Source organism: Syngnathus leptorhynchus, chromosome 6 (assembly GCF_054491065.1).
Source record: "Syngnathus leptorhynchus isolate UIUO chromosome 6, UIUO_Slep, whole genome shotgun sequence".
Lineage (NCBI taxonomy): Eukaryota > Metazoa > Chordata > Actinopteri > Syngnathiformes > Syngnathidae > Syngnathus > Syngnathus leptorhynchus.
In genome coordinates, this window is record NC_141200.1 from 4858966 (window position 1) to 5346552 (window position 487587).

General features: G+C 43.0%; 39 protein-coding genes, 3 long non-coding RNA genes, 14 other non-coding genes and 2 pseudogenes across 134 annotated transcripts in view; 20 read left to right on the forward strand and 38 right to left on the reverse strand.

Annotated features, from left to right (window-relative positions):
* Positions 1–4903, forward strand: part of islr2 (immunoglobulin superfamily containing leucine-rich repeat 2) — a 5158-nt gene extending 255 nt beyond the window's left edge. Inside the window, exons 1-2 of the mRNA XM_085914223.1 lie at positions 1–287; positions 1012–4903. The exon at positions 1–287 is cut by the window's left edge and continues 255 nt beyond it. Coding sequence (XP_085770349.1) covers positions 1021–3141 — 2121 coding nt within the window. The 5' untranslated portion in view covers positions 1–287; positions 1012–1020 and the 3' untranslated portion in view covers positions 3142–4903. The remainder of the gene's footprint in view (positions 288–1011) is intronic.
* stra6 (signaling receptor and transporter of retinol STRA6) lies at positions 4320–13639 on the reverse strand. The gene is made up of 17 exons (XM_085914224.1): positions 13245–13639; positions 12346–12412; positions 11824–11906; positions 11571–11704; positions 10628–10794; positions 10063–10188; positions 9919–9989; positions 9714–9793; positions 9577–9638; positions 9309–9471; positions 9138–9213; positions 8773–8906; positions 7329–7446; positions 7149–7250; positions 6774–6937; positions 6300–6437; positions 4320–5128 (listed from the first exon to the last, which is right to left on the reverse strand). Exons 1-17 carry the CDS (start codon positions 13313–13315, stop codon positions 4914–4916), a joined length of 1971 nt encoding a protein of 656 aa, XP_085770350.1. The 5' UTR covers positions 13316–13639; the 3' UTR covers positions 4320–4913.
* LOC147055464 (uncharacterized) lies at positions 7886–38084 on the forward strand. The gene is made up of 3 exons (XR_015066404.1): positions 7886–8260; positions 17707–17812; positions 37893–38084. It is a non-coding gene; the product is annotated as an uncharacterized LOC147055464 (long non-coding RNA).
* cyp11a1.2 (cytochrome P450 family 11 subfamily A member 1, tandem duplicate 2) lies at positions 35275–38007 on the reverse strand. Its single transcript, XM_085914225.1, has 9 exons — positions 37689–38007; positions 37446–37601; positions 37139–37338; positions 36862–37065; positions 36646–36806; positions 36400–36566; positions 36248–36326; positions 35633–35824; positions 35275–35556 (listed from the first exon to the last, which is right to left on the reverse strand). The coding sequence occupies exons 1-9, from the start codon at positions 37958–37960 to the stop codon at positions 35434–35436; spliced, it is 1554 nt and encodes a 517-aa protein (XP_085770351.1). The 5' UTR covers positions 37961–38007; the 3' UTR covers positions 35275–35433.
* A 186-nt stretch (positions 38085–38270) lies between the features above and the next one.
* Positions 38271–40505, reverse strand: stoml1 (stomatin (EPB72)-like 1). The gene is made up of 7 exons (XM_085915102.1): positions 40194–40505; positions 39893–39999; positions 39670–39819; positions 39297–39500; positions 39027–39231; positions 38761–38958; positions 38271–38667 (listed from the first exon to the last, which is right to left on the reverse strand). The coding sequence occupies exons 1-7, from the start codon at positions 40351–40353 to the stop codon at positions 38474–38476; spliced, it is 1218 nt and encodes a 405-aa protein (XP_085771228.1). The 5' UTR covers positions 40354–40505; the 3' UTR covers positions 38271–38473.
* Positions 39347–51011, forward strand: arih1 (ariadne ubiquitin-conjugating enzyme E2 binding protein homolog 1 (Drosophila)). Of its 3 annotated transcripts, none has more exons than XM_085915100.1 (16): positions 39347–39492; positions 40900–41005; positions 42495–42904; positions 44844–44911; positions 44993–45140; positions 45376–45468; positions 45565–45620; positions 46006–46072; positions 46315–46421; positions 46501–46543; positions 46637–46708; positions 47128–47258; positions 47375–47432; positions 47502–47762; positions 48764–48876; positions 48975–51011. In XM_085915100.1, the coding sequence occupies exons 3-16, from the start codon at positions 42617–42619 to the stop codon at positions 49057–49059; spliced, it is 1590 nt and encodes a 529-aa protein (XP_085771226.1). In that variant the 5' UTR covers positions 39347–39492; positions 40900–41005; positions 42495–42616; the 3' UTR covers positions 49060–51011. The 3 variants fall into 3 exon arrangements, with proteins under 3 accessions (XP_085771226.1, XP_085771225.1, XP_085771224.1); XM_085915099.1 differs by lacking the exon at positions 39347–39492 and adding an exon at positions 40235–40335; XM_085915098.1 differs by lacking the exons at positions 39347–39492; positions 40900–41005 and having other exon boundaries at positions 41017–42904.
* On the reverse strand, positions 50854–58537 carry prmt2ip (PRMT2 interacting protein). Of its 6 annotated transcripts, XM_085915094.1 has the most exons (5): positions 57642–58393; positions 53873–56697; positions 53414–53448; positions 53277–53324; positions 52597–52751 (listed from the first exon to the last, which is right to left on the reverse strand). In XM_085915094.1, the coding sequence occupies exons 2-4, from the start codon at positions 56613–56615 to the stop codon at positions 53295–53297; spliced, it is 2808 nt and encodes a 935-aa protein (XP_085771220.1). In that variant the 5' UTR covers positions 56616–56697; positions 57642–58393; the 3' UTR covers positions 52597–52751; positions 53277–53294. The 6 variants fall into 6 exon arrangements, 3 of the variants coding, with proteins under 3 accessions (XP_085771223.1, XP_085771222.1, XP_085771220.1); XM_085915097.1 differs by lacking the exon at positions 57642–58393 and having other exon boundaries at positions 50854–52751; positions 53873–53985; XM_085915096.1 differs by lacking the exon at positions 53277–53324 and having other exon boundaries at positions 52595–52751; positions 57642–58394.
* Positions 57441–70620, forward strand: hacd3 (3-hydroxyacyl-CoA dehydratase 3). Of its 5 annotated transcripts, XM_085915105.1 has the most exons (14): positions 57441–59043; positions 62326–62387; positions 63591–64143; positions 64249–64291; positions 64405–64478; positions 64542–64706; positions 65017–65062; positions 65147–65269; positions 65330–65457; positions 65530–65642; positions 65896–66002; positions 66074–66205; positions 66292–69064; positions 69183–70620. In XM_085915105.1, the coding sequence occupies exons 3-13, from the start codon at positions 64066–64068 to the stop codon at positions 66363–66365; spliced, it is 1083 nt and encodes a 360-aa protein (XP_085771231.1). In that variant the 5' UTR covers positions 57441–59043; positions 62326–62387; positions 63591–64065; the 3' UTR covers positions 66366–69064; positions 69183–70620. The 5 variants fall into 5 exon arrangements, with proteins under 5 accessions (XP_085771231.1, XP_085771230.1, XP_085771229.1 ...); XM_085915104.1 differs by having other exon boundaries at positions 62326–64143; XM_085915107.1 differs by lacking the exon at positions 57441–59043 and having other exon boundaries at positions 62332–64143; positions 65147–65251.
* On the reverse strand, positions 60400–63844 carry ppcdc (phosphopantothenoylcysteine decarboxylase). 3 transcript variants are annotated; one of them, XM_085915109.1, is made up of 5 exons: positions 63596–63844; positions 63159–63254; positions 62842–62970; positions 62609–62777; positions 60400–61828 (listed from the first exon to the last, which is right to left on the reverse strand). In XM_085915109.1, exons 1-5 carry the CDS (start codon positions 63737–63739, stop codon positions 61740–61742), a joined length of 627 nt encoding a protein of 208 aa, XP_085771235.1. In that variant the 5' UTR covers positions 63740–63844; the 3' UTR covers positions 60400–61739. The 3 variants fall into 3 exon arrangements, with proteins under 3 accessions (XP_085771235.1, XP_085771236.1, XP_085771234.1); XM_085915110.1 differs by lacking the exon at positions 60400–61828 and having other exon boundaries at positions 61835–62777; positions 63698–63825; XM_085915108.1 differs by lacking the exon at positions 60400–61828 and having other exon boundaries at positions 61837–62777.
* ints14 (integrator complex subunit 14) lies at positions 66290–70631 on the reverse strand. The gene is made up of 11 exons (XM_085915101.1): positions 70078–70631; positions 69897–70004; positions 69650–69805; positions 69189–69307; positions 68966–69108; positions 68798–68890; positions 68411–68555; positions 68131–68264; positions 67746–67864; positions 67171–67236; positions 66290–67098 (listed from the first exon to the last, which is right to left on the reverse strand). The coding sequence occupies exons 1-11, from the start codon at positions 70297–70299 to the stop codon at positions 66865–66867; spliced, it is 1539 nt and encodes a 512-aa protein (XP_085771227.1). The 5' UTR covers positions 70300–70631; the 3' UTR covers positions 66290–66864.
* Positions 70632–76625: 5994 nt separating this feature from the next.
* slc24a1 (solute carrier family 24 member 1) lies at positions 76626–81601 on the forward strand. Its single transcript, XM_085914157.1, has 10 exons — positions 76626–76644; positions 76740–77837; positions 78524–78583; positions 78717–78825; positions 79263–79343; positions 79472–79551; positions 79687–79929; positions 80005–80094; positions 80183–80349; positions 80425–81601. The coding sequence occupies exons 2-10, from the start codon at positions 76893–76895 to the stop codon at positions 80672–80674; spliced, it is 2025 nt and encodes a 674-aa protein (XP_085770283.1). The 5' UTR covers positions 76626–76644; positions 76740–76892; the 3' UTR covers positions 80675–81601.
* Positions 81023–95534, reverse strand: dennd4a (DENN/MADD domain containing 4A). 4 transcript variants are annotated; one of them, XM_085914156.1, is made up of 30 exons: positions 95350–95534; positions 92701–93032; positions 92212–92458; positions 92065–92134; positions 91821–91990; positions 90790–91025; positions 90652–90718; positions 90522–90580; positions 90298–90442; positions 89992–90167; positions 89614–89714; positions 89238–89456; positions 88950–89095; positions 88745–88762; positions 87870–88003; positions 87677–87809; positions 87323–87529; positions 87108–87236; positions 86899–87043; positions 85631–85753; positions 85274–85378; positions 84236–84978; positions 83951–84167; positions 83779–83870; positions 83523–83698; positions 83115–83445; positions 82798–82915; positions 82391–82553; positions 82236–82300; positions 81023–82156 (listed from the first exon to the last, which is right to left on the reverse strand). In XM_085914156.1, the coding sequence occupies exons 2-30, from the start codon at positions 93009–93011 to the stop codon at positions 82020–82022; spliced, it is 4983 nt and encodes a 1660-aa protein (XP_085770282.1). In that variant the 5' UTR covers positions 93012–93032; positions 95350–95534; the 3' UTR covers positions 81023–82019. The 4 variants fall into 4 exon arrangements, with proteins under 4 accessions (XP_085770282.1, XP_085770279.1, XP_085770280.1 ...); XM_085914153.1 differs by lacking the exons at positions 81023–82156; positions 82236–82300; positions 82391–82553; positions 82798–82915 and having other exon boundaries at positions 83385–83698; positions 95346–95534; XM_085914154.1 differs by lacking the exons at positions 81023–82156; positions 82236–82300; positions 82391–82553; positions 82798–82915; positions 95350–95534 and adding an exon at positions 93130–94145 and having other exon boundaries at positions 83385–83698.
* Positions 95535–97770: 2236 nt separating this feature from the next.
* Positions 97771–156048, reverse strand: megf11 (multiple EGF-like-domains 11). 3 transcript variants are annotated; one of them, XM_085914363.1, is made up of 26 exons: positions 155884–156048; positions 144124–144274; positions 141425–141539; positions 140642–140743; positions 139969–140069; positions 133997–134089; positions 120587–120833; positions 120402–120522; positions 120163–120299; positions 118238–118450; positions 117486–117660; positions 114028–114148; positions 112441–112604; positions 112221–112323; positions 109158–109304; positions 107815–107949; positions 105537–105665; positions 104988–105116; positions 104490–104618; positions 104216–104344; positions 103551–103787; positions 103303–103478; positions 103180–103237; positions 101651–101698; positions 100538–100744; positions 97771–100251 (listed from the first exon to the last, which is right to left on the reverse strand). In XM_085914363.1, exons 3-26 carry the CDS (start codon positions 141529–141531, stop codon positions 100064–100066), a joined length of 3396 nt encoding a protein of 1131 aa, XP_085770489.1. In that variant the 5' UTR covers positions 141532–141539; positions 144124–144274; positions 155884–156048; the 3' UTR covers positions 97771–100063. The 3 variants fall into 3 exon arrangements, with proteins under 3 accessions (XP_085770489.1, XP_085770490.1, XP_085770488.1); XM_085914364.1 differs by having other exon boundaries at positions 101651–101695; positions 155880–156048; XM_085914362.1 differs by having other exon boundaries at positions 155880–156048.
* A 5457-nt stretch (positions 156049–161505) lies between these two features.
* map2k1 (mitogen-activated protein kinase kinase 1) lies at positions 161506–165944 on the forward strand. Of its 2 annotated transcripts, none has more exons than XM_085913388.1 (11): positions 161506–161723; positions 163629–163839; positions 163930–164076; positions 164145–164222; positions 164420–164471; positions 164603–164727; positions 164890–165090; positions 165168–165232; positions 165294–165355; positions 165431–165476; positions 165561–165661. In XM_085913388.1, the coding sequence occupies exons 1-10, from the start codon at positions 161641–161643 to the stop codon at positions 165433–165435; spliced, it is 1029 nt and encodes a 342-aa protein (XP_085769514.1). In that variant the 5' UTR covers positions 161506–161640; the 3' UTR covers positions 165436–165476; positions 165561–165661. The 2 variants fall into 2 exon arrangements, with proteins under 2 accessions (XP_085769514.1, XP_085769513.1); XM_085913387.1 differs by having other exon boundaries at positions 161510–161723; positions 164886–165090; positions 165561–165944.
* On the reverse strand, positions 165770–169754 carry LOC147055476 (uncharacterized). Of its 7 annotated transcripts, XM_085913391.1 has the most exons (17): positions 169603–169754; positions 169412–169525; positions 169144–169231; positions 168974–169069; positions 168864–168895; positions 168620–168688; positions 168377–168445; positions 168130–168198; positions 167882–167950; positions 167635–167703; positions 167388–167456; positions 167141–167209; positions 166894–166962; positions 166647–166715; positions 166400–166468; positions 166174–166227; positions 165770–166013 (listed from the first exon to the last, which is right to left on the reverse strand). In XM_085913391.1, exons 4-16 carry the CDS (start codon positions 168998–169000, stop codon positions 166194–166196), a joined length of 783 nt encoding a protein of 260 aa, XP_085769517.1. In that variant the 5' UTR covers positions 169001–169069; positions 169144–169231; positions 169412–169525; positions 169603–169754; the 3' UTR covers positions 165770–166013; positions 166174–166193. The 7 variants fall into 7 exon arrangements, with proteins under 7 accessions (XP_085769517.1, XP_085769521.1, XP_085769516.1 ...); XM_085913395.1 differs by lacking the exon at positions 168377–168445; XM_085913390.1 differs by lacking the exons at positions 168864–168895; positions 168974–169069; positions 169144–169231; positions 169412–169525; positions 169603–169754 and having other exon boundaries at positions 168620–168841.
* LOC147055477 (small nucleolar RNA SNORD18) lies at positions 166292–166361 on the reverse strand. The gene has a single exon (XR_015066577.1). It is a non-coding gene; the product is annotated as a small nucleolar RNA SNORD18 (small nucleolar RNA).
* Positions 166540–166609, reverse strand: LOC147055478 (small nucleolar RNA SNORD18). Its single transcript, XR_015066578.1, has one exon. It is a non-coding gene; the product is annotated as a small nucleolar RNA SNORD18 (small nucleolar RNA).
* On the reverse strand, positions 166787–166856 carry LOC147055479 (small nucleolar RNA SNORD18). The gene has a single exon (XR_015066579.1). It is a non-coding gene; the product is annotated as a small nucleolar RNA SNORD18 (small nucleolar RNA).
* LOC147055480 (small nucleolar RNA SNORD18) lies at positions 167034–167103 on the reverse strand. The gene has a single exon (XR_015066580.1). It is a non-coding gene; the product is annotated as a small nucleolar RNA SNORD18 (small nucleolar RNA).
* Positions 167281–167350, reverse strand: LOC147055481 (small nucleolar RNA SNORD18). The gene has a single exon (XR_015066581.1). It is a non-coding gene; the product is annotated as a small nucleolar RNA SNORD18 (small nucleolar RNA).
* Positions 167528–167597, reverse strand: LOC147055482 (small nucleolar RNA SNORD18). The gene has a single exon (XR_015066582.1). It is a non-coding gene; the product is annotated as a small nucleolar RNA SNORD18 (small nucleolar RNA).
* Positions 167775–167844, reverse strand: LOC147055483 (small nucleolar RNA SNORD18). Its single transcript, XR_015066583.1, has one exon. It is a non-coding gene; the product is annotated as a small nucleolar RNA SNORD18 (small nucleolar RNA).
* On the reverse strand, positions 168022–168091 carry LOC147055484 (small nucleolar RNA SNORD18). The gene has a single exon (XR_015066584.1). It is a non-coding gene; the product is annotated as a small nucleolar RNA SNORD18 (small nucleolar RNA).
* On the reverse strand, positions 168270–168339 carry LOC147055485 (small nucleolar RNA SNORD18). Its single transcript, XR_015066585.1, has one exon. It is a non-coding gene; the product is annotated as a small nucleolar RNA SNORD18 (small nucleolar RNA).
* On the reverse strand, positions 168517–168581 carry LOC147055486 (small nucleolar RNA SNORD18; annotated as a pseudogene).
* On the reverse strand, positions 168760–168826 carry LOC147055487 (small nucleolar RNA SNORD18; annotated as a pseudogene).
* Positions 169306–169376, reverse strand: LOC147055488 (small nucleolar RNA SNORD18). Its single transcript, XR_015066576.1, has one exon. It is a non-coding gene; the product is annotated as a small nucleolar RNA SNORD18 (small nucleolar RNA).
* Positions 169755–169837: 83 nt separating the features above from the next.
* rpl4 (ribosomal protein L4) lies at positions 169838–172892 on the reverse strand. Its single transcript, XM_085913389.1, has 10 exons — positions 172746–172892; positions 172039–172210; positions 171860–171966; positions 171510–171648; positions 171148–171272; positions 170915–171044; positions 170677–170833; positions 170415–170498; positions 170123–170243; positions 169838–170047 (listed from the first exon to the last, which is right to left on the reverse strand). The coding sequence occupies exons 1-10, from the start codon at positions 172746–172748 to the stop codon at positions 169964–169966; spliced, it is 1122 nt and encodes a 373-aa protein (XP_085769515.1). The 5' UTR covers positions 172749–172892; the 3' UTR covers positions 169838–169963.
* LOC147055490 (small nucleolar RNA SNORD18) lies at positions 170571–170641 on the reverse strand. Its single transcript, XR_015066575.1, has one exon. It is a non-coding gene; the product is annotated as a small nucleolar RNA SNORD18 (small nucleolar RNA).
* On the reverse strand, positions 171342–171441 carry LOC147055491 (small nucleolar RNA SNORD16). The gene has a single exon (XR_015066586.1). It is a non-coding gene; the product is annotated as a small nucleolar RNA SNORD16 (small nucleolar RNA).
* LOC147055492 (small nucleolar RNA SNORD16) lies at positions 171710–171808 on the reverse strand. The gene has a single exon (XR_015066587.1). It is a non-coding gene; the product is annotated as a small nucleolar RNA SNORD16 (small nucleolar RNA).
* A 306-nt stretch (positions 172893–173198) lies between the features above and the next one.
* On the forward strand, positions 173199–176768 carry zwilch (zwilch kinetochore protein). The gene is made up of 18 exons (XM_085913386.1): positions 173199–173345; positions 173466–173508; positions 173584–173679; positions 173766–173893; positions 174087–174274; positions 174364–174446; positions 174522–174677; positions 174755–174826; positions 174919–175012; positions 175074–175126; positions 175211–175304; positions 175390–175469; positions 175546–175702; positions 175793–175821; positions 175887–176023; positions 176121–176216; positions 176344–176459; positions 176540–176768. Exons 1-18 carry the CDS (start codon positions 173296–173298, stop codon positions 176614–176616), a joined length of 1749 nt encoding a protein of 582 aa, XP_085769512.1. The 5' UTR covers positions 173199–173295; the 3' UTR covers positions 176617–176768.
* On the reverse strand, positions 176689–180441 carry lctlb (lactase-like b). Of its 3 annotated transcripts, XM_085913399.1 has the most exons (14): positions 180300–180426; positions 180053–180213; positions 179899–179986; positions 179708–179817; positions 179489–179617; positions 179307–179402; positions 179091–179145; positions 178843–179008; positions 178497–178770; positions 178292–178418; positions 178020–178219; positions 177778–177841; positions 177144–177188; positions 176689–176977 (listed from the first exon to the last, which is right to left on the reverse strand). In XM_085913399.1, exons 1-14 carry the CDS (start codon positions 180424–180426, stop codon positions 176862–176864), a joined length of 1758 nt encoding a protein of 585 aa, XP_085769525.1. In that variant the 3' UTR covers positions 176689–176861. The 3 variants fall into 3 exon arrangements, with proteins under 3 accessions (XP_085769525.1, XP_085769524.1, XP_085769526.1); XM_085913398.1 differs by lacking the exon at positions 177144–177188 and having other exon boundaries at positions 180300–180441; XM_085913400.1 differs by lacking the exons at positions 176689–176977; positions 177144–177188 and adding an exon at positions 177431–177495.
* A 1288-nt stretch (positions 180442–181729) lies between these two features.
* On the reverse strand, positions 181730–183230 carry snapc5 (small nuclear RNA activating complex, polypeptide 5). The gene is made up of 4 exons (XM_085914220.1): positions 183090–183230; positions 182616–182736; positions 182456–182536; positions 181730–182375 (listed from the first exon to the last, which is right to left on the reverse strand). The coding sequence occupies exons 1-4, from the start codon at positions 183182–183184 to the stop codon at positions 182166–182168; spliced, it is 507 nt and encodes a 168-aa protein (XP_085770346.1). The 5' UTR covers positions 183185–183230; the 3' UTR covers positions 181730–182165.
* A 27504-nt stretch (positions 183231–210734) lies between these two features.
* Positions 210735–228239, forward strand: smad6b (SMAD family member 6b). Its single transcript, XM_085914218.1, has 4 exons — positions 210735–212275; positions 214915–214971; positions 215426–215503; positions 227342–228239. The coding sequence occupies exons 1-4, from the start codon at positions 211507–211509 to the stop codon at positions 227881–227883; spliced, it is 1446 nt and encodes a 481-aa protein (XP_085770344.1). The 5' UTR covers positions 210735–211506; the 3' UTR covers positions 227884–228239.
* A 15854-nt stretch (positions 228240–244093) lies between these two features.
* smad3b (SMAD family member 3b) lies at positions 244094–250971 on the forward strand. Its single transcript, XM_085913322.1, has 9 exons — positions 244094–244664; positions 245574–245767; positions 245840–245974; positions 246047–246121; positions 246212–246262; positions 247310–247522; positions 247716–247853; positions 248035–248179; positions 249005–250971. The coding sequence occupies exons 1-9, from the start codon at positions 244462–244464 to the stop codon at positions 249126–249128; spliced, it is 1278 nt and encodes a 425-aa protein (XP_085769448.1). The 5' UTR covers positions 244094–244461; the 3' UTR covers positions 249129–250971.
* Positions 250698–253072, reverse strand: aagab (alpha and gamma adaptin binding protein). Its single transcript, XM_085913323.1, has 10 exons — positions 252888–253072; positions 252469–252659; positions 252289–252385; positions 252121–252210; positions 251930–252013; positions 251778–251857; positions 251617–251704; positions 251416–251520; positions 251283–251332; positions 250698–251218 (listed from the first exon to the last, which is right to left on the reverse strand). Exons 1-10 carry the CDS (start codon positions 252976–252978, stop codon positions 251141–251143), a joined length of 954 nt encoding a protein of 317 aa, XP_085769449.1. The 5' UTR covers positions 252979–253072; the 3' UTR covers positions 250698–251140.
* skor1b (SKI family transcriptional corepressor 1b) lies at positions 252806–302240 on the forward strand. Of its 11 annotated transcripts, none has more exons than XM_085913316.1 (16): positions 252806–253097; positions 253482–253579; positions 253721–253872; positions 255978–256070; positions 256223–256382; positions 257195–257276; positions 271758–271854; positions 291134–291171; positions 291994–293382; positions 293855–298016; positions 298161–298254; positions 298339–298437; positions 298543–298599; positions 298995–299069; positions 300108–300182; positions 302134–302240. In XM_085913316.1, the coding sequence occupies exons 10-16, from the start codon at positions 296307–296309 to the stop codon at positions 302154–302156; spliced, it is 2133 nt and encodes a 710-aa protein (XP_085769442.1). In that variant the 5' UTR covers positions 252806–253097; positions 253482–253579; positions 253721–253872; positions 255978–256070; positions 256223–256382; positions 257195–257276; positions 271758–271854; positions 291134–291171; positions 291994–293382; positions 293855–296306; the 3' UTR covers positions 302157–302240. The 11 variants fall into 11 exon arrangements, with proteins under 11 accessions (XP_085769442.1, XP_085769440.1, XP_085769441.1 ...); XM_085913314.1 differs by lacking the exon at positions 302134–302240 and adding an exon at positions 300898–301495; XM_085913315.1 differs by lacking the exon at positions 302134–302240 and adding an exon at positions 300901–301495.
* On the forward strand, positions 267957–269219 carry c6h15orf61 (chromosome 6 C15orf61 homolog). The gene is made up of 2 exons (XM_085913324.1): positions 267957–268613; positions 268701–269219. The coding sequence occupies exons 1-2, from the start codon at positions 268271–268273 to the stop codon at positions 268826–268828; spliced, it is 471 nt and encodes a 156-aa protein (XP_085769450.1). The 5' UTR covers positions 267957–268270; the 3' UTR covers positions 268829–269219.
* On the forward strand, positions 302241–307417 carry pias1b (protein inhibitor of activated STAT, 1b). Of its 2 annotated transcripts, XM_085913321.1 has the most exons (14): positions 302241–302301; positions 303391–303811; positions 303885–303969; positions 304067–304114; positions 304273–304363; positions 304475–304609; positions 304690–304795; positions 305290–305363; positions 305446–305606; positions 305787–305920; positions 305996–306173; positions 306260–306399; positions 306523–306560; positions 306632–307417. In XM_085913321.1, exons 1-14 carry the CDS (start codon positions 302257–302259, stop codon positions 306950–306952), a joined length of 1977 nt encoding a protein of 658 aa, XP_085769447.1. In that variant the 5' UTR covers positions 302241–302256; the 3' UTR covers positions 306953–307417. The 2 variants fall into 2 exon arrangements, with proteins under 2 accessions (XP_085769447.1, XP_085769446.1); XM_085913320.1 differs by having other exon boundaries at positions 305787–306173.
* Positions 307418–308853: 1436 nt separating this feature from the next.
* morf4l1 (mortality factor 4 like 1) lies at positions 308854–312527 on the forward strand. The gene is made up of 12 exons (XM_085914345.1): positions 308854–308997; positions 309469–309515; positions 309592–309659; positions 309728–309814; positions 310190–310267; positions 310360–310385; positions 310683–310774; positions 310863–310964; positions 311151–311239; positions 311340–311512; positions 312006–312090; positions 312191–312527. The coding sequence occupies exons 1-12, from the start codon at positions 308958–308960 to the stop codon at positions 312273–312275; spliced, it is 972 nt and encodes a 323-aa protein (XP_085770471.1). The 5' UTR covers positions 308854–308957; the 3' UTR covers positions 312276–312527.
* Positions 312528–313511: 984 nt separating this feature from the next.
* On the forward strand, positions 313512–363958 carry tle3a (TLE family member 3, transcriptional corepressor a). 6 transcript variants are annotated; one of them, XM_085913638.1, is made up of 22 exons: positions 313512–313641; positions 326627–326732; positions 347576–347711; positions 348012–348112; positions 348292–348355; positions 349599–349643; positions 353815–353877; positions 354208–354312; positions 357210–357414; positions 357735–357754; positions 358948–359070; positions 359143–359193; positions 359320–359472; positions 359924–360056; positions 360140–360315; positions 360407–360480; positions 360582–360831; positions 361306–361553; positions 361641–361788; positions 361857–362007; positions 362160–362236; positions 362483–363958. In XM_085913638.1, the coding sequence occupies exons 3-22, from the start codon at positions 347688–347690 to the stop codon at positions 362588–362590; spliced, it is 2319 nt and encodes a 772-aa protein (XP_085769764.1). In that variant the 5' UTR covers positions 313512–313641; positions 326627–326732; positions 347576–347687; the 3' UTR covers positions 362591–363958. The 6 variants fall into 6 exon arrangements, with proteins under 6 accessions (XP_085769764.1, XP_085769762.1, XP_085769766.1 ...); XM_085913636.1 differs by lacking the exon at positions 313512–313641 and adding an exon at positions 323507–323664; XM_085913640.1 differs by lacking the exon at positions 313512–313641 and adding an exon at positions 323507–323664 and having other exon boundaries at positions 357213–357414.
* LOC147055504 (uncharacterized) lies at positions 355949–365448 on the reverse strand. Of its 3 annotated transcripts, none has more exons than XR_015066353.1 (3): positions 365044–365448; positions 364705–364812; positions 355949–357401 (listed from the first exon to the last, which is right to left on the reverse strand). It is a non-coding gene; the product is annotated as an uncharacterized LOC147055504 (long non-coding RNA). The 3 variants fall into 3 exon arrangements; XR_015066354.1 differs by lacking the exon at positions 355949–357401 and adding an exon at positions 358450–363097; XR_015066352.1 differs by lacking the exon at positions 355949–357401 and adding an exon at positions 358450–364224.
* Positions 365449–365573: 125 nt separating this feature from the next.
* LOC147055505 (uncharacterized) lies at positions 365574–409753 on the reverse strand. Of its 3 annotated transcripts, none has more exons than XR_015066350.1 (7): positions 409553–409753; positions 409110–409202; positions 390245–390343; positions 372111–372177; positions 369123–369209; positions 366548–366657; positions 365574–365868 (listed from the first exon to the last, which is right to left on the reverse strand). It is a non-coding gene; the product is annotated as an uncharacterized LOC147055505 (long non-coding RNA). The 3 variants fall into 3 exon arrangements; XR_015066351.1 differs by having other exon boundaries at positions 369123–369212; XR_015066349.1 differs by lacking the exon at positions 369123–369209.
* An 803-nt stretch (positions 409754–410556) lies between these two features.
* Positions 410557–416736, reverse strand: kif23 (kinesin family member 23). Of its 2 annotated transcripts, none has more exons than XM_085915421.1 (23): positions 416602–416736; positions 416317–416377; positions 416093–416221; positions 415857–415962; positions 415636–415772; positions 415455–415564; positions 415201–415371; positions 415048–415092; positions 414451–414563; positions 414109–414230; positions 413913–414009; positions 413765–413844; positions 413573–413692; positions 413343–413502; positions 413105–413266; positions 412859–413025; positions 412609–412782; positions 412316–412528; positions 411964–412200; positions 411791–411879; positions 411610–411682; positions 411278–411348; positions 410557–411194 (listed from the first exon to the last, which is right to left on the reverse strand). In XM_085915421.1, the coding sequence occupies exons 1-23, from the start codon at positions 416613–416615 to the stop codon at positions 411179–411181; spliced, it is 2667 nt and encodes an 888-aa protein (XP_085771547.1). In that variant the 5' UTR covers positions 416616–416736; the 3' UTR covers positions 410557–411178. The 2 variants fall into 2 exon arrangements, with proteins under 2 accessions (XP_085771547.1, XP_085771548.1); XM_085915422.1 differs by having other exon boundaries at positions 410559–411194; positions 411964–412197; positions 416602–416735.
* LOC147055507 (Z30 small nucleolar RNA) lies at positions 414307–414405 on the reverse strand. Its single transcript, XR_015066588.1, has one exon. It is a non-coding gene; the product is annotated as a Z30 small nucleolar RNA (small nucleolar RNA).
* Positions 416737–417050: 314 nt separating the features above from the next.
* Positions 417051–420967, forward strand: ddb2 (damage-specific DNA binding protein 2). 5 transcript variants are annotated; one of them, XM_085915436.1, is made up of 11 exons: positions 417051–417189; positions 417268–417414; positions 417481–417590; positions 417973–418164; positions 418242–418387; positions 418999–419098; positions 419185–419362; positions 419434–419579; positions 419671–419826; positions 420476–420521; positions 420603–420966. In XM_085915436.1, the coding sequence occupies exons 2-11, from the start codon at positions 417276–417278 to the stop codon at positions 420839–420841; spliced, it is 1452 nt and encodes a 483-aa protein (XP_085771562.1). In that variant the 5' UTR covers positions 417051–417189; positions 417268–417275; the 3' UTR covers positions 420842–420966. The 5 variants fall into 5 exon arrangements, with proteins under 5 accessions (XP_085771562.1, XP_085771561.1, XP_085771563.1 ...); XM_085915435.1 differs by lacking the exon at positions 418242–418387 and adding an exon at positions 418702–418868; XM_085915437.1 differs by lacking the exon at positions 418242–418387 and adding an exon at positions 418702–418868 and having other exon boundaries at positions 417502–417590.
* Positions 419146–431175, reverse strand: gatd1 (glutamine amidotransferase class 1 domain containing 1). 7 transcript variants are annotated; one of them, XR_015066548.1, is made up of 10 exons: positions 430893–431175; positions 430708–430784; positions 430310–430415; positions 430117–430224; positions 429954–430045; positions 429791–429884; positions 429578–429689; positions 423198–423319; positions 422896–422957; positions 419146–419295 (listed from the first exon to the last, which is right to left on the reverse strand). XR_015066548.1 is itself a non-coding variant. In XM_085915445.1 (8 exons), the coding sequence occupies exons 1-8, from the start codon at positions 430939–430941 to the stop codon at positions 428337–428339; spliced, it is 672 nt and encodes a 223-aa protein (XP_085771571.1). In that variant the 5' UTR covers positions 430942–431173; the 3' UTR covers positions 427125–428336. The 7 variants fall into 7 exon arrangements, 2 of the variants coding, with proteins under 2 accessions (XP_085771571.1, XP_085771572.1); XR_015066546.1 differs by adding an exon at positions 422283–422697 and having other exon boundaries at positions 422896–423319; XR_015066545.1 differs by having other exon boundaries at positions 419240–422697.
* On the forward strand, positions 422238–425700 carry LOC147055510 (zinc-binding protein A33-like). The gene is made up of 6 exons (XM_085915440.1): positions 422238–422724; positions 423272–423367; positions 423441–423671; positions 423760–423782; positions 423863–423981; positions 424165–425700. The coding sequence occupies exons 1-6, from the start codon at positions 422338–422340 to the stop codon at positions 424719–424721; spliced, it is 1413 nt and encodes a 470-aa protein (XP_085771566.1). The 5' UTR covers positions 422238–422337; the 3' UTR covers positions 424722–425700.
* On the forward strand, positions 426342–429564 carry chid1 (chitinase domain containing 1). The gene is made up of 12 exons (XM_085915441.1): positions 426342–426722; positions 427177–427320; positions 427447–427579; positions 427650–427694; positions 427761–427867; positions 427943–428004; positions 428086–428175; positions 428253–428354; positions 428495–428644; positions 428724–428804; positions 428887–428926; positions 429029–429564. The coding sequence occupies exons 1-12, from the start codon at positions 426603–426605 to the stop codon at positions 429125–429127; spliced, it is 1173 nt and encodes a 390-aa protein (XP_085771567.1). The 5' UTR covers positions 426342–426602; the 3' UTR covers positions 429128–429564.
* A 262-nt stretch (positions 431176–431437) lies between the features above and the next one.
* cd151 (CD151 molecule) lies at positions 431438–434880 on the reverse strand. 2 transcript variants are annotated; one of them, XM_085915442.1, is made up of 9 exons: positions 434731–434880; positions 433937–434021; positions 433594–433785; positions 432987–433061; positions 432715–432735; positions 432202–432306; positions 431976–432131; positions 431812–431898; positions 431438–431729 (listed from the first exon to the last, which is right to left on the reverse strand). In XM_085915442.1, the coding sequence occupies exons 2-9, from the start codon at positions 434018–434020 to the stop codon at positions 431670–431672; spliced, it is 780 nt and encodes a 259-aa protein (XP_085771568.1). In that variant the 5' UTR covers position 434021; positions 434731–434880; the 3' UTR covers positions 431438–431669. The 2 variants fall into 2 exon arrangements, with proteins under 2 accessions (XP_085771568.1, XP_085771570.1); XM_085915444.1 differs by lacking the exon at positions 432715–432735 and having other exon boundaries at positions 431447–431729.
* A 245-nt stretch (positions 434881–435125) lies between these two features.
* cracr2b (calcium release activated channel regulator 2B) lies at positions 435126–441026 on the reverse strand. Of its 12 annotated transcripts, none has more exons than XM_085915425.1 (19): positions 440951–441026; positions 439710–439836; positions 439304–439571; positions 439126–439237; positions 438904–439051; positions 438580–438726; positions 438404–438494; positions 438037–438132; positions 437780–437967; positions 437499–437570; positions 437167–437221; positions 436618–436697; positions 436474–436539; positions 436247–436362; positions 436107–436188; positions 435935–436049; positions 435723–435830; positions 435561–435637; positions 435126–435273 (listed from the first exon to the last, which is right to left on the reverse strand). In XM_085915425.1, the coding sequence occupies exons 3-19, from the start codon at positions 439556–439558 to the stop codon at positions 435189–435191; spliced, it is 1893 nt and encodes a 630-aa protein (XP_085771551.1). In that variant the 5' UTR covers positions 439559–439571; positions 439710–439836; positions 440951–441026; the 3' UTR covers positions 435126–435188. The 12 variants fall into 12 exon arrangements, 11 of the variants coding, with proteins under 11 accessions (XP_085771551.1, XP_085771560.1, XP_085771555.1 ...); XM_085915434.1 differs by having other exon boundaries at positions 436247–436367; positions 436474–436561; positions 436609–436697; XM_085915429.1 differs by lacking the exon at positions 436474–436539 and having other exon boundaries at positions 436107–436174; positions 436247–436331.
* Positions 441027–441261: 235 nt separating this feature from the next.
* On the forward strand, positions 441262–443381 carry tmem138 (transmembrane protein 138). The gene is made up of 5 exons (XM_085915328.1): positions 441262–441423; positions 441790–442172; positions 442427–442598; positions 442672–442747; positions 442815–443381. Exons 2-5 carry the CDS (start codon positions 442045–442047, stop codon positions 442925–442927), a joined length of 489 nt encoding a protein of 162 aa, XP_085771454.1. The 5' UTR covers positions 441262–441423; positions 441790–442044; the 3' UTR covers positions 442928–443381.
* Positions 443382–443672: 291 nt separating this feature from the next.
* On the reverse strand, positions 443673–445021 carry tmem258 (transmembrane protein 258). Its single transcript, XM_085915329.1, has 4 exons — positions 444872–445021; positions 444516–444625; positions 443877–444005; positions 443673–443808 (listed from the first exon to the last, which is right to left on the reverse strand). Exons 1-3 carry the CDS (start codon positions 444872–444874, stop codon positions 443879–443881), a joined length of 240 nt encoding a protein of 79 aa, XP_085771455.1. The 5' UTR covers positions 444875–445021; the 3' UTR covers positions 443673–443808; positions 443877–443878.
* A 262-nt stretch (positions 445022–445283) lies between these two features.
* Positions 445284–461590, reverse strand: myrf (myelin regulatory factor). Of its 5 annotated transcripts, XM_085915137.1 has the most exons (27): positions 461133–461590; positions 454756–454846; positions 454325–454609; positions 453983–454044; positions 453629–453851; positions 453130–453230; positions 452859–452973; positions 452298–452493; positions 452136–452212; positions 451666–451776; positions 451508–451598; positions 450810–451010; positions 450575–450683; positions 450329–450438; positions 450077–450237; positions 449919–449991; positions 449687–449769; positions 449496–449564; positions 449314–449400; positions 449084–449151; positions 448925–448999; positions 448371–448601; positions 448201–448294; positions 448064–448126; positions 447543–447648; positions 447369–447443; positions 445284–446938 (listed from the first exon to the last, which is right to left on the reverse strand). In XM_085915137.1, the coding sequence occupies exons 1-27, from the start codon at positions 461176–461178 to the stop codon at positions 446858–446860; spliced, it is 3084 nt and encodes a 1027-aa protein (XP_085771263.1). In that variant the 5' UTR covers positions 461179–461590; the 3' UTR covers positions 445284–446857. The 5 variants fall into 5 exon arrangements, with proteins under 5 accessions (XP_085771263.1, XP_085771262.1, XP_085771261.1 ...); XM_085915136.1 differs by lacking the exon at positions 449314–449400; XM_085915135.1 differs by lacking the exon at positions 449314–449400 and having other exon boundaries at positions 452136–452220; positions 452297–452493.
* A 3157-nt stretch (positions 461591–464747) lies between these two features.
* eps8l2 (EPS8 signaling adaptor L2) lies at positions 464748–477699 on the forward strand. Of its 4 annotated transcripts, none has more exons than XM_085913553.1 (21): positions 464748–465000; positions 468316–468366; positions 468799–468845; positions 471979–472043; positions 472739–472900; positions 473006–473155; positions 473308–473387; positions 473457–473563; positions 473688–473758; positions 473936–474062; positions 474927–475015; positions 475079–475153; positions 475223–475371; positions 475439–475625; positions 475699–475733; positions 475817–475922; positions 475989–476108; positions 476276–476351; positions 476431–476602; positions 476674–476806; positions 476867–477699. In XM_085913553.1, exons 2-21 carry the CDS (start codon positions 468332–468334, stop codon positions 476942–476944), a joined length of 2064 nt encoding a protein of 687 aa, XP_085769679.1. In that variant the 5' UTR covers positions 464748–465000; positions 468316–468331; the 3' UTR covers positions 476945–477699. The 4 variants fall into 4 exon arrangements, with proteins under 4 accessions (XP_085769679.1, XP_085769677.1, XP_085769680.1 ...); XM_085913551.1 differs by having other exon boundaries at positions 464749–465000; positions 468724–468845; XM_085913554.1 differs by lacking the exon at positions 464748–465000 and adding an exon at positions 466012–466026.
* fads2 (fatty acid desaturase 2) lies at positions 477269–482828 on the reverse strand. Of its 2 annotated transcripts, XM_085913557.1 has the most exons (14): positions 482743–482828; positions 482179–482239; positions 480994–481201; positions 480812–480922; positions 480343–480540; positions 480171–480272; positions 479983–480108; positions 479837–479897; positions 479679–479755; positions 479215–479312; positions 478217–478313; positions 478063–478142; positions 477873–477998; positions 477269–477804 (listed from the first exon to the last, which is right to left on the reverse strand). In XM_085913557.1, the coding sequence occupies exons 3-14, from the start codon at positions 481183–481185 to the stop codon at positions 477753–477755; spliced, it is 1320 nt and encodes a 439-aa protein (XP_085769683.1). In that variant the 5' UTR covers positions 481186–481201; positions 482179–482239; positions 482743–482828; the 3' UTR covers positions 477269–477752. The 2 variants fall into 2 exon arrangements, with proteins under 2 accessions (XP_085769683.1, XP_085769682.1); XM_085913556.1 differs by lacking the exons at positions 482179–482239; positions 482743–482828 and adding an exon at positions 481593–481964.
* Positions 482829–484354: 1526 nt separating this feature from the next.
* On the forward strand, positions 484355–486583 carry lrrc10b (leucine rich repeat containing 10B). Its single transcript, XM_085914654.1, has one exon. It carries the CDS (start codon positions 484860–484862, stop codon positions 486003–486005), a length of 1146 nt encoding a protein of 381 aa, XP_085770780.1. The 5' UTR covers positions 484355–484859; the 3' UTR covers positions 486006–486583.
* The last annotated feature ends 1004 nt before the right edge of the window (positions 486584–487587 follow it).

Below are 487587 nucleotides of genomic sequence, written 5' to 3' on the forward strand. Positions count from 1 at the left end.
GCGCGCTCCCGACGATGCCTCTGCTGGCTGCTTGGCGACGGGAACGCGCGTGCAGAAGATCCGACACTTGCAGCAGATAGAGAGGGAGAGTGGGGGGGGAAATCACCCACGGACCGCAAACTGCTCACCGGGACCAAAACATGTTGCCTCCATCGCTCTCATCACTGCAAAAGTCATGTGAATTGATCCATTCGTGAAATTGTTTTCCACTTCTGAAGCTTTTTGGAATTGAAAAGTCAACTGTGATTCATTGATAGGAAGCGCGGGACTGAAGTTACCATTGCACAGTAAGTCCATTCAAATGAATGCAATTTATGAGCCAGTTATTGAAAGAAGAAAAAAAATGCAAAGGTTTGATGGATTGTGAAAGAAAATGTTGGTAATAGCGATATGTGAATCTTTTTGGTGTAGTGTGCTTGAGCTTTAATGACATTTTATATACATTTTAAATGGGCAGTATTATGGGGTAGTGTTCTGTCTCACAGTTTAGGGGTTCAAGGTTCGAATCTCAGCTCTGTGGATTTCACATGTTCTCCCCATCCTTGCACAGTTGCACTTTTTTTTTTTTTTACTCATACAAAACACAAATTGTCCATAAAATGTGATTGTGAATGATTGCTTGTGCATTCTTAAAACTGTCCAAAAAGTAAAAATAAATTAAAATAAAATACAAATGAAATTGGAGTCAGAAATTGGACCAATCTCCTACTTTGGGCAATTTGACCCAAATGTTTGTGTTTTGCACAAAAAAATAAGAGAGAGGTGGGTCAAGTTGACCCAAGGACCAATCTGTTCCCGTTTTTGGCCAAGATTGGGTTACTGTTTTTTTGGGGGTTTTTTTTTTTTTTTTTGGTGCAAAAAATAAATAAATAAAATGGGGTCAAATTTCTCCAATGATGTCCCTAAACCCATAATTGGATTCTGTATTCAAAGTGAAATTCTCTCATTCAAATAATCTGTAATGTGCATTTCCAAATTAGAACCAGTTTTGTTTTTCTTTATTGCTTGCAGGTTCAGAAAATGGCGACGAGACACGTGGCACTCGTGGCTTTGTGGCTGACGCTGCTGGCAAAAGTGCACTGCTGCCCGGAGCAGTGCAGCTGCCTGGACAAACAAACCCACCAAGTTGCCGACTGCGCTTCTAAAGACCTGCTCGCCGTGCCCGTGGGTCTACCTTCCAGCGTCACCACATTGGGCCTCACGGCCAACAGGATCAAATCTCTGAAAAGCAAGAGCTTCGTGGAAATCACCCAGGTCACCTCTCTCTGGCTGTCCCACAACCAGATCGTTTCCATCGAGACGAACACTCTGGCCCCCTTGATCCAACTGCGCAACCTGGACATCAGCCACAACAAAATAGTCAACTTCCCATGGGTGGACTTGCAGAATCTGACCGCCTTGCAGCTCCTCAAAATGAACAACAACGAGATGGTGAACCTCCCCAGGGATGCCTTCTCCACGCTCAACGATCTGCGCTCTCTGCGCATCAATAACAACAAGTTCACCACCATCGTCCAGGGCACCTTCAGTGCTCTGTCCTCAATGTCCCATCTGCAGATCTCCAACAATCCGTTCGCTTGCTCCTGCAGCCTGGAGTGGCTGAGAGACTGGATCGACACGACTCAGATCTCCATCCCCGAAGCCAGTTTGATTCTGTGTGACTCTCCAGATCAGTTGAAAGGTGTCCTGGTTACAAAAATCCCCAAACTTGACTGTCAGTTTCCTGTGGTCACGATCACTTTCCAGCCCGATATTGGTAGCGCGGAGCTGCTTGAAGGCTCCACGGTGGTCTTGAACTGTGACAGTAAGGGAAGTCCAAAACCGCTGGTTAGCTGGGAGGTGATTGCAGGGAATCAGAACTTCTTGTTCCCTTTGCCCTCCACGGGCGAGGTCAACGACCTGTCCATCAACGACAAGACCACCAACAATCGTTTCCTGGTTTTTCAAAACGGCACTCTGGTCGTCCCTCGCTTGACTAAAAAGGAAGATGGGAATTACACCTGCATGGCGGTGAACGATCTGGGCAAGGCTGAGAGCACGGTGAAACTGTCCCCGGCGGTGAGCAAAAAACACGCAGCGGTGGATTCCACGGTGGACAAAATCCGCCCATCCTACAACAAGCCCACCCTGCCCAAGAACTCCAAGAACAACGTGATCAACTGGTCCAAGGGCGAGGATAGGACCAAGATCAAGCCCGGCGGTCCTTCAGACAAGCAAGATGACGTCCTCGAGGAAGGGGTTTCGAAAGACCCCGTGTTCACCAGCAAATGTGGCGTGCGAGACGGCAGCGAATACGTCTCCAACCACGCCTTCAACATGACCCTGGACGACCTCAAACAGTACACCTTCGATTTCGGCGTCATCGCCCTGGAGGTTTCCGAGACGGAGGCCAAGGTCAAGTTGAACCCCCTGCAGCTGGCTCGAAGCAAATCCAACCTTCACCTTAGCCAAAGCGACAACACCGAGACGGTGGTGAGGGAACCCGCCGGTCTTTACCAGTCCACTTTGGGGAAACCCGGTCCGGATATGCTCTACATCTGCGTGGACACCGGAAACGGACACTCCGTCATCAAGTGGTCCAACATTGAAGAGGGAGTCAATTCATATCACTTCACCGGATTACACCCGGGCACCAACTACACTCTTTGTCTCACCTACGGGGGACAAGACTGTCAAGTCCAAGTGGTCTTTACAACCAGAAAGAAGATCCCCTCTCTTCTCATTATCGTGGTGGTGAGCATCTTCCTCCTGGGCCTGGCCACGGTGCCTCTACTGGGAGCCACCTGCTGCCACCTTCTCTACAAATACCAAGGGAAGACGTACAAGCTCATTATGAAGGCGCACAATCCCGACCAGATGGAGAAGCAAATGACAGGGGACTTCGATCGCAGGACGTCCTTCGTGGAATCCGAGAAGACCTTCAACCCTAGCGAGATGGGCGAGGGGGAGGAGGAAACCCCCGAGGGAGAGGGTGAAGCCGAGGGCAGCGTGGCGACAGAATCCATCCCCGGGTCTTCATCCAAGACCAACCAGGAGGAGTTCGAGGTTGGCTCGGAGTATAGTGACAGACTACCGCTGGGTGCAGAGGCGGTCAACATCTCCGAGGAGATCAACGGAAACTACAAGCAGCCAAGCCGCTGAGAACCTGTAAGATCCTCTTCTTTTTGATTCCGCCAAATCTTTTTTTTTTTTTTTATCTTTACCTCAGAAAAAAAAAACCTCACCCCGTCACTGAGATTGTAAGCGGTTGTTGTAATGTTAAACAACGTGGCGCTAATTCACTGCGATTACTCGAACGGCGTTCTCCAACCTTCTTGAACCATGGCACATATTTTACATTAGAAAAATGTCACGGCACAAAAAAAAAAAAAGTCACAAAATGCATAGCGTATTTATTTTAATGATGGATTCGCAGAGATGGGCATTTCATTGTTCTGCCTGTCACGCAGCATTCTTACATTATAAATAACGGTCGGACCAATTATGTATAGTCTCTAAATGTGGTTTGGAATCATTGCTATCAAGCACAAAAAAAAAAAAAAGACAAAATAACGTGCATTGGGATCAATCTTTTAAAGACATTTTTCATAATCCGATTTTAAAAAAAGCCTCAGGTAATATTGCCGCACGGATGCCAAACGTGTTGAGAAAAAAAAAAAAACAACCACGCCAAACGACTCCAAGGAGATTTTTGTCCGAATTTTTAAATCCTTCAATTGTTTACCTTGAATTTACATCTCATTCTACACGACGTGATGCTTTAAATGTGCGAGCCATCATCCTATATCATCCATGGCATGATGCTGTTTTATTACTCGTGTGCTTTTCTTCTAGCAGTGTAGTCCTCCTAGATGACTTTCTTTTGTTGTTAGATGCTGTCCATCTGTACTGTGAACTGTAAACCAATTTTTTGACAAATGAGTTTCTATGAAGCCGATAAAACAAAAGAACGCAGGAGAGCGTTCACGGGCTTCTCTGTTCTTGTACTTTAATACCTCGTGAGTTTTCTTGTGAAATATGTCAAACAGAAACAAAACGTGAGCTTTCAAGATTTTTGGATATCATTTCTTGTGAGTGGAATTAATAAAACGTTTGAAAAAAAAAAAAAGGGCTTCTCGGGAATTTTTATTGACTTCACAGACCAAAAAAAAAAAGTGTAAAATGGTAAAATGGAAAACATCTCTACCCATTTTAACCGCGGAGTTTATTTTAAGTAGCTGCTATTAACTTGTACAATTTTTTTAAAATCATTAAATATGCGTACGTTTCCCTCTGTTTTGATAAACAATCCATATTGACAGACGACACAATTAAGCAGGTTTTTGTGTTTATTTTATGTCAACAATAAGGATATTCGCGGGATTTTCACTTATAATTTGACATTTGGCAAATAAATGCAAAAATATCTCTCAAGGGGAAATAGAGAAGATGCAGCAACAACAGGAAAAGGCAGGTAGTGTTCTTTTTTTTTTCATACCCCAAATAAAAATTTTTCATTTTCCTGATCATTCCTAACTCTGTTATTTATAATTACCCCAAAATTGAAATGCAATAAGAAACAACAGGGCTATGAAACATGATTATATAATTGTATAAATAGTCCAAGTTCTGAAATAAATACCTTCTCAAAATGCTGCTTATCACATTCATTTGGGTACTTTGCATGATCTGAAGTGATGACAAACTTCACCTTTCTATATTTTGAGTAGAAGCAAATAAGTGTGGAGGATTTCACGTCATGATGGATATTGGAGACTGTGAGGCTTCCTCCCATGTTAGCCACCTGTGGAGAACATGCACAGAACAAAGCAGAATGGGAGGCACTGATCTCTAACTGCGCGTCTATACAATGAGTGTGGGGGGGGGAATAACAGAAGCGCATCATTCATCACTCGCCATGCAGGCCTCATTGTTCAGTTGCAAGCGGCCGCCTCGGCCTCCTTCTTGCCGCTGCCCTTCAGGCTCCCGTTGACAAAGCTGTCGGTGGGCGCGCGCTGCTGGAAATGCTTCCGGGTGCCCACCACTGACGGATTGTTGACCAGCGTGAAGAGGAGCTGCCAGTGGCCTCGAGCTCGCTTGGCACTGGACACCTTCAGGTGCTTTTTCTCCTGTTGGACCAGCTGGATACCTAAACGTGACAAAGACGTATTTCTGTTAACTACTCAGAATAAATGTCAAGACTTTAATCCCTTTACTTCAATTTACAGTACTTTCTTAACACCAAATACTGCTTTCCTATCATTATAGGACTTTGGCGCCACCTTATGGCATCCTGAGTATTAGAAGAAGTATAAAATTATGCACGGCTAGGTTGTTTCAGCAAATAATGGATTACACATGAATGTTGGATTGTTATTTGGACTATAGGTAAAGTCATTACTTCATTCTCAACAAAATGCATATTTCGAATTTTTGAATTTGTCTTGATAAAACGGACCCCTATTAACTATTGTCTCTTTGCAGGTGTCCCTAATATTGCGCTCAGTGGTAAGTGTACGTCTTCTCTGCTCCGGAATATCATCAACAATAAAATTTGAAGGGCCCAGAGGAGTACACAGATACGATAGGAGCAGTAATAATAGAAAGCAATCATATTTTAATCCTTCAGACGTGATGGGAATACTCGCACGTGCACAAGCAGGTCTCGCCATTAACACGAAAAGTGTCAGTCCCTCGACTACATGAATAGTAACCAGGCAATTAGCGCGGCTCATCTGCGTAATCGGCTCCCCCCAAAAAAATCATCTATGTAATACAACACGAATGTTATTATCGCTCATTCATTAAGCAAGCTGGGATATTTTTCACATCTTAAGGTCCCTGATGTCTTTTTCTGTTTATAGCTGACTTTATTAGATGACCTCCTCACTTATCATTGACTTATTTTCCTTTTCGCCTTGACAGTTCTTTCTTGAAATAACAAATTTGAACTGATCATGTTTGGCTAAAGTGAGCACACCCATAGAACCACTGAATACTTTATGACAAAGCTTTATTGAGACCATAAGCCGCAGGACTGTGAATTATTCCACGCGTGACTCAATTTGCTCCTCACATATTAAATCAGCTCGCCTTTCATTTCTGCCGCGCGTGCTAGACACTATCCTGATGGGATTACATTTTCGGAGACCCGCCGCTGAATTCTAAAACATCGTCAAATGACTCAAAATGGTTTTGTTGAAAAACTGGATCTTCACATTCCAAACAAATTCATCTCTTGAGATGTTGCTTAGAATCAATATGGTTTTTTTTTCTGAAAATTCTATATGAGCCTATTTTTCCCTCTAAGCGCTACCCACCCTCTTCAGCATCCCGTGACCTCTGCACGACATTGTTCTTCTGGCCTGCAGACTGCAACAGCATCCCGCAGAAAGCCTTCATCACAGGGTGGGACTGGCTCACCTCGATCTTCAGATAATGAGCGTAACAGCGGTAGGCTGCAGACACACACAGGAGGTGGAAAGAAAAAGAAGAAAAAAAATCACTAAACATGCAGCGCAAGGCTCCATGTGAGCTTTGAGGCAATCACACATAATGACCATACAATCATGGGCTCCCCTCCTCCCCCCCTCCTGTTTTTTTAGCACCTGCTTTTGCTGACAACAGATGTCTTAAATCGACAGCAAGTGCAATTACAGTCCCGAGCACTGCATTGCATATCGTACAAGCTGCCAAACAACAAAAGGTTTCCATTCTCTAAGCAAGTATTTGCTCAGAGGAATTTCTTTTTTTTTTTTTCAATATTTCCACAGAAATGGACACACGAGGTTGACCTGGATCGAATGCCTCCACATTTCTGTTCAGAAGACTGATGTCCATGCGTCCCATGTGAACAATGTTGAACAAAGCTGTGATGATCATGCGCCAGACTGCTAGAAGCACCCCGATGAGAACATTGACTGGAAACAGCAGGTAGGTCAGCAGGAAAAGGTTGCCCCTATAAGAGAGAGGCGGTTGACTCGATATATTTTTTTTACGAAAAAAAAACGTCCATCTAAAGTTAACAATAATAAAATAGACGAACTGCCCTACACAACTGTACATCTAACAGAATGTAAACATCGTCAGCTAACTCAGTGTAGCCTATCACCGCTAGAGGAAATTTAGATTATTTTCCTGCATTTGTTTTCATAATTAGTCCACATTACCTGTTGTCAAGGTCTCGCGTCCCAGCCATCTTTTTGATAAAACAAAACCTGGAAGTGATATGCTGGATCAACACTGCCAGGAGAATCATCAGCCAGAAAGGCCTAAAGGGACAAAATCAAAAATAAAATAAAAACCTCGTAATGTACGTTGCACTTAAGTTACAAGGTTTTTATTCTCACCACATGCTCCACAGGATCTGAAAGAGGAGCAAGTTCTGTCCGTGTAGGATGGGCATGAGAATGAGGAAGACAGCGATGAGAAGACAGAGGAAGAACACCATGGTTTGCACAATCATGCCTACAGTGGGGAAGAGATTGCAGCTTGAATGCTTGAATCCAACCACAATCCAACTACTCCGTGGTTTTAAATGACTCAGTCAATTGCTAGAAAATGCATTTAGTTACCAATTAAACAGAGACAATATACTCACTAAGCACTTTATTCGCCAATTTAATGAGATCCAATAGAAGGCCAGTATCTGTATTTTAATGTTATTTCTGTAGAGGTTGTGCCGTATTCGTATTACTAATAAAATAACTGTTTAAAAGGACATTAAATGAATATTATAATTGCATGATTGGTTGGTATTCAAAAATTATTTTATAATTCTCCCTTGGAAAAAAAAAAACCTCATTAGTGATTTGGCGGTATTTTGGATTGACTGAAGCCCACTTTTGGACATATATACATACATTTGACATATAAGGCTGACCACGTCAAAGAAGGAAGTGAAGGCATGTTTGGACGTGGAGGCTTGTTTTCTGACTTGCTTACAATGTTGTTTTGGAATACAATCTTTTTTGAACGTTTATGGCAGCTAAAATGCATAAAAGTTGCGTGGTGGCAACATGCCGAAAGAAATTAGGTTAGTTGTGGACCGCGTCGGCCGCGTTCCAAATCAGTTTCGGATTAATTACTGGCCGGGTTCAATTTTGGATAAATAACTGCAAGACAACCCCCGGAGGTCGTTTTTTATTTTTATTTTTTATTAACATTGGGAGCACCGGACTTCCAGTGAGGAGGCCGAGCCTTCAGATGACTGTGGCCGTTTAAAGCAACTCCTTTTCGGATAGACGGCGGAGATGCGCCATACGTGAATTTCAAGGGAAATGTAAGTTAAATGAACCCAATTTCACTTGATTATACAACAACGTATCTTCGTATCGTTTTAAGAGGTTTTCGGGGGTTGAAATTAGCCTAAGTCGAGTTTTCCACGTGCATTTTGAGGCTGGTTGATCCCTATTATTTTGACAGTATAAGCGACGTCTGTACAATGATTTCCAATGGAGAAATCGTGATTGTCTCCTTTCGTGACGTCATCAACCAAGTCATGAGTGTGTGTCCATAGTTCCCATTTAAAGTGGGCATTTGTAAAGGCATTAGTTGTTTTATTGTTTCTACTAAATGAATGGATTAAATGGAACATGCAATTTTTTTTTAAATTTCTTGATAAAAAAAAAACAACTAAACTGGGATCATTCATGAAAAATGAAACATCATCGCTTTTGTGTCCTTTAAGGTGTCCTTTCAAGATTCATCTCATGCATTACATTTCATGACATCGTGTCATAGCTAATGAGATGGCTCTTGTAATGTATCTTTTATTTCATCTTACAACCTTACCGATGCAAACGTGAGCCGCCGTGAAGCTGGTGTATCCCATCCAGCAGACCAAAGCTGGCCGGGAAGCCCGAATACTTCTCTGGCAGTTATAAACATTATAGATATCTCCCCTGTACAGCCCTTTTAGGTTGGCCCTGCAGAATTGAGGCATACCAAAAGCAATTGTCTGTAATAGCAGAACATTTCATTCATTTTAATAGCCATTTTCACATCTTGCGGCATTTCATGCAGAACAAATGCTTTTCTGTCTGTCGAGAAGATTACTAGTCCATTAGGTCAGAATAATACCTGTGTGTGCTATTGTATTATATGGCAGAATCATAATGTCACACTTGCTTATGGCTAGAAACAGAATTTAATCCTACCGATGGAGGACCATGGACCTCATGAACATAGCCAAGTTGACGAGGGTTGACAGGGTCATCGCTGAGATGTAGCACACTGCCAGAAAAGTAATCCAACGTTAGTCTTGTGTATGGATTAGACTGTAATCTAATAGAATTGAAAATAGAAGCTGCTAGAAGCTGCTGTCTCACCCTCGACACACCACATGTAGTAGACCACGATTCGGACCACTTCGTGTTTATCTGGAGAGAGCACGATCCTGAAACCGGCTAAAACATTGGCGATGTCTTCATCGACTCCCATTCGGGCGATTTGGAGCGAAGGCACCACAGCCATGATTAGTAGCAGGCCCACCTGAAATATGAAATATTTGTTTAGTATGCAAATCAAAGAAAACAGTAGCGAGAGAGGAAATCATTCTTGCCACTACTCCAGACATTAAAATAAGGTAGCAGTTACCTGATAAAGCGTGATAAATGACACCACTCCAGATATGGCCAATTTTAGAGGGAACCTAAAAGCTGTTAAGAAAGGTCAACAATGTCAACTGACGGGCGCACATGGATATGAGAACAAAAACCAAAATGACATTTCACCTTCTTCTGGTGTATAAATGTAAGACATCACCGCATCTGTTATTCTTTGAGGAAGCTTGGGGGTCTCAGTGCTCGATAGACTGCAATGAAAGTTGAGCAGAAATTAGGAAATCCTGCTAGGACCGGGCACTCATGTGATTAACATTTGAGATCTGATTTCAAGTATTTCATATGAATGACATGACACAGTAACAGGCTCTCTGACCTGATTTTCACTTGCTTCTTCTTCTTGAGTAGTTTCTTCACATAGTCGCTGTAGTAGCTGCTGTTTAAATCCTGAAAATGCTACGTGATGTCAGATGCAAAAAAATTCAACATGAGCGGATAAAATGTGGGCAAGGTGACTTACCTCAGTAACATTATTCTTTTCGGTGCCTTTCAAGCCTTTGAAAAGGAGGAGAGGATACTGGAAACTAAGGAATGCTAAGCAAGCTATTTGAGGTAAGCTGGAGAACAGCGAGTAGTGTTTATGGATCTAAAAAGGGGGAAAAAATAGTTTTGGTCACTCGTACAAAAACTGACATTACATGAAAAAAAACGTCATTTATATAAAATTAAAAAAAATTAATATTAAATAAATTGCAGGTGCATTTGGTAGTATTTTTTTTCACTAGTAATTTTAATAAAGGCTCCATTTAGCTCAGCCTGGCACATTATCCCGGCAACTTTATCAAATAGACAACCGTTATACAATGAATGATAGCACTGAGACACACTAAAGTGATTAAGTGTTACGAAGCTTCTTGATTAAGACCACCAGATAGGGGAACTAATTGCTTTGAATCAGAAGCATTCATTGCACAGAAGGAAAAAAAAAAAAAAAAAAAGAAGCAGGAGGGACGTGGTACTAAATCTGCCATCCCGAGCAAATTAATGAACAGACATTGACTGTGTGTGTTGTGATCGGTGCATACCTGCGGTGTTTTGGGGCAGTCAATTTTCTGCCAAACCAAAACACTAAAGTGCGTCCATGACAAAAGGCTTCCAAGTACGTAGCCGACTTTATTATGCAGGGTGCCACATGCCAGGAGAGGGTAGTAAAGTGCGGGGTAAAAGAACACTCCCAGAATCATCCAGTTCTCTGCAGATGGGCAAAAAGTTACTTCACAAGAGGCAAAAGTACAATCAAATAATAAAAACCCTTCTGACCGCCTTAATTATGCTGATGATTTCACCAGGGGTGTGTAGACTTTCTCTATCCAAACATTAAATTCATAAATCAAGGGCAGGAGTTGGTAAACGTTTGTGCTAAAAGACAGATGGGCCAGGTCATAAGTAAACAAAGTTTAAAAAATGGTAGTTCAAATGTCTATTTAAAATTTAAAAAATGATAACAAAAAATGTAAAATGTATTTTAATCAAACAATAATAAATCTTGATTTTTAAAGCCCAGATTTTGCAATCCGCTATTCCAAAGCATCAATTTTGAGATTATATTTTAAACCTCCTGTTGTCTACTGAGTACTCCAATTATTATGAAAGGTATACGGTATGTGTGCAGATAATGTAACAAAAAAAAAAAAGATTGCGCAACATTACCTGACTAATTTCAAAACCAACTCTGAGTGACTGCAGATCACAGTGTTAAACCTACTCTGCCAATGAAATCTTTAAATCTTGTTTTGGCATTGTGCAAAGTATCTGGTAGGGGGGGTGACAAAATTCAGTGAATTCTTATATAAATTCATTTCAGAAATGTCAAAAGGAAAACAATCCAATTATGTAACGACATGAGCCTGTGAGTACAAAGTTCATCCCCAATCTCAGAGGACATAACAATGTGTCACTATCTCACGTCGGTTTTAAAAAAACAAACAAGGACTGCGGTTGGAGGAGGAAGCCCAAAAATGACCTCACGTTTGTTCTCAGCCTCCGTCGTAAAGGGCAGAGGATTTGGTGAGATGACCATGCCGCAGAGTTTGCATAAGAGCACTCCAAAAACAGCTACTGCTAGGCCCTTGTGCTGGGTATGGTCCAGGAAGTTGACCGGACTGTGGAAAACCAAGTACTTTTAGAGCCCACATGTTAGCCACGTAGCACGCAGATGAGATGATCATTCCAAAAGTCTTTTGCCTTTTATATATTTTAAAGCCATTTATCAGAGCCTCACCTGAGTAAACCCGGGAGTCCTTTCTGTTGGCGGTTCGTTTTAGTGCGTCTGGCTAGGACTGCGAGGATCATCATGACGACCAGCTTGGAAGAGAAGATACGTTAGATACAAACTTTGCGATGCTTCAGACACATGCAGAAAAAAAAAAAAGTGGATCTAGATGGCAAAACACAAAAGGCAGTGGCTCATTAGATCCCCCCTGTGGATGTGACATCATTTGTCAACATCATCGAATAGAAAGAGTTCAGTGACCTTTCATGACCTGGAACACATTTAGGAAAGCCAAGGCAGAAGAAAGAATGCCTTGCTCTTAATTGGAACAGCTTTTGATTTGTCAGAAGTCATCTTAAGGACATGCAGGAGGACATTTAGTCTAAGTTGATATTATGCTTACAAGTGAGCCAGGAGTGCTTTTTTTGATTTGCCACATATGAAGTGTGTGAGAAAAAAAATATTTACTAAAACACAGCGTGCATTCAAAACTTTAATTACATCAAAAGATAAAAAAAAAAAGAGACTCACTGATACTGCGCTGATGCAGATGTGGTATAGCCTATCATCTGCAGTGGGGTCACATGGAGGAATTATTCTAAAAAAAAAAAAAAAAACCACAAGAAGAACAATCAGTGCGTGTGTTGTAAACTAAACCTTTCACACGTCACCTTTTGTGGCAGCTGAAATCCCGTAGCAGAGATTTGCATTTAACCGGATTGTTATCGGCGTGACGCGGGGAAACAACCGATGCCCTATGTTGGCGTTACAAGAGCGAGAAACGAGGGGCCCGGTCGTGACCACTTTCACATTGCAAAGCAGTTCTCCCAGAGGGCACGTTACGACATTCGGGATAGAGTTGACAAGAGCCTCTCACCTGTGCAAACATTGAACCAAATTGGGAATTTGGCTCTGGTTGAAAGAGCAGACGTTGGCATCACATCAAACCACATGTAAATTGAAAGCAATGTCAAAATTCACAACTACAGACTCTGCAGTGTTTACAAAGCTGCTAAAAACCACTAAAAAGTGACATGAAAGCGGAAAAGACCACAACTCAAGGTTTATAGCGGGAATGCGGGATTATTTGACAAACATCCCATCCTGTCTCACTGGTGAGCTAAAAAACATTTCGTTCTCATATTTCATTTATGAATGATTTGTGCAAGAATGGAAACAGCTAATTGCATTGTGGGACGTCAGAGTGGCTATCACCTTTGAATTAACGGCAGACAGATTTGGTTTTTTTTTTTTGGCTTGGTCTCTTTCTGTCTCTTCTGATGTTCTCTTTCTAAAACTTTCTGTTGTGAAATATGATGCAGCATATAAATGAGTTGGAAGCTTCACTCTGACATGAAATATTACAAACGGCTTGTTCACATACCAAACATTTTTTCTCCTTAAAATACAACACCAGTCATTTTACTCACTCAATGTTAATCTTCTTAGACACGGGGTCATAGTCTGGGTACTCGTAGTCCAGCAGAGCATCCTTATCCATTGCGTCGTCTCTTTTTTCAAACACCCAGGGGAACTTCTCACCACAATTCAAAGCGGCACACTGCTGTGATAGTTCCTTCCGCAAAACCCGCGCCAAGTCCTGAGTTTTTTTGCCTCGGAGGCGTTCTGGTTGCCTAGCGTTGGGTCAGCTCAGGTGTCCCCGGTACTGTTGCGGTGGCACAGAGGGTGACTGTCACAGCTACGGGCCACGGCGTGCCTCGTTCCCCTCCAAAGGCCCTGTGAAAGGGTACCACCACACTGGAGGACTGGGGAAAGGGTGGGGGGAGAGAAAGGAGGGAATAAGTGGAGAAATGGGCAGCCAATGTGGAAGGCCACCTGCTGCTTACTGGGATTACATCGACTTGTGAGGTGGCATTGCTGCGGTCAGGTGTGCTCGGTTCTGAATCTACAGCTGCGACTGTGAGCGGGCGGAGGCGACCAAGTGACCTTCCGTGACGATAACACGCCGTCTTTTTAAGACGAGGCTCAGCCTCGCGTTGATAAAAGAGCCCAACACCTTGATAAGGATCGAGAAGGAGTTCACTGAACTTGGCACTTTACCTTCAATGGATAAATTATTATTTAGATTCCTTAGTGTGTGGAAATTGTATATTTAGTCTACATTGAAAGTTACAAAAAAAAAAAAATACAAGATATTAAAGTTACAATTTAGTGTGCAGTGTACGTTTTGTTAAATCATTGCAATTTATGCCGACAAGCTAAAAGCGAGTAGACCACCATAAATCTTTTGTGGTGAAACTGATAAATGTTGCAACTAATATGAAAGTGACAGAAAATGAACACAACAGTGGAGCTCAGGAACAGTATTAAGGAAAGGAGGGATGGAATGCTCGAAAAAGCTTAAGTGAAAGCAAAATGTGTGCGAGCATTACGTTACCAAAGGTCATAGCAACACCTTTGCTCCAATTATAATCTTTTACTATGAATAGGACAAAAAGTCTTCACACAACGATTTGAAATGGCAAAAGTGCACCTGGAGGCAAACTAAGAGAGATTTGCTGTGCAAGTCCCGTGTCCGTTTCGCAACTCTGCTCCCATGTCAGTGTACACTCATTATTGCGGGATTATAGCCACAGTTAGTTTAGAAAGCAACACAACTTTGCTTCCCAGCACCCCCTGAGAAAAGGTTGCTTCTCAAGCACACACAGTAAGCCACCACATCCAAAAGCAGGCCATCAAATAAAGGGGTCACTGAACAAAGAATGCTTTGAATGCTTCTAATGACATCACACAGAAACACTTTGATTGTGCCGGACACTCTGTTTGTATCCGATTTAGGGAGAGACCTTTTTAGAAGCAAAGCAAAGTGCATTGAAGGATGCACCTGACCAATATCTATGTTGCCACCACTCATCAAAATGAACTGATTGTGATGTCAATTTTGCACCTCTAATTTAGTTTTTATTCATTTAAAATGATGTTACGTCATAATTCACGCGAGTGTGAGGAGACTGCTCACGTTCATATTAACTTAGATTGTGTCCAGGAAACTCATTTTAAACCCTTTTTGTGGTGACCTAACCACCCAGACTGTATTTATATTATAGCTAACATTGTGTTTTAATAATTTAGAGGGCGTAAACCTGGGGTGGCTAGCCTGATTATCACAACGAGCCACCGCTAGTAAAACGACTACAGTTCCCAGAATGCACTGCACAATAGATCATAAACCGAACGTAATTCGGTTGCTCTTGAAAGCAATAGTCTGTATTTGTGCATATATAAGTGCATCATTTAACTTGTAAAAATGTCACATATAAATATAGTGCAGAATCAAGTTAATATTATCGATTGGCCAACTATACAAATCATTTTAAAGAACTTACAAATGACATGACATACTAGAATTCAATTAGCCACCTTACCTTATTAACCTAAAGACTTCCTCAGTTGTGCACCATTTAAAAAGTCTCAGTGGCATCCAGATAGAAGACAAGTTTAATTTAGTTGTTGTGTGTCTGTCTCATGCTGTGTACGTGTGCGAGGACTTTGAACGTCTTTATCTTGCTTTGGCAGCAACCTTACTGAACGACTTAAGTCTTGTGAAAGAGAAGTGACTCGGGGTCAAGTTCAAATTAATTATAAATTGACATATTTATTTCATCTGTCTTTTCTTATGAGCAGGTGCAAAGACTGGCCATGCTCCATTAATTGTCAAGTTTTGATTTAAGCTCTTGGGAAATCATGCATTGCTTTCAATAGTTTTAGTTTCATTCTTCATTTTGTGCTCCACTAAGGTTGTTGGCGAGTCGATTCAAATTGAGTCATATAGCAAAATATTGCCTCCATATGAAATCTTGTCCCCCGAAGGCCTCCCGTGAGTCTCGACTAATTCCAAGCAATATTTTTCATGTGCTCAGTGCCGCGCTGCTGCTATCATAATCAATGAGCCTTGTAACACTCAATTAGGACGTAATTGGATTTGTGGAAAGCAATGCAGATTAAAGCCGATGTGAAAAGGGATAACGTTGAATCGTTGGCAGTTTCAGGAAAGCCGGACGAGGTCTTAAAATATTTTGATAGTCACAGTTTGGTTCCATAATTTTCTTCAGGATGTGAAATGTTGTTGTTGTTTTCTTTTTTTTTCCCCCTCTAAGCATTCACAACAAAAAAAAAAAATCTATTTTGTCTGCTGATGTATTGCTCCGATTTAGGCAGGTCTGAAGAGATGTGATTTATCTCCTCTTTTATGAGCTCTGAAAATGAGACATTATATGTAAGGTGACAAGTACAAATCTTCCTTTTTTATTAGTTGGCTTGGTCTGTGAATCAGAGCATGGAGGCAGTCATCATCTTCTCTACAAACGCTTCCGAGATGATACATCAGCCAAGATGGTGTAGGATGCTCTTGAATTGAATTTTCACTATCTGCTTGTCTTAAAAGACATCTATCTGGCTTTGTGTGGGTCACCTTTAACACGTTCGGATTCGTACCGCTTTGTTGCTCCCACCGACCCTAATAAAATAGATAAATGTGCAAAATAATGACTTGTAAGCGGAGGTTTACAGATTTTTTTTTTTTCTGTTTTACAATGCGATTGAGGACATTCTTGTTGTGTCCTTTATTTGCCCGTTTTCTGTGTTTTTTGGAGTGGGCTTGTAAACATGAATTTAAAGACTCTGCTTTTGGTTTGGATGTTGTTTATGTTGTGCTGTGGCTTGCTTTGTTTTCTTTTTTTAATAGATGAAATCAGATTGCAAAAAACAAAATCTCTTTTTCCTGTCCACAAAAATTGATCTGATCTAGTCTGATTTAGTCCGATACAAAAATAATTTCGATTTGCAACGTGCAAGGCCGACGCTTCGTTAACATGTTTCACATCTCTAGCGTTTTAATTATGAGATGAATTTTCTGCCCAGCATGGCAGAAGTAATTGATTTCAAAATTGGACGCTTGCCAAAATGTTCAACGAGAGCAAATTGAGAGTAGCGAGCACTGATGAGTTTGTTTGATCATGTGAATTTGCAATCATTCACACACATACATCGAAACACAAAATGATGGCAAAGCAGCCATTTAAGGTTAATGCTGAAGGACAACTCTATCAGTCTATCGGCAAAGTACCTCTGTAGGATTCATACAGATGTGGTTCTCTCCTCCTGGTCTGCCTTTCGATTGGTCCTGATGAATAATGTATTCATAGTGTGTGTGTGTGTGTGTGTGTGCTAGTGTGTGTTCACCAAGATTTGACTTTCACACGTGTCTGCTGGAATGAGGCTGAATCAGAAGCCAGTCCGGCTTATCAGCTGCTATGCGCCACATCCTGTTATGCTCCAAAAAAAAAAAAGTCTTTTATGTTGAGATGTATTCACAAATAAGAACTCGGCATGTTTATAAAAAAATAAATAAAAAAAGACAAATAATTGTTGTTGGCAATATACCGTAAATACAGCAACGTAATCATGCTGTGTCACCGTAAATAAATTACAGTGCTTGCTTTGAAGACTTGGGAGGTACTCGCACACTGGGATGATTTGTAAAAGTCGCTTTGTCCCAAATGACCGAGTTGACGGGAATGTGCGTGTGCGCTCATCCCATTGAGACATTGCCTTCGCACCGCAAAATCCCCCCCCCCCGCCCTGCAAAGATCACTCAAAGCGGCCTCCATTAGCAAAAGGCTGCTCTCCACATGTCGCCACGTGAACAAAGAGTTGGTTTCATCTGACACCGCTATGGGGGTGCCAACCACCGTAAATCAGGTTTGAACTCAACATGGGGCTTGTTTCGGAATTAAACTGATGGGACACCGCTTAGATTGGTTGGAAATGTTCAAAGACAACAGGCTAATATTTTTTATTTTTTTCCCCTTCTACATAAAAAAAAAAAGCTTTTATTGCTAGGGTTGACATGTTCTGTATTTGCATTTATAGATCCCTCCCGCTGACATCATCAAGATTGATTCCTGCAATGGTCATCACACTCTCAATTGACTCATATTTCCAAAGTGAGGCTCGATGATCATCTCATCAGGGAATGGTAAGTCACTGGTAATGCTCGGATTACATCCTATCCCATCTGAGTTCCCCCATTTTTTGCTTTTCTCAATAATGCTGCTTCCAGTTGTAGTCCTGACGCCATTTTTTTATTTTTTTTATCACGTGATTATCCCGCTCTGTACTCTCGCACCTCATTAGGATGGTGACAGATTGTCATTAGCACGTATGCGCCGCGGCGAGTCGACGGGAGGAGATAGCTAGCGGCACCTCGGGGCCCCTTCGCCGTACTCAAAAGGAGGCCAGCGATGATTGGCCTGTAACACATCAATTTGATTGTTAACATTTCTCTGCACGTGTCCAACTAGCGCTGTAGTCGTGGTTACTATCAGTATCATCTCATCTGGTGAATGTTTTAATATCAGCCTGCAATTACTAAGTGTGAGACATGCAACTAATCTTCAATGATTTCCATCTATGTTGAAGACAATCATCGATCTTGCCGCTTATCCCGTTGTTTGAGTAACTCGTATCCTCGGATGAAGCACATTGCCAATAGTGACTTCTTCTCCTTTGCCGAGACTATTTGATTGACAGGTTGAATCCCAGAAAGCCTTAGCTCCACATAATTGCTCAGGGTCAGAAGGCGGCAAACAGGTGTAAACCTCCACATCCCATATCTACTCTCTGCTTGCTGTTTTTTTTTTTCTTCTTCGTATAGCATGTGCTGCTTGGAATTACTTTCCAGTCCATTCCCCAGACATTGAGAAATTAAATCTAACTCAATACTTGCTGGGATTTAACTTCACTGCCTGACATGTTGTATCTTAATACACCATCATGTAATATATATATATATATATATATATATATATATATATATATATATATATATATATATATATAAAAAAATAATCCTGGATCAGAGCCTTCTGGGATGTCAACGTCCATCATAACCATTGAAACCTGGCAACTTGAGTCTTGCCCGGCGACAGCAGGTCGTGCAGGGGAATGTTGATTTCACGCGGCGCCCAAGAAGACCTTGCGGTGAAGATGAATGCTGCTTCATTGTGCCGCGGCTAATTATCAGGCCGACTTCCATTAAGGAGCGAGCGGAGCTGTTTGCTCAAGGTTGCCCGCCGACGTGACGTGCGGTGTTCTTGAAACCTGTTGAAAAGCGCCAGCATGTTTTCAAATGGCCTGTTGCTTAGGAACCAATGTGACTCCATGCATGCAAAAGAAGAGCCTTTGTTAAGATCTTGGAACACCAATTTTTTAATCTATCTTTTTTTTCATGTGCCACACTAGAACTTTGATGCTGAAATGCCAACACAAATTAAAGGTTTCGTCTGTAGCTGAACAAAACGAACAGGGAATGCTAATATCATTCTGTTAGCAGCTACCGCTAACCATATGCTTGATATGTTTATTTCCTCTTTTCGCACAATGACTTGCGAAAACACATTCTCAGGTTGTTATGAATAGATGGTGAGTTGTTATCAGATTGTAATTATGTATGATAATAAGGTGGACATTAGAAAAGAACAAAATGCCTTCTGTCCAACCATTTTTTTTTGCTCATGATTAGGGTCACCACTTGCTAGCCATTTACAGTCCAGACAATCCTGAATCATTTGCATATGTGTGAGGACGTTCTCATTTTCTCATTTTAATAGCTACACCCTCCCGAAAATCACCCCGAGTAGTGAAAAGCAGAAAAGCCGTGGACGCCGTCCTGCCCTCGCGCCTTGCTCTGAACCCCCCGCTGGGAGGGAAAGTGCTGGCCGAGTGAAGATGGCGGTGGCAGTTGCCATCAGTGGGGGCAGCATCAGAGCAGCTGCAGCACTTCAAATGGAATGTGAGGTTTTCAAGCCATAACGTCATAAATATTTCATCTGCCAGCAGCTCTGAGGAGACGAAAGGGGGCAGGCCAACTAGGCACCGGCCCGCCGCTTCTGGGCTTGGAACAACAAACCGTAGCTCTCGGAGACAAAAGGTAGAGATGGGGGAGGGAGGGAGCATGCAAAATGTCAAATAACAAAAAATCTTTTGTTGACCAAAATTGAATAAAAGAACATTTATTAAAATTGAGCACTTGCTACCAGCTGTGGAAGAGCAAAATTGGGTCCCCAACAATAGCCATTATAACAAAACAGCACAAATATATTCTCCAAAACCATAAAATGAACAAATATCATCTTTACACACAAATATTTGTACATTTTGAATTTTATTTCTTTTGTTTACACACATAACTAAATGTGCAATACCTCCCTTTATTTTGAAATCTTAATTCGAACTATCACGTATTGCTAATTAGCTTCCTATTAACCACAGGCAAAAGATTATTTTTAGTACTGCTTTGTTAAGAAGCTGAATGTGTGTCCTCACTGGCTCATAAATAAAAAATACACTCGACTACTGCAGTGGCAAAAAGCATCTCTGATCTGATTTTTTTTTTTTTTCCCGTAAGATGAATGAGAAGCATGAAGATCCACTAAGGTAAAAGCTTCCGGTCATGACTTTCTATTTGTCCCCTTCCCGTAAGCACTCGTTGGAGTGTACAAAAAAGGCTGCAAATTTAATGACTTTTTTTTTTCCCTGGCACTTTTAATCGTCTGGGGTGATAGTCTATGTCAAAGTTAATGCATTCTGACGTCTGCATCCTTGTCTAAGCAATCAGTTACCATAAAAGGGCTCCTACTTATTTTTTTAAAGCCCGCATGAACGTCAACGATGGCGTGAACCTCAATGGCCGTTCTGTTTATTCATGGCGGCCAGTTTAGATCGAGCGGTGGCATGCAGATGAAACTGTGCGTTTGTTCAACGGATTAAAGGGCAGCATGATGTCACAAGGGCGCTTGAGCCCCGAGCGGTATGACTGGAAGCAGGTGGCACGTTTCTTGCGTCCCCCCCCCCCCCCCCCGCTAAGAGGGAATTAGAGGCCTCAGAAGGGAAGAGGGATCATATTTGATTAGCGCCTTCGAAAAGGTTCATGTGATTAGCTTGGCATTTTGAGCCGCACTCCTGATTTCATTGCGAGTGCGCTTAGTGAGGTCTTGCGAAACAATCTCGATTGCTTTGCAACATTTTTGACTCCTGTGGAATGTGTTTCGCTTTTGATAAATGCTAATGAGTGGGATGAAGAAAAAAAAAAAAAGTCTCACTGAGCAAATGGTATTTGGTATTTTGGATGTCTATTTAGCATTAGCATATTTGAATATTTACACTTTTAGATGGTTTGGGGAATTGTTTTTGTGTAATCTGGTCATTCCTTGTGATCAACAGCATAATTAGCCAATACTGTTTATAGGGAGAACGCATTTGACAGCAAATTGCTTCCATTTGATTGCAAATGGATGCGGGTGACTTGCTGTGGGTGGAGGAGTCAGGAGTGAACGCTTGCAAACATCAACCCACGCACAGCAAGAGGAGAGACTCTCTATTGAGCTCGCCGAATTGCAGGCCGATAGGGAGGCTGAGCAGTCGCGAGAGTGCAAATAAGATCAAATTCAGCTGCAGTCAAAGTGTCTGGGTCATGTTTGGCAAACTTTTTTTTGTTACATGTAGTCAGTTCTTTTGCAGATTTCAAAATAAACGTTACAGAAGAAAAAGTGTTGAATTTTTTATAGTCCTGCTAATTCGGAATGCTTCATTAAACGTTTCCCTGTCGTGGACTGTGTTGTCAGCGAAAGGTCAGACCCAGTGAGTGATTTTCAAAACATTAGCGGCGATGCTAATTGGTCAACTCGGTGTCAGACAGAATAATTACATACGAGGCTACAAAGCACTTTCGTTGAGTGTGGGAGTGATGGCAAAAAATGTGAAGGGAATGCTGATGACCCGAGCTGAAAATTTCTTTTTTTAATCCTTCCTTTTGTTCACAAGGCTGCTGCATTCGCCTTTACAGATAACTCCTCCCACTTGCGGCAAGCCGACGTAATTGGTGGACAGCAAAGTCGCCCGTTGACAATCGATTCGGCGGTTGCTAAGGTACTTTGAATGGCGACTTGGCCATTACAGCATTTTCATCCACCTCTTTTGTGCCAGGAAATGGAAATGGAATGTGTGACAAGTGTGAAAATCTCAGCATTAGTCAGTTTCTCATCTGTTGCCCAGACAACACGATGATCGACATCGTCTCGTCGGCTGGCTGGCTGGCTGCAGGCGGCGTGTGCTATTGGGCTTTGACCCACTATCGGCTAGTCCTCCTTTAATTCGACTTCGTACAAATAGTCTGCCTAAAGAAATTTGGCAGACACATGCTGTCTACAGATTGACCTGTTTTTAAAAAAAAAAAAAAAAAAAAGCCAGAAGAAGCTCGAGTTCATCCTCAGGTTAGAGCCCATGTTGAGGCAAAATTCTCCTGGATGCGTACGGAAATACTGAATTGTAACAATACTGAATAAATGGAGAAGTCAAGTAAAAAACAAGAGAATGAATGTCAAAACACTGCATTTTAATTCATATTCTGTTTGTGGTATGTAAATTAAGCAACATAATCCATCTGTTTTTAAGCGATCTCAGGCGGCGGCCATTTTGTCACTTGCTGTCGACTGAAAATGACATCACCTGTTTTGGTACTTGAATATTTTTCTAATCTGTCAAACTCGCCATGGTTGTTTAAAAAAAATCCCTCTCGTTGTATCATGGATTTTCTCCGATTGTGGGCGAGTTTGAAGATATCCCCCATGATGAATTCTTTTTAAATTTGGGATCACCTTGACTCGGCCCACATCATCATCATGGCCGACGATAGCGAGCATATGAGAGCCGCCGGCCCCTTCTGTGATGGCGGGGGAGTCTCATCATGGTGTCTGGCTGCCTGGGACTGTTGATATTGAGTAGGAAGGAGCGCCGCGGGCACCATTCATCAAAAAGGAGCCTTTTCTACTTTGGGAATAGACATGAATAATCCATGCTTTCTTTACCCTTTCCTGTGTGTCTATGTATCCCATTACCTTTACTCGGAAAATCCTCTCGCTCTGTTTGTTTTCATTCATTCTTAATTTGTTATTCAGGAAAAAAAAAAATGGAAATCACCCATATATCGTTCGCTGTTTTGATAAGTGGAAATTTTGCTGTACAAAGCTAGTCCAACATCCTATGGTTGATGTTCAAATTACATTTGAGGAAATCTACCAGCTTCAAGTTGCTTCTGAACACATTTTATGGATGCGATTGAGGGGACTTTCTAGTTTGCAGTTTTTTTATGATGCTCATAAACATTGATTTGTGCTTTTGTTGTTAATGAAGGACCCTCTTGAGACCTACGAGGTCTAATCACTGTATGTCAAGTCCCTACTTATAATCATCTTTTTTTTTTTTTTTACATCTCAAAAGACAGCATCCACTAGCATGATCAACACTTGCTTCATCCATTAAGCAGTGAATGAAGCAGAAGAGGTTTCATTCCATAAATGATATCTTAATGGACTACTGCCCCACTGTGGCAGTAAACTTACTGGAGCCAAGTGCCAAATTGAAGTCATTTCCTCGGTTGTTATTGTGCTGCCTCGCGACTCTATTTCCAGCTGAGGTCTCTTTTCTGTGAGCAAGAAAGCAAGTCGTATTTCACTCACACTAGCACCTTGAATTGTAGCTTTGAGCCATATCAGGTTTTTGGATTGGATAGAATATCCTCCTATCAAACGTTAGTGAGATAATATATATGCTCTGCCCACCAGGAGCCATCAGACAAGATGTGATGCCGCATAACTTAACCTACTCTGTGGAGATGTTTGTTCGTTCTCTATCTTTCCCTCCCCGCCCATTCTCGATAAATCAGCTTTTATAGTGCAGGAATATTATTTTTTTTTCTTTTTTTTGACCCTTCCAGCCCCCAACTTTGCTTTCAGATGAGTCAGAAAGAAAAATACGCCCCTTGATTTTATTCTGCTTCCATGGGCAGCATAATCAATGTGCTTTGGTTGTGTTGTGCAGCTGCTGGGCGAGGTTCTCTTTTATTTTTTTATTTTATTTTTTCCCCGCGTTCTGCAATGGAGTGCTGCCCCCTCAGGGCAATGACATCAATTAGGATGGACAATGGACATCTGTTCTGGACATTACAGGCTAAAAAAAACACCACTCGAGAATTTGAAATTGTGAGTCACTATTGCTGGTTTGGTCACATGTCCAGATAAAAGCTTATGATTAAATCATGTTGCCTTTTCTTTGATAATAAAATTAAACTCACAGATCGCAACAAAAATAATACAGCAAATCCATTTTTCATTCACCCATATCCAGCAGGTTATGTTTCTACTGACTTTTTTTTTGTGTGTGTAGAAAGTGTAGATTTGATTTTCTGTCTTCATACGTTTTAATTACATTGAGTCTTTTTTTTTTTTTTTTTTTTCCTTTTCATGGAGGGACACATTTATAGCTTCATGTAAGCCAAATGAAAATGTCTGACCGAGGGTGGGCCGGGCATGGCTGTCCTCCCAGAATCATGGCAGGGAGCTGAGCTACGGAGAGCCAGTATGTCTTCCTCTCCGTTCTCATCGAGATCTGTTTATTGCGAGTACTCGCCGTCTGTCACAGCACACCACGCTGTAGTCACACACATACACACACACACACGAAAGGCCATCATCACTCTCTGCTCACACGGTGCTAAAAAGGCCTCGCTCGCCCTTGGGGAGGTGGGGGGGGGGCTCCACTCTTCCTCCGATCGATCACCTGCATTCATCTATCCATCTTCTTGCCTTTACGTCTTGCCATTTGTCTCCAAGTCTTTACCGCTTGTCTGTCCGCTCACACGGGGAGCGCTCAGTAGCTTTGGCCAGGAATCAATAAGTTGCATCCTTCACTCTTCATTCATGCTTTGTATTCATTATAAATATTACTGAAGTGCATTGAAAAAGCTTGACGTGCTTTCCATTATGTTGTGTGTTCTTCTTTTGGAGTGAATCGAATCCGACCCAGTGAGTTTCTTAGCTTTTGCTATGCTTTGCTGTTTTCGTCCAACTCTTCTTTAGATTGCTTCTTTTACATACCCCCCCCCCCCCTTTTTGTGGAAGGTGTATCGATCAACCGGGTGCACAAATTATCGTGCGTGGCCTTGCACGTCTCTGTGAAGCACTAGCAGCCTTTGATCGACATGTCTGGCTTTCTTTTGCATCGCCGCCGAAAACAGGAAGTCAAAGGTTTGGATTAGCGAGTATGGCGGGATGTGGTTGTTGATCTCTGTCAAACAAATGTGACATCTTCTTAAAAGACCAATATGTCTATGGCTGTCTCATTTCCTGTGCTGACCTCCACGGTTATGTATGTGTTGTTTACATCCAGGATGCATCCATGCATATGAATGTATTCGCCGTGTATATGCGTGTGCATGTGGGCCAAAACAGGTTGGTACATCCTGCTCTGCCTCCATCTGTGCTCATGCAGTCATCAGACCAATTGACATGCTCATGGATCTTCTTTAGTTACATTTGAAGACAGCAGCACTCGCTATGAAAAATTGTGTGACATTGAATCTTGGTGCATACAAATATGGATATAATTTCACTGCAGGGGCGCAAACATATGAATGAATGCTGCAGTTTTTGTTGTCATCTGACAAAAATCCAACCTACAATAAGACCAAAATTGAAAATATATATTTTTAATAATTAAATAATAATGATGTTAATTTAATGATAAAAATTAATAATAATTCAATAATAATACTTTAATCATTTTAATGGCAATTTTTAAAGGTAGTACTCACATACTCAAACCTACAATAAGACCATAATAGGTTTTTTAAAATTAAATAATAATAATAATAATTTAATAATAAAATTAATAATACTTCATTGTAATACTTTAATATTTTTAAATGTAATGACAATTTTAAAGGTAGTACTCGCATACTCAAACCTACAATAAGACCATAATAGATTTTTAAAATTAAATAATAATAATAATAATAATATAATAATAAAATTAATAATAATTCATTGTAATACTTTAATATTTTTAAATGTAATGACAATTTTTAAAGGTCATAATAAAATCTGTCGGTTCACCTATCTCGTTTTTTTTTTAGCGTGTACTATGTATGTATGGATGGATGGCAGTGTAATGTACGCATATATCCAATGGGGACACTCTTGTGTGTGTGCGCCGCAACTCGCATAGGAATCTCTGACCTTAGATTGAATTCATTGACACCACATTACAAGTCCACTCACACTGATTCATTAGCATTTTAGTGCCATCTGTAATTGCTAAGCATAATGCCGCTGGATTGGGAATCAATAAGAAACTTTGAAGCCAGTGTCACCGCTGACCTTTCTGCGTGCTGCGCCAATGACATTTGAAGCTAAAAGGTCCGCATGGATGAGCACACACTGGGTGGTTTGGAAAAAGCATCCTTGGCAGGAACACACTGATGATGTCTGCATCATAAGTTTCTTTTTTTACTCTTTGAATGCAGATAGGTTGTGTGTGGATTATAATGCTGTGAGCTCTCTTGCTAATCTTTAGCACCAACTGTTCCCTTCACCTATACCCCCAGCCCTCCTTTTTTGCCCTTACTAGGGAGCGGAGGCTTATTTGTGGATGCACACCCTTGCGTGTGTCCCATCTGCTAGCCCCGTAGGACATCAGCCAGGTGCTGGGCACGCTCTCACTCCAGCCAGGCCACAACAGCACAACCTGCTGAGATCACACTCCATGTGCCAACTGTTGATCTTCGCATAAATCTCACTCTCTGTCAGACTCCACTAAAAGCAGACTTAGTCAAAAACCAAAGAAGCATCTACAAGTGTTTTGTTCTAGGTTGTTATGGTTTCGCCACTGAGCATGTCCCCCCCCACCCCGAGATGCTGCCTTTTCGTATTCTTCTTCATTCTCAGGAACAATATGTCTCCCTCTTGCCTCAAGAGGCTTCTAAATCTCAAGTTTGATCGTTGTTTTTTCACGTTATTGTCATAATACCCTCTTTTTTTATAGGAGCATCGATATTTTACTTTGATGCATTTTGCAACATATAGTATCTGCCAGCTCTGTTTATCTACTTTCTGCTTCCTTTATGGGTTGTGATGAAATGGCAGGGTGATTTTTATTGCACCCGCTAGACCGGACCTTGTGTTCAAGGTCAGAATGCATAGCTGCATGGGGACAGACTTCATACATAATGTATCCCATATAGCACTCATTGCTAATTAGCACTAACAGGAAAGGATGCCCCCAGATTTTTCCCCTGATTTGTGTCTCATTTGCATAAATATAATGGCACACAAGAGAGTGTGAGGTCTGAAGTCTGTAGTCTCCTTCGGGGAGGGAGAGGTGTTACTGGGCTTTGGGCTCACAAGTGATAATTGTCACAGAGCTGCTGTTCTCGTGCCCAGACCACAAACTAGATCAGGTGGACAGAAGGACCGTCATCCAAAATATATTAAGAGCCTGTGTTATGCATTTATGTACATGTTTTGTCCATATTTACGTTATATTTTTGTCCTGCATCTGGTTAGAAAGTGATGTTGCGAATAAAATGTCCACTTCCTGTTAAGGTCCGATTAAATAAAAAAATAGAAAAAAACAAAATAAATAAGTAAATAGATATAAATATAAAATAAACATGAAATATAAATAATAAGAAATAAATCAAATGATCAAATAATAAAAATATAAAATAAATATTACATAAACATGAAATATAAAATAAGAAATAAATAAATAAATAAATTTCAATAAATGAATAAAATGTCCACTTCCTGTTAAGGTATGATTACTTAATAGCATTGTCTGAGGCTGAGAGTAATACAAAGCAGGTTGAGTAATTGTGGTTATTTGGGGGAAGGGATGGTTGCTGTCATGGTTTGAGGGAGTACTAATACATTATTCACAGGGGTAGGGTGGGCGCCTAAAGTGCCAGATTAATTTGTGTTTTTTCTTTCCAGTTGGTTGGAGGAATAAATGAGAACTGTCAGCTTTGCCGTAAAGTGCCGTGTAATCATTTAGACAAGTGTTATTGGTTCACTGGAGCTACACGGCACCAGCTTGACAAGTCGGACCGGGCCAGGTGTGTGAATGGGTGAAGCGATTATCTCCTATGATGACAATGATGACTAAAAGCAACCGAGTGGTCACGTAGAACAGCAGATGTGAGGCGCTAGGAGATCTTTTTTTTTTTTTTTCTATCACTGTTCTGATTTTTATTTTATTTTTTCTTCATGCTCACCAATTGGGTGACAATCCACAAGTCGATTTATCTTTAATATTGCCAGACAGGCGTTTCAAAAAACAAATCCCCCCCTCTCATGATATTGTTAGTTGTAGAGTTGTGATGCTCGCTCGACGGACTAATGAGACGAATTCAGAAGACGCAAGCAAAGGGTGGGTTGAACGTCTTTGTTTCGTGGGCCTTCTTTGCAGGCTGCTCCTGAGGGAGGCCTTACAGCTTGCTTAATTGAATCAAATACACATGGCGCCTCCCCCTTCACTGTGCGGCCCCTTCCCTGTACTCAAGGAACGAGAAGGGCAGCTCCGCTTTGATGCTTTTGTTCTTCTCAGCACCATGGATAGCGCCACTGAAGTTGGGCTGGGGGGTGGGGGGTGGATGGCTTTGACTGCAACTAGTTGCTGAATGCTTTGGTAGCACTCTGTTGAGAAGCAGCATGTTAAACGGCATAGAATCATAAATTGCTCCTCAGCCTTGAAATGTGCTCGATCCCACTCGATTAACATTAAATGTTGATTTAAATTCCCCCCTTGCCGCCTAACGCGAAAGTATTTTACCCGCTAAGTGATTATGCCCGGAAATCACCATGGCATTGAACTTTTGCTCAGATGAACCTCTTAGTCTAAAATATAATCACAGGCAGCAACTATATATCAGCGTATCCGCTCCTAATGATATTACACAGGGGTCTGGAGAAAAAGCTTCCAGCACATGTCTGATGGACCAAAGGGAAACTGGATCTTGGCAGTTTGAATCACACATATGATACAAGCTAATGTTGCATATTACGTCGCCACGGTATTATTTGGTGAGGCTGCTGATTATCATCTCGAATCAGGATTGGATGTCTGAGCAATGTGATAGCAGCCAATATCTCAAAGGAATTGCAGAGGCGGATCCATCTCTACTGCTTGAGACAAACCAGAAGATCCGGACCACACCCAGTCTTGCTATTAAGCTACATGTCGCCTAAATTTGCTAAAAAAAACAAATCTGAAACGCTGCAGGTGTTTGGATTATACCAAATGAGAGACATTTCAGGACGGAAAGTTTTGTATGCGTATGCGTGCATCTGCATGTTTTCTTTTTTTTTATCGAGCTTGATCAATATCTACTCTGAGCACAAATTTCAAATTCATCATGCTCTCTTATGTGCTATTGATTTTGTTGTGCAAAGGCTGCCCTCAAAAAGGTCGGATTACGTCAGTCAGAGCAAACACAAGCTTGATCTCAGCAGACAGGTTAATTCATACCTTCACTTTGCTTTTCCAAATGTGAATGTAAAATAGGGGAAAGGAAAAGAGAGGGAGCTTCCAACCGTGTTCTCCATTTTATTTACACCACTGCATATAGCTCCTAAAATAATCTTGATAAAATATAGTCAATGTATGAGGAGGATTTGGGAATATTCCTTTTTGTCTTGCTTTTTCAATATTAACTGTAACTTTCATGTATTTTTTATTGGCAGGGATGTCACCCGAGGTTCAGATACAGAATAATATATCCACTCTTGCTCCAGCAGAGTTGCATTATATGCAGTAATTGTGAGCCGCCGGGCGGGCTCTGTTGTCTTGAGTATTGGATGAGATTCGTGGACCAAGCACACATAGCTATGCACACACCATTCAACCGTGCAGCACAGACACGTACCCCTCTGTGTGTGCGCGTGCACGCGTGCGCGTGTCCATCCGTCCCCACCAGCAAACGCTTGATAGAAGGCGATGTGTGGCCACAGTGACACCTAGTGGCTGAATGAAATTTGATTACACTATTTAACTTTATTTCAAAGTCAAAGTCCGCTTTATTGTCAATTTCTCCACATGCCAAGCAAATAAACCAAATAATAAATAAATAAATAAATAAATAAATAAATAAATAAATAAATAAATAAATATTATTATTTCTTTACATTTGTACAATTGCGTGCTATTTTTCTGTATTTATATAACAAAAAACAAAAATTGTAGTTTTTGTGTGGGTGGAGCAGATTAATGGCATTTTTATTCATTTTGATGGGAGAAAGATGATTTGGAAATATGGAAATAATGCAAAAGTCGTCTCTCTTTTTTTGTATGTCCTATTGGGCTGCATTACCGGAAAATTCTGCTGCTATGAAACACATTGACTTGAATACAGGCGAGGCATTTGAAAAAGTACGCTGTCCTTGACAGACAAAAGCTGCAAAGTGGGCGGAGGCTTTGGGGCTGTGGATGTTGACGTTTCAGGCAGAGCTGCAAGCTTAATAGACCTTGAAAACACCAAGTGCAAATGCAACCCACGCCTCCCTCCGTCTTCATCGGGAGGGATGCAAATGCCCTTGGAAGCTTTTCCCTGCAGCAAAACATTAAGAATTTTGCTGTCTCACAGTCGCAATATTGCTCCCATTTGAACTCCATGGCATCTAACGACCGACAAAGTCATTTAAATCTTCTTACGAGCTTATTTGTTACTTATTTGCCCACATTTACCTCGCTCTCCTGTTACTGTCTGATAAGAGCCTTGTGGGGAAGCTGCAAGTTGCGCTGCTCCTCTGTGGTTGGCCACTTTGAAGTGCTTGCAAGGAGCCATATCGTCCAGACACAGCTGGAGTAGAAAATGTGTTCAGGAAGACATTTCTATTACCTTCCAAAGAAGCTTTCCGGCTATTGTGTCGCCTTGTCTTGTATGCTGGATAATGGGATATAATCTGTCCCTTTATGCACAGCAGTCCATTATGAGGAGGCACAGCATTGTCTTGCACCAAAATGGGTCGAAGGGTTAACGTCTTCATTTGCCGGCCTTATCTGATTAAACGTACATGTTATGGCCACCTCGCCGTGCCTTCACTTCCATCAATCGATGAGAAGCTAATGTAAGGCTTTAACCCTCCGAATGACCCCCTGAGCTAATGTCGTTTATTCAGCTCTGAACAGGATTAATTTCGCTATGCAAGGCCGCGTAGATTCTTTAGATGTAATCAAAATATTCATATTCATTTTGACTATGTGGTCGTTTTTTGGTCCATTGACCAGCTCGTCCAAGGTCCCTCATTGTAGTTGGATAAAGACAGCAGTGTCCTCCAGATATTAATCTCCTGACAGGCTGAGAAGAGGTCGGGCGGTGTCTTTTAGCTTTGCAATCACGTCATTGCTACCGCTGACCTCAGAGCGTGGTTTCGGGAAAGGGGCGTGAGACACGTCGGAGCATCACTTGTGGGATTGCTGATGTAAATTCAATCCAGGTGACAGCCCGGTCCAAGTCGGGTTGATGTATTGGACACCAGGCACACCCAGCACTCCCTCATCCATCTCCATGCCCGGTCCTCAGCCCAGACAATGACAACGTGGTTTTAATATTAATATTATATTGTTAGTCATTATGTTGTCTGTTCATAATGTCCACACTGTGTTTTGATAGAAAATGTTGAATTGAAAACATTATTTAATTTTGCTTTCAAAACAAAATGTAATGGATTCAGCCAATTTTCTGAAAATTTGAATTCATCTGAACCTTGAATGTTAGAATATTTGTATTTTGTGGATGTAGTTGAAGCCCAGCCGTGATTCCAAAACAAAAATCAGCAACATTGTGAATTATCAATGCGGAATTGCACGTATGCGGGATTCCATGTGTTATTTACAAAACTGCCTCGGATATTTTTACCTTGGGGAGTCTTCTGACTTGGCTTTTGTAAATGTCAACAGTTGTGTTAGTCATTAAAAATGGTTTGGCGTAACATGTTGGAAAGGTTACATTGAGCCGAGGGATAAAAAAAAAAAAAAAAAGCTGCATTGATATGTGCCGTCACACCCTGCTGACTGCAACCCAGCCTGCGAGGTGGCAATCTGATTTAGATGTCATCATTATTAGAAAATAAACTGTAGACAATAAAATAAAATTGAAAATAATTGTAGACAATTCAGGTGTCCTAATATAGGCTTGAATTATTTTTTTTCCAATAATTAAATCGTTTAACAAAAAATGAATAAATAAAAAATAGATAATTAATAGATAAAAAGCATTTTTATGTGTAGCTGCAATTACTTACAACTGATCAATTTCATTAAAAAAAATTCCCCTTATATAAGAAGATTTTTAAATATTTACCATGACTAACTGGTGACCTCTCGTAATACTCTACAATCTGTAAATGGGATGATAAAAATCAAGAAGTTCATTCTAAAGTGTGTGCGGGGGAAGGTCATATGTTTTGTTTTGACCGGGCTGTGTGCTCGGATGCACTCGTCGTCGCCCACACGCCTCATTACGCTCAGGGCCAAGCCTTATTTTACGTAAATGTTTGTTTGGTCGCTTCGTGGCAGTATAATCGGCATTGATAGATGTTGGTTGGCCGCTAAACCTTGAGTTTGAGCACTCTATGGGGGGGCTGGCTGTCAGCCTAACTGTCCTTGAATCCCAGTTGCTCATTGTCCTTGACTCACAAACACGCACACACACATTTCCAATACACGTGTATTATTTCACTATTTCATTTCCTTTTAATTCAATGGATAAGATTTATTTCAATTCTGTTGCATTATGAAGGTGGTCTTGTTTTTTTTTTTTATATCAGAAAACTGATTTGGCATTTGAACAAGGGGTGTGTAGACTTTTTGGACCCTCTCTATGTATTTGTAGTTGTATGATGAAGCACTTGACTGAATTTGTGTCATCCGCTTTTTTTTTTTCCAACCTTTGTGTCCATTAGCACCCTAAAAGTCCTTCCGCTCGACTTGTGATGTATTGATGGGTGGCACAGGTGGGGGCTTCGAAGAAGAGTGCTATTTCTTGAAGGAAAAGGACACTGAAGCCAAAAAAAAGGAAATGGTGTGATGTTGGGGGTCATGTGGGGAGGAAAGGTAGAGTGTGTGCGAGGAGGTGGGCCGCTCCTCACGTCGCCCACCCCCCCCCATGGGACCTGCCTTGTTCTTGCAGGCTAATTGAAGCTCCGTGTGGCAGCAACCTCGGAGCTGTCACTCCAATGAAGAGCCCATTTGCTGCATTTTACCGGCGGTGTGCTGAATTCTGATGATGTTAGCAGAAGGTGTAGTCTCTCAGAGATCTCGTAGCCCCCCCCCCCCCCCCCCCCTCGCTCTTTTGTGGAGGTACACAGCCCACATGCTGCTTCCCGGCAATGGGCTGATTATATGTAACAGGGTCACAAGCATTCTGAACACGAGCGTGAATCATTTTAGCAAATGTGTTCGGGAAAGTCATACATGCTAATGTGATATTAGGCTCGTCCCTTTTGCGTGTTTTTTTTTTTTCTCATCGGAATAGAGATTCGAAATGTTCTCGGAAAACACATAGCTGGGAGGATCATGTGAATAATTGATTATTCGGTAGTCAGTTATCGTAATATTTGTCTTAAGACTCAACATACTATATTTTATACCTGCAAAATTCAATGTGAGAGAAAAACGACCTATTCATACGTTTGATCGGCATTTTACATACAAAGAGGTTTTGTACACTTAGCTGACAGAATGTTGGATAAAGTAGTAGAGTCCAGCTTTTATATCATCGATGATGACTTTCTTGCATGCATTATTTAACAATCAATAAGTGTCTGTAGCCATCACTCCTAATGAGGTACCTAAGCGGTTCTCATATTGATCCATCACGATATACCTTTCAAAATGCATATGAGCTCTTGCTAACATTAAGATGCCAATCTGTGAGTGAGATCAATAAAATGCAACTCAAAGCGAGCAAAGATTTTCTTCCAAATTTGTTTCAATAGGAAAAACTGGAATTAGAAATAATCAATTCCGAGATCCAATGACTTTTATTAGACTGCGATTGTGGTCTCGCATAACCGATTTTTGTCGACGTGAGTGGAACTGGGATTGTCTCCGTGGAGAGAGCCACAGGTACTGATCAGCAGTCATTAGATACTTTCCATTGTGCGTTCCTCTGGGAATTGTATCCACGGTGCTGCTTCCTTGCTGTTTTGATCTGAAAGTCCCTCTTCCAAAGTTCTTCTAATAAAGCCCTTTATGTTTTGAATCGCTTTGAGGCGGACGACAACGCGACAGAGATCGACAAGCTCCAAAGGAGCTACACGTATGGATGCGGTCATGTTTGCTTAGTGAACAGCCACACAGGGGGGGAAAAAGAAATTATGCTGGAACAGACGCTTGCAGGCAGCAGACAAAATGGCTCCAAAGATCAAATTAGCATTTTGCACACTGACTGCACACGAGCTGCTAAAACCCATTGAGGGTTTGCCGCCGTGTAAATTTACACACAGTGCTGACAATTGCTTCTTAAAGACCTTTTCATGGCATGTGTGGTTTTTTTTTTTCATTTCCTGAAAATTAGATCTACTCAACACTGTCCCAAGATTGTCACATGATAATTAGTTTGACCCCCCCCCCCCTTCTTGTCTTCAAATAAGCTGCAGACTGTTTTTTTTACACCACTTATGTCTAAAGGGACTTTGTCATGGGGATGCTGCCGTCTTGCGCATCATGCCTACCGGAGACCCCTTCTCATCTCTCGTCATGACCGTTCCCTTCATCCATTGCCCTTTCAATTAGATGCTCAATTTCACCCCAGCGTCCCACGGGAGTCACAACTATACCATCCCGGATTGGAATCCCATAATTGTCACCGACCCCCCATCATCATGCAGCACTCCCTCTCCATTCAACACTGTCTGTTCAGCTTGATAGCGACATGTGTAAAAGAGCAGAGAACACTTGTTATTATTCACCAAATGTATCTTTGCCAGCGGTATATAGTGACAAGCACAACAATTAAACGGCCTTCCATTAGATGGCAGAAGTTAGTCATGGTTTAACTGTATCTTCAATCAAAGTTTTTTGTTTTTTTTCTAATGTCTACCTTTGTGTAATACAGGTTGGAAACCAGTGGATTGAAAAATAATTCTCCAAGCCATTGTATCAGTGGAGCTTTATTATCAGATAGGGTGAAAGAGACACCTAGTGGTGACGATTGGTAATTATAAAACTATGCACATTATAATAATTCCTCAGCTGGGGAAAAAAAAATCTATTGTTTGCCGTAGACACAGGAATTCTCGTTATTCATTATAATGCAGAAAGAAATTAGCCATGTAGAAAGTGGTTTCCTCGAGTGTTTGCTCATCCACACGCAGTTATGTGATAAAGCAAATGGTCTCGTTTTTGGCCATGGACTCCACTGATAGGCTTTATGGGTATAACATCCCTTATCTCCTGAAGGACAGAATGTGACCTTCTGTCGTTTCTGGCATCAAAGTAGAGAAGCAGCCGAGCTTCAAGATATATTTCAAAGATATTCAACATGACTCGCATCCAATCCTCAAAAAGTACAGAAAAAAAAATGCAGTCATTGAGATGCAAGAATCCATATTATGAAAATAATATTCCATGTGTGTGCTGTGCATACATGAAATTAAGTTTGTTTTTAATTCTCACAGTACATATGGTACATATGGTCACTTGTTAAATTCCTGAGTTTATTTTTAAATGTGTTTATAGGAGTGCTGATTATGAACAAGTATGTTATCGACTACTGTGCAGGGGCTTCAGAGTTAATACGATGGGCTTGTCTGGTAGGAGAATGAGCTCAAATGTGCTCTGCACATTCACGTGTCGCTCTTTGTCCACTCGGAAGTTCTCAAGCATCTGGAAAGAAAGGAAAGCAAACGTGGCCGTTGGTGTAGGCGTGATAAAATATATTGCTACCTTGATTATAACTCACATGGATGAGAAAGATCTGCATCTCCGTCTCGGCTATTCTGCGTCCTATACATTGGCGAGGGCCGAAGCCGAAGCTCAGGCTACGGAAGTATTGGCTCTCACTCCTCAGCCAGCGAGAGGGTTGATATTGCTCCGGACGATGAAACACCTTGGGGTCTCTCCCCATTGCGTAGAGGCCTAACTGCACCAAGGTCTAAAGGCAAAATAAACATAATGTGTTTTTTTTTTTTTTAAGACCAGTCCTGGAACTTTTATGACACACTTTGGAAAAGCAAAGTAGGCATTAGGGTTGTCACAATTGAATATTTTCAGAATGGATTATTGTATTGATGATTCCATCGATTAATCGGATCAAAATACCCGTTACTTTTTTTTCCTTCTTTTCCTTTCTGTAGTAGAAGGAAATGTCTTGTTTTGTTTACTCTGTTAGATTTCTTCAATGAATACAAAATGTAATGAAAAATTACCGATAAGCGAATTTGGACCATTCAAAAATGACTAAACAATTACTAAAATAGTTGTTGATTAATTTCACAATCGATTAATCGGTTAATTTTGACAGCTCTAATAGGCATCAGCTTCTATAAAAATGTTTCAATATCATCTCAGGAATTACCCCGGCTGGAATGTGGTATTTCTGAATAATGATGTCCTCCGCTATGTATCTTTGCAAGCTCACTGCGACTGGATGCAACCTTGAAGGATACAAGAAGGAATGTTGTTGCTTCTATAGGAGACATACTGACATTCCTCCAAGATTCTAATCACCTTAGTGTTTCCTTCAGAGCTCCTTTGACCAAAGGAATATTCTTCAGCATTTCCACCATGTCCCCTTGGCTTTGTGCCCTAGCAGACAACACCTCAGCCCTCAGCTCCTCTTGAAGGTTTGGATGTCTGGCCAGCTCATATAACGTCCATAGCAATGTGATGGAAGTCTGAAATATCCAACACCATGTTGACCTCACCAATGCAAAACAAAGTTTAGATGAAGTTTGTGTTTGGACTTTGGATTACCGTATCAACTCCGCCAGCCATTAGTTCAGTGACGCTGGCCTTGATGTCTTCAATGGAGAGCTTGTCCAGCATGAGGAGGCTTGCCAGAACTCCTGGGTATTTTTTACTATGACCACTCTCCTGGCGTAACTGCCTGTAGATGTTCTGAATGCAGCGATCAGCTGAGAAGGAAAAGCAATATACTTCACTGAACCCAGGTTCTTGTAAAAGTCCTACCTTGGTTAAAGATTCCATCCCAAGCATGAACGTGGTCCAGCCACACTTTGGCTCGGATCGTCCTGAGTAGAGCCGGAGGTATGTATAACATGGGTGAGGTTGACTTGAACATGAGGGTGATGGAGTCAATGAAATGTTGAACCTCCGGATCGATGTAGTCCAGCATCAGGCCCAGACGCTCCCCGTATAGAACTGTACTCACCGCTATGTGGGACAGAACAAAGAACCTTAGACCACCGTCGTACCTTCAACATCTCTATCGGATGCAATGTCTCACACTCGAGAGCATATTTGAAGAGCTCTTGGGAGAGGTCCGTGGTCCATTTGTTCTGTCCGCTTCGTTCTATCTTCTTGTGAACTCTGGCCACAAAGTCTTGACCCACTTCGTCCAGCAAGGGCACAAAGTTCCCCTGCATCTTCGGGGAGATCACCTCCTTATTGAGGATGACCCGGTTTGACCTCCACTCTGGCCCGTTCCTGATGGAAAATCAATGAGTGTTTAACCTGCAAGGGTCCGTTTTTTTTCATCGTGCTATTTTAGCAATTGTACTTAAAGAGGCATTTCATCGGACGACAATACCTACTTGAGTAAAACTCCATATTTGCGGTTTCTGTAGTCTCTGTATGAGGTCCAGGCTTCCACTTTCAGTCTTTTTGGGTATGAACCTTCTGCTTTAAACAGGATGGCAGCATCTTCTGGGTTGATGATATTCACACTTTCGTAATATCCTACTTTTTCTCTGACATTTGCAAAGAGAAAAGAAAGAAAAGTCATATGAACAATCTGCCTTGTTTATAAATCTTAAATCACAATCTATCCTTCATACCTGTAAATAGGTCCAAAAGTATTAAAATTCTGCAGCATGATTCGGTGAAGGTTTCTGAAGCCATCCAGCTTCCAGAAATTATATAAATTGGCGATGCCGTTCTTCCATAGCCCGGGAATCTCACTGTAAGGTTTGATGATGCTGCTGCTCTCCGTGAACGCCTGTCTAACCATCGACATGCTGCTGTTGCTTCTTCTTCTGCAGACGCCCGCTGCCATTAGTTTTTCCAGGTAGTTCGCAGAGGAGCCATGGCATAAATTCCACCTGGTCATTCCTACCACTGCTGTGTCAAAAGCAGAAGTTGAAGAACTGGAGGCTGGCTTAAATAGTCCTCCCCCATCCCCCCTTGTCCTCAAGGCCTGCTAAAAAGTTGCGTGTACACTGTGATGCTTTGCAGTATGAGATCCAGCTAGAGAGATGTTTGTTGTTGATGTAGTTCAGTTCAACACATTAAATTACAAAATAAGAAGAATGTAAGGAAAAAAAACTGTAAAATACAAGTTTGCTATTGCAGGTGTATGTCAATAAATTAGATCATGAGAAACTTCAATACAGTAGTTTGAATAGAAAGGAAAACCACAGTGAAATGGAATTATTTTTTATTTTTTAGAATTTTCTTTAAAAAAAAAAAAGCCTAAAAAAATAAAGAAAACGTTTTTATTTAAAAATTTTAGATTTAGGAAAACAAATCAAGTCCAGCAGAAATTCATTTACAGCAAACGTGTAAGTGCATAAAATAAAAACCAGTGCATCTCCTAATTTTTTTCTCAATCATAAAAATCTTACTACCTAAGCAGTTTTATGAGTTCTTCCAATTTCATAGCTGTTTTAATATCACCCTGAATTTGAAGTCTCCCACTGCTGTAGGCAGCAAATGGCTGCAGTCTTCCCTGAAACATGGCCAGAAGGTCCTCGTCACACATAGTCAGAGTTACATCTGGCATTCTGCACAGGGATCCGGCGCCAGCTGCACCATGACCTAGACAACACACATAGTGTGAATATCTGATATGTGCAGCTTTAAATCTTTCATATGACAGCACATTTTGTGTGTATGTGTGGTGGGGGGCACCTTGGCTCAAATCCACATAGTAAGTTTGATGCTGTCCCTCTCCTGAGCTGACCTCAAACTGGAAGCAGGCGCCGACCTGGTCCACCAAAGTTTCAGAGAGGGCAAGTTGGACTGCACGGAGCAGCTCTTCAATAGAATTTATTATGGCCACAGCCTGACGGTTGCCACTCTGCTCATCTATAAACGTTACACTGCTCTCTATAATGGCAGCAGTGGTCGAATGAGAATCATATCTTAATTTGTTGTGAGCGTGAGGTCGGCCTTACCTTGTTGAGGCTGGAAGCTGTGGCCCATAAAGTGCATGGCAAGCTGTTGAAGGGTACCTGTGAGGTCCTCCACTTTGGGTACAGAGGGAGGAACGTCAAGAGGCCCCGGGGGTCCTTCCTCAGGGGCTTTGAGAAAAGAACCTGGAGTGAGTTCCACCCTGTCTATCTCTAGCCCCCAGGGTCGAGTCATTTCATTTATATCCACCTGCGGACAGCAGGAAATGGGTTGAATATGAAGCATCAGAGATGGTGGGTAAAATGTTTTCTTACCCCAAGATATTCTCCCAGTTTGACTCTTTCTGTTTGGATCTCTCTGACAGTCTTCTTCGCCAGGCTGTGAGTTAAAGCGTTATGTGCCGTCATCCTGGTTGAAGCGTTAAGGTCCTGTACTGACACCACAGACAAGACCGGGTTCCAAATCCTGAACTGAATGTCTGCTCCCACAAAGAAGAGGCCACCATCCCTGGTATGTACCTTTAATTAAAAAGAGAACAGAGAAATACTCCAAAGCAACTTGAAATATTTGTGCTCCATGACTGCCCCCTGTAGGATAAATTAAACAACACACTCATCAGTTTATGTGACTTCCCATCTTTTCTCTGACTATTTGGTCAAGTAGTGGCTTCAACTAGAGTTGGTTTACCTGGCATGGAGGGATATTGAAAGCACGGGTACGCAGGTCTACCCTCTGCCACTGGTCAATAAGGGGCAGCACCAGGACAATGCCAGGGCCCTTTGGAGGACAGACACGACCCATGCGAAACACTACCATCCTTTGGTAGTTTGGCACCGTCTGCAAACATGATCCAAATCGCTCATTTACATCCAACACACAAAGGACACCATTTGAAAGTGCCGTGGCTTACTTTTAATACAAACCATCCTGTTATTGGAAAGGTTAAGAAAGTACAGACGTGGACGAGGAAGATGACAATTAGATTGCAAATCCATGACAGCCATCCCTGGGAGTTATCTATGAGAGAAAAAAAAGTTTTCAAAACATTACAAAAGAGAATATATAATATTTTGTAGTGTGTCGTAGTTGCTTAGTCATAGTGAACTGCTCTGGAAGTTACTAAATGATGCATCACTTCATCGTGTACGTAAAATACGTCATAAAGATGTGGTTAGTTTATTGACTACTTCATAAATTGTTACGTCACTTACCACTGAAGTCGTTTTCAGAAATATTAGGGATGTAATCAAAGGACAGCCCTTTATGGTAGTAGCCCGCTTGTGAGTAGCTGTCAGTGGATACAAATAGTCCGGGAGTCCGCGGTACGATCGGGTCAGTCTGAGAAAGACGCTGGTAAGACTTCCCAAACATTCTTAAGTTAACTAGTCGCTCTAACTAAAATAAATATTGACAACATAAGTGGTGTTTTGCTAGTGGTAAATTAAGCTCATGTTGCTTCGTTAGTTTTTCCGTGTTTTCCTTCTTCACGGCGTGAAATTATGATGACGTGAGCGCCGCCTATCGTCACTACATCGCGATTACAATCATTTCCAAAAAATGGGTATCAAGCACAAGAACACGCATACAAATCTATTTTTTAAGCATAACATGAAAATACTAGCATTGTTTATTATTTAAATCTTTAAAATGTGTACATAACCTAAATGATTTCTCTGAGTCATCAACCAAAGTGACTTAGGAGTTGTCATAAAACAATATTTGATAACTCTGTGTCATCCAATACTTCATGTGTCAGGACAATTTGACACTGGTATTCAGCCAATAACATTCTTTTCATGTGGAAAAACGTGCTAAGATATTGTCCTCTATTCTCTGAGATCATCTGTTTTTCAACATGTCACACAGCAGCTTCTCCATGGGTTTGCTGCAATGCTGCTTCTGTATTCTTTCTTTCAGAGACATCATGAATGTCTTCCAAGTGAGGTGGGGGTCTTGCTATGAGGGGACAAGATTGGCACCAAATGCTGTGGAAGAAAATACCGATTTGTCATCCTCCTTATCGGTACTGTCTACACATACAAACCGATCAGTCACAATACATAGATGCAAGCCATTCATCAAGTACTGGCAATGGTCAAATGGTATAATCACATTGCTTGTTCATTTATTCCCTGTCTTTAAATTTTCCTTGATACCGCATAATATAATACAACCCCACCAACAAAGGCAGGCAACAGAGAAAAAAAACAACAACACACAATTCACTTTTGTTGAAATCAGCTAGTGCCACATTCAAACGGTCTGTATTGTGAAAATCTAAAGGGAAACATTGGAAAGGGAGAAAACATTGACCTTGTGAAAGTGCCTCGCTCAGCACTATATACCAGCTAGTGATAGAGAATGGTGGGTGAAAACCAAGTGCCAAGTTGGAGGTGTCAGCACTCTGACTGCAGCATGGATTGCCCTTGCCATCTGCTGCCCCTAATGTAATCCATGCGAGGGGTAATTCAGTTGTCCCCTTTCCATAGCAAAATTATGTCAGATCAGTTTTAACAGTCAAGAACGGGTTATTGCACATAATGCTGACAAGATGGCGTGATTTACGTATATACTGTAGTTTTAAAATACAAACAATTCCTTCTGAATTTTGCCAAGTCATGACCTCCAGAATTTAATTTTGATGCAATTCGGTCATTACTTGCAATGTGCCACACTTTATATATATATATATATTTTTTTTTTCCCCGTGTTTTTTCTAATAGCATTAGTACTGTATAACATTGGATTGGCTGACGTTTATGCAATCTGAAAAATCTGCACTGCCACATAGTGGTGTGAATCCACAACCTTAGTATATTTGAGGTATGATGCATAATTATTACTGCAGTCGTGCTCAGGAGTGGAATGCACAACATAACAAAAAAAAACCAATAATGTTATGATTTTTTTTTAAAGTATTTCTTTATTTTACCTAATGTCTGTAAAATATTTCTTGAATAAACTACACATAGCATTTTGCATTTATTTATTGCAGTATCAAGGCATTATTTATTATCTAAATAACTATTCAAGGACATAATTTAACTACTTTCGTTCACCTAACCCATTTGTCCATTTTAAATGTATTCTGGCTTCAGTTAAAGTCGTTATTGGAAAATAATGTGAACCAAAATCAAATGTTTATTGAAAACCCTGTTCTGAAGGACCCCCCCAAAAAACCTTGTTTAAAATATATTATAGGAAAAAGTAAAAAAAAAAAGCACTCAATTTATTTCATAACACAACCTTAGGTCGGGTGTAATATGTGAAAATAAAGGTTGACGTCTTTCCGAATGTGACTCTAATTTAGTGTCCGAATAAATCTTATAATTCGAAACGTTTTACAGAACCGGGAAGTGTTTCGTCACGTCGGGAAGGCTTTAATTCGGAACGGAGTTTTTTTTTTTTTTGGTGGGTTCCTGTACAGTCCGTGTGACGTCAGCGCGTCGTCAATTTGTGACGCCGTGTCCCTTTGTTGGCTTAACAGCGGCGACGTTTTGTTATTTTCGCAGCTGCCTGGAAAACAAGCTCGGATTGTTTCGCCTCCTTTGGCTCATTCCGCGAGCAACCGCGCGCACACTGTGTTTATAAACCTCTAGGTGAGTTTGTCACAAGTTGATAAGCGCCCCTAGGAATGGACTCAGACGAGGGTTATAACTATGAATACGACGACGAAGAGGAGGAATGTAGCGAGGACAGCGGCGAAGAGGAGCCTGAGGACGACACCTTGGAGCTCGGCGAGGTGGAGTTGGTCGATCCCGTTGTGGCCGCCGCGGAGCGGGACGAGTGCGGCGATACGGTGGGAGGCGGTCAAGGCCCCGGCGAGGAAGAGGAGGAGGACTATCGCTTCGAGGTTTTGACCGCTGAGCAGATCCTCCAGCATATGGTGGAGTGCATCAAGGAGGTCAACGAGGTTATCCAGGTATGGGTTTTGTCGTGTCACCGTCAATAAAGCCAAGGTCCGGGGCTCTTGGTGAACCGTAAACAGGCCATGGTTGTTAGCTTAGCAATTAGCTCTTGGAGTAGTTTACTTGCTGGGACTTGACAGGTTAACCCGTAGTGGCTACCGAAAGCGGACGCGGTTGTAGTCCTTCTTTGTACCCGCAAGGGTATTTTCCCCGACGTTCAACGTAAAACTTCATTTATAGAGCACGTTTTATGTTGTTGATCCAGGAAGTAGTCTAATCCCTCTTGAGAAGTTGGCAGCAACGGTTGCCAATGCTAATGCTAGCTTGCAGTTAGCCACCTTACTAGCTACCAAACCACAAGTAGTGTTTTTATCTCAATAAGGCAACCATTTCATTTTATCAACACAGGCCAACACTTTGCAGTGCATGTATCTACGAACGTTGCGTTATTAACATCATTGGTCAACTACAAATAGCGTCAACGCTATTTTTCACCACTTAATGAAAAGCTTGGTCATCGAATTAGTTGACGTGAGTTGACTACATACCCAGGTCACTCACGATGATAACCCTTTTACAAATGCGTGTTATTTTTCAGAGGGTTGTCCAGGTTGGCTGTTATGTAGTGGTTGTGTGTGTTTTTTTTAATGTATTTAGCAGGTAATGGCTGCAGAAGAAACGTTCTGGAGTGACACCTAGTCGTGATGTGGGCCTCCATTTGCTCTTGTACGACATGCCACACTTGGGGAAAACCGAAAGTTGCTTTTGTTTTTAACAAGCAGCGCCTGGCAACATTATACAGTACATAAAACTATTTGAATCTCTTAAACCATTGGTTAGAAACCTCCCTAATTCACTGGTTGGGCTGAAATAGTACAGTAATATGACAAGTTGCTTTTCACTTAACAACCATGACTCATTCAAGCTTAGTGAATTACCTCTGAGCAATGCATATTTTTATCGCTGTGATTTTACAGTGACCTAGATATACTAAAAAAAAAACGTACTGTAACATGATAAGAGATACTGTAAAATAAGAAGTAGGGACATGAGACAGCCACCTTCCCCTGGCCTTGAGAACTCTTAGCGGGAGGCCATTTTCTGCTCTTTTCCTAGGACTTTTGACCATCTTGTGTCCACTGGACCTACATCATGTCATATGCAATCCCGGCACTTTACCTGTAATGCAGATAAAAGTACTATACACCGTTGGTTCTTAAACTTTTTAAACAGAGTAGCACTTGGTAAATACTTTTTCCCTCCAACACCAGAAAACAGCACTTATGTTTGGCAACACAAGTGCTCATCACGACCCCTGATCAGCATCACACGACAATATATAACAGTTTGTTACATATATTTTACGACCGCATCCTTTTGACATAACACAACGTCGGATTTAGCGTCTTAGACTACTAGACAGTAGAAATTCTTATGCAGGGACTTGGAATATAACGGCAACTCTTTTTGCTGCACAAGGCTCAATAGAAGCATCCCAATACAGTGTCGGATATCCAAACATCTTCAATTAATTTCCGAAGTTACCATATTGCTGTCAGTGAGATTGACGTGTGATTTGTACACTCTCTCTTTCTCCTGAGCATCTTGTAAAATAGGTGCTATTTATCATCTGCTCTCTGTCTACTGCCAAGCAATACATCAATTTTAGATTTAAAAGTATCACATCGAGCACAAGTAATCAACGTCTCCACTCGAAGGGCAACTCCATTGATGCTGCGTATTGGAATCAGTCAAATAATGCAACAAGGGTAGCGTTTAGCTTTTTTTTTTTTTGTCGACCGCGGGGTGCTACTGTACTAACCTCGAATGCTAATTGTTGTTACAGATGGGTCTGTGGCTACACTCAATTAAATGTGACATCAATTGTAGCATAGTGCAAAATCTTAAGAGGTCATCTTCATGCCTGACAGCCTATATCTTGATTTCCCCTAGAATCCTGCAACAATTACACGCATCCTTCTTAGTCACTTCAACTGGGATAAAGAAAAACTGATGGAAAGGTAATGGCACTTACTTTCTTTCCTGGCCTCCTTAAAAGTCTCCAGCTGATTGGTCTTTTCTATTTTCTTGACCTCACCCAGGTATTTTGACGGCAATCTGGACAAGCTCTTCTCAGAGTGTCACGTCATCAACCCCAGCAAGAAACCCCGCATCCGTCCTCCGATCAACACCCGGTCGTCCGTGCAGGACATGCCCTGTCAGATCTGCTATCTGATTTTCCCTAACACTGTAAGTTGTCATTGTACTCGAGTGGGGCAATGTGTACCGATCTGAAAATTGTGCCATTACATGAGCACTTTTGTCTGCAAGTATATTTTCTGTGACACATGATGGCAATTTGGCAGGGTTGTCGATAGCACTTTGCTGGTGTGTGTCCAATTTTGAAGACTTTTCTGACCAAATGCAACACTGCTCTTTGTCCTGTTTTCAAGGCGTACAGGCTTAACTCGCTTGTGTTTTATAGTATTTTACCGGCTTGGAGTGTGGACACAAGTTCTGCATGCAGTGTTGGGGTGATTACCTGACTACTAAGATTATAGAAGAAGGAATGGGACAGGTAATCTTAAAAAAAAAAAAAAAAAAAAAAAAAAGGTGTGAGGGGGGAGTTTTGTGTTTCTCATGATAATACGCATTTTGTGTTTTTCCACTTCAGACCATTTCTTGCCCTGCTCATAGTTGTGACATTTTGGTTGATGACAACACAGTCATGTAAGTATTTCTTTGCTTTTTTTTATGTTTAGAATTTTTTTTTTTAATGAAAACACAGTCCTATTCTGATATTTTTTGTTTCATGTTGAGACCGAGGTCCTCCTTTGAATTTGAATGCTTGCATCGCTACCTGATTTAGCGCTAAGGCTGGCTCTTAAGCAGACACTAATTGTCTTAACCTACATAGTGTGGTCGCCCCCTAACAAGATACCCCGTCGTCTTGTCATTGATCCATTTAGACAGCCCAAATAAATTTAAATGATTGTCATTTTGGATTTTGATTATTTTCTGTCTTCCAAAAAAATCCCATGATTGTATTTTATTGTCTGCAACCAAAGATTTGAATTTTACAAAATGCTAACAAATGATTTGACTTCTCTTACAGGCGGCTCATCACAGATTCAAAAGTCAAGTTGAAGTACCAGCATTTAATTACAAATAGTTTTGTAGAGGTAAGTTCGATCTTCTTTCCTTCTCTTTTAACTGTTGGATTGAGAAGCAATAGAAAGGGATAGACCAATTATCGGCCAGTTAATAAAGCTTAGACAATGGTGACAGTTGTCCACCAGTGTCACATAACTGAGTCCATCTTTAGTAGGGTCCACCGCACATCGGTGGCTAACCGTATGAATTACATTTAGCCGCTGGCGCTCTTGTGACATGAGCCGTTTGTATCGCTGCGTGTCGTTTTCAGTGCAATCGACTGTTAAAGTGGTGCCCCGCTCCAGACTGCCATCACGTCGTTAAAGTCCAGTACCCAGATGCCAAACCAGTGAGGTGCAAGTGTGGCCGTCAATTCTGGTAAGAGGATAAACAAACATTAAACAAAAGACGTTTTGAATGTCTGATGTGGAAACATTTTTTTTGCGTCTTGCTGCAGCTTCAACTGTGGGGAGAACTGGCACGATCCTGTCAAGTGCAAGGTAGGGCCAAGTATTAATACAGATAGGTTTTTTTGTTTTTTCTTTTTTAGTCAAGAGTGATGTCTTTATTCTGACACCAATTTACTTTTACAGTGGCTGAGAAAGTGGATTAAGAAATGTGACGACGACAGTGAAACTTCAAACTGGATTGCTGCAAATACAAAGGTAAACAAGTCAAATAGATGTTGTATTCACTGGCTTGACTGATTTTTATTTATTTTTTTCTAGCCACCTTTGGATTTTACAGTAATAAAATCCTTGTTTTAGCAAATGATTTTGTTGTCTATGTCCTAGCTGCAGTGAGGTTGGAATCTCATAGGCTAAGCGCAGATCAACCGAGAGGGCGGTCAGTAAAATGGGTCAGGTTGGAGATAAGGTGGTTGTATTCCTATTTGTGTCTCCATAATCAGCAGAGGGAACCTGTGCCCGACCAACTTGGCAACATTGTGAACTACATGCACGCGCTGAGCTGTGCACACGCTACTTTCGGCTCTTTGTTTAGAAATGCGTCTTTTACACAATGTGCGTCCGATTTCATTTCATACATTTTCATTTTTATGATAAAACGCTCCTGTCTCTTGTAGGAGTGTCCAAAGTGCCATGTGACCATCGAGAAAGATGGAGGGTGCAATCACATGGTTTGTCGGAACCAGAACTGCAAAGCTGAGTTTTGCTGGGTCTGCCTGGGACCATGGGAACCTCATGGTTCTGCTTGGTAAAAAAAAAACTGTGCTCGGTGTTGATATGAATTAAAAAAAAAAAAAATCTTTTCAAGGCCACAAAACAAAAATAGTATTTCGCAAAGCCTAACATTATTATTATTTTTTTTAGGTACAATTGCAATCGCTACAATGAAGACGATGCCAAGGCCGCCAGAGACGCTCAAGAGGTAAGTCGTCTGAAAATCGCGATACGGCTTTCCGTTTGAATGGGCGTTAAAATCTCGCGTCATTGGCAGCGCTCCAGGGCGGCCTTGCAGAGGTACCTGTTCTACTGCAACCGCTACATGAACCACATGCAGAGCCTGCGCTTTGAGCACAAGCTGTACGCTCAGGTCAAGCAGAAAATGGAGGAGATGCAGCAGCACAATATGTCCTGGATCGAGGTGCAGTTCCTGAAGAAGGCCGTGGACGTGCTGTGCCAGTGCCGCTCCACGCTCATGTTCACTTACGTCTTTGCCTTCTACCTCAAGAAGAACAACCAGTCCATTATTTTTGAGGTAAGATGCATGATGATAAGGGAAGTCTTGGTCTCCGTGAAGACCTTCGATTGTAGTGGAAATGGCGCAATGGAACCAAAACATGGACTAGAGAAAGACCAGACCAAAGTTGTATGCTGCAAAGTTTGCTATAGTATCAAAATTAAGATATGAGCGTTCAAGATCGTAACATCGAAATAAGGGCCACATGACCTTGCCACGCATTTTAAGCTCAGTCCAACCAACCTCATTCCTCCTTTCAGGTTTGGCGTTGATCGACAACTGAAAGCACTTGATGTCAAGGTGCACATAAGCTAAGCGCTGTGAATTGGGAAGTTAAGCTAACTCGGTTATCTTAAGAGTTTGGCTCACTGATAGCTAGTTAAATATTAATGGGATGTAGCTTTTGTATTTAATTGAGAAGACAATAAAGACACTAAAAGGGTGAAATCTTGAAATCATACCATCGAAAATGTGATATTTTTATTTTTTTTAGACCATTAAAACAGATGCCACTGAGTACTTTACTTTTCTGGTAATAAGTACATCTGCCATATTTGTTGTGGCAGCTTCCTTGTAAAAGAATTCATGTCAACTTCACTCAAGTGACAAGGAACAAAGTACACAATCCCTCACGCCTCTCATTTCATTTTTAAGAGATAATGTATGTTGTGCCTGAGCAAGATTTTATGACTTACCGCTTGCTTGAAGGAATGACTTTGCTTGAAATCTCATGGCGGGTAGAAACGAAGGTGAGTCGTGTCACTTTATGCTCCACGCCGAAACTAGCTAAGCAGCCAGCTACGCGCTTTCATACTTTGATGTCTCTAATCCCTCTGAACCCAGAAACAAGTCAACTCCCCTCCCTAAAATGTTTTGGATGAATCCATGACGCCACTTGCTTGAATTATTTTGGACACTTCCGCTATTGTTTTTTTTTTTTTAAGGATAAGATTGGTGATTTTGTCTGAAACGTAACCCTGCATTGAATGTCACCGTAACTCATTTTGCTGCCTTACCAGAACAACCAAGCCGACTTGGAAAACGCCACTGAAGTGCTGTCTGGCTACCTAGAACGAGACATCTCCCAGGATTCCTTGCAAGACATCAAGCAGAAAGTACAAGACAAGTACAGGTCAGTAGAGGAGCGAAAGCTGGGGGACAAAGTCCAACAGTCGGTCGGCTTTGACGGCTGTGTGACGGGTTTTTTGTGTGGTATGCGCGCGCGTGCAGATACTGCGAGAGCCGGCGACGGGTTCTGCTGCAGCACGTGCACGAAGGCTACGAGAAGGACTTGTGGGAGTACATTGAGGATTGAGGACACGTCCCAATGCTTTGGACTCGGGAGTATCTTGAGAAAATAAGAGCGCTGATGCAATTGATCGGGGCAGTACGGGCCTTCTGCTGCCCTCTCCTTTGGCAAATCTTACCACTTTTGCATCATTTTTCTTTAACAATATCTAAGTAAATTATATTTAAATAAAAAGGTAGAGTCATCAAAAAAATAAAAGAAAGTGTACTACAGTATTGTTAGCAGCAGAAAGTCCATCTTAAAACAAAAACCCTACATCCTTTTTTGGTTTGTATTGTAACACCTCCGCTTTTCCCTCTTTTTGCTTGTGAATCTTATCAGATTTATTTTCTTGTTTTTCTTTTCCCGTTAGTGTGAACATGTTTTAAACACAGCTTTAATCGTCCTGGCCACGTCTGCAGTATGTGGCGCCAGGTTCTTTTTGTGTGCTGGGCTGATTGTAAAAGGGGCAAAGACATTTCATATATAAAAAAAAAAAAAAAAAAGATAACAAAAAAATGAAGGGGGGAAAAAAAAGTAGTGTTTTTTTTTCAGTTTGTAAATAGTCCATATGCATGGAAGTTAAAGGGCAAGTGTGGCACGTGTTTGCATCATTTTGACCTATTTATTCTTTACAAACATCGTAAAAGATGTTTGGCAATAAGGAGCAGCGCACAGGTGACCTCACCAGGAGCTCTGAAAGGACACCACAAGCCGGCCAAGGTTTTAAAAGGTGTCCAACACGCGTCTTGCTTAACGTCCCTGCTTCTAACCTGCTGCCCGACACACTTCAAGTTTCTTTTTAGAGCTGATTGTTTGTTTGCAAGACTGAGTGACATTCACTCATTTGTTTCGATGCTGTCCCCCAAACACGGTTTTGAGATCGCCCATCTCCGAGCGCCACTTGCAACTTCGGCACGGAATGTAGTGGCAGTGCTGCTAAGTGGGCGTCCAAATTGTTTGGAGGGCTTTTCTCTTATTCTTGCTAGGAATACTCATAGTGAAGTGATGTGACTCCTCACAAATGGGGGGAGGTTGAACATCATTTTAAATGTATAGATGTCTCGGTGGTAGGACAAGGTCGCTCTTCATCCGATTTAGTTTTTATTTTCATTTTTTTTTTTGGACGATTTGACCTTAACGAAATGTCGGTGCCCCAGTGCTACAGGTTGTGGACGGCTCCACTTGTAAATGCTCCCTTGGTGTTTGTGTTGAACACGGCGGCCTTCTCCGTAGAGGTCGTGCATGTTCAGGCACTGATCAAAAGTCACGGGATTGACAATAGTGTCAAGCACCCCTCTTCCCCTCCCCCACACCTAAAAAATAAGACAAAAAAAATGCAGCCCATTTCTATTACAATGGGGGGGACAGTTGCGTCTCAAAAATGCTTCTTGTGTTCAGACTTATTTTATCCTAGAAAATTATAAACTGTATTGTTTATTTGAATAAATGTCACGAGAAAAATCTCACTCAGAAGTTTGTGTGAGTCATTAGATGATTTAATTAAATGCCTTGCCCCTTTATTCAATGGAAGCGTGAGTTTCAGAAGTTTGTGAGTCATTAAATTTTTCAATTAAATGCCCTGCCCTTATTTAGTGGAAGCGTGAGTTTCAGAAGTTTGTGTGATTCATTAGATTATCCAATTAAATGCCCTGCCCTTATTAAATGAGAGCGTGAGCTTCGCAGTTGTCGTTTCCATGCAATGTCTTCGTAATACCACCAGGTGGCGACAAATCATTTTTTTTGCTTCAGTTTGCCTTCTCTTCACCGCAAATTGTTAAAAAGTATCCTCCAGTCAAAGACTGAGCAAACAAGTCAGAATAAAGTACAAACCTTTATTAAAAGACAAACCTAAGCTGCTATTTAATACACAGTAAGAAACACAACTATAAAATGCTAACATTTCTTGAAAAACAGTTTGGCCAGGGGGATTTCAACCCGCCTTAGTAAAATGAACAAGCAATTTGAATACAAGTAGACTGGCAACCACTAATGAAATTGGTCAGAAACCATCAAAAATGTCATCAGTAACTGTACATTGGAGCAGTTTGTCTTTTTGATTATGACATTCTGTGCCAACACTCAACCAGACATTTCATTAGGTTCAAACAATTTAATCAGATCAATCTGTACATTATTGCAACAGTTTGTATTTTTGATGACATTCTCTCACTAGACACTTCATTAGGTTCACACAATCTAATCAGATCAATACAAAAAAAACGTAAGTTTGTGCTCACGGTCTAAAGCTCATTCAATAGAGAGAAACCTTTTCCCTGTTCAGTTTGTGGCTAGTCAAGGCACTGCAAAGTACAAAAACACACTTGAAACTTGAGAATTATTCAGAAGAATTATGTTTAGATGTACCTGGTGCTGTGAAGTGAGTAAATAAAACAAGGCCTGACCTAGGCCTTTTTTTTTATTTTTATTTTTTTAAAGGTTCATGAAAACCTTGCATCTTTAAAATTGGACACTGGTCAACAGCAAATTTAGTCAAATGTTGCTTTGTGCTTCAAAGCTTATTTTGATGCTTATTTAAAAAAATAAAAAAAAAGTTTCTAACATTATTTTGTTTGACCTGTAAAAGCTTATCCAATCCGTATTTTACCATGGCTGATTCAGAAACATCCACCTGTTGCTAAAGCTAACCTTTAATAAATACTACAAAATATATTAAAATATCACATGATGATCAAGACCTGATACGCTTGGAAAAAAAAAAAAAAGACCAGATTGGTAATCTGTACAAAAAAAACCTCATTTTGAAAGGTTTACTTGTATCATATTAAAAACATTAGTAAAAAAAAGTATTGACCAGTGTAAACGCACAAAGGAACTAACCAATAGTAGTCATTTGTGGACAAATGGACTCAAATTTGACAAAGGTGATACTGTACATGATTGTTGCAGTCAAAGTGGGCGTGTCCTCCATTGCCATCAATGGTCCTCTTCAATGATGAGCCATCCTTTCTTGTAGTCAACGAGCAGCTCCAGATAGTACTTCCACTCGGGCTCGCTGTCGTAGCGCACCTCAAAGATGGTCTTCAAGGGATCGCTGTGAGCCTCGTGGACCCCTACCACCTCCCCACGGTACCACACCTCGGACTTGTCGTCCTCCTCGTAAAGGTGACGGATCCTTTTGCCCACCAGGTCCGGGTAGGTGAGCTTCACGGCCCCGCGGGCGCGGCGGACGGCCGAGCGCAGGACCCAACGTCTTCTGCGTTCTGCGCTGTGGGAGGTCGACAGGTAAGGACAGTATTTGATTTTCAGAAGCGATTTCGTCTTTCGCTTTCGGGAGCCGCTGAGGGGACGTAGGTTTCGGCCCCAGCGTCCCGTGCGCTGCCACTTGAAGGTCACGCATCTGCGCTCTGCCTCCTCCTTCAGCTTGATGATCATTCCAGTGTCTGGGGAACCAGAAGAATCCTCCGGTTCAACACCGCTGCCGGGAAAGTCCTCGCAAGTTAACGGGTGAGTCCAGGAATCGTCTGATGGTGACGCATCATCACTGGTTTTATTGCCCGATTCGTTCTCAATGTGCTTTTTTGAATGATCGTCTTCTTCGTCAGATAAGCTGTCGTCCAGAAACAGACGCCTGGAGCTGCTCTTCACCCTGCTTTTGGTCTTGGTCGTGCTCCTCTTGAGGGATTTGGCTTTGGTGTCCTCTGCTGGTGAAGAGCTGCCACTGATGTTTGAGACTTCCCAAGTCTTCACGTCTACTCCTGGAACGCAGTAACATACAAAAGGTCAGAGCAAGCAGGAAATGCTTCAAGGGAAAAAAAAAAAAAACAATAGATTTTTTTCAGGGCGTGAAGTTAGTTTGTTAGTCATTCCTCCATGAGCCAAAGTGATTGAAAAGTGAGATACGGTATCATTAATATCATTTTAGTGATATTTTAAAAAGTCACAATGGCTCACAACCAGACCACCTCTCACCCATCATTAGCCAAGATAAGTTCCAAGAGAAGCGCTATTGAGAATGGATAAATGAATAGTATAAAAATCCACACCTTTGATTTAAAAACAAACAAACAATTGGTTGAGTTATTGCTCAAGCCCACTCAGTGAAGTAGAACAGCAGAATAAGAGAGAAATCAAAAAGGGAGATTCCGTGCAGTGAAGCATGAGGTCAAATCATGTGACCAGTTATAATATTTTGATTAGGCTTGCAGATGACATATTAGTAAGATGACAAAACTTATTTTTCCACTTCAACCACAATTTGTTGAGCCAGCAAGCACACTCACCGAGACGTTGCGCAAAGCTCATCCCTCTCTCGGTCCCTCTTTGCCCACCTTGAAAAAGTGCAGTGCAAATCATGCAACTTCCTCTCACTCACAAATGACTTTCCCTAACTGACAACATAAAAATTAGGCACATATACCTGGCTAGTCTTTTGGACATCAGACGACGTTGAGTCTGTAAAATAAAAATAATGCATTTTATTTGGAATATGGCTTCTGCTAGTGGGCGTAGAAACTTGCTAGTTCTTGGACAACAAAGCGACCGTTCAAATTGAAAGTGGAACCAAATGAAAGTCATTAACGACAAAGAACGCTTTTTTTCTGCAAGTCTGCAAACACGGTGATAGCGTGTTCAAAAAGTTGCGCAATACACGCAAAGGCGGCGTCCAGTTGACCAACAGTAACCCTGCAGACATTTCCAAATTTTCGAAACCATTGTCACAGCACGAAATATTTTTCTTTGCTACTATGTTTTAAACAACTTTAAACAAACATTGAACAAAGTCCAAACGTCTGTTCTAAAATGAACCTACGGCCATGTTGATCGGTAAGCTTAAAAAGAGTTTGCCCAAAATGTTAAGATCATTTGGAACACTCACCAAGGTGCTTGCAGACGTTGGAGTAATAGAGTAGGTTGAACACGTCGGCGTAGACGTCGGGCATATGTTTGAGGGACATCAGCCTCCTGAGGCGTGACGAGCAGGGTTTGTGGAGCTGGGTGAGGATCTTCTCCTCGGAAAGCGTCGTCGGTCGCAGTTGCACTTTGTGTTCTTGCAGGACTTGGTCGATGAAGGTGACGGGCACCTCTGGAAAAAGGATTTCTTTCACCACCAGCATAGGGAGGAACACCGCCCCCATTCTCATGACGTGTGGAAAAGGACAGCGTTTGTGGATGATGTATTCCCTGAACCTATCCAGAACCTCATCTAAGGCAGAGCTGATTTCCTCGTCGAGCCACTTCCCCCTGGCTTGAATTCCCAGCAAGGAGGAGACATTCTGGACTTTGTTGGATGAAGGTTCCGCCAGTTCCAACTGAGATCGCCAAGTTGTGAGTTGCTGCTCCGAGGTGGCAGATACACGTTTGGATACTCGCTTGCAGAGGGTGCGATGAAGCTCTAAGAAACGCTTACGAACCGCCGCCTGTCGTACGGGAGATGTTTCAGCCGGAATTTGCGCAGGCGGTTCCTGTTGTGCGGCTAGACGATGGAAACTCGTATTGGGGAGACGGATATCGTAGCTGGGGCAAAGTTTTAGATACTCCAGTGGAATGGAGGTGATATCAAAATTAGCTGCTTTTAGCGGTTTAGGCTCAGGGCTCTGCTCCTGCGGTTTCTTGTCGTTCTCCAAAGAGGACGACTTGGGACTCTGTGAAGCATCGTTGACCTCCACTGATAAAAGTTGACGATCGAGTTTCTCAGGTTCACATATTTGAGTGTCCAGCGTGGACTTGGTGTCTGACAAAGTAGCATCTTCAGGTTGAGGTTTGATTTGATCCTGTATCGCGCTGGAGGCGGCCGGACTTGGAGATTTTTCACGAGCGTCACACGTGTCCGATTGGTTGATCTTTTCAACTTTGATTTTTGTGGGTTCCTTCATTTGGACTTCGTACTTCTCTGGACACATATAAGTGGGTGCTCCATCCGGATCGGATTTTATTACTTTAAGGGGTGTTGTGGGTTTACAGTGGTCAGTCAACCGCGCCCTTCTTTGAGGCTCGACTTGTGAACGGAATGTTTCAGGAGGATATTCTTGCGCTAGGCTGAACACGCTTCCGATAACCGGCATTTGAGGGCACTCCTTTCGATTTCGTTCGGTGTCCGACTTTAGTCGCTTTGTAGTCAAATCAATTTCGTACGACTCAGGTTCCTCTAGTTTTACTTTTAAAAGTGAAGGGAAACGTCTTTTCAGGCTGTCTTTGAGAATAGAGTCGGCATAGCTGCAAACGATTCCGTTCAGATTATCCGTGGCGATGAGCCTTTCGAGCTTGGACCTGCAATCTGACGTTTGTTTGGGAGATTGGGGAAGCCGCGTCCTCGGTGAAACTGGAAAGTCTTTACGGTGTTCGGGTGTAATCTGATTTACAGAAGAAGAAGAAGAAAAGTCCAACGGTCTGTCTTGGGTCATGCCAGAAGGCGAAATGACCGGTCGCTCCATCGGACGATCCGGTCGACCGGTGATGGAAGGATACAGTCTATTAATTTCAAAGTGGGGGGGCAAAACAGATTGGCCTACGAGTCTGGTCGGACTGATGGGCAGCAAAACGTGGGAAGGCTCCGACGCTCTGACATGCCGGTCGCTCTTCTGAAGACCAACTTGGTCTGAGGCGGGAAGGATAAGTCTATGCGAAGAAGACAGCCCGGCTGGCACGTGCTGTTGTTCGACGTTTCTGATTTGACTCGTTTGAAAACTAGGATGTGCGTAACATCGATAGCCCAAGCCGTGCACAAAGGAGTGATTTGGTTGCGTTTCAGTGCCGTGAAAAAACAAAGGAATGTCGCCTTGAAGCGTCGGAGGGAATGTATAATACTCCCGAGGACTTGGGATAGCGCTTGTTCGAATAACGGGAACGTCCTCTCTTTGCTCGCCACCAATATCCCGACTATGTGTTCTGTTTTCGACCTCCGCGTTGGCCTGCGGGTAGTAAAACATTGGCTGCTTTGTTGGATGACCATATTTGGACATGGGAGAACATTCTTGATAAAGCTCTGAGGTCATATGCTCATATGTTGCATGGGTGGGAGGAAAGCCTGCGAAGCCTCTGGGGGAAGGCTGTAAATGTCGGCTTTGCTCACTCAAAGAAGCTAGCATGGCGAGAGGGGGCATGCAGGGGTAGCCGCTATAGTTGGGCTCCGGTCGAGTCGGCCTTCCACCGGACAAACTTTCCGCAGTCATCCTCTTGATTTGTTCTTCACAGGAATCCGACTGTAAATCTCGCGGGTTGTCTTGCGCCTTTTGATGGATGCCTCGAGTCAGGTCGTGCTCAAAATCGGCATTGAGCGCCCCCGTCTGGCTGTGCTCCATATTGTACCGATGTCTCATGACGCAAGCCAGATCGTGGCAACACGGGTTATGTAAATACAGAGCTTTTGGGATGGCTAGATAAACAGGACTGTCAGGTAGAGATGAATTGTCACCCCCTGTTTTCACCCCAGATGCTTGATGCGTCGGACTCGCCGCGCGAGGGTTAGTCCAAGGTGTCGTAAACTCTGCCGCATCCTTTCCTCGGGGGTGGTAGGAAAAATGCGGCCCGCCGTACGGGAACACGGGTTTTACAATAAACCCAGACATGTTTGATGACTTGGACAGTCCTGCAAATGCCACGGATTCGTCAAATAAAGGCATCTCGTCTCAAAACATCTCAACGACCGTCTGCTTCCACTGGTTGCTCATCTTCTTGTCATGCTTTGAAGATAGGGCTCCGAACCTAAGAAAATGTTGAACAGTTTATTGCACCATTATGTTCAATGACACATAAAAAAAAAAAATCCAGTCAAAAGGTCACTTACACAACATAAGAGTTAAAAGACAATGAAGTCACCATTACATACCAGTGGCTTGGCTGACCTTTTCACTGCAACTCGAATAGTTTTGGTAGGGTTTGTCTTTGTTCTGATGACTTGAACAGATACGATTTATTGCTAGTCTTCCTCGTTCAGATGATTTACTAATTTTGTACTTAAAAACTTAAAATAATATAAAGGAATAGAATATATATATATAGCCATAGTCAGCCATACATTTCAAGTCACTTTATATGAAAGTAAACATTAACAGGCAAATTTGGGCATCCTGTTGTCAAACTATTTAGACAGGCTTATCTGGATTAGTGCGCGTGTTCTTGGTGATAAACCAACGAACAACCCAAAAAATAAAAACGGTCTAGCGATGACAAACATTTTAACCTTTTTTTTTCAATTATATATATATATATATATATATATATATATATATATATATATATATATATATATTATATTATATATATATATATTTTTTTTTTTTTTTTTGAAAACGCGTGTTAATGCACGAAGCTATGCGCCGTGTCACGTGACACCACTTCCACAGTTAGTCCACAGGAAACCAGTTAAACTTCCCTAAACAAATTGAGAGAGGTATTAAGGTTTCTTTTTTAGACGTTTTTTTCCCCCCTCCTCCCTTGACCGGGTGACTTGAAAGACGATTTGAATTCAAATAATGACGCGGGTGAATGTCACGAGTAAAAAAATGTGGGTTCAAGAATCTGACATTTCATGGATTAAAACGTGACTGAAACTGCAACTACGACTGATTTTTAGTTTGTTTTCCATCCTCCGATTATCATCTTCAGATCAATTAAACAGTTGCAAATCAAGTCAAAAAAAATTTTACCTCGATTTGAGATGTCACGCGGCACTTTCGACAAAAAAAAAAAAAAAAAACTCCATGTGAGATAAATCCAAAAGAAGGGGAACATTTGGTTTGTCAGCGGCTCAAGCGGTGGAATACCCACCCACCCCCAAATATCCTGTGGAGGAAAAGATTAAAAAAAAAAAATGTGGCCAGGGTTTGTTGGAGTGGTCGTGGGGTCTGCCCTCAAAGCCTTTTCCCGCGCCCTGCGGGTGTCCACGCGTTTTTTGGAGGGGGAAAAGTGAACAGAGTGAGGACTAAGACAAAGGGAGGCAGGCGGCTGACGACGAGGAGGAGGGAGGAGGAACATGAAGGATGGTCTGTGATCAATAGGCGGAGTTTTTCCAGCACGTGATCGTCAACTTTTACTTTCTCGAGTTAACGCTTTTAAATACTTGTTCTTAAGTCGTTAAATTCAGACACTTCAGACAGGATGTCATGCACGCTGTGTTTTGTTATGCTGAGTAAAAGGAAATCAAAACGTAATTAGTTTGACTTTAGTTACACTGGTTATCATGTCTGCCTCACAGTTTGGTTTGATTCTGACTTCAGCCTTCCTGTGAGAAGTTTGCATGTTCTCCCCGTGCCTGCCCAAAAGACTGCTGGGTTTGCTCTTATTTCAGGTTTGCCTGATCTAAAAGAATATTTCAGTTATGCTTTCACGACAAAATTTTGCTCTGGTATTCAAACATTTTCAAGTATCATCGCCAAAAAACATACTTGGCTCCCACCAAGTACCGCTAAAATGAAAATATCTAAATTCAGTCATACTCACCAGACTGTAAACATGTTGTTTTGTTATTTTTTGATGGCTATAGTGTTTAGAAATGTTAGCCAATCAAACTGACAAGTCTAGAACTAACTTCGAGACTGGTGATCAAAGTCGGGGTCAAACAAAAGAAAGCAATGACACAGAAATGATGCCATGGCATCTTGATGTCTTTCAGAGATTGCTATCTTACGCTTTGATGTCTTTATTCACGACACCCCTCCAGGAAAAAAAAAAAAAAACTGCTCAAACTGTAACTGTTGTCTTACATAGAAAAAAAAAAATCCTTTGCGGTTTGTCTTTCAACATTATGACCAAATTAATGATGATATTAATCTTCTTTTAAGATGTCACATAGAGATCCTTTGTGTTTGCTATGTTGGAACGTGAGCTCCATATAGAAGAAACAATCCTTTCGAGAGTAGAAAGCTCATTTTCTTTGCTTTTATAAAAGGACAAAGTCAGTCCAGAATGACTTCACACAAGGCTGCACTTGCATCATCCCAGCTCACCTTCTCATCAGTGAGTTGGATTTTCATTGATGCTCCCCCAAAGGACTGCCACAGTTGGGTCTAGACTCGTCCCCTGCTCCCATCGGTCCTTGCGGCCTCACAGGTGAAGTCGGGCGGGAGGTGTGTGTGTGGGTGCGGTGTGTGTTGGGGGGCTTCAAACGAAAGATGATGGGCTTTTCCCATCAGAGCGGCTTTGCACTTCCCGTTACGATGGCAACGGAGCTGGTGGCCGAGCAACACAAAGGCATCATGGAGCTGACAGTGAGATGACAATTCGAGCCCTGCAGCTTGACGATCTTTTTGAAAAGGATTAAATCACCTGAAAAACTTTGAACCATTCACCTCAGTTACCATCAATGGGAGTGAATCATTGAATGACAAGAGGACGTGATTTGATGTTGGTTTGAATTGGAAATGATCCAAAGTACTGCATGTCCACAACTTGTCTCCACAAGTCCCTCCGGAAAATCAATGTACTGTGCAGTGAAAAAGTATTTTCATTCTTCTTGATTTTTTTTTTTTCTTTTATTTATGGTTTTCCCAATTTAATTTTGAAAACCATCAAACAAGCAAATTAAAGCAAGCCAGAACAACCGCAAACGTTCAAGACTCAAAAATAAGAATCTCCATGACAAGAGTTTCAAGGCAAAATCACTGGAATGATTCTGAAAACATTTGGAAGAAGATTATCTGGACTGACAACTTGTGTTACATCTTCCCTCAATGTAATGCAACTTTTCAGAACAAAATAGCCCCAACACTATTAGTAGTGTGATCATCTGGGGCTGCTTTGCATCTTCAGGACCTGGACGATGTGCTGTGATTGATGAAACCATAAATTCAGTGCTTTACCAGAAAATCCTGAGAAAGAATGCTCAGCCATTCTTTTGTGACCTCAAGCTGATTTGGGTTCTGCAACATTCGGAGGGTGGCCCAACCAGTTAGTTAGAGGACAAATACCAAGTGGTTATTACCGCCCATTTGCCTCTGTGGCCCACTTTTGGATTTAACAAAACAAAAAAAAGAAGAACTACAAAGCGAATGTGATTTAGAGCAGTTCTTTCAACTGTTTGTAGCAAGAACCTTGTGTGACGCACTCCAGATGCTCTCTCAGGATCTCACACCTGATGAAACCATGCCATGTAATCCCTCAAGAATATATGAGCCCATGGTGTGTTGCAGTTGCATCAGATAACACAACACACACACACACACACACACATGCGCTCCATGGTGCACAAATATTGACATGGACGGCAAAGCAAATGTAAGAAAAGATGTCACAAAGTCTTCTGGGAAGATTAAATGGGGTCGTGACCGAAAAGAGTAAGACCGCGGATGCAAGAGGCCGAAATGAGTTTCCTCCGCGACCTGTGAGCGAACTTTCTGACATATTTCTCTTCCTGATGTCTTTAGATTTCATTGTAGCCCCAAAATTAAACCCCCTCACTTTAACATGCTTGTTAAATTTTCTATTTTTTTTTTTAATAATCGCTCTCTTTCACTTCCTCCACACCCAGACCATGCGACCAAGCCTTAAACACTTGACACCTTTTAATTAGGTCGGCTAACTTTAAAAAGTCAAATTATTTGCTTGCGTTGTCTCTTACATTTTTTTTAAATTCAATATCTGTTTTTCGATGGTTAATCCTCATTAAAGTTGTGTTATTTGAGTCATTTAATGGCAGTGTGAGCAATTTTCTTTTCATCATATTTTTGCTTCCACAAACAAACCTCAGCAAATAATCGTTCCACTTAAGCCAAACAACATTTCTTAAGTCAACAAAAGCTTTGTGAATTAATTCAATGAAATGATATGCAATGTCTACAACTGCAGGCGTTAGTGAAACAAAAACTCTGTTGTCATTATGAGTATCAGAATGCCATCTGCACCAAGCAAACGTTTTCTGTCAAAGCAAATGAAAGAATGTTCTGTGCGTGACAGTAAGAAAATGTCATTTTGCAGCATGCAATGCGTCAACGACAAACATTTTAATTCCACAGAACATACTGTAAGATGACTTGAGTTATTGTGACGGATCCAAGTGTTGCTAAACAGGTTTATCACGCCGTACCATGGAAAACATCAACCGGATGCAGCTAAAGGTTTTGTGGTTCAAATCCGTTAAAAAAAAAAAAAAAATGAAAATGCTGTAAAAAGTTGAAAATGTTTATTTTCAAGATTATAAACAAAGGCATTTTTAAATGAACAAGAAATGGATTCTGAGCAATTCTCGACAGCAGTGCGGTCGGGTGCCCTTCCCTCTAGAGCATGATTTGAACTTTCTCGGGGTATGGGATCGACGTTTCGCCTCTTATCCAAAGCAGGTTTGATGAGTTCAAGCATCAAGCCTGAATGTTGGTGTGGAAGCCCAATTATGTATCCAGTCCTAGAGACACTGAAATGTTTCCAAGTGAACGCCTTGCGTGACAGGCGGCATCTCTGCAAAAGTTTTATTATTTATTCAATTGTTGTACACGTTGTGATCTGTTTGACCCAGTGGGCCTGCAAACCCTCAGTACACGCCGTGCTCCCTTCCCGTTGAGGTTGTTTAGGGAGGTGAGTTACGGCCTGACTGATAGCACTGACAGACCACCTTGGGGGGGGGGCGGGGTGGTTGAGGCGTTCTCAGGTTTCAATAATAATGTCAACTTAAATTGTCAAGCGTCTTGAATGGCATTGAGTCCCTGGGGGAAAAATGTAGCAGAGAATTTTAGCACGTCTCACATTTTTTTTTGAAGTTGTGAATTTGGTGAAATTACACAAGGTCGGTCCAAGATAAAAGTGTTGGCCGTTGCTCATGTTTGGGGAGATGGCTCAGTGGTCGGCTGAATGTACTGCTTGATAACGTCGATGATAGTCGACACCTCCGCCATGGCGCCTTTGCCTGCAATAAATTTGACAATTATAAAGAACACCGAGACACAATGTGCCCTCATCGTTATTCAACTTTTTACGATTTAACTTTGACTGTCAACCGTGAGCACATTTGCGTCTCTTTGCATTTGTTCATTTTTGGAAGATTATTTGAAGTTATGAATATTCCTGTATGCTTAAAAGGATGCCTGTGAATACTTTAAATTTATCCGGGTCATTTTGTTCTCAAGAATGAATTGCAATTGGACTATTAGGCTGGTCTCAAACAGGGTTCCAGCCTAATGTTTTGTACTAAGACCACAGTGGCCCCCCTAATTAAAAATTTAGGAGCACACATTTAAAATGTGTTTCCATTTTATTCCAAATACAATGAATAAGGGCTCATTGATTCTTCCTCACAAAACAACTGCGTCTCCCCTCCAATCTAAAACATGTGCGGTCGTAAAAACTGTCAAGACTCCTCTTTCGGGGCGGCCTGCTTACTTAATCTACTTTTTCTTCCTTTAGGAGGATGTGGACGCTTCATCAATTTTCATTCTTAAAATGTCACCGCAGCGACCAAAAGACAGGTGACGTTCTAAAAATCTTTGTTTTTCTTCAGCTGATTGCTTCAACCTAATCTAACCATCAAACGCATACAGAAATACAGCACCTTTTGACCTTAAGTGTCAAGTAACACATTTTTCTAGATGTCACCTGCCACTTTCCATCCAACCCTGCATTTGAACCTTTATATCACATCTGTCCCTTCTCATATCTTTTATTTTTTGTAGCCTGCTTGTACACACACCTTTGTCACCACACACCAGCTTCTTTGCAATGCAAGGGATTTCCACATAGCCAAATTCTTTCAGCCTGTCTACTTGTTGGGCTGTGATGGGATGCTGCCACATAGCAGTGTTCATTGCAGGGCAGAAGAGGAGAGGGCGACTGGTATCCCAGGCTCTCACCACGCACGTCTGCCAATGATAAACGCAGTTATATCAAATTAATAATAAAGATTCCAACATTAAGTGTTCTCACCAGTAGGTTGTCACAAATGCCACTCGCGATCTTTCCGAGCGTGTTTGCATCTAAGGGGGCGATGACGAGAAGGTCTGCCCAGCGCCTGAGCTCAATGTGAAGCACTGGGTCAGCTCTCTGACTCCACATCTGGAACAAAAAACACAATCGATTAGGTTTATATACCAATTGTGATGCCTTGTTTTATGTTTTAATCCATTAACATTAACCTAGAGTGGATAGAAAAATTGCGCCCCCTCCTGTTCAGGTGTGGGAGGGAGCTGAGGTACTTGGGAGGAACCCACACAAGCACAGATAGAAAGAAAAAAAAAACCTACCTCCCATTCATCTTTGTCACAGTAAACTTTTACTGACACCTCTTCGGGGTTATAAAAGTGCTGGGCATGCTCAGTTGTGACCACTCTTACATCCACCTAAAATAGAAAAGAAAAAAAAACTCCGATGTTGGCCTCTGACTTTGTTCTCAATAGAAAACACAAAAGCCAATAAAGTAAACAGGGGAGTTTGATTGATGATTTTGTATGTAAGTTATCAGTGACAGTCTTTTCCTTTCGCGTGTAACTTTGGTTGATGCTTATACCATGCTTATTAGACCTGGACTGAATAACTAAATAGTGTATCTAAAATTCAAAGAACTCACAACACAGTTCAATCTGTGGTTTTGAGTGAGCCCTAGGGGAAAGACAAGCCAACTTCGAAAGATCAGGCCTCTTAAACGGACACAAAGATCTTTCTTTACAACTTAAAAGCTCACCCCTGGGAGATGGAGAAGCTCAGAGACCAAAACAGGAAGTTTGAGAGCAGCTACGCTCCCAGTCACTCCCACAAGCACACAAAAAGCCCCGGAAGTTTTCACCAAGTCGCTTGGAGGACGAGAATCATCTTGATCTGTCTGCATGTTGACATATTGCCGCAGGTAAAATTCTTCCTATCCCTGTTTTCGCTTTTCGAAACGGTTGTAACGTTTCATGCTTTTTCCACCGTTTCTACTTCCGCAAATAAACCCCAGTGGCCAATCGGACTAGAGGATAACGGGCTAGCCAATCACAGTGAAGAATAATGTAACGTCACTCAGTTACGCTCCCGTTAGTCGTTTCGATGACAGCGCGAGTACGCGCCTGTTTGTGGAATGTTCTGGCTGCTCCCTCCACGCTAGCATGAGAGACTGAGACACCCTTTTGTATTTTGTTTGTTTTGAAACAAATTGACTGACACTAAGCAACGATGGCATTGACACCTCTTGTTTACTGGGCTCAACGCCACGAGGAAATCTACCTCCGCGTGGAACTAACTGACGCTCAGGTGAGCTTGTACCTGCAGCTCTTTTCTAAGCGTCGATTAATCGAAGCAGGAGATGAGATACAAAACTAGTAATGAACGGGCCTAAACTTGTTTTCCCCCTTGCAGAATATTGACGCCCACGTGCATAAAAACATCCTTCACTTTCAAGGTGACGTGTTTCTGTATGTATGTGTGGGGGGGATTCATGCTTCTGATGCGAGTCGGGTCACAATTTTTTTGGGGGGGGAGGAATATTTAAAACTTCTTGTTTTGTGTGTGCAGCTCTTTGCCACGGTGCAAAAGGTCAAAACCTGTACCAATTCAGCTTGGAGTTTCTTTTACCTGTAAAAACACAGGTATGTAGAGTACTACGTCCTTGTATTGTCTCGTCCTAAACGACTTTGGGGGGATGTTTGCAGGTAGCTATCAAGTCCACTCAACGGCAGGTGAACATCACTGTGAAGAAAGAGCAGCGAGGCTGGTGGGAAAGGTTGATCAAGCAGGAACGCAAGCCACTTTTCTTGGCTCCCGACTTCGACCGCTGGCTTGAAGAATCGGACGCCGAGATGGAAATCAGGGAGAAGGTGAGCAATGACCCTGAATTATGCTCGGAGCTTGGTCAGAGACAAGTCAAAACGGTTTAAATATATATATTTTTTAAAGAATGCGAATAAAGAAATGTATTTAGTTTTTTTTTTTTTAATAAGTGAAGACAATTTGTAATTTTAGTGTTGACACATGAAATCAATGCACAATTTGTCATCACGGGCCGTATAAAATGTTTCGACGGGCCGTATTAGGCCCCCGGGCCTCGAGTTTGACAAAACTGCACTATAGTTTGTGAAAAGAGAAAAAAAATAATGTTGTTAGTAAAATGCCTTGTACTTTGCAAAGGAGGAGAGAAGAAACAAGTGGAAGACTTCACGACACAACGAAAAAGGCGAGTGTGGAGAGAAGTTTCTCCATCTGCGACTGGCTGAAGTTTCACCATTGTGAATAGTCTCCGCTGCTGTTTGTGTTTCAGGGTTCATCAGTATGAAAACAGGATTTTTGTTTACCTACAACTTGGTGCAGTTTCTTGGCTTTTCCTGGATCTTTATCAACATGACCATTCGCCTCCTTACATTTGGTCAAGGTCAACGCGTCCGTGAGTACTTTTACCCCCTCGCATGACGCCTACACTAACACTGCACGTGTCATATTTCAGATTCCGTCTACGACACATTTCACACCATATCTGGAGTCGTGTTCTTCTGCCAAATTTTGGCAGCCGTCGAGGTCCTCAATGCCGCTTTTGGGCTGGTCAGTACCAGTGTGATCCCGACTCTTATACAGGTGTGTGTGTGACAACGTAAAATCTTTTGGTCACCATAAAAAACATTTGTTTCAAGGCAACTCTCTTAATAGGTTTTGGGAAGGAATTTCATCCTCTTCATCATATTTGGTTGCTTGGAAGAAATGCAGAATAAGCCGGTGGTCTTCTTTGTTTTCTACCTGTGGAGTGCCATTGAAGTATTCAGGTCAGCCATTTTGTTTTAACACTCAGGTTTTTTTTGCTGATTATTTTTACTTATGTATGTTTAATTAGGTAAGATGGTGTGTAATGTCGAATTTATATTTTTTTGCTTTTTGATGTTCACGCTCCAACGTTAAAAATATTAAATTGGGAATGTAATTTCGGATTTTTCTGAATAATATCCGTCAGGCTCAGACTCATCAGCTGTATAAATAATGTCAGGCCCAATGTAAATGCTAAATGAGGCTTTGCTTCAGGTATCCATTCTACATGCTAGGATGCTTCAACGCGGAGTGGAAAATCCTGACGTGGTTGCGATATTCCCTCTGGATGCCTCTTTACCCATTAGGTGCTCTCGCTGAGGGTATGTTTGCGTTGGCCGATGTGAAACTTGATAAAAGTCAAAATACAAACACGAGCGTTAATCCCAAACAGCTGTGGCTATCGTACAGTCCGTTCCCATCTTTGACAAAAGCAACCTGTTCAGCATTCCTCTGCCAAAAGCCGTCGGCACATCCCTGAGGTTCTCCTACTTTCTTCGCGTGTACCTCCCGCTCATGTTTCTAGGTGAGCGTGCGTTTTTGAAACAAATGCAGCTTCAAAGAGCGAGCAATCGCAAGTGAGTTTTCTTTTGATTCGTCCCTTTCTTTCAGGACTTTTTATTAACTTCCGTCATCTCTACAAGCAAAGGCAGAAGCGCTTCCGCACCAAGAAGAAGGCTCATTAATGCATCGTTCCTCCGTGTGTTTATTTCTTATCAACATTTCCTCGAGGTGCTCTCATTTTACGAGCATTGTTTACTAAATCTGCTTTGTGCAGTCAATTTGTCCGCTTCCCTTATGGGTTTACTTGCACTACCAAATACAATTTTTACTACAAGCCCGCTTGTTTTGTCAATTAATATTTTTCTAAGTCCCTGTAAAATGTTTTTAACTATTTACAATTAAAATTGGTAACATCCCTGACAAATTTGAATGAGTTAAAAATATGCCAAGATCATAAAATTTGATTTCCAATTTTTGGGGTATTTTCAGATAATTATGTCCACAGGGAAAATTAAACAATTAGTGATTTGATAAAGACTTTACTAACAGAAAGTTTAAAAACATTTTTTCCAAAGGCGCAAAGTTTGCGACCATTGTTCTTGGAGCCTCCCTTGACAGTTACAAGGTGTTGGAAATCTCGATTGGTCCACGTCGTTGTCCGTATTTCAATTTCCCATAAAGTCAGCTTGAGAAGTCAGTGTGCATGGGAACAATGTTGTGCTCAAAAGCAGCGTACTGGGAATCCCCAGTGCTTGCCAGCTTGAGTTGCTGGGCTGCGTGGGAAAGTTGGAAAGCGGCATCGGGGTGGGCCGAGTCGGGCAGCAGGGTGCACTCCCGCTCCAGTAGCTCAGCCACTCCCTTGAGGAGGTCCCAGAATCCGAATGCCAAAGCAGCCTTACGAAGGCGGTTCAGCTCCTGGGGGGAATTCAAGGAAGTGGATTAAAGTTAATCACAAAAAGGTAAACAATGTAACAGGTGCAATGTTACCTTGTAGAAGGTCGGCGTTTTATCAGGCAGCTTTCTTGCATTCCTCAGAATCTTTTGCACGTCAGTCTGAAATGAATGTTAAATGACGAACTTAAAATCTCAGTCAAGGCAATAAACAAAACTCAAAATTAAGTACCTCTAAATATATGTTCTGTTTGTATATCCAAACACACACGATTTAGTTTAGATGAGAAAAAAAAAGAAAAAAAAGAAAGTGGAAATGGAATTTTTCTGACAAGATTGTAGCATACCTTGCATGCTCGTTAGGTCCTCCTTAAAAATTCCTTCTACATACTCAGAATGTCAACTCATTACCCTTAGTAAACCACGAAAATGTCAATCTTGCGATGTAATAATTACCATACCATTTTCAAATATTTTCCAGTTCTACTAGAATGGTCTCATTATGATTTAAGTTCAACATTTCACAGTTCTGCCCTTTAACCTGACATTTTATGTGCGCAGTAAACTGTTCTTTTTTTGTGGCGAGACTTATCTTGAAGCCCAAAGGCCCTTTTGGGAATAATATTTTTAGGGACACTTTTAATGAGCCTGGCCATTAAGCAGGACTTCACCTGTAGTCCACTGGCTTTAATCCACACGGTAACATTCTGCGCGTAGCTTCGTTTGACGGGCGGCTGCACGGGGAAAGGACTTTTGCTGTCGTCCTCTCCGTAGGGATTTTCCGCCGCCTCTGAAAGGCAGGAAGGAAAAGTGTGAGTTGTTCTGCGGTCCACAGAGTATATACATAGTGGCCATAATTTGACGCTGATAGCCTGTAATGATTAACTTCCTGATTATGTTCACACACAGGAAGACCTTTGTCTTTGAAACGAAAATGTGTTTGTAGGGTAAATGTGTCGCAAGTGAGCGTGTACAAAGTTTCAAGAGGCGAGTGTGAGGTGAGGTGAGGTGGACTGGGGGGGAAAAAAAGGGCAGACATTGGCGTGAGGGCGTTACCTGAGATTGGCCCCAAATGGGAGATCTTTCCCAGCCAAGGCAGAGGTTCAGTGCCGGGTTCAAACAGTGACATCATCAGGTTCGATTTCTTCTTGCTGTCTGCTTGCGAATACAGCATGCCGAACCACTCGGGCCTATGACAAACAGAGCAAAGACGGTGAAGCTGCTAAAAAACTAAAATATGTGTCAAAGTGACTGTAAAAAAAGAAAAAAAAATGTTCTGACCAGCCACCCTAATGTGTCACTCCTAACTCTTGTCAAAAGCGGCAAAACGTCTCACCCCAATTGGACAAGTGCCACCATGCCCTCCACTTTTAGGCTGCCATGTAGCAGCACGCAGAAATTGGGACTTTTCCCTGCCAATTGACTCGCAGACACTTCCTCCTCCAGCTCATCTGCGCCGCCTGTGCCGACGTCGTCAACATCTGAGACGAAATCAAAATTCATCGTTACATCGGGGAGTTTATTCTTAGTAAAAGGATTGTTTGACATTCCCGTGCACAGATTGATAAAAGTAAATCACTGGAATAGTTGAACAATACAAAACATAATGCTCAGGAAACGGCTGAAAACAAAAAGGCAGGAGAACACCAAGAAGGTCATTTGGAAGCTTTCGTTGTGATCTTTATCCAAAGAAAAGTATCTTGAGACACACGCACACACTTGCCTTTGTTGACAGCAATTGGCAGGACCAAGTGTCTTGATATGACAGGAGGACTGGAGATGTCGGCGATTTCAATGAAGCCCATGATTTCCAGATCTACAACAGGTAAAAACATTATGACAGCACAGACACCATAAAGTCGTAAAATTAGCTTTACGGCTGTAAACGCACTTGGGTTGACAGCTCGAGCTAAAGGTTCCACCTCCTCATCCACCACGACAGGCTCAGGTCGAGGGAACACCTGAACGTCTGCGGACAAGTTTCCACAATGTAAGACAGCGTGGAAGGGAGAGTAGGCCCTGTCAATTAATCTCCTGGAAACACACAAAAATAGATATATTTTGTCAACATGATATTAAATTGCTGGTGAATCCCTGTACAAAAACAGACATACCCAAACATGGTCTGAACGCCCTGCATGCACAGTGGACCCTCCACGGTGAAGACCTGTCCGTCCCCTCCACTGAGACAAAGAAGCTCCTCCCATTTGTCCAAAGCACCTGTCATCTGTAGCTGAAATACAAAAACAGATGCATTGTAAAGCCTTATTTCATGGTGTCGGTACTGTCTTCAAACTGTTTGCTGTTCTCAGTTGAAATTTTTGGTAAAACTCAGTGAAGTCAAATACTTTATTTTTCAGTGTCCCTACTAGTGTAAACATTATATTCAGATTTATATTGCGTTTTTGTGAAATAAGAAGGATAATTATCTACTAGGCTTCAGCTATCCAAAGAGGCAGACATTTCATGCAGCACCGCCCCCTGCTGTTCACTGAAATTAGCGTCACACCTCCCTCGTTTTTTGGGGGGTTGTGAAAAGAAAACAATAGCATGAATTAAATAAGGACTTGCGTACCTCTTCTGTGTTTGCAACGCACATGATGTACATTTTAGTCGGGAAAGGGAAGGGCAGAGGGAACTTCTTGTCGTCCCCACGGTGCCTCAGCGATTGCAAGGAGTGACGAAGGGAGCCTTTTCCGATACCGAGAGATCCGTCGGTCACTAGCACCACCTTGTGGAGACAAAAGGAACAACAACAACAGAAAAAAAATGACAACGGCAAAATCTATGGAGACGTCCACTTTTCAGGTGGTTTACAATACCTGACAGGGACAAGCACTCCCCCATTCTTGCTGCACCACGTTGCTGACCCCATTCAGAGCTGATTCTACGCACGTCTTGTCATAGTCTTCGAGGTTGCTCAGGGCGTCCTGCGCAGGAAGGTTGACTAAGGTTTACACAGAAGAAAGACCTCGTCTCGTTTGAAAGACGATCAGCGTGTACCTGTAAAGCGTTATAATCCCTTGTGAACGGCACCTTCAGTTCCCAGAGGGACGAGAAAGCCACGAGTGCCGTGAATTCCAAGCGGTAGTTGGAGGCCATGTGCTCAAATAACATGTTGAGCCCGTGGACGGCTAAGTTCTTCCTCTGGAACTCTTCGCTACTGTCCAGCGACACCGGCCTTGTCATGGACAGGGACGCGTCCATTAACACCACTGTAGGCATGATTTACTCCAATCGTGGTGAGGACTCAAGAGTCATAGGAGGGAGACGCGACGAGTTAGCTAAGGAGTCGCTAGCATTGATCTAGGTAGAATGCAGTGCTAACAGGAGCATTCATGATTAAAAAAAAAGAAACTAATTTTGCAATGTTATAGTCCTTAAATAGGTTGTGAGTTGTGAATAAACCATCAATCGAATAGTTTATCAACTAAACCGAACGATTTGTGTTCAACTGTTGCCTTTTGAGGAATGATGGATGTCTAGTTGCTAAGGCTAAGCTCGCCCCTCTTGCCGTGTTAGCTCGTGAGTGAACGATTCGTTCACTAGAACAAATCTTTTCAGTGAACGAGTCAGTGAGTGATTTGCATTTCCAGTTCATCGCGAGAACGGAGGGATCAGTGAAGGAACGAAGTACTTTTGTTATTATTATTTTAATAAACATTTATGTTAAAACTTGTCTGGTGTTTTATTCCTTGTTTTTATATTTGCCAATTAAAAAATAAAAATCTGACATTTGGTTACCTGCTTTATATGACAATATGTATGGAGTTGGTGTCCCCCAAAATAACAAATGTCAGCATAACGGATTTTTTTCCCCACCCTTTTATTCAAACACATTCAGTATAACAACACCACCAACTACAATCCAACAAATACAAAATTAAAACATCATTGTCGGCATAACGTGTGTCGGCTGGCACATCAACGCTGTCTGTCACTCACTCGTGAATCTTCGCGAACGAACCTGAAAATGGCGGTGTACATAATGGAGTGTCCGTGTGACGTCACAAATCAAAGAGCCAATTTGAAAGTGGGGTGAGGGCGGGTGTGATACCTTTCACTTCAACCTTTTTCCCTGATGAAGTGGCCTGTTATTAGGTACACCCAAAAATGGTGGTGTACCTAATGGAGTGTCCGAGTGACGTCACAGATCAACCAGCCAATCAGAAAGTGGGGGGTTGTTTGGGTGTGGCACTTTTCACTTTCATTTAAATTTTGACCATGATTTTTCCCTAATGAAGTGGCCTGTGATTAGGTACACCTGAAAGTAGCGGTGTACCTAATGGAGTGTCCGAGTGACGTCACAGATCAACCAGCCAATCAGAAAGTGGGGGGTTGTTTGGGTGTGGCACTTTTCACTTTCATTTAAATTTTGACCATGATTTTTCCCTAATGAAGTGGCCTGTGATTAGGTACACCTGAAAGTAGCGGTGTACCTAATGGAGTGTCCGAGTGACGTCACAGATCAACCAGCCAATCAGAAAGTGGGGGGTTGTTTGGGTGTGGCACTTTTCACTTTCATTTAAATTTTGACCATGATTTTTCCCTAATGAAGTGGCCTGTGATTAGGTACACCTGAAAGTAGCGGTGTACCTAATGGAGTGTCCGAGTGACGTCACAGATCAACCAGCCAATCAGAAAGTGGGGGGTTGTTTGGGTGTGCCACTTTTCACTTTCATTTAAATTTTGACCATGATTTTTCCCTAATGAAGTGGCCTGTGATTAGGTACACCTGAAAGTAGCGGTGTACCTAATGGAGTGTCCGAGTGACGTCACAGATCAACCAGCCAATCAGAAAGTGGGGGGTTGTTTGGGTGTGGCACTTTTCACTTTCATTTAAATTTTGACCATGATTTTTCCCTAATGAAGTGGCCTGTGATTAGGTACACCTGAAAGTAGCGGTGTACCTAATGGAGTGTCCGAGTTACGTCACAGATCAACCAGCCAATCAGAAAGTGGGGGGTTGTTTGGGTGTGGCACTTTTCACTTTCATTTAAATTTTGACCATGATTTTTCCCTAATGAAGTGGCCTGTGATTAGGTACACCTGAAAGTAGCGGTGTACCTAATAGAGTGTCCGAGTGACGTCACAGATCAACCAGCCAATCAGAAAGTGGGGGGTTGTTTGGGTGTGGCACTTTTCACTTTCATTTAAATTTTGACCATGATTTTTCCCTAATGAAGTGGCCTGTGATTAGGTACACCTGAAAGTAGCGGTGTACCTAATAGAGTGTCCGAGTGACGTCACAGATCAACCAGCCAATCAGAAAGTGGGGGGTTGTTTGGGTGTGGCACTTTTCACTTTCATTTAAATTTTGACCATGATTTTTCCCTAATGAAGTGGCCTGTGATTAGGTACACCTGAAAGTAGCGGTGTACCTAATGGAGTGTCCGAGTGACGTCACAGATCAACCAGCCAATCAGAAAGTGGGGGGTTGTTTGGGTGTGGCACTTTTCACTTTCATTTAAATTTTGACCATGATTTTTCCCTAATGAAGTGGCCTGTGATTAGGTACACCTGAAAGTAGCGGTGTACCTAATGGAGTGTCCGAGTGACGTCACAGATCAACCAGCCAATCAGAAAGTGGGGGGTTGTTTGGGTGTGGCACTTTTCACTTTCATTTAAATTTTGACCATGATTTTTCCCTAATGAAGTGGCCTGTGATTAGGTACACCTGAAAGTAGCGGTGTACCTAATGGAGTGTCCGAGTGACGTCACAGATCAACCAGCCAATCAGAAAGTGGGGGGTTGTTTGGGTGTGGCACTTTTCACTTTCATTTAAATTTTGACCATGATTTTTCCCTAATGAAGTGGCCTGTGATTAGGTACACCTGAAAGTAGCGGTGTACCTAATGGAGTGTCCGAGTGACGTCACAGATCAACCAGCCAATCAGAAAGTGGGGGGTTGTTTGGGTGTGGCACTTTTCACTTTCATTTAAATTTTGACCATGATTTTTCCCTAATGAAGTGGCCTGTGATTAGGTACACCTGAAAGTAGCGGTGTACCTAATGGAGTGTCCGAGTGACGTCACAGATCAACCAGCCAATCAGAAAGTGGGGGGTTGTTTGGGTGTGGCACTTTTCACTTTCATTTAAATTTTGACCATGATTTTTCCCTAATGAAGTGGCCTGTGATTAGGTACACCTGAAAGTAGCGGTGTACCTAATGGAGTGTCCGAGTGACGTCACAGATCAACCAGCCAATCAGAAAGTGGGGGGTTGTTTGGGTGTGGCACTTTTCACTTTCATTTAAATTTTGACCATGATTTTTCCCTAATGAAGTGGCCTGTGATTAGGTACACCTGAAAGTAGCGGTGTACCTAATGGAGTGTCCGAGTGACGTCACAGATCAACCAGCCAATCAGAAAGTGGGGGGTTGTTTGGGTGTGGCACTTTTCACTTTCATTTAAATTTTGACCATGATTTTTCCCTAATGAAGTGGCCTGTGATTAGGTACACCTGAAAGTAGCGGTGTACCTAATGGAGTGTCCGAGTGACGTCACAGATCAACCAGCCAATCAGAAAGTGGGGGGTTGTTTGGGTGTGGCACTTTTCACTTTCATTTAAATTTTGACCATGATTTTTCCCTAATGAAGTGGCCTGTGATTAGGTACACCTGAAAGTAGCGGTGTACCTAATGGAGTGTCCGAGTGACGTCACAGATCAACCAGCCAATCAGAAAGTGGGGGGTTGTTTGGGTGTGGCACTTTTCACTTTCATTTAAATTTTGACCATGATTTTTCCCTAATGAAGTGGCCTGTGATTAGGTACACCTGAAAGTAGCGGTGTACCTAATGGAGTGTCCGAGTGACGTCACAGATCAACCAGCCAATCAGAAAGTGGGGGGTTGTTTGGGTGTGGCACTTTTCACTTTCATTTAAATTTTGACCATGATTTTTCCCTAATGAAGTGGCCTGTGATTAGGTACACCTGAAAGTAGCGGTGTACCTAATGGAGTGTCCGAGTGACGTCACAGATCAACCAGCCAATCAGAAAGTGGGGGGTTGTTTGGGTGTGGCACTTTTCACTTTCATTTAAATTTTGACCATGATTTTTCCCTAATGAAGTGGCCTGTGATTAGGTACACCTGAAAGTAGCGGTGTACCTAATGGAGTGTCCGAGTGACGTCACAGATCAACCAGCCAATCAGAAAGTGGGGGGTTGTTTGGGTGTGGCACTTTTCACTTTCATTTAAATTTTGACCATGATTTTTCCCTAATGAAGTGGCCTGTGATTAGGTACACCTGAAAGTAGCGGTGTACCTAATGGAGTGTCCGAGTGACGTCACAGATCAACCAGCCAATCAGAAAGTGGGGGGTTGTTTGGGTGTGGCACTTTTCACTTTCATTTAAATTTTGACCATGATTTTTCCCTAATGAAGTGGCCTGTGATTAGGTACACCTGAAAGTAGCGGTGTACCTAATGGAGTGTCCGAGTGACGTCACAGATCAACCAGCCAATCAGAAAGTGGGGGGTTGTTTGGGTGTGGCACTTTTCACTTTCATTTAAATTTTGACCATGATTTTTCCCTAATGAAGTGGCCTGTGATTAGGTACACCTGAAAGTAGCGGTGTACCTAATGGAGTGTCCGAGTGACGTCACAGATCAACCAGCCAATCAGAAAGTGGGGGGTTGTTTGGGTGTGGCACTTTTCACTTTCATTTAAATTTTGACCATGATTTTTCCCTAATGAAGTGGCCTGTGATTAGGTACACCTGAAAGTAGCGGTGTACCTAATGGAGTGTCCGAGTGACGTCACAGATCAACCAGCCAATCAGAAAGTGGGGGGTTGTTTGGGTGTGGCACTTTTCACTTTCATTTAAATTTTGACCATGATTTTTCCCTAATGAAGTGGCCTGTGATTAGGTACACCTGAAAGTAGCGGTGTACCTAATGGAGTGTCCGAGTGACGTCACAGATCAACCAGCCAATCAGAAAGTGGGGGGTTGTTTGGGTGTGGCACTTTTCACTTTCATTTAAATTTTGACCATGATTTTTCCCTAATGAAGTGGCCTGTGATTAGGTACACCTGAAAGTAGCGGTGTACCTAATGGAGTGTCCGAGTGACGTCACAGATCAACCAGCCAATCAGAAAGTGGGGGGTTGTTTGGGTGTGGCACTTTTCACTTTCATTTAAATTTTGACCATGATTTTTCCCTAATGAAGTGGCCTGTGATTAGGTACACCTGAAAGTAGCGGTGTACCTAATGGAGTGTCCGAGTGACGTCACAGATCAACCAGCCAATCAGAAAGTGGGGGGTTGTTTGGGTGTGGCACTTTTCACTTTCATTTAAATTTTGACCATGATTTTTCCCTAATGAAGTGGCCTGTGATTAGGTACACCTGAAAATGGCGGTGTACCTAATGGAGTGTCCGAGTGACGTCACAGATCAACCAGCCAATCACGTGGTGGGGGTGAAGCTTTGACCATGATTTTTGATTATTTGATTTATAAAAAAAGAAAAAAAAGAAAAAAAAGGATCAGTGTGTGTCACTATTCGTTGAACGATTCGTTGGAACGAATCTTTTGAGTGAACTGACTCTAAAGATTCAGTTCATTTAAAAGAACTGGAATACACATCACCAGCCTCTTTGAACCTTTTGTGTTGACATGTGCAGTCCATATTACGTCCGTAGGCAACATATCGAGATTATATGGTTCCGCTATCAATGTTTCCCTACTTGTCCACTAATTTAAATGTTTCTCTTTTAAAAACACACTTTTGTTCCTCAGACACAAGAAGCATAATATTGATAAACACCACAGTAATAAAAGGATACTAAATATTTCCTTTATCATACACATATGAAAAAAATAGCACATCAAATCACAATCACTATGAAAATTTTATTTATAATGTATTTCAGTTCATTGGTAGTGGATTTTTTTGCACAGTTTCTGTCATCCATCTTTTCAAAAGTATGACGCTGCCATGGCTTCTGCTTTTGGTCATCCACACTTTGGCTCTGTTGGTTAGGGTTAAGTGTTAAGAGGTATACAAGTTGGCATAAATGTGGATATTGCAGTGAGGCTGTGTTGCAATGAAGTGAGAGTGAGACAATACAGTATAGTTAATCCTCTTAAAGCTTGCAGGTATTAGCCATTATGCTGATCCATTGTGAAGATGTGCTCTGCGCCCTAAATAAACTGTTCGCCTGTGTGTGCCGCTCAACCAGTGAAGCTTCAGACATTTCTGCATTCTCTGACCTGACAGCATTTAGGTAAGTTTGGACCTCATCTTTAATTAAAATTGTCCTGAGATTTGTAAAACATAGTAAATAGATAGATAATAGATTTGCCCTGGCCCTCACCCTAAGACCATGACCATAGTAAGACCTTTTTTTTTTTTTTTAAATGACCATGTATGTAAGGCTTTTTGTTGTTGTTGTAAAAAATGACCATGATAGAAAGATTTATTTTCTATAAAAATAAGCTCATCATAGAAAAAAAAGACAAATAAATCATTTATTTAATTAAAACTGTTTTCCAATTTCCCAAGTTGGTGTTTTTAGGGCATCGTGCTCAGGAGGAGCGCCAACAATAAACACATTTTCACCATGATGCAGGTGAGACCCCCAAATAGGTAACTGTTCATCAGATGAAAAATAATGCAGACCTTAATAATAATCATAATACTCTTTTTTTTTTTTTTTTTTTTCAGTTTAGGCGGTCCAATGGTATGAAATGAAACACGCCAAAGCAGTTTGGGATCCCGTCAGCCCCAGTTATTTGGGGAGAGAACTGGATTGCCGGACAAAGATCTGGCCTGTTCTTAATGCATCAGAATCCATCATAGGTCACCAAATCTGATAATATGTTTTGTCTGAGAAGGAAGCGATTGCGGTTGAGGCGCATCATCTTCCTCCTGGCTGGCGTCTTCATCTGCGTGGTGTACCAGTTGGCCATCAGCGCCGGACGCCATGAAGCTTTGCCTTCGCCTCAAATCAGAGACGCCTTCGCCGAAGGCTCAGCCGGATGGGTCGAGGAGGTCACGGCCGACAGTCGGGAGAAGCCGAGAAACCAAACGGCGTGGACGACCCGCTCCAATTCAACCGTGGCTGGTCGAACTCCACCGCCGGCGACCACCAACCGGACGATTGTGCGTTGCATATATGTCCCGCCTGATCCAGAGGAGGAGGCCCCAACTCCATCTTCTGGTGAAACTCCTCACATAAAGGGAGAGTACCCTGAAGATATTTTTTCCGTGGAGGAGCGTAGACAAGGCTGGGTGATCTTGCATATCTCCGGCATGATGTACATGTTCGTGTCACTTGCGATTGTGTGTGACGAATTCTTCGTCCCCGCGTTGGGGGTCATCATCGAAACATTTGAAATATCCGACGACGTGGCGGGGGCTACCTTCATGGCGGCCGGAGGATCCGCTCCTGAGCTTTTCACCTCCTTAATCGGGGTCTTCATAGCACACAGCAACGTCGGTATCGGCACCATCGTCGGCTCGGCGGTTTTCAACATCCTCTTTGTGATCGGGATGTGCGCTTTGTTTTCCCGGGAGGTTCTTCACCTCACCTGGTGGCCTCTCTTCAGAGATGTGTCCTTCTATATTGTGGACCTCATTTTGCTCATCATCTTCTTCCTGGACAATGTCATCATGTGGTGGGAGAGTATGACGCTGGTGGCCAGCTATACCTTCTATGTTGTCTTCATGAAGTTCAACGCCCAAATAGAACACGTGTTCAAGACGCAGCTTTACAAACACAAGGGCATTGTTCGAATCATTACTGATGAGGAGCCAGAAGTGGTAAGAACTTTTGTTTTACATAGCAATTAGAATTTTTTGATCTGGCCTTAGTTTACTTTGTGACACAAATCTTACTGAATTTTTTTTTTCATTTGTCAAAAAAAATCATCTTAAAAAGACTAAAAATCAAACCAAACTGAAGCAGTTTTGAAAATAAAAAGTAACAAATCTGCTCTAAAAAAAACAAACAAAATTAATTAAAAAATAAAAACTCCCAAAAATAAAAACAAAGAAAAATTAAAAACTAATATAACCCAACATAATCCGAAATTATATTTTTACTTTCTATCAGTATACCTTTGTCTATCCCCTCTACCGCTAATCCAATCAGCGAGCCCGTGATTTTGTCATCATCGACTTTTATTCCTTAAAAGGATCACACTTAACAATCCTAACGCGTTTATGAACGTACCGAAAAGAGTCGAGTGACACTTTGAAAGGCTCGAAAGCGAAGCTGAGCCGCCGCCGCGACTTAATCCCTCAGGGGAATGCAGAGCGTGGCGTCAACATACTCACTTGTCAAAAAGCTTATGTGTCAAAATGTAGATGCAGATTCAATCTGCTTGGAAATGCTTTTCTCACGTTCTTCATCTGTAAGAATTCTCTTCAGGCCCCTAACATTTCCCAGTATGAAAAAAATTCAATGACAATTAGGTGAATAAAACATTTGTTATGCACAGACCAAGGCCAATGGGGACGGTCCGGTTAATACGCCTCCTCCTCCAGACTGCTGGAATCGGTTAAAGGTAAAAATGAAAGCAGCATTTTTTGACCACCTTGAATCTTTTCCCTGCATGTTCATTTGCATTGCGCTGCCATGGCAACAACAAACCTCTTTTTGTCTGCATTTCATTTTGACATCATTTGTATTGTCCCGAGTTGAAGCCATCTCTTCAACGCGGTGGAAGTTCAGCATCTTTGCACAACAGCACCATGAGGAACACCATTTTCCAACTCATGATCCACACGTTAGACCCACTGGGAGAAGGTGAGCTGTCATCATCATGTTTGGGCAATTATTATCTGTCAAATAGAGAAAAGTCAAACGAAATAATGTACAGTATATCTATTTTTTTTATATCATTGAGTTCACATGGTGGAGATCTACATTTAAAGGGAATGGGGGAAAAAAGCCGCTTTGATTGGCCATGATTGAAGCTGGCTCTGTCCACTCTCTGAGCGGCGCAGGCCCCCCTCTTGTAGATCCGCCGGCTCATGTTAGGCACTGTTTTCTAATGTCTGTTTATTAATGGTCCTATATCTTATTGCATCTGATTGCATGTCTACATCATGTCAATTTTTTGTGTCATGTTGCAGGTGAAATGCTGAACTGCACTTCCATCTCTTCGCCGTTAATTATTTCGCCACGTTGATTCACTGATGATCACCGAGTCACCACATGGAGATGTTTCTTTGTGCTTGCAGGCAAATTCAAGGATAAGGCAGAGACTCTGACGAATGTAGTGAGACGAAAGGCCGAAGGTGAAATTGCAGAGAAAAGCGAAGGTAAAACATATACGAGAAGATCGTCCATGTCAAGTAGTTGTTCATTTTACAATAAAACTAATATTGCTCATTTAATTACTTTTAATTCAACATTGCTATTTAAACAAACAGCAACATTTCTTTGTTAGATGGAGACGGTGAACAGGAGAAGGCCAAAGACGTCAATGCAGCCGAAAGTGGAAAGAAGGAGCCACCCGAAAATGAGAAGGTACACTCCACCAAGCATGTCAAAAAGCCCAGAAGTCAATCTTTGATACCTTTCTATGTAAGGCGAACAAGCAGCTTGCAGCGTGCTCCGTACTCGCTACTTGTGTCCAGTATATGTTTGCTCACAACACCGCAGGAGGACCAGCCGGCACAAGAAGACGAGTCAGACGAGTCAAGCGGCGGCGAGGAGGATAGTGATGAAGAGGAGAGCGAGGAAGATGACAGCGAGGATGATTCCAGTGAAGAAGACGAGGAGGAGGAAGAGGAGAAGCCTCTGTCTTTAGAATGGCCCGACACGCCAAGGAAACAAGTCACTTACCTTTTCTTCCTGCCTATCGTCTTCCCTCTGTGGCTCACAATCCCCGATGTCCGCAAACAGGTCATTCAAATTCTGGAATCATGAAAAAAAAAAAAAAAAAAGCAACACAAAGTGTGACTTTTGTTTTTCTGGCAGAATTCCAGGAAATTTTTCGTGGTCACCTTCCTGGGCTCTATTCTGTGGATTGCTATCTTCTCGTACCTCATGGTGTGGTGGGCACATCAGGTCAGCTTCTATGGGCTCAATTCTTACAGATGATTATTTTTAGTATGAGTTTTTTTTTTTTTTATATGGCTTTGGTTTATCTGTACAGGTGGGTGAAACCATCGGAATCTCTGAGGAGATTATGGGCCTGACTATTCTGGCTGCCGGAACGTCCATCCCTGACCTCATCACCAGCGTGATCGTCGCCCGTAAAGGACTCGGCGACATGGCCGTGTCCAGCTCTGTGGGCAGCAATATCTTTGACATCACTGTGGGGTGAGTTGAAACCCGCTAGGCTCTCTATTTTGGTTTTAAAGCGAGTGTTAATTTTTTTTTCTTGTGTGTGGCAAGTCTGCCGCTACCTTGGCTGATTTACTCGTTCATCCACGGGTTTGTTCCCGTGGCCGTCAGCAGCAACGGACTCTTCTGCGCCATTGTGTTGCTCTTCCTCATGCTGCTCTTTGTTATCGTCTCCATTGCGTTGTGCAAGTGGAAAATGAACAAGGCTCTAGGCTTCACTATGTTCTTGCTCTACTTCATCTTCTTGGTGCTTAGCGTCATGCTGGAAGACCGCATCATCATCTGTCCAGTTTCCATCTGAAGGTCCCAACGCTTATAGTTTGGTTGTTGGTTGCAATGTAAACAATGAAGCTGATAATCCAAATTTTTTTTTTTTAATGTTTTTTTTATTACCAAATGAACGCAAATAACGGATCCACTTCTTTTGAAGCTAGTTTGATATAAATTAGTGTCCACCTTACAAATGGTGAATAACAAACCTTGACACAAGATGTAGACATCAATCAGGGATTTTTTTTTTCTTTTCAAGGCTAATGTACACGCGTTGTAACAGGTTGGATTACAAGCAAGGACACAGCATGAATGTGAGTCAGAATATCACAAGTTGGTTTGTCAACTTCTGAAGGAACATGGTGACAAGAGGAAGTGACGTGGGGACGGGGCAGGGTAGGGCACAGCTTTTTTTTTTTTTTTTTTTTTCTCTTTACGAGTTTAAACCTTGTATGTACACACTTTGTGAATCAAGCAGTTCATTTCTGTTATGAAATGAAATCTATAAAATACATCAAATTTTGTGTTTGTCCTGTGACGATATTGACAAAAGCAAAATTGTAATGAATCCAACTTGAAACAGTCATTCATTTTCTGGTGATCACATACTTTGATTGTACTGTACTGAGGGAATGTATCCTTAGTGGTCCCATTCAACAATCTTACACCATAAATTTCACTTTAAAAAAAAAAAAAAAAAGTATTGCTTTACAAACGATATAAATCATGTTAGAATTTCCCTTTGGGTTTTTTGGTACATTGTAGAAAACAAAAAAATCATTGCGCATATAAATGAAGTTAGTGCTTCCTTCTAATAATGTTTTTTTTGTTTTGTTTTTTACTACATAGTTTAGTGTCATCAGGTATTAAAGTGTGTATATGGTGATAATGAAAAGGAATGTATTTAGCTTTTGGTCAAGCTGTATTTTATATGTTTGACATAAAAACATTTACAATGTGTTACGTGGCCCTGTCAAACCTATCAAATCTTTGGCTGTGGACTAATGCGGAGCTCATCTTGTCAAAGTGCTTAAAAAAAAAAAACGGTCTTAAAGGAGTTTGTTCTCTACACTTAACGATAATCTCAACAAGGGTCACCAGGACCGCAAAGTCAACGTGAGAATACATGACCTTTGACATCCTCAAAGTCATACAAAAATAATAAGAGTTGTAGCTAGTAGTGAAAATACAGTGCCTCAACGTTTACTCAAGACTCACTGCTCCGCACGTCCCAGCGCTGAACAGTGCAGAGATGTCATCATGGCAGTTGCTTTGCATTTAAGAGTTCCCTTTGTGCTTAAGAAGAGCTCAGGTGGGCTGCTCCTGAGTCTAAAAACACACATGACATGTGTGTGTGTGCATGGATGACATCTGGTTCACAGACTGGGCTCCCCGAAAGTCTTCCTGCACTCCATGACCCCAGCTCCGGGGGGGCGATCACAGTTGTGTGTCAGTTTAACCTGACTGGGGTTGAGGCGGTCGTAGGCCAGCTTGTACTCCCGGTCAAATGCATCTGAAGTGGAACAAGATGATTTCAGAATTTCCACTGTCTGAGACAACAACAAGTTAAGATGTCGAATTTTTTAACTTACTGATATTGATGTTGTTCTTTCCCAACGACACCAGAGTGAGGAATAATAAATCTCTGTATAAGCTCCTAAATGGGAGACACACGCACATACACAAAACGAAACGTTGGTTACTTCTCACCGGTGCTGAATTTCAAAGTAAATCTCCACCTCCTCACCTCTGTCTTTTAAAACCCAACTCAGGCCCCAGCAGCTGGATGATTTGGCTCATGGGCTGATAGATGTCACTCTTCTTGATGCTCCTCACCAAATTCTGAAGGAGCTCCACTGTGAAGAGTTGGCCTTCCTCGCACAGGCCCGAGCGAACCAGAGAATTGGCGCCTGCAACCGAATGGAAATTTAATTCATGCTAATCAAAAGGCTAATTCGTCTCCGTAACTGCAAATTGCCCGACTCGGAGTAAAGCAATGATAAAGGACAGACGGGTCGGAAATTCAATTACGCGCAACTGTGCCATTACTTAAATGCATGATGATGACTTGTAAGCATTGCTAACGGAATCTCGGGGGGCTAATTAAATGTTTTTGAAAGGCAGTAAATGAAAATAAATGTCTTCGGAACTTACAATGTGTGTTCCAGAGGACGTAACAAGGGTGGACTTTGTCTTGGTGCAACTTGAGGTTGTCCCACATGATCCTCACCAGCACCTGCTTGCTGTCCTCAGAGGAAACGCCGGAAAGAGTCTGCAGACGCAATGAACAGCAATCGAGATTACACGTTATTACAAAGAGAAACCCTTGGCTCTATCCTAAAAATACAAAAATAAAGAATAATAAATATATATACACCCATGTAAAATAAATAAATAAATTGGTCCAGCTCTAATATGAATGATTATGATTATATCAACTTTATATTCAACAAAAAATAATATATATTGACCTGATCACCATGGCGACAGTGTTGGGAGGCCAGGATAAGAGCTGGCAGATTACTAGGCAGCTCCAGCCTCCTAAAGAACCACACAAGATTCCAGAAGACAATGGGGTGTTGGTCCACAACCCCCGGGGAGTAGATGGCCTGCTCTCCTTCGTTCACAAGGAGGCTCTCCAGTTCCTTCCAAAGAACAAGTGGGCTCAGATACGGCACAGTCACGGGTTCAGACGTCGCAGCATTCCTTGGGGAAGAGGAGACCGCCTCTGACATTTTGGCTTCAGGGTTGAGTGACATTGACGTGTCCTCCTTGACAACAGGAACAGACTCCTGGGGAGATCTGAGAGTAGACATGGTGGCTCAGATTAAAGAGGTCACAGGGAGAAAGGAAGTGTGCATTTGAATTTAACAACTTGCCTGCAGGAGGGCCTCAGATCTTTGACTTCCACATTGAGGAAAGGCAGGAAGGCTGAGCCACAGAAGGGACACGTGCTGTTGAGGTTGGAGTCGTTGGCCGTCCAGCCGGCCATGATCTCCTCGTCGTACACCAGAGAGTCGCAAGTCTTGCAAAGCGAGCAGCTGGACATCATCACCTGCATCATATCAAAAAAATAAAATAAAGCAGTGTGAGACCACATGGACTGTTTACAGCTATGTCCACCAATGAACTCACCTCAATGGTATAAGTGGGAGAAGGACGAAAGTGGTTTATGTCGGGTGAGGAATCTGGAGTATGAAGACTTCTCGAAGGAACTGTCAGACCACCTGGAAATAACACACAAGTTGCTGGAGATCTTGTTCATCAGAGATTTTGACATTAAGGGGTGGGGGGGGGGGAGACAAACCAGAGAATGAGTTGTGTCGGAAGACCCTGTCGGGGGAGCCGAGGCTGCTCGTGTGGGTGTGACCCGCTCCGGGGCTCCTCCTGAGCCGGGCCGCGCCGGCGTGCTGCGGCGACACCAAGCCGTCCGCGTCGAGAAAGGAGTCGTTATCCACGAGCGAGGAACAGTCGCCATCCCCAGAGGTGAACGAAGACACGCTCATACGATCGCAGTTTGAATCCTGCCGAAGATGAAATGTGGTCAGGGTGACACATCGTTAGGGGTGATGAGCATTTTGGCGGCGCTGACCTGCGTTAATGAGGTTTGAGAGGAAAGGCGGGAGTAGAGGCGGCTGGCCTTTTCGGCGACGCCCTTGCTCGCTAAGAGGACGCTGCTCTTGAAGCTGTCCAGGCTGGGGGTGAAGAGGGAGTCCATGGAGAAGGAGGAGGCGGAGGGAGTTGGAGACGAGGGCAAAACCAAGGATGAAGGCCTCTCCTTGCCTTTGCTACAAACGCCGAGAGGGAGCGACGGCGATGTTCTGAGCCGCTCTCGGGATTTAACAGGTAGCGGCAGGAGGGTGTTGGAACGGATCAGCGCGGGAGCTCGGGTGGACTGCGAGGAGGGGCTCGATTGGTTCCGCGTATCCGCATCGGGACTACGACAGCTCCTCAGTGGACTGTTATTGTTCATGTACATTTCAATCTCCTCGGCTAGCTCGCGGCGGGCTGTCGGCGTGCTAACGCTACCCTGGCCGCGCTCTTGCGCCGTGGCCATCTGGGTCAAAGGATCAAACCCTGCCTCGATATCAGATCGACTGGATGTCCCGCCGCCGCTTCTTCGGGTCGGGTTCTGTTCACCGTCAGACTCTGCCGTCTCCTCCTCCAACCCGCTCAGTTTGTCAGCAGCTGCGTGATGCTGTTTGTTGGAGTTGAGATGAGGGACGGTGAGCTTCGGAGCTCCCGATCCGACCGACCAGTCCAGAGACTTTGGCCGCTCCATTTGGGTCATGTTGTCGCTTAATGACGGACTGGAAACCAGGCTGTCAGTATTATCTGTAACAGAAACACAAAGGGACTGAACAATTCTGAAAAATAATCTAATTGCAAATGTCGGTATAACGAGGTCAAATGCCGGAGCAGAGATGACTCCTAATGTTGTTTGTAGCGATGATGCAAGACAAATCCAATCACAAACAATGATCTGGTTACATAACATATACACAACGCTCATCCATCATCATCTTACACCCACACTGCAACATTTGTTTTGCGTGCCATCATTTGATGATTAATTCAGATGTAACAGTGTGAGATTAAAAAACAAAACAAAAATGTATCTAGAACTCACTGTTCGGCTTCATTCCTTTGTCCTCCACCGGTGGAATATTTTCACCTTCTCTGCAGCACATCTCCTCCTTGGATAAAGAATCATAACCTTGGTCTGATTGGCCACCTGAAACAGAATTTATATGCTTTATTTTGGGCACATTCTGCTGATTTATGTGAATTTGCTTTTGCGTTGCTGGGGAAGGACAAAGTAATCTGTTGCGGCACCTAATAAAGTGGTTTGTGGTTTTGTATAAAGAGATCGAGACTTTTTTTTTTTTTTTTCATCTTGTAGCTTATTCTAAAAATGAATAGCAACCCTCATCCGCCTCAGTATTGAAAGAAAAGCGGGGCTAGAAAACAAAGTGGGTCCGCCTACCTGTGCTAAATCCATCATCGCTGGAGTCCATCTTATTGAAGTCGGCATCGATGGAGTTGCGCTCGGCAGAGTCGTTTGCGCTGTCCAAACTGCCGTGACTGACTGTGTCCAGATCACTCCCGTCTGGAGGGAAATAAACCGGGAGTCACTTTGTGCTCATTAACTCAAAGAAATCCTGTTCAAACATCACATTGGCCTGTTCAACAAAAGCTAATGCACGAGATTTTTTTTTTTTGTGTGTCTTATTTGGGAAAAGAGCTGATGAAATGTTACGCTTCTTGCAAAATGTCAACATCTTGTTATAGATTAATTATCTTGATTGACGTCAGCATCCTATTGATGTAAACTGAAGATTTAACAGTATGCCTTTGACGCTTTTATTGAACTAGCGCCCATAAAAACAAATCTTGAAATAAATCAACTCTCTCCAAACAATTCAACATTATAGCCGTCGTGGTTATTGTTATTGTGCAAAAAGATTTAGCACTTTGTACCACCGTGAACTAGAAAGATTTATGGCGGGGAGATTGTTGTTATTGGGTCTCACACAATGTCCAATTTGAAAAATGTGTGTCTCATTGAGTTGTTGAGTGAATTAAAAGACGGATTTGTTGTTTGGGAACAACGTGGATTGAACTAAAGAAAGTTATAAGATAAGAAGCTCCCACATAATCAATGAGCTTTTTTCTTTTTTTTCCATTAGGAACTTTGGGGAGCCAGACATTTTATACGTCAGTGGATCGTTAATCAAATCTGCCTGCAACAGAGTGGGAGTCCTTATACATTGATTGGTTGTATTGAGCAACAGAGAGCTGCATTGCAAAATGTATAAAGAATCATTTTTCATTTTGAAAGCTTTTTGTCTGGGATGTGTCAAAAGAAGTTCATCACTTGAATCCTCATTGAATGCAAATGTGGGTTATGTTTTGTACCAGCCCGACAAGTGAAACAATATATTTTAACAGCATTGACGGTGCTTTCTTTTAGAAAGGGGATTTGACAATATACAAAAATTTGGTGTCAAACTAAATGGTGCGCTGCCATCTAGCTGTTGACAGTGGAATTACACCCAAAATAAAGGTTTGAGAAAAAAATGCTAAATAGTGGGCCTAAAACCCGCAATAGAGGGGCATTACGTGCTTCTCGTAAAGATTGATAAACTCTCCCAAATATTAGGAACAGCTCACATTCAGTGCAGTCTACAGTATTAAAGAACATCCGAAATAGAAAAATTCTACAAGTACATCCAAATTTTAGCCAAAACCTACCTGACGAATGAGTTTCTCTTTGTAACTGTGCTTGTTTCTTCCCAACTTGCTTAAATTGGCCGACGCCCAGGACCACATTTCTCAGCTTCCCCCACAAAAAGAAGCCGCCTCTGGTGGTGGACGGCCACGTGCTCTCCAACACCGCCTGCGCCGACAACGTCATTAGCACTTTCCCAAACTTTGCGAGAAGCCATCCATTTAGCTCTCACCTTATTGTAGTAGCCGTAGGTGATGGCATTAGGTTGAATCCCAGCCTTCTTCATCTCAAACAGCACCTTGACTGCCAGAACTGGTTGGCTGTACTGACCACACAGTTGCAGCAATACACGGTAGCACACCTAGGACAAAAAAAAAAAAAAAAAATACAAATGCTACGCGGCCCCTTTAAAACACTCCATGCTGTAGTCGTGTGGGCGTTTGCTACCTCGTCTGGAGCCTGGAGTTTCTTCTCTTGCATCCTCCTTAGCACGTCGTAGGCTGTGCGCAGCGCCCGCACTTTAGAAGGACACGTATCGACGAAAGCAGGCAAGCAAATGAACCAGAGGCCGTAGCAGTGACGCAGCAGACACTTGGACCACATCTGAGGCATTGCCGAATAGGCTCGTGCCATCCTTTGAGCAGATTTAATCTCCTGAAATGGAAAAATAAATAAATTCAAGAGGCCAACTTGCTTTTAACTCATTCGCTGCCATTGACGGATATAGCCGTTAAAGATCCATTTTAACTGGGAGTGAACGAGTTAATTGTTTTTATGTTTGACTGGGAAAAAAAAACGGACCTGCTTGGAGCGTCGAAAGATGGCTGTCGGACTTGACGGGCTGCAGTGGCGTGAAGCCGCGCCCGCCGACGGAGGATTCGCTCCTTCGAGTGGTTGTAGAAGTTCGGAGTTTAGCACTGGAAACCCGACGTAGCTGGAGAAAAGACACATCGTGACCTTCAGCACTCACATTGTTGACGACATTGAATAATACCTATAGCACAAAGGATGTTCTTCTCCTTCTGGCAGCATAGGCAGCTCTGGCGGGTTGATGTAAACAGTGTGCTCACTGCGATGGGATTCGTCCAGTTCGATGAGTCTGGCGTCGTCTGGCTTCTCGCTGTCAATCTGTATGAAAAGTAAAACCACTCAAGATGAGATGAAAACTGGATGAAATGCAGCCACTTGCTTTATTTGTCTGTTTTATCAGCTAACTTGGACTTGTAAATATTTTGACAGATGAATAACTCTTGGGTGATGCCGTGTTAAAGGCTTTTTTTTATTTTTCCACTCGCCCGAGCGGATGATTCAGAACGGCGACTTTCTTCGACCCGCTCGGCCTCGTTTCGATTCCCCTCTTTTTGTTTCTTCCGCTCGTTGCCCTTCCGCTTAACAGCCGAGAGGTCTTTCTCAACCGCGTTTGCGTCGTCAAACTCAGCAAGACGATGAATGAATCAATGCTTCCACTTCTCGATACTAACCGCAGTGACCATTCATAGAGTGGCCAACGCAGGACACACGTGTGACTTCCTGATTGCAAAAGATTGCAAGCGCAATCAATCCCCTAACCTCAAGAAAAGAGGATGTTTTTGCTTTTTCGTTTCAAAACGTGTAAAAGTTTGATCGAAAGTTGACTCATGAAGGATTTTCGTAACAATCGTTATATGACTCTAATGGCGCTCGGTCAATAAACGCAGATTGCTGACACAACCAAGCAGCTAATGCACAAAGCCGTCTCGCATTCCCAATCAAACGGCACTTTAAGGTCAACTGAGGAGACCGCAACATGAAGCTGTTAGCCAGGCGGATGGCTTTAACTCGCTGATGTGTTTTTGACCACAACAACAAAAAGCATTGTGTTGCGTTTACCTTAGCAACCGTAGAGAGCTAGCAGCCAGTGACGACAATGACAAAGCAGCAGAGAGCGGAGCGGGGGAGGGAGGGTAAGATGTTACACAACAAGAAATACAGATTAGGGAAGAACATCAAGCAAAGGAATCAGCAAATGGGTGTGCTTCAGATGATATATTCATAATGGATTTGTTCCTTTCCATAAAAAAGATTGATTACTAACCTTATCGGCGCACTCGTCGAAGAAAGCCAGACTTGCATCTTTGTCACTGACAAAGGAGCATTCCTCAATGAAGCGGCTGAACATTTGAGTTTTGGTCATGAGCGAGTAGAACCTCTGATGGGAACGGTCTCGGCTTTTCAAGAAGCCTGAAAGTGAAAACAGAACAGAACAACCCCCCCCCGGAAATGTATTCTTTAAATTATCATTCCTTAAACTGCTTTGATGATGAGTCTTCTATCAGCTTCCATCTTTAGCTAAAAATACAAATGGAAACATTTTGAAGCTAACCTTGAATGTCAAAAAGGGAGCTGACGTCGGTGGTCTTCTCCGAGGGGGCTTGCGTTATGGGCTGCAAGTAGGAACGGTAACCTCGGAGGATGGCCGCCATAAAGCGCAGAAAAGCTTCCTGGATCTCCAGCTCCAGAGTTTGGAGACTCTTGCCGCCGTTGAGCTCGCCGTCAGCCACCGCGTGCTCCATCTGAACATCTTCGTGGCTTAGGTAACCACCTGCCAGCACACAATTTGTCAGTATCCTCAAAGGAACTTCTCAAATGATCTTGTTTTGGATTGCAGTGTTAAGTATTAGATGTCTTCCTGTAAAATTCACTGTACAAGCTGACTCAGCAACTAAATTATTCATGGAAGCAGATATGGCTTGACTCACCCTCCGTGAGCTGCTGATGGAGTTTATTGAGGGAATTCAAAAGATTTTTGCAGGCTCTCCCGGGCAACATTTTCCACGTTAAAGCCTTCTTGTCCTCTTTCCTGCAAAGGCACAACAAGGTTTCCATTAAACGGGGAGGACAAGTTGCCAAAAGAACCAAAGAGGGAGTCAGACGTTCTCATATCAGGACTGACAATTTAATCGCCCGATGATGAGACAACCTTTGAAAATCAGCGGTCTGTAAAGTTGATTTAGCATCGGGAATATTTCACATTCCAGCTATTATTACATAAGGGAGGCTTTTGCAGATAACCTCAGGGTGGAACTTGGTCATAAAAACAGAAAATGTCATTCTTAAATGTTATGTCAGTCACTCACTGGGAAATGGTGTTGGTATCCAAATCCACACAGCTGATGTCAGCCGGGGGCACGTACAGGTCAAAGTATCGGGAATCCACGCCCACAATAAAAGGACACGGCGCACTGAGGACACCTGCCAGGGCCAGCGGGCACAGAGGGATGTACGGGCACGGCCAATGGAAGGGGAAAATCATCTGAAAGGAAGACATTTTGATTTTCATCACTGAAGTCCTAAATGGGATCATTTTTGTTATCATTTTATTTTTTTTAATTATTATTATTATCTTCAGATTCCAAAGTGGTAGGAGGAAAGTCGAGTCTTACAGACACAAGTGCCTCGGTAACGCTGGTGAGTACGGCAGGCCGCAGGGAGTGAACCAAGATCTTGTGCTCGGTGACAGCCAACACCAGCAAGGTGGCAGCATTTTTCGGACCCAGATTCAAGAGTAATGTGGAGAGGCTTCCGCCGCTTTGAGGGGAAAAACAATGAAATCAGAGGAGTGGTGCGTAAAATATACTGTCATGATTGGTATTATTTTTGGGCTTACCTGAGAGGCAGCGGAGAGGACACGGGCTGGCTCAATATCAGGCTGTCATGTGGTGAGAGCTTTACAAAAAGAGAGCAAAACAATGAATGTACTGGAAGATCATCTTCAAATTCTAATTGATTCAAAGTACCTGCACGAGGATGCGCGGCCTCTGCGTGGAGGGGAATGGCACATTTTGCATGAAGTGAGCGACGTGCCTAGAAAGACAAACCCGCGTTAGAACCCAAACAAACATCCCTCACACAATACCGATGCAAACGAGGCTGACTTCTCAATGGGCAGCGCGTGTGGTCCCGAAATGGAGTATCGATAGAGGAACGTGAGGAAGCTCCTGAAGGACTGGAAGAAGGGCCAGTGGGAGAGGAGACAGATGCTCTTGTTGCTGTAAACGCTCCTGGTCCCGCCGGGTCCCAAATCGGAGCTGAGCAGGCCGAGCTGTGACAGCTGACGCTCGGACAGCTCCTCCGGGTAAGGCTCGTAAAACTGGATCGCTGCTCCGTACACCTGCAAACCAGTCAGGACAAAAACATGTTAGCCTAACGCTAGCACATGCAAGTATGTCAACATCAACAAAAAACTCTTTGAACTGCTATGAGAGCGGGTGCTTTGTTTTTCTTGACAAATAAATGAGAAATTATTTCAGGCCTTAGGAGTGTGTAGAAAAGACGGCACCGGACGAGGAGTGAGCATTGAGGCGTTTAGCAATGAGCCATCCATTATTCACAACACGAGGTGCAAAATTTCATTTTATGCCGCAGTGCTCGCAAAGCCAGAACTGTCTTTTCTTATATCGCACAAAGCCCTCGAACCGTTTGGAATCCAGTCGGAGCTGAGACATTGTCAGTAAAACTGTGTTGTTCTTGGAAATGGTACCACATTCATGACATCAACAAAGTCCTCTGTGGGAATATTACGCCGTTGAATGAGAGACATTGTGCGGTTTCTCACGATTTAAAACAGTTCCCAGCTGTCAAATAGCATTTGTGTGACTTTAAAATACACCCACCATCAAGAATTGCAGAATACAGACATTTTTTTGTCTCTCTGGAATTTTGAACACCAGTCAGAACTGACCCCTCCCTGTTTATTGCTAATGCTATCAGCTAATGCTAATTTGTACATTGAACAAAACTCAAAGCAACTCCGCTTTCTTTTGCCTTTGAAAGTCGCATTTGTCGGCTAGCTGCCAAGTCATTGTGCGGAACCCCTCTAGCGGTAAATTAGCCACTTTTAGCTGAAAATGGTGCGGAAAATCAAAGCGGCTGGCTCATACAAGCAATTGAAAAGCCACATTTTTACCTTTTCTCCTGATGCTCCCGTCAGGACGAATGTGGAAAAAACAGGAAGTGCGTGTTTAGTGTGAGCTGGCCAACACTCGATGGTTGCCCCCATTGGTAGACAGAACATAGGCACGGACTCAGGCAGTGGAAAGGACTCATAGTCCTCTTCAGGATACCTGCACAGCAGACCTGTAAGAAAAACATTTAGAACTTCCCGACGTGTATTAGAACTTTTGTAGATTTTCATCGAATGATCACCGTACCTGCTTTGCATGCAATCGTGTTTGCTTTGGCCAGAGACTTCTTGTAACACAAGTAGACCGATGATCCCCACTTGAAGATAACAAAAGACACCACTTGTCAAGGATTTATTTTATTTCCTAAACGATATTGACGACTTCTATCCTTACCATACTGCTGTTGAGGTTCTTGTCCACCTTGCAGAAAGTGTGAGGCGGTGTCTCCCCCTTGCCGGGCACAATAACACAGACATCTGTGACGGCCAGCGAAGTGTGCGGCTGGCTCTTGGGAGCGCGGCGGTAGGTGATGTAAATGCGTTGCGATGACGAGCTGCTGATGTTGGCGGGCCGACCTGAGGGTGTGGTCTGAACGATGTGACATCCAGGCTTCAGCTTTTCTTTCCATTCATACAAAACCCTAAAAATGAATTTCAGGAGACGCGTTACAGTCAAAGTGAATGAGACAAGTCGGCTGTGTTCACACCCACAACGGCGCAAGCTACCCTTTTTTTTTTTTTTAAACGCCACTTTGCATGCATCTACATATGTCCAGGGAGTGCATTATATATGTGTTTAAGAGCAGATTAATGTGACCCAAGGCATTGAAGCGATTAGTGACGCCGGTGGGTAAACGGTCAGCAGCGGAGGATTAGCGCTTACCCAAGATCTGTCAGCGGAGGCTTATCTCTGCCTCGCTTGAAGCACAGGAAAATCTGCGGCCCTCTGAGACTAGCTCCATTGAGCTCCGCAGACAGGCCCGAGGGGGTGTTTTCCACACAGGTAAAACCGGGGGGTACCTCTTCACCCAGGGAGCGGATCACCACGGCAACGTCCGTGATGGGCGCTTTGGGCTTGACGGATTTTGGTGCGGTATCATCAAAGTGCAGCTCCTCCTCCAAAAGCTTCGTCGGGTCAGTGAGGCCCACAACCACAAAGTAGTCGGCGACACGGGGCGCTTTATCCTCCATCATTTCCCATTCCCGAAGTGAGGCCTGGAATGCGGAGAAGAGAAGGAAGGAAGAGAGCCCCCTATGAATTTTAATCACTCGGCTGGGCGTAGCATAAAAGCACGAGGAAAAGTTGAATTACATTTCAGTGTGTCGCTGCGCATAATGTAGAAGTTCAAGGGATGCATTAAATATGGTCGCTGCGGCAGAAATGTAAAACAGACGGAAACTATAGAACAAATTCATCCCTTGGAGTACAGAACACGACTATAACGAGAGCATCTGGAAACACTTTCACTCAAAATCTCTCAATATTTCACCCAGAAATATGGCAAAACCTTGAGACCGGCGACCTTACTCTTGTGCTGTGACTGATTATGTAATGCAAAACATGTGCTTTTGTACAGAATACAAAAACAGACAAGGCATCGCAACATAACTCCAGGGCGATAAGAAGGTACACGATATTTTTGGGGGGAGCTTTTAAGGAGGGAACATTTGGACACGCTCGACCGTGCTGTGTCAAATAAAGAGTGGTTGTTATGTTATCACAAAGCATGAAGCTCTCTGGCAGCCTGAAGCGCTAAGTGCCTGTTTTATTTCTCTCGGCACGCTCGGCACCCTCACGAGTGGACCGATGAACTGATATGGGCCAAAGCGCTCGGTGTGAGCGTCAGGACATCCTTTGCGGGCCTTTTCAAACTAATCCAGCGTGGCTGTGCCTCCGCTTGCCATCGGAAAATTACTGTGTAACTACATAGAATGTATTTTTCTTAACTTGATGGCAAAAAGGTACAATAACCTGTTGCTATACATACCAGGCCAAATTTCACACTGATTCAGTTCAATAAAGGTTGGGAAGTGCTGTATTAATTGACACATATTATATTTGAGTAGGATCCCAACCATCTGGCAGATTTAAAAAAAATATACTTATGACATAATGTTGAATTTTGGCACGGTTGTTTGCTACAGTGTTGAATGTCAGCGGGAAGCACCATGACTCAGCAAGAAAGAATTACAGTGCTTTGCCAATCTTATTACATTTGTATTGGGTTTGTGTTTTTGTGCGGCTTGAGGAAATGAAGCAAGTCGCTGTTTTCAATCATATGGGAAATATTTTCCCCATTCTTTCTGGACTGCCACAAATTAACACGGCAGGATTAAATGGAAGCTGGTGAGAAATTTAATTTTGATGTCTTAGATGAGCAGATGATGGCAGGTTGACAGCCTCGGGGTGGGGGGGGGGACGTGTGAAGAAGGTAGCCAGAAATAAAATAAAGCGAGGAGGTTTCTGCACCGTAATGCCTCACGGAATCAACAGCATGACTCGCACAGATGGCGTTGGAGCACAACCAATAATGACTTAAGAGTCCACTTTAAGTGCACGCAGCTCTCCAACAAACAATTCACTCCTCATTTTTTTATTCAGCAATTCTCATGCAATTGAAGGGATTTCCTTAAACAAGTCAACTTCCTTCATCTCATCCGTTATTGTTGTTGACGGTGAGTCATGCCCAAACAACAGAGTTTGTAACATCGCTTGAGACATCCTGTTCCCAAAAGTTCAACTCTAGCCGCAAAAGGGAACTGAAATCTATCTGCCTATCTATCTAACGGCAGGAAAGACAGAACATAAATACATATTTATCTTCTAAGAACTCAACCAGGACTCCTGAACCCATTAAGATGTTGACAACAAATGTGACTGAACAACTCCAAATCTATCGATAATTTCAAGTTTTTCCTCATCAGGGCATTGTAAGGATATGAAACCCGAATGTTGTTGTGATGGTGTTGGGAGCATTGTTTGGGATTAAAAGGGCCTGTTGGGAGCAAAGGAGGAGAGAAGGAGGGGGGACATCACATTTCACTAGACATCTGTTTGAAAACCATCAACACAAGCATTATCATCATCGTCATCAGCAACCATTTGCATTCCGTGTCGTTTCACGGCTAGTCTTAAAATAGTACTCAAAGGAGAACTAGATCAAATGATTTGAATTAAAACATCAAAGGTAAAGAGGAGGCAAGCACAACACAAACGGGGCTGCTTTCCACACGTAAGAATCCATTTTAGGCAGCATCTCTACACTGAATGAGATGAAACGCAACCTCCGATTCCGACATCAGGACCAAAGGGTGCTCAGTAAACACCGTCACACTGATGTACGCACATCGTTAAAGCGAACATCGTCGGAAGCGTTTATTAACGTTCGTATAATAAGCATTGTTACACAAACACGGCGCGTCAGAGGATCAAAAAAAAAAAAAGACAAGCGCCGGAATACGAAAATATCACAAAGATTACGTCAAAACAAACCCGTGTCGTTTGAATAACGTATTTTTTTAACGTACTCACGTCTTAAGACGAACGGGCTCTATAACGTGACGAGAAAGCTTTCAGCGTGATGTCCGTCGATGTCAAATGATGCGCTCTTCTTTATTTTGCTCTTGCGTTCTCCAAATGTCCAAATGTAAGTAAAAAGGATTTAAAAATCATTCACAGTGGGTTGATGATGAACGCCTTGTCTCGGTGTACGTATTCCTGAGCGGCGCTTTATCCAGATCTAAGAGGGACACGTGACTTATTACACACGTTAATGACGTAGGGCGTGACGTTATGGGCCACCAAAACCAAATGTGACGAAACCGCGGAGATTGATACAATAATGAAAAAGCGATTTATTTAGTTATTAAAACAAGTTATTTCCACGTCCTCCCACATTTCAGATTTAAATCATTCCACACAAAACCAAATTTTGGCAGTCAAGAAAAATGTCCATCATTTCTCCCATTCCAATTCCAAACTGTTAAACTAAGTCAGATAATTTTGAGCTCTATTCGAAATTACAATAATTTTAACATTCCCAAAACTCCACACCTTTCACAATAAAGTCCCCACATTGAAAAAGATTATTACATTTTTTTAAATATATGTTAAACTGCTCCTTCCCCATTTCTCAAACCATTTAAACTTCAAGTAGACTATTCAGCTCATTCACGACGTATTCGAAACTATTTTGGACCGATGAACAAATTCAAATACAGTTTACTATTTTATTTTTAAGAGTATATATGGGTTCACGTAGTGTCACTGCATCCACCAAAACGGTCAATACAAAATGATTACAGTGCAGTCCGTTCATTGTCCTGCATGATCACTTTTCTTTACTGGAGCGCCATCTTTTGGTTTTATGGCGACATTACTACTCTGAATACACGGGGGACCAAACTTTACGACGATTTGCACGTGGGGCAAAACAAAACGTTTGGATGGAAAAACACATCTAGACCATAAATATAATCAAATGTTTTACAAAGGAGTTAGTTAGTTAGTTAGTTAGTTAGTTAGTTAGTTAGTTAGTTAGTTAGTTAGTTAGTTAGTTAGTTAGTTAGTTAGTTAGTTAGTTAGTTAGTTTCTCCCTTTTGTGTGTCGAGGAACTGCACTGAATTGTTTCTTGGTGACCGCTTGGCTGTCATCTAGCGGCCAACGTGCGCAGTTACAGTATTTGTCTCGTTAATTCAATGAGTTGCTGAGATTCATTTAACGGACATTGTTTTTATAAGGTGATTCACCATGTGGATAAAAGCTAATCAAACAGCACAACTGAAAGTCAAGACACAACTGTAGTTAACTTATAATGTACAGTAAATCTTCTCTGTCTTTCAATTGGCAGGCCCACATATTTAGTTTGACTACAGAGAAGTACAACTTTGTTTACAAGTGAGTTCACAATCAGCTCTTTATGACCATGATCAAACTCGAGTCTCTGTTATAGCATTTAGCGCAGCTTGTAAGCAGTAATGAAGCCATTAAAAATTAACATTGTTTTCGCCAAGCGCTCTAACATTAAGCAGTGAAAGTCAGAATGAAAGAAAGAGCTGACTGACTTCAGGCAATTGTTACACTGAAAAATGATAATGGAATTCTGTGTGTGTGTGTGTGTGTGTGTGTGTGTGTGTGTGTGTGTGTGTGTGTGTGTGTGTGTGTGTGTGTGTGTGTCTGCAGTTGGAGCCCAAAACAAAGACTAAGTACCAGTGGACCATTCAACTCTGCTGGATTAATCATCTCCACTCCAGTTTTGATTGATTTGAAAACACCAGCTCTGTTTTTGAGTTTCTAATCTAAAAGAAAATAAACACAAGTATAAGATGTATGCTCGGTATATTACACATAATTCATCTTTTAGTGTACAATACACTGGAAAAAAACAAAAACTGTTCATCAATCATAATATTCACCTGTCACGTACAAGAAGCAATAGTCAGATGGCCGCATACTGTTTCCGAATCAATTGTGTCGGAGTTCATATTTTTCTGGCATCCTCCCCCACTAGTGAACACAAGTTACTCAGGTCGTGCATCTCCTCCAGTCTGCAGGTCAATGGCAGCCACACTGGGAGACAAGAGAGGAGAGGTGAAAGAAGCCACTGGAGGGCAACATCAATACTTGCTATCTTGTACCAATGCCATAATTGTACAAATTGACATAGGTTTTCATGCTTAACTCTCAAAAACAGAGTTCAACATGGTGGCATGTATGGAGGACCAGAACTGCCAACATCATTGATAAATAAATAAATGAATAAATACATAAATGAATAAATCATAAAAAAAAGAAATAGAATAGAAAAAAACAAAACAAAAAATGATGATAAACAAATTAAAAGTAAATAAATACTAAATAAAATAAAACTAAATAAATGAGAAATTAAAACGGCCATGATGGTCCACAGGTCTGTACCCACCATTGCCGCCCTGTTTTCTTCACAAACGGGATTGCTAGCTTTTTTTTAATGATGTATTTAATATTTATGCTACATATTTAACATGAAACACTTGTCACCATTACTTCCGTGACCAGCACACTAAATATGACCAAATTAATGCAATACATTAAACATGAACTTGACTAAAAGACGGCTGCGATGACAAAAAAGGCTTTTTTTTTTTAATCCGAAATATACCAAAACAAAAAACAGCATCGATATGACAGCAAGTGGTCAAGAAAATAAAACTCCTCTAGAGAGAAAACAGTCACATGAAATTAAGTAAGGTGCATCATGTTCAGTACAGATGAAATGCAGTCTGAGGAATGATTGTCAACACGTTATTGCTTCCGCAGAGGCCGTGATGCAAGTGACAAAATCAACCAATCAATCAATTCAAACATTTGTTTAATGCAAATGATTTCTCTTTTTTTTTTTTCCCCAAAAGTAATGGCACGTAATATTTGCGGAGGTTGAATTGGTCAAATAATGTTTTTTTGTGTGTGTGGATAAAATCTAAAATTTAATTTACAATCTCACAAAGCGAGAGAAAGATAGCGATAGAGAGAGAATTCCATTTTAAAACGCTTCACAAAATTACATCTCACAAGAAGATAAATTTGACGGGTTGGTGTTATGTACATCAGTGAGTTAGCCATAATGTGTTCATGCTCATTTTTTTTTAAATGTAATTCTAGTGTCACACAAATTAAACTCACCATCACTAATAATATAAATAAATAAACAAATAAATTAGCTGTATAAATAGCATAAACATAAAGATCAAAACCATCTTTCCTTGACACGCTGTACAGACATTTGCAAGAAAAGTTCCAGCACAGAAAAAACAACACAAGATCCAGTCAGTTCAATAATGAGGAGCAAATCCAAAAGTTGAGACGTGTTTTTGATGCAGTCAGCACATAAACTCTGCTGACCCAAATATCACAACCTCATTTACACTGCAACAAATGAAGATCTTCACTTTGACCCGGCATCTCATGGCGGTGTGCTCATTACTGGCACACAGCAAAGACAAGGACTGACTGTGACTGACATTATTTTGTATCCATGCTTTTTTTTTTTTTTTTTTTTTTTAAATCAATGAGGTCATGTTTTTCCAAGGTTTACACCGCATTTGATTTCATCATATCACCTACGTCTGACAATCTCCTGTAAATCAGGGGTGGGCCTGCTTCGTACTCAAGTTTGAGCATTTACTTTATCAAAAGTATTAAATTCATTTATTTTTACCTTGTTAGCAGCTGCTTTATTTTATATAATTAAAATAATGAAATAGTGAAATAATCATTACATTATTTTTTTATTAAATAATTGGTTAATTAAAGTAATAATGGAAAAACGGAAATGAGATATAGTTTATTATTATTTAAAAAACATCCATCCTATTTTCTATCCGGCTTGTCCTAAGGTCAAGGGTACTATTTTACATATTTTACATCCACTTATTATCTTATATAATAAATATGTATGGAAAAATTCCACCTCAATTTTGATAGAAGAAACCATCCTGTCTGAGGAAAAACAACCAAACAGACAAAACGGAGTGACTTATAAAGTGTCAATCATTTGTCGCACATTCGCAGGAAACTCCACCTTGCAAAAAAAATACTTGAAACTGAAAACATTTAGTTTTATAGTAACACTCCATTAAGTAAGGTGCTTTTATCAGGTTTTCTGTGGAACCAAATTACAGGCAAAAAAAGGGGGCGGAGTCAACTGTTCTTTAACTCCACATTATCAAGTCATACTGGCATTATTGTTAAATATGATAGAAAGTATTTATTTATTTATTGAAAATTGCAACCCCCCCTTTAAATTATTCTTTTCCCATCCATTTTTTTTAAAAACTAAATGTGGCCCTTGAGCACAAAAGCTTTCCCACCCCTGCTGTACACGATAAATCCTAACTGCCGTACACTCTTAACTGGCGGAGGCACAACCGTTACTCACGTCAACCACATTTGGCCGTTCGATAAACTAAAGTGAAGGATGGCTCTGTCCCTGTAAATAACTTATCCTTTCAATCCAAGCATGGCATCCTTATCTCCCTGTGGGAGATCCACCTTCCGCTCCAGAGCGTCCATAAAAGACCCTAAAAGCAGATTGGGAGATCTGGGAAAATAAAATTGCTGAATGATTGCTGGTGTGCAGGCTTTCCTCCTTTACGTTTTCTTTTCGGGTCCAAAAGAGCTGTGGCTGTCACGTCCTTGTTGACCACATGAAGATAAAGTGGCGGTATGAAAATTGACGGACTGTTTCCAGCGTACCCGGTCGGGTTCTCTAGAGGAGGGAGCTGGGGCTCTCCTGGTGTGACGGCGAGGGTGTGTGCGTAGGGCTGTGGCGCATCGGTAGAATGTCATAGTGGGTCGGGATGTGGCCGCCGCGGGAGAGCTCATACGGGTTCTGGGAGAAGCCGGTGGCCATCCCGTTGGGCCCTTGCAAAACACTCACCGTGGGCTCTGCGATGGCTTGATGGAGGGGTGGAACAAAAAGAGGGAGGAAAGTCAGCGTTATATTTCATCACACTTTTTTTTTTTGGGTAGATTGTTCAAATCTGCCACTTTTCAATTTTAAAATTAGAGCTCAGACTGTCAAAATCTCCAGATTCTTTTGACGCATTACCACCAATGACCACAAGGTGGCGGTAATGTTCTAAACAAATATTTGATTTCATCAATGAAATTGTAATTTCTTTATCATTATTATTTATTTATAGTTATTTTTTTGTTAGTTTTCATCAACTATAATCCTCACCAACATCATAGATGTTCCCTCTGGTGCTTCCCAGGAGCGTGGCGGTGCCCCCGAAGGGCACTTCGCGGTGGGAGGGGGACTTCATCTCCACATAACTGCTTTCTGTGTGCTTACACGCCAGCCCAGGAAGGTCCCGGATTGTGGCGTAGGGGTTCTCGGTGTTCAAGGTGCAGGAACTGTTGTTGCACATGGAACCCTTGACGTAATCTGCCATAGCAGAGACATGCATATTCAGTCACAGCACTTCTTTAAAAAGTCTTTTTGTCAGGGCAAACTAAAAACGGTATAAAGTAATCTGGGTTAAAAAAAAAAATAAAAAAAAGGGGGGAGAGGGTTGGATGACTCATCTCATCCATAACAGTCTCATCAGCCAGTCTATGAGACCTCATTATGGACCACAGCATGGCTACTTCAGAGCACTCGGCACACCCTTGGGTCTCTGGCAGTCGCCAGCGACCGCACAGTGTGGGAGACCAAATAATGTGTCAGGCATCGAGTTACTGAGGGCAATTACCATTGGAAGAAAAGTGCGGCTCATCGTGATCTTGTTCAAATAGATCTCCACATAAATCATGGAAGAACACTCGCCGGTTACACTCAGGTACTGATTGGCATCATTTGGTGGAATTGATTGAAAGGACAAGTCACGGCAAAGAAATGCCCTGACAAGTCGAAGCAAAGTATTGTGATTAATACTGCCTTTGAAATATGAATTAAGCAGCTAAATCCATATGTTTTCTCTGGGGGGTGTTCATTTTATGACTTAATTCCAAATGGAAATGACATCACAGTCCTCTAGGGCTGACCGTCATGGCTCACCTGTTTTCTTGAGTGGTCACGTGACATTCAATGTCATTTTTACTCGACAGTACAAAGCAAAATGAGAGTGGTCAAAACAGCTGGACCTTTCTGCTTCATTCATATTCCAACAACCCAAATATTAATCAGAATATCATGTTTGGACTAGTGGGGACTCATACAAAATATTAATGTCAAGACAATTTTTGACTTCCCCTTGGAGGACAGATTTAATTATTAGTGCTGGGAATGCTGAACAAGACAAAAACACACTAATGCACACATGCACAGTGTTGCTGAAAATTAATTATTTACCTTTTCTGGAGCCTCTCGGAGCCTGCGTCTCCCCCTGTTGAACATCTGCTACAAATGTCAAAACAAGAAAGTCAGATGTTGCATAATTCACACAATCTGTGGCTAACTTTTTGTTTTGACGCAATGTGGCACTCCTTTTTAGAATATGACAATGAGAATACTTTTTTTGAATTGCAAATTGGCATGCGTCCATAACCTCCTTCAGTCGACAGAGGTCAAGTAGTGATATTTTCAAAATCATGGTGAAGAGATTCTTCATAGCCTTCCATCACGGAGAGATTGGATTCTAAGTAGCCTGCTGCATGTTAAGCGACGCGGACAAAATAAAAAAAAAAAACACATTTATCCTCATAAAGTCAAAATTCATATTTCACAAAAAAAAAAATCTCATGCAATATCAACTCTCAATTAACACAGGTTAATTGCCCTCTAGATGAAAAGTCTGAAATTGTTCTGCCTGACAAAACAGGCTTGTTACTGTTTGTGGACGTCTGATAAAGCAATGTTAAAAAAAAAATAAAAAAAAAAGTAATAATAATAATCTAAACTGCGGTTCATATCTTGATTGGGTGTGATCTTGGGGACTTTGAGGCAGAAAAAAGGCAAAAGCAGCCACATGGAAATAAATGAGAAGCAAGGGAGCACTAATGAGGATGACAACAGATTCAGAGACTTGTTTGATTGCTGACAAAAATATGTGGCAAATGGGTTTTGCGCCTGGTGACAGCCTAAAATTTACTTGCTTCTGGCATAACCATTTTTTTCTATCCACAAAAAAAAAAAAAAATACAAATACGATGTATTCTTTCTCCCCCCCTATTGTTATTATGAGATAATTAATATATTTTTTTAATTCAGCACATTAGCTTGCTAGCATAAAAGTTACTGAAAGTCAACTGTTAAAAAAATGTAACAGGATTTTTTTATTATCATTATTATTACAAGCACTATGTCAATTAATAAAATTGGAAAACGATTATGCAGAGAGTTTGTGTAATTGGAAAAACTTAATTTTCATTTTCTACTTAAGCACATTTCAAAGTCTACTTTTTGACTCAAGTACATAAAATGTGGCTTTAATTATGACATGTCCACCCAAAGGGGGTCTGTTGATTTATATTCAATATACAGTATTCTATCAAGCACTTAGTATTCTCATGAGGCCATTAAACTATTTTAGCAATTATGGATGTTCCTCTAATCCACATCCCTCGAGTGCAGTCGGTGACCTGGCGTAAACCATCACAGAGAAATCCAACACAGGGTGAGAAGGCATACTAACGAGCTCTCGCTGACCCGTGTTCTCTTTAGGACCGCTAAGCCGCATATCAAATGAAAATGAGAGCAAAGGGTTTTTTTTTTTCCCCCCCACCCTAACAAAGACTCTGTGGTTCATCTTCATTCACAGCAGGAAGACCAGGCCATAAGTGCAGGCCCACAAAAGACACACGTCTCTACCCTTGGGGGCGCCGTAGCAAAGTCATGACGGATGAGGTTATTCGTAAGGGAACCAGAGAAGAAAAACTCACCCAGATCGTTGCAGTAGGCTCTCCAGTCGGAACTGTTTCGGCTTTTTAGAGTGCTCGACTGCGTGAAAGAACATCGGTTGATTTGATTGGGGAAAATGCAACTTGTGTGGCGTGTGAGCGTACTTTCAGGGTCAGAGTGGCATCCAGGTTGCTGGAGATGGTTGAGACGACGTTGCACTGGGCCACCGTGTGGTAGCTGGGGTTGGAGAAGCACTGGCTGCCGCTACCGCTACTGCTGCTGCTTGGATTGTGAACGACCTCAGCTGCACTGGTTTTGATGGCCACGGTACTTCCACACTCTGAAGAAGAAATTATTCAGATGGAGAGGTTTCTGAGTTCAACGTGATGAAAAGAATCCGAAGAGTTCTCACCAGAGAGCGAATAGTCAGCGTTGGTCATCTGCATGGCTTGCGTGTACGACACACTGGGTTGGATTTCGTGTCCTTTCTCCCGCTGTCTCTGTCTGTACCACACAAATAGGCTGAGCATGGCCATGATGATGAGGAGGAGGAAGATGATGCCCATGACGGCGCCTGCGGACTGGCGCTCTGAGCCGCGGGCCGGGCTAATCTTGGTGTAGGGGTTCAGTTCCTCCATCATGAGAGACGCTGTACACAAAACAATGCCGGGTGGCTTTGAATTCATTTTTATGGGATCATTTTGTCAATCTTTTTCGGTGTGGTGTTTTTTTTTAATGGGAGAAGCCTTGTGTATGAAATGTGCCCAAAAAATAATCACTGTATTTTGAAATCTGTATACTTATAGTTGTTAGGCTGAAATGTGAGAATTTTGACAAATGTAAGGTCAAAAAATGTCAACGATTAATTGATGATCAAAAGAGTTGATTTATTTGATGATCGATTAGTTGCCGATTAATCGGTTGCGACACTAGCATATTTTTAGCGATGTTTCCTTCGTTCAATTGTCATTCACTTGACGTTGCTCCAACACAGATGGATATCATTAATTTTAGATTTGGAAATGTGCAAGTTTGATCTTCTTTTTTGAGCCTCCCTCATTTAAGTCATCTCCTCACCTTGATCACAGCGGATTCCTTTGTATCCCAGGCTGCAGTAGCATGTGCCGGTCACATAGTCACAGGTAGCATTGTTCAGACACTCACACAGCTGCTGACAGCCGTACCCAAATGTACCCGAATGACACTCTGCGTGGAGAAGAGGTGCATTACTGCAAAATTAAAGCACTCAGAGAGCGGCTGGATCAAAAATTATTTATAGCACGTCTCAGGTTTTTTTTTATCCACTGGGCGATTTTTTCGCACAAAGCTAAATGTGGCGGGCCTACTAAACTCTGCTCGCAACTCGTCCCGATGAATCCCGTTCGACACACACACAGGCCCGTGATGTGGTCGCATTCGGCGCCGTTCTGGCAGCGACACACTTCGGAACAATCCCGGCCGTAGAAGCCTGAGGGACAGCCTGGGATGAAGAGATGGGAAGATGATGTTGAGAGCCAAGGTCATTTTGCAAGGCAGCGGGAAAATCAATGTGCAGTGAACACAATTAGGGACAATACGAATGACAAAAATATTTCCTGCAGCTTTGGAAGATGCAAAGTTGTATGACAGGATATGAAGAAAAGATGAGACCCAATGATATTGTCTACCCTGAGTAACTTGACTAAACTTTGCACCAAGTCAAACGTATGAATTTTTATGCTGCCTTCAAATCGAATCTAAATGATAAAGTAGCTTTTAGCAAATGTCCAGATGTTTCCAATGGAGTCCGTCTGCTGTAGTTGAGCCACGAAACCTCTAGGTGACACTGTGTGTTTGCTCAAGGACTCACGCTGTGTGCAGTAGAGCCCGGTCCAGCCAGATCCGCATCGACATTCTCCGTCATAGGCGCTGCATTGGGCTCCGTTGTGACAGTTACACGAGTTGAGACAATCCGGGCCCCAGCGGTCCGAGGAACAGGCTGCACACACCAGACACTCGTGAGGGTACAACATTATTATGACACGCCACAAAGTAGAATCTTTGCAGAATATTAATTCCAAGCTTTTTTTGCTCAAGCACTCGATTATGTATTTGCAATAAAATGACTACATCAGCCTCAATTGCCTAAAGCTAAATAAGATCTATTTGAAATAATTTGAAATGCAGAGTAGTCCTGAATAAAGCGTGGTTACACAATGAGCATTATCCATCATCTGCTGGCGTCATACATTTTGATTTATGTGAATTTTTTCTGAGCCTGCGCTCACTGACGACTGACGAGTTGGGGAAAAATGTAATGGAAAATTGTAACATTTTGGGAAATATCTGTTGAAAATAATGATAAAGAGGGAATCAATTGGAAGAAGGGAAACAGTTTTGGTGGGGGTGGCGGACAAACCCTGGGAGCAGTCTTGCCCGATCCATCCAGGGAAGCATTGGCAGGAGCCATCAATGGGGTTACAGGTGCCGTTGTTGGTGCAACGGCAAATTTCGGTACAGGCTCTTCCATATCTGCCACTGGGACAAACTGAAAAAAAATAATACATTAGATATAATTACATCTGACATAAACATGATAGATGGGGTTCAAGTCACTAACTTTGACAAAATAAAATTTAGGACACTGGTCTCAAAATCAATTTATGCGGGGACGCTGGAGATAGAGTCTGAGTATGTCTGGGTGCTCTGGCGGACCTAAAAAAAAAAAATCCTTAGGGGGGCCATGGGGCTAAGGTGTTCCACAAAAATATTTTAATAAACCCAAAGAATTCTTCAAAAAATGCCGATTAAGATTCACTGCATGTTCCTGAGGGGGATGAGTAAATATGTAGAGAAAGAAATTCTCAGAAGGATAAAAACTACCTACAAGTCACCAATGACATCTCACCAAAATATAAACATCCTTAAAGAAGGATATTGAAAAGGATATTGAAATCAATATTGAAAACAGATGCAGAATATGCTTTTAAAAAAAGAAAAGTTTCAATGGTATTGTGAGTGACTCAGCAGAAGTGTGCAATGCTGAAAATGCAGTGTGACATTGGCTAATGAGATGGACGGCAATGTTTATTTGAGTGGACGTGAAGTGATGTACTTAGACCAAAAAAAAAACAAAAAAAAAAGTCAATCACCGCCTCTCGTGGCACAATTACCCTATTTTTGCAAACCGGAGAGGAATGACTGATGTGTCACGGTATTAAAACAGACCATGTACACGGACCATTGGATCCATTTTTTATGAAATTAATATTTCAGCATTCCCCGGCACTCTTCAATAAAAGATATCGCTTGCGATGAAACCTCCATTGTGCTTTATTGTTGGGCAGCGGGAAAAATTAAGCCCAGATGCTCCTCAACCATCAGGATGAGGAAACGGCAGCAACAGGACATGCGGCACATCTAAAGGTTTGACTTAAAGAGAATAACTCAGTAACATCACGGAAGGTAGCTGCTATCTTTTTTTTTTTTTTGCTCAAATCTGGGCTGATTTTAATGATTTCATTTCAACAGCCTTTCTACTCTTGTCGAGACCTCTTTCATGCTCCTCCGAGCAGGCTGTCATTAATGCCAGGAGGTTAGCTCCGCCGTACGGCTGCTGCTTGTGAGGATTGGAGTCTCGTCACACCGGGGAGAGCTTCATTAGGCTGGGAAACCTATAGAACCGAGGCCGAGCGAGGACGAAAACAAGCGCTCAACGAGAAGACTTGTGGTCGCCATCTTCGTTCCTCGCACCTGCTCGCCATTTCGTTATGATTCCGACAAATTACGACTTCCCCCGCTCTTTTCCTTGTCGTATTAAACATGAAACATTCCTCAAAGTCATGAAAGAGAATTAAAAAAAAAAAAACCCTAGCAGCGTTTCTGTACTTTACCACAAGTTTCAAAATTATTAGATGTTGAAAATCTAGAGTAAGATGTCTCAACTTGTAAAACAAAAATTCGACAAAAATAAAAGCAATTGAGTTGTGATTTAAAGACAATATTCATTATATTTCTTTGTTATGGATCGCTTTCAGTTCAATTTTTTCATCCAATCAGATTGCAGCTTCTATATTGAGATTCCAAATCATATTTTAAATGTTTAAATGTATCATTTCAAGGCCAACAAGATGGATTATGATGACATCGGCATTTTTCTTTTGGGTCTTCTGATTGAGTGGACAGCTCACATTTGATTAAAGTCAACTTCAATTGCTGGTTTTTTTTTTTTCTTCTCTATAAATTCACAGCTCGCCAATGCTATCAATACGACTCCTCCAAATTTTGGAGCCCCTCAAAATGAAGCAAATCGGTTTAGCACTGACCATACAGTGGAATCTGCTTGACTTGCAAATTGGTCGCACAGCAAATAATGTTAAGTGAGTTCAGTCATTCAAGACTGTCACCGTCGTAATATTTTTACTATCATAAAAGGATAAAGAGAAGTTAAGCACTGTAAAATAAAACTATTCATTCATCCATTCATTTTCTATTTCTACAAGTAAGGGGCTGAAGCCTATTTGAAGCGAAAGGCAGACTGCACCCTTGCACATTTTGTTTTCTTTCAAATCCTTTTTGAGACCATGTCTCAATATTTGTGGACCAAACAAATTTTCCATTCTACTTCCAGACAAAAGCACAGCAAAAAGTGTCACAGTGAATCCATTTGTCAGCAAGAAAAAAATGTCAACACTTGCCTTGGCTACACAAAGGACCCGAGTAGCCGGACAGACACTCGCAGTGGCCGGTTACGTGATGGCATGGCCCCGTGCTGTGAACACAGCGGGGGCACGATTGGCTGCAGCGGTGCCCGTAGAAGCCTGGAGAGCATGCTGCACAAAACAAAACATTTCAGTGGACACAAAAAGAGACATAATTCATAATCATGCAAAACGTCATCCCGGAGCGATCAAGGAAGTGCTGAAAAATGTCATCTGCAATTATTAAAGTGACAAAAGTGAAAGAAAAGGGAGGAATACATCAGATAAAGAGTCTTCAATGCAGTAATTCCCAAATCTTGTACTGCACGAGGCGCACTGTAATAGTTATGAGAGTTGAGAACATCTGTTTAATGTTGGCTATGCCTCACAGATGCGTATCGGTAAAAGTCAGCAATATTAGGAACATTTGAGGTACACCATAAGGTGATGTTATAAGGATGTGCGGAGATGATCAAACATGAAACTATGCAAAGAGGAAGAAAGTTAACATGAAAAACTTGTATTAAAGTGGAAAAGAATTATTAGAGTCAGTTATTTCTTGTAATACTTGTTCTATTTTTTCTGTGCTCGGGAGAAAAACCTCAAAATGTTCTTTGCCACCTCATGGCTAAAAGTGGAATTACATGGAAATTAATGCGGGACAGAGCAAAATAGAGATATAACTTGAAACAAAAAAATTCCACGAGTCCGGAAAATGAAAATCTGCAATGGAGATGGGTTTTACTGCTTTTCTGAAATGATATTTAGAAGAATTATTGATCATTGCCTGAAGGGCTGCCGTCTTCACTCGAGTAGAGAATGGAAGACATAATACGTTCATCACCGGAGACGTACGCTATTCTTCTGTTCACACCGCCATATTAAGCACAGCTTATTTTGACCTGTCTCCAACACTCAGCTACAATTGATGTTTACAGGCCGGTGAGTGCAAATTCACTTCCAATCAGTGAACTCATCACTTGAGAGCAGCTTCAGACACGTTTACAAACCAGAGGCGACACTCGCAATGTGATGAGCGCCGTGCTAGGCCCGCCACGCTTCCCACTGCGAGCTGGCCGCGAAAGGCAGGTGAGAGGTCAGTGGGAGAGCTGCTTGGTGGGTTGGCTCACACTGATTAAATGACGGAGGTCTGAAGTACTGCCTCTCAGCTGGTTCTCCAAATGTTTCTCCAAGGTCATAAAAAGCTCACCATTTATGTCACAGTAAATGTTGACTGATTTGATGACATGGTATTTTGATTTTATGTTGGGGTTTTTTTTTTCCAGATATGGTTTCATTACTTTGAATCAAACCTATCTGGATTGCGGGGGAACACTCACTTCGTTTACAGGAAGTCCCTCGAAATCCAGGTGCGCATACACACGTTCCGTCCTCCGGAGAACAGGAGCCTCCGTTCTGACACGGGCAGCTAAGCGAACAGTTGTTGCCCCAGTAGCCTTGTGGGCACACGTTGTCACAGTGGATTCCTACGGGCGTATGACAAAAACACGTATGAAGCGAGAAAGGACGGATGTCATATCACAGCCGACCTGTCGAGGGATGTTTACTCAGCGTGGATCCTCGATTGATTTCCACCCAGAAAGAAGAGGATGTTTTTTTTTTTTTCTTTTTAAACTCGACTCCCACTGTTCTTCGTGAATGTTTTATTTTTTTGATCTGACGAGGGCGCCATGCCAGTGCGCTGCGCTGATTAACAGGGCTACGTCTCAGGAGAATACCGCCTTGTCTGCCATTCTCTTTCAGCGGAGCTGGTTTAGGGTACAAAAAAAAAAAAAAAAAGAAGAAATATTCTGGCTACATGGGCACAGCGCGGGAAGTGTCACTGTATGTTGAGATCAGCTCCGAGCGAGAAGGGGAAATTTTTTTTGCATCCATACGGCGACTCTGGCTGTGCACATTCGGAGCTATTAGCACATCCATCGAAGCGGTGCCTTTTCTCCCGAGCACGCCGGCGCCTTTGAAAACTGAGGCCCAAAGTCGCATGTAGTGTCGACGCATGCAGGTTCTTAACACACTGTAACTCGCACACATGTTAAGTTATGCAGCGCACACTCCGCATCCTTTCAAGCACCTGCCTTTATCTTTACACCTCATTTGAAATTTCCTTTGAGTGACGATATCTGAGAATAGCCTGGCCATTAAAAACATCTTTGAATTAGACCGGCGTCAAACTCTGGGGGCTAATTTTATCCGATAACATTGGCACCTTTAAGGGTTGAAAGTGAAGGAGGGAGATTTTGGTGCATCATAACTATGATTTGGAAGCAAAACTTCATCTGTTGACTTCAAAAGAAGGACAACACTTGTCCGGTTGTGTTTGGGATTGTGCTGAGGATGAAAAAAAACTACCAGCGGTGAGAAGATGAATACGGACAGAAGTGGCAACAAATGAAAGTGCTATGGAAACCTGGTGAGAGAAAGTATCGAGTTCAAGTGTTTTCAAAGGAGCTAGCAAAGCAATAAGAGGTCTTGCCATCCAATTTGTTCAGAGTGGGAAAAAAAAGCAAACGCACAGTCCATGTAAACACTCAAATTAGCTGGAAAAAGAGTGGAAACTTAGAAGACATGAAGTGTGGTGAAGTGCAACATGAAGTCGAAATTTAAGAGACTTGGGTCAATTGATTAGTCCCTTTTTGCTTTTTGAGCAAACGGTTTCAAGAGTGAACAAAAATGTCAAATATGGCTTCAGCTCTTCAGGCCGCCCAAATCCAAATGTCAACCCAATCTGCTGGGTCAAGTCATTAACACAACCTTGGGTCAAAGTCATCCAATCTGCTCCAAAATCCACATCTAACCAGCGAGTGGCTTAGAAAAACAATCCAACAGTTGTTTTTTTTTTTTTTTTGGTCTGAGAAACAAATATTACTTTTGGTTCCACTACTTCAATGCTAAAACGTTTACTCTCGATATGTTTACTCCCATATAGGTTATAAAACCATTTTTTTCCCCAATTAATTCATTAATAATTTTTAATAAACTCTTATCAGTTAAGAACAGTGAGAGTGACCTACTTCCTGTCAAACAACGAACTCACATTTCACTTTATTGCCGTGGCCCTTTGCTGGTTATAAATGTTAACAGCTCAATATTAAATAATGATTTAACATATTAAAATACGGCTCCTGGTAGAAGCCACGGGCGGAGCTACCTGGGTGCGTAGATGGCCGCGGCCCCCTTTGGCCACGCCCACATGTAAGACGTTTTAAATATACACTAGAATATTGATTTCCCTGCAATTTAAAATACACGGGGCTCTCTTTTGTTTGCGTATCACTTCATCTCAGATTGACTCCCATAAAGTCCCGCCTCTGAGAGCCCATTACGAAGGTTCTATGGCTTCAAGCGGGTATGAACGCGTATTTGTCCAAGCCACTGGGCAGCTCCCTGGCCCTGCACCCCCGTGACTCAATTAAGTCAGACAGATGGTCGAGACCGGAGCAGGATTTAGAGCAGAGAGGTCCGTTCTTGCAGATAATAAAAGCCACAGTTTCCTAGAATAAATGCCCCGAGCTCAGGAGGCCGAGCGCACGGACTTAACCCTTCTTGCTGAATCTATTTCCTCCATGAGTGCATTTCTCCACCCACACTAGGAGGAACCCCCGCGTGCACACCGCCCGTACCCTGATCTTGAATTTGACTTTCTGATGCAGCGTTTCAGTTTTAAGCAAACTCGCTTGTTTCGACGACACTTTTTTTGAGTCAGAAAACATTTCAAAGGAATTTGAAGGTAGCATTTAACAAGTTCTACACCACTATAGAGTTCAAGCAAAATAGTAAACAAATCAGCTCAATCCATCAAAAAAAAAAAATATTTTAATTAATTTATGTATTGATTCTTTATTTTTTTATTAATTTAATTAATTTAATTTTTTTTTTTTGCTTTTACAGTAGATCTCATTAATGGAGTCCAATGTTTGTGAACAAAATTTACACTGAAATTTAACAAACTAGGTGAGGTAAAATAAATACACGACGACCCAATTTTGTTGGCACATTTGCGGTCGGACAATAAATTCCACTTCCAAATATTTATCTACCGGTTCTGTGGATGCAATACTAAATTGTTGTAGGCCAGCGAGTTTTCCAGTTAGAAAGCAAATTTAGGGCTTGCTTCTCAACATCTCTCATGCACAACCCGCTGGCCGAGTGGCAAAAACAAATTGGACATTTAATTAACGCAACACAGGCTTAGATTTAGAGTGTAAACATGCTTTACAACTCAAGCCAGCTGTCGTATTTGTCTTCTTGGTTAATTTCATGTCTTTCTAGCTTCTGGTGACTCTCATCTTTGAAGGTAGAAAATAAATATTCATTCACTCTGAGGGAGAAATAATCCCCCCCGCCCCCTCCCCCCCAAAATTTATACAAGAATAAGTACCAACCTGTCCAGCCTGGGTGGCAAAGGCAGTAGCCGCTTACTGGGTCGCAGCTGTCCGCATGACTGCAGTCACAGCGCTCCCTGCACTCCAGCCCAAAAGTGCCATCCTGACAAAAAAAAAAAAAAGATCTCACTCTTAAGCCTTGTTCAACAATTTAACACCACACTGAGTTCAAGGTCACGAGGAGATTTGCAATATCCTCTTAGTTTAGTTTCATACTTACAGGGCAGGGTTCTTTGCAGTGTTCGCCCCGCCAGCCCGGAGAACACGTACAGGTGCCGTCGACCGGGTCACAGGCGGCACCGTTGGCGCACGAGCAAGACTGATTACAGCCAAGACCCCAAAGACCACTGGGGCACAGGATGGAGCAGTCCATTCCTTGCCAGCCTGGAGAAAGATGGAGCAGAGAACAACAATCCAAAATATTTTGTTTTTAACCTAAAATAATCCCAGTAATCAAATTCATTGAGTTGGGTTCCAAACCGGCATTTCTAGAAACAAAAGAGTTGTGTCATGATCATTTCTCTCAAAATCCTCGCTCTGATGTCGTCACGTGCAGCGAGACGCATGCGGCGATATGAAATGGACAATTTGGAGCATCGTCTGAAGCACCTGCCAACTACCCCCCCCCCCCGAGGGGACGCGGCCCCGTTCTCCTCTCTTGTGCATAATACTGTACATTTATCGACAGCGGAAGATATGCGGAGCGTGACGTGGAGAAGAATATTGATCGTACAGTCCAATCCAGCCCGTTAAACAGTGAAGAAAGTCCTTCTCTTGTTGACTCAATCATTCTTCTCACTGACTGTGTCAAAGTCTAACAGCAAGCATTGATTCCTTCCTCTCTTGCCAGTGCTGTGATGGATGGCGGCAGGCGATCATGTCTGAATACACGAGGCATAAAAAAAAAAAAGTGACAGGCGAGGTGTCACCGCAACAACAGTTGTCAGCACCTTTTTATCTCACGAAACTCGCCGATGACAGGGCCCTGTCGACAATGTTTATTGACTTTTTAGGGAATCTCAGCACACTTAAAAAAAAATAATAATAAAATACCCACATGACAAGGCCTAACACAAATGTAACCGCAATTAGCACAGTTGTTTATTTTTGTTTGTCGTTCTTGAACGGATTAATAAAGTTTACATTATTCCCTATAGGAAATATTTCTTTGGTTTTCATTCGATCCAATTTGACTCAAACTTGCTTGACAAGGACTAACACAAATATTTTCGGAATTAGCACAGTGGTTTATTTTTGTTTGTCGTTCTTGAACGGATTAATAAAGTTTACATTATTTCCGATAGGAAATATTTCTTTGGCTTTCGATCCAATTTTACTCAAACTTTCCAAAATGGATGAAACACAAAAATACGTAGGTTTTCCACTGTGATATATTTCTCTTCATACACCATTTACCTAACGTACCAACCCGTCACCATAACAAGACTCAGATCTCCGATCAGGTCAGAATCCTGGACCAGAACCTTCTCTACCAGTACCCCATGGGAGTGAACCACTAACCCTCCTCAGTGTTAAGAATGATAAGCCATCCTATCCACACTCCTTCGAGTCCTCATTAGACATAACCTGTCATAGAGGCCACACAGCAAAGAGCTGCAGAGGCCTCACCTCCTTGAAGAACGCCTGAAGAAAAGTACAATTCCTTTGAGAGCAACTTGTCACTTACGACACGAGGTTCACCGTCGGTGTTCGGCAAGAGGCCTCGAGAGTCGTTCATTAGAGGATCACTGGCCCTCAGACGTAACCTCCAATGATTTGAAGTGGTAGGATATCACGCTAGGCGTACCTTCCCTACACGTGCAGGATCCATCCACAGGCGAGCAGGAAGCGTGATTATGGCAAGAGCAGGTGGACATGCAGCTCGGTCCAAACAAACCGAGAGGACACTCGGTGGCGCAGTCTTCACCCTGCGAGGGAGATAATAACAAAGCGGAAAATAATCAACGTAGAAATAAACGTGGCTGACCTAGCCATTTTGAACATCTGCATTACAGTCTATTTTTGACCTTGATCGATTAATATTAATGATTAGTGATTGTGATTGATAAGGCAGAATTTTGATCAAACACCGTTCAGCAACATGCCTGATATATTAATAAAACAATACTAGTGGAAAAATATAAAGTTCCCAGGCTTTGAACCACTCACATATATAATATTATAATGCAAAAATAAATAAGTATATAAATGAAAAATATATAAAAATAAATATGAATATATATATATATATATATATATATATATATATATATATATATATATATATATATATATATATATATATGCACGAGTGAAATGTAACATTATTGTATGTTAATATTTTTTCCCATTATTGGTTAAGACTAAACTATATATATATATAAAAAAAAAAAAGAAAGGCTAGCCATTGGGATTCAGTTGCCATAGAGACCAGAGATCATTTCTAGCTTGGTTCTGCACCCTAGCGAACAGTAATAGCTCAAGGGTCATGTCCTTGTCCCCCAATTATGACTCCTAGCGTTAGGTGCGGCCGTGCGAGGATTTAAGGAATTTCTCATACTGCGCATTGGAGGATACTCAGAATTGTCCTGAATGCTCTTTTGGGGTTGGTTGAAACTGGTGGTGAAAATAGGGGGGGGTTTAATACAAGCGCTGGGTGGGCGCTGAGATGTGTGAGGAATCACAGACTGGAATTCACATTAATAACAGCGGCGATGGGCGGCTGGTTGATGGCCACTGTGGTGCAACTCTTTAAACTCATCACATCTGCTGTATTGCCCAGCATGTCCTTCATAACCTGCCGTCATTCCAATGCCTCTGCTTTAAAGGCTAACTGCACCTGTCTAGTCCGTCCTTAAAAGTTGGAGATCACAGCCACCCTTCTTCCACATGGCCACCATTGCATACTGATGCTTGAGTGACAGGTGACACAATGATTTAGAGTTCCAATTAGGGGCTCGCAAGAGTCCTGCACGACTCGGGCCCCTCTCGCACGACTGCTGGGGGACCGCCGGCCTGCTTGCTGCTCTCATTATCATTTTGAACTCTGTTTAAACAGAAGGCTGGAGATGTGCTGGAGGATAGCAAGGGCGGAAGGCGCATCTTAAAACGATTCTCCTCCCCCCTCAGCGCGACACATAAAAGCCCCCGTCTGCCGATGAAATTTTGATCAATCGGCGGCAATGAAGCTTTGTTCTGCTGGAAATGACAGCGGCAAGAAAAGCAGTTCCGCATTTTCCTTTTTTTTTTTTTTAAATGTCGGGACTGGTCAAGCTTCTGCAAAACGACCGCTGGACTTGACAAAACGACCATGTTGACTTCACGACGACACGCGAATGGGAAAAGGCAGAACTGAGGTCGGGCTGCTCTCAAGAGACAAAACCCCCTCATTAGCGTCTGATTCATATTCCTTTTGAGCCGTTAGAAGCAATAAAGCATGCATGTGGAAAGTCATTATTAAAACACTGGGCTGTCAGTCTGCCCCTGCAGGACCTTACGTAACAATCCAGTCGGCGAGGTGACGAATCCACCCTACCAAAGCGTCGCCGCGTCCTTGGCCTCAACTCCTCGGCATCATCGTATAATTGAAGAGCAACATTGATCTGTTCGCTACCCTTTGAGATTGGATGCAAATGACGTTGATAATTACCAATCAGTCTCATTCCTTAACAGTTCATCTAACAGCCCGAAGAGCGGGCGCATCTTAAAATTCATGCGGCGAGACATAAAATGAACCTGTGAACCTTTTGATGAGCTCGGAAAGCCCCCTGAGAGACGAGGAAATCATTTCTTTTCGCCACCAACAAAGGCCGACTGGAATCATTCTCAGACTCGCTAATGCGCGCATCGTTCACATTCAGTCGTGCCAACAGAATGCAGATATTATAAACATACCGCAGATGTCACTACATATGTAATCCCGGAGGTGAAAGGGGGGCGGGGCATTGCCTGAATAGGCAACATGTAATTATTTTGTCCCAGTCCAAAAAGCGCATGTCCAATTACCAGAGTTAAATCAAGCATGCTAGCTCAGCCGACTTTGCTTGCTTTTCTCCCCCCCCCGATGGGGCCGCCGAACAAAGATGCAGCAGGGGAGACTCCGGCCCGTCGGCGGTAAGCCGAGGAAGCCATTTCACAGACAATTGTAGCCGGGACGCAATCATCAAGCACTTTTAAAAGCACCCTGTGCGATAATGATCGGGCGGGAAGTGACAAAAGGTTACACGCTAACAGACACGGCGGCTCAGCCGCCGCCGTGTCGTGTGCTATTTTTGTTAAAGGTCTCTCGAAGAAAACACGACTGTCTTTCTACACGCACGCGGCGCTCCTCCATATGTAGTTTCCATCTGACTTCTGCCCTCAAGGTCTGTTTAATGGATCTGGCAGACCTCCCTGGCGTGGAAGAACAGGTGGAGCAAATTAAGACACAGTCCGCGGCCTCGCTCCGTGGCTCAATTCGCCATGGAGGCCCCTCCCGTTCCAAGACAAAGGCAATTTCCACTGTAATGTTATGTTGCTCGCAAGACACTCTCCCGGTCACCGTCGCTCTGTAACTTCAAATTGCGAGGCGAGAAACACGCGAGAGAAGTTGTACAAATAATTAGAGTTACAAAAGGGGATGATGCGGCTGCTCGGAACGGACACGTATACGGTGGAGATTGTGTTCGTTGAGGGACTACAGTATTTTATTTCGGAAACTAAAAGTGGGGGCATGATGTTTTATTAAGAGTTCAGATATTTGCCTCCTTTTCCTCAGTGACTGTCTACAAGCTTAATGAAAAATGAATGTGACAGGAAATAAGATTGCAAGTCAATTGATGATTGAATGGAAATAGGATGTTATATAGCAGGTTCCCATAAGATTGTAATAGAATTTGGGATAATCAAATGCACTCTAATTAGTGGGAACTTGAGGGTTGATTAGGAAAAAAAGATATCATTTTACGATTAGGATAAATACAAATGGTAATGTTTTTTCCTCTTTTTTTTGGCCAAGGGAAAGACCAATCCATTTTTTTCCAATGTGTTTTATTTTCATCATTGCAAAAACTGGCTTCTCCTCCTCTATTGGCTGTTATCAATCACCGTGTAAAATACATTAGCGACACCTAAAGGACTGGAGTAGAAATGTATCCTGTGCTCAATATTTGTTTTGTATTATATTGCTGTATTATTACAGTGGAAATAATACAAATTTATTTCTGTGCTACCATTTTGTATTAATGCAATTCAAATGATCGTAATGCAAAAAAAAAAAAGACTCACCATAAATCCCGGTGCACACATGCAGGTCCCAGTCATGGGGTGGCAGTCAGCTCCGTTGGTGCAGCTACACGGCGACATGCATCCTTCCCCATAGTAGCCAGCCGGGCAGGTCTCATTACAGTAAATCCCTGTCCAACCCGCAGTGCAGACGCACTCTCCAGAAAGTGGGTGGCAGCTTGGAGTATAACAAGAAGAATAGATGAGACTAAAATGCAACAACAGAAATGTGTGTGTGTGTGTGTGTGTGTGTGTGTGTGTGTGTGTGTGTGTGTGTGTGTGTGTGTGTGTGTGTGTGTGTGTGTGCTAGGGATGCAATGAAAGCAAATTTATCATCTTTTTATTTTGTGTTTGTTTTCAATTTAAAAATTCGGAAGAAACATTGTTGTACATGAGAGATTAAGTGGTATCGGGTGTCATGGTATCAGAGCATTTTTAAAGACGTTCGGTATCAGCACAGCGTATCCCTAGTGAGTGTGTGTGTGTGTGTGTGTGTGTGTGCCGATTTGGGAAAAAATGAGTAGTGTCCTTTCTCCTTCACTCTGCGGTGACTTCTATGCAACCAGAATCAGAGCATTAACACGGCATTAACTATGAATGCTGAGAAATTATGAATGAAGCGGAGGTCACAATGAAACGTTAACTGGGTGACATGGCCGAGAGGTGTTCAGACTTCAGAATGAGAGGTGCTTAAGAATTAAAAATGAGGCAAAAAAATGAAGTTTGAAGTCCTTAGTCAAAAGCCATTTACTTACCTGGCAGTGTTGGTGGCATTACAGGGACAGTACTTGTCACAGATAAGGCCATAAAGGCCCGGGGGACAGAATCTCTCCTGGCAATTAGGTCCTTTGAAACCAGTTTCACACAAACAGGCGCCATTGATGTGGTGGCACTTAGCGCCATTGTGGCACTCGCATTTTTGGTTACATTGAGGGCCGTAGGTACCCACGGGACAGTCATCCTGGCACCTGTGAGGACACATCCTTCCTTCAGTGACTATTTATTTGAAAGCTGCTTTGTGAAATGATAACAATGAATACATTACCGACAACTATGTATAAAAAATGGTAGTTTTCCACAATTGTCAGCTCAATACACAAGTCAGAAATGTCATTTGTCCCAAGGTCCCAAACTTGCTTAAATAAAATTTGCATTACCATCACATCACCCACACACAAACAAAATCCATAACAAATGACTTTATTACGACAAAACAAAAGGTACTTTGCTAAGAAATTGCCTACGTGATGATTTAGTTGACCGCATTTTGTACTGTATTTTAAAAGACGTTTGCCCCAAGAGAAAAACGGAATAACAAATTTGAAATGAAATTAAAGCTCTAGCCTGTGGTTTGTTGCAAAGGTTTAGTTAGCTACTACTCGAGAGTTGAAATGAATTTTATACTGGAATTTATAAACAGTCGCTTAGTATCAACACTTAAATACAGTTATAAATCTTTCATTCATACTGTAGGGAAAAAAAAATGGGCCAAAGCAAATCCCTGAAGTGAGCTCATAGCGCTTGTGTGTCTCTGCAGGGGGCGGACTTTGTAACCATTATCACTGCCAAACATGAGTCTGTCTCTCTCCAAGACGTAATTGTGAAAGGGAAGTACAAGTGTATTCAAATGCTTTGATCTAATAATAATTCCTGCCAAGTACATCTTTTTAAATGAATATCTCTATGACAGTGGTGATCAAAAAATGATGATTTTGGTGTTAATTATTTTTGGAAGAACCTAGTTTTTAAAAATGACTCCAGTTGACACGCAATCTGACTTAGGCGTGAATTTACGGATAAAGTATTCCAATTTTTTTTAAGGATGCTTTATTATTCAATATACATAATTTAGTCCATTATTTCCAACCAGTCAAGACAATATTGAACATGACTTGCTAAGTACAACGTGGGACTTTCTCGGAACTTGTAGGTTACAACTCAAGACTACCTAAAGAAGTGAGCAGACGTCTCCCATCGTACTGTAAATTTCTTCATGCTAGGCTGGGCCAGACTATTCCTAGCAGATTAATTTGCTGACCGCTGACAAAATGAATGAGCGCAATTTGGCCCAAAAATAATAAGGTAGAATAAAGGTCTTGACAAGGTTTCCATCAGACAGACGATTGAGCTGAAGTAATAAAGCCAAGCTTCTCCGCCAGACCCTGGGAACTAAAAAGATGTGTGGATTTCAATGAGACTTTAATAAAAACCCATTACTTATAATTGATGACCAGAGCCCAAACAGAATGTAGCCCACCGTGAGATCAATGGACAAGTTGGGAGTAGAAGAAGATGAAGGCTGGAGACACGAAATCCTGACCGCTCAGTATGAAATACGGGATTAATTAAACATTTACAACACTATTGGAAGCTTCCAGCTCACCTTGAAATGGAATAATGGCTTCTTCTTTTTTTAACAACTTATTTCACTCGTGAATGGACTTATTCGAGCGTTTCCGTTCTCTTTTAAAATAACAGGTTGGTGTCTCATTAGGAAGTCAACAAAGAGAATAGGTCAGCCGGGGACTTTACAGGCTGCGTAATTGTCGGCGTGAAACTGTCACTCGGAATATCAATATATCATCCCGTCGTCTGACCTATATGCAAATTGGACGTATTAAACATCGCGTTGTATCATTTTGTGTGTTAAATTGAGCCGTCGGGGGTATCACGGTGGTACCTGCGACCGCTGAAACCAGCTGCACATTGACACTGGCCTGTGACGTGGTCACAAAAGCCGCCGTTGCGACACGAGCAGTCTTTACTACAGTTGATGCCGTATTTTCCGAGAGGACACGGTTGGCCACAAACGGAACCCTGTGAAGAATAGAACCGTATTCATTTGGGTGAAAATTTGAGAAAATATGGAAGGACTGATTTTTTTTCACCATTGATGAACATTTAACTCAAGGGACCTACCGTCCAGCCTGCACGGCAGGAACAATCCCCAGTGATGTGATGACACGTGCCTCCATTTTGACACGGACAGCCTTGTTCACATTGCGGTCCGTGACTTCCATACGGGCAGCGTTGGCCACAGCTGCCGCCATGTAAATCAACAGTCAGACACGGATTTCAAGTCGCAATAGGACGTCACGACTCACAAGGCGCCGGCGTAGCCCGGTGCGCAGATGCACTCTCCGGTTTCGTGGTCGCAGGTAGCTCCGTTGAGACACTGGCACGGCAGTTGGCAAGCCTTCCCGTAGTAACCCGGCTCACAGAGTTCTTCGCAGCGCCATCCTTGGTAACCGTCGGTGCAGACGCATGCCCCTGTGATCGGGTTGCACTTAGCCCCATTTTGACACTGGCAGCGATTGCTGCAATGAGGTCCCCAGAAATCACTTTCGCAACCTGCGGGGCAAACAAGGAAACAAAACCGCCTGATAAATCTTTATTGACAAAAAAATGCATTGACGGTCAAGCGTTAGCTTTTTACAAGTTTGCTAAACTATTTGTATTTCATTGGAGTAATTGCGTAGACAATACTCGAATGAGACAACATTCATCTCCCGTAATCGCACTCTTGGCTCTTGCCACTGTATTGTTATATTGACCCTTTTAAAAATTGCAGCTTCACATGGGCTCGAGTAAATAGTCGGATGACATGACCAAGTGGGGCCTGAGGGAGCGTTGTAAAACAAGCACATTCGCAAGTGACAGGTGTGTTTAGAGCCACTCAATAATCCCACAAACTGCAAGCAAAGAGCTAATCCTTCAATGTTAAATAAACAGCCATTTTTTATGTGAAGAGCAATTGGCCCAGAGCGCAGGATACCGGCCGCTTCGCAAACCTAATTGTTCTTCAGAGAGTGGAGTGCTGCTTTAAGTGATTGCTCGGGCCTGATGTATCTCCATCAACACCTGCTCTGTTGCTCACCATAAAAAAAAAAAACAGTTTGAGGTCTATTCGCCGGAGCCTGTTAGGTGAATATTCCACTATTGATTGCTTGGTGAGTATCTTGCATGTTCGTTTTGCCAGAGGTGTGATCAACCAACATGGAAGCTCAATGAAGGCGATTTGGTGGTTGCCGGCCAAGCTTGTTTTTCCAGGCGCACAGCGGGAAGATGATCATTCACTTGGAGGATATAGACAGGCCCGCCCAGAGGGTGGTCGTCAAACGTGCCGCTCGAATGAAGAGAAATTTGTTCCCGCTCGGCCTCGTGTGCGGTGTAAGGTTGAGTGGTTGAAAAAAGACTAGGATATTGAGGCCAAGTTTGATATTCCATAGATATCACTTTCACATTTCATTCCCGATTTAAATAACTGATTTTACAATTCAAATCGAACGTGTGGGTTAGGTGGTAGTGTTTTCGTTTCATGTTTCAGGATTTAGTGACCCGCTTGGGTCAACAAGCACTTCCTCCCACAGATACTAATATTCAGTGTCCACCTCTCCACTCCACTTCATCGTGCAGAAATTACATTTGCACAGCTCAAACACTTGTAGGTGATCACACAAAAAGTGCATTGTGTACTTTTCAACTACTTATGAGCTCAAACGTTTGGAGTTGGAAAGTCGTCTGTGGCTTGCAAGCCGGGAGCCCTGGCACACGCAGAGCAAAAGCCCATTATCCGACTTTGCCCAGGTGTCTCGCACTTTGCCGACATTGACGGCGGTTAGTTGTAATTTAGAAGTCAGAGCTGATGTGAGGCGAGCAAACACGGAGGACGCCAGCGTGAGAGGACATCAGCTTCTAGAGAGCACAGCTAAATTGAGTGATGTGACGATTCGCCGCCAGTGAGTGGTTTTGCCGGCGTCAACAAGTCTCAAGGCGCGTCTGAAACCGACGAGGCTCACGATTCGACCCATTAACTGCACCGACTCGGGTCAGGCTGCCTAACGAGCGGACACTTACACAAACTGCCTCGGACTCTCCCAGCTCATATCGTTTAAGAGTAAGGATGAGGATAACCTCACATACAAGGGAGAAGAACAATCCCAAGGTGCCGGGTATAATCCCCTTGGCTGGAACAAAACAGATTGCATTGTGAGGAAAGAGCCAAATGTAAACTTTTGAAGGTGACGTCCAAAGCACGGACTGAGAAAGCCGCCGCGCTCCTGCCGAGCTTTGAAGTGCGCTCAGGAGTCGGCGTGATGGGTGACCGGCTGCGGTGGGATTAAGAACAAACAACTTTCAGCAGCTGACTTTGCTCACAAGTTCTCCTCAGCGTGGCCTCCTGAGCACACACTGATTGACCCTCTATAATAAAAAGGTCGCCAAAAACCTCTGAAAGCTCAATTTAAAATAGTCGAGTCAAAGACTTTAATGACAGGTTTTGTGAGAAAGTTGTCCGCAAGGTTGTTGAAGCCCAACTCTTGCAGTTTCTGCATGACAAACATCCGTTTTAAAAATTAATCGGTTCTTGAAAGACTGGCAAACACCGAAACAAAACCCAAAGCAATAATTCCCATAATAAAGAATGTAGATCAAATCAATCCGTTCTAGAAACTGCTAAATATGAACACAAAATATATTGCATGGAGAAAAACATCCAAAACAGAGTGAGATAATTATCAAGGAGGATTGAAGTGAGCGTTAATTAATGCCACTTTTTTTGTCCTCTTTATTAAACTAGTGCCACTTAGACTTTTCTATCATGTCGTGTAAAAGTTCTAGCCTTTGCTTTTGTAAGCAGAATCGAGAAAGACACTCAGCAATCAGCAAGACACAGATATAATGAATTAATAATGAATATACCCTTGCTCTATTTTGATGGTATTTAGACACTTGGATTTTAGATTGTGATTAAAATCACAATGTGTCTCCTTTAAGGTGAAAATACATTGTTGCTATTGACTCTCTGCCTCATGACTATGATTAACACGCATTGTTACCGGTTGAGTAAGAAACACTGAGCACTTTTTACGCCTCATTTACAGTACAGTCTAAGGCTTCGATCATTTCTTTCTAATTATTTCTGTCTTTGGTAGAATACACAGAGAATAAAGGAAGCTCTAAATAAATAAGAAATAAAGCTGCTTCTACTGCACTTTGTTACCATAGTTACATGTGGCAAAATGCATGTTAGTCATTTAGTCTTAGTCTATGCGCAACAAAGTAAAACTATTATCTGATAAAAACAACACCAAAAAAAAGTCTTTGCAAGCTGCTATATCTAATGACTCCCCAAATGAGACTTTAATTATCTTCATTTAGTTATGACTTTAACACGGTGAGTCAGACTTTCCATGCTCAAGTATTCAACATTTATCTTTTTCACACAAACAATGACAATTCCACTCGCAATTCAGCTGACACCACATTATGGACTCTTTTGACAATGAGTTATTTGTAACGTGCCAGGGACATCCAATAACGTTCTTCGACATTCGTCCATTCATCTTAGCATATGGAATAAATCATGCAGACTAATAAAGTGAAGAGTCCTCGGGACAGACTACGACGGGGGGAAAGCCATGATTATTGTGGAAAGTCATCCATTTATCTCACTTTGGTTACATTTATGGCTATTTTAGCTGAAGATACTGTACAGGGCACTCTATCTGATTCATGTTTTATTAGTTGGAGTTATTTATTCCCTTTTGGGAAAATCCAGATGGAACATCAGGTTTAACTGTCACATTCAATAGCTATTATTGGTAGGTAGGTAGGTAGGTAGGTAGGTAGGTAGGTAGGTAGGTAGGTAGGTAGTATATTTAAGGTAGGATAGGCCTCTCTATACAATCAAGCCCTCAGAGGGCATTTAGAAATTTGAATTATTTGCACTTGTATCAGCACCTTATTTATTTATTTATTTATTTATTTATTTATTTATCTATCTCTCTATTTATATATATATTTATTTATTCCTTCATTAATGTATCTATTTATTTATTAATGTATCTATGTATTTATTTATCTATTGATTTATCTATCTATTGATTTATTTATATATTTTATATTTAATTAGCAACTGTGTATTGTTCTTGTCACCTATAGTTTTAGTTCTATAATTAATTCATTGAAATCTGTCTCGAACCGATTCAAAGTAACCCACAACTCTCTTTTTTTAAACCCCAAGTGGACCCTAGCACAAACAAGCACCGCTACAGCAATAACAGCAATAACAATTTTATGTTCACCGAGGGGACTGACCACACCATGAAAATCCCTGACTTACGCTAAAGGCTGTTTTGGGGGTTTGTCAAAAAACAAAGAAATCAGCATTTTTTTTTTTTTTTTTTATCAAACTCAAAAGCAGCCATAGGTTGAGCATTGTTTACTTACATCTACATTTTGGCTTATAAAATAAGATAAGCTCAAATAAGCTAAATCTCAATGCATTTTAATGCGAGTGAATAGAAGCAGTGATATCCATCCATTATCTGAACCCAGCCCATCCCAGTTGACTTTGGGCGTAAGGTTTTGATTTTAGCCGCAACAAGGAAACAAAACAAGACTACAGCATGGTCACGTCGCCGTTCGCTTGATAAATCCATTTTGGAAAGCATACATAAAAAGCTGCCAATAGTCATAGGGGTGGTTCTGCTAGATGGGAGAAGCGCCCTGCTTGCAGCTTCGCTTGTTGGGCGTGTTACTTGTCCTGTCTTAATTCATTATCTCCCAGGCCCTGTGCATTTCTTTCCCTCTCCCCCTGAGGACTGATGAGCATGAGGCCAAGTTAACAACATAAGGAGGAGAATCTCCAAGCACAAATTGCTCAGACACACGTGCTGACTGCTTGATAGCACCGGAAGGATAGAAAACAAGGATGCGACGGCTGATTATCCGGATCATTAAAAGTGATGACTAAATAACTTAGGTCGTTTAAAGAAGACACGTTTGTGATTAAAAAAAAGCGTCGGAGCGAGCTGGTATCGCAAAGTGGAGCTGATGGTTTGTTCCGAGTTGTGTTCAATGTGTGAGGCGCAAATCAATGCGGGGGGGGGGGGGGGGGGGTTGCAAATGCCTGTTGTCTCCTCTGCGGTACATCCTCGACTGGGTCAACAAGGGCTACAGAGTATGACCAAACAACTTTATTATATTTCAAATAAAACCATTCAGGGTTTTTGTTTTTTAAAGCAACACAAGCAAAGTGTCATCACATAGTTCATAAAAGTGTGTGGCTCATCATATTGTCGGACTGACTGGCATGCTTTTTTTTTTTTTAATAACCCGCCTCTACCTGCTGAGACCTTTTGATTGCATTTAATATAACAACAAGCAAAAAAGCCTTGAGAGGTAAATAATAGTGAAGTCAATCTCCACCGGGCACATCAGTGACTGCAGTGCAATAAACAAAGTCATGTTTGTGCTGCTGCGCACACAACTCAAAAAAAAAAAAAAAACCCAATGTCAACCTGATAAAAAAACAATCCCGATTTGCAAACATTGATTTCTTTTTTTTTTCAATTATCAATTGTAATTAGCACGGAGCCGATTGTGCCGCGGGGCATTAGCGGTCAATGACGAGGGGGGTCCGCTCAAATACTGATGTTCATTCATGGAATGTCATTGGGCCCATCCCCATCAACGGCATGAGAAAACCAAAGAATTCTCAGAAAATTTATTTATTTGTTCACTTTTGTCTCCGTGGTGTGCATGCACTCACTGCTAACAATGAGGCGCTCTAACATGCACACAGAATTATTTTCAAAGTTATAAAAAGCATTTCAAAGAAAATCTCTGAATTGACTTTAGAGGGTTGTTAATGATCTGGATGAAAATTCGAATAAAAGCCTTTCCGTTTATTTTCATATATTTTTGCCAGGACGCTAATGGAGGAGTCCAGACAGAGACCAATTAACTAACACACGACCAGACGGACAATGTTGTCCAAAATGTTCTGACCTTGTTCATCTTCCTCTGTTAACTAGAAAATGGTCTTCCAATGAGCACAAATGCATCCATCCATTTTCTATCCTTCTTATCCTCATGAGAGCTTGGCCACAAATTGGTAATGGTTGAACTTCAGAGATCTATACAAGCCTTGTATTTTGTCGTTGCAATGATTGAAGCCATACTGCTAGATCAAAAAATCCCAGAAGGGACTCTTTCCATTACATTTTTTTGTCCCTCACAATTGCACCAAAGCCCAACGGACTTGCATAATCAGAATGTTTCTGGATGAACATTGAGGTCAGTGCTGTTGTTTGCCTCGATGCTTTTCTTACCCCAAAACAATAAATGTACCTGCCACGTGCCACGGGTGACGGACATGTCCCTAAAAATGAGCACGCCAGCAATTTAACTGGATTGCCCCAATACTTACTAAATTACTCTAAACAACACAGAGACATGGGCTCACAAAAATGAAGCCATAATTGCTTTTTAATGATATCACATTATGCAAATGATCATTATGGAGTCATAAATTCTTGGGTTGACTTCCTGCATGCCCAGGCACCACCAGTGCCAATTACTGTGTATTATTTCAACTGAGAAAAAGTGAAATGATAAGGATGTTTTGCTGGAGTCAGTGAGCGGGAGTGTATTTATTATTTCTGAATTTTTAGATAACGTACACTGTTGAGGGGGGAAAAAAAAAAATCTGCTGAAATAATACAAATGTGTTCCAACAAGCATTCCTTAAAAATACAAATTGAACACGTTCGATATGCTACGAGGGCTCAATATACAGTTGATGGCTGTAAAGTATAAAAGGACTGAAAAAGAAAAAATATATAATTTTTTTTTTCCCAATTTCATCTCTTCACGATAAAATGGAATCTTGTGAGACTTATACTCGAGGAAGAAAAAAAAAAAAAAAGGAAGAAATCCCGGTGTTCATGTCAAATGAAGTGCTGGGCTCTGAAAACACTGTCGTTCTAGCTCGATCTAAAACTCACGCAGCTTATGAATAATTCTTCCTGGAGTCTCAAAGTCAAAGCGAAGTAAACTTATACGGGAGAGAGCAAGAGGGAGAGAGATTGAAAACATACTGTAGTTACATTAAAGAGGCGTCAAACAAATGAATGAAGTCATCTGGGGATTTGACGCAAGGTTCCAGCTACTGTCAGCAAGAGCCTTCAATTGTGATTGATTACTAGCATGGAGAGGACCAGCGTCTAAAATACTCAAACAACACATCAATACATGTAATCATCGGTCACTTTTGATTAAACCAAACATGGAGACGATGTAAGAAACCAAATCCACACGGAATCTTGTTTGAGAGTCCACACGAGGGGCTGGCGATATCGATCTGTAGACCTTAAACCTCTTTTTGTGCTGTCTGCTTTCTGTCATTCCTTCTTAAAAACGCTTCTGCCCGCAACAAAGGCAAAAAGAATCATGAGGTGAGGAGTTTCAATTCAAACACCTCAGAGATCAGCTTATTTATTTTAGCTTAGCTCACAAACACAAAAAAAATGCTACAATTGCTCATATGTGTAAAGAACTCCCAAATCCATATTTTCTTCAGGCCTTCCAATGCTTTTCACAGCTTGACCTCCTTCATTACTCAGAGTGCCTTTTGTCAATATTTGGAAACTAGAGTTAGAATGCCCAAAGTAGATAGTAGATTTCTGTCCCCTTGTGTGGCAAAAGCAAACAATTTAATTGAATTTTGGGTCTTGCCTGCATTACTCTAATCACAGGAGAGAAGAGCACGGTGGTTTGTCTCGCTCGACCTTGGGAGAATTAACAGAGGGGATTTGGGCAGATGTTAATACTTTAGAGGAGTAAAAAAAAAAAAAAAAAAAACACAATTCTGCTAGATTGCAACCTGCTTTTTATTGATCAAGCAGTCAATTGTTTTATTGGTATTCAAAACAAAAGACACGCGCTGTAAACTTCCACTGAAACAATCCTGCAGGGTAATTCTGTGTCGCAGAACCGAGCGCATTCTACTGGATAGTTAAGAAATGCAAATGTGAATTAATACATTCAGTCTTGTTACCCAGGCACACGATTAAAATGCTCACTGATTTATCAGTCCGAGATAATAGAATAGGTGCAGGTTGCCGCGCTATCTCGGGCCCCCACAACATGCAATGGAAGCTCCTGAGAGAGGGTGACGTGAATGCAGGCGGGGGTGAGAGCGCCGCAGAATGCAAACTACTACAACCCCCAAATACCCTGGGGCCTGGAGGCAAATTTGATTAAAAGTTTGTTTTTCTTCACTCTCAACAAACGGAGGAGCCCGTCGATGCGGCACTGACAGTTAATTGGACTTGGCAGGGCCACGAGTTCATTCGTCAGCATTGTGTGGGGCTTGCCTAGGAGGAGCAGGACAATCGATGTTCCTCAGGATGGCTTGTAATCACTGCGCCACTGCGATGAAGTGCAGGGTTAAACATCAGGAGATTGCAGGGGCACCACAGGATCCAAAAGAGGGACTGCTAACATTCACCCAAATGCAGATTTAAGCAAAGTCACCCCACCAGAGGAGCAGAAGGTACAGAGTTTGACTTTGTACGTGTCTACGGTTCTCTGGGTAGTAAACAGACGATAAACATGAGAAAATACACTCGGCGTATGTGTGAACGCAGTTTCATTGTTTATCCGCCGCTTTTGTCCGCAGTGGTTCCAATTTACAACCTTATGCCCCAGAGCACTTTAATAAGTACCAAGAGTGAAATATGTTTTTGTTTTTTTTTGCCAGACGGCCATTATTGACTTCTGCTAACGTTTTGAAATACTCATGAAAATGCCTTTATCAGATGAACAAACTATTGTGTACGTTTGTGTGTCACACTACTTGAACCCTTAGACAGTTAAAAGAATCATAAAGACTCTTTTTTACTCCTGAAGATCTGAAAGGTGACAATCTTGACAAGATGCAGCTACCACAAAGCACTCCAAGCATATGAAGGCCATTGAAATAGTTCGACTGAATAAAGTGGAGCATATGCGTAAAGGTAAACAAACCATCAAAATCAATAATCAGATTTCCCAAAAATGCCAATGGACCCAAACGGAGCGCGACTTACAGACTACCAAATGAGCTTTGTTCTGAATCAGTATTCAGGAGACATTTTGTCTCTCTAAACTGTTATCATGGCATTTTTACTGATTTAGACGCGCTGACCTTCTCTTCAGGACAACAGATAAGGCCTTTTAATGTCCTTAACTGAGGCCATCTATGCAGACTCCCAGACGTTCTCTTAGTGGATAATTACAAACATCGGCCTGATAGCGGCTGTCAGAATGCGATGCCTCTAAATGATCTTATCACGCTGCCCATCGACATAGAGTAAATGTCTAAAAGTTATGAAAACACATCCGCTCAAATGTCCACACACATTTTAGGCCTTCTCCCAAAGGTAATGGAGGAGTGAGCTCATAGGTGCCATAAATCCTGTTTAATGGGATCGCACAAGACTCTCCAGAGCAGAGCGGAGAGTCAATCTGCGCTCTGGGGGCCCCCCAAAAAACAATTTACAGAAACAACTGCTTTAACTCACTTGACATACTGTAGGCGTGCAAAATCTCATTGAATGTTTGAAAACAGTATACTTCCAGGATGCATGGTATTATGAACACACATTCATCTAACTGCTCTCCACAAGTGCTACAGATATACTACCCTTCCCCAGAGAAATAAAACATCAAATGAATGTGAAATAAAAACAGGCAGGCAAACCTAACTGGTACAAATAAATAGTTATAGTTGTTATCAGTAAACGTGTCTTGTTACATACTTTTCTAATGAGGAATGTAATAGATTTTTATTTGTAGTAATAATCATCAAATACTCTCTCACTGGCCATAACTTTCAAGCATAAAAAGATCTAGGTATGAGATTCAAATATGGGTGGAAATAAAAAAGACTGAGCATGAGGTGTTGAATAATATCAACTGAGTGGTTAGCCTAGTTCGGTGAATCAATTTGGTGCTTTGTTAGTGTTATTCCGAAGTAGACCAGTTGTAGCGCACTGGAGATGACTTCAAATCAATATCTAGCTAGCTATCGATCTAGCTATCTAGCTAGCAATTTGGATATCGATTTAGCTAGCTGTCTATCTAGCTAGCTAGCTATTTAGCTATCTATAAATATAATGTATATGCAAGGTGGCGCATGTATATAAATGTATACTACTATATCATATCATAGCCACAGCCCTTGTTTAGATTGTGTATGTGCCTAATGAATTGGCTGGGGAGCTAAGTGCGGAGTCTCGGCACAAGCGTGGTGTGTAATTTGCATCCTGTAGGTCTTGGACGATGATGCATGTCAATGTCCTGCTGCTCTGGGAGAGGAGGGGAACCATCTGGCTTACATGCACTTCTGAGAATAATGTGTAAATATTGTTGACGGGTGCCAGAGGGAATCCTCTCAGCAGTCTTTTGGAAATACATTCTCGCTGCATGTATTAGGTCTAGCTCTGTGTCAATAGTTTAACTAGTTGGTGTTGCTGCTTGCGGCGTCCTCTGTGATGTCATTTGTAATAATGTTACTGATTTATTTGACAATTAACATGAAGTAAGTAGCCCCCCTGGCTGTAGCGATTTCAACTTTAGCAAGTCTTCTGAGCCTGCATTCAATTAAACGGGTGTTACACCAACACATGTCTCGTTTAGAGATGATTCGGGGAGGAATATGTTACCTCATGGACCATAAATGACCAACCAGATTTAAAATGAACCAACTTATCACCTTACAATAAGCATGGATAATCAAAGATGTATAGTAAAAAAAACTATTGCTTTCTGTAGCCGAAAAAAGCAGAATTGGTGAGAATTTGACAATCGATAATAGCTGATAAACTTTAGGAAATCCATTGATGATCCCTCACATTATCACAATGACTATTGAACCCTATATTATCTTTAAAAAGAAAAAAAATTCCACTGCCACAGTTCATATTTTAAAGTGAACACAGTTGTGGAGCAACACGACAAATTATTTTATCATAAACCAGAAGACAGCAAAACAATAGAAAGCTCAAAAGCTTTATAGCCAAAACAAAAACATCATAATGCATTTTAATGTTGTGCACTTTAAAGTGAGAGTAGAAACACAAAAATGATGATAGCACAATATGTTCAAGAGCACAAACACGCCACACAAACCAGTAGCAACAATTAAACATTCATTCATTACTCATGAGAACTCAAAACTCGGGATTGCAACCGTCAACAAGAAACATTACGTTTTGTCCTCCAACCGTCTTTTTATTAGCCACTGTGTCCTTGTGGAAAGATCCCCCTTGGACTCCACGTAGGTCACAGGGCATCTCTGGTCCCAGTGGGACTCTCGTTTCAAGACCAGCGAGAGGATGAAATATTTTCTGGCATCAGCAGGTGGATCCCAGTAGGCGGCAAAGAAAAAAAACAGCCGATATCTTCAGCCGCAAAACAACTCTCTGAATCTTCCGGAAGCTTATCGCCTTCTCTTTGCTGCCCCCCCCCAAAAAAAACCCCCACTTTGAGTCTCCTCTTGCCGCCTGACACATATACAAAGCAACTTCCTGCCAGGTGCTGCTCTACAAACCAGGTCCAAGCCTTTGATTGGGAGCCAAACGACTGGCTGGAAAGCTGTCACTTTAGCTTTAGGCTGCTCAGCATCCCACTTCATCTTCAAGCCCGGGTGACATGCTTTTTAATCACATTCACGCATTCCTCGCTACGTGACCAGCGCGCATTGTGACTTCTCCCCGGCAGTCCAATCACACAACTGCCTTTTAATATAGGAATGCATAGCAAGCTTTCCGCCGTGTGTTTTGTAGCCCGTGAAAGCCGTGCACATATATGGAAACTGATATCGACTATATTTGACATACGCGGGATGAGACATGCCATTTACACGAGAAAAAGGAAGGTCGATTTAATTTGAGAATTGGCAGAGATTCCGCATTTTAAACAGATGAAAAACTCGCAACTGAAAAGCCTGGACTGGCGCCTGTGATGGAAATTTAAAGTTATGAATAATGCCTCTGTTTTGCTGCTCAAGTCTTTTATTAAGTTGGATTAGCAAAGCACCTGCACGCTGCACTGCACCTCTAACCAGTCGAGAGTGGGACAAGAGTCTCTTGGGGGAACTCCCTAAAGCCTTACACTCCCTTGTTGCAGCCTCACCCATGCGGGGGGCTGGCAGGGGGAGACACGGTAGCGCTGAACCGCTCTGCATTGACGCAGGAGCGGGTGATTTACACACATCTGCTAATCAGGGAATGGCTTTCTTGCTAATGAAAATTCATAGATCCCATACACTAACACAACTGGTATAATTTCTCATTCTTTATTCTGACAGCTTGAATTATTGTTGTGTACTGAGATTGTGTTACGCGAGTTTACATTTACATGCTGCTTTGCAGTTACACCACCGAGACACTAGTTGGCAGTGTGGCCTGCTCATTTTAAGCTGCAAAAAAAAACAATAGTTTGGATCCATTTTTTTTTTAAATATGCTAATAGGCATGATGTGATAAAAATAGATTATTATTATTATTATTATTATTATTATTATTAAAATAGACTTCATTCATGAAAATGCGCAGTTGTGCAAGCTCAGTTAATAAGTTACTGTTATTTCCCTGAATGTATACAGTAGGAGCATTTCTATTGAGCTGCAAATCAGCCGACAGCTTTCGTCGGATATACAGCATCGAACGCTGTTCTTTATTATAAATACACATGTGCTTTATTAATCCCTTGGTGTAAATCGGTTTATACTTAGTTTGTCGCGCAGCAGTTTTCACAAAACTTTTTGGCAGTACCTCCAAACTAGTATGTGCATATTTGTGTTTTCTGCAGACACAGAGTGATGCCAATCTTATGATTTGTCCGTTTTGACTTGCGAGCAGTGAACTCAACTCAAATTTTAGCAAGCAACCATTTGGCAGTTGAGTACAATTTTTCCAAAAATGGTTTTAAGCATCTGCCAAGTAAATTTCACACCTACATTTGAAGGGAGCTGCTTCAATTAGCCAGAAATAAAGATGGCTGTGTTCACACCCACAAGGGCGCAGACGGCCATTTCCAATTGCGCTCAGCCACCTAGAAACTCCAGACATGCTCATTTTTTAGCTCTTGCCGTTATCATAAAATATTTTACTTATGAGAAAAACCCATTCAATTTTTTTGTTATTCTCTGGTGAGGCCTGAATGGATTAATGACATTTCCATTCATTTGAATGGGGAAATACAATAAGAGAAGTTTATAGATAGTCTTTTGATCCTATCAGGCATCAGAAAGTACCTGGCATTTAGCTATTTAAAAAATCTTTTGCAACTTTTTTGGAAGCCATGTTGAAAAGCCCACTAAATAGAACAGCCATCATTATAGCTTGTTAGCGCGTGGCATTGATTGATCCTTTCACAGCCACAAGTCACAAGCACCGGTCTAATCATGATTAAGATCATAACAGAGAGCTTGTGAGACACAGCGGGGCTCCAGCCATTCATCAGATTCCATCAAGCATATCACTTCCACTTCCAGCAAATGAAAATGAATTCAGTGGCACTTACCTGTTCCACTGGCTGTGTTTGCAAAGAAGAGAGGATACAAAGCTAAGTAGCTTTGCGATACACTGAGGCAAATGCTTGGAAACTAACAGGCTGTGAAAGCTAAATGAATCCAAGTAGTAACTAATAGTGACTAAGGGAGGGGAGGGAAGTCAACTCACCGCTGGAGCAATCCAGTCCGCCCCAACCTGGTTCGCACTGGCAGGTGTCAGGAGACACACAGCGGCCGTGGACACACTCTTCTGTGCACAGAGCTGGGGGAGAAAACACACACACACAAGCACACGTGTCAGCAAATCAAATGCGGATTTGATTTTTTTTTTGAGGCGGTGTGAAAAGTTGGATTGTCGTTAAATGTCGAGTGATCTTATAAGCGTGGCCGTCGTTTTGAAGGTGAGGAAATGTTGTTAAAGGCTCATATTCAACATTCATCTCCGTTATTTGACAGCCGACTAAACAATTTCTCCAGAGAGCGTAGACTTAATCAACATCTCAGTTTATCACAGTTTTACTTTGCAGATTGAGCTGTTATCAGCAGGCGGAGGCATGACAGAGCGAGCCGTAAATCCTTTCTAATTTGATCAGCCGCTACTTTGTCATGTTTTCATTCTTGAATACAGCGAGGCCGCGCACTGCGGTGTTTACTAAGTGTCTACGTTGTCTTGATCATTCTTATTGAGCAACACAGCATCCGGCCATTGGGATCCTATTTGTATTCCTGTGTGCGCGTTCAGAGAGTTTAAAAACGATCCGCCGAGAAGAGGTTTGGCAGTTTTCTGTTGCCGTTTTAGGGAAGAATCTAAAATCCATCGCAGAGATGGGCACTTAGCATGAAAGAGCAAAGTTGGAAGACAAGGTCATCAGGCCTGCTGGGTTAAGACAAACGTTCTTATCTCGGGGGAAAGAATGCATGCAAGATGGGAATCAGTAGTTCACAAACTTGGTGGGATGATGCAAGCAAAGACAGCAAAACAAATAAATACTCCATCCTGATTGGACCGCATCTGGATTCTCCCTGTTTTGTTTTCCCTCCTCATATCATGACAACATCACGGCACGCTAAGCTTTGAGTAGATTTTCCCAGCTATGTGTGGGATATCATGGCGCTCATCCCGTAGCCAGAGAGGTCGGCCGGGAGTTGGCGGCATGCCCGAACTCTACAGCTATAGATTATCGCTCAATCAGCCTTCGATTAGGGTCGGACGCTAGCGGGAGGGATGAGGCCGGAAAAGAGGAGCAAGAGGGAGAATCCAAAACAGTGGCAAGCCGCCGCTAATCACGGAAATGCTCCCAAGGCAAAAACGGTAAACCAGAGATTGAAAGATAATGCAGGGCAGATTTCTGAGCATCAGTATTCTGGCAAGGAGAGCGTCTAATTAAAATGAGGAAGGGGAGAGAGGGGGGGGGGGCTGTCCACTGTTTGTGCTGACGAAGGTGCGGGATCGACTACCTGTAATCAATGAGGCCGCGATATGCAGAGTGTTCAAAACGAGGAGTCGAATGCAATGTCACCACAACGAGCTCATTTGAGTTTTGTTTCAATCAGCAAATTCTGATCAGCGACCAAGAGGAGAAATGCAAACGTGTCACAAAAAGAAACATGGAAATGAAATTTTGCCCAGGGAGAAAAGATGAAGTGCACACTTCATTCGTAGATCTGAATGGCGCTTCCAAAAAAAAAAAAAAAAAAAAAAGGGGACAGTATAATTAAACAGGAGTAGGTCTTTTCATTTTAATTGAAATTCATGAATCACGCCGCTAAACTCATTTCTGAGGAATCTGAAAATTGAGTCTTTCATCTCGATAAAAGGCTAATCTAGCTCATTATGCGAGAGGTGTTATCGGCGCGGTTAACAATAGAGCTAATTGGTAAATGTGCTGCAGTGTTAATAAGAGTTATGGTCTTGCGTGGTCACACCACTATCTTAGCTTTCTTTCCAGATTTATGACAAAAAGATCAATCGCTACCTTGCGTTGCCTTGGCTTTTGTTCTCGAGGACAAGAGAAAAGGTGCTCTCAAAATTGTTCTATCGGCAAAAGTCACTTTCAGTGTTGTACAGCAAAGTATTGTGATGCTGGTTTATGGTTTTAACAATTATCAGTACTTTATTACGATGAAATTTGGTTGCCTGTCCCTGTTTATAGACTAGCAATGCGTTGACTAGCAGTCTAGCTAGTGGACTAATCAGTTAAAGCCTTGGTTGAGCTACAAATTAGGCTAATTAGTTTGATCAACTACATTAAGTTTGTAACCTTTGCAAAGAAATATAAATTGCGATTGACTTTGACTCATTTTAGCGTGCTAGCTTCCAAGGTGCATGCACAAAATTGTGTTTGTGCTTTTCAAGAAATGCTTCTCTTTGTGTCTACAAAAGTGGAGTGGTATACCGTGAAGACACCTACGGTGAAATCAATCTACGAGAGCACATATCAAACATAGCCCCTCCAAACTTTCTATCAAGGAAGAAAATTATTTTATTCGAAAAACTTTGTCTTTCAAGCATGGAAAAAAAAAAAAAAAAAAAAATCAAAGGCTCAGAAATCCTTTCCTTTCTTGTGATAAAAACTCATCACCTCTCCCATAGGACACATGTACGACTGTTCCCATCTCCATTTAATAATGCGACTGAAAAGAGTAGCGGCGGACATGTTGTCGGTTTACAAAGACACGCCAAGAGTCTGCCGGCCTACCGAGTGATGTCATTAACGAGTTTCTCACTCCGCAATTGTCATCGTCAGCCTAAGCGAATGAGTTCCTCGCATCCTCTGCTCGAGCGAGCTCCTGATTAAGGTAATGAAGGGGTTCCGACAGATCAAAGGTCACGCATTCATGAAGCAGCCCTCGGGTGAAACTTGGCATCTAATTACACACAAACAGAGAGATAACATACTCAAAGATCACGAACTGGCTGATTTGGTGGCAGCGATGCTTTGAAGTTGTTTTATTGTTAATTGCTAATTGCTTTGGGCAAAATAGGTTCATTGAAATTCATGAACTGTCACAACAAAGAATATACAGGTATACTGAAATGATGATTATCAATCAGTATACTCATAAATTTGCATTCTCTGTGTGAAGTCGCTACCCATTTGAGCATATAAAGCTATTTTAGTATTTCTTGTATGACTGGCACTTGCTACAAAGCAATTAATTGTTCTGTCAGTCACAATATGTCACTGACAGATTGGTGAACAAACATGTGACAATAACAATGTCGGTCGTAAATAATTCTTGGAGACCAATTAAGCGGAATTGGATAATTATCCTCAGCACTGCAGATGGGAATCTGGATAGTATGAGACCCCCCCCTCCCAAAAATTATTAAAAAAAATATGACAATGCTCAGGTTTGATTGAAGATTTATGTATGAATGCTAATCATTCATACAACCTTCTTTTAACCTTAATGAGAGGTGAATATTAAAAACGCATGACATTGTGTGTTGTTAAATTAATCAACAGTTTCTGAGTGATCAACATTTCTGATACAGCTCTATCTCCGTTAGATAGAACAAAAGAACAAAAATAACACTACAACAATCTCCAATTGCCTCTTCCTATACTGCAATGAGATGCCACAAGATGGCTCCAAAGTTCCATATTAAAAGAAATTGGTAACAAGGAAGTGTCCATATCCTTGCGGACTTGGGGTATTTTTTTTTGTGACTCAGATAATCTGTAAAATGTTTTTAAAGGGTATTTATTGTATATTTATAATTTAAACTACACAGAGTCAATCGCAATTTTTTTTCCCCCCTCATGATTTTTCACTATTCACGATAGGGTTTGTTCTTATCTCCCACAAATAGTGGTGGATTACTGCATATTTAATACACAACAATTCTACAGTTTTTACTCTCGATAGGAACACTACAGCGAAACAAAACAAAAAAAAAAAACAAGCTATTTTACATACACCCAACAAAGCTTCCTGAAATAGACAAATTGGGTTCATTTTGGGTCGATCCGAGCTATAATGCCCCCCTTTTGTCGCTGCATGCAAAACAGCTCTGGGAGTACAAATCTCTTAATCCTGGAAGTGAGAGTGCTAGGATTAAAAGGGCTGAAACAGTTTGCAAAGGCAGCAGAAAGCAAAACTGCCCTCTTGGCCCCTCAGTGCCCGCAGTCCCAAAGTGGAGGTGGGGGGCGCCTTTTTCCCCTCAGCTTGACATGAAATCAAACTAAAAGCTAACAATGTGTGAAATCCGACAGCCAGACTTGCAGATTCTGCTGGTTAACATCCTGAAAAGTCGTCAATGAATACATAACTTTATTGTCGGTCAGATGGTTAATGAATACATTATTGATCAAACTGCGACTTGCTCCTTAAGACCCCCAGACGGATTGTACAAGCTGATACCATTTTGTTGGCTTGTATCCCAGAACTGTAAAGCTCAGACAAGGACAAGCAAAAAGTAAGTCGTACGTGGAGTACAAAAAGTCGGAGAAATATTAGAATGTGATTTCAATTTATTTCTTCGAATATCTCACGTGATCCAAACAGCAACATGGAGTTTGTAGCTTCGTTAGCCAGCTATTGAACACGATTAGAACCGATTATCCCATCTGTGATCATAATAATCGGATTAAAATTGATTTTTGAAGCATTAAACCGTGGAGGTATTTTGTCCATTTTGGGTTCTATGCTAGTTAGCTAACGATGTTTACCAGTTATAGAGCTGATGTATGTGTTGCACTTTTTTTTTTTTTTTTAGGTTGATTTGATCCCAAACTACATTTTTCTCCCTGGCTTGGCACCACTGCACCAAACTATTTGTACCCGAGTCTGCAGTAGCATTAGTCCATGTGGAGAAAAATGATGGCAGAGATTTTGCTCACATTGGAGGAGACGAAGGTGTGCCTGTTGATTTTTTTTTTAAAGGATCTAACTTTATACAGAGCCTGCATTTTGGGGGGGTTGATATGGGCTTTTGGGAAGGCAAGAAGGGTGTATTTACCATCAGTGGACATTGTTTAGCTAGAATTGTTATTTTAAAAAGCAAAAGCAGGCTGTGGTTTAATATTGTGCTGTGATTGGCCAGTTTAGCTTGCTGGGGATGTGGCTTAGTAAAAATAAAATCAGTAATGAAAGATTCACATTGATCCGCAGTGTCTGGAGGAGAGCAAAAATGTTATTTTGCTTGTTAAGTTTTATCATGAACAATATAGGCTATTTGTTGTTCTTGGTTTGTTTAGTACAAGAGTGTAAAAAGAAATTGAAAGTCATAAAGGCACATCAGGAAACAAAGAGTTTATGAAGCGGAAGGGTTGTCGAACTTTTTGAGAAATGCCTTACAGAGGAGAAATTTTTATCTTAATTTCTATAATGAGTAATAAAACACTTTCAATTGAATTCAATTAATCAGTCATCGCAGATTCTGCTAACAATCTTTCTACAAAGAGAAAGGAGCTCCTAGTAGTGCTAAAAAAACAAAAAAAACTCAGGGTGGCCTATTGAGACTGCTAAACCACTTTTCCATCTATTCTTTAAAAAAAAAAAATACAGCAACTTCAATTCCCGCTAAGAAACAGACATGAGCAGAATCATTTTCACATTGTGAGGCAATTCCAGAGTCAATCACACTGAACACCGCTAAAGGCACGGGGTGAGTCATGTGTTGGGGAAATCAACGATATATTTTTATATTTTTCACCCAAGGTACAGTTTCTAAGTCTTACTAGCTAGAAATGTTGAAATATGCAAATTATTTAACAGGCCCCAAGTTACGCCTGGCAGATCCTCTGGCGTCCCCGGATCCCAGTTTTTACAACATGTTGTTTTTCCCCAACACAAACAGACTATAATGAGTCAAGTTAAGGTTGAGAGAGAAAAAAAAAGAAACAAAATCTATTTGTGTTTGTCTAATGTGAGAATAATCAGTTAAGGATTATTTCCAGCATCTCGCTTCAGGCTCATTTTCACGGCTTGTGCTTTTTTTTATTTTTTATTTTTTTTTTAAAGAGTGTGCCACTAGGACCCGGTCGGCTCGTTAACTTTTCTCATTGTTATACGGCTTCAATTAAATTAATTTAGCTGTATACAGAAAGCGCTTGGTGTTCTAAAACGCTATGCCTGCGTGTTAAATCAGACCCAGTCGTCTAAAACCGAGCAAAGGCAAAAATTGATACTCACGAACACACAAGTCTCCACTCTCAAAGTAACCAGGGCAACATTGTGAGCGGCGCCTATACATGGTCCTCACGCCGCGCCGGTAAGCTGTCTTATAGCTGATCCTGAGGAAACAAGACACAGCGAGACGGATACCCCATGTACGGCATGTGAGACAGCTCCCGAAAGGACAGGAAGACAAACACGGGAATGTTTTTGCTTTGATTTATCGTTCAAGTGGAAAGAAGTCATGAAGAGTCAAAGTCGGTGAAGCACATAGCAAAGTAGACGGACAAAAAATATTTATCATATTTACAAACAGCCTTTCCAAAAGTTAGCTTCCAAACCGGAAACAATGTATTGACTTTTTTATCGTTACTTTATTTATTATTTGTCTAAACCTTTAAGTGGAAATGTACATGGGAATGTTTTGTCAATAAATGATGGATTATAGTAAGTGTGGAACCCGATTTTAGTTTGGAGACAAAACGTTTCAGGAAAGCAAGTAGGATTTATGTTGGAACATTAAACAACAAGATGAATGACTGTCTGGCGGTGTAAAATTATCTGAGCAACCTTTCAACCTACTGTCTGAAATGAAGATTACTCCCCATATAAACAACAATAATTCATTCACTCCAAAATCTGGCGGCCAAACACGACGACTGATAAAAATTAAAAAAAAATTCCGACGTACCTGTGCCTTGTGCACTTGAACCAATTGAGAATATCTGTGCACCTGGTGTAGTAGATCTGGTCAAACGGGTGAGCGTAAGACTCCTGAACAGTGACGGCGTAGCTAAAAAAAAAAATCCAAATATGAGAATATTAGTCGAACCTTGGTGAAAGCGGCTCGTATCTTTCTAGGATAAATAACATCACGACGAAAAAGGTCTTGCGAGTCGGCGGCTGCAATGAAAGCGGTGAAATAAGGGGCCTTAAAAGGACCTTTAGGGTGATTCATCTCATGGATGCAAGTGGCAGAGGGAAGCAGGTGGATATTGGCCCACCACAAAGCTATGAAGCCCACTTAAGGGATTCATATCAATGCCAACAAGGTGGAACCGCAAACCTAAGTACCCTCACCTTGGTCAGGCAATAACCCAGGTAATATATCACCACAGATTTTCTTCACGAGGACAGAAATTATTCCATCTTATTCCTCATAAGTTGACACAAGCCGGCGTAGCTAATAATTATTCCGGCTCTGTGGCTGTTGTGATTGATTGGGATGAGAGTAGCCTGATCAATTTGCCTGCGTATTTCATTTGATGCTGCAACTCCTCCCATCCCTCAACACGCCACGACTCAGGCTGCGCCGGATCGATATGGCTATAATGGCCCGGAATGGATCTGAGGCTTTGGTGAAGAGAGCCTGTTTCACTAAAGATGCGGCAGCCTCGACAAGCTTGTGGAGCTGGTTTGAACTCTGATATTCTTTTTTTTTTTTTTTTTAAAGCAGAAGAGGAAACATACTGACCTTTCCCAGTGGCTGCAGACGTTGGGGTCATCGGGGTTAAGAGTCCATACGTGAACCGTCAAGACCAAAATGAGGAGCAAGGACGACGGAGTAACCGGTGATCCCATCACTCAAACTGAAATATGAATAAAATTATATTACAGGAATAACACTTGACATGGTTTTTCTTTGATTTCGGTGAGGCCCAGGTAGTTTTATTAATCTTACATTGAAATGTTAAAGGATTTGTAGCGGTGACAGACAAGACTATTCATTCTTGTTTTTTGAAATGTGAACAAATCGAAGGTTGACGGACATCCTGGCCTAGATTGTGTTTGACCTTTGATATTCCACTATTCTGATAATAGCATCACTTAGCCATGACATGACATTTTGGGACACAATTGTTTTATCTAAACCAGGGGGTAGGAAAACTTTTGCATTCAAGGGCCACCTTTGTTTTTTTACAACAGAAAGATGGAACGTCTATTTGTAGGTAGATAAAAAAAAAAAAAAAAAAAAAGTCTAATCGAAAATCTACTTAACTGTCGACTGAAAATTACATCACAGTGCTCTTCTTGCAAATGTCACATGATTAAATGAAGAAAAAGGTGATTTGTGATTGGTCATTACCCAAACACCATGATTTCATTTTCAAAATCAACAGCTAGTGACAAAATTTCCGCCAGCCACCAATCGTGGATAAAAATGGGTGCATTTTGCTGTTTAATTATTGTTCCACAAACACAATAATTAGAATGTAGTATTTAGATTTGTGTAAAAAAAATAGCTTGAGGTCCTCCTAAATGAGATCAATCAATTAAAAAAATAATGAACAAACATTTATTTATTTATTTATTCAAATAGCAAAATTCCAGCGCTCATAATATTGTCGTGTTGACTAAATCAAATTTTTGGCCCACTCCAGATTTAAGCCGTGTTGCATATTAACAACAAAACAGTGACCTATAGCTTTTCCTTGACAAATACACAAAAACGACCCCAATGAAACCCCCCAAGCACAATATGTTTTGCAAATTGTTGTTTGTTTGGCATTAATTAGCCAGAAGAAACCTTCGCCAAGGCTTAAATCATGTTCACCTGAGAAATCAGCGAATAAACATGCACAATCTGGGATCCTTTGCACTAAAACGAGAAAGGAGTGGAAACAAACGTCATCAAATCCCACATGCAGCAGTTTGCAACCTGTCCGATGAGACTTGACGGCAATATTTTATCTTAACATGTTACGAGCGTGACTCCAAGATGCTTGTACAGATGTTTTCGTGATGCCTTCTCAGCAAAGTCCACCGAATGATTGAATCATTTTTATTTGTGGGCTACTTTGTCTCCTTCGGGGAGACCTTCAACCTTCAACGGTGACAGTGACGGAGATGGTGATTTGTTGAGCCCTGCGGCTTATTTCATTAGCCGCACATGCAAAGAGAGATAACGTACGATGGGAGATGCTTGACAGTGATGAATTCCCTCCATCCGCAGGTCTTATTTAAGCAAATGGGAACTAACTATAAAGAACGAGTGCGCACAGCATAGGTTAATACCTGCATGCTATTAGCGCTAATGGCGCTAAACTGACATCCGCCTTGGAGAGAAAAAGACGCCATTAGAAGAAACTAGCGAGGCAGTCTGACACTATCTCTAAAGAATTATAATGTAGACTTTTTTTTTTTACGTGTCACACTCCAGCGCCCGATATGAATTGAGATCCATATCCGAGCGACCGTAACCAATAACGTCAGCGTTCACATGTTCTGCTAATCTTCTGCATTGATTGCCGCATGTAGTTCACTCACAAGTGAGGCAAAATCAATCAGAGCTTCACTCGCTCTAAGTAGGAGTCCATCCGAGCAGGCAGGGGTTACTGTCATGTTCATTTCCTTAACAGGATGATTAATCAAGGTATGCGCCGGTTACAGGAGACAGCTGCTTTCAAATTCTGGAGCGTCCGCCGAAATAATCTAGTTAAACACAAGAGGGGCCACTACTTGATTGACAAGAACGTTTTCACCGCTTCGGTGATGAGACCACTCACCGTCAAGCGTTCTGGACGAGTGGAGTGCCACATCACCTGTCGTCTTATATTTGGCTGACCTCACAAGTGGCGGGAGGTTGGAAGTGCTTATATGAAGATGTCGGGTCAAAGTCCTGGATATCTTTTTGCAGATACTTTTTTTAATGTATCAGAAATCACACTTGTGTTTTTGTGAATGTCATAAAACATTATCTGGACTTAAAATCTGCCATGTCTAAATCATAGATCTCAAACTCGAGGCCTGGGGGCCAGATACGGCCCGCCACATCATTTTGTGTGGCCCGAGAAGACAAATTTTGCATAGACTTGGAGTCATTACTGAAATTGCAAATGGTCTTCACTTTAAAAAAAGAAACAGAGATGTTACTAGTTTTTATTTCATTGCCATTCATCTTTTAACTAGTTATTTATTTAGCCTATGCTATACATATATATAATCTTTTTTTATCGCTATCATTAAGGTTCGATGTGGCTTGGACACTCTCATCAAAATTTGTTGTGACCGTCCACTCGTGGATGACAAGGTTCTAATAACATTGCGGATATGGAGAAAAGTTCTACTAGTGAGTCCGCTTATTATGAATGGTAGCTACACACAGTTATTAGAACCTTTGAAGTGACAACAACACATCCGCTAATAGCAAAAGACACGAGACACAACACTTACTTCGTAGTAACAGTTGTGTAGATGCTGAGGAGCAGAGAAGCGGCGGTGGTGGAGGTCGGAGGGGGGGGTGGGGGAGGGAAGTGTCTCTGAAGCCTCTTTGTGTTGAGTTCAGACACAAACTCTCTGGGAGAAGTGATGACAGGTCACAGATCTGTTGGCAAGAAGAAAACTAATGAGCTTATGATGACACACACACACACAGAAGACACAACACAGCTCGCATACACATTTGTTACGAGAGCGAGAATCTCCATGGGGGTATAATTCACATAAGTTCCTCTTAAAAGGCCAATTTATTCGGTGCAGCCTCTGCGTCCAATCGTAGTGTTCATTTCATTTTACTATGTGCCTCCTACCTGCTTTTCACTGCTTTGCTAAAGAAATAAAAAGGCTGCATTAAATCAAGAGGGGGGCAGCCACAATGAACTCGGTTCACACTTCAAAAACACTCGCACGCTGCTCGGCCGCCGTGTGACCAAATGATCTGCTCTCATTAACAAAGCTTACACTGGGCTCACGGCACGTGGCGTTTGTGTATTTGTCACCGCGCTAAAATGCACAAGCTCTTAATGATTCCATCATGAGGTCAGAGGGCACTTTTGAAATTTTTCAAAAACACAATATGACTACTTTGTAGCTTGGCCTCATGAATAATTCAGCATTTTTTCTTTTGCCAGGAAGAGACACTCTATTGCCCTCCCTAATAAGCCCGTTTAACATATCTTTGTCTCACTGACGACCTGCCAACAAAGGAAAGTACCCTATTTGAATATGATATGCAATATACTGGATTTAATTCAAATTTTTACTGCCGGCCGAAACAATATGCTGTCGCTAAGCGTTTTGGTCCCATGATGCCACGTGATACTGAACATGGAAGTGCTGATGTCAAACCCAAGGCCCGGGGGTCAGATACGGTCCGCCACATCATTTAATGTGGCCCGCAAAGGCAAATTATGCAACGACTTCTTGTGTCAATATTCAAAGTATCTTCACTTTTAAAAAAAATACAGATATTTTGTTGTTAACGATATTGGAGTGGGCGTTAAATTAGCTCAGTAGAAAAATAGAAAGATAGATGGCTTGAATGGCAGATGGGTGGATGGACAAATATATAAATACAACCATATGGGTGATTCCGCACCATATTTTGTTGGCTTGCAATCAATTTAGTACGGCTGCATCGACGGAACAGCTTGGTGACTATAATTGGAAATGCCACGGATAATATTGTTCCAACAGATCGCTGCCGTTTCTTTCGAGTCAGTAGTATTGAAGTGCAACACCAAATTAATCAATTATCAAATTATTGATTCATAGTTATGACCATTGATGAGTCTTTTAGATGGATCCATTTCGTATAATGCGTTTCCTCATCACAGATGAGGTGAAGCCCATCCCGGCTGACTATGGGCGAGACGTTGGGTACACAAACTGGACTGGCCGCTAGCCAATAGCAAAAAAAAAACCAAAACCAATTAAGTAATAAATTAAGTGATCAATTCCCCCCATAGTCAGTCCAGAAGGTTTTGCCAAATGGCCACTGTCAATAATATGAGTGGACTGAAGCTTGAGCACCTCTCAGTGAGCAAATGATCATTAGCAGTGAGCCATGAAAGTGAATCACAATTTACAATTGAAGCCAAGAGATTTCAGTTTATACGATCCCCAACTGCTTTGTGTATTTTTTTTTTAAAACAGAGTTTCACTGAACTGAGGATGAATCGTTTTCTTTTTCAGCATTGATAAAAACATTTTGCTTCTGTTTACACATCAAACATGCACATTCCATCACAGTAAATCTCCTCTAGAGAATTTATTACCACAATAGAGATTTTTGTTCCCTATTTTGGAATTCTTTTATCTCCGATGATGAAACTGTGAAAATGTTTGTGCGTTGGATCAAAATAGTTGAATAAAAACACTTTTCAGTGAGAAAAGCCAAGCCACTTAAGCATTGCGGTTGAACTCGAGAGAGAACTTGAACGCGTTACAGTCAACAAACGACATTTGCGCACCAACCAACTTTGGGTCGCGCCAATTAGTCGACGTGTTGACTCAGCCACTGTTAGCCACGACGGCCGAGGTTGACTAATGGCCAATCAACTAACTGTTTTGTATTCGGCACTTTAATGAGATCAACAAGGGGTTAGTAGACCCAGCAAACTACGGCAATGTCTCGCATTGGAATTCGGATTTTCGCAATCTAAATGTATCTCATAGCTTCAATATCAAATAGAAAAAAAAATGTAATCGATTAATCGGCAACAAATTCATTATCGAATTAATCGCCTTGTGTTTGGATGTATTTTGAATGTCTGTGCAATTGTACCGTCATTTACAGCACTTACAATTTGCATTTTGAATTTCAGCAAAATTAAGAAGTCCGCACACTGTGCAATACAACTGAGTGGCGGTCGTTCTCCGGAATAGAGTGTCGCTTCATATACGATGGAGTCCAAGAGGACAAGCATCCGGGAGTGTCGACAGGGCACTGTGGAACTTCCACCTGACACTGATGAGGCGGCGCCCCCTATGTCCCTTGTAGTTCTTATCAGCAGAGACATCTGCATGATTAAAGCCGGGCGCCTTCAGCGTGTGACTTATTAAAGTGCAATGCAATTAAGCGCCTTGTCCCCTGGCTGACCAGTTCCTGCAATCCTCAATGACATCACACCTATCTTTGGCTCTCATACGTTATCCCAGGTTCATCTCACCGCTGGTCGTTTATTTAAAATGGTACCTAAGCAAGTCGAGACAGGGGGAGAAGAAAAAAAAAAAAATAAAAATCAGGTGGCGCTGCAATCTTGTGAAGAGCCACAGAAAGAATTCCTGATCAGCGAGGTGCTTATGTGTGCATCACGTCTTTGTTCAATCGTCTAAATGTGAGCCGAGCGCCGACATACATTTTTTATGAGAATTCATCCCGCTGCTCAATCTGTTTGCTAATCACCACTGATGGATTCCCGAGCAGCCAAATGTGGACTGATCCAAAGGTTACAGGTGTAAGCAGGCAGGGTGGTGTGCCAATGAGATCAGAGCCTGGCTGGCTGGTTGGTTGGTTGGCTGGCCATATGTGAGGTAGAGGCAAAGCGGGGGAGGATGTCATTAAGAGTCAGGGCTCATTAGCGAGGCTGCGGCGCTTCCTTTTGCATCTACGCCGTACCTGCGTCTGCGTGTGTGTCTGATGTGTTAGAGGCTGGGGAGGAGGCAATGACACACACCTATGTCACAAATAAAACAACGCAACTACAAAGTGAACTCTCGCCTTCCTTTCTGCTACCAGCTAAGAAAATCACTGTATTTAGTCAAGCACTTGTTTAACAGCCCGGTTGTTATTTTATACGTCTCTTTCCAAAATCCTTGCTGAAATTTCCACTTTGCTGAGCAAAATTTGAAAATTACAGCTAGATGAGCGATTGCAGACAAGAATTCGTGCAAATAGGTCGCAGTGGTCGGGAAATGAATATTTTTAGAAACGATTATTCCATCGATTCATCAAATAAAATGGGTGTAATTTTATTTGCAGCAAAAGTATATTTAAAAACAAAATTCCCCTTATTTTGGACTTTTTAAGGCCGTATGTTACATGCACAATGGCATCATTGTGTAACGTCTACATGACTGAAGCTCAACTTTCCAAAAAACGGCGAACCAAACGTTGCAGTTCTCATTGCGGTAAATTTCCGAGCATTCTATTTTCCTCATCTTTTTTTGCACGTCTCTCAGACAACCTTCTAATCATTACCAGACCTAATATAATCCAACTTCAACTTCAAAGTCATTCATTATGTGCAATTTGTAGGTCGCTGAGAGAAGATTCCACTGCCTGCCATCAATAAGCGGCCTAATGAAAGTGCCATAAGACAACAGCACAACTTTCCTGACGGGGAGTCCCGCTCGGACGCCGAGGCTCCCGGGAAAGTGCTGCGCGTCGTTTAACAGGAGCTTAATTCTGGCCACATGGTTTATTCATGCGGCGAGCGCAGATATCACGACTCTCATAAATCACACAGCGCGGTGTTGCTGGACATTGGCGCGAGCCAAGGCAGGGCTCACTAATCTCAACACCATCTTTCATGTGAATAACCTTGCCTCACTGCAGGGCAGGCCGACGCTAGACACAGCCCATTGGAGGGAGCCGGTGCTCATTTATTTTATTTCTTTCACTGCAAAGGCTCGGTGAGGAGACAAACATCGTCCTATTCGCTCTCAGGCAGTCGTGACGCAAAGTTTCCAACAGGGGTGAGAAATTGCTTGAGAGGAAATGTTGGAACCTCCCTTTTAAAGTTTGTTTTGTGAATATGTTTTCAGCCACATGATGGATTCGGGCAGCTAACGTTTGATTAGTTGATCCAAATATTTGTACAAAACTTATACAAATAAACACCGCCATCAAATATTGAGCCTCGGACAAAATGATTATAGTAAATCTCAGGAATAAAATGGCAATAAAAATGGGAAAACTTCCTGGGGAGCATGTTGGGGGGCATTCATCTTTTTTTTTTTTTTTTTATTACTCCTTTAGTGTTTTTGGTTCTCCGCATAATGCGTGTGCACTCGCAGCGGACAATGAGGCACTCTAAAAGTGCCACGTCAATCTCCGCAAGCTAACAATTTAGCCATTATGCATATTTGCCTTTTTTTTTTTTGAAGAATGACTCGCCTACTGACACATTTTTTCTGAAATAGGCAGACAATAAACCTATTTGGATGTTTAATTTCACACTTGATGGGTGCGCAGGGACACGGTAATCCCAATTGTTTATAAAGAGGCAATTAAAATGTCAGTTTTCAATAATATGTTCCCATTTAAAATATGGAAAGGCTCACAAAGGTTGTTTTTACTTACTTAAAAAAAATAAAATAAAAAGACTGTTTTTCGCTTGGCGAAGGGAATACAAACATTGACAGTTGTGTGTTTTCAGGTCACCTCTCCCCTTCCACATTCAAGTAAATAAAATATCCAGTATTTCACGCAGTCAAAATCGCACAGAATACACTTCAGACAGCAAAAAAAAAAAAAAAAAAATATGACCGTATATAACACTTGAACCACCGTCATCTGCAGTATGACAAAGAGAAGTTGGAGGACGAGAAGGAAGAGTGGTGTCGCCCTTCACAATGAGATGCTGAAACAACAGCGCGACCGTCGGGGCAATTTTACACCCCAGTGCTTTCACACCTCAGCCACGCAGCCTTCAAACTCTGAACCCTGCGTCTTCTTCTGCGCGTCTTCATTTATTTTGTGTCAGTGTCCAAGATGTAAGACGTAAGGCGGTGAGAAACTGAAGCCAAATGTCGCCTGGCAAGCGGTGTGTGAAGAAGACAGTGAACGAGAGAGAGAGAGAGAGAGAGAAGAAAAGCTCCATGGGCTGCACGCATCGCTGCGTTAGGTGCACATGAAAACCCTTCAGAGCTCAAAAAGGAGAAACTCCGGTTTATTTTTGAGATATAAAAAAAAAAAAAAAAAAAATGTGTGAAGAAAATAAAAGTTTTCGGACTCCGATCAATCGATCAATCACTTCCACCATCGAACAAAAATACCACAAAATGTATGAAGTGAATATAGAATGTCCCCATTTTGGTTTTCTAATATTTTCACACATCACTAATTACAAATAACTTTAATTAAAGAGAGAACCACATTCTTCACATTATGCTTCATTTCCCTGCTCGTGTAGCACATCGAGCATTTTAGAATGGCTTGGCAATCTAAAAATATTCTCCATATCGCATACCGGCATGATGAAATGAAAGTTAAATCAGATGCATTAGTATTAAAAGTTCCACGTCCAATTTTGCCACTGTGACCTTTGAAATGTCCTTCAGTCCTCTTGAACAAAAATACGCCTACTTAGTCAGAATACATATTTTCAAAATGAGCAGAAGATAACAGCTCAATTCAATTCTGTTCAGAACTGCATGCATGGCCAATCACAGACATGACAGACTGGAACATTAAAAGAATACTTTTAATGATCAGGACAATTCACAGCATTCAATTCTAACAATAATCTCGACTTTAAAGTTAATGCACAGTTTGAATTCACACTGTCAGACAGGTATTCATTCAGTAAGATTTATGACTGTGACGGCACGAAAGATTTTGCCGGCTAAGTGCTGCGATCACCTGGACATGAACACAAAAGGCTTAAGTGACTCAAAAATAAATCAACAATAGTGTGTACTTCGTTGTTAAGGTTTTCCATCCACGTCATACGAAGATGCTAATTATAGACAGTATGATTTATTGTACAGATGCCTGAGGCTATCAAAAGTGACATTTTAAAATTGAGAAAGAACTGAACAATATTTGCAAGAAAATTGCCTTTTTTGTTGGTACACAGAAAAAGAATTCAGCTTGTGAAAACCGGGTGCAAAAGCAAAAGGTTATATTTTTTGTTCAGTGCGGCTACGCGAGTGAGAGATGTGATATTAGAAACTGTCGGGCTTCTGCAAAGTACAAGCTGCAAAATGAGGTGGAAGCTTTCTTTAATTGATTTCAAAACATTTTGAAATGGAAAAAGAGAAGAACTCATGTCCATTTATAGTTTGGTTTTTTTACATAAACACGGGTGTGCACACTTATGCAACCACGCAATCTTAGTTCTTTATTTTGAAATCAGCTAGTCCAAAACATTTCACAGGCTGAATGGTGAGAAAAAAATGATGTATCTGGCTTCCATTCATTCCTACATGTGACATACACATAAAAATCACCAGAGGGTTGCAGACATGATCTAATAGCGGCTCCGCCATGTCCTAAGTGCACAAAAGTTGCTAGCATGGGGCCAAAGGAGCCGCGACAAGCTGCTGTATTATTCAAAAGACCCCCCCCCCCCCGGTTGAGTGGGCAGCTATTCTGCATCCAAACTCCGGATGTGCTTTAACGTGTGCTCCCTTCACCGTCCTGACAGTTGCCCATTGATCACACGCGAGGCTGCGGAATAAGAGCATGCGACAGCTTTGTGTCATTGGGCTAAAATTGCCTCGATGATAACACGGAAATCCATCAATGGACTTTGGAAATGGGCCAGAGTTGACTTGCTGGCACCGATCGAAGAGGCGAGGCCAGGCCAGGCCATTGATACATGTAAAATATAAGTAAGGCAAATGTGCCTGCGTGTTCCTTTTTAGTCAAATCCAAAGAAGGACACAAGATTATGATAATCGAAGATATGGATCAAAATTCTACCTTGTTTGTTTGTGTTTATCGACAGCTACTGTTACCTTACCGAGAGCTGCGTCAAACAAGCAATATGGATTCTTTTTTAGGATGATGCCAATTCCGATATGAAAGAATAATTGTTAAAAGTTACGAAAGAGTTTGCAAAACTGGCCTATTTTTTTTTTTTATTTTGATACATAAAGTAATATTATTGCAGCAGGTACATTTAATCAAGGCTGATTTGAATGTCATTTATTTAGTCACTGACATTTGGAAGGCACAGACAATCGTTTTTTTCTAGCTTGTTTACGATTTATCTATGTAATTTCAAGTTGATCCCTGTAGATGGCAGCATTGTTTCCTTTGGATTTAAGATCAACACAACTTTTGAGTTGAAGATCAAGCGTTTCTTATTTTTATATCTCTTCATATATTCTTTTACCATCACTTTAGAAAGTATTCAGAATCCAAACTTGATTCAGCGACATGACTCGTCTCGTCTTCTGCCCGTCACGCTAACCATTCATCACGCTACTGAATGACTCTCCCCGTTATCAAATATAAAGTCTAATTACAGACATCATGATCACGTGACTGGAAGAAGTTCACGCTCAGGTCAGCTTTGCATGTTAATGAAACATTTCATCAGATGAGCTTTAAAAACTTGATCAAGTCGGCTCCTATAGTTCATCCTCACCTTTCAAGACTCTTTTGTTAGCTTGCCTGATAAATTATTCAATATTCATTAAATAATGTTTGATGATAAGGGAACAGCGGTGAGACGTTAATTTAGGACCTTGACGAATCTTCACCGCTGTTGGATGTTGGCGAAAAGATGTCATTGTTTAGCAGGGATTTTTTTTTTCTTTTTCGGAGAACATTGTTAGGCCTCTTGTTAACCTTTTTATGTTGTCAAATATAATCAAATGGTCAGTGTGTATTTTTTATACTATACAGCAGAATAGCCACATCTAATAAAATCCAATACAAATGATGAAAGCTTCGGCCTTTGGAAAGATAATTAAAGCTCAGTTGGAATTGACATCGCCACATCATTAGTACCTTGACATAATTGGCTTAGTGTGGATGTATTTCCAAGAGCATCATAGTGAGGTGCCCAAAATGGTGCACATCAACCAAAGTTGAATCTCCCAATCGTGCAGAAAAAATTCCAAGGAGTAGTCTACTTTATTAAATGCAATAAAGGCTGACTAATTATTTTTTTTATAATTGTTTTATTATATAGTGATGAAAGTATTTGTATGACATTTAGGAATATTAGAATTAGGGCCCAAATGATTAATCAACACGCTGATTTAATTAGCTCTTATTAGTTTTTTTTTTTTTAAATGGCCAAAAGGGGGCGATGTTTCATTGTATTGCTTGGACATCTACACGGACAACAAAAACAAGCTACGGGCCGGGAACTGCCCCCTGGCCAGACTTTGGAGACCCCAGTGGAAATCAATTAGCCAAGTGGATTACATTTTTTAACTCCTCCATAATTAGTGATAAAAGCCTGTTTATCTGATCTGCAGATGCACAAGCAAGAAGGGGAACAGGGCGTAGAAATCCTGATGATGATGGAGAGAGGATTTTTGCTGTCTCAGACCTAACGATGAATGATAGCCTTATCGACAAAGCACAACACATCCCAGACGGGCACGCCGAGGCTTTTGTCGCAGCTCATTTCGACACCCCGTGCTGGGAAACAGATGTTGCGTGGGATTTTTGCCTGAACGTGAAAAAGCTTCATGGTAGAGGTGACGCTTGCATGTCCAAAAAGGTCCAGAGCAATCCATGTCCACCAGGGACATGATTGTCTTTAAACAAGAGTGAAAACTAATGAGTTCATTCATCTGTTCAGACATTCCACTCCTGCATGGGTTCACTTTGGGCGCCACACCGGAGCTTCCTTATCTCGAAAATCAGCCCGTGTTGGCCATTTGTGCTCTTCGCTTGCATATCAGAGCGAGGCAATCTGTTTCTCCACAGAGCGCGGGGCTGACCAACGTGACCGTCGGCAATTGTCCAATTATTAATTAAATGCTCGCAAGCGTAATCAGATGCAGACACGGTCGGTGAGACGGCTAACGAAGCTGAATTTAAATTGCTGAGGTCGGACAATGTCTGTGGCGTGCAGCTGAATCGAGGGGGGCGCTTGAGCAATCTATCATCATTTTGGACTTTGACTGCTGTTAATAAAAGATTGTAGTGCACAATATGTATTGTATTTTCTGCACAAAGGACAAGATTTGTTAAGCACAGCAAAGGCCGACAGACAACTTTACATATTGGATTGGGATATCTTGGGGGAATTTTTAAAAAAGGCTACCATTAATACAAATAGTTAGCTCTCCACTATTGGATTCTGAGTCGGAGTACAAAAGTGACATTCAAATACACCCAAAAAAATAAACAATTGGTAGATTTCCGCCGATTCTTGCAAGTAATCGGTAGTCGGAATTTTACTTAAAAATACAAATTAGTCAGGCCCTCTTTTGTTGATTGTATACAACAGGCTACATGCTATCTTTTACTTCCCCTCACTTCTCACAAACATGTAAAAATGCCACAGCTTCGGCGAACAAAACAAAGTGCAGGCCCGGCCGCCATGTATTTCATTAAGTTCTCTTAATGCACTGGTTATGGCTCCGGGGTGTTTGCCCAATGTTCAATGTGCTTTTTGCTGAAATAATAAGAGCTATCAGTCAGCGGCGAACCCAAAAAAAAAAGCTTAATTCGCGGAATAAAGGTCATCGGAGCTGTTGCTTCTGAGCTGTTTTGACAGACTAGAACAAAACTGAGCACAAAACAACCAAGTTCAAGTCTGACTTGAATTATAACAATATATATTGAGGTGTATTCGTAGTGTTGAGCGCTTTAAAATGAGTTGACCTTGCAAATTTGACATTATGCATCATTATCCACACGAATAAAGCGGAACACTTGTGGTTATTCCTAATTAATCGTTAAAATGTCACACTCACACAGATACTTTCCATAATTTCTAATCAACACTGAAAATATGAAATTACAACAAAGAGCATCCTTGGTGAAATGTCAAGCCTCCATTGTCTCAGATGCTCACCCATCAGCAATAGTTTCACATATTGATGAAAAGATTTGGATTTCCATTGCATGGCTTATACTAGACTAAAGCAGAAACACAAAACGTTTGCATTGCTTATTTTGACCTTGTAGGATCTTCTTAATAGCTTGTTTTTATTGTTCAGCATGTACACACACACACACACACACACACAAACAAACACACACCTGAGGGAAATGCCTTGCTCTCATTAAAGCAGTTTCCAGCAAACTGCAACACCACCGAAAATTTATTACTGCAAAAAACATGAATATGGAATATAATTGTTCAGCAAATTGTGCATCCAATTAAACATTGTTAAATAAATATATGCATAAAGATGAACGATTTGGGGTGTTTTGGGATTTTTTTTTTTGGTTAATATTTGTATCCATATTTTTTGAACGGTTTTATGATTTATTTGCTTCTCCCTGCTATAATAGAGAATTGTCGAGTTTAAAATGAATAAACAGGTAAATATCTTCTAAAATAAAGTTAACTATTTTTTTTTCCAAACAATGATGCATTCAAACTAATCTAAACATGCACTCATGTAGAGATAATTCACTTATGATTAATGGCTTTGAGGAAGCCATGCGGTACTATGCCTATAATAGACAGTTCACATGGAGCTCTAATAATACAATGTGTGCGTATTTCACAGTATAGGGGGGAAATACATTTAGTTAAATGGCGTCATTTGGTGCATTTATTCTCCCACAATGCAGTAACAGTAACATCATTATTGAACAATTGGCGACTTTGGCGATGAGACTAATGGGAGTTTAATCAGCTTGGTTATCCTGCACTCCACTGCCATCTAGCGGTTTGATTGTGAAATACGTGGTTCTCTTGATTGGCATCAGAACATTCATCAGTCGCTTTCCTGCTCTGTTAAGGAAACTTTATGTCGTCGCTCATGAAAAATGTACAATAGAATGTGGGAGAGAATTTAAAGTGAAAGTCAAAATTTCACGAAAAGGAAGAAATGTAATGGAGTGTTCAATTGGGGAGACAATGAGAGGTTCACATGAGGAATCCAAATCGCACACTGTTGCACTTCACAAGTATGGAAGCCTGTAACTCACTAACATGTCATTTACATAAATGTATGTTTAAATTAATAGCGTTGCTGGAGCGCAGCAGCCGTTCGACACAATTGTGCTGGCAGTAAATTGAAAAGCTCTCCTGGCTGATCCAGCGTTATTTTTTTTTTTTCTCCCTCTTCTTTTGGCACACGACGCCTCCTTCCATAGCAAAGACTCGCCAACAGCCCAATTAAATAGAAAGCCCAATTTATCAAAGCCAGCATCCCCGATACCCCCCCCCCCCCCCCCTTTAAAAAAAAAAAAACACGATAGCGCGCTCCCAACTCGTAGAAAAACCACAAACAACCAAATACGCCAGAGCAATAATCGCCACTGTATCATCCATGATTGCGTGTCACTTGCTATTCCAGACATGTTTTGATTAAGGAGATGAATAAAAACTCACCCACTGTGAATGGCGCTTGGGACGCAAAGTTGTCAGTCTCAGAGAAAGAGATATTTCCAGGTCTTGCGGGTGTTTCCCATGATTGATTGCAACAAGCCCGACATGCTTGCTACTCGGACCTGAGTTGCAGAATGATGCAGCAAGCGTGGCCCCCTTCTCCTCTCCTCCTCTGCGGACGCTTATCTGAGGCTGTAGCGCGGCCCACTTTAAACTATGTTGACGTCATGGGCGTCGACGGTGAGGCCACGCCCACCTTGAAACAAGGGGCGGGGGGGGGGGGGGTCATCATTTCAAACAGTCATGGAAGGTAATTGTTTTAGGTATTTTTTGGGATGACTTGAAAACAAAAATCTGTACTTTCTTTTACTTACTTTATAAAAACAGGCCTTGGTAAATCATTTCAACTTGCTTGAATTCCGCCATGTTGGAGATCCTGATTAGGAGGCTTGAAATAAAATGATAAACTGGATAGCACACGTGACTCACAGTTTTCAAAATGCTACTACATTCAGAAATTCCTATGTGTTGTTAGCACGACTTGCAACAGAGTGTGAGTTACAATTTCCCCTTGAGGGATTACAATGAGTAAATGGATGAAAATCAAAATCATCCATATGTGTGACACTGAATGCAAATGGAATATTTGTGAACGATGATTGCTCTACCATACAAAATCATAAATCAAGTCTCTTTATCCTAGTTCCGTCTGCTCCTGACTATTGACAGCAATAGTCAATATAATAAGATAGAAGAGTGACTAAATTGGCTGGAAAGGTACAATTATCATGATCGCGGCAAAGGGTTTTTTTCTGCAAGAGTGCGCCCTCAGTTCTCTGGTGAAGCAAGAAAAGAAGGTGGAATGAGATACACTTTCTCCTGTGAAAGGGCTCCTGCAGGTTCTGATGAATATTTGAACCCACAAACGTGACTTGATATAAATGAAGGGTGCCTAATGTTGGCACAGTGGATCAAAGTCCCGCCCCCCCTAACCCGCACACGTTTTTCTGTATTATCTAAAAAAGAATTTCTTTTTTGCGATTTTTTTTTTTCTTCCCGTTCATGCTGCATCATTAAAGTACCATCAAGCTACTCAAGTGTGCACTTTTTAGAGAACTTTCACAGACTGTTAGTTTCCGACACATCACAAAGGACTCAAGCTCCTGTCGGGAAGAGTTCCTCTGCAAAGTGAACTCTCGAAGCACTCTCACATCACGTCAGTCACAGCAATATCTAGTGCAAAGTTCACTGATGAGGATGCACTGGAAAGAAAGGTCACTGGCTGGTTTTATACCTGAGCTCACTTATGTGGATGGATGATCAATGGATTTGAAACAAAGCAAGTAGGATTTCATTGATGTAAAATCGGAATTGTTTATGATGATAAGATGGAAAACAAAAGTGGTGAATAAAGAGTAAGTATTATTGAACATGTGCTATTAAAAAAAAAGGCCACGTTTAAATAGGGATGGTTGAGTATCGATGCCGGGTATCGGTATCAGTGCCGACGATATGGGTTAGATCAGGGGGTTTCAACTGGTTTTGTCCAAGGGACTACCATTATAACCAAGAAGCAACAGCTTTGGCGAGATATTTTATTTTGCATCAAAGGTGGATAGACCTATACAAGCCATTTATTAGCATTAGCATCTGTTTGCCTATTTTGGCCATCTCAGCTACATTTGACATTATTTGGATGAGTAAATAATTCACAAAATTAGCTGGAAAATAGTTTAAATAATGAATTACATTTTTTTAAATTATTTTCCATTTCCAATTGAGTGGACCACCTGCAATACCGCTACGGACCACCAAACGACCGCGGACCACCTTTTGACAATCCCTGAGATAGATATCAATGTTAGCCTGCCCCTTGTGGCCGTTTTATAATCAGAAACTAGAAATTAGAAGAGTTGCCAGTTTCTTCATGTCATTTTAAGGAAAATTGCTATTCTTGAATAAAGCGATCTTTCTTGGAAAGTTTGCTTTTGGGGGGAAATTTTATGTTGGAAAAGTACTGGTGGTATCATTGCTCGGTATCGGTATCGATTACTACACAGGAATTGACGACTCGGTCTGGGGGGGGAGGTTTTAAACATTGACTTTTTAAATGTGCAAAGAATAGTAATCAGAATATTGACATTAAATGAACTCATCAACTAAGAATGAATATAAAACTATCAAATTGTGGCCCAACCCAACTTTTGTCTTACTTTCAAGCTTCACATTGCTAACTGCTGACGAAATTGTAGGTAGGCTTGTAAAGTGTGGCCTCTACAGGACACTAGTGTGCCTGCTTGAAAATGCTTTCACAAGGTAAAAACTGTAGAAAGAATGTTCTGGGCCATCTCTAGTACCAACGTAGTTGTCCACAAGGTTACGGGTTTGATCCACTGCACTCTTTCAGTCCAGCTCAAGTGTCCTTGGGCAAGAAACGCAGCTGCTGCGGCTTCATCACTCTTATGTCAATATTGCACAAAAAAAAATGGTGAACCTTGAAAATTAAAAGGTGCAATATGAATGCAGTCTATTGATGGTTAAAATACTGATGCACTTTTTTAGTTGGCTCCACGCAAGTCTGATTCGTTCAGGAAGTGATTGAGTAACACATTTGATACAAAATGTGCTTTCGCAATGTGCACGTGTTGTCCTCAGAGCGTGCTCTTTGGCTTTCCTCCTCTTGAATGTCAAAGGCAACATTTGTGAGGAGTATTTGTTTTGCTTGACCGAGTTATCTTTGCAAAAACAGACGGGAACCAACCGCACAATCCGAATTAAATGTCACAATCCATCACTTAACTCAAGAGACTTGAAAGGTTTGGTGCTTTTTTTTGGATGAGTTTGTCCCTCACTGGCTGCTTTCAAACAACTTGTGGCCATTTTGCCTCACTTATTTAAATGACAACAAAATGGGGGTGTTAAAGTTGACAATAAATTGCAACCTTAAGTGAAAAGGTTGTGGTGTCATGTTTGTCTCTCCGGTGAGCCACGGAACACATTTTTAAAAATCGTCTCATCAAAACAACATGAGCTTTCGGTTTGCTTCTTTTACGCTGGGCAGATCCAATAACAGTCTTGTGCACTGGTATCAAACCCAAGGCCCGGGGGCTGAATCTGGCCCGCCACATCATTTTATGTGGCCCGAAATGTCAATCCGTGTGTCAATATTGTTAAAATACCAAAATCGAAAATTATCTTCCCGTGATATATTGCAACATTATTTTAAAACCCCACTTTGAAAATGAATAAGAAAATTGTCACTTTTTTTTTTTTTTTTACACTGATTCTGTTGTGTGTATGTGATCATATATATACAAGATAATTAATGATTAATGTCCCCACGAGGGAAAACCATAACTACGCTACAAAAAAATTAGTTTGACATCCCTGGTCTTGTGTGTCTTCCATCCTGTCCATCACAAATAAAGCAGACCTATATGTGCTGCTGCCAATTCCCATAAATGAATCTTTCCATTTTCATTTGACCCTCAAGCCAGACACACCCCCACACCTCCGGGCATCTTGAACTTCCAGAAAGAAGCCACACAAGCACAGAGACAGCCATCATCTCGGAGGGCACTCATTTAAGTTATGCTGTCCTGCGCCAGCCACGGTTTTTACATTTGTACAATCGGGTTTGTCGGAGAGCCGTCGGCGTTATCGTCGACTTCAGCAGCGGCCGTCAGGGCCCGCTGTAATCCCTGACCACAAATCCCCAAGTCCCCTCACGGAGTAGCGGCGGATGAGGCAACAAATCCTCAGCATCAAACAACAGTGCGCGCGCTGCTTCTCTGGCCTGCCCGCGACTCTTTTATGTCTCGTTTGCTGTCACTGGCAGTGCTGAGACGGCGTCTGTAGTGTGTTGGACTGAAGTCTGGAAAGGGAAAGTTTAGTGGCCTCTGCAAGGCACTTGACAAGTCCCAATGCCCTTCTCGTGTTTTTGCATTGGACTTACTCCTCATGCAAGTTAATAAATAAAAGCAAAAAAAAAAAATCTCCAAATGATTTCAAATACACGTCATTTGAATTTAAAATATAAAATATCTATTTGGAAGCAAGTGCATATGCAGTTTGTAGTCTCTGTTGAGGAAGCCAACATTTCACACTGAGGAAATTTAGATGATCATAGTTATTCCAGATATCTTTTTTGGGATATAAAACTAGGCCTTGAAGTAGAAAACGTTAACTGCCAGTACCAACATTACATCAAGATTGGTCTTCCAGCGTTATAGACTATTTAAGTAGGTGAGGCTTTATCACCATGACAATACAAAATAATATTCTGATTCAAATTTGATGATCCATCCAGGCAATACCACTCTAAAATAATCTTAAATAGATTATAGTGAGCCTCACTAGATTCAAAAGATGGTTTGCTATAAAATTCTGTTAATAGGTTTAATGTGATTCACTTTGGCCCTTTGGCAGATTAATACTTGTGTTTGTGCACATAAATCCTTCAGCCACCATTAAGGTCAAACGTCCAAGCCAAGTAACGATAAACAAACAAAATTTTTTGAACAGCATTTTTTTTTTGTGGGGTGGGGGGAAGAGTTTCACAAATTAAATTTCATCCAGAGCATAAATCTGTAGGACAATGTTTGAAAAGCTTGGAAAATAAAATGTGTTTAATCACACGGCTCGAAAGAACACATTTCACTCTCAGGGGTTAAATGCAGTGAAAATAAAATTGTCGGTGAGTGAAGATGTTTTATGGCCCGCCCACCGGGAGACCGGTATTGGAGGTCTTGCTTTGCTCGGGTAAGCCAATTTATCAAAAGCAATTTAGAATTCACACAGTTTCCATCCATGAAGCTGAGACAGGAGTCATAGGACACAGCTGATCTTTCCTCACTGTCTGTCAGTTCTGCTTTAGGAAGAAAGAAAAAAAAAAAAAAGATTTCTCCTGGCAGCAAGATGCTTTTTGTGGTCAGGAGGACACGTGTGAGTGGCCATGTGCGTCCGCAACCAGGACAATGTGCTGAGAACGTCACAGCACATTTCCATGGCTCTCAACTTCTCAGGTCACGCTTGACGTGTGATCTTCATGCTACACGGGCAGCGTGTTCAAATGGTTCCGCCGGATTTGTGGGTGGTTTGAGTTTAGCGCACCCAAACGTTTAAAGGGGAATCAAATTTATACAGAATAGACAAAAAGGGGGAAATATCATTTTTTTGCACTCAGTTGCAAGCAATTTCAGCATGTGAGATGGTTTTGCAATTAGAAGATTTGCCTTGAGTGCTTCAGAAATGATCAAATTTTTTATTTATTGACAAAAATATTGTATTTTTGTTCCTCTATATATGCGGGCGACATTCAGAGGCAGAACAATATAATGCTCTTCTACTCAATGGCAGAAGGTAAAACAACCTGTTGCTGTTTAACAGGGGATGGTTTCCTGCGAGTATTTCACAATTATGTAAGTAAACTTTTGAATAAACTGTGCCAATATCGTTATTATTTCAATATTTTCCATTTACCGGCGCCTCGTAAATGTGTCAAACGGACGCCCTGATCCGACAGTGCGTGTTACGAGTTGTAATTCTCCTATTCGCCAACAGAGGGTGCCCTAAACCACGTACGGCCATGCGGAAGACCAGTGTAACTATTTTCGTGACGTCACATCTTCCGGATGATTTCCATCCAGCCATTAGTAACTATCTCAGTCCTGTAGGTCGTCACGGCGCCGCAGTCGCTCTTTAACACTTTATCTTCCTATTATTAATAACAATAATAGTCTTTCGCCTGTCATACGTCAGCACGATGCAGAAGAGAAGGAAGCCCGAGCCAATCCAACTCAACCCGATCCCCGATGGGAATATCATCAACGGTACCGGAGCCACAGAGTGAGTGTCACGCAACAAACCACCCCTCTTGTGTGTGATTATATTAAAGAGTTGCGTGATTAATCGTTATCATCTCTACCGAGACATTTGAGCTCATGTTATTCCAATTTGGACTTTGCAATTACTGTACATTTTTTTTGATGCGCTTCTATTCTAGAATAAAACCATCATGTGCATGTGATTGGTTATTTATGATTTAATGATTTGACCTGCATTACGACACTATTCCCGCAACAAGTTTGATATGTAGGAATCTTCCCACGATCAGTGATTGAAATAGTGCAGAGTTGTGACATTGTGCTCTAATTATCACTTCCCAGTCAGGCCATAGAAACATCCTGGATGGGAATTACATAATGTTCCCCCCCCCAGGATGGCAGAGAGGCGGAATATCTTAATGTGTTGTCATTGTGATAATATAATGCAAGCATCCCGTGTTTTATTATTATTTGTATTTTTATGCATTGAAGTGGAGTAACTGTAATGGTTAGATTGTTGACAAAATGATTGGATGCCACCATAAAAACAGAAAGTGCACATAATAGACTGGGCTAGGATTTGCCATACATACCTCTTGTTATTCATCTGTGCAAAAAGTTGCCATGGCTTTACTGGTGCTGCTGGTGACGACATGCCATCGGCATGATTGTCCAACATTCCTGGTTGCATGAGGCAGGTGGTGACTAGCCAAGGAACACAAACAACAGAAGAATTTATGACATTGTGAACTTTGACTTCTCTTACATACCAAACTTCTCCATTTGAGTGCTTAGTTGTTATTAAATTCGAAACTTTGAATGCCTAAATGCTTAAACACAACGGCATAGTCACGCCTAAGGACAATTTGAAGTATTCAGTGAAGCAACCATGCATGTGTTAAGAATGTGGGAGGAAGTGGGAGTGTTGAGAGAAAAAACACACAAGTGCTGACAGAACATGTTAAATCTACAAAGAAAATCCCAAATCTTACAATTGTAGTGGAATCTTGTGGATTTTCTTTTTCTTCACATTGCTACTATAAATGTTAGATAAGGCTCTTTGCCATTTCTCTGCAATATGTCCATCAAAATATAGTATGTTTAAAAAAAAAAAGGGTCTTAAAAAAATCTTACTGTGTGGGGTGGAAAAAGCTTTCCATTGTATCATGTTAGATTGGTTTTCGGCTTTTTCCACACTCAGCGTTTTTAGACTAGGCCTTCAAACGTTCCAATTGAAAGTACCGAAGCTGATGCCCTCGGTTATTGTGTGGATGGAGTTCAAGTGGGCCTTGTCGTGCATACTTCCCTCCCACATGTTGCGCGTGTTTCAGTATTTCTGGTGACCTCCACTTTTTCTCGCTCTTGTCGACAAAACACCCACGCCGCCCACGGCTAACTCAACTCGCCATGCAGTGTAACCATGGTTATGGATCAAAAATAAAAGAACTGGACCCTTTTTTTTGTTTGGTCAGTCACGCCAATGTCAACTGAACGTGTCAATCAAAAGACTCGGTAGTAGATGTACCACTCGGGATGATGCATGGAGCTCCACGGTAATAATAAATCTCAGAGCAGCCCTAAAGTCTAAAGAGCTCTTTACTGCTTTATCCTGTTTGGCTTCTCAAGGTAATTGGTTGCCATGACAGCGCCAAAGGAGCAACAGAAGCTGCTTCACAAAACTGATGAGATGTGCGAGAGAGAGAGAGAGAGAGACTCAATCCAGCCACACTGGATTTCCGGTTGATCGTCATTGTCCCCATAAGACAAATAAATCACCAGAATCAAGCTGTGTCTTTTCCATTTGGGCTCAGGTTAATAAATATGGTTCCTGTGTCCTTTTGGGAGGAAGAGAGAGATGTTTCAAAAGAACAGACATCTGCCAAAATGGCCTTTGGAGAAGCTCATAACATATCTGTCTTTTTATAAGAACAAACTTGGAGGCCCTGCAGAAGAAACTGGAAGAGCTGGAATTGGATGAGCAGCAACGTAAACGTCTGGAAGCTTTCCTGACGCAGAAGCAGAAAGTGGGAGAGCTGAAGGATGATGACTTTGAGAAGATATGCGAGCTTGGCGCAGGCAACGGTGGGGTCGTCTTCAAGGTTTCCCACAGGCCTTCGGGTCTGATCATGGCCAGGAAGGTAAAAGCTGTTTGTTGGATTGGGGGGAAAACAGCCTGGTTATTTAGTTGTCATTTTTGTGAGTCGTGACAAGCTTTTCCTGTGTTTCAGCTCATCCACTTGGAAATCAAACCAGCTATCAGGAACCAGATCATAAGGGAGCTTCAAGTGCTACATGAATGCAACTCTCCTTATATTGTGGGCTTCTATGGCGCGTTCTACAGTGATGGAGAAATTAGCATTTGCATGGAACACATGGTAGCCTTCATGTTTTCAAAATGGGAATTTGTTTTGAAGTCTTCCATAAACCATCTTATTGGTTCTAGGATGGAGGCTCCTTGGATCAGTCACTCAAGAAAGCTGGAAAGATCCCGGAACAAATCCTCGGCAAAATCAGCATCGCTGTATGTTCCCCGCCGTTCTTCTGATTCAGTCATTTCACAAATTTCGAGAATGATTCATCCGTGCAAGCATAAATTAACACCTCTAAGGAGTGACACGGTCCATGTTACTCTTCCATGCGGGTTCAGACTAGAAGAGACACGGGTTAATGGCAAATGTGGATTCCGAAGGTGGATCTAAAGGCCGCTTATTTTCACAGGTCATTAAAGGACTTTCCTACCTGAGGGAGAAACACAAGATCATGCACAGAGGTCAGTCGCAATCCACTCACTTGACCCCGCTGATGTATTCAAATACACAATAGCGCTTCTATCTTCATATTTGGACTACTGACAATCGTGATGTTATCCCCTAACATGTTTACATCATCTCATTCTGTCAGATGTCAAGCCATCAAACATCCTAGTGAACTCCCGGGGTGAAATCAAGCTGTGCGACTTCGGAGTTAGCGGACAGCTCATAGACTCCATGGCCAACTCCTTTGTGGGAACACGATCTTACATGTCTGTAAGTTGACATAGGTGTGCCGCTCTACCACATATGGAAGTGAAAACCTCATTTGAAAACACACTGGCAGTCTAAAGGTTTCAGTTCATGGAGCTGCCATCTTTGTTCTTGCACTGTGGGCAGACTAAATAATATATATATTTTTTTTTTTACTCCAGCCAGAGCGGCTACAAGGCACCCATTACTCGGTCCAGTCTGACATATGGAGTATGGGTCTGTCCCTGGTTGAAATGGCTATTGGAAGGTTCCCCATCCCACCGCCTGATACAAAGGAGCTGGAGCACATCTTTGGGACTCAATTGGGAGGTGCAAATTCTGCAGAATCCTCACCAAATGCTGGGCCTACTGGGCGACCTGGCACCTGTGAGTCGAATATGCTTTATTTTTAAAATAAGCTTTTGCCAATATATAATAATGATGCATTTGTTTTGTGCCCGCAGCTTATGGATCAGACAGCAGGCCCCCGATGGCCATCTTTGAATTACTTGACTATATTGTCAATGAGGTGAGTGCTCACACAATTTAAAGTGGTCACGGCTTCAGTAACCTTAATTCCCCTTTTGTAGCCTCCACCAAAATTGCCTGGAATGTTATTCAGTTCAGAATTTCAAGACTTTGTCAATAAATGGTAAGGCAAAAAAAGGTCTGCAATGAGTTGCATGTTCTACAGCAAATGTTTCAAATTCCTAACTTCCCATTTCAGCTTGATCAAGAATCCCGCTGAAAGGGCAGACCTCAAACAGTTAATGGTCGGTGTTGACACATGAAACATTGCCCCACCGGGTTGCACGGTTCAAGCTTCAACTCACCTGACATTTTCATCTTCCCAACAGGTGCACCCTTTCATCAGACAGTCCGAGGCAGAGCAAGTTGATTTTGCCGGCTGGTTGTGCACCACCATCGGCCTCAACCAGCCCGGGACACCCACTCATGGCTCGGCAATGTGACCACCAGCGGTTCGAGTACAGTAAAACCTGTGCCCTTTAATCCTCTAACAGGATCTCTCTATTTTTTTTCTGAGGAATTGGGCCAAACAGTGCAATGAAATGTTATGTATTTTAATGACAAACCTACATGCCAAGTGAAATTACAACCGTGAAACTAAAATGGGCTGCTTTGCAAGCCTGCCTAAAAAGCCATCTTTTTCTATCAAATAATGCCATCTTAAGTGTGCTTAAAGCTTAGAATTGTTGTGGTGAAATAAACTGTGAACATGACTCCTTTGCCTTCTTCAAATTCCATCTCACGATGCCTTGGTTTAAGCAGGCGCAAGTTCTTCAGTAGTCCTGAAAGAGTAGAACAGAACGTAGTGAGACACTTCATCCCAACTACCTAGCTAGCTCGATGCTACGTATGTCTTGTTCAGGGCTTCCAACTAATCATGACGCAGAAACATGGATCAATTTAGCAACCATAAAACAAGTCAGTGTAAATGCAAGGACATACTTTTTTTTTAATGCTTCTTCTCACTTCCCCTTGCCATCTTGTCCATTTTGCAGCCTGAAATGGAGCACATCTTTAGTTAAATTACTGAACCAAGTTAAGATTACTTGTTTTCTGTGCATTGCTCAGGACTTCCATACAATCAGGATTCAGAAACACGGACCAAAGTGGGTATGGTATCATCATAGCTTTAAAAAAACAAAAAAACTAGCCCTGAAGCTTTGCTTACTTGAGTGTCCAGTTGACATGGTTAAGGATCCATTTTTGGTGTGTTCTGGTCATTTTGTTCAATGGCAGTCTGAAATGGGATGAATCGCCAATTAAATTACAGAACCAAGATAAATCTGTTTGTTTCCTGTAATCTGTGCATTGCTCAGGACTTCCATACAATCAGGATTCAGAAACACGGACCAAAGTGGGTATGGTATCATCATAGCTTTAAAAAACAAAAAAACTAGCCCTGAAGCTTTGCTTACTTGAGTGTCCAGTTGACATGGTTAAGGATCCATTTTTGGTGTGTTCTGGTCATTTTGTTCAATGGCAGTCTGAAATGGGATGAATCGCCAATTAAATTACAGAACCAAGATAAATCTGTTTGTTTCCTGTAATCTGTGCATTGCTCAGGACTTCCATACAATCAGGATTCAGAAACACGGACCAAAGTGGGTATGGTATCATCATAGCTTTAAAAAACAAAAAAACTAGCCCTGAAGCTTTGCTTACTTGAGTGTCCAGTTGACATGGTTAAGGATCCATTTTTGGTGTGTTCTGGTCATTTTGTTCAATGGCAGTCTGAAATGGGATGAATCGCCAATTAAATTACAGAACCAAGATAAATCTGTTTGTTTCCTGTAATCTGTGCATTGCTCAGGACTTCCATACAATCAGGATTCAGAAACACGGACCAAAGTGGGTATGGTATCATCATAGCTTTAAAAAACAAAAAAACTAGCCCTGAAGCTTTGCTTACTTGAGTGTCCAGTTGACATGGTTAAGGATCCATTTTTGGTGTGTTCTGGTCATTTTGTTCAATGGCAGTCTGAAATGGGATGAATCGCCAATTAAATTACAGAACCAAGATAAATCTGTTTGTTTCCTGTAATCTGTGCATTGCTCAGGACTTCCATACAATCAGGATTCAGAAACACGGACCAAAGTGGGTATGGTATCATCATAGCTTTAAAAAACAAAAAAACTAGCCCTGAAGCTTTGCTTACTTGAGTGTCCAGTTGACATGGTTAAGGATCCATTTTTGGTGTGTTCTGGTCATTTTGTTCAATGGCAGTCTGAAATGGGATGAATCGCCAATTAAATTACAGAACCAAGATAAATCTGTTTGTTTCCTGTAATCTGTGCATTGCTCAGGACTTCCATACAATCAGGATTCAGAAACACGGACCAAAGTGGGTATGGTATCATCATAGCTTTAAAAAACAAAAAAACTAGCCCTGAAGCTTTGCTTACTTGAGTGTCCAGTTGACATGGTTAAGGATCCATTTTTGGTGTGTTCTGGTCATTTTGTTCAATGGCAGTCTGAAATGGGATGAATCGCCAATTAAATTACAGAACCAAGATAAATCTGTTTGTTTCCTGTAATCTGTGCATTGCTCAGGACTTCCATACAATCAGGATTCAGAAACACGGACCAAAGTGGGTATGGTATCATCATAGCTTTAAAAAACAAAAAAACTAGCCCTGAAGCTTTGCTTACTTGAGTGTCCAGTTGACATGGTTAAGGATCCATTTTTGGTGTGTTCTGGTCATTTTGTTCAATGGCAGTCTGAAATGGGATGAATCGCCAATTAAATTACAGAACCAAGATAAATCTGTTTGTTTCCTGTAATCTGTGCATTGCTCAGGACTTCCATACAATCAGGATTCAGAAACACGGACCAAAGTGGGTATGGTATCATCATAGCTTTAAAAAACAAAAAAACTAGCCCTGAAGCTTTGCTTAACTTGAGTGTCCAGTTGACATGGTTAAGGATCCATTTTTGGTGTGTTCTGGTCATTTTGTTCAATGGCAGTCTGAAATGGGATGAATCGCCAATTAAATTACAGAACCAAGATAAATCTGTTTGTTTCCTGTAATCTGTGCATTGCTCAGGACTTCCATACAATCAGGATTCAGAAACACGGACCAAAGTGGGTATGGTATCATCATAGCTTTAAAAAACAAAAAAACTAGCCCTGAAGCTTTGCTTACTTGAGTGTCCAGTTGACATGGTTAAGGATCCATTTTTGATGTGTTCTGGTCATCTTGTTCAATGGCAGTCTGAAATGGGATGAATCGCCAATTAAATTACAGAACCAAGATAAATCTGTTTGTTTTCTGTAATCTGTGCATTGCTCAGGACTTCCATACAATCAGGACTCAGAAACACAGACCAAAGTGGGTATCATCATAGCTTTAAAAAAACAAAAAACCTAGTCCTGAAGCTTTGCTTACTTGAGTGTCCAGTTGACATGGTTAAGGATCCATTTTTGGTGTGTTCTGATCATCTTGTTCAATGGCAGTCTGAAATGGGATGAATTGCCAATTAAATTACAGAACCAAGATAAATCTGCTGGTTTTCTGTAATCTGTGCATTGCTCAGGACTTCCCATATAATCAGGATTCAGAAACACAGACCAAATGGGGGTATCATCATCGCTTTAAAAAAATAAAATTACAAAGCCAAAGCTTTGCTTACTTGAGTGCCCAGTTGTCTTGCTCATTAGCAGGCTGGAACAGAAGAAAAATTAGTAAAAAAAAAATTCACTTCAAAATAGTGGTAGATCAATTTTGTACCGTAGCACTTACCCAACTTGTACAAAGCAGCCAGATCATGTGTATGAGTATTCAACACGACCAGTAGATGGCTTTTTCCACAAAGTGCATCTCATTCGTTGGTGATTCCTGGAGAGACAATACCATGCGCGTATAAAAAAAAAAATTGCAAGTGACATCGGCATAAAAGTACGTGTTCTTACCTTTGTCCTAACCACTTTCCACTCCAAGATCACTTCACTCTTCAGAATCCTGCTCAGGTCTGTGTTGGTCATCTTGTGCATTGGCAGGCTGAAATGCAAAAATCAATTATGTCATAAACATTTAGAATTTTTGTTTAAAATAAATCCAAGTTAACATTTTCAATCTTCAGAACTTCTTTCATATCACGGGTATCAAACACACGGACCATGAAGTAGAAACCTCATCACAGAAGGCACAGAAACTTTTGCTGTTTGACATTCAACTCACTAGTTGGCCTTGAGGGTCGACCGTTTACGCCAGGTGCCGTACAACAAATCCAGTTTGCGGAAAGCGCTCTCAGTCCAAATGCAGAAGCGACCAACATGACCACCGGGGGCAATTCTAAGAAACAGAAGAAACATTGGTAAAAAAATTCACTTCAAAATAATGGCAGATCAATTTTGTACCGTAGCACTTACCCAACTTGTACAAAGCAGCCAGATCATGTGTATGAGTATTCAACACGACCAGTAGATGGCTTTTTCCACAAAGTGCATCTCATTCTTTGGTGATACCTGGAGACAATACCATGCGCGTATAAAGAAAATTGCAAGTGACATCAGCATAAAAGTACGTGTTCTTACCTTTGTCCTAACCACTTTCCACTCCAAGATCAGAGAATATTTGGCTCAGATATAACAACTATAATATAAATGTGTTTAAATGTTCTTTATTTGGGATTGTATTTCTGTCAAATTCTTTAACCACAGAATTACTTTCTGTTCCGTAAAATGTTAAAGACAGGCCTGACTCCTCGTATGAACCAAACTTATTTATTGTTCAATGAAGCATTGCAGCCTTGATTTTCTTGGGTATTCCCTTCTTTTTAGGCTTCCTCTTGGGTTTCAGCATCTTAGCCTTTATCTATCGCAACCAAAAGAATTGAGTCAGACACAAATTCAAGGTCCACGCTTCCAAGAGTGGTTGCCAGTTTCTTACCTTCGGGTCATGCTTGAGAATGGCTTGACGCCTGTATGACTTGGCGTACGGGTTCAGTTTGAACATTATTCTCATGTTCTTCAGAGGGTTCTTCTTCAGGACTCTGCGGTTGATCTTCTTACTACAAGGAGAAGGCACATTCTTGATGACATTTGTCAAAATCATTCATTTTAGGATTTGGTTTTTGTTATTGTTCAGGACTTATCACCAATTAGGATTCAGAAATGTGGACCATAGGGGCTGTGCCATCACAGCACCACCTATTTTTTCTTAAAACAAAACTTTCACTTGCTTGGGTGTACGAAGAGCTTTGCGGATCACTTCACTCTTCAGAATCCTGCTCAGGTCTGTGTTGGTCATCTTGTGCATTGGCAGGCTGAAATGCAAAAATCAATTATGTCAAACATTTAGAATTTTTGTTTAAAATAAATCCAAGTTAACATTTTCAATCTTCAGAACTTCTTTCATATCACGGGTATCAAATACACGGACCATGAAGTAGAAACCTCATCACAGAAGGCACAGCAACCTTTGCTGTTTGACATTCAACTCACTTGTAGTTGGCCTTGAGCGTCGAACTTTTACGCCAGGTGCCGTACAACAAATCCAGTTTGCGGAAAGCGCTCTCAGTCCAAATGCAGAAGCGACCAACATGACCACCGGGGGCAATTCTAAGTAGGTTCAGCCTGTTCACATTCTGCAGAGTGATGCCTAAAAAAAAAGTACGTCGTCACACAACCTATCATTGACTTTGTTGGAAATTAACTTTTCTCAAACAAAATGAAAACTTACCAGGAATATTTCTGAATGCCTTGGTGACGCCCGAATCTTGATTATAGATGATACAAGGCCCTCTGCGTTGAATGCGTCTACGGTTCCTCATTTTACCTTTACCGGCACGCATGCGCTGAGAGGCGTACACCTGAGAAATTGGAGATTTGCAATGTTGGTTATACATTGCTAGACGCCACTATTATTGAATTATCATAGTGCCATTTGATCAAATGCTTGACACTCGTAATGACCTTCTTGATGTCATTCCAAGCTTTAAGCTTCTTAAGCAGGAGCACTGCCTCCTTGGTCTTCTTGTAGCCCTCAACTTTGTCTTCAACCACCAGAGGGACCTCTGGGATTTCTTCAACACGATGTCCTGCAGAAAACATAGCGTTAACATTTGGAACGTCCACACCTTGAAAATATAAAAGGTTTCAACAAAACCTGCTCAGAATTAAAGACACATCAATACCCCGTGACAGCTGTGAGACAGCAGGCAACTGTCACTGTTCACAGGGTCAGACGCAAATTACACCATCATGGCAAGCGGTCACAACTTTCCTTCCGCACTGAAACAGTTGAGGATTATGATCCAGTCGAACATATAGCTTACCCTTGGACATGATGAGGGCAGGGATGGCAGAAGCAGCCAGCGCAGAGCAGATAGCATAACGCTTCTGGTTTATGTTGATCTTACGGTGCCAACGACGCCAGGTCTTGGTGGGGGCAAACATGCGTCCTCCGCGACACATCTTGTAACAAAGTTAAGGTTATTACAGACACACTAACTCTTTTGGTATTCCTAAACTTGTGTGCTCAGACACAATGGTCATCAGTCAACTGAGCCAGTATTTGACAGCAGGCATACTGTCACTGGACGCAGCGTCGGACGCAAATTACACCATCAGCGCACAGTTTGACAACTACCAAGAAGTGGCACAGTGCCTAATTGAACAAGGATACGTTTCCAAAGGCACCCTGGCCTGAACGGTGAGTACCACCACCCCTCACACGAGGGATACGGGCCACAGCTCTTCCGGTACCCCAGGATTCGGCACTGGTCTGGTGGCCTGGAAAACGTAAATTACTGCGTCAATAACACATCTTTACATTAGGTACCGATCGGTGTTTAATGCACTCACCTGCCAGCTCACTAACTGCGTAGGGCTGACGGTTGTTCTTGCGCATGTTGGTATGCACAAAGTTCACAATGTCAGGGCGAATGGGAGCCCTGAACACTGCAGGCAGGACGACATTTTTGCCTGAGGAGTCTCCTTTCTCGGAGTAAACCGAGATTAAGGGTCGGGCACAGGCCTGAAAAAGCACAATCATTATTTACCTTAAACAATTATTCCATAAGAGTGCACCAAATTGTCATCAAATAAATGCAATCTGAATCTGCATGGATGGTTTACTTCGGACTAAACTTGGTATTTCTCTCATTAAGACGGCGCGAAGACACCGAGTGAGGCCTATTAGCTCATACCAGTTAGCCCCACTCCGTAGGCCTGTTACCTGTAATTCATTTATTTTCGGAATTTGTCAGACCACTAGAATACCTCAAAAGGTGCACGCGTATTAAACGCCAGTAGTTACTCGGGGATTAATTGTAAATGTGAATTATTAGACTTCCATTTAAGAGTTGGGTGGAAAGCCGATACACGTGTCATGAGAAAACTAGCCTACAACGAGTTCAAAATGGCTCCTCGTGCTAATTGCCGTGGCCGGCAGCAATGCACAAACTTAAATTACAACCAAAAATAACCCTGGTAGCGGGTAGCCTTGAGATAGCGTTGTTAAAAGAACACGATATATACGTTATACAAATAGAATTACAGTAGTCTCTTACCATAATCGTAGTTGAATTTTCGGCTCGCCGGGAACCACGCTGTACACGCTATGGCGGCCACTGAAAAAAGGAAGTAAGTAACTCGCCCTCAAAGGGTTATGCCTCCGCCGATACGAAAACCACTTCCGGCTAAAGGCAAATATTAACAAAGGGGTTGGAACAGCGAGAAAAAATAAATTTTAAATTCAAAATGACTATTTAAGTAACTGAGTTACGATTTTATATTATTTGGCTCCAAATGCATACATTTAAGAGATGGTGCCTCTTGTAGGGACTATTTCTTTTCGCCATGTTCTCAAACGTGGACATAATAACGGAAGTACGTCATGAGCATAACAATATCATTTTATACAATTACTTAATTTCCACAAAGAACGCAAAACAGCGCATATTTGTTGAATATACATACCCATTATTAATTTCCTTAGTCTTTCTTTTTAAGAATTATTGTTTCTGTTGAACTCTGAACTTATGACGTCAGAGCGCGCGACAGTCAAACTCATAAAAGCAGTTGCCAAGTTGAAGTCGTAACAAAAAGAGATTTTCACTTATGGCCACCAAGGTTTTATCACATGTAAAACAGTTTTTTAATACACTCAGGTGAGTTATACGTGTTCTTGTATGATATTCGCTGTTGGGATGTTTAAATCGAAAAGCCTTGTTTTCGTAGCCGTTAGCTGTGAAGTGCAGTGAATATTGTTCGTGGTTTTCTGTTTAAAGGAATCTTCAAGAAGATAAGAACAACCATTGTTGCACTTATGAGGTAGTAATTACATTTTTGGATGACGGTGAGTTTTCCAATGTTTCCTTTTAAATCATGTGTATCTCTTGTTTTCAGGATGACATTCAAATATTGAAAAAGGATGGAGATAGAATTGCAGTTCTGAATTTATTGGACTATGGGCACCAAGAAGTCTTCATTTGTGAAAAAGCTGTGAGAAATGTTAAATCCACAGAAAATCTGTTGTTTTGGATTTACATCTATTTTGAGAATACACTTTAATTTCTGTTGTCTCGTAGGTTCCAAAATTAAATGGCTCGGATGAAGACTCGACGCTTGAGACATCAAACTGCACAGACAGCGTTGTTGCCTTGACTGCTCCTCAAACTGAACTAGCACCGCTGCCTCTCACCATCACAAAAGCAAGGTGCTTCCAAGTAAAAAACAGATCCCAGACAAATCAAATGATAAAATCATATTTCATCTAGCCATAAGATCTGTGTGAGGCTCACCAGCCTTTATAAATTTGAACGCTACTTAATGTTAAGTGGTACAGTTTGAGCCACATTTATGAAACAACACATTTCATCAACCAAAATGTTTGTGTTTTTATTTTAAAGGCAACTGCTGTCTTGGTACACATTATCTCAAAATGCCAACATTGAGGCTTTGGATGATCCTGCCCTACGACCTCTGTGGGTACGATGTGACATGTCGGATCCAGCTCGTACCATCTGGTTAGGAGCTGAAGGTGTCTCCGTGGCCAATAAAGTATCTGGTGTCAAATTATATTCTGTTACATGCACAGGTACTGTATATCATCCAATTGCTTAAATCATCCTGAAACAAAGTGAATTGCTGTGTAATTTTTTTTTTGTATTCCAATGTAACTGTTAGGCCCCGTTGAAAACAAAAATGCTCTCATGACTTTGGACGAACTAAAACGAAAGCACAAGGAAAGGCACCACTCATCATCCACGGTAAAGCAATATCTTAATCGATTCTCCTTTGGGTGTTCTGTTATGGATTATGACTTCTTTTGTGATTGCCTCTAGTTGACAATTAAAGGGATTGCCCAGTTCGTCATGTTTGGCTCCATTGTGGTTGAAAACACAACGATTGACTCACAAAGCAGCGTGACGGTGGATTTCAAGTGGAACCACGTGGAGAGTGTACTCGAGACACCCCCGCTGTCCTCTACAGCTACATTAGTAAGCCCTAATTCACATTCAATAGTCACCCCGTTCTCAAACTAACGCACACTAACCAACCATTTAAAATGTGTCAGAATATTAAAGTTGCCATTGGAGACAAGAGAAGCCCCATGTTTGAGGTGTTCAGGGAGCTGCAGTTTCTTCAGGTATTGCACACACACACTATCATACGTGCTATGGAATCACATTAGGAGGCTTAGTCACCAGAGTTTTAAACTGTTCCCGTTTGTTCTCTCAGGTTCTTGCTGATGGTTTAAGAACGGGTGAGGCGGAGTGGTTGACTCCCTTGGAAAGCAAGTCAGCAGTGGATCTGACCAAGGAATACATTCAAGGTATTCTTTTTATCATTTTTTTCAGGTTTGCCTATGATGATCTTGTTGAATTTTCTTTCAGAGCTACAGAGTGTCATAAAATCACAACAGGAGCAGGATTTTAAACCAGCAGAGGTACAGTAAAGCAGAGGGATCATTTATAACCTTTCATGTGTCCCCATCCTTTCGATCCTAATTTTTTTATTTTTTTTCCTAAAGACAGACCCCAAAAGCGTCCATCCAATTTTTACCTCTTTCCTGGAAAGAGTCGATTTGGATTTTGTGGAGAAACTATGGGTTCGCATGAGAATGAGTGAGTCAGCAGTCATTAAGTAAAGAAAAATGGGATTCATGTGGCGGTAACCCAACTCAGACAGCGGTAAACAAATCTATTTCAGGTGTCGTTTGCTATCAAGACATCGTAGACAGCCTGAAATTGGTCATCGAGACCCTGACTTACGGCTACATCACTCCATGGGTAAGGCTTCTGTCGACCGGGTAACAAAGAAAAATGACAGTCTGCGTCATTGACGGCCGTGTCGTGCTGCCGCCAGATTCACCAAGACAATAGCAGCACTCTCAGCAAGCTCATCCTGCAGTCCTACCATCAGAAGATCGAGCACGTGTCACTCACGGGCCTCACGCCTGTCCAAATGTTGTTGGAAATGGGCCTGAACAAGATGAGAAAAGATTACTACAACTACCTTGTTGGTAAATTACTCCAAAGACTGAATGACTTTTGTGAAAGATGGTCTGTGTTTGAAGTTGTACATAAAATGTATTGCCGTCCTTTTTTCTCAGGGGAAGAATTGACATCGCCGAACAACTTGGTAAGATTGGAGATCTTATTCTGTGAGCTGTAGAGTGGATATTGAATATGTGTGATTCCATGCAGACTTATTACCTGAGCACAGAGGTGGATCTGCAGGAGCAATTTATCCGCCTGAAGAAACTGCACCATCTCCTGGAAGTAATTGTGACCTGCAGAACATATTTAGATTTGCCCTATGACAGACTCTTTCTGCTCACACAGTAAGTCAAGTTTGCTCATTGTATTTATTATTATTTTTTTTTATGTAACCCATTGTGAAAATTCAACTTTTGAGTCTTCCTCTTGATATTTTCACAGGTTGTGTTTACAGCATTACAAAACGTCCCCCTATGATGAAACACACGAGTTCAAACTGCAAGTCAAACCGGCGTTGATCACTCAATTCTACCAGAAGTAAGGAAGGCGAGCTTCACAAGCACTGCTCATTATGTGTCCTCTTGTATGCAAAATTGTATTTAGTGTGAAATGTGGGCCTGTTTAGCATATGTCAGTGGTTCTGTTTTATTTATGTTTACTATAGTGAGCCTCCAGTTGTGTGGGGAGTGGAAGTGTCCAGTGGGCAAGGGCCTCACAAGGTCAAGACGTCCTTACAGGTCAGCGACAGACCACTGGTTGATCACGTCTTCTTTAAACCTGGTGAGTTTTGTCCACTCCAACACATCCGACTGGAAATGCAAGTCATGTATGTAACAATTTTTCTTCTTTTTTGCTTTTAGATCATACAAATGTAATCGAGGACAAGCCTATCTGCTTTTCAACTTTGGTGTGCTGCAGCCTTGTCAACTTTGCTTGAATAGAAGAGTAAGAATTCTGTTCCCTGGCAACTTCTTTAAAACAAGACAGTGGGGCTTTTTCACAGCAATGTTTTAATGGGAAGAGTCCATATTTTCGCAGCTTGTTATTGTAAACACTGTTTCCACATCAAATTAAAATTCAATCAACGTATTCATTGTGAGCACACAATTCATGAAATATCTGATTTACTTCTTCTCTTAGTTTTTTGTGTATAGTATTGCCATGTTGTAATTGTTGCACCGATTAGTTCCGCCTCTGTAGTAGGAACATGAGGAAGATGGCACTCAATAAAATGGAGAGCGTGCACACAGTGGGAACAACAATCTCGGTTACCATCTCCATGTGGCTGGTCAGCGGGTCTGCAAAGAACACACGCTATTTAGAAACGTAGACCTTGGGCTCAGATGCTGACAATCAAGCATGTCGCAGCACTCAAAGGGTTTGACGTTGTTGTTTTTAATTCTCAAATTTTTCTATTATCTATTGTTTGAATTGAATCCTTTTTGAGCACAGGTGATTTCTTACCATGTATAAGTCTTAGAATATTGGCAGCAGTACTCCGCTGATCCTCTATTAAAAAAAGAGAAATAACTCAGAGTTGATGAACAATAATTAAAAAACCCTTTGAGAACTGCACACATCTATAGGCAGCATCAACCAAGCAACGACAAAAGAATTTCTATCGCCATTAGTTTGTTTGAATGCCCGAAATGTTTTCTCACGATTAACCGACACACTTCATGCAAGTTAGTAAAATGATCACAAAACGACACACCCGGAAGTGAAGACTTGTACCGGCGCTCAATCAAGTTCTAAACTTCATCATGCACAGGCCAAACCCTTGGCTTTTCTGCATGTTCCGTTGCTTTTCTTCTAGCTGAGGGGGCAAACAAAGACAATTTTGCTAGGTTGAGTATGGGATTGCCACTACCTAAATTTAATTTGCTAAATTGCCAAGGTTATTTTTTTGGGAGGGGTTATTAGGACCACACAAAACATTTTGACATTTATATTCTGCTGAGTGCCAATTTTATTTTTTTTAATTAATATATTGCTTCTGAAGTTTTACATTTTAGGTCAGAATCTTTGTTTACCCCAGCTAGTTGTTAGTGATGGGGGTGTTTTTTTTTTGTGTTTTTTTTTTTAAAGGCAGACTGACCTGCAGCAAGAAGCTGGTTACTTGATGAGCAGGTCTCCACGGCCTTCCTCCTCCAGTTTTCAACCTGTGAAGTTGTGCAGGAAAAATTCTTCAGATGGAGACAATCACAAATTAAGAGGTAGGTGGCTTATAAAATGTCATTGCCTCTTTTATTTTTTTAGTTTCTGTAATACATGGGGCAAAAAATTACATTTGGTAACTTGACAATGTTGGACTATAAGTTAACTATTTTTGCCCCTTACCTCTCTCTGATTGGGAAATCCATTGGCGCTGATAATGCGCTTGTAAAACTGAACGGAAGCTTTAGGATAGCGAGGCTTGTTTTTATTCCTAAAGTCCACGTAATACAAGCCAAATCTCTCGCTGAAGCCTTCGTCCCACTCAAACTTGTCCAGCAGCGACCATGCGGTGTAACCTTTGAGATTCACGCCGTCTCTTAGGGCTGAAATGAGAGAACGTAATACATACACATAATGACGAGTCAGAAAATGTGAAGGAGCTCTCCAGCCTTCACCTTTTAGCATCTCATTGATGTAATCTTTAAAGTACTGTATCCTCCAGTCATCACACAACTCTGTGCATTGCATCTTCTCAGAGACTCCATTCTCGGTCACGTAGATCATCGGATTTCCATACTGAGTCTTTAAAAAAAATAGAAATAATGTAATCAGATTTCCTTTTTGGTCCACATCAGCCGAAACTTGAACCCAACGAGTCACCTTAACAAAATTGAGCATGCGTCGGAACCCCCACGGCACAGAGTAGAGCCACTCCGAGCCGGGGTCGGGCCACTGGGGGTCGACCAGCTCGGCCAAGTCACGGTCCATGAAGAAGCTGCTGCTTCCGCGGCCAGACGGGTTATTCTTCTGGGTGATGTAGCGTGTGGTGAAATGACTGATGCCCAGGAAGTCACATGTGCCCTTGATGTAGCTCTTCTCCTGGGGAGAGAACGTGGGCAGGCGAGATGATCCGAGACCTTGCTGGGCACTCTTCCTACCTGTGCGTAAATAGCCCGTGTGTTAACGTACAGTCATCCCGGCGGAGATTTATGAAAGCGACGTCAACTTGCCAATAAAGTCTTTCATCACTTGAGGGTAGTCTCCGTGAAAGACGGGCGTGGCAAACCAGCCGAGGGAAAACTGCACGTATCTCTCGGCCGCTTCGATGTCCTTCTGGTTGCTGATGTCGACGGGCTCTCCCCAGTCCCCTGTCAGAGAGATGCCCACGAGACCTGCAGATGCAGAAGGCAGTGCTCCAAAAAAAAAGAAAGAAATGGATTCTGGGAGATCGTATAGAGTGCCCTGATTGTCTACCGTTTTGTTTTGGCCTCCACTGTGCATCGTAGGTGTGCCAAACTTTAGCGTGAGCCTGAAGATAGAAAATGCATTTCACATTTGAGATCATTTTTCTCCAATGAAAACCAACTCCATATCTTTGTTTTGAATCCAAAAGTATATGGAATATGCTGATTATTATTTTTTGCTGATTTCCTGACATTTTGGACCGACTTAATTCATAAATGGTCCTACCTTGATAATGTGATGGGCAGCTCGGTATGCTCCAGTTCCTCTCGTCCTCAGTCCAGGAGCATGCTCACCTGTTTCGTAGCCTTCCACTGCGACCGACTATACATGACACAATGTTAGGCCTTATATATTTAAAAAATATAAAATAAAATGCAGAACATGACCGAATTGTGACGTAAACACACCCATGGATTGCTGAATGTAATCCAGTGCTTTACTCGGTTGCCAAATCTTTCAAAGCACAGACTGGCAAAGTCGTTAAAATGGTTCACCATGCTGATATTCTGCCATCCACCGTATCGCTCTTGCAACACCTTGCAACACAATGAAGTCAATCAATAATAGAAGAAGAAAAAAAAAAAAAAAAAAAAGTAGGGTATCGGTTGTATTCTATGCGCACCGACCTGCGGAAGATCCCAGTGATACAACGTCACAATGGGAGTGATCTTGCTGCCCAGCAAGTGATCAATAAGATCGTCATAGTACTGAATACCTCTTTCATTGATGTGATCAGCTGTGAAAGGGGATTTAAAAAAAATACATGAGTAAAACCAAATAGAAATAAATGTACGAGTAGCTCACACAAGTTGCTCACATTTGATGCCTGTGGGAATAAGTCGAGGCCAAGAGATGGAAAACCGATAGTGGTTCAGTTTGAGTTCTCGCATCAGTGACACGTCCCCCTGTCCAACGTAAGACGCAATGAACAATTTGTGGAACTTGTCCCGTCATAATCTGCATGCTCTTACCTTGACGTTGTAGTAACCCTCACAAGAGGAATCCCCGGTGTCATTTTTTTCAATTTTGCCTCTCTTGTGGCTGAATACGTCCCAGATGCTCAAGCCTTTGCCATCTTTGTCCCAGGCTCCTTCTGTTTGATAGGCGGAACCGCCGGCACCCCACGAAAATCCTAAAATGACAAATTGATCAAGGTCTCCTCAAAATGGTTGATAGTCCCAAATGAGAATAACTTTCTCTTCTTCAGCATCATCATACCAGCTGGAAAAGTGCCATAATAGAAGGAGCCGTGGTCGTTCTTTGTCCAGTCGAAGTCCTCAGTCGCAGACACACACAACACCAACATAAGCACATGGCACACACCGAGCGCACGGCCAGAGTGCATGGTCTTTCTTCTTCAGTCTGCAACGCACTTGGGGTCTGCTTCTCCTACACTTCTGTCCACATAATACAAAATATATGGTGTACTATAATAAGTGATTTCCCCCCCGATAATTTGACATATTTTAGATTATGTCCATTTTACGGGACACACACTTCCGTTCAATTATATATGGAATGTCAAGCAACATTTTTTTTAAAAGACTCTATTGGGTTTGTGCCCCCCAAATAAATCAATATAATAAATTCCGTTTTTAAATTAATCAAGGCCCGCCGGGCTGCCAGTTTCCCTTCCTGGACACAGAAGCATGTGATGGACACTGAGGGGTCCCTCATCCCCAAACAGACAATTACACCCCCCCATTCAAATTCAATGGGCTGTGAACTTATTTTGCTGAGACTGACACAACTCACACAACTATGATTTCACGTCTGTAAGCAAAATCATTATTATGCAGTGAGATTTAGGCCAACTGCACATAGATTTAAAAAAAAGTCTTTTATAGAATGTAGCGGTTGTGCAGATTGTCCAATTTATATACACACACACATATATATATATATATATATATATATATATATATATATATATATATATATATATAAAATTATTTTTTTTAAACTAAAAACACTTTTGCAATGCACATATTTACACTTTTCATAGCATCTTTTTGACCCACATTTTAAAATAAGTGTTAACTAATTGAACCCATTGAAATGCAACATTTTTACGACTTTTCTAAAATGATTGTACTTTTCTGTGATTATTTACATTTGTATTATAACTATTTTAAACTACATTCCTCAAATAATAACATAAATATGCTTCTTTTCCATATTACCCCTCTAAACGGTGACAAATTCCAATCCAATTACCTGTCTTTTATGAAGAGGTCATTTGTAGGCAGCGTGATCTCAGTCCTGTCCCAGTGCAAATGTTTTGTTTTTTTCTTCTTCCTGGGACTCCAGCCCACCAAATGTAAAGCTGCCTCCTGCAGTAGTGCACGCGTGTGCAGAGCTGGCCCCCGCTATGACATTCAAAGCTGCTCCTATTGTGAGGCTGGATGCTTTGTCTTAGCTGTTAGAAAATGCTGAATAGTTTGTTGGCAGAAAGTGTTTACACGGCATAACTCATTGGCCTCGAATACAGAAAGAATTAAAGCGTGGCTATTGGCTGTATTGGATTGACATTACATAAACAAGAATGCTTTTACACACTACTTCATGTGAAAATTATTTATAGAATTGTCACTAATGTAAAGTGGAGATCAATAATAAATGTAAATCAAAAATAATCTTCCAGAACATGAAAACACATACAAAAAAATGGTTTATTTTGTGCTTATGGTATCTTTATATGGCCCAGCCATACTTTTTAATTCTAACAGGCACATTTTAACATTAACATTTGTGGTTTTCAGCTAAACAGTGGTACCTAATAGTCAAATTGATAGAAAAAATAAAGCACCTACACGTCACCGGATATTTCGGTGTGATATTTCTAACGACATTTGAAACAAAGATCGTACGACTTACTGAAATTCTAATGCATTTCACAAGGTAATGGAAAGGATACTAGGAACACCGGACTAAAATCCAACAAGCCACAAACTAGTGACAATAAATTAAACTTTTCAAATGAAAATACTACACCGTTAGACAAATCAACACTTCTACAGAAGGTGACGTTGGAGTGTTTAGATGGTGAGGTCACTTTCAGCATGAAGGAAGAAACCAAGCAGGTCAGTAATCGTCGTCATGTTCGTCATCCCCATCGGGCACAAACACAAACTCGTCGTTATCATCATTTTCATTCTGCTCTTCTTCATCATCATCGTCGTCCTCATCTTCTTCCTCATCTTCTTCCTCTTCCTCCTCCATATTGTAATCAGCAGCAGTATTCAGCAGAAGCTTGGTGCAGTTAATTTTGTTTTCATCGTCGAGGTTGACGTCCTGTAGATACAAAAACAAAAAAGAATTATTGTGATTAGATTTTACTATGTCTCTGGTGAATGGACACTGTGGTAGGATACCTCAATTTCTGGAGATGGGCATTTGGGTTCTGCCTCCTCATTTTGAGCTCTAATGATTGATTTCAAGGCACCTTCTTCGAACTGAAACACAGACCATAGAAAATGTATCATACAAACCAATGGTACCTCAAATAAAATGCTGTTTAAACCTAATGCTCACCTTTAACCTGTTCAGTTGGTCTTGTAGCATCACTTTGATTTTGAGAAGAGTCTCCTCTTCCTTTTTCAACTCCTGTAGACGGCTGTGCATTTTTACTGGTTTCACATTAGCAGACCACAAACTGAAATAAAATTGAGATCAGATTAGCTTCAACTTTATTGTCATAGCGCGCCACAAGTAAAAGTCAATGCAGATCACGTCTAATGAGAAGTGAATGAGCTGTGTATGACGAGTACAAAAGGATGTCATTCTTTTCCTCTCGCAAATGTTACAAATGGTCAACGGAGCGATTCATTGTGTTGTAGTCGTAGCGCCATTTCATTTCCAAACGCGAGGAAAACGGAGCCTAGATAAAAACATTTCTAACGTTAGTCAAACTGAGTTTAAAACACAAATGAATCTATTCCGAACTGGGATTGAATGTAACCCGGAAAATAATAACGGCGTGTTTTCTATTCCCCAAACCAGCGTTACCTTTGTTGCCCGTCGTGTTTAGAGCTGCATAATAGCGGAGGCAAAACTGTGGCAAGCAGACTCTGTTTTGAAAATAGCGATCTATTAACGAGCATACAACACGGAATGCCTGCGAGAGCTTCCTGTTTACTTCCTACGTTGACGTCACTTTCGTGTGCTTGCTTTTTAAGTCGTAGGAATTTTCAAAATCATGCGAAGCCGCTGTTTGTTTCCTTACATCTGTACTTTTAGGTAATGTCCTTTATTCACCTATAACAAACCAAAATGAGTGAGGAATTAAATGAAATATTGATCCATTTCACATTCTTAACACTTTCAATACTTTTGTTCTCCCAATTTATCTGGAAGCGACCGTTAGAGTGTTGAACGTTTATCGTGACTGTACAATTTACGACATTTAAAAAGTCTTTAAACGCAGCGTCGTCTTGGCTTGATATTTGGCGACACCTTGTGCTAAACAACAGTAACTAGCACCCGGTACTGAAGCGCAAGTCTCAATTTACAAGGTAAAAAACAAAAACAACTTTTCACCTAACATTTATCTCCGTCGAAACACAATTTGAACATATATTTGGTTGACAGAAAAGAAAACACCGCCACAGAAGTAAACAGTAGCCTATATTTGTATAGAACTCGACTGTTAACGCAAGTGTCTCCCGAACTGAAGTGACAAGTGGTAACATTGTGGCATGAGAAAGCTCATTTGCCATCGTTCATGATTTTAAGCCCAATAATAAAGCAACAAGAGTCACGCTATCTAGGTATCAGAAGCTATGGGTGTGCTTGCTCATGCTGCGTTGTTGCATTGTATGTTAAATCGCAAATGCTAATTGTCCTTCTCGGGATTACAAGTGAATGCAATGTCAACATGTAATTTTTTACATAACTTAACATAATCGCTCTTCCCTTTTCCTGCATGTAAATCTTCATTAGTATTCATTGTCTATTCAAATGAAGGCAAACAAGTGAAAAGTTGATCAATCACAGATGGTGCTCATTGATGTGAACGAGATCTAAAACGCCTCTTAATCAGTCGCCAAAAACTGTGAGAGGACTGAAGCCTATTAAATTCTTTATACGATTCCTTGGCTAAATCCATCCAGATGTGATCATCCCAGCAAACTGGCATGACAGGAGACAAGCCAAAGCCCCGCCCGGAAAACCATAGACTTGTCTCTTTTCTTCTACATGTCAACAAGAAGAGCCGGAAGTCGTAGTCACGTGATAACATCTGTCAATATTCTTGGCCTTGCTTGGTAAAACTCTAGCTGTGTATCAGCCGATCAGTGTCGTAGTGACCTGAAGGATTTGGGGAGGTCAGATGAAGCAGCTGCAGGCCTCACCAGCACCTGCACGAGAGGCCCCCGGCGAGGCGGCCGTGTTTCCGTGCGGTAGCTTGCGAGTGGCTAATGCGATGCAGTTATCACCCCAGACGCAGTTGCTTTCTCCTTGTCATCACGCATACTGCGCCGCCGCTCTGACATTTCCTTCGCGCGGCGGCTTAACGGCAGCTGAGGCCACGACTCAGTCAGCCCTACATGTGGCCGTGTGTGAGCGTCCGTCTGCTATGCTTGTGCGCCGTTTGAAGGTGCTCCCACAGTCTGTGGAATGCAAGGCCGCGCTGGGCGTGTTGGAAAAAGGGCCTCCCAAAAGGAGAGGCGGGGGGGGACATAAAAGAGAAGGGGGGGTGACCTTTGAGCAGTGCAGTCGGGCTAGTAAAATGAAGAGCATTGCAAAAAAAGTGGAGGGATGAAGATGAAGATTATCCAAAGTGAAAGCTGATACCTTGAGAGTTTGTGTTGTAATTGGCTCGTGAGGGGTTAGAAAGGTCACGCGGTTATTGTTTTCTTTTTCAAAAAGAACTTGACGACGTTTGGAGACCAAAGCGTCTATTACGACAGCATTGTCGTAACAATCGCCGCTGTTCCGCGTTATTGATTGCCGTGATGTGCTTTAGGTCAGGTGAAGGGAAACGAGGGGGTTGGTAGCTCCAGGATGTTCTCTCTCAAGCATTCCACTGAGGTGGACGGGAGCCTCGGGCGCCTGTGGAAGGAAAGACTCATGTGATTCGGGGGCCTTTGTTTCCAAGGAACTACCTCAGCCTTTACATATCCGTTTCCGACCTCCCACACACACACATATACAGTATCGTCGTGCATATCTGCACGCACACACGTCTGACTCCTGATTGTGTTTCAAGCTCATCACCACTGATAGAGATGCATACGTTGCTGGCCAATATCTCCATGTGCTTAGGCATGAAAAAGACCCCAAAAAACGATTCGCTTAAAATCAGGTGAAGTAGAACGGAATTTGAATCCCAAAGCTCAGATGTGAAAGTTAGGTAGCTTGAATACAAAATGTCAATTTTATTTGTTCTGCATGTTTAAATGTATGCAAATTAACCCCCTGTCCCCAAAAATATCTTACATTTCCATAATTTGGGACTAATAAAGAAAAACAAAACAATTGTGAAATAAAGACTGCCGTTGTGCAATTGAGAGCATATCTGTAAATAATGACAATAAAATAGCAATAATAATAATAATACTACAATAGATATTTTCTAGGTTATTGACTAATTTATGACCCCATTTAGTTGTTTTTGCATTAATGTGAGGTTGCATCTTCATTGTTTTTGTAAAGTGTCATACTTACTAAACATTCTGCAACTTAATCATGTGTGACTGCGTGCAAAATGGAAAAGATTTGCCAAATGTTTTGGAAAGTTAGTCCCAGGAAAAGTGAACCCAGTTTGAACGCGTTGGCAGGTCCGGGATGTTAGGCGATCCCATCTAACCGCAGTCAAACGATCGAGGCCGGGCTTGAGATGGAATGGAGCGGCTTTGCGCCGCAGGCGGGGGGAACGCCACGGGGTCACGCCATGACAATTTGGCCCCCGATACGATGCGGTTTACTTTGGCAGAGTTCGGAACCCGAGTCGCGGTGAAGTCGTCTATCACAACTGAAATTTATGAACTAATTGACCACCCGTACAGAGCGTCGTTGCTCCGCTGGCCGTTCTCCACGCGGCGAGCAAGATTAATGACTTTCCTTTCCTCTCTCTTGCTCCCTGTCCTCTCCCTCATTTTGTAAGCCTCCCCGGGCTGGTTCTTTGGCGGGGTCCTTCACACCTCCCTTGATACCTCAAGTTTAAACATGCTTGTAATGTCAGAGCAGCCAGAAGAAAATGATTATTTTTCTGCTGTTGGCTTTCCATAATGATTCCATTTATCATTTTGTTCTATTGGTCAGTTGGAAACGCCCAATTGCCTTCCCACCTAATGTGATGAAAGATGCTTTGGAATGGGCTAAGATAAACGGACGTTGGGTCGGTAGGAAGTTTCCGACCGATTTTCACAACAGAGAGATCGGCAAAGGTCGATTTTATATATTCACCGCCTTGTGCCAGCGACGCTCGCTTTGATCGAGCGTGATCCCGATCCCCGCCCACCGATATCCCGACCCGAGCTTCCAAAGTGAGACATTCCAGACAGGCGTCCTGCCCGTGACTAATGATAAGGCATTTTCAACTTTCCACTGCTGTGGGCCTCTTGGCATGATAAATGAAGTTTTCCTTTCTTGTAGTCCGGGTCAACACCGCAGAATAGTTTGACTTGGATCGCTTTGGGTGATTATTTTATGTTTTGTACGTCTCCGAGTTGCGGCTGTGATATATTTCACGTTGACTTTTTGCACTCGGGACGCCGACATCCCCGCCGAGACGAGGTGTCGTCAGTTTATGGCTGATTGGATTAAATGAACTTGATTACAAGATCCTAGACGTGTCGTAAAAAGTTGGTGTTTATTCAAGACGTAATATATAAGAAGCATCTATTACTGCCGGATTAGTGAGTGCGTATCGGATAATATTGTTGCTATTCCAACTTTTTATGGGGCTGGATAAAATATGTCATCTCATTTCACAGTTTAAGGTTCTGCTCTGTTAAAAAAAAAAAAATCACCATTAAACCTCAGTGGTTCCTTTTTTTTGGTTGAATAAGCTGTGCCGAAACTGATGTTCCACTTTTTCACACATGCCCTTTTCCCAAATGAGTCTTCTTAACATGGCGGATTTGTTTATACTTCATAAAGTTCATCAAGATTCCATGGAGGTCTTGATAAATTAATCACCATACACAAACTGTTGATTTACATTTTATTTCATTGTGTGACATGTAGCCGTTTGTTTTTATTGACTTTTTTGGCATTTCGATTCCTTTCTATGGAGCCTAAAACAGATTGATGTTTTACTTTTACTCGAAATGTGCTTGACTATCATTAGCGCAGATGACAAATACGCGCAACTTGCCGAGTCGAAAGTGGATCCGGCCAGAAGTGGCGTATTCATTCACCTTTCGCCCATTAGTGGACAAAGTTGAAGAGGTCTGTCATGACTGCGGCTTACATTGTTGGGCCAGGCAGGAAGTGTTATGGAGGGGGGGCTGTGGGGGGCGTCGCTAGGCAACAAGACGGGCAACTTGGCGTAATGAGCGGCAGGGCTCAGGAGCTGTCTGCTCAGTGTTCCAGGCCCTGACGAGAACAGACAGGCTGGCCCGGGACGGCCTGCGTGGAGCTGCCACCGCGGCCACCTGCTCACAGCAATCATCACCGGCGCTCCGACCGGCCCGCCACCGATACGGCATACAGCCCCAATTATGAGCTCCGCGTGGCCCTCCCCTCCCCTCCTCCTCTTCCAGCCATCACGAACACTACAGCCAGTCTGACAAGGAAGCCTTTTTTTGTTTCCCTTGAACAATCTCTAATTAACAACATTGGTCACGGCGAAGTCGGGCTGCCGAAGAGGCCCGGCCGGCCTCTGCGCGGGTAATCAGCTTAAATACAAGTTTATTTCCTGCCCCCTGTGCCTGGCCGCTTCCAGCGGCGCTTGCTTTTTTTTTTTTTTGTGTCCGTTTACCTCCAATTTCCTCCCAGCGCTAATGTGTCTCGTAGCCACACTGTCACTTCCACTTGAGGCCACGCCGGCTGATCTTGCGATGGTTCTCAATATAACGTGAAAAACTCTGGGAGTCGTATCTTACTCAAATTCAATAACTGGAACTTTCACTCGGGATGGAGGTCCCATCAAAGCAAATCCTGGTGCTGAAATGTAGCTTGTGAGGGTGACCTCATTACCAGAGCAGGATTAAGTGTGTTTCAGCCCAGGGCAGAGAAGGCGGTGGAATTTCCTTTCATTGGGGAGGTGTTATTGTTGGAGAGCTGAATAGAAACCGAGCAAGCGAGATGAAATGTCTTTAGTCCCGATGCACGACTGCCACTACTGATTGTATGGAATTATGTCTAATCATCTGTCTCGACAATTTCAAACAAACCTCATATTGGCTGATGGACCAGACGTGACAAATATGCAGTTGGTATCTATTATTATGGAATACATTTGCCATTGCTGAGGGTGTCTGTTCTGGTTTACTCAAAGAGAAAAATGGGTTTCCATCGTTCAGTTTTCCACGGTTTGTGGACTTGTGGTGTATTTTCGGAACACTTTATTTCTTTGATTAAACGTTTTGTGTGGGATTAATTGTGGTGGTCAATGATTGTTTAGTTTAACTTAATACATATTGTATATTTGATATTCTGAAATTTTCCCCCCTTATGGTCTGTGAGTGAGATGGATGCAAGTTCTAAAGCTTGGTCGTGTGGTTTTAATTTTCAAGGCTAGTCTCAATGCACGTTGTTGCGTTTGCAGACAGATTGACCAGCAGAGGGCGCTGCTTATCAAAAGCGTGTAAACTTTCAGCAGGGCCTTTACGTGCAAAGAACTCTGCTGAAAATATTTGGGGCATTTATTTCTTTGTAATCCAAAATAAATTTGCAACTTTCGTGGCTCTGTATTATGAACTAATGAAATTTATGTTGCATTTGTGATGCAGTCTTAGTCGCAAACTCGAGGCAGCTCATCCAGAGGAAGCCGTTTGAGGAGTTCCTGGAAAACACCTCTCAGATGAGGCACAATGCAAACACACCATTTCCTGTCCCAGTGAAGCACACAACCAGGTATCATGTCCAACTCTTGCATTATTAATGTTCCGTTCCTTGAAATTCACTTGAATATTTTCATTTATGAATGGAGTACTTAGGACAGTTGTAGCCGTTCTTTATCTAAAATATTACGGCAGTGTCATGCATGGCTACTGTTTTTTTTTTCCTGAACTAGCAGGGCTTTCAGTGCAAGAGTTTATAACCGCAAAGTAATGACGAGCTAAGCGAACAATTAAACTAGCTTCTTCCACTTCTTCTTCTATTGATCCTTGTTCTTCTTGCTGCCTCTCATAGGTCAGCTGTGGTACTACGTCACAATTTTTTTCTCTGTTGAAACTCTGTGTGCTTGCACTCTATTTTTTTTCGGTGAGGCCAGGCCTTTAGATTAGATTTCAGTAAGGATTGCATTGAATGGTTCATTGAGTTTGGCACCTTCTTCAAAATAACTGAGCACTACTTCTCCAATTAGTGGCAGTGTGATGATGGAGTATCACTGGCCCGTCAGAGCTCCGTGAAAGAGCCAGCCTGTGCCTTCATTTTTTTTCTTTACAAAAAGGAGGGCAAATGTTTGGTAGCGTGTGGTTTGCTATGGGTCTCTGAACTGTCTTTTTTTTTTTTTTTTTTTTTTTTCCATGAAGTCAAAGTAAAGCGTTTGACATTTTAACTTAAGCCTGGCTACTGATCTCTCCTCCTCAAAATCCCTGCCCCCTGGCTGGGATCTGCGTGTGAATTGTGAATCAAATGAGTGGCTTAAACGTGGCTCAGCTTCCCTCTCGCTCTTGTCCTCACTCTCTCACTTCTCTCCCTCGTGCTTTAGTACATAGGTGCCTCAATGAAAGCGTCATTGCTGAAATAAAATGATCAAGAAAGAAAATTCGCCCATGTAAACGTAGCCAATGACAGAAGGCAACTTTGCTTCTACAAAGAAAGCAGCACAACTCCTTTATTTCCTCGAGCATTTCTTTGCCATTTAGAAAGAAGTTGATCACCAGAATGTTTCAAATGATTTCCTTGGAAACACCGGCAAACGTGGAGTTCAAGCTAAAGTTCCTGGAAAAACATGGCCGAAAACTGAGTTCCGCGGCCGTCATCAACCAACGTCACAGAACAGATAGTGTTCGACTTTGGATCTTCTTGAACCATCAGTCGCAATAATTTGTTGCTTCAACTGAGGAATGCATTGTGGTTATTATGCCCTTTCAAGGTCAACTAAAACCTTTACAAGTGAAATGAAGGACGGTGGCCCAGCGGTGTCACTTTGTTATTGTACTGCGTGCCTCATGGCTGCAGCACGTCACTTTCCATCACTTTCCCAGGTTAGCCCTCGAGAGGCTTTAGGCTGCCCCGCTGTTTACAATACCTCCCATTCAGCCCACTGCTCCTCAATGAAATTTCTATTTATAGACGTCACTGGCGTGCACAGAGTCATCTGCTTGTTCTGAATGAGGTTTGGTGGTTTTGACAAGGTTAGCTGGATTAAAGCATTGGAGTGTGTGTGTGAAGGACGGGTCATAGGGGCTGCTTGGGGGTGAGAAGGCCACCGCTGGCCCTGACTTTATTTGCTGGTCAGCAGCCGCCCGCTATTTAGTTAAATGCTGAGCAGGTGATGAAGCAGTGTTAGCTAAACATTTACTCAATGCCCAAACTCCAGTTTTATCCCTTTCATGTGGCCTGCGTGTTTGCAACAGTCAGCCAAATGTGCACAAATTTTACTTCCAATGACGGGAAGCTAGCATGAAACGAGACCACGCGGCACCTTGGTATAACTTGTTACAACGCCGACGGCTGACCCCGACAGGCATATCCGATCAACAACTCACTATTGCGACTCGATCCCCTGGAAAATATTTTTGACGAATATAGCAATTACCATTTAGCGGCAGTCAAACAAATAAGAGTAGGAACCCCTGTTGTATCGGAAATGTTTTTGTCAGGGTTCAATTCAATGACAGCGCGAGGTGGACTGGAGATTGGTCATTTCCTTCCAAAGTTTTTCCTTTTATATTTTTTTGTTTTGAGTCCTTGCTGTTTTGGTCACAGCGGCGCTTCAGCCGACTCGTACGACTCTATTGTGCTGCTGGCCTTTCTTTGAACCTGCGTGGCTATAAACATGGCTAAGTGCTCTCCTGCAGAAGCGGGCCCGCGAGAGGACAATACTGTGACAGGAATTTGCTGTACGCTGTCGCCAGGCACACGCTTAATTAAACCTGTGCAGCGAGGGTAGATGGCTCTCAGTGGAGCAATGGAACAAAGCTCACTTAAATACAACCTGAAACGGAGATTGCAACACTTCCCGAAAGTGATCTTAACAGCACTTCTTGATACATTTCTCAATTTATACGTCCTGTTATAAGAGTCGAAAAATGAAACACAATATCCTTTTTTTTTTTTCGATTCCAGAAGACATATTATCATAATCGTCATCTGCCGCCCGAGTTGGTCCGACCTGAGGCCAATCTCTTCTCGGAGCCTCGTTCAGCCAAAACCTAAGCAGCAAGCTGAACTTTCCCTCTCTTTTAATATCAAAACGGAGCCTCTCGTTGAGCCCCCCCCCCCCCCCCCCCCCGTAAGCCGGCGATTTTGTTTCAAAGACTTTTTGGACGGCTATCTCCTTCGTATCGCCCAGAAAAAACATTGTCACTGTGTGGTCAGGATAAGCTGCATTGGGATGGAGTGCAAATGAATGCCAGTGTGGTCATGTTTGGACAGTTTAGAGACGGCTCGAGCAGAAAAACCCTCAAAGTCATCTAAACATAGGAACTCCTAAACCTTGGAGGCTCTCACGGTCTTGACTGAGTTGCAAGATGACAGAGAGTCCCTGCCGTTACTAAAGACAGAAACTAGCTAGAGCAGTGGACAGCTTTGAACATTTTTAGGCCTCACAAGTGTGTGTTTTTGCACTATTTGAACACTTTAAGTTTGTCCAGGTGGTTTAAGGTTCTTGTTTGTACCCCCCCCCCCCCCCCCGTGTATATTTTTGTAGCGTACGTGTTTACTCATGGTGGCAGCGGAGTTCACAAGTGGCACTATGGCGAATCGTAACAATACTTCAAAAAAAGCCAAAATACTTGCTTCAAGATGTTAATTGCCACTCCCAGATGAAGTTTCCTGTCAAGCTAAACAATGTAAACGAGAATTACATGTGTGTATTTAAACTAACCACGTCAACTTTTTCTTTCAAAGTCGGCTAGCTTAAAGCCAACACGCGATGCGAAACGTAGATGGGCTAGCAAAACTAGCAGCTTTATATTTACACGTTTCAACTCTGAACATATTACAATGATATTTGTAGGCATGTGAGCTAAAATGTTGAGATACAATGACAGTATAGTAACAGTACTTTGAATAACAGTACTTTTACTTCTAATGCTGAAGTATATTTAATAAAATAAAATAAAAATGATTAAAAAAAATCTTTTAATAATCAGGTACAGAAAAAATAATCTGTCGATTCGTCTAGTAATATTCTACAAGGTGACCTTAATTTCTACCAAAGCTATTTTCCACTTGTACTTCTACTTTAGTGTCACTTCCAGGGTCTTTCTATATACAAGACTGGTTGCACAAAAATGCTACCACCCACAAAGCCTCTTAATGAATAAACAGAGCAAAAAGCAGTACACACACACCCGAGTTCATCTAAACACAAACTCAAGTACAATAGATGCAGTTCGACAATTATTCATCATCGTACATCGTCAAGACATTTTGTTTATCGTTGTTCAGCTTCTGAATACAACATTCCGTCCGTCCTTGAGATGCGGATGTTTCTAAACCAAAAGGACGCTCTGTTCCTAAATCGGACCACTCGGTCCGGTAGATGAGGTCTGAAATCTTCCCAGTCAGAGTTTTGGTTTGACTCTGATCAGAGACAGCTTCATTCATGTCTTCAATTAATGCCTCCACAACCCCGGAGTCATTTTCCACTCTCTAATTTATGTAATAACTCGAGCGGGGAGGCTGGGAGTAGCTCAGCCAGATTTGCGCTCCTCATTAGCTCCATGCAACACCGCGGCCTGTGCTGGATTTAACTTAATAATGAGGCCAAATTAACGGCAACACTGGCCTCGTTCCAGGTGCATTGTGGGCAAAGGTTTGGATGAGTGGAGAGAGGGGGGGGGAGAACTTGGACAACTGAAGGAAACGCTAACAGCTAAAACGGCAGTTAAGGAAGTGCTTGCGAGATGCTTGCTCAAGGTGACTTCACCAAATTCTAAACAGTCATACATATATGCAAAGTAATCCCAACTGTTTATACGAAAACATAATTAAAAGTTGACTTTTTTTTTTTTTTTTTTTTTTTTACAAATGTTACATATACCATTGTCCTTCCAGGAGAACTCTCGACTTTCACACCAGAGGAAAATAAAAGTTCCTTTGGATGGAAATTTTGATGCTAGCTTTGGCTGTGGAAATTGCATTTCCAAAAGACGCACATCTGCCATCCTCCACGCTGATGGTAAGATAGCCAATAATTAGTGCTTGGGATTGTGTGTGTGTGTGTGTGTGTGTGTGTGTGTGTGTGTGTGTGTGTGTGTGTGTGTGTGTGTGTGTGTGCGTGCGCACAACTAGCGACAAAATGCATTCCTGCTTGTCTGCTGCGTGATCACATGCAGCTCTGTGGCAACGTTGCACTCTTATCTGAAGTTCATCTGGAGCTTAGCAGAATTTGAGGCAAATTCAGTAGAGCACTTTTATCACTTGCCTCAGTGTACTAAGCAATTGAAATGACAAACTTTGTATGACTTACCAACTTATTGAATCCTTCTACGTCTGTAATAGAAGTCGAAATTTTTCGTTGAATACTGAGTGTGCACTGAATTTCTGTTTGGTTCCGCCCCTTCTGGCCTTAATTGCTACATAGCCGCCGCGGCGGCAGTGGAAGATTACCAATGGAAACTCCAACTGGGATGAAACACTTTTCAGATTTATGGCCTCTGGCACTGGTGCAAATGTCATGTAACACTTTGTGTACTGAAGCAGGAGCTCCTACGTTCAGCTGTATGCTTCAAAAAAAAAATCACGTCCTATGACCGAAGCGATAATTACACAGCCATGTGCAGTAATTTGGAGCGATATATAGAATGCTGTGTCGTTGTAAGCTAACGTCGACCATTTTGCGTAAGGGTTGGCGGCAAGTAATCACACGCTGTTGTGTTGACACACTATATGCGTTCTGCGTTTTTCTATAAGCCATTCAACTGTCAGTGAAGCATCCATTGGCCTCTGTCTGTTTTTGTTGCCATGACAACCAGATCAACACTCCTATAAAGCGAGCATTTTTATGAAATTTATGACTTCTTGAAAATAGTGGGCTTCGAATAAGACCGACTCACAATATGAGCTAGCTAGAGAGGTGAAATATTTTTTTCCAAGAGCTTTTGCGGTGGTTACCTACATTTTATAAATCATTCAAACTCAAACCAATAAATGCACATGTGGTTATATTTTGCTAAAGCTAAAGAAATGAAGATTTTGAACTATATCCTGCGTGTGAACCCTGCTCACTGGGGGCTTATGGAGGCCTCCCTTCATGGTGACGCAGTGCGCATCAGAGCTGTTTGGATTTAGGAGCCGCCGACCATGTCCTCGCTCCCTTATCTTAATGACCATTAACTGCTTCTGCTTTGTGTCAATTTGAAGGAAGGCACAGGAAGAGGGAGAAACAACAAAAAAAACTGTAAAAATTTTTTTAAAAAATCCAATGAGATATTGAGAACGAGGGCTTGCGCTGAAAAAATTCCTCACGGCTGATAAGAGGGAGAAAAAGATCCAGTTTACTGCACAGATAGGGTCGGAATGTGTGGCCAGATGATGATGATGATGATGATGACTACGTTGCCCCTATCTCGCTCTCTCGCTGGCTCGGCCTGCCAAGACACATCACCGCCGACTGCCTCCACGCTCGTCCAAGCTGCTGATTTCCCAGAAGAAGAATACCGCCTCGGTTGTGCGCTCTCATGACTTTCCCTGAGCGGCTGCACTATAATATCACGCACCCCTAATTACTACATATGGCTACCGCAGCGTGATGAAATCCAGCCAAAAGCACTATAACGGCAGACTACTACACACTGCGCTAGATATAATATTCATATAGGCCCCCCTTGTCTAATTTTAGCGTGATGACTCTTACGCCGCAAACGTCAGGGCTCAATGCTCCTTCCCCTTGAAAACACACAATTTCATGCGAATGATCGGTCAGCTACAATAGCAACAACATTGACATGAGAGGAAATGGAATCCAGCCCAGACTGGATGGAGCAAGGCCAGGTAGTCAGAGAGGGGGCATTTAAGCGAGCTCCCAGCGTTTTAATTTACAATAAATCACAGTGCATAGATGGCTCCTAAAAAGGCCTAAGCAGACACTGTCTGTAGGTCAGAGACGGAGAGAAAGAGCAGATTGGGTTAGTGGGGAGCCAGAGCTGAATGAGGATCAGACTCCCACTCAGCTGTCTCCAGAGGAAATCAAACAAGCCTGTGCGGTTCATTATTTCCTCAGTCGACTCAGCGGCAGAGAGAGCGCTGGCGACACGGCCATTTAGTATTCCGAGTCCAGGAGCCGCTTGGCTGGCTTGGACCGGACTTGAAGTCGTCAAAAGTTTCGCCGGAATTGGAACCGAGATTAAATCCCAGGATGACAACTGGGAGCAGAAACCATCTTAAATGGTGTCGGCAGGTTCCGACGCCAGTCTCCTCGCTATCATCAGGGTCCGATGACGCAGATACCGCCGGCAGCTCTTTCTACCGTCTGCCGTGACTCAATGGGTGGAGTTGAGATAGGCGCGATGATGCCATGTGAGCTTGCACTCGGTTGTGGGAAAGGGACGAGAAACGTTCTATCGGCTTGTGTGTCAAAAGACAAAGTGGCACCAGTGGAGCACCACCCCCGAGCACAAAGCGGGTCATAAATGTTATCACCCCACGGCTCCTGTGACATACTAACTTTATCTTACTCATTAAGGTCAATCCATTGTGATTTTTTTTTTTTTTTTTTTTTTTCCCGTCTGGGCTGAATCATAGTCTGCGCCAGTAGAGAACCAGTTTGGGCATTGTTTGGAAAGTATGCAATCAAGTAAAAAGCGAGACAGGTTTATGTTTTATGTGATGACGGAAGGAGATGCGGTGCTAGGAAGCTCAGAAGCTGCGAAGAATGTTAGCTGGCCCAACAAACACGGAACAGTGCTAATCACATTCCAATTATGGTCGGACACAGCAATTTTGAACCATCGGCAGCTATTTTGAGTCACGTCTAAGTAAGGGTGTGACAAAAACAAAATGTCTGTCATTCAGTTGAAATACGGCACCTTGTGTAATATATGATTCGGGCGATCTGGACTGTAACGATATTTTATGGAGGCTCCTTCCTGGTGCAGCCGTGAGAATTCCCATATGTGAGGAAGAGCTTCCCACTGAGACAGTTGACTTTAATGGGCCTGGCCAGATGGCTTGAATATTTTCAAGCGCATTGTTAAAATACAAAGAAGCACCTCATTACTCTGGGTGTTTGGTGGACGCTTTTAATTGGATCGTCGTGAAAATGGGAATAGATCATCCACATGTGCGGACCGACCTTTTTTTTTTGACTAGTCCAAATTAGAAGAAGGAAAGGCAGGCGAACCAAAATATGGCTCGAATAATTCTTGTGAAATAATATCATTTCATAACGACCCTTCAATGGTTGCTTCAAGGCACAGCTTAGAATTTTTATTTGATTTTTTTGCAATGCAGGAATGAGAAAATGTCAACTGTTAGATTGCAGGGCGGATGCATTCCAAACAACACACTATTAAACACATCCTCCGAACTCAGTGATCACAGTGACATCTTGTTCTTGTATCATAAAAAGAGTGTTGCTATTGGTCCTCATCCATACTTGTGATTGTTTCTGTTTCGGAAAAAAAAAAAACCCACGCTTGATGAGGATTGCGTAACTCTCCAGTACAGAGGCAAGGATATTGAAAACAGATGTGGGCCCTTCAGAAAACGGGTGGGGTCGTCATGGAAGACGGGGGTGTGGAGTTTTCATGAGTTCTGGGCAAGACATTCCTACGTTATTGATTGCCGATGCTGGCGAGATGGTTTCCGAGAGTCACGTTGTCGAATTACATTGACGGCTGTTGTTGAAGGCCCGAAATGTGTAGGGAAGATTTTTTTTTTTGATTTACCACAGCCCTGAGATGAAAAGTCTGACCTATATATAACATCACACTCAAGACTGGAGAGTTCAACATAAGTTGTGCCCGATGTCGACATCCGTGCCGACCTCACCTCGGCATCCCTGAGGAAACAATTGCGTTGGAGACGTTTTCAAGTGTGAGGGAGAGAAAGAAGAAAAACGTCTTTGTGAAAGTCGGAATGCAAAGCATTCCCCACAATGCCGCACTGCTGCAATTACTCCAGCGACTGGTGCCGGGCCAAGACAATGAGACGACAGCTTGCGGAGAGCACTTTGACTCCCAGCTTTCGTCCGCTTGCGGTAAAACTAGCTATGCGACCAACCCATATTGTTTATTGTAATACACATTTTGCGTTTGTTATATATATAAAAAAATAAATAATTGCAATTGGAATATTGCGGGCTGGCGGGACGGATCGTCGGAACAGTCGCGCTTTGTGAAGAGCGAGCGAAAAAGAAAGGGTCGAGATTAGCCCGGCAGCGGGGAGTAAAGGCCCGTCGCTGCCAGAGTGTCTGCCTCCCTCCCTCCGCCTTTCCGACCGCCTCGGAGAGCCGCCCACCCTTATCAGCTGGCTCAGCAGCGGCAAAGAAATGGCTCAACAAGGCAGTGTTTATCTCGCAGACTGTATTCACTGCACATCCCGGCCGCTTGACTGTGGCACCACTTAAATCTGCCCGGCTCTGCAAAGAAAGACCCTCTCACAACAACAGTCTGCGCCGAAGTGCCCGGGGCGCAGATCAATGAGCCACAGTGTCCCGACAGCCCCCCGAACCCCCCCAAAATGTGTTTTTCAGATTCTACTTTGACAATGTTTGATAAAAAACGGCATTGTATTCTTTTATTATACTAGCTGTCAAATTGAAATTTATTGCTCCACCCTTAATGAATAATCAAATATATTTTGTTTACTTTCCATCAAAATGAATCAATTACCACTGACTCGTTAAAAAAAAAAAAAAAAAATTGGACAACAGACATCAGACCTTTGGTCTTTAGCTGAGCAGGTTATGTTGCCTTTAATCAATATTAATGGACGTCAGTCTTAATGGTTGTCATGCCGATATCATACAATTATACAGTCTGACTGGCTGCTGTAAAATTGTTGGATAATGACAACGTTCCATTAGTACGGCAGTGCAACAATCAGTTTCGACCGCTGTGGTCAGGCTTGCAAGTGTTGAGGTAGAATAACAATAAATTCTTGGCTAGCACATGCTAGCTTGAATAAAAAAATAAATAAAAATGTTGTTGTTGCCGTCTGATATGCAAAAGACCCGATCCAATCCAGTCCACATGATTTGGTCTCCCAAACATCTCCCCAATCTATTTCAGATGACTCTTAGATGTCTTCCTCTTAATGGTTTTCTGGGAATGCCCATTAGGCACGAGGCTTAGGACCGAGGAAGCACTGGAGACACCGGATTATATCTCGCAGTTGGTCTGGGAATACCTCCATGTCGCCCTCGTGGAATTCAAGGCAGTGGCCGGCGACAGTGCCCACTCACTCAGCTGCCTGCAATCAGTGAAGAAACCCCGTCAAGCCCAAATGTTTACATTGCAAGTTTTAGAAACGTTAGCATTAGCAAAGCAAGGACTGCAGGACTTTGACCACAGCCGAGCTATTTTCCTTCAGAACTCTCTTGGCTCTGCAAGCATTCTTTTTTTCTGTCACACACACAAGCACACACACACACTGGAACTGTCCCACCCTGTCTTATCTGCAGTCCGAGGAGCTCAGACTCCAGCATGTGCAGACAGGACTATCTAAGAGCGCCACATCTTTATACACGACAGATCCGTCTCAGCCGTTCTGACCCTGAGCTAAAAACACAGAACACTTCAGAATTGTCAGAACAAAACTTCTCTTAAAAAAAATTTCCACCCCACTTCCTGACCTTTGCCTCATATGACTTCTGTCCCTAACTTTCTTCACGGCTTGCTGTTTTAGGAGGTCCGATTGACAGATAAGTGTCTGAAGAGACATTGCCGCACTTTAGGGCAAGAATTAACAGGTCAAAGGTCTTTGGGATGGAAAGTTAGCTGACCTTTCAACAGGACAAACTTTTCGAGTGACATGAACTCCCCGTCACTCAAGTTCTCCGTGTAAGCTCTCAACGTGCTTTTTTTGCTGACCCCGTCCCAAGTGCTCACCACAGGAGAGGTCAGCAAAATTTCTTGTCACGTAGCCCGTTGCTAGACACAACATAGTGGGAGTCCTTCGATACTTCCTGGACCTCCAGTGTCCGACTACGTCGACCTATCAGCACCACTTGATGAAATGCATGTTTGGGATGCCCAGAGAGTGTTGCCGTGTCATACCTCCGCCATCGCCGCCTGCGAGACACTCTGCCTTATCTGACCCCAAGAGGAGGAAGGTTTACATGGTGCCGCTTCCTGTTTAGGGATATTTATGATTCAATGTACCTTTCGAGTGATCAGTTCACGAGTTTGAGATTTGTTATAAGGTCTTTCTAAAAGTGTCTGGGTTTAAAAGCTCAACATAATAAATTTTCTGTAAGCACTTAGTCCAAGTCTGTCTGTAAACACAGCGCGGGATGAGAACCAGCCACTTGTTTCACTAATGGGAGCCATGGAGGAGAATTTACTGTTTACAAAGTAGACAAAACAGTCTGTGATCATGGCTCCGTGAATAATGAATACTTTTTCAAAGATGACTCAGTTAAGTCGACTCGACGGTTATTCATCTTTTTTTTTTCTGTCTTTTGCCGAGCCGTGCAGACTAATATGAGGATACCCCGATACTGCTTTGAGATACTTTGATATTCTGTCAAGTCCTGAGACATAATTTGTCTTACAAGAGATCAGATTTGCTTTATCTGTGCATGATTTGGAGGGAAAAAGGCAATGAAATATTTTGCTACAGAGGATTGGATGGATAGAGAGAAGGTCACTGAAGCCGAAGCAGCCGGCAATCCTGAAGGGCCTCAACATAGTGAAGGCTTGTCTGAGTTCTCGCTCAAACATCACAGAGAGCGCTTGGAAAAACACTGCCCCACGGGCTGCTTTTATTAACCCGGCTAGGATTCCCAGCCTTCACCTCTCACTTCTGGAAGGTTTACTCGCGCACACGTCAAGCACACACACGCTGCCAGCTCAAGAAAACGTCGCACACTGGCGTTCGCAAAATAGAAAAGCTTTTAAGAAGGAATTAAACGTCTTGCAATTTTTCACTTTGGGATCCTTCTGTCCCGTGCCCAAGCTGCAGTTTTTTTCCCATCATAACATGCATCCTGTTGATTGACGTCCATGTGAAATGCACTGACTCAAGATTTTCCCATAATAGGATTTGAAGAGTGCAGGACTCAAATGCTCAATGTCCTCTTTTTTTATGACGTGTTTGTCAGAGAACAAATCGCAAAAATGGCATCTCCTTGGCCTTCCATATTCCTCAATGGTTCCAAACCGTGACAAGTTGAATTGACCCCACAAGACTCGGTGGCTTCAGTTACCTAGTGTTGACGTTTAGACGGGACGGTCCAAAGGCAGCATAGATAACTTGCCCCCCCCCCCAGGGTTTCCTGTTTGAGGCCATCCGTTCTCTGGGCTTGTGCAAATCCCTTTAACCCCCCCCCCCCCCCCCCTGGAGTCAGTTAGGGTGTATCAGGCCTTTGGATCTGCTGCGTGCAGGGCTGGGTGGTGGCCCGTGCTCCCGAGTCTGCCCGCCGACCGACAGCTACCAAGAGTCAGTCAGTCAGCCACAGAAAGCTTGTGTTTGTGTATGCAGCGCAGTGCTCTTATCTCCAGCCTGTACTGACGCCACGCTCTTCCTGTTTCAAATCTTTACCGCAGATTTCTTTTTTTTTTTTCTCTCTCTCTCTCTCTCTTCACTCTTGCCTCAGACTCCAGCCAGTCGTGTTGTTTTTATGGCGTTCTTGTTCTCTTCAACCGAGATTAGATAGAGTTACTGTGGCGACATAAAACACGGAGGCATTACTGGTTTAGCGGCATATGAACGAGATAAGAAATATTATTAATTCGACAGGATTTGGCTGCTTGTGAACAGTTTAGAAGTTGTGGATATAGATTTTGAAGAGACGCATTCCTGCGTTCCAATCCAAATCAAAGTCGGTAATAAGACGCTGAAGCGCGTGTGTTATAAATCATTTTATCACTTATTTCAACATGTCAAAAAAAAAAAAAGCCACAAGATAAGAGATGATCAGACAACTTAGAAAAATGTCATTTTGAAAGATTTTCCCTGGGGGGTGAAAATTGAGCATCAGGAATCTGTCAACATAGCAAGTTAATTAAAAAAAAAAAAAGAAAAATTGTTCCAATTTGCAACTGCCTCAAGTTTTATTTCTGTGACCCAAACAACTCGTTTTTATGCGTTATTGTTATCTCAGTATTGATGAGTACAATTGTACAAATACAAAAATGATATCCAAACATTTTGTTTTTAATCTGGATGACATACAATAATAGGTTCAAAGCATTTGCCTGACATTTTTACTTTCAAAAAATCATGTGGCCTGTAAACTGCGCATGTACGATAAAGGTTATGGAGCTAGTATCTCTAGTTTTGATGTCAACTAACAGGCCTCCTTCATAGTTCTGTTGGGAGTTAACACGTCAGGTGAGATTGTGGCGCCATTGGTGCTGTCATTATTTAGCCGCTCTTTGTAAACACGGTGATAAAACACTCCCAAAGTTATAAAAGAATAATACTGTCGAACATTCTTTTTTCTCACGCTTGATGATACGGAAGATCCTCAGTGTTAACACAGTTTTTCATTTTAATTTTTTGTTATTTCTGACCGAGGACCGTTTGACATAAAAATATTTCCAGGAATTGTGACTTATTTTTTATTTTTAAGATTTTTTTTTAAAACATTTTTTACTCAAATATGCATGAGTGAGTCAGAGTCTTGCAAATAAGGGTGTGATGGTGACTCCTAGTCAGTAGAGTTTTTGAAAATGGATTTTCAGAAAACTAACCCCAACCTTTCTTTCCAAGGAAGTGGGCTCACAAATCACTTTGAGAGGCATTGTATAAGATCTCATGTGCGATAGGGTACCCCCGCTTGCTGTGAAGTAATACAGCGCGGAAATGTGTCATGTAACAAAAACAAGCAGCGAATATTGCATCACAGCAATTATATTGCCCAGTTCGCATACAAAACAAGTTTCGTAACTACTAAAGCTGTTTGGTTTCCCCCCCCCCCCCCCCCCTGCTTTTCAAAGCAAAAAAACATTCATCTAAAACACGTAAACAGTGAAATATTTCCCCTACTTGTTATTTTCTAGCGTCACGAGGCTGCCCGGCTGCCTGGATGGCTGATTTTGATGGCGCCAAGCGCCGCGCAAATCGCCAGTAATCAGGAACAGCGAGAGGCAGTCTCTATCACATCGGGTTTTCTTTCCCTTTCCTTTGTTTTCCACAGATTTCCTTCCTCGTTTTCTTAGATATTGTCTCCCCACTGATGCAAGTCCAAACAGAGGCATATTTAGAAAGTAAACAGATGAATGAGGGGAGGTTCTGACTCGGCGGACGCCAGGCACAGAGCGGAGACGTCTCGCATCCACCCAACCCCTGGCCTGACATCGGCTGTAAATATACCGCATGACAAATGGCGCGGCGCAGCGGCAGTTTCCCCCGACCGAGTTCTGGCAAGCCGGCCCGATGCCTAAGAGACTCGTCAACGGGCCACGTTTGATTCGGTGACACAAGAGAGGTATTGTTTATAGGACAGAGGGAGGCTGTAACAAAAACACTAATAACCTTGAGGGGGTGATATGCTGGGAAATCCCTCACTTTCTGGCTTAGTCTTGTGCCTCTCGTTACATCATAGGTGTCAAACCCAAGGCCCGGGGGCCAGATACGGCCCACCACGTCATTTTATGTGGCCCGCAAAGACAAATTTTGCATCGACTTTGTGTCATTACTAAAATTACAAATTGTCTTCACTTTTCCAAAATAGAGATATTGCCAGCAATTTTTATTACCGTTCATTATTTTAAATGATTTGAACAGTTTTTACAAGTCTCTGATTTCAGAACAAGACATTTGATGTGTTCTCCATTCCACCATAGAAGCTAAATAAAACTCTTTGCAAAGATTGAGCAAGAGGTTTTAGTGAGAGCTGTGCACTACTGATGTGTCGCTAACAGTTAGCCTCGCTGTCATGATGCTAAATTAAGAAGCTTGTCTTAGTATGATGTCGCGCAGGCTGACACCACTGCTAACTACAACCACAACTGTAAACAAATTAAAACTTCTCTGACAGTACCATCCCAAACCACATTTCAGCTTTTTCCTCAATAGTTTTTCATTATTTAATAAATCTTAATAATCAGTGGAAAAAATATAGATACACATATATCAGAGTTGTTTGGGAAGCACATTTTTGAGAGTAATGTCTTTTATTTGGCTTCTCCTTTCTTCCAACATTTCCTTGCCACGTCTTTTAAGCGCCGGTGACCTATTTTGAGTCCCGGGGCAGGCGCTATGGACCAAGGTCACACGGGGAGACTCCGAGCGCCAGACTGGCAGGCGAGCCGTGGTTTCCTCCGAGATGTGAGATCAAGTAATAGTTGGGAGTCGTGGCACTTTAAGGACCTTAATCAGCAACTGTTCCCCTCCCTTTGACGCGCAGCATTATGAAGATAATATTTTGGGACATCTTCTGTTTTGAGTGACTATCTCACCTCTCATATTGTTTTCCAGTCATAGGTGAGCTTGTTTAGTTTTGTATTTCTTCTTTTTATGGTGCATAACAACAGAACGTTTGTCTTTGACGGGCCTTCCCTCAAAGCTCCTCCAAAATTCGAACTGAAACAAGTTGTCCTTCAAGCCAAAGTTAGGGTATAAATCTTTTGCGTCTGTCATGGACATGGAAAGACTCCATATGTTTTGTTATAACTTTTACAATGTTTTCTGTGCATGGTGAAATCCTTGTCGATGTTAGTTATTTGCCACGCTACATCAAATCACGCCTCGTATCTTTTATGTGAGCTGCAGGTATGTCTGGAATCCTCAGACCTTCCATCTGGGTTTGCAATAATGTTTTCTTCCTGAGGTTCATTCACTCACTTGATCTCACGCTACCTCGAGCAGCGGGCCATTAAGCGTACGCCGGGACGACTCGCTTTCAATCCACGATTCAGTGCCTGCTGTTCTTCCATGTTATTGACATCGCACGGAGCCTAGCGGTTAAAGTTGACCATTAGCGACGATAATTAGCCTTCCCAAAGTCGGCGTTGTGGATGGATGAAGTGGAACTATGCTTTGTGGAGGACGATAGGTTCGCTAAGCCCCACCCTAGCAGGGCTTATATCACCAAATTTCAGAAAACACAAATATTCTTGCCGTCTGGATGTTCTGAACCTGAAGGTGTTTAGGGAAAACAATGGCTCGTTGAATAGTGGAGAAGCTAGCCTTGAACTCGGTCGGGAGCAAAATAAACACAAGCCCCTATTTCACAACCCTTACAGGCTCACTGTTGGGCTTTGTTGCTTACTATGAAGACAAAATGTTACCATCTGCTCTAGAAGGTCGAATCGATTCCACTCTGGCCCAGAATTGTCTGTGGTCAATTGAAGAACCACGTGATCATTTGGGGTTAGAGGTCACAGAATATCTGCCGCCTTCCTCTCATATCTCTATAGCATTAACGGCAATGGTTGCGATGACACGCTCTTCCGTCTTGGATGCTTTGCTTTGGCTGTCGGTGCCTGCGGCTCTCGGGCCTTGAGGCCCACGTCTATTTCAGGAGGTCATTTGGAGCCGGACACTCTGTCTCCCCCGTTGCAGCCAGTCTCCTGATAGGGCTATCTACTGCCGGCTTTTAACAGGGAGTAACGGCAATTTATTTGAGTGACGCCAAGCGAGGGCAGTTATCAGGACCCCGACACCAGATTAGCTGCTCCGTCTACTAATGAGCATCCTTGAACAGGGAAATGGAGGGGAGAGTATCAGTGAACAACACCATTATTCATGGAGGTGTCACCATGGAGCGTAGGCCTTAAGAGCAGTCATATAAGCTAAATGAGGAATAGTTTTTCCCTTGAAGTACAAAAAACAATGCTCTGCGTAGGAATCTACAATATACATCAGGAATGGCCCCGTGATCTTTTTTATATGGATGAACATTCCATATACATGTTCCAGGAAAAACAGGGAGAAATGGGAAAAATGAACCCATGAAAACCTGGGAAAGTGTGAAAAATAGAAATCTGCATGTACTAAAAATATGTCTGTCATTTTAAGTTGTAATATCACCATTCACCACTAGATGGGCTTATACCAAAATATGAGTAGGCCAATTCTTTCGATGATATAGAGTATAACTTGCGCATAGCTACTGACCGCATATTATCGACTCTAATTTGCCTTTGCATAGTTTGTCCAAACAAATGATCAGACTGTGAGTGAATGACTCAACTTGTTCAGCTACTCTGCTGGCGAGCGTGCCGTCTCATTTCCAAACTGCTTCCTGAGGCCTGCTTGGCCCTGGCCATTGTAAATTGTTTGACAAAAAAAAAAAAAAAAAAATCATAAATTGTGTCAGTGAGGAGGTGAAGTCATACTTGGCAGAATGTTTCACTCTGGAATTCTGGACGTTTTGATTTACAAGCCACTAAGAAAATCTACAAGGGCTCATACGAAGTTGTCCTTGCCCAGCCCGCCCTTCCCATCTTCACGCGACGCACGGCCACTCCGGAACTCGGCAATAAAAAAACGATGGAAAATGCTCTCACTGAATAAAAAATGAGAACACTGAAGTGCATATTCAAACATGATTGAGGGTTTGTTTTTGTAAAAAAAAAACATTCATGAGGCCTTTTGCTCGCATATGCAAAACTAAACATGGATTTAATAAGCTTTGACTAATCAGGATGTGGATACTTGAAACTTTACAGCGCATTTGCATGTGAGCAGCGCTTTGCCAACGTGGGTGTACAATATCTTCCCGAGGTGTGAAAATGAGCACGGTGCCAGTTGCTTTTGGCTCCGACGCTCGTCGGTAGGAACAGTATTTTCATTTTTACAACATGGCAGGCAGGGCAAGAGTTCAACCAACATGAATGTTTACGAACACATTTGACACATTCAGCCAGTTATAAAGTCCAAAAAATGTGAAACAAGTCAAGCTCAAAATACATCTAAATACTTAAATCAGGTCCTTTGGTTCGCTTCAGCGCAGTTCCAAACTCTCTATTGTATGAGCGTGTCTGTGTTGTTTGTATGCGGCGACAGGCCCGCACGCCTTTCCGATCACGTTCCGCTCATGCGGCCGCTTGCTCGTGGCTCCGTCTTCAAACTTTAATCTCTAACTTTGTGTTTGGAGTCTTTGAGGCGTGGATTAGTTGGGAGTGTTGAGTCAGGCAAGGATCCGGGAGGTCAAGCCCAGAGAATGAACTGTTAGTGGCTTGGATCAGGACCGTGTTCTCTCCTGAGAGCAAGTTCCATTTTTTTTTTTTTTTTGCATAATTTTTAATTCCCCGTTACGATTTGTTTTCTTTGGTTAACTTGAAGCATGTAATCTAGTTTTCTTTCCCTTCACTTGTGCTGCCAGTGTTGTGAAGCAAGATTAAATTGTAACATTATTTACCAATTCTGTTCGAGTTTTTATTGCGCATAAACGCATTAGACAAAATAGATTAACTCCAACCACGTGTTTTGGGGTTTTACTCACATACAAAAAAAATGTCAAAACAATATGGCACAGTCCTTACTCCTATTACATAATAAAAAAACAAAATGCTACACTCTTAAAAATTCTGTTAAAAAATAGACCGACCTGAATTGTCCAATTTTATGCTAAATCATTTATTTATTTAAATTTTGCTGATTTGCTGACCCCCCCCTAGGTTGGACTGAAGTCGTCAGACAATCCTCTCAGAAGGTTTTTTACGTGCTGTCAAATATGTCAGACACGCAGTCAGCGTAGTATGGGGCGGAGCCGGACTTGCCCCGAGGGAATCCGACTCAACCGCTGATGTATTAATACAAACGCAGTTCGATTTGTTGGCACATAATTAGTATGAATGGTTGCAGTGTGAATACGCGGTGCCTGCCGCCGAGCCGGCCCATTTCAGCGTTAGCACTGCAGGCGAGCTAATGTGTTATGTGTTGCCTGATGGGGATTGTAATGCATTGAACTGTGGGCATCATCATTACTGCAAATCTTCCAGAGGGTTGGTATTATATTAATGCCTTGGGTGTGACACACGCGTTGAAATATTAATGTCATAATGAATGTAAATTGCTTGTTAACTCCCAATAAGGCTTCCGAGCGCACATCATCACCATTGATTCATTATGGCTGACAACAGAGATTACTTTCACACAGGTTGCAAATGAATTCAGATTGTATCTATTGATACGTTGAATTTGCACTGGGACTATGGAGATGCACGCAGCGGTGCGTAACGCAGTCTGATGCTTTTAATAAATTGTGGGCACTGCTGCTTGCTGACTGGTGATTACAGTGGCAATATTTCGTTTGGTATGATTAGTTTTTTTTATAATGTATGCATGTATCAAATGATTAGGCTTTGACTGTGTCCACAAAAAGATTCAGCATCATCATTGTAGCTCCTTCTGGTTTGCTCCACGTGGCCACCTGGTGGCAGTAAAGAATATATGCCTGTGAGAATTGTTTGTTTGCCTGTCTACAAGTGCTGCTGCACCGTTTGAAAAAAAAAATATTAATGTGTAAACCTTTTGCACAATTCTATGCTTCCAATTGTGGCCCGAAAATTCAATCAAACTTTTATCACGACACGCTTGGTATCTAGCCTCTAATCTTCCAATTGACCACACTCGCTCTTTGTAATATCTCTCCCGAAATATCCATGAGGTGGAAAGTCACAAGGTCAATGGGAGTTACCGTCTTGCTCTTAACTATTACAACAACCAGTGGTAAACACACCCAGCTGCTCATCATGCACTTTAAAACCATTAACTTCTCATAAGAACCACAAATGGCGCCATGTTTAAGACATGGCGGTTTTTCATTGCACTGTAACGTCATGTGGTACAAATGATTGTTCTGTACATCTGCACAGAGCTGCCAAAGCAACATTTCAGGCAGATAGCCTCAACCCTATTTTAGGCAATGGCATGCTTGTCAGTCGTGTTAACTGGATGTCATCTAAAATCGCACATCGAAACATCAGCTGGATCTGTCGGTAACAGATTGCTGTTTAATAGTGCTTGGGAATAATTTTCTTAAATATTAGGTGAAAACCAATCAAGCAGTCAGCCAAACCACCAGGGGGCGAACATATGGTTAAGGCTTCATTAAGCTACCTAAATAACAAGCCCTTCCAATAAATTGAAAATTGCTTGACACCAGCTTTCTGGAATAACAGTTTTCTTTTCCTTGTCTGACCTGTGATTGAGTTGCAGAGGAGAATGCATTTGCAACAGGTGCCCGTAACACATCGCAGGCGTGTTGGCCTCCCGCTGTAACCTCCCTGTGGCTCAAAGCACCCCCCCCCCCAACCCCCCCAGCCTGCCAAGGAAACATGACTCCCGTGCGGACACTGGCACCCACGCGGGTGCAACCCTGAGAGCTTCAAAGATGATCCCGGTGACGGCGGTGAGCATGTGCGCACAAAATACGCGATCACGGCTGAAAATAACACATTTACTTTTCAAGCACGTTTCATTATGACATCGCCATTAGGATACGGGATTTTTTTAAACAAATTCAATACAATATGAATTGAAGGAACTAATAGATACTATCAATAAAATATAAGCAACATTTCCACATTCTTGACTGCCTCAAAAGTGTAAAAAGAACTTAAACCCTTTTAATAGTGAAGCATAAATAAACAAAAATCAGACATTCTATTTTCACTTGATATGTTGACTTTCTCGACAATGTTGCTTCAACCCAAAATAATATGATCTTCAAAGATGATTCCACTGTATACTGTAAGAGGTGACTTTTTCCAAGCAGGGGTCGCCAGCCAATTAATACGCTTGAACTCTTTCCCCCCGAGCATCTTGTTACTGCGACTTGGCCGGCGTCTCTGCCACGCTGATTGGCGAGCCAGGACACCGTACCTATCGCGACCAGATTACATTGACTTTCACTGTGGTCATCGAATAGTCGTAAAGAGTGGTGACGGGGCCAGAGTCAAACTTTCCTTGAGCAAGAAACTTAACCTCAAGTGGTTCCTGGTGACCTTTTGACCTTTGCCTTCAGTGAGTGGATCTAATTGTGGCTCGTAATGTTGACACTACTGTATATCTGACTACAAATTACATAAGCGGGTAAAAATTGGTAAAGATGGAGTTCCTTCTTTTGTTTTTATTGATATGAAAACATACGCAAGACTTATAATTCACATGTTGGATTTACGAGGTGATCACACACACACACACTTTTTTCAGAATAGTAATATAATAGATATATAACAAGTAATATCATTATATATTTAGTCATATTTGTGGTTTGAGGTTTAGTAACAGGTGGATTTTTTCCCAAAATGTCATAGCTATAAATAGCATTTCATGGTAAAATTCATATTGCACAAGCTTGTAGGGGTTAAACTTAAAAACAAAAATTGTTTAATACTTTTATTTTTTTAATACTCTTTTTTTTTTTTTTTTGGCTCACTTTTGTTGTGTTGACGATCAAGTCTCAAGCAGCAAATCGTGACCCTTCGCTGGCCTCCCGCCCACAAACACGGCTAATTGTGTTTGTTAAAACCTACGGCCGCGATGGAAGCGCTGCTGCTCGCAATCAAATTTCAGCTCAGGTGGTGTGGGAGAGCTTGACCCCTGCATGCCCCTTGACAAAAAATGACATCCACGATAAACGCGGCCCAGTTACTACATTTAACTTGCACATAACTTATTTTCTCATTAGAACGACAGCAATGCCCTTGAAAATGATCTGCAGCTAACACCCACATGAATACACAAATCAAATGTGAGACTCCTTCACTACTTCTGACTGGATCCTTCTAATTAAATGATCATTAAAATTGCACTTGGGTTATTAGGCCCGGCAATATGTTTTATATCTTTTCATCAGTGACTACATTTACATGTCATCAATAACCCTTTTAAAACCCAACTATAATAATTGGGATTTTGAAGTCCGGTAAAAGCACGCAAGAACGACAATATGCCTTTAATCAGATTTTTTAAATTCCAAATAAGACCGTTGATGCATGTAAACGTGTTAATCGGGTATGAAAAAGCCACACAAAAAATTATCTTGGGGGGGGGGAATAACATGGGAGTTTGCTTGTTATTTTTCAGCGGTGGCCGAAAAGCTGAAATGTAAATACGTGTTTTTTTTAATTGATTTTGTTTTTTAAGTGAGTTGAAGTTAAAGCGAGAGGTGGCCGTTTCGCCTTTAAGAGTTAAGAAACTTGAAACCTTGTTTGCGCAACAATCAGTGCAGCTCCCAGCCGCCAAAGTGTCTAGACTAGCACATGATGGTAGTCAGCCAATGGCTCCAGCGCTCTCCTCGGGGGCCCCGCGTGTGTGTGTGTGCGCGCAACTCCGTGTGTGTGTATGTGTGTGTGAGCGAGAGAGAGAGAGAGAGAGAGAGGAACGGGGGGAGTGAAAAGGAGAGAAACAGGGAAAGAAAGCGAGCTGGCTTGCTTGCACTTTGCTTGGACTCTGAGGAGAGAAGCAGGAATGCGCTTCTTGCTCCCCGGGATCGCTCCTCTACTTCGCGTCCGCTCGCATGGATCCATTGTTGGGATTGTAAAAAAAAGAAAAGAGAAGCAGTGACGTCTCAAGAGGACGAGGATGTTAATACCCCGTGCGTCGTTTTGGGATTTAATCGTCGCTTCCGCGCTCGGCGTGTAACAAACCAACAAAAGTGCCAAACTTTCAAGTGTGCATTTTGGAGCTTGGTGGTGCTACTTTTTTTTTTTTTTCTTCTTCTCCCCCCCCCACCCCCCTCCTCAATGATGGACCTCCACGTTTTCCGCGGTATTTTTTTTAGTTGACTTCTAAAGAATCCGACGAGACGCCTTCTTATGCTTTTTTAATTTTTTTGCTGCATTGTGCTCGGAATGTGGCGTTTGGTCGCTAATGTTATTCTCGCGCGCGTAGACGCAAGCAGTGCGTCGCGCGTCTAATGTTGCGGCTTGGACAGCAGTGGTCGTCGGTCGGCTGTGCATGCCTTGCACGGCCTTTCGCTCACTTCTTCATGTCGAGTGTGTGCAACGTTGGGACAATCGTACACGAGTAAGCCTCCCACCCCCCCAACCCTAATCGATAGTCAAGTTGTCGTATGTTCAGGACGAAACGCTCAGGTCTTGTGCGGCGACTCTGGAGAAGCCGTTTGATTCCAGATAAAGAGGGGGACGATGGAAATGGCCAAACTAGCGAGGGGTGCAGGGACGATGTGTTCGCGAACAACCCGCAAAAGATTCCCAAAACGGAGTTCCGACCGGTGACCCCCAGCGGGTCTTTCGTCGGGAACGCCGGGGACCCCGTGGAGGTGGTGGACCAAGATGGGGACGCTGGGTGCGTGCAGGACCAACAGGGTCCCCGCTCCGTGCAGGACAGCGACTCCAGGACGGTGACGTGCTGCTTATTTAAAGAGCGGGACCACTCCGAGCTCAGGGCTCCAGAGGCGGCCCCGGGTAGCAGGGACCCCGGGTCGTGCCACTTGGCCTTCAGGGGCCTCGGCCAGCGGGACGCCGGAACCCCCGAGGCCGGCCAGGAGGCGATGCCGCGCACCGTGCACGAGCAAGAACTCAAGTCGGCCACGCACTCGCTTTTGAAAAAGCTCAAGGAGAAGTCGCTGGATACTCTACTGGAAGCGGTGGAGTCCAAAGGCGGTCTCCCCAGCGACTGTGTGCTGGTGTCCCGGACTGAGCTGAAGCTGGGCGGCTTTGTGGCTCCCCCGCAGCTGCTCGTGTGTAAACTGTACCGCTGGTCCGACCTCCAGCACCCGGCCCAGCTCAAACCGCTCTGTGAGTGTAAGAGCTGTTGGGGCCCGGACAGTCCAAATGTATGCTGCAATCCTTATCACTACAGCCGCCTCTGTGGGCCAGGTAAGAACTTCCTTCACCTCTGCACGCTCAATCTTCTAGAGCAATTCTTCTCAAAACTCTTCACACTGAGTACCAGCTCCCAAAATACTGAAGTGCCGCCAATACTTAAATACAGTAGCCTAGTAGGCTCAAGTGTTCATCAGAAAACAAGACGCCGGGTTTTAGTCCCTATTGTTAGCACCGCTTGAGCATTAACACGACCTTAAATCAAAGTGACTCAGTTACCAAGCATGTAAATGTTTGAAAAACAGCCCCAGAAGATTAAATACAACCAACCTGTACAAAGAAAAATATTGACGTGACTGTCATATTTACACAGTTTGAACATTTGATTCAGTGATGCTATTGTGCACCACTAGAGGGAGCTCATGAGCAGTAAAGAACCACTCACCTAAAGTCAAATTTTTGAGCCAAGGAACATTTACAGTTGGAAACAAAAGGCAGATAAAAAGGCATTTATATGTAAAATACCATCTCGTAAAATGCCAAGACACATTATTTGTCATTTTAAAAACAATCATTTTTGGACCACTGACATGAAAACGGAGCATTTCGTGTGGCACACTTGATGATTTTGTATGGCATACTGGTTGGGAATCTTTCATCTTGCTAGATTAATCATTTGGCAGACAATCTCTTATAATCAGTAAATAACTGCTCTTCATCTTTCTTGATTCCTTAAATTAGCTTTATAAGACCATTTAGCCCGCTAACTGAGGCACGACCGACTATTCTAATCACATCATTGCCCAAAGTGAACAATCAAAATGAAATTGGTCATTTCGCCCATTCCCGGGTGTGAAGTTGCTCTACTCATCCAGATTTTCATCCTCTCTGAGATATTCCGTCCCGGCGCATGTGAACGCTCCATGAACTTGTATACTGCCTTGAAAAAAGGATTTCTCAGTCTATATAGCAGAGCATCACTCACGTCGGCCTGTGACATATTGGCCTGACAATGACGCCGTGTGTTTGCCTCTTTTGAAAAAAAAAAAGTTTTCACTGCATCCATTCACTAATGTCTTGCACATGACTTCAGTGTCCAAAACAGTTTGTAAGTTGAATATATTTTCCCAAGTGTCATCGAAGCAGATTCCATTGAACGCCCATAATTGTCGTAATAATTGTAACGAAGCGAACTCGGGGCTATTGTACGGATGTCGTGGGGCTCCTTGACTTATTGCAAACATTAAACATCAGGCAGCGGGCAAGACTGCAGTTTGGCTAAACCCCCAACACGGGGCCACTTGACCCCCGGCGACGCCATGACAACGCACACTATCATGTGCAAAGATGCGAGTGTCGGTATTTCTGTCTCCTCTCTGGCACAGGAGGTGGATTTTCCATAACATCCATGTTTACAAGCCAGCTGGCTACTTTCGGCTTTTCAAAGGCATGCGCGCAACAATATCAAATTAAAAGCAACTCCCGTGTTGTGCACACAAAGACACGATTGGGTGGTTTTTTTTGTTTTTTTTTATGGGAATGTCTTTACTCCCGTGTTGTTGTCAAGTTGCTCCCTTCTAAAAATGGTCGATGGGACTTCACACGACACATTTCAGGTCGGCTCGTAGTAGACATAGCTCACATGCATCCACGCGTGGCCCGATAGCGATGGTATTTCTTTCATGCTATTCAAGGCCCAAGCTTTGAATCGAGATCTTAATCACCGACTCGGCCATTGTTCGGAAACGCTAACGTAAGATGCGTGAAATTCGGACTCCAAACTAAAATCCCAGCCTGTATTTTGTTGTCGAAATCCCGACGTCGCCATCGTCTTTTATTCGGTTCGGCATTGTACATTTCAAATGAGATCCGTTTCAAGTTGCGCCTTTAAAAGCCCTTTTGTCCTAAGAGGTCCCCTCGTGCTATTTAGGTGGAGGAGTGGTGATAATATAAAGTTTGCATACTGCTGGCGCCAGAGTGACTCGTTGTGTGTGTGTGTGTGTGTGTGTGTGTGTGTGTGTGTGTGTGTGTGTGTGTGTGTGTGTGTGTGTGCGTGTGTGCGTGTGTGTGTGTGAGAGTGAGTGAGCTGCTCAGATCCTGGCAATTACTGCCGCCACTCTTAAAGGACTGGCCGCTATTATGCTTTTCTCCTTTTCCCCTCAAGCAAGGAGACACAACTTTCCTCTCTGCAAAGAACTCTCCTCATCCTTGTCAGAAAGTAGCATGTTACCGCTTTTTGTACATTTATGTTCAAGATAGGCGAAATGCGTGGTGTAAATAAAGTTGTGTTGTATTAGTAGAGTTTTGGATCAAGATGTAGCTTGTCTTGCGGCTTAAAGTTTATCCCACAATAAAAATAATAATATGTTGTATGTAATGGTCACGTAAATTTTATTATCAGCATAATGTATATTTTGTATACCGATTAATAAAATAATACAAACAAAGATATAATGAATTAAATGAACACATTTTTGGTCCAAATAATAAAGACATAAATTTGGGTCAGAATGTTTATTTGACTGTTTACATGACTTTTTACTTTTGTATTTAATTTAACAACAAGGGAAAAATTGGCAAAAAAAATCGGCCTTATTTTTTGCCGATTTTGAATATCATTTCCTTTTTTCTTGTGCTGTAATGTATATGTATGTATGTATGATATTTTTAACATCATATCTTTAATTTTGCAGAGTCACCCCCACCTCCATATTCAAGGCTGTCCCCTAATGAAGAACACAAGCCACTGGGTAAGCCACACTCCTAATCTCAGTTTCACATGCCACATCTCCAACTTCCAAAACTTTCTCGACAACTTAGTAACGTTCTTTCAATACCGGCTTTAACGGAAACATCCTGGCTCAGTCTCCTCCTGCTCGTTGGTATCAATTTTTCACCCTTAAAAAAAAAAAAAGGGTCCTTAATAGGGGCGTAGCGAGTGCCGCCTGGCTGCCGGGCCGGCTAGCACGAGACCAGCTGAGCGTTCTGGAAGCACTTGGAGGGAGATGTCATCAGTTAAAGCCTGTTAGTGAGCCTGCTCTGTTATCTATTATGGGATGAAACTAATAGTCTTTCGTGGATGGGGAACATGATATTGACACTAGCAATGATGAATAGTAGCAGGAGAAGAAGGCCTGTAGCAACATTGCAGGGAGCCTGATGCACCTAATGAGGAGGCTAATTCCTCTTTCCTTTCCCCTGCAGACCTGTCAGACTCCACATTGTCTTACACTGAAACGGAGGCGGCCGGCTCACCCAACGTCACTCTGGGGGAATTCTCAGGTGGGTGTGCTCGTCCAACTGTCGCCAATCTCCAAATAAGGAGAGAGAAACAAAAATCAGGATAGTATTTAGTCATTCGGACAAGGAGGTATTTATTTGGTTGACTTTGTAGTACATTTCTAAGTATGTGTGCCTATGTTGTTGTTTTTACACCAATAATGCACTTTTAGAAAATCATTATGAGCCTTTCATAGTTATAAAGTCAAGTCAAGTTTATTTGTATAGCCCTAAATCACAAAGACAATCAATTGACAATTATTCTCAAAGCATCCCCTGATCTTGGGCTCCCAAAAGGGCAAGGAAAATCTTTTTTTGCTCCAGACCCAGTTTTGGATGTCACATAATCGTATACGTTTTGGCAATACAAATTATGGACCATTACAAAAAAAAAAATTACAACTTCTTGGTGTGAATATAATAAGTGACTTTCCACCAGTTTGTTTGTATATAGTAAAAAAAAAAAAAAAAAGGTAGTTCCTTAGGCACGCACCTTGACAACAGGTCAGTCCTGTATTTAGCACATCTGAATGAATGCACAAACTGACCAGGTTTCATTTTGGCCTTGTGTTTTATTCCTTCTCATTAAAAGCTATTAAGAGCCATAGCTGCTCAGATAAAGGTTTCATTGTAAGTAGCGGTTCCGCAGGGTGTGCGGGCGGGCCTCCCCACCCTCTGTTTTCCTTTCAGAAATATTTGAGTGGGATAAAAGCGTAATAAGATCCGGGCTCATTCAGGAACACACGCACGCACGCATAACTTGAGCACATGCGTGGCTGTCGTGGAAGCGAGGCGCCAAAGGAAGTGAGTAGAAACAGACAGACTGTCCTCTCATTTCAAATGAAATACGGCTTTCTGGTGGCCTCTCTTGGTACCGCCGGCATCACTGAAACAAGGGAAGACGTAGCGGGCTTCATTTGGAGCTTTTTTCTAAGGAGCGCTTTCCCTCGGAGGCTGCCGACCCGTGTTCCGTCTGCAAGGCCTCCGTTGCTCCCTCGCTAGACGGCTGTCACCACCCAGTGCGGCGACACTCCCTGAGTCAACAAATGAGGGGCTTGTCAGAGCGTGCACCACAATTCCTGTGAGACTGTGGTGAGCAGGGAAGGTTCTAGACATGCGAGGCTTCGGTTTCTTCCTACTGTGTCGCCGCCGGCCGCACTCGGGTGGACCTAAAGGTGGTGTCTCCCGTCATTGAGACGACACAGTCTTTTTTGTCCGTAGCGCAGCTCGACTCACTCCGACCCCATCGTGTAAATTGTCGAGTCATCGTACATTTAGCGTGTCGCTGACCTGGAAATCACACTCCACGCGATCCGCCCAGCAGCTCGGCTCACGAGCGTGCCTGGTGTGCGAATGGGAGCCAGACTCCTAACCCCTGTCAGAAGAACAAGTAAACACGGGTGGGTGGGGTGTAATGTGTGGAATAATCAAACCCAGCGTGCATGCGCATTCTTCTGTGTTGCACTTTCAAAATGGTTGCTTTGGTAACGCTTCTGTTCGGAATAGTTCCAAAGCATTTTATGTCCTTTCAATACAAATCATTGATAAAAAAAAAATCAATTGCCTCCATTCGCAATATTCAATAATTATTTTCTGCTGGCGTGTATAAGCACGAAAGACCCAGCGGCTATTATCAATATCGCCGGCTTTCGCTTCTATCTTTAGCTAATATGTGCTCATGGCCATCTGGACCATTCTCAGCGTTTTATTTAAACATGGCTGCGTCACATTGTGGGAGAAAGACAGCCTTCACCAGACACTCTGCTGGGATGTCTGTTTACGTCAGGCCAACTTGGGAGCCTGTGCACGCAAAGTATGCTATGCGTGTGTGTGTGTGACTGCGCTGCCCTCCCAGCGTGCCCGCCGCCGCCGCACACCTGTTTCCTCAGCGCCCGGGACTCGTCGTGTGCACATCAGAGTGAAGGCCTTTGAAGCAGGCCTCATTGCTTCCTGTATGACTGTCTGAGGGCCGCTGTCTCCCTTCATATTGACTTTATTACGACTCTCTCATTCAGGGAAAACTTGATTTCACCAGCTGGAATTGGCTTGCTCAAAGACAATTCCCTGGCAAGTAACACACGATGGGGAAGTGCATTGTTACGACAATGCATGTCGAGTGAATTAAATCGTAAAATGGAGCCGTTGAGTTTCCGGATTGCCTTTGCATGTGGGCAAGGAGAGCCACAGTTGCTCACGTACAGAATGAAACTCACTAGGCCACGCCCCTTAAAGGCACACAGCCAACAAATAAATACATTTATAGTAATTGCACTTTTAAAAACTCTTAAAAACTTTTTTTAAAAACTCTCTTTGAAATGTTTTTTTTGGTATCGATATCGGACTTGTTTAATATGTAGGCTTCTGATACCAGCTCATGACACTTATGGTAAGAAAAAAAAAAAAAATCTGGCATGGAGTAAGTCCTCATCGCCAGTAGTTGGCGTTGCGGTGTTATGCATCGGCGAATCATAATGTTCATCAATTAAAGTCATTTTCCGCAATTATGTCCTTACGTCACTTGAAAATTTTTGTATCAAAAGTTATCTGTGCTCGGTATCAATAAGTACTGAAGAGTAAATAGCAGAACCAATCCCGTCGGAAAACGTTTTTTTTTTTTTGCATTTGTTTGTAGACGCGCCAACATTGCTTTCCTGCAATAGCAAACAATGTTTACGCTCAATGAATGATGCAACCCGTCCAAGCTTGACACTGCTGTAATATCGCGGCTCCAGTCTGCCTGCATTCTTCCGTCAACACAGGTTGCGTGCCCCATCAAGACACAATTTGTCAACACGCCGCTGTGATTGCAAGACCTCCCTCGCTTTTGCAGCGCAGGACATGCAAAGTGACCCCAATCGCTGCCCTCCTTTTCTTCCCCTTCCTGCCAGTGTAGGAAAACTGGACTGAAGAAACGGAAAAATATTGTGCCCCCTTCCCTGGAATGACCGCTTACTTGAGGTCATCGGTTATCAAAAGTCCCCCTCCGCAGTAGTCGTTTCACTTTCTGCGGAATATACTGACCCAGTGGTGTCAAACTCTGGCCCGTGGGCCAAATGTGGCCCATAGTGCAATTATATTTGGCCCGCAAAGACAAATTGTGCATGGACCCTAACCCAACGAATTAGTCTTTAGGGATGTCACTGCCAGGATTTCATCAGCACCTCATCTCTTCCTCTGGCACGTATCCTCGGGTTTCCACCGCAGACCCGACCGAGTCTTTCCCAGCCCCGTCTGTCCCGTCCCAGCGCCCGGCCGCCCACACTCCCTCAGGAACGGCCGGCGATGCTCCAGGATACGGGATGTGGAAATAATGTGACTGGAGTGCTTCCACCCATGCCTCCTGAAATCAGGTTTTGCGGCTTGTTTATTTGAGGGGAAGGAGTCCTCGGACAAACATCCTGCTTTAAAAAAGCGGCCTGGGTTTTGTAGCAGTAGCGAGGAGGCGGACTGCCGCTATGACAGCGGGGGGGAGCCTGAGGAATGTTGGAGAGCCCGGCGATTATGTGGGGAGGTCTTGTAGGGGCTCTCGTCACCCCGTTTGTCGCGTCCAGCTCGGTTCTTCACATCCTGAGGGGTCCCTCGCTCTATTCTCTGCGTGGCCGTGTAAAGCCCTTACCCACAATTCCCGTCTCAAGTATCTGTTCCTGTACTGGGAGGCCGGTTTCCGTTTCCTCTTACGTAACAGGCGCATACACACAGAAATGGGCCATTGATAAGAGCGATAAGCACATTTTTCATTTTCCCTTTCTCAGCATTGTTAGACTGTGATCAGAAATCCACTTTCAACTTTTCCGCTCGGAGGCCGCGCCGCTCAATGTCCTCGGCGACGGTTCATCAACGTGCCCCCGTCCCGTTGTTGTGTGTGACGTGTGTGTGCACGGTTGTAGTTGTTTTGATTGTTTGTGGCTTGATTGCAGACTAGATTGTTTCCCAAAAAAAAAAACGTCATCTGGCCTTTACATTAAGACGTATCCGTATCCATTTTTATCCCGAGTTGAAGTTGTGTAGACATCAGGCAAAGTAAACATTGACCTATTTTTAAAACCGTTTTTTATGAGCTGGCCGAGTTGAGAAGTCCTTAAGTGCGTCCGGTTCAGTCCAGCCCAACTCACCATGGGACCGTTTAGCAAACTAATCTCTCATCTGGTTTGTCCTTCCCTGCGGCGGGGTGTGTCGGCAAGATGGCGAGAGCCGTGCCTGCCCCGTAATTAGCGTGGCATCAGAGCGGCGCGACACTCACTTATGATTCCGACAAAGATGATGCTATCATGTGTCTGCTTATTACAAGGCACGCTTTGTTTGGGGAAGAAGGCACATTTTGTGTTCTTCCCCTTGCGGTAGTCGTCGTGAAGATGGATGAGCAAGTACCGATGCTTTATTTTTTACGTATCGGGTACTCGCGGAGGCTGTCGATACCAGTCGCCGATACTTAAGAAAATCTGACGCTGACAAAGTTATTGTCTACAGTAGGTGGCACTATGTTGTTTTTTTTGTAGGCGTGATGATTTTATTGTATTTATTAAAAATATTCATTGGAAAAAAATAATCACATATTAAATCGCAATATTGAGGGAGGAAAAAAAAATGCTTTCAAAATATTTTCCAAAACAAGTCATCCCGACTTCAGCCCACATTTATTGTCATGGCCACACTATTGGCATGACCGGCCACTCCCACACAAGCAATTATATAATGGCACTACAAGTCTCGGGAAATTGCCGGCTAGCTAACAAACAATTGAACAGACTGCGTCACACGTTTGTCCCTTTCGCTCACAATTCAGCTTTGTTGAAGTTCCGTGCTAAACTGAGCCACATTGTAGTTATATATAGAATCTTTACAGGAATAAAACAAATGTCATGTCGGCTTTGAAGGGGAAAAAAAAAAAGTCCTCCTTAGAATGCGCATAATAGCACGCCGGCCGCAGCGCTAATCGAAAGCAGTCCTCGCCGAAAAAAATCTTTTACTTGCCACGAGGAGAAACAAGCATGCGGCCTGAGTATTTATCTGTCTTTTTTGGCCAGCCAGTGTGGTGCCAGCGCTGTCGGCTGTTTGACTAACTTCTGAAGGGCTCGCAGATAAAGATTAATCAAAAAACCTCATGCGTGACTCTCGGGCTAATCTCCCGGCACCATGCTTGTCAGTCAAGGTAACACAGTGCGCTGTGTTCGGCCAGAATGAGGTGTGTGTACAGTGTCGAAGCAACCGAGGGTTCTAAGAAGACTTCAGCCCCATTTTTTTTTTTTTTTTTTTCATCCTAGCAAGTGACCTAATGGTGTTTCCGCTGCCATCTTCTCCCGGCTTCACACGGCAGCCCGTCGGCAATGGCGCCATTCATTGAGCTCCGGGAGGGCAGGAGGTTACGGCAACAAATAAGGAGCGTGCGATGCCATTAAAAATGTATGGAATGTCCAACTGTTAGTTTAGTGTTTTAGTGTGCCTCCTCTCAAGGCTGAGAGTGGGGGGGGGAAACAATGGTCCCTTTTTCAGCCGCCACTGTAAATGTGCTTGCCTGGCAAAGACGTGCGGCGGACGTGCCAGTCGTGAGGGCTGTTTTTATTTTCTGACCATTTTCACCCACAATTATAAATCCAGACATCGGCCTATGATTTCGGCCCCGTGTGTCCGATGGCTGGCGAAAATAGACTCCCGATTTGTTTCCCTTCCTCCCCAGAGGAGCTGGGACAGTTGCGGCCCAATCTATAGCCGTCCGTCGTTTTCCAACTCAGAATAGCCGGCGCATTCTTTGAGCCACCAGAATGTGGCCGTGTGCGGATTAGCCGCAGAGGCCCATGTCAGTCGACATCTCCAAACGAGAGGGGGGGGGAAGCACAGAAGCTCATTGTGGACAGAGAGGAACAATAAAGCGCTTCATTTTCTCTGGCTGTTCACATGTAACTGGAGAAACATGATTTTCTCTCCTTCATTATCGTAAACTTGATCCGCCGGGCATAAATCTCTCGCACGGCTGTGACCCAACACGGGACCGAGAGTCGACATAGATATCCTTTTTTTTTTTTTTTTTTTTAAAGCTGAAATATTTCTTTGATAACTAAACAAAACAACTTAGACTTAATGACCTCGAGCCTTTGTTGACCGGGATAAGCAGTGAACAAAAGTATTGAGACAGCTGAGTCGGGCCTTCCTTTTTGTTCGAACGAACCGGATTTGAACACACTGATTGTCCCAATACTTTTGTCCATTTGTGTGTTTGTCCTCTGACAAGACAACAAACAACATCGACGAGTAAGTTTGAAAGTTTTAAACATCCTCACGTGTAAACAAATCCCCATTGACTTGATCCCTGCCCTTGAGTCGTTAAAAAAGAAAAAAAAAATCTGTTGACGTTTGAAATGTTTATTATACGTGTCTTTTCTTTCGTGCGCCTTTTATTCCACTCTTGGCTGTGTGGCTTCGGTACGTGCAGTCAGGCTGTCGCATTTCAGGGTACGGTTTAAATTAGAGGTCTGGCTCCAACTTCCCCTCCTTCCCCTCTTTGTGACTGCCAGCACATAATTTTCTTAATGAAATCCTGCCCTTGCTTTTAGCTTCAAGACTCCAGATGCAGATGTTGACAGGGAAGGGCCACGCCGTTGATTGGAAATGTTCACTGCTGCATTTTTAATCGATGTCTCTTCTTGTTGTGAATGGACTGAAAGGGGAGGGGCGGGGGCGGCGTTGTGTTTGGGGAGCTGCTGGTGTCTGGATGTTCACGGTGGAGCCGTCGTGTGTGTTACAGGCCCGGCAAGTGTTGTGATTGAAACATAAACTCGGGTGCCACATTATCCTGACAGAATACATTGGCCTCGCAGACTCTGATCCAGTGGGTCCGATCAATAGTTGCAACTACGAGTGTCCATCACGCGCTGGAATCCCAAAAAAACGGTCATACACATCGCTCAAATATTCCTGCAGGTTAATTTCTGGTATTTAATGCCCGTTAAACACATGAGTCAGCTTTTTTTTAAGGGGGGGGGGGGGGGAAGAGGATGTAACCAAAATCTTTGGTGTTAAGTGTTAAAGACGTTTTTTTTTTTTTTCGTCTGGGACTTTGAAGGCCACGGCTGGTGGTGGCGGCATGCCCGGAAGACTCTCATCAATGGCAGAGTTTTAAATAGATGAAGAAAACAACACGGTGTTAGTGGAAAAACGAGATAATCATCTATCTATTCAAAGTCTGCACAGGAAGTCGAGATTTGAACCCCCAACCTCAGACGCAACGGTGATATGCTAACCGCTACTCAACCGTGCTGCCTTTGGAAAGTGTTTCCAAAAATCTACAAGATCCTTCAATTGGATTTTTTTCAACATACTCTCCAAAAAAAAAAAAAAAATGAAGCTCCTTGTCGCACCCTGCCCCCCCTCCCACGTCCTAACCAGAGTAGGAAGCTCCAAGGAGGAGGGGGAGGGGGAACCGAGGAATGTGCAGGGTCCTCTTGACTCAAATGCTGCAGCCTACTTGGCTGAAATCTGCCTCACACACTCGCAAACAAACACTAGCGCACGCACACGAAGGTTGTGCGAGGAGGTCAAAGAGCGCCGCCACCCAGCAGGATGTCGGCTGACTGTTTTGCTTTCGGTGCTCGGCGGCCTGCCCCCTTCCACGTCTGCGGGCCTTGACGGCGCGACACCCCCACCCCCACCCTCCCTTTGCAGATTCGAAGGGCACCGAAGGACTCGACCGCACGACTCACTCGAGTGTCACGGCTTTTGACACTTTAGAGGAAGCTCCGAGGAAATGAGTAGCACGCCGCCGTCCTTTCTCTTTCCCGGCCAGCAATTTCCCTCCACGTTAGCCCCTTTGACTCTCTGTAGCCTTTCTAAAATGTATTGATCGAATTTATGGATCGCTTCAATTATCTGCTACATGAAAGGCGCCGCGCTTTTCCTCCCCGGAGGGACTCGTCCCACAACGGCGGGAAAAATGTCGAGGAAGTCAATGACAATGTAAAATATTCCCATTGTGACCAGGCAAGCTGGTTTTGCTGAATTCGGTTTCTCACTTTTGCCTTGTTTTTTTGCGACACCGCATATCTTTCCTTCCCTCCCTCGTCCAAGCACCTCGGGGAGAAAGAAGGGGGGGCGGATCCATAGACATATAAAAGCAGCTTCAGTTGGCGTGTCTGACTGATAAAGCTGACTTTGATGGCAGAGATAGCCCAGACGCCAGCCTAAATGTTGCCCGCTCAGGGTTATAGTCTGCCGGCGGGAGCCCATTGTGCTTTGAAATGGAAGGCCTGCTTCAAAATGCTGAGGTTGTTGTTTTAGGTAGAAAAAGTATGTTCGGGGGGCGAGGTGCTAAGGAATGCTCACAAAATGTTACAAGCGCAATACAAAGACCATAAAGTCCTCTTGCAATCCCCCCCCCCCCCTATCGGTTCATTGGGAGAGACTAATAGCCGGAGGGGAATCTAATCCTTGGCACAGGATGAGAGGCTGCTGCCCCCCCCCCCATCTCGCCTCCCTTTTCTCCTTGCAACAGTGTTTTTTTTTTTTTCTTCCCTCCTCTCCGCTGTAGACTTGCGAAGAGAATGAGTTCACTCCACTTGGCGTTTTAACACCGACTAGTTCCGTTTTTTTAGGCTGTATCAACCCCCTTGAAGTCATTTCAGATTTTAACGTCCTATGATACCTGCATGATGATGTTTAAATGGTTGAGGTGCAGAATGGAATGCAAATTTTTTATTGCGTTGGAAAATTGACCACACTCAAGCGTCACTTTGTCAAAGAATTTCATTTGACCTTGTGCTGTTGTAGCCCCGCTCTAATGAAATGAGGTCTCAGCACTTCATTTGACAGACTGGTCAATACTGCCAAGCTGAAGAGATGATTGCATTTTGGAAGCAAGTAGCTTGAAACTCGATGGAATTTGCACAAGACTGCAAAAAAAAAATTCCAACCAAAATGAAATCTTTCACAGCAAGGTAAAATATGTCTGCCAAGATATTGTTTTACCGTAAGAGCATTTCATTTAAGTCATTTAAGTGTATCGGGACAATTCTAAACAAGAGCAACCCGTCGCAACTCATCGACAAGCAAAAGGAAGCGAGCTATATTGTGGCCGACCGACTCGGAGAGTGACACTAAGAGGAGAAGCTTTTGAGAATAAAATAACAATAATAACACGAGCTACTATTCTAATGGGTAAACAGAGCTGTGAAAGGGCGACGGGGTTAAATGGATGCAGAGCAACGGTAATTGCTCCCATCCTGCCGCGACTCCACCCTGAGCAGACCCTCTCAAAGGCCAACAGCGTTTCAAAGAGTCGGGCGCCTCTGCTGTGGTCAAAGGGGAGGAAGACACACGCCCTGCCCTAATTCGCCGTCTCGTGTCGTGTTTGAACGGCCCCGTCTGTGCCCTCCCCCCCCCCCCCTCCCCTCCCCTTTCCTCATGTAACCATAAAAGTCATTGACAAAATGTTGGAGGAAAAAAAAATTGAAAAAATGTTCTGTGTCTCACACTCTTAAAAAAACATTTGGTCCGGTTCTGTGTAGTACGACATCAGAAGTTCCATCGCAAAAGAACTCATCCTTTCGATCCGACCCATCAGACATGAGAAGCTGAAAAAAAAACAAAAAAAAAACGCACGGTTGCCGTGGTAATTTTCCAAGCATTCCACTTGCTCGCTGATGGTCGTGTTCAGTCAAAGAGATCCTAATGAGGCCTTCTCTCAAAGCTCTCACCTCAGTGGCCCCCCCTCCCGTAGCCAAAACACACAATGTTGAGGACAAAAACACAAACACGTCTGCTTGGCGGACACGTGCGCAAAAGCACACGTAGACACACTTTGACTCAACAGAGAAGCAGGAAAAGGCCTGGCTCAGCGTGCCTGCATTGTCTTGCCTTTGGCTTAACATTCGCTACATTTCTAACCTTTGTCCCCCCCCCCCGTCGCTCTTCCTGGTTTGCGTGCTCACGTAGCCGCCTCGGAAAAAAAATCATTACGATTATTTGGATTGATATTAAATCACGGTTAATGTCGTTCATTTTAAAACTTCGCCCAAATAAAGTAAATGAGTAATATATTTCAATAATATCAATAATAGCGTCTGTTCCTGCTGTGCACGCTTTGGCCTCTTAGGGGCAGTGTAGTGCCCAGCATGCAGGGATTACTAAAAAGAGAAGAAGAAAAAAGTTACAAATTAGTTTTTTTTATTATAACTCATTTTCTCAAAGTGCCTTTGGGCATTACCACAGTCATAGTGTGTGAATGAATATTCATAATTTGAAGGAAGTCGATGCTAATTCCCATTAGCATGTTAATGGGATTCTACTACATTTACTTTAGCATTGGCAAATCTTCTAAAACCAATTATGTCTTGTTCTTAAATCTACAATGTGTCTATTTGTTTTTGTGATCTGTTTATTTTTACAGTAAACTCCAAATGTGGTATTATAAAATGGAATTTGCTCGAGGGGAGCAGAATAACGTAAGCAACACACTATGCTACGTGTGAAAGATAGATAGCGGTGACCAAGGAGAAGGCGACATTTGCCATTTGGCCTTTTCGTGTGAACACTTTGAAAGTTTACCTTGATGTGTGGGCTCCGTTTGATTTCAGACAATGGAGGGGGCCGTAAACAAGTCGGCTTTGACTTCTTTGTACAGGCCGCTTGCCGTAAACGCTCAGCTCCGAGTGGAAGAGTCGCAGTGTGGAATTCACTAATGGCACATGCATGTTGGGGCCCCTGACAAGAGGGTGAGGTGGGAGGAGGAGGGGGGGGGGTCGTTTGAGCCAACACACAGAAAGCCTGTCTGCATCCCCCCCCCCCCGACTCCCCACGCTGGGCTGCACAGAAAATCCCGAAGCAAGCAGGCGCAGTTGCGTCTGCGCACGTCTGTCTTTTGGCTAATCTTTTCCGCAAACTTCATTAACGCGGCGCAGAGCGTCACTCGGACGGGAGACGTCTTTGGCCCCTCCACCTCCGAGGTATCTGTTAATGCGGCAGGCGGTCACTACGCCCGCCCCGAGAGCACACAAGCTGAAAGGAATGGGGCCACAGGCCTTGGGCTTTAAATCCTCTGTGCCAATAGACTCCGTGAAGCAAAATAATGGCATCACTCTGTGTTGTGAGTTAATGGGAGCTGATAGCATGAAGGCCGGGGGGTCAGCGGGTCACGGGCTTGTGCTAAGTTGTCAGGGAGCTGAATACCGTCCCTGGGCCCACAGCAGGGGGAAGAGTTTTGCGCTGGGGGAGGGGGCAGAGACACCCCCCCCCCCTCTGCATCACCCCCTCCCTCCTCCTGTGGAATGTGAGGAGGAAGATATGATCATATTCTGTAGCAGTCAAAACGTACACACAAAAACCTTGGATGTATTTCACGTGGCATGCAAACGGCTAGCCGAGGGAGTAGTAAGTCACTAAAAGGCTGTTGCTGAAAAGACAGCAGCCATGAAAAGTGAATTAGCCAGCGGATTTATTGGTTATCGGGAGATGCCAAATTCATTCCTCTGTGACAAGGACGCATTTTGGACTAATCAGTGGAAACAGTGAGCGTGTATACTTTAGCGGGGTTTCAGTCGTGACGGTGACCTCTTGAGGCGGTGGCGGGAATAGCGGGCGTTCCCTCGGATTGACCTCGGTACACCGTCGGGGGATATGTATAGTCGCTCGTACGGCCGCCTGTGTGTGTGTGTGTGTGTGTGTGTGTGTGTGTGTGTGTGTGTGTGTGTGTGTGTTGGATGGATGCGCAGGCAGCGGTATTTGTACAAGGCTTCGATTGCCTCCTTGAGTATTTATAGCGTAGCCATCTGCTGGCAATAATAAAAATCAGATCCCTCCAAATGTAAGCCTTCCTTTCGGTCGGTGTTGATGTTTTGACTCGGTCTGTCTTTGCAGATGCCAGCATGTCACCCGACGCCCCCAAGCAGAACCACTGGTGCAACGTGGCGTACTGGGAGCACCGCACGCGCGTGGGCCGCCTCTACACAGTGTACGAGCACTCCGTCAGCATCTTCTACGATCTACCTCAGGGCACGGGCTTCTGCTTGGGCCAGCTCAACCTGGAGCACCGCAGCAGCACGGTGCAGCGAACGCGCGGTAAAATCGGATACGGCATCCTCCTCAGCAAAGAACCCGACGGCGTGTGGGCGTATAACCGCAGCGAGCATCCCATCTTTGTCAACTCGCCCACGCTGGACGCACCCAACGGACGCAGCTTGGTGGTGCGCAAGGTGATGCCGGGATTCTCCATCAAGGTGTTTGACTACGAGCGCTCGTGCCTGCTGCGCTACGCGGCCGAGGCCGAGCTGCTGGACGGACCTTACGACCCCAACAGCGTGCGCATCAGCTTCGCCAAGGGCTGGGGGCCCTGCTACTCCAGACAGTTCATCACCTCCTGCCCCTGCTGGCTGGAGATCCTCCTGAACAATCACAGATAACACGGACCCACGCACCATCCCAAATATCGTCTACCTAGATTTAATATAAAGTTTTATATATGATATGAAATATATATATATTATACTTGTAAATACGGAGTCCTTTTTACAATGTCATTATTTATGTATGGTGCAATGTGTAGATGGACAAGAGGAAAAAAAATGGAAATGCACTTTGGCTTATATATATATTATATAGAAATATATATAAAGATAAAGAAAATTTCAATACCAATTTGAGAAATTATACAACAAAATTAGGGCCGAGTCTGGATTTGGTGTATAGTTTTGTTATACTATTAATATCCAGACGAAAAGCTAACCATTCACACATTGAAAATAAAGTATTCGCATCATAAGTCACCTTGTTTCCGTCTGTTTTTTTTTTTATACTGGTTGACATTTTCTAAAAGAGAGAGCCAGCGGCACAAGTTTCTATTGTCTCAGGTTCAAGGTTCGAATCACAGCTTGGACGTTCCTTAATGTTCCTCTGGTGCTTTTGTGGCTTTCCGGGCACCTCGGCTTAAAAGGTTTGTTTATCATTTTTTATTTGTTTCCCAACAGTATTTTTATGTTGATTATTTTTGTCAAGCAAGCATTGTCTCCGTTGACTTGCCCACATGTCCTTGAGGTCCCGAGAATCCATAACGTTGGAGATGAGTGGAAGGAGAAGATGACCGTCCTCCCGTTGGTCAAACACGCTCCAGGTATGTTCGCCGGGGTCTCACAATGCACTTTGAAAGAGTCCAGTGGCCTCAGAAACCGGAGACGGCCTCTGTGATGGTGGAATGTGCACTTTTTTTTTTTTTTAACAAGCCTACTGGAATCTTCCAAACTGCTGCCAGGGTGGATGTGGTTTCGCTGGCTTCCTTCATAATTGCTGGTGTTGGGTTAGATTGGTGGTGAGTGTGTGTGCGCGTTTGCCAGCATTCAGCAAAAGGAGCCATTCAGCTCCGTTTCATGAGCTGCTTTTAATAGACGAGCATCGACGTCCTCCAAACTCGGGGGAGAGCGTTTGAAGAAAAAAAAAAAATGTCCTTACAACGAGGAGCACCTTTAAACTGGATAATACGATTTTGTGATGGAGCTTCTCGCTTCTTCCTCTTCCATAAAGCGTCTCAGACAGCTTCCTCCGGGCCCGCTGCCTGTCTGGAGCCAACGTTGTGGCTCCACTCTGCCTCTGCTCACTTCCCTACAACTGGGGGCCATTATCCTGCTCCTTTGTGTCTCTGTTATGGGGGGGGGTGGGGGGGTTCCACATCACCACTGGAGAGGAACTAGCGGACAATTATACACAATATACGGGGGTGGCTTCTGGTGGGCACATTATGCAAGCCACCGCAGAGGATAGAAGGGGCTTTAATTAGATGGGGGGGGCAAGTGACAGTTCATATATAGTGCATACGTCTTACTTGGCACAGAAAAGGGAAAAGTCCATGTCAGCTCTTTTGGAGATGGTTTCGATTAGCACGCCTCAATTAAGTCACTCCAAAAACCAAAAACAAATTGCTTCCATTATGGAGTTGATTGTCAACACGTGCAATATTGTAGAATTTGTCTCGCAGAATTTTTCTCGATCTGTGTTTGAATTCAGGGAGCACACCGGCGCACTAGTGCTTTTTAAAGCTCAGAGTTTCCGAAGCCTGTTATTAGGCTTCGTCTGCTGCCAAAGCCTCAGTACATTCCTCAGACTGAAGCCGGGGCGAGAAAAACCTTCGACAAAGCTCTCAGATCTGTTCACTTGTTGTTTTGAAGTCACTAAATAAATCAGACGAACCATAGGAAACAAAAGTTTCGTTTTAGTTGAGTACTGCGCACAAATCAAGGCCATCCCACGAATAAAAATAGGCTAATGTACCAATGGGCGGAGCTATACGCCGCGCTGGCTGCTGATTGGCCGACACACAGTTGCCATTTATTGTTCAGCAAAAGTAAGTCATATTTTTTGGCATTTGTACTCACGCAACTTTATGCGAACTGGTCTGATGATGAATTTTGAAGAATTTTTCTCTCTTTGGAACCTAAAGTGCACATGACCTGACAAATCAACCAAAGAACAATAACAAAAAAAAGAATTGGCACTGTGTTTTTTTTCCCACCATTGCTGTTTAGGTTGCTGACATCCCATCATGGAAACCGAGCCAAATCTGACTTTACCCTTTCCAAACTGTACTGGAGAGCTCAAAGGAAACACGGCTATAAAGTCAATTGTTTAGTTAAGTCAGGCAGATGTGGAGCAGCTTACTGCCACTCCATTTCATGACCTCGCCGTGGAGCACATCTGGCCCCTCTGAAAAAAAAAAAAAAAAACAGTTAATAGCACCTTTGGAGATTACAACTTCCTGCTCTTCCTCTTGTCATGAACGTCAGCCCGCAAACGTGTCTTCTTCTCACCTCGGCGAAGGGTGTTAATTAAGGCTCCTCGCAGCTGCCGCGCTCGCCACTTACAGGGCGTGCTGACACACGCCGGCGTGTTGGGGATCCACGCTCTCACGGGGGGGGGATTATGGGAAGGCACCATTTTGGCTCACTCGTTCACTCCCATTGACGGCGATAGACGTCAAGTCGACAACAAATATTCTATAGTGACTGCATTGTTTTGTCTTCCAATACATGGACATAAGTAATGGGACACTTCTTTACACCTACAGGAAGTATAAATGGAAGAAAAGATGGCGTTTACACATTGAGGGGAAAAAAAACTGGATTGACTAGATTGTTGTGTCAGAGCTACAGGCAGATCTTCTGTCATGTCTCTGATGGGGGAATTTTCCAAGATCTGTCAGGCCACCGAGTGAGCCTTCAACACACAACTTGCTGCTTTGTCAGAAGCCAAAAAGCAAAGCAGTGGTGCATCTTCTCGCTCGCTCAGCCGCCTCTCCCCCCTCTCCCCCCCCCCCCCCCCCTCCCTCCACCAGCTCCCCTTCCCGCCCTCGGGTAATTACAGGGTGCAAAAGGGGCCTCTCTGACGTACGAAATGGATTTATTTTAGTGAGTTTCCACAGAGGTTAAAAGAATGCCACAGTGTGCGCTCATGCACACACACGCTCGGCAAAAAAAAAATCTGATGTTGTTCATCGACAGCGACGTATCACTTTGTTTGTCCCATCATGCAAACCCAACAAGTTCTTTTGAAAGGTGCGCTTAGAAAATGTGTCCGTTTTGTTTGCTCCTCCTAAAATCATGTTGTGAACCTTCCGAATGATGTCGTGCCTACGCACACTCAAAGTGATACAATGCAGGCGCCTGTCTGTATTCCGCCAACAATTCAATTTGCTTTTAATTACAGCGTTGCAGAAACTCATTTAATTGCATTAACTTGTTATTGATGTGTGCCGTTTTTTTTCTTCTTTTTTTTTTTCTCCCCACCCGGCATGCACAAAGAGTTTCACTGATGAGAGCGTGTGTGTGTGTGTGTGTGTGTGTGTGATAGTGTGTCAAAAAGGCCCTGTAATTTATAGGGGGCCTTTAATAGAGCTGCTTTACAGGCTATAATCAAAGCTTTTTCCAGACCCTGCTATCTAAATTGTGAGGCAATGGCACATGAATGTTGCCATGCTCACACTCATTTCGCCTGTGGGCTCCATGTAGGCGTGAAAAGCAGGATGGCAGAGGAATTTCTTCTAATTTCTTCACACACAAAAAAATTGTGTTGTGTTCAGAAATCTGTATATGAAAGGATGTCAAGCTCCTTTCCGAGAAACCGTAGAGGAGAAGATCTCGGATCTCTGCCCCAGCCCTTGCTCCTCCTTCCCTCTTTTTTTTTTTTTCCCCCCTTCATCCTAATACGTTCCATATTGTGAGTTTAAATGGGGTGGATTCAGGAAATGCAGTCACACTGCGTTGCTTTCCAAGCTTCCAGTCTGAGGTTTGGCGTGCAGCGCCGGTGGTTGAGTGCAGGCGGGCTGATTGGGTGCTTGCTCATGTGGCTTTCCCGCCTCCTTCTCCTCAATACCCCCCCCCCCCCCCCCCCTCGATGTGTCCACGTCGCCTCTTCTCCTTGTGTGTTGTTTGCAGCAGGTTTATGTCAACTTGTTGTGCACAAGTGCGCTGAGGAGGTCAGATTTTTAGCGGAAGGGTGGGGAATCCCCTTTTTTTTTTTTCACACTAAAAAGCCACATACAAGTTTGCTCACGAAGACCGCGTACTGCCCAAACGACGTCAGCTCTTTAATTAACCTGTTTGTCTTATTTTAATCTTCCGTTGGTTGCACTTAGTAATTTCCTGCTGTGTTGTCATTGCAGTTAAATCATGACACACGCCACAAAAAATCCAGCGAGGAAAAATAAAATAAATCTTTTTTTTTTTTTAACATTTGGCTACTGCAGTACATTTTTGTTGTTGCTAACTTGTTATTGAATTGAAATGAAAATTTCCTCTGTTTTCAGACCTAAATTAATTTCTACTCTATCACACACAGCTTGAGGTCATAATTGGACCGAAACAAAAATATTGAAGAAAAAAGTGTTTTCCCAGCTATTGTTTTTAAGAAACCACCACGTCTGAGGAAAACCAACCAATACAAGACAAGACGTACTTTTTTGCTGTGTTCAAGTCACGTTTCTGCTCAACTCGACTGCCTGATTGTTTTCTTGATGCTCTTCCAGTGTTGTGAGAGGGGCGCAGCCATCACTTGTTGGTGAGAAGGCAGAAGATGAGTGAAGAGCCTGCCGAGGTCAGGTTACACATTCCACGGCCACGCACTACAGCCTGTCTCCACGCCGACATACCTGCCAGCGTGAGGTCTGGAATGCGTGTATGCGCATACACACACACGCACACACATCCTGGCTGCTGTGTCCTGCACTCAGATTAATAAAAACTGTCGCAATTTGTCTGAAATATATTTTGTCCTCTTGGCACAAAGAGAAAAGATGTCCAGTGACGACCCTGTTGCCAGTGACATATAGGGTGAATGCTCCACCAGATGGCGCTGGTTTTCACTCCAAGGTATGTTGTTTATATTTAATACAGATTAAAACATTCAGTTGCAAATTTATTGTATACAAGTGTACACGGAACATGATTTCCTCCCTCTCTCTCTCTCTCTCTCTCTCTCTCTCTCTCTCTCTCTCTCTCTCTCTCTCTCTCTCTCTCTCTCTCTCTCTCTCTCTCTCTCTCTCTCTCTCTCTCTCTCTCTCTCTCTCTCTCTCTCTCTCTCTCTCTCTCTCTCTCTCTCTCTCTCTCTCTCTCTCTCTCTCTCTCTCTCTCTCTCTCTCTCTATATATATATGTATATGTATAATTTCTCTGAATTCCCCTACGTTTAATGAAGACTAATTATTCATTGATGGGGATGGGAGTGTAAATTGTTGTTTGTCTGTCTGTGCCATGTGATGGGGCGACAACCAGGCTGGGGTGTACTCTGCCTCTGGCCTAAAATCACTTAGTACAGGAAATGGATGGATTACAAGCAATTACTATATTGTTTAGTACATTTCAGTTGGAAGAATAATTGGAAGGGGAAAAAAAAGCAGAGCAGCAAATGGTGACCCGTCATGTTATTTTACATGTTCAGTCATTTTGTGATCATTTCAATTGGGAGTGTCCAGCCACTAACAATTGGGTTTATTCGACTGTCTCGAAGCTGCACCTGCGTGATTCATACGAGGGTAGGGCTGCAACTGTCGGCTTGTATGCGGTTTCCCAAAATAATCATTTCACTTTAGTTTTTCCCACTCAAAAAGACGATTATTCTCAGAAATAAAAGAAACGAGATGCAATCAAATGTACATTTGCTCAAGCTTGTGTTTTGAGTTTCCTGAGCCGTGACATGGTCTTGGACTTCAAGAGAAATATTTATGATGCTAACTCAATCGCATGCTATATATCAATGTCATGCCTTGCAGTAAACGTTACATTGCAAGACACCATGACCATTGAAGTTCATTAAAGAGCTCAAGCGAGGCGTTGCATATTCTGCTAGCAGCTTCTTCAAACTTATTAAATACAAAGTGGCAGGAACTTGGCCTTTAAAGTCTTCACAAGAGACATGTTCAGTCCCCCCGGGCGTGGGGCTTTAGTGGGAGTTCTTGTGCTCTGTTGAGAACACAAGTGTCCCTTGAGGGTTTCCAGACCTGGAAGAGGAGCCACTCCTTATAACACTTTTTATTCCTGAAGGTCTTTCCAACGTGATTCTCGCGTTTGACATTCCTTCAGCTTTTGTTTGCCGCTGTACTCGCCATGTTCCCTTCGCTTGTCCCGTGCCACCCCGTACCGAACATCTTAATCTGCTGCTGTCTTTCATCTGGCTCCTGTTAAAGCCTGGACCGAGAAACTGTGAATGTGAATGTCTGTCAGCACCTCTAAGAGAGAGCAGTTGATGCAAAGATGTTAGGTACAGTGAAAGCTCCGAAATCGCAGATGCTGGTTGCAGTGGCGTGTGTGTGTGTGTATATGTATATGTGTGTGCGTGTGTGTGTGTGTGTGTGGGGGGGGGGGGGTGTTATTTATATATATATATATATAAATATGATGACACTTGCTTGTTAGTATTGTCTGTCTACGTGTGCTGCGCCACCATTTGTGTCCAAATATCAGTTGCCCTGTTCCTTCTGGAAAACGTTTGTGTTTATCAAAGAGGAGTTCAATAACAATCTTTTTTTCTACTGAGAATTGCTGATAAGGATCGAAACTTCACGTTCTGTTTGAAATGATCCTCCAAAATTTGATCAACTCTAAATCGAGGGCAGTCCACTGTATGCCAATTGATTCCTCTCCTCATGTTTCTCTGCATTCCTCCATCGCTACATGGATCTCTGTGTTGCTCCTGCAGCTATTCTATTTATCCCAGAGATCAAATACCTATCGCCAGCGTATCTGACGTTGCGCTGAGGTGAACCAGCTCCTTTTCTTATCTCTACTGCCCTCCTGTCATCTGGCTGACGTGCCGCTCAGCGATTCCCAGGCAGATTTATGTGAGAAGCATTCCCCCCCGGCCTGTGGCGGCAGGTCCAAATGGCGTGTCAGAGCTGCTCGTTTTCGGGGTCAGTCAGAGCGCAGTTGAAGTGCAGAAGGTTTGACGCAAGAGCACAGAAATGTTCAACATTGATGGAGAAAATTGGTTCTTCTGAATGGAGACTAAATGTAGTCCAATTGATATGCTGTTAGAACACTGAAATACTACAAATAGAAATGAATCGAGGGCTGGACATCACAGCACATCATATCATGCAAATTCGCCCCCTAGTGGCTGTAAACTGTATAGAAGATGACGAATAATCTAAATATAGTACGCTTTAGTGCGCCTGATTTTATTTTATTTTTTAAAGTTTCACCACCAGTGTTGAAAATGGCTCGCTCTCACATTGATGGTTAACCAAAAATGTGATTTATTTATTTCTACACACAGTCGATGTTTCTTCATCATCTTTCAGCCTTCACTTTCGTCAGGATAATTAAAATTTCTAGCAGTTAGAGGGTTGCTCCTTTGGCCTGTACTGACAGAAAGGGATGATCCCGAGGAATTAATACAAATGCTCTAATAAGCACCCCGCGGGCTGCCGCTAATCAGGATAATAGTCGAGGCGCCTTCTCAAGCTTCGAGAAGAAGTGAATCATCTTCGCACGTCGCTCTTGCGTTCTTGCTAGATGGCTGACATGCGGCGGCTTGTCACTCGTGCTCACGCGCTCATCTCAACACGGCTCCCCTTCATTCCACAACACATGCAAACTGAATGATGTGCTTGTCAGACATGTTTTATGGCCCCTGGAGGTACGCTGTCAACTTCTCTTGCACCAATAGAGCTTTAGTTAATGTAACATCCATCAGCAAAGTTTATTATTGACTTGAGATGTTTACACAAGTATGTTTGTGTCCTGTATTTTGGGAAGTTGAAATTTTCAAGATTACACACTAGGATTTTTAGCTACTATTGCTAGCATTGCTGATCCAAATGAATTGTGCTGGCGTCCTCCGAGGCCACACATTGCGATCTGTATACCGGAGCTACAGAAAAAGCCAGGTGCTTGTTGTAGCTTGAGACACACTGTTGGAAGAGCGTCCGGCTTTTACCACACGACAAGCTAGAGAGCTGCTGTATTTTTTTTTTTTTTTTCAGCCTGCACAAATATTAGCGTGTCCGTTATGTGGTCACGGCAACAGACGACGAAGCTTGACGGACAGTCTGAATTTGTTTTCACCCTTTTTATCTTGCCCTCCCATGCTCCCCTTCGCCCCCAGCGGACTTTTCATATCAAAGTATGCTTTCTAGCAGGCTTTACATCTCAAACAAGAGCTCTTTTGTTCACTGGTTCAACTACGGCCAGGAACAACTTGTCAACTGCTCCAGTAGCAGAACAAGATGGGGAAAGGTGAAGTGGATCCTTTACCACATGCAGAAGACTTTGTTTGAGAGCTATTTATTGTTATTTTATTTTTAGTACTATTTTTTATTTATTGATTGATTGATTTATTTCTATTTTTATTTTATTTTTAAGTGAAAAAGGCACAACCCCATTGTTTGAGGCACGTGACGAAAATAATCGAGCGTTAAGACACCGTCACATTTTGACAATTGCCCCCATGTCGCCTCAAAACATCTAAAGCTAAGCTAAGTTTCTTTTCTTATTTTTCCGGTGAATGTGGAGACTAAACCTGTTTGATTTTGAATGTCACGCGTTAATGTCATGACAAGCTGCGTGTCATCCATCACAAGCCATGGATGCGTTGATATTTATTGACAAAGATCACCGTTCCGATTTCCACGTGGTTATTTCAGTTTGTTCCCACACAGGCTGACAGATGGGGGGTGACGTCATAGCTGAGAGGACATTCTTCAAGTGTGTCACCTGACCGCACTTGGACGTCAGTGGAATATTTGTTTGTGGCAGCGTCCTGGCACCTGTGACGGTCACTCAGAACACTTCCCTGCTAAGTGTCAACTTCAGGTCACCTCTGTCCATTAAGACACTGATAAAAAACTTGACTTGTTATATAGACCATAGGAGGAGGTGAAGAGAACAGAAGGCGGTGGCTGGCGGCCAGCTGAGGCACCAGATGCACGAGCTTGTTTGGGGCCCGATCCCGTCGTGTTGTAAACGTGTCGAGCCGAGTCGGCTACCGGACACACTCGACGGGATCTGGGCGGCAGATGACGGCCCGCAACGTACCAGTAGAGTATTAAGCCTTTAAGAATTGGAAAAGAAAATGTTTGGTGACATCAGAGTGGAGTCAGGAAATGGATTAGCCGCAGATAACTTTGATATTTCAAAATTAAAACAGTTGAGTAAGATGTGACATTTGCTAGTGGTTAGCGGTGATCCCATATGACGCCTTCAGGGTACTAAATGCAGTAGATGACTAACTGGGACATCAATAAATGTGAAATAATTTTATTTATTTATTTATTTATTTATTTATTGTCATACTTTGAAGCTAAGCTCGATAACACTAATGGTCTTTTTAAAGAAAAAATATTATTTTTTTAAATGACTTTTTATCAAATATTTTAAGGCAATCATGTAAAAAAATAAATAATAAAACACAAAGTTGACACAGTGATTTTTAAAATGTAGATTAAAAAAATCTGGATTTTGGGCCTTTTTGTATATACAAAAACATGATTTTCCAGCCACTGAAGAAAAACAGCATGGGAAATGGTGGAGAAGGCCGCTGGGCTTTTTTTTGCAGATTGACAGCGCGCAAATGTGTTTTTGTGTGCGTAGAGATTGGGAAAATATGTTTTGCATCCGCTGTGATCAACAATACGTTGGACTTTGTTGCTGTGACCTCGCTCGTATGGTTCGAATGTTGGCAGGACACGACAAAACATTCTTGTCCGATGAATCTCCTTCTTGACTATGTTCGCATTTTCTCCTTCAGCACGCCATCTTGTGCTCTTCTTCCCCAGCGCCCCCCCCCCCTCTATTTTTTTCCCCATGTTGTCAGGGAGAGAAAGAAATCTGACGTGCGAACGCTTGTCGGGCTCTCCACCTTACGTTACACACAGGAAACCAAATCGCACTATTTGGAGACCCTCGAGAGCCGGGGAGGAAATAGTCCACATTGCGAGCGAGTTATGCAATTTTACTAGCGTCAAAAAAATATTTCTTATGAATGGCCGACACTTTCCTGGGGGCCACATGTGGAGGCTTCTGCTGGCCAGCCAAGAGTAAGCGTGCGGCAGCTCAGTGAGGGAGTGGAAGTGTTCTGTCGTGGTTAAACACCAACGCCTGGTGCTGATTAAGGTCCGTTTGTTTTTGTCGGAACACAAAGCGACAGCTTCCACCCCCGGATGATAAATAAGCTAGGCCAGGATGAAATATTCATCAATGAAATTGGATGAAAAGATTTTTCTTCCAAAAGTAATCGTCATCCATGATGGGATTCAATTTTTCCACTTCAAAATGGCCCGAATGAGTCGATTTTCAAACTACTTCTCAGTCATAGCCATGCATAATAAACCAAGCAGTTGATGAGCGGCCTAATGCTTGTTCTTTGTCCAAATAGCCAAGATAAAGACAGAGAGAGAGGGAGAGAGAGAGAGAGAGAGAGAGAGAGAGAGAGAGAGAGGAGAGTGGTAAGCAGTAGCCTTGCCTCTCTGCCCTCCCCTCCCTCCCGTCCTCCCCGAGGGGATCGGATGTTCTCAGCCGTTATAAGCAAGCAAAGCTGGCGGCCGGCAGACCGTCTGGCTCCAGAGCGGTGCGGGCACACACACGCACGCACGCACGCGCGCACTCACACACACTCACACACACACACACACACACACACACACACACACACACAATGCCAGACCTTCTGTCATGAGGTTTGCTTTCACTGAGGTCAGCTAAACAAGCCCGAAAGCCTCCAAACGTAGCCGTGAGGCTCCGCCGACGTCACATAGTCATGACAACACACTTTTATTTCCTTTCTACAGCGTCCGTGTCTTGTTTGTGTCGTGTCGTGTGTGTTGACATTGTCGCTCTGTCCTACGGTAACCGGAATCACGTTCCACCTTCTCACCTTTAATGTTGTGACTGGACTTAAAAGTGTGTGCATGTTCTTACTGTTTGGTTCATTGCTGTGTTCAAACACCATTTGAAAGTGTTTTTGTCAATATTAGCGACACGGATCTTTGCAATAACAATTTGGAACTTGAAATGACACAGAAACACATCTGAACAGGTAATTAAGCACACACAAAAATGACGGAAAATATTTTGGCTTCATTTGTTTTTTTTTTAATTGCAATCAACTTGTTTCAGGGTTGTGTCAGATTCCCGCTGTGGCTGTTTTTCATTTCAGTTAATCCTCTTCCTCGTGGCCCACCTTTAAGAATGCACCCCCCCCCCCTTCTTACCTCAACTCTTCTGATGTTCACTTACCAACTTAAAATAGCGCCACTCACTGTTATGTTTACACTGGCTTCTCTTTGGGAGGTAGGAAATCAAGGATTTGTTGTCTGACTTGAGTGTGTGATGTGTTCTCAGTGTTTGTGAAAAATGTCTTCTGCAGACCACGGATTGGTCCTTGAGAAAACCCAAAGTGGTCTGGGAGGAACTTACAGTAATGCCTCAAAAGGCTACACAACCAATATTTTTATCGTATTTCAACCAACAGTTCGTCCTACTTTGGCCGGGTACACACGCAGACATTCGAACTGTTTATGTCCCAATTTTGTACTTTCCCAACCAAGGACGTCAAACGACTATCTTATTAAGTTCTTAGAGCTGTGAGTGATGCAATAAATAAAAAGTTGAGCTGACTAACCAGTTTTATAGGCGGAAATAAATCTGCACGCACTATGTAAGGGGGAAAAAAGTTAATTGAAACTTGCTCCAACAATTTAAAGCAATCAATTTTGAACAAAACAGGATCAATCTGATGCATTTAATGTCACTATTTTCACTTGTTTATGTGTTTAAATAAAAAAAAGCAATATAATGCACCATGGCTCTTCCAAGAAGGAATGAGTCTTGGGTGTGTGTGTAAATAAAAAGAAATTCTTCAATAAACTTTGCAGATGTACAAACACAATAATAAACAGTTTTGTACTAAGAAGTGGGACCGTGCCGTTTATAGTCAAACACAACCTTAAAATGTTGCCTCCCCCCCCCCCCCCCTTGCATTTGCTTCCACTCATCTTTCCAGTCCAAGCTCCCTCCTTTTTCTTCACCTTCTTTTCCTTCTCACCCACCATGTTTTGGACCCCTCCTCTTTCAGTTCCTCTGAATGAGCTGCCCTCAGATTACTGGGGCTTGTGGAGGTCTATCAGAAACATGTGTGCATGGTTGAGGGCGGCTGATGGGAAGTCCTGCGTCAGGCGGCTCAGCCTCATTTCTCCTAAAGAGCAAAGTTGAGAGAGAGAGAAAAAATAAAAGCAGTACAGCACAGCAGTGAGCCAGTTCAAAGCGTAAACTTGATGGCCTTTTACAGGATATGATTTTCCACAGAACGGATAAACAGGAAAAAAAAAAAAGTCACCCAACTGACTTGTCAAGTAACGAGTTGTTTCCTTTATAATCATCCTTTTCTTGACATATTTTAAATGTTTTCTTTTTGTAAACCAAAATATAATGCACTTCAACTACATATCATTTTGTACAGTCACATCAAGACACGCACACACGTATTACTTTATATATCAAGTAGTCAAACAAATGTTATACTGCCATCTAGTGGTCACTATGGTTACTGTCTCATGACAAAATAATGCCCAAATCCAATTTTATAGAGAATAATCCCACTCGTAATCTTTTACATAGTATTTTTATATTGTGTCTTGCTGTCCTGGATAAGCAGAAGAAAATCGATGGATGTGCTTTGCTGTACTTTAATGTACAATTAGACACTACTCTGCATAATATCATTCATCTAAACTGCATTTTGTTCTATTTTTTCAGTGACTTGTTAGAAGAATGTTGCCAAATCAAGAAACCTCCGTCAAACCTGAGAATGGGCCAGCAAGCAGAGTGGAAAAATTTAGGTAAAGCCGTATGTCATAAAGGCAACACTAATGAGGCAGAGGTTTCAAAAGGGGAGGGGGGGAGCAAATGATTCACATATGGATTTGAAAGAGTTCAGGCATCACAGCTATGTTGTGAATTCAATGAAGTAAAGTCATCCGGCTGCACGTATTTTCGAATTGAGTCATGTTTGCTTGACCCCAAAAAAAACTTCTATATCTCACTTTTTGACAATAAAAGTCTGCCAATATAGAGAACTCTGTCTGGCCCTAAATTCTGCTGATCATGCAAAAAAAAAAAAAAGACCACACACTGTGGTGCCAATGCATAATTGATACATGATGCAACAAGCTTGATTGTTTTCTTTTCCTTTCCTGGAGCCACATTAAATCCTCCGTTAAGCCACATTAAACTCCATTTCCTAAAGATGATAAGACGCAAGTCTTAACAAGGGACGATAGGGCGATAAAACTGAAGTGTGTTATGGATCCAGCTATTCCAAATGTTATCTAACTCCAAATATTGCGTGCCGTATTTTACACTAAAATAAAATACAAAAAAATGTTTACAGTTGCTATCTACTCATAAGAAACCATTATCGGCGGAACTGCGTCCAAAAGAAAGCAGCCAATAAGCGCCTCCAATGCCTGAAGCTTTCTGAAATAAGCAAGTTTTAATGTTCAAGATCAAGGCTTAATTATCCATACACGGCTATTTGCAAGATATTGCCAAAGGGCTGCGACTATCACAACCTAATAGAAGACGGCGTTACTCTATGCAGTCAGAATTATTCACTGCATTAGCCACCATTCATAGCGCGTATTAACGCAGGCAATTTCATGCATATGGATACAGTGGCTCTTAGCGGGGGAGCTTTCTGATTGCTCCCAAACTAATTTCACAATCATTAGTTTTGGAGGTGGAGTGAATGATTATGTGGAGCACATTTAGGAAGATGTCACCTTCCTCTTTTGAGTTTTTGTCAAGGGTGTTAAAGAGATAAAATGTCATTTTGGGGAAGTAGGAATAAGTGAGGACACTCGATAAATACTGTGAACGTGCATTTTTTTTTTTTTTTTTTTGTTAAAAGAGGCTTCGTTTGAATGTGTAGGGCAAACATGAAGCCATTTAGCCTGGAGGAGGAGTTAATGAGTCGTGGCCAAGTGCTGCATCGCATCCATATGTAAAATGGGAAGATATTTTGGAAATCCTCTGATTCAACTTAATTCTGTTATGGACCATTGTACGCAATAAACATGTAAATTGAGCTTATGGAAAAGACTATAAATCTGAGGTTTTGATTTATTGATCGAATTAAAATGAATGTTAACCAATAGTAAAAGGAGACGGTATTGGAATATATTAAAGAACACAAAATAAAATTGTGAAATTGCATTGAGGTCAAAGAGGAGACAATGCAAATGTGATGTAAATAGAGCCAGAGAATGCAGGATCACAGAAAATTGAGAGTGTGTCGTGTGTGAATGCAAATATCTTATTTACACAATTGCACACGCTTGGTGGCTTCGATTCAGGGCTCCTGTTCTTCCTGCGTGGGTTTCCTCCCGGTCCTCTTGTTTCCTCCCACATTCCAAAGACTTGCATGGGAGGTGTATTGAGCACTCTAAATTGTGCACAAGTATGATTTTGAGTTTGAATAGTTGTTGGTCTGTTGCTCATTTTTCTAAGCTTTTTGAAACTATTATTCAACACAGTAATGTTAAACAATGGCCACTAGATGGTAGTGTTACGTCGGGAGCGTCTTAGAATGCTTCGAATGCGCCTGTTTGACCCAGCACTTGATTGCATGAAGACAAGAAAGTAAATATGGAATAACTGAAATTTAAGATATTTTTCTCTTTTTTTTTTAAACGTGTGTGTTAACTGGTAGCCGTTTGCATTCATCGTTGAAAACGTTTACTACAGAAAATAAACGAAAAGGCTAAAAAAAATATTATTTACTCAAATAGGGACGAAGGGTGTTTATGTACTCAAATGCATGTTGCCTGGGTTTATTTAAAGAAGTCATCGACATGCTGATGTCTGCAGAGAATTTATCCTCCAAGCAGTAATCAACCCATGAGGAATGTTGGAGGCATGGTATAAGGATTACGCTGATAAAGGTGTGAGCTATACTGTATTCAGTATTTAGGGATACAATCTCAAGTGATGGCGGGGTGCCAGTAGTCAGGACCTGACCATGTGAGTCATGAACAGCACAATGTGTTTTGAAAATGAAGAGCAGATTTTGGAACATAAGCCAAACGTTGCAAGAAGTTGTTGGTTTCCTTGGAATTAAGACTCGATCAAGGAGATACAATTGTCCTATCTCAACTGAATTGTGAGTGTGTCAGTATGTCAAGTGAGAGTCCGGATCACAATAATGTTGTAGACATAAAGGTTGTATTTCCTTTAATTGCTGGGAGATCCTTGTCAAAGTATTGTGACAGCAGCCCAGCTGATCACATGCTCCTTGTTTCCCACGTTGCCTTCGAATACTCCATCACAAAGCCATTGTTACACATACGATTGTGTGCACTCATTACTTATTCACACGGTCGCCTGGCCTTTTGTTTTGCGTCGTTCCTCGCTCGCTCCGTAAGACCTTCGCTGGGCCTGCTGTGGCCCATCTGCCCCGTAGTCTCACACAACCCCCCCCCCGCCCCCTAAAATCCTCTCACAAGGACACACGCAACAATTGTGCTCACCAGCTGTCCGTCTCTTGTTCCCTCCCCGTCATAGCAACAAAGTGGGGGGACATGGATTACAGCATCCATTCGAGGAGCGGTACCCGTTTCCTCAGATGGTGTAATGTGTGCATTTATTTAAACTTATGTTTCATTGTTATTTTTAGTAGTGAATTGACAGGTTGACACGCTCATCATTATTTCCATTTCAAATACAGACCTTTTGTGAAATTTTACTTTGTGTGCAGAATTCATGTAAAAATGTGTCTTTCTTTTGTTTACACATGGAATGCAGTGGGTTTATGTGTGATTGTAGACAGTGGATATCACTTTTAATTGTATCATCTTGTTTTCTAAAGATACCCATAAATACAAACATAAAAATAAAAGTTCATAATAACGTAAATGTGACTAGTGAGCATGTATTGGTATGAATTGACAAAAGCATTGCATATTATTTATTATTATTTGCAAAGTCGTGAAGTTGATGTAGTACAGCTATCAAACATTATATGCAACTATTTGATATTAGTAAAAATTACACGACCTGATAAGCAAAACAAAAAACAAGAGACACTGTAGTGTTTTGTTGTTGTTGACGTCGTTGTTCGTGATTTTGATGTTATGTTTTTGTGGTTTTAATTAACGAGTATTTAAATCTGTCTTCCGTGTGTTTTTATTCTGGCTCCTCGGTGCAGGTGGAGGGATGAGCAGCTGATGGATGGATAGATGGATGGATGGAGGAGGTGGAAGAGGAGGAGGAGGAGGAGGGGCAGACAGGCGGATGTTCTGCTCCTCTCTGACCGACACTCCGTCAACTTGAGCGGACAGAGACGCGAGCGTGAGCCTTCCCGGCTACCGGCCATCCGTGTGCCTGGGAAGTCCAGTCAAGCAGACCCTGTAGCTGACTGGCTCTAAAAAAAGAAGAAGAAGCTGGCGGTGTTTTGTCTGGATCGGAAACTTGAAATTAAATCAGTGTTAATTAATTTCGACATTTAAAAATGTCCATATTGCCGTTCACGCCTCCCATAGTGAAGAGGCTTCTCGGTTGGAAGAAGGGGGAGCAGAACGGCCAAGAGGAGAAATGGTGCGAAAAGGCTGTGAAAAGTCTGGTGAAGAAGTTGAAAAAGACCGGACAGTTGGACGAGTTGGAAAAGGCCATCACCACGCAGAATGTCAACACCAAATGTCTAACCATACCAAGGTAAGGAAAACCCGAGCGCTGGCTAAGCTAAGCTAGCGCTAATGACAGCTAGCGCCTGTTCTGGTTGCTAGCTTTAGCATTGCCAATATTATAACTTGAAAAATATCTTACTGTGTTTACTTGAGTTTATGGACTCAGAATGAATGAAAAAATCTTGCTTTGTTTTTCGTGGGGTGACGTGTTAGGATTCGGTCTTATTTCATATTCATGATCATATGAAATGCTAATTATAATTACTTGTTTTTCCCAGTTTTAATCCAATTTGGTGTGGTAATTGATTATGTTTTATCTTTCATATGAATACGAGATAAATTATTCGCATTGAGTCCTTTACTAATGTGACTAATACATTTGTGTGTGTGCACCAGCAATAAGCATGCATGAATCTTAAGTTCTGCTTGCTAATTTTGTAAATTGTTTCAAGTGGTCGACAAAAGTCTGACTCAAGGGAATGTTTAGACTAGACTTTGTGTAGTTTGTAAAAAATGGGAACGCACCGATCGTGACGTAGTTGTAAGATTAGGTGCCTAGGATAAGGTTGATAGTAATATAAGGCTGAATAAACATTCACAATATGCCCCCCCCCCCCCCCCACACCTTCTGAATGTGGGTGGTAGCTGACATTAAAATAGCTTTTTGGGGTGGGAATGCACTACGCTGTGGTAGGGTGTGGGCCACTATTTGGATTGTGGCTCAGATGCTGCCGATTTAGAGAATAACAGCCGTCTGCCAGAGACATGACGGAACTGTTTGTTTCATACTCCCAAACGTTTATTTTTTTTTCATTAATGTAACATTAAAGACATTTAAGGAAATTCCATTAATAGGACTGGAACTGTTACGGTGAAGTCAGCCCTTATTCCAGGTAATGAAATGGGTGTACCTTTTTTTGTTGATGGCACGTTTCAGATCATTAGACGGTCGACTCCAGGTGTCGCACCGAAAAGGTCTCCCTCACGTGATCTACTGTCGCCTGTGGCGCTGGCCCGACCTACAGTCGCACCACGAGCTGCGGGCCATTGACCAATGCGAATACGCTTTCCACGTAAAGAAAGATGAAGTGTGTGTGAACCCCTATCACTACCAGCGAGTGGAGACGCCAAGTGAGTGGTGCTTGCTAACTACCACACGGTTCAAATAAGTGGTTCCTCATGAAGATATCTGCGTCCCCCCAGTTTTGCCACCTGTTCTAGTTCCACGACATACTGACATCCCAGCAGAATTCCCGCCACTGGATGACTACAGTCCCTCCATCCCTGAGAACACAAACTTCCCTGCTGGCATTGAACCACAGAGTAACTACATACCTGGTGAGAACAGAAGAATAAAAGCATGCATAATTATTTTATTTCATTTCTTTATTTATTTGTGACAATATCCAGAAACCCCCCCACCCGGGTACCTGAGTGAAGATGGCGAGACGAGTGATCACCAACTTAACCACAGCATGGACACAAGTGAGTCCGCTTTTTACACAAGTTCGGCCTCATATTTTGAATTATACAGTCCGTCTATATATGGACTAAATGTGTCGTTCTATATTTCAGGTTCACCCAGCCTCTCGCCCAATCCTGTGTCACCTACAAACAATAATCTTGGTAAGCACACACTTACAAATGTATAATTTATCATTTTGTGCAATCATTGTTAACATATTTGATTTGATTCAATATATGAGCATAATTAAATTCAAAGAGCCATGACACTGACATGTTTATAATATGTTGGTGACCTCGTTTAGTTACATGGGGGGAATTATATACTGTAGCTATTAATAACTACTCTCAAGCATGAACGTGTTGATGTACCTAATGTGTTGGCTTGCGGAGCGTATACCATCTGTCCTCAGTTAGGGGCCTCTGCTCTTAAAGTTGACTTGCCAGGTGCAGCGTCCACTTGAATAAATAACCCCCCCCCCAAAAAAAAGCAAGTGCTGCTACCAGCCAGTCTGATTTTGATAGCTCGGGATAGCAGCAAATGTAAAAAATGTGACGTCATAGTGTGAAACACTCAAAAGGAGCCGCAACAAAATTGTCGCACACATAACCTGAGGTCTCTCTTTAAATAACTTTACTTTATAAACAAGCCATCCCACGAGCTTCTCAAATAGATCACGTTTAAATAAACACCTGCGAGTGGTACAGCTGAATAAAGAAACACCCATGCTCGCTATTGAGGAAAGAGACAAAAGATCCACACAAGACGTCATCCAGGGGGTGAAAAGAACTCGTTTTATTGTACCGGTTTTAATGGTCGACTTACTTTTGCTCGCTCACCGACTAGCACCGAAAGGTTTTGAAGCGACGTATTTGAGATAACTACAAAGAGACAGTAAGTGAGTAACGGTGGTATGAAAGGGGTCATTGTCTGGTGTTGTGTTCAAGTCTAAAGTGAGATCAGGTACAGACAGCCCCAGGTAATGTAATCACGGTAACATCCGCTTGCCAGGCTATTTGCAAAGCCACAGGGAGGTCAGCTTCAAAATAAATTCGTCATGTCTCTGCCTTCTTGACTGGGGGTCGTGGGAAAGATCTGCAGGAGACAAATCAAAGGCAAGCATTGTCTGCCGTGCGCATCTTGAAACGTTCTGCACATTTGTCCTCCTTTGGTCTTCTCTATTAACCACTCGGCTTTCATCCACACAGACCTGCAGCCCGTGACGTACTGCGAGTCCGCCTTCTGGTGCTCCATCTCCTACTACGAGCTCAACCAGCGTGTGGGAGAGACTTTCCACGCCTCCCAGCCCTCCCTCACGGTCGACGGCTTCACCGACCCGTCCAACTCGGAGCGCTTCTGTCTAGGCTTGTTGTCCAACGTTAACCGCAATTCCACCGTGGAGGTCACACGCAGACACATAGGTAATTGTCATCGGCGATGAAGCGGCGGGATTATTTTCATTGAGTCAATGTTGCCAGAAAAGAAAGAAATGTCACGACTTGGTTTATTAACACGAGAGCGTCGATGAACACCCGTGACAATATTTTCAACCAGAGATAACATTTGGGGGCGACCGATATGTCTGAAGCTGATCTCAATATTTCAACTTTTTAGGCCGGGGCGTCAGGTTGTACTATATTGGTGGGGAAGTGTTTGCGGAGTGTCTCAGCGACAGCGCCATCTTTGTCCAGAGTCCAAATTGCAACCAGCGCTACGGATGGCATCCCGCAACTGTCTGCAAGATCCCGCCAGGTGTGCGCACACAGGAAGACATACACAAAACTTTCAGGAGGAATACATTGAATAAACTTGACTTGACTTGATTACATTTCACAACCTTTATTGAGCCGAGAATGAAATCTGGGCCAGTGAAGATGTTATTCTCTTGTTGATGAGAGTCAATGTCGGCATCAAACCTCTGTCTCTTTATCAGGTTGCAACTTAAAGATCTTCAACAACCAGGAGTTTGCCGCTCTCCTTGCTCAGTCGGTCAATCAGGGCTTCGAGGCGGTTTACCAGCTCACCAGGATGTGCACCATTCGAATGAGTTTCGTCAAAGGATGGGGCGCCGAGTACAGGTAAAGTAAGAGTCATGAGCCCCAGTGTGCTTTGTTGTACTTTTGGTGATGAATGAGAAAGAGTGTTGGACATTGAGGAAGGAAGATTGGGGTGGGTCTGCTAAGAGCAAGCATGAGCCGGTTGAGTAACGGCAAAGGAATGTGGCAAGGCATGCAGTGGGAGGTGAACGTGTATCAGAGACACTGTTGAGGGGGATTCCCAAAAGGCCAGAGTCCTGCTTGTGTTTCTGGCACCCTGGATGACATTAGAGTAGGGATGAAGAATTTATCCAATTCAATTCCACATGGCAATTTTCAAATCACAAAGGCTGCAGTTTGGTGGGGAGGAGAAAATCCTTTGCTTCATCTCGGTCAGTTGTGAGGTTTTATTTATTTTCGATGTAAATGTTATTAATTGATGCAGTATCCACATACGTTTAGAAATGCAGTGCACATTTTTATTGTTTCATGAATCATGGAAAGTTTGCATTATTGTTGAGTTGTGAATTTATGATAACACCACACTTGTGTACGATATTTTAGCGTACATTTTACAAAACCAAAACGTTTATTTTTGTCAATCTGATCTGGTTTATTGTAATACAGATTGGTTTGTTGCTTGTGTTTGTTAAAAAGAACATGCAAAGGGGACACAAAAAGAATAGTATATTGAATCACAACCACAATATTTCACAGGGTCACAATTATATTATTTTTCGAAATGGTTGAACCTTACTTCATTCATGACATGGACTGGGATCCTCATGTCTTTGTACTCCATCTAATAGTGTTGAGTAAATTGTTTGACAACCTTCTTTTTTTTCTCGCTCTGTCTCTATTTGGCAGACGTCAGACGGTGACCAGCACCCCCTGCTGGATAGAGCTGCATCTGAACGGCCCTTTGCAGTGGCTGGACAAGGTTCTCACGCAGATGGGTTCTCCTAGCATCCACTGCTCCAGCGTGTCTTAAGAGGCAGCCACGAGACCACGCCGGTTTCTCGTTCTCTCGGTGCAGAGAAGGAAAGAGACGGTATTCATCGGATCGGCCTCCCTTGCTGTCACTTTTAACCTCACACACTCACACACACACATTGCTGCTCTTTGCTTCGCTCTGTTTAAGTGTACACGGGTGATGGTCCTTTTGTGGTGTGTGCGGCCACCGGGTGTTATCTGTACTTTTCTCACACACACACACACGCGCGCGCACACACACACACACGGCCTTTCTTTTTTAACATCAGTGAAAGTAACCATGCATAGCTAGTCTCGTATTTATAGTGATGTCACTGGAGTTGCACCAACAGAGGCATGGCGGGACATCTTTTATGAAACTTGGTGGAGGGTTGGGGCTATTTCTTTTCAATTTCTATGATATTTTCATTGATTTTTCTCAGGAAATACAACAGAAAGCTTCATACAAAATTTGCTATTTTTTTGAATGTTCCAGAAATACAGACAACTCGCTCCTCGAGGACTCTAGACTTTTGTCAGGTTGGTGTGACAACACTCCTCCCGCCTTGTTTATCAGAATTTAAAACATTGATTCTATGAATTAATTAAACCCTTGAACTGGTCGTGTTCCAGTATAATTATTTTTACAATTAGTTATCGACGTAAAAAAAATGTAATATTTTAAGTACAAGGCACATTTTGCCACCAATAATTCATCATATTAATGAGAATTTGATGATTACTTCTTAATTGGTGTTTTATCTATTTTAAATAAGATCAGCACCATTTTCATCTTGGATTATATAAGAAAAAAAACAATATTTTGCTCAATGAAAAGACATTTTCTAAGTTATTTTTTCATACTGTCCTGCATGAAAATACGTGTTTTTTTTTTTATAATTATTGCCTCAGTATCATTGTACATAAGTATTTATAGTTTGTAATTTCTTGTAGTTATACAAATATGGGACTGCACGACTTGACAATAAGGCACAGGCAAGTGTACACGTTCATGACTCCACTGCTGACTTTTCTCAGCTCTGGTTGACTTGTAGTGCGCATAACAGTGAAACTGATTAAACATAGTTTTGTCAAAGGTTTGCACAGTTATTGAGGCATGTTTGGATGGAAAAACAAAGGTACCAAGTACAGTATAATGCACTTTTGACTCTTGTGCAGCTTCAGTTCTGGTGATTACTTGTGTCTAAAAATTGAAACTCATTACTACAGTGTTAAGGCATGATCGATTTGCCAGCTGTCTTTGAAAATGCCGTTGTCAATTAATATTCACGCTCTTACAGTACACAAGCGAATCGATTACCTAAGTCAGTCACGCGGTTTATAACATTGCATTGGGTAGATGAGAGCTTTATCCGCTCTTCAATGTCTCATGCACGTGTGGTCACCAAGTCAAAGTCCTAAAAGGTGCTTTTATTTTGTTACGCGAAATGTCTAATAAAGTAATATTAATGTCAAGTATTTGCTTCCAATATGAGGTATATACCTCTTCGTTTTATTGTCCACGTGACAATGAAGTTAGCCACAGAGCAGAAGCCTTGTGTTGAGTACTAAGAAATGACAAGAGCTATTCAAGACAAATAGTCTTTATGTTGTCAATACAGACCATCCATTATTTGTATGACAGTTCATCTTTTGTGACTTAGAATGCTCACAATTTGTTTGTCTGACAGTTAATTTTAAAATAAGGCACGTGATGTCACATTGAGATATTTATGACATTGTACCCCAAGGATAAACTCATGGATGTAATATTCTGTCTTGCTTGTTTTGTTTTATTTATCACTACGGAAGACCCATGTGTAATGGCTGCGTCCTGGATCCTTTTATGACCTCTCTTTTTCAGCTAAATCAGTAATGCCACTTTGAAGGAGCCAAAGCCGCCTACAGTACAGTAAAGTACGTCCATGAGCACTTCCACTTGCAAAGTGCAATCGGTGACTCCTGGTGGCGCTAGACCTTGCGCGACAGCCAGGAAAAGGGTAGGAAAGAAATGTTGACCGTTCACTTCCGTTAGCTTTCCTCCCCCGATGATAAGCCGTCTATCTCGTCGTCATCACCACCAATGGCCATCCAAAAAGCTTTAGCTACCTGGAATGCAGAATTGGGCCTTTAGGTACTCTGTGACTCTTAAATCGGAGTTGAAGTACCTTACCTTCTCTGCATGAACTTTTCTTTGCTCATGCGGTAACGACGAAGCTTTGTCTGTGAGTTGGCAGGAAAAAAAAGATATACTATTATCTTCATTTTATGGATAAAGTGCCTTCAATGTTTCACGCTTCATTTACCTTTCATCTCTTTTAATTTGGTGAAGAGGCGTTCAAAATTATCCACGTCTGCATCTCCAGCTGTGAGATTTGCAAGCTCCTGTATGTCCAAATTTGTCATTGCATCTGAAAGGATCAATATTTGATTTTATAACTTTATACACAGTAATGAGCAAAACCATTGATTTCTTTTTCAGGGTAAAACAAAAACTGTTCCCTCACCAACAACTGTGTTCTCTGGTGGGCTGTTGGTCTCCGTATGACGAGTCACTTCATTAGCAAGTGCGCCCTCTGCTGGTTGACTAGAAGACTGCAGCAGAATTATAAAGCAATCATTTTAAATTGACGTGAGATTTATCTTTATAAATTTAGGTGGCACTGACTTGTGGATCTTGACAGCTGCGAGGGTGGTTGTGCCGAGCAGCCACCAAACTGCTCATCAGTCCAAAGCTCTGACTGTTCCCTGTTGTCACAAAAAAAAAAAGCAAATTTCAATGTAATCAAAAAGACCTCGGGACAATCAAGTGTATCTGACCATCTTTCATCTCCACGCTGGTCCACACATTTGCATTGAGTGCCTGGACAATTCTCTTTACACCTGTAGATTCTGGAAAGTCATCTGCACAAAAAAAGGTAATGCACATACATCATTTATGGTTTGACGAGTTGTTTTAACATATCATTATGAAGATAATTTGTGAAAACTTTATTTCAAGTGTCCCTCACCATCTTCATCAGGCAGCTCCTGAGGGTTGAGCTCCACCAGCTCAAAGCTGTGCGACAAACACCATTGTTGTGCTTCATGTCTGGTAACACCTTGAAGAGAAATCTCAATTAACAAATGTAACACCGAATTGTATCCACAATTTCACACAGCAGCAATGTGGAACATACCATCTGCACAAACTCTGTCACAGACAAGAATCAGCACTTCTGGAGCAATGTCATCCACCACTGATATCCACGGATGAAGCTTTTCTAAACCATCCTTCTGCAAAATGTACGTCATCTCATTCAACACATTAACAACAATTAAACTGCTCAGTTACAAATATCATGAAAAAAGTTCCATACCTTTGTACTATCAAAATAAGCAATGAAAGCTTGCATGGACTGTGCAATCTCTGATGACATCTGAAAAGTGCTGGGTACGATGCATAGTCTGACATCCGCTGTGTAATATTTGTTGTTGATGGTCCAGGGATACCACACTACTGTTTCTTCTCGTTTGCTCGCTTCTGGCAGCGTCTTCGCCCCAAGAATTTCTGACAGAAAAAAAACATATGTCATAGGTCACACGAACCTGAGTCCATCCGTTCGGTTAAGTTGCTTCGACGTTAGCGTTTTATTACGTTAAGCATTCTATTTATAAACTCATAAAATTTTCGTGAAAGCCCGAGCAACCGAAGGATGGTAAACATGTTCGCTAGCATTAGCATGTTTGTCATAATTTCTATAATTCCGAAAACTATTTGTGTGTTTACAATACATACGTTTGATAATTTCTTCTTCTTTAAAAGTGGCATCACTGCTAGTGACAACTACACAGGGCAGAGGCGTAGTGGCGTCCTCCGAGTCTGACATTTTTCATCCAGCTAGGCGAAGCTCCGGTAGCTGTTGGCGTCACGTGATTTAGGAGGCGGGATTTCGATGAACTTTCAACTCTGACGAAGACTTCCGGTTCAATGGCTGACGAATGAAAAGTATGTAAAGAATGTAACGTTTTTAGTAACGTTTTAATTTGGTTGGTCTATGCTTTAGAAACATAATTAATATTTTTATTTTCTTTCATTTGTTCAGTTAAAGTAAACCTCACGCAAAAAACTTGTTCTTTCGATATTTGTTGAATTAAGCTTGGAAACAATACAATTAAAACATTAGTAAAATATTTGTTTCTTGATATTGTAAAGAATTATACAAAACAAATGATTAAACTTAAGTTCTTTTAAATCAAGTAAGGCCTCCTGGGGGAGGGGGGGAACTTCTTTCCACTTTCCAGAAATATTAGATTAATTGAATTAAAATGTCCATAGTTGAGAATGTTTGTCTGTATGTGACCTGTATGACTCCTAAATTAACTGCAATAGGTTCCAGATCACCTGCGACCCTAATGAGGACAAACAGTATCAAAAATGGATGGATGGATAAAGGGACATCATATTTTCCAGTTATTCACTTTGAAAAGGTTTGCATTGATTTCCTTTGTCCAGAGTGTCTTTTGATATTAATTTAACATATAGCCCATGCCTCGAGCCACATTACCTTTGTGAAAAAAAATTAAGATGAATTGGCTAGCATTGTTCCTTTCTCATCTTTACTACTTCAGTTTGCAGGTTGGACTCGATCTTCATGCTGGAGTGAAGAGTGATGGGAGGCTCCTGCTTTAATAGCTGCTTAAAGGTCTCACGCACAGAGCAATGGTGACATAAAGGTCAACAGCCTGCCCCTGTCACAACAAACACATCCATCTTCGCAAAGGTCGGTATTCCTTTTAGATATAGTTTACACACTTTCTACAGTTATGTTTTGGTCACTCAAGTGCCTGAGGTGACGTGCCAAGGAAGAGGCCGAGACTGTCATCGTGATATTGTACAGATGGAAGAGTTGGCCGCGAAACGCGGCAGATTGCGGCACATCAGCATTCTTCGAAAGAAACAGGCGCTTGATTGCTGCGCTACGGGCTAGTGCTCCACAGCTGTCTCAGGACAGACGTCCATACCTGCTCTAGCATGCCAATAAGACAGCCGTAGCTTCCCCAACTGCTAATCACTGGCTATCTGCCGACTTCTTCTGAGAGTCGCGCTAGCTTCACAATGCGCTGCACCTGTGCCAGGATCTCTCTGTTCTAGCAACAACAAAAAAAGAGGTGCCATGTTTTCACAGCCCAGTAGGAGACAGATGTGTGCCTCTGGGCGTAGTATCCCTCAGCACCTGGACTCTTCTTGTGGTCTGTCAGAGAGCTCAATGGTCTGAGGAGAACAAGGTTGTGTGGGGGGTGGACATAAAGTGACGTCAGGAGGGTCTGCTCAAACTTGTGTTTTATGAGTGATGACACATTTGAATCAAAGCAAGTAGAAGTGGTCTAGTTGTTTGGTTCACCCGAGCAGCAAAACTTTGTTTGTTTATGGTCGTGTCATAGTCTTCGATTGATGTCTTCCTTTTGGGTATTTCTTAGTAATCACGCTCATTTTTTGGGCTGCAAATTCCAACTTAACCCCCAAATTCCATTAAATAGCATCATATGTGAACCTTTTGTTGTCAAGGAACACAAAGCTTTCCAGCTTTTTAGTGCTCAGGTTCATTTTCATGGTTAAATCATGCAGTTTCATGTTATCCGCACAAATCTTTTGTGCACTCATCTCGGTTGCACATATTTAAGCGCACTGACACTTCATTAATTAGCACCTCCAAGTTCATTTGGTTTTAGCACCACCCTGTGTGTGTATACATGCGCAAAATGTATGTTCCCTCTCTTTAAACATTCAACGCCTGTTAATTAAACCTGCTTATCTTCCCCCGGCAGTGGCATCATGTACCTCGCTGATTGGGTTAATTGTGGGAAGATGTTTTCAAAGTAAATGCTGAAATCAATTAAGGCGGTTTTCTTTATGCTTGGTTTGTTTCGGTTAGCCTAGAGAGAGATTGGTGTGAGCAAATGCAGCAAATGGGATGATTTCCTTCTCTCCATCCTCAGCATCTGGCAGCCAACTGGAAACACACACACCAGTCCTTCCCAGTTAACCATCGTCCGCATCACTTTATTAGGCAGAATTCTCTTTTTCTGTTCTCCCCGGCAATCCCGTCTCACCACTCTGCGGCCATTGAGGAACTCGGTCTCATTCAAATGATTCTCTGCAGGAAGATTACTGTCCTCGTGCCGGGGGAACAGAACAATTTTGTCCCCGTTGCCCTTTAATTTGCAGATTAGGCAAATGAAAAGCCATTCCATTAAATATTTGCAATTGGCACAAAGGTGTCGTTTTTTTCCCGCTGTGATGAAATCTAATAAAATAAAGACAAAATTGTCTTTGCATCCAGCGCAGCAACCAACTATGAGACTAGCCCCGATTGGATCACCACGCTCGCATTTAAGACTAAGTAATCAGGAATGTGCGTTGCAAATCATTTTGCAAGCGTCTCAAATTATTGGGCCTAATTACTAGCAGATGGAATGCTTTATGTGCACTCGGGGTGGCTACAGAGGCTGCTGTGTGAACAAGGATAATTAGAAAGTTGAACCCCATTGTTGTTAATTAGCATGAATCCAATCATTTAATTACCTTGATTCAGTTGAGGATTGTGGCACGGGCAAAAATCCGGAGCGCGCTCCTGGAGATTTTGCCGGGCGGAGCCCAGCGGTGGCCGGACATGATGCAACAGGTCCCTCCCCTGCCGAAATATGAACCCAAATTAATCATCAGACTTTACACCTCTGTTATGATTAGACTTAACAACCCCACCCCCAAGGTCTATTAGCGAACTCAACGGGGGGTACTTGTGCCGAAATGCAGATTCCGAGCAAAGGCAATTAGAGAAGATAGGAAACAGTGGTGTTGACATATTTTGTGGCCTTGTTCTGACAGGATACCCTCAAGAGCCGCGTGGTTGAGCTCGAGGCAATTTGCCGTCCTGCCGAACATCCACATAGGGAGACTGATTAAAAAAAACGAAAAAAGGTAGGAGGTTGTCATTGCCTAATACCTTTGAACAAAATTTAATCTTCTTCATGTCATTTCTTTCAATGGGAAATATCTTCTGTAGCATCTGGAAGACATCTTGGACTATTCATCTAAACTGGAATTTCATTATTGTGTTCTTTTTCCCCCAGCTTTAACTACTTGATTTCTACACCTTTTTCCTGATACACGCTGTTTTAATTACATCTTCAGAGGAAATGTGATTTGAGCGGTGATCGTGAAGCACTGAGATTATCAGGTGTGACGAGGAGAAAGAAACAACGCAGCAACAACAACGTTTCTGCTCAACAGGTATGTAAACTGCCTATGAACCAGATCAAAAACAAATGGAGGAATCATAACTAAATTCATGAGCCTGTAGTTTGTAAAATATTCTGTAGGGGGCGGTAGAGGAAACGGTAACTCAATACTGCCTTGTCGAGCTACACTTGATCTTTGCCATTCCTTTTACAGCTTCTGAAATTTAACATCTGTTTTGTTTTTAGGTAAACACATCAGAGGAATATAGTTTGATTTAATTATGATATGTTTAATGGTTTCTATCCCGCTTTCTTTGTTTTTGATTAACTCAATTTAACGGCTACATTTTTCGAGTTTGTGCATTGTTTTTATGGCCCCAATCTGATAAAAGTGCTGCATTAGCATTCAACATCACGTCCGTCTATGCATTTATTACACTCGTTTTCATGAGCGCCGTGTAGTATTCTTCATTTATTTCTATCGATCTTCCCACTGTTTTGTTGTTCCACCGCAGCAGACGTGTTGCTGAGATGAATCACCGCTACCTATGGCTGCCAGCGCATTCTGCCAGTGACAGAAGGGATAATTCCTTGTGGATCAAATAAATACAGATGTGGAGTAATTAGTTGTATTCCCAAGGAGCTCATTGCTATAGCACACATTAAAGACGTGAAGGATAGGATGGGCCTCCCATCGGCAGCTTTTATCAATTCAACCTGCTGGAAAACAGGAGAGGTCAAACGCCTGCCGGCTATTACAATAATAGATCTGTTTTGTGTACACAGTGATAAATCAGGTCAAGGAACAACCGTTGGAAAGTAACTTTGGAGCTGCAGTAATCTTTCTGCCCTTGTTTCCCACAGACTTGGAATGTGTCTTAACACGCTCCTCAAGTACAGTCCTTCTCCATTTACTTCTCCGAAGAGAATCAAGGCCAACCGTGAGGTGAGTTCCCAGAGCGCCACACTCAAATTTTTACTCTCATGTCAAAGCACGTATTGTCCTCAACCAAACAATAGCTCGCCTCTCAAAAGGATCATACTAAGTCGGGTTTCTTTTGTACCTCATGGTGCAGTTGCAAAAGTATTAAGCCTCTACGACTCTCTCCAAACTGATCATATTTAAATGGTCCACAGGCAAATTTTTGGAATGTTTGATCTCACTCATACTGCTGCTTTGCTTCATTGCGGCCATGCAGTGTAACTGCATATTGACTCCCATCTGAAGGGCTTCATTTCAGATCCATGCAGTTGTGCCTGAATTAATGATTTTAAGTGCCACACTTTGTTTTTATGGCTCCCTCCAAAGAGCATGTTTTAGAAAAGATGCACAAATTACAGTTTATTGCCATTCTTCAGATTTTTTTTTCACCCCCCACACCAATGAAGAATGAGCCACTTGAAGTTAACATCTTAGCAACTAGATAAACAGCAGACGGCATTAAAGGAACAGCTGGATATTGAAATGAAGATTGCGCCTATTGTTGAGATGAGGCAGCTCAAGAATAGAATTCCTGTCTGCTGGTAAACGTACCAGAATAGGCCGTGATAATAGTTATTCTTGTGCCTATGTTCGAAAACTGCATTGGGTTTGCCATTGGCAGATGATCAAATTGACAATTCAAAAGTAAATAATTTGAATCGCTGAATCACAGTAAGAACTGATTGATGCCAGCAAAGAAGCGAAAACAATACAATAAACTGCCCTCCATTGTGGGATTACATTCTAGACCACCCCTACAATAAGTATGTAAAAATTTCCCATTTACATTTGCAACACCTATATTTTCAAAAGGTTTTAAACACACTTTGAAAGTATTCCAAACACATTTAAAATATTCAGAAACATAAGAGAACATGAAAATATTCGACAGTGTAAATAGTGAACTGAGTCAATAATAACCGAAACTATATACATCAATATAATGATGCCTTAAGATGTACATAATAAAATGAACCGAGATATTTTCTGTCATTTTTCTATTTGTAGACTTAAAAAACATCAGATAACAATCCATTCCCAGTAGTTTCCCTCGTGTTCTTCTTTGAATTCACATGTCTAACTGAATAAGTGTGCTGCCATCTATGGTTAAAAGTGGAATTACAGCACACCCAATGTACTGTACAGGAGAGTTGGCCCAAAATAATGACTAATTGACACTGTCTTTAAAAAAGAAAACAAATTCCACAAAATAGTGCGACAGTGGAACTTCCTGCAACTATTTACAAATAAAACAGAGCTAAAACTGCCACACTGTTATGATTCTAAACAATAGCGTCATTTGTTCTGCAAAGCAATTTAACCCAAACCCAGTCCAAACAAATAAAACGTGTTTAATGATTGCCAATTATTCATTCACTACAGTTGTAATCTGTGCACAAGCTTCTGGCTCTTATGTCTCATATGCTTACAAATAGCCTTTGATTTTCTGTCATGCGTTAATTACCGCATTTTGCCGTTTAATGGGGAGCTTTGTGTAAACTATTTACAGCCTAATGACTGTGAGCTTGCAGCACAACCGTTTTACTTTTTTTTTATTCATTTTGAAAGGAGGAGCATTCATCTCCGACGTCTTGTTTTCTGATTTTGTTCCCATTAGCTCGTCCCCCTCATTCTAGGCGTATGTGCGGCGCGGGGCTGTAATTGTTGTGGCATCGGGGCCGTTAATTACGGTAGAGAGAGGCTGAGCCGCCGCCAAGGTCCATAATGGCGGCCGAGGCAGCGCGGCAGCATAAATGGGGTTTGTTTCACCAGCTGGGGTCCCATGGAGAGGAAAGAGTGCCGAGGCCCTCGAGTGCAGGCCCACAGCCTCGGGGCCTCGGGGCCATATGGACGCAACACTTTAACTGGCCTTTATTCGAAACCTCGCTCTTTTAATCAAAGCAAAGGCCACATCCTGTGTTCCGCATTGCCTGAATCTTTTTATCACGGTGACATTGTTTTCCCATAAAATACATTAACCGCTTTAACGCTTTACGACGGCCTTCTGCTCTTCTGCCAGTTAATATTCGAGATAGCAATTTGGATTGTGTCGAAAGATTATAAAGGTTCAAACAAACAAGCATGAATATTTGATTCCTTCACAGCAGAAAGTGCGGATGGATGTTTTGCCGTTTATTTTGAGATACAACCCTCATTAGCTGGCCACTCGGCCGGAATACACGCAATAACACAGATTCCGATTAGATTCATTATTTGGGGGAGGGCCATTATTAGTTTCTCCTAAAATAATAGTGATGAATATTTCATGAAAAACAAATTATTGCCAATTAATATTTAAAATCCAAAAGTCTTTTTCCCCCCCTCAAAATAATTGTTTGCTAAAATCTGACAATTAAATTGCATATTAAGCAAATATATTTTGGTGGAAAGCCAAATTTCATGAGCGTTTAATCTGATTTTCATTAGCTTCCACAGACACATTTGTTTAATTATGACTTGTTGAGGCTCAGCGTGAAGAAGTTGACTCTTGGTAATACAATGTAAGCCTTTAGAATAAACCAACTATCATCTCCCCTCCGGCTGCGTACAACAACAGTCCGACAAAGAGGAGGAGGAGGATGAAGAGGTACAGCGGGAGGTGGTGGTGGTGGTGGGGGGGGGATGTCCCCTATAGCCTCAGGCATGATGTTACAGCCCCGGAGCCCGTTTGAGCTTTTCCACACACAAAGAGGTTAAAGACATGTAGATCGGCAGCCATGCAACGCCTGAAGGGGGCCATCCACTCTTAAGCACTCTCGCAGCTTGCGTACGCATCATTAGGCACAAGAGGGTCAAAATTACACCTAATAGCGTCAACAGATGGAGGTCTGCTTTTTTTGTCACAAACAAATCTTGAGCAATACCTTATTTAGGTTAAGATTGTCATTTAAAAAGCGGCACCGTTAAAGAAGTGACTAAGAATTGTTCCCACTGCCCAAATTTAATTAAGTCGATTGAAAAAGTGTACACACGGTTTTTTTGAGAGCTTTCAGGCTTTTGCTGGAAAGAAAGAAAAATTAAGGAAAAGACCGCAATTGAACAACTGAACTTTATCTGGGGAGAATAAGAAGTTTGGGTTTGATTGGATAAATGTGAGCCACCTCCCAATTACATCTTAGTTGTTCAGGTTTCTGTTTTTTTTCATCACAAAACCTGGCATTTGAACAGGGGTGTGTAGACTTTTTATAGCCACTGACTTTCTAGTGAATAGCATTGTTTCAGAAAAAAAATCTTGTTTTAAGCAATTTTTATTCCACAAGTAAAAGAAAAATTACTCGAAAATTAAATTAAAATTGAAATGCACGCTTTCAATTGGACTATCAAATTATTCACAATTCTTTTTTTGCTTTTTGTCAAACTTTCCAGTAAATAACGATCCCCAGCTTCAATATTCACCTTTATAAATAGAACGTGTGGAGCTATGAAGTTGTGCAACTCATCTTGATTAAAACTAGAATTAGCATTTGTCTTCTACTGCATTTTGTCTTCTACTGCCCTACTGTAATCTCAGTCAAAGTTCCTCAGGCAAAATAATTGAAATTGTACTTGACATTCCTCATGCCACAGAAACGCGTTACAGTAAATGAACATTTCGAAAACACCCTGAAAGCCTTCGAAACACTCACCCCCGACTTGCACCAGATCCCCGGCCGGCGCTGTTGTTTCACGGTGCGCTAGAGAAAACCGAGCGGCAATCAAGGAGAAAGGGAAACATCTGTTTTATTTATGGGCAGATTGCGGGGCTCTATGTGGATACCAAGCAAAGTCGGAATCCCATCACGGTCCTCCGTACGCAGTTTAAGTCCGCAGAATTTATTGCAAAAGCATCTCCCTCGCTGTCTCCTGCCTTTGTGGCCTGCTGTTTGGGCGAAGTGCATAGGCAAAGTCCCGGGGTGAGCTCGCTCTACCGTCGCAAACGACAACAGTTCCCTCACACTTTTTGCCGCACCATTGTGTGCTTTATGGTTTGTACGAGGGGGAATCACTGTGCAGCGTTTGACCTCTCCTCTTACAGTAGTACTTGAATATGATGATGGCTCTTACATGACTGGAATATCAACAGCATCATCTCTAGTGAAGTCGGACGGAACCCACTCCAAATAACGCTCGGTGTAGATCGATGAAAGAACAAAGAGGATGTTCTTGAATTTCACTTGTAAGACTTTTCATGAGAAGTTGGAAATAGTGCTACTTTTGTACGGCCAAATATTATAGCAGCCACCAATCTTTTTATCTTTAAATGCTCTTTGGTGTAGCAGGGTAAATGATTTTTACCCTTTTCATTTCATTGACAGCGTTCCTCGGCATGTTCTTCCTGAGCGATTCGCCGTTTCTAATTAAATGGAAGTTATGGCTTAGCCGGAAAGGTTTTACAGTTGTTTACCGGCCGGTTCACACATTGTCAAAGCAAAGCTTGCACTTGTGCTCCCAAACTGTTTAAGAGACACCTGAAACAAAAAGTTCGAAATTGACAACGTAATTAAGTGGCGAAACCATTATGGCACCTCCTAGTTACAGAAACAAGAGTGCTATCGATCCCTGTCGTGCTCCTGATTGATCCCCAGATAGATGGGCTTAGCTTCAGTATTCATCAGCCGCCCGGCAGAGAGAGAGAGACTTGTTATTGGGGGCAGGTGCCGTCTCTGCGCTTGTGACTTTAAAGCCATTAGACTCCGGAGGCCTTCTGATAATAGGCTGTCACTCACAGATTGACCCCTCCCACTTCATCCATCAGGCGCCCACTAAGAAATTGAAGCAGCCACCTAAGGTCTCGGCGATAACAAGAAGTTACTGGAGTCATCCGGATAACTCAAGGGCATTTGCAGAAAAGCGCTCAACACTTGGAGAGTGATGATAAAATGGAACTAAGCTCGGAATTCGGTTATACAGTGGTGCTTTGCTCGCTTGTTACGCAGGACGGGCAAGTACCGATACCAGGTACCGGTATCTGGTCGATACTCACCTTGTTTCAATGTATCGGGTACTTACAGCAACAGCTGATACCAGTCACTGATAACCAAGACGCCCTCTTGCGGCCGTTTTACCAAGTGGAATTAAAGGCATGCATGGTTGACACAATGTTTTGAACAGTATCCATGTCAATATTCTCATTTAGATGCAATTTCTATAAGAATATGTATGTTTTAAAAGCCCAAAACCCAGCGGTCTGATTAATGTTTCGGAATATGAATTAAACCTGTTTTTATCCGTCTCGGGGCGGCCATTTTGACACTTGCTGTTGACTGCAAATGGCATCACAGGTCTCGGGGTCACAACCAACCACGGCTCACCAGTTTTCAGAAGCCGAGTTTGACGTGACACCTGTCAACTGTGATGTCATTTTCAGTCGAAAGCAAAAGGCAAAATGGCCACCATCTGAGTTGGATTACAAACGGGTGAATTTTGCTGCCTAACTCATATTCCACAATATTAATCAGAATCTCTGCATATTATTTTAAAGACATTTTTGGAGTTGAGTTCCCTTTAATGCCTAGATTGCACCATTACAGTAGAGTGCCGCTAGCAACATATATTTATTTGCCTACTCAATTATCTGTCATTGGTTTAAAAAAAAAAAAAATCATGGATTAAAATGACTGAAATTAGTGAAATTCCCAGTCTGGCTAACCTGCAAACCATTGGGGATATATCAGTACCCATTCACTGTCCTTCACTTGTCGTCCGTATTCTAAAAGCCTCTCCCGAGTAACAAGTATTTGCTCAGGGGTGATGTTTTGGATGCCATTACACTCTAAGACCAGGTCACCAGGTGACCAATTTAACATATTCTCCTTCCCTCGTTGTTTGTTCCATCTCCAAGGCGTGGACCTATCTGTACTTTTATCGCTGACCCAGTCTCAGTGGGGCAAGGTGAGCTTTCAGAGATCCAGTTCATGTAACCCGGTCAGAAGGTGAGAACATGCAAGGAGGCTCCATGTGATGGATGCAGTTTAGAGCATTACAACACGTGGTGTCAAATTGCTCCATTTCACTATATTGGAGGAGCGGATCAATGTTTAGGCAAGATCAGGGAGGCATTTGAGCAGATAGGGGCTCTCTCTCTCTTACAACCCCCCTGGGATGTGGAGAGAGGCAAGTCAAACAGTGTGCGCAGAGAGCAAATGTGTCACATGACCCCCTAATAAACTGTCAGCCTTTATTGTGTCGATACACCAATTCCACCATTTAAGGCGTGCCCTTTGACCTTACAATGCCGAGCGATTCGAAGCCCCCCCCCCCCCCCCTCGTCCCATCTTTCAGACTATAGGTCATTCTAAAGTGATCTACTCCAGAATGTCCTGTCATTGGTTAACCGCCGGCCGGCGGACGGAAAATTGTTTTTGCCACGGGATCCCAATCTCATTTATCACGATTAAGTTTTGCCGAAAGCTGCTTGATTTACGACGGTGGAAATGTGCTGCTTTATGATGGTTTAACCTTTGCTCCCATCAGCACGCGACCGCACTGACCGTCTATTGATCTGCGATCTGTAAAATGAAATGCTTTGTTTATGTCGTCGAAACCTCTTGAACAGAAAAGGGCACGTGCACGGGGAAATAATGGCTATTGCAATGGATACTCATTCAATACATTTTTTTTATTTGATATATTTTTTTTATTTCAGCCCAGTCTGTAACTCAAGTGAGCTTTTTCTTAAAACCATAATTTTAATACTGGAGAGCCTTTTAGTCATCTAAAAGGACACAGTGAGAAGTTTGTTTGTTTTCTTTGTTTTTTTATGCACCTCTGAAAAGCCAGCCATTATTCATTTTTTTTTTTTTTATGGTGGATCTTACTGTGAATCGATTTGTTGAGTTTCACCCACACGGTCTTTCGATGTCTCAGTTGAAATGAAGGAAAAGCTAGCCGCTAGAAGGTAGTATCTAATGTAACTGATGTTAACACAATGACGAAAGCAGTATTGAGACAATGTAATTTAATCGTTAAATAATTAGTTTTTTTCTTTCACTTGCCACAACAAGGAAATAGTCCATCAAAACTCAGCCACACAAACTAAGAGTTCATTGGTATTAATGTCTAACTGAGAGTATTGATCATTATTATCGGGTAATCATTAAAATGTTGTAAAGAGGATATACAATGACACTCTAAAAATCAAATTTCAATTTTTAATGTTTTTTTTTTTTTTTTCTTTTTTCAATGGGATCCGCTGACAGCATAATTAAAAGGCAGGCCGTGAACGGTACATGACACAATGGAGGCAGCCGTATTAAAAAGGCATCGCTGTGAATTGGGCGCCGAGCCACATGGGCAAACCTGTCTGGATTTAAACATCAATTTAGATTCAAACCTGTTGCCGAAAGCTGCATACTTTATTTGATGGGAAGAAGTGGGTCACATATGTTTGCCCTTGCGCGGTCGTTCCTCACATTGTGGAGCGACGGAGGGGCTCAGCTGCAGCATCGGGCTTTTTAATGAAAATCCAAGGCAATAGAACACAGGTACAATCCAGACTTACATTTCCCACGGCTTTGTTAAGAGCAACAATGGGACATCGGAGGGAGATTTTTAGTGAGTGGAGTGGACGTGCGCTGGCCGTTTCTCAGTGATCCATCCCCCCCTGACGTTTAGAAGCGACGGTCCACGGTTATGGTTTGCTGAAGTGATGTCTTGCAATCACTTATAGGATTCATATCCACTTATGTTCTGTATATTCATTCTTACAATTTCTATAAGCTTTTTGGAGGTAATTCCGCAGACTGGGTTACCAGGTTCATAATTTTCACCAAGCAGATTTGAGTTAAAGATTGGATTTTGGCAAGAACTAAATAAATCTGCCATTTTGGTGGTGGTGGCTTGATGGCTTAAAAGCCATAAACGTGGCTTTCTGTGATTTTCTATCATCTATCGAAATGGCTGAAATTATGATAGATTTTCGCTTTAAGTTTTAAATGTGTGTAATATTTCAAAGCCAAAACATGAGTGGCATTAAATTGCAAAAAATAAAAAATAAACAATAGGAAAGTTAAATGAGAATCAGTAAGTGCAGCCCCGAGCCGATGGATCCATCATCATTTGAGACTATTACACAGCGTCACGATTATTCCAAGTAGAACATATATGGCAATAGTGAAGATGAAGTGAGCCGGTCCGAGTCGCTTTGGACTTCTGACAAGCGGCCATTTGCATTTACTGGCAGGAGTGTTTACTTTGACAAATAGGAACGGCAAAAGGAAGCAGCTGACTGCCATTTAGTTATTAACAACTCCTTCACTAGTGATTTATTTGCCACGTTTAGAGAGAGGGCATAGCTATTAGGATATTACAGGGAAAATTAGCCCTGTTTAAGGAGGAGACCACGACCGTACCTGACCCCTTAATCTACATCTAATGATGCCATTAACCATACATGCATACACACTTATGGGAACCTCACATCAGACACGAGCCTACTAAACTGGCTCAGGGCAAACCGTGTCCACATATATGCGGTGAAGGATCGACTTGGTGATTCCGCGACTGACCCAAACGTGTCAAGCCTTCTTCTGTTGAACTTGAAAGGCAGTGGAAGGACTACCAGATTTATCATCAACCTCGATTTGAACGTGAAAAGTATATTTGACCCCAAATAGATCTTGAACAAGAAAACAACTGCAGGCTAAGACTTTAGAGATGAACCAACTCATAAGTAGGCAAGTCCAGTAATCACAAAGATAGATCAGTGCTTTGCTCTTCATTTTGGTTAAATACAACTAAATACTGTAATTACGCAAAGAGCTCAATTGGTGTTTAGGTGCTGACTTCATTATCATTTTGATAGATGAGTCTAAATAATCAACACATTAATAATTCATCGCGGTTTCATTATGCATGCTTATGCATGCCTGAACACCTCATCAACCTGGTGCCAGGCCTTTAAACAATGGCCGTCTTTTATTAGCACTACGCTCGAGTTTACGCCCGTTAATCTGCAACTTGTGTTATTTTATCAAACATTCATTTAGTGGTGGCACGGCGCCTCAGACCAGTAGTTGAATCGCCGCGGTGGTTAATGGTTTTAGCGGTAGCCATCATTAGGGGCCTGCATATTACAAACACAATTAAGTCCCTGTTGGGCACTTATTGTTGTTGTGTGCGGCACATGTGGCCGACAAGAGCAGAGTTATTGGCTCCCATCTCCTGTGCTCACCCAGGCTTAGGCCGACGCGTTTGGTCTTCTCCCCAAGGTGCTGGAAAACCTGCAACATTTTTATCCTCTTGAGCCTTGACGGTTTTAAGTAATCAGCGTATCCATTGTTATTTATATCACATACAGAGCATTGCGCAGTGCCGAAGGTAAAAGCATAGCATTCAGAAACCTGAATGCCATCCCCTTGCTTATAGTTTCTTCGATTGCCGTGGTACAATTAAAGCCATCTTGTATTTGGCACATTTTTGGAACATTAATTGCTCCTCCTCCCAGCAGTTAATTAAGAAAGGCCCAACAATTTACCACATGTGCCCCGACACTCATCATGTTCACTAATCATACAGCCACTCCAAACTCAGCAGTGACCCTGAAGACACATCTGCAGAGTACAACCACCAACCATGTCACCATTTTACCACTTAACACAGCGTACAATGCATGTGACACACCCGAACCCTTCACTGAATGCGGCTGCGTCTTTTGGAGATTCCTCAAAAATAACTAGCCTCCTTTTAGCAATTTGGGTGAATATGTTGTTGTTGTTTTTTTTTTTAACATCATGGGGCATTTTTTCTCACGTCAATTTAGTGTTATACAAAAGTAAACCACTCAAAAACGCCTGTGTGAAATTACGTAATATTTTTATTGCTACAGTGACACATGACCATGTGGGGATCATTTTATCCCCCTTTCTCACTCACTACACATTGAGTGCACTTATTAACCACAATCCTCAAATGAAGATGGTGATTGTTTCTTAGCTAGCAATCTGGGAATCATTAGTAAACCCTTTTTGTTTTGGCGATCATTATTTGATCTGTCTCAGAGTGTCTCCGGGGAGCCCTCGTGACCTTTACCCGCAATCTGTCATTCATTCATCAGGAATATCATCCTCTAAAATGCAAAAGGGGAAACCAATTTTAATGTAGCTTGGTAATGGCTTAAATATCCCTCTTTGACTACTGTACATTATGAAAATTGTACATTCTGGCAAGCAAGCAATAGGAGGTATTTTACCAGAATTTATTTCATAAAAAAATATTTTTAAATGAATACATGGGAGTTAATTGTGAGTTAACCTCATTTCAATAGCCTTTTTTAGGAGCTAACGTTAGAATTCTTACAAATGTATTTTTATATGACCAAAATATATGTTTTTTCCTTAATATATAAGAAATGTAATTGTTATAAATCTGTGAGACCAGAAATTACTTCATCTAGTGGAGGAGTAAGGTGTTGATCATGTCTTATTTTGGATTTTTAAAAATTCATTAGGTTCACTAATAATATTAGAAACGTAATTGATGTTAGGTGTTTTTTTTAAATTTACAAATAAAACCTTTCACGATATGCGCCGTCTATCCATGACTTTAGTTTTCCATTTTATTCCATTTTTAGACACCCATTATTATTTGTATTAGTAATAGTAGTATTATTCGTATTACTAGTAGTACTAATTAATGAGTAAATTACTTTTAAGAAGTTAAGTTCCGCCACCTTGGTTTCCAGTCGGACGACTGTAATGTGTGCACCCATTTACCGCTACGTAGCTGCAAATGCACCGAAGGTCAGCTCTCCATTCTCATGTTTAATGTATTTTAAAGACTTATATATATTCACACCGTACACTTGTAACCTATGTCTTTGTGCATGTAACGCTGTTTAAGTAGCGTGTGTCCTCTTCACAGGAGGGTCATGTGTGCTAGATTGAGCCGACCCTCCAGTTTTTAAAGAGACAGTAGCTCCTGCCTACCGTTCTTCATTCTAAAGTTCTCAAGTTATTTCAAATAGAAATTAAGTATAAATTATGAGGGAGCTTTTGAAAAAAGCGCACAATGTCTTGTTAAAAATTGCACTGTTTCCGAGTACTTTTGGCAAATCAATACCTCGTCCTCCCGCCTCGGAGGTGCTCACCTGCCACCTGGAGCAGCGAAAGCTCCCACCGTGGACTTCTTACTGTGTCCGCTACGCTGCCGTCCACAATGACCAGTTTGGACTGTCCCACTTCAATTGGAGCGTTCGGGGAGCCAACTACCACATACTGAGAACAGGATGCTTTCCATTTATTAAGTACCACTGCACCAAAGCACCTCTGCAGAACCTGGATTTCGAGGACAGGTTCTTCACCATCCTCAAAGTTATCAATCTAGGTCAGTATTCAATATGTTATATTGGTGTTATCAATAAATACTCTTTATTAAACAGTACAGCAGTAAACACTGTGTGTTGCCTTGCAGGTATTCCCTGTCTGGCTTATGGAATCGGTTGCTGGATGGTTGTAGGTGCTGCAGAAACAGTCCAGACAAGCGTCGGTCCTGTCAAAGTCTATTTTGCCTACAAGGAAGACGAAGGTGCTCAGTACTGAGCCCCAAAAACAAACAATATTCCAGTGCAAGACTGTAATTTGTGTTATTTACTTTTACCAAGGAAAAGCTCCAGTGGGCAGATTGACACGAGTGTCATTCTGTGTCTCAAGTGGTCCTTGTGTTAAATTATTCAAGATTTCAAGTTTCAATGGAAGAGTCGCTCATGCATGTTATCACGCTGACACATAACACTAACAGTGTTTATTTAGAGAGCACTCTTAATTTTAAAAATGGATGAACAATTTGCTCCAAAATAGGAATTCAGTTGTAGTACCTTTGTATGCTTTTACTTTCAATCAAGTGACCATATTGCTTTATGTATAGTGAAAATAAATATCTTGTAAAGAGTTTTAACAATTATACTATAAAGAATGGATTTTTCAAACCGTCCTTGCCCTAGTTTCTGTTCAAAAAAATTTGACATTTGTTTTTGCTTGAAGCACAATAGCAATCAGAACATGTGGGAACATCAACAATTATCCACTTGTGTAGAAAAGGTGAGTCATTTTGTGTTCACTTGATATGAAATTTTGTTTGTGTGTGTGCTTTTGTAACCACTTCATTTTACAAGGCCGAAGCAAAAAAAAAAAAATCCAAATAACCTCTTCATTTATTTTAACGTAAATTAGTGGTCAGCCTCCATGCAGCAGCTAGTCAATAGTGTTACTGTGACAAGACAGCTTTGATAAAATAGGTTTTAATCACCAAAGTGTCCGTGGACACGTGCGTGTCTTCCTTCAGGCCTTCCTCAGCCTTTGATTTCTGGTAATGTGCTTTGCTGACGGGGCAGTCGCTTACCTTCTGCTGCACACTTGAGAGAGGCGGCCTGACAAAGTGACATATTGATTTCCTCACCTCTCTGCGTCTCCTCCTAATAGCATTTATCAGCAACCTCAATTTTCTGGCTTTGGCCACTTCATTTTCAGCCACAATGAGGAAGAAGGTATCATTTCTTGTTGTACATGTTAATCAATGTACCCTTTTGACCCTTTCTTTGCACCAGGAGGCTCAAAAATAGCTGACATGCCTCTTTGACTTTGATACTTGCTCACTCTACTGGGTCATTGATTGAAATACTAAAAAAAAGTGTTGAATATTATTTACTGTGCTGTACTCGTTGGGAGTAGTGAAAGTTTTTGTTTTTTGCTGGACTTGCAGTATCGATGTTACAATTTGTACATCAATCCTGTTTTTTTTTTCTCTTTAAACTAAATCAACAGTCATTGTGTTCTGGAAGCATAAAAAGCAGGATGAAAGAGAATTTCACATTTGGTTATCTCCAGCTAAAATTAGCCTGATCTTTCAAAGTTTGTTTCAGATAACAGTGGAGTTAGAAATAAAATAAATGGAAGGCAGAACAAAGTTCTGAATTGTCCATAAAATGGAGGTACTTGCAATTGAGGGGGGATTACTGTATATTCAAAAACGGTTCAGTTAAAATAGCTTCAAACTGTTTCCCTGATTGGATTTGTGTCAACCCCAAGTCATTCTACTGTCCAACTGTTGCATCTCTTGGCAGTTGTTTGTTACGCGGGACCTGCCGTAGCTTTCGTTGCAATCATCAAATGTCAAAACCTCATCTATGATTCACAGGCAAAATCCCCCTTAACAGCGCGATGACACCACACTATCTTAATCATTCTAATTGCTTTGAACAAGGAGCGTTTACTGAAATGTGATCGGCGGTATCGGGCTACACCGACCCCCCCCCCCCTCCCTCCCCTTTCGTTTGCAACCTTTCATCAGGACTCAAAGTGTGTATGGGGAATGCTCAGGCAAGCATGTCTTAATTACTCATTGACCCTTTGACCCCTCAGCCGCATTGATGCGGCCGTATGGCCAGACGTGTGGGGTTGCAGCTGGCCGCGCCTTTGGCTCGCTGAAATCTAAACCGCGGTGCATGCCGGTGAGCTGTAGTTTTTTTTTTTTTTTGGGGCTTCACCTTTAGAGCCGCTCTTCGACTCTCTCCCCAAATGAAGTATATTTGTCTGCATTTAGCAGGAGATGAATGCCTTTTAATAGCCACGCTCGTCTAATGCTGTTATGAAGTGGCTGAATTACCCAACACGCTCGACTCAAGTGCTAATGAACAAAGAATTAAAGCCTCCGTGCCAAGTTTAATTGCGTGCAGATGCCGCTAATATATTTTGTCAAGGTGAAATCTTTAAGTACTTGTTCTATTTAGGATTTTGGGTTAAGTAAAGCAAAACAAATGCTGAAATTGTGTGCTGCGGCAATGTGTTTAACAATTTAATTGCAAAGTCTAATTAGATACGTTATGTCTTGGTCACCAACCTGAATAGTTGCGGCTTGCTAAATGAATTATTGAAAAGGGAAAGTTGTGCACCCCCCCCCCTCCCAACCCAACCCCTCTTGTCATCTAGACGTATGGCTTGGCAGAAACAATTATTGTGCGAATAACCCCCGCAGCTAACACTTGCACGGTTATCACGATGAAGCTTCCGGATGGACGGACGGCATTGTCGCCACGCTTGCTCCGTTTCCAGCAGGGGTTCCTATCGTGTCACTCCGAGGATCACAAAGGTGTCATCACTGGTTGTCATAACGTTCAGAATGATGGCACCGTCCCCATTTGAATAGAAACATAAAACTCATTACGTTTCCACGACAAACATTTCCACTAGATGGACAAAGCAATTTGGTTCAGGCAGTCGTCATTGTTTTTGATTACAGTCTTGGTTGTTACCCCATTTTGTTGGGCAGGGCTTCAGCAAAAATCAATTGTGGAGCAATTCGACACGTAATAATTGACAAGGGGTGATGTCATTTTTGGTTTTTATTGCATGCAATAAATGAGAACGATAAATTTACGATTTAAGAAATTCATTCACTGGTCAGTAGGATTAGGCACAATCAAAGCATAAGCAATTTTGATTGAGAATAAAAAAATGTTGTTATTGTTTGCAGATATTTAGGAAGCCTACGAGGTGCGTTGCCAGTTTCAGAACGAATCCCCTCGGTGACCTAGTGAGCTTGGGAAGGAGGAGAAACAAAATCAGATCGGGTAAGTAGAAAAGTTGCTTCCTCTCAGCCAGGAACTGTCTGATGCTCAGAGCAGTTAACGAAGCAAATGCCGCAGAAGCTCTTTTTTTGACGTGCCGCTCGATACGATCTACCGTTGTCGCTCTTGAGCATGTAAACAAGATCAAAATCCTTTTTATTCCTTCATAACAAAGTTGATCATTTAGTTTTTATCTTAAGTCATACTTAATGCTTACTCTGTTGACATTAAGAGTGTAATGACCGTTAATAGTTTTTCTACGACTTATTCCCCAGGGTTAAATGAACTATTCCTTTTCTGTTCTATATTATGCAGTATTTAAAGTTTCAGCTCATTTCAAAACAGACGCCCTTCATAACCCGCCCCCCCGGGCCGTCTTTTACCCCCCACCGGCTTGCAGTCAGGCTCCTCTCGTCACGGGCTCCGCTTGATCCGTTTCCCTCGCTTAAAATTGAAGTTGTCTTGAATATTTATTTATTTGCCTTTTTTTTTTTTGTTTTAGCAAAGAAATGCCACAAGCGCTGTGTTTGCTTAATTGATGTCATTTGTTACCTTCCGTCACGTTTCTCAACGCGGATCGGCTCGAAATATCACGAGGCGGTTAAAGCAGATGAAGAAAATACGACCTAGGTTGATTCGTGCCGCCTCTTACTCGCACTTCAAGCGGCAAGCTCGGAAACTCCATTGGCGAGCGGGGATTTACATTAAATACACGGCTACCTATGCTGCATGCAAACATCGGAATGGAATAAATCAATTTGGTTTGGGAGAAATGCTTCACATGATACAGCGTGATCTGCAATCTCTCTGCAAATGAGCTGCGCTCCCCTTGTAATGGTTTTCTGCTCCTCGTGGGAGGCGGCCGTCTCGAAAAAGCTGCTGATTGAGGGAGAAATGTAATACAGGTGTAAAGCGCGCTTGATAGAGGTCTTACACGGGGGTTATGCATTTTAACAGTGATATACATACTCTTACATATTTGTCAATGAATATTGAATTTGCTGGGTCGACTCTTTTCGGGCCCGCCGAGATTTGCGGCTTACTGCCAGGGCGTTGTTAATTCTGGCAGCGAGGGTAGCTATTATGTTGAATTAATAGGAATTAAAGGTTTAAATTGGTTAAGTAAGCACTTCATTAATCTTGGGTGGATTGCTGTGCGGAGCGGAGCGGCTTTATAGGCCGCCCCTTGATGTCCACAATAAAGAGCTACATTAGATGGACTGTAGATAGAAAGAACGCTGATGCCAATCACACGACCTTGTTTTGTGTCAACGATAACGTTTGTATTCTAAATTGCTTGTCCTGTTTAGGAGATGGATCTGGTTTTGGGTCAAAAGCCAGGTAACACACTGGACAATTAATTCCGATTCAAATCAATATTGCATTGTTGTAGAATGCAATTTTCAAATATTTATTTCAATATCGTGTCTGAATAAAGTCAGTGCTATATTAAAAAGCCCAGTCCACGTGACATTTGACAATTTGGTCAAACAAATCGACCTGGTTCACACAACCATTAGCATTGAGAGCTTTTGCTTGTCTTCAGAGGGAATGACTTGTCTGCAGAGGAAGAAAAGGCTTGTCGTTCCATAATCTTTCCTTCAGTCCAAACGGCTCAGAAGGAAACGCCGGCCTAGGTCGATGCCCTTTCCTCATCAGAAGTGGACTAATTACAGTGCGTTTTTATCCCAGCCCGCTAATGATGATGAGGGTGCGGCAGAAATAAGAGTTTTCCCCCCTAAGGCTGAAGAATAGCATGACTTCTTCAACCTTCTGTACTTATTGTCCAACAAAGAGGGAATTCACTTACTTCAGCGCTTCAGAAAAGTGGATAATTGTGCTCGCAATCGATAAACTAACAGAGCGGAAAATGAACAAGTGTTGCCGTGTGCAGGTATTCGGCTGACGAAAATCGCAAGGACCCCGCTTTGAGTTTTTACCGATTATTCGCACGGTGCGACTGTTGATGCCATCTTTACACGTTGGCTTGATATTCCTACGACGGGATGAGCCGCATTGTTCGCGCCCGGGCCTCTAGTGACATCGCCGGAGGGCAGAGAGGGATAGAACCCCGAGAGGGGTGACAGTGATAAATAGCCCTTTTAATAACATCTGCCCCACTTGGCCGTCTAGTCAAAGTCGGTGTCCTCTGTGTATTTATGCCCATGTTTATTTATGCAGCCATAGCATGCAGAAAATCAACACCGCGGGGGTACAATCATTCTTTTTTTTTTTTTTTTTTTGCGGTGGGGGAGTAGATCAGTTTCATATACAAATAAGCTCATGTTAAATGCAGTGTTGTGCTAGTATTATTAAAAAAAAGGATTTCAAATATTCCTATTATTGTTTGTTATCGAAAAAAAAAGGCATCCACTGATCTCTACCTCAATATGCACAATTTTTAAAAATGACTCTCTCGCTCGTCGTATGACTGAAGTCAGAGACCTTTTGTCTGTGGAAATATGACCCGAGGCCTGCACGGTTGAATATGTAGCAGGCAGGGCTGTAGATCAGAGATGTCAAAGCTTCTTCCCGGAGGGCCGCAGCCAGTCTGTTCTCACCCCAACCGGTTCCCCTTCCCTTTAATTGGTTCAATTAGTTAAGTATCCATATACATGATGTAGTGTATGCATTTTTCATGATTCCTCTTAACGCTCCGTTTAAACAGAACAACTTCCGGCTATGATTTGCCATTTGGATGAATGTCAAGGAGGCTAAATGATGGCGCTAATTGAGTAATTAAAAGCAGATGTCGGAGCAAGAGCCAACAGCATACAGCGGAAATACTTTGCCCTCCAGAAATCCGAGGGTGTTTTTGACACCCCTGTTATGTATGCTTATCCCAGAGGTGCCTCTATTATAACTACAGTTTCACCCTTGTGATTATTCACTTGAAGTCTTTGCTATTGAACCAAAAATGCTGTTTGATGCTATTTTGACCAGGGCAAATGGGGTGGAAAAGGAAAGCCCATCACGCTGCCTAATGGCCAGGAGTCGGAGGCAAAGCGCGACTCTACCTATCATTCTCACCCCCCCGCTGTCCTGTGGTGGGACACCAGCGGTCTCCGCAAGATTCTTTGGAGGGAGATGATGTTACGTTGAAAGTAATTAACATTGGAATTGAGCCAGTAATGGGAATCAGCGTGCCATCAAATCACAAAGGCACACGGTGTATTTCCGTGCTTTTTGACAGCCGAGGTGATTGGAGTGTTGCCAGAAGGCTTTACAAAGTGTCGATCAATAAATAACAATTCTTCTATTACGGGGAAAAAAAAAAATGCTCTTTGCTCGCAGAGATAATTCCAAGTAGGGAGGTTTGTGTAATTAAGTCTTTTGCTTTGATATTCTGTTGCTGAGCTACTTGGGTGACTTTTGAACATCCGCTTGCGAGGAGGGACAAAGATGTTTCGAAGCTAGGGAACTCTAAATCCATTTTTTTCCCCAGAATGACGAGTACTTGGCTTTGTAGTCGCCAATGCCATTTCATCTCAACCCCTTTTCGAGTTCATCGTCCATTTTGAAGTCTGCTAATAAGTATTTTTTTTTCCATTACTACACACGTGTGTACCTTTGCAGAATTGACTGACTGTGTTATTTGGAATCACATTTCGCTAGAGTATTGATACTAGGTATCGGTATCAATCCCTGCCAGATGGTATTTCAGGAAAATAAATAAATAAATAAATAAATATAAATAATTAAGTAAATAAAATAAAAATTGGACATCGAGTAAGTCCTACCCAGCAATAGTTGGCGCTATAGTACTGCAGTTTGACGCGGCAAAAAGAATGGTCCTCTCATTTTTTTTCGTCATTGTGTTAAATTAAACTTTATAAATCAAAAGTCCTCGGTTTTGTTAAGGACTCAAAGAGCGATTACTTGAGTAGAAACGTATCCAACATCCCTACATTTAACTATCAGCTTTATTTTTATAGTCATTAAACATTTCCTCACCGATTCACACGTGAAAAGGAAGAATAAAATGATGATAATGGGGGGGAAAAAAAAGTGAGGAGACTTGATGACAAATCTCATTGTAATACATCTCTGGACCACTAGCGTGGCTAATGAACTTAGTAATTACTCATCAGTGGTTGGGAGGCTTTTTGCCGGGGCGATGAGAGCAGTGGCTGCTGGGAGCCACAGGAATGAAACAACAGGCAACAATCAACACAGTGTCTGCACAACAATCAATCACGCCTGTCAGGCGCTTAACACTCACAATAATTTGTTGTTGTTCTCCACAAATGACTACACCTTGTAAAATGTAGCTAACACCACAATCCCAAAGCCAGTCCTTCAACTGTGTCGTGATTTGGATTTTTCTTCCAAAAGTCTCACTCAACTCTGTCTATCTCTGTCTGTGCGTCTTTAGGAAACTCATCTGAAGTGTTGCCTAAACTCAGATGATTTCATAGCATATCGCTTTTCATCTGTGTGTGCTGTATTTTTCCGTACCGGATTATAAGGCACATTACGGGAAACAATCCGGTACAGGAAATGAGTCCAACTTTATCATTTGAATAAGTGTGCCTTACAGTCTGGAAAAAAAAAACGTAAGTTCAGATTACTTCAAACCGCATCAGCCTGCCTCTTTGTCCTGAATGATCCGTAGTGTCTTTCCGATCCTTCCATTAACCCGCGGTGATATTTAAATACGAGTCAGAGCGGCTTGGTGAGTAACACTGGACTATTCACAGATGCTCCTTTCTGCCAAGCGCTAAATAAATCACGTTTCTTAATTCCCAGAGCCACATCTCAATCATTCTCCTTGCTAATTTGAGAGTCACCCTCATTTCATTTTTAAACGATTCATTTTTGGCAAATTTGTAAATGGCCTCGTTGTGTTGGTGTGTGTGTGTGCTACAATTTAGTCAATTACTCTTTCAGCCGGCAGGACTCCCGGGACCCCGGAACATACACCGCCTGGAGGTACCATCTCAATAATTGTTTCAGAAAAGTTGGGAATGAATTGCTAACGCTCTGTTCCACTTATTGAAATGTCAATTGGAGCCAAGCCAGCCTCCCCCTTCATCCCCTCCTTATAGAACGATAAGAATGCCACCCATCTTTCTGCTTTCTAACCATTGCTAACACAATAGAAATCACTTTAATATCCTCCAAATTCATATTCAAAAGTGTCCAATGAATGGTCCCGCTGGAATAATGCAACAAGATATGAGCATATTTCTGTTCAAACTCCGGTTAATAGACTAAAGCGCCTTTCTGTGAAATACTTTACTGTTATTGTACCTAAGCGCTAATTAGCCGCTCAAAATTAAGACATATTATACATCCAAAGGAAGTTTTCATGGGTACTAATTAAAACAAGTGTCTTTTTTTTTTTTCTGGAATCAAACGGTGTGACCTGTACACCTCAATTAATGAAGTTATTATTAACCAGTTTGGCAGATCTGGATCTCGTTCCATTGAAAGTAAAACATTCAAAATCTGTTTCTCCTTGTGTTTTTTTTTTTTTTTCTTTGCCACAAGGTTCGCCACCCGTGCCCTGAGCCAATTAACCTGTACTGATGAGCCTTGTGGCTAATTAATTAGAGAGAAGTGATTCATGTTGCTCTCAGGTAAGCAGACCTATTTATGAATATTTACACGTCACCCATCATGTCTTCCCAGTTGACACAATAAAGATTGGAAAAATATGCAATATTTTGATAACATTCAAACAATATTTGTTTTGGTATTTTACTGAATTATACCTTTGCTAAATCTTTTCATTTAAAATTGTCAGATCTAGATTTTTTTTCCCCCCGTTTTTTTTCTTTTTATGAACAGACACTTCATAAGGTACACCTGTAAGATTTCACAAGATCTAATTTGCGTAGATTGTCGCTTGTTTGAATTGTTAACAAATGGACCAATCGCAACATGAAGCCGAAACTATCGACACGATGAGCGTGCGTTTCGACAACAAGCGTGCCGTGAGTGTGAGCGTGGCTGCGGCGCATACGTCACGTCTGTTCTGATTACTGGATGGCTGATTCCGTAATTGTGTGCGTGTGTGTGTGTGTGTGTGTAAGACCTTCAGCTCTATTCTATAATTAACTTTTGCCTGCGCCCATCAGCTCCCATTCCAGACTCGATGTGTCCGCGGCGAGTGTTCCGGGCAAGCGGCTTGCCATTCAGTATGTATTAAGCTGTCAGAGCGGGCCTCTCTCCCAAGCCGCCTGTCTTCGCTGAACAAGCCAGCCTATTAACTCCTATTGACTGTGACACACATGTCCCTCCAAAATGAGCGGTTCCGTATTGATTTTCACCCAACGCTGCTCACTTCCCCCTTTCACAGCGCCGAGGGTGAGATCTTTATCCTGACTGATTGTGTATGTTGGTCGTATCGGAGCGGCGCCGGCCGCCGCGCAATTGCCATTTCGGGGGGGCTCCCCTCCCTCGTATGCAGTCGAGTCTCAATGAGACAATTAAAAGGACCCACTGCCCCCCCATCCCACCCTTCTCGTAACACCTCGGTCAAATGGAGCGGCCCGAAGTCTCCCGCTCGTTTAACGTGGCAGCCGACACAAAACGTGACAGCTCGCTCGCCGCCTCACGATCAATACAACTGAATAGAAGGGTGCCATAACCCCTCAGTGAGATGCTTCTCCTGCGGCTCCAGCCTAAATGAACTCTGACAGCATGTATCGATGTCATATCAAGCCCCGCCATTTAGAGAAAAATGATTATCTGCCGCTGGAATCTGTTATCGACACGCTGCGGAATAGCTTCCCTCGCCCAGGGGATTTATTGATACAGTTTATGGCGTATAAATATTTATCTAATATGTGTCTGAAATAGATTTGTCTAGTTTAGCCGTACAGAGTCGCGGGGCCGCGGAAGGCCATCAGCGTCGCGGCCTGTCAACCGTAACGCCGCCACCGCCTTGTTCGCTTTTTACAGGCAGCGTGAAATTGCTTGGTCTGCTTGAGATTCCGTCTCCAAGCTAATAGTCAAACATGTTGTAATTACATTTTATTGCCTCTTACTCTACAAAGTCGAAATGGCTTCGCCGCGGTCATCGTACTGTAAATGCACGTCGACTTGACAGTCGCTAGAGACGTTTTGCAAAAATTAAAGTCACGACTGTATTAGAAGAATTTGAAAGAGAAATAGATTTGTGAATCTTGTTTTTGTAGCTACTTTCAGGCCATTTCATCAAATCAAATGAAACATTTCAAGCAACCAAATCCATTTTGCTAAATTATCCATCAACAATTGTCGTATCGATCTCTAGCGACCCACGTGTTACCTTGACACCTAAAACTTGACCTTTCCTTTTTCACTTAGTTGATATTTGCTTCCTCATATATAAAATGACTCCAAATGTTTTTTTAATGTTGAACTAATGGTAGCAACAGGAACAAATACTTTTCCCAATCACGGGCCAAACATGACATGCGTCATTGTTGTATAATATCGATTTTCACTCCAGCACGCCACGTCACTGACTTTTTCTCCTCGGTGATGCACGAGCGCTGCGCTGTGAACGTGACAGGCAGTCGCAGGTCAAATACCGCCGTCTCCCATCCTCCGTTGTGTCTCTATTACAGTCGGACGGCCCTTTGGCTGACTTATCGACCAGCTCTCATGCTCGTTACTCAACAGAGTAGTAGTTTGCTGTGATTGATACCATGACGGCCTTACAGCCCCCCCCCCCCCTTTTCCCCGCCTCTGCAAATCCTATCTATGGCTGTAAAGCCATGAGTGGGTTTCATTAATGGCCTCTGCTGTTTATGACACCATAATTAGAGTTGAGGAAAGGCAACCTAACTACCACAGTTCCACCATACTGAGAAAGTCAATAATGCAAGCCCAACAACTTCTCACACAATCGAGCCGCCCGGAAAATCTATAGCGCTCTGCTGTTCTACGCCTTTATGGCACTATTGCAGAAGAGCCTTCCTGATTTGTACCTTTTTATCTCGCCCTCCACTTTTAAGTAATCCAGTAGCATTGATTAGTAACACCGACAGTATTATTTAGCGTCGAGTCAGACGTGCGACATAGGGGCCCGGTAGAAGGAGGCCGAGCGTTTGTGTACTCCATAATTTGTTTTACGCCTCACTTCGTGTACGCGCGGTGTCTCCTAGAGAGAAAAACGTTGCCGGGCCGACCACTACGACCTGGTTATTTGTGTGCGCTTGGTCATTGGGGATATTATTTTAGATTGCTTTCCCAGAAAATATTCTGCCAGAGGGTCTCCCGAGCTTTACTTTATGTATCGGTCAAGAAGAGAAGGGGAACGCTTTGAATACACCTAAATACAACTTGCTTTTAAGTCACCCATCTGTCTTTTTAATTAAAACACGGGGAAAAAAAAAGGATAGCCGGGGGAATACTCAGGAGAGGAGAGGAAAGGAGGAGGAGGAGGAGGAGGAGGAAGAGGTTCTGACTTTTTAGGGGAATTTCTAACATTTTGATTGCAAAATTAGGTTCAGAAAATGTTGATGTGTCACTAAGAATGAATCGAATTCCTCATTGTGTTGAGCGAGAGATGAACAAGCGCGGGTAGCAAGTCGGACTTGGGTAGACGATCCATCATAAATAAACCAGGCCCCGCGTCAGAGCTGGATGCCGGGACAGGACGTTCCCTTCGGAGACCCCGCACCCTCTGGCTGCCCTTCCAGGGAGATTAAATGTTAGCCGCTTGGACTTCAGTAAAGGTAAACCTAACTTGGCTCATATCAGTTCACCCTTGACTGGAAACCCAACCTCTGTGACTGAATGAACCAGTGTCATAATTAAATCATCACCGTTTCACTTTTGCCGCAACTCAAACCGCAGCAGGAGAGCGGCGACGATGAGTCTCCACTCCGCCGCCCTGTGACGACAGCGAGCCGACCATCACCTGATTAGATCTCGTTTACTCCACCGCATTTTCAAATTAGTCCCATCTGAAAAATATGGTTGGAATTGAGTCCAACTGCATTGGAACGCCCATGAATCGGCGTTATCGTATTGAATCTCCCTTTTATAAGCAGCCTCGAAAGCTTCACGTTGCAATGCATGTGTAATGACCGCTGGCCTATCAGAGCTGATCCTGTCCAACAACAGATATTAAGGAGGCTAGTTACAAAAGGCCAGACTTTAATTTGACCTCTGCCTGCCCTCTCTCTTGTGAGGCGGCTGGCTCAGTGAAGCTAGCTGGCTGCTTTGGACGGTTGGTGATGAATGACTGTATTTGTTGGGCAGATTGTTACAGTTCCACACTAATTGAGGGGTCAACACAAAGAGCAGACGTGGTAATTGAGTCACTTGACTGTGGCTATACCGCTTCGTTCCTTTGACCCCAACGTGCTCGCTACAACAGAGCGGAAGGACAATTTATCTTTGAAAGTAGATGTTATTGTTGCCCTGATGGCTTTATTTCTTCTTAGGTGAGGTCATATCTATTTATTTAGCGCAGTGCAGATTCTTACTTGAGTCTCGTTGCAACTTTTAATCATATAAACGCACTGAAAGGAATTGCTTGGCAGAAACAAGGTTTGAAGTATCAGTGTTGTGTGGACCTGATGGTGATGCTTGATAAATAATTAACCAGATGGAGTTAGTCACTTTCCTCTACCCTTTTTGGTTTACTAATTCATACCAAGTTATATTATATTATATTATATTGTGTGTTCTTCCATTCTTTTTTCCATTTTTTGGGGAGGTGTAGACTTTGTACTCACCAGCGTTCTTTTGCTGGGTGTCGGGTCTGACGGATTTCTGTAGAGTGCAAACTTTTGAGAGGCGCTATATTGTCAGAAAGGCTTTAAAGGTGGCCTTTATTTGCTTTGCCCCTGTAACCCACGCTGAGCCGAGACTTAGACGCGACACCATCTATTTGCGCCTAATGGCCTTTGGATGTGGCTAGTTGTGAACAACAGAACATCTGACTGAGAATGTGTGAAACGTGTGTAAAAGCTTCCAAGGACAAATGCATTCGGCATTTAATGAGGGTGGACCAAAGGGAACGTGGGTAGTTAAAACTGAGAGTTGGCAAGACTATTTTGTCCCTTGTTACCTGACTCTTGCGTTGCACCTTTAATCTGCAACATGCCACTAAACTACTCTGACGGTCTCACAGGCTGCAACCCCGCGAGAATGGGATTGATGGAACACATTAAACTCTGAGCTTCATCCTGCTTAAACGCTTTTATACTCTCGGATCTTTCCACGGTGTCGACGTGGAAAGACAGAGACCACGGGAAAATGTGTCTGCGGATTTGGTTGATATACATGATGAGATCTCTTTTTGTTTATCGTCTGTTGAAATATTTCACTCTAATCTGCTTTACTGACATTGTTTTAATGCTCAGAGATGTTGTAATTACCATTTGCACAAATAAGACAGCCACTTCATTGATATGCGGGTGCTGATAAGGCCGCCGCTTGGCAGCTAGACAATTGCCGAGGCCGCTAGGGGTTCGCCGGCACCGGGACGGTCCTGCCTCCGCCGCCGGTGCCGAGGCCTAACAAAAGCCAGCCGTCATTCACTGCACACTAAAGCTTTGTAATTAATTTTCTCCACTCTCCTCTGAGTCCTTTTGTGGCAATGTTGACCCTTAAGATTTACTCATGAATTCAGCTCGCTACTCAGTCCTGACTGTCAGAGGGTCAAGAGGGTATGTTTCCCTAGACGGGAACTACTTTTGCTTGTGGAATAGGCTGAGGTCACCTCAATAGGAATAACTAACAGACCCTGTACTTCAATGTAATTGTAGCTCATCAGTATTCTATAATATTTTGTTGTGTTGATAAAAATATCTCAAACGATTCTTATTTAGAATATTCTCTGATAATCTCATGATTGCTCAATGGCAGCCATAACAAACAGTAAATAAATAGAAATTTTGAATAAATAAATAAAGGAATAAATAAATGAATTTAAACACATTTATGAAAAAAAGAAAAACAAATGTGCTGAGTAATTTTCTTCCACTCCAATCCTTCAGGTGGCAGTAATTTGCATTTTATTTGCAGCAATGCAAGCAGAGAGTGGATTAACTCATTTTTTAAAAATAAATAATTCCACAAAAATATGATCAGAACATTTCTTTGTGCAACTCTGTGCTTGACCGAGACATCCTAAAGTAGCGCGACAGTCCGCCGAGAAGAGTTAAGCGGCGCTCTCACTCGCAGAGCATGCATACAAATCTGAGGGACCTGTGGATTAGCCGGATCAGACCTGATCAATTTGCTGCCGGCGCAAAGCCAGCCCAATTCGGATTAATCCACTGGAGTGGTCATAGCCGCGCGCTTTGTAAATCTACAGCTCCTTATGTTTCCTCTTCACACCCTGCAAGGCTTAGGAAGGCTTTGGCAGATGAAAGAAGCATGACTTGTTATATTTCAGGGGGCTTGTGCCCACAGTCTTCAAGGGGGGGGCTCTTGACTTTTCCTTAAATCTTATTGTCCCCTGCCTTTTGTCTCCATGGGGGGGTTGCATCTAGGCTGATTTACTAATGGCTGTGGCGTTGATTGAAATTTCCATCAAAGTCTTCATGCAGCTTGCAGTTTTTGTCTCAGCTTGTTAGATACGATGAAATCTCAATGATTACAATTGAGGGTATCTTTTGATTTGATCCCCATCACTTTGATGACTTGTCTCTTGTGGAATTTATCCAGAGTAAAATATATGTGAACTATAGTGATGATGCAGAATTGTGGTTGGTGTTTTTCCGCTAAGATTACATGAGCGGTCTTCAAGATTCTGGCCCTGCTGGTCCGTTTTACCTTCTTCAAAAGCATTAGCTTAAATGCTGGACCTTTTCTGCTCACAATTAATAGAGGTCCCCAAGAGGCCGGGAGCCTCCGGGCTTTTGGAAAGACTGTACCAGTCCTCGGGCTGTTGGGGAGATGTGGCTTCCTCCCCGTCACTCACGTTTGTCGCTATTCCCCAACGTTGTGTGTGTGCGTGTGTGTGTTTGAGCCCACTGCCCCAAGCATGTCTCGTTTGAGAGCGCTGTCACTCCCCGCTTCCCGCCATCCATTAACACCCGCCATTATCATGCTAATCTACATTGTATGATTACATAAAGTAATTTATGCACACTTCTATCTATCCATCGCTACACAGGGACACTTGCCCCTATTGTTGAATGTTTACGGGAACAAAAAAAAAAAAAAAACAATATTCCACGGTCATCAAATTCCTTTTATTTCCCTTTAAAGATGCTGCATCCGCACTTTTGAAAAACTTGCCGCTTTACTTTATGAACAAATGCTCTCCCAATGATTTGAAGCGCTCCGCCTACTGGGAAAGTAATCGCCCCAAAATGTCGAAGCGAGCATGCTGCTTTTGGTGTTCGTGAGGAGACTACGATTTAAGTCGCCTTCCATATCGGAAATGGAAAGAATGTTTTGTTTTGAAGGCAGAGGGCAGGAGATGAGCTCTCGTCCTCATTTATTCACAGCTAGTGGAGTAATTAGGAATGCAGAGGGCTGTTAAATTAAAACTGAATTGCACTTATTAACATTTTAACTACCAACCCCACCCTCTTTAGACACTAAACAAGGACAGTTTCAGCTCTAATATGCCTGAAGAATCCCGCTGAGGCGACTCTTTATGTATCTCTAAAACAAAGACCTTCTTTAAAGTAAGATCTCCCTTTTGTTTAAACAACCGAGCATTTAACATTCACCGTAATGTGCCGCGTACTCCGTGCTGTCGGGAGACACGGCGGCGGAGCTTCTCAAACTCTTTGCTTAATGGAACACTATTTGTGGTCAGATTGGATAGCTAATGGTGGTCCCTTTGAGGGTAACTCTGCAAATTAAATAGCATGGATTCACATCTGTCAGACAAAACCAGGAGGCTCTTTGTAATCAATGACCCAAACCAAGAGAGGCTCCGTAGGGGGGGGGGGGGGGGGGGTGCCGCCGCCGCCGCCGCTATGATGGCAGCGAGCGTAAGAGGCCACTGGGGACGAAGCCAACTCACCTGCACTAACAGCCGCCGGTGCGGACGGCTGCAACCGGAGAGGCGGCAGCGCCGGCAGGGTTAATATACATTTATAGAAGGGGTCAAACTACTTAAGCAAGGCGCTGATTTATAATACAGGAGTGCAATGTGACTAAACTGTAAAGGGAATTCTTGGTGTGTTTTTTTTTTTTTTTTTTTCCTGTGCAAACATTGCCGTCGGTGTTGTGTTAAAACGTTGAACCCCATTAATTTTATCACTCCCCCTCTCTTGTTTCTCTCCGTCTTTAAATTTTGTTTGGAGGAGAGACTAGCGAGACCTCCCGCTGCTGTGGAGAATTTCCTCTCGTTGTTAATTTTCCCTGCTCCATATGGCGCCGCAGACACTTCACCTGCAGGCTGTAGCGGGCTGGAGCGAGGCCGCTCGGCAGCCAGCGAGACATCCTCGGGCTCAGCCTGTCATTTACGTGAGCCCGCGCAGCTGTCGGAAGTAGAAGGGACGTCCATTCCCGTCACCTCCGTCCGGCTGACGTGGCCGGGTTGCTATTTCGAGGTTACGGTGGAATGCGAATAGAAGATGAGGTGACTTTGGGAAAGACGTGCTGGAAGAGATCCAAAGAGTTCATGCACCATGTGTTGGTTGGTGTGCAGCTTGCCGATGGCACAGCAGCGGAAGAGGGGCTTTCATTGTGGCTTGTCATTGATTAGAGAAGGGTCTTTAATTCCATCTTACCCCATGTTGTGATTCATTTGCATGGTGTGTCGGGGAGTAATGGAGGTTTTTGCGCGGCGGCTCTTCAAGATGCCGCCTAATGTACGTGCGCAGCCGCTAGCAAGGAGCTTTCCCATTCCAATTGTGTCCCTTATATTTGTTCATTCCTCCTCATCTTCCACTTAGATTGTGTGCAGATATGTACATTATTCTAAATCTGTTCAAAATATAATGTAATATTCTATATCATTTTCATAGATTATTTGGAAGCCGTTACTATGTACGTTTTATTCATACGTGTAATTTTTGTTCCTGATTTTGTCAGTCCACCTTTTATATAAATTGCTTATGAAGTAATAATTCATAATGTTAGGCCAATGTGATCTATTTCCTCAAATAATGGCCAATTATTCTAGTGAATGTGTACTAATGCATTTATCTTCTTTGTTGAACTTGACTTCTCATCTTTGACGGGAGGGTGAGCAATTTGTTTCATTGCATGTCTCGTGGTCACTTAAAAGAGAAAAGAAACGTTTTTTTTTCATTGTGTCAAAGAACGGCTGACGATTGCGACAATCACATGCCTCAATATGTATGGCAATGAAACCGTGTTGGAATTTCGCTCCTGATGCGTGCAGCTGTAGTCGCCATTCCAACGTTTGTCCAACCTTTCGCATCCGCTGAATATTTGTGAGCGAACGTGACATCATTCAAGATCCACCTTGTGTCTCTCATCGTCCAACGGTGAATCTTAAAAAGATTCCAGCTCGCAGCAAGGCCTCGTTTGCTATTATGTCTGAGATGAGCTGTTAGGTGAGGGGGAAGCTACTTGAGGGCAGAGAAAGCCTTTTTGAGAAAAGTTGGGAAAATGTGTCGGTAAAATTTGTCAACCTCTCGGGGAGGCCGCGTTCAGGGTCACATCCCCTCAGGGGCAGGACACGCTGATTTCGACATGCCTAACAATGAAGACCAACATAGAGGCGGCCATCTTTATCACGTCCTTCTTTCTGCTTGGGCTATGTGGAGACTAGGCTCATTTTTGGAACAGATTTTTATTGGGTACCCAGCTCCCATGCGATCAGATTGCCAAGTGTATATGGAATTTAAAAAAAAAAAAAAAGACCTTTGACCTTTTAATACAGTTTTTAAGTCAGTTTGCATTTTCTTACTCTGTTGGTCACATTTTAGTTTCTGAGTATTTTCAGTAGGTCTGAAATCATTCACTGCCATTGACGTATATAAACGTCAAAATTCTATTTAACTAGACTGCCAGGGAATGAGTTAAAGTGTGCAAAAAAACAACAACTAATAAATGACCTTACCCTCCAGTTGGTGAGCCCTACTTTAGATGAGTTCAGTGGCAACATTTTTGTAAAGAATATTCAAGATGACTTGCTTCAAAGAGTTTCCACACTCGTATTCTATTTGCCTGCTGACAACCTCCTAGTATTTTCTTTTGTGATGCACAAAGGCAGCTCAACTCACGCACCAATTCATTTAATAGACATCCGTCCAAATATCAAGTCCATAAAAACTGAAAACTATCAAAAAAAAATTAAATGCTTCCCACTATTCATATTCTTCTATATATCAATTTTCTATTATATTCAAGTGTTGTATCAACATGCAATCATGTTAATAGATCTTACCTATTGTGAGTCATGGCTCATTCAACTGATAAATATGTAAATTAAAATGTTTTATTGTCGATAGCCAACATTAATCTCATTTGGACGCCTTAAACCAAATTAAATGGAAAAAAGTATGCCGCATAGGTATTTTGCAAAGCACACTGATTTCATTTCTGAATTAAAAAGGAAATGAGCAGGGGGACATAGCTTTTTTTTTTTTTTATTACAAATGTTAATGAAAAAATGTTATTGACTCGAACAAATGGAAAATACACCTGGAAATGTATATTAAAGCTTTCCAATTTCTTTCTCTCTGTAGTTTGCAATTATAGTTGTTTCGGCAATAGCGGGGGGAATTAATTTTGCGTGCAGACTGATAATGTTAGCACTGTACAAAGAATACCTTATTATGTCGCAGAGCCCGTCCGGTTCTGGATATTTACAAGGAGGGCAGTGTAAAACGTTATTTAATTGAATGAAGAGATCAATAATGGCGGTCGCATTTTGTCAAGAGGGCCTTGTGAAATGAGCAAGTCATTTACTGAGGACCATTTTGAGTGCGGGCCGGGTGTAAAACTATAAAGTCCGAGCTGGGAACTGTTGACAATTGGTTTTTCAAAGAAATGTTTTGGGGGCGAAAAATGACACCAAATAATTCTTTACGTTTTGTGTCTTGAGAGTCTTTTGAAGTCAACCCAAAAAGTTTACCAAGAAAATATCGGCCCGACTGTTCCAAAACTTCTGAAAGGGACCGATTGTATCAGTGAGTCATAAATTCTGCTTTACTTTGATGCACTAGCAAACTTGCTGTTTATCTGCAAAGGTTAAAACAGTTCCTTGACCTTTTTTGTTGTTTTGTGTTATTTGAAACTTTGCAGAAACTCATTTGTTTCTTCTCCGCATGAGTAGAAACAAATTGTAGTTTTCCCTCACTAGTTCACAATCCAGTTGTTGATTGCAGCTGGATGTTGGTAAATGCTTTCTCTCGTCTACATTTCACCGATGCATCATTGCTCTCGCACCATCAATGCCTATGTTGTTTTTTTTTTTTTTATACATATAGAAATATTTTTTGTTGTTGTTGTTATTGAAGAATCCAAGTAAATTAAAGCAAACTGGCACGCTTCCCAGTATGTAAATTCATGTGCTAATTCACAACATGATTTCACTTCACCTCGCAAGCAAATGAGATTTTAATTGAAAATGAGATCCTTCTCATTGGAGATGTGCAGCATGGGAATGATGCTTTTCACAGATTGTATGAGGAAACAAGGATATCGTGTTTTTTTTTTGTTCCCTCTGCATTTGTTTCAGAGAGGGCGGAACACGGTGTTTTCCGTGAAATTAACATTGTGCTTCATCTCCTCGTCTGTGCGCGAGGAGGCGGGCTATTAACATTTGTTTGTATTTTCATTATGTTAATGGTGTTAAAAAGTGGTCGCAGATTGCCACCGATGGCGCGGTGATTCGGTCCGGCTGATCATAAAGTGTCCGAGTGGGTCATTTTGATTATGACACGCTAATTATGTAGTCTGTTTTCTCCCCTGACCCGCAGTCTTAATGGTAAGCTTTTATGAGAAGGGAAAATAGCAGCAAAAGACATTCGCCCGCGTTCCTGTCGGCTATGCGGAGCTCATGCTTGGCTGCTTCCCTTTAAACTTCCTAAATTGTGCCCCACAAAAAAAAAAAAAAAAAAAGATGCCCAAGCCTCTAACTGCCACTATTAGATGAGATACCATTAGATGTAATAGAAAAACTCTCCCCCTGCAATATTTTCATAAGAGTTTGAGGCATTTGATTAATCTGACCACATTTTATTGCATTAATGATTTTTTTTTTTTTCGTTCCCACTCTGCCGTACAGGCATCGTACGCGAGCTAATGCCATTCCCTCGCTCCCTCTCCGCTTACACTCATTCATCCTCCGCCGTTATTGCAATGCATTGTTGATGAGGTGAGTCGGCGTCTTATGTGCTTTCACTCCTAAAGTCATTCCTAATGGAGTGGAAACCTTATATTTTGTTTCCTAATGAAGCACAGGAGTGGCAGACAGCTCCGCTTGGCCTGTCCTGTGACTGCCTGCAGGTTGAAGCCAGCGGCCTGAACCAAGCTGCTCTCAAAGGGTCCACGGGGGGTGGGCAGACGGGGGGGGAGGCGCATGTTAGGCCAATGGTAGCTACAAAGCCATGGGTACAATTCTAAAAAGAAGATTCAGGTCTTTGAAATAAAAATCAAAATTGCTTCATATTGGAGAAGAATCCAATAAGTGGCTAAACGTCCACTTTATGTTTTCAGGCTCAAATTGCTATTATGCTAACTAACGAACAACGGCTGTTAAATGTCACGTGATCTGTTTAGTCTGTCTTATTTTAGCTCTTCTCAATTAAGCTGATTTGACTTAAGCATGTCTAAGTTAGCTTCACTCAAGCTTACTGTCGCTTCTCTTATCTTGCCATCAGACAATATTTCCTGTTTTATTTGCAATTCAGTTTAGCGAGCCCAAAGAATCCAAACGCAATTTGCTTTAACCCTTTTAAAAAAAAAAACGGAACCATTTCCAACTCATCGCATCAAAATTCATCGGACGATTTTTAATACCGACCTTCTGGATATACGTTGGAATAAAACTGCAAAGCATCCAAAATGTAATGGAGGGAAAAGTGTCTTCTAAATGGCCAAACATCTGTGCTTATTTCTGCCAGTAGAATTATTTTTTACTAAACTGTATCAGTAACTGTACTAGCGCATCAAATAAAAGCCAGCATCTCAAGTTATTTTTATTTGTATTATGATGATTCTTTGCTTTGCCCGTAGACGACGCAATCGCTTTTTGGTTTTTACAGCACATTAAATTGCGTAATAACTTTTGGCAGTCCAAATGGCGGACATTTTGGAACGCTCTCCATGGCTCCGGGCTCTTTTTAAGCAGGCCCTGAAGTGAGCTAGCTGCACGCAGCGCAAAAGTAAGCTGAGCTATTCTGAGATGAGGTTTTCCCCGCAAGGTCACTTTTGAAACAAAATGTCTCCTTCCACCATCTAGGTCACAGCACGTTGTGCTTCACTTTCTCAGAAACTTCCTTCCTTCCTTTCCTTCCTTACTGTCTTCCTTCCCTCCTGCCTCGCTGCTTATAATTAAACACGTACAATTATCCCAAATTTAATGGGATTTGAGAAGCCCGCTTTTATTTAAGAGGTAATGAATAATATTTTAATTGCATATGTAACTGTGAAATCCAAATGTGCTGCTATTATCACGTGTAATTACTACACCACAGTTTTCAGGAGCGACATCCTGATGCGATCAACAGCACTCTGGAGCAGACTGTCGTCCCCCTTTTTTTTTTTTCTTTTTTCCTCCTCCTCTATGCTTCAATCTGCGGCGTAGCGGTGACTAATTGTGAAATAATGCAGCTGGATAGACACTCTCAAAACATATGTGCCGCGTCCTATTGTTTATTGATGTCTGTAATTAATGATATAATGCATGGCGCTGAAGTAGTTTGACCTCTGAACCAGTCATTACTCAGAGTGTAGCGGCATCAATCAAACTGTGCTTTTCTCACATCTATTCCTGTACACCCCCTGAGGGACTGACGGAGCACCCACTGTATCCTCATTTGTATTCAGCTGACCAAGGCCTCCGTGTGAATGATTTAGCGCTCGGCATCACACACACAGCGCATGAGGGGCACTAATATGAGATTTACAAGCTACTGCTGAAGTTCATAACAAGGCCTCCAGCTCGAAACAAAGCCACTTTGTACTTCCGCCAAGCGGAACGCTATTTTCATCTCCATTTGTTTGTTTTGTTACTTGCCAAGATTTGGAGGGGCTCAGCAAGAACACGAAATTTGGATGCTTCCCAGAGGAACCTGCGAGCCACTCCGCAATACAAATGCTAGACTTGAAACATCTTAAAATGTATTTTGATTGATGGAAGCTGACTGTGATACGAACATGTACACAAAAATATTCCATGACTATTTATTTATTTATTTATTTATCTGTTTGTTTTTTGTCATTCTAGGCACAACGGAACATTGCCTCTGCTCCAGAATACAAATGGTAAAGTCTTTTTTTTTTTTTTTTTTTTTTTTTTCTCTCTATCCTTAACATTTGCTCTGAACCAGGAAGTCACCTGCTAACTAACATAAGGACAAACAAACGACCATGTAAAATGTTTTTATCCTTTAATTAAGAGATGGAAGCACAGCAGTACACAATGGAGTCAATTGCCACTTTTTGACCGAGATTAAATGGTTAAAAAAAAAAATGGACTTAGCACAAAACCTTGTGGCACACCCTTGTGAACAAATATGTTATATGCGTTATTGAGCTCCAATAGTGGTCACCAAGAATCTTTACTTCCTGTGTGACTATCACATGTTTGACCTTTTATCCCCCCCCCCCACTTGACTTCAGTGTACGGTACTGGTTCCACAATTACATTGGATATACAGAACTTGTTTAGCTTCATGTAGCCATCCATTCATAGGGCTGAGCCATCCTATTTGCCCCTCTCCCCATTGTAATGAGTCGGCCTTATATGAATGCCTGCCATGTTTGGGCTGACTGCATGCCTCGCTGCCCAGCCTCAGGTTGCCGCATGCTAAGCTCACATCCCACCGCAGAAAGCATCCGAGGAAACGACGCAGCCGTGTATTCGACTAAGTCATTCCGTTGTTAATTTAAATGGCTCAATACATCACTCTGAACTAAAAGAGCCTCTCGAAAAGCAGAGGAAGCGCCGCAGAGAGATGCCAAAGGCTGTTTCTTTCATATCAAATGAAATTGAATCGTGCATTACCTCACATGTGAAGCTGCCCGGGCTATTAATGAAGGGCTATAACAGGATTGGCTCACTTACTCAGTTCTTTAATTTCACAGCGGCCTCCCCCCCCAGATGTTTGGTCTCGCTCGGGCTGATCCACGGCGTCGTCTCCTTTCGTCCTGCCTCCAGCCCACTGTGGTCCGTGTTGTGTTAATGGGTCAGGAGACTCTATCAAGGACAGCGAGTTGGGCAGTTTGCACATCGGGGGGATAATTACAGGCTGATTGGTGTCCTCACGCTCTCTGCTCTCACTGTCTTTGTCTTCGCTGTGTTAGCTTTACACCTTGCATAATGCACACGACATGTCCGCCGCCGGACGTCTTCCTTCTCGTCTGTTTAATTCCTGTCGTTGTGTTAAATCAACAAAATGATGGCAGACTTCATTCACTACCATTGACGACTATAGACGTCAAGCATCTATTTTAACTGGGCTGGCACCGAATGAGTTAATGTCTCCACTCCCGCTATAATTAACCTAACCTTCTCTCATGGTAACTCATCACACCTGCCTTCCCAAGCCCTGAATATATCAGCACGTCCTTTCTGGGTCACAATGGTCTCATATGTAAGCAACTGAGACCATTTTGAAATACACTTTACTTCTTTTTTTTTTTTTTTTTTTTGGCCCAACTTTCCCCTTAAAAATAATACAATGCATTTCACCCGGTGGATTTCTACTAAGGCACATAACCGAATTTGCGCCTCCTGCTCGGGAAAACTGTCAGCAGAACGACAGCAAGTTAGTTCGGCGCTCTGGAGAGTTCCTCCCCGGGGAATTGCAGAGTGTTCAAAGCAGAGCCTCTCACTTCACCTTCAAATCCAATAGGGGGACACCAAGAACTCATTGAGACTCGCCACCTCTAGACCCCCCTCTGAGTGGTCGGGTGCCCAGACATGGTGTACACTTCATGGCCCTTCCCCCCCCCCCTCATGTATGCTCATCATCCACCCAGAGCCATTCTATCTGTATGGAAATTTAGGCTCCACAGCTGGAATCCCACAAAGCACTGCCGTCTACTAATAGTTATTATCTCTTTGGGCTGCTCCCTCTCAAAAAGCCCACATCTTTATGGTAATGCCTTACAATACAGCCTCCGGCTATCTGGCGCACAGACTTTTGTTATCATTACGATAATTCCCGTTCTCACTTGACTCCTCATTACAATGCCCATACCGCTTAGACTTGGATATAGACAAATTTGTGTCTTTGTTTATGCTATTCATCAATGGCCGTACACAAACCTTAAAGATTGTAGCTGCATTTCGGTACATCTGCAACCTTTTTTTTGCGTCCGCCCTTTGTTTGTTTCGTGTTCTTTCCTGTTATCAATGATTTTGAGATTTTTACTTCTTTTGTATGCTTTGTTGTTTTGTCTGTTTTAGGCTCCAAGGAAAGGCACCTTGGTCCTGGCCATGAATATTTTATCTTTGTACCTCAATCACTGGTAAGCACATTTTATACATTGTAAAATAATTCAATTTCTCCTTTACAAAGAAAATTCAGTTCGGTTCAGGGAGATTTTGCGGAGCCCAGAATATTTCCGTTATTATGCATTATTTTTCCATCTCAACCTTACTTTAGGTGTCAATAAGGACAGGTGGGTTAATGGTTGGCTCCCCCTATTTTCCCCCTCAACATAACACATTTTTGGGGAATGTATAAGCCCAGCAGGTTATTTATGCATCCATATGACACAATGAGGTTCAGGTCAGCCATACAAAAGCGAGACCCTGGATGGCAGCCGCCTGTGTCCTTGCACGTCTCCGCCAAAGCCCACGCGAGACGTCTGCCTTGCACAAAACAGTAATTGCAACGTGATTGGCACAGCTTGTCCCGTACTGCCTGTGTCCCACACTTGAAGGTTCCCCTCATTGTCACACAGCTTTTTAGCACCGTTGTTCCGCTCTCTCCCTCAGGACCTCACAGCTCACCACTGGCAGATGAGTCCCACTCTGTGACAAAAGGGTCCCTGCGCTCAACCTCATTTGATGCAGTGATGAAATCCCCCCCCCCCTCCCTCCCCAACTCACCCGCTACTACACACACACACACACCCTCATTCTCTTGTTCACACACACTTTGAGAGAAGAAGCATTCCATTCAGCAACAGAGGGTGTTGCGGGGACGGGGGGTCAGGACCCATGGGTGGGCTTTTAGGAGGCAAACAAACATGAGAGCAGCAGAGGAGTGATGTCTTGTTTACACATTAGCAGACATTTAGCAGGTCTCTGGCGGCCACGCAGCCGCTGTTGTTTTTTTGTGTTGCCCCTCACACAAATCAAGGAGCGGAGACCCTTCGTCACTCCCGGGCCACCCCCACATTTAGAGGAAGCTTTTAGTACTTTTAACTTCCTTGCTCGTATAATAAACCCACAGCAAATTTTCTTTTTTTTTTTTTTTTTTACTTGGACTTGATTATGAGTATAAAAGGCGTCTGAATTTTATTTCAGAGAAATCTCCACTGAATGGTATGATAAAGTGAAAAATTTTTATCTGCACCCCTGGATGATTTTGACAAAAGGTCAACTGCAATAAATCATCCGTCACTCAAATAATAGTGATTTGACGACAGCGCGCTCGTTGACAATTATTAGCCATCGGCCCTGTAATTGTCATCTCAGCTAGCCTTCCGCTGTTAATTTTTGTGCTACCCACTCAGGCAAACACACGCTTACAAACTGCATCTTTCTAACACTATCTAATGAGGTGATGACCAACCGCTTGTTATAATTGCTTCGGTCTCAAGCTTATTAATCATATGTAGAGTTATTTAAGGATGCATAAATTAATCTTAGATTAAAAAAGCCTATCAAAGCCTCAAAACAATTAAAGAGTAAGGTAAAATTTCCCCTGGGCTGCCACTTTTATTTTAATAGACTGTTCAGGTGATTATCATACCTTGATGCAAGGCTGTGATTAATGCAGACACACTTTTAAATGAGCTGCTCTCTCTTGCACAAAAAAAGGGCAGAACAAACCTGATAATGACCTTGCTGACTTTGCTCATCTCGCTGCCCGGCGCAGAAGGTAGGACAACACCTGCTACTGTGGATTTATGTGTTTTTTCTAAGATGACAGCAATGATTTTGATTTCACCGAAAAAATGGGCGGATGTTGTGGAAAACTAGAAAGACCTTCCAGTTCATTTCACCAGTGTCAATCGGACTTAATCCGTCAGACTGCTGGAATTAGATTGAATGAAGAGATGAGGTGAATGGTTATTGACTGATTGTAAACAAAAGAAAAGAAGCTGGGAGACTGGCATCTTTCTTTATAGTCCGAATAAATAGCTCTCAAATAAATATTGAAAATTTAATACAGCAATAATGCGTTATAGTTCAATTGTAAAATATTAATTTTAGTCCAAAAACTGGCATTTAAAAAAATTAATTATCCCTATTTATAACATTATTTGTACACATATTTGATCATGTTAATATGTATTACTGTTAATATGTAATGTTTGCTCATTGACTTATTGCACAGCTCTGACCCACTGCAGGACCCGTAGTGACGAGTCTCGTTTACCTTTATCAATATTCCATTCATGTAAACGATTTAGCCGGAGCTTCATTGACTTGAAACGGTTAAATGGACGGTGCGTTTCGCGTTGTTTCGCTGTCTTTCTTCTAGTTCCATGCTTTCTTTCAGCTTGTGATCTTAAGAGCAGCTGCTTGTCACTGCGGGGCGTGCATACGCGTGTGACGCACTCCGTGGGAACGCGACACATGACGAGGGCCCTGACACAATGTTGTTTGGGGAAACAAAATAACGTGGGGGGAAAAAAACAACTTATCTTGATTAAATTATATACAAATAAATATGTTGTATTAGTGATATCAAAATGATATCATAACAGTGGGGTTGCCGTATTTGTTCCTGCTCACTAGGATAATTTCGTCCGTCCGCCACTCGAGAAGTGTTTGTGCGCGCAGTTTGACACGCTCGTGGTGTAACCCAAAGCAGACGCGCACACGCATCCACGGTGGGAGGGAGGTGGTGAGTGAAGTGGAAGAAGGGAGGGAGGGAGCGAGAGAGGGAGGAAGGAAGGAAGGCGGCGCACGGAGTCCCATCACTAAAACAAACACCCCAGCAGCATCCGACACACTTCTCGTTTTCTCTCCACCACGCGTGCGACCGCGTCCGTGTGGTGCACGACGAGAGGGGCGCTGCACTAGTACTGCATAGACAGGTGAGTTTTGACACGACTTCGCGCTTTAATATATATAATTAAAAAAAAAAAAAAAAAGTTTCTCGAAGAAAATGTGTATTTGTTCGGAAGCGCGTGCATGTGTCATCCGAACGATTTAAAAAAAAAAATGTGCTCCAACATGTACAATCATCCTCCAGCTTCCATTCTCCCGCAACATGGAACCCATCACAGCGGGCCGCGACTCCAGCTCCTCACCGGGCTCCAAGCAAGAACTTTCCTACCCGTCCTCTAACAACCTGAAGCCCAACCAGGTGGGCAACACGGTGCTTTACGGAATACCCATCGTGTCCTTGGTCATAGACTGCCAGGAGAGGCTATGCCTGGCACAGATCTCCAACACCTTGTTGAAGAACTACAGCTACAACGAGATCCACAACCGACGCGTGGCGCTGGGCATCACCTGCGTTCAGTGCACCCCCGTCCAGCTAGAGATTCTCCGCAGAGCCGGTGCCATGCCCATCTCATCCCGGAGGTGCGGCATGATCACCAAACGCGAGGCCGAAAGACTGTGCAAGTCGTTTCTGGGGGCTCACTCGCCTCCCAAACTGCCAGAAAATTTCGCCTTCGACGTGTGCCACGAGTGCGCGTGGGGCAGCCGTGGCAGTTTCATTCCGGCCAGGTATAACAGCTCCAGGGCCAAGTGCATCAAGTGTTCCTACTGCAACATGTATTTCTCCCCTAATAAATTCATATTTCATTCGCACCGCACGCCGGAGTCCAAGTACACGCAGCCGGATGCGGCTAATTTCAACTCGTGGAGGCGACACCTTAAATTGACCGATAAAAACAGCCAGACTGATGTGTTACACGCATGGGAGGACGTAAAGGCCATGTTCAACGGGGGCAGCCGCAAGAGGACGCTGCCAGGCTGCGGGTCGGATTCCGGCTCGCCACTCAAGTCCCACGGTCCGAACCACCAGCGACAATCCCCCGAGATCCCCGCCAAGATTCTCAGCTGCGAGGACAACCGGGTAAATGTGGGCCCACGCAGCTACCCGGTCATCCCGGTGCCCAGTAAAGGGTTCGGTATGTTGCAGAAGATCCCGCCACCGCTCTTCCCGCACCCGTACGGCTTCCCGGCGTTCGGCCTCTGCCCTAAAAAAGACGACAGCATCGTGGGCGAGCAAAGCAAGGCGGGCCTCCCCGGGGTGCTGTGGCCTGGTACCAAGGACAGCGCCTACCCGTCCTTCCCCGTCTTCTGGCCCGCAGCGGGCGCACTCCCCATGCCACCTTACTCCCAAAGTCCGCACAAACCTCCACCCGAGATGCTACCTCTCCACAGACACGTCGAGGTGGACATTTCCGAGTCCACAGACACGTCCAAAGACAGCCTGGCCGACAACGATCGCTGCTCCAGCACCCAGTCCACGCGGAACGAGGACGACAAGTCCGGAGATGAGGGAAGGCCGCTGGAGGGGACCACCCTGGCCCCACGTAAGGCCAGCTACGTGTCCGCCTTCCGGCCCGTGGTTAAAGACGCGGACTGCATCGCCAAGTTGTACGGTAGCAGAGGAGCCTACACCCGAACCGGCTACTTATCACCTGACTTTTTAAGCGAGAGCTCCAGCTACCGCTCCGTGTCTCCGTGCGTGGACAGCGAGGGTGAGGCGGACGTGGACGTGGAGACCAGTAAAACTCCCGAGGACGAGGACCCCTGCAGGCCACTGTCCTTGATGTGTCCCCGAAGCCCCCCGGGGCTCACCCACAGCGTGTCCCCGAGCGATTCAGACAGCAAGGGGGCACCGCAGGAAATAGAACAGCTCGAGTCCCAGAAAGTGGGGCCACGCGTGGCCCCGCAGTCCTGTGACAGAGAAGTGCAGAGCGAACAGTTAGCAGACGCGCACATTGCTGCGCCGTTTAGCCAAGTGAGTGACACGATAACATGATTTTATTATTTGTACCCAATTCGGTTTTTGTATTAATGGAATAAATGAATAAATAATCAATACGTTTTTAACACTTTATATTAATGGCGCGTGGTTGTTGTTTTTTTTATTATTATTTTGCAGGTTTACGCACAAGAGAGGAGCGAATTGCAACCAAGGAGGAGTCCCTATCATTTCAGACCTGCAAGCTATCAACCAGCAGGGCTTATAACTCATGGTTAGATATCATCCTAATCAATATATTTGACGGAATAAATCTCTCCGATAATTATAAATTTCAAAAGCGTGTTTTTCCTCCAAGATGAGAATACAAGTAAAGAAGAGCCATCATCCACGGTGGAGGAGGTGGAAAACAAATCTTTACTGGAACAAAGCAGCGACGAAAACCAGCGAGATGAAGGTACATCAGCACAGAGAAGGATTTCGCAATAAAAATAAAATAAAATGTATGCAAATATAATTTTTGATTGAATAAAATATATTTTTCGTGTGTGCGTTTATCCAGACGAAAACTCAGCAAGAGCTTTGCACGCGCAAAGAGGCATACGGACTCTTGCAAAAGGTAGGATTATTAGTAGTTTTTTTTTAAATAATTAATATATTATTGTTGTTATTACTGCATTCACCATTACTTCAATTTTTATGATTGTGATTATTTTAAAAAACGGTTAACCAATTTCTGATGTTTTCTTCCATATTAATTTGCTCCACTGCTACTTTTATTTTAGATTGAATTTGTCTCAAATATTTTTTAAGACTTTGAGACTGTAATAAAAATTATCTCACTAGAACAGCCTGCAATTTAGAGTTATTGAATGTTTTGTATTTTGATCATGTAAATAAGGCCTGTATATTATTTTGTCACGCTCTATATTTGTACTATGTATATTTTAAAATTTACAGCATCTCAGTTTGAAGTTTCTTCCTACAAATTTTGTATTTTGTGTGTGTTTTTAGAGGAACTGCAGAAGCAATTATTAGAGCAGGTTGAGCTGAGAAAAAAGCTGGAACGTGAATTTCAACATTTAAAAGGTGAGCACAAAAAAAATGGCCCGTGGTAAACATTATTGGTCAGGTTTTTGTTTTCGGTTATTTTTGCTGACCGCTCCAACAAAACCTTTACAATTGCAATGCCGAGCAGTGACGTATCTAAAAATTCCCTCTCTCCATTGTAGCCTTAAATAACTTCAATGACATCGTTTGACATGAGGAATGGGCGAATCAACCAGTACTCAGTGTCTCAAAAGCGCACACAAATGTATCCATGAAAGATTTTACCAAGTCTCGACCCTTTCAAACCTGCAGTGACCGTGGAGTGGCGCATCGTGTTGTTTGGATGCACGGATGTTTTTATCGGTGCATGTTGTCGATTTCTAAACTGCTCACCTTTGTGCAGCAGAGAAAATGGACACATTAGCATTCATGTCTGAATACAACGTTCTCACGTGCACTATTCACCTGCAGTTCCTGTTTGACCTTCACAATACTTTAGTTTTCACTTCAGAACGGGTTGCCTCTCCTATTAAGCATTTATTGCATTTTAAAACACGCACTTTTTACACTGATCGAAATTCACCTTGATTAATTCAACTTTTTAGTAATAATAATAAAATAAAGAACTGTACCATCTTGTTGAATTCTCATCTATTTGTATCGTCATTGCTGGGTGATTTTTCTTGATTAACTTAAATTGAACTAACTGTGGCGTTACATTGAGTGTTAAGAAAACATTGTTAAAACGCACTCCAATTATTTCACCGCTATCTCATGCTGTGTCTTTAAGATTGAACGTATTTCCTCAAATAGACCCACTTAAAACAAACACCTTCCGCAAACAGACAAATTGCTATTGTTTGCTCACAGACATTAAATATATAACGACTCAGCCTGAACTCTGTTGCTAACGAATACAGCAGTAAAAAGATGATGACGTAAACCGTTGTTTAGATGGCTCTGTAAAATGTAAAATGCGTCCAGTGTTTTGTTTGTGTTGTCTGTTGTTTAATTTTGCAAACAGCGTCCCCTTACGGCTGTAAATCAATGTGCAGCTTTTTCTCTTGAAATCTTCAGATAACTTCCAGGATCAAATGAAAAGAGAACTGTCCTACAGAGAGGAGATGGTCCAACAACTGCACATCGTCAGAGGTGAGAAAAATAAAATAATCCTGTACCAGGGGTCCTCCATTCACGACGATCCCATCTTACGAGGTTACGAACGGCGAGCAATGAACTGGTTCGGAACAACGTAGGCACAGAAAGCCAAGCTCCATTACCACCTTACTATTCTCCCTTTTTCTTTCGTTTTTTTATTGATCTTTTTGTATGTGGCTCTGAAGTGTTTATTATACAAGTATCGGCCATCGTTATAACTTTATTACTGTTTTGTTGGTATTTAACGCTACGCTCCGACATACGTACACGTATGGGGGCGTTGCCTTCACAGCAAGAACGGAATTCCGTCGTAAACCGAGAACCCCAAGTGATTTCATTTATTTTAAGGGTACACTCTTAAAACTCCTGTTTCAAAAATAACCGAAATTGGCTTAAAAACCCAGGAAGTTGGGTTCAATTGACCAAAAATCATTTGTACCAAGCAACCCCAAAATTATTATTTATTTATTTCTGTATTTCTGTATTTCTGTATTTCTGTATTTATTTATTTATTTATTTATTTATTTATTTATTTTGCTGCAAAATAACCCAATGTCGGGTCAAATTGACCCACCTTCCGGGGTCGGTTCATTATTTAATCCAGCACCGTATAATTTAGTTTATAACCGAAATACCTATTTGATTAATTTAAAAAAAAAATAAAAAAATCAGGCGGCCCCGTTTGATTGTTGGCTGTCGTTCCTCTCAGAAGCTCACGACGCCTTGCACCATTTCTCGTGCAAGATGTTAACTCCTCGCCACTGCACGGGGTCGTGCACCTTCAAGTCTCCTCTGCTCCCACCGTGACGCACGTATGCAAAGACGCAAACTCTGCGTGGAACTTCCACTCCACGCTTCGAGGAATAGACTCGTCTGATGTTGTGAAAATTATTTGAAAAGAATGTGTACTGTCCAGCATTTATGTGACGCTCTCGTTTGATTCCAACGGAGACCATTGATATTTATTATTTGTGGCAACGTGCAATGACAATGTAGCGATGTATCTAAGTTGTAATAATTATCTCATCGCTAACTTCTTCGGTGGATTTAAAGGAAAACTTTCATTTGCCGTGTTCTTAATTATTTTCGCGTAGGCCGGTGGCTGAATTCAATTTGAACATCATGCACTTTAAATGAGTGAAACCATGGCAACACTAATACAATTATGTGTTGCGGAAGACACAAATTTTGAAGTCTTGCAGACAAGTTAGGCCCACATCACTTTCTCTTGTGAAGCACATATTCTATTAAACTGTTCATGTGGTATTTATTTACAGCCCTCGTGAATAAACAATTTTATTAAAAAACGTGTGGATTATTAAAATACTCGATCTACACTACGCATCATGAAACATGCCTGAAGAATTTAGTAAATCCAAGTCGCTCTCTCTCTCTCTCTCTCTCTCTCTCTCTCTCTCTCTCTCTCTCTCTCTCTCTCTCTCTCTCTCTCTCTCTCTCTCTCTCTCTCTCTCTCTCTCTCTCTCTCTCTCTCTCTCTCTCTCTCTCTCTCTCTCTCTCTCTCTCTCTCTCTCTCTCTCTATATATATATATAAATTCCATAAGGGGTCCTCGACATGCGACATTTTCGAACTAGTTTTTGCAGACAATACGTCGTCATACGGCACTAAGGCATACTAAGTTACCATTTCCCCCCTTTTTAACTTTATTCAAACGATGTTCTACAATTGATTCCCGTATGACTGCGTTCTGATTTATTTCATTCATTATCACATTCGTAAATCGTTAAACCCACTATTGAATATTCTTTACACACAAAAAACCCTAAACAAGTTGCACTATGGACATTGATCTGATTGCATTTTAATGTGTTCTACAAATAAAGTTGATTTTAGTTTTAGTAACATAATGGAATCGCTGTATATTGTTCTAATCTACAAAATTCCAATGAATTTAATACTGACATGAAGTATGTTTTTTTTTACAGCTAAAACGACACAGCCAATTTGAATGCTCTTCAAATGTACGTAGCTCGTTTGAATGGAGCAACTACGCCCCCTGTCGTCTGTTATGCAAAAGCGACCACATCCCCCGAGGACTGCTATTGCGCATGCGCATACAATGTCACAAGATGGCGGAGAGCACGGAACTGAAGGTAAAGCGAGCCCCTCCACTAGGTTGACAAATAGGCGCTTAGTATCGTCACGTTTGAATTTCAAATAACGGAAACACAATCTCTCGACAATCACGTAGTCACCACCGCTTTTATAACCCCCTGTGCTTCCACAAAAACGGGATTGACAACACACAAACTGTTAGCTGATTGGCTAACCTGCTAGCCTTAGCTTTGTTATTGTTGCAGACGATCCGTTAGTCAGCCTGTGCTGTGCTGTTCTCGTACAGATTACACGCAGATCCCGCCTCGGTTATTAAAACAAGACTGCAATAATGCCAACGCCTTGAAAACAGACCCACGACAGCCAGATCCCATTGACATTGCCCAATGATAAGCAGCCAGAACGCTGTATCTTATAGAAACGGGCTCTGTCTATTCCCTGGAAAGCAATTGCACTTCGGCGGGTTGTTCCTTTGTGAATTTGTAAGAATTCGTGTCGAGAAAGAGTTACCATCCAAAAGATGTTGGTCAGCAGAAATATTTGTGGACATTCAATTTAAGACGAAGTTGAAAAGCTTCATATTTTTTCATTTGCCCGCCAGCAGTCGGCTAGTTAGCATAGCTAGCTGTGTAATAAACATCGTCTCATTTGTAGCTGCATGGTCTTACTTTTTCACACTCATCCCTGTTTTTGAGCATCAGCATTTGCCTAATTTGCAATTTTGACAGCTTGCTTCCACGCACAGTTTTCAGATGTGTTGTGATGGCATATGCCAACATTGGAAATAATTTGTGGTCGTTAAAATCCAATCAACCATTCCTTCTCCATTATTCTTGACTTTACTGCAGACATTTGGTTCATAATTTAGTTCTCATGATTACACACAGATCTGTGGCGTAACATTTCTGGAAGTTAAGCACTTGCGATAAGCAGGCAAGGCCACCTGGGCAGACTTTGAAGCTAAATGTAGTATACAATGATTTTTACTGTAAAGTTGGCAAATGTTAAGCACAGGTTGTTAAAACAAACGTCCCACTCCTAGCACAGTGTGTGTTCTTCTTAATCGTGTGTTCTTCCCGGCAAGCGTAGCAGAATAGGTTCCTTAACTTGACTTCTTTTCCTCCCAGCAAATGGTAATGAGCCTTCGAGTTTCGGAGCTGCAAGTCTTGTTGGGTTTTGCCGGACGGAATAAGCACGGGCGCAAACACGAACTTTTGACCAAAGCTCTGCACTTAGTAAAGGCTGGTTGCAGCCCTGCCATGCAGATGAAGATTAAGGAGCTCTACAGACGGAGATTCCCAACCAAAATGGTTTCGCCGGTGGACCTGGCGCTGCCCGGCGTCCATTCCACCTCCGGCCTTCCCGCGGGCCTCTTCGACAGCCACGGTTCCCCCTCGCCGCTGTTGCCTGTTTCACTGCTCGGGCCCAAGCACGAGCTCGGTCTGCCTCACCTGCCCTCCGCCCTGCACCCCGTTCACCCCGACGTCAAACTGCAGAGATTGCCGTTCTACGACGTGCTGGACGAGCTCATCAAGCCCACCAGTCTGAGTGAGTTGACGACTTGTACGGGTATCTGTAGCTTTCAACTGCTTCTAACTACCGTCTGCTTTGTTTCTTTCAGCCTCCGACAACAGTCAGCGCTTCCAGGAAGCTTGTTATGCCTTCGCTTTAACGCCGCTACAAGTTCAACAGATCAGCAGCTCCATGTAAGCAACATGGCTTACTCTTGTTAATTCTCTCAATGAGCAACAAGATGGATAGAACAAAAGGAAACTCTTAACATCGATGTTTTTTTTTTTTTAGGGACATATCGGGGACCAAATGTGACTTTGCTGTTCAAGTCCAATTAAGGTAAAAAAAAAAAAAAAAAAAACACAGCGAATAGAGTTTGGTATATTTTTGTTAATACATAATTACGGAAAAAATTAATGCAGCCATGAGTTGACTATGACTGTTTTACACCATCAGCAGCATTGCTCTGTAGCTTCTTTTTTTTTTCCCTCTCCAAGATTTTGTCTATCAGAGACGAGTTGTCCCCAGGAAGATCATTTCCCTCCAAATCTATCTGTGAAGGTGAATGGCAAGCCCTGCAATCTCCCCGTGAGTTCACACTCTCTATCCGCAGGCTGTGTTGTTTTTTCAAGTGTTCGCCACCATGTCGGGCGTGGGATGATAATAAGAAGAAATGGGATGTTCTTTTTTTGCTTGCAGGGATATCTTCCTCCCACCAAAAACGGAGTTGAACCAAAAAGACCCAGTCGCCCCATAAACATAACGTCCCTCGTGCGGCTCTCCACTACAGTCCCCAACACAATTGTAGTTTCATGGACTTCAGAAATTGGGAGGGTAAGAATCAGCGGAAAGACTAAGTCAAACAGATGTTTTGAGTCGCCTCGGCGTGACCCCTTTTTCACATCTCTTGTCAGAGTTTTTCCATGGCTGTTTATTTGGTAATGCAGCAGTCATCCGCCGTGTTGTTGCAAAGACTACGAGCCAGAGGAATCAGAAACCCAGACCACTCGAGAGCTCTGAGTGAGTTTATTTACTTTAAAAAAAACAAAACCAAAGGAAGGAATTTACATCTGACAGTCTGGATCTCTATTGTCTTCTAAACTGAATCCTGAAATACATTTGACAGTATATGATCTATTTTATGACATAAATAAAGTAACAGTTTCCAAGTAATTGTATTTAGCACCGGCTTTCAATAATATGACCTTTAACCTATACAACTTAAAATATAATAAAATAAAAACATTTTAAGAGGGAAAGTCAAAATCCTCAGCTGAATCAAGGTGGTTGCATAAGTGTATGCACCCTCTTAGCACTGGGATGCCACATCACACCGACAGGGGGGTGTGCGCATTTGTGCAACCACCTTCTTTTAATCATTTTAATGATGCTTCAGATGCTCTGAATTGATACATCAGTTTAGCAGCCTCCTCCCTATCTCTGTAGCATTTTGTGGCAAGTTCATAAAGCATCCAAGTGTTGCTCATTCCGCGACTTTTCTCATTTCTTTGCAGTCAAAGAGAAATTAACGGCAGACCCGGAGAGCGAGATTGCCACCACCAGTCTACGAGTGTCTCTTCTCTGTCCCGTATGTTTGACCACTAAAAATACACATGATCAATGAGACTTCTCATCCTGATTAGTTTTTTTTTGTATTCTTTGTTTTGCAGCTGGGAAAGATGAGGCTGACAATCGCGTGCCGAGCGTTGACGTGTTCCCACCTCCAGTGCTTTGATGCTACGCTTTATATCCAAATGAATGAGAAGAAGCCCACGTGGGTGTGTCCGGTGTGCGATAAGAAAGCGCCATACGAGCATCTCATTATTGATGGGTGAGCACTTTCTTCACAGTTTTTGATTGTTTATCTAGTGCAAAAGCTTTTTTTGGTATGAGAATAAAAAGCAAATCCCTGAATGGAAAGTCAAAAGTGTTTTTCGGAGGGGCGGGGGTTGTTTGAGCAGGTGTCACGATGAAAAGGCTTTTGTTTTCAGGCATGGTGCTGTTTTTGCAGGTTGTTCATGGAAATCCTCAACAGCTGTTCTGACTGTGATGAGATTCAGTTCAAAGAAGATGGAAGTTGGGCGCCCATGAGGTCAAAAAAAGATGTGCAGGAGGTGTCTGCCTCCTTCTTCGGAGTAGACAACGGTGCGTACAGACTACTTGAATCCAGCTTGATTCAACTGAAGGGTATGAATGACTTTCCCGGGTCCGTGTGTGCAGATGTGCCTCAAACAGAAAGCCACGAGCAGAAACGGGCGCCGGCCAACGACAACAGTAAGAAGGTCGACGTGATCGACCTGACACTGGACAGCTCGTCGGAAGACGAGCTGGACGATGAGCCGCCTCCGAAAAGGGCCTGTCCGTCACTGTCGCCCATCTCTCCACCTCCAACAAAAGGGTCGGTGGACAACCCCCACTAAAAGCATTCCTCAAATATCTTGCTCCGAGTCATGATGGTGACACGAGGTTGTTTGTTCCCCACAGAGTGCTGAACCTTCACAACCAGACGTCACCGGTGACAAGAGCTCCCAGCATGCCCCCATTGGAGACCAGCTACATTCCTCCACCTCCGCCACTCATTCAGGACTACCGCCACTTCTATCACTCAGCTAGTGACCTGCCAGGTAAACCCGATCACCCTGGATTTTTTTGGGGGTTATCAAGTACACAACCACCTCTCGGGTCATACATACCCAGCCTGATGCTCTTTAATGCATTCTTTCTTTCTTTCTTTTGTTTGTTTTCAGATCTAAATTTCTTCTCCTTCCTCCAAGGCGACAATCAGGTACACCCGCCCCCTGTGAGCTCATTTCACTGGCCCCGCCTAACTCCCATCGTTCCCCTCTGCTCTTTCAGCATTACAACATGGTGATGGCTGCGGCGGCGGCCGCCTCGGCTTCGGACGACCCGGACCTGCTCCTCAACCGCTACCTGCCCTACGGCTCGTCGCCCATGCTGCGGGAGCCGCCGGGCACCCCGGGCAGCAGCGCGTTGGCGGCCACCAACGGAGGCAGCAACAGCGGCAGCACCAGCAGTTTGGTGTCTTCCGGCAGTCTGCGGGACAAAGAGCGAGAACGCGACAGGGACAACCACACCATCTCGGGACTGTCGAGGACCTCGGTGGAAGCGGCGGCGGCCATTTACGGCTCCATATCTGACGTTATCTCTCTGGACTAGCTCCTCACAAAACTGATGCACAAGGGAGACACTGAGACAAGGAGGTCTTTGTAAATACGGAGGAGAGAGCTGAACGAATACAGTACTATGTACAGAGAGGAAAATCTATTTTCAATTTACTTATCGTGTATATAAACTTAGGACACGTCCTGCCTGTCCTGTGGGTCGCTTCAGTTCAATATTTTCTGTGAATACTGAAGACTTTTTCACACCTCTTCATGTGGTCCTTTTATTATATTGTACCTTTTGTACTTGGTTTTTACAGTTTTGTTTTCGATATTCCATGTCAATGGCATTAGTTTATTATATTATGTGCACAGAACCCTCATGAGGTGAGACCTTATAGAACATATTTAGCATCAAAAACAAAATGGGCATTGTCACGGGTGTTCACGAGGCAAGTCGCGGCAAAACAAGGAAAAAGGGTAATTTTTTTCCAAATGGCACAAAAAAAAAAAAAAACAACTAAATGTTGACAACAGAGAGTTTTGCCATCACTGTAGACATTTATGCTGCGGTCACATTATTTTAAGGACTTATTTATAATGTAAGTTATGTTGGATGTATACTGTTGTTTCTTTTGAAAGCATTCCCCCTCACCTCAAACTGTTGCCACTAGAAATACAAAGCAGGTCCTTCTCTCTTCGCTTTTCTCTTGCTTGCTATTTTGAGTCGGATCAAGCAGATTCTTATCCAGCATAAATTGAAGCTAAGTATATATAATCAGTATTGTAGGGAAATTCTTCCTCAGCGTGTGAATGAATGGCTTTGATCCAGTAAGCGTCACCGTGCTAATCAGATAGAAAACCATTTACACTTTCTCTTGCTCGCAACGGGTCTTCGTTCGTTTCGCATTAGAACAATGTCAGCAAAGTGAAAAAGATTTACTTGCGCCCCTTTTCAGATTTTTTTTTTTGGAGCACTTCCTTGCTCCTTTCAGGCTCAGCACAGAAGTGAAGAATTGACTAGTAGCAACCATTTTGAAAGCAGTTTAAGCTCACCTGTTTAATGGCTGTTCCTCTGCTTTGAGAAGTTATTTGGGGTTTTTGTTTGTGTGTGTTTTTTTTTTTGTGGCCAATTTACAAAATATTTGGGACATCTGCATTCTCACAACTCATCTTAGTCCAACTATTGAAGTCAACGTGAACTGCCTTCTTTTTCTCATCTTATTCTTACAATTACTATTATTTATTATCATATATATTTTCAGCATTTGTTTGATTTATGGCTATGCATTGCTGTCATTATATGTGATATTTCTTTTGTAATGAAATAAGTAAGGCTATTTAAAAATGACATTGTTGCTTGACATGCATTGTAACATTTTTCGTTTCCCTGTCCGTTTTACCTATCAGATGATGTCAATAACTCAAATAGAGGCTTTGAGCATTTTGAACCGCTAAGAGGTCTACTGTGTTGTTTGATATTTATAAGTATTAAACAGAAAAATGTGTCACTGTGGTTAATCGTTGATTTTTAAGAAGTTTTACTTCAAGCTGCGATTCACAGGCTAGTAGGTAATTGGTAATACTGCTGCTTTGACAAACATATTTCCCAAACATTAAACCTATCTTAACCAAATACTTCACTGTGCCATTCATACAACATATAAGTAAACTGATGCTCTTTCTCATTTCTTTTAGTGACAAAATGTCTAAAGCCATGATTTTTAAATAACTATATTTACCAAATGCAAATTACAAGAACAGAAATCACGGTTTGCATTTCTCGAAAAGGCTTACGCAGATTGAAAAATAAAAAAAATGATACATACATTCCAAATGCATGGAGTCCTTCCTATAAACTTATATTTTTGTATTTGGGATTTTGGCGTTATGATAAATAAATTAATAATGACATATTTTCTGTAACCATTGTCGCGCTATGCTTGGTCGCGCTCGGTGACGTCACCACATTGGTGATGACGTCTATAAGTGAGCGGCACCGTTTCAGATTGGAATGGGAGCTGGCGATTTTTCCCCTATTTTGATCGTTTAATCCGTGAATGGCGCCGAAACAGGACCCGAAACCTAAATTTCAAGAAGGTACCCATGCTCTGTGTTTGTCGTGATCGAATCATCATGCTAATTGACGTCTAAATGAATGGAATGCAGCTCAGACATTAGCTAACATGTCTACCGCTGCTAGCTTTCATTGTTGTTGCCATGAGCACAGTTCATGCCTTTATTCCCGGTATTATCTCAATTGTGTTGTACAATGCAAATCCCATCACTATAAAGTCATAGCCAGCTCATTACTCAATTTAAAAACCGTTTTCATTTGGAATATTTAGACCTGCTTCCCCTACAGACCTTTCTGAAATTGGCTGTTAGCTTAGCTAGGCTAAATCTAATAGTCGAGGTTGGTTGACGTGTGCACAACTATGAATGAGTTATTGTCCGTTACGTTATCGATAATCTTATTTCTCTCGGGGTGTAATGTTTTGTTTGTAAAAAGAAAATATGCATCTGCTTGCACAGATTGTTGACCTGTATTTGAATGAATGCTGTCTTCAGGTGAAAGAGTGCTGTGTTTTCATGGGCCATTGCTCTACGAAGCTAAGGTAAGTTTCCACAGCACCATTACTTTTGTAAATGTGTCTTCTGCAATTTGTGCCAATAATGTCTCTCTCTCTGCAGTGTGTTAAGATAAACGTCAAGGAGAAACAAATCAAGTACTTCATTCATTACAGCGGGTGGAATAAAAAGTGAGTCTTTTGTCTTTTGTTTGGTATGAATGCCTTATTTGCTCATTTGTTCTCTTCCTTCTTCCTAGTTGGGACGAATGGGTTCCTGAGAGTAGAGTTCTGAAGTATGTGGACAGCAATCTGCAAAAACAGAAAGAGCTTCAGAAGGCCAACCAGTATGTCCAGACTCCAGTTTATCAACATGTTCAAAAAAAATTACAAAGCGGTTACAAAAATGTCAACACATTTGTGTTCAATTACCAGATTTTGTGATTAAAATAATGAAACTAAGACAAATTATTTAAAAAGAAAAATTCCACCCATAACCCTGTAGTGACTTGTAATATCTTTTTTTTATCTTCTTAAGAAGGGAATTCAACTAATTTGGTTGCACATGTGTTTAGAATCAACAAATCATAGTTGAATCTATAACTTATTATTTTACACACAAGTTTACATATTTAGTCCTGCACATCAAGGTGTCCCTAAATCGGTCATTTAAAAGCCTGAGTTTTTTTTTTTTTTTAAATTTGCATCTCTTCTTATCGTAGAGACCATTATGTTGAAGGAAGAATGAGGGGTGCTGCACCGAATAAGAAGATACCCGCAACGTCACAAAAAAACGACGTGTGAGTGCAACATTGCCAGTGTTTATTGTCCCTCCTGCTTTGTAATGCTGGATCATAGATTAACATGAGTATTTTTTGTTGTTCTGTTGCAGGAAAACCAAGAAGAACAAACAAAAAAGTGAGTATGTGTCTTGAGTCTGTATTGTTTCTTGAAGTTAAGCTGTGATTGGTTGAGACCTGGCAACTGTGATGTCATTTTTAGTTGACAGCAAGTGGCAAAATGGGCGCCTGCTGAGATGGATAAAAATGGGTGAATTTTGCCTGTTTAATTTATATTCCACAAATGAAACATTAATCATAAGACTGGGATGCACAGAACATCGTACAAAAAAAATAATTGGAGTCGATCATATCCATATTGTATTTAATATTAGTGAGATAGAATTAACTGTGGCTTTTTTTGTTTCTGTTCCAGCTCCTGGTCCAGGAGAAGGTCCGAGTTCAATCAGTGATCCCACGCACCCTCCACGAAAGAAGAGGGCTCGCGTTGACCCCACTGTTGAAAGTGTATGTTCGATCACATTGCACTGTGCCGGCCGGGAAAAGTGTTTTTGGCTGTCTTGTGTAACATTGTAACGTGATCTTGTTTGTCCAGGAGGAGACCTTTATAAACAGAGTGGAAGTTAAAGTCAAAATTCCTGAGGAGCTAAAACCTTGGCTTGTAGATGACTGGGATCTGATTACACGGCAAAAACAGGTTAGTGGTGTGTTTATTTATTTTTTTACTCTCTCAGGCCACCTGAGCTGACTTAATCATTTACAGTTGGCAATGGAAAAAATAGCGACCCCTGGTGTTCTTTTGGGGGAACAACGCGTTGATGCCTCATACTGTATTATTTTGGAGGTGCCTTTCCATGCAGTTTTACCACTCTTGTTTCTTCAGCTCTTCCATCTGCCTGCCAAGAAGAACGTTGACACAGTGCTTGAAGATTATGCAAACTACAAGAAATCGAGAGGAACCTCGGACAGCAAGTAACACTTGTTTCTAATCTTCCCAGACGTTGACTTTTTTTTATTTTTTTTTTCAAGTACTGTCTGGAGTCTAAAGGTTCTTTGATGTTCCTCGCCCTAGGGAGTTTGCGGTGAGCGAGGTCGTCGCCGGCGTGCGGGAATATTTCAACGTCATGCTGGGCACGCAGCTGCTCTACAAATTTGAGAGGCCACAGTACGCAGACATCTTGGCCAACCACCCAGATACGTCCATGTCGCAGATCTACGGCGCCCCGCACCTCTTAAGGCTCTTCGGTAAAGCAGCATACACATTAGCTCCAACTTTTCTATGAGGTTAAAAGACGTAAGTGATTTGATGAGTTCCCTACAAACGTTGTTGACCTGGAATTTTCACCAGGGAAACTACCCAGTGAGTGTCAATTGTGTGTCGCTCCTGTCTGTTGAGAACTTTGCACAATAGAAGGTTGGAAAATGTCTGCTCTCGATTTCTGCTGACCAGCTGGAACCGAATTGAGTTTATAAATCCGTCCTACCATCTGGCTTCATATCAACACTTGAGCTGCGGTGATGTCATGTTGAGGAGGTTTCAAAGTCTACGCTGCCAAGCTCGGACCATCTTTATTGCGTTCCTGGAACAATGAGGCCGTTGTACCGTTTTGTCCTACACGATGGGCACATTTCAAGAAGGGGGAAAAAAAAAATTGCATCCATATTTTGATGCATTTTAATCTGCTATCTGAGAAATGCGCCACTAATGGGTGCTCCCCCTCCCTTTGGTCCTCCAAAGTGCGAATCGGAGCCATGTTGGCTTACACTCCCCTGGATGAGAAGAGCCTGGCACTGCTGCTCACCTACCTGCAAGATTTCCTCAAGTGAGCAAATGCACACTTTTTATTTTATTTTCAACTACATCATCACATTTGCTCACCTGTACAGGAAAGCACACCCATGACACATGTCACTTCTTCACAGGTACCTCGTCAAGAACTCTGCGACACTCTTCAACGCCAGCGACTACGAGGTGGCCCCGCCGGAGTACCACCGAAAGGCCGTTTGAGCTTCGGGAGTAAAAGAGCGAATCACCGATGAGGATGCACCGATCATCAAGGAAGCCTCGGACCAACTTGTCCAGTTTCTTTCATTTGGAAAGCTGCTTAGTACGCTCTCCCTGTATTGGTATGTTTTTTAAATACCACACTTTAGTTTTCATGACCCGGTTTTGGACAAGGAACTTCAACATTTCACATTTTAGTTCTTTATTTTTGTTCACGTACAGTCATCATTTTCTAATAAAAGTACTTCATTTCTTCATGGGGCTTTGCTTTGCTTTTTGCCACAGACTGAAATACTTGTTGGCTGTAACGCATGAATGAAATTGAGATCAATTGGAATATATTTCAGACTTTGGGATATAGTCATTCAGAAGTTGTCTAAACAAGCAAAATGTCAGTGGAGTGCAAATCGCATTTCAAATACTTTTGCTTGTTTTGGCCCGTCAACTGTTTAACTGCACGGACGTCTCTTGATCTGGCAATCAATTGAGGATTTCTCGAACGGGAACTTCTAAAAATAGCCCCAATGTGATAATCAGCACAGATCAAGCTGATTTGCACTGACCGTGTCACGGTACGTCGTTGCTGCCGGCAGATGTGACACTGCAGGCTCGGGAATGCTTGCCAACCACCGGCTCTCCCTTCAACTGCTGTGACGATGCTAAATGTTTGTTTTTGGATTGATTTGTGGTTCTATTTGTGCTGGATGGTTTACATTGTTATGGCAAAAAGGACCAAAGCACTGAGGAGGGTGTTATTTAATACCCCCCCCCCCCCCCAATCACCACCTTTGGTTTTAACAAAAAACACATGTAGTAACCCACACCAGCTTTTGTTTGCCAGATGAAGACCACCAAGACCGCCTTGCACGAGACAGTGGTCCTTTTTATATTTCAAATAATTTGTATTTTTAACAATTACCAGCAGGTCTTTAGGATTCCTTTGTGACCTCCCAGATAAGTCATTTGCTCTTTAGCTTTAACTTTGAAACACTTTTCAGACTGAGAGATGTCAAATCCGTCCTTGAATTTCTTGAGCTCATTTGTATTGTTGATGTTATGTTGCAAAGCTGCCACTAGAGGTCAGAATTTCCTAAAGCGCTTTCACTAATGAACTGCGCTGTTGTCTACATGCCGCCATCATGTTTTAGTGGCGATCCGCATGCATGCACACAAACCACCAAATAGTCTTCCCAACACGTAAAACTGTCACCCAATCGTCGGCCTCCCTCCAAGCGGCATCAAATCAAGTGCGAGGGATCAGTGACAACCGCAACCCCACAATGTTGTCACTTGAACTGACTGATGGAGGCCATTTGTGCTTCATATGATTCCTCAACAGCAAATCCATCTGCGTCGGAGTCTTTTTGAGGTGAAAAACCGCCATCGTTTAATGTGGTACTGAATGTTTCCCCCCGACTGGGGGTTAGTGGTGGACTAATTAGATATTGGGCAGCAAGTTTGAGCGGTGCACGGCTGCCAGAGCTTTGTGTGACTGCGTGTCATTAAGTATTGGAAAAGTACACTCGCCACAAAAAAAAAAAAAAAAAAGTTGCGGTCAGTGCGAGCCACTAAAACATGAAAGAACATATCCCGCTCTTCTGGGGGAAGGAATTTGCACAACATAAACAGCCTGTAAAATGGAAAACTACATCTGTGTCTATTTGTTTTGCTGAACGGCGGCCAGCGTTGGCAGTTCTCGCTGAAAGTCCTTCCAATAACAGAGCAGTCCAAATAAAGGAAAAGGGCTGTTTGATCCATCTGGTTCCAATGCAAGCCGTGCTGCGTCGGAGTCCAGGATCTCGCTCGGTGGGAGGTTAATTCATTAAAGGCTTCAAAATGCGTTCAAGCCTTTTCTCAATTAGCTTTGACATCACGTGTTTAATGATCCTGTGTCTGCTGTTCGTGTCTCACGGGCTACATGCGAGAATGAAATATGTTTTGTGAATGGATCAAGAAATTTGGAAATATTGCTGCTGCTACTACACAAAGTTTTGAATGGACATTGTCATAGAGATGTAATCTTGGCTCAGGCCTTCCTCTATGGAGGAATTGCATGTTCTCCTTGTACTTGTTCTCTCAGTTCTCTGACTTCCTCCCACATTCCCAAACTGGCCCTGGGAGGTTCATTGAAGACTATAAATTATACTTAATGAGTGTGAGTGAGGTAAAAAGCCAGTTTGTTTTTCTGCTGAGTTGAACAGATTATAGTTCACCTAAAGATAGAGGGAGATGAAATTATTTATCTTGGTTTTGTTTGAATTCATATTTTTTCCTGTCCTTTTTTTAAAAAATTTATTATATGAGCTGGACATGAAAGAGAAACATATTTTGTCCATAGCAGAGGTACATCTTGGTGCCGAATGAAATGTGGTGTACTTCCCCTTATGACCCGCAGAGGGCAAACTTGACTGCAATATACGCTGTGAAGCTAGTTGGTAGTTGATTGGGTTACCTGGTTTAACCCCATTCGTTGTGATGAAACAAGGTTTGGAATGGCTATTTCCCTTTTCTTAGGATCACTTTGACGTGTAAAATGATCATTTTTTTGATGGTACTTGCATTCCTTAGAGTCAAAGGCTAAGATGGAGCCCATCTCATTTGCCTTTGACAAGAATACCTGGACTGCCAACTACACATTGATCATTTGACCAGACTTTCCATTAAAGCAAGAAAGGCCCGACTCCAAAGTGATTATTCTGTCACGTAGGCTGAGCTATATATGATTTTTTTTTTTCCTCCTTGGATTTCTAAATGTTAAATATTTGAAGCATATGTAAAAGGACTACTTCACCACGCCGTCCGATAATAGTTACATCATTAGCTCAACGTGACAACTCTCCTACTGTGAAGAGTTTCTTTTTCATAGAGCAGAAAACGTGCTTCTCTGATTCACATTACACTGTGGATTCCAACCTAGAAAATGTTGGCCCATTAAAAAAAAAAATGAAAACAGGAATGCCTGACCGCCAGCTCGGCGTACGGTAGATTGGTGGCTGATTAGGTCATTAGGAACTCTGAGTTGTGACACGTTATCCAGCTGCGCTCTCGGTCAGCTCAGGCTTGAGTGATTCAGCGCGACCTCGCCGAGCCACGGCGCTGCCCTCGGTGTTGTAACTAGTCCGCTGGCTTGTTGACAGCAGCCCGCCTCTGGGGGCGGCCGGCCATCGGCTGCGGGCTGACCTCCTGCCAGTCTGCACAACGGCGGAGGGCTAATGAGGAGAACTTCTTGACAGCTATTTGCCGCCACTGTCACACACACACACACACACACACACACACACACACACACACACACACACACACACACACACACACACACACACACACACACACACACACACGTCTAAAAGTTTGTCAGGCTTGATGTGTGTATGGGGATTTCCACACTGCGTGTGTGTTCATTTGATGTTTTACTCTCCCTTCAAGGCTTTTACACACTATAATCACTCCTCAGGTGTGTACTAACATTTTATGTGTTGTTTTTCAAATGCAGACTTATGTAATGGAGGCTGGTATGTCTCTTGAGCAGAGCGCTCTGGATTTTATGGTAATTTATGAGGCAAGTCACAGTAGTGGTACTGGCGGATTGGGACAGCTCACTATAACTTTCAGGAAGTGGAAATGGAAGAAAATAGTGGTTGGGTTATTTCCCATGGATCAGAGGAACATTTGTGACTGGCTCATATTCTCTGTTCATGCCAAGTTTGGTGTTTTATACCCAAGATGATTCAAGCATGTTGTAATGGACCTTCCTGGGAATCCAAAGTGACCTTCTGCAAATTGACTCAAATACATTATCGGCGCATAAAGATATAATTAGATCACATTTATATCTTCTAGGACAATTTTGAGTCTTCAGTGTTGCTAGCTTTTCTTTTTGAATGTGGAAGCAAATCTCATAACTGATGCAGATGTGCTAAACACAAAACCGCCGTGCTATCAATTCTCGTGTCAAAAATTGTTATGTGGGTACCCCAATTAAAGCACGCAATACTTTGCGATGTCTTGTTAATATGACTAATGAGAGCTAGATCAACCTTGATTGACTAATTAATGGATTAGAAGCCATGTCCCAATATATATGTTTTATTTTGCACAGTGTTGATTGTGCTGTCGTGAGCGAATTAAATTCTCCCTCATTTGTGGGCTGCTTTCGATGAAACAGAAATGGCACAGAGTCAATTAATGATTAATTTTCCATCTGTGCCGTTTGAGACTCCCGTCGGATGTTTAATCACCTGATAGCGTTGTGTTGGAACAGAACAACGACGCTGTTGGAATCACTGTAGCATCAGTGCGCTCAAATGTTTTGATCCTCCTCCAAGGGCGCTTGTCGGATATTCACCGGCGTGCGCTGAGGGTTGCCGTGCGGATCCCACCCACGGCAACGCGCCATCACGACCCGCGGCGGCTGAGCAGGATGTTATGTTATGGAAACACGGCCTTGACAACACGCTCAACCCGGAGGCCCAGCAGAGACAGGAAGCAGTTGACTTTTTTTTTTTTTCCTCCTTTGGGCCCGCGGTCACGATCAGAACGGACCGAGGCTTACAGCGCGTGTAGAAGTTGTCGAAAACTTATCAGAGGGGATCTAGTGGCCCTTAGCGGAGAGAACAGCATCAATTATTTGCGCTGGCAGATGTTCACAGAGGCAAATATGCATGAATGCGAAGCTGGCAGGTCTCCCTCAGCCTTCACCATGCATGCAGGAGCAGTTGTTATGCTGGCTCGTGTTCAGACAGCATTCATCTGAGCTGTCAGCGCCGCCAACCACTTTGCTGGAAATTATTTCACCCCTTAATAAGAGAACCGTGGTGCTCTATTACATTTGGCAGTCAAGGCAACATTCTTGCCGGGTCTGTCATCACGTGGCCGCTATCCAACACTGGGCCTTGTGTGCTCGGCCGTCTGCTCGCCACCGTTGAAAATAATACTCTCAATGTAGCCGGCTCTGAATTTGTGTCGAATATCTCATTGATGATGGACTAGTATTTGGAGGATGTGCTGATACGTGTGGATGATTTCTATATGGAGGGTCAAAGATCTGGTTAGAGCTCGTACCTTCAAGTCGATCGGGAAAAGATCACATCGTTTTACAACGTAAAGTCTATTTAAATTGGCACGTTACAGCGCTGCGTTTCCATAAATAGACAGGATATAGGTACATTTGAACTCATGAGGGAAACTAGGACGAGAAGAGGCGGGGACGTATCTCACCTGTGAATAACGGACAATTATGTTAAATATAATACAACGGTGTCTTTTTGTGTGCGCATTTATTGTCATTTCGGAGATTTCGCATCTGCTCTTGTTGAAAATAAGCATTCAAAACCCAGACAGGGTGCAATTGTGTAAGCCGCTCTCGTCCTTACGAGCTGCCAATAACAATAATAAAGTTAGCGTGAGACAAGCGGTGACTGTTAACGGTGTGCAACCACGACTTATGGAGCTTTGCTACAAGGAAGGTCCTTTTTTTTGGCAGGCTGCCATTTGCTGCGCTCTCCCTCAGGGCTCTTACTCATGAATCAGAGAAAATGGGAATTTCACATATTAAAAGAGGGTCAATGTGTCTAATCACAGCAGGGGGATGTGGAGGGAGGGGGCGAGGCGGGCCGCTTGAGTATTCATCAGGCGCTATGCTGCTGTTTTAGAGAAAATTGATTTAAGGAGCAATCTGTTACAAGGAAAACATCCCTCGACAAAATTCACCAATTGCTCACCAAACTTTCTTACCATTAGCTTAATATCGTTTCTTGTAGAATCGGCAGCAAATTGTGAAATTCACCTGATAAAACATGAAACACTGCAATGTGTATGGCAAGCCTGTAGGGGGTGTTGTCATGTTTTAAAATGCTTTTTTTTGGACAAAAATAAATGTAAACTTAATATTAATTTGCTACATTCTGGTTTGGGGGAGTGGTTTTGTTTCCTGTAAATGCCAAGTAGTTTTGGTTACCATAGTGACGAGTGACTTATTTCAGCGAAGAAGCAAGCCTACACAGTGGTGCCAACTTTACGACTTTACTGACCCCTCTCCTAACTATTGAAAAATGAAATAGCGAGGGAGGCAAACTTGGTTTGTTTGACAATCTAGTCATGTTCAGCCCTGCAGTCCAGACTGCAAATGAATGGCACATGCTCAAAGCCATCACTGGCTCATTTTATTTTGGCCATGTGGTTGTGGAGGTGGTTTTAAATTACAACAAAATAGTGGCGCAAAAGAAAATGTTGTCCTCCATTTTGACAGATGACTGTTTATGATGAAAGTAAGAAATGTCTATATCTGAAATGCAATTCTCGTACACAGAAAACCAAATATAATGTGTTTCTCCCCTTCATGTCGCCATGATAATGACCTACGAGTCTTGTCCGTTTTTGTGCTCTGTATATTTGTCTTCCATTGACATGAGTAGTTGGTAGTATTGACACGCAGACGTTTATTTGTCTGTCCGATCAACAGAGGTCACGCGGCGCTTTGTTTGTTTGCCCGTTCAATTGAGTCCGCTAACAGAGGACGCTAGCCAGGAGATGTAAAAAAGGGATAAGCACTCATCAGGGCCTCCTCCTCCCTGTCCAGAGCACTGGACCCCTTCAACTCCCAGATAAGAAATCTGGAGTCTCTCCAGACGGCTGTCGCTACTCGAACAGAAAACAACCCTCAAAGGAAGGAAACTCCGGCAACTGTAAATATTTGGGCTCCCGTGCGCTTTATGGCGTTTGTTGTAAAAGGAATTATAGCAACGGGGGAGGCCATGCATGCGTATCAGAGGCCTTGAAGCAGCCCGTGTTTACAACATCGCTTGCGAATCCTCCCACGACTCTCGGCCAAGCCCGGAGAAGTCAACCAAATAAGCACTTGGGCGCGCGGAATGCAAACAGCAGCGTTTTTACAAACGGGTTGAGGGAAACAGGTGTGAGCGTGCTGCCCTCCAGGCCAATTGCGCCGTTCGCCGGTGGAGGTGACTCACGGGCAAGACGGGGCCGTGTCCTCGCTCCGACTGATGTGGAAAGGGATCTTTAAAGCCGTCGAGTGGATAAAATACTGTTATTTAGATGATAAACCCGCAGGCTATGGAAGAAGACTATAATAAGACATTCTGAGGACGTAAATTGCGCACAAGACACGGCTAATAGCCTAGCATAGTGTGGCTACCGCAAATGAGGGAATAGTTAGCCTGCTTGTTTAAGTGGTGAACAAGATTTTAATAACGTGAATGGATATTTTAGACATGTCAACCTTTTTGGAATATTATCATGAGTTGGTTGTTTAATTGGGTTTAAGTAGTACTCAGAAAAATATTTCATCACAGACCTGTCACATGCTAATCATGCTAGTACTGCTTGGCTAGGTTTAAGAAAAGATAAAACGGGCAATTCTTCAAATCAACATGAATGTTTTGGAATGTGCCAAGAAGCCACACAGGATTGACGAGAATGCCAAACTTGAGATCTGCGAGACAGACTCGCTAACCAGTAGCCGGCTGCCCTGTAGTGATCTTGGAATGATTTTTGGAGGGCACATTTTTTTCCTCGTCAGCGTCATCCACCTCTGCCCCTCTTTAGCTTCTGCCTCCTCATCCATGTTGCATGAGGCCTTATCTGTAGCCCTCTCATCTTCCCCCCCCCCCATCTTATCCGCCCGTCTCTTTCATCTCCCTGCCGCCGGGCGGCCGGACATCTCGTCCAATGTGCTCGCTTCCCAAAAAGGTCACGCGGCCGCCTCGTCCCAGATTGCCAGAGGATCGGGAGTCCTCATTATCCTGTTAACTGTACATTCATCTGACAAGACAGTGAAGAGAGAGAGAGCGAGAGAGAGAGAGAGAGGGAGCGACTCCCGGCATCATTAAGCTTTAATGGACAGCCTCGAAATGAGAGGGAAGCCATAAAAGCGGGAGCCGAAGCAGAGTCTGCCTTTAATGTCTCTGATCGCCCTGACAGGATTATTAATCAGGAACTAAAGGAATTTAAAACCTTTGCTCTTGGCTCCCTCACTTAGAGTCTTTAGCTTGCGCCATTACATAGCAAGCCGGGGTCAGGAGGGCCGCAGCTAATTGGTTCTACAGGGTTTTGAATAACAATGAGCTGAGCCCAATTACTGCTCTACAGAGAGGCGGAGATGAGAGCAGGGAGGAGGAGGAGGAGGAGGCCCGGCGAGGATGGCGGGTGGAGGAGGAGCGGCCGCCGCTGTCTCTCTCCTCCTCGCAGTTGGGATATTAATGAGATCAGTAAATGAGTGCCGCCGCAGACGGGGGATGTGATGGAGAAGAAAGAGCTAGCAAGGCGGCGGCGGCGGCAACGGCGGCAACGGCGGCGGCTCCTCCTCATTCGCTATTCCATTTGACTTTGCCACCAAACGCCTCACTCTTTTTGTCCCACATTTTCCTTTCTCTTTGTATCTTATGTTCATTTATTAGTGATGTGTTTTGCTTTGCGCCAACACGGGGAGCGGGGGCGTCCCTGCGGTCCTTTGATAGCGCCGCTCGCTGTATTGCAGCCTGTTTTGTAAAGCCTTTAATGCCGTCTGCAAGGGCTTTCTTCTGCGCTGATGGCCAACAGACGTAGTTAGTCCCAGCAGTTTAGATGAGGCTGCCCTATAAATCGGAGTGCTCTCAAAGGCCGGCCGGGGATTCTCATTTTTCTGGCCCCTTTACTGCTTCGCCGCACATCAAGGCTTGTTTTTCGTGCGAGATGAGGCTGTGCTAAAGTGCGGGACACGGTGGGCCCGCTACGGCTGCTGATGAAAATCCTCGATCAGATTTCGGAGAGCTCATTTGTTCCGGCAAGCAAAAGAGCTTCTCGAGCGTTTGAAAAGAAGTCTTGTGCTTCTGCAATTTTTTTTTTTTCTTTCGCCGTCCTCGGAACGTTTGCATTAGTGTAAAACCGTAGGACTCTTTAAATCGATCTTCTTTGGCATTCATGAATTTCTCCTCTTTTCGAGAATTTGTGGCTTTCAATAAAAGCTGCCATTATGCCGCCGCCTCCTCATCTGCTTCTCAACTGCCGTTCGAGTGCTTCAAATTGGAAATGAGATTTAAATATTGCTTGAAACGAGGAGCTGGTGTTCACCTAAGCCCCCGCACCGATTTTCTGTAGTCGCTGCACTGGGACTGATTGCGAGATGTTAATTGGCGCTAGCAGAAGCTTTAGCCCTGACCTTTCCACATCAACAGGCAAAGAAAATTCTCCGTAGCCTCACACGCCTTTTGTCACTCGCTCTTCACGGCCGCATTTCTCCCAGACGAGACGGATTCTCTTTGCTTACACTTTTAATCGGCTACGGAGCGGCGGGCAGCGCAATACTCCAGCTGGAACGAGAAGGAGATAAATGCCTTCTTAACTCTAGACTGCAAATGAACTACAAATCCTTGAGCTGGATTGCTCATTCTTCAATTATGCAAGCTTCCATCTGTTTTTTTTTTCCCCATACTTAACCGTGTCAAAAATAAAACGCAGTATATGCAAACATTGACGCCACGATAGATTATGATACTGTCAGCAGTCAAATTCAAGAAAGGATAAGAACAAGAGTCGTGTTCACGCTGCGATTTGAGCCATGCGCCCGCCGCACATGCTTTGTTTTCTGCCGTCTTGAATATTCATCCACGGTGATTGATTGGCTTCATGTAGATTTATCTCGCAAATACCCTTTGAAATTCCTCCGCAGCCGCGTGGCGTGTTGACAACGATGTCGCCTCTCATCATAGTCAAAAAAAAAAAAAAAAAAAGCCGTGACCTGCTAATATATTCTCAACGCTTCAATCTGCATGCTGTAACAGTTTCACAGCTGTGCTCTTCCAAGAGTTTATCATTATTTCACTTTTATTTTGTCTGCCTAATTACCTAATTAATTCCGTTGTTTTGATTGTGGTGTTTACCGGGTGCTCGCTGGAAGTGTAATCCGCTTGTATTTGTCTGTTTGAAGAAGAAGCGCCCGCGCTGAATTATTCATGCTCCGCTTCAGCGACAGCGCCGCCGTTTAAATGATGAAGGCATTCGTGAAATCAGCCCTCCCACACACATACACACACAGACACACACACAGACACACAGACACACACACACACATACGCTCATGCACTAAGTGCCCCTAGGCGGTGTAAGCAGGGGAGAAGGTTTCACCTCAGCATTCACCTCAAATGAGGCGAGTGTCGCTCGTCACGTGACGAAGTGAGCAAGGGCCTTTGTCAAATCGGACACCATCTTGTGACCTTTCACCCCTGCGCTGTACACAACCTAAGTGACCCCAAACACTCGATCGTACAGATGGGTCATTCGTGTCTGATTTGTTTCCATCCATATATGATCTGGAAGTTGGCTCACTTTGCAGCACGCTGTGTACAAATCAATCACTGGAGTACTTTTGTTCTACTCCACTTTATACTCGAGAAATTCCGGGCGATACCTGTTCAAAGTTGAACCAACCAGATACCTTCAAGTCTATTCATTTGAATACATTAGTCTAGGTTGTACCTTGAAGGACAAAAATAGGCGTCTTCTGTATTCCTAGCGGTGCTGGAAGAGTAATTTGCCAGTGGGACGACGAGGAAAGAAGCGTTGGCGGGTCTCGGGAGGATTGTCTGTTTATTGTGTTTACCATAAAACCCTGAAGGACATGCAGACGTTGTCATCACCAGTGGAGCATGTAATACACTCTCTCCTGCTTGAGTTTTTACTTTTTTTTTTGTGTCATCTCATTTCCTTCCTGTGAACTGGATGACGAGTGAGGGTGGCAGGCATCACTTTTCCGCATTTGCAAAACCATTTTGACATCTCTTAAGGGACCGCACTCCTCTTATACACTCATTTACATGAAGAGAATCCTTCGACAGGCATCATTTGTTCACCGCTTCTTTCACGGCAATCCCTGAGGGGGCCATTGTCCTTAAAATGCACAAATCATAAGCACTAGCTGTGCATTTAAGGATGCTTCTTTCTTTTGATGGCGGCTGCCTTGATGGACGTTATCTGCTAGCACGACGCCAGGCTCAGACAAAGCCTCGAGCATACAGAATGTACGCTTTTATTTCAAAAATATTGTGTGTGCTTTTCTCTGTGTATCCAAGTAGATTTTCTATTCTATTTGATCTAGCTTGAACATACATCTTTAATCCGTGCTGCAGGCTGCGTGCGGGGCAGCGTGTCGTTGCAGCTCCACCGGGAGACCTACAGAGGGCAGCATAACAAATGCGGCCTCGCTTCTGTGCTCCATTACACCTGCGACCGCCTGCCACGCCTACTGCGTCTTCATTAACACACTTCTTCGTTGAGTCACACGAGGAAAAAAAGAAATAATTAGGAAGAAAAAAAAAAACCTCCACTAGCGTCTGATGAAGAAACCACCCCCGGACCCTCGGGGTGTTCTACTGTTTGTACTGACAGAGGACGAGTTATGGTAATTGAGCGTTCTTTGCATAATTAGCGAGGAAAAAAAGTTTAGCATTATTATTAGTGGAAGATCGCCAGATTGAGGGTAATTTTAAAATTCCCCAGCAGGGTGCTGAATTTAAAAGAAAAAAAAAGGAGACTCTCTCAATGTTATTCCTGCCTTCTTTTGATGCAGGCTGCATAATTCATCTAAGATACTTAGCCTGAATACACTTTAATGATGATGACTTTTCCCAATGTGATTTTTTCCAAGTGTTTTAATGTACTGTCTTCATAGCAGATGTGTTTGCTGTGTTGAAACGTGAGGACGGGCAAATCAAGCTCGTCAACTCCAGCCAGCTTTCATTTATATTTAATGAGCCTTCACTTTTTTTTTGACCTCATGCTGTGTGGTATGCGCTGTGCTTGTGGCGTTCTCGTGCGTGTAAAGTCACAACATGAGTGATACTGCCAAGGGGCTGCTAGCTGCTAACGTCACGCAGACAGGCCAAAATAGAAGGCTAAAACCGGAGTCCGGTGGGAGTTTTTGCCCAAGGCTGGTTTTACATTGCAGGTCCAAGTGGGCAATTATGATTTAATGCCCATATCCGAGAGCATTTACATGTGAATTTCTCGTGACACATCCCATATGACTGTACTTACAGTTCCTGAACACGTGCAGCAAGCCGCAGATGCTTAAATTGCACTTAACTCCACAAGTATCAGCGGTGAGCTAGCTAGCTAGCTAGTATTTAGTCGACCTGCCCTGACTCTTCCTGCTATTGATTTAAAGAGCCTAATTTCAACATGGCTCTTGAAATTATTTTTGTCTCACCTCTAACAAAGTATATTTAGACCACAATTAGCTAGTTAGCTAGACCGCTTTGTGTATTTGACCTTCCTTCTTCCCTACATTATTTAGATTATTAATTGACAATAAAGCGGACTTTGACAAACCGCTGCCTTCATAAATCCTTCATAAATAACAAAGAGTCATTTCGGGTGGTTGTCATTTTTAAAACAAGATAGTATTTATTTCAATTGTAAATACATTAACTTTAATAGCCTTGTAGTTTGATAGTTTATTTGCTAAAAGAAAAGCCAATTGATTATGTTGTCATTGTTTCAATTTAATCAATATGGCGTGAGCAGCTAGTGGCTAGCTAGCTGCTTGCGCACAACAGCTAATGAACTACTTTTCCTCACACAGGTCGAGTCTCTGTCCACGAAACATCGAAACAGTGTAGGTCAGGGTTTTTCCTTACAAACGAAATTATCCCGTGAGGCCCATATTCTCTCGTCACGTCACTTACTCCAAACCTTAAAAGTAGCCTTTGCCTGCATTAAGACTTAACGATAGTTTACGCTGCAGTAAGTGTTTCTATCTGCGTCTTTACAAGGCACCAGGGATTAGGCCACAGTAGCACACTCATCTCATTTGCGTCAGAGCCGAGGAAGCGAGCACTCTAAATACGTTCTGCACCAATACGAGCTCCAATTGAGACGTGGGCCTCTCTGATGTGAGGGAAGTGCAAGCCCCCCATTGTTCTCCATCAACATGGCCGCCCGCTTCTCGGATGCAGGGAATGTTCCGGCGCTTCAAAGGTTCCCTTGCTTTTTTTTTTCCCCCCCCCTTCTGTTATGCGCACTAGCCCACGGCCACAAGCACACATTAATATTTCAAAACATGTTTCTTTGCTCGCTCTACCCAACAGCATCTCTAACACAGCCCGTTCCTTCCTATTCTAACACTCATTTCTCCTCATCCCTCCCCACCTGGCCGCTCTGTCGCTCAGCCAAATGTGAGATTTTCTTTAGCACGTCTTGTGTTTTGCTGCTCCACTGCTCCCCTCCATCCAATCGCTATTGCGCTATGTTTTATGGATTAATAAGAGATGATCCTGCTAGGTCCACTACCAAAGCAGTTGGGAGAGGTGTGTTTGGGGCCGGGAGCCGTCTGCAGTTGAATTTTAATGAGTACCAAGGGGAATATCTTGTCTTTATTATTATTTTTTTTTATCCCGGGGTGTCCTTCTGGTGCCTGGCTGTGAATCACTGTCACACAAACAAGGTATTTCCCATCATGCCTCTGTTTTGGCTCACGAACAACGGCGAGTTGTGGCCTCGCAGGCACACCTGCTCCACTGTCCTAATTGAACAGATGATCTGCCAATTTGTCTTGTTTATCTTCAGAGGCACACCGCCCCCTCCCCTTACAGTGCAGATGCTTTTTTTTTGGTGATGACGCATCTTGTAGTCATTATTGAATAATTCATCGCTGCATTAATGTCTTTAGATAGCATCTTCAGCACCTTTTTTTGGTCTCCACCGCTTTGTCGGGGAAACCTTTATTCTTCTTTGTGCTGACAGCGCAGCGTACGATAAACGATAATTGCCCGGCTCGACTCGTCTATTGATATTGAAATAATGCTGAAATTATGCAATGCGGTTTAAAGGTTATATTAAGGTCATTCGCGTAAAAAAAAAAAAAATGCAGGCAAATTATTCCGTGAAAGAACAAAGTAGAACTTTCACCATTTTCAATATCGTTTCTGCTGCTGTTGAGCTGTCACAGTTTACGCCCTTCTTCATCACTATGGCAACTGGGGTGGGGGCATATGCAGGTGGTGGGCTGTAAGACGTCATGGTGCGCCGTTTGATTGAATCCACGCAGATTTGCACATATCTGCTTCGACGCCGCTACACTCGAGCAAACCCAGTGAAGACCGACTCTGTTCCCTTGTGGTTATGTGCCTTTATATTAGTTGTAGTAATATTAGTTGACATACTATGCTATAAATGTGTGGATGGAAATCTTTGACCGAAAATGAGGGCGCAAGTCAAACTTTAATAAATAATAATAATACATTTGATTATTTTTATTATATTTTATTTTATTTTAAATGATAACACATTATAATAATAAATAGACACAACAAAAGAGAGAAATGCTTAATTTTTGGTAACCCGACTATACCGTCTTGTCTTAGAACCCACTTTGCTATGGAGTGTGAAACAGAAGATGAAACCAGTCAATTCGTTGAGGAGAAAAATGCGCACAAGGCTCTCCACTCATCAACCACCCTCAACATAACGGTGAGTCGTATTTTCATTTGTTTGTTTTTATTTATTCAAAATAAATAAATAAACCCAAACTATATCATGTACTATAATTCAAAAACACAACAATACCATTACAAGCTTATCTTGCAACCTCGTTAGAAATGAATCACGAGCCATAATGAACTGTTTGTAAATTTGTAGGTGCTACACAAACATACACATACACATGAACCAAAGATGCTAACCCTTGACACAAAGTTCTACTTTTCTACTAGCCAACACTTTGTCACCATCTTGTGGCATGTTGAGGTATTACAAAAAAAAAGAAAAATCTACTTGTTATTTAGAAAACAGTTGCGTAAAAAATTGAGAGTGAGTCACATAGCAAAATAGTATCTGAAGCCACCGTGTGGGGTTTTCCCGAAGCCTTTCGTGATTCTCTTCAAGATCTTTTGAACTAGTCTGGCCTCGTAGCCCCCCCAAGTGGATGACTACAGCCTGCGCTCAAGGACCGGGAGGTGATGAGTTCCGCAGTAAGTGTTTCCGCAGGGTCATAAGAGGCCAAGGTGGGGGTCCAAGTGCGACGACAGGCGGCCACGTGTCGCTTTCGGCGAGCTCTTCACTCGGAGGCTCGCTGTAAAGATTGGTGACATCGCTTCCAGCGCTGTGCAAAGAAATTAGATCTTGTCTTTCCAGCTGAGCACTTGAACACGAGGGTTTTTCTCCGGCCCAAACTGTTTTTGTGATTACAGGCGGATCAATAGCGCCGTGTCCGCCGGCACGGGAAGCCGCGCTGTAACATTGACAGGCCCCGCACAGGCGACAGCTTCACTTACTGGAAAAATGCTCTCCATTAGCTGGGCTGCCCGCCTCTGCCGCTTGTCATTGTTATGCTAGCCAGGCTTGTGACATTTGCGTTGGTCGGATGGGTGGGAAGTGCCTCCCTATTCATGCCAGCCACAGCGCTATTTGAATTTTCATCAACTTTGACAGACAGCGCCCGCAGTTATCATCAAGAGAATGGAATCCTGGCTGACCTCAAATGCCAGAGCCGCCCGCCGGTGTCCCACGGGGCGGCCGATAACAGCCGCAGGCGCTGGCGCGGACGGCATCTCCCCGCGGCCTCTTGGCCTTTAGCTGTTGTCTTTGGAATCTGGAGGTTAAATGGCGTGGCTTTTCTCATGGTTCTTGAAGAAGCCCGCTGATAGGCCGCCTCCTCTCCTTGCAACACGGTCGACCCTCGGCCCAGGAAGTGGCGCTCGTATCCAGCGCCACTTGAGGCTGTGCTCTTCAACCCAAACACTCCTCTTGAGCTGAGCCATCTCCCCACCTTGCTCTCTCAGCCCCTCCCAGCGTTTCAAACTATATTGCCTGCCCTCTGCTATTGATTGCACAAGATTGGGTCCTGCCAAGTGCTCCTTGGAGTCTGCTGCTATATTAAGCCGTTTTTCCAGCAGCGGATGACAGTGCTAGGAAGGTTTTGCTCGGTTTTAATTGCTATCAGCTCAGTGTTAATTGATTTGGCAAGCAAATGTACAAAGGATCTAAAAATATTGACCCGGCTTGCATAGCTGTGGTCCAAGGGGCTAAATGAGGCCCTGAGCAAAAAGTAGCAACAATAAAATGGCACTCAGATCTTTGCCAACCACGCAGAAAAAATAATCCACCAAATCGTAGTGACAATTGGATACTCCTAAAATGTGAGGCAAGCACAAGAGTGATTTTTAAATAAGTTTCCCTTGAATTTGAGGTTGTTAATCACACTCCACTTTCCCGGTGTACCTAATTTTGTGGTGCACGAGTATGCAGTACACACATACCTGTGGTCTGAGAGTGGATCCACGCTCGCACTGAGTATGCGTTGCCGGCATTGATGAAGCTCGTGTTTCTCCTGACGTGCGTGCTGAGTGGGTTTGTGCTGCACAGTCAGAAAGTGGGAGCGCCCGCGTCAGCAGTCGCCAGCTGGCCCGTTATTGCACATGGGGCTGTTTTTATGGAAGCTACTGCACTTAAATGCCCCATTCATCTACTCTGTCTACTCCGGCCTCTATTTCCTGCTCTGTCACATGCATGATTAAGACTAGCTTGAAGCATTCATCAAGCAACATGGCGGGCGGCGGTCGCTCACGTGCTGGCTTACTTGGCAAAGTGAGGTTTAAAGACGAAGACGGGTGGACATCCCTCACTTGTCAGTGGACTCGACGCCTGCGGACTTAATCCGATGACTTGAGGAAACACGGCGCAGCTACTTTGTCATCGATTGTTTTCAATAGCTGTGTGTGTTTTGTTTTTTGGCCAAGTGAATCCCATTAGAGAGCTGTTCCACTGTGTTGCCTCTCAACTGAGAGCTAATTTGCTAATGGAACTACTCTTATTAGAAGGCAATTATTATTAATTACCAGCGGCCGATAGCCCTTAAAGCCCACGCTTCTTTGAGACGACTGGCATCCATCCGCCTGCGGCTGGCTGCGAGCCAAGCGGCGACATTGTCATTATCAGTGTGCTTGCCCGAGGCCTGGTAAAATGCCATTATTGCAACTTGCAGAGGCCTATAGGGAATAAGCAGCCAGACGTTTAATTTCCCTAACAGCTCGGGAAATATTTGTTGCATCACTAAACCGGCGCACGGCAAATATCTATCGCCGCCGCGCAATTAACGACATCGATCATTTACATAGAGCTCATTTTCATAATGCTCCTTTTATTATCGGAGGGAAAAAAATTAACTCAGGAATTTATTTACACACCCACTGCAAATGGTAACCGTGTGCTAATTGGCTGTTAGATGATTAATAAGCTTATGGCGCATGCTAATGAGCGGCGGCGCGCTCAGTGTTTCCGAGGCGCTTGTGTTTTGGCTGCTTAATTAGACAGATAATTATGTCACTTGTTGCTTTGACTTTCAAGTAAATACAGTCAAATATGAACAAAAAAAATTTGTACTTTATCGCCGCGTGCTCGTGCGGGAACTCTGTACGCTTTACGTGTTATAAACTGACACTAATTGCTTCAAGGGGCCCTCAGCTTCTCCAGCTAACCACGCAATTAAATTGTGACCCGGTGAACTTTTTACATTTGACTTTGTCATCCACCAGAATACTTTTACTTCGCTGTGGATTTTGAATGATGAATAATAGTTTAATAATTACCATTCCTCGACGACCTTTGAGCACAGGCAGAACCGATTCAAACCACGTGAAATTTGCTCAAAAAGCCTGAATGGTTTATGTGAAATGGCTCATCTGTAAGGACTTTGGGCTATGGAAATGGGGGGGGTCACAGGTCAAGTAGACCAAATATGAAAATGGCAACCACTTGTTGGAGAGAGGCTAGTCTGTTTCCAGGCCATTGTTGCATTTTAGCGTTTTGTGCCCGCTTATGATATAAGACCTAATTATCGCACACCACCGTGTAAAACGTTTTAATATTTGTGATTGAAAATAAGTCTCAGTTCCACTATGTTAGCAGTGTAGCGTAATTAGCAAATTAGCTAAATGTTAGCCTAGCTTCTTCTGTGTTTTTTTTCTTCTGCTACTCTTTCTGTTCTATGGTGCCTCATACAGTTTGATCTTGGTACTACAACAGACACCTTTTGACCGAAGTGTCTATTGTAAGTTTGTTTATTTTGCCCACTTTGCCACGCTTGAGAAAACAAAATCAATATATTTTTGCTCTAATTGCATGACGTACACCGTGCTAGTGAATTGTAGCGCAACGAGGTTGTGCACTTTGGTGGTTTAAACATTCATGATTTATCTTCACGTTGCATCGCACTTGAGTTGCACTTCAGCTCTTTAACGCGAGTCTTGAAGTGTTGACTAAACACTTTGTCATAACAAAACATTGCGGGGCAGACTGGGGTGAATCACGACTGAAAAAAAATTAAATACAAAAATCAACATTTTTAAGCTACCACAGCGGTTTTGCAGTATTTATGCATTTCAAATTAGCCAAACATGCAGAATATGTAATTATGTATATTTCCATGTATCTGAAAGTCAAGCTGAATGCAGAATACTCTGGGAAAAAAAAAATAATCATAGCTTCATGTAGCTCCATCCTTTGGGGGTGGGGGCTGTTGGGCGGGCGAGGAACCCTCTGTTGAATGCCCCCCCCCCATGATTCCTCCAAACACTTTGTAGATAATTACTGCAGTTTGTAACTTTCCTTACATAAGGCCCAATTTGGAGCAGCTCGTCCTTACAGGGAGCTGGCTCGCTTGCTGTTTTTGTTTTCCATCTGCCGCGTATAGAACAAAAGACAGCGCTTGTCTGTGATGCCGCATCCTCTGGGAGAGCTGGCGATGAATATTTGATGTAAAGCCTGCGTTTTATTGCCCACACACATCTGAGCACAAGTCCTCATTGATCTGGTGTTACAATCACAAACTAAAAGAACCAAACCCCCACCGCCGCCGTCGCTACCCCAAACAATTCCCTGATTAAAGCGCTGTTTGTACGCTCACTTCATGAGCAAGCCAGATCTGCACGCAGACGTTGAAGAAAGCCCCCAAAGGAGCGAAGCCTGTAAGTGGCTTGGGGGGGGGGGGGGTTCATTGCAAACGTGCAATGAACTCCCATGGGTCGTTGGCAACACCAAGAGTGTGGTTCTGCTACTGCTCATTAGGAATCAAACTTGCCTGCAGAGATGAAAAGACCTCTGCTTTGTTTCTCTGCTGTTCTTGAAGGCTCAAGCTATCACAGGTTCATCGCCCAACGATGACTAACCTGTAACTCAATGCCATTTTGTACTAAGTACACTGGCATGCAACGCTGCCATCTACAGGGATCTGTTTGTCAGGGCTTTTTTTTTTTTAAAAACTGAATTTTGTAGACAAGCTTGCTACGATGTCTCCACTTCAAAGTTTGCTGCGACATAGGAGATACATCCAACTCTGAATGATATGACCTCATTTTAAATTCTTGCACAGTCCAGAAATACACATCCAAGTATTTTTATTTTTTTTCCATATTTCACGGCAGCATATTTCTCTGCTTCCTCTGCATCTCCAACGTGCCGACCGCCACTCACAAGTTCAGCGCACGGTGGTTCAATTCATTCCGAGCAGCCAAACTGGCAGCCGATGTCATTTTAATGGCCTTCCGTCCGGCCTCCATTTGTGAGCCGAGTTTCATCTTAACGTTACAAAGACGATCCAATCCCGAAGTTCATTCTCATTCTCTGCCAGTGTGCCAATTATAAATGGGTCTGCCGGAGCAGCGGCTTCTTCCTCGCACCTCTCCAACCTTTATTATCCCTTCAAGCGAGTGAGATTGCGCCTCGTCTGCCGCCGCCGCGCTCACAAGCAAACGCGTGAGATTACTCGCGTGTGTGCAACCACCGTTTGGACTAATATCAACTCCCGGGCTGCGCCGTGCATGCTAATCACGTGGGGGATGTTCTTCCGTTGAAGTCAGCTTACACCTTCAAGCTTTTAAATGAAACTTTTTACGCTTTTACTTTTTACAGCACTTTCCCTGGGGTGGCGCATTCTTGACCCACCTCCAATATAGAAACATAAGAAATTATTATTTTTTCTTCTAGTTTCATCGCTCCTCAGATGCTTAGTGACTACTAACTAGAGCGGGGATATCAAACTCAAGGCCCGGGGGCCAGACATGGGCCACCATAACATTCTATGTGGCCCGCAAAGATAAATTATGCATCGACTCATGTCAATACAAAATTGGAAATTGAAAGAGATGTTGCTAGCCATTTTTATGACCATTCATCTTTTTATTCGAATTTAGTCTCTGATCGACACACCTGCACGAGGATGAAATTTGTCGCCTCATCTGTGTTTTTTCAGATATCAGATTAATGTCCCACCGATAACCTGCTCGGGCGTTTTGATTATTACGGCGGCAAGGACAGAAAGATGGAGAGAGTGAGTAATTAAATTAGCTGCTAATGGCTAATTGGATCAATTTAGAAGGCAGACATTGTCAAGGATAAGCGTAATCGTGTATGCGGCGGCAATCTTTTTATTGCTCAGACATGTCTTGTAAAAGACAAGGTGTGATAGGGAGGTTAATGTAATTACTGTCCAATTCTCTCACTCGGTGTGCACAATAATGCTAATTAATCGAAGATCTCTGGGACTATAATGAAGCGTGACAAGCAAGGTAATTGTGATTATGCTATTTGGGGCGCGTCTGAATATTGCGCCGATTCCGCGTACGGCGCAATTAACGCTTTTCTTCCTCCCACACATCTTGCTTCAAAGCGTTCCGTGTAAGGCAAAGTGGGAATATGTTCCTCTCACCTGTGTGAGGCTTTTTTTTTTTTTTTGCTTTTCAGCCCAATAAAGGTGTCATTCACATTCCACGCAAGACAAGCTCGGCGAAGTGTGAAGCCGTGTAATGAGAGAGAGCGAACAGAGCATTCATATTCATTATGGAGGATGTGGGCGACGCAGCTGCGAGCTTGCTTTATGGGCGCACTTAATAGCAGGCAGACAGCGGGGCCATCCACCAAATAAAAGCCACAGTAGTCGTCAGAGCGCTATTGATTCTCCCCTGTGTCCTATCGATCGCTGACGTTTTCATGTGGCACAGAGCCGCTAATCTGCTGTGTATCACAGAGACGCCCACGGTGCAGCCCATTGACTCCACTATCAATAGCCTCAAAGCTGGATATCATTAAATCCTCATCACTTTGTTTCCCCGCCGGCCGCACACCAGCGAGCACGCCGCGACCTCTCCATAAGCAGCGCCTTCTGGCTTGTTTATGGCACTGACATACACTGCTTCTTTTTAATAGGCCTGCTCGGAATCGCATCTGTTATTGACCGTCTCGGCCTCTGAGTGGGATTGGACATACTTTTAACTCGCGGGCCAACGCGTATATTTTACGTTGGGAAGATCTTGTGTTGCCAGCTGTGTGCAAAAGGAGGGGCCCACGGGACCCTTGACAGCCACCTGAGGGGGCCAAATTCCAATACCAAAAGGAGCCTATGATACTAAGTACATGTTTCTTATAAAGTACAATATTGTAGACTGCCATTTTCCTTGTTTAAAAAAAATCCGTTATTTTTATTGGGTATTTTGGTGGAAGCTGGAACAGATGAATGGAATCTCCATTTATTTCAATGGGGAAAGATGATTTGTAACTTGAAATTGCAGTTAATATGAAGTCAAACTGTATTCTGGTAACTAGTATACTGCTGGTTTATTAGTTTGACCACGCACGCTCATTGTGTCCAATTGGTCGTTGCCAAGGTGACAGGGGCCCCTTGCAAGTGTTGAGGAACATCTTTCAGTGATGACAGAATGCACCACCAGGGAGAAGCAGAGGGGCGGGGCACCCGCGGGACAAGGACGAGATACCAGGGGATCGATGGTGCTTAAGGTGTGGGGAGGGCGACAAGGACGGGTGCAGGACAGCACCCTCCACGGCCCATTAGAGACGACGGCCCCCCGCTGAGAGTAGACAGCATGACAAACAGCCTCAGCTCTGATAATAGTGCTGCTGATCAATAGGCTGTCCCCTCGCCAACCCCCCCTGGGACACGCACATCCACCACAACTGACCTCGTGTCATTCTGTACGTGTGTGTCTGGGGGGAAGAAGGAGGGAGGACTGCACACTCACAAACTCGGGTGTCACATATAGTTAGAACACAATTCAACAGGCTTGTGAGGGTGGGCGGTTCAGGAAACAGATGGCTGGAACAAATTAAACAGTTTGTGTGTCGTGATTAAATATTGGTACTCCTTTCGGTCTGTTTGACTTTGCCACTGGGGGCAGTGTAATACAGTCATGAAGACTCAACCAAAGAAGAATTTCACTACTACTGTGACTGCAATAATATTAGTCGTTCTACACAGAGGATAAAGAAAATATGCTGATGAGTATTGTTATCTGTCTACGTGACACATTCAGCTACCTGTTGCTTAAAGGGTTACAATGCTTTTTCGTTAGCCTGTCTATGACATTTTCCATTGTATGTTAGCATTATGCTAGCAGAAGGTAAAGTTGTGTGATTGTTTTAAACGCAGACCACGTCATTCTGTTTTAGTATGTTTTGTTGGATAGTAAATTTCAGTGGGCTGGGGGGGTGTTAAACAGTTTAACCAAATTACAGTCAACAAATGTGATGTAGCCTTCAATCATTATGCTAGTGCAGTTTGTAACATTTTGTCAAAGACTGAATCTGTAATACCGCTCATCAACATTCATGGTCACGGAACATTTTGCGTGTTCTTTGATACGCGTCAAACATCTGGATGCTTTCTTTGTCGAAGTGCTGAAATAACATATAAAGCACACAAAGTGCTTTTTCAAGAGTTGAATTTAAACATATGCCGGTTAGCCACAATGCGGTCGATTACTTGCGAGGGGATTGACTGACACTCGTCGGCTGTAAGGAATTGCTGAACCCGAGACAAATTTTTGGAGACGTTTAATAGAAGGTTCGACATCACGAGAGCTTTCTGCCTTGTCAGTGACGTTGCGGAATACGAAACGATTTATAGTCTGTTTGTCAGGGCTGTGTGATTCATTTATGGAAGCGGGGAGGAGGAATGTTTTATCCGCACGTGTTTTGCAAATAAAACAGGAAGCGGTAGTAGTTAGCAGTGCTGCTCGAGTAGGCGGATGCGTGAAAACATGGACACACACATAGCGTGGTGTTGTCAGTCAGCGAGCCAAACGCAAAGTCCTTTCTTCTCCACGTGTTATCTCGCAGCAGCAGTTGCGGCTCGAACGGCTCGCGCGGAGACATCCTGACTCGCAAAGTGAGACTGCATCTCTCTGGAGCGAGCCCACAAGCCATAAACCGCAGGCGGCCGCTTCTGCGGGCCGCCTCGCTGCGACTTCAAACACTAACAAGCTGGAATAACATTTTGCTTGGGGTGGCTTCCCTTGACGAGTCCCAGCTGCTGGCAAGCTGCTGGGAAGTAAAGACAAGATTTATTGCGTCGGGATAAAACCTAACCGCATCGTATGGGACGGGTGGGATCAGAGAACACGCCATTACCGCTCCGTTCTCTTTAGATCAGCGCGAGATCCGGGCTTGGAATCCATCAGTCGGAAAATCAATTTTCTTGTCTCAGCTCGCTTCTTCCTGCTGTCGGGGCTTCCTCGGGGCCGCGTGTACCATTGTACTGACACTTTGGCTTGCTAGCGACGCCGCTTTAAAACAAAGATTCCCTTTAAGTAATGCACCGCAGTCAGCGTGAAAAGGGATTGGAACGGTCGCGTTCGTGCTTCGTGAAGCGCTTTACGCGCTTTCCTAAGAGGAAATGTGAGGCAATGGATGAACCTGGAAACATCCTCTCTTTGGGCCATGATGACTAAGTGAAGATATGCACTGGGGTTTTTTTTTGTTGTTTTTTTTTAATTGGTGAAAGAGGAGGAGGAAGAAATGATGGACGGACGCTCTAACGACAAGCCGGCGAATGTCAACACATGCACATCACAATGTTGTGGTGCAAACGAAACAAGGAAGTGGAAGCTTAAGCAGTTTCAACCTTCCAAAAAACAAAAAACAAAACGAGAAGTGGGTGGAAAGTATATGAGATGATGTTGACTTGCGCAAAGAGCTGCAATCCAAAGGTCAAGTCGCACGCGTGTGTGGCAAGACATCAGTTCTGTTTGGCAGCAAAGTAAATGTCTGACAGATGCGTTCTTCACTTGTGTTTCCTGCCGTCACCTTGACTTCATTGCGTAATTCAACACAGCGGCGCAGGCGACATGACCGCGCGTGCCCGCTTGCGACAACGTGATTGCGTCAAACGGTAATGAAGTGTTTTCACAACAACGGGCGTAGATGCGCGCCGTCTACGTGATGTTTACGCCGACCTCGCCCTTCCAAATTGACACAAGCGGAAGCCACGACCACCCACGGCGACTCCGGTATGAGGCGCATAGCTTGAACTAGATAAATCTCGACTTTCATGAACCACATGACAAGGGTCTACATCTGCACAACATTTCAGACTATGTTTGGACACGGTGCAGCTTGCAATTCCGACCCCGGAGACGTAGGGGGGGGGGGGGGGCTGGAAATTAGGGGATGTGGCTGTGCGTGTGATGGAAAGTCATGTGGAAACCGCTGCAGGATGAGTGATGGAGGCGGGTTCACGTCCGCGAGACGAACACCTGCCGGCAACCTTTTCCCACAGCAGCTCTAAATGGGAAAATTCCTCATCATGTATTTTGGGAGCGAATCATCCGTATGACACACTCAAATTGTTACCTCAACCCCGAGGTCTTGAATTTGGCTGCTTGTGATAGATTACATATACACAGTGGGATCCAGACACAGTCTGTTCCAGGCTCTTGCTTAAACTCCCTCCGTCCAGTTTCGATAGTCGTGTCCTCAGCCTAGCTTGGGTGACATTGGGTGAAACGTCAAAAAATGTCTTTGCAGTCATTTGTTCTATGCGTCCCCATTTTGCCTCAACACGGTATTCTGGTTAATAGAATGTTTTTTAAGAGAGTTAATTAAGCAGAAGAATCCACCTATTTTTATTCCTCTCAGAGGGCGGCCATTTTGGAACTTGCTGTCGACTGAAAATGACATCACGGTGCCTAAGGGGTTAGCTTGCAAATGTCACATGACCAAACCTGGAAAACAAGTCATTCCTTTTCTGATGATTTGAGTCAGTTCAATTGCTTTTACAGAAAGGTAATGAAAAATGTTACAGTACACAAAAGTCTCACAGTACTGTCGTCTTGCGTATTGCTGAAAGATTTGAAGTTGAGTGCTTTTCAAAATGAATACAAGTACATCAAAAAGGAATTTGTTTTACTTTTAGACAGGAAAGGAGTTAACACTATTCTTGCATTTATTTTTCCATGAGCAATGTGTTTTTTTTGTCTCCTGGATGGTAATGATGTGTGTGTGGGGGGCCGTGATTAGTTTTGATGACTTCCCGCATGTTATTTATGCCTCCATGGCTTCATGTTTCTATTTGCAGTTTTATGCTGATCCAAAGCCAAATTAGAATTGCTCTGCCTTTGCTGCGATTCGTGCTCTGCTGACTGCCGTTTCACTTTGCTCCCTTTTCCGCGTGATTTTGATTTATAACTGTAAATCAGGCGCTGCTGTTGCACTAAAAATAACAAAGGAGCAGAAGCGGCGCTCGTGTTTCTCTGATTGTATTGATTTCTTCGTTTCTGCCTTTGCGTGGCTGGGGGGCGTATTTTATTGAGAGCGGTGAAATAACAAAGGAGATGGGCTGGAAGTTCTCCATGTATACCAATCAGAATTTATAAATTGCTCCATTACCTTTATTTCCCTGGTTACTCTGGGAACATTAGCAATTATTCTCTCATGGGCCTGCCTCATAAAACTAATAATCTGGTGATTTAGTGCCTCGTGGCGCAGTGCGAGGCGGTCGAGCCAACTCCAATCCATTCATCTCGCCACCTATTAGTTTTATTTTGCTGGGACAAATTGCTTTCTCAGAAAATAGGTCACTATGTGTCCTCTATTAGAAAGCGCTAACAATGTAAGCGCGCTTGTGTGTTTGGAAGAGTGGCACTGGCTGATTAGCGTTCTCTTTGCATAGTGGGAGGTTGCCGCAATTATCTTTCTCTGGCCGCGTGACAAATTGGAAATAGCTGAGGTTGCGTACGCCGTTGCGAGCGTCTTGTCTCTGCGCGTTTGTAAAGTCAAAGTTGCTTTCTGGCGGTGCCGTGTGATCATGGAGATGGATGTCAGGGCTCGGGAGCCGAGAGGGCTTCTGCGGAAGCGTGATGGATCAGTCCTACTGTCCCATTAGCGGCTCCCCCGGGAGCCAAAGCGCTGGGATCTGGGGAGACAGACCCAGATTAGCTCATAAATCATCGCCCTCGGGACCGGGGCAAAAGAGTGACATCATCACTCGGAGACGCTCCGTGCTGTGATGTGACTGATGCTGCGGTACCGCTCGGCTGATGCGATTTGACAGCAAACTGTGCCGCAAATCACTCCCGCCAAAACTGTCAGGAGGCCTCAATGTCTTTATCACTTTTGTTTGTCATCTGCGTGACTTAATCTGCTTTTAATGCAACAAGCGGCGATGAGGCTTCCAAGTTGGACTTCAATTCTGGATAGCGAGGTTATTGCAGTGAAATCAAATCAACGGAATAACTCAAACTGAAAAAACATTTTTGTTAAAGTTTTGTGTATATATATTTTTTTTTTACTGAAACTACTGTATTCCTTACATTCCATAAAATTAAAATTAGATATAGTGAAAATATATTTGGTTTTCGTCTGTTTTACATGAGCCTAAATATTTTCTCTATTTTTATATATATATATATATATACACACACACACACACACACACACACACACACACACACACACACACACACACACACACACACACACACACACACACACACACACACACAGTTATTTAAAAGCAAATTAGAAGTCATCCAAATGACACTCTTGGTCTCTGTAGGTTAATTGGACAAAAGTATTGGGACATACCACAATGACATACAATAGAGGCTATAGCTACTGTAAGTGTAAATTTTCATTTTAACGAGACATTTTGGCCTATTTGGACTGGCCTTGACCCCAAATTCCATCAAATAAATACGACGAGTCAACCATCCTCTAACCACACAAATGTTCATCTGGATGCACTGAGAAAAAATTCCAATGGACACACTGCAAAGGTCTTGTCAAAAACATGCCGAATACAGCTCCAACATTCTATTTGCTTCCATGTTCAATTTCTGTCAACGTAATAGCGAGCCAGGTGTTCCAATAATTTTGTCCGTGAGCTGTACTTGTATGTACGCACTCTCTCTCTCTTTCTGCCATGCTACAAAGGCTGCTGTGTTCTTGCTGCTACTTGCTAGTAAGTGGCTGTCTGTGAGGCCCAGTGTGTAGTCGGGTCTGTAATAAGGACCGCCGAGCCCCCCCCCCCCCCCCCCCCTCCCTCCCTCTCTCCCACACACTCACAACTCTGTGGTCGCACAGCTGGCCCTGTCTGGCCAACCACTCCAACCTCACCACTTCCCCTCGCTGGGTGGGATGACAGACGCACTGAGAAGTGAAACGAGGGGGTTGGCCTCCCCCCTCCCGTGTACATACAGTAAACACATGTAGAAAGGAGAAGTGTGTTTTTATATTTCCTCACATTTAAAAAAAAACACTGTCTCATTCAGTCTGCGGATCAGGGAGGTCACACCCGCCTCACGCACACACAGGCAAGTGGAACGCGAGCCACTGAGACGTTTATGCAAAGTGATCGATGCTGTCCACGGCTATCAGTGTCAGGGCGAGCGGCGTGGAGCCGACACTGCAAACAAACGCCGTGGGGGGCTGCCGAGCAATTTGGACTGCATGGAAGTTGGCAGTTAGAATTCGGCTTCCTTTCGGGACTCGCACGACAAAAGGGGAGGGGCTATTTGTCACATGAGGGTAGTCATCCAGGTCCCTTCGGACCTCGTGGCTGGACTCCCCCCGCAGGCCCGACTGATGTAATCCGCCCGACTCGCACGAGATAAGAGGCCCCGCGGCGGACGGATCCGGCCAACTTTCTTGTGTGTCCTGTTGCTGAGTCACATTGAAGTGATGCCATCGCAGTGGCTCAAAGGCGACCCGATTGTAAAACTAATTGATGGCTGTTGCGAGTTAACTACAGAGCAAATTTCCACTGTCTCCTGTGCTTGTTTTGATGTTGGAGGAAAGGGAGGCGCTATTTTAAACAGCTTGAAGCAGATTGCCTTTTCATCAAAGGGGACGTTGTACAGGAGGCGGGGTCAAATCGTGTTGCCCAAGATGTCCCGTTTTGAGATATTCCAGTTTGTTGAAAACTATTTATGTGATAGTGGCTGGAGGGATTTTCCAGCGGCGCTCGGCTAGTGTGGTGGTTAAGCGCGGGAAACTTGGGGAAAGGTAACATAGTCATTATGAGGGAAATGATGTGCACATTTCTGAAAGATCTTTGGCCGGGTTGCCCGAGGAGCCGTTATAATGATGCGGAGGCCGCCGTAGTCATCGCACGCGACCGCAGTCGCTCAGCACGAGGCAAAAAAAACAGGCCGGGCTCGGCCAATGGGCCGGCTACGGGTTAAGCGGCTCGCCGACCCGAAAGCGTGAGGTCGGTGGGGAGGGAAAAAAACATCACGCAGGAACCACAATTGCAGCCCTCAAACATGAAAAGTCTCTTTTTATTTTTGACAGGCTGGTTTGTGCTGCGTAAACAAACAACCCAGGCCACGGTCCCGACCCGGCCCGCGTGGTCGGCCAACAGCGGTGGAGATGGCGCTCCTCTCGCTCCCGCTCGGCCCTCCCGCCTTTTAACAACTCCGTGGTGACTTAACATTTCCAGATGTCAGAGCTTCGACCGCACTTTGGGCTCACTTAGGTGTCAGATATTTCCTGCCTGATGCAAACTGTTGACTTTGCCCTCTCGCACATGATGGGCTGCTTCATAAATCTAAACACAAAGTGTTTTCCTCCCGACATTGGTATATTGCTTTGATTTACGTCGCTAAAAAGAAGCCTCTGTGTCTACGTAGTCCACCTTTAGGAGGACTTACTGTATATAGTTATTGAAAATCTGTTTAACCCTCTCGTGTCATTTTCCATCAACTTCGCAGTCCATCTGGAAAATCGGCACAATATAATAAACCAATTAAAAAAAAATATATTTCTATATTTCAAATTTCCTATGCCCTCGTATTGGGCCTCATTAGCTTGTGTACCTAATATTTCGAGCAATGAGTGTATCACAATAATTCCGAGTCTATTATCCTGCGTACTGCTGAGTTGCTATTTTATTGGGTCACCAGTGTCGGCCTGCTAATGACAGCCAGTTTAATTGGTACCAGCAGAACCCCCGCCTGACTGTAACTTATTTAGCCGCTGTCAGCGGGTCAAGCTACGCTGCACATAAACACGTCTCATTAGTCCTCCGTCGTGTCCTTTGTCTCCCGCTTCGGCATCCTGCGTACGATTTATCTTTATTTGAATTTCACGCATAATGAGATTCTTCCAGTTAGGATGGATAGGAGAGCGGCCGGAACGCCATTAGTCACTCTCGCCGGGAAGTCGAGGATAAATATAGACGCTTGCTAGCATCCTGTTCAAATTCATACACTTCGTGAAAATTAAGATACTGCCGATGGTTTTGGATAGCCTGCGTTGAATATTGCTCAGACTGACAAACGTAAAAAAAAAAAAATATTTCTTATTGCCTATAGTGACATTTTAGCTGTCCAGACCTTCCGCTAACAACCCAGGCTAAAGTTAGCTCCTCTCTGACATAGAGATGTTTCTCTCCATCTTTCCTCGAGCCCAATTACACCCCTCCAAAAAAAAAAAAACACCCAGATCAAAGCCAGAAGCTTATTAATTAAAATTTTGAATTGCGCTACCCAACATGAATCATATCAACTCACACCAAAAAATGCAATGGCAAGGGCACCATGGCATCGCTAATGGAGCTTCTGGAAGTTGCGCAATGGCTATAAATGGCATCTAAGTCCACCGTGGAGGGATTGACGGGCCTGCGGATGTCCGCTCCCCCTTTGCCTCCTGCGTGCATGACATGTAAATGTGATCATTTGGCGGGTCAATTATCCTTTTTGCTTTGGCTGCAGCTCTGTTTGGCTGCTGACAGATAGATAGATAGCGAGAGAGAGAGATAACCCCACCAAGTTTTGTTTGATCCCTGACAGGCGCATCTTGTCAGCTGGTGAAACATCCCTAATCAAAGTATCTGTCGAAGCGAGCCGGCGCGTTCCGCCGGGCTGAGCATCACCGCAGCCTTTCATGTCGCTAGGCCGAGAAGGATCTTTAGCAGGCAAGGTACACTGTGGCCTTTGTTTACTACGCCTTGTCCTAGCAGCGGGATACGCAGATGGCCGACAATTATTTCTCAATGTGAGCGCCGACGCTGGCGGGCCAGCAGCTTGCGTGAGATTGCTGTAATCCTTTATTATTTATGATTGTCTGGGATTTGGGGATCGAGATTGAACACAATCTGTTGAACAACACCGAGATGAGCGCAAGCTCGGCAGCCAAGCAGGAGAGCCGAATGAATGAAAAGCAAACAAAGAGGAAATGAAGACGCAGCGCTCACTGTTAGCGCTGTTTCGGAACCCAGAACACTTTAATCCCATTAACACCGACTAAATAAACCATTTGTTTTAAGCTTGCCACTGGTGCTGTTTATGCTAATAGGCAGCTCGCTAGAGGCGATTTCACAAGACGTTTGGAGGGCACCGGCTAATAATTAGATTTAATAAGGAAGTCAATTTCCATCCTCATTTGAAATAAAAATAAGAAGCTTAGCCTCTCACAGAACTCGCTTAATTGTTGATTTGGCCGTGCTCACCCTCTCAGGGCCTCCGACGCTGACATTTTTAACCCTTTTGTGTCCTTGTGTGAGGACACGCCGGTCTCACTGGTGCTGCAACACCAGAAAAATAAGATTCTGTATGGCATAAGACAGACATCCGTTTTTTTACTGTACTGAGATGCAGCTTCTCTCTCTGCTTATCCGTACGGCAGTAATATTTGCCATTCTTAGCAGAGGATAAAGAATATATGCCCGAGTATTATTATTTTTTTTCCACATGTATTGCTGGAGTTTGTTCTGAGATGCTAGTTGCTAGCTTACGGAATTTTTTGTACCACATAGATGCTAGTTGTTAGCTCACGGAGTTTCTTGTCATGTGTTAGCATTCAATTAACGAAAGCTATATGGTGGCTTTAAATACCCAACATCAAATCAAAGGTGTTTTGCTCCACATTGTGTTGCGCGTGAAGTGAAGAAAAGGTGCTGCTTGTGTCCCGCCCGGCCGAGCTCATCATCCCAATGGAGCGCCGGGTTCTGCTCCAGCGGGCCCATGAGCACAAGTTCCAGCTTTCTGAGCTCTCTGAGCGCTCTGATCTGCTGTCAGACTTTGTACTGACAACTTCTTCAGCTCTCTATTCTACTTCTCCCTATCTTGCAGGGCCTCTGTTTTTCAACTCAATAATGGAGTCAAAAGGACCTCCAGAGATGGCCGGGATCATTTTCTCTTAGCGTGTGTTAAGTCAGCAGGTACAGGAGCACTTGAGAGTAAGCTTCTCCTTTTCATGGAGTGCACAGCAGGTCACTTGCGAGTAACGATAATGTACGAAACTCGTCGGCAAACATTTCACACGCTCCGACCTCGGTCCTAATTGCATTTTTCTAGCATGCGCTTATTACTTTGATAAGGCAGGCAGACGATCATGTGAAGTCATTCCCATGCCATGTGAATGGAATCATGAACTGTGACTGAATTTAGGCCTCAAGAATCTTTTTAATCACGTCAAACATTTAGCAAACTGGATTAAAGTCACCAAATCAGCTCAAGATGGGCTTAGTCAACTGGTACCGCTTGAACCTCTGATGTGCTTAGTGTTGAATCATCTTAAGGTGTTTGTGGAATATGTCCGTGGGTGACTTCCTATTTAATTTCAGCTTTGAAAATGCACAGCGTCGGCAAAAATGGTATGTTCGTTAGCGTTGCATTTCTTCAGCCGCACCTTCATTATTAAGACAAATGTGACAGAATTCATATTCAAATTCTCGGATGACATTTGCATAACTCCACACACGCTGTGAGTAATTTCATTCTTTTATTGTCTGACAAAGATAAGTGGAAAGCTAATCTTAGTTCACTTGTGCAAACAATACTTTGCTCAAGGTGAGGCTACATTGTTATGTCAACATAAGAAAAAAAGCAACTTCATGGCTATCTTTGTTTGTGTCTTGTCTGGGGGTTTTTTTTGGCCTCTGATTGGAACTTTTCATCGCATGCTAATCGATTGGTGTGTGTCCTATTTCAACGCTGTTGCCCAAGACCCATTTTGGTTTGTGGTTGCACTGACCAACAAAACAGCCAAGACTTATAAAAGTGAAATGTTTGAACACTGCAATGATCTCACTCTAATTGTTCTGTGTTTGTTTTGTGTTGGTGTTCTGTAGAAAGCGAGTCCCCCCCCCCCCTCCCGGTTGGCAGCAGCAGCGAGAACAATCTCTGCTCTGTCAAGAATTTGAGCCACCTCTGCAAATAGGCCAGTGTGTAATGCCTTGGGCTGGGTGTTCCAGTCAGGCTGGGGTTTCCGTGTAAATAAACAGTGTGGGGGTCTCACAGGGTGGACCCCCCCCCCCCCCCTCCCGGGGTTTGGCCAAGCCTTTGTTGCCTTTAATCCAAGTGCTCTCTATTGCACAGCAAGGGGTGTTGCCTGGCTCAGATTAGGCTCTTGTGTGTGCTTGAGTTTCTCACACAGTCCTTACTTTTTTTTTTTTTGAGGGGGAGGGGGCACAACTACCCGCTTCCTCAAACTGGCTGACAAGTAGACCACTGCTGTGCTCAGGCCTAAAGACATGACACAATGACATTTGCATTGGCAACAAGTGCCATGTAAGAACATCTCTAAAAGAGTCTAAAAATATTGCTATCATTTAAATATGTGTGGCCATAATGTCCTTAATTGCTCATTGACTGCTCTAGTTAAAGATATGGACAGGACATGGTCAATGTCCAAGCTTGACACTGTAGCAGTATTTGGCGACATTCACTCATTCCCCACTTCCCAAGTAGTAAATGGATTTTTACATTGTGGGCTAATTACTTTGCTTGTCAGAGAAATGTCTTTGAATATTCCCATGATTGCTGTCACATAGTTGGGAAATACAACATCACCTTCATAATATTTTTTATTTAATATGCAATACATTGCTCTGCTAATGTCTGCTACATGAGAACCAAAACAAAGCCAGAAAATGGCGTGTGCAATGCATCATGGGATACATTGCTTTTCTGTTCACTATCGGTCTTCACGAAAATTTGGGGAGTATTTGGGGATATTGGAGGGCACTTGAAGGCTTACTAAACGTTTGAAAAGCACTAGCAAATGTCGAACTGGCTTTATAGACCGCTATGGGGCGTGATTCCGCGCAAAGCCACGATAAATCCTCGTGCTGGTGTTCAGGCATCCATCCATGATTGTGCGTCGTGTGAAAACAAGCTAGCGCCATTAGCATGCTAAAAGCTAAAACATTTGAGGTGCTTTGCCCGCGTGGAGAGGAAAAACTACAGGTTGTAATGTTACAACTGCTTCCTTTTCCCCTTTTGTTTAACACTGGCTCTCATTACCACGTGGTGGTAACAGATTGTTTGAACAGGAGAGAAAAGCCATTCGAAGCTAATTAAGCAGCTATTGCAGCCTCTATTCACAGGCAGAGGACCGAGGAGCACAGGCATTTGTCAGCGCTTGACCCCGCGTGGTATTGATTGACAATGCTGCCGCGTGACTGACAGGCACCGCGAGCGCCGGCAAATCGGAAGCCGGCGAGTAAGTGCGCCGTGTCGCTATTGGACGAGAAGTCTTAAAGCCACAGGGGCGACCCACGTGGGGTAAAATTAGAGCTTCAAAACAAGGCGTCGCGGAGCAGACATGGCTGATGTTAATGTCAGACAAAGGCAATCGGCTGTCCTCTACACTGCGGTGCGGCTAGCAAGCTAAATTATTTCCGAGGGCGTCCGGGATGTGTCATATAAACCATCACGGTAGATATATATTGAAAAAAAAAAAAAAAGGACTCAAGGCTTCGACGCTTTAATTTGATCGTGGATCGATTGGTCATTAACGCGTCCTTCACGGTGTTGTGGAGAGCAGCGGGAGGGACCAAGGCATCTGATTTGAGGCTTTTACGTCACATATGTGGCCGTAAAGCGTGTCAAGTTGCATCAACGTCTCGCACACAAACAAGTTCATTTTGCTTCCGCGGAGCCTGGCGTCGAATTAGAAATGTGCACGTACAACCCCCCCCCCCCTCTCTTTCCCACCGGTGTTGGTCTCACCCAAGAAAACTTTGATTTGGGCGGCAAACGAGCGCGCTAATGAGGACGCGCTATATGTGCATGTCTCGGTCCAATTTGAATGGCTGTTGTGTGTGTGTATGTATGTGTGTGTGTGTGTGTGTGTGTGTGTGTGCGGAGCAGCCAGGGGCAGGGCGGGTGCCTCCACGCGGTGACGTCATCTGTGTGCTGCCGCCACCCCACGTGGGGCCGCCGCCCTCCGATAGGCAGATGTGGCCGTGGTCTTGGCGAGTAATCCGATTGGACAGACAGGCGCTTTCACGGTAGTTCAGCCCCGCTTGCCTGTGTGTGGCAACCGGGCTAAACTGGACAACTGAGGGGGAAACGCGAGATGGTGGAGCGCACCATGTTACGCTTTTAAAGAATCTCCTTTTTTTTCTTTTTTTTTTTTTTTTAACACGGAAGGAGCTGTTTCGGAGTCGTATTTTCGCCGCTCTTTCGGGGATTACGGCGGCCAAATTCCTGGGAGGTTCGCGGCGGAGGCTTGACGAGGAGAAAAGTAGTTTTGTTGGAGCTCCGACCGCATCGCCGTCTTCTTTTTGCCCGCTGCTCCCCCCGGTGTGGCCGGGTGCGCTCCGGAGACAGGATGCTCCGCCACGCCGTCGTTGGGACGGATTAAACGAGTGGATTGTAGCCCTTTCTCTTCCTCGGTGACGGGTACGTGTAAAACCGAGCGTCGGGTAGCATTTTTTTCGGCTTTTACGTGACATTTGAGTGGGCAGAATGAACGCGCGCTCGGAGGGAACATTGCCCTTCTGCTCACCTGGGTTCTCCTCTTGCTTCGAAATCAACATTTTAAAGCCATAAACTGCCATCATTCATACAGCACCTGCGTAAAAGTGGCTACTCCCTTTTCTCCGTTGTGTTTTTAAAAGCGAGAATGTGATTTTTGTGCTTGTGTGCCTGCCGCCACCGAATAAGGTCACCCCCGAGGCGCTGCTGTTTCTCCGGCTTCCACTTGGTGATTGCATTATTCTCACAGGGATTATTAGTTGCAAACAAAAGTGCGTTTGATTGTACCCCCGGCGATTAAACCGCGTCCTTCTCCCAACACAGGCTATTCAGCAACTCCCCCCCCCCTACACCGACAACAAGCTCCTCGGCCGCCTGCTCTTTTCAACCATTTCGCCAAAGGACCTGCAGAAATAAACAAAGGGTGGATTTCAAGATGTATCCGCAAGGCCGACATCCGGTAAGAGGGGCTTCCACCTCTGTGCAGTGCATTTTTGGCATATTTATTGGCGGTGTTGACATGGTTCCCGACTGAGCCGTGCCGTGTTGTGTCTCGTCGACAAGGTTATGTTTCAAGGATACATGGCAGATTCATGTCTTGGTTTTGAATTGCTATTTTATGTCCCGCCTATTCATTGTGTTGGTAACGATCCCAATTGGCATTGACGTCAAGATGGGAGCCATTTTGGCTTGGCTCACTCACAAAAGTAAAGCTAAAAACTCGTGACAATGTTTTTCCCCTCCCCTCGTTGTATTTCAGGCTCCTCATCAGCCCGGCCAGCCCGGCTTCAAATTCACCGTAGCGGAGTCGTGTGACCGAATTAAAGATGAATTCCAGTTCCTCCAAGCCCAGTATCACAGGTACTGTTGACAAAAGATGTCAGCGCTGGCTCACACGCTCGCTTGCAGTACTTTGCCAGGTGAAGGCTAATATTTAGTTGCATGTGGAATGGAAATGCTCTGTAATCCGTTGCCAAGTGGTTAAGTGAGTTATGCAAGTGACAGAGCGCCTGTAATTGACACCTTCTCTCCTATTTTAGTCTTAAGGTGGAGTACGACAAGCTGGCCAATGAAAAGACGGAGATGCAGCGCCACTATGTCATGGTAAGATAATGTCGCCACGGGCAGCAATTATGAGCCCGACTTGTTGAAGATCTCAGTTGCGTGGCGTGGGACGGCCTCTATTGTGATCACCTGTGCGCTTGTTAGGGCGGCTCGGTGTCGTGTGAGATCCCCCCGGAGGGTTTGATAGTCGTTACGAGGGGTGGGATGGGGGTGACTGACAGGAGTGGTGGGCCGGGGCTCCCCTTGATCTCTAAAGGTCGACCTCGGCGACCCCGCCCCCCTCGGGTGTGGGCCGATCTGATTATTCTCCTAGGAGACTTAACGCTCGCTCACATGCCGGGAATGGGGCGTGTGGGAAAATGCGCCCCAACAAAATGGAGGCGCTCGCATGCGTCTCTTTTAGCACAAAGTTCCAGTGTGGTTTTGGAAAACATAGGTGTGCCTGTGACGCGTGATGTTTTGCTGCCACCTGACGCAATGAGAGCGCCCGCTGTCCCAGGTAAACATGGCGGGGGCGCTTGAAGCCAAACCTTCATTTTGGAAGCGAGTGGGGGTGGGGACGACAACATGTCAGGCGGTTAGGTAAACACGTGAGGAAGTACGGGGTATCAGCTTACACTGCAGGGGCTCTGATCTCAGACAGAAGGGCTCTCTTGTTTGAGACTTTTTTTTTTTTTTTTTTTCTTCAACGCTAATGGACTGAATAATGCATTTGGCTCGTCAAAATAGACACTGACTGGAAAGCCATTTCTGGCCCGGCAGGCCGCCACCTGTGGCCTGCCCGGCCGGATTCAGTCAGACATTCTGACCTGAAATCACAAGTGTTGTGCAAATACTTTAGAGTGAGTAAATAGATGTCCGAGGGAGACTGCTGATCAAAACATTGAACGCTTTGATGCTCTGCGCCATCACTGGAAAAACACAAAGTCAATTTTCGGGCTGTTTGTCACACTCGGATGTGATTTTGCGTCTCATCTGTATTGACGACCATCACAATTGCGACCCGGCCAGCGGCACATTTGGAACGGCGTCATTCAGATATCGATCATGTCTCGACGGCGGAGGTCAAACAAGAGGGAACAGAGAGGCTTTGTTTAGCTCTTCAAACGATTGTCGTCCTCGTATGAACTCGTTGATTGAAACAATCGAGAGTGGTCACAGAAAAGCAAAGCACATGTTTACAGTTAATCCTTCTCGTGATGCAAATTGAAATTGGAGAAATCTCCGGAAAAACGGACAATGCAAAATGACTAACTTGATATATTTCCTGTTTTCTTGGCAGTACTACGAGATGTCTTACGGACTCAACATTGAGATGCACAAACAGGTAGGCACCATCTTTGTTGCTCACTGACAAATCTTGTCTTAGTCAAATATCGGGAGACGATTGTCTCGCCGCTCCAAATCCGGGATTTCTCTCAGCCCGTTGATTAGATTGAAGTCGACTTTGGCTGGCTGGACCTTTGACTTCCTGATTAAAGAGAGCGCATGAAGCATCAGGGTCAGGGATGGTCGCTAATTGCAGGAAGGAGGACAAAAGTCACCTATTTTGCGCGCCTGGCGTTATCCCGAAAGATAACAAGCTATTGCCTCACACACCGACCCACCAAATCCTTCAAGTGGCGCAGCTTCTATCTTGCAAGATTGTCCTTCGAGGTCGCGTTAAGAGTTGATTTGTCCCCATAATGGGATCTAAAACGAGTCGGGGCCGACAATCTGAAATATTAAACGCGTTCATGATTTATGAGCGAGAATCTTCAGACGTGTGAGGGGTGAAAGGAATGTAGCCAATTAAAGAAGCGCTAACTGACAAACGTGAAGCCAAATGTGTCTTGACTTGGATATCTTCATCGTACAATGTTCCAATCTTCAGGGACACGGGAAACATTGGCAATTGGGCGCGTAGCCAAAAGTGTCTGTTCTTGTTTGTTTTTGTGAGATCATGTGTGAGGAAGTCCGATTTCAAGACGGTGTTGAAACGATGGGTGCAGACAGCAAACAATCTGACTTGTCTGTCTTTGTGCTTAGCTTGATTCTTGACTTTGGTTTGGTCTCAGATTATATTTTTTAAAGCCTGGTTCTTGACTTGCTTTTTAACCTGGTCCTTAAACTTGCTTCTTAGACCAGTTTTTCCCTGGTCTCTGACATTTTTTGTTGACTGGGTCAAGACTTTTTTTTTTTTTTTTGGGCCTTTATTTGGTATCTGACAGTTTTTTTTTTATCTAGATCTTGCCAGGGTTTTGACTAGGATTTTTTTAAATTTGATTTGAAACCCCCCTTGCGTGTTTGGCCCTATAACGATGTCACCGTGCCTATTTAGCTGACGCAGCTCTCTTTATCAACCCGCTCCAGTGAAAAGCGCACCACGGCTGTTGAAGTGCATTAAACACACGGCTCAAATCGGGGGGTCGCCCGGCTGGTGTTCAAAGCGGCGCGCTCGTCCCTTCCCCCGCCATCACCCCGCTCGGCTAATGACAGCGCCGGAGGCGTAGGGTGATCCATCAGAGTCTGGACCGCGTGTCACATGTCTGTCAGAGCCGGGGCCGCTCTGATAGCTTCTGTCAGGCACTTATCGGCGGGCCGGCGAGGGGGATGGGAGCCACCAGCCGCAGAATAGAGACGAGTCGGGAGGAGGGGCGACAACCCCGGCCGGCTTTGTGTAAACAGGTTAATCGACTGATCCATTTTAGCGGCTCACTTTTTTTTTTATCAGGAACCTCAAAAGAGCTGCTGGAAGTGCTTGAATAATTCATCAGCGGGGCTCTAACCTGCCGACCGGCGTGTTTGTGAGCAAACAGTGTGGGGCCCCCCGTCCATGCAGCTCCCCTAGCTTCTGCTCGGGCGGGGGAGGGGCAGTGTAGATGGCGAGCGGTTAACACGCGAGGCTGGGATGGATTATTGGATGCACACAAGCATATTACTTTTCTGTAAGCAGAATTTATTCCACGCTGAAGAAATCCATTCCTAGAAGTTTGCCTTAGTTCCTCGCGGCGCGACGCTGCTATTTGATCTCGCTGCACATCATATATGATGGCACGTCACACGTATGATGTCTAATCACGCTCATCTGGTGCTTGTTACCTGAAGACGTCATTCAGGAATGAGAACCGAGGCTTTTTGTAGTAGTAATCGTAGCAGCGGGGCCAAAACAAACACAGTCAGCCAGAGGACGTGTCTGCCGTGTAGGCATGCGGAGGAAAGCGCAAATGGCCGCCATTTTATTTCCCGCTCGTTCTTGAATCCCGGTCAGTTTCTGGAGCGGCTGCTGACGGCTGCGGGCAAACGCCTCGCTGACAAAGCGGCGCTAGAGTGCTCTTAAAGTGGTGCTACACAAGTCCGAGTACCTGTAATTGTGTAGCGCCGGCCTCTCAAGGGCAGCGCTGTCATCTGCTCAAAGTGACAGCAAGCGTCCGTGAGCAGCAACAGGGAGAAAGTCCTCCCTGTCTTTTCTGCTTGAGTCGAGTCGACACCTCGCGCATGCATTTACGTGTTTGTGTGTTGAGTGAGTTGCCGAGGGCCCGGCGGATGAGCCACCTCCTGACCTCTCTGGGCCAGCTGTCACGGCGACACTACGGGCTGTGCGCTCAAGGCCTTCTCGCAAATCCTGTCAAATGTTGGCCCGCTATTGACATGGCTTATCTGGACAAACACGGATTACGCAGGCCGGCTTGCCTTTCTGAAGGCCGTTCTTGAGCTCCGGCCAGAGCCGCACTCGAGGGCATTAATACGGACGGTAGCTCGTAAAAAGCCTTTATCTTCATTGCTCGTTGATTAATTTTATTCCTTTATTGGGGTCAATGTTTTTCTTTTTATGCAGAAAATAATCTCGCACGTCGTCTCGAGGACGGCTCTGATAGCGCATCTGTGCTATTTGTGACTTCACAGCACTTTTTCAAATGGCCAAGCTTTTATCTGGCGTGTTTGTGTCACCGCGGAGGCGTGATGGCGATTGCAAAGTCAAATATGTCAACAGTGTGTTATCACGTTTGGCAATGATTCATACAAACGGGACTAACACCACACGGGACTGGGCTGTGCTGTAAATTTTGACATCCTTTGTCAACGACAAACAGAAAAAGGCTAGAACGATAAAAGTTGAACCAAAAAGAAGTCGAGTCGAGGTCTCGTACCGTTGTTACTGACTTGGAGATAATGGTCGGCCATTTTTTTTTTTTTCAATAGGGAAAATCTAGTCAGAATCTAATCGGCAGGTTGGCACAGACTATTATTATATTACTATTATAATATATTTTTAATGAGAGATGATAAGTCTCTTTGTAAAACGTGATAAAATCCAGTCCTAAAAATGCCATCTGTCTGTCCATGCTAAGTGGCTATCCGTGTTGCAGCTCGGGTCAGCGGGTCTCGTGGTGTTGCACATTACTCTCCAATCTCTCTAGCACTAATACGTCAGGCTGCCAAAACAGCCTGGCATTTCCGCCATGTGTCATAAATAAGCTGGCGCTCGGCTCCAAATGAAAAATCGTAGCGAGTCCCCCGTGATGTGTTTGTGTTCCGCAGTGGCCCTGGGATGAACTGCAGCTCATAAATTCCATAGATGATGTAGCTTTGGCACTGTTATTTTTCTGCTCCCAGTGCAGAGCTTGAACCTGAACACTCTCATCTTCCATCCTTGGAAGAAAAGAGCAAGGCAGAGCAAGCCAGCTGTGCAGTGTTTTTACAAGGGGGGGGGGGGGAGCACCCCCTCCACCCCCCTTTTCTCTCTCTCCATTTTTTTTAAACCCGGCATTCATTTGCAACATTCATGTGATCGACAGGCCGAAAATTCAATTTAATGACCTGCCTCCGAGCACGTAATATGATTTTAAAGCCTGTTACGGTCAAGGAGAGGTTCCATTTGCATAATGATCCCGGCAAGATAGGGCCGCAGCCGTTGCCATGGCGCTCGCTAGACAGGCGGAAGAATGGAGGCAGGCCTCTGTGGGGGGCTCGGGGGGAGATGGGAGGGAGGGGCTGGCAGTTGCTCCGCGCTGACAAATGGAGCAGGAAAAAGGCAGCGTGGCCTCTCATAGCACTGATAAGTTTGCGACGTGTTCCCCTCGAGGTCATTACGCCTTTTTACACGGCGCATGCAAAGTGGCCCAAATGTCACATGTAAGTAAACCATCAAATTTGTGGGCCTCAGTCGTCGGGGTGTGGTTGGTTGTGCGGTTTAACATGGAGGTTAAGTGCAGGACGGAGAGCAGAAGCCAGAGAAAGGATCCTCTCAATCCGCCAGCACTTCGCCGCCGCCGCCGCCGCCGCCTCATATCCGTTTAGCGTGGAGTGCACTCTCAGCACAGCTGTGCTCCATCCCCCTGGGCTCGCCTAATGTTTTAAATCTTTCAAATGTCAATATCACGCTGTTTAGAGGATGTTGAGTCAAGCAGTTCTGATTGCCGCAGTAATTGACTTAATCGGTGTAAACATTAAAGGCGGGGTTACGCCGTGCCACTGTCTGTTTCATATTTCCACGTCTCCTCTCTGTTGTCTTCCAGACGGAGATTGCCAAGCGGCTCAACGCCATTTTAGCGCAAATTATGCCTTTCCTGTCACAAGAGGTAAGCTTTTTCAATGTAGCGCCATCACGAGATGAAGACACTCGATGCCGAGATTGGACCACTTGACGATAAACACGCAGCGGAACCTCTAAAGTCCAACATGGCCGACGCTCCATTTATTGGCATTTCAAATGGAGGATTCACGGAGCGCTAATCACCTACTGATTTTGATCGTCGATTCATCGTTTAGGCGCCTTAGTTTAAAATGGATTGAATTTCCGTTTTTTGTAGTCATTTAATTTCAAACTGTTTAACTGGCGTGGTTGAATATTAGCAAACAGCATTTGATATGAAAACATTAATGCGTGTGTTGTTGATGTCTCGTCACAGCACCAACAGCAGGTTGCTCAGGCAGTGGAGCGGGCAAAGCAGGTCACTATGACTGAGCTGAATGCCATCATCGGGGTACGTGGACTTCCCAATCTGCCTCTCACCGTGTGTACCCCCTTTTTTTTATTCTTTTCTCGATCTGGCTTTGCGCCCATAACGCGCAATAGCGTACACTCTGAATGCTTTTCATGTTTTGATCTGTTGACGCTATTGACGGAGTCACATCGATATCACATGACTTGTTTTTCCCCTTGTTCTCGTGCGACCCTAACATATAGCCAGTAAATGCATAAATAAGTCTGTATTAGCTCCTAGCGGAGTCGTGAAGTGTTGTGTTGCTCCCGCTCGGGTCTCTGTGGCATCTTCACTGCCTTGTTGTGCGTTTATAAATGAGATCCTGAGAGCTCTCGAGAATCCTCCTCTCAGCCAGTATTGCTTTAATTGGTTAAGGTTTTAACGAGGAGCCTCATCCCTCACTGCTGACCTGGATAGCTGGGGGAATTAAAAGGCTGAGGGTGAGCACAGCACAGAAGCTGAGGCAGCCAGCGCTCGCAGCAATTGGCCATCCCGCCTCTGCCGTCCGGTGCCATCTGTTCCTCATTGATCAGTACCCTCCTCGCGCCGCTGTGATTGGGCTCAGTGATCAAGTCCGCTCGCTGTGTCCTTAGCGGAGGCTGGTCCCGCGAGCTGATTGGAGCAACCTATTGGAAGTCGATTGATGCCCCTCTTGGGGACTTTTTGTTCCTGGATGCTTTTTTCCACAGAATTTGTCAGAGTAGATCTCTTGAGACTATGGCGTTTTAATTTATTTATTTATTATTATTTTTTTTGATTCCACTTAACGAACACTGCTATGCTACTTTAACAGCTTCAACAGCTTTAACCTTGTTCCATTGTGAATGTTGCGAATCACCCTGATTCCGCAACTTGTAAATATTAGTTCGACTCAAAGGGACTCCAAAATCAAATACGATGCATTTAGAACTTTTTATCAAATTTCACTCAACGCTGTGTTGGGATTTATTATTATTTTTTTTTTCTGACAATCATAATTAGCTAATGTGTCAAATGGCCACTGTGTAGCTGGTCAAATCGTTATTTAAGGGGGGGGGGACTTAGGCGTCAATGGCTGGTATCAGTAACCTTCACAAGTACCTGATAAGCTTGAGATAAGGCTGGTATCGGGCTAATAGTATCACTACTTTTAATAGATTTTTTTTGGGGGGGGGGAGTATTTCTTTCAAAGAGTACATCTGCTATTTTGGTGGCACTGTGGTCCTACCATTCTGTTTTTCTTTTTTGACGCCCACTATATATTATGAAGCAGTAACACCCCCCCCCCCCCTCCTCGGGTTGCTATCGCTGCAAGAGATGTAGCTAGTGTATGTTTTACGACCACCTTGCCATCAGTTATTCATTCATTGAGGAGAAGCTGTGCAAGGCATGCCAAAACGCTCATGCATATTGCAAAGCAAGGTGGGGTGAAAGAGCGGGCCAGGCAGCCTTCAGGAGATGGCTCCATGCCTTATTGATGGGCTTGAGGGCCATTAATAGGATGCAACTAGGGCAGCTGCTTGTGTCAAGATGACGGCCAATGCTTCCACTTTGAGTCATTAATAGGCCAAACGTCCACCTTGCTCACATTTACTTTTCCTGCAGGATGTGCAGATGTCTTTTTAATTTATGTAAAAAAAAAAAAAAAAAAAGTGTGCACCATGAGCAATGCAAGTGAGCTGGCGGAATGAATCAAGCTGACGTGGTTTAACAAGTCCAGGAAAGAAAGTGTCTCTATCAAGGAAGATTAAATTTGAGGAAAGTGAATAGCAACTCCTTTATTTATTTTTGTCTTGGTTTATGGTTCTCTAATGAGGGCTCTTGCTGATCAACCATGCATATTAGCCATCAGTGGCTCATTAAACACAATGAGCGAGGATGGCGACCCTTAATTTCCCTCATGGACGCAATATTATAATCCTTTTTTTTTCTCTCTCTCTCTCTGGTGTTCCCTGGATGTAGTTTGTAATCATGTCGGGCGAACGTCGAGGTTTCAATGTCAAGTCAAGCTTTTCTATCTCCACTGCGGAAGAAGAATGCAAATCCTCGGCAGTGTGCCGTTTCACCTCCCCGATCTTTAGTGGCCGATATCGGTGAAGTGGCGATAATGGCCGCGGATTGAAGCCATTCTTGTAAAAGCGCACGTCGTAACAGCGGCTGAATTATTCATCTGGCTCACAGACGGGTAATAAATTGCTGATGTTTTTATTGGTGTCTCAGCTAAGTATTATTTAACCTTGCTTTAAACTGCTTACTTCCATGCTAAGGGGCTTTTAACTCCCATCCATTTCCCCGTGCCTTTCAAATATTGATGGCGAATATGGGAGGCTTGAGCCTGTGCCAATGCGGGACCACCCCCCCCGCTCCCCCGCGGCAGCCCTCCAGACGCACACTCGGCGCGAGACGACCGCAGTGCCAGCTCTTGGCACTCGGCCTTCCTTGGGTCGTTTTAAGTTGCCCGTGCAAATGATTCATGTTGTTAATCCAGGAACATGAATATGGCGGGAGGTAAAAAGAGGTCGCTCAGGAAGTTGGTTTTAGTTGTTGACGGATTCCGTCACGTCCTCGCATTGCTTAAGAGGATTGCTCATCGCTGGAGCAGAAAGTGCTGCGCCTCTGTTACCTGAAGTGAAATGTTTACTCTCCATTAAGTGCGTGTCGACTCAAAGTGGCTCTTTGTCGTTCTTTTGCTCGCTGCGCAGTCAAGCGAGCATTAATCTGGTAGACGGGAGCGAACACGAGTCAGCGTCGCTCCTCTCTAGCGTGCAAAGCTACGATCGGCGCGGTCCGCAAATAGCGCCGCCCGGGGTCGCATTCTGATCCCGACGCTAATAGAATGTGTCAATGTGTTAATATCGTCAACAGATCAGCCTGATTTGCGTTTAGCGCGTGTTCTCTTCTTGCCTTTTCTCTCCGACCCACTCGGTGTCTTGTGTGTCCATTGGCAGCAGCAGCAGCTCCAGGCGCAGCACCTCTCGCACGCCGCCCACGGGCCCCCCGTCCAGCTGCCCCCGCACCCCTCCGGCCTGCAACCTCCCGGCATCCCGCCCGTGACGGGCTCGGGGTCGGGCCTGCTCGCGCTGGGAGCCCTGGGTGGCCAAGCCCATCTTCCGGTGAAGGATGAGAAGAACCACCATGATCTGGAACACAGAGGTGAGGCCCAATTAGCGACAGATGCGCGCGCCAAAACGTTTTCTCTCGAACGGCGCCGGGGCCTTTAGGTAGCGAGCGCTTCCTGTCTGTTCACATTCTGTCGAGGTAATGAGCTGATACATTCCCAGCCCGTGACCGCATAAGCCGTTGAACAGCTTTAGCTCGCAGATAAGCTAGGCCCCGATGCCCTCTGGTTGATTCTCACACGTTGTGCCAGGAGACATCGATGACAATACACTAACTGGCTTCTTTTTCTTTTTGTTCTGCTTGACTTGGTCTTCGTCGTGGTGACCGCCGCCGCCGCCATGTTTGCCACGCAGAGAGCACGGTGAGTGTGAAAGTAAGGATGATTTTTTTCTTCTGCGGCATTGTTGTTGAGCAAATGTGTAAAAGTGGAACACGACTGCCTCCAAGTTCTGAGATTGGGAGAAATCCAAAATATGTAAAAAAAAAAAAAAAAGGGAAACCGTGCCATTTCATCACAATTATCGAATGACGTGAACTGCTGTCTTCCGCTGTCTCACTTGTTGAGGCACAAATAGGAAAGTGTTTTGATATCCTCGTGGGCGAACTTTCCCCGAGCGCTTAATCTGAATGGTTGTGCGCGGGTTTGGCATTCTGTAGGCTCAACGAGTTCAGTCGTGTCTGAAGAAATGGAAAATCCGGGGGTGATTAGCAAGCCTTTTGTTTGTTTGTTTGTTTGCGCGCTCTCATCCCAGGTCATGTGATAGCCCAATGCTTGACTTTGGTTAATGAGTCACGCTAAGCATCCCTTTAAAGGTCAGCCATTATACCGACGGAGGCTTGTCGCCCGGGCTGCCAGTCCGTCGGCCATTGTTCGCTTCTTCATCCCGCCGCCGGCTTGTCCGCATCGTGGCTTTTGTTCCACCGAGGGGGAGCCGCTGGACTCCGGCCCAGTTCTTCCCATTCTGTTGGCGTTGGGAGCGCGCTGTCTATGTTCGCGTCGGCGCGCGGTCTCCAGCGAGAAGCCCCGGCTTGTCCCACGGTGCCGCGCTCGCTTGTCTTTCTGACTCAAAAGCCGAGCTGACGCGGCGCCCGAGCGCGGTGCGGCGATCAATGCCCGCGACGTCCACATTGTCTCCCCCCCCCGGTCTCTCTCACGCTTAGCCCGAGTGACTCCAGAGAAAAGGCCCTCTGTTCAGACACAACACTCTGCTCATGTCCCCATGAGGTCGTTTGTTGTCCAGCTATGAGAAGGAGGGAGCCCCGGCTTAGAAAACAAGCCGTCCTCCTTTCAGCTCGGATAAAGGCCCGTTCTGTTGTGCGGCCAAAGACAGGCTTGTGTGTGTGTGTGTGTGTGTGTGTGTGTGTGTGTGTGTGATTGGGCTTGGCTGATGTCACGGTGGTGCTGGCTCACAGCTGCATTTTAAGAGTCTGCAGCATCCATAATTGCGCGAATGAGACGCGTTTAGTGTTTGCCTTGGCACAGGGCGTTCCCTGTGAGCAACTTGTAACGGATGAATGATTCACTGCTGGATGAAAAGCTAATCAAGCCTTTGTTTGCCTTTTCAGAATAACTCAATATCGCCATCCGAAAGCTTACGCACGGCCAGCGAAAAGCACCGCAGCTCCTCCGACTACAGTTTGGACTCCAAGAAGCGCAAAGTGGAGGAGAAGGATAGCATGAGCAGATATGTACGTCCCCTTAAAGCAACAGATTATTTCCCCAAGTATTTGTGTTTATTCATAAACTCTTTCTCATCACAGGACAGCGATGGAGAAAAAAGTGACGACCTGGTGGTAGATGTTTCGAATGAGGTGAGCATATAACTTGTTTGACCAGACAACCAGGTCTGCCGTCTAGTGGTGAAAACTGTTATCACAACTTAAAATGACCTTTTTTGAATCATGGGCCACACATTTCAATCTTTCAACTTTCTCCAGGACCCCGCCACGCCTCGGGCCAGCCCGGCGCACTCGCCGCCCGAGAATGGTATCGATAAGCCCCGCCCCACCAAGAAGGACACACCCAACAGCCCTGCATCAGTTGCGTCCTCTGGAAGCACGCCATCGTCCAAGGCCAAGGAGCTCAGTCATGTAAGAGTTAGTTCAAACTAGGCCAAAAAGGGGTTTTAAAAAAAGCCAGTAAAGGGATATGTCCGAATAAATCTCTGAGGTTTTTGGCAGTGGATTAGCGAATGTCTGTCTATGCTTTAAGTGCACGACTAAACGTCAGGGATAATATTGTCCTGAATCAGGATCAGTCGGGTCCTTGCCGTTAATAGCTCAATGTATTTAACTATTCCGGGCTTTTTTTTTTTTTTTTTTTTTCTCCCTGTGCCTTACTAAAAGATTAAAGCCAAAGCAGTAAAAGGATCAAAAGTGCCTATCCCCATTGTGCTTGTAATAGGTTTTTGAATAAATAGCAGTTTATGGCTGCGCTGGACTCTGCGCGTTGTCAGAATTAGACGGGATTAAGTACAGTTTGCTCTCAAATCGTCCGTCTGAACCCTTCCCAGATTGTGAGCGCTTCTCGTTCCCTCGACAGAATGACAAATCCTCCACGCCTGGCCTCAAGTCCAACACCCCCACTCCGCGCAATGAAGCCCCCACCCCTGGCACCAGCTCCACTCCTGGGCTCAGACCCATCCTGGGCAAACCACCAGGCATGGAGGCTCTCGGTGGGTAACATTCTCTTTTCGATATGGCCATCCGCCGCCGGGCTTCCCCATCCTGTGATGCAATCTGTTGCTTTTGTCTCCAGCGGCCCCGGCCTTGCGTACGCCGCTGTCCATCGCCGGCTCCTACCCGACACCCTTCGCCATGATGGGTCATCACGAAATGAACGGAGGTCTGACGAGTCCCGGCGTCTATGCCGGTCTGCACATTTCACCTCAGATGAGCGCCGCGGCCGCCGCGGCTTACGGACGTTCCCCCATGGTAACCCGGCCTCTTATAGATAATAATTAACCATTTCAATCTTTTCTCAGATGCCATTTGTTTAAGCCTTGCCTATATTGTTCTCTTTCAGGGCTTTGATCCTCACACCCACATGCGAGCCCCGGGTCTTCAATCGAGCCTTACGTCCATCTCGGGAGGCAAGCCGTAAGTATCGCACCTTATTTACTGCAGCTGCGGTAACCCCCAGCTCGTAATGTGAAACGTTAACAGTAAATCTAAACGTGTTCCGCCTTCCTCCCCCCCAGCGCTTATTCCTTCCACGTGAGCGCCGACGGCCAGATGCAGCCCGTGCCTTTCCCGCCCGACGCTCTGATAGGGCCCGGAATCCCGCGCCACGCCCGTCAGATCAACACGCTGAGTCACGGCGAGGTGGTGTGCGCCGTAACCATTAGCAACCCCACACGCCACGTCTACACGGGCGGCAAAGGCTGCGTGAAGATCTGGGACATCAGCCAACCGGGCAGCAAGAGTCCCGTGTCGCAACTGGACTGTCTGGTGAGGCGCTCCGCTGACTCAGCGCTCAATCATCGGGAGTATTTTCGCAAGCTAGTTTGTTATTTTGGCAGGTACGAGCCGTTTCAACAAATGGTTCCTTCTATTAGCGGTAGGACGATGGCTTGTTTGGCACCAGGGCCACGCCAGGCACACGCATCGCGCTGACAGCTTGACTATAACAAAAACAAGCAAGCTCTCATTCAATAATAACATGCCCTCTAGACCGCAACATTTCTGAAGGAAGGAGCTGATTACTTTGACATGTCATTTTGTGAAGAATATAAACGCAACAAAGGAGACGTGACCGTAAACATCTGCTGAAAAGCCAGCCGACGCGCCTTTATTGATTTGTTATGACAACTGGAGTTTGATTCGCTTTGCCATCTTCTTAAATCTCCCAAAGCCGGCCGGCCGGCCTGCCTGCCTGGCCCCCGAGCATTTATTGATTTGCTTTTGTGTCCCCTCGTGCGACAGAACAGGGATAACTACATCCGCTCGTGTAAGCTGCTGCCCGATGGCCGCACATTGATCGTGGGCGGCGAGGCCAGCACGCTGACCATCTGGGATCTGGCCTCTCAAACGCCACGCATCAAAGCCGAGCTCACCTCCTCCGCGCCGGCGTGCTACGCCTTGGCCATCAGCCCCGACGCCAAAGTTTGCTTCTCCTGCTGCAGCGACGGCAATATCGCCGTGTGGGATCTCCACAATCAGACGCTCGTCAGGTGGGAGGAAAGGAGGAGGCGCTATTGTTTCTTTCTATTTACACGAGACGTGCGTCATGTCGGTCCTGCTTTGATTTTTGGTGGCAGGCAGTTCCAAGGTCACACAGACGGCGCGAGCTGCATCGACATCTCCCACGACGGCACCAAACTGTGGACGGGCGGCCTGGACAACACGGTTCGCTCGTGGGATCTGAGGGAGGGTCGCCAGCTGCAGCAGCACGACTTCACCTCGCAGGTACGACGGCGAACGAGTGGCGAACGCAAACAGCGGCGTTTTTCGGTCACTGACGATTCTGTTTGCAGATCTTCTCGCTGGGCTACTGCCCGACGGGCGAGTGGCTGGCCGTGGGCATGGAAAGCAGCAACGTGGAAGTGCTGCACCACTCCAAACCAGACAAGTATCAGCTGCACCTGCACGAGAGCTGCGTGCTCTCCCTCAAATTTGCCTACTGTGGTACGAACACACTCAGAATGCGAGAGATAAAGTAACGGATTGTAGCATATTTTAAAAAAACAATCAAATTGATTTTTTTCATGATTATTTTTTTTTCAAGGTCCTCTCTATGTTAGTTTGACTAATGCTCCCTTTTTCTTTTTGTCTCCCAGGGAAATGGTTTGTTAGCACCGGGAAGGACAACCTGCTGAACGCTTGGAGGACTCCCTATGGCGCCAGCATATTCCAGGTATGAAGATCAATATTTTCTTTCTGGACATGGTCCAAAAGCATGCACACGCATTCTTCTCAGTAGAGGAAGGTCATCGCGAGGGCCATCTGCTCTCCCATCAGTGAAACCCGAGTTATTGACTTGACAAATAAATGGCTTGCAAGGCAATCCAGGCCGCCACCGGACGGACAATGGCTGCAATCTAATTTACTCCACTGATGTTCCTCACTTAAGCCTGAAACGCTTCTCTTTGTTCCTCGCCAGTCCAAGGAATCCTCGTCCGTCCTGAGCTGCGACATCTCCACGGATGATAAGTACATTGTGACGGGCTCTGGTGACAAGAAGGCCACGGTGTACGAGGTGATCTACTGAGAATTTGTCGGCCAGCACGCTCGTGCTGAGGACGGCTACGCTTCTCCTCCGTGGACTTCTCACAGACAGCATGGATGTTGCCTGCGGCCCCCTCATGGAGCTTTGGCGGTGCCAGACTGAGGTGGATTTTGTTTTTTTGGCCCCCGGATGTTGTGACCTTCGGCTCTGCACTTCCTCACTCATCCAACTAACACTTGTACAGCGAGAGCAGTCCCCAAAGGCACTAAGAAGAAAATGTTTTGCAGGTTTTTTTTTTTTTTTTTTTGTTGCTTTGTTTCTTGGACATATTTCTTCTTTTTAATTGAATGTGGAAATAACGTTCCATGACACAACTAGAAGCGGCGCTTCGCTCTGGAGTTTTTTTTGTCGGAGGTCCTGTGAAAAGTGTACATAATGGAGTTTAAAAAAAAACCCAACAAAAAACAGAAGGCCTTTTTATAGATTTATATTTTGGTGTCCAATTACGCTTGTGATGGTTCTTTCTTGTTCTGTGATTTTCTGTCCCCTCTGGGAATGAAAATTAGATTAGGACTTTGTAAGAGGATCTTCTACTTCCTTTCCTCCCCTTTGCTACTTTTCCCCCTCACAATGGTTATGCTGGATGACCTTTACAAAAATCTAATTTGGATTTTTTTTGCCCCCTTTCCCTGAAATACCCCCCCATCCCCACTGGAATTCGCTTTAACACAGTTGAGCCATGGATTTTAGCAGTGGATGATTTGAACTTTCTGGAAGGAAAAAAGCAAGTTGCCGAAGATCTCGCTGTGGCCGCTTTCAAGAACATTCAAATGGATTAGGAGCTACTGATTTTCAGCCTGTTGATGTGCCGCTTCACTGCCTCATCAGTTTCTCGCTGGTGTTTGTGACTGAAATGCAAGTTGGCAAGTAAACATCATCAGCACATCTTGCGTATGCTCTTTGCTTTCCTTGCTATTGCCTAAACTACAACCTGCTCGTAGAGGAGAATTGTCACTCGGTAAACAAATCTGACTCGCATTCATGTCATCATTCTTGAGGACTGTACAGTTGGCAGTTGTTGATGAGTCAATAAACTGTTTTTGTATAAAAGTAAAAAAAACTCATGACATTGCTGGTGTAACCACATAACAAACTACATAAACCACATAACCAACTACATAACAAACTACACAACCACATAACAAACTGCACAACCACATAACAAACCACATAACTACACAACCACATAACAAACTACATAAACCACATAACCAACTACACAACCACATAACAAACCACATAACCACATAACAAACTACATAACTACATACAAACTACATAACCACATAACAAACTACCTACCTAACAAACTACCTTACCTACCCACCCTACCTAACTACATAAATACAATTTTTTTTTTTTTCAACCCAAACAATATTTCTCCATATATGTAGGCCGTCATTTGTTTCGCTCAATTGTTATAGAGGGGCTATACTATGCGGTCTATTTTCAAATGTGATTGTTGCCATTCTTTGCATCTGGCTTGGCTCTCTATCTATTTGCCTGCCGTCTCTTCCATGACAGCAAATGTCAGGAAATGGCAGTAAATCCATGCCGGCAAGAGTTGACAAGTGTCTCTCGAGAAGCGCAAACATAAGAGGAAAGCATTCCAGGTGCTGTTGGAAGACAGAAACGATTCAAACTTTTAAATCAGCATATGGTCGTGGCATTAAAATCTGTCATTGTTATTTTTTGGGGGGAATACTTTACAGTGACACTCGAGAAATATGACGCAATAACGCTCTTACATTTCTCTCAAGCGGGCTTTCAGTAGACAAGTACTTTTGAGCGCCGATGAGTTGAATGGCCTCGGCAGCCGGGCTCTTCTAGGACTTTTTTTTTTTTTCTTCGTGAGCCCTTCTTACGGCTACCTCTTCACAGATGTTGTTGTTAGCTGACAATAGCGAGGCCGGATGCTTTCAGCATGGAGCCAAGCGCCGTGGCCCGCTCTCACAGGCCCATTTGTTAGCGACTATAGTCCTTCTTTTCCCACATGGCTCAAGTGTGTTCTTCCTCCAACATTTGTAGCCTAAGCTTCTTGCTCAAGTACAGTTTTCTTCCTCACTTAATCAAACAAGTGGAATATCTCCCCATACCTCTGAGTGCCTATTGGCACGTACTCGGGGAGGGTCATTGAGTCCGTCGCCTTCCGCCGGCCGATCCACCTCGAGAGCTTTCAGCAGGATCTCATGGAGGAGCCCATGCTGAGAAACAGAGTGTTGTACAGCAAACATAAAAAAACGCTCCACTTGTGACTGTGTATTGTTAGAGCCAAGACAAGACCCTCAGGAACATTTAAAGGGGGGGGCGGGTGGGTTGAGTCGGGTAAGGGTTATGACCGCCGCTGGGCTTTGGTCACAACCTTTCTTCCGACATCAGGGGAATGAGAGTGACCGTCACTGTGGTGAAATGCAGAATAATAATCCCTTAATCACCTGAGCATTGCCAGTTTGAGGTTTTATCTGGAATGGATGTGAAAGCCTCCAGTGCCAAGTGATTACAGCATTTGATCTGGGTAATCATGTCTTCACTGGCCTGCCTTGGGCCCGAAGGCTGTGGAGCTCTAATCCACGGTGCATTCTAGTGGAATCGCATTACACAAAGACCACCAGGGTTCTCTTCGAGAAAGATGAGAGAGAGAGAGAGAGAGAGAGGGGGGGGGTGTTTAAAGGAAGAGGTTGTCATGGAAACAGGCTTTTCTTTCTCCATCACACACACACACACACACACACACACACACACACACACACACACACACACACACACACACACACACACACACACACACACACACACACACACACACACACACACACACACACACACACACACACACACACACACACACACACACACACACACACACACACACACACACACACACACACACACACACACACACACACACACACACACACACACACACACACACACACACACACACACACACACACACACACACACACACACACACACACACACACACACACACACACACACACACACACACACACACACACACACACACACACACACACACACACACACACACACACACACACACACACACACACACACACACACAGCCTCCTGGGTGTAGATAAGCAAAGGACAGGTTCTATGTTTACTTCCCACGAACCCTCCAATCCGAGCAGGCCGGGTCCCGATAAGACGAGGCCCGAACAGCCGACGAAGGACCACAGGCAGAAGATAAGCAGCCAAGGCGAGCCGCCATCAGCTTCCAACCAGGATGAAGGAGCCTGCAAAAAAAAAAAAAAAAAAAAAAACAGGATTCATTTGGATTAGGTTGGATTGCTTTTGCTGCTACGGTCAGACTAGCATATTTGGGGGGGGGGTCTTACATGTGCTTTTGATGTTGCACTTGACTCCGTGGAATCACATAACATTAGCACAACAATGACCTGGAAACTATTTGAAATAAGTGTTTCCCAAACTCACTGTCATAAAAATCATCAGAGGTGATGCTAGCCCGCATCCGTAACAAACACAGACGTAACCTCTTCCAAAATGTTTATTTTTCATTACCCAAGGTAAGAATTGGATGCTGCACTGGGCAAGCGTCAATATTATGCAAAATATGCCAACATAATGACTTTATTTCCAGACACATTCTTTGAACAAGGCACGGTAATAACACAACAAGACTAATTACTCCGGAAAATGTGTTGTAGCCTCAGTGTCAGGAGCTTGTTTTTCCCTTTTGGCTTCATTTTTTGTCCATGTTTACATTTGCCTCTTTGATTTGGATGAAATTAATAACCTATTTATATTCAGTCATATTATATTAAAAATGTCTTTTTCTGTATTACAAAGTCAATGTTTTTGATTGCCTAACACGTCAAGGTTGTATTTACGCTGGCACACCAGCACACAGAAGCAAAGAATAACACATTTGGAAGAGCCCACCCACCTACCTACCTGCCTGCCTGAATGACGACAGAGCAGTAGCCCACTCCAATCATTCTGAAGTGCTTTGAGAGCCCGGTTCTGGTCCACATCCAGGTCACCATACCAAACACACTGGACTACTGCAATACAAAGAGAGCAACCAAATACACATATTACAGGTATACTCCTCCAAATATGGATTTGTTCAATTGACATCTTAAATACAATAATAAAACACAAGTCATTGGAAACTAGTCATTTGTCAGTTGGGTCATAGTTGTTACTTGACCCCTAAGCAACTGTGATGTCATTTTTAGTTGATAGTAAGTGGCAAAATGGCCGCCGCCTGAGATGGATAATTTTGCTGCTTAAGGCAACATTATACAGAATACAGAGTTGAAACGAGTTGGGCAACATTAAACACATTATTGTGAAGAACATTTTTGACTTGACGTCCACTTTAAACACGATTCCGTAATTAGCAGCAATCCTAAATTGTCAGGAGTGAGTTTTGTTACTCTCTGTCCCGAAAACAGTCAGGACCGCAAATCAAAATGTTAAACCATTTTGTAGAAATGAATGCGTGTAATCTGTTTTTGTTTTGGTTGTATGGTTCCAAATGTGTTTTTGTTGAGTTGCGTTCTGTTTTCATTGAATTTGAATGTTTTGTGCTGGCAAGCAAAACAAAATTCCTGTTTCAGTCAATAATAGATAGCAGCTAGCAGGGAGGCTTTTTTTTTTTCTTTTCTCCGGGGCAATGAGAACATTCGATTCAATTGTTACAGAAACTGTATCTTGGCCTCCTTTCTTTTGTCCCCTAGTCTGTTTTCTCACTAGTCAAACGTTCTATCTATTTATTGCTGTCCACCGAAGCATCCGTCGCTGGCCCTATTCCCAGCGAGCCTTACAAAAGCAGATTTGATTGAAAAGACAGACGAGCAATCTTTGGACTGGATCTCTTTTCAAAAATATATTATGACATAATCATGTTTTCTCCTTAAAAGCCCAGCGGAGAGCCGTCTGTCAGATTGTCCTCGTCTCTCGGCCGAGCAGAAACAGCCGTTGTGTGTTAATAGAACCCAGAGGCGCTCTGAAACCCGACTACCCATTCCGCTTTACGCGCTCAGCCAGGAGATTAAAGTCGGGAAAACATTACCGGGGGCCGGATAATTGCCCCGTGTCTCCAGCAGACAAAAGACAACGCTCGGCAATTCCCTCGGTAAATTGTCGGGAGAGGCTGAAGGATCCTTCAAGGCTGCGGCAAATTGTACGCTGCTGTCCGGCTAGCAAAGTAGCAATCTCTGGATATTATGAGCCTTGGCCGTAATGACAACTTGCACTCTGATAATGGAGTGGAGGCACCAGATAGACTTTGTGAGAACGCTTACAATAGAAAAATTACTGCCTCGCTCGCCACTTTACTTGCTTTTCGTCTGAGTTGTTTATTCTTTTTTTAATTGAAAGTGTTATGGCACGATTGCGACACTCATCCCTACTTGGGCCAGACGTGAGAGAAACACCTGCAAGCAATAGCGATCCTAATAGGTTTCTTTGGCCTCCATCCTGATTCACATTTCCGATTTGGAAGTTCAGACACTATTTTAGTCCACTAGACACAAGGTTTTACATGTGATATGCCATTATTAATGATGAGAAAGTATTGAATTTGTTTGAAATATGATTATTCTTTGTGATGTTTGGCTGGGTGGTTCTACGAGCTCATAGTCAAGCGGAGTGAGTCCATTTTGCCCTGTCGAAAATGTACACTACAACAACACTGTGTTCCACTCGACAAATATTTGCTTTGTGACTCATTTACTGGGTCCACACTAAAAAACCTGGCCTCCATTTTCAGCGTTAATACAGAAACCAGAACAGAAAGCACTTTTCCTCACTTTTCCACTGCGCGATACCAGCTCAATTTTTCTCGGCCCATGTTTCATTTCAAAACAACCTTGCAAAATATCTCCGCATCGACCTGATTGCCCAGAATCCCAAATACTAACAACAATGGCAGATCGATGGTTCCTGTCGTTACAGCTTTGCATTTGATCGAAGAAGAGCCTGAGAGCTGCGGGACAATGTCAACTGTGCAGACGCAAAACACAAGATCCATTTTTTTTTTTATATCGCTCATTAGCGTGACGGCTAACTGGAGTCCGTCCCAGCTACCATCTGCTACAGTAATTTACAAATGAATTTGTTTGGTCTTGATGTATTTATCATTTTGCTTCATTCAACAAATAGCTTTAAGTGCCCAAGGTCACATGACCATGAGCAGACAACAATCGGCTTCATTTTTATTCCACAAAATTTAATATTAATCAAAACACTGCATTTAGACTAACACATTGAGTTGACCCAGATTTGATTCTGGTTTGATGAAAACGAAACGTGTGACCATTTGCCAATCTATTCTGAAAACTGGCTCCAACCATGCTGATAACCTTGAGATGGACGGGGGACATCTCCAGCAGTTAATGAGTTGCTGTCAAGTGTTAAGGTTCTGTCCAAATTAACAGAACCCTTTGTCAGGGCTCTCCTTTGCTCAAGCACTTTCACTGGCTCACCCCCCCCCCCCCTGCAATTTTCTCTCTCTGCCTACCTGCTTCACGCTCCAGTAGCTCTGTGCTGTCTGGCTTTGGGTTCCGAGCAGCACTCATTGGTCGTGGTGCTTCATGTTTGGAATTAGCTGCTTAATGAGAACAAAAGGAATTAATTGGTGGTTTTAAGCCTAATGAGACGCTTGCTAAATTAACAGGCCTTCATCAATGGAAACAAATAAAATCTTCCAACTTGTTGTTGGGGACGATTATTGTGACAAAGCGTTTGACAAAATTATGAATAGCGGGTCAGGAGAGACCATCTGTGCTCTTTTAAAACCGTGCAGAGGGGAGTGAGGGGGGGGCTCTAAGTGATGGTGATAAGAAGGGCGATGAGAGAAAAAAGTGAGTAAAGAAAGTTGAAGGGGGGGGGGTGGGTGCATTTGCTCGCTTTATCCTCTAGCATGATACCACTGTCCAGCCATGGTTACAAAAGGAAAAAAAAACAAAAAAAACACGTGCATTAGCATGTGAAAGGTACTTGCTGTCAGACGATGGGCCCAGAAAGCCAAAGAGCTCTGATTTGGAGGGATATTTAACCTCCATTCAGCCAGCAACAAAAGCCTGGCTGTCACGCTGAGAGCTCTGCTTCAGCCTGATTGGGGCTTGCTTGCGAGGGGGGGAGAGAGGGGGCAAGAGGCCAGGAAGGGGGGAACAGCCAGGATCACAGACCTCATTTGTTCCCCCTCTTTACTTTAGCCTGTCTCTATTCCCACTGAAGAGCCGCATTTCCTCTCAACTCCCCCCCCCGCTTCCTCTTCTCTCAAAGTTGTAAATGTAGGACCAGAGGAATAAATTGGACGGGAAGGGGGAGGAGTAATACATCTCCATCACGTCCGCCGACCTTTTATTTACATCACAGTGTTGTGCACGCTCGGAATGACGCAGTGAGGAAGCTGGAGACGTGACGGAAGTGCTTATCTGCATGTGCTTGGCCCCGCCCCGGCCCCGCCCGCATTCTGGCCACCCACCCGGGCCGGTTTGTGTATGATGCTTGCTTTCCTGCGCCGAGCAAATAAACAGGCCGTGTCTTTAGGGGGGGCGGGAGGTGGCGGGCGTGCTGTCTCTGTGTTGTTTAGCTCTCTGGACGGAGATAAGGAATTCTTTGATGGGCTTGCGAGAAACGAGAGCGATTTATAGCGGCTAATCTGATTTGCACCGAGATGCTGTGGTCATTGCAAGGAGCCGTAATTACATGGAGGGAGGGATTAGGCGCACACCCCGGCAGTTCTCAACCTGTAGGGTGGTGAGATAGTTCAAGGCACGAGAACTGCTTGTTGCCGCGACAACTGCTGAGCAGTTCATGGTGCAGATTAAGCATTTTGAGGCACTGGGAAATTTGCTTTTGGAACATTCTGGTCAGGGTAAGGGAATGTTGGCGTTAGGATGGGATAGCATAAATGGGAATGTTGCCGCTTTGCATTTGTATTTTAGGGTTCTAGATGATTAAAAAATAGCATGCTGGGGAGCTCCCATACTGTTGATCTAAATGAGCTTGGAGGGTCTGCAGTGTCCTGGTTTTTAATAGTACTAGACATGTTTCTTCACCTCACAGCATTAGCAGCATTAGCTTTAGCATTAGCACACTACGGGCTGATGACAAATTTATCTTCAATCTAGGTTTCTGTTATGTAACAAGTGCATCTTAGGGAATCATAATTTATCTTTTGATACAGTATCAGCTACTTCTTGACATTTTGGGGATATACAGGATACACCCAGGACCGGTCGCCAGTCAATCGCACGGTGTAAACAAACAACCAAACTGGAATATTGACGCGATGTCGTCCTTTGAGTCACGGTTTTCTTTCTGAAACATGTTTACAGAAGCCACATCCCGTCACGTCCCATTTTGACGCGCGAGCGCTCTCAGCATTGACATTCTGCGCACGTTTTTGCCCGATTGGGCAAGGTGCACAAAGTGCATATTCAGCACCTCTCCCCTTGCCATTTATCAGCCGTGCATTTCAAATGCACAGCTGAAGAATTGCACCCTCACTTCATCCGCAGCGATGACTTCCACGCTTGGCTGGCGTTTCTAAAGCGCGCTTGGCTAATCCACTCATTGCTTTGTGCCTTCGGCGCCATCAAGCATAGGGCACCCGCTTGGATGCCCGTGCATAAATTACTGCCACACAACATAAAGCGCCGGGAGGATTTTCCTTAACGATCGCCAACGCTTTAAACGCTTCTGCTTCAACAGTCGATATTGCTCAGCCCATTCAATTATTCCGCGGCCCGTCCCTCATTAACAAAATCCTGACCTTGACACGTCTGCCCTATTTTTTTTTCTCCCCCTCCCCGACAGACTCGGCTCGCCAAACGACTCTGTTTGCTCAGATATTGGCTGGCAAATCCATGCATATTGATAAGTTGTTTGCAGTGTAATTGAAAATGTCAGTTATGAGGCCGGTGCAGACAAAGGTCGGCTCCATGAATAAAAGCTGACAGCGTTGGAGGGAAGGATGAATTCTGTTTTTATACACTTGAATGAATTTCCCCCCCCCCCCTGCCGCCCCGCCTCCTCCCCTACATGCGGGCTCATTATTTGCCCAACGGACCCGCGCTAATGACCAGAGCACATTGTTGTAAGCCTGAGCTAATTACATGGAACCACTCTACATTTTCATATAGCATCGTGCATTGGTTTGCACAAAGTTGATTGAAATTCAAATCTGCTCGCAAAGGTCAAATTGTTCATCATTCATATCTCATGGTCTGGGTAAATATCCACGGCTCCAAGATTCGATTGGATTTATGAATATTTTCATCAAATTGGTTAGGCCGTGAAGCAAAGCAGATGTCCCTTTGGGACGGCCATGCGTCGCGGATTGCACAACAATGACGTGAAACGTCCATCAAAAGAGGTCGGGCTCTGCATCTGAAGGTGGAGCGGATTTTCATTTCAATTGCTAAAAATGAAATAAATATATAGTAGCAACTAAAATGACTTCATGCAAGATGTCTATATATATATGAAGCAATCTTACCTTGGGGTGTAATTTGAGTGGTGATCTCAGAGATGAGTCAACAGATATGCCTTTGGTGTCTTCTTCTCTGAGAATGAGAAATGGAATTGATCAGTTGTACTTTATTACAGTTGCAGCTGGTGCAGAATGTGCGCTAGAAATCAAGTTGGACTATGTTCGATTGTATTTTTACAGCCCTAATATATACAATGGAAGTATTTTTTAAAAAAAATTGGATGATGAAAATTTTTCATATTTATAACTGCCTGAAATCCTTTAAAGCGCTACTCATCTCCACAGGGGAGCCATCCAGAGGTTAGCGTGCTTGCCACGATTTCAACATAAACAAAGATTTGAACCTCAGTCCCCAGGAGCCTCTGTTGGCCTTCACGGCAACTCCCCCCCCCCCCCCCTCCCCTCCGGCTGAGTAGTGACTGCCCGCTGGTCCTTTAATCGATTGCTAATGGGTTCAATTCCAACGTTGAAGAGCTGCTTGGAAGCCGGCCTTGAGACTGAATGAAGTGGAAATACCATTTGGGGCTTTATGAGCCGTTATAGTGCAGTGAGAGACCTCTATTGGGCACGCTCCGTAGCGCTGCACAGACTTGCGCACAATTGCCTGATGCTTTTTTTTGTTTTTTTCTTCTTCTTACGTTCTGTTCTCTCTTGCCGCTTTCGTCTCAGTGCGTTACATTTACACCGTGCCCTCCGGCGTTTCCATCTATTCAATCGGCAACAAAATAGCTTTGCTGCATTTTTCACAAGCCCTGATGGGATGGGGTGGGAGCTAACGACCATCTCATTTCGGTACACAGGAAGAGCCAACAGATGAATTTGATCTTGAAAGCGTCGCATTATTTCTCATTCTGTAAGTCGGGCTCACGTGTCTTTTTGATCACGCGGATGGGAATAGATGATATAATAATTGATGAAACTGCGAAGATCTTGGCCCGCAATTGCGCCGTGTGAAGATGCGGCTGCTGCTGTGCGAGAGCTTTGGCAATCTCGCCGCTTAACAGCTCTGCCCGCACAGGGTTCCGCAGTCCTCTTAAGAGCTTACTCTGGCTGAAATGCAAACCTAAGCAGCCAGCACTGCTCTACATTTCACAGCCAGTCCCAGAAGACATGTGCTCTTTGAAGCATTTCTGGGCCAGGGATACAAGTCTTGTTTGTTCAGTGCTTCTGGAGAAGGAGCCAAGCGAGGAAAAGAAATGCAAGCTTTTTTTTTTTCTTTTTCTTTCACCACTGAAGAGTAGACGTCTTAACCGAAAGCCTTGTATTGTCGCGCTTGTTGACAGATGCCTTGGTAGAAAAGGAGTAGCTACAATAGGTTGTGCGTGTCGGTTGATTTGGTAATTTGGGGTAGAGAGGCTCACGGCAATCTCAGCAGTAAAGAAATTTAATCAATTCATTGACCCTAGGTCTAACCCTAGCCCAAACCCTAGCCCTAACCCTAGCTCTAACCCTAACCTTAGCTCTAACCCTAGCACTAACCCTTTCTCTAACTCTAACCCTAGCTCTAACCCTAACCCAAGCTCTAACCCCAACCCTAGCTCTAAAGCTAACCCCAACACTAACCCTAGCTCTAACCCCAACCCTAACCCTACAATAGGTTGTGCGTGTCGGTTGATTTGGTAATTTGGGGTAGAGAGGCTCACGGCAATCTCAGCAGTGGAGAAATTTAATCAATTCATTGTTAGACCCTAGGTCTAACCCTAGCGTTAACCCTAGCTCTAACCCTAACCTTAGCTCTAACCCTAGCACTAACCCTTTCTCTAACTCTAACCCTAGCTCTAACCTTAACCCAAGCTCTAACCCCAACCCTAGCTCTAAAGCTAACCCCAACACTAACCCTAGCTCTAACCCCAACCCTAACCCTACAATAGGTTGTGCGTGTCGGTTGATTTGGTAATTTGGGGTAGAGAGGCTCACGGCAATCTCAGCAGTGGAGAAATTTAATCAATTCATTGACCCTAGGTCTAACCCTAGCGTTAACCCTAGCCCAAACCCTAGCCCTAACCCTAACCTTAGCCCTAACCCCAAGCCTAACCCTAGCTCTAACCCCAACTCTAACCCTAAACCCAACCCTAGCTCTAACTCTAACCGTTGCTCTAACCCTAATCCTAGCTCTAACTCTAGCTCTAACCCCAACCCCAACCCTAACCCTAGCTCTAACTCTAACCGTTGCTCTAACCCTAACCCTAGCTCTAACTCTTGCTCTAACCCTAACCCTAGCTCTAACCCCAACCCTAATCCAAGCTCTAACCCTATATACTATATACTATACTAACTACTCTATACCACGAAGACTTCACTAGTGTTGCAGAGAAGGAATGTACACTATATGGTTTAAAGGAGCAGCTCAAGCAAATGGACCAGATTTTTGTCGACTCCAGCTCTGACTCTGACTCAAGCTCGGACGCTGACTCCAGCTCAAACTCTGACCCTAGCCCTAACCCCTAACCTTTGTTGCAATTTTTTAGGGGTTAGGGCTATTGTTTGCAATTGTTTGGTCAATTCATAACCACCCTGAGGCAAAACGGTGATGAATCAACCCACGGCTACGTACGCCATAATCGATTCAAGAAATGTAGTCAAACATAGCCAGTTTGAGGTTTCTCGCTTCCAACGTTGGTGGTGATCTGAACTTGCTCGTTTGATCTTCTACAGTTAACAAACAAAAACCACATTAAAAAGCCGGGTGCAATCAAAGAAGCATATTTTGGTCAGCCAGCTGTATCGGGCAGCCACTAGCTCGCAAGCTAGCTAGCTAGCTACAAAGCGCATGTTTGTGTTTGCTGGCTCATCTTCCAGCAGCAAGTTGAGTATGACAGGATTGACATGCACGTTCCTAATCTTTGTCAGCGAACCTGTTTGGAGATGTAATTCACATGGTATGTCTTTTGATTCGGATTAGTCCGACCAATCCTCTTAGCCGCGGGCGGCTCAGTATAACTTATCAGTGACAAGGCCGTCTCGCGGAGCAGCACAAATCCTCATATCCACCCCTCCCAGACTTCCAACTCTTAATTCTAATCTGTCCAAATCTGATCTGAGACTTTAACTTCCAAATACGCCTTGAAAGCCGGAGCTCAAGATGAAGTTCATGCAAGGGCTTTGGATTACATAAATTGAGGTTGGGGATTTCTAGTATGGCCTCATGCTTGGAAGATAGTTGAGGGACAAACGTTCTTCATTTTGTCTCTTTGGTGTTTTAAATTAAGTGCTCATTACGCTCGGTAGCTTCGCTAATTCTTCAGTTATTCAGCGTTGGTGTGGATTTCCACAATCCATCTTTTATACTTAGAAAAGGAATTTGTCGAATTAAAAAAACCCCAAACTTGATGACATTTTTTGGACATCCGACGACGACGAAGTATTGAAACGCATGAGTCACACTGGTGATCCTTTAAGGTTCTTTATAATTCAATAAACAAGATTTAAAGTGGAGCAGGCGTGCTCCACTTTTACCGCCTCAGCCGGAAGCCCACAAAGCGGCGGCACTTATTAAACGTTGTAAGATTATGCGTTAATCTCACAGAACACATGTTGGCTGGAATAAAAGCAATTTTATTTCTGAAACAGTACTCCCCTCTCTTGATAATCTCCTCCCAGCTTCTGCTACGGAATGTAAAATGTTGGCGTGGGGTGTTTTTCGGCTGCCTATCTAAGCTCTCGCTCGCTAGTACCTGTGCCCGATTTGGACTGCACCCCGAGCCTAAAGACAAACTCGGTTCCCGGTCGCGGAGGATTTAGAGGCCGTGTACTTTGCTCTCGGTGAGACAGTGTGTGAAGATGACGATAAGCCAAAGCTGTAAATCCCAGACTCAGCTGTTTTATCGGGGCCGCGTGGCAAGCTTTAATGGAGGCGGCTCACTGTCTGAGCTTTAGCGAGAATCGCATTAAGATTCGCCTTCACCTCGACGAGGCATGTTTGTTGTCACTTTTGGATTGAATCTCATGTCGGACGACTGCTCTTCCAAGATGGAACAGTCTGGCCACATGCGAGAATGACAAAGTATTACAATCATTGTGGCAGATTTGACATTTTCCTTTTTGTGTCTAGCAAAGGGAGCAGAACTTCACCAACAAAGATGTGATCACAGAATGATTTATGTTAGAAAAAGAAAGTTTGACTATAAAGACTTGCTTCCCTTGTTTGCCACTTGAAGGAAAATGTATAAAATCTTAAATTGCCCTCAGTGGGTGAGACATTTGGCTTTGAATAACAATGCACGTTTTGCCTGAAATCACTCAGACATTTAGAAATGCGGCAAGACTAGAATATTTGAAATGGCGGCATCCAAAGAAATGATTTGCCACTTCTGCATGACATTTGACTTTGCTGTTTCTTCTTTTTTTTTTTTTTTTTTTTTTTCCTGAGAGCTTTTTGGAGAGGCTAGTTTGAGCCACCCATTCATCTATCCATTTTCTTGTTTGTCCAGGAAGTAGGCCTAATATTTTTACATCATTTAGAATGAATTAAATCTATAAATTAATCAATCCAAAAAAAAAAGTAATCAATTGCATCCCGGCATGTTTACTCAGGTGCCCGCCCGCTCTCTCGATGCAGCGCTGACTTTAACACTCTGCTGCCTCTCAGGCAAATGCCAAAACAAATCTTGTCATAATTAGCAGTAATCCTGCTCATTACCATCTGCTTAATTATCCTATTAATAGCACTTCCTGAGAGAGCTTGTTTGCCGTGCAGACAAATGTTTGTTTCCTAAATTAGCGGACAAAAAGACAGCTCCATTGTTCAAACAGCAGCTTTGACAAAGCAGAACAGGCAGGATTAACAGCACACGGAGCGAGCGGGCCAGCGGCTCATCTCCGCCTGGCACTGACAGGCGAAGGGAGGAGGCGAATGGGCCAACAACGGCACCGCTCTTCTTCTGTAAGCTGCTCTAAATGTGCATAGTCAAGTGTGTGCTAGCTAGCTAGCTAGCTAGCCGCTGGTGTTGTGGCAAAGCAGCTGGGGAATGTGACAGAATTACATCAGGCCAAAACAAAGCAAGGCGCAGGTGCCTATATGTTGTACAGCTAAGCTAGCGAGCTAGCTAGGAGACATTTAGCAAGAAGGGAAACATTGACCGTACTGCTTATCATAAAAGATATCTTGTAATTCGAGTCCAAAAATTATGAATCCCAGTTCCAACGAGCCAGAAAGAGTGCCTCATTGTACGCGGTTTTGCCAACGGCCACAGGAACCGAGCTCCCTAAAAAATGACTAACCGTTAGAACATCCTGCCAACAGTCAAGTGCTCCAAGTGATTCCATCCTCGCTTACAAGACACTAAAGTAAACTTATGACGTGCGACTCCATCTATTCTCGTAAAATTCCCGGTATAAGGGAATCGGATCCGTCTTATCCATTAAGCCTGACTTTCCAAACAAGTGGAAAGCTTTTAAAGTAAATAAGGCAAGTACTCAGGTTGAGATGAAGACCAGCCAGCGAGGCTCAGCTCAGCACAGAACCTGAGCAGGCCCGACACCTTTTCTCTGGCAGGTCTATACATTATAAATGAAAGCTCTCTCTCTCCCCTCCCCACATGTAACACACACAAACACACACACACAATGTGGCCTGCAGCTCTGTCAGCCAGCCCACTGATGTACAACACGCCGGCCGCCCTTTGTTCCCTGTACACAAACACACTTTCCACATGAATATTTTACAAGAAATTTACTCGGCGCTTGTGATTTAAAGCATTTTCTTGTTAACAACGCTGTTTTCCTCATCCCGTTGTGCTAAATTATGAAGTCAACACGTCAGAAAGAAGACATGCCGATTAGATGATACGGCTGTGCTAAAATGATTTCTGGCAAGGCAAGGCGCTCGTGACTTCCTGCACGCCGCTTGCGTGTTTCGAGTCGGAACGGTTTCCCTCAGGTCGTACTTGCGGCTATTAGTTAAGAGCACGGCGACGCGTTTAGAGCATAATGTGTGTACAGATTAGGCACTCGACGTGATATTCTCTGCCTTATTGTCGCATTTTCCTCAGATCTGTCGCGAGTGTGGAGAAATGCGCGACCGTGTGATGTCACGTGTTTGTTCTTTTTTGTCACGGAGAAGGCAAGGATCAATGGCTTTTCCTCGCAAGAGTGAAACATGACAGACATAACGAAAGGCTTTCATGAGAAATGAATGAATAATTTATAGGCTCTCTTGCTGTGCTTTGTTGTGTCGGGATTACAGAGGGCTGGATCTTGGAAACGTATGAAAGATTAATTTGCGATCTGGGACACTGCTTGCTTACAAAAGGACTAAATAATGATTTTACTGAGAGTGGCAGCGATCTGGGAACGGCTGTGATGTGTACAGGGGCCCAACATGGAAGCAGACGTGCTCACAACAACTCTGAATTATGCACTCTGACAGATATTTAGAAACTTTGTAGAAAAACTCAACGTCAGCTCTTAGAACATCATGACGACTGATTAACAGTGAAGAAATTATTTTTTTCTGATCTCAGAAGAGAAAAGTTGACTTTACCATTGTTAGCTAAGCAGAAACAAAAGGTGCCTCTAAAATTCTCAGTTTAATTCTAATATAGCAAATTGGGATTATTGTAGTTTTAGATTCTTAGATGGACGGCAGAGCTAGACACACACTTTCGTCATTGGACAATTGTTTGTCTCGTCTTCTGTGTTTCAAGAATATAAGCTGAATAGGAAAACATTGGCAATAATTGCCAGAGCACATGTGGTGTCCCTCAGGGATCGGTACCCGGACCTATACTGTTTAAATGATTTTGCAATCATCATCATCATCATCATCTAAGAGCGCATTGCGCTACAATGTGTCAAATGAATTGCATTTTTTTTTCTTGGTATGATAACATACTGCTGACTCAGCAGTAGGGATGCAAGCCTAATGAGGGTTTATCGAACATTTCCTGTCATGAACTGACTCAAACTGTAGCAGATGCATTCTTCTAATTATTTTGTCTTTGTTTAACCAGGAAAGGAAATTGTCAACAGTTGCTTACTTCTGGAGGCAATTCAATTTGCCTTTTTAAATGACGACATCATTGATGATCAAGTAATTGCTAGTTTGTTTTGTCTTGATGAGGCTTGCTGTCTAAAAGTACCTCGTATGTTTTGAAACAATGTCAGCATCAATTCACCTGGGGAGGATGGGCTGTTTTTCGCCGCTATTGCCCCAGATGGCGAGGACGCCAAGGTGGCACTGCTTGCTTTTTTTTTTTTATTATGAGCTGTGCGTATACAAAAGCAAAACATCTGGAGCCGCCATGTGGTCTCTCCATTTGGCCTCGTCTCGCGCCTCCCTTAGCCAGATGCACCCAAACAACTGTGAGCTAAACAGCATGAATGATTCATCGAGCAAAATGAGGCACAGCTCACGCCGGGGACCTGCCAACCACTTTGATGGGAAATTTGACAAAGCTATGAATATGCACAAGACATTAAGACATCGAGGAGGATTTTTTTATTTATTTTTTTAAATGATCTATGCTGGACTATTATCGACAAAGCTCACGTGGTTAAAAAAATTAAAAACAAATTTGTCAAGATTTTTTTCAGTCAGTATTTAACGACATTCAATAAAAACAAGCAGAGGCAGAAAAATGCCCTCTTTTAAAGAGCAGACGACAAAGCACAATTTAGACGTAAGGTGGTCACTGTCAATAAATGGAAGGTCTGCGAAGGAATGTATCATCAGCACTCTGACTTGCATGTTGTCGACTCAGCATCGATGCCAGCCGCTGTCTAATGAGATGAGCTCTCTCTGCTAATTAACCCGGTGCTCAATTCATCACCACACAACATGAAAACAGATACAAACAAGGACAGGAAGGATCTGCTAACTATCACAGTAGGTATTGTGTCTGACACATACAAATTATATATTTTTTTAACGCATTAATTGGTAATGTGTGCCACTTTTTCTAATGCTCCACTTTGTCCATATAGTTTTTATACACAAAATCAATATATAAGGAATCTGCAGGTTTCAATGTTCCCTTGACCCTTGAAGTTCATTTACATTACTATGGATTGCAAAATAAAGTAGAATTATTGATTGGCTGGGACTTGTGTTGACTCTGACATACTGACTTGATTGTTCTGTGAGTCTCTTGTTATGCAGAGTTTATATTGGTGTGGTTGACTGAGCCTTCTCATTAGTAGCCAGAGGCAGTTCCAAGCCAACAGGTCAAAAGGCATCACAACAAGAAAAGCCGCCTGCATTAGTATTTCAGCCAAGTGGCTCCCAAAAGACACTGAATGATCTTTGACACTGCTCTGAAGCTTAAAAAAAAAAAAAGAATAGATAGATTTGATTATTCCTGGTCCCATTTCCAGTATTCATAATTAATTTTAACATTCATAATTTGTATAGATATGAATGCACTAATTTGATTTCTCAATCGCTCTAATTCCTTTCATATAGCCCGTGTGGGAGTCAACAGTCACAAAGGAGAATTGGCTTTAATATATATATATCGATTTTGAGTAAAATGGTGACTACATTCCACATCACAATAAAACATTCATAATAGTGTTTCTCTTCCTTTATGATAACCCAAAAGTGTTAGCATTAGCATCAATAAACGAGGCTATAATTTCATTGCGATTTTTCTGAGAATCCGAAAAAAATCCTATCAAAATTGTTACGCCACGACAAAAATCACCTAATCAATCACAAGCAACATATCGCAAAAAAATGTTTTTGCGCCTTTACTTCACCGCTGCCCCGTGAGGATCAAACTGGTATTACAAGGCAAAATAACTCAGTGCACACTTATTTGCAGTCTTCCGCCTCCCTCCCCTCCCCTCCCCTCCCCTCCACTTGGCAGCACAAATGTCAGCTCTTGCACAATGAAAATCAGAGCGAGTGGGTGTGATTACCCAAGAGAGGTGCATCATGCTGTATGGCACTAGAAGCTAGCTAGCAACTGCCAATATGGATGATGTCAAAAAAACAACAGAATAGGATAGTGCAAGCAAAAAATGAGAACCATAAATGCTCATTACCTATTCAATGGCAAGCGAGCAACAAGTGTATTATTGTGTTAATGAATCATCCATCAGGGTCCGGGTTTGATCCCAGAACGGGCTTTTTCTTTCCGCTCCTAATTGCAGTCGGTATGTTCACATGGTGTTGAATGTCTTCAACTACGCCAAAACTAAACTGCGCGTGTAAAGCCACTGACGCTAATTGCAACGTGGTTAGCGTTAGCAAACAATGCTCGACGTTTTTAGATGTTGTAATGAGAGGGAAAAAGGAAATCAAACATGAGAAAGCAGGCAGCTGGCGAAAGAAGTAAGGCTCGGCGCTGAGGGACACACTTCTGTGCCCTTGTATGAAAATGACATTGTGCCCTACTGCTTGTATCTGAATCGGGTTTATTGCACTGATGGCAGCTTTCAATTTCACCCCGTTCCCCTCGGTTTTAGGACTAAGCTGCATAAAAAAGGATTAAGATGATGCTTTGAATGAGTCATCACTTTAAACTACAGATGGAGTTTACAGTTCAAAAAGGATTATGAATATTACAGAGTGAAATGGGTATTTTCCAATAGGTTTTGCTGCGCTTTATTGGAAACATACATAAAATGAAGGGATTACAGTCAAATTTAAATATGACAAGGCCTTTATTTGAATCACCTCTGAGTAATACAAATAAACTCAGCCTCGCTCAGTCTCTAGGACAAGCAAACCTGTTTAAAGAGTTGCATTGTGGAGGCGCAATGAATACAAGTCTGATGATATTTGACGTCAAAGAATATTGCGCAATGACTTTCTTTGAATAATGCAGACATGAAATGTCAGAAAAGACTGAAAAGACAGTCGGAAATAAATTGGCATTAAATGTTAGAAATGCAGGTCGGTGCTTTTGAAGGTGGTTGGGCTAGTTTGAGCTAGGTCTTCATTAAATGTAGGATTTCAAAATATAAATGGCAAAAAATTAGCGATACTCAACAAGGTTGCTCGTTCTCAATAAATGTTTAGATGAAATGAAAGATATTTGTTTGTGAGGGATTGTTATTATCGGCCGGGTCGATAACCGGTAAGCACGCGAACGGATCAATATCGTCACTCTCGGGGAACAATCTTCGCTAAGATGACGATGTATTGACTTCTCAATAGCCGCTCGTGTTTCGTAATCATTGCTGAAATTGGATTCCCGGCGCGTGTGCGTGTTTGAGTGATGTCCATATGTGCATGTGAGCGGTTGTTTATGCATGAAAAGGTCACGCATGCTTAATTGGCGGCTTAGAGGTGACACGTTTTCCATTTGTCATGCAGTATGCATACAACTGCAGTTTTTTTCCCCCAGTGTTAGCAGTATTAGAAACATTTTGGCTAGCTTGCCTCTCAATTTGGACTATTTATGTGGCAACAAAAGAGCTTAATCTTCCTTGCTATCAAATTCCAGATGACACGATTCTTGATCATCAATTATTGATAATCGATTACTCACGGCCTTTTATCGCAGAGCGTCACAGCCATGCCTCAAATTTTGAATATGACATTTACAAGCCGCATTATAGCGATGAAAACAACGACATGGTCTATTTTTCCAGCACATTCCACATGATCTCATTGATAGATAGAACGTGAGTGACAGATGCATTTGCACCTAGCTGAAAAGCAAATAGAAGCCAGCGAGCAATTTTCCCTCCTACTTGTGTCTCTCTCGTTGCGCTGAGACAAGAGAGGCGAGAGGGCCCCGTGTTAAGTGTCTTATTAGCGGGAAATGACTGCAATGTCAGAGCAGCCCAAGCTGTCACCGTGCAGCCATCTTTCCAATGAGAAGCTCTTGTCGTGGATGGAATCACATTTTGATCCTTACCACATTATTACCGTGGCGACGAAGGTCAGCACTCAGGCGCATTTAAGCGAGGAGTCAACCCTCTTGAGAGCTTATGATAATGTGTTCTCTCAATGGGAAATATTGCTCGTATTTCCAGCTTTTTTTTTTTTTTTTTTTCGTCCAATACGCCGCGGCTAATGAAGAGCCTAATGCAATGCAGCTGTGTGGGCCGCCATGGTAACCATGAATAATTCAGTCTACTTGTTCTTTGGTTTCCTGGTCTCAGGAGGGTTCTGCTTATATTGTCCATTATGACAGGCCATTATCCATCCAGCCTTCAGCCCCGCTAGCTCTCAGATGGCGCCCAGAGCCCATTTGTTACCCCTCGTGCCCCGAGTAACCTTCAACCAGCTGGAGAGAATGATTGAGACCGCGCCGTTATATAAACATGAGAGCAAGAGGTGCAAGACGTCGGGAAACCAAGAGAACCCGGCGCACGGGGGGATTCACCCAGGTCCTCCTGTTTCATTACATCTGCCTCCAAAAGCTAACGCTTGCACTTTGAATACAGATGCACAAACAGAGCACTTTTGTATTCATGCATGTCGTGGGTGTCTTGTTCTGTTTGGTAGGCGGGACGTATTTGTAGTCATGTTGGAATTGGAATATCGCAGTGGAATACCACGGCGGAGAACTTGAAATAATGTCATTATCAAGTGTACGGCACCGGCAGTAAAATGTCAATGTTTGAAGACTAGGCCTCTTTATGATTGCATTTCTCAATTCAAAATCTCACTTATTTAATATTTTCATAAGGCTACATAGATTTGACCACATTTTGAACATGGAATACATTTTACTTGACTGTGACAGTTTTTATACAGCGTACAGGGTTTCCGGCGGGTTTTGCGATCCCTAATTAGGGTTTCAAACGAGGGTTAGGGTTTCCGCCGAGGGTTTTAAAGCGCGGTTAGGGTTCCCAACCAGGTTTTAAAACTAGGGTTAGGGTTTCCGACGAGGGTTTGGGGCTACTTTTAGGGTTTCCAGGATTAGGGTTTCCGACTGGGCTTTCAAACTAGGGTTAGGGTTTCCGGCGGGTTTTGCGATCCCTAATTAGGGTTTCAAACGAGGGTTAGGGTTTCCGCCGAGGGTTTTAAAGCGCGGTTAGGGTTCCCAACCAGGTTTTAAAACTAGGGTTAGGGTTTCCGACGAGGGTTTGGGGCTACCTTTAGGGTTTCCAGGATTAGGGTTTCCGACTGGGCTTTCAAACTAGGGTTAGGGTTTCCGGCTAGGGTTTCCGGCGGGTTTTGCGATCCCTAATTAGGGTTTCAAACGAGGGTTAGGGTTTCCGCCGAGGGTTTTAAAGCGCGGTTAGGGTTCCCAACCAGGTTTTAAAACTAGGGTTAGGGTTTCCGACGAGGGTTTGGGGCTACTTTTAGGGTTTCCAGGATTAGGGTTTCCGACTGGGCTTTCAAACTAGGGTTAGGGTTTCCGGCTAGGGTTTCCGGCGGGTTTTGCGATCCCTAATTAGGGTTTCAAACGAGGGTTAGGGTTTCCGCCGAGGGTTTTAAAGCGCGGTTAGGGTTCCCAACCAGGTTTTAAAACTAGGGTTAGGGTTTCCGACGAGGGTTTGGGGCTACCTTTAGGGTTTCCAGGATTAGGGTTTCCGACTGGGCTTTCAAACTAGGGTTAGGGTTTCCGGCTAGGGTTTCCGGCGGGTTTTGCGATCCCTAATTAGGGTTTCAAACGAGGGTTAGGGTTTCCGCCGAGGGTTTTAAAGCGCGGTTAGGGTTCCCAACCAGGTTTTAAAACTAGGGTTAGGGTTTCCGACGAGGGTTTGGGGCTACTTTTAGGGTTTCCAGGATTAGGGTTTCCGACTGGGCTTTCAAACTAGGGTTAGGGTTTCCGGCTAGGGTTTCCGGCGGGTTTTGCGATCCCTAATTAGGGTTTCAAACGAGGGTTAGGGTTTCCGCCGAGGGTTTTAAAGCGCGGTTAGGGTTCCCAACCAGGTTTTAAAACTAGGGTTAGGGTTTCCGACGAGGGTTTGGGGCTACTTTTAGGGTTTCCAGGATTAGGGTTTCCGACTGGGCTTTCAAACTAGGGTTAGGGTTTCCGGCGGGTTTTGCGATCCCTAATTAGGGTTTCAAACGAGGGTTAGGGTTTCCGCCGAGGGTTTTAAAGCGCGGTTAGGGTTCCCAACCAGGTTTTAAAACTAGGGTTAGGGTTTCCGACGAGGGTTTGGGGCTACTTTTAGGGTTTCCAGGATTAGGGTTTCCGACTGGGCTTTCAAACTAGGGTTAGGGTTTCCGGCGGGTTTTGCGATCCCTAATTAGGGTTTCAAACGAGGGTTAGGGTTTCCGCCGAGGGTTTTAAAGCGCGGTTAGGGTTCCCAACCAGGTTTTAAAACTAGGGTTAGGGTTTCCGACGAGGGTTTGGGGCTACCTTTAGGGTTTCCAGGATTAGGGTTTCCGACTGGGCTTTCAAACTAGGGTTAGGGTTTCCGGCTAGGGTTTCCGGCGGGTTTTGCGATCCCTAATTAGGGTTTCAAACGAGGGTTAGGGTTTCCGCCGAGGGTTTTAAAGCGCGGTTAGGATTCCCAACCAGGTTTTAAAACTAGGGTTAGGGTTTCCGACGAGGGTTTGGGGCTACTTTTAGGGTTTCCAGGATTAGGGTTTCCGACTGGGCTTTCAAACTAGGGTTAGGGTTTCCGGCTAGGGTTTCCGGCGGGTTTTGCGATCCCTAATTAGGGTTTCAAACGAGGGTTAGGGTTTCCGCCGAGGGTTTTAAAGCGCGGTTAGGGTTCTCAACCAGGTTTTAAAACTAGGGTTAGGGTTTCCGACGAGGGTTTGGGGCTACTTTTAGGGTTTCCAGGATTAGGGTTTCCGACTGGGCTTTCAAACTAGGGTTAGGGTTTCCGGCTAGGGTTTCCGGCTAGGGTTTCCGGCTAGGGTTTCCGGCGGGTTTTGCGATCCCTAATTAGGGTTTCAAACGAGGGTTAGGGTTTCCGCCGAGGGTTTTAAAGCGCGGTTAGGGTTCCCAACCAGGTTTTAAAACTAGGGTTAGGGTTTCCGACGAGGGTTTGGGGCTACTTTTAGGGTTTCCAGGATTAGGGTTTCCGACTGGGCTTTCAAACTAGGGTTAGGGTTTCCGGCTAGGGTTTCCGGCGGGTTTTGCGATCCCTAATTAGGGTTTCAAACGAGGGTTAGGGTTTCCGCCGAGGGTTTTAAAGCGCGGTTAGGGTTCCCAACCAGGTTTTAAAACTAGGGTTAGGGTTTCCGACGAGGGTTTGGGGCTACTTTTAGGGTTTCCAGGATTAGGGTTTCCGACTGGGCTTTCAAACTAGGGTTAGGGTTTCCGGCTAGGGTTTCCGGCGGGTTTTGCGATCCCTAATTAGGGTTTCAAACGAGGGTTAGGGTTTCCGCCGAGGGTTTTAAAGCGCGGTTAGGGTTCTCAACCAGGTTTTAAAACTAGGGTTAGGGTTTCCGACGAGGGTTTGGGGCTACTTTTAGGGTTTCCAGGATTAGGGTTTCCGACTGGGCTTTCAAACTAGGGTTAGGGTTTCCGGCTAGGGTTTCCGGCTAGGGTTTCCGGCGGGTTTTGCGATCCCTAATTAGGGTTTCAAACGAGGGTTAGGGTTTCCGCCGAGGGTTTTAAAGCGCGGTTAGGGTTCTCAACCAGGTTTTAAAACTAGGGTTAGGGTTTCCGACGAGGGTTTGGGGCTACTTTTAGGGTTTCCAGGATTAGGGTTTCCGACTGGGCTTTCAAACTAGGGTTAGGGTTTCCGGCTAGGGTTTCCGGCTAGGGTTTCCGGCGGGTTTTGCGATCCCTAATTAGGGTTTCAAACGAGGGTTAGGGTTTCCGCCGAGGGTTTTAAAGCGCGGTTAGGGTTCCCAACCAGGTTTTAAAACTAGGGTTAGGGTTTCCGACGAGGGTTTGGGGCTACTTTTAGGGTTTCCAGGATTAGGGTTTCCGACTGGGCTTTCAAACTAGGGTTAGGGTTTCCGGCTAGGGTTTCCGGCGGGTTTTGCGATCCCTAATTAGGGTTTCAAACGAGGGTTAGGGTTTCCGCCGAGGGTTTTAAAGCGCGGTTAGGGTTCCCAACCAGGTTTTAAAACTAGGGTTAGGGTTTCCGACGAGGGTTTGGGGCTACTTTTAGGGTTTCCAGGATTAGGGTTTCCGACTGGGCTTTCAAACTAGGGTTAGGGTTTCCGGCTAGGGTTTCCGGCGGGTTTTGCGATCCCTAATTAGGGTTTCAAACGAGGGTTAGGGTTTCCGCCGAGGGTTTTAAAGCGCGGTTAGGGTTCCCAACCAGGTTTTAAAACTAGGGTTAGGGTTTCCGACGAGGGTTTGGGGCTACTTTTAGGGTTTCCAGGATTAGGGTTTCCGACTGGGCTTTCAAACTAGGGTTAGGGTTTCCGGCTAGGGTTTCCGGCTAGGGTTTCCGGCGGGTTTTGCGATCCCTAATTAGGGTTTCAAACGAGGGTTAGGGTTTCCGCCGAGGGTTTTAAAGCGCGGTTAGGGTTCCCAACCAGGTTTTAAAACTAGGGTTAGGGTTTCCGACGAGGGTTTGGGGCTACTTTTAGGGTTTCCAGGATTAGGGTTTCCGACTGGGCTTTCAAACTAGGGTTAGGGTTTCCGGCTAGGGTTTCCGGCGGGTTTTGCGATCCCTAATTAGGGTTTCAAACGAGGGTTAGGGTTTCCGCCGAGGGTTTTAAAGCGCGGTTAGGGTTCCCAACCAGGTTTTAAAACTAGGGTTAGGGTTTCCGACGAGGGTTTGGGGCTACTTTTAGGGTTTCCAGGATTAGGGTTTCCGACTGGGCTTTCAAACTAGGGTTAGGGTTTCCGGCTAGGGTTTCCGGCTAGGGTTTCCGGCGGGTTTTGCGATCCCTAATTAGGGTTTCAAACGAGGGTTAGGGTTTCCGCCGAGGGTTTTAAAGCGCGGTTAGGGTTCTCAACCAGGTTTTAAAACTAGGGTTAGGGTTTCCGACGAGGGTTTGGGGCTACTTTTAGGGTTTCCAGGATTAGGGTTTCCGACTGGGCTTTCAAACTAGGGTTAGGGTTTCCGGCTAGGGTTTCCGGCTAGGGTTTCCGGCGGGTTTTGCGATCCCTAATTAGGGTTTCAAACGAGGGTTAGGGTTTCCGCCGAGGGTTTTAAAGCGCGGTTAGGGTTCCCAACCAGGTTTTAAAACTAGGGTTAGGGTTTCCGACGAGGGTTTGGGGCTACTTTTAGGGTTTCCAGGATTAGGGTTTCCGACTGGGCTTTCAAACTAGGGTTAGGGTTTCCGGCTAGGGTTTCCGGCGGGTTTTGCGATCCCTAATTAGGGTTTCAAACGAGGGTTAGGGTTTCCGCCGAGGGTTTTAAAGCGCGGTTAGGGTTCCCAACCAGGTTTTAAAACTAGGGTTAGGGTTTCCGACGAGGGTTTGGGGCTACTTTTAGGGTTTCCAGGATTAGGGTTTCCGACTGGGCTTTCAAACTAGGGTTAGGGTTTCCGGCTAGGGTTTCCGGCGGGTTTTGCGATCCCTAATTAGGGTTTCAAACGAGGGTTAGGGTTTCCGCCGAGGGTTTTAAAGCGCGGTTAGGGTTCCCAACCAGGTTTTAAAACTAGGGTTAGGGTTTCCGACGAGGGTTTGGGGCTACTTTTAGGGTTTCCAGGATTAGGGTTTCCGACTGGGCTTTCAAACTAGGGTTAGGGTTTCCGGCTAGGGTTTCCGGCGGGTTTTGCGATCCCTAATTAGGGTTTCAAACGAGGGTTAGGGTTTCCGCCGAGGGTTTTAAAGCGCGGTTAGGGTTCCCAACCAGGTTTTAAAACTAGGGTTAGGGTTTCCGACGAGGGTTTGGGGCTACTTTTAGGGTTTCCAGGATTAGGGTTTCCGACTGGGCTTTCAAACTAGGGTTAGGGTTTCCGGCTAGGGTTTCCGGCGGGTTTTGCGATCCCTAATTAGGGTTTCAAACGAGGGTTAGGGTTTCCGCCGAGGGTTTTAAAGCGCGGAACCCTCGTCGGAAACCCTAACCCTAGTTTTAAAACCTGGTTTAAAACCCCTACTATTTAAATTATTAATTATTATATTATATTAAAATAAACATCTTACTTTTAAAATGCATTTAATTTTATTTTATTTGATCAGACCTTGTTAAGTTGTTACGTGTTGTAACGTCATCTCACGGGCCAGACAGAATAGATGGCGGGCCAAAATTGGCCCGCAGGCCCTTACAATCACAGCCAAAAGAAATGAAGTAAAGGATCTCAGAATACATTAGACTCAAAATGATTGGATTTGGTCCGGAGCGTAATCAATATTGGAGCAGCCGGTTGACGAGGTGTGATGCATTTGATCTAGTCATTAAGACCGACAGGAAGCTCCGTGCCCCCCGCTACCTCGGCCATCTCAAATCAATGTCTGCGGTGGCTCTTAAATCAATGAGCGTGTAGCATCTCAGAGCCTCATCAGTGGAGTAGAGCGTTGAGGAGGGAGGAAGGGAGATCGACATTTGGTCGAAACGGGGCGGGGCCTTCCACCGTTCATTGCCTACATCTCAATATTCAGGTAATTGTCGACTTTCGATGATCGGAGCTCGGACCACCCTGAACCTGCGTCACGCTCGGGCTCAGCTGCTGTCATGGCTGATATTTAGCAGAGGGGAATTGAGACTGATGTTTGTGTTCTTGTGATTCCAGGCCAGCCGTTCTCCCTCCCAAGGGCAGGGCACGGTAATCAGGGTCGTGATATCATCCCTTGGGTGGGAGGAGGAAGGAGCAGAGGGGGGGGGGGGGGGGGGGGGGGGGGTTCTGTGGGGCTGATCTACGGGGCAGATATATTTATCTAGGTAATGAGAGCCCAAACACCGCGCCTCTGCGGGGAGGGCCGGGGACATGGCCTATTGCGCCGGGAGACGCGGCGGTGCCATGGCAGCGCGGTCCCCGTGCTGCTCATTAAACTTCCATCAGCATGTGGTCACCATGTTCCCGCCTGGCCCCCAAAGTGCCCGTTATTAATTCATGAAAGCACAGCGCACATGTGATTGAGTCTCACGAGCGGTGAGGCGGTGAGATGGGGGAAATATTGTCTGTGTCTCAACAGCCAACCTTCAACCGAACCCCCTCCCTCGCCTTCCCTCTGGCGGTGTGGTCTTGGGCGTGGAAAAAAAACGTAGACATAGATACGCGGTGTTGTGAAACATTAATAGGCCTAGTTGTAGTTTTTTCTATAGCTGCAAAGAGAGTAATGCAGGTCACGCGTGTGTGTGTGCGCACACTCTTATGAATCAGTATACTCGGAAGCTCTTTAGCAAAAGCTGGTGGAGGAGGTTGAGCATTGTCGAAGCATTTCTGTTTGAATATATTATAAAGGTGTTGTTTGTAGAATTCTTACCTCGTCTATATGTTGAGCCAACTGCTTTTTATCTTTGCTCCACAGACGTGATTTCTTATGTTTGGGAATCCCCGCTTCATTTGGCCTGGATATGGATTGCTGCAATTGAATTTAAAACATTAGCTCCGGGATAATAATGGTTGCTACAGAGAAAATCTAGGAAATGCATTTTGGTCGTTAGAGCGTGGAGGGATGGGACTAATGGTGCGCGGGGGTGGAGGCAGGAAAAGATGAAAAGCATTTTTAGGATGAATGGGCGACAGGGAACGAACGGGTGAGAGTGAGGGGAAGTGAACTCTAAGAAGGAGACGGCGACAGGGAGGAGAGCGCTGCTACATGATTTCAAATGAACCATTATTGTAGACTGTGACATGTATTATGTCTCCCGAGGCTGCGAATCTTGAGCTCATTTTCACCGAGGAGAAGCCAATATGAGTCCACTGTCACAGTCTGAATGCTTACAGCTGGCTTGAGCTCCTCATCTTTGGGCCAATTATAACTCCCCTTCTAGCAAATCCTCAGCCCGGCCGCCGGCTCCTCCAGGCAAATCTGGTCATGCAAAGCTTATTGTTAGCACCACTCCATGTCCAATTAACAAAACGTTCCTTTCCGTTCCTCTCGTCCAGCCAAACTGTTAAGCGCCGGCGCGCTTTATTAACATGATGATAATGGCGACGGGGGCGCGTTGCTATCATTATACGCGTGCACGTCATTGGATAAAAAAAATCATATAGCAATTTTCGTACAAGTGGGGGGATTCAGTTATTCTAATTAAGCAAGCCATCAAGGGATAATTTATTCCTACCTCACCGAAACTGGACATAGATATTATCTTAATTCCTTTTGGAGAACTTCTCATCCATCATCACTTTATATCTTCTCTTCCGACATGAATTCAGTCGTTATTTGAGTCAGGCTCATCTCTTAATTGGCGGTTTGAGGTACTCAAGATTAGACAGAGAATGAAATTGAGGTTGTCCCGCGCAAGACAAATGAATCCATAAGACGGCTAAGCTTGTATGAATAAACCAAAGCGAGAAGTAGTAGCTCATGTTTACTATGTTGACAATGTGACAAGCGGCGATAATAATATGCCGCTGCCCCGCCTCCCCCGGGGAGGATCTTTGTCAGATGCCATCCTCATTGTGTAATTAATAAAAGAGAGTGAAAATGCTCATCTCTTATTTACTGCCATACTAACTGAAAGCTTTACGATTTTGGACGAGTGTGTGCTATCATTATCAGAAGCGTGAAACTGTTAAGTGTGTAATAACAGACAAAGATTTACAGTGCGATGAAGTCATAATTATAATCTTGAGTTTGGATCAAGTAAGCCTGTTTTATAACTAAAAATGATGACAAACATTGTTTCCACATGACAACTAGACTGTTTCTTGGCCACTTCTTCTGACTCACATTTTCATGAAATATAAAAAATTTAGTAATGGAACATTTGCTGGTATATGAAAAAAAAAAAGGTATAATGGCACAGTGGAAATTCTTTAATTGTACCCTTATTTATGCCTTAAATAAAGATAAATAATGTAAATTGGCAGTGAATTCAACAGAGCCTCCTTGAAGAGAACATTGGATTCCAAAGCAGGCACAATATGTACCTGCTCTCGCTTGGCGAAACAGTAGCACTCGCTAATGCGCTGCGCTAAGTGAAGTAGCAAGTACGAACCGATGATATCCCAGCAGAGGAACAGATGGCGTGGCCGCAAAAGTACAAGGTGTGCACTTTTGCAGCACATTCACCACGAGGGAGGGGCACGTCTCAATTCCATGAATGAATGTGCTCTGGAATTAAAGCTTAAGAGACTGGCTTAATGTAGATAAACAAAAAACAAAAAAAGGAAGGTCAGACTGGCCTCGATAAAAGATCAAGTTTCTTTTCGCCAAATCTCCGTCTCACCTTGTATAAATTAAGCAGTTAGTATCACTGTAGCGACTCGAGACTGCAGTCTTCGCTGCTCTGCTAATTTGAACCAGTCGATTTGACCGATGGTCTGTGACGCAAGTCGATCACAGCCAGACAGCTGCACAATCTTTCCCGTGCAAGGTGGCGGTGAACAGAGCGGAGCCCCTCCCCCTTCGAGTGCGGCTCTCCGGGCCTCTTCACCGGTAATTTAACCGTATGTGAGAGAATCGTTGTCCATCAATGTTCGGCACATCAGCACTTGAAATTGACTGTGAGAATATGCGATAGTGTGTCAGCTATTGATGGGAGGGTTGGCTTGGGATCTACAAAAATGAGCCGTCGGAATATTACTTCATGAATGATATCTCGAGGTTTAGAGTTATTTGTTTTTATCAAACCTTTCACTGTGTGTCGATGGAAAACGAAGAAGTCGGGACAGTCAATTCTCCTTCGAGGCGGGTTTCTAATAACTGTATTTTGCTGGAACATTTGTTTATATTGGATGTATTATGGACTACAAGATGGCCACCATAAGATTACGCTGAGGAGTTGACTTCAGGTGATAACAACCGTGAAGCGCTACACTGTTCAAAATTATTTTCAGGACTTTGGTTCTTCTATCATGGACAAGTGCATTTTGCATTTAAATAGTGTTATTATGTCATGTGTAACCAATTTTGAGCTTTTGGTCAAATGTGGTTTTAATATTCAGTATAACAAACGATTTGTAATTGTATAGCGTGCTAGCTAATTTTATTTCCTGTGTACTGTACATGGCATTTGTTTATTTGCCCAATGGGGAGGACGGACTGCATATGGAAGGTTACTGTGACATTTCTCAATAGCGCTCTAATCTGAGCTAACGCACTTAAACAATGTAGCACCTGATTGTTGCTTTATCCCGTGGTCACTGAGGCCTGTCGTGCGAACGCCGCGTCAGTCACGTGGGGGCTTTATTGAAGCTCTGCTATTGGTTACAAAACGAACAAGCTTCTCTTTTGATTGGAGGGGCTCACAGATATATATTTTTTTTACACGTTCCCGCCGCCGCCACTCCCCTTAAGCCCACCAGAGCGCCTCGTGACAGAGGAGTCGCCCGAGCAGCTGGGGTTAGCCATACTTGTCAGCAAGCCGATCATGTATCCTCGAAAGCCGCTCCCTGCCACGTCCTCCGACAGCAAGCATCAACCGATTATCGCCACTGCGGCGGTAAAAGAAACCCACTTTGGCAGAGGCGGGCTCATGGCCTGCGAGGAATGCTGATATTGAGTAACCAACACTTCATCCACGGGTTCTGTTACCCTCGCCTTGAGAGCACACCGCAAGCCAGATGCCCTGACACATTAGCAACCTGTTTAAGGTTAAGGGATCAAATCATAGCCACATTTATAAATTGCATCACGCAGCTATAAAAGACGTTAAAGTGTTTGTACGATGCGACTGAACTTTATCGCCCCTTTTGACGAACGGAAAAGGAGCCTCTCGGAAAGATGAATAAGATTCTGACGACATACGACACTATTAGCTAGCGGCTCATGAACGCAAACGACTTCTCCTCAATAAAGTGATTCGTTGATGTATTTGACTAACTTATATTGCAAACGGGTGCAAGAGTGGAAGGTGTACGAACGGCGCAAAAGTTATTCGAATTCCTGCTGGCCAGTCAGGCTTGCTGTTTGTATATTTTGAGTGTGTATCTCTGAGAGGTTAACACCCCGGCACTCCGAGGCTCAGACGGACTACTGGTGTCTGGTATCAAGCTGAATTAAAGCTATGTCAACACATTCAGTCAGCGAAGCCCAGTTGTCTCTTATCTGAAGTACCGACACAGTCGACGACATCGTACACGCGCGTAAGCACTTTACGCAGTTCTCCGTGTTTATTCTCCGAGTATATTTTTGTGTTGAAATTCAAATGAGTTTGGGAGTCTTCTGTTGTGCGCCATGAGGCCTTGTTTGCATGTTTACAACACACAAGGATTAGAAAGCAGTGAAATGTATTATTTATCGGAGACGTTAAATTAAAGAGTCTCGTAGTTGTAGCTTTAGGCAAAAGCATTGATTTAAATAATGATTTAAGAAAATGCCCGTTTTTCCACATAACCGAGAACCCTGTCATTATTGTGCATCTACGAATATGTTCAACAAGCGTGATTTTCAACAACATTTCAGTGTTTGAGACATAATCAGCACCCTTGGACCAATTCTTTGAAATAAGCTAGCAAGAAAGCTACCATTTGCATCTTTTCGCATCTCCGAAAGAAAATTGCCCACAAACAGTTCAATCTTCAGTCCAACACTTGCCAGGTCACTTCGATTACCAGTTTGTTTTGGAAACAAATTCAATCTTCAGAATTTTCAAAATATCTACAAATAAATGAACCGATGCCGTGCTCACAATGCTGGCAAAAATTCTAAACCGCTCCGCTATGGGAAATTCTAGAGTCATGCCTGCCTAGAATAAGTCAAAGTGAATGAGGAGTTGATGTCCCCGGAATAATCCAATACTTGTGTTGATTTTGTGTGTGTGTGTGTGTGTGTGTGTCCTGTTCAAATGCTGACAGCATTGTGTTTTGTCCCAGATACGGTGGCTTGAAGGTGACATCTGTCTGCGAGGTAGAGGGGAGAGTGGAGTGCTTGCTCGGATGCTATAAATATGCCTGAGCCGTGACAGCTCACAGAGGAAGCAGCTGAGAAGACGAGCTTTGCTGTGCCGCATACCTCCTCGTGACCCTGTCACTTCCACAGAGGTCTTAATTATTCTACACTGGCAGCTCCTTTCTGCTCACTGCTGGAGCTGTGACACAGCAGGACCTAACAACGCAAAGAGGCCGTGTTTTTCACAACCTGCAAACCAATATCGCTTTGGTCCAATTTCAGTCCAATCGTCAGCTTGTGTTCTACATTTTAAAGCGGAAGAAAGGAAACATGAATTTGGTTTTCTTCTGTCACTATAACCTGACATGCACATCAAGAAAACGATCCGGTTAACCAGTTATATCATCCAGTTGTGGTCAATTTGAGTGTAATTCCACTGTATGCCACTAGATGGCAGAACATTAGTGTTAAGCACTGCAAATTTAAAAGACGAAAGGTCAGCACAGGAAGTATTCAGTGAGCTGCAGTTTCTAATCTTATCCTCAGGGTGCAGTCCATCAAACAGGTCATTTTTTCGCATAGTGCGAATGACCCCTGTTACTCTGTCAATGACGTTAACGGCATTAACGGCGTGCACTGGTATGGAAGGTGAATCTCTATCCCTTTTGCAGGCTTAATGGCAACTTATAAACACGACTCGGGTTTCCATACTCGGGTTTCAAAGTGTCAAGGACGCAACGTAGCTCTTGTTCCACATTTGTGCGCAACACACCGTAAATAAATCCTCAAGTGCGTCTTTGATAAGGTGTTGAAAACAAGTAACAAGCGCCGCTTCCACCATTTTCCCCACTACCCAACCTGAAAATATGAAGAGACGCAACTAGAACCCGAACCCGACCATGATACAGTTACGTCGCCTTTAGCTTGACCCAATTGTGAGTTCCTGTGGTATGTCTGTGTAGATGTGACATTAACCAGCACCAGTGGATAGATTACCTAATACAGTCCAAGCACGTTATTAGACCCCAGGGTACTGGCTAAGTTACTTTGAGTTCTCTTTCTGCCTTTTTAATTATTCATCAAAGTATTGCCTGGGATGTAACCTCAATTACTGCGGGCTGTGAGGCCAGGTCACGTGTTGTTAACACTGCCGTGATCACAGCCACCACGGGGAAGCCTGCCAAGGGGAACGAGCGAGCTGTGGCCTGGCCCTCCAGCCGCCATCGCTGATTGGTTGGCATTTAGCTGGGATGCCGCCTGCAGGGAGGGGCAGGCCGTTCCTCGCATTCCCACAGCAGAGGCAACAGGACGTCGTAAATACTGTAAATCAAAGCTTGATTGGTGTGATCAGCGTGGCGGGAGCAGCCGTATGAGGCTAAAGGGGGGGGGGGCTAAAGGGTTTTCAACCTTCAAAAACCAGCTGAAGGTTTTGATGAGATTAGAGGAGATGTGAAGTCTCCTTGCGAGCACACCTATAGTATAGACCTATAGTCAGCCGGCAGGTGGTGGAGCTGCGTTTTGGAGGCCTAGATGGGTTGGACTCAGACTGGCAGTGCTCCTGCACTTTAATGAAGGTCGCAAGGAGCGGACACGTGTTTTATTACACAATATATAATTTGCATTTTGAAGATTTGTAAAACTATAGTTATTCCCTAAAATGTATTTCTGTTGACATTTTGGGGTGTCTGGAACAGATGAATTGACATTTCATTATTTTCTATAGTAAGTACTGCTTTGGTTTTCATATCATTAGGATTTAGCCATAATTGTTGGATAGGATTCATAAAAATAAAATGAAACTGAGGTACCACGATAATACTAGTAGTAGTGATAGTAGTAATACTTCTTGAAGTCGCGGATGAAAAAGAAGGAAAAGCTTGGCAGGCTGTTAGCTTATCTGGTAATAACATTGAATGACTTTGGGGGGGACATGGGACAAACACTCGGTTTTCCAAGCAGATCAGGGAGAAGAAAATCCCTCTATTGATATCTCGTGACTATAAAACTATTTGAAATCATTTGTCTTTTATTTATATTGTAGAGTTAATTTTTATTTTACAACTCAACAGATATTCCCTTATTAGTTTTTATCTGGAGGCTCAATTAAGTGGTTTCTCCAGAGCTCACGTTTGGACAACATACAAGCAGCTAATTAAGCAGCTTGTGCTCCCACAGGTAGCAAAGGTCACAATATTGCTTTGCCCATGTGAATCCAGTAGATAAGCTTCGTCTCACTCCTTTTCATTACGCTTAAAACCAGGAAAAAAAAAAAAAAACTGAGGTAAAGCTGCATATTGAATTTTGGGACAGGAAATGCAAACGCAGTATGAGCTGAGTAGATTATCTATAGCTGCAGTCCTGCTACTTTCCCGGCCGGGATTGTGGCTTTTATTATGGAGTGTTTTATTGCTGTCAGGAGTAAAGCTGACAAGGAAGCGGCAGCTATAAAATGAAGGCTCCCATTCTTGATTGTCTGCCACCTCCTGTGGCGGCTCTGCAGTCTTTATGCATGTGTGTTTGTGTCATCCGTAAGTGCTTGCAGGGGGATTGATGTGCATTGTGGGCTTGTTTGTTTATTCAGTAGGTAGGAGATGAGGGCGAATGAAATAGATCAGCCATCAGTAAAACTATGAAATATTCAAATTGGCTTTACGACATATCAGGGAAAATGAAAAGTTAAACGCCACTGACTTTCGTACAGTACAGAGCTTTTTCAGTATTTCAGTGTTCTACAGTATTGGAATCATGACTCAATGTTTATCTCACAACATCAAGACTCCGTGCGCGTGTGTGTAGTGAGATAACGTGAAAATGTTGGCTTCCTACCTTTATGATATTTTGCCACCACAGGATATTGTCCCATCATTTATGAACCGATGCTAACTGCCATGCTCCCATCATTTATGAACCAATGCTAACTGCCATGCTCCCATCCACCATGCTAACATGACAATAATGAGACAGAATGAACACTTTTGATAGCTTTAAGGCTTTTTATGCAACCCTAGTGTAATTATAAATAAATAAAGCCTACACTGCATCTGCCTAGCAACTCCTCTTAGTGTGACATGGAAACACACACACATACACACTTTAATCTTGTAAATAGCAATGTACTTTCTTTCAAATCATCCTTCCTCATTCAAATGAATGGAAATGCCATTAATCTGTTCCAACGATGTGGGCGTGTACAAATCCATAATGGCGTTCACATATTCTCATGTGCGTGCCTTGCATTGAAGAGTAGCAGGCATGTGTGGTTGCCGAGTGGTGACAGGATGACCCATGCGAAAGCCCTCTGTCATTACAGGGATCAAAATGTTCAAGGCCACAAACTTTTTAGTCACTCCACCCTCAAAAGAAAAAGGCCTGACCTGCACTACTGAATAAAAAAAAAAAAAAAAAAGGCGTTTTATAAACAGCATATTACGCAACATTGACAATTAGGATTATAACAACATATGTGAGAACGATGCCGAAGTTTATTTTTGTCAAATTACCACATCACTCTACACTACAGCAACTCATTGAAATGTAATCAGCATGGTGTGTACTTTTATACTTCCAGGAAAGACATGTCTTTATTTGGCTCCTTACTCTTTGGCCGGAACATCTTTGGCCTCATGTGAGAAAATAAAGACACAATGTCACAGCACTTTGTCCAGTGTCACTTTACCACTTCTAAAAATGACATGTACTTATAATTAGTTTGACCGAAGACATTTCAGGGTAATTGTAATCACAGCCTGTGCTGCGAAGCAACATTCCTGTGTGTAATAGAGATGTGATTTGCGGGCACTGGAGAGTAAACAACCTACCCCGGCTGAGACATTTAAGCTAATAACATTTTCGACAGTTAGACATTGTGGTTTGGGTGCCATATTGTAAAGACATGATGCGACTTCTACTTCAGTTCACTGTTGACCCATTTAAAGCCACAACCATTTTCTAAGTTTAACCTTTGAGTTACAGAACATAACCATCGAGATGACGTTCATTTTCTAAAAACAAACTGCTCAAGTCATTTTAGATAATATCACTGTTGTCCCGTTTAAGACTGCAATTTAAAGACCCAGGACAGTGAAGTGAATTTATACATATTTGAAAATCATCACTAAAAACATGCAGACTGAATATGACCCACTTTGGAGTTTAGCATGTTGTTGTTGTCACTCTAGAAATGTAGTTACTCATTGCATTTTTTTTTAAACAGACATGAGCCAGAGGTCAAAGCTAGCTTAGCCGGCCTTGTCAATAACATGAAGCTAACAGATGTTCACTTTGATGGAAAATTATATCTGCCGCAAGGAATAGACTATGTGTTTATGTGCTTGTTGCTGTGTTAATGCTTCCTTACAGCAAAGGCAACAGGGAGGTGTCTGTGGTGTGAAAGCGTGTTTTCGCTCTTCTCTGATTACTGCTGTTTTGGCAGCCGACGCCCGGTAATGGAGACATGGCTGTCAGGGAAATTTGTAGCTGTCTGCTGTAGCACTGCTCTTCATTCCAATCAGCAGCTGTCAAGCCGGCCAGGGTCGTTATTAATGACGGCCACTAACTGCCTCACAAATTCTCGACACTATTTGAGAGCCAGCGTGAAATAAGGTTACGGTGGCCCCGGTGTGCTGCGAGGCGCTTTAGTGCCTTCATCTCACATATCAAACAGCTCCACTTCTAAAGCGTCTCTCTGGAGTTTGGCATTTTAGAACAATGATTAGAAAGATTGGTCATTGGGAAAGAAAAAAAAAAAAAGAAAAAAAGAGCAGACATCTCAGCAGAAACGTTACATGTGAAACTAATTGGTGGGGCACCAACCACTAAGGTTGGCTCCATACAGAGATTTAAAAAAAAAAAAAAAAAAAAAAACTTTTTTTACTGTGATGTTTTTTTCTTCCACAGTTCCAATTTATCTTCTCACAGCACATTTCTAATTCAATGGATACTTAACAAGTTGCTAGGCAGAATATGTTGGGTGAAATAATTTCTGCCCCTAAACCCGTCTCATCACATTTTAACCACTAAAGAAGGGCCTAATTAATTGCTGAATGAATCAATTTATTATTGGTTGTGTGCAACAGATTTTTTGGATGAATTGATTCTTGAGGCCATCAAGACGAATGGAGTCATTCAATTGTTGCACCGTCAACAGGTGCAGGTCTGAAAACATGCTAACTCATTCACTCCCATTGACGGTTATAGACGTCAACGGCACGTCACGGCACTGGAAGCAGTACTAAAAGCAAACATTTCATTTTTTGGCCACAATGACACCTGCTGGATCTGGTGGGACCTATTTCCTCTTCATACAAATCACAACCACAAGCTTCCAGTTGACTAGATGACCTCATAAAATCGCATTTGCCTCCTGACAGTATCGGCCTGCGTTTGTCAGCTGTTATACTTGGAGCGCCATGAGAAAAAAAAAAAAAAAACATCCAACAGCTGCCATATAAATCACTCATTCCAGAAATGTTTTGCTGAACGGAGCAGTGGCTCAGGGCGAATAGGGCTTGACACCCGCAAGGTGACACCCCAACTCCCCCCCCCCCCCCCCACCGTTCGAGCTGCCTGCCAGGCAAAACAGCACAGTTCTCCAGAAGCCACGTTGCTTAAGCCTGCTGCGCCCTTCTTCCCTTTGCGCTCCAGGCTAAACTGTGTGCTGCGGCGCCGCCCAGAAACACACAAACAATTCCACCACAAGCTACTACTCCTTTCTGCCTGTGTTGGCTCACAAGGGTTTCCTCCTATCTTTCATCTGCCAGATTACTTATCCACCCTTTTAGGTTGATGAGCTACTCCGCAAAGAAGATTGATGTTGTTGGCTCTTGTAAAAAAATAAAAAAAGGGAGGAAAGATTCCTGTTCTGTGACAGCGAGCAATTACGTTTTAAATAGGTGTAACAAGCTTCTGGATTATCCTTGTCAGAGGTCAGATCAAGAACAGCACGCCTGCTATTTGCGAGTTGCAGGAGAAGGGAAGGCCTTTGTATTGTGTAATCCTTATCTAAGAAACATCCAGCCTCAGAGGTGTAGCTCTTTATTGGACCACTCCTTCCATCCTTCCAAAGAATGCTCACACCTGCAGCAGTTTCTTGTGGGAAAGTGCCTCCTACGATCGCATGCTAATGACTTAGCTGGTAGGACGCTGAGGTTTTGGCAGCCGTTTGAGAGAGCTAAAATGCCGGTGGTAATAATAGTAATGATGATAGTCTGTTATACGAAGCGGTGGCGCCATACCGCCCCGTGGCTGTTTGCGCTTCACTAAGACCTGTTTTGCCTTTTGTGTTGAGCGGCATTCCATAGCATGCTAAGCTGGTAGCGGTCGCTAGAGAAGGCGGATGCTTGTCAATCAACAGCAAAGACTGAAGTTCGTACCGGATGTGTTTATGCTGTTTGTGAAATGAACTCGTTTCCTAAACATCAAAACCTTTAACAGTACGACAATCGTCTGTCTGGTTTGTTTGTGAAACTGGTTGGTTGGTTGGTTGGTTGGTTGGGGCTGTTGCTACATGTCTTGATCTTTTAAAAGGTTTTGCAAATACTAGTTCTTTGGTATTTGGCCCAAGGTGTCAGGTACATACTAGAATTATTTTAATTCGGTGGAGGGTAATGAACTTAAAAGTAGCCGGGTGATATATCCAGATTTGAAAGCATACCTTTGGGCGTTTGTACAAGTCGACATATTAGGTTACTTCACACACGAGTGAAGTTGCCAAGTTATGTGGCGGTTATTTGACATATTTCACATTTTTACTCTGGATTTGAATCTTATCAATTTAACTTATATATCAAATTCACGGAGGTGCTTTGAGGGGGAATCCCGATAATTAAGATTCACATCTCTCTGAGTACATTTACATAAATATCACGTGGTAGTGGGGGTTCATCTAGGAAAAGCACGATGGTGCACGTTTTCATTGGGAGCGTGCTTGACTACGTTGGCACTTTGTAAAAATAACACCGACACGGAAGCTCGTCGTCGTTGACGCAGTCGCGTCAGAATATGTGTGAGATCTCGGGCCGGGTTCTTTACAAGTAAGCAATGAATGTGGCGCCGACTCTCCACTTGTATGTTGACATTGTGTTACGCAAACTGCAAAAAGTCACACCACCAGCATGTGATTGTGAGTATTTCTTGCTGAGACTTGTCTTTAATACACATGGCATTCCAAAAGAATGAAACATGAAAGACGGTAAGCTTTAATAGTCTCGCTGAGAGAAGTTTTATCAAAACATATTTTCATGCTACAACATGCTATATTGTCAACTGTCTGGAAATTCTCACAGATTGCGTGTTCTTGCATTTCCTTGTACAGGGAGTGTGGGAATTTTTTTTGTTTTGTGTTTGAATTTAAATGATGTCAGTTTGACCATGATTCATTCTTCACTGCAAATCTCCTAATTATGTTTCTGATGATGGCTAAACTACGTTTTAGTTGGATAGTCTAATACGCTCTACAACCGTTCCAAAGCCAAAGTATTTTTAAATATTCTCAATTAGCCTTGAAACAGCAACGCTGTCCGATTTGGTTGCCAAAGCAATTGTCGCCGCCTACACCATCGATCACCCGCAATTGCCTCGTATATTTTGTAAATACAGCAGCGAAAGGTCTATTAGCGGACGAGTTCTCAAACGTAAACAACGGCGAGTTCTGTTTAATCCATCAGCGTTTGCCGGCCGGCGCAGAAATGGCAACGCTTGCTTTTTGCCAAGTGGAATGAAACATGATGAAGAGTAGACTAATAAAGTCCCGCAAGTTGACTCTTCACGTGTTGCGCTACCACCCAGCGGGACGGGCCTGGTCAACCACAAGCCCCATTAGTCATACACGCTCTATAAACAAAACACTCTGTGGGAAGATGACAAATATCACCTTGTTGGATTTACTCTCTCACTCTGATGGCAACTTATTCATCATTCAACAGACACAGAATGAAAAGTTATTTTCCTTGACGTTGCAGTCCTACATTTGCTGTTTTTATTTTTTTGCAGAAACTGACTTTTTTTTTGAACCTATAATTTCCTGGTACTGACAACTGAGTTATGATTTGCACTTCACGGCTTCGCATTAAAATTAAGAGCTTGTGGAAATGCCTCATTTCTGTCTTCCTTTTCTTGGCTGCCAATTCTCAGTGGCCTACGTAGACTAAATTGCCTTGTGAATAAGTGCCAGATCTTAAAATCAATAGTAAAATCAACATGACTCCAGAATGGGAATAATATGGCCGCTAATATGGCCCCTACTGCTCGTTAAAAGTGTGGATGTGATTAACCTTATTACTAGCGAGTCATTTCACGCGTTACATCACATTATTATGTCTCCCCCATTTAAGAGTCACACCTGAAAACCTTTTAGAGCTTGACACGACGGACATCTTGTTATTTATTTCCAGAAATACACGTCAAAGCAATCGTGTGCCGAGTCGGCTCACGTGTGCACGGAGACAACTAAAAGGACAAAAACGGAAGCCATGGAAATGAACAATTTAATGGCTGAGCTATTAGCGTCGCTTTGGCTGGCAATGTTAAAGATGGATGGCTTATCTGACTTTAATAGCTGGCACAGCAGCATTAGTGCTGAGCTGAAGCGAGGAGAACAATACGGCACATTAGAGGGCCAGCCAGCACATGCCAGAAACTGCTCCAGACTCCTAATTAGCATTCATTAACAGGAAGGGAAAGAACGATTATGCTCTTTAAGTAGTGCATTAGCTCATGTTGCCGTTTCCGCGTGTCAGCAGATTTAAATAGGGAGATTGCGCCGCCACATCAGGGAGACGACTTTGTGCTGACTGTGAGGTTATTGCTGCTGTTTGCCATGACCTTAAAATACGCCGCCGCGCTTTGTTTACACGGTTTATTACCGCTAACAAGGCCTCGGGCTGAGTGGAACGGGACTGTGTGCTCCCGTTGCTGCTGCGGGAGGGAGCTGAGCGATGGAGGGATGAACTTTATTTAGAGTTCCTTGATGTTGACTTTGATTGGCTAACTCTCAACAGAGCCACATCCCCAGTTACAAGAGGGTGTGCACACTTGTGCAACCACATAATGTTGGTGGTATTAATTGCCCTGTAGAATATTTGTGTAAAGCTCAGGTTATATGTCATATTAATGGTAGAAAAGTCATGTGAATCATCTCGTTAAAAAAAAAAAAAAGGTATTTGAACAGGGGTGTGTCGACTTTTAGCGCACCAAACAATAGCTACAACGGATGTATGGCAAAGAGCATTACTATACTTGTAAAGACAAAGATTTTCATGTAGCTCTTATTCGAGTGTATTTTTGCAGTCTTGACAAAACCAAACTAAACGCCCACAAACTAATTATCACCATCCATCACGAGAAAAACATTCGACATCAAACGTTGAGCTGTTCACCGTCGGCAAGCCTCGGCTCGGCTGAAAGAGCGCCAGCAGTGACCGCAGGAACTCCAAGAACCAACAATAACTTCTTCATGATGAATATTTAAAAAAAAAAAAGAAAGAAAGAGGCGATAAAAAAAAATGGCGGCAGACTCAAAAGGAAACAAGCGAGGCAAACGTAAGCAGGAAACGGCTTGCTTCCTTTTTTTATTATCTTTATTTACGTTAGTGGGGCAGGTACCCTTAATCACCTATTCACTCTCTTTTTCTCTCACACACACGCACACACAAACACAGACGTTTTTACCTCACACCAATCCTGTGTGCTCTGCTAATATTGACTCTGCTGACTTACACTGCCTCTATTGAGTCAAACACAGAAGTGTTTGGCTAGAATTAGAACATCATTGAGATAACAGCCGTAGAGCTACCCAGGCTGAGGATGAGGCGCTAATGGGAAGCAGAGCGCAGGGACACTCGGTCGGCCACTACGCTTCCATGCACACTTAAAATAAATATTGCCACAACCTGATTAAAACCTGACTATTAAATGCACAGCAACGTCTTAACCTGGAGACACCAAAGTCGGCCCCCTGATTAATTGGTCCGTGTTAACTTACTGACTGATTTGACTGTCAACAAAAACAGGTTCACAGAGACCGTAAAACCGGCTTAGGGATTTTGTGGTTTGCATGGCCGCAGTAAAAAGAAAAGTGCAGCAAAAGTGTGCATCGTTAATCTCGGTGTGTATGAAATTCATATCTTACAACAGCTACGACGTTAACTGCCCGAGCCAAACGTAAAACACACAAACAGAATGCTCATTTTTGCATATTTAGTTCTTGGAGGGGAAAAAGACAAACAGGGTTTTACGATATTACTTGCAAATTTACGAGCAAAAGCTTCTTTTCCTTTCTGGCCGTTAATTGTGCCCGCAGTTAGTTTGCCCGCCGTCGACACTCGTCAGATTTTATAGGCTGCGTATGCGAGCTTAGCTCCTCCGCTGGGCCGTTTTTAAAGGCCCCAGCTTCCTCATTTGAAAACATAAACGTCTAATACAACGTCGCCTTCCAAGCTAACAGCTACTTCATGGGAAATGTTTTTGGCATGCGCAGCTAAAAACAGAATTAAATGCAGAGTTGAGCGCAAAGCTTGTTAGCCAAGTCAAGTCAAGTCAAGTTTATTTGTATAGCACTAAATCACAAGCAGTCTCAAAGGGCTTCACGGAAACAGACTTTTTTTTTTGAAAGGCCACACCGAACCTTTAACAGTTAGTAACGCGTATCATGAATTGCGCACGAGATTTAACAAAGCGATGGAAGCCGTGTAAGTGCGTCCAAGCGATGCAGCTCGTTGAGCGGAGCCCTCCGAGGCAGCAAACGAGCACATTTGAAAAGCGCACCGAGGAGGCGCACCCGAAGGCTGGTGCCAGCGCAGCGGCCTTTGCATGCTTACGTGCTTTCGTTTTCTCCCAACGGGATGTTTTGAATGGCCCTGGGTTATGTATTCACCGGGTGGTGGAAGTTAAATGAGCCGAGCAGAGTGTAAACAGAAAAGAGGCAGAGACGTACAGACGGGGATGCAAATGGAGTGTTGGGAGGGATGTCAAAAGAGATGTCAGCATTTTGCCACATTTTACTTTCAAATAAGCCTCAACTGACTGGGAAGGCCAACGACCTCATTTATTTAGTCAAAGATTCTATAATCAGTAACTCTTCAAAGCCAAAAGATTTGCATGTTTTTCAAAACAATTATTGTTTCTGAAAGCCTTTATGTAAAAATAAGACAAGCAACAATGGCGCGGCATCGGCCAATGCGCGTATTGTACGTCCAGTCAGATTGATCGGATTTATTTGCATTAGTTGTCGCTGTACAACGCAGCGTCTTCAACTTTTAATTTTGCTTTGTTTACCACCCATCGTAAATAAATAAATATTGATATCAATAAATAATAAATAGCTATGTATGTATGTATTTTTTATTTAGCTATTATAGCTAGTCATTTTAGCTATTTATTTATTTATGTATGCATTTATTTATTTAGCTAGCTAGCTAGCTTTATTTTGTGTTTGAGAGCAAGTCGGAATTTGACTTTCCAGCAAAGTGTCTTTGTTTCTGTTTGCATGATTACACAAAAGCCATCACGTTGACCTTTTCAAAAACATTTCAGCTAAAATGTTTTGTCCTGTCCTGTCCTGAAGGACAGCGTTGCAAGACGTAGTATCTATACAACTCCACTTGTCTTCCAGCAAGTGTCAAGTTGAAGTTCTCTGGGTAGAATCTTGGCATTACAGCGCTTCCACAATGTTACGGTCAATTTGATGTTAGATATTTGAGGTGGCGAGTAATCAAGCATGCAGAAGTCAAGTGAACAAAGGAGAGCGAGATGAAAATGAGGAACTGGCAGGGCGGACATGTTTGTCTGCTTATATGGAGAAAGAAAGAGGGGAGAGAAGGGGCGTTGTCTGTTCTCCATTTGAATAGTTCCTATTCAAACAGAGGATGCTCGCCAAACAAGCTTATTCGAAGGGGGTTCTGCGTGGACCGTGTTAGCTCAGCAAATCCAGCTCTACAAACACGCTTCAAAGGATTCAGTCATCTTGATGTGCGTATTGATCACGCCGGCGGCCCGTCTGGTTCGAGCTCACGTCAAAGAAATAGCCAAAACACGCCATCTGTGATTTGGCTGCATGAGCATTTTTTGGGGCCGGTGAGTGGAGGTGATTAAACATAAGAGAGAAAAGCGAATTGGATGGCGTTCCCCTACCGAACGAACCTGTTCCCGTCTCACACCGAGACCATCAATCACAATTTCTCTGCCAGCTGTCCCGGTGTTTGCTTAAATTGACCTCACCGGAAGCCCGATCCGCTTTTCACGCCACGCGCTTTGCCGTTGCTATCCGGGGTGCTCCTCGGGTGATGTTCGAATGCGAACGTTCAATGGGCATTAATCAAGTGGATAAACACAGCGTGAAAACAACATGCTTTGTGAATTCCGCGACACCCCGCAGTAGGTTTTCTGTGTTTTTTTTTTTTGCTCCGGTCCCGTTTGCCAGAATTCTAATCTCTGCCGCGCACGTGGTTGCTTTAATCGCAGCCGTTCAACGCATACCTGCTCTTGTGCGATAAAAGGTGCCGCCTTATTAGAGGGAACAACTTGGCCGTGCCTAATGAATTAAGTAACAACTCGTTAATGCGGCGCCTATAATTGACCACCAATTGCAAGCGCAATGTGCAAAATGGTGGATAAGAGCGGCCGTGTGGAAGACTTTATTTTAAAAAGATGAGCCACTCGTGTGTGTTTAAAAAGCGAGCATGGGCCCGACTGACACACGGCGCAGATAATACGGTTTGGTAAAAGTAAATTGGGATGATGTGCTTGCAGAAGTGTACACACCCTCTTGTAAGTGGGATGAATTAATCACATTTAAAGTCATGTCACTTCAATTAACTCCAAATAAAGTATTTCTGTTTTAGTCTACAAGTTTCCTGACATTATCTTTTTTTTCAGGTTCTTATAATAGTCTGAAATCTGGAATTCCAACAGGCCCAGTGGGTACTAAGTAGACTTTTATTTTAATATCCCCTGCATATGCTTTTTGTTAATCACGCTTATTCAGTCTTTTGTTGCTTTGAGGGATGTGAGAAAGTCAACCCCTGTCATATTCAAAGTAGACGTTATTTAGTCATCATCCATTGGGCCGCTTTGTACAAGCGTGAGTGCAGTGCAGACCCCCCCACCCCCCTACCCCGCCGCGTTTCGTCAGCAAACTCCTTTCAGTACTGCTTAAATCATCTGCCAACTGCACGCAAAGCCACAGCTTTAACTGGATGACATCAAGCACTTGTGATCTTTTTTTTCTTCTTCTCTTTTTTCCTCCTTCTCCATTGCGGTTACAATGAAAGTGAGTCAACGGAAATCCGTCATGGCATACTGTCACCACAGGAAGGACACCGCCAGCTACAAGTGCAGCCAGTGTACACTGGGCTGACAACTGCAAGCACTTAGTCGAATGCCGAGAACAAAGAGGGCAAAGGGGCGGGCCGGGTATTCAGCTAAATTTGGTACTTTGTGATAATGGCTTCCAATATTTTCAATAGGAAACTACTCATTGTTTTATTCAGAGGTCCACTTACCCAGAACATAATTAAGGAGCAGATCAGATAGTTTTCCATTTGAATCCACTGTGGGCCAAAACAACATTGAAACATTGCCGAAATACCATCCAAATTTCCAATAATACAGGAAACATTTTTAAAAATATCAGTGGCATACCGCTAAACAGACATGACACATTTAAACCAGTTTCCAGTTGTGTTAATGAAATAGCATGACATGCTTTTAACGTTTGTGACTGTAAACAACAGGAAGAGAGATTTTTATTTTGCAAAGGAGCGTGAGGTGAGCAAGCGGAAAGAGGAAGAATTTTCCAGACGTTTGCAGACAGCCTGAATGACAATTAACTGTCTGTCAGCCCTCATCTGTAGTCTCATATCTTTTGTAGAATATTCGGCTGGAAGGCATCCACAGTTTTGACATGCGAGGATGGAGAAAGCCCGCTCAAGCAACGCTCGTCTCTCACGCGCTATTTGCACGCTTGCCACTAATTGACTTTCACTGACGGCGGTTTCTTATCTATGCCACTGATGAAAAGTGTCATTGTGAATTCTAGTGTGGTTGTGGTTGAGGTTTTTGCTCTAGCAAGTCCTTTTAAATTAGGATCCACGAGGTTGGTAAAATAATATTTATGAAGGCACTTGATAGCTAAATTTAGTTCTTCAAGTTGAGGTAACAGCTGAACATGAATATTCAAACTATTCACTGCCTCATCCTATTTCGGTCACTAGTTTCTTGCAGCCTCGTACCCCGAAAAATAAACTGTCGCAAAATGAATTTCCAAAATGACAGTGTTGACAGCAGCAAATGAATTGTGGTTGGATGAATTGTCCAACTGTTCATTTATAATGAGAAGTGAATAATGGCTTACCTTAATTTGAATCCTGTCACCGAGGGTAGAATCCTGATTGTTTGTTCTTTTTGCTTTCAGTAAATCGTTGTTGTGGCAAAAGAAGGCCACATGCTGAAATAGCGATACATAACATTAGTTGGTATAACCAGACCATTTAAATACTGTTACTTTATATTCATTTATTTAAGCTGTGTTCATTTTCAAACTGTATACTTACATTGGCGTACAACAATAAACAGCATACTGTATATAATAGGGAGGGTTCATCGATTGAAATGTTTATTAGTCACAGCAATCCCACATTTTCTATTTAAATGTACAATTTATTTCATGTTTCTAAAACTTTGCTTACCTTATGTGAATATATTTATTTTTTTATTTTAATTTCAAATTCAAGCTCAGCAATAATGATTTTAACAATTTTTTTATCTCCCCCACTGACTTTGCAACGTCGTGCTTACCTTCGTAAGTATTCTCGTAGTATTACTCGTTTTTCTTTTTCATGGTGTCAAAACTCGCCTTCCATGGACAAAAACGGCCAAATTATTAGTTCGTTCACTCACTAGTGCCTTAATTTCGCTCCGAGTATTCAAACATTTTATTTACTCCGACAATGTGTTCTACCTTGCGCATAATGGCTGCCGAGGCAGGTGTCGGCGTCAACATTTAATTACCGTACTCCAAGAGAGTTATCTGCATGTCATGCACCACACTGCCCCTAGAGGCAAAGACGCACACTGCAGAAACAGCACTATCACTGCTGGGATATGAACAAGTTATGCGTTAAAAATATATCGGCGTGAAAGGAAATTTGCGTTAATATTGAGTCATTCTTGGCGCTTCGAGAATAATGCCGTTGAGATATTATATTGCAACACCTTCTACGCTCCTGAATTTTAATGTTTTTTTTAATTAAGGCAGTATTTGGAGTTTTTAAAAAATCCGATTCAAATAACTGTAATTGTCTGAAAATGGATGAAAAAAAAAAAGAGTAGGTTGCTGTTACTACCTCCCACGTTGCTATAATTGAGTAGATTATTAACATTTGTCAAATGTTTCACAACCGACAGCGTATGCTCAATGCAGACCGCCGGATGCAGCTCTCACCTTCTCAAGAGTCTCTTTTAAAAGCTGTAATGTTGATTAGAGGCTCAAACGTAATAACATGTCTATGATGCTTGTGCCACTTGGCGTTGAGGGTTTGCACACCATAATAGTGCGGTGCAAGCCTGGTCAAAAAGCAAAGCACTTGGAGTGAATTTAATGGCCGCTGGTTGCTCCGGGCTCTTGACCTTCTCCAAGAGGCTCCATGTTAGTCACTCTTCAGCGCTTTCCAATTGAAACTCAGCCAGATGAGGTTTCAACTGTCTCTGATGGGCTCAGCTTTGTGGAGACGGGAAATGCGTGCTCACATTTATTTGGATTTCAGAAAAGTGCAGTTTGCAATTTCAACTCAGCTGGGGGGGGGGGGGGCGAAATTATTTTGTTCCTACAGATCCATTTGTATTGTCAGAACAAATACTTGTCACTTCAGCAGAAACACGTACATATAAAATTTCATATGATTGCAATTAATATTTTGCAACTCCTTCTTTTGCAATGTTTGTAAAGTTGTCCAAATTGATAACAGTCAGCAGCCAACAGTGAAGCGGATGAACCTTCTCCGAGCCCTGTCGATATTTAACTATTGTCCTGTGCTGCCACCCAGTGCTTATTTATTGTACTGCACTCAGCCACACAAATCAACCTGGTGCAAGGGAATTTTATTCCTGAGTACAGGACAACAGGAAATTACTCCAGGAAGAAAAAAAAAAAATACTTTATAAACTTTAGAATACAGTACAAAAACTATAAAGAGGATACACACACAATGCACACCATGCAAAACTGGCAGATACCACAAATTCTGCTGGTCCTACAAAACCTGAAATCTTTTATGAACAGCTTTGGAAGTGTACACTTGCATAACACAGAAGTGATTAATGTTAAATATCAGCAACGATACAAAAAAAAAAACAGCTTTGGAAGTATTGCACAAAAAGATGAGCCCAAAATGGAGTGATACTTAGTGGAACCGCTTTCTGCGTTCATGGTTTTCTGCGCCTGTAAAATCAAATCGATTTATTAAATTAGTCCCGTGGCCATGTTTTACAAGATGATACGAGTCAAACACATTAGCATCTTACTTGGTGATGCAATGATGCTCAACGCCAGGTCCCATCTTGGAGCCAGCCTTCATCTCCATTGCTACGGCGCACTGTAGAGAAATCACTATTTGAAACCCACTAGTACAATAAAACCTCTTCATTGATCATTTTAATAGGACTGCCAATACGGCAAAAACAAATATTACACCTTAGACAGAAGCCTGAACATATTTCCCTGCAGGGCTCGGTTGACAAATGTTTCAACAGTCAAATAGTTGCATTACTTTAGCAATGCGACCAAGCAGTTTGGACATCGTTCTGTTTTGTCTACATTTTCATCCGTTCCAGTTTTCTGATGACAATCATCTTACCCTGTTCTCCACATCGGCCAAAGATCCACCTTTTTGGTTGCCGCCATCCCCTTCTGAAGACTTTCTTTTGCGGCTTGGGACACAAAAACATACAAGTTGTATATAAAAAAAAAAAACAACAACAATACGATTGTTGACAGAGTCTGCAACCTCAGTGGTGAATTACAGAAAGGGTAAATACCATTCGATGTTAGTGAGCTGCTGTTTCAATGTCTCGATGTCAGTAAACTGGACAGCTTGTCCTCCTCCTCTGGTCTTCATCACATCCCCCTGGAATGTGCAAAAACATGAACAATGAGCTAGTGGCCGATGTAGTCCCTCAGTGATGCTCCACGACTCTTCAAGCGAGCTCACCTTAATAAGCTGGGTCTGAATTTCGCCATCAGAGGCAATTTCCTGGTGCGTCAACACGTATCTGTCGCACTTGGACAGCACCTTCTCATTGGGCGCGGACACTTTGATGGCGTTGGGAATGATGGGCTGCAGCACCGTTCCCAAGTCCAAACTGGAGGAAGGCTTGTGGTCCACCCACTTTTCTCCACCTGCTGAGCGGGAGCGCCGGTGCAGGGGCCGGACTGGCGTCGACGTCTGCTTTGAGCACACACGAGGAGGAGTCACAAATGAATAGACAACATGGGCACACACACCAAATTGTGAAAACAAATTCACTTGAGCATATTTAGACACAATGTCAAGCCCACGGTACCGTCGGTGAAGGCGAGGCGGATCTTTTTGCAGGCAGTGGGGCTCGTTCTTCCCTGGGGGGCGGCGGCGGCTTGGGTTGTGTCTGACGGGGCGTCGGATCGGGGTGACTCGGCGTCTTGCCCTCCGTCACGATGGCCTTCAGCTGCTTTAGCTTCTCGTCTTTCACCCACAGTTTGTTCTGCATCTCGTGCTGCATGGCGTTCACACGTCTTTCCTGCGTGGCCAGACGCAAGTGCCACGTCATACATCACATTATCTTCTTCTTCTTTGGCCACATATAGCGGAGAAACTCACGCATTCTTTCTCCCACTTGTGCTGCGTGTCGGTGACAGCCCCATGCATGCGCTGCTCCATGCGTCTCTTCTCGGACAGCTCCCTCTGCAGCCTTTGCGCTCTCGTTTCCAACTCGTGCTGCAGGGAACGCTTGTCGTCCTCGTAGATTTTGGTCGTTTTCTGAAGGATGTCAATCTGCAAACGGGGATGAGCTGCTCATTTGGAGAAACCAGCTGTGAAGGGCTCGAGCTTTGGACACAAGCGCGCGCACCTTATGCTCAAGCATCTTTGCTTTTTTCTCCAAGCGCTCAATTTCAGCCGTATTGTTTTGGATGATCTTGTCCTTCTCCAAAAGCTTGCTGTTCTGTTCCTGCATGTAATTCTCTTTGGAGTTAATATTGCCATCAAGCTGCTGCAGAAGGGATGTCATCCTGCTGGCTAAAAGACAAAAAAGAAGTAAGCCTAGAAGGTTCTGGATTCAAGACAAGCGGGGGGGATGAGATCAACCAACAGGCACCTGCTTTGTTGTAGTCTTCCAACATGGCCCGTCTGATTCGGTGTCTGTTCTGCAGCGCCTCGATCAGCCTCGGCAGGGTGATGTCATCGTGAGCGTCCGTAACCTCAATGGAGGGGATAGGAGGGAGGCTGTGCGTCGCCAAGTTCAAAACTGAAGTCATGTCTGTGAGGAAACACAAGATAATGACAAACTAGACTCTTTTTTTTCCCCTTTTTTTCCTGTACACAACAGACACTACCTGTGTCTACTGGACCACCACGCTCCTCCAACTTGCGAGATAGCTCCTCTTTGAAAGCCTGGTTTCGATTACGCCGGCCCGGCGTGAAGCCGTAGATGGGTCGGTCCAGTGGCCGAGCCACTTCCACTTCCTGCGTCATTTCCGCAAAGCGCATCACCAGCTGGACAATGTAGAGAAAACTATGTTAGACAAACGCAAAAACGGAGGCTTCGAGCAAACGCGGAGCTGACCAAGGTTTCTTCGTAGTCATCGGCCTTTGGGTTGACGCAGACAACCATCTTGACTTTCCCTTCTCCGTCAAAATAGTTTTTGAATAAATGGGTGACCTTGGAGTCTCTGTAGGGAACCATCTAGTGCACAAAAGCATTCAATCAAATTGTGGACAATAGTGGGACAGGAAAATGCTTCCAGTGAACACGCACCCTGTTTGTACCGCACATCTGGTTTTCTCGCAGGACCTCGATACACGTGCGCAGAGTCAGTAGAGACTGATTGATGTTTCCTGCAAAGCAACACGTGGCCTTAGAGGCATCCTAGGTGAGCGCAAAGTCAAATCTGTGACGATCCTACCTGCTTCACGTACGCGAGTGCCCTCGGCCCCCGTCCTTCCTGTTCGCTCGCTTCCTGCCAAGTCCACCAGACACAGCTGACTGACAGCCACTTGGTTCTTCTCATTCAAAAATTTAAAAAAAAAAAAAAAAAATGTCAAGAGGGTCTAGTCTGGCGTCAATGAATGTCGCTTTGCCCCCCCCCCCCCCCAACTAACCTGAAGGATGCTGTCGCCATCTGCGTCCAGAGGAGCCTGCGCCAGTTTGATTGTGAACACACTGTGGGAGCGACTGGACTCGCGGTTGAGCCGGGTGTTGGCCACCTTCCTCCTCTTCTGACCTAGAGCCAAAAGATTATCAATGTACTCTACCAGAGATAACCTCTTGAAAAATCGATACTGGAACTCTTGCGTAGTTTGCTCAGAGAGAAGATTAAAATGGAGGTCATTTCTTGGTCAGAGTCATCCAGTCGGGCAACAATACCAAGTCAGATAAGTCTTGGTCCATCACAGCAGATGCTTATGTTCTTGTCTCCTTCCTTGAAAACCTACATCACTCACCTTTCCAAAACACTTGAAAGGCCTCCTCAGCAGATTTGACTTCAACCTCCATGCAACCGGCAACATACATGTTATGGTTCTGGTCCTCTCTGAGAATTTTAGACTGGGGTGCTCTATAGTCACAAGAAAGAAAAAAGAAAGGGGGCAGTGTTAGTATCAAAACATATCAGATTGCTTGTTTTGTTGAGTTTAGGGGGATACGGCAGATGGGGCAAGGCGGAAAAAAAAAAAAAGGACTGGAGCTCTGCCATGACAGACAACAAGCAGTAGCCGGACAGAATGCCATCGGTAGAGATGTTCTGACTGCATGCAATTGTTTTGCCAATGCCTCTGGGTCTGCTGCCACAAAACACACCAGATCTGTATCAGAACTTGCGCATACGGAAAACATAACATGCTTGGCTTTCACTGATGCTCTTTTTTTTTTTTTTACAGAAACAAATATTTCATTTTGCTAACTTTAGTATCTGTGTAGCTGTACCCAGCAATGGCAACTTTTTGAGGAGCATCCTAAAGAACAGCTGGAACGCCAATTGTTATGGAAAACTTAATACAATCTTAAAGTATTAAGTTACTATTTTTTCACTGGTCACATACGTAAAGTCAGTGTTCTGACGCAGAGGTGTGCCTCCACCATTCCACCTAGAAGAAAATACAATTTGACATTCAGCTAGTGAGTGTAACTATCTGAATGTGCATCTGAAGGGTCGTTTTTGAGTCGATCCAAACATTTGATTTCTTGGAACTCACTTGGGCCTAAATGTATCCTCCTGGTTTTCATCGAGGAGATCATAGATGTAGTTGTTGTAGATTTCAATGTAGGACACAAAAACGCTGTAGCTGCTGTCCTCATCCACGTCATCTGCTTTGCACGCCTCGGCCGACTTAATCATGTCAGCGATTTCGGGATCCACCTTCTGCCTAAAGTGCAAGTAGACAATTCCCGCTTAAACATCAGTTACATAGAAGCGGGTTTTGTGTTCATGGACGGGACTTGGGCCAACCTAGATGAGGCAGTTTTGGGAGGACAAACATTTTCACGCCTTTGTCTCTCCAACAGGGCATCGACTTCATTCTGGACCTCGATGCCATTTTTATCATCTGATTTAAAGACCTGCAAAATCAGATTATGTAACATTAGGTCAAAGATGTGTGAACTAAAAAAACGTTCAGTGCAGGCCTTACATATCTTTTGGCCTGGAAAGACCCGATGCTGTTGAAGAGCATGTCAAGAGAGCGAGGCAGAAGTCCACCGAGGCCCTGAGAGCCAGTCATGGTAAACGTCTTCCCACTTCCCGTCACGCCATATGTAAAGAGGAGTCCTGCGATGAACGAGAGACACACAATGGGATAAAATGGAGGTAGAGGCAACAGCAACGATATGAAGACTCTGAACAAAGCCTTACCATTTCTTCCATGGATGAGGTCATCAACGAGAGGCTTGGCAACACTCTCAAAAAGCTCCACTTGAGACACCAACACTCCAAAGACTTTTTTGAAGGAGTATTGTGTCTGTGAAAAAAAAAAAAAAAAAAAAAAGGATTGTCAAACATTTTATTCCAAAGGAGTTTTGTCATATGAAGATGGCTTGGAAGTAAGCTCTTTGATCATTCACAAATTGTTTTGCCAAACATTCATTCACCTCTTTGTATTCTCCATTGCGGTTTGTTTTGAAGCCTTCGGGTGCATGCAGTTGGATGGTGGTGCTGCTGATCACCTCGATGCAACATTCTTCGGTTTCTCCGCCAAGGGGTCGCACACGACAGTAAACCTGATTGGGATAGAAAAAAATAAATAAAATAAAAGACAGTTCACCGCATGTTCATCTCGAACATTTAAGTGTTGGACTTCTGCTTTCAAACTCACCCCAACTGGCTCTTTCTGGCCACTTTTTTTGGGAGGTTGTCGCCGGGGTGTTTTGCCCTTTCTGAAGAAAAAAAATATAATTAAAATTCACGTCATTATTGCTTGGCAGTTTGGAAACAAAGTCACATGCTAGGTACCCCCCAAGCTAGGGGGTCTGAGGCTAAATGTTGCAACTAAAACCGGTGAACGTCCAAACATAATCATAAAAATATCACGCCCGTGACGATTGTCACGTTTCGCTGCGGTAACAGACAACCCATTTCACATTTAGTCATTTTAACTTACGCTGGTCTGGTCATTTTGTCTCGCACCCACTATTTCGCCTTCTTGTTGATTTATGCTCGCTCCCTCGTCTTTGTTCAAACGAGAGGACGTTTTCAAAATGAGCCGTTGGCAGCCAATCAGAAGCGTCGTTTTAGATCAGGTGTTTCCGCTTCCTGCATTCTTGCTTGGTGCGTTCAGGTCACCAAGGAAAGGTAAAAATTACTGTGCTTTTCATCAAAAATGTAGGCCCTACAATCTTGTCGTTTTGAACGTGGTATCGATTCACGTGTTTAACTATTATTTAATCATTTGAAACAATTTAAACAACTCGCTTTCGAGCATTAACGTTCCAAATTGGTTTAAACTGCAACAGCACTTTTTTTGCGTCACGTCTTTTTTTTATCTCATTAAATTTCAATTAGTTTTCATTTAAACGACTAAACATAAACGCCGCTCACGCTTCACATGCTGGTTGATTGAAACACCTCCACCTACCGTGAAACAAGAGAAATACAAGTTACAAAACAGCCACGTTTTGAAGTCACGTGTGTTATGTAAACGCAAGTGATCTTTTTGCTAAGCTGTCACACCAGTCGCGAAACATCACAGGTAAGCGGACAGTGTCTGTGATGCATGTTTGACAAATTTGCTCAACGCGTTCTATCGTCAAGCCCTTCGTTTTTGCAGGGTTCGCGATGAAACGCAAACCCTCCAAATCTGATGGCCTCAAATCAGAAAAGCCACAGGTGAAGAAAAGAGCTGATGGGGAGAACTCTGGTTCAACTTTGTCTGCTAAACTACGAGAAAAGAGGGATGCAGAGTCGTGCAAAAAAGGTGTGTGGACTATTTAGTGGGCTGCATTCATTTACTGTCCTTGATATTATCTGCTGGTGTTTACAGGGTCTCCTCCCAATTCCATAGGGATTCAGAAGAAAACTGCACATGGAAGCATACTCCACTACATCTACAAGCACACTTTGGGACAAAGTGTTCATACTCAAATGAGACAGGTAAGAGGCGCTGCTGTGCAATTAAAATACAAGTTCTAGCGTTAGTAGGAGTGTCGCCGGGAGCTTTTAATAATAATAATAATAAATTATATTTATAACGCACTTTATATTCGGAGGAATCTCAAAGTGCTACATGGCAAGTAAAAAACAAGAATAAAAAGCAAGGACAAGTATAAAACAACTGGACGACAATTTAGCTTTTAGCTCTTCTTTTTGTCATGTATGCAACCATTTGATTGAAAGTTTAACCTTATTTTGAGGAGCATATCCCTGTTGGCATTGGGAAAGTAAACTGGCCCCATGTCAGTCACAGGTCACATCTGGGGTGTGTTCCACAATATCAGAATTTCTCAAAAGCATGCACTTTTTTTTTTTTTTTCAGTGTCTCCAAGAGCCCTTTGTCCGTTCACTCTCTTCGTACCATTACCACGCATCAAACCTTCCCTTCGACCGGCGAGTCACCTGCCTGGAGTGGCATCCCACCAATCCCACCACATTGGTAGTGGGATCAAAGGGCGGCGACATCGAGCTGTGGGATTTCAAGCTCCGCGACCAGAAGATGTTCATCAGAGGGGTGAGCTTGCTCTTCGTGAGCACGATTAGGTTGTGCTTGGCTCGGCTTGATAGCCTTGTTGCTGGTTCTCTGTTCAGATGGGGGCTGGAGACTCTGTTACAGATATGAGGTTTAACCCTTTAAACCCCACTCAGCTGTTCACGTCATCTATGGGGGGTACGACGTCCCTCAGAGATTTCAATGGGACCACTCTCACAGTGTTTGCCTGCACAGATACATTTAAGTAAGACTGCAGTCTGCTTGTCTTGTGTCGGGTGCACACAGTGAGGGTCATGAAGGTTGTTGGTTTTTTTTTCATCAGTCTTCTTCAATTGACATGTCTCAAGGAGACATTATGCACCCCCCATAGATTCAATCATTTGCAAAGTAGCCAATCCCAAACACGCCGCCTCCCGTCCATCAAAAAAAAAAAAATGCCAGCAATCAGTAGCTAATTCTGCTGACACTGTAACAGTCTCACTAAACAGAAGTGAGGTAGAAGACCTCTTAAATTACAAGTGCCCAACGAAAGGCTTGCGTTTCTGTTTGTGCGCGTAGAACGGCGCCGGAGACTTCATCGGAGGGATGAAGTTTTGTCCCACGGATCTTTCCAAGGTGTACGTAGCCTCTGGTGAGGGCACACTGACCCTGCAGAACTTTGAGGGCCTCACAGCCACCATTTTATCCAGAACAGAAGATTGTGGCCACGATCACCACAACGTATGGTGAGAAAAGTGTGGAGAAGACTGATGAAAAAAATGCCAGCCCTCATTTAGTTATTTGAAAGATATATTTTTTTAAACAGTTGAATACAGGTTCTGAGAGGCATAATTTTAACGAACGTTCTACTCCCAGTTTCTGGTACTGCTGTGTGGATGTCTCCATCAGCCGACAGATGCTTGTGACTGGAGACAATGTTGGAAATCTATTGCTGCTGGGTTTAGATGGGCAGAAGGTATGTGATCCTTTTTTTTTCCTGCCCAAAAATGTTTTCTGAAACAATTTAGTCCCCTATAAGATGGTTTTCTTTCAATATTGTAGATTTTCAGTGATAAATTACACAAAGCCAAAGTGACACACGCAGAGTTCAACCCACGCTGTGATTGGCTGCTTGCGACGGCGTCAGTGGACCACACAGTGAAGCTGTGGGACCTGAGAAACATAAAGGACAAGAAGAGCTTTCTTCATGAAATGCCTCACGAGAAGGCTATCAATTCAGGTGTTCTGACAAATTCACATGCAAGGTAGCACATTAGAGATTTGTTTTTTTTAACATCCCTATCTTCACAGCCTATTTCCATCCCTCGGACTGCTCCAAGTTGCTCACAACTGATCAGTACAACGAGATCCGTGTGTATTCATCTTCTGATTGGTCTAAGCCTCAGCAAATAATTCAGCATCCACATCGACATTTTCAACACATCACACCTATCAAGGTTGGTTGTCTCACAAAGTCTAATAATTCGTGCCAGATCCGAGTCGGGTAAAAAGTACCCAGCCAAACTTGTTTTGACAACGTTTCCACAGGCGACATGGCATCCTGTGTATGACCTCATTGTGGTGGGTCGTTACCCTGACGACAGGATCTGCCAGGACGACCAAAGAACGATCGATATCTTTGATTCCAACACAGCGGAGCTTGTGTGTCAATTGTATGATCCCAATGTTGGAGGAATCAAATCTGTGAGTAGAACCAAACACAGTAAATTGATATGCACGTAAGCCGACGGAATATGATTTCTTATTCGCTGAGCACAACTGCTCCAATTTTGTCCGCCACTGCAGTAAGGAAAAGAACTCAAGTGCTGCTGCAACCAGATACGTTTGTTTTGTTATATGGAACAAAATTCAATTCAAGTCGTTTTTGATGAGGTTTGCTGTCAAACAAGGAGGATTACACTTTGTGGATTTAAACGAAACAAAGAATTTTGCCTTAATAATGCCCCTGCTAGCTTAATACTAACACGTTGGAAAAAAACGATTGAAAGGCTAACGTTAATAGTTGTGTTCATCTTTGCCCCTGTCCAAATACTTGCGCACTACAGTCGTCAATGAAGTGTTCCCAGACTAGAAGCGCACGTGGTGTTATGAGCGAGCGATAATTGCAGCGTTATGGAATAGCTTTTACTGGCATTGTTGAAAGGGCCTGTCTATTGGGTTAGCATCATCTGTTAATTATCAACACAGGCATTTCCCCATTCCAAATTATTCTTGTCAATGCCTCACGCCGCTAAAATGCCTCTTTTTTTTCAGCTAGATTTACTTTTTGAATTTTAAAATCACATGTATGAAGAAAAAAAAAGTGTTCATGATTCTAAATATGTTTTTCCAGATCAATAAATTCAATCCAATGGGAGATGTGATTGGCTCTGGAATGGGTAAGGTTACAAAAGGAAAGGTTCTACAGCTATTTTTTATTTTTTTTTGATTCTCTGAAAAGACCCATGTTTGCGTCACAGGTGTAACAGTGGTAGTTTGGGACCAAGATGAATCATTGTTCACCGACGACAACGCGCCGCAAGAAGAAACATCTACCTCAGCCGAGCGACCAATAAGGGGGCGCAGTCGTCAGCAGCGGGCCACCAGAAGCAGGAGAAGTGGCGTGGATCAAAGCAAGCTCAAGAAAAAACTGCTTTCTGCGCACGAATCAGAAACGACGACCAAGACAAAGTGCGCAAAGCGCACAAGAAAACAGTGAACTGAAGCCTGTGGATGTAATTTTGTTACTTACTGTTATGTGTTTTAATTCAGAGTATTATTAAACATTTTGCAGATGTTATTGTTTTCTACCGAACTGTAATAAAGTGTTATTGTTTACTTATAGTCCATTTTCATATTTTATATTAGAAAAACTAAACAAATGTGACATGAAGTCTATTAAGTCTGTAGCGAATCTATGAGCTAATTGGTACTTTTGGCTTATAGAGAAAAAGTGTCTCCGGGTAAGGCAATTGAAAACAGATTCTCATTTACAAAACAGTCATAGAAGCAGTCCAGATAATGGATCGGGGATGATGCAACGCCAAATTCTTGGAGCTGTCCCTGCACTGGACGGGTAGATATCACGTTATGCTACAATCCTATGCCGTATAATAGAAAATAAATGAATAGTGGAATAAATAGACGGACAAAGGCTTTGTGGATGACCTGGTTGATTAAGGGCAAGAGGCGGGTTAAACGCTGGATTGGTTGCCAACCGACCAGATGTTGCTTGTGATGGGTGAGTCATCGTACTTTCAACTGTGTGTGGGAAAACACCTCTTTTTCTTTTCCACCTGTACTCATCACAATGAAATGTTGGCAAAGTCTTCTGGAAAATTTCCATTGCATTTTAGTGTAACATGTTTAGGGAAAACGTGAGTGACTGTACACATGCCAATATTTGCTAAACATATTGGCAAAGATCAGAGAATATATTGCTACAAAACAGGATACAAAAGATTATGCTAAAAGATGTTTTCTACCCGACTAGATTTAATTTTTACTTGACAGGTCAACCTGTCATTTCGCTGCTTCTGTTTTGTGCTCTTGTAAATTTCCCACGAGTTTCCCACATTTTTTGCTGGCTTCATTGACTCATTTATTTATTTTTGTAGCGTTGCATTGACACAAAGAAAGCGATGCATATTTTGAGTTTTTTAAATTGTTTTAATTGAGCTCGTTTCACTGTAATTGTTCTGGTCTTTTTGTTTAGATTTGTGGGGGGTTTTTTTTGCACTCAACAGATTTTAGCATATATTTTTCTTAATTTTCGGTGTATTTTATTCAAATAATAAAAACAATGTATATTTTGTACATAATGTAGACATTTTAGTGTATCATTTTCGGTGTATTTTATTCAAATAATAAAAACAATGTACATTTTTGTACATAAAATAGACATTTTAGTATATCATTTTCATAATTTTCTGTGTATTTGATTCAACTAATAAAAATAATGTACATTTTTGTCATTTTGACAAGCCCGTCAATGTATTTTTTTTTTCCAAATTACAGACATTGTTCCCAAGCAGCATGCATTACCTAATTCGCGTGTCGTCTATATCTGAGCTTGCATTGAACCGGTTTGACAAGTTTGCCAGCATTGACGGTACGAGCGTGTGTGCGAGGAGTGAAATATGAGTGAGTGTTGAGTGCACCTGAAAAGCAGTGAAGACCCGCGCTTGACTCACATGACAGTCCATCTTCAAAGTCATGGCAACACACAGCGTCATCTCCAGAAAGGACCTCGTTTGTCCTCAGTGTACGGAAATCTACTGCTACCCGGTTCTTCTCCAGTGCGGACATAACGTTTGCAAACTTTGCCTGCATCAGTTCTGGGAATGGAGAAGATGTCAAGAGTGTCCGGTGTGTAAGGCCCTCTCTACTCCCAAAAGGCCTCCCATCAATTTGGCGCTGAAGATAGCAGCGGATCAGTACAACACGAAGAACGTGAGCGGGGACCGCTGCATGCTTCACGAGGAGAAGCTGAGCGTTTATTGTCAGAATGACGAGGAGCCCATTTGCCTGGTGTGCCAAATGTCAAAACAGCACAAAATCCACGAGTGCCGTCCGCTGGATGAAGCCGCCAAGCAGAAGAAGGTACAAAATAGAAACTGACTCTTGTATCATATAATTATGCCACTCGCAAAAGGTTAGGGATGAAAAAAAATGATCAATTGGTATTCAAACGTGCTTAAATATGAATACCGTCTTCTTTGTAATGATGCTCACATTTTAACGGAACTTAACAATTGATCAAGAGTACCTCACCTTTGCCAGGTTTTAAACGGGATGTGCTCCGTGTCGTAGTGTTATCAACAGGTTGAAACAGCCTGGAAGAGTAATAAAAAGGCAGATTGGATTAGATTATTTGGATATGTAATCATTTTGGAAAATCAGATGCCATTGATATTTGCAGTGCTCATGTTGATAAAGGTAATCGAATGAAAGTGAGTGAAAATGGCATGTTGCTAGAATTGGACAATTAATCAATCATTGAAACGTCAATTTCAAAATTGTGAGACCGGGGTAAAAAAAAAAAAAAAAAAAAAAAAGGGGACAACTATTACCACCCTGAAGCCATGTAAGAAGAATGTGGTCCAAATATGTCGAGGTTGACAATTCCATGTTTGTGTGACTATGTCAGGAAGAAATATCAGGCAGGCTGGAGTCTCTCAAGAAGAAGCTGCAGACTCTGAACAAGACGAGAGAGAGCTGGGAAAGGACCAGAACATTTATACAGGTTCCAATTACAACGCACACTTGTTCATTCTAATGTTGACCTTTTGACTTAAGAAGATGCAATCTCATTACAGAAGCAAGCGGATGAAAACGACCGAACTATCAGGGAGGAATTCCAAAAGTTGCACTTGTTCCTTTTTAATGAGGAAGAGTCCAGACTTCGGGCGCTGGCGCAGGAAGTGGAAGTGAAGGTCAAAGTGATGAGCCTCAAGCTGGAGTCCATTGAGAACCAGATCAAGAGCCTCGCTACGATCATCAACCACACAGAGACAAGACTAAAGGGAGACGATTTAGCCTTCTTGGTGGTACGCACAAATACTCCAACTTTTTTTTTTTTTTTTTTTTCTCAAAAGACTTAATCATGATTTTAAATGTCTCGTCTTTACTCCGTAGGATTACAAAGACACCAAAAAGACGTGAGTGTGCGCAAGCGCCCGACATATGTTACACTATTGTGCTTATATAGTCCAGGTGATTATTATTTTTGTTTATGTAGGCTCAAATGCAATATTAGAGAACCAGAAATTATCCGAGACATCTTGATCAACTGCGCCACGCATCAGGGGTCACTTAAATTTCACGTATGGAAGAAGATGGAGGGCCTTGTGAAATATGGTGAGTCAATTCAATCGGGACTTTTTGAAAAACAAATTGGAACAATGGCTCAGGGCATGGGGCCAAAATATTTCATCTATGTTTAGATGTGACATGGCTCGTGGGGTAGAGTGTGATCACACCAAAGTATGAATGCATCTATTTCTTCAGCCTTTTGAAAATCATCTCAAAACATTCTTCCAGTGCCCATCGCCTTGGATCCAAACACGGCCCAGGCCAACTTGGAGATGTCTGAGGAGTTGACGTGCGTGCAGTACACCAGTCAGCGAATGCTCCCGGACAACCCGGAACGCTGCACGGGCGGAGTGTGCGTGCTGGGAGCCGGTGGCTTTGTGTCCGGGAAACACAGTTGGACGGTGGATGTGAGTCGGGGGAAAGACTGGTACATCGGCGTAGTCCGGGAGTCCATCCAAAGGAAGGGGGCCATGTCCCTCAAGCCGTCCGAAGGGGTTTGGATCATTGGAGGGATTATAGGGGACGTCCTGTGGGCTCAGACTTCGCCTCGCACAAAACTGGACTGGAAGTGTAAGGCCGACAGGATTACGGTGGAGCTGGACTACGACAAAGGGAAGGTGGCGTTCATCAACGCTGCGGATGGAAAGACTATTTTCATATTTAAAGACAAGTTCACCGAGAGGATCTTCCCATATTTCTCCACTGGGATTCATGACGAGGGCAGCGGATCCTTCCCCCTCACCGTCTGTCCTCAGACCATCAGACTCACCATCTTAGATAAGTGAAGACTGCGGCTCAACAGTCCTCTGTACATTCATCCAGCCATCCCCCCCTCCATCATCTATTCATCCACTTTCAAATCATCATGTATCCCTTCATCCATCATCATCTACCAATACATCCATATATCAATCCAGCCATCCGCCCATCTGTGTCTGCTGATCTGGCATCCATCTACTGATCTATCCATCCACCCATCCACTGATCCACACATGAAGGCTGAATGGTATCCTGCACCTCCAAACTGTGAGGCGGACTCTGAAAATATGTACAAGATGCTGATTATTCAAATTTCATGTACAGATCATTACACAAGTGCTTTGCTCGTCAAACTTGAATGGAACAAGTTCAGCTCTGGCCAATCAATCGGATGATGGGAAAAAATGATGCGTCAGTTCAAGCACAAGCACACGCACACAAACACTGTGCTGAATGTGAAAATACAAGTCTGTCTGTTACAAAAGAAAAACCTCAGCATTGTCAAACGCTGGTTACTGTCAACAGCTATCACAATCTTGTAAATCATGCCAGACTTGTTTCTTCGACATGTCTATTAGCATGCTTGTGGTTTTGATTCCCACTGTGCGAAGCAATCAAATACATCATCCATCTAAATGTTTTACAATTCAACTCAGCGGTGGCTCAAACATGAGACATTTAGTTTTTTTTCTGAAAAATATGTGCACGTTATATGTTCACTAATAAGAATGAATTTTGAAAGCATAAATTGTGTAGTGTCAAATTTGTTCTTGTCCAACCAGAGTGTACGTTGTGATGAACATTTCATTGGTTACTTTGTTTTCATTTTTGTTTTTACGGGGCTAATGATGGCCTTTGAGAGTGGAGCTCTGTTGGAAAAGTACCGGTAGGAACAAGTTGGTAATTTTTAGCGTGGCTTGGTTGGGACTTGGTGTCTGCACGTTACCATTGCAGAGTGTCTTGGCAATGTGATGGCACCGGTTCAAAACAACATTGTCTGGCTGCCAAAAGACTCTAAATGTATTTTTATAGTAAATTTTAATTTTATTGTAAATAATAATAATAATAATAAATGTGGATGTTGAGAGTTATTGATAAAATTCAGCTTTGAGGCATGTCAAATTTACAAAACATTCATTTTCATTTTTAACTCATTCACACTTATTCATACCTTCTAATAATTTAGTATTCAGTGAACTTAACATGCATGCTTTTGGAACGTGTGAGGAAGTCGCAGTACCTGGAGAAAACTTCAGAACAAGCATACTAACAATCAAATACAAATCCAATTAAAAAGTTCGATGTGGTGCAATTATGAGGAAAAATAATGAGAGAAAATAATCCTTATATAGTTTATGGGGTTACAATTCAGAATTTCAAACGTAAAATATGGTTTTAAAAAATCAGATCTATGAAGTATTAACCTCAGACCAGTAGGGAGGCATCCAATGTGGAGCAATTATGAGAATAAAAAATGATTATATAGTTTATGAGGTTACAATTCAGAATTTCAAACTAAAAAAATATATAAATTGAAAATCATAATTTTTCTATGAAGTATTAACAGCAGCAAGGAGGATGAAACACCGCAAACCGGTTGGATAACTGGAAGGACTCGTTTGTCTCACACTAGTTTTATTCTGAAAACAGTGAAAGGCGGAAGTGACTGAGCGAGTCGTATTGACATCACAGAGCATTTGTCAATCAAGCTCGCCGCGAAAAATCGTTCCCGATAATTGCTGATCTTTTTAATTGCGGCTTCTTTTTTTTTTTGGTAGGTATCCGAATTGGCCAGCTTTTTGCTATTTCGTTGGGAATGTTCTGTTGCTGTTCACGACACAAACCCACATAGCCGATAAAGCCCCCATTATTTGAACTCCCTAATATATTTCGTTTTGATTTTGGAAATGAGAACAACGTTCCTGGTGTCAGCTGTCGCGGTGTCCTACTGCTGCATCTCTTTGGTGTGTGGGACCCTCTCGAAAACAGATTTGAAGAAGACACAGAAAGTTGAACGCGAAAATGAGGTGAGTAACATTTACCTTGATAACATCACAGTAGGAGTAGTGGCGGTCCTTGCTTTAGAATAGAGTGAAGAAGTATAAATTATTTGGAAAAATATTTTAAAGCCACAAACTAACGAATGACCGGTAGTAAGTACGTGTTCTTCCGCCAAACAGTGTACGGTAGCCACGAAGTGTCAAATGTCTGCACCGTCGTTTTTTTTTTTTTTTAATTTCTACTGTGTATTACTGTTGAATGGAGTTATGCATGTGCACTTAGAATTCAGCATTTTTTTAAATTAAGTAGTCTTACCTGTTTTTGAGAGTAATGATGTAAAATTAGTGTTCATTTTTGGAAATTCATTGTGGTATATTTACTGTTGTAACTACTCACCAAACATTTTGGGGATGACGCCAGTTACTCACATTTGTTGCTCGGTCCGTCTAACTGGATTAAACATTGTGTGTTGGTGTGCAGTCCTCCCCAGCATCGGAGTCTGTGTTGGAGAGGGGACTGGTGACAACAGCAGTTCATTGGAAGGATGTCGTGGGGGAAGAGAAAAGATATTGGACGCACATCCAGAAGACTTTTAAAGGAGAAGTTATTGGTTATGTCACACCCGTAAGTCTCAATCAGTGAGATGGTGTGTTTGGATACGCCTTCCCTGAGTGGCGTTAAGACCCATTAACTTCTATGGGGAAGGGGGAATAAATAATTGCCTGATCTAAAATATGTTTCTTTTCATAGTGGAATTCCCACGGTTATGACATCGCCAAGCTGTTTGGTCCCAAACTGACCTCGGTGTCTCCGGTGTGGCTTCAACTTCGCCGACGAGGGACTGAGCGCTTTGAAGTCACTGGGCTTCACGACCATGACGCGGGTATATACAGCTCACTCTTTCTTCTTTTCTTTAGTCATTCAGATTGAATTAACTTCTTGCGTCTTTCCAGGCTGGGTCAAAGCGGTGCGCAAGTCAAACAATAAAGTCAAGATCGGTGAGTACGGTAGATGAGGCCTCGTTTGGTTTGTCCATATAAAGACGCTGTGTTTTTTGTGGCCAGTGCCGAGGTTGCTGTTTGATGGCTGGTCCTATCAGGACTACATGAGCGTGCTGTCCAGTGAAGATGAGATTGAGGAGCTGGGAATGGAGCTGGTCAAGGTTGCCAAGGTAAACTAGCGCCGAGTCCACTGCAGTTGACAGATGACCAGACTTCTGTTTTTTTTTTTTTGTCTGGTACTGCAGGAGGAGGGATTTGATGGCTTCATCTTGGAGCTGTGGAGCCAGCTGGCAGGCAACAAAAGAAAGTGAGTCCAGCGGTCCATCATCGGCGAGGACTTTTGAATTTGGCACCAAAAGGACGATGACCCAATGTGTGTGTCCAACAGGGAACTGGTGCATTTGGTGAAGCACACGTGCGAAACGTTGAAGGCTAACCTATTAAATTGCATCCTTGTCATTCCTCCTGCCGTGACGAGGCAAGTGAAGCTGGTAAGACGAGTTAAATGTCTGCGATGACAATGTTGACCGTGTGTGGAATTTGTGCCCCAATTAGCGCCGGCCAGCCCGGCATGTTCGACAGGGAAGAGTTTGAGCAACTTGCCCCAATAGTGGACGGCTTCAGTCTCATGACATACGACTACTCCAGTGGTCCCAAGTAAGGACAATGGAATCTATCATGAGAAAATAAAAAATCAGGAATTTTTAGTTGTAGTCAAAGTGATGATGTCACAATTGGAAAATGGTGACCAGTTGTGGTACCAACTGAACAAATTTATGGTGCGCGTCTGTCGTCAGAGCGGGCCCGAGTTCGCCTTTGTCCTGGGTGAACGACTGCGTCCTGCAGCTGGCCCCCAAGAAAGAGTGGAGATCCAAAATTCTGCTTGGGCTCAATTTATACGGCCTGGACTTTGGGAGCCAGAAAACAGAGCCTGTTCTTGGGGGGAGGTGAGCGTCATTCTGTCATGCTACTTTTCTTTTATTGGAATGAAGTGTCACACTCCGGTCCGTGTGCAACCATTGGCAGGTACATCGACATTTTGTTGGAACACAAGCCCAAAATCATTTGGGATGACTTTAACAGTGAGCACCATTTTACTTACAAGAGGTAAGAATGTCTTTTTTTGATAAGTTACACTTGACTTCCATCACGACACTCGGACTGATCTGCCCTTTCTTTGTTTCAAAAGCAATGGAGTAAAACATGTGGTGTACTATCCATCATTGAAGGTAAAATTTGAATTAAATGTACTTGAATTACTTTCTGCATGTTCATATTCTGCACTAGTGGTCATGGTTCTATGTTGAAATGAATATTCTTTGACTTTCCAGTCTGTGTTCGTGAGGATTGCTCTGGCTAAAAGACTGGGTACTGGAATCTCCTTATGGGAACTGGGACAAGGACTGGACTACTTCTATGACCTCCTTTGAGTCCTCAGCTCATGGATTCTTTGTCGGATATTTCTGTTTCTTGCACAGCAAAAAAAAGTCTAGTTACTTTTTTGATCATTTGGCTTGGAAGTGCGATTGATATGAATTGTACCACAAAGCCGCTGAAAGGATTTAATTGTTGATTGGGACAAAGAACATGTACTTGGGAATGTTTTCTGTGCCGTTACTGCAAATAAATCAATGAGTGAAGTTCCGTTAAGGAGGGAGAACCGTGTTAAGCAGGATGAATCGATCAGCGTGTGTTCAGTATGAGTAATACAATAGTATTACCTTCACTATCAAATACGTTTTGAAAATGATGAAGCAAGCTAGTTGAGTTTATCAAAATGATAGATTTGATGTGCAAGTGCATTGAGTTTGGTCATGGAATAAATTCATCTTTGAGGTCAAAGTGTGATGTGATGCGAAATGTGACTCAGCTCATCTTACTTGGCGCTAGCAAGAAGAATTAAATTGTTGACGGCAAGCCAGGTGGACTGCATGTTCTGACCGGTTATCAGGTGTCTGTCGGTGACGACGTGCACGGCGTCCTCTTGGCTCGCTGCAAAACGAGTTTAAAAAAAAGTTTAATAGAAGGTTTTCCCTAAGAAGTTTGGAAGAAAAATGCGATCAAGACATCGGCTATGACGAAGCTGCACTCACCTGTGTATGAGCCACAGCTGTCCTTCACAAAGTCTTCTACGATTAAAGGCAGGTTAGCAAAATCCGGCCTCCGCACCAGTTCAAACACTGACGGCTTCAGCAGCAACAAAGAAATTGAAATCGACATTGCACAATTTTCCAGTGTTATGCTTATTGAACATACCCCAGTCAAACTATAGCCGTTGAAGATCCACATGTTTCCCTCCGTGGCACAACAAAGAGCTGATACTCCCTGTCCGACAGCACACACGGGTTCTGCGTATATCAACACATAACTAGCATGCACACATTTAGTCACAGACTTTGACAAGAGGCCCTCTACTCACTCTCCTGAGAGATGAAGTGTGAGAGAATACGGTGCAGAGAGCCGCTGTGTGCCAGGTCGCTGGGTGCTCCCGGGCAGTCGGGAATGAGCAGAGACTGGTATCGAGCCCCTATTCGAAAAGAAATAAAAGAGAAGGTCGTGGTGACGTAGTGGGCAAAACAAATGGACAAAAATAGTGACTGAATGACTCTCACCATCGATGGATTCAAGTTTGGCAGGAGTTGCGTAAGGTTTCATGTTAAAGTCCTGCACCCACCTGGATGTGCTGTCATCCACCCCAACAAAATCTATTGGCTTCCCCTTGAATGAAACAGACAGGTTAGGTTTTAGTTCTTGGAGTGACATTGGTAAATGTGTTATTCTGCAATACCTTCTAGTTTGATATGTTTAAGGTTGAACCCATTTAAAAATAAATATTGGAATGATGACTAAAATTAGCATTGTCATTTGTAGTTTTTTAAAGGAGAATTAAGAGAAGGCATACAGCTAGGATTCCCCCCCCCCCCCCCCCCTAATATGACGTTTTAATTTTGTATATTTCAGTCCATTTTGAGCTGATTTTTTTTTTTTTATCCAGTATAAGGAGACTTACCGCAGGCGTTGCTGTCTGGAGGTTAAACACAGAAGAGCAAAGATTGAAACACTGCTGGAAAGACTTTGCAGAAACTCCTAGCGACCAGTGAAAATAAAACACAAGTTACAACATTCATGCATGAAATGCAATTCGAAAAAACGCATCAAATATTTCTAGTTAAACGAACAGCTTGTCAAACACACCTTGAGGAGCGGCACTCAACACAATCAAACACGTTGGCTTCGCAGACATTTTCTAATCTTTTTTTTTTTTTTTTTTTGCCCGCTTGTGCTTAAATCGATGACATAATGTTGTAGCAATCGAATTTAGATTCGCTCGTACTAAACAGGAAGTTCGCGAGGAGGAAGGCGGGTCAGCTGACCATAACATCCGCCTCAAGACCTTCACAAGAAACTCTCTAGTAGACAAGTAGGAAAACTGCATTCTTTCTGAAACTCACTAGAGGGCACTAATACAGTTTTTCACACAACGTAGTAGAATCGTGACAAATATTTTAAAACATTTAAATGATTGTTTTTTTTAATTTAAAAAAAGCGAATAATTTGTTATTTTTTGTTTTTAAAATTAACGCAACAAATAAACGAAGGTAAAGAAGGAAATGAAGAATGGAATGAAGAACGTCACACAGGCCATCATTTGCATACCTGTGCTCTAAAATAGTTGAAATGTGACTCATCAACCAATACATAACAGCATGTCAGCAATACATTCAAACAATAGAATGCCTTTTATTGCTAATTATTTTTATTGTTATGGTATTTACGGTATATTATGTAGTTAACTAAACCTTGTGGCACACCAAGAGCAGCAGTACAGTACGTGTAAATAAAACCACAGCAAGCTTGCATTTCCTGCATCATCCTTATTTTCCATCGTGAAGTGCTGCCCAGCAGCTCAACTTTAAAAGTGCAAGCTTGTTATTTTAAAGCATTCATCCCAATAGTTAAAAAAGTGCAACATCAGTAGGGCTCATTTTTCAGATTTTGATGAAGGCAGCAAGTAAACATCATCCCAAATAGCTGAAATTAAAGACACAAAGAAAGTGTTAGTTCAGTACTTAACATTCTTCTGGATGGAAATTGATTTTTTATTTTTTTTTACCTGTAAAACTGCAATCACAATGCCCAGTGCGCCAAGAATATACAGCTGACTGAGAATAAACTCCTCCAGTTTCATGACGCAGCCTCCCTAGCATCATAACACATTTAGAATATTGTTTATACTGTAAGTCAATTGGTGTCAAGTGGACCGACACGTGTACCCACCTCCGCTTTGTAAACATTGGAGGGATGGTCTCGGATGCCGCAGAAGCTGCTGGGAGTTTTACAGCAGCTGTCGGGAACAAGCTGCCCGTCTTGTGCGGCCTGGATCCAAATGCTGTCTTTCCAGTCGGAGGAGCCGTTACTGCCGCAGCATTGGTACTGAAAGGGAACAACACAAATGAGGTCCATTTCAACAAGAATGCAGTATGTGGATCTTCTATATCCACACCTCCTGATGGAGCTTGTCCACAGCTTGTGTGACGCTGTCCTCCCCGGCTTGTTGGTATTTCTGCTGCATGGTCACCTTTAAGTTTTGCGTCAGCTCCTCATCCAGCTGTGACGACACAAGCAGCGCATTGGCACTTGTTTTTCTTTTGAGTTGATTTAAAGTTGACCCGACTATGTGCATTTCATATCAACCTGTGACAGAGCATGTTGATATACAGTACAGGTGCATTTTCAATAAATTACAATCTCACAGATGACATTTATGTATTAAGAGGATGCAAGCAAATAAAACTTTTCCAAATGTCAATTCCGAGCTCATTTGAATCTTTCTCATTTTAAATGGTAAATTCTCAAAATGAAAAACACTATCATCAAGTATTTCACTGTGTCTTGACAATCAATAATGGATGAGTTTCACCTCTTTAATTAAACTACTGACATAATTTAAAGTATTTTATAATATTCAAAGATATTGAGATGCACTTGTAAAATACATCAAGTGGCAGCAGATTACCTTTTGGCAGAAAGGGAAACACTGGAGCAAGAAAAGGGGGGAACAAAGAAGGAATGTGTGAGAAGGCTCAATTCATGGTCAACAGGCAACTTAACGCTCTGTTACAATGATGGTGACAAAAATAGATGGGGGGGAAAAAAAAAAAAAGAAAAACACGTGATTTCTTTTCAACTTGTCGTGGCAATGAAAAATAATAATTCACGCTGGACTTGGATTTAAAGGGCCGACAGCACAAACAAACACACAAACAAGTTGGGAGTAAAAGACTTTACCTCTTGGTATTTAACGTATGCCAAGACACCTGCGACGAGTTCCAGCAGAAAAACACACAGCAACAGCACCAAATACTGCAAGAGATATTAAAAATGAGAAACAACACATATGTCAATCTGATATTGTAATGCTGGTCAATATGGCTTGAAATGGTCTTTTCTGAATCAATTTCCCTCCTTTGCTTTGTATTCAGAAACAGTTTCAAAAAGGTTGGTGACTCCCGGTTTAGTATTGACGTATGATATGAAATATTTTCAGCAAGTTGTCTCATAGTCCTAAAGTCGGTGGGTTTGTTGACCAGAGGTTCTCGATTTACACAACACGTATCCTCCCCCGGCTGCCTCTGCATGTCTGCTTTACGCGGATGCTTGCGATGCTCGTCATTCCTTTAACCATAGCCAAAATCTAAAAATGTCAACTCTTGAGGACACGCGCCATGTGACCTGGCACGTCACACTGCAGCTACATTCGGGGTGGGCCGTTCCGGTGAGTTGAACACGGGACACAAGGTGACTCGGGCTTAACTTTCAAATCCCCCCCCAGACCAGATCAGCGTTGTCTCCTTTTAACGAATGATGAGGACAATGAATTTTTTTTTGGCCTCACCACAATCAAAAGCCTCTTCATCTCCCCCAGAGTGGCGCAGCATCCGATGATACCGGTGACGATCACAACGGCCCCGGCGACGATGAGGACGTAAGCGGATGCTCTGTAGAAGTCGGAGTTCAGCAAACTTATGTAGTCGCTCTTCTCCACCAAAGTCCAAACGCCCACGGCCAACACTGCACCCCCTGCCACCTGAGGCAACAAGTCAAAATAGTCCAAATCAAGTCAAAATAGAAAATAGATTCTATCTGCATCCTCAAAGCATCCAAATAGTGAAAAATTCAAAAATAAGTGTATCATTTTGTTTTTTATCAAAAATATTGACATTGCTTTTGTATCTTACCCAAAAAAGAATGTTAAACATGAGGAGCATGTACTTCAGACATATTATCCCACACTTGTTGGAGTTTTCCCTCCGAGTTTCCATTCTGAAAAACAAATAAATAATAATAGTACCAGGTTGCAATACAGTGTGGAGACATTTGACAAATGACTGATGGCCTAATACAGTATTTGCATCAGAGCCTATTAGAGCCAGTATTGGATCCACTGTGATATTTATTATGCAAAACACACATCCAGTACAGCATCTGATTTGATGTGTCTTTGAAGCAAAGATTTAATAGCCTCCATCTAACAACTCCCAAAATTATTGCATGCAATGAAATCTAATAGGTTGTAACAAGAGTTTATTTCAGGTGTAATATCGTATGATGTGTATTCCCCATTGAGTAAACGTGAAGAATGAAACTTCCCAAACTTGCAAGGAGTGAGCAGGAGTAGCTCACTAATGAAATTATATATGTGGTGGGTAAAGATACTTGACAGCTTGTGTCACATGACATGCAGCGATAACATAGCTACTGTAGCGCACTGGAGCTGAAGCCAAAATTAACTCCTCAGGCGGAACTATTTAAGATAAAAGAACATCCTACAAAATGAACAACTTCACATCTCAGAAGTGGGAAACCTACAAACAAACAAAAATAAAAATAGAACTCTTCATGGCCTTAAACCAAGTGCATGCATCGGGGGTCAAGCAAAAAAAAAAAAAAGAAAAAAAAAAGGCTCCTGGAGATTTAGTTTGAATTATGGTGTCATGCAAAAAGTGCTCAAGCGAGGCCAAAACTGTCCCACCTGATTGAAGATTTCAATTTCCGTGGCAATGCCTTCCAGGATCCCACTCAAGCCCGCTGTGGGGGTGCTTCTGTCTGTGAAAGTCGTCTGCAGCACTTGGAGCGTCTCACAGTAATGTGTCCGATTGCAGCCGCTTGCCCAGCCGACACTTGCTAAAGTGCACCAGTGCCTCCCACTGGCCTCTTCCACATCAAGTGAGTGTGGAGCGTGGAGGGAACCTTCAGGAAATACTCAAACATACTGGGACAAGTGGGGTCAATGCAACTGTATTGAACAGAATTAAAACATTGTAAAAGCGTACAAACTTGACAGTAAAGTCGACTTTCAGTCGATATAAGACGACACACTGTGTCAAGAAAACATTGACTTCTCATTCTCGGAATTGGGAAGTGATCAAACTGGAGGAGGTGAACAAACGGAACCAGTTGAACCTTTTTCAAACATTTGCCCTTTTCTAATTATACACAGCAACGTCTTGGTGGAGCACACTTTGTCAGGGGAAGACTATCTTCACGTTGTTGATCAAGCCGGGCAACCAACTTTCTGAAATAAAGCAAAAGTGACGTCCATCCGCACAATGTAATGAGCGGTGTTATTATTTGAACCTCATCACTTATTGAATACAAATAAACTGGAGTACAAACTATTGAATAACTACAACACAAAAAATACAAATGATAACTGCTCCGATGATGTCAAATTGAGCAAGAAGTAATAACGGGGAAAAAAATGTGCTCTCTATTGATTACATGTGACCAGTCATTAGCAAATAAAATGAATCAACAAAACATCAATGTAAAGCAAAGCATCTTCAAAAACAGTGTCCATACTCAGCCATATGAGTCATCAGTTCCTCGACATTTGCTCCGGTTTTGGCGCTGCACTCGTAAAACGAAGCCTGGTGCTGCTGTACGGACCAGCGTTACATCATTATTCATCCCTCTTTTCTTAATTTGCAAAAGAAAGTTTTTGAATGATAAATTTTACCCCACCTCTGCCAACTTCAGTCCGTCTCTTGGTTCCACTTTTCGGTGGTGCCCGTTGGCCAGGTCCAGCTTGTTTCCGAGCAGCATCAGCGTTGCACCATCGCACATCTTCTCCTATGACACGCCCGTTACATTACACGCTAAATGTACTTATTTCTTAACCTTTATTGAACCAGCACACCTCTTGCGAAATAAATTTGCGGCATCCACCTGCTCACCTCCACAGTGTGCATCCACTCTCTCGCAGCGATGAAGGAGGCCGGGCAGGTGATGTCATACATCGCCAGGATGGCGTCAGCATTGCGGTAGTACTGCTCAGTCACGCAGTGAAACCTGCACGTATGCGGAGGAGGTCGGCGTAGCGGCACGCTGACGAGAAGGCCGACTGACCTCTCCTGGCCGGCGGTGTCCCACAGTTGCAGGGTAATTGAGGTGGAGCCAAGGGTGATGGTCCTCATCTGGAAATCGACACCTGGCGGCAAACCAGCTCATATAAGGAGCAGCGTTGAGAAAAGTTGAGATGAGCTCACCAGCGGTAGCGCTGCCAAAAAGTCCTCGGCAGTAGTGCTGGATGAAGGAGCTCTTCCCCACCCGTGAATTGCCCAGGAAGACCACCTTGAACACATGCTGAGTCTTCACAAGGCTGCTGCTCTAAAAAGTGACATCATATTCAATCAGCGCTTTCCTCATGAGGAAATTTTGACTCCCTTGTGTAGTGCTTTCTGAAATTGCCAATAAAGTCAAGCGTCCTCCCTACCTGTCTGACTCTTTCGCAATTGACTCTATATGATGCCTTTGAATTGTTTGCTTTTTTTTCTGCGTTCTGTTCGGTGGATTTCAGCAAGTACACACAATTAGTGGCTTCTGCCTCAGTGGGCCACACAGACTTGCTCACACAAACCTCTTCACTGGATCATCTGGTAGAAAGTTGTGCCCTACCACTGACCCTCTCTTCTGCAAATTTTCTTCCATATTTGGATTCTGAAAGGAGTTTAGCGGAAGGTCATTAATGCTCGACACCATCCACAAACAGCAACTTAGACGAAATAAACCCAGTGCTCTGCAGACATTTATTCTGCTACATGTGCAAGAAAGCAGTACACAAATGACACGCATTGAATTGTAATTGGTGGAACACACGACATTCTAATCAAGGGATCACGCGTGTACATAGCTTTTTGTTAGTTTGGCAGAATCGCCTTCCATAACGCAGAATAAATGTCTTTTCAAGCTAAGGTGTCAGTCTCCGACACATGCGAGATGCTGACTGAATTCAAAGAGTAACAAGCCGCAGAATGCGACGATGACCAGGAGGCGGGAAAGAGCTACGAAGCCTTTCCCACACTTATCTTAGGGTGGAATATCGCTGATGAGTCCATGCACTGTATAAGTCTTCACTGAGGTCATAGGTTAGAGGCAGGGGAGAAAGAAGAGGGCATGGATGACTAACCCTCTTCTTTGTCAGCTGGGCATCTTTCTCGTCTCGCAGCCTTTCATTCATATCCCTGCAGAGAAGAAGAATTTGTCTGACATTCAAACTTATGTTAAAAAGGAGCCAGCACACGAGTGACACCATTTCACAGGCCTCACAAAATGTTTTGTTGTTTGACTAGGCTTTTCCTGACATTCTTTTCCAAGTGAGCCAAAAGGCATTGTGTTAATACTCATGAGCTGCTTATGAAACCCTCAACCGATTTTTGAATGTGCAAAGTGTACTTATTGCAGTGCGTGTTGAGTGTCAGTCCTATTTTGTTACCTTTCATTACTTTGCATTTGAGTTACCTTAACAAACCAAGTTGTCTCAGGAGACTCTCCTTCTCTTTCTGTATGTTTCGTGACACTTTAGTCACATTTCTGTGGTGAAACAAGAAATCGAAAATTAAATGCTCAAAGATACGAATGTTGTATCAGTAATATATACTGTACATTACACCTGTGTAGCTAATCAGTCTTTACTTGTTTCTTAACAAAGAAATGCTTTGATTTTGCTCTTAACACGGCAAAATATATTTTACTCAAATATTATTTGTAACACAAGATCTGTTTCATAAATCTCCGCTTACTGCTGTCTGTCCACTTGCTCCTGGGCGGCGCTGAGCTGTAGCTGGGTCAACTGAAGCATGGCGGCCTGTAGCTGCTCCCTGCTACGCTCCGCCTGCTCTTGCAGTTGGACGTTGAGGCTGTGCAGCTCCTGGTTCTGTTGCTTGATGTTTGCCTGCTCGTAGATCAGCTGTTGCATTCTGCTCTCCAGCTTGAGGTAAAGACAAATTCTGTTGAGGGCTTTATGAGCAGGAACATCAACAGGACCATCGCTACCAACCTGTTTCTGTCGGCTCAAGGTTATCTCCAAGTTGTGGTCGCGCAACTTCAACTCTTCTTCAATTTCTATGCCCCTCTGCTTTTGTTTGATGCTCTCCTGTTTTGAATTTAAAAAAGTATTTAATGGTGAAAATAATGTTGCCTTTTGGTTGACACCCGTTCCTTCAATCCACCTCTTTCGGTTTACTCGGTGAATTACGTTTGTTTGATTATTGGAGTCGACTTTTCATGACATCACCTTTTACTATTTGTGTTATTCTCTCGTGCCGGTTTGAGTGAATAAATATGATTAAAACTACTGAATTATGTTTGCTTTGGAATGCATTAACACTTTTACACACCCTCACAGAGCACACACTGATCTGTACCTGAGCCAGGCGTTTTTCTCGTTCCTCTCGGATTTGGGTTTCCATTTCCTCATATATAGACCGAACAAATTGATCGTGCTCACTCTCCCGTCTAAAGTGCGACAAAGTTGCAGGGAATGTTAAAACTCTTCTTACTGCCACAAAGTACAATGTGAGCAAATGTATTTGAGTGGCACCTGCGCAACGCTTGCTCCAGGCTGTCTCTCTCTCTGATAGAATCTTGCAGATGTGCGACGGCGTGCAGCAAGATGCCTTCCAGTAGCTTGAGCAGCTCTGGCCGCTCTCTCTGCAACTCACACCATAGAGAACAAAGCTCCTGTTGACTGACACACAACAGCAAAAAACAAAGTGGCACTTCACAAGATTGTTGTCACAATAGCATAGTTGTGATTTTGATACCATAAAGCACAAAGATACCATGATTAAAACTATAACATGGCAAAAACCTGACATTCTAAATGCTTTGATTTTTTTTTTTGTCGTAACAATGGCGGTCCCACCTGTCAGAGAGTTTGTCAATGCCCAGCTCATTCAGTATGTCGCTAAGTCTTATTGAAGCAGCATCCTCCGACCAGTCTGCCTGGTCTGTCTCTTTCCCAGCGAGCTCTTGGCTCTGCTCGACTGTGTCTTTTGTCCCCATCAGCTCACCTGCACCAAGCAAGACACTTGTTTGAGAGACATATTTCCCCCAGGACTGTGATGCCAAACTGCAGTATGCACACCAAGTCCTGCGCTGAACTCCAGTGGTGTAACGAAGCCATTGCGCTGGCGGTCCAGACTCTCAAACACGGTTTCCAGCTGTTCGGGTGACAGAGGCAGTTCCATCTGGAGCCTCTGAGGAAAGGATGTGGAAGTTAAAAATGAGGTGTTCGCTTCCATTGTGGCACACTGTCGGCTCACCTGCATGTCGCGCTTTGTGATGAAGCCTTTGCCCTCTTTGTCGCATAACGCAAATAGCTGCTTAGCCTTCCCCATGGTCTCTGACTGTGGGCTTGCTGCTGCTGCTTTTCTCGGGGTGGGAGAATCGACTGGGCTGCGACCCTTGCTCAGTCGGGGGGTCCCTGGTGACAGACTCTGAGGTCGTGGGCTTACAGGTACAGCCTCGCCACTGCCTTGACCTTCCAGCACTTCTCCATCATTCAGCCATTTAGACATACTGTAGCTTATGCTGGAACAGAAAAATAAGTCGATAAATAAGCACCTGAGCATCATAAGTGTGTATCAAACTGCTTTTGCTTTAATCATTCATTTATTTCAGTTTCAACAAGGTTGGTGGCCCCTGATCCATAGTAACAGTTATACTCACTTTTTTGTTGCAAGGTTCTGCAACAGCTTAGCTCACAGGTCCTCCCTTGTCAAACAAGAACAACAAACTCTGCTGGGATCATGTGCATTATCTCCAGCTGCTCTGTCAAAATTGTCTTCACTCACATCTGCACAGGAAACATGATTCCATGTCACAATCCGAAAATTATTTGAAAACTATTTTTCAAACAAGATTCTAATCAAGCTTGAATATGACTCCTTCAGAAACAGGGTGTTAGGAAATTTCTATCAGTCAAAGTGTAATTTATAGTAATGCACACCATCGAGCCAATTACAAGAATCCAAATTCCCATGGCAGAAAGGTACGGCTTACAGCAATGGTGATACACTATAAACAAACCAAGCCCAATACGGGCAATATAAAAAGTAAGGAACAGGATGGAGTCGTCTGACTTTGTTTGTACTTGAAGAGGAGGGTGGATAGCCCGCAGTGAGGAGATGCAAAACACAGTTTGTACTCATTTGCATGGTTACCAACTTACAACTACCACAACTGCAGGCAAATACTTTCCCAAGATCATTAATTACTTATAATTACACATTTTAAATACGTCATGCAACCTCCAATTCCCCTAAGTGGTTTATTATTCCAATGACTTTAGATACCAGGAACATGTTGAATGTGACAACATAAAAACCCTCTCCAAACAATGGTGTGTTCCCTTATCCATAAAAAAAAAAAAATATTTAGAGAGTGACTCCTGGTAGAACGCTGGAAAATGATCTATGAAGCCTTCACGGCTTTCTCCCAACACAAGTGATAAGATAAATTCCATCGTAAAAACTATGTCAACAGTTTATGGAGGCTTTTAGAGTACAGGCAGGGTAAACTGTAGTAACTTGGAATCTTAGTCATGCGTTTTATGTCTTGTTTTCTCACAGAAAGCGACAATGGATTACAGTTAGTACAACGACAGTTCTAACAAAATAACTTTAATTTACTGTATGTTTTTTACACGTACAGAATGTTAAAGACAATCTTTATTCCAAGCGCCAAAACCAAACAGCTGCCATTCTAATGGTCAGTGACGTTAGCTAAACATGCTAACCGAACCAAACTTGACATAATATACAGTGTTTGAAATTATTCCTAAATAATTTACAAAACAGGCTTAAAGTGTGGTGGAAACATGAATATTAATTTCATATATACTCAGATAATGCAGGTAGACTAAAGAATAACATTTAAGACAAGTAAAATAAAGTCAAATATTGACATACCAACAGTGTGCTGGACGCAGGTGTCCACTACCTTCGATCACTGAGTTCTTGGAGCTAACCTGGCGAGTACTGCTTGTGGCCCATAGATGGCAGTAGATACCATTGCCGCGCATTTTATTTTTACCGTAAAGTGTTGTTTAGTGTGCAGCACAAATATCTTATCTGCATATGGTGTCTCTTTTCAGGTATTTTTGTGTGATTTCGCTAATATATCTCATTTATTCAGAATATTACCAAAGTACGCATCATTAAGTTTTTACAAGTGATGAAAAAGCAGTTTTGTAACTATTTGAAGAATCCTTACATTAGTTATTACGGTAGAAGGTTCCGTTACCATGGAAGATACGGAAATGCGTACGTTACTGCTGAAAAGCAATTCTGGGCTAGATGTGTGTCTCCAAATCAGTGTCGAAAATCACGAAGGTTTTTTTTGTGACCTTTATTCATTTCGAGTGTTCTCCTGGCTTCTGTCGGTAAGTATATTTATGATGCCTCACTTGTACGATAACAAAGGGGAAAACAACAGGGGCTTAAGACGCAATTCTTCGAAGTCAAAATCCTCTGTGCAACCATGCCAACCTGGCGATTACTATACTATTACCTATTTCAGAAGGATTGTTTGTTGTATGAGCTACCTTACGCGAGTAGAAACGCGTCAAAACTTCAATTGAGGCGATGATATAACTTTAGGCTGCACGTGTAACATCTAGAGCACGTTGGTTATATATTCCTGTTACATCAACTTGTAGGAGCTCATTGCACAGAACAGACTACAGGTACAGTTTTTGGTTTGCTGTGTTTCAAGAATAATAATGGTATTCCTTTGTGTTTTCTTGCAGGTAATTCAGTATGAGGAGACCTTCCATCAAGCAACATCCATTGTCTGCAGTGATTTTATGGACTACTTACCATCAGCAGCAAACATCTCATGTTTGAGAAAACCACGCAGGATGTTTCTGGATAGAGACAAGAGTTTTGGAAGAACTGTATACAGCACTGTCTCGCAATGTGAATAGGTCCCAGGAGTGCTTTCAGAACTTCAGCATAAAGAATTCATGTACATGTAAAAAAAAAAAAAAAAAAAATTCGGGGCGATGCTACAGACAAGCAACTACTCCCTAGTGCTTTTGATCCAGCTCACACTTTTGGCTTTTGACCTTTTCGTCAACTCCTTCAGTGAACTGCTGAGAGGGGCGGCCGTCATCCAGCTCGTGCTCTTCATGTAAGTTATCTTGTAATTTTTCCCCGCGTAACTTTAAACCCATTAAATGTAGACACAGATATTTAATTTGGTCTTGCATTGTTTACTTTTGTTGATTGGTAGTTTGTATAAAAATGTATTGTTACACAAAATGGTCACACGTGCACTCTGTAATTGCTTATAACATGGTTTTGTGGTGATTTTATTTATATATGCAGTGTTGTTTCGTGTTCTGTTTTGTTAGTACGTCCAACCTTTGTCAAACCTTTTTGCAGCATCCAGGACATCGCCATCTTGTTCAACATGATCATCATCCTGCTGATGATGTTCAACACGTACGTGTTCCAAGTGGGCCTGGTCTCGCTGCTGCTGGAGCGTTTTAAAGCTCTGCTGTTTTTCTCCGCTCTCTACCTGACCCTCAGCATCTGCCTCCACAGCTGGGTGTTGGTACGTTAGCTCTGCAAAAACCTTTCAAGCATGCCTACAGAGTCCATATTTGAAGTTGTCCTCTTTTGTGTAGAATCTCAGATGGAGAGCACCGAATAGCTTTGTTTGGACGGATGGCCTTCAAGCTCTCTTTGTTTTCCAGAGGATAGGTAATTTGCCAAAGTTGTACATTTCCCTGTCTTTCTGTGCATTCATCAAATGTCTCTCTACTTGCAGTGGCTGTGTTGTATTACTACTTGTACAAACGCACAACAGAGTACATGGGGGACCCGAGGCTCTACGTGGACTCACTTTGGCTGCGTGAGGCCTTTGCCAGAGCTCGGCAGTAGACACAAAAGATGGACGCAAGCGCATTGGAGACTTCGTGTTATTGAGCAAGAAATATGTTCCTCACTCAAGGGTGACCACAACTCAAGCCCATCTGTTAAAAGAAATCACACCACTATTTGTTTACTATTCCCAAGCGGGCAATTTGTTTAAACTTTCCATGGGCAAGTAAACCAAGGTGACATAATGCATTAACCTGGATTGAGCCTGGTAATCTTCCATACGTGGCCTTTGGATTGCACTCTGAATAGAGGACTGCATCAAAATACTATCATGAATTATTTTAGTTACTATCCATTCCATACATCTCATCAACATATCTCTTGTCCTTCCCGGCGGCTCACCAGGTTTTATGGAAGCTAGGTATGAATATGTTTACATGATGCCAGTAATGATTTTAGAGTGAACTCACTCATGTCACTGTGCATCTTTTGAATTGTCTTGCTGTTTTTTTGTTTTTTTTTTAAATGATTAAATATTCCTTCTGTAACCCATGTCTAATCCATCCATGGATAATAAGGAGGTATCCAGGAGACAGACTGCTCTATTTTTAACAAAGATTAATCAGGATTTAGGTGCCAGGAGTGCAACACGCCATAAATAGTCGTCTGAGTGTCACAAATATCCTCGCTACAGGTCAAGTTGCTTTAGTAGACTTCTATGTCTTGTAACTGGAGTAACGTATCTATTGCTAAGAGACATAGCGGCTTCACATCTACCATCCTAAATGAATGAAAATATCAGAAGTTGTACAAAGCCCCCTTTTATTTTGAAAACAATCCCAATTATTGTCAGTGCAGTCCAATCAAACTCAAAATCCATGTCCTGTGTTTCTGTGTCGTCATTCGTTCTGATGGAATGTGTCGTCATCTAAGTTGGCCACCTGAAATGACAGCAGCACTTATTGATGACCAAAAATCACAAGGAAACGAATTCCAAAGGATCCTCTACCTTCATACGTAGATGCCAACCCAGAGTAGCAAGAAGAGCACACCGAACCCCATGAAAAGTGAAGCTACCAGGGAGATAAGCAACTCCTTGTAGACGTCTCTGGTGTATTTGGTTGAAGTCACCTCATAGCTGACAGGAATGTTAAGGTGGTATCATCCTTATAGAAAAACGTTATACTTAACAGTGGAAAGAGTGACATCTGCTGGCAAGTATAGCTAGCTATTTTAAGATGATGGAGTACAATCATAATTGACCAAATTTAAACACTGGTTGGATATTCAAAGTTCTTGTCAACATATTTATAAGTCTATACGATCTTGTCAACATTGAGATTAAGGACAACTGTATGTCCCTAACACTGAGGGAACTGTCATTTTTTTCCTGTGAAATGACTGCCCCAGTGCTCAAATCATAGTGCATTAAAATATAATGCATGTCTACTATTCAGATATATAAGATAATCATTTACCTGGCTGTGTTTGTATTTGATCGATGGATTACTAGATGCTATTATTTGATAGAGTGAGTTAATGCCAGAAGTACACAGTTTCTTAATAAAAACAGACTAACCATGAAACCATACTAAAATCTAATGCGTCCCCTATCCATTTAAATAATAGCGAACATGACACAGGATACACGAAGAACCAGGCTGTGAAGAACATCCCAATGGCCAACAAGACCACCGTGAGGTGGGGGAACACAGCCGGATTCACCGGGCTGGTATATCTGGTCATCGCCTCGAGTTCCTGTAGCCAAACAACATCGTCATGTTATTGATTTCATTGTGTACAAGTTGAGAGCATTAGTTTGGGTTCACCATATTTTTTAATTGAATCGGTGTTTAGACGCGGGAGGGCTAACACTGTACAACATCTCATTGCTACTCTCGAGACAAACGACGCATCATAGTAAGTATGCGATGGTGATAAAATGCACAGTTATTTTAACCAAGTAAAAACTACATTCAAAACGATTTAAAAGCAAAACTATACCATTTCAAATAAAGCAGAGAGCTCCTGCCTCTCGAGGTCCAAAATGATAAGGCCACGTACTGCCTCTTTTCCCAACCTTTTCCGGGTTTAGGTGACGTAGACGTGACGTTACAAGTCTACTGCATTTTGTCCTTGGCGTAGTCTATCAGGATTCACTGTACTCGATTTCAGCAATGGATTCACATTTCATTCTGCAAAACGGTGCAAAAATCAAGATATATGTAATCTTATAGGTTGTTAGCAAACTTTAAAATTCAAACAGTATATGTTGCAGGTAGATTGACCAGAATCTAGAATCTGTGACGAAACCGACCGTGATCTCTGTTCCTTTAAGACTAAACTATGGGCAAAGTATTAACATACTCGCATTTGCTGCCATCTGGTGGTCCAAAGAAAAAGTCTCCTTGCGCCACAAATCATATAATATTTATTTGCTTTTACAATATTACAGCATATTCTTGAAATAAAAACCTCTGCAAAAGTGATGACCGTGTGGTCTCAATATTATATGTAATGATATTTAAGTATTCAAGTTAGTGTTATGGTATTTGGACTTCACATGTAGAAATGGACGGAATGTTTTCGTAATCATTCCAGTTCTTAATAGCTAAAGTGGAACTATGCTGTAGACAGCAACAAAAAATAAACTTTAAAAACAATATAATAACACAAAAAAATGAGTAACAATTTTAAACACAATACTGCCAAACAGTACTACATGTAATGCAATTCTACTGGACTATCTAAAGCAGATGGACAGAGCAAGAGCAGTTCATTATTTATATACAGTGTATATGTACACACAGTGTGAAAAGTGCTACAGTGGTTTCATTTATGCTAGCTGGTGCATTATAAATAAGCAAGAGTACATAAGAAACGGAAAAGAGTTGCTCTGAGTTTTCAACATGTTTTTTTCCTCTGATGGCTGTTTTTCCTGTAAGATATTAAATTTGTCAAAAACCTATATGAATCTGAAAGACAAAAGCGCAACAGTTGGGAACATCACAAGAATATTTTTAAATCAGAAAACATTACAGGCTACCAAACATATCACACATATTAAAATTGTTAAAAGATGGTGCAGATTACTAATATTTTAATATAATATTCTGTAGTGTGAAACACAAGTCCCTCGCAGCTTTATATTCGGCGACAAAATTGAGATTTTGGAGGGGAAAGATTGGAAAAGCAACTTTGACGCACGTTACTAGCATAAGCGTAATTCAGTGTAAAATATTCCAGTGTTTTCTTGAGAAATATTGTCAGTGTTGGACATATATTATTCTCTAGTGTATTTCCAGTTACTAACCATTCATTCATCCATCCAGTCTTATAATGTGTAATTCTGAGGAAATGAGCACGACTTGTTTCCTTCAACACTGCACACAGGACTAACCATATTTGTGTACTAATGGATACATGATAGATTCTGACATTCGGCTTATGCCGTTAAGAGATACATTTCCTCTTCTATCTGTGCAGTATTTTCCCAAATTGTGGCAAAAGAGGCCAAGGAAAGTAGCAGTGTGGACTATTTGAGGTAAAATGCAGGTTGCAGCCAGACGGAGCTGAACCATTAAACTCGTCAGTGTATGAAAGTATTTCTATTTTGAGGTGAATGTAGTTTCAGTGTACATAAAGTCAACAAAATGTATACGGTGTCATCCAGTGTATTCGGGCGCACAGTATGACGTGTTTGTGATCGTTAATTTCACTTCACGAGTTTCAAGGTGGCGTTTAAACTGTGGTGCAACACAGTTTGTCAGTTGATCTCCAACATTTTCAGACACAAACAACAGCTGATGACAGCAAAAAGAGTCGTTGATACGAGCGAGACAACAGTGATATATAGTTTGACATAACTTTTCTTTAAAAATAAAATACAAGAATAAAACAGAATGCACATTAAAATGCACATCAACCCTTGAGGGTGATGCAGCTCGCTTATAAGGCACCAACGAGGTGGGCAGGCGTCCTTCTCATTTCTCACATGCAGTTGTTTTCAATGACGATGTGGTAGTCAGAGAAGGAGGACGTTTCACCCTCAGCGGCACAATTCATTCCATCCTGTTAAAAATAAAAAAAGAAATACATAAATAAAAAGCTTTACTCTTAAAGAATAATTAAATAATTTCATAAATGACAGCATTTATTTTTCCGGTAGTCAAAGGATTTGGTCAATGAGTTGAGAATTTGAACAAGGTCTCGAAATGATTACTAGCTTCTCAAAATAATTGTCGATTCATTTGACTGTCAAGTAAGTCAATTTTAATTAATTGATCTGATTATTCGAGTAATTGATGCAATAATCGACAAATTAATCAATTCTAAAAATATTCGATTGTGACAGCTAAGATACAAGCAAAAATGTGACATTTAAGTGCGCTCCAGTCATCACCGTTAGATGGCATTGTGTATCAACAAGTGTGATCACCATTTTTATATTTCACTCCCCTTGTTTCGTAGCCGATCCCAAGCTGAACTTAAGTGTACTCACAGATGAAGAGACACGAAAATGATAGGTGACATCTTGGAAGGACAGCAGAGGCAGTGACCACAAGTGATGAGTGCCCTTCAAGAAGAACGTCAACAATCAGCCAACCAAGCAGAAGGAAAGCTGACTTGAATTTATGTGTTTGGACTTCATGATTTCAAAAACGACACGTCTTACCCGTGTTGTTGTTCTTTGTCCACTGTACAGCTCGGTCTCAGTGTGATTTGGACATAGTCGTCCTTTGGTAGCTTTACATTGTTGAACCCACACGCTGTCTGGGGACCTGAAAGCAATCAAATGAATCCGTTTCAATGATACGTCTATACATGCACGTCATGTGGTTGGAGATTGTCATTATTGCGCAACAATAGATCTACTTTGAATGATGTATTTATATTTCATTCACCTTCTTTGTGTTCACAGTTTCTACTGAAATTGAATGCCTCATTGTTGCAATGCGTGCTGGTTAACATAATATAGTTTCTTTGTCTGCACCATTACAAAGATCTCCTTTCAGTTTGCGGCAGCTGATGACTGACTTTGTTTTAGCCTCAGCAGCTTCCCTGTTTTCATACTGCATCCAAACGAGTGGGGGTTACTGTAGTTCAGCGGTTCTTGTGGTGATGTGCCAAGTCCAGTTTGGTTGTGTTTAACTTTTTAAAACACTTTTATTTCATCTCTAATATCCATATACTCACATCATGTGCAAAGTGAGTTGTGATAGCGAAGAATTTGGGTTTCCATGGAGGGATATCGTGTAACTGGGGAAGCAGAAAAAAAAAAAGCCTGTAAATAAAAACGTTAACTCCTGTAAAAAAAATTTTTAAATCCACACCTGCAACTTTTGGGGGTTTTACAATAGTGTGTTGTGATTTCTTGCTCCGTCTCCACGATATGCAGAGCACTCAGCGATGGAGTTGATCTTCCTTCTGGCAAAATAAGCACAGCGAACGTAGATAAGCTGCGTTGATTTCAGACTAATAAGATAATTGACTATGAATTTACCCTTGAAATATACACTGCGCTGTCTTCGTGGCGTCGGCTGCTGTCCACCGGGCAGACGGTTGGCGGTCCCCGCTCCGTCCAAGACGGCCGACGGAGGCCTTTTGGACTTGGACATGTAGAGCGGAGCAGACGTGTGACTGAGACGGTTTCTGTTGCGTCCATCCTTGTCCATCATTCTGGACTTGGCCTTCTTATTAATGGTGCCTGGTGTGGGAACCAAGGTGTCTGGAGCTACAGATAATAATAATTCTATAGTTATACAGTTGTATAATAATTAGACTGTTTCATTCATAAGGACAATAACAAACATAACAGCAATTGGCAGAACTTGAAATTCATAACACAATAATAGTAATATATTTTAAATTAAATCCTCACTTGTGTCACTCTCAGATGAGCTTTACTATAGCACACTTTTGATCAATTTCATTTAGATGGCAGTGGCTGAGCTGGGAATATGGTTTGTAATTATTTTTTTGTTTTGAGGACCCACTGAGATATTCTTGGTGAGTGTTTATTGTAATAAAGGTGTGATTATTATTTTTTTTACTTACCTGGGGCAGATTGGTTGTTATTTAACATCAGAATGGTCGATGATTGGTTGCTCAAAGATGTGGTTGAACAGCAAGCTGTTGATAAAGTAAATTGTTTATGCACAAGTAAAGACATGCGTATTTCAAAAGCACTGTTATGCATTCACACATCTTTTTTACCTGGTGCAGATGTCGTGGAAAGTGGAGCAAATGGACTCTTGAGTGAAGACCCCAGTGCGGCTCTTGACCTGCACCAATCACATCGTATCCACGTAGCACACATTAAACAACATTTATGTTTATGATGGAGATGTCTTTCCAGACAGGGTTGGGGAAAAAACATCTCAATTAAATCGAAAGATGATCAGAAAGTCAAAGACGTAGCAGGAAAAGAGAGGAAGGCGTCGTACCATGAACATGCAGGTGAACAGAAAGTGACAGTGGCAGTGAAGACGGGCATCCAAGAGATGTAGAGAGCACAGGGGTAGGAAGCAAAGCTACAGCAGATCACATCCAAAGGCAGATTATAGAAGGAGGTATCCAAACAATACATTTTCTCTCCTAAGGTTTGCTTCGAAAAAAAACCACATACCCGTCTTTGTTACCGACGTCTCCTCTATGATGAAGAGTCAGTACATAAAGGATGGACATGGATATGACACTGCGGGAGAAATCAAATACAGAAATATTTCTTTCATGTCGTGTGTTTTTTGTCGTTCATGAGAAATGACATTCAAAGGCTGTAATGAACTAGAAACGATGTGAACATTGTCTCCGTCTAACCTGAAGGCCATGACAATGACGAGGGCCAGGATGCTCCCTTGCATGAACCTTTGACTGATACAGCCTTGATCTGGAAGTGGGCTCTGCAAAATAAATAAATAAATAAATATAGAAATTGAGCAAATAAATAAATTAATAATCATAATACAATAAACAAACAAACAAACAAATAAATAAATAAATAAATAAATAAGTAATCCAACACCAAAGTAGTGTTTGGATCCTAGCAGACCTTGCTCCCAGGTTTGACCGTCTTCTTCTTAAGGGGGCCACTTCCTGTCCTGCTAAAATAGCTTCCTGATTGGCTGCAAGGACGACAACAGGCGACTGATAAGATGTCAGGCACTTAAAAACCAGGACGCGCTCCCGCATTCGTTTTCGCACTCTCACCTGACCGTGCCGCCGCTCACGGTGCTCTTCATACTATCCAGACGTCGGAGCTTGGCCAGTTTGCGGCTCCAGCGCTCCAGCTCGTCTATTCGAGTCTCGAGGTTGTCTGTCAGCTTGCACAGCTCTTTCACCGCGCCCACGTTTTCCATGAAGATGCGATCCTTGTCAGAGAGGAAATGAGAAACATCAGCAAAAAAAAAACCCACAAAGTTGCGCTTGATTGTTGTATGAAAACAAAACTCTTGTCGCTACCTTGTTGACAACCAAAAGGTTCGGAATAGTTTCCCCATTGGCGCACACAACATCGCCCCCTTCCTTGACTGCCTCGGGTAAAATCTGTTGAACCTCTTGCGCAATCACTCCTGTCGGAGAACATTTTGGTAGAGTATAAGCCGACGACAAGACACGCATCCGACAGGCACGGACGGAGCACCGACGCAGTTATTAGGTGAAAAACAAAAAGTCATGAAATGAGATGAGTTACTCCATGTTTGTTACCGGTCTCTGCGGTGTTCTCTATGCCGACGGTGGCGGCAAACTCGGGCTTGTAATGATAATGGACCAGCCTCATCTGAGAAATCCGTTTCAAATTGTCTGTGGTGTCCACCTACACGCACACACCAAACAACAAGCGAGCACATGCGGATGGAATGAAGACACTGGATGAATGGCTCAAGGCAGGCATGATTTATGATGACAACGAAAGAAAGCACACACACACAAACATCCTGACCTCTTGTACATTCTCTTTGGCTCGGATGTCAGACGGATGCACAAGGGAGCCCATGACCTTGACATTACCGTGGACGACAAGAGCCTCGTCGGGCCGGTCGCTGTTGATGCCGACTCTCCCGTGATGGTAGACCGAGTCGGGTAATTGGCCTCGCTGCCACAGCACGTCTGAGTCGCTTTCAAACTGGCCCGGGTTGGACGCCTGTGACCGACACATGTGGTAGAGGTGCAAAGAAGCTGTCGTTGAGTTATTTAAAAAAAATAAAAAAGGCCCAAATAAGCAGGCTGGACAAAAGTATTGGGACACACTTCACTTTGAGTAAACCAAATGAGGTGAAATAGCTTTCTCAGTGCTACATTCAAAAGCCAATGCTGGATTATTTCTTAATGTGTGTGTGTACATCACTAGCAAATCCATATATCAAATATTTCAATATTTCTAGACCAACAAAGTAAATCTAGATGTTTTCCCACTCTGACCTGGAACGGCACAGTATGAATTTGCCAGCTGTCTGAATACTTTTGTCCACGTATACTACAACATAATGCAATGACAAAGACATGTTGATGGTATCTCAGCCAAGCAAAGGAGAGGACTAAAACGAGAGAACCGATCAAAGAATGGCGTGCAGACGACGCAATGACATTCACAGCTGATAAGATTGCTGAAGGAGGCAGACAGACATGGCTGGACGTTACCCTGACGATGATCCTCTCAGACACATGAGCAGCCACAGTGTATGTCTGACTGTGGGACTGAGCGTGCAGGGCCACCACCAGCATGAAGTACCTGCAAGAAAAAAAAAAGAATCAATCAACTCTGGTTATCCTAAAAGTGAATCAATGGCGAGACACACCTCTGGTCAGGATTTGGTTTGCCTTTCTTTCTCATGTTATTTGCTGTGGTCTCGCTGAAATGGAGCCGGCCAACTGTCACTTTTGTGACTTGCTCTGGGGGCAAGGTGACCCTTGAGGGAGAGAAAGGTCATGAGGAACAAGATGAGAAGATGTTGTCCAGTTTTTGAGGAGCAGCTGAGATTTTGTATGATAGGAATAAATTGAACCTCAGTTCTCTCTTCACCTATTTACATTTTTTAGTTGGGCGTCAATTACTTATCTATTTTATGGCCACTACATTTTTTTATCTTTCATGATAAAAATCAAATTTGTTTTGAATCTAACATCTACCCCAGCATTGGCTACACCACGAGTCAAACAAACATTCAAATTTACGGAACAAGTGACCATCCTGCCTTTGAGACTAAAATACAAAAATCTTGTGTTTTTTTTTTATTTATTTTATTTTAGTATCAAGCCAAAGACTTACAAAACCGGCTTGAAAGGCCTCTTGCTTCGATCCGACTGTGACTGCTCCACGCTGATGGACTGATTCATAGCCTCAACCTTGCAATCCAGCGAAAGATAAACAACAGGCTAAATAAATATGCGTCCTTTGGAGAGGATACCATCAATCGCTCCAGTGCCTCACTTTCACTCCGTTGAGTTTGAGATAGAAACAGTCGATGGGCTGAAGTCCTTCGCTTGTCTTGACGTACTTGGGATCTCCCAGCATCCCTACGTACACGGTCACCTGGAAGTGATTCTTCTTCTGGCACACGAAAGCATCGTCGGACAAGGAGAAGTTGAAGCCTTTGTCGGCATCTACTCGGTAGCTTGGCATCGGGCTAAAGACACGGTGACATAGAAGGAAAAGAAAACGTGGAAAGAGAATGGACATTTTTTTTATTAACATCTTTTCCACGTGCCGAAAGGTCGGCTGAGATCATTTCTTGTCATTACTCTCCAGCATTGCAAAAGTAAATTCTTCCTTCACTTTCCCCCCCCTCCTTCTTCTCGTCTTTCTTAATCGAAACCTCTCGCTGGTTCACTCCCCCGCACGGCTCACCTCTGAGGAATTTATAGACCTCTACGGCCCAGCGATGTCAATTCTGTGCTTGAATTATTTTTTCCGACAATTATCACTCCTTTGCTTTTTTGCCTGTTGTGTTTTTCCCTCAAATAAAAATTGGCCAACATGTAATCCACCCACAGCTCTTTGCAGTTTGCATCATAAAGTGGCGTCCACTTGTTCTGCTGGTGAGGTTGCCACTTGATGCACTGATAGTTTGGGTCCATGTATCCGTTGTCGGCCTCCTGCATCAAACCTGAAATAAAACCAGAAGATATGATATCAGGATGAAGATGAGAACTCATGAAAAAAAAAAAAAAAAAAAACGAGGTGTCCGAACTTTTCTGTTTTGTTAAAAAGCAAGAGCCGGTGAGGTAGAAGAGGTGAGGAAGAAAGAAAGATGCCTGCCTACCTGGTTCTTGTTTGATGATACCTGTGAGGATTTGGGAATTGAGAGTGCTGTTGGGAGAGTCAGAATGCTTCCTCTTTTTTGCCTGATGAACAGGAATTCCACTGTTGGCACAAATGGAAACAAAAATCACGTGCAATCATACACACAAAGAAATGCATGTGTTTTAGCTAAACTGTGGCGCTTTGCTTGCGTCTGCTAGTGATAGCTGAAGCTAAACATCATAAATGTTGTGTCCCATGTGTCTGAGTTGTAAATCTACCATATTGCTCATGTCTTTTTCCCAATTTCATTAAAAACACAATCAGTTAATTCACATGTTTACATCTTTCCAATTTAAACACCGACGCCATCTTGTTTTGGCGCAATTTCATGGCATTTCAGAAATAGTACAAACAGCCCCAAAAAATGAAGATAGAAATCCAAACAAAATTGCAAATGGGTGATTTTGCAAATAGTTAACAGTAACTTCATCATTATGATCATCATCATCATCACTTACTCCTGCCCCTGCGGATGCTGCAGTAGTTGGTGAAGCATCTGCGTCTGCTGCATGTCTCCACCGGCACTCGTGGCTGGGCCGATGGGATACTGTGATATGATGGGCTCTGGTTTCAAGTACATGTCCCGGTGCATGCTGGCATAGTGGGCGTGAGGCGGAAGGGGTGGGGTCGGAGTCATGTGACACATGTTTTCCGGCGTCATGGTCCTAATCATGTGCGGATCTGAAAGTAATCGTAGCCATTTTACGAAATGATTTACTTTTGTGACTTTTAAAATTGTTACGTGGATAGCATATCATTTATTATTATTATACATCAGAACTTAAAGTAGATAACAAATGGTAGTCACTCACCATTCACCTGCTGAGGTGAGTACGGCTCTGAGCTTGAGTCTGGCGGAGACTCGGGAAGACTTCTAAAATAAAACGCAAGATGAATAAATTGATGAATCGGGGGGGAAAAAAAAACTCAATTATCTGACGTGGTTGTTCAGAATATTGTCTTTTATATAACATTGCAGGTATATTTATTTTGTTTCACTTTGAGGTAATCATGGCAAATTCCTAATTCAATGAGCAAGATTTTATGAAAAAGTGTTCACTCTTAAAAACAACAATTTAGCAAATTTTTTTATTTTTTTTTTTTTTTTTTTTTTTTAACCTCATCTGCTTATGAAATTTGGGCCTTTCACTCACCCAGGGGCGTAGTGAGCTCTATGCTCGGGTTTGATGTGTGGCTGCTGGTGCTGCTGGTGTTGCTGGTGTTGCTGATGCTGACCCAAGCAGGGGTAGCTGTGCCGCAGGCTCAGGGAAGGACCCGCTGGGTACGGGTTCGGACAGTTGGGGGGGCCGGGGGGATGCGCTCCCTGGCGGAGGGGAATCGGAGGGCTCACGCCGCACACCAACCCCCCAGAGGTGGACACTCCCGCCTGGGGGGATGAGTAATTAGGTCCCGGGGTGCTGTGGACCTCTGAGAAACAGCTGGGAGACCCGAGAGACAAAAAAAAAAAAAAAAAGGGGAGGGATTAGCTTTATCAGAGAAAACAAATTCCTTTGCAACGACATGAAGTGCATAGGCAGTGTGTGTTGTTTTGACGTTGCCGGGTTGGCGCGTAGTCCCTACTGACATGTCGGTGTTATCGTCCTCCTTGCTGATGTACTCTTCCAGGATACTGGTGTCGATGTTGGCTGTATCCAGACTACTGGTAATATCATGGCCTGGGGTAAAGGGGAGGAGATGGAGAGCATCTGTGAATTAACAACAGGAATCTTTCAACAACTCTGCACACTAATTGCAAGTGGATGCCGACTTTGGATCCTTTCCCTCCTTATCGCAACCAACTTGATTAGATGCTATTTGCCTTGTACTGTATTTCAAAAAAAGGATAAACACAATCTATGATTTGCTTAGTGGGAATGTGTGGCTACTTTCTGTCCAATATTAGGAGTTAACATTGCTTGATGCATAAAGCTGCCCTCCTCAATTACAACAATCAATTCATCTTATTGCTACATGACTGCATTCATGTCTTATTTTAATATAGTACAATAAAACCCTCACTCCGGGACTGTAAATTAATTTTGGTTGTGCCGTGGCTCAATAAAGGTTGGGAAACTCAATCGTATCGTGCTACTTGAGTGCAGGTTCTTTCTTTTTCACCCTTTGAGCGCCAAAGCCTCTCAAATCCTTAACACATGACCTCACTAATAGCCTGATGTACTAAGTTTACACAAAATGGGCACAAACAAGCACGCAAAGCATTGCCAGCATAGCAGATTGTGACCACTTGTCCTTAAGCAGATGAAGCCCCCCCTCCCCTCCTCTGAATTTTATTGTGTCTCATCAATCTTCAGATTGCAATGTCAGGTCCTCTGCAACCTTTACCAGGTTCACGCTCTCTTGAGTGGATAGAAGCAGATGGTAAATGTCTCCTAATGCGTGCCAGTGCAGCGGGGAAAAAAGTAGGAGGGTTCCCCCTGAAATAAGATCCAGATGTGCACCCCACCCACAACAGCCGTAAATCTAAACTGGCAGGCCTGATAACGAAATGCTACAGGGAGAGGGGAGGCTGGATGGATGGATGGAGGCTGAGGCGAACGGGGGGCAAGGGGGATAAACCATAAGTTGGGTAGTATGAAATAAAGTGGGAAGGAGAACTGCAAAGAGAAAGGAAAACACATGACTACGCCACCACCACCTTTTTTGTCCAAATGATGTAAAAAAAACTATAGTCCAAGGTTCAAGCACAAGATCAACACGTAAAATGTCTCCAGAAACAAACATTCGTTAAGTTGTCGAACCTGATGTGATATTAGATTTCTTCGATTTAGATTTGTCATGTTTTTATTCATTGCAATACCGTAAACCTAAGCAAAATTTTGGAGTCTTCTACAAACATGAATCGCTTCCATCTCCCGTCACTCAATCAGTGGAGTTTGCGATGCTGTGTGTAAGTTTACTTGTATTCAGTCCAGCTGTGTACAACAAGAAACAGTGTCATCATTGTCAGACTCACTTCAATACAAACTGGTCTTTTCAGAGTTTGTGTGTGTGTGTGTGTGTGTGTGTGTGTGTGTGTGTGTGTGTGTGTGTGTGTGTGTGTGTGTGTGTGTGTGTGTGTGTGTGTGTGTGTGTGTGTGTGTGTGTGTGTGTGTGTGTGTGTGTGTGCGTGCGTGCGAATCTACTCTTGAAGCTGCCCTTAAGGTCATACAAATTAGATTTCAAGCAAATTCCCTGTAAAAAAAAAAAAAAAAAAATCACACCAAAGTTTTCAATTCAGACTACCGACGTGTATGACGTCCGGCGTACTTGATGAGAGCTCAATTCGGTGAGAATCAATCAATTAACTTGACTTTTGTGTAACTTTATCCCAGTTGAAGGTTCAGCCTTTAACAGTTTTGGTCGTATTGTGCTCTGATTATCTCAACACGGAGGTCCACACATTATTAAGATTCTGTCCCACCATCAGTGTTGAAACAAAGTCCTCAAAGACAGAAACCCAAAAAGAACAGATATTGAGGATGCCCAAGTGTTTCCAAATGGAACCAACATCTTGCTTGCTTGCTGTTCCTGCAAGGACCTCCAGCTATTGGACAGGTTAGCAATATCGTGGGGCTTCTTTCATTGCGTCCAGTACAGAAGTATCTGAACGACCACTGACTGGTCCCACTTCAGTCCTCATGGACACGAAGATAATGAATTGGTTACCACGACGCAGGTGAACCTAGACCCGAACTCTAAATTGGACCCAAACTCTCAATACAGAAGAACACAAACAGTGACAGTTGCATATAAAAAAAAAAAAAAAGTTGGAGAAGAAAGAAAACTGAGCCTCACACAAAGCGTTTCATCCCAAGTACATTTTAAAAGATATTATGGAGGATGAATGCGTAGGGGAGCACTAAATCAATCAGAATACCTGCACGTAGCCAAAGCATGTTGATGTCCTTGAGACGAAAACCCTTTCAAGAAAAATTCCACGAACAAAATCCACTCGATTTTTCACATGTTTAACTAATAGCACTGGTAGACCTTCTCCCCGCAGACCATCAGCCCCAACAAGTGTGTATGTGCGAGGCTGCGCGTGCACGTCTACGTGAAAAGAAAAAAAAAAGTAATTTTGTGCGTGTACGTGCGTGTGAATGGCTTGAGGGGTGTTATAATGAGGATTATTCCTCAGTCATGAGAAAGGGCTGTACCAGGCTACCACACACAGTCCTCGTCGCTCACAAGCACTGGGCGCACTGGTGGACCTGGCTCAGGAGATTAGAGGAGTGACAGGGCTGGGAGCGCGACACGCAGCAAGTTTAAAAGAAAGAAAGAAAGAAAGAAAGGCTACAAAAAAAGAAAAGAAAATGAGACGTCGTGTAGAGCGAATGACCGGAGGAAGAAAAAAAAAAAGAGGTGACCCCCTAAGAGAGAGATTGATAGAACTTTGCAAACTATTATTTTTTTCTTTGGACCTCAGCAAAAGAGGTCATGTTTTCATCACTGTTAGTTAGCAGGATTACGCAAGAAGGAGTAAACAGATGAGGCAGGGGTCAGAAAACAAACATTAAATTTCGCTGTAGCTCCAGGAACTCTTTTCAACATCAGATAAGGCAACTGTTTATATCTCCCCCAAGTTCTCTAAATAATGTATTCATCTTAACAAATGCTAAATCCAAGTAGGAGGTCGATTCCTTTGGAAAAAAACGGTTGGGCTGAAGATCCAATTATTTTTTTAGTTGGGATCTCTTCAATCCACTTGCATTGGGGTCAAGTGGGGGCACAACCAAAGAAGATTTGGTCGATGGACTTAAATGAAACGTCATTTCTCAATAGATATGTTTAGGAGCTTTAAACTTGAGGAATCGCAAATCTGGAATTGACATACTTCCTAAATAATACAAAATCGTTTATAGCGAATAAAAGTCACAGAACGGTTCAAGATGTGTATTTTTCATGATTACACGTACACACTGTGGTTGAGGATGACTGCTAGTATCGATGATGAAGGTGAGGCATGACAATAAAAAGTCATACATGAGCACCTCATGCCTGGCTGCTCTGGAACAATACATTCCTCTTTCGGAGCTGTAAATCAAAGGAGTCTGGCGGCTGTATGGCTTTCAAGCAGCATTTTCAAAATGGCCTTCTGGAACTATGATTCACTAGCTTGTTGGGAGTACAACGGGACTTAATAGGAATTCTCATACAGCGACATGAGTAATGGACTGTATTTTTTTTTTTTTTTCAAGGGGAGAAAGAGCAAGAGTGGTATACGCACACTTTGTCCATCAGTTGGCCTCAAGAAAGTTGTTGAGAGAATTTTTATTTTCCGCTCTAGCACTTGCCAAGCATTTCATTCAAACATTGACACATTCATACTTCTGGGTGGAGGCAGAACGGATGGATGATGGAAATGCAGATTACAGATTGTGTTGTTTAACATTTGTGTCAACGTATGAGATATTTGTGAAGTTTTTTTTTTTTCAAATGGAAAATATGTGCCTTGGCTCAATGAAGGCAAACACTGACTGTTTTATGCCATTTAAAAGAACCACTTTACACAAATCTAAATTCTTTGGATTTTCTGCTTGTCTGGATGCCTTGTGGCACCATGCTGCCCCTCACAGGTCACTCTTGGTACTATGACATACTTCTGGTTTCTAATAACCATAAGGGAGTTTTATTCCCTCACCATGTGAAGGCTTTAATAAATCGTTGAAGATGTTAAAAAAAAAAAATAAATCGATTCATGTCGACTCCGCTTAACTGTGTATTGCAACTGGAGTGACAAGTTGCTTTAATCAAGTTGAGCTTGACATCGTGTTTACATTGTAACTCCCAGCATATGTTTTTACTCAAAGGAATGTGTATGAAACGTCCATGACACCTCACACAAAAACCAAACGCCAAAAGTTATATTTCTATCAATACTTCAGTTGACTTAGAGGGGATGGTTACTTGAGATGAATCAACACAGCGGCAATAAATGTCACAAAACATTTCGTGCGCATGTGAGCAACTGTTTATTGTCGAAGTGAGTCAGAGACGAGAAGGTCAAGTTATGGTGGTGGTTGGATGGGGTGGGTGGAGATTTGGTTGGCTTTGTCCCAAAGGGCGATTCTCTCAGCACTGTGAGTCTGCTCTGTCTCACCTCCTCACCCTGTCTGCTCACTGTTACTCTAATGGAGTCTGCTGAGAAGAAACACCACAGTCTCACCTCATTGTGTTTTAACAACCAGTAAGGGCTATGCCAGGAATGCAAGCTGTGCATTAGGGTGATGTATACATATTTCGGTAATCCTATTAAAACATAGCTTACGAGTGAGATCCATCACTGTGATGGCTGCGTGTGTCCGTGGATAAAAGTCGCAAGAACAAAAAGTGTACCATTATCTAAAATGCTAACGTTCGCAACTACCTTAAATGGAAAGCAACATTTTTTTTAACTACATGTTTGAATGGAATGGGGCCATGAAAATTGCTTTTGTTCAAATTGTTGATTTTCATTGGGAATTGAGAGATGAATTTCCATTCAACGCTTAACAAACCACCCTGTGAGGCAAGTAGTTACATTTATGGTGTGTGTGTGTGTGTGTGTGTGTGTGTGGGTCAAGATGAATTAATTGCTATGTCATTGAGATACACTAGTACATCCCATTTCATTCATAAATATAACAACAGAATGCATTGAACCCTCTGAATCACTGCACAAGCCGCAGTTTGCAGTACTCACGCCCACAACGGCGCAAAGCACCCTTTTTTAAAAATGTGCCACGCTGCACTAGCTTGCACGAGATTTTGAAAAGTATCCAAACTTAGTCCAGCACGCAACAGTGAATATTTACTCCGTGCCGGACTTGCACTGGGTATGAAAATAGATCCTTTAGTCTTGTTTGACAAAGTTGTGAGCTTCATAGGGATGACTCAGAGCAACATGATTAGAAGCTATGACATCATTAGCTTAGCATGACATTTCTGTCCATTATTTTATCTTTGTCTTGGAATGGAACTCAATTGACAATACTTCCATGTCTTAGACACACATTGTTTCATCATTATTTTTTACGATGGATGGATATCAAAGGCTTGCAACCTCACCGTCTTTATCTTAAAAATAATTAGCAGTCCCTCAAAGGCAACATTTGAAACAGGCTCAAAGCATCAAAAACAAGCACCTATTTACTTTTCATGGCCAAGTTGACATTTTAGTGCAAGTGAGTGTGGCTCACATAAAGCCAGAGAAAGAACATCTCTCTTACTCCCAAAGCAAGAATGTAAACACACTAAATTCCTGTCAAAATGGCACAGAATCTCTGACAGTCCAGGGTGGTTGCGAATATAAGTTAGCACTGTGTGTATACTGTATACGATAAAGTTTTTGGAATTGACAATTTCCATAAAACTCGAGTGTCTATGTGCACTTGACTTCTGCAAAACACTTGACATCGACAATGTGGAATTAGCGGACGGGGAATTCGGAATGTTGTACATCATGGGAGTGTTGTGAATAAATCAAACAGACGTGAGTAAACGTCAATATCTTGCCTGTCATTTATTATGACAGAGTGAGTCAGAGTCAATTCTGGGATGAATTAAAATCAATGCAGTGCACCCATGCTCCAAAAAAGAAAAGCAAAGAGAGCATTTACAAGCACCACTTCATGTCATTTTTTTTTTCCAATGATTTTTTTGTTGCATTGATTTGTGCAATTATTCAACTTTATAAAACGACATTGCTCGTGTCTCAAACACTTTGGCAAAAAAAGGCATTTATCTTTTTAACTTGAATTCCTCAAGTCTGGTACCCATCACAAGCACTTTTGATGCTGTGCCCTTTAACCCTCCAGGTTGCTTGCATTTTGGGGTTAAAAGCAAAAGGATGAAGAACTGACACATTTAAAGTCAATGACTTTCGCAGTGAGTTGCAAATCTATAGTAGAGTTTTAATCATTGAGTTTTGATAAGAGAAAGTAAAAAAAAGATACCTCAAATTGACAATGTAAACTTTCTTACCTTCAAAAAATCTCTGTAAAGCTTCAGTTTCATCTACCACGTCCATCCTAGCGGGTCCCGCATAAAAAATCCATTGAAAATCCCCGTTGCTCCGAACGACAGCAATTCGGATGGGGGGGAAACTTTCACAGATGCATCACAAAGTCTGTTATTGGACAGGACGAAATGTTTCACTTAAAATCCAATCGTGCACGCGAAGAGTGTCTTTCTCCGTTCAGTTGCCAAAACACGCGACTTTGTCAAACAAATTCACAGGTGTTGCATTTTGAAGCGCAACTTTCTGTCATCTCCAACACGCCATCGCAACTATGTCACGATGTGTAAAAAAAAAAAAAATAGCAGAAGAGTTCATCGAATCGGTGAAATGTTGTGCGTAAAAGCTGCGTTAAAGTCATCCAAATCGAGTGAAGTTAGTTCCGCTCCTCCTGCTGCTCCTTCCTGGACAGGATGTGCGCAGGGACAAGAGGGGCGTCGGAGGAGAGGAGATGAAGCAGGTGAGGGATGGGCTGCAAATGGACAGAAACAACAGACTTGAGAAAAACGAAATAAAAGTTTAAAAGCATCATTTACATTGTTATTTAACTTACAATAAATTCATTAAAAATAATTCTGGTGTAGAGAAACCGGTAGTTTGTGATGTCTTGCAAGTTGAAGGCCTTTATCATTACAACTAGAATATATGTCTATGATAACAAAACTCAAGACAATCACAAAAGTGAAGCAAATATTACGTAGGACTTTTTTATTACATAGCATTTTTTAAAAACACGAAATACAAAGAAACTTTACCTTTACATTTTATCCATCCATCCATCCATCCGTCCGTCCGTCCGTCCGTCCGTCCGTCCATCCATCCATCCATCCATCCATCCATCCATCCATCCATCCATCCATCCATCCATCCATCCAGAATGGTCATAAGCCATGCAGATATTCATCATCATAATTAGCTAATGCCAAAGAAATAGAATAAATCTTAGACAAATAGACTTGTACAAAACATTGATTTTGACAATTTCTCAATCTGTTTAAAGCACCGACGAGGCTCCTTTGAAACGTTCATGCAGTCGAATAACAAAGTATATACTTATCCTATAAAACACTTGCCTTGGGTTTGTAAGTCTTCCAGAACACAATTCCTTACATCACATCTGGAGGAGGGAAGGCATGTACTAAACTTTATCCTGTCACTACAAGTTATATTTTACTGGGGGAAAAATTCATTGGATTTACTGCACGTACGACATGTTTCCCAATAAAACCCATCAAACATCATTCCTTTATGTAGTTTGATGATTTAAAACACATCTGCGGGGCCTCCGCAGCTTAGGAGTGTTTTGCGTTAGGGCCTCAAGAGGAGGGGAGGGAATGATCCATTTCTCTCACTCTTATCAGCTGCACCCCCACCCCCACAACAATGCCACTGTGTGCAGCCCCTGTAACTTGGACACCCCCCATTTGCCACATGTGAGATGCTGTTGTGTTGTCTTGTCCCTCCACAGCTGGAGCATCTCCCTCTTCACCCCCCCTGCGCTTTTCCTGCATTCAAGGCAAACAACGCCTCCCTTCTTGCGGCCACACTATGCAGATTGTTCGAGAGGACAAGTGAGACAGAGAGCCAGATAGATGCTGAGGGGGACAATGAAACAGCTGGCCACGTTAAGACAGTTCATTTTGCTTTTTATATCTCTTAGAATCACATGTATGGTATGTGTATGTGTGGCTAGATACGTTTTGGCCCAATGTTTTCATTGTACACCAAAAGTGGCTCCGAAACTTCTCATACCACCTCAAAAATATTGTTAGCTCGGCCAGTAGCACTATCGTGATCAATATAATGTAGAGTGGCTGACCAAAGTGTTCAATTAAGGCAGAGGATTTTAGAATAGATTTTAGAAACACAGCTATAATAAATATTGAATATTATTTTAAGTCCCTGTAGTGTGAAGGTACTTTATGAAGTAACTGGCCCTTTAAGAAACACGACAACCAGTATTTTTTCCTTTCCTCAAAGAAGGTTAAACAGTGAGTATGTTTACATTAGATTGACATTATTTACATTATGTGTGTGTAGTTTGATGTACTAAAGTTTAAAATGTCGACATTGTCATGGTGGAATCTCAGTTTGTATAAAAATGTTTTAGAGATCTGAAATTTATTTTACACAGTCAAAATTCTGCTAAAATTATCCCCAAAACATCCACCTTTTTTTATACAACTTGTCGACCAACTCGCATTTTTTTGCTGTATTTGGATCATGTTTAAACATTTAATACTAATCAAGGTCAGTCTATATATAACATACGTCATTCTTACCACAGAAATTGACAATGTGGCCTCCATTTACATCCAATTAGCATCTCATGCTCTGTTCTTTTCCTTTGTGTTCGTTTTTTAAGAGTAAGTTTGAATTATTGATCGAAGCGGTATTCATTAAAGTGATACTGTACACCCAAGTGTAATGCTGCCACTTTCTTAAGGTTTCTCCCCCCCGCCGGCCGGGTACACAAGATGCCAGGGCATAATAGATGCAAAGGTTTTTTTTATCAATATCATTTTTGTGGTAACGCAGATTTCCTCATCTCTTAATAATAAAAAAATTGATAAGTACCTGGCTAGAAGTGTCTGATAATTATATTTTTTTCTTTTTAAAGCAATTTAGTAACGTGTGAGAATTTATGTATAGAAAGTGATTAGAAAGTGAAAAACATTCCTAGAAAATCTCAAATATTTCACTTTAATGCAGCGGGATTAAGTAAAGAGTTATGTAATTTATTTTCACATGCACGTTTGCTTTACATATTAATTTATGATCTGTAATTATCAACACATATCTTCCAATAGAGGGCGCAGTTGCTCCGATAAAGACTGGACAGAAAATCAAATTCCAAGGATGAAAGGTTTGAATTCAAGAACATTTTGAGATTTTAACCCTTTGTGGCTGACTTGCCTTCATGTCAAATTTAAAAGTTCTACGTTTGTTACTGTATTACTGTAATTTGGCTCTGCAGAGATTCTTGTAATGTGCATTAAAGCTCAACACAATAATAGTAATGACAATAACTTCAGGAGGTTTTCATTAAGATTTGACTATTTGTACAGTAATTACACAAGTACGAGTCTTTCAAGTCACATTTCCAACTTCTTCAAATATTGATTGTTGATTGATGATTTGTCAACGCTAACAGCTTCAGTTAATGATCAAACTTCATAGAAAGGTTTCCATAGTAACTAACTGACACGTAAAACAAATCATAGAAAGGCCTTGAGCAACAGTCAAGCTCATGGGTCAAATCTTTGTTTGGACTGCATACTTGCCCCCCCCCCCAATAAATGGAAGAATACAGATGGCTGCGTGTGTGGAATTTCATGCACTAAATATTACAATGTATGTTGCACTTTATAGGTCACTGCTTCTGATAGAGTTCAAGGCAGCAGAAAAAAATCACATTGATCGCCTACCTCTGATGAAATCAAGGGCTTATATAATGGCTATTAGAAAAAAAATCAAAACAGCCTTTGTATCATGGCGTCTTAAGTTTTTTTATGTGAGTTTGGTCAGTTGCATCACACCCAGTTGACATGCACAGCGACCACCTCACCCTAAGGAGCTCCTCCCCTCTCGTATTAAGTTACCTGGCAGGCATCTGTCACTCACCTGTTCCTACATTCCCTCCTCAGTGACTGCTAAAACGACGTGTGTGTGCGTGTGTGTGCGGTGTTACAGCAGCCACAGGAACGAGTTCGGAATTAAGCTGATCTCTTGTGCACCACTCCGGAATTTTGTATCTGCTAATTGGTGGCAGTTTGGCGGCTTCCCTCCCCCTCATGTTGGTCACCTTGAGCATTCAATTCAGAACACACAAAAGTAAGTTGATTTCCTTGTACCTTTGCTTTTGTTTACAAAGTCTACTTTAATATTTTTTTTGAATTAATCCAGTATATTCATTCTGCTTTTACAAAAAAAAAAACATTAAATATAACAATGCATGACAACTCAATGCAATAAATCTTTATTTATATAAAGCTATGGCTGTGTGCAATACGGACCATATAAATAACAATAAAAAGAACACATGACAGTAAAGGCACCCTCAACAATAGGAACATCTCCGTGTACACAGTGCAAAGTAATTAAGTGGCACAAGACAACATTAATTATTAACACTCTTTGTTTATGTAACACCCCTGAAACTGCACTCATCTGAATTGTCAATCATATTCCATGACCATTTGAGTCAAGATCTCCCACTTTGACAGTTTTACCACTTTTAGTTATCATTTATTATCACATCTAATCTCGCTTAAGTATAGTTAGTACGGGCAGGTCTCAATATGCTTTCATCGATGTACTACACATTAACAATCAATTGATGCTATTTTGATGCACGTTTCATTCATTTCACAATGAGCCAGTTATCACAAGAATACCAGCTGAGTTCAAACGGGATTTAAAGATATCTAACCAGATAACAGTTATCTCTGACAAAATGGCTGAGTCAGGTACCAAGGGTGAAATTCACATTGCTCAAGCTTACTTTTTTTTTTTTTCCACTCACATGATCTAAACAGTATTGTGAACGCGCCCTTTACAAACTAATCATGTTTTGACGATTGTGCTACCATGGTAACAAACTCTTTTGTGCAGTCAAATTTCAAATCACTAAAGGTCATGTCAGGCTTTGTGATTGGTATAACAGCCTGGATTATTTAACTATTTATGCGTGAGGCAAGATGTCGTGGATTAGCAGTGTAGTGTTGCCGCTATGGATCTTTATTTAATGGATCAGTTGTTTAATCCAGTATTATTAAGCCAAGGAACCGATTTTACCTATAAAAAGGATACAGTTATCTTGGGATCGAATAGCGCTATGGGGGAACTTGTATTATAAAGGTACTTCTTTTTGCAAAAAAAATGTCAAATACTTGATTGGGCAGTTGAGCAGAACAAGCCACATCAAACATAGACTGAACAAGAAAGAACTCGCCTCAGTGATTAGCTTTTGAATGTTGGCTATTGTGAATGAGCAGCTGTCTAACCTCATTCCCATAGTTTGGAATACCAAAAGCTTTGTAAAATATCTCAATCCGACATGAAACTTATAATGATCCATTTTTATGCAGCTATCAGAGCTCCAATAGCTTCTAATTACCTCTGAATAAACTGCTGTCTTTGTTCAACAAAGCGGTTTGAGGGGAGTCGTGCGTCGGGCCTCTTGACAACACCTGACACCCAACCTGTCCTCCTCTGCCTTCTGAAACCTGGCTGTGTCCCAGAGGAAGGAACAAAAGAGCGTAGAGACGGACGCTAGGCGATAAGGAGAAAAAGAGGAAGTATTGTGTTGGTCTAGCTTGAAGTTTATTGGACACATTTTCTTTCTTGCGGCTTTATGTTGACAGTAGATTAGAGTTGGAATCGGCAAATGTTGGTTCTGGCAGGAAAAGTGGTTCTTTCCTATTTCACGTCATGTGCTGAAAGAAGTTATGAACACAATGTGCTGGAAGTGGTAATCTCATCACATTCTTGCAATAATGTTTTCTCCCCTCATTAAGACGGCAGGCTACCTTATAATATATCAAAGGGGATGTTAAATGTTATACACGATGCGTTTGGTTTACACGGATTCAAAATCTCAACAGTGAAATCCTTAAGTCAATTTACTTTTGTATTCAGTTAGAAGCCTTTTATATACAGTACAAAGAATTTGTGTCATTGTTGATTGATGGTTAGCGATATGATTTTGCGTGGAACGTGTGGACTGAGTCCTAATAGCTACGCCTCAAAATAAATATAGCTACGCTATTTGTGTTCTTAACCTATAACGGTTTATATTGACTTAAGTTGACAAGTTGTGTTACACCATCCTTGGACTGAGATCTCGGGCAATAAAATCATAAAGGCCATTCATTCCGATCTTCCTTGTGTAGAAAAGGTGATTCAGAGAATGGATGAATGGATGGCACTCATTTAAAAAAACACCAGCAGTCAGTCACAGGCTGAGCTGCACTGTGTTTGTTTACAATTTGCATGTTAACAAATGTTATGCTGTAGAGCAATCCCTCATTAGATCGATCAATCAATGAATAATACCGCATTGTTGTCACTGCATCGCGTATATGCAGTGAACTACAAACATGGTGAAGGAAAACAAACACACTGTTTTGTTGTGGAGCAGCTTGTTAGGGTCCATGGTGATATAGGAGGAGCTCGATAGCGTGTGTGTGTGCGTTACGTAATGTCATTAGGGCATGCCTTGACAGACAACGAGGAGGCTCCATACTCAAAGGTGGCTACTCTCATTTCCTACTCCTGTTAATCGCTCTGATTTCAGCGAGGTCACACTAATTGCCACCAATAAGCCTGAAGGAGTATCAAGCTCAATCAAATAAAAGTGACGTGGTAAATATAATTGTATACAGAGTGGATTTAAACAGGTCATGTCTGTCCCAAAGGAGTTTCCGGGCTGCCAACAAAATGGACCCAATACTTGGATTATTAGCTCAGTGGAAGAACAGTGGAGTGTTTCCATGTAGCACACACATTCCATTTACACGCTATGGAAACAGGGGATGATTGAGAGACGGGAAAGGCAAGAAAAACATGGCAAGTTCAGGCAATGACAAGATGGATTACATACTTTTATAGGGATGGAAATGTCTCATTTACCTTATTTCTGGAATAAGCTGTCTGTATACATCAAAACATCTCAACGTTGGTGTTCAGTTTCCTCTTAAAAAACAAAAAAAAAACATGCCAAGTTGCCCCAATTTTTTTTTTCTACTTTAGTAATAGCAATATCTTGAGAAGGAGCATTACACTTTATTTAGCTGAATGACAGGTTAAAAAAAAATCACACAACTTGATTAACAATTTTGGGGGGGGGGTAATATTTCTCTGTAACAATGACAAAATGGACTTTTAGGACATCACTTAAGTACAGAGGGCCTTTACATAATCGAAGTAAGTCATGTGGAGAGTGTTTAAAAAATCATAAAATATAATATAAAATAAAAACAGAACATCAATTTTAAAGAAACAAAAAATAAGGAGGAAAAAATTCAGGGATCTAGAAAAAAAGTGGGATGCATATGACCACCCATTCTTTAAACTGGATTGCATGTGTCGCTAATGTTGTGTCCAGTCTTTGGTGTTCTTATGAGCCCTCCTTCCTTCCTTCCTCAGGTAGATGTTTTGAGCCATGAGCGCCCTGGGATCTCCAACAAGGCAAGCCAAGTGAGTGGCACCTTACATTCCATCCTCTCCCTCTGTATTTACCTTTCCCTAGCGTAGTTCTTTATCGCAGGTGACTGTCACGGCGGCCATAGAATCACTAAGCCAGTATGTGGAAGGTAGTGCAGGTCAGGGACCTCAAGCACAGAGCTCCACTGTTGAAAATTATTTGCTTTTCTCTAACTGAGCTTTTGGCTCCAGCTTCCCTGGGGGCCCCCTTCCTCCTCCCACTCCCCCCTCCTCCCCCATTTCCACTCTCCCTCTTGCTCTCTGGCCGGTCCATCTGCTCTGAATCTCAGGCTATAATCTCATAGACACTTTGTATATATCACTAGCGTTTTTGTGACTTATGAAAAAAAGTGACAGGCCTGGACTTTTAGTTGGAGACAAGATGAAGGGAAAGCAGCGTCATGCCAACTCTTCTTGTCATTGCAGTGGAGTGGCAAGATCGGACAGCAAGATCAGCGCCAAAGCACTCTTTGGTAAGCACTTTATGCTTTTGGTGTGTTTGGCTTGTTACAAATTTATTATTTACAACAACTTGAATTTTTAAGGGTTCCTTTCAAATATTTATGACAATGCACACATGGATAAAATGGTACAATTTGAACAAGTACCAAGTCCCATTTAGATTTGATCCTATTTCCACGGTTGGCAGCAATTGTAGTGAAATGAATTGTTATTCAACATGTACACTGTACCACTGTCCAAAATTATTACACTAAGCTGCTGTTTATTGTGTAGCTAAAAAGTTTGAGTTTATTGTAGAAAGCCTACAGTGCAGACTTTCACTGGATTGTTCACAATCTTGTTAGCACATGTTTCATTTCATGAGAGATTGAATAACGGCCACTTTATCGGATTCGCCTTAACTTGTCTTAGACGTGTAATTAAACAGTCCTGCCTTTTTTTTCCCTAAGTACCAACACGTTATTGTTATTTTTTCTTTTAGAGGGAGAACTGAATGAAAATAGGAATTAGAGTAAACCTTTGCCAGACTCGAGGCCTACTCAACCTGAATTTTAAGTGAGCATCAATAAAACACAGATTTTCCCCTTTTTGCGGGCTGGCCGGTCCCTTTCGCCTCAATAGCGAGGGTCCACTTGTTTTCCATTAGCGTGTCTCCATAATTTTGTATGCATAGTGTGTGTGTGTGTTCCAGTATTTGACATTAGCGAAGGGTGCAAGGTGTGCCTGTTTATAAAGTCTGCTCGGAACAGGGCGGGGATGCCCGTATCCTGCAGGTGAATAAAAGCCTCATTGAAAAGTGGGGAAAAAGATGAGGCAGACTTTCTTGCCTCTGTCGCAACCCACCAAGCCTCAGACTTGGGCTGGACTGTACAGAGGAATGTTGTACTACACGATTCAGAGACGAACTTTTTCCATGAGGGGCTATTCTAAAATTAGAATGTTGTTGTATGATGGTAATATCGGCATGCTGATGTTCCCACTCCGTCTGGCTTCGCACCTTGGTGCTCTTGAGACCGTCGTCCAAAAATCCACAGGATGTCTCCACCTGCCTCGTCGTATTTATGGCGACTCGAGCCTATGTTGTTCTCCTTTCGGCTTGCCCTCAGCCTGTGCGGCAGATGGTCAGCACGGTGTCGTGTGTGGCGTCAGAGCAGCTTGCTTGTCCTCACGAACTAAGGAGATGGGATGCTGTTGTGTATTATCATCATCAACAACAACAGTGACCATCTGCCTCCATGTTGAAAACACACAAAGTGGAAAGATCCTGTCTCTATGTTGTATGCAAAACTTGACCCAGTGATGCAAATGATTCTTTATCAGCACCTTTGGGATGGAGCAGAGACGCACTATAAAAATCAAAACATCCAGTTGTTTAATATGTGATGCACTTGACGGCCACATCATTAGGTACACTTGCAGAATAGTGTCATCCAATATGAGCGTGCCTATGTTAGCTTAAGTAGTTTAGCGTCACTGTCAGGTGGAAACCACTTAATTGTGTTTGACTGCATTAATGGTGGTACTTGGAGAAAAACTTAATTTTTTTAGATCAGAGTTGATGTAAAAAATTTGTGAATGATTTTTTTTAACACAGCCCAACATTCAAATCCAAATGTTGCTAGGCAGTAAAAACCAAAAAGACAGCTGTTGCCCAATTATGTAGTTTGACTTATTGGGCAGCTTTAGCATTTCATGGGGGACATAATACCAAGTCCTAATCACACGGCAGTTTATTTGCATGCACTTGATGTGGGCCATGTCAATAGGATCTGGACCCACTATCAGTTTTGACAGTCTGCCCTCTAGCCACCACGGTTTATCTCTGGTCATTAGCTTCGGCTTCTCAGCCCAACTGCCTGCTAAATGGCTCCCATTGCAAACTGTTACGGGCTCGTGGCTTGGCCGCCATAAGTGGTATTAATAAGACATGGCGGCCAGCTCGACTTTCAGACAGACACCCGATGCCTTTCTTTCTTTCACCTGCGCGGAGCCAAGCCGGAAGAAATGAGCCGAGAGGGATTGGCACAGCCAGGCAAATGTTGGCGTCATTTGCACATGATGGCATGGACGCAAGCTATCGTTATTCAAAATGACACTTGAGTCACACACCTGACAGATTTAGTGAATTGTTGTTAATACTCTGTGCCTTTGTGTCACATTCAACACACAGAACAATGTGTCCAATGTGGAAGGAACAAGAGCTTTTAAGGTCGTGTGTGGCAAAGTGTTTGCTCTAGTGGGAGGGGGGGGGGAGACATCTGGCACAGTGAGCTTGATAGTGACCTGCTCTCATTTAATAGCCATATAATGGTTACCTGCAAGCCATTCACCTGGTAAATAGGTCAGCGGGCGGAGTGACACACTTATGTGCTATTTCAAGACAATCATTATGAAAATTTCCGCTTATGGCTGTAGCCACACGAGATTTGAAAACAAATGTGCGTGTCACACCATTAGTTGGTCAGAATATGGTGGTTTGCGCCGTTGTGGGCGTGAACACAGCCAATGTCATTCAATCAAAGCAGCTCCTCTCATTTCCTTTAAATGTGGTGAAATCATATCTCACATGGGCACATCTCAATTCACGTCAAACTGGGGCACTCGAAAGTTAGCACTTTATAGCTAGCATCAATAGTACCTAACGATAACGATGAGGAAATTTACGTGATGTGTTGTTGTGTAGCGATCATCTGTGATCTTTGAGCCTGATGTTTGTCGCTTTTATGGCGCAGTTACTGTAATCCTTGCTAATATTATACAAAGTGAGAGACACACTTCAACTTTCCACTTTTTGATAGCACAATTAATATTTAACTTTTTAGATATCCATTTCGCCACCATTAAAAAAAACCTAAAAAACTAAAAACAATTGTTTATTTTTGCTGCAAAATCGACATGTTGAGTAATCTTACTTGGCTGGTTTCCTATCGCTCCTATCACCATTTCCCTGAGGGAAAAAAACCCCAAGCATTCATATAAAGTAGGCGTTCTTCCTTATTGCCCTCCTGGTGTGGTGAGTTCACTCAAGTGTGACTTTGGTTTATTCACTTCTACGCTGCAACATGTGGAACCCAGGTCGAGTGTTTTTACTGTTACTTTTTTTAGTTTCAGACATTTTCTAAATGTTTTTGTTTTCTTTTTCAGAGCAAAGGAAAAAATATTCCAACTCCAATTATATTATGCATGAAACGTCACAGTATCATGTTGAGGTAAGGTTGACTCGTTTGGGAATGTTCGACTGAAGTTTTGACAGTTGATTTTTTTGGAGAAACAAGGCTTGATGAAAAAGTATGTTTCATAATTGTCGCTTGTGAGTAAGGAAATGAAAGTTTATGTGTTAAGTTGCTGGCGGAGAATGATTTGACTGGTGAATCATTGTCCATTTATATCTCACTTTTCCATTGTTATGACCTTATCATTTTTGTATTCACATTATCGGTGTATATTTGAATGTAATTCATAATTACTCACAGAAATTAATCGGAAATTTGAAAGTGGACTTTGAGAGGCTAAAATTAAGATGACAAATACGCTACACTATATGCACACATAATGTACATTATTTTGCTACAATTTTTTTCTAATTACTTCTATTTTGTATGATAATTCTGAGGGCCTTATAAGGTGAAGCCAGTGTCGAGAAACTAAATGTTGGCATTTATGATCATGCGGCAGAGTTTCGTTTTATCAGGAAATCAGCTGGATGTCACTCGCCTCCTGTCAGACGGAAAACAGTTTCAATGAGAATGAAGCAAAATGTCTTGTCGTGTAAAGTTTCATTTTCCGTTTTATTTCATTGGATTAGTCCACTTGTCACAACTTACACTTTACTTTGTCTTTTATTGATTAATGTTCAGAAAAGAATGCACTTTTTTTTCTCACCTTCCCTCTCTCCCTGGTTTAGCATCTGTCCACCTTCATCATGGACAAGACCGAGTCCATCGCCACTGTGGACGACGCCATCAAGAAACTTGTACTTCTCGATTCAAAAGACAAGATTTGGACTCAAGAAATGCTCCTGCAAGTCACTGATAAGGCAGTCAGGCTGCTGGACTGTGACACCCAGGTACTTTGTTTACATAGTGACATAAATTGCAATTAATCATGTCGCTAATGTGTTCATACTGAGTCTTTTTTTTTTTTATGTCCACATTTTGTCCTCTTTGTGCAGGAGGAACTGGAGAACTTCCCCCTCCCCACAATCCACCTGTCTCAGGCCGTTCTAAATCAGACACGCTACCCGTCCGTGCTGCTGCTGGTGTGTCAGGACAACGAGCAGCATCGACCAGACATTCATTTCTTCCATTGTGACGAGGTGGAGGTGGGTGTCGCAGCACGTGGCTCACTTTGCATCCTTTATTGTCTAAATCATATTATTTATTCGGTTAAATATGTTTATTGGTTTAAAATAAAACGTTATACTCCTGTTTATGTTTCTATGTCTGGTAAAATTTGACTCATTGTCTCTTGCAGGCTGAATTGGTTCATGCAGATATCGACAGCGCTCTCGGAGACAACAAATGCGGGAAGAAAATGAGGCTTCAGACTCTCAAGTAAGAAAATGGCCCACACAGACCTGCTGACTTAAGATGTTTCGTGAAGGTCCTGATGTTCTCTTGCAGAATTAACCAGGAGAAAATGAAGCACCGAAGAGAGACCATACTTCCAAAGACGCCCCCCAAGGCCACCCCTGTTGCAAAGGGACGTGTTGCTGCCCCAATCCCACAAGGTGTGGAAAAAAAACCAAGATCACATCTAGCCAAAATCATTCGAAGTGAATCAATTGATTGTTATTCTTTTTTTTGGGGGGGATAAAATAATGTAATTGATTTTTTGGGGGGGGGTGGGTGCAGACAGACGATCTTCTGGACACAGTGACCCAGAGTCACATGAAAGGTTGGCCCAACGTATCGAGAAGGATGTGGTGAGTGTTTCCCTACATCTTCACAGCCCTATCAAACATTTTTGATTTTTTGATTTTATTTATATTTTGTTTAATTTATTATATTTATTTATTTATTCATTAGAATAGAACCTCACTGTACTTAATATTTGAACTGGTGCCATCATGAGACGCCCTCATTCGTGTTGTTCTTTGTAGCAAGTCCTCAACTGTGCCCTGGACGATATTGAGATATTTGTGGCGCGGTTGCAAAAGGCGACGGAAGCCTTTTCCCAACTCAACCAGCGCAACAAGAGTAAGAAGAATAAGAAGAAAGGACCAGCAGGTCTGTCGCCCTTTCTTCTTGTGTGGTGGTAACTGTGAAGTGACAACTTGTTGCATATTGCTCACACTGCCATGTTTGTATTTTTTTGTATTCTCCAGTGACATGCATGGTGGTAACACCAATATTCCAATATGGCCTTTGCTAACAAGTTATTTGACAATATTTCAGGTTTCATTGCGGCGGTATTATTATTATTATTACTAACTTTGAATCATTTCATTTGTTTGATCTGTCTCTCTTGTACATATTTGAACAAAGTCCCCAAAAGAGTCTTGCAGTATGTTAAGACGCAAAGTAATAATAATGCCGGCACATATTGAGTGATGTTTTATCGATGTCGTTGTTAATTTCTGCATGTTTGGTCAGCGGTGATGCAATTTGAACGCATGATCAATTTTTAGTTAAATGAGTGCTGTCGCTGACAACACATGCAGATGGTATTGTTCTCGATTCATTGAGTCTGACTCTTTCTCAACTCTGGAACTGAGCATTTGAGGATTTAAAAAAAAAAAATCTCTGCATAGAAAATAATGTAAATAAAGGCATTGGTGTAGGTCATAACATTTTCAGAGTTAATAGAAACAAACATGTTGAGTTCCAGGCTGAGAAACCCAGTAGCCACTCCTTCAACTTCTGGTCAAATCAAACCCAAATTGTATGAAATAACTAACCCAGCAATGGGTCCAAAATGCTGGATTATTCATACCATTGGGTTGAAGATTTTGATCCAAGGGGTAAAAACTACCCATACTGATGAGTCAAAGCTAGCAAGAAATCCTCGACAAAAAATAATGAACCCGACCTTAGGCGCTTGATAAGACTTGCAAACTTGTGTTCATTGTGGTCTTGTGTACTTGTTCTCAGAGGGCGTGCTGACCCTGCGAGCCAAGCCCCCCTCTGAGGAAGAGTTCATCGATAGCCTGCAGAAACTGAAGCTGGCCTTCAACCTCTTGGTGAGCTAGCTAGCTAGAGCTGACGGACTCCTTACTAGCTTTATCATTGCACCCCCCCTACAGGCCAAACTGAAGAAGCACATCCAGAATCCGAGTGCATCAGAGTTGGTTCATTTCCTCTTTGGCCCTTTGGAGCTGGTAAGAACAACAAGTGATGTCGAGGGGGTCCTACTCGTAGGGGCAGTGCTGACAATGACCCTATTGTAGGTGCTGCAGAGTTGTGGCAGTCCAGAGTTGGTCCGTTCGATTCTCTCCCCTCACCTCTCCAAAGACGCCGTGGACTTCCTTCGGGGGCACCTCACCCCCAAAGAGACCACCATATTTGAGCTTCTAGGAGAGGCTTGGACCAAACCCAGGTTTGTCGACAATACTCAAACTGGGCATGAAAATGATGATGTCATATTTAAATTTGGGTGTATTTAGAGTGGAGTGGCCGAGGGATCAGTGCGCTCCTCCTTACTATCCCAAGTTCCGGAATGGCTGGGAACCTCCGGCGGAGCTCTTTAGGACGGCCCCATGGGAAACCGAGTATCCCGGCGGGCCTCTGGGATCCCCCGTTTCCTTGGTTTCCCCCACAAGCCCCGATTACAGGAAACACTCATCTGATGATGTAAGACTTAGCGTAAAACTGAATTGATATCCAAGACTCAGCAGGTCCAATTAATCTGTATGTTTCTTCGCAGTTTTACAGAAGCCATTCCTCAAACTCATCCAATGGGTAAGTTATTGTGTCTTTCATACATGGTAACTTTCAAATCAGCCAAAGTGAAAAAGTTGGATATGTTGTATGTGTCTCCAAAGGTCCTACAACGGGATTCCCAATGCTCGCAAATATGCCAAAATTCGCTACCCCTTTGTAGCGCGGAATGCCAACGAGTTGTCAGTGCTGACGGACGAAATCCTCGAGGTGAAAATATTTGTATCTTTTTAAGAGAGATTTTCAGCAGTATTTTCATTTTGTTTGGCATCTCAGGTGCTCGAGGACGACAAGCAATGGTGGAAACTGAGGAATCGTAGCGGCCAAGCAGGTTACGTCCCCTACAACATCCTGGATGTTGCCAAGCTCGACGAGTCTGAAGCTTTTTACAACCAGGTATAAACTCAGTTTGCCTGCACTCAATCTGTCTTTAGGATCTCCATTTGCTTACATTTACATTTGTAAAGATAATGTTGAGTTTTTATTGAAGAAAAAAGTCACTGCCTAATTCCTAATTCTATATTTTTTCTAATAAAAGCAAATGCATGTGTTTCTTTGTGCAGCAAGGGTATGGTCAAACCTCACCCGGTTCCCTGAGCCCAGGAGACAGTTTCAGCAAAGGTCGACACAAAGACAAAAGTAAAAGCCAAGCTCACATTTATTGCTATTTGCAGATTTGAATTGCAATTAGCTCAAATTTGCGCTGTCACTGTTTCAGTGATGGATGAAGTCAACAATGAGCTACTGATGATGATCACCGCTAAGAAAACCCAGCCACCCGCCAGAAAATTCCGCATTGAGCGACCGGCAGCCGCTCAAGTGTCGCTAACGTACAGCTCCACCCCGGAGCAGGTCAAATCTTGGCTTGCTTCCAAGGGCTTCTCCAAAGCGTCAGTAAAACACACACAATTTAACACTCAATATTTCTTTCGATGACTTTTAGCTCTTTTTCCCCTAACAGGACAGTGAACTATTTAGGCATCCTGACAGGAGCTCAGTTGTTTTCTCTCAACAAGGAAGAGTTGAAGTCCGTGTGCGGGGACGAAGGCGCTCGCGTCTCATCGCAGATTACCGTGCAGAAGACGCAAATAGAGGTACAGTCACATATCCATTGGAGGAACTCTCTTGGTTGAATCTTTTGTTTTTTCTGTCAGAAATTGTGCGGAGACAGCGAGCTTCAGGAGGTCATGAAGCGCAGACAGGAGCGAATCGACTCGGGGAGCACAGAGTGAAGACGCGCACCCTTTCCCTCTTCATTTCCTGCGAGACCTGCGGCGGACCGTATTCCCACGTTGTACACATTATTATTGAATATTTATTTTCTCTCATTTTGTACGTGCGCAAGCTAATTTGCAATTCTGTCTCAACCTGTGTGAATCAGCAAATGTACAGTTTTGGGTGCGCGCAACATATATGTAAAATACAGAACATGCTTGGAAAGGCAATGTGGTGCATGTTGATGCTTAATGGCAATATCAATCGGTGAATAAGATTGTTGTGTAATTTGTGCCAGGAGGTTTTTAAACATTTTTCTCATGGTGTATGTATAGCCAATGAATTTGCATATTGCTGTTTACACAATGAATCAGGAGATACAAAAAAGCTTTACAGGTTCATATTCTACATTTGAATTATCACCATAATTCTGCACGGAGTCTGTAAATGATCGTCAAATGTCATTTTTTTTGTGTCGTTTCTCTGCACGGGTGTATTTTCAACTGTTGTGCTTCAATTAAGTAAATGAAGATTGAGTCCAAATCAAAAGGAGTGTAAATATGGAAAACCAGTGCAAGACAAGCTGATTAAAAGCTGGCAAATATTTGATGTTAAACAATCTTGTAATTCATTTTGGTTTGGGCGGACGTGGAAATCATCAATATTCCATGGAGTTTGACAACAATCTGGTCCCTTTGATTCTTAAAAGATGTAAAAGAGAAATTACATCAGTCCCCAAGAAAATCAGAGTAGACACTCCCATTTTATAGTACAGAATCAAATACAATACAATCCCAGACAAAAAAAACTAATGTATGAAAATGATCATTTATGAAGATATGCATCAAGCCACAGACTCCCTGAAGTCTTCAGCGAACTGCAAAATGAAGACGTAAAGTGCTTAAAACACCAAAATAGATTTTTGTCCAAAATAGCAGATATTACCTGATGACATCAACCAGACCTTCCCCCATTGTCTTCACTTGGTAAGGAATTTTATGTTTCTCACACAGGGCGCGCACCAGTGGCGCCACCCGGTGGTAGTTGTGACGTGGCATAATCGGGAAAAGACTGCAACGCACAATTTAGCCATTTAGCTTTCTAAGTTTCTTGCTATTCTGCTTAAAGAACTTACTGGTGTTCTATCTGAAAATTGAGATGCCCACTGAACCAGTCGTTGAAGGGGGACTGCTCAATGTTGCAAGTGGCTTGTAGCTAAAGCACAAACGAGACGCACAATGAGCTTGACGTAATGACAAAAAAAAAAGTTTCGATTTTCAAGCTAGCACCTGCATGCTGAGCCAATCTTGATGCTTCTCGTGGTCAATGTCCATGGGGAGGTGATTCATCTGAGTCACCCACACGAACCAGTGGCTCTCCAGAAACCTGAGAAGCACACCAAAACGATGACCTTGGAGGTAACGGTAAAGATTGAACGATATGATAACAGTTTGATGGATTTGGTTTAACAACAGTGGCCTCTGCAGGCCGTTATTGTCATTACATGACCTATGCACATGTACTGTAACTATAGAAAATGTCCTTTTTTTATTGTTGTATACCGCCAATCGAGTCTCTAGGGTACTTGTCCAATCATCAAGTATAAAATTAAAACAATCAAGTGTATATTTTTATTTCTATTTCCGAAAATGTGTCTGTAACCTCGCCAGAGGTCTTCCCCGATTTGGAAGCAAGGCTGGCTGAAGCTCTTGAGCCACTTGCCAATGACGGCAGGACAAAAATTGTAAAGCACGACAAATTCATTGACAAACACACAGCCTCCAACGCCCCTGCTATCCTGTCAAAGCCAAAAGGTAAGCAGAGCTGCACTGAGTTTTATTGGACACACAGAAATGAAGGAAATGCTTTATTGCATCCAAGCAGTGGGATCAAGTGCTAATGTTAGCATGACGTCAACTGGTTTGCTGTCATTGAAATTGTAGGAGTGTTTTGAGACAAATTAATTTCTAATATACGCAATGGCAACAATCATCTTCATTTGTGTTGGAATTATTCCGAACGTCTATGTAAGGTGGACTACAAGAATGAGAGCGCACTTAAGCACGTCGTTGCGAAGCAATATTGTCGGTTAATGGTCGCATAGTGTGACTTTGGTCAGCACTAAATCATTTACTTCACATTCGGGAATAACCGAGGGCTCATTTTCCACCACAGTATTATTCAGCGATGATTTAAACCCACAACCCTGGCAGCCACAGCACATTAACTTTATATCAAATAGATGATTTGGAAAGGCATGCACTTATTGAGATACTAAATCACTTACCTGACAAACATGATGAGCGCCACTGAGCCCAGGAGACCATAAAGTGGAACATAACAACTGAAGTAGCGAAGGTAGTAAGAAAAGCACCACACCATATCCTTCAGAAGAAAAAAAAAAAAAACCTTCTTAATATAATGAACCGATTTCTTTACTATGTCTGACATAGTAAAACCAAATAGGAGCCATTTTTCAACTAGAGCCTCAATAATGTACAATACCACACAGTGAATATTAAGTCTTCTCCACTTTGACAAAGTTTTTGCTAGACAAATTAGTGAATTATTTAGTGTGCAAATGACCAAGGCCTTGAAATGAGGTATTGTTTTTGAGCACGCAAGCTAACTAACGTGTTAGCATGTTCCCTCATAACATGCTAGTCTTGCTCGTCTTAAAGATTTACAATTAAAAAGAAAAAAACTCTTAACAGTTTCCAAATTCTCAATTGAGCAGAGGCGTCATCTTACCACCCAGTCACATCGAGAGATCATCACGTGCATCATTTGAACTTGGAAATAAATTGGAATTAGCAGTGGAGGGCCAACTGAAACAAAACAAATTGTGGAACATTAAATTCATTGATTCATATTGTATTTTAAAAAATGGGAAAAGAAAAGGACAATACCCAGGAAGAAGTAGTGGTGCTGATGGTTGTAGGGCAGAAGTTTGATCTTTTTGGTGCCATACTGTGAAAGAAAGACGATTGTTGGGTTAGGATGGCAGGAGCATGGTGGGCGCTGGTGGCGAGGCCAGCCATTAAGTCCAACTCGCCTCGACTGGCTGAGTGGCTCCGACAACAAATATCTTCAGCATGTTGACGTCGGGGTCTTTACTGAAGACGTTGGGTTTAGCGTGATGCTGAAAGTGTCGATGATTCCACCAATTAGCAGAACCTCCCTGTAGATGAGAAAACCTTCTTTACTACGACGCCATTGGGGTTGTAAAAGACCTTCTGTTACCTTCAAATGCCCAATGAGAAATTGTTGCACAAGATGATTCCATGAAGATTTCTTGAAGACAGACAGATGACCAAAATCATGCTGCAGCCATCCAGCCTGGATCTTACGAGACAAAAGAGACCTCAGTTTTTGTGTAGAATAACTTGAGAGGTAGTCGCGTTGTTGCATTTACCTGTGCAGTTGCCATTAAGATGGAACAGAGCGCCGTCGGGATCCAGCCGGTCCCCCCGAGACGTATGAGCAACCAGGCTAGGAGCTCCATCAGGAGGATGTGAGCCAGATGGGCTAAGAAGAACATAGAGTGGGCCCGAAACAGACCCTTTTGCTCTGCATACGTATGCAAAGCCCGGAAGTCCTGGATGACTGGAACCTAGAAGACGGGGAGGGGCATAAATATGAGGACAACTGTGGATTTTGGAAATTCAACCTTCGAGACCCTCAGGTCACTCAAGATCTGAAATGGGGGATCTACATTAACATCATCCTTAAAAAGGCCCAACGGAGGATTGTAAAAAGGAATTGCTGGCCACAAGATTTGGTCATGTGACTTTTGCAAGCCCAAGAGCAGTTGTGATGGATAAAAATGAGGAAAGATTCCTTTTTAATTCTTATTCCCCAAAACAATGTTGAACGGTTCTTACATTTTTCTCTCTGTCCTGGTTAGGTTCTGTTTCTGCCAGCTCTCCAATCAGCAAGGGCTTTAAAAAGCGTTGCACATACTTCTTGTCCGGATGAAAGGCAGTAAATGCTTCCTAGACAAAAAAAAAAAGAATAAAAAAAAAAAAAAAGCATTACACGAAAAAAAATCCCAAGCATCACATACCGTGGCATCCTCTCCAGCATAATGCCGGATGACCCGAAAGCCTCCAGGATGCCTCTTGGCCCACTCGGTGACGCAGTAGACCTTCCGATTGATCACCAACCACTGGTCATTTCTGCTGCTGTGTTTCTGCACCTCTTCCCAGGTGAAAAGAGCGCTGCCCGCTGGCTCTATCTGCTGGTCCCCGGCACCCATTCCTCAGAGCCACAGTCTAAAGCAAACAGTGGCTGGGAAAGTTGGTACAGTGTGCTGTGTAGGCAGCTACGTTTTTTTTTTTTTTTTTACCCGTTGCTGTGTGTGCTCGCAGCCTGCTTGTAACGCAAGTTAACGAGGACAATGAGCAGAGGAACAGACACATCAATAATTTAAGATGAATTTGATATGCGGGATGCTATTAATGTCAAATTAGACGATGAGCTCTGCTACAATTGATGTCATATTGGAATATTAATATAGTCTAAAAATAGACACGAATACGTCGTTAGCAAACCACATTTTAGCACTGTCACATTTATCGAAATAATATCAGATTTACGTCGACTGCGAGGTCTGTAGGTCTGTCTGTAGGATCGAAGCGTTAAGGGGAAAAAAAATCGACTCACGTTTTGGGTTGGTCTCACGCTCTGCGCTCTAGAAGCACACACCGGCGCGCCTGCACAACTAACTCATTCTATTCGGATCCGTTTCTAAAATTGGGAACAACTGCCGAATGAGAATAAATTGACCACGTTTTGCCTAGCTGACTATTTCATGGTGTCATTCATTAGAAATTCCGAGGTGATCTTCCGACGGCTTTTGGACCAATCGGCGTACCGGCTTCATGGTGCCCAAATGTGTCAAATACGCCCATCTACTTGTATGAATATGGGCGACTACTGGTATGCAGTTAGTGTTTATATATTTTTTCTTATCATTTTTCAATGATACAGCACTTGTACGTTTCTTATTAAAGTTTAAAAAAAAAAATCGAACTCATGTAAATTCACATTAAAGGTATTAATTAACCTATCGTTGCTATTATCTTTGTAAAGCCTTCAGTATTTAATCATGGTTCTCAGTAGATTTTTTATTATTTCTGTCTGTCAGTCCATCTGTCAATCATTTGGAATGTGTCAAACCATATATGCAATTATTAACTGAACAATTCAAATAAAAGCAATCATTTTGTGACTGCATTTCAATACTGACCTCAACCAGCAGGAAGTACAAACGAGCAGATAAAACAGGTGTACTCTCATCTGTGATCTTCCTAAAAATAAAAAATAAAAATTACCCAAAAATTCAAATGACATGATTTGCGTTTGGAACATGGTGGAGTGCCGTGAAAACACTCCATGTGTGTCCTTATATTACAAGCTCGGTGATTCATTGGGTCACTGTCTGTCAGTTCGGCGCAAGCGAGAGGTTGCCAGCCAGACTGGTGTTTCGCTTTATTTGCGGCTCTGTACCATCAAGCCGATGTTTGCGGTCATCAAACAAAACAAATCAACACAACACATTGCCCGTCCAAAGACTAGAATGACCTAAAATGAAGCACACTGACAGGCTGTCTTTTTAAAAGCACCAAGCACGATGACCTTGTTCTTTTTTTAAAACAAAATTCAACAGTGTATTTGTTTCTTCAGCTATAGTCCACACTCAAAGATCAAATATGAATAATGAAATGATAAAACAAATAAAATTGCTTATATCAAAGCAGAGAGCTTTTTTTTGTTTGTTTGTTTGCAAAATAATGTGAGATCCATAACCTACGTTGGGCCTCTTTAGGTTGCATTCCTCTGCTTCTCGTCCCGAAGCTCCTTTCCTCACTGAGCTCTAGTGCTTCTTTGAGCTCTGTGAAGCCAATTTCTATGTGACATCACTTCGAAAGAGGGCCACATTCATGATGTCTATTTGGTCGCCCTTCCAACCAAAGGCATCAAAGACACATTCTCCTATGATATGGTATCTAATTATAATTTGTCTACCAAAAAAAGATCACATCACAGATGCACAGATATTTACCACGGCATCATTTGTTCATTTACATTCACCTCTACAGTCACATTCATTGACCTCTTCAGCTGTCTCGTCTGTTGACTGCTGCTCTAAGTGGGCCGAGTCATTTCAGGACAATGTGGAACAGAAAAGTGCAAATCAGCATATCAGACAGGATTATCCTCAAGCAGCCAGCCCCCCCCTACCACCTCCTCGCCGGGGCCGCTTCAAAAATCGAGGCGTTGAACATCTGACCCCAGCAGCTTTGCAAGGCTTTTCTTCACACTCGTAATCCATTTACATAGTGGTCTAGAAGGAGGATGTCATTTTAAGACACGTTTGACTTTTTTGACAAACCATTATAATATGGAAAATCATTTCATGTTCCCAAACCTATGATATCCTAATGGCCTTGGACACCAGAGGGCAGAATAATACAAACAGTGTATGACAAAGAAGAGTTTCACAAATAATTGATAACACATATCATTGGTTGTCTTTTTTAAGAGCGTATCAATATGAGTTTTGTTAGACTGTCTATTGCATTTTGAACTATGTGCTAGCATTAAACTCAAACTAGCGGACTTTTGTAAGTTTAGTTAAATATACTTGCAAATAGTTATGATCAAAGCAGGACTGTTGAATAATTCAATGTCTGCTAATTGTTGCCACCCTTTCGTGAACATTTTTTTGTTTGAACTAAAGAGAAAAGAGGTCACTTGTAAGAAGAGGCGCCACTGTGCGTCATCATGTGACACAAGAAGGCACGCTCAGTTTCAACTTTACTCACTTCATTTGATTACACAACATTTATGAGCCAGAAAAATATTACACACATTATGACATCAACTAAGAATAAGTTCCAACCCTGTAGATTGCAAAAAAATAGTCGTGTATGGTCATTGTGACATTGCTATAACAACAAAATGGATGTTGGTCAAGGACTGTCACGCTGTCCTGTGTTTGTGTGCCTGCTTTGTGTCCTGTTAGGCAAATGTTAGCAGAGGTTGTCGTCACAGCTTTTTTAACTGTTCAATAAAAAGCTGTGAGACAAACCAACGGTTCATATTTATTTCTCCAATTGTAAATACCATTCATCACTTTTGCAAATATATTCCCATCCATAGTTTTCACCTTAGCTTGTTTTCCTTTGTGATGAATTTAAAAATGAGACAAGTTTGTATCGATTGATACTCACGCACTTGATGATGTGATGTGATGCCCAGCCGTTCCGGTTACACAGTGGGGGGGGGGGGGGGGGGGGGGAAGGAAAGGGGAGGGGAGGAAGCGCAGCAGTTGAATGTGAACCTTCTCACCTAAGGCAAGGACACAAACAGCTTTGTAGTGTTGCTAAAATGTGCAATTATTTGCGCCTTTGCGGAACAGACCTTCGGATGGACCTCGGCCCGTTTCTAAAGAGGACTAGCCGCATGAACTACCTTTAAGTGTTTTTCTTTGCCGTCGGCGGGGTCACCGAGCTGAGCTGGACAGTTGGCGACAATTTAAAGCGCTAAGGTTGAATCTGTATTTATAAGAACTGTTGATCATGTGACCTAAAAGGTGTTTCATAATTAATGACAGAGAAGCGTCAGACTGGCAAGGACTCAACTCAAAATTGACTTTTATACATTTGACCTTGACTACCTGCAGTACTACTACTACTACTACTATTACTACTACTATTATTATTACTACTATTATTATTTTTATTACTCGGCATTGTGCTAGATGAAGGCACAAAGAGACGCCTAGTGGAGTGCGGCATGGCGACAGTTAATTGGCCTGAGGCGTGATGTTTTTTTGCAAGCTCAAAACAAAAGCGCCTACCAAGTTGGTCTGTCATCACATCACATGACTGTTCTGACTCAAGCGCAGAGTCAGGGGGCCACAGAATGGGCAACTCCTCCGGGAAGGGCGAGGGAGACGAGGAGGAAGACGAGGAGGAGGGAAAAGACGGCGAAGAGGTGGAAATAGTACAGAGGAAGAAGAAGAAGAAGAAGAAGAAAAAAGAGGAGGAAGTGGAAGAAGAACTTCCACTGGGGGTGGATGAGTTGTTGGAAAGCGGAGATCCAGTTTTGGATTTGAGCTACCGGAAATTTAAGCGCTTACCTGCTCGGGTTTGCGGACTGACGCATGTGGAGAAGCTGTACGTTTGTGGGAATAGCCTGCGCGCTCTTCCCGAGGGTATCACCCAGCTGCAAGGTCTGCGGATTCTCGCTCTGGACTTCAACAAGATGGAGGATGTTCCTCTAGCCATTTGTCAGCTGGCTAACCTCAGCCGCCTCTACCTGGGCAGCAACCGCCTCATGACACTCCCGCCCGAGCTGAAGAACCTTCGGAATCTCCGCTGCCTGTGGCTGGAGAGCAACTACTTTCAATGGTTTCCGAAAGAACTCTACGAACTTCCCAACCTCAAGTCCCTGCAGATAGGTGACAACCGCCTCAAGACGTTGCCTCCTGACCTGTGCCGCATGGAGACATTGAGGGGACTGTGGCTCTACGGGAATCGCTTCCAGACTTTCCCCAAGGTCCTTCTAAGCATGGAGGGCTTGGAGATCCTGGACCTGGACCGCAACAAGATATCCGAGTTCCCCAGCCTGAAGCGCCTCCAATCCCTTCGTCTCTTCTCCTACGACCACAACCCGGTCAATGAGCCTCCAAAGGTGGGCGAGGAGGTGATAGTGGTCGGGGAGGGCGCTGCGGAATTTTTGGAGGAGCGTGAGGCCAGAAAGGACAGAAGACGACAGGAGGAAGAGGAGGCGGCTATGGCGGGAGAGGAGCCCATCATTCACGGCATTTTGAAGAACAGCGGCGCCAAACGAGCTGCCGACGAAGAGGACGGGGACGAGGACGGGTCGCCGGTCCTCGAGTACGACGGCGGCGAGTTGGAGTATGACGAGGAGGCGTTTGAGTACGAGACGGAGGAGCTGATCTGCGAGGCCGAGGGCTTGGAGTACGAAGGAGAGGCGCTGGAGTACGACAGGGCTTACGTGGATTATGAATATGAGGAGGACATGGAGACGAGGGTGGAGGCATGAGATCAAACCTCCATCCAGGCTATCTGCAGGCAGGTGGACAACAAGCTTCTTTGCTCCTGTTTATATTTACTTTTCTCTTTCACTGTGAACATAAAAGTATGAGTTTCATCTCAGGCTACTGTGAAGCACAACAGAAGTGTGTGCGTGCACATGCGCGTGTGTTGTATTATTAAATTGCCACCCACCTGAGGAAGTCACTGTCAATCATTTCTGAGAAAAGAAGCCCACCAGTTGCTCTCAGCTGCAAAATAGCAGCAGTGTATCGCTGAAATGGATTAAGAGCATTTCCATTCATTTCAATGGGGGAAGAAAATTGGAGATACATGTGTCGAGGTCATAGACTACAAATAATCTAGTTTAGTTCTTGCTATCTATGCCAGCAAAGTACATGTGACAGGAAGAACAATTATATGCTGGTCCACTAGATGGCAGAAGGTACAAACCATCACCTGTGTGGAGTGAGCTTCTTCTAAGTAAAATATGTGCCTTGGCTCAATAAAGCTTGGGAAATACTGTCCAAGAGTAGCCGTTTCTGTTTGTGGAATTTACACTGGGTCTGTTCAATGTACCTAGCGGCACACCTCAAGGCGACCATGTGTCTAGGATTTAGAGCTACAAAATATTTATGACGTGGTAAACACACGAGCCTCTTTCCGCATTGTGTAAGCACTGCTGTAAAGTCCAACAAAGAAGCATGGCCAGGCCATAAAAGGCAAGTCCACATGGAAGTCAGCTCCAAACGGGTAGCAAGTAACGATTTTGCTCACTAGCGCCACCTCCTTGTAGGTCACAGCTTCCGCTCCATCATCAACTTTGTCTACTTCTTTTTTTTCCTACCTCTGCGTCCACACCTCCTCCACCTGTGTCTCTGAACGTGAACATGTCCTCCTCTCATCCCCACAGTCATTATTCATGGAGAGTTCTAAGCGTAACGCAATCCTCGCATCTTTTTTTCCTCACATTGAAAGAGTGAAATATTTATCCCAGGCGCGCTGAAATATTCATGCTGCCGCATACTCTCATGTGTCTGTCTGTCTGTCTGTCTGTCTTTGCTACTGGTGTTGCCCAGCATACTCAATGTGATGATTGCTTTACTGGAATATTTATCAACCGAGGAACACAAGATTCACGCATGAAGGGGAATGCATTAAATATCAAGATGCAAACAAATGTATTTTTCATTATCGCTATCCATCCGTTCGTGTCCTCGTTAATGTCTGTCACCATGAACGCCATGATTATTATCACTAAATATTCAAATGTATTCGTGGGTGTGCGTGTACAGGAGTCGCAGCTAATTGGCTATCTCCAATTCAACGTTTCTGTAGCTAAGCCGTGATTGGTTGGCAACTCTGATGTCATTTTCAGTTGACAGCAAGTAACAAAATGGCCGCCCAATGCAGTAGATTAAAAACAGCTTAATTTTGCTGCTTATCTCCTATTCCACAAATGCAATATTAAAAAGAATGCTGTGTTTAGATTAATGGGGGCACAGACAACATTTTGCATAGAAATATTTTTCTTTGACTAAATGTCTTGTTTTGACAATCAAGCTTGTATGCATGATGTAAGCAGTGTGCAC

What these genes read in the sequence shown, in the direction of transcription:
- myrf (XM_085915133.1), bottom strand. Translation starts at nt 461,178, where the DNA reads ATGGACGTGGTAGATGAAACTGAAGCTTTACAGAGATTTTTTGAAG. An exon ending in GTGAGCGGCGGCACGGTCAG is followed by an intron (nt 449,992 to 450,076) that starts GTGAGAGTGCGA and finishes TCGTCCTTGCAG; the next exon opens with CCAATCAGGAAGCTATTTTA. An exon ending in CAACTCACTTTGCACATGAT is followed by an intron (nt 447,649 to 448,063) that starts GTGAGTATATGG and finishes GATTGCTTTCAG; the next exon opens with GTCCCCAGACAGCGTGTGGG.
- tle3a (XM_085913638.1), top strand. Translation starts at nt 347,688, where the DNA reads ATGTATCCGCAAGGCCGACATCCG. An exon ending in AGGATAGCATGAGCAGATAT is followed by an intron (nt 359,071 to 359,142) that starts GTACGTCCCCTT and finishes TTCTCATCACAG; the next exon opens with GACAGCGATGGAGAAAAAAG. An exon ending in CTTACGGACGTTCCCCCATG is followed by an intron (nt 360,316 to 360,406) that starts GTAACCCGGCCT and finishes GTTCTCTTTCAG; the next exon opens with GGCTTTGATCCTCACACCCA.
- map2k1 (XM_085913387.1), top strand. Translation starts at nt 161,641, where the DNA reads ATGCAGAAGAGAAGGAAGCCCGAGCCAATCCAACTCAACCCGATCCCC. An exon ending in TCGGCAAAATCAGCATCGCT is followed by an intron (nt 164,223 to 164,419) that starts GTATGTTCCCCG and finishes TTATTTTCACAG; the next exon opens with GTCATTAAAGGACTTTCCTA. An exon ending in CAGACCTCAAACAGTTAATG is followed by an intron (nt 165,477 to 165,560) that starts GTCGGTGTTGAC and finishes TCTTCCCAACAG; the next exon opens with GTGCACCCTTTCATCAGACA.
- rpl4 (XM_085913389.1), bottom strand. An exon ending in CTTGGAATGACATCAAGAAG is followed by an intron (nt 171,045 to 171,147) that starts GTCATTACGAGT and finishes CCAATTTCTCAG; the next exon opens with GTGTACGCCTCTCAGCGCAT. An exon ending in GGCATTCAGAAATATTCCTG is followed by an intron (nt 170,834 to 170,914) that starts GTAAGTTTTCAT and finishes CTTTTTTTTTAG; the next exon opens with GCATCACTCTGCAGAATGTG.
- pias1b (XM_085913320.1), top strand. Translation starts at nt 302,257, where the DNA reads ATGCGCATACAATGTCACAAGATGGCGGAGAGCACGGAACTGAAG. An exon ending in GCAAGCCCTGCAATCTCCCC is followed by an intron (nt 304,364 to 304,474) that starts GTGAGTTCACAC and finishes TTTTGCTTGCAG; the next exon opens with GGATATCTTCCTCCCACCAA. An exon ending in AGACCACTCGAGAGCTCTGA is followed by an intron (nt 304,796 to 305,289) that starts GTGAGTTTATTT and finishes ATTTCTTTGCAG; the next exon opens with TCAAAGAGAAATTAACGGCA.
- eps8l2 (XM_085913551.1), top strand. Translation starts at nt 468,332, where the DNA reads ATGAGCGCCCTGGGATCTCCAACAAGGCAAGCCAA. An exon ending in TGCTGCCCCAATCCCACAAG is followed by an intron (nt 473,564 to 473,687) that starts GTGTGGAAAAAA and finishes GGGTGGGTGCAG; the next exon opens with ACAGACGATCTTCTGGACAC. An exon ending in TCTTTGGCCCTTTGGAGCTG is followed by an intron (nt 475,154 to 475,222) that starts GTAAGAACAACA and finishes ACCCTATTGTAG; the next exon opens with GTGCTGCAGAGTTGTGGCAG.
- gatd1 (XM_085915445.1), bottom strand. Translation starts at nt 430,941, where the DNA reads ATGTCTGCGAAGCCAACGTGTTTGATTGTGTTGAGTGCCGCTCCTCAA. An exon ending in CAAACTTGAATCCATCGATG is followed by an intron (nt 430,225 to 430,309) that starts GTGAGAGTCATT and finishes CTTTTCGAATAG; the next exon opens with GGGCTCGATACCAGTCTCTG. An exon ending in ACGGCTATAGTTTGACTGGG is followed by an intron (nt 429,885 to 429,953) that starts GTATGTTCAATA and finishes TTGCTGCTGAAG; the next exon opens with CCGTCAGTGTTTGAACTGGT.
- morf4l1 (XM_085914345.1), top strand. Translation starts at nt 308,958, where the DNA reads ATGGCGCCGAAACAGGACCCGAAACCTAAATTTCAAGAAG. An exon ending in CATTGCTCTACGAAGCTAAG is followed by an intron (nt 309,516 to 309,591) that starts GTAAGTTTCCAC and finishes CTCTCTCTGCAG; the next exon opens with TGTGTTAAGATAAACGTCAA. An exon ending in GAGCTTCAGAAGGCCAACCA is followed by an intron (nt 309,815 to 310,189) that starts GTATGTCCAGAC and finishes TTCTTATCGTAG; the next exon opens with AGACCATTATGTTGAAGGAA.
- stoml1 (XM_085915102.1), bottom strand. Translation starts at nt 40,353, where the DNA reads ATGTTTGGGAAGTCTTACCAGCGTCTTTCTCAGACTGACCCGATCGTA. An exon ending in CAGGATGGTTTGTATTAAAA is followed by an intron (nt 39,820 to 39,892) that starts GTAAGCCACGGC and finishes TCATGTTTGCAG; the next exon opens with ACGGTGCCAAACTACCAAAG. An exon ending in AACTGGGAGAATATCTTGGG is followed by an intron (nt 39,232 to 39,296) that starts GTAAGAAAACAT and finishes TGCTGTCCGCAG; the next exon opens with GTGGATATAAATGAAATGAC.
- LOC147055476 (XM_085913390.1), bottom strand. Translation starts at nt 168,777, where the DNA reads ATGGGAAGTCCTGAGCAATGCACAGATTACAGAAAACCAGCAGATTTA. An exon ending in CATGTCAACTGGACACTCAA is followed by an intron (nt 168,199 to 168,376) that starts GTAAGCAAAGCT and finishes ATCCCATTTCAG; the next exon opens with ACTGCCATTGAACAAAATGA. An exon ending in CATGTCAACTGGACACTCAA is followed by an intron (nt 167,457 to 167,634) that starts GTAAGCAAAGCT and finishes ATCCCATTTCAG; the next exon opens with ACTGCCATTGAACAAAATGA.
- smad6b (XM_085914218.1), top strand. Translation starts at nt 211,507, where the DNA reads ATGTTCAGGACGAAACGCTCAGGTCTTGTGCGGCGACTCTGGAGAAGC. An exon ending in TGAAGAACACAAGCCACTGG is followed by an intron (nt 214,972 to 215,425) that starts GTAAGCCACACT and finishes TTTCCCCTGCAG; the next exon opens with ACCTGTCAGACTCCACATTG. An exon ending in CACTCTGGGGGAATTCTCAG is followed by an intron (nt 215,504 to 227,341) that starts GTGGGTGTGCTC and finishes CTGTCTTTGCAG; the next exon opens with ATGCCAGCATGTCACCCGAC.
- lctlb (XM_085913399.1), bottom strand. Translation starts at nt 180,426, where the DNA reads ATGCACTCTGGCCGTGCGCTCGGTGTGTGCCATGTGCTTATGTTGGTG. An exon ending in GCATGCTCAATTTTGTTAAG is followed by an intron (nt 178,419 to 178,496) that starts GTGACTCGTTGG and finishes TTTTTTTTAAAG; the next exon opens with ACTCAGTATGGAAATCCGAT. An exon ending in TATTCTAAGACTTATACATG is followed by an intron (nt 176,978 to 177,143) that starts GTAAGAAATCAC and finishes TGTTCTTTGCAG; the next exon opens with ACCCGCTGACCAGCCACATG.
- megf11 (XM_085914363.1), bottom strand. Translation starts at nt 141,531, where the DNA reads ATGGGATCACCGGTTACTCCGTCGTCCTTGCTCCTCATTTTGGTCTTG. An exon ending in CCTGCCGTGCAGGCTGGACG is followed by an intron (nt 120,300 to 120,401) that starts GTAGGTCCCTTG and finishes TATTCTTCACAG; the next exon opens with GGTTCCGTTTGTGGCCAACC. An exon ending in CGGGCTCTACTGCACACAGC is followed by an intron (nt 104,619 to 104,987) that starts GTGAGTCCTTGA and finishes TCTTCATCCCAG; the next exon opens with GCTGTCCCTCAGGCTTCTAC.
- dennd4a (XM_085914156.1), bottom strand. Translation starts at nt 93,011, where the DNA reads ATGATGGAGGATAAAGCGCCCCGTGTCGCCGACTACTTTGTGGTTGTG. An exon ending in TCCTCTCCGCTGCCTCTCAG is followed by an intron (nt 90,443 to 90,521) that starts GTAAGCCCAAAA and finishes TTCCCCTCAAAG; the next exon opens with CGGCGGAAGCCTCTCCACAT. An exon ending in TTACCGAGGCACTTGTGTCT is followed by an intron (nt 90,168 to 90,297) that starts GTAAGACTCGAC and finishes TCTTCCTTTCAG; the next exon opens with ATGATTTTCCCCTTCCATTG.
- snapc5 (XM_085914220.1), bottom strand. Translation starts at nt 183,184, where the DNA reads ATGCTCGTTAATAGATCGCTATTTTCAAAACAGAGTCTGCTTGCCACA. An exon ending in AAACACGACGGGCAACAAAG is followed by an intron (nt 182,737 to 183,089) that starts GTAACGCTGGTT and finishes ATTTTATTTCAG; the next exon opens with TTTGTGGTCTGCTAATGTGA. An exon ending in GCCCATCTCCAGAAATTGAG is followed by an intron (nt 182,376 to 182,455) that starts GTATCCTACCAC and finishes TTGTATCTACAG; the next exon opens with GACGTCAACCTCGACGATGA.
- tmem138 (XM_085915328.1), top strand. Translation starts at nt 442,045, where the DNA reads ATGCTACAGACAAGCAACTACTCCCTAGTGCTTTTGATCCAGCTCACA. An exon ending in GCCTCCACAGCTGGGTGTTG is followed by an intron (nt 442,599 to 442,671) that starts GTACGTTAGCTC and finishes TCTTTTGTGTAG; the next exon opens with AATCTCAGATGGAGAGCACC. An exon ending in CTTTGTTTTCCAGAGGATAG is followed by an intron (nt 442,748 to 442,814) that starts GTAATTTGCCAA and finishes CTCTACTTGCAG; the next exon opens with TGGCTGTGTTGTATTACTAC.
- LOC147055510 (XM_085915440.1), top strand. Translation starts at nt 422,338, where the DNA reads ATGGCAACACACAGCGTCATCTCCAGAAAGGACCTCGTTTGTCCTCAG. An exon ending in TACAAAGACACCAAAAAGAC is followed by an intron (nt 423,783 to 423,862) that starts GTGAGTGTGCGC and finishes TTGTTTATGTAG; the next exon opens with GCTCAAATGCAATATTAGAG. An exon ending in GGAGGGCCTTGTGAAATATG is followed by an intron (nt 423,982 to 424,164) that starts GTGAGTCAATTC and finishes ACATTCTTCCAG; the next exon opens with TGCCCATCGCCTTGGATCCA.
- hacd3 (XM_085915104.1), top strand. Translation starts at nt 64,066, where the DNA reads ATGGCATTGACACCTCTTGTTTACTGGGCTCAACGCCACGAGGAAATC. An exon ending in TTTTACCTGTAAAAACACAG is followed by an intron (nt 64,479 to 64,541) that starts GTATGTAGAGTA and finishes GGATGTTTGCAG; the next exon opens with GTAGCTATCAAGTCCACTCA. An exon ending in AGATGGAAATCAGGGAGAAG is followed by an intron (nt 64,707 to 65,016) that starts GTGAGCAATGAC and finishes TACTTTGCAAAG; the next exon opens with GAGGAGAGAAGAAACAAGTG.
- kif23 (XM_085915421.1), bottom strand. An exon ending in GCCAGAAAGAGCCAGTTGGG is followed by an intron (nt 416,222 to 416,316) that starts GTGAGTTTGAAA and finishes TATCCCAATCAG; the next exon opens with GTTTACTGTCGTGTGCGACC. An exon ending in CCTCATCCATGGAAGAAATG is followed by an intron (nt 415,773 to 415,856) that starts GTAAGGCTTTGT and finishes CGTTCATCGCAG; the next exon opens with GACTCCTCTTTACATATGGC.
- cracr2b (XM_085915423.1), bottom strand. Translation starts at nt 439,558, where the DNA reads ATGTCTAAATGGCTGAATGATGGAGAAGTGCTGGAAGGTCAAGGCAGT. An exon ending in CTGGAGCAAGCGTTGCGCAG is followed by an intron (nt 438,495 to 438,579) that starts GTGCCACTCAAA and finishes GTCGCACTTTAG; the next exon opens with ACGGGAGAGTGAGCACGATC. An exon ending in AGTGGATGCACACTGTGGAG is followed by an intron (nt 435,831 to 435,934) that starts GTGAGCAGGTGG and finishes GGCGTGTCATAG; the next exon opens with GAGAAGATGTGCGATGGTGC.
- cd151 (XM_085915442.1), bottom strand. Translation starts at nt 434,020, where the DNA reads ATGGAAACTCGGAGGGAAAACTCCAACAAGTGTGGGATAATATGTCTG. An exon ending in CATACGTTAAATACCAAGAG is followed by an intron (nt 432,736 to 432,986) that starts GTAAAGTCTTTT and finishes TTCTTGCTCCAG; the next exon opens with TGTTTCCCTTTCTGCCAAAA. An exon ending in CCAATGTTTACAAAGCGGAG is followed by an intron (nt 431,899 to 431,975) that starts GTGGGTACACGT and finishes TTATGATGCTAG; the next exon opens with GGAGGCTGCGTCATGAAACT.
- c6h15orf61 (XM_085913324.1), top strand. Translation starts at nt 268,271, where the DNA reads ATGAGGGAGCTTTTGAAAAAAGCGCACAATGTCTTGTTAAAAATTGCA. An exon ending in CCTCAAAGTTATCAATCTAG is followed by an intron (nt 268,614 to 268,700) that starts GTCAGTATTCAA and finishes GTTGCCTTGCAG; the next exon opens with GTATTCCCTGTCTGGCTTAT.
- smad3b (XM_085913322.1), top strand. Translation starts at nt 244,462, where the DNA reads ATGTCCATATTGCCGTTCACGCCTCCCATAGTGAAGAGGCTTCTCGGT. An exon ending in TAACCACAGCATGGACACAA is followed by an intron (nt 246,122 to 246,211) that starts GTGAGTCCGCTT and finishes TCTATATTTCAG; the next exon opens with GTTCACCCAGCCTCTCGCCC. An exon ending in GGATGGGGCGCCGAGTACAG is followed by an intron (nt 248,180 to 249,004) that starts GTAAAGTAAGAG and finishes TCTATTTGGCAG; the next exon opens with ACGTCAGACGGTGACCAGCA.
- ppcdc (XM_085915108.1), bottom strand. Translation starts at nt 63,739, where the DNA reads ATGCAGACAGATCAAGATGATTCTCGTCCTCCAAGCGACTTGGTGAAA. An exon ending in AGCTTCTCCATCTCCCAGGG is followed by an intron (nt 63,255 to 63,595) that starts GTGAGCTTTTAA and finishes TTTCTATTTTAG; the next exon opens with GTGGATGTAAGAGTGGTCAC. An exon ending in GCATTTGTGACAACCTACTG is followed by an intron (nt 62,778 to 62,841) that starts GTGAGAACACTT and finishes TATCATTGGCAG; the next exon opens with ACGTGCGTGGTGAGAGCCTG.
- ints14 (XM_085915101.1), bottom strand. Translation starts at nt 70,299, where the DNA reads ATGCCTACAGTGGTGTTAATGGACGCGTCCCTGTCCATGACAAGGCCG. An exon ending in GGGATTATAACGCTTTACAG is followed by an intron (nt 70,005 to 70,077) that starts GTACACGCTGAT and finishes CTTCCTGCGCAG; the next exon opens with GACGCCCTGAGCAACCTCGA. An exon ending in GCGTTGCAAACACAGAAGAG is followed by an intron (nt 69,308 to 69,649) that starts GTACGCAAGTCC and finishes TTTGTATTTCAG; the next exon opens with CTACAGATGACAGGTGCTTT.
- lrrc10b (XM_085914654.1), top strand. Translation starts at nt 484,860, where the DNA reads ATGGGCAACTCCTCCGGGAAGGGCGAGGGAGACGAGGAGGAAGACGAG.
- zwilch (XM_085913386.1), top strand. Translation starts at nt 173,296, where the DNA reads ATGGCCACCAAGGTTTTATCACATGTAAAACAGTTTTTTAATACACTC. An exon ending in GACCAAGGAATACATTCAAG is followed by an intron (nt 175,013 to 175,073) that starts GTATTCTTTTTA and finishes ATTTTCTTTCAG; the next exon opens with AGCTACAGAGTGTCATAAAA. An exon ending in TTACTACAACTACCTTGTTG is followed by an intron (nt 175,703 to 175,792) that starts GTAAATTACTCC and finishes CTTTTTTCTCAG; the next exon opens with GGGAAGAATTGACATCGCCG.
- ddb2 (XM_085915435.1), top strand. Translation starts at nt 417,276, where the DNA reads ATGAAACGCAAACCCTCCAAATCTGATGGCCTCAAATCAGAAAAGCCA. An exon ending in CACGATCACCACAACGTATG is followed by an intron (nt 418,869 to 418,998) that starts GTGAGAAAAGTG and finishes TTCTACTCCCAG; the next exon opens with TTTCTGGTACTGCTGTGTGG. An exon ending in AACACATCACACCTATCAAG is followed by an intron (nt 419,580 to 419,670) that starts GTTGGTTGTCTC and finishes ACGTTTCCACAG; the next exon opens with GCGACATGGCATCCTGTGTA.
- cyp11a1.2 (XM_085914225.1), bottom strand. Translation starts at nt 37,960, where the DNA reads ATGACCAGGTGGAATTTATGCCATGGCTCCTCTGCGAACTACCTGGAA. An exon ending in TGGCTGGCGGAGTTGATACG is followed by an intron (nt 36,567 to 36,645) that starts GTAATCCAAAGT and finishes TGGATATTTCAG; the next exon opens with ACTTCCATCACATTGCTATG. An exon ending in GCTCTGAAGGAAACACTAAG is followed by an intron (nt 36,327 to 36,399) that starts GTGATTAGAATC and finishes GTATCCTTCAAG; the next exon opens with GTTGCATCCAGTCGCAGTGA.
- skor1b (XM_085913310.1), top strand. Translation starts at nt 296,307, where the DNA reads ATGGAACCCATCACAGCGGGCCGCGACTCCAGCTCCTCACCGGGCTCC. An exon ending in AGCAGGGCTTATAACTCATG is followed by an intron (nt 298,255 to 298,338) that starts GTTAGATATCAT and finishes TTTTCCTCCAAG; the next exon opens with ATGAGAATACAAGTAAAGAA. An exon ending in TGAATTTCAACATTTAAAAG is followed by an intron (nt 299,070 to 300,107) that starts GTGAGCACAAAA and finishes TGAAATCTTCAG; the next exon opens with ATAACTTCCAGGATCAAATG.
- tmem258 (XM_085915329.1), bottom strand. An exon ending in TTCACAGCCTGGTTCTTCGT is followed by an intron (nt 444,006 to 444,515) that starts GTATCCTGTGTC and finishes CATTCCTGTCAG; the next exon opens with CTATGAGGTGACTTCAACCA.
- aagab (XM_085913323.1), bottom strand. Translation starts at nt 252,978, where the DNA reads ATGTCAGACTCGGAGGACGCCACTACGCCTCTGCCCTGTGTAGTTGTC. An exon ending in AGAAGAAGAAATTATCAAAC is followed by an intron (nt 252,660 to 252,887) that starts GTATGTATTGTA and finishes TTTTTCTGTCAG; the next exon opens with AAATTCTTGGGGCGAAGACG. An exon ending in GGAGCTGCCTGATGAAGATG is followed by an intron (nt 252,014 to 252,120) that starts GTGAGGGACACT and finishes TTTTTTGTGCAG; the next exon opens with ATGACTTTCCAGAATCTACA.
- prmt2ip (XM_085915094.1), bottom strand. Translation starts at nt 56,615, where the DNA reads ATGCCTTTATTTGACGAATCCGTGGCATTTGCAGGACTGTCCAAGTCA. An exon ending in CAACGTCTGCAAGCACCTTG is followed by an intron (nt 53,449 to 53,872) that starts GTGAGTGTTCCA and finishes TTTATTTTACAG; the next exon opens with ACTCAACGTCGTCTGATGTC. An exon ending in ATGTCCAAAAGACTAGCCAG is followed by an intron (nt 53,325 to 53,413) that starts GTATATGTGCCT and finishes CACTTTTTCAAG; the next exon opens with GTGGGCAAAGAGGGACCGAG.
- slc24a1 (XM_085914157.1), top strand. Translation starts at nt 76,893, where the DNA reads ATGTTTTGTCTGAGAAGGAAGCGATTGCGGTTGAGGCGCATCATCTTC. An exon ending in ACTGCTGGAATCGGTTAAAG is followed by an intron (nt 78,584 to 78,716) that starts GTAAAAATGAAA and finishes TATTGTCCCGAG; the next exon opens with TTGAAGCCATCTCTTCAACG. An exon ending in ATCTTTGACATCACTGTGGG is followed by an intron (nt 80,350 to 80,424) that starts GTGAGTTGAAAC and finishes GTGTGTGGCAAG; the next exon opens with TCTGCCGCTACCTTGGCTGA.
- fads2 (XM_085913557.1), bottom strand. Translation starts at nt 481,185, where the DNA reads ATGGGTGCCGGGGACCAGCAGATAGAGCCAGCGGGCAGCGCTCTTTTC. An exon ending in GCACCACTACTTCTTCCTGG is followed by an intron (nt 479,756 to 479,836) that starts GTATTGTCCTTT and finishes GTTTTGTTTCAG; the next exon opens with TTGGCCCTCCACTGCTAATT. An exon ending in TCTCTCGATGTGACTGGGTG is followed by an intron (nt 479,313 to 479,678) that starts GTAAGATGACGC and finishes TTTCTTCTGAAG; the next exon opens with GATATGGTGTGGTGCTTTTC.
- arih1 (XM_085915100.1), top strand. Translation starts at nt 42,617, where the DNA reads ATGGACTCAGACGAGGGTTATAACTATGAATACGACGACGAAGAGGAG. An exon ending in GTTGATGACAACACAGTCAT is followed by an intron (nt 45,621 to 46,005) that starts GTAAGTATTTCT and finishes CTTCTCTTACAG; the next exon opens with GCGGCTCATCACAGATTCAA. An exon ending in GAACCTCATGGTTCTGCTTG is followed by an intron (nt 47,259 to 47,374) that starts GTAAAAAAAAAA and finishes TATTTTTTTTAG; the next exon opens with GTACAATTGCAATCGCTACA.
- chid1 (XM_085915441.1), top strand. Translation starts at nt 426,603, where the DNA reads ATGAGAACAACGTTCCTGGTGTCAGCTGTCGCGGTGTCCTACTGCTGC. An exon ending in AAGTTGAACGCGAAAATGAG is followed by an intron (nt 426,723 to 427,176) that starts GTGAGTAACATT and finishes GTTGGTGTGCAG; the next exon opens with TCCTCCCCAGCATCGGAGTC. An exon ending in CACCATTTTACTTACAAGAG is followed by an intron (nt 428,805 to 428,886) that starts GTAAGAATGTCT and finishes TTGTTTCAAAAG; the next exon opens with CAATGGAGTAAAACATGTGG.
- stra6 (XM_085914224.1), bottom strand. Translation starts at nt 13,315, where the DNA reads ATGGATAAGGATGCTCTGCTGGACTACGAGTACCCAGACTATGACCCC. An exon ending in CTACATGTGGTGTGTCGAGG is followed by an intron (nt 9,214 to 9,308) that starts GTGAGACAGCAG and finishes CTTTTCTGGCAG; the next exon opens with TGTGCTACATCTCAGCGATG. An exon ending in TGTGGAGGCATTCGATCCAG is followed by an intron (nt 6,438 to 6,773) that starts GTCAACCTCGTG and finishes GTGTGTCTGCAG; the next exon opens with CCTACCGCTGTTACGCTCAT.